This window comes from Lagopus muta, chromosome 3 (assembly GCF_023343835.1).
Source record: "Lagopus muta isolate bLagMut1 chromosome 3, bLagMut1 primary, whole genome shotgun sequence".
In the NCBI taxonomy this organism is placed as follows: Eukaryota; Metazoa; Chordata; class Aves; order Galliformes; family Phasianidae; genus Lagopus; species Lagopus muta.
In genome coordinates this window covers 77,629,855-78,206,570 of record NC_064435.1, presented here as the reverse complement: position 1 = coordinate 78,206,570, position 576,716 = coordinate 77,629,855, and the positions used below count along the sequence as shown (strand labels likewise).

Genomic DNA, 576,716 nt, shown 5'->3' with positions numbered 1-576,716 from the left:
GTGGTGGCAAAGAGTAATTACTTGCTTATCAATACAGAGCTAGCCTGGATTGCAGTCAGTGACCTGAAGTTAAAAGGCCTAGTTAAAAGGCCTTCCAACTTCTTGAGTTCCTCATTTTGCCACTCTTCAGTTATTTAAAAATATTCTTAATTAAAAGTTATTTAAAAAGTTCTCTTTCTGCACTAACATTTTCTTATTTTCCAGTGTAGTGAATCTGCCTGTCAAAAATACTACTTGTCTCCTAAATTCAAATGCTCGGTGAAATTGTATGCCTTCCCTTTTTCTCAGCATATTTCCGTGAAGAAACGATTTAAAGGATGCTCTGAGCTTAAAATTTGCATTTCAAAAGGTTAAATAATAACATTATGTCTTCAAGGCGGAGAAGGCTCTCAGAACAAAGAAAGAAAAAATAGCACTGTTGCCTGTACAATTTGACCACTACAAAGTCTTGGAAGTCTTCAGGGTTTGTCCAGAAGTATATCACATACTTGTATCTTTGGATATTTGATATTTACGAGTCTAACATTTGAAACTGGTTTCTCTAATTGTTACTAAGCTCATTAAGCTTCAAAAATAAAAAAAATTTGCTATCAAACCAGCAGCTATCTTCCCCAGCAGCAATGTGGCTCTCAGCATATAGCTTAGAAGAAGCTGCAAAGCTTCTTTAAGCAGGATGGTAGTAGTACTTCAATAATTATCCCTCTCAGCTGCAACACTTTTACTAGCATATCAGCTACCCCAAATGTGTTTCAGTAAAATATATATAGAGAGATCATAGAGTGATCATAGAGTGGATATACACTTTGTCTTTCAGTTTCAGACATGGTGGAAACAAGATTTTTTTTTTTCCTTAGATAACAGTATGTATTATAGCAGTAATTGAGACAAGATACAAAAGCATAGAAAAAAAAAAATCTAGTCTTTGCATCAAACGCTTTTAGTTCAGACAGCGTATCAAGATTTCAGCTGCCTTATTAGAAGATCATCCAAAACCAACTTCCCAGGAAGAGTCGCTCTTGTAGTACTTAACTCACTTTGATAGAATGCTTTGCTTTCATTGAGAAGCAGAGCCAGAGAAAAGACTGGGCAAACACCAGAGAAATATCTGTCGCTGAAATGCATTCCCTACCTACTGGAAAACAAGAGAATGACCAAGATTAGCCATTCAGCAAAGATGCCAAAATAATGATTGGTTTTATATATTGGTGGCTTTTTTTTTTTTTTTTTTGTACCCCTTTAGTCTCAAAGTGAACCAACAGTCAAATCAATTCCTAATTCATGTATCCACTTCAGTCTTAAAAAAAACAGTGGCTCTGCTCAGCCTGCAGAAGAGAAGACAGTGGGGATCTGATCAATGTTTAAAAAATTTCTGAAGTGCAGAAAGCAACTGGATGAAGCCAGACTCTTTTTCAGTGGTGTGATAGGATGAGGAACAACGGCCAAAAAAATGGAACATAGGAAGTTCCACACAAATACGTGGAAGAGCTCCTTTCCTGTGAGAGTGACGGAGCCTGGAACAGTCTGCCCAGAGAGTTTGTGGTGTCTCCTCCTACAGAGATATTCAAGACATGTCCAGATTCCTACTTGCTTATGGTAGGGAACCTGCATTAGCAGGGGAGTTGAACTCAATCTCTAGAGATCCCTTCCAACCCCTTCAGTTCTGCGATTCTGTGATCAAGATCAGCAGACTCATCTCCTACGAGAGAAATGAGCATGAAAAGGGAGCAGCTGCATAATCATAGTTTGAACATGTAGTGAACCTCGGACATCCTGTTTCTTCCAATCAAACTCTTTCCACAGACCTTCTGTAATCACATGAAAGTCCTTCATCAGCAAAAAGCTTGCAGAAGCTGTAAAATACTAACTGAAATGATTGCATGGAATTCAGCAGTCATAAATCTGATGAAGATACCAGGATGCTTGTACCCACCTCTAAATGGAGAGTATCTCCAATGTGATTCAAAGGTGCTGTTGAGAGCAAAACTGGACAGTCCCACAAGTAAGCTTGGGAAGTACTCCATACAGCAAACTCATATATTATATACTAGTGGTACAGACTTCTGCACGAGGTTGCTGACATATTGGATACTGAAATACTTGCTATTAACTCATGTTAGCAAGATTAGAGATAGCTTAAAAATATTTATCCATGCTGCAATTACATTGCTGAAAAGTCACTGTCCTTGCAGAAAAGCCCTTACAAATGCTAGAGTAGTTCTGTCTATAAACAGTAGTATACCATCTTTTTTCCTTAGATTTGCTGCAGGTAAAATGAATGACTGCACTGACAGTATATGTATCATCTCAACCCAAGTGATAACTTAATAACAACTTCTTCTGTAGAGGTTGTCAAGTGAAAACCTGATTCCCTCCTTCATATGTTGATTGCCCAGGGTGAGAGAAAATCTTACTCTTTTCATGTTATATAGATAGTTAAACAACAAGAAAACTGAACTCCCACTTCTATTTCTCAACCAGGGTGTCCTAAGAGTTGTTCTTCTGGATCTAGAATGAAATTTTCAGTACTTCTGAATGTAAATGTGAAACAAGTACATCAGAGAAAGTAGCAAACGCCCTTATCAGTCAGTCATAAAAGAAGCTGAGCTGTTTCATTTGTACATTCACTTCAAAACTGCTTTTATCATGGATTAAGGATTGAGAAAGCAAGCCAGGCAGCTCTTTATAGTATGGTGAATTTTCTGGTAAGAACAAAGAATGCCCTTTTTCCCACTCATGTACTTATGGCCTCTACATACACCAACACACTGAAGTGAAAAAGCCCCTAATCCAACTAGATCCTAAAAGAGTGTTTTCATTTTTGCTTTAAACTTATGTTGCCTGGAGTTTCAGAGAAGGAATAAGGTATCTACTATTAAATCCAGTCCATGTTTGGTGAAAATGGTGAAAAGATGAAGGGAAGTCAATTCACAAATACTTATGGTACGAAAGAAGGAAAAAGCATTCTGTAGAGAAAACAATCTTTTCTTTCTGCATATTTTTTCATCTTTGTTTTCATGGATATGTTCAACTGTTTTATTCATGGACATTTTATCACACATTTAATGCCACTGGATTTGCAGGATTTCCTACTAGCATTAACCTTTACTCGTGCACTGCGTCAGGCATGGTGACTAAGGTAACACCAGGATTTGGAGACTGAGGCTTTTTTCAAATTTAGACAGCACCATTCTAATGATACGGCAGTTGTCTGAATGTGAAGGATGCCTCACCCACCAGTACTTCAAGATGACGTCCCTTCATTCTGTTTTACCCCAGAAGTGGTAAAGTAGAATAGAACAGGATATTTTAGAGCATTTGGGACTGCTCAAATGAACTGCTTATTTTTCCTGCCTGCAAACAAACAGAATAAAATGAAACACTTGCAGGTCTGCTTGTTAGCTGCTGTGCTGCAACCTTGTTATCCCAGAAAGGATGATAACATTCCTAATCTCTGCAGATGGAGGATTCCTGACATAGTTTAAAGCACCAATGTCAGCTAATACATGAACTGCTATTATTCCGAGAAGCACAAGGAAAAGCATGGAAAGCTCAGATCTAACGCACGGCTAACCATGAGGCAATAAACAGCAGGAGATAGCCTGGCCTCAGCAGCCCCAGAAGCATGGAGCCCCACATCTGAAATGAAAGCCTCCCTCCCTGCTGCTACAGCTTCACAAATCAGCTTTAGACACTACACATGGCTGATGCAGTTTAACTCATATCAGTCTTGTACATAGCAATCAGTACTCAGTCATATGAGGGTTTCTGCTTTTCTGCTGCTTGCTGCTGTGCATTCAGAGTCATTGCACCTACACAAAGATAAAACTGTAAGAATATATTTCTCTTAATTGCTGATATCTAGATTTGAGACCAATTATTCTGGTGCTGTAAAAAAAAAAAATTTATGTGGAGTTCAAAGACCTCATTTCTTTTAATGAGGATGGGATCACTTACAAACTTTGTGGTTTAGCTATTACTTCTATTGATTCTGATTTTGACTTGAAGTCACAAGAAGTGAAAGAGGGTAATGTTTTCAACTAATAAAGGCACCTGTAACATCAAGGTCCACTCAAGAGCCTGGTATCTTTGCTCCTGGTAGAATAGCAGAGGTATGATACTAATCAGTCAGAAGCTCTTACCTTTAGCTTTATTTTTGAGCTGAGAGGCCCAAATACTTTCCAAATTGATAGTTTTGATCTCCTCTCTCTGGTCTCTGCAATTGATGCCTTCACCCTCAAGAACTTCTTGTTGATGAGCATTTTAAACAGGAATGAGGAAAACAATGACTGAGTAATCAACAGATGCTTGTGTTGTTTCTTTTTCTGAACACCACTCTAAGGGAAAATGCTAGACTGAGAAAATTGTATTCAGGAGTGCAGTCAAAATTCTCCCAAACCACCTCAGATATTTCATTTTTCCAGTGAGCCAGACAGACCTGTGTGAAAACTGCAGAGCACCCTCAGAAGCAAGCTAGGCCAACCCAGAGAAGATTCTGTTGCACAAATAACTCCTGTGAGCCACAGCTCCTCCTACAGGGCTGCAAACCTGCTTCTGCTTGGGCTTTTCCAAAATGCAGGATTTTCTCAACAGCAGTTATCTCTGGGTCTCAGTACTAGGCAGCAGCAGAGTCACAGGACTCTTGATTGCCCTGAGTTTGGTAGCACTTACACACACAGACCCAAGTGGAATAATGTCAAAGGGCCTAGTTTTTTTTCTTTTTCCTAGCTTGTCACTGAACAAGAACCAAATCTATCTCCTTCTCCTCCAAAATACAGAGTAATTTAAGAGATGCCAGTGGGAGAAACCAGTGAATTCTTCAATTTGGTTGCTATAGCAATCCACTGAACATTTACACCACTGAGCTGAAGGGAAGCTCTGTGAGGTTGTTTATCCCCTTGTACACTGGCCAGCAGTCACAAAGCAATATCTCATTCAATGGCATGTGAAGGAAGTAATTTCATTTACTACCTGAAGCGCAAACTACATTTTAGAAAAAGCTGAAGAAGGCTGATATGTTTATGTTCCTCTACATGTAGCAGGTAAGAAAAAACAATGGTGAATATTAACAAAAATTATGTCTATGTACTTAGTTTACATACATTGTATGCCAAAGGATGACGGACAGTGAAAGTTAATAGCACAGTGCCATACATCTACATAAGCACAGTTTCCACAGACTCAACTGACTTCTACTGAATATAACTTATGCTTTATCTTTGCTGAAGTTATAGTTGCAAAATCTCGTGCAGATCTGCAGACTGTTTGAAAACAATTAGTAATAGAAGTTGTTTTACTCCCTTTAGACCTTCTACCTTGCTGAAGAATATTTAAACATAGATGTTATACGTATAATAAAGTGCAGTCATGCACTACGTAGTTGCTACTAAAATTATTTAATTTCAGTTCCTGTTATTTATGCAGAGAAATATTTTACTCTGGCTTTAATTTAATTATGAAATTTGGTTGGGAAGTCAGTGGCAAAAACATGAATCAATACGGAGTATCTGAGAGACAATAAAATGAACACTATTTATATTAGATATTGAAAATAAAGAAGCAGAGGAATTTGTCTCCTGAAAAAAAAATAAAATTCTCAACATCTTTATTTCAGAATATATATTGGAATTTGTTACACCTTTATTGTAAAAAGGGACTTAAATGAAAACTGCTTTGAAAATGAATTGGTTGCTTCTGTGTACCAATAAATAATACATACTGCAAACTTCCTTGCAGAATGTTGGAAGTCACTTTACATAGTCTTTTGGGGAAATATCACCAATTCTAATACTTCATATCTCGTTTCCCTTGGTAAGAATAAGCACTCTGTCTACTCCAGTTTGAGAACCCTTGAAACTCTTTCACAGTACCAGGAAACAGCTTACTTTCAGACCTAACAACATTGAAAGGCAACTCTGTAGTATGATAACAGCAAAAAATAGCATCCTACTACCCAAAGGTAGGTAATATAACCAGCCATTATTACCATATATCTTTGTTGGGGGTAAGGACTGCAAAGTCACTCTTAGCATACAAGCACATATGAACCCCATGGCCTAATGCTTTTCTGTTATTCATAACAAAAATATCAATGCCTGTAGTTTTAAAAGCAACTGTCCACAGCTGCATTTTATAAGCTGTGTATTCTGGATGAGATCTTAGACTAAAATAATGTGCAAATTGGGTCCCAAGGTGATCCCATACTTTCCAAGTGAAACTGCAGCTACAAGGCCATTCTCAAAACAGTCCAGGAAGACAAGGTGGTAAAACAGAATTTGGATCAGCAATGCACAGGGAGGGTATAGACACGCTTGCAAGAAAGCATAGGGAAAGGATGCTGACAGGCAAATGAGTGAGCAGCCCTTTCTGCTAGCACAGATGCAAAAAGAGCTGTTCAAGGTCCCATCCCAAGTCTTGAACTAACCTTGCCGATTGCTCCCAAGCAGAAACAACCTGAAGGAGCTGTATCTTCTTCTCATTAGATAACTCTGATTATGATTAGGTGTATAGAAGAGCATATCTGCATATGTAAAATTGACTTCCATGTGAGAAGACCTTCAAAGATAAATAGCTGACGTGCTGATTGCCCGATCCGTTTGACAGTTTGCTTATTTCTGGTTTAATACATGAGCTACTGCTAGATCACAAAGTCCTCCTTCTCACACTGTAAAGCCTTAACAGCTCAAGCAATACGTTCCTCATTAAGCCTTTTCCTTTAGACAATTTTCATTGGCTTTGATTCTTTCCCCCAACCTAATTCTCACTGCCTCCCCTGCAAGCTGTATCACAATAAAAAAAGTTTCCCTTCCAAATTTATTCATTTAGTACAAACTCACTAAAACCAGAAGTACCAAAATCGATTTGGACTCTATACAATATTTATAGCATTAGATATGGTGTGTGGTTTGTCAGCAACATTCAGACATGTATTTCCAACCCTCTGTATACAGACCATGATCCTTCTGAAAGGAGATGTTTCAGTTTCTATCCTGGAACACTACCAACACTAGGGGAAAAAAAAAATTAAACAGCCATCTATATCAGTTTCTGAAAAGAAGAGAATAAGAAAAAGGTCTGAGTACTGTTCCACTTGCAGAAAGCTCCTACTGAGTTTTAGCTCATTGCATATACCTTCAGCCTGTACCACTTAGACAAAACCCACTTGCTATTCCTATTCTGCCATATATTCTTTGTTAGTAATGATAAATTACTATCCACTTGTGTGTTCTTCTTCTATTGAAAAAGAACTAACAGACTTCATAAGATCTGGCTCAGATAAATTACACTCAAAGACAGCAGCTACTTTCAGGGGATTCAATGCTATCTTCTCTTGCTGGATAGAGTAAAAATTTAAAATCACCCAGTCTTCAGTTGCACCAGGAAGTTGTCAACAAGGCTGCTTCATTTTCACAGAATCACAGAATTGTAGGGGCTGGAAGGGACCTCTAGGGATCAAGTCCAGCCCAACTGCAAAGCAGACTCCCTACAGCAGGCTGCGCTGCTATGCATCCAGGTGGGTCTTTAATATTTCCAGAGGAGAATCCACAATCTCCCTAGACAGCCCGGTCCAGTATTCCATCACCCTCACTGTGAAGTTCCTTTGCATACTGGTGTGTAATTAGCTAAGCTCCAGTTTACGGCTGTTTCTCCTCTGCCTGTCCCCACAGACTGCTGAAGAGAGGTCAGCCACGTCTCTTTGAGTCCCACACTCCAGATGTTTATAGAGTTGATTAGATCCCCTCCAAGTCTTCTTTTCTCAAGGCTAAGAAAGGCTCAGTTCACTCAACCTTTCCTTACAGGGGAGATGCTCCCAGCCTTTTATCATTGTATGGGAACTGCTGAATCACGGCCTGAACCTCAGATTGACACCAAGGCAAGCAACGAGTCAGCCACAGGAGCATAGGTGAAAGTAATTCACCTGCACTACCAGAAGGGATAGAGCCTGGTTCTACCTCTCCTAGATCCAATTTAAGGGCTGACTGCCATTGAGGAAGGATCTCTTCCTGGACATCACTCCTCCTGGAGAATATTATATATTATGAGCCTACATTGATAAGCACTTCCCATTTATTATCCTCCTGTTGCAATAACCTTACTTAGCCTAACTTTCCTGGATATTTCTTAATTATAACAACTGTATATTCATTGATTATACAATCATCATTGTAGCCCTCTGCTGAATTCTTTCTAGGAGATCCCTCTCTTTTTTCTACCAGGAAGCTCAGAACTGGAAACAGTACTCTAGGTGACACCTGACCAGGGCAGAGTAGAAGAGGAGGATCACCATCCTTGACCTGCTGGCCACACTCCTTTTAATGCATGCCAGGATCCTACTGGCCTTCTTGGCCACTAGGGCACACTGCTTCAATTTTCACTCTTCTCTCTCTTTCACACTTCTATCTCTTTCTCCTCCCAAGTGTCATGAAGGAGAAGCAGGAGTTCTCTAAATTTCTGATATCACCTCTTTGCCCTCTCTCAATCTTGCCTCATAATTCCCCACTGGAGCCTTTTCGTAAAGGTGATAAAAGGTGATGAAACTGTTTCTTGTCCACTCTTAGCTCAATTTTTTTGTGTAACCTTCTTTGAAGTGTTTCTTTGTTTTCTTGTCTTAGCGTCTACACAGGAGGCTCCTTCTGGCTTTTGTTTGCTTAGACAATATTTAGACAATATTTAGACAATATTTTGCATAAAGTTGTCTTGTTTATAATGAAGGTTTTGGCAATAGGAAAAGAAAATATATCTCAGTTACAGGAAACAAAATTTTGCATCTCTGAGTGTCTCCAGTTCTTCTTAATATAAGATTTCTAACTCTCTATCTCCAAAGTATGATATTTGATAGAAAAACTTTGTTTCCTTACATTTTCTAAACATGAATGAATACGCTCAGTGCCACGTACACTATTAACTGTAGCTCTTGGCTACATGTAAATGAAGATTAAGAATGCTCTGCAACCACCTCAAACAGCTCAACACACTGAGTTACCACGCACATGTACCTCCTTAACATTCAGAAGGCTTCAAGTGGGTAAGTGAGACTATGACAACAGCAACAACAACAACAGAGCAGAATTGGGAACACTTAGCGCTCTGACCCTAGCGCTCAGTGGGAGCCAGACTTGTCATATCAAGAACTGCTTATTCAAGTTTTCCTTGGGATAGTTAGCTCTGTAAATACAGATTTGCCAAAGATCTGTGCCAAGAGGGTAGAATATCCTAGAGAAAATTTTCTGTGCTCCTTTGTTACAAGAACTCTTGACAGTTCAGTACAATGTGGAAAAACAAAGAACATATATGTACTGCCAGCACACACATCTCCTGCAGAAACAGTAGGAAGGAGCCATTATACTTATATGCTAGCATTTAATGAGAGCTTGGGTTTTGTTTTCAATCTCTATCAGCATGATCTGACACCAAAGATAAAGGCCAAGCATTTATTTATTAAAACAGAATATAGTACTGTGCCATATTTCTATTCTTCCTGGTTTGAAGGGGCCCCCTGCTCAGCTTTCAAATCTTACCAACTTTCAAGTTAAAAATTAGGAATTTCTTTATTGAAAAAAGTGGAAAAAATACAACTTGCCTATGCAACATCAGTGTTTAAACACTGCATATCCACAAGTTAGACTTGGCTTCTGAAATGTCACAGACCTGAGCGGATTTCTGCCTGGTATAAAATTAGGCATAATGCTGAAGATAAACTATGAAATGAATTATCACACAGCCAAATGTCACATTTTCACATTCCTTCCCCTGCTATTTTTCTGATTATTATTAGTCTTTATGGTGGTCATTTTATCTCTGAGTAGGTAACAAATGTAAGAAAGAATAAAGAGAGGAGGAGATCTTTTTATATATTCTGTTATTTTCAGATAATGCAACATGCCTCACTCTTTCCTTGCAGTCCTCTGCAAGCAAGAAAGTTTACTTGTCAAAAGTGTCTTTCCTCATCCATCATTGCCAGTGATGATTGAATATCTTAGTATCAATTAAAACACAAAAACAAAAAGCCCACAACGCATGGAGATTTCTGACTCACATGTGTGGCCTTACATCACAAACATTCCTTCACAGGTGTCAAACCTCTCTGTCTCTCCATTTGTTTCTTGTACCAACACCCTAGGTACCCCTATACTGCAGAACCACAACCATGGCACCAAATGCTATGCAGTTCCCTACCACTGACATACCACTCTTCCTACAGATCTATATTACTCCATCAAGATTTGATTTTACTACTATTTCCAGAAACACTACCCAGGAGAACGCAGAAACAGAATGCCACAAAAAAGACAGCTACTTACAATCACACAGTTTGTGGACTTAATAAAATGACATAATACTAAACACATTAATTCTAATGGTTGGCTTTCAGGTAATAAAAGCTAAAACTCTTGCAATATTTTTTCAGTGTGAGAATGCATTTACTAACCTTTGGTTTGCATGTTCACATTATGAACAGAAGTCTCTGAAGTTAAATAGTAAACCCAGGAAAATTCTTACTGATGAACTAACAGCAAATCATAGTGAATTCCTTAGTTTCCTCAGTTCCGCTTCATACTTCCCCTGTTCCTTTAACCATTCGACCATAGAAATCACTCTTCCTCCATCTAGCTGAAACTCCTGCCAAACCCAATCTTCTGTCCCCAAACTGACATCTCACCTATCATTCACCCAACATTTTTGCAGCTCTTTTCTTGTTACCCACAGCTAGTCTCTTCAGCATCTATTAAATCTAGCATTTGACAAATTAGGCTCTCTTTTCAAACTAGCCAAATTAAACACTTGACTACATTAGGAAGACGATAATCAGAAGACTTAGGAGGACTATCATCTCTCTCTACTTTCACTGGTGAGGCTGTCCTTAAATACCACCTCCAGTCCTGAATACCTCAGTTGGAAAATTATGTGGAGAATCAAGAGAAGGTTCTGCAGGGAGTTGCAGCACTGATCAGAGTCCATAGGCCTGTGGGCTGAGAGGAAGCCAGAGGGAGGTGGTCTGCTGAGGGGAGGCTAAGGAGCATATACAGCTTCTTAAGGATCACAGCAAACATGAAGAATCCAAACTCTTCTTGATAGATCTAAATAACCAGATGCAGCAGCCATGAATTGTTGCTTGTAAGGTTTAGAGTCAGAAAAACCTTTTCGGTAGTAAAGTAAGAAAGCAAAGTTGTGCAAAAAGATATGCCTTTGTTGGAAGTTGTGAAGACCTGACTAAACATAACCACAGCCTACTCAGGATCAACAGTAATGCTGGCTTCAAGCAGGAGGTTGCTCTAGATGACCTCCAGTACTTCTAGATATGACCTGGGATTTAATTAAGATATGTCAGTCTCAGCACCGGTGAGCCAGATAGTTCATCCTCAGTTCCAAGAAACAGATAATGCTGTTCTCCACAAGAACCCTTGACACAGCTTTAGTGAGACTCAGTGTCAATGGAATGAAACAGCAGAACAGGGACAATCTGGGTACAAAGAAATTCATGGAGTTACAAATCACCTCAACTATTGACAGTTATTTTCTTTCGTGTGTGTTGCAGAAAGAGAGAGAAATTTGTGTTTATTATTTTCTTATTTCCTTTTTCCAGTTGCTTATGCTTGTGACTCATTTATCTTTGCCAATGGATCGCCTAGCTCAGTTGCTGTTAATGAAGATATTGTGATTAAAGACTTCTTTGTAGTGATATAAGCTTTGTTTTTTAGATCAGGCAAGAAAACACATTATAGCATAATTTATAAACAAGAGAAAAATCTTCCAATACACACATTGCTGGGTTTACTGACAACTGTATTTTTCTATCTCCATTAGCACAGACTGATAGAACGTACACTCTTTATTATTTCATGGAAAACAAGCACTTCATTTCAGTCCTTTCCATTAAACTTGCTAGTTTTTAACTGGATTTCAGCTCTGACATACAGCCAGTGGGAATTCATTCACCACACATGAAAACAGGGATAAAAGAGGAGAATACAAAAAGCTAAACTAACACTGGAAGAATAGGGGGTGTTCAAACATATTCAACATATTCTGCATTTTGTAATCTGTAGGTTAACATATGTAGTAAGTCACAGAATACCTTTGCACTCTTCCAACAGAACATGTTGGAGAGCAATGTACAAGAGGAAATTGTTTCCCTTAAGTGCAGGTTGTTTTCAAGTCCCTTGACTAAGAACTCAGAGAATGGAATTATAGATTTAGAGATTACCAGGTGTCTAGTGTGCCATCTTACAGCAACACTGAAAGATGGATGCTCAGCACTTCCAAAGAGAACTGGATGCGGGTGACACATGAGTAATGGCGTATACTAGTACCCCTCAAAAATGCCTTTTCCAGTAACATCTTTATGGAGTAGCATTTTAGGTATGTCTTAACATTTCAGAGACAGTTACAAAATTCCCTTAAACTAGTAGTGGATCTACCTCAAGGCACTTATAAGCCTAGCTCTTACTGTGCTTTTGAAGAAAATATTTCAGCTATACATCCTCCTTTATATAAATATATGAAACTCTATCCATTTTTGGTTTAAACTTGAGTATTAGGGCTCCTGAAATACACACCTCTGGGATCAAAGCCAACTGCTTTATGATGAAAACGTAGACAGAAATAAAAATGACAAAAACACCTTGTGCTCCTCTTCCATGCATGTGTCCATTCCTACCCTTCCTGCACTAAATGTATTGCCAGTTATACTGGCATTCCATGGCTGTTCCTTTTTTCCTTATAATGTTATTTAGCATTTGAAGTTTCTACTAATCTGGCCTAAATCTGAGCCTCTTCATGAGATCTATCGTATAGCGTGAACTCAATTCTATAGACGGCTGGTGAATTATTGCCTCTCTAATCTGCAAATGAGGCAAATCATGAAATACAGGTCAAGATTTACAGTCTCTGTGTGAATTTTATAAAAGAGGAACGCTATAAAATTTTACCAAAGGTTTACCATTGTAAAAGTTATCTCCAGCCATGTTGTGAGAGTTAATTCCCTCTCTGCAGCTGAGTTTTTCCATCTCAAACACGCTTCCATGGTAACATACTGACAGCTACTGCAATGCTGAAGTTAATCTCAGAAGTTAAGGTTTCCATTTGCTGATATTCTGCACTGAACCTTAGCTCTTACCAATGAAGTCTCAATCAATAATTCTATTCAGCCCTCCACTCAACCTGGCTGTGACAATAGATTTTAGTCAATATGCTGCTCTGCTTTACAGGCTGAATAGGAAAGTGAACCCAATATTGTGGTTAATATATAAGAACAAGAAGTAAATTTAAAAAACCTGCACAGCGCAGAGTGTAATTTTAACATTTAAAAAGCTATTACACATTTAGAGACTACAGAGCTCAAGACAGATAAGCAATTTTCCCCTAATGCTTTTAGCAAATAGAAAAGTCAAATTTTCAAAGTGAGCTTATGTCTTAGGTTCTCATAGAGCTGATTTCATGCTCTGAATGCAGTTTTCACTTGAAACATAATTCTTCAGGTGCTTTGCTCTGGAAATTGTGTGTAACAGAATGGAAAGCACAACAGGACAGCAGAACAAGATCCCAGGCCACAGATAGTGAGGATTCAGTCAGAAGAGACAGCAGTGGTCACAGTGATAAGAAAAAGAAGCTGCTTACCTTCAGAAAACCTGTAAAGTTCTCATACAAGCAGAGATCTCAAGATGGAAAGCCCTCACCTTCACTACCTACCCTTCAATGAGAACTGGGAAAGAGCACACCCTGGCTCTGTCTCCAGTCCCTCAGCTGCATTACTTGCACCTGAGTTCCCCTGCCTTCCTACCAGGTGCTCAATCACTGGCACAGGCTATAACTTAGCACTTCTGCAACACTATGAAAGAAGCTTAGGCTATTTATAGAAACTTTTTGAATATGACTTCCTTTACACATGGTATAACTTCCTCTCTGGCTTGATCATGCTGGTATTCTAGCTGATATTCTCAAAGAGCACACAGATGTCTTAGCCACGGTGGTTGTTGGCAAAATGGAAGGAGCCCCAGAACTGCAGAGATCTTCCCTACCACTCAACAGTAATCTGGAACCACAGGGGCAAATACATCCTAAGTCATTGTTTGGTCCCTGCTACTTCACTACTCCTGCATCAGGATCCTTCCTAATCTATGAGGCCCTGTTGCACCTTGGAGTTTCCACATGGGAAATGCCAAAATCTCTCTGTCTGTTTCCATTGATTCCACATGATATCATTAGAAGCGTTCCCTTACATTTAATTCAGGTCCCACTTGTCACAAAATGGATTCATTTCTCCTGTCCTGGATTTGTGGACACACAGGACAGATTTTTTCCAGTGTGACCTGTTTATTTGTTAGCTATGTCACTCCCTAATTCCAACAGCTGCAGCTTTCTTTTACACATTGGTACAAACAATTGTGGGTAGCACACAAGCTCTCTCTTTTACATATATTTACTTTTTTTTTTTTTTGCCATAAATAGCCAAAAAATGTCAGTTTGCCCAAGTACATAGTATAAGTTGTAAAATACAACATACAGCATAAAATATGTTTACATTTACATTTTCTTGAAAACAATAGCCAAACAGAAACTAAAAAAAAAAAACAAAAAAAAACAAGGTTTCTTAGTGGGAAAGGTTTCCCTCTGAAAAAAAAATTGAAGAGAGGCTAACCTAGCATGATACTTCAACAAATCCTTGAAGATTTAATGGGAGGGAAAGGTTTTTTTCACTAGTATATTTTTTCACACTACGGTTTTTATTTAGCAGAATTCACACCTGATTTCAAAGGGGAAAAAAATGAAGTACTTTTGTGCATTATTAGTAGTACACAACAGAAATAATATTTGGCAGTCGTGTTTCCTTTCTAATTTATTTTCTAGTTTTCTTTCATGTAGTTTCCTTATAAAAAGCCATCGTGCAAAAGAGACTAGTATTGAGAAAACCATAGATTTCTAAAGAACATGAACTTAAAGGTAAGTAGGGTATGGAAAATTATAATAAACCATTCTTTAGAGCCAATGCACCACAGAAATAAAAAAAAAAATAAATTACAAGGCAGGGGCAGCAGTACCAACATTTTCAAAGGTACAGTAGGTGGATGATATCTTGAAATTGTTTTGTTAATCAATAAGCTTTTAGCATCTTCAATGCCATGCACAATCAAATGTGTTAAAGCGTCAGCATCTGTGGAAAGCTTCTGTCTACATCTTGTTCCTTACATGAGGATTATTCCATACATCCAAAATTTCTATTGAATAACTGTGATAATAAAGGAGCTATATAATTTTATTATAAAAAATATTTGATTAGCATCTGTCAGTGTTGATGAGAAGTATCCAGAAATGACTGAATAGAAAGATAGCTATGAAAAGAATTGGAGATGTTTTATAGCTCTCAGTTAAAAACAAATAATAATTTGTAAACAGTTTTCACACTTAAGCAACCCCTAGGTGGAGCCTGCAATCAATTGCAGGTGGCTTCCAGCTAAGGAACTGTATTCCCATTACTAGTATAAACACTGGTACTATGCAAAATATCTTGGGTTCGGTCAAAAACTTCCTAATTCTGGAGAATTTCATGTTGCACTGCTGAACATTGATGAGTTCAGGCATATAGAATATAAGGAAAATATGAGGAAAATAGCTAACATTCACAAAAACCTTGCTCATAAGGAACACAGCACTTTACAGGAACTCTGTGATAGACTCCAGAGGGCCATTTAGCACTTTTTTTTTGTTTTTTTTTAACCCAAAAAGCTTCTTCCCTCTTGCCTTACCGTAGATGAATTCCAAAGTAAGCAGTAAGTGAAGAATAAGATGTGCAAGTGACAGATTTTTTTTCACTGCAATCCCCTTTTTCATGTTCTAAATGAGCACACGATGAGCCTGCAGCCCCGCTGGAAATCAGATCAGCTTGTTTTAAAAATTAAATAAAGATGAGTTGGACTTGACTGCACAGTTGTATTCCCATTATTCTTAAGATGTAAGTACCTAAAGATATATAATTACTGTCACAGTGAGAGAGGAAACTACTTGTCTCCTGTGGTTGCAAAGACAGCTTTCCAAATGTGAACAACTGCTAGTTTGTCTTACACTGGAAAGTTTGGCTTTGCAGTGTATGAGCAGTTTCCATTAACATCAGTGTGCCACTAACCTGCAAGTGAGGTCCTAGCCAAGGCTCCCATTTGCAAACAGATCAGGCATGCACTTAAGTTACCACTTCAATTTGCAGACAATTTGAGAGTGACTCAGTCAGCAAGCCAAATGAGCAAATGCTAGAAGCTGTCCTTCCTATTTTGCCTCCCCAAAGAGAGGTGCTAAATGAAACACTGTGTATTCTAACAGATGAAAATATGCTAATACTTTATCTTATCCAACTTCCCATTAGCAATGACTGAGATCAGCTGTGAATTAAGTTATTGCCATTCATGCTGCTGCTCGTGCCCTTAAGTCTCTGCAAATAGCTAAAGGACTTTAGGGGAGGTAAAAGCCCTGTTCCTATGGCTGAGAATTGTGGAGTCCTTCGAGAACCTTTGTCTATAGTAAAATGTTGATAGATGTATCCTAGAGTCATCCTGTGCCGTTATATTCGCTAGAGAGTATGCTTTGTAAACTGTTTAAATGGATGTGCAATCCTTCAGCATAATGCTGAGTGTTTTTAAAAGTACATTTTGATGGGTGAAAATAAGGAAAGAGACCAGACTGAAATGTTAGTAAGGCTTGCACCATCCCAAAGGGTCAGTTTACCTTTAGATGGTAAAAGAATTGCATAAAATAGGAAAAGTTATGCTTTATCCAATTTGCAGTTTTAAATAAACGTTGTTAGTCAGATAAATACTGTTTACAACCATTAGAAAGAAATATTCATAGTATTTTTAAAATTGATACAGTATCTTTTTATCATCTTTTAAGTTGCTGTTGTAGGGAAGTAGAATATTAGAGAGGGAGATTACAGAAGACCGCAGGTAGGTCAATGGAAGCAGCTGTACCTTTAAAAAAAATCTTTTGACTATAATCCAGTAAATATCTGGGGACATTTAACTGACATTTACAGAAAAATAAAGGACATGGAACATTGTTTTCCCAAAGTTCCAGTAAATGAGACCCATGCTGCTATCAGCAAGAAATCTCCAATTTTTTATACTTCAGCATCACAAAAAAAAAAAAAGAAAAAAAAGTAGAATAACTGCATGAGTTATCATATCATAGTATGTTTTTCTGTGAAGAATAGTAAGCATATGACATTAATAGCAGCAGTACAAACTACAGTTTTTCTCCATACAGACATAAAAACCAATAGTAAAGAATGAAGGTGATTTTTTTAAAAATTATTATTATTATTAAATAATTGATCTCTTATCCTCTCACTTCAGTTTATCTTTTTTTGCCTTCTTGGATAATCTGAGTTCTACATTAGGATTACAAAGGTAAATAATTTCAAGTATATTTAACATCTAAGCAGAAAAGCAAGTTTTTTTCTCTTTCTCTATCTTGCTACTAATAGATTTTCATGACCTTAGGTAGAAGTAATTGATTTTCCCAGTACAATTTAGAATTATAATAACCATATCAAAGAATAACTACCTAAAACTGAACAAAAATGCATCATGCACACGCTTCATTTCTTCAGATTTGATTAAACCTTCTGCCTGCCTATCCATTTATTTGGTCACTTAAAATTATATGCTTATGCAAATAAATACATATATTTGTTTACTGTAGTTAAATTTGTGGTAATGATATAAAAGTGCTTAATAAATGAAAGCAAAACAATCTTTGTGATGTTATGATGAATTCCAGTATGGAAATACATACATACCATAAGTATATATATACATATATGCATATATGCATGTATATATACACACACATATATAACATACCTCACTTTTTGCTTCCTTCTTTTCTCACTCCCAAGCCTTTACTCCAGCAGCAGCACTCCAGAATACATTTCAGGTCTGAGAGAAGATATGGCAGTTTCCAGAACCATTGCATATAATAAGCAAAGGTGGGTAGGATAAGAGGAGAAAGAGGAAATCTGACTGGGTTTTGACCTGTGGAGAGGCACAATAGAAACTTGGAGGCTGATTTGTAACATGAGATAGAAGTTCTAAGGATGTCTCTCGGGTAAAGTCATTGTGGTAGTACAAGGATCCTTATTATGTCTACTGTTTTAAAAGCAAAACAAGTGTATCAGCAAGGGAAAGTAAGTTTAGTGCAGAATAGCTCCAATTCAAGTGTCTCTTCTGTTAATTTTTTTTAGAAGCCTTGAGAAGGTAGGGGGGGAAGGTTTTCCAAACAGTTACTGGAACATTGGTTGAATACTATCCATCAGTTTTCCACTTGTTTGCTGTGACAGAGAGTGCTTGATTTCCTAATCATAATGCTTGAAAAATCAGTCTTTTAAGAGAGCCCCAAACAAACAAACAAACAAAACAAAAACCTAACAAAAAGCAACAACAAAACCCAACGTTCTTATTTTTCAAGAGAAGCCTGCATTTCTACTTGTTGTCTATGATTGCACATGGTGGCACGCACTGATTTTCAGCTAGCCAGCTTAGGAATTTCAGGCTGCAAATTCTGCTGACCAATTCCTTGCCACAAAACACAGCAAAGATTTGGGCAGCCTGCTCTGAGGCAGATTTAGTTCAGCAGTCACAGTGTGAGTAAGCTGTCACCTCTCCAGTGATTTGTTCGGTGTGGGAAGATCACAAAAAGGACAGAAGCCTAACAGTGAATTCAAATTTTCATAGATTTAATCGGTGTTTTCTGGGTGATACTTCACACATACTTATAAATTTGGCTGTTGTGTTTGCTTTAATCTCTCCTCCTGATTTTTGACATAAGTGATAAAGAACTGAGTATTCAATATACCCAAAGGACAATTGATGCCTTGCAGGAGCTGACCATGAAATCATTAACTGTTGTGAACTGACCTATGCTGCTATACAAATGGGTTTATAAAAGCATAGAGTCTTCTGAGTTGTAAGGAATCCATAAAGATCACCGAGTCCAGCTCCTGTCTTCACATAGGACCACTCAAAATGCAAACCCTATGCTTCAGGACATTCTCCAAACACTCCTTCAATGCCAGCAGCTTGAGGCTGTGACCATTGCCTTGGAGAGCCTATTCCCAGGCCAAAACCACCAAATAACAGCATAGGCAAGAGGATTTATCTGATAGAACTCCAGCAAATATCGGTTTCAGTAACAGATTTCATTCACAAATATCACCACAGATTGTAACCAACAGCCAGACTAAATTTGCCTGTCAGCAAGAAAAGAAAAAGAATCAATCATGCTGAGGTGCAATGAAAAATTACAGTAATAAACCTGATGGTATCAAAGGTCAGTAAAGGCAGCTCTTGCTTCTAGAGCTTCATTGCTACTAACATGTCTTTACAGCACACCTTTCTACAATGACCAGGATTTGTTTTACAGCCTGGTACTAAAATCAAACAACAGCAGGTGTCCAGTTCTCTGTTTAAACTGATCCCTAGAGCACTTATTTTGAGGTAAATACCATTAAATTGGAGAATCAATGCTGATTTTTATTTTTATTTTACCTTTTATCATTCAGATATTAAAGTCCATACTACTGCAAGTCATTTTTTCCACCCACAATGCCTTCTTTCTGGTTTTAGACCTTCGTAGTCTGCATTTCCACAACTGCTGTGTGACTGTCCAGGGTAATTCTTATTCAACATGAGAAAAACTTTATGTTTGCCTGTTGTGTAAAAACCTGCTTCACAGGCTTGAAAAATCCTCAGGGATATTCCTTATCCATTCTGAGAAGGATGGGATACTGGTATCTCAGGTATCTGCTAAAATTTAATTGTTTAAGCTTGAAATTCAGTAGATAACTAGATTACTAGCAAATAAATCGTAGATGTTTGAAGAACATTCTCATTGCTGAGAATTTAGGGCAGTGTTTGTTGTTTGAGTCCAAGGTATTTTCCTCTCTCCTATGTTACAAATCATTCAGTTCCTCAAATAGGAACACACAGGAAAAAAATAATAGTGATAATTTTCTTTCCTGGGGAGTTAATAAAAAGCATTCCTTAAGTAATGTAAGGGCTTTTAAAATGGAAAAGCTCACATTAAAAAAAAACAAAAAAAACCCAACTATTTAGTATTCCCTGCTGTGTTAGATAGTTACAACCTATATTAATTTACATGTACACATATTAGCTTTACAAAAGGAAAACAGATAGTAGGCTGAGATTAAAGAATTGGATTGACAGTTTTCAGACTTCACTGAACGGCGAGGTTTACACTCAGTGTGGATAGATAGGCAAGCCAGTGTAAATATATAGAGATTACGGAAGTTATATAAGAGCCCAAGTGTTACACTTACTGGCTTTGACTGTTTGATTTAAAGTTCTTAAGTGTTATGGTTTCGAGACTTTAAGCGATTTTGGCTCAAGTCGGTTTCAGCTATAAACCCATGTTTCCTACAGAATATTTCTTCTAATCAGTCTGTGCCTTTGGACAAGGCAGACAGCTAGAAATTGATAATGACAAGGAGTCCTATAAACTTCTGATGTGTTAAGGTCTGTGAGTTTGTGATACAGAAGACCAGGATTCAGCTAAGAAGGATACATCCTGTGGAAGAACTCAGAGGAAGCATTTATGCAGTGGGTATTAACACGAGAACAGCCTACAAGAGGACTCTGAAAGTTATTGTCTCCCGTGTTATCCCGTGACTGAGTGCCTCTGTCTTGGGAAATGACACTTAATGGTAAACTATACTGAAGATTTACGTTTTATCTAGTTCTCTCTGTATGCCATTGCTCATCTCCTTTCACCAACTCTTGCTTTCCAAGTTACTGCCATCACTTTATCTAAAGGGGTATTTAATATTCAACTGGGAGATTTGATGTTGCTTTTCTTGTTATCCTACCCTTCAGCACTCAAAATACATTTTCATTGGAATTAACACTAGCAGTCTCTAATTGATGTTAGGGGATGCTAGGTCACTACTGCAATTGTCTTTACATTGTCTTCTCAGTATGGATTAGCTTCACCTATTAATAACTCTTTTTGAGCTGAAGACATGGGGGTTCATAGTTACAGGACGTTAAATGTAACATTTACTGATTTGTTGGGATCATTGAATTCATCTTTTGTCAGTGAAGTAATTTTTAAAGACCTTTATGAAAACCTGCCATCAACAGTTAAAAAGCAAATCTGTATGAAACATGATAACTTCAGTTTAATTCTACTAAAAAAAAAAAAAAAAAAAAAAAAGGTTCCTGCAGCTGTTTGAAAGGTATCTTTTCAAATATATCAGCACTCAGATTCATCTAAATTTGAGCACACTGTGTTAATTTGTGGTTAAGAAATATTGTAGTCTAAAGCTGAGATGAGTCTTAACAATGAAGATAAACTGCAGAAGCTATTTTTTTAGTAAATTGGCAGTTCTGTATTCAGATCCCTTGGGCTGCTACTTTCCTATTACAGAGGTATGACATTTAAGCACTACTTAAGAGCTTGTTACCTTTCACCACTTTTCTCTCTACTGTCAAAGAAGGCCGGAAAATTTATTTAGACGAGCAGAATAGACATGCCAAGAAACTTCTTGCTGGGAGAATTAAAATACTGTACTTTGCCATGAAGCACAATCACTTGATTCTTAAGTGGCCATTACTTGTTAAGTAGACAGTCTGTTCATTAGTGGAACTGAGAAAGAGCGAGATGTTAACTGAGTACTTTACTGCTAGCTTTCAGAACTCAATGGGGAATAGACAGAGGGAAAATAAGCCTTCAGAATCTCCATTCCTCATCATTACAGCTACACACTTAGAAATGCAAAGACAGCAGAGGAACATCTGTGATGACTTGCCAAAGGCTGCCTTTTTACTGTAAATCATGCCTCAGGTAGTTTAATCACATCATGGTCCTTTTCTTCAGGTATCAGTTTGAGAGAAGCTTAGTCACTAGGCTCTTATGCACCTATTTATCCTTGATTTAGTTTGTGATTGCTTCCCATATTGAACAAATTCCAGTCTTTTCAAAAGTGCAGAAGCACGAACATATGTAGAGATCCTGTCCTCCAGCTGTGGTAGCTACGTGTCCTTTTTCCTCAGCCTTCACAAAATTGAACATGTCATTGCCAGTGAAGAATTGCCAGGTTGCATGAGAAGCAGCCCCTCAGAGGTTTCACCAGCTGAAGTCCACACTCTCTACTCCTACCTTTCCCTGTCTTTATGCAATGGAATTTCTGAACTCTCCAACATTTTCTTACTTACTGCTGCACAATGAAGGAAGAAGATGCAATAGTCAATGAATTTCAAAGCCATATGGCAGCTGAGATTAGGCTACACTATTGAAGGGATCCTCTGCTTTATCACACACTTTCATACAGAAATTGCCGTGAATGCAGGGATTGGCCTCCTCTGTACCCAGCCCATGGACTTGAGGCAGCTGTGCCTCGCTCTCCTTAGGGAGGAAGCAGGATGCAGTCACACAAGGACTCTGACAGTGAGCATGCAGGAGGAAATAGAACTGAAGATCCTCAGGAAGCCCAAAGCTTCTCAACTTTCAAGTGTTGGACACTGCAGTTGACACAGTTTTCTCTGCCTTGTAAGTTATGTTTTTTATAACCCTCTCATAGTACAGGGATGCAAACAATACCCTCACTTCATAACACCACTGCAATCAGGCTTTTACCTTGAACCTTTAGAGTTCTGGTGTGGACATCTACAGTTACAGAAAGATTAGCAAATATGATAACAGTGAGAGCAATTCACTTTTACGATATCAAAAGGCAGACCTACGGATTTATTTTCAAAGATGTTAGTGACAAAGAAGAAGCAATGGCCAAAAATATCTTCATGATCACTTTTGCTCAGAAGCTGGTGAGCACAAACATGAACTTTTTCAAGTCTGACATACATCAGCACAAACTCTTAGCTCTACTCTCCTTATTCTGCCTTGGAAGTGAGATTCAGCCCAGGCACAAGGACTGTTGGACCTAAGTGTTCAGCAAGGAAGTAACAGTGGCTTTTACTTGGTTCTGCGAGGCTCTTGAAATTCATGATGTTTTGGGATGCTGTAATAACAAAGAGCCAAATTTTCACATTCATTTTAGTCACTTGACAGAGTGCCACATATTCCGGAGCTTGAAACTGAAGGTAAGAATCTCTGTCTTTGTGAAGCTGAGAAATGCAAGGAACTGACCTTCTGCAGTGAGGTTTCTTCCCTTGCTGATCAGCGCCTGCTGCGTGAGTGAACTCACAAAAAGCTGGAACAAAGTTTCAACATTGAAGTCATCATGTAACTGAGCTGCTAAGCTTACAATCTAAACAAAGCTTTCAGTTTCAATCCAGGTGTCCCTCCACTCACAGCGGATAGGTTTTAAGCTCTGTTATGACATTTTGACAATCAAAGTCACGTCTTCTGATTACAGCCTCCTGTGAACATGCAGGGGGATGTGCAGAATATACACCATACACCACAAGTAGCACGCTTGTCTTCATTAATATTTCAGTTTCTCAGAGAGCATTTGGGGGATACTGCAATCTTAAGAGATACTATACAAGTACCTCATAAGATTGAAGAAGAATCTCTGCATGCCTAAATGCTATCTCTGGCCATCAGCATTTTAGATATCAGCAGTGAGTTCTGCAGTTTCGCATTTGTTTTGGTTTGTATCTGCTGTGTGCTGCAGTTTTCTTTAGTTTAATGCCAAGCTGCACTTGTCTGAATTTATTTACATTTTATTCATTATTGATAGAATCTTGGCAAGAGGAGGTGTTTTTATTTTCCCATTCAACAGCGTATTGCAAGCCTTCCCCCTGCTCTTGCAACAGAGAGTTTGAAATGTGAGAATTTGCTTAGTGCTGAACAGTCCCTTCCATTTTCCATTAATGACACTTTCCAGTATCTATCCAGAAGTGGTTGTAAAAATACATTACAGGACAAAGCAACCAAATTCAGAACATTTTTTGTCTGAAGTTGGATATACTCAATGCATTGCAATAACACCATCTCCCTCTTGATACAGACTGCAATGAAATATATATTCAGCAGCTTATGAGCCCTAAACAGTTGAGCAATGTCACAGCACTGAAAAATCACTGTGAAAGAGAGCATTTAAGGCAGCTGATGGGGGCCCCTATTTTTCTGCAGAAATAATAGGCTGCAGATTCATCAGCTTAATAAGCCTCAGGCTTTTATTTCTAAGCAGTGTCTTTCAGGAAGGAGTCAGCTCATCCGTTGCCCAAATACATTGACCTCCAGTTATTACTTCTCTATTAAACAACAAAAAAAAGCATCTCAATAACATGACCTGCCTCAATCTCTTCACACTGAAGTATTCTAATATAGAGCATTATTTTTAATGAATCAATTGTACTGTGGTAGATGAGAATCTCTTGCTGTAGGCTTCTGACTTCTGACTGTAGTAAAGGCAACAGAACATTCTGTCAAGGAAAATGGATGGAAAATAAGGTTCCATTATGCATGAGTAGCCAAAACAATTTATTATTTTCTGAAAACAGGCTCCTACATCGATGTGACTGTGGGACAAAGCGTTGCTACTCAGTTTGTTTTTAGGATTATTATTGCTAGGTTTCATTTCTTTCTGGGGCCACACCTTGTGTCCAGTGTTCTGTTTTGGGCCCCTCACCACAAGAAAGAAACTGAAGCCCTGGTCCACCTCCAGAGAGCGGCAATGAAGCTGTGAAGGGCCTGGAGCACAAGTCTTACGGGGAGCAGCTGAGGGAGCTGCAATTGTTTAACGCTCCCTACAACTCCCTGAACAGAGGATGCAGAGAGGTAGGAATTAGTCTCTTCTCCCTGGTAACAGTGAGAGGACAAGAGGTAATGGCCTCAAGTTGCACCAGGGCAGGTTCAGGTTGGATATTAGGAAATCATTCTCAGGAAGAACACTGAGACACTGGAACATGCTGCCCAGGGAGGCGGTGGAGCCATCATCCCCACAGGTGTTCAAAAACCGTGTAGGTATGGCACCGAGGGGCATGGTTTAGTAGTGGTGGTGATAGGTTGATGGACGGACTAGATGATGCTGGTGGTCTTTTTGAACTTAATAATTCTATGCTTCTATGTGTTGCTACTTCCACAAATCCAGCGTCAGTACCAAATGGCTGGGAGGAACTGCATGTATCAAGGAAACGCTTACTTAAACCAGGGAGGGGCAACACCAGTTCCCCTACAGCCCCTTCTCTCCCTTGGTCTTAGCACACCTGCTACCTATGAGCAACAGGACCCTTAACTATCACTGAGGTCTCTTTTCCACCTGGGGGCTTGGAGAGGCCCTTGGTTTAGTCAGCCTCAGGCAGACTCAGAGGCTGGTACTCCATTGCCTCCAAAGTGCAGTGATAACAACAGATAAAATAAAGCTAAAATTGCCATGGTAAGTGATGCTTTAGGGGAATGCCTATCTCCAGGCAGATGCTCTGTAACACAGGAGTCTTGTTTACTGAAATTAGATAGCTGTTCTGCATTGAACAGCATGCTGAAGACTGTACTCCACTGCACCAGAAATCAAATCTGTGTTTAAAGAGAAAACAACTCCGTGTTAAGGCATATTGTTATTATTATACACGCACACAAAAAAGAGGGTGTGCAGTGAAGAGACTGCATAAAACAACTTGGTTAGAAAATGATCTTGGTTTCAGCTCAGTAGTTGATTTTTCCTTTCTAGTGTCTTGTGTGATGCTGTGTTTTGGCTTTAGGAGGAAAAGCAACATTGATAAATATACTGACCTATTTCGGTTGTTGGGAAGTGCTGGACGGAACCAGGACAGCTGACCTAAACTGGCCGTACAGGGACTGGCTGGACACTGGTTAGCAGGTGGTGAATAATTGCATTGTGCATCACTTATTTGGTATATTTACATGTATCTATAATTACTGTGTCTATCGTTCTTTTTTTCCCTCTTCCATTTCCTGCCTTAGCAAATAGCTTTCGTCTCTGCCCAGCAGTTCTATTCTCTTACTTTTGCGGGTTCACCCACCTCCCTTCCCCCCCGATTCTCTCCCAATCCCATAGGGAGGATGGAGTGAGCAAACAACTGTGCAGTGCTGAACTGCCTACAGCATTACACCACAACTAGAGTTTTCCACTTATCTAATACTGGATCTTCCTGGATGATCCCTGGATGGATACACAGCATTCTTGTGTTGTTGACAGAAGCAGAAAATAAATAGATTATCCTTTTGATCAACATGTTCCTACAACTTTGGTGGAGGATGTGCTTTGGTAGCAGGACTTCAGTCTACAGCTACTGCTGGAATGTACCACGCACCATCTGACTGCACTCACACCCACTGCTTGGTCTCCACAAACATTCAGCAACATTCAATGAATGCCAGTGGGTGCCATTTTTTCCTGCATGGAGGAATTCAAGGACACACCTTTGCTTCCTACATACTTCCATTTCAGATGCCATCTAGTCAGACTGCCCCTCTGCTGCCATCTCTTACATGACAAAAGCATGTAATGGAATACTGATGAGAAGGTTCAGCCTCTCCTGCTGTACCACCAACACCTGCCTCTGTCAACATAATGAAAGAGGAAGCATTTCTTTTGAAGCAGCCCTCATATTACGAGTGCAACACGCAGTGTGCTTCAATAATTAGTCACTGTGCTACACTAGAAAGCATGCAGCATCAGTTGCCTTTGAAGCTTGAAGCAGTTCTGGCAGAAGCCTAGCCCCTGCTTTCTCCATCTGTACACAGAAGGCTGCTTGGCATCCTTGGCTGCGCATTTAAGGAACAACAGCAATCGCTGATCTAGCAGATCTCAGCTGGACTCTGATTAAAACTTGTTTAGCAGTCCTACATTGATTTGGCTTGGAGTTCTTCCCCAGGGACTAGCGCTGTCACTGCTTACTCTCACCATAATACTTTTCTTTGCCCTGATAGCACATACAGGCATAAAACCAGCTGAACCACAATATTAATATTTAGATAAAGCCATGCATTTTGTATATTCTTTGTGATCAAGGAAATCCCATGATGATAGAGACATTCTTATCTGTAATTTCTAGATATAAAAGGATTCTGAATTCTGTTTTAAATTGGAATGAACAGGAGTTTTGACAAGTTTGATCATCTCTCTAGCTATACAGAAACATGAAATCCCTTTTAAGCATGCATACCTCTCCTAGGCAATGGAACCTTTCTGATGTGCTTGTACATCAGAAATTTTCCAATGTAAGGAAGGAACTGAAAATTAGCTGGTACAAATCAATTCCTCCCACCACTGTTTCACAGGTATTTTAGCTCCTCTTAGACATAAACTCTGATGGAACACTTGCAAAGTCAATCTAATGAGAAAAACAGCTTGGCAGACATTCGGATATTTTTTTTTTCCAGAGGCCAGAACACATTTTGGGGTTATATCCAAAACATCAGTTTTTTTCCCCATTGCCTCCTCCTACATAATAAAAACCACAACATCCCAAGCGTAGGTTCTTTGGTGCAAAGTCCCCCATGCAGATGGCTTCTGCAGACACCACAGTTTGGAAAAGATGTTGGTACTCTGTCTCTGCTATGAGGTCTGCCACCTCCCATGAACAACAGCCTGCTTTTAATGTCTGCTTCAAAGTGTTCTCAGGGCTGCAGCACAGCTTTGTTCAGCATTTGAAGAATCTGGTGTAAAAGGTGATGTATTTTTTTCTCCTGATCTGTATGTTACCATTTAAAGTACGTTGTCATGAACTTTAAATGAGAGCATAACAAATTAAACTAGAGGGGTCCCCAGGCATTTTTCATGGGAACAGCTGGAGCATTACGGCAAACATTTTTCCAATTTAAATGCCATCGTTCATTAAGTGTGAAGAAAAGTTTGTTTCAGATCTTCAGAAGTAACAGGATGCTAAACAGTCAATTAACTGATGAGTCCTTGCAGCAGCTGATGCAGAGACTCAGGTGTGAATGATCCAAATCGTTCAGTACAAGTTCTCACATCACCTATATACCTTCACAAGTTTTCTTTTCTAGCTTTCCCATCCACCTTTACACGTCAACAGAGCACTTTACAAAACACTCTTCAAATAATCACACAGGCACTTATCCAGTCAGAGCCGAGAGACGTTCGTTCTTCTTCTAGAGGTGTCTTTGGTTCTCATGCTGTTTATTTTGCTCCACAGCTTCTGCTCTGAACAGTTTTTCCTGTATTCCCACAGAGTTCTTCCTACAGGCTCAGCCAGATGCCAAACAAACAAACAAACAGACAAACAAAACACCAAGGAAAAAAAAACCCCACCATGAACCCACTACCAAAAGTCCTTATTAGTTATTTTTTTCTCCTCTCCATCTCTAACACATCACTCCAAACTTAAACGCATAAAAGTTGGTTTCACATATTCACACCACAGAGAACTTTTTAGATGCTGGCTTTACAATTGTCAGATATTTGTGCACTGAACAGAAATGATGTCATACATCTAATAAAATCATCAGCAGTAGGGGTAGGAACTGAATCCGTGCCCAATGTAACCTGGTGGTACCACAGGAAGTCACTTACAGACATTTGAGACCACTGAATGTTTATGGACTTACTGCTGCTCTGCTACAGAAGTTTTGCTTTCTACCTTTTTCAGACACAGTGTTTTTCATTCACATTTATTTAAGTGACCCAGAACACACATCCATGCGTTTTTCCACCTTTCCACTCTCAAAATGGCTTAGGCATATAGCAGTTCTGTTTCAAACCCCTTTAATTTAGAGCAGCAGGTTCTGATTCACTTCTATATTAACTCATCATTGCTTTTAGTTTCCATGCATTTTCACTTTGTGGAGAATAATTATTTGATACTTCATTCATGTTGTATCTCAATAATATTACTTGCTAAAGTTTTACAGCTTGTGGCTTTTTGCATGGAACTGTTTTTTATGATGATATGTATTTAGCATTAGGTGCTATGTACAGCTAGGAGAAGGTTTTCTCAAGTTTTAAACAAAACCATGCCTTGCATTCTACATGCTACGATTGCCAGCTTTGGCTGAGTAACTGTGCAGAGGCACATGGGATCAAAACACTCAATGGGAATGTTGTGTATAGTTGGAGAATAAACTGCAGCCACAGCAGTTTAACAGCAGCCCATTCCTGTGCCTCTGTAACTGGATCTTTGTTTCACTATGCCCCCAGCTGCTTTGAAAAGGTCTGACAAAGCACATCTCCTGATCAGCACAGAAACTAGCATCGTATCTTCTCTTGGCCAGCTGAAGCATTTCTTTTGATCCCTGTCCTGATCCTCCCTTGTTGCAGAGGGTAGCTCAGGATCACCCATTTTTTTGCTCTCTTGTCAGGACCACTGCCGTGTCCTCAGGCGTTTAAATAAACTCTTCTCTGTTCTCCATCTCCCACTTTAAAGCATCAGGTGAGGTTGTGCTGGGGGAAGGACACCTAAAGAGAAACTTTAAAGTTGGGCAGAAACCCAACTCTCCACACATTGGAGTATCTCATCTCTTTCTAAAAAGCACAACAATTTGTTAAGGCATAAAGAACATTTCTTTTGCCCAAATGTCCTTTCAAATAACTAATACCAGAAATATTTTCTATAGTTTTCAAATCCCTCCAAAAATAATGAAGCCTCGCTTCCCTCTCAAGAAACAACGTTTCTAGTGAGCACTTTGTGCTGTGAATTTCCCTTTGCATCGACTGTATGCCAGAATGAAAGGATCTACTGGAGGGAAAGAATACACCTAGAACGTTCTCCCACCATCTGCTTTGTCACAGAGACGGCTGTCAAACCACCTTCATTGAAATACTCAACTACACAGACAGAGAGTCATTCATGTTTTAAATCTTCATTTGAGAGCAGGGAAATTGCAGAGGTTCCTCTCTAAACAGCTCATCTCCCAGGATTCCCCTAAATGTGTGCATTTCCCTCTCCTTCACCAGCGCTGAAGAATCCCCACCGACAGCAGGAGACCAATCTGAGTGCCTGAGGCATGGCAACGTTACATGGAGCACCTGGAGACAACGTCACTTTGTAACCTGAAGGAACAGCATTACACAAAATGCAGTACAGAAGAGTGCAAGGCAAAGAATACTTACAGAACAATGTCAAACTTTTATGTATGTTAAACGAGATGAAGCAATTGCTTATGGCACACGGAACCAAATGATATTTTCATGAAAATCAGTGAGTGCCACCCACTGAGCATGAGCAGGATTTCATGTAACAGTCACATTCACATCTAAATTACTGTAGCATAAAACTGAAGTAGCTTGAGTAACCCCAGTTACTGTGAGTATGCATTTCTAATTGAATAACTGACCCTAAGCATTTGATTAGCAATGAGAGCCAATTAAAGATACAAACATATTCAGTGTCTATTCAAGTGCTCAAACAGCAGACAGGCTTCCTGGACACCGGGACACCTGCATACAAGCTGTACTTCCAAGAAAACATCAGATACAAAATTCCACAAGGGATGAGGCCGTCCTGCTGCCTGCGCTCTGGGTTAAATTACTCCTTCCTTGTCAACATCTCCACTGCTACCAGAGATAAATAGTAGCACTTACTGTTCAGGTCAGTGTTTGCACTTTGCCAAAGTGCACTTCTCAGGTAAGTTGGCACCAGCATACAAAAAAATAAAAATAAAAAATAAAAAAAATCCTCCTAATATGGAATTTATGGAATGATAGCAATATGCATTCATCACTCTGCGACAACCAACCCACCTGTATATTATTCACACTGTCTCAGCATTACAATAGTTAATGTTACTTACTAATGTTATAATTGAAATTTATAGAAAGAATGTTCTACGCAAAGTAGCACAACTGATATCTATGTCTCAAAGCCAGTTTTCCTTTCTCTTTTGAAATGAAGGTATACTCACCTTCAGAAGGCCTGTAAAGTTCTGCGATAAGCAGGGGTCTCCAAACTCTACAGCAACCAGAGGCAACCAATACTTGTACAAATGTTTTTTAAGTTCTCCAGTACCATCAGCCACAAACAAGCCTCTTGGATTGACTGGCCTCTCCTTCATTTAATGCAGACAGTTACACAACTAAAACAAGCAATGCAGGACAAAAATTGCTGAGCACCTCAGTAAAAGTGAAGGAGGGAAGGAGGGAAGGAGGGAAGGAGGGAAGGAGGGAAGGAGGGAAGGAGGGAAGGAGGGAAGGAAAGCCAACAGAGCAGAGGCAAGCATATGCAAACAGCAGGTGTGAAAAAAGAGAAAGAAAAGAAAGCCTAATAGGCTGAAGAAAATAAATGAATAAATAGGAGCTCACTGTAAATGTCTTCAGCAAAATAATACCCTACTAATAACAGTAGAAAATGAACAAGAGGAAAGAAAACTGCAAAGGAATGAAAAGTAGTGGACTTCACACAATGGAACATCATGGAAGTTCCATAGCAGACTAACATCCCCTTTTAGATTCGTTACTTTTCTGTGCACTTGGATAAGCCGGGCGTTTTTCAATATTAGAGATGATCACAATTTTGATGGGGAATAAAAATCATCAAAAATTCAAAAGATGTTAGGTGATTCTTACTGAAAAGATGTGCACGGGAAACAAAGCGCAGAAGGCTGGCAAACACAGCTCTGCTTTCCATAGAACTAACCAGCTCTGATTTGAATCTGAATACAGGCCTCCTAAAATATTTTTTATTTGTAACAGTTGGCATCTCACCTGCTAGAACTGATATTTAGAAGCTAGAAAAGAAGAGCAAACCCTCTTTGCATGAAATAATGGTAGATACGGAGAATTACTATGCTCTCAAATTGAGAACGCGTTTGACATACGACATCTGGTACTGTAACGATGAGATCACATGGATACGTTTCATTCTGAAATGCTAAAATACATTTAAAATATGTTAATAAAAATCAGCATGCGCTGAAGGGAATTATGCCAACTTTTTTCCCCTCCATTTAAATACTCAGGACTGAGATTCAGTAATCACTACAGAGGAACGAATGGTGACTTTTACTACTCAGAAAAGAAAACTACACCAAAGCACTGAATGGAGCAGGGGAAACATTTCAAAAGGCACTGCTTCTAGAACTGTCACAGATTTTTCTGCTTGAAAATATACAGGACTGAGAAGATAACCAGACTTGGTCATAGCAAAAGGAGAAAAGATTCCTGAACGATAAGAAAGTTTGAGAATAACCAGGCAGAATGACTCCATTTCAAGAGATGGGATCTACATGGCCTTACAGAAGATGACAAGCTAAAGTTCACCATTTGCAAACTGCTCTGATCTTTTTGTTTAGCTTTAGCATTTCAGTTCCAAACTTCAGAACTCCAGGAGGCTACATCCAGTGAAACTCACAAAGAATAACATTGGTTATCAACACGAACCTAATTAGCTTTTGGAAATCTATTTCAAAAGGTGTAACTGAGGCCACAAGCTTAAAGGATTAAAAATGCTAAAAAAATCCTAGAGCAAATGGAAATAGAGAATGAATGAATCCAGAATCACAGCAGCAACTTAGTTGATACGTGGTGATTTCATAACTGCAAGGAATTTTTCATCTTTTACAAGCATGTGACATTGGTCACTTCCTGATAATAATTTCCACATAAACAGAAAAACAACATTGCCCTTGTTTATGTGAGGAGGAAATGGTAAACCCAACATTTAAAATCCAAGAAAAAACAGAAATAAAACCCACATTGCTATGTGTTGAAGTATAACAGGAGCCTCAATGCCGATGAAGATGTGAACTAACAGTCAGCAAGATTTCCCAAAAGATCCCAATGCAGAGATCCCTGGACAAGATCCCTGTTCTCTGATATGCGTGACATCAGATTAAATGAACAAAATGATCCCCACCTGGAGTTAAAAACCCATCAATAGCTCTAAATTAACGATCCATTATGGCTTCATAAACATACATGGGAGGCATACACTGAAAACAAAGCAATGATGAAGAACAGCCAGGTTGCAGCCTCTGCAGTTCTACAGTTGCTTCAACAACTGTGCCGGGCTCTGCTGCTGCTCCAACCCTTGCAACATGTCCTGCAGCTGCTCCAGTCCCTGCAAGAGGCCCTGCAATTGCTTCAGTCCTTGTAATGGACCTGTGGGTGCTGTAAGCCTTCTCAAGGGCCCCACAGCTGCCATGACCCTCACAACTAGCCCTGTGGTCACTCCAATCCCTATGCTAAGTCCCACAGTTCAACCAAAGAACCAACCAGTGCCTGTAAACACTTTATGCTGAGGCAGAACTTAACACCAAAATACAGTGCAGGAAAGAAACGAACACAGGATATCCATTGCAACAACAACATACAAATAAATTTTATTCTCAAAGGTCTCTAGTGGGAACTGGGAAGTAACAACAGCAATACACACATTTCAACTGTGGCTTTATATTAATTGTGGTTAATAGAAAGAGATTGACAGTAAAAAGAAGCTCCTTCATGGTCGCTCCTGCCTCCTGTGTTCCCACGCCGCTTCACCTTCTTCCTCCTCCTCCTCCTGCAGCAGCTCCTGAAACATCAGCGAGGACACCATTAGACCTGCACAACAACAAGCCCCCCACCGCAAGGGAAAGGGAAACCCAACAGCACAAAAGAACCCGGCACGCCCCCACCCAGCCAACCAAGGCCTAGCATCCCCCCTCCCCACTTCATCCCAGCAAAAACTACTGCGAGCAGCTTTTCTCACCTCACTGGCGCACGGCGCGCTTCCAGCCGGTGCTGCGGGGGATCGCAGAGGCGGGCAGACTGGGCAAATGGAGCTGGGCACACAACAAGCAGCGGCCAAAGAGTCATCTTCCCTGATTACAGGGGACCCCCGCCACTGCATCCATTCCAAAGGGCCTGGGATTGCGAGGCACTGGCGCTCCCCGCCTTACAGGGCAGCCCCCATCCCTACCGGCCGCGGGAGGCTCCTTCTCTCCCACTCAGGGGGCACCTCGACCCGCACCCCGCTAACGGGGCGGTCACCCCACACAGGCTGCCAGCTGAGCACAAGCGCTCGCGCACCCAGACCCTGATTACAGGCGGGTGGACAACACCCCTGGAGCCACAGAGCTCAGTTTCCCCCCCAGCGGCGGGAGCGACTCTCAGCTGCCAGGCAGCGGGGCAACACGGCCAAATGCCGCGCTCGGGCTCCCAGCCCTGATTCCAGGGAGGGCGCAAGCCCAACCCCGCATCTCGCGGCCCCGTGCCTCTGAAAGGCCAGGGCCACATGCCCGCCTGACTACAGGGGGTCTCTCTCAACGCAGCTCACCAAGCACACACCGGGGGCACGCACAGCCCTGCCTACAGGACGGTACCCCCACACCCCACCCTCACCAACAAGCCCCGCGGAGCACGAGGCTCCCGCCAACGCCTGACCTACAGGCTGGCCCGCCCGGCAGCAGCACAACATCAACAAGCTCTCGTCTTTGGGAACCCGCGGAGCAACCTCGACCCACCCAGCGGGGAGGTCACCCCACACACAAAAACAGCACCTCAACCTGCACCCTCTGACGGGACAGGGAGGGGTCAATCCCACCAGCTGGATGGCTAGAGCAGCCGGCTGCAATGCTGCAGCCTCCCCACACCTGATTACAGGCAGGGCGGGCCGCTCGCGGGACAGAGGGCTCTGCAGCTTAGGACACATGCCCCGACTACGGGGCTGTCACAGCGCCAGCAGAGCAGGCACCCACTAAAGGACTGGCCCAAGCCCTGGCTACAGGGCGGCCTCAGCCACAGAACTACCACGTGGCTCTGGTCTATGCTAAGTAATTTAGAGGAAGACAGGACACTCGCTGCGCTCGCGGCACTGAGAGGGAACACCCCTTTTGTGGCATGCACCAAAGTCCTCCATTCCCCCCTGGGAAGTCGAAGCTAGGCTGCAGCCATTTTTGGGGGAGCCTAAAGGGAAAGCTCAGTCAATCCATCACACCACAGACACAAACATGGAAAGGAAGGGGAACACACGCACACAGATGCGACTTTCCAGAAGGGAAGGACAACGCAGCACAGCCAAACCCTGGGAATAAACCCACAACCGCGGGCAACAGACAAGAGCCTGCAACCTGTCCCTAGCCTGCACGGAGGCCGCAGACCTCAACGTGCCAAGGGGCTTCCCAGCTAAAGCCAAAGGCCAGATGCCGTGACGCGCACCCCGAGTACGGGGCCGTCGCATTTACGGGCCACCACCAGGCAACAATGCCGAGGGGCCGGAGGAGGAAGAGGGACAGGCAAACGGCACTACCCTGCTTACAGGGCGGCCTCGGGGTCCGGCAAGCTCCGTTTCCCACTCAGGTGCGGAGAGGTGGCTCTCGCCCTCCGTTACAGGGGGCCACGCTCCCCAGGCAGCCGAAGGAGCAGACAGGCAAAAGCCCAACTACAGCAAAAGCAAAGACCCGAGCCCTGCTTACAGGGAGGTCGCCCAGCACAAAGCCGGCCAAGGCACCGGCAACGCTCAAACTCTCATGGGACTGCGGCCCCGCTAACGGGACACCTGCTTTGCCCAGCCTGCCTCTCTCCTTCCCCCCCGCGTCGGCACGCTTCGGCATCCTCTTCTTGCTCGCTCCTGCCTCCTGTGTTCCCACGCCGCTTCACCTTCTTCCTCCTCCTCCTCCTGCAGCAGCTCCTGAAACATCAGCGAGGACACCATTAGACCTGCACAGCAACAAGCCCCCCACCGCAAGGGAAAGGGAAACCCAACAGCACAAAAGAACCCGGCACGCCCCCACCCAGCCAACCAAGGCCTAGCATCCCCCCTCCCCACTTCATCCCAGCAAAAACTACTGCGAGCAGCTTTTCTCACCTCACTGGCGCACGGCGCGCTTCCCGCCGGTGCTGCGGGGGATCGCAGAGGCGGGCAGACTGGGCAAATGGAGCTGGGCACACAACAAGCAGCGGCCAAAGAGTCATCTTCCCTGATTACAGGGGACCCCCGCCACTGCATCCATTCCAAAGGGCCTGGGATTGCGAGGCACTGGCGCTCCCCGCCTTACAGGGCAGCCCCCATCCCTACCGGCCGCGGGAGGCTCCTTCTCTCCCACTCAGGGGGCACCTCGACCCGCACCCCGCTAACGGGGCGGTCACCCCACACAGGCTGCCAGCTGAGCACAAGCGCTCGCGCACCCAGACCCTGATTACAGGCGGGTGGACAACACCCCTGGAGCCACAGAGCTCGGTTTCCCCCCCAGCGGCGGGAGCGACTCTCAGCTGCCAGGCAGCGGGGCAACACGGCCAAATGCCGCGCTCGGGCTCCCAGCCCTGATTCCAGGGAGGGCGCAAGCCCAACCCCGCATCTCGCGGCCCCGTGCCTCTGAAAGGCCAGGGCCACATGCCCGCCTGACTACAGGGGGTCTCTCTCAACGCAGCTCACCAAGCACACACCGGGGGCACGCACAGCCCTGCCTACAGGACCGTACCCCCACACCCCACCCTCACCAACAAGCCCCGCGGAGCACGAGGCTCCCGCCAACGCCTGACCTACAGGCTGGCCCGCCCGGCAGCAGCACAACATCAACAAGCTCTCGTCTTTGGGAACCCGGGGAGCAACCTCGACCCACCCAGCGGGGAGGTCACCCCACACACAAAAACAGCACCTCAACCTGCACCCTCTGACGGGACAGGGAGGGGTCAATCCCACCAGCTGGATGGCTAGAGCAGCCGGCTGCAATGCTGCAGCCTCCCCACACCTGATTACAGGCAGGGCGGGCCGCTCGCGGGACAGAGGCCTCCGCAGCTTGGCACACACGCCCCGACTACGGGGCTGTCACACCGCCAGCGGAGCAGGCGCCCACTAAAGGACAGCCAAGAGCCTGGGAACTCTCTCTAGCCTGCACAGAGGCCGCAGACCTCAACGTGCCAAGGGGCTTCCCAGCTAAAGCCAAAGGCCAGATGCCGTGACGCGCACCCCGAGTACGGGGCCGTCGCATTTACGGGCCACCACCAGGCAACAATGCCGAGGGGCCGCAGGAGGAAGAGGGACGGGCAAACGGCACTACCCTGCTTACAGGGCGGCCTCGGGGTCCGGCGAGCTCCGTTTCCCACTCAGGTGCGGAGAGGTGGCTCTCGCCCTCCGTTACAGGGGGCCACGCTCCCCAGGCAGCCGAAGGAGCAGACAGGCAAAAGCCCAACTACAGCAAAAGCAAAGACCCGAGCCCTGCTTACAGGGAGGTCGCCCAGCACAAAGCCGGCCAAGGCACCGGCAACGCTCAAACTCTCATGGGACTGCGGCCCCGCTAACGGGACACCTGCTTTGCCCAGCCTGCCTCTCTCCTTCCCCCCCGCGTCGGCACGCTTCGGCATCCTCTTCTTGCTCGCTCCTGCCTCCTGTGTTCCCACGCCGCTTCACCTTCTTCCTCCTCCTCCTCCTGCAGCAGCTCCTGAAACATCAGCGAGGACACCATTAGACCTGCACAGCAACAAGCCCCCCACCGCAAGGGAAAGGGAAACCCAACAGCACAAAAGAACCCGGCACGCCCCCACCCAGCCAACCAAGGCCTAGCATCCCCCCTCCCCACTTCATCCCAGCAAAAACTACTGCGAGCAGCTTTTCTCACCTCACTGGCGCACGGCGCGCTTCCAGCCGGTGCTGCGGGGGATCGCAGAGGCGGGCAGACTGGGCAAATGGAGCTGGGCACACAACAAGCAGCGGCCAAAGAGTCATCTTCCCTGATTACAGGGGACCCCCGCCACTGCATCCATTCCAAAGGGCCTGGGATTGCGAGGCACTGGCGCTCCCCGCCTTACAGGGCAGCCCCCATCCCTACCGGCCGCGGGAGGCTCCTTCTCTCCCACTCAGGGGGCACCTCGACCCGCACCCCGCTAACGGGGCGGTCACCCCACACAGGCTGCCAGCTGAGCACAAGCGCTCGCGCACCCAGACCCTGATTACAGGCGGGTGGACAACACCCCTGGAGCCACAGAGCTCGGTTTCCCCCCCAGCGGCGGGAGCGACTCTCAGCTGCCAGGCAGCGGGGCAACACGGCCAAATGCCGCGCTCGGGCTCCCAGCCCTGATTCCAGGGAGGGCGCAAGCCCAACCCCGCATCTCGCGGCCCCGTGCCTCTGAAAGGCCAGGGCCACATGCCCGCCTGACTACAGGGGGTCTCTCTCAACGCAGCTCACCAAGCACACACCGGGGGCACGCACAGCCCTGCCTACAGGACGGTACCCCCACACCCCACCCTCACCAACAAGCCCCGCGGAGCACGAGGCTCCCGCCAACGCCTGACCTACAGGCTGGCCCGCCCGGCAGCAGCACAACATCAACAAGCTCTCGTCTTTGGGAACCCGCGGAGCAACCTCGACCCACCCAGCGGGGAGGTCACCCCACACACAAAAACAGCACCTCAACCTGCACCCTCTGACGGGACAGGGAGGGGTCAATCCCACCAGCTGGATGGCTAGAGCAGCCGGCTGCAATGCTGCAGCCTCCCCACACCTGATTACAGGCAGGGCGGGCCGCTCGCGGGACAGAGGCCTCCGCAGCTTGGCACACACGCCCCGACTACGGGGCTGTCACACCGCCAGCGGAGCAGGCGCCCACTAAAGGACAGCCAAGAGCCTGGGAACTCTCTCTAGCCTGCACAGAGGCCGCAGACCTCAACGTGCCAAGGGGCTTCCCAGCTAAAGCCAAAGGCCAGATGCCGTGACGCGCACCCCGAGTACGGGGCCGTCGCATTTACGGGCCACCACCAGGCAACAATGCCGAGGGGCCGCAGGAGGAAGAGGGACGGGCAAACGGCACTACCCTGCTTACAGGGCGGCCTCGGGGTCCGGCAAGCTCCGTTTCCCACTCAGGTGCGGAGAGGTGGCTCTCGCCCTCCGTTACAGGGGGCCACGCTCCCCAGGCAGCCGAAGGAGCAGACAGGCAAAAGCCCAACTACAGCAAAAGCAAAGACCCGAGCCCTGCTTACAGGGAGGTCGCCCAGCACAAAGCCGGCCAAGGCACCGGCAACGCTCAAACTCTCATGGGACTGCGGCCCCGCTAACGGGACACCTGCTTTGCCCAGCCTGCCTCTCTCCTTCCCCCCCGCGTCGGCACGCTTCGGCATCCTCTTCTTGCTCGCTCCTGCCTCCTGTGTTCCCACGCCGCTTCACCTTCTTCCTCCTCCTCCTCCTGCAGCAGCTCCTGAAACATCAGCGAGGACACCATTAGACCTGCACAGCAACAAGCCCCCCACCGCAAGGGAAAGGGAAACCCAACAGCACAAAAGAACCCGGCACGCCCCCACCCAGCCAACCAAGGCCTAGCATCCCCCCTCCCCACTTCATCCCAGCAAAAACTACTGCGAGCAGCTTTTCTCACCTCACTGGCGCACGGCGCGCTTCCAGCCGGTGCTGCGGGGGATCGCAGAGGCGGGCAGACTGGGCAAATGGAGCTGGGCACACAACAAGCAGCGGCCAAAGAGTCATCTTCCCTGATTACAGGGGACCCCCGCCACTGCATCCATTCCAAAGGGCCTGGGATTGCGAGGCACTGGCGCTCCCCGCCTTACAGGGCAGCCCCCATCCCTACCGGCCGCGGGAGGCTCCTTCTCTCCCACTCAGGGGGCACCTCGACCCGCACCCCGCTAACGGGGCGGTCACCCCACACAGGCTGCCAGCTGAGCACAAGCGCTCGCGCACCCAGACCCTGATTACAGGCGGGTGGACAACACCCCTGGAGCCACAGAGCTCGGTTTCCCCCCCAGCGGCGGGAGCGACTCTCAGCTGCCAGGCAGCGGGGCAACACGGCCAAATGCCGCGCTCGGGCTCCCAGCCCTGATTCCAGGGAGGGCGCAAGCCCAACCCCGCATCTCGCGGCCCCGTGCCTCTGAAAGGCCAGGGCCACATGCCCGCCTGACTACAGGGGGTCTCTCTCAACGCAGCTCACCAAGCACACACCGGGGGCACGCACAGCCCTGCCTACAGGACGGTACCCCCACACCCCACCCTCACCAACAAGCCCCGCGGAGCACGAGGCTCCCGCCAACGCCTGACCTACAGGCTGGCCCGCCCGGCAGCAGCACAACATCAACAAGCTCTCGTCTTTGGGAACCCGCGGAGCAACCTCGACCCACCCAGCGGGGAGGTCACCCCACACACAAAAACAGCACCTCAACCTGCACCCTCTGACGGGACAGGGAGGGGTCAATCCCACCAGCTGGATGGCTAGAGCAGCCGGCTGCAATGCTGCAGCCTCCCCACACCTGATTACAGGCAGGGCGGGCCGCTCAGGGGACAGAGGGCTCTGCAGCTTAGGACACACGCCCCGACTACGGGGCTGTCACAGCGCCAGCAGAGCAGGCACCCACTAAAGGACTGGCCCAAGCCCTGGCTACAGGGCGGCCTCAGCCACAGAACTACCACGTGGCTCTGGTCTATGCTAAGTAATTTAGAGGAAGACAGGACACTCGCTGCGCTCGCGGCACTGAGAGGGAACACCCCTTTTGTGGCATGCACCAAAGTCCTCCATTCCCCCCTGGGAAGTCGAAGCTAGGCTGCAGCCATTTTTGGGGGAGCCTAAAGGGAAAGCTCAGTCAATCCATCACACCACAGACACAAACATGGAAAGGAAGGGGAACACACGCACACAGATGCGACTTTCCAGAAGGGAAGGACAACGCAGCACAGCCAAACCCTGGGAATAAACCCACAACCGCGGGCAACAGACAAGAGCCTGCAACCTGTCCCTAGCCTGCACGGAGGCCGCAGACCTCAACGTGCCAAGGGGCTTCCCAGCTAAAGCCAAAGGCCAGATGCCGTGACGCGCACCCCGAGTACGGGGCCGTCGCATTTACGGGCCACCACCAGGCAACAATGCCGAGGGGCCGGAGGAGGAAGAGGGACGGGCAAACGGCACTACCCTGCTTACAGGGCGGCCTCGGGGTCCGGCGAGCTCCGTTTCCCACTCAGGTGCGGAGAGGTGGCTCTCGCCCTCCGTTACAGGGGGCCACGCTCCCCAGGCAGCCGAAGGAGCAGACAGGCAAAAGCCCAACTACAGCAAAAGCAAAGACCCAAGCCCTGCTTACAGGGAGGTCGCCCAGCACAAAGCCGGCCAAGGCACCGGCAACGCTCAAACTCTCATGGGACTGCGGCCCCGCTAACGGGACACCTGCTTTGCCCAGCCTGCCTCTCTCCTTCCCCCCCGCGTCGGCACGCTTCGGCATCCTCTTCTTGCTCGCTCCTGCCTTCTGCCTCCCCACACTGCTTCTTGCAAAAATGACAGTTTTCATTATAGTAATTGTTCTCTGTAAAGTTAACCACTGTACCATCTTGCACTTCTGTATTGTTAGCGTGGCCCACCCATTAGGCAGGTTTTTTTGCCTCGTGTTACTCCCCTCACCTGCAACATTTCTGATTCTAGCTCCGATAAATTCATTTCATTTCTCATTCTCTGTTCGTAGCAATTATGTGCCGTCAAGTTACAAGGGACATTTCCAACTTGTAACATCTATTGCCATGGATTGTCTTTTAGAAGAATACAATATTTCACATTGAAGCCTTTATTTTTCTGAGCATCCACCTGTTCCTCTTATAGAGCTTCTTTAACACACTTCCATTTTTAAACAGCATAACGATACTTTATGTCTCCCCCCTTTTCATCAGCAGTGCAACTCTCGCGTCTTCCCCCATTCCCACCACCTCGTTCGTGACAAGAGAAAAAAAACCGCTTGTTTCAGCACTGCGATAGCAGTTACTATTGCTTTATTATTGCTGCTCGCTGTTGCCTCGGAGCGTCTTCTTGCACGTGGCAGCTCGCCCCGCTTGTCGCGCCTCCTCGCCTCCTCTGGTAGCGTGCTCAGAGCTCGCTGCTCTCGGAGCCCGCTCGGAGATCCCGGCACCGCCCGCCCGCCATCGGAGCCCAGTAGGCGACTCCAGCCCCGGCTCCTTCCTCCCGCCAACGGAGCGCAACTAGCAGCTCCAGCCCCGGTTCGGCCCGGTCGCCATCGGAGCCCAGTAGGCGACTCCAGCCCCGGCTCCTTCCTCCCGCCACCGGAGCGCAACTAGCAGCTCCAGCCCCGGTTCGGCCCGGTCGCCATCGGAGCCCAGTAGGCGACTCCAGCCCCGGCTCCTTCCTCCCGCCACCGGAGCGCAACTAGCAGCTCCAGCCCCGGTTCGGCCCGCCCGCCATCGGAGCCCAGTAGGCGACTCCAGCCCCGGCTCCTTCCTCCCGCCACCGGAGCGCAACTAGCAGCTCCAGCCCCGGTTCGGCCCGCCCGCCATCGGGGCCTGCGACTTCGGCTGCCATCCGCCGGGGCCCGCGCGCAGCGGCAGCAGCAGAGTCCCGTGCCCCGCCCCGCCCAACCCACCTCGACCCGGTCCCAGCCTCGCCGCACCCCCGCGCCGGCCCCGCTACGCCGTGCCTCGGATCCGCCTTGCCTCGGATCCGCCGCGCCCCGGCCCCGCCGCACCTCGGCTCTGGAGACCGCTTGCTGCCGCTGTCGCTGCTACCGCCGGCGTCTTTCCTTCACAGCACCTCAGTGCTCTTCACAACGCTGTGGAGAACGTCTCACTCACTTTCCCGCGCGCGCACCTTTTATAGCTGTCCCTTCAGCCCGCCAGCCAATAGGAGCGCTGGGCGCCGCTGTCGCTTCCCGCGCTTTTCTTCCCGCCGTTCTCTCTCCAACCCCCTCGATGTTCCCGCCCTTTCTTCCTCACGCAGGCCGGGCCGGGGTCATCTGGAGGTCACGGCCGGGGTCACCTGTCGGTCACGGCCCCGCTCACAGATGCTGCCATCCATCCCCTCAGGGCAGAGCCGCGGCTCAGGTGATCTCAGCTCACAGCCCCAGAGCCTGGCAGAGCTGGCTGTGGGGAACTCCGTGCTTTCATTTCAGGGTTTCTTTGAACAGTGATACACAGATGAGGTATTCCTTCCTGAGTTATAGATGCCCACAAACATAATTTAAAAATGTATTCATATCTTTTCAGGAATTCTTCCCAGTGACACCTCCTGTCTCTGCCCCTACTGCAAAAATCCCTCCAAAATGCCATTGCTAAGGGAAAAGAAATGCCATTACTAAGGGAAAAGGGTGAAACAAGCTGGCAGCTAGTGTATGAAGAGTATCATTTATTTGTCAACTCAGGATGCTCCTGTTTTGTAGAGCTGCTTGTATTTTATAACTCACTCACACACCGTGGTTGGAAATGCTCACCTCATGGCTTTGTGCTGCAGTGTTTGCCCAATTCCTTTCCTTCTGTGCTCAGCTACGTTCTTGCTCATTGCAGCAATGGCACAAACTAGGACTATGGAAGAGACAAAACGGTGGATACAGAATAACTGCTGCTCCCACCTAAGCCAAAACAGAATGTAGCAGCAGCAGCAGCAATGACTCAGCCCTGAGTAAGAGGTTCCCTCCAGGGAATCTTTTCCTGGCATGTAAGCCAGGCAAATGGAGTACCCTGAAGGAGAAAGGCACCCAGGACCTGAGGGAACTGGCTGTGGTACAGATGGTGTACAGCACCAGTGTCCAGCCTGCTGGTTTGCTTTGGCTGCACTGAGTGAAGACAAATAGTCCTGGGCCACCTATATTTGCTCCAAAAGCAATGCCTCCTATTTATTTTCGTGGAAACAGGTAAAATGAGCACAGTCACTCTGATAGAGCAAATCCTCAGCTGCAAAGCAACTGTTCTCCAATATAGCCATCACCATTAGCTATGCACTTTTGCCTGCAATAAGCATGAGACTGCATGCTGTGCTCTCCAAAATCTGTGCCAGCACAGGTGACCCACAGTCACAGACATCACTGCTGAAGTACACTGCACACTGCCCCTCTGTGCTCACACCCACAAGCATTCAGCAAACACCGAGTGGGTGCCATTTTCTCCACACAGAGGAATTCAGCGACACACCTTGGCTTCATACAGACTTCCTGGATGTCAGGTGCCATTTTGTCAGAGTGCTTTTCTGCTGCCATCTGTCACATGGCAACAACACGTAGTATATGCACTACTCAGACAGACTATTACTGGTGCCATTAAATCCATTTGATCAGTGTGAACAGGGTGTGTTTTTCCTCATCTACTTAATTTCATATCCAACTGAAAACATTCACAGACAAAATTCTGCATTGCTTGAGACAAGAGTGTGTATACATAACAGCCAAACATTACTTTGTGTTTGTGAAATAAGTTGTAAAGGAAGGCTTGCAACAGACAGCATTTGACTAGAGCAACATCACTGTGTATAAAGAAATAGGGAAGAGGTTCACTTTTTCTCTTCCCTGTTTACTGCCTTCAAGATCATTTCCAGAGGTCAGCCTTGCAAAGTAAAAAGCTGAGTGAAGAAGGCATTCAGTACTCAGCCCTTTCTCAGTTCTGTGTCACAAGGGCCCCACATCAATTAATAACAGAGCCACATTTCACTTAGTCTTCCTTTTGGGTCACAGCTTTTTCCCTGACAGGGACACCTGCTCAGCAATTAGCATGAGCTGCAGCACAAACTGTCTGGGAGCTGCACTGCACACTGTGTTTATGTACAGGCCTCTCTCTAGCACCAAATGAAAGGTTGCTTGATGGCTTGACCTTTCTGAATAAGGGCCAAGCTGTAGTGAAGGCTGCAAGCATCTTGGGGTCAGTGGCAGCTAACCAAACTTGCAAATCTCCGGATTTGACGCCTACAAAACTGTAAACAAGTTCTGTTAAACAATGTTGTCCACCTTAAGATAAAGGATGTTGCCCACTTCTAAAGCTTAGCACATGGCAATTCTTACATTATTTTCAAAACAATATTGTGTGAATACATCAGCATCCTTTATGCTCAATGAGCATCACCCTCCTGTCATCTTGCCTGCAAACTGCAACACTGAGCAGGCTTTCACTGACAATATTGATTCTCCCAAGAGGATACAAAAATCACAGAATCATCAATTGTCCATGCTATGGACAATTATACTATGTGAAGTCCACATAATTGAATACTTTTTTTTAATTTAAAAAAAAAAAAAAAAAAATGGTTACAGCAAATATGCTGACCCTCACTGCTCAAGGGCGACTACAAACCAAAGTAAAATGTGGGGCCAGCAAAATCACAGTACTCTGCCATCTTACTTTGATAAAAAGTAGCAGAATCCACTGGAGTAGCATGACATTCACAAGCCTTTTGTCGACTGGAACACTACGCGCTGGCTGGCACATCTTGGGAAAGATACTAAAATGTAATTCTTTTTTGTCTACTTCCAAGATACAAAGTGACAGCCAGCTAGATGAATAGGAGAATGCACGTAAACAGCCAGAACTAACAGACCCAGGTCAGCGCAGCTGGGCTTGGCTTAGGCACTGAGATAAAGTGCAGGTGATGTTTATGCATGCTTTTAGTATTCAGATTAATTGCCATTCCTAGTTTGGGGCAAGCACTCCAAAGTGCGTATCCAGAGGAACGTATTCAAGAACAGTATGCATGAAAAGTTCACTTTGATAGTTCAGAACAGTTCTTTACATTTAAAAGAAAAACACCTACTTGAGCTCAGGTAGAAGAGTTTTACAGAAAAGGCACAGGAACAGACTGCACTCACCCCTTTTCATCTACAGTTTGATACTGAGGAACAGCAATGATTTCTCCTTCCTGTGTCACCCTATCATTCTTACTATTTGTTTCTTGCTCTTCTCTAGAGACCTGAACTCCGGAAAAGTAGAGACATAGAACCAATAGAACATAGCTCTTATTCTGGAGGATGATTATCTACGCTAATTACACCATAAGAACTGCTACTGGGAAGACAAATGCATACATTGCCAGGGGAATCATTGAGTTGGAAGGGACTTTTAAAGCTCCCCTGCAATGAGCAGGGATACCTACAGCTAGATTAGGTTGCTCAGATCCCAGTCCAGCCTGACCTTGAAAGTCCCCAGGAATGGGGCGCATCCTCCCCCTCTCTGGATAACCTGTTCCACTGCCTCACCACCCTTATTTTAAAACACCTTTTTCTTGTATCCCATCTACGTCTCCCCCCTGTTAGTTTGAAACCATTTCCCCTTCTCCTATCACAGCAGACCCTGCTAAAGAGTCTGTTCCCTTATTTCTCATTGTCCCACTTTAGATACTGAAAGGCTGCTATCAGGTCACCTCAGAGCTTTCTCTTCTCCAGGCTTAACAGCCCTAGCTCTCTCAGCCTGTCCCTTGTACTAGAGGTGTGCAGCATCTGATGCAGGGACTATCATTCAGATGTGAATGATCTAAATCACTTAGCACAAGTTCTCATATCATCTATATACCTTCACAAGTTCTCTTTTTCTAGCTTCCCATCCACCTTTACATGTCAACAGAGATTTCTACAAAACACTCTTCAAATATTCACACAGGCACTTATCCAGTCAGAGCCGTGAGATGTTCTTTCTTCTTCTAGAGGTGTCCTTGGTTCTCATGCTGTTCATCTTGCTCCACAGCTTCTGCTCTGAACAGTTTTTCTTGTATTCCCACAAGTCCTGTCTTGTTCTCCAAGCTGAATGTTCACAGAACTCTATTAATTGAGCACTTGTATCTAAGTGAGAGCAAACAACCATTTCATACCCAGTAATTGTTTTAAAGAGCTTAATCCTAGGCCACCCTTAAGGCAGTATGCACTGCATTCCTAAGTGAAACACATGCTTTCTGCATTGCTGACATAGGTGTTCAAGTGTTATGCAGGAAATAAAACAACGACCATGCTGTGACAGTAAGAATAAGAGTCAGAATCACTGCTCCATTTCTCTTCACTTTCATATAAGCCATTTTATTTGCTTCTTTTATCTATCACTTGCTGCTTTTAATCCCACATATTGGAGTGAGTACCCATGACCTTCTATCCTGATTTGTGTGTTCCGTATATCATCCTAGCTTCCACTAACCTTCTATTTTAGACTACATTTTAGAAAATACACTTGGGGAAGAGAACCACAGGCTGATCTGCAGCTTGATGCATGGAATTTTTATTTTTTTTTTCCTCTAATGAATCATATGCTACACTGTAAGAATTTGAAATGGAAGAGAAACTTAGAATAGAGTTTCCTACAAATTACTTAGAAAAAGGGGAAAGGTTAGGGAAATGAAAAGAGGTTCTTAGGTATAGGAGTAAAGATATGATCATCTGAAGAGAAGCTTTTGAACAAAGGAGTATCACGGGTGGAATTTCAGCTGCAATAAGTCACTACAAAGCAGACAGCATTACTGTGTTGATGAGAATAAAGATGCAATGAAGTGAAACTGTCTGCGTCACAGATCTATGCAACCAATATTATGGTTTTGTTCAAAAACACAGTTTTATGCACTTGATCATTTTTCCTGACTTTGGAAAAAAGGAATACTAGCTTGAGTTAATAAGATGTAACTGAAGAGGGAAACTCTTGGGGAAAGTATTTACCCTAAGGAAAGAGCACACACAGAAATACTCGGACTCCATACATATTTATGATGTTATCTTCAAGAGCATCCCCGAGAGCATAGTTTTTAAACCACACTAATGTTTACTAGAGTTTTCTTATGCATATCCATCACGTCACATCTACCTTGAAGAAAAACTCTTGAACAGGAAGTAACGAAGAAAGCCCTGTTTACCAAGGACAGCTATTGCTGATTTTCACTGCCATTAAGGCATAAGGTAAGAGAATGGCAGATCTGAGCAGAAACATGAATTCTACTGAAAAACCATCTGCAGGTAAAGGGACACCAAGCCCTCTTTAGAAGGTCTTGCTTTCATCCTCCTTAGTCTTCATTTTTCTGTCCTTAATTACGAGAACTCAATCCTCACAAACTGCAGTCTCAAGAAGCAAGAAGGCCCCAATTAGAAATGTCCAGCAATACTTGACTGGGACCCCTTGCAAGGATCCAGGTAAGGATCTGAGGCTTAACACTCAAACATAGTGCTTAGGAACTGCATTTTCCCTGGGAAACAGCCTGCAGCTCCTGTATGTTTAATTTCTTCTCTTCTGAAGCTAGTCACACTAACTTCCATCCACATGGTAGCAAATTCTGGTTTCAGATCCCTCCAGTAATTATTTGTCCTGCCCCAAGCCTCAGAAAGCGTGCCACATTTTGAAGTACCATTTAGAAAAGACAGAATCCATAAGGCCATTAGGTCTAGGGAAAGGGCCATGATAATACATGCCATAGAGAGATAGAAATGCACTGCTTTATCTAATGCCAAGTAGCTTGAAAATTCACATATGCTACTAGCTTTTATAAGAAAAAAAAGAAGAGAAAAATGGCAATAGCCCATTATTTAATTCTCTCTGCAGCACTCCCCTCTCTCCTGCAGGAATCTCTATCTAGCAAAAGCACATCTTCACAGTGGCAACCTCTTCAGCATTTCTTTCTGAAAAATCTCAGTTCTGATGTTTGATTGCCATAGCCTATCACCAGATCATATGTCCATTCAGAAAAGCAATGTAGGTCTGTGCTTCTGTTTCTCTTGCGTAGGCATAATCACATAGGATGAGGTTTATGGGTTACAAGAGCATTTTCAGTTTTTCTGTTAAAAAAATCAGATGGAAAAGTTCTAAATTCTTCTCACATGAAACTGAATAAGAATTGCAAGCATTAAAGGCGTTTTCTTCTTGAAAAAGTGGTCTTACAGAAAGAAATGAAGTGGGACAATAACTGCAGAATAGAGAAATGCCAGTTCTACTCGGTCTGCCTCCATAGGAGAGATTCAGTTCAAATGGGTTTCAAAACAACGAAAAATGAATGAACATTACAGAGCAATTCAGTTTCTACATCTAATCTGAAGATACAGAACTCTTCACATGCCAATTTGAATGCAATTTACTGCTATTATTCAAGCATAATTCAATTGTCTTAAGAACTAAGATCACAATTTCCTTCGGCAATGAATAAAGATAACAAGAGTTGTTTAACTTGGAATGCTAAAACTATGTCTAAAGCCATTATCTGCCAAGGAGAAGCATCTCAAAAAGTAGCTAGCAAGAGTAGAATTTCTTAGCAAAAGCTTTGTTTACCCACCTCTTACCAAAGTCAAGCTATTGCAACTGGAAAGTGTCTGAGCCAGCGCATACATGCATCCAAAAAAGAATGCCACTAACTTACCCAGTGAGCATGAAGGCCTCAAATTTTCTCTGTATTGTACAAGACTGAGCAGGATGGATTGAGACACAGCATTCAGATTTGCAGGCTGAATAATGAAGTGTTTGGGCCCTCCACCTTTCCTTGGTATTTCATTATTCAAAAGCAGTAAAGATCTCTGTGATCACAGATCACCATAAGCAGCTTCATTCAGGATATGAACATCAACCACTCCCTCATCACTTTCATGTAACACCTATGACATCTTGAAAGACACTTCCCTGAGACTTTTACTCCTGTGAAAGCTGAAGTACTCACTTCTCCTCCCCGTAAGTTACTTCTGATCACAAAGCACGACACAGCAAAGTGACTAAGAGCCATTTCTGTGGTCAGACAATACAGAATCTAGACCAAATGTCCTAGGCAGCACTGGAGTTTGCTTAGTTGAACAGAGGCTCAGGATCTTGTACATCATATGCAGTGAAACTGTCATTTCTGTATCTCACTGGGGTCCTCTGGTAAGGCTGAGTTGCAAGAGGAAGCATCACAATTGCAGGAAAAAGAACCAGATAACCAATAAAGGTTATATACATGAACAGTCAATTCTATCTCCTCTTCAAGGTCCATCACCTTTCTTAGCATGCTTTTTATCTCCTTTATACGTGAGCAACTTTAGAATTGAAGTATTGACACATTTGATACACTTTTGAAATCCAAAAAGAAAGCTTAATTAGCTCTCTGAGTTGGGGAAACAGAAAGAATCCTGAAGATGTCATACTCTGTGGGTGAAGATGAAGCAGTCGCTGCTCTTAGAGAAGGTAACTGAACCACAGGCTTTTGAAGTACCTCCACATCTGTAGTGGCAGAAGTACATGAAGCATTAAGCCACCCACAAGAAGTTATCATATGTTCACAGCCACAAAGATATATGACTATATAAGACTAAAGAAAAATTATTCTACTTACAGATCTGGAAGGAAGGAGCTAACACAGCAACTGAAGAGATAATGTAGAAAGCAGACCAAGTAATTTCTGGGATTATTTCTAACTCCTGCGTCTCTGTGTCGTTTAAGTCTCACAGGAATGAAAACTGCTTTCGTACAAAGATATAGTATGGTGAGGTGGAAGGAACCCACAAGGATCATCAAGTCTAGCTCCTAGCTCCATACAGCAGCACCACAATCCAAGTGTGTGTGAGAGAGCACTGCCCAGATGCTCCTTGAACTCCAGCACTTGAGGCCCTGCCCACTGCCCTGGGCAGCCTGTTCTGTGCTCACCACCCTCTCATTGCATGCACCTGAGCTCCTCTGGGGTTGGCCCTGCATTCCCACCAGGTGCTCAATCACTGGTTCAAGCCATGACTTAGCACTTCTACCACACCATAGAAGAAGGTATAATTAGATTGTCTTTGGTAAGGGTTGTTTCAGATACTTTTGGGTTTTCTGTTACCATTCTTCAAGGAACGTTCTCCTGACTTTCAGTCTGTTTCTGCTTAATCTCCATACCTACAAAAATAAGCGGCTTCAAATGAGTTGGACAATACTGTGTCCACGGTTCCTCTTAGCATCTTCCTAGACCACTGTTAGAAAAACCTTCAGAACTGTAGAAAGTAAATTAAAAATAAAAGCCATTGAAGTCTAAGTGTTTCTCCCAGGCACAGAGTTTTGCAGGGCCTTCTGAAACAAGTTGAGGTGGAGAAAACGGCTTTTCCATCACACTGAGTTGCTGATCTCAATTTCAACAGTGTTTTCCTTCTGCAGATATTCTGGAGCTGGCTTTGGTCCCACTAAACCTCTGTTTTGCTGATCTGTGAGTTTCTTCTTCATTTCTGACTGCTCCATTGCTTCTCATGGCTGTGTCCATACTTGGTGCACTGGATGCACAAGATGTAATCCCTGGAAGAAACAGCTTAAGCCCAAACCTTCGCAGACTTTCTGATAGTCAAAGAGACTGAGATCAATCAGAATAAGCACTTGTCTGGGAAAATGGGAGGATGGATGACAACAGTCATGCTGACTCTCATAATGTGATATCTGGCTTATTTCTTCTGGACACCACACATTACTGAGCATTTCTGTAGCTCTCCTCAAATCCATCTGTCCTCTATCTGCAGAACAGAGAGATCTTAAAATTGTTAATTCAGCTCCTTTTGCTTCATGCTAGTTGATTACAGTTGATTACCGAGTTTGATTACATGCTAGTTGATTACAGAGTACAGGTCAGCAGGTCTATCACTGTCCCTTCCTTCCAGGACTGGAGTCTGTCTCCAGCATCCCTGCTATCCTGAAATCCTCAGCTTATGAAAAAATTCAAGCTTCTAAACTGTAACAAGGAATATTGTTCTGTGCTATAAAATATCAACATTATTTGACTGTGCAAACATATCTGCATTCTGTGAGAGGAGAGGAGAGGAGAGGAGAGGAGAGGAGAGGAGAGGAGAGGAGAAAGGAAATTGTATTTTCAACAGTATTTCCTCTCAGGTTTACTTTCTGCAACTGGAAGATTAATTTTCAGGATGTGGCAGATACAAACAACACAATATTTTCTTTATATATATATATTTTGTTTTTATATTAAAAAACAACAACAAAAAAGCCATAGCTTTTCCCTTTCCCTAACTCAATATTTGAAAGTAATATACACATCTTGACCTTTATCAACAAATAATTCATATTTGATGTTATTCTACCCTTATGAAATGCACACTTCTGATAGTCAAAACTGTATCTTTGAAACATAACCACAACACCAATCTTGCAGATCACAGGGAGAACACTCAACATGTTTAAGGTGGTGTCAAAGGTACCTGATATATTAATAGTTTCTCTTTTCATGACTACTTACTAGTTTTTGTGTTTGCATTTATCAATCAAAACTACAGACAGAATCCAGGGAACAAAAATTCTGAGGTAACAAGCACAGAAAATAATGTTATAACATCCCCTTCTTCCCTTTCTTTTTCACTCAGCACAAGGTTCCCTGGGATGGAGAAATCTGGGTAAAGATTCCCTTGGTGAAGACTATTTTGTAATAAAAGACAAGCCATTCTACACAGTATAATGACAGACGGTACATGCACTTATAGGGATGTATTCATGAATATAAAAGATCTTCATTGTACAGATTTACACTGTAGAATTAATTATTCTAAGACCAGAGACAAACAAGCTGTTTGTATATCTTTACTTAAGTAAATTTCTAAAGCCACTGGGGCCCTTGGCAGCCTGACCTGGTGGGTGGCAGCCCTGCCCATGGCAGGGGTTGGAACTGATGGGCTTTAAGGTCCCTTCCAGCCCAAGCCATCCTATGATTCTATGACATATAGTATATACGTTGTACCTGCCAATTGTGTTAAATGAACTTCTTTTAGGTGATTCTCAAGTGCTGCATTAGAAAACATGGTCCAGACAAGGATCAGTTCCTTTTTTTTATCTAAAGAACTCTGGGCATTTGTCTAAAGGAACTAAAACACTGAGCATAAGATAGCAATGTTCGTGTGACAAAAAAAAATTTTTCTGTTCAGGACAAAGAATACCACCTTGATGTGAAAAACCTCAAATTAAGGAACTCAGCACAAAATTTTAGTTTGCAGAAACAAAAATCCTATCAGGAAAATCATACACTATGCAAAAGAGAGCAAAAACAAGCGATCTGTTTCATTCACACACACACACACACAAATGCAAACTATTGCATGGAGCAAATCAGTCTGCAAAATCCAGATCCAGGTCGTTCTTTTTATCAACAGGCAAAGAAGCTAAATGTAGTAAATAAATTATTTACCACAATTAGCCCACTTGCTAAAGCCCTTTAATTTACTTGTATTGATTACTCCTCTGGGACTATAGGCATGACTAGGGGAGAAAAAATGTGCATCAAGTAGAGCTGCTGTGATTTGCAGGCTACTGTTTTTGCCTGTTTTGTTTTTAAATAAATTCTTCTTTGCTGTTAGTAATGTGACATAGAACATGACAAGTACTACTTCTTGAAAAAAAAGTATGGAAGAAATTAAGTACAATGAATCCTAACCCACAACTGTTCAGTTTTATACAGTATTTCAACATCCTGACTGACAATGCTTTTTCTTGCTATTTGCCACTATTTGCCAAGTTTACACTGTGTTTTTTGAGTTGTCTTTTTTCTTCCAGTAAGTACTTCTCATGTTTGTAATGAAATTGTTTTTATTCGTACATTTCCCTAATTTTACTGAAAATACTTACAGACTCCACATTTCAGTAAATGCATCTTAATAAAGCAGATTTTACCAACTCAGTGTGAGAAAAATTTTATGTACTAGTGAAACTGCAAACAAGATCTCCGATGTTTTGTTATTACCAGTGAATCAAAAGGAAGGTGTTTTTTTTTCAAATGACCTAATAGACATCTACCAATTATAATTTATAAAATGAGGCATAAAATATGTGAGATACCAGAACACAGAAGGGTGAAATGGAAGTGGAGGGAACAGCACGACAGGGTAGGGAAGGTCATAAACGCAGAAGAGGATGTAATCGAGTCATTTGTATTTGGAACTTTCTCCTAAAATTACGTTTCAGTGAGCAGCTGCTGCTACTTCTGTCTAAAAGCTCTATTTAAAAGCTTATTGACTGTGTCAAGTGTTTACCTGAGTTTCCCCAGGAACCTGAAGAATCACAGGAAACACCAAAAATAAACACATCAGTAGGAAGTCATCCGCCAAAAAGCATTTCGTGCTTTTAAAATGTCTCTTCTCCACGGGGCCACTCCCAACCATTTTGTTCACTGATCTTTTTTTCTGTTGTTTGATGCCATTATGGGGATATTTTGGAAAGCGCATAAGCAGCACAATTTATGATCATAGAATCATCAAGGTTGGAAAGGACCACTAAGATCTAGTCCAACCACTGACCTCCATCATGCCCACCACCCATATCACTCTCTGTCACGTTTCCATGGTTCTTGAACACCTACAAGGACAGTGACTCCACCATCTCTCTGGGCAGCCTATTGCAGTGTCTCACTGCTCATTCTGGGAATAACTTTTTCCTAATATCCAACCTGAACCTCCCTTTGTGCAAATCAAGGCCATCACCTCTCATCTGATGGCTGTTACCCAGTAGAAGAGGCTGACCCCACCTCACTACAACCTCCTCTCAGGCAGTTGTAGAGAGCAATAAGATCAACCCCAAGCCTCCTCTTCTCCACACTGAACAATCCCACTTCCCTCAGCCACTCCCCATGAGGTCTGTGCTCCAAACCTCTCATCAGATTCATTACCCTTCTCTGGACGTGCTCCAGGACCTCAATGTCTTGTAATCAGCAGCCCAAAACTGAACGCAGAACTTAATGTGTGGCCTCACCAGAACTGAGTACAGAGGGACGATCACCTCACCTCCTGCAGGCAACGCTATTTCTGACACAAGCCAGGATACTGGCATTCTTGGACACCTGGCTTCACTGCTGGCTCACGTTCAGTCGGCTGTTGACTAACACTCTCCCATAGCTGGAGATCTTCCATGTGAGGCTTGCCAGCCTCTCTGCCCCAAGCCTACAGCGATGCATGGAGTTGTGGCAACCAAAGTGCAGAGCCTGGCATTTGGTCTTTTGAAGCTCATACATAATGAGATTACCTGTACCATGTACAGGTAGTGGCTACTAAATAGGTGGGATAGATTTGGCTAACATTCAGGGCTTAGAGATGTCTTGTGCTCCACATGCCCTACAGCTTGCAACTCTATCACACCGAATTTCTTGCTGAAACACAGAACCCAGGACCAGGAAGGGTCAAGGAGTCTGAAATTCCAAGATTTATCTCAGCTATCTCCTCTTGTCTGAACAAAAGAAACCCCATAAATGATTAATAGAAAGGTAAATTAATAAGAATGATGTTTTTCAGAGGGTGTGAAGTGTGAATGGCAGATATCTAGAAGCAAAGAGAAGAGAACCAGAGGGAAGGAAATAGACTTACATAAGGATGAGCTGCTTTGAGGAGAAGGAGCAGAGACTTTGTTGCTGGTGCTGCTTGTCTTTATGAAATCTGAAAAGAAGGGACAAAATGAGAACAGCTTCTGTTCTTTTGGCACTGCCTAATGATACATGAAGTGACTTGTGACCTTCAAAAAGAAGGTACAGCATCCATAACCTTAACAAAGGAAGGAATTTCAATCCACATTTTTTTGGGTGTCAAACCTTTAAGAATAGAAATGACTTCATTAGAAACTAGAAGACTGAGAAATTGCTTTGAATATTTTTGCTGTCAAGCATCCTACAAAAATGATACCTTATTACTTATATTTTATATGTTTTAATCTATTTTCCCTGAAATTCATAAACAAGGAAACGAAAAATCCTATCAGTGAAGTATTTCTGATTGACACAATGCTATAGTCTGCACTGGGACTGTTCTGGGAAATGGAAGTCACTAATGCATCAACTTTGGATTTGCACGTCTCAGTGGCCTAAATAAGCCAGCCATGAACCAGGCTCATATGTACTTGAAACAAAATAGCTCTCAGAGACATGGAAACTGAATGCATCCAAGATCTGTTTTCATTTGTCAGAATGCCAAGCTGTTTAAAAATAAGTAAATAAGAGAGAAAATGTCTTTCTTTCTCAGTTCATGATGTGAAGAAATACTCAGACTCATCACGAGTGCTGATTTAGCCTTCTGTACAAACTGAAGATGGTACAAACCATCTCCCAGTTTAATGACTGGCCTAGAACCGAGACAGAATGGGATTGAGGTGGAGCAAGCTGTCTGGAAAAAGAAGACTTTCCATATCAGGCAACTTGAAGTGCAGAGAAAATAGCAGACAATCATCACACAACCTTGTACTGCTGGGAATTGGTATGGAGTGACCTATGCTTCCTTTAGGTGGAAAAAAGAAAGAGTAAAATTAAAGAGAAGAAAGCCCTGAGAAGGGCTGTGATGCATTGAAGTCGAGTGATTTAGCTTGAACACGAGTGTTCAGAGTGGAGCAAAATCCAGCAACAGGAAGGGGCCACCTCGTGCAAAGCAGCTGAGAATGTTTTCATACAGCGGGGAGTCTTATGAAATAAATATTTGTTTTCCAGAACACGGTGATAGAGATAAGAATATCTGGAACAGACATTGAATAGGAAGCCAAGCACAAAGGGCATAAATATTGGAACGGTACACAGCACAGTGAGATTCAGCAAATTATCTCAATTTCAAATACACAGGTTGATCTGAAAGTAATGCCTCCTATTTATTTCCATGGAAAAAAGAGCAGATACAAAGAGCACCATAGCATTATTTGATAGAGCCAGTTCTCAGCTACAAAACCTTGTTTTCCAACACAGTCACCACCATCAGCTATGCATCTTCATCAGCAATGAACAAGACTCTGCATGATTCTCTGGTAACAGTCCACACCAGTGGAGGTGACTCACTGCCATCACTGCTGAAACACCATCCACCACTGTGCTGACATTCGCTGTTTGATCTCCATCAGTGTTCAGCAAGTACCAGTGAATATCAGTGGGTGCAATTTTTTCCACATGGAGGAATTCAGTGTCACAGCTTTGTTTCATACATGCTTCCATGTCAGGCAGCATTCTGTCAGACTGCCCCTCTGCTGCCATCTGTCACACAGCAACAACATGGAATGGAATATTGGTGAGAAGGTTCAAATTCTACTACCATAGCATCAACATCCACCTCTGATGTTATAGGTGGATATTTATTCTCCAACAGAATAAAACACTGGGGCACTGAGGTCAGAGCAGCCCTCATAATTTGGGTGATGTTGGCACAGCAATGCCTCTTTAAACAGCAGCAGTTCACACCACAGCTCAATTCCACTGCTGTCCCTGCTGCTCCCTTTGGCACTGTGAAGGAGTGAGGCAGTATGATCAGGATGGCAGTCACAGATGCTCCTGAGCAGCAGAAGTACGCAGAGAGAATTCTGCCTTAATTTCTAGTCAGCTTTCAAGACAGACAATCAGAATGAGCCTTTGGTTAGAAAGAAATCAAGCAGTTATTTATATTGTGTATAATACAACACTGGATCTTTAACCAGGTATACTGAACAGCAACATTCTTCCTTGTGCACCTCTAGCTCTTGGCTGAGGTTTCCCTGACTGTGGAACAAGAAGAGCTCTTTCAGGGAAAATAGGCAGGAGATGAATCAGGGAGATACAGGTCACCATGCCCTCCATTACCAATTCTTACTCTCATTGCAGGCTTTCAGTCTATGTCTATGGCGGCTCCCTCCTTTCCCTTCCTCATCTGAAGTCTCCTCTGTGATTTTGTCTGGGGACTGAGCTGGGTCATGGGGTCAAAGAGGCAACTGCAGAAACATTTTCTCTTCTGCTGCTGCTGCCGCTGAGGAAGATGGGCAAGAAAGCAAGAGAATTGCTCTCCAGCAGGGTCAGTTTCAGAGGGAAAGAAACATTCCTCTTACACCAAGAGCAAGGGTCTGAACTGAATGTTCAGCTGGTACTGTTGTTTCTTTTGTTCATTTATTTGTTTACCACTTAATTGCAATTCACTTAAGGAATGCACTATTTCAAGTAAGGACATTTAACCCTTCCAGGAAGGAGTGAGGTCACATCACTCCATCCCTCCCTGGCTGAAAGCTTGTTGCGTGTTGTCAGCAGTGTGCACGAAAATCCCAGTGGTTTTACATGCCTACCACAGGGGATTGCATTGTCTGCTAGGAAGCTTCCTTATGAGATGAGGTAACCTTAGCAGAGTCATTAGCATATCACTTTACTGAAGGCCTTTGACAAAACATAGAAAAAATAATACTACATTTGCATGTTTGTTTCATTACATCACAGATTGAGGGCCAGTGAGATGCAAACTTCGGGCTAGAACTCCAGCAGCAGGTCTAACACATCTCCATCCCTCTGTTGCCCTGAATGATATTACATCTTTATTCAACGTGCTGTGTTGGCCGGTCAGGAAACATTCAATGGAAGGGTCATTACGAGGGCTGCTCCAAAAGTAATGCCTCCTATTTTATTATATTGCCCCCCAAGATCAGAGGCAGATGTTGGTGGTACAGCAGTAGAGGTTGGACTTTCCTCCCAGTATTCCATTATTCGCTGTTGCTGTGTGACAGATGGCAGTGAAGAGGCACTCTGACAGAACGGTGTCTGACAAGGAAGTGTGTATGAAGCAAAGGTGTGTCACTGAATTCCTCTATGTGGAAAACATGGCACACGCTGATATTAACTGATACTTGGTGAATATTGTTGGAGACCAAACTGTGGATGTCAGCACAGTGAGGTGGAGGGTGGTGAAACACTGTGAAACTGTGGGTCACCTTCACTGGTGCGGGCTGTTCAGAGTGCAGCATGTGACTCTTGTTCATCACTGGTGAAAATACATGGCGGATGGTGGTGACTATGTTGAAAAGTAGTGTTTTGTAGCTGAGAATTGGCTCTAATCAAATAGTATTATTGTGCCCATTGTATTTGTTGCAGTTTACATGGAAATAAATAGGAGGCATTACTTTCAGAGCAACAGAGGAACTGAGAAAGAGCGAGATGTTAACTGAGTACTTTACTGCTAGCTTTCAGAACTCAATGGGGAATAGACAGAGGGAAAATAAGCCTTCAGAATCTCCATTCCTCATCATTACAGCTACACACTTAGAAATGCAAAGACAGCAGAGGAACATCTTTGATGACTTGCCAAAGGCTGCCTTTTTACTGTAAATCATGCCTCAGGTAGTTTAATCACATCATGGTCCTCTACTCCTACCTTTCCCTGTCTTTATGCAATGGAATTTCTGAACTCTCCAACATTTTCTTACTTACTGCTGCACAATGAAGGAAGAAGATGCAATAGTCAATGAATTTCAAAGCCATATGGCAGCTGAGATTAGGCTACACTATTGAAGGGATCCTCTGCTTTATCACACACTTTCATACAGAAATTGCCGTGAATGCAGGGATTGGCCTCCTCTGTACCCAGCCCATGGACTTGAGGCAGCTGTGCCTCGCTCTCCTTAGGGAGGAAGCAGGATGCAGTCACACAAGGACTCTGACAGTGAGCATGCAGGAGGAAATAGAACTGAAGATCCTCAGGAAGCCCAAAGCTTCTCAACTTTCAAGTGTTGCACACTGCAGTTGACACAGTTTTCTCTGCCTTGTCAGTTATATTTTTTATAACCCTCTCGTAGTACAGGGATGCAAACAATACCCTCACTTCATAACACCACTGCAATCAGGCTTTTACCTTGAACCTTTAGAGTTATGGTGTGGACATCTACAGTTACAGAAAGATTAGCAAATATGATAACAGTGAGAGCATTCACTTTTACAATATCAAAAGGCAGACCTACAGATTTATTTTCAAAGATGTTAGTGACAAAGAAGAAGCAATGGCCAAAAATATCTTCATGATCACTTTTGCTCAGAAGCTGGTGAGCACAAACATGAACTTTTTCAAGTCTAACATACATCAGCACAAACTCTTAGCTCTACTCTCCTTATTCTGTCTTGGAAGTGAGATTCAGCCCAGGCACAAGGATTGTTGGACCTAAGTGTTCAGCAAGGAAGTAACAGTGGCTTTTACTTGGTTCTGCGAGGCTCTTGAAATTCATGATGTTTTGGGATGCTGTAATAACAAAGAGCCACATTTTCACATTCATTTTAGTCACTTGACAGAGTGCCACATATTCCGGAGCTTGAAACTGAAGGTAAGAATCTCTGTCTTTGTGAAGCTGAGAAATGCAAGGAACTGACCTTCTGCAGTGAGGTTTCTTCCCTTGCTGATCAGCGCCTGCTGCGTGAGTGAACTCACAAAAAGCTGGAACAAAGTTTCAACATTGAAGTCATCATGTAACTGAGCTGCTAAGCTTACAATCTAAACAAAGCTTTCAGTTTCAATCCAGGTGTCCCTCCACTCACAGCGGATAGGTTTTAAGCTCTGTTATGACATTTTGACAATCAAAGTCACGTCTTCTGATTACAGCCTCCTGTGAACATGCAGGGGGATGTGCAGAATATACACCATACACCACAAGTAGCACGCTTGTCTTCATTAATATTTCAGTTTCTCAGAGAGCATTTGGGGGATACTGCAATCTTAAGAGATACTATACAAGTACCTCATAAGATTGAAGGAGAATCTCTGCATGCCTAAATGCTATCTCTGGCCATCAGCATTTTAGATATCAGTAGTGAGTTCTGCAGTTTCGCATTTGTTTTGGTTTGTATCTGCTGTGTGCTGCAGTTTTCTTTAGTTTAATGCCAAGCTGCACTTGTCTGAATTTATTTACATTTTATTCATTATTGATAGAATCTTGGCAAGAGGAGGTGTTTTTATTTTCCCATTCAACAGCGTATTGCAAGCCTTCCCCCTGCTCTTGCAACAGAGAGTTTGAAATGTGAGAATTTGCTTAGTGCTGAACAGTCCCTTCCATTTTCCATTAATGACACTTTCCAGTATCTATCCAGAAGTGGTTGTAAAAATACATTACAGGACAAAGCAACCAAATTCAGAACATTTTTTGTCTGAAGTTGGATATACTCAATGCATTGCAATAACACCATCTCCCTCTTGATACAGACTGCAATGAAATATATATTCAGCAGCTTATGAGCCCTAAACAGTTGAGCAATGTCACAGCACTGAAAAATCACTGTGAAAGACAGCATTTAAGGCAGCTGCTGGGGGCCCATGTTTTTCTGCAGAAATAATAGGCTGCAGATTCATCAGCTTAATAAGCCTCAGGCTTTTATTTCTAAGCAGTGTCTTTCAGGAAGGAGTCAGCTCATCCATTGCCCAAATACATTGACCTCCAGTTATTACTTCTCTATTAAACGACAAAAAAAAGCAACTCAATAACATGACCTGCCTCAATCTCTTCACACTGAAGTATTCTAATATAGAGCATTATTTTTGAATGAATCAATTGTACTGTGGTAGATGAGAATCTCTTGCTGTAGGCTTCTGACTTCTGACTGTAGTAAAGGCAACAGAACATTCCGTCAAGGAAAATGGATGGAAAATAAGGTTCCATTATGCATGAGTAGCCAAAACAATTTATTATTTTCTGAAAACAGGCTCCTACATCGATGTGACTGTGGGACAAAACGTTGCTACTCAGTTTGTTTTTAGGATTATTATTGCTAGGTTTCATTTCTTTCTGGGGCCACACCTTGTGTCCAGTGTTCTGTTTTGGGCCCCTCACTACAAGAAAGAAACTGAAGCCCTGGTCCACCTCCAGAGAGTGGCAATGAAGCTGTGAAGGGCCTGGAGCACAAGTCTTACGGGGAGCAGCTGAGGGAGCTGCAATTGTTTAACGCTCTCTACAACTCCCTGAACAGAGGATGCAGAGAGGTAGGAATTAGTCTCTTCTCCCTGGTAACAGTGAGAGGACAAGAGGTAATGGCCTCAAGTTGCACCAGGGCAGGTTCAGGTTGGATATTAGGAAATCATTCTCAGGAAGAACGGTGAGACACTGGAACATGCTGCCCAGGGAGGCGGTGGAGCCATCATCTCCACAGGTGTTCAAAAAACATGTAGGTATGGCACCGAGGGGCATGGTTTAGTAGTGGTGGTGATAGGTTGATGGACGGACTAGATGATGCTGGTGGTCTTTTTGAACTTAATAATTCTATGCTTCTATGTGTTGCTACTTCCACAAATCCAGCGTCAGTACCAAATGGCTGGGAGGAACTGCATGTATCAAGGAAACGCTTACTTAAACCAGGGAGGGGCAACACCAGTTCCCCTACAGCCCCTTCTCTCCCTTGGTCTTAGCACACCTGCTACCTATGAGCAACAGGACCCTTAACTATCACTGAGGTCTCTTTTCCACCTGGGGGCTTGGAGAGGCCCTTGGTTTAGTCAGCCTCAGGCAGACTCAGAGGCTGGTACTCCATTGCCTCCAAAGTGCAGTGATAACAACAGATGAAATAAAGCTAAAATTGCCATGGTAAGTGATGCTTTAGGGGAATGCCTATCTCCAGGCAGATGCTCTGTAACACAGGAGTCTTGTTTACTGAAATTAGATAGCTGTTCTGCATTGAACAGCATGCTGAAGACTGTACTCCACTGCACCAGAAATCAAATCTGTGTTTAAAGAGAAAACAACTCCGTGTTAAGGCATATTTTTATTATTATACACACACACAAAAAAGAGGGTGTGCAGTGAAGAGACTGCATAAAACAACTTGGTTAGAAAATGATCTTGGTTTCAGCTCAGTAGTTGATTTTTCCTTTCTAGTGTCTTGTGTGATGCTGTGTTTTGGCTTTAGGAGGAAAAGCAACATTGATAAATATACTGACCTATTTCGGTTGTTGGGAAGTGCTGGACGGAACCAGGACAGCTGACCTAAACTGGCCATGCAGGGACTGGCTGGACACTGGTTAGCAGGTGGTGAATAATTGCATTGTGCATCACTTATTTGGTACATTTACATGTATCTATAATTACTGTGTCTATCGTTCTTTTTTTCCCTCTTCCATTTCCTGCCTTAGCAAATAGCTTTCGTCTCTGCCCAGCAGTTCTATTCTCTTACTTTTGCGGGTTCACCCACCTCCCTTCCCCCCCGATTCTCTCCCAATCCCATAGGGAGGATGGAGTGAGCAAACAACTGTGCAGTGCTGAACTGCCTACAGCATTACACCACAACTAGAGTTTTCAACTTATCTAATACTGGATCTTCCTGGATGATCCCTGGATGGATACACAGCATTCTTGTGTTGTTGACAGAAGCAGAAAATAAATAGATTATCCTTTTGATCAACATGTTCCTACAACTTTGGTGGAGGATGTGCTTTGGTAGCAGGACTTCAGTCTACAGCTACTGCTGGAATGTACCACGCACCATCTGACTGCACTCACACCCACTGCTTGGTCTCCACAAACATTCAGCAACATTCAGTGAATGCCAGTGGGTGCCATTTTTTCCTGCATGGAGGAATTCAAGGACACACCTTTGCTTCCTACATACTTCCATTTCAGATGCCATTTAGTCAGACTGCCCCTCTGCTGCCATCTCTTACGTGACAAAAACATGTAATGGAATACTGATGAGAAGGTTCAGCCTCTCCTGCAGTACCACCAACACCTGCCTCTGTCAACATAATGAAAGAGGAAGCATTCCTTTTGAAGCAGCCCTCATATTACGAGTGCAACACGCAGTGTGCTTCAATAATTAGTCACTGTGCTACACTAGAAAGCATGCAGCATCAGTTGCCTTTGAAGCTTGAAGCAGTTCTGGCAGAAGCCTAGCCCCTGCTTTCTCCATCTGTACACAGAAGGCTGCTTGGCATCCTTGGCTGCGCATTTAAGGAACAACAGCAATCGCTGATCTAGCAGATCTCAGCTGGACTCTGATTAAAACTTGTTTAGCAATCCCACATTGATTTGGCTTGGAGTTCTTCCCCAGGGACTAGCGCTGTCACTGCTTACTCTCACCATAATACTTTTCTTTGCCTTGATAGCACATACAGGCATAAAGCCAGCTGAACCACAATATAAATATTTAGATAAAGCCATGCATTTTGTATATTCTTTGTGATCAAGGAAATCCCATGATGATAGAGACATTCTTATCTGTAATTTCTAGATATAAAAGGATTCTGAATTCTGTTTTAAATTGGAATGAACAGGAGTTTTGACAAGTTTGATCATCTCTCTAGCTATACAGAAACATGAAATCCCTTTTAAGCATGCATACCTCTCCTAGGCAATGGAACCTTTCTGATGTGCTTGTACATCAGAAATTTTCCAATGTAAGGAAGGAACTGAAAATTAGCTGGTACAAATCAATTCCTCCCACCACTGTTTCACAGGTATTTTAGCTCCTCTTAGACGTAAACTCTGATGGAACACTTGCAAAGTCAATCTAATGAGAAAAACAGCTTGGCAGACATTCGGATATTTTTTTTCCAGAGGCCAGAACACATTTTGGGGTTATATCCAAAACATCAGTTTTTTTCCCCATTGCCTCCTCCTACATAATAAAAACCACAACATCCCAAGCGTAGGTTATTTGGTGCAAAGTCCCCCATGCAGATGGCTTCTGCAGACACCACAGTTTGGAAAAGATGTTGGTACTCTGTCTCTGCTATGAGGTCTGCCACCTCCCATGAACAACAGCCGGCTTTTAATGTCTGCTTCAAAGTGTTCTCAGGGCTGCAGCACAGCTTTGTTCAGTATTTGAAGAATCTGGTGTAAAAGGTGATGTATTTTTTTCTCCTGATCTGTATGTTACCATTTAAAGTACGTTGTCATGAACTTTAAATGAGAGCATAACAAATTAAACTAGAGGGGTCCCCAGGCATTTATCATGGGAACAGCTGGAGCATTACGGCAAACATTTTTCCAATTTAAATGCCATCGTTCATTAAGTGTGAAGAAAAGTTTGTTTCAGATCTTCAGAAGTAACAGGATGCTAAACAGTCAATTAACTGATGAGTCCTTGCAGCGGCTGATGCACAGACTCAGGTGTGAATGATCCAAATTGTTTGGTACAAGTTCTCACATCACCTATATACCTTCACAAGTTTTCTTTTCTAGCTTTCCCATCCACCTTTACACGTCAACAGAGCACTTCACAAAACACTCTTCAACCATTCACACAGGCACTTATCCAGTCAGAGCCAAGAGTTCGTTCTTCTTCTAGAGGTGTCTTTGGTTCTCATGCTGTTTATTTTGCTCCACAGCTTCTGCTCTGAACAGTTTTTCCTGTATTCCCACAGAGTTCTTCCTACAGGCTCAGCCAGATGCCAAACAAACAAACAGACAAACAAAACACCAAGGAAAAAAAAACCCCTACCATGAACCCACTACCAAAAGTCCTTATTAGTTATTTTTTTCTCCTCTCCATCTCTAACACGTTACTCCAAACTTAAACGCATAAAAGGTGGTTTCACATATTCACACCACAGAGAACTTTTTATATGCTGGCTTTACAATTGTCAGATATTTGTGCACTGAACAGAAATGATGTCATACATCTAATAAAATCATCAGCAGTAGGGGTAGGAACTGAATCCGTGCCCAATGTAACCTGGTGGTACCACAGGAAGTCACTTACAGACATTTGAGACCACTGAATGTTTATGGACTTACTGCTGCTCTGAAACAGAAGTTTTGCTTTCTACCTTATTCAGACACAGTGTTTTTCGTTCACATTTATTGAAGTGACCCAGAACACACATCCATGCGTTTTTCCACCTTTCCACTCTCAAAATGGCTTAGGCATATAGCAGTTCTGTTTCAAACCCCTTTAATTTAGAGCAGCAGGTTCTGATTCACTTCTATATTAACTCATCATTGCTTTTAGTTTCCATGCATTTTCACTTTGTGGAGAATAATTATTTGATACTTCATTCATGTTGTATCTCAATAATATTACTTGCTAAAGTTTTACAGCTTGTGGCTTTTTGCATGGAACTGTTTTTTATGATGATATGTATTTAGCATTAGGTGCTGTGTACAGCTAGGAGAAGGTTTTCTCAAGTTTTAAACAAAACCATGCCTTGCATTCTACATGCTACGATTGCCAGCTTTGGCTGAGTAATTGTGCAGAGGCACATGGGATCAAAACACTCAATGGGAATGTTGTGTATAGTTGGAGAATAAACTGCAGCCACAGCAGTTTAACAGCAGCCCATTCCTGTGCCTCTGTAACTGGATCTTTGTTTCACTATGCCCCCAGCTGCTTTGAAAAGGTCTGACAAAGCACATCTCCTGATCAGCACAGAAACTAGCATCGTATCTCCTCTTGGCCAGCTGAAGCATTTCTTTTGATCCCTGTCCTGATCCTCCCTTGTTGCAGAGGGTAGCTCAGGATCACCCATTTTTTTGCTCTCTTGTCAGGACCACTGCCGTGTCCTCAGGCGTTTAAATAAACTCTTCTCTGTTCTCCATCTCCCACTTTAAAGCATCAGGTGAGGTTGTGCTGGGGGAAGGACACCTAAAGAGAAACTTTAAAGTTGGGCAGAAACCCAGCTTTCCACACATTGGAGTATCTCATCTCTTTCTAAAAAGCACAACGATTTGTTAAGGCATAAAGAACATTTCTTTTGCCCAAATGTCCTTTCAAATAACTAATACCAGAAATATTTTCTATAGTTTTCAAATCCCTCCAAAAATAATGAAGCCTCGCTTCCCTCTCAAGAAACAACGTTTCTAGTGAGCACTTTGTGCTGTGAATTTCCCTTTGCATCGACTGTATGCCAGAATGAAAGGATCTACTGGAGGGAAAGAATACACCTAGAACGTTCTCCCACCATCTGCTTTGTCACAGAGACGGCTGTCAAACCACCTTCATTGAAATACTCAACTACACAGACAGAGAGTCATTCATGTTTTAAATCTTCATTTGAGAGTGGGGAAATTGCAGAGGTTCCTCTCTAAACAGCTCATCTCCCAGGATTCCCCTAAATGTGTGCATTTCCCTCTCCTTCACCAGCGCTGAAGAATCCCCACTGACAGCAGGAGACCAATCTGAGTGCCTGAGGCATGGCAACGTTACATGGAGCACCTGGAGACAACGTCACTTTGTAACCTGAAGGAACAGCATTACACAAAATGCAGTACAGAAGAGTGCAAGGCAAAGAATACTTACAGAACAATGTCAAACTTTTATGTATGTTAAACGAGATGAAGCAATTGCTTATAGCACACGGAACCAAATGATATTTTCATGAAAATCAGTGAGTGCCACCCACTGAGCATGAGCAGGATTTCATGTCACAGTCACATTCACATCTAAACTACTGTAGCATAAAACTGAAGTAGCTTGAGTAACCCCAGTTACTGTGAGTATGCATTTCTAATTGAATAACTGACCCTAAGCATTTGATTAGCAATGAGAGCCAATTAAAGATACAAACATGTTCAGTGTCTATTCAAGTGCTCAAACAGCAGACAGGCTTCCTGGACACCGGGACACCTGCATACAAGCTGTACTTCCAAGAAAACATCAGATACAAAATTTCACAAGGGATGAGGCCGTCCTGCTGCCTGCGCTCTGGGTTAAATTACTCATTCCTTGTCAACATCTCCACTGCTACCAGAGATAAATAGTAGCACTTACTGTTCAGGTCAGTGTTTGCACTTTGCCAAAGTGCACTTCTCAGGTAAGTTGGCACCAGCATACAAAAAAATAAAAATAAAAAATAAAAAAAATCCTCCTAATATGGAATTTATGGAATGATAGCAATATGCATTCATCACTCTGCGACAACCAAACCACCTGTATATTATTCACACTGTCTCAGCATTACAATAGTTAATGTTACTTACTAATGTTATAATTGAAATTTATAGAAAGAATGTTCTACGCAAAGTAGCACAACTGATATCTATGTCTCAAAGCCAGTTTTCCTTTCTCTTTTGAAATGAAGGTATACTCACCTTCAGAAGGCCTGTAAAGTTCTGCGATAAGCAGGGGTCTCCAAACTCTACAGCAACCAGAGGCAACCAATACTTGTACAAATGTTTTTTAAGTTCTCCAGTACCATCAGCCACAAACAAGCCTCTTGGATTGACTGGCCTCTCCTTCATTTAATGCAGACAGTTACACTACTAAAACAAGCAATGCAGGACAAAAATTGCTGAGCACCTCAGTAAAAGGGAAGGAGGGAAGGAGGGAAGGAGGGAAGGAGGGAAGGAAAGCCAACAGAGCAGAGGCAAGCATATGCAAACAGCAGGTGTGAAAAAAGAGAAAGAGAAGAAAGCCTAAGAGGCTGAAGAAAATAAATGAATAAATAGAAGCTCACTGTAAATGTCTTCAGCAAAATAATACCCTACTAATAAAAGTAGAAAATGAACAAGAGGAAAGAAAACTGCAAAGGAATGAAAAGTAGTGGACTTCACACACTGGAACATCATGGAAGTTCCATAGCAGACTAACATCCCCTTTTAGATTCGTTACTTTTCTGTGCACTTGGATAAGCCGGGCGTTTTTCAATATTAGAGATGATCACAATTTTGATGGGGAATAAAAATCATCAAAAATTCAAAAGATGTTAGGTGATTCTTACTGAAAAGATGTGCACGGGAAACAAAGCGCAGAAGGCTGGCAAACACAGCTCTGCTTTCCATAGAACTAACCAGCTCTGATTTGAATCTGAATACAGGCCTCCTAAAATATTTTTTATTTGTAACAGTTGGCATCTCACCTGCTAGAACTGATATTTAGAAGCTAGAAAAGAAGAGCAAACCCTCTTTGCATGAAATAATGGTAGATACGGAGAATTACTATGCTCTCAAATTGAGAACGCGTTTGACATACGACATCTGGTACTGTAACGATGAGATCACATGGATACGTTTCATTCTGAAATGCTAAAATACATTTAAAATATGTTAATAAAAATCAGCATGCGCTGAAGGGAATTATGCCAACTTTTTTCCCCTCCATTTAAATACTCAGGACTGAGATTCAGTAATCACTACAGAGGAACGAATGGTGACTTTTACTACTCAGAAAAGAAAACTACACCAAAGCACTGAATGGAGCAGGGGAAACATTTCAAAAGGCACTGCTTCTAGAACTGTCACAGATTTTTCTGCTTGAAAATATACAGGACTGAGAAGATAACCAGACTTGGTCATAGCAAAAGGAGAAAAGATTCCTGAACGATAAGAAAGTTTGAGAATAACCAGGCAGAATGACTCCATTTCAAGAGATGGGATCTAAGTGGCCTTACAGAAGATGACAAGCTAAAGTTCACCATTTGCAAACTGCTCTGATCTTTTTGTTTAGCTTTAGCATTTCAGTTCCAAACTTCAGAACTCCAGGAGGCTACATCCAGTGAAACTCACAAAGAATAACATTGGTTATCAACACGAACATAATTAGCTTTTGGAAATCTATTTCAAAAGGTGTAACTGAGGCCACAAGCTTAAAGGATTAAAAATGCTAAAAAAATCCTAGAGCAAATGGAAATAGAGAATGAATGAATCCAGAATCACAGCAGCAACTTAGTTGATACGTGGTGAGTTCATAACTGCAAGGAATTTCTCATCTTTTACAAGCATGTGACATTGGTCACTTCCTGATAATAATTTCCACATAAACAGAAAAACAACATTGCCCTTGTTTATGTGAGGAGGAAATGGTAAACCCAACATTTAAAATCTAACAAAAAACAGAAATAAAACCCACATTGCTATGTGTTGAAGTATAACAGGAGCCTCAATGCCGATGAAGATGTGAACTAACAGTCAGCAAGATTTCCCAAAAGATCCCAATGCAGAGATCCCTGGACAAGATCCCTGTTCTCTGATATGCGTGACATCAGATTAAATGAACAAAATGATCCCCACCTGGAGTTAAAAACCCATCAATAGCTCTAAATTAACGATCCATTATGGCTTCATAAACATACATGGGAGGACAACAGCAAGGGTTTTGCCTTCCCGAATCCCAGCACATCCTGGTACAGACGAACAAGAAACAGAAGATTTTTTCTCCTCTCACTCATCTTTTGCTGTATGTGCGGGCAGGAGGATGTAAGAGGAAGTCCTGTCTGACTTTCGACAGGCAGTTACCATGAAATGTTTGAGAGGAGATGTGCCAAGTACAACAGCGCTGAAAGAGCGCTTACTAAGCTTAATTCAGAAAACATACCTGTTCCATAAATACATCAGATAAATGAGAAGCATTGGACAGTATGAGTCGACATTTTCAGAAGGGACCTAGTTTGGAATGCGATTCTTTTTTATGCATTTGGCAAACCAACCAACTCTTTTTTTTAATCATTCTTTTTAAAGGTATCGAGGACATTAGGCAAGAGACACAAGAGCTCAGTACCGATGTCTGGACTTCTGCAGCTTCTAATTCACTCTCATTATCTAATAATAGCTACCAGTGAATTTAATCACAGCTCCAAAAACTGAAAACAAACAATGATGAAGAACAGCCAGGTTGCAGCCTCTGCAGTTCTACGGTTGCTCCAGCAACTGTGCCGGGCTCTGCTGCTGCTCCAACCCTTGCAACACGCCCTGCAGCTGCGCCAGTCCCTGCAAGAGGCCCTGCAATTGCTTCAGTCCTTGTAACGGACCTGTGGGTGCTGTAAGCCTTCTCAAGGGCCCCACAGCTGCCATGACCCTCACAACTAGCCCTGTGGTCACTCCAATCCCTATGCTAAGTCCCACAGTTCAACCAAAGAACCAACCAGTGCCTGTAACTCTTCTCCCTTCAAAGTGGGAAGAAAAAAAATATCCAAAAAAGCCAGAACGTTTAACAAGGAGAGAAGCTCATAAGATGAAGGTGGAACAGAGCCTCTACTAAAATGGGAGAAGAAAGAGAAAGAAACTGACTCTAACATTAAATGAACCATGAGGTGTGCAAAAAGATTACAGCTGGTAGCCAGCCAAGCACCACACGCACACAACGCTGGTAGCAACCTCTGGATGGATGGAAACAAAACCCCATGCACATGGCTACTGCCCAAAAGCCTGAAAAGCAAGCCTTCTGGTGACACAGCACCCCAGAAAGAACTGAGTCAGACAACAGGACTCATTTCTGAAACAATCTCATAATCACCTGGGCAAAAGAACACAGCTTTCAGTTGGTATATCAGTTGGATTACTTCTCCTAAAGGACCTGCAAACACGTGGTGGGAAAAGCAGGATGGTGGGTGGGTGTTGCGTACCTCAAAGGGATTTGATGGTGCGTAAGAATAAACAGGTGGTAGACAGCACTGCATGCCATCATCACCACAGTTGTTACAGGCCTCAGTAACATTGTTACCATAAGAACCACCTCACCGAAAGAGGAACCAAATCTGTTCAAGTCAAAGCTAGCTTAGCAAGAAGTAATCTGACAATCTCTCTTGTACTGAAGGACTGCTGTAACAGATACAGCCCAAAATCATGAACTAAATGACCTTCACGGACAGAAAATTTACATGGACGGGCCATAGGGAGTTGGAATTAGATGTGTGTAAACATCACAGAGTAAGACAGGAGACAATAAACAATTAGGATGTATAAGATCGTTACAAGATCTAAGCATAACCTAAATGAGACAGGACAAGGGGGGGATATGGCTCTAGTTTCAGCAGGGACAGAGTAGCTTTTCCTCACAGTGGATGGCATGATGCTATGTTTCAGAGAAGTACGATACGACAACACACCAGTGTTTCCAGTTCTTACGGAGCAGTTCTGAACAGAGTGAACGATGTTTGTTTTGTCAGACTCTCCTACTGTACAGGAAAAGGGCTGGGAGCAGCACAGGGAGCGGGGACAGAAACAGGATGGGTGACCTAAACCTGGCCAAGGCAATATTCCATACCCCATGCCATGACATGTAAGGAAAACTTGGAATGTCACCACTACTCACCACTACACGCCAAAGACAGCCGACCAAAATCCTCCGTAAAGATAAAAGGATTTTCCTTATGGGTAGAGAAAAGAAACAAAAGCCAGAATAGCAATTCAACAAGAAAACACTTTACGCTGAGGCAGAACTCAATACCAAAATACAGTGCAGGAAAGAAACGAAAACAGGATATCCATTGCAACAACAACATACAAATAAATTTTATTCTCAAAGGTCTCCAGTGGGAACTGGGAAGTAACAACAGCAATACACACATTTCAAATGTGGCTTCAAAAGACACGTTAATAGAAAGAGATTGACAGTAAAAAGAAGCTCCTTAATGGTCGCTCCTGCCTCCTGTGTTCCCACGCCGCTTCTCCTTCTTCCTCCTCCTCCTCCTGCAGCAGCTCCTGAAACATCAGCGAGGACACCATTAGACCTGCACAGCAACAAGCCCCCCACCAGAAGGGAAAGGGAAACCCAACAGCACAAAAGAACCCGGCACGCCCCCACCCAGCCAACCAAGGCCTAGCATCCCCCCTCCCCACTTCATCCCAGCAGAAACTACTGCGAGCAGCTTTTCTCACCTCACTGGCGCACGGCGCGCTTCCAGCCGGTGCTGCGGGGGATCGCAGAGGCGGGCAGACTGGGCAAATGGAGCTGGGCACACAACAAGCAGCGGCCAAAGAGTCATCTTCCCTGATTACAGGGGACCCCCGCCACTGCATCCATTCCAAAGGGCCTGGGATTGCGAGGCACTGGCGCTCCCCGCCTTACAGGGCAGCCCCCATCCCTACCGGCCGCGGGAGGCTCCTTCTCTCCCACTCAGGGGGCACCTCGACCCGCACCCCGCTAACGGGGCGGTCACCCCACACAGGCTGCCAGCTGAGCACAAGCGCTCGCGCACCCAGACCCTGATTACAGGCGGGTGGACAACACCCCTGGAGCCACAGAGCTCGGTTTCCCCCCCAGCGGCGGGAGCGACTCTCAGCTGCCAGGCAGCGGGGCAACACGGCCAAATGCTGCGCTCGGGCTCCCAGCCCTGATTCCAGGGAGGGCGCAAGCCCAACCCCGCATCTCGCGGCCCCGTGCCTCTGAAAGGCCAGGGCCACATGCCCGCCTGACTACAGGGGGTCTCTCTCAACGCAGCTCACCAAGCACACACCGGGGGCACGCACAGCCCTGCCTACAGGACGGTACCCCCACACCCCACCCTCACCAACAAGCCCCGCGGAGCACGAGGCTCCCGCCAACGCCTGACCTACAGGCTGGCCCGCCCGGCAGCAGCACAACATCAACAAGCTCTCGTCTTTGGGAACCCGCGGAGCAACCTCGACCCACCCAGCGGGGAGGTCACCCCACACACAAAAACAGCACCTCAACCTGCACCCTCTGACGGGACAGGGAGGGGTCAATCCCACCAGCTGGATGGCTAGAGCAGCCGGCTGCAATGCTGCAGCCTCCCCACACCTGATTACAGGCAGGGCGGGCCGCTCAGGGGACAGAAGGCTCTGCAGCTTAGGACACACGCCCCGACTACGGGGCTGTCACACTGCCAGCAGAGCAGGCACCCACTAAAGGACTGGCCCAAGCCCTGGCTACAGGGCGGCCTCAGCCACAGAACTACCACGTGGCTCTTATCTATGCTAAGTAATTTAGAGGAAGACAGGACACTCGCTGCGCTCGCGGCACTGAGAGGGAACACCCCTTTTGTGGCATGCACCAAAGTCCTCCATTCCCCCCTGGGAAGTCGAAGCTAGGCTGCAGCCATTTTTGTGGGAGCCTAAAGGGAAAGCTCAGTCAATCCATCACACCACAGACAGAAACATGGAAAGGAAGGGGAACACACGCACACAGATGCGACTTTCCAGAAGGGAAGGACAACGCAGCACAGCCAAACCCTGGGAATAAACCCACAACCGCGGGCAACAGACAAGAGCCTGCAACCTGTCCCTAGCCTGCACGGAGGCCGCAGACCTCAACGTGCCAAGGGGCTTCCCAGCTAAAGCCAAAGGCCAGATGCCGTGACGCGCACCCCGAGTACGGGGCCGTCGCATTTACGGGCCACCACCAGGCAACGATGCCGAGGGGCCGCAGGAGGAAGAGGGACGGGCAAACGGCACTACCCTGCTTACAGGGCGGCCTCGGGGTCCGGCGAGCTCCGTTTCCCACTCAGGTGCGGAGAGGTGGCTCTCGCCCTCCGTTACAGGGGGCCACGCTCCCCAGGCAGCCGAAGGAGCAGACAGGCAAAAGCCCAACTACAGCAAAAGCAAAGACCCGAGCCCTGCATACAGGGAGGTCACCCAGCACAAAGCCGGCCAAGGCACCGGCAACGCTCAAACTCTCATGGGACTGCGGCCCCACTAACGGGACACCTGCTTTGCCCAGCCTGCCTCTCTCCTTCCCCCCCGCGTCGGCACGCTTCGGCATCCTCTTCTTGCTCGCTCCTGCCTCCTGTGTTCCCACGCCGCTTCTCCTTCTTCCTCCTCCTCCTCCCGCAGCAGCTCCTGAAACATCAGCGAGGACACCATTAGACCTGCACAGCAACAAGCCCCCCACCGCAAGGGAAAGGGAAACCCAACAGCACAAAAGAACCCGGCACGCCCCCACCCAGCCAACGAAGGCCTAGCATCCCCCCTCCCCACTTCATCCCAGCAAAAACTACTGCGAGCAGCTTTTCTCACCTCACTGGCGCACGGCGCGCTTCCAGCCGGTGCTGCGGGGGATCGCAGAGGCGGGCAGACTGGGCAAATGGAGCTGGGCACACAACAAGCAGCGGCCAAAGAGTCATCTTCCCTGATTACAGGGGACCCCCGCCACTGCATCCATTCCAAAGGGCCTGGGATTGCGAGGCACTGGCGCTCCCCGCCTTACAGGGCAGCCCCCATCCCTACCGGCCGCGGGAGGCTCCTTCTCTCCCACTCAGGGGGCACCTCGACCCGCACCCCGCTAACGGGGCGGTCACCCCACACAGGCTGCCAGCTGAGCACAAGCGCTCGCGCACCCAGACCCTGATTACAGGCGGGTGGACAACACCCCTGGAGCCACAGAGCTCGGTTTCCCCCCCAGCGGTGGGAGCGACTCTCAGCTGCCAGGCAGCGGGGCAACACGGCCAAATGCCGCGCTCGGGCTCCCAGCCCTGATTCCAGGGAGGGCGCAAGCCCAACCCCGCATCTCGCGGCCCCGTGCCTCTGAAAGGCCAGGGCCACATGCCCGCCTGACTACAGGGGGTCTCTCTCAACGCAGCTCACCAAGCACACACCGGGGGCACGCACAGCCCTGCCTACAGGACGGTACCCCCACACCCCACCCTCACCAACAAGCCCCGCGGAGCACGAGGCTCCCGCCAACGCCTGACCTACAGGCTGGCCCGCCCGGCAGCAGCACAACATCAACAAGCTCTCGTCTTTGGGAACCTGCGGAGCAACCTCGACCCACCCAGCGGGGAGGTCACCCCACACACAAAAACAGCACCTCAACCTGCACCCTCTGACGGGACAGGGAGGGGTCAATCCCACCAGCTGGATGGCTAGAGCAGCCGGCTGCAATGCTGCAGCCTCCCCACACCTGATTACAGGCAGGGCGGGCCGCTCGCGGGACAGAGGCCTCCGCAGCTTAGGACACACGCCCCGAGTACGGGGCTGTCACACCGCCAGCGGAGCAGGCGCCCACTAAAGGACAGCCAAGAGCCTGGGAACTCTCTCTAGCCTGCACGGAGGCCGCAGACCTCAACGTGCCAAGGGGCTTCCCAGCTAAAGCCAAAGGCCAGATGCCGTGACGCGCACCCCGAGTACGGGGCCGTCGCATTTACGGGCCACCACCAGGCAACGATGCCGAGGGGCCGCAGGAGGAAGAGGGACGGGCAAACGGCACTACCCTGCTTACAGGGCGGCCTCGGGGTCCGGCGAGCTCCGTTTCCCACTCAGGTGCGGAGAGGTGGCTCTCGCCCTCCGTTACAGGGGGCCACGCTCCCCAGGCAGCCGAAGGAGCAGACAGGCAAAAGCCCAACTACAGCAAAAGCAAAGACCCGAGCCCTGCTTACAGGGAGGTCGCCCAGCACAAAGCCGGCCAAGGCACCGGCAACGCTCAAACTCTCATGGGACTGCGGCCCCGCTAACGGGACACCTGCTTTGCCCAGCCTGCCTCTCTCCTTCCCCCCCGCGTCGGCACGCTTCGGCATCCTCTTCTTGCTCGCTCCTGCCTCCTGTGTTCCCACGCCGCTTCTCCTTCTTCCTCCTCCTCCTCCCGCAGCAGCTCCTGAAACATCAGCGAGGACACCATTAGACCTGCACAGCAACAAGCCCCCCACCGCAAGGGAAAGGGAAACCCAACAGCACAAAAGAACCCGGCACGCCCCCACCCAGCCAACGAAGGCCTAGCATCCCCCCTCCCCACTTCATCCCAGCAAAAACTACTGCGAGCAGCTTTTCTCACCTCACTGGCGCACGGCGCGCTTCCAGCCGGTGCTGCGGGGGATCGCAGAGGCGGGCAGACTGGGCAAATGGAGCTGGGCACACAACAAGCAGCGGCCAAAGAGTCATCTTCCCTGATTACAGGGGACCCCCGCCACTGCATCCATTCCAAAGGGCCTGGGATTGCGAGGCACTGGCGCTCCCCGCCTTACAGGGCAGCCCCCATCCCTACCGGCCGCGGGAGGCTCCTTCTCTCCCACTCAGGGGGCACCTCGACCCGCACCCCGCTAACGGGGCGGTCACCCCACACAGGCTGCCAGCTGAGCACAAGCGCTCGCGCACCCAGACCCTGATTACAGGCGGGTGGACAACACCCCTGGAGCCACAGAGCTCGGTTTCCCCCCCAGCGGCGGGAGCGACTCTCAGCTGCCAGGCAGCGGGGCAACACGGCCAAATGCCGCGCTCGGGCTCCCAGCCCTGATTCCAGGGAGGGCGCAAGCCCAACCCCGCATCTCGCGGCCCCGTGCCTCTGAAAGGCCAGGGCCACATGCCCGCCTGACTACAGGGGGTCTCTCTCAACGCAGTTCACCAAGCACACACCGGGGGCACGCACAGCCCTGCCTACAGGACCGTACCCCCACACCCCACCCTCACCAACAAGCCCCGCGGAGCACGAGGCTCCCGCCAACGCCTGACCTACAGGCTGGCCCGCCCGGCAGCAGCACAACATCAACAAGCTCTCGTCTTTGGGAACCCGCGGAGCAACCTCGACCCACCCAGCGGGGAGGTCACCCCACACACAAAAACAGCACCTCAACCTGCACCCTCTGACGGGACAGGGAGGGGTCAATCCCACCAGCTGGATGGCTAGAGCAGCCGGCTGCAATGCTGCAGCCTCCCCACACCTGATTACAGGCAGGGTGGGCCGCTCGCGGGACAGAGGCCTCCGCAGCTTAGGACACACGCCCCGAGTACGGGGCTGTCACACCGCCAGCGGAGCAGGCGCCCACTAAAGGACAGCCAAGAGCCTGGGAACTCTCTCTAGCCTGCACAGAGGCCGCAGACCTCAACGTGCCAAGGGGCTTCCCAGCTAAAGCCAAAGGCCAGATGCCGTGACGCGCACCCCGAGTACGGGGCCGTCGCATTTACGGGCCACCACCAGGCAACGATGCCGAGGGGCCGCAGGAGGAAGAGGGACGGGCAAACGGCACTACCCTGCTTACAGGGCGGCCTCGGGGTCCGGCGAGCTCCGTTTCCCACTCAGGTGCGGAGAGGTGGCTCTCGCCCTCCGTTACAGGGGGCCACGCTCCCCAGGCAGCCGAAGGAGCAGACAGGCAAAAGCCCAACTACAGCAAAAGCAAAGACCCGAGCCCTGCTTACAGGGAGGTCGCCCAGCACAAAGCCGGCCAAGGCACCGGCAACGCTCAAACTCTCATGGGACTGCGGCCCCGCTAACGGGACACCTGCTTTGCCCAGCCTGCCTCTCTCCTTCCCCCCCGCGTCGGCACGCTTCGGCATCCTCTTCTTGCTCGCTCCTGCCTCCTGTGTTCCCACGCCGCTTCTCCTTCTTCCTCCTCCTCCTCCCGCAGCAGCTCCTGAAACATCAGCGAGGACACCATTAGACCTGCACAGCAACAAGCCCCCCACCGCAAGGGAAAGGGAAACCCAACAGCACAAAAGAACCCGGCACGCCCCCACCCAGCCAACGAAGGCCTAGCATCCCCCCTCCCCACTTCATCCCAGCAAAAACTACTGCGAGCAGCTTTTCTCACCTCACTGGCGCACGGCGCGCTTCCAGCCGGTGCTGCGGGGGATCGCAGAGGCGGGCAGACTGGGCAAATGGAGCTGGGCACACAACAAGCAGCGGCCAAAGAGTCATCTTCCCTGATTACAGGGGACCCCCGCCACTGCATCCATTCCAAAGGGCCTGGGATTGCGAGGCACTGGTGCTCCCCGCCTTACAGGGCAGCCCCCATCCCTACCGGCCGCGGGAGGCTCCTTCTCTCCCACTCAGGGGGCACCTCGACCCGCACCCCGCTAACGGGGCGGTCACCCCACACAGGCTGCCAGCTGAGCACAAGCGCTCGTGCACCCAGACCCTGATTACAGGCGGGTGGACAACACCCCTGGAGCCACAGAGCTCGGTTTCCCCCCCAGCGGCGGGAGCGACTCTCAGCTGCCAGGCAGCGGGGCAACACGGCCAAATGCTGCGCTCGGGCTCCCAGCCCTGATTCCAGGGAGGGCGCAAGCCCAACCCCGCATCTCGCGGCCCCGTGCCTCTGAAAGGCCAGGGCCACATGCCCGCCTGACTACAGGGGGTCTCTCTCAACGCAGCTCACCAAGCACACACCGGGGGCACGCACAGCCCTGCCTACAGGACGGTACCCCCACACCCCACCCTCACCAACAAGCCCCGCGGAGCACGAGGCTCCCGCCAACGCCTGACCTACAGGCTGGCCCGCCCGGCAGCAGCACAACATCAACAAGCTCTCGTCTTTGGGAACCCGCGGAGCAACCTCGACCCACCCAGCGGGGAGGTCACCCCACACACAAAAACAGCACCTCAACCTGCACCCTCTGACGGGACAGGGAGGGGTCAATCCCACCAGCTGGATGGCTAGAGCAGCCGGCTGCAATGCTGCAGCCTCCCCACACCTGATTACAGGCAGGGCGGGCCGCTCGAGGGACAGAAGGCTCCGCAGCTTAGGACACACGCCCCGACTACGGGGCTGTCACACCGCCAGCAGAGCAGGCACCCACTAAAGGACTGGCCCAAGCCCTGGCTACAGGGCGGCCTCAGCCACAGAACTACCACGTGGCTCTTATCTATGCTAAGTAATTTAGAGGAAGACAGGACACTCGCTGCGCTCGCGGCACTGAGAGGGAACACCCCTTTTGTGGCATGCACCAAAGTCCTCCATTCCCCCCTGGGAAGTCGAAGCTAGGCTGCAGCCATTTTTGTGGGAGCCTAAAGGGAAAGCTCAGTCAATCCATCACACCACAGACAGAAACATGGAAAGGAAGGGGAACACACGCACACAGATGCGACTTTCCAGAAGGGAAGGACAACGCAGCACAGCCAAACCCTGGGAATAAACCCACAACCGCGGGCAACAGACAAGAGCCTGCAACCTGTCCCTAGCCTGCACGGAGGCCGCAGACCTCAACGTGCCAAGGGGCTTCCCAGCTAAAGCCAAAGGCCAGATGCCATGACGCGCACCCCGAGTACGGGGCCGTCGCATTTACGGGCCACCACCAGGCAACGATGCCGAGGGGCCGCAGGAGGAAGAGGGACGGGCAAACGGCACTACCCTGCTTACAGGGCGGCCTCGGGGTCCGGCGAGCTCCGTTTCCCACTCAGGTGCGGAGAGGTGGCTCTCGCCCTCCGTTACAGGGGGCCACGCTCCCCAGGCAGCCGAAGGAGCAGACAGGCAAAAGCCCAACTACAGCAAAAGCAAAGACCCGAGCCCTGCTTACAGGGAGGTCGCCCAGCACAAAGCCGGCCAAGGCACCGGCAACGCTCAAACTCTCATGGGACTGCAGCCCCGCTAACGGGACACCTGCTTTGCCCAGCCTGCCTCTCTCCTTCCCCCCCGCGTCTGCACGCTTCGGCATCCTCTTCTTGCTCGCTCCTGCCTCCTGCGTCCCCACACTGCTTCTTGCAAAAATGACAGTTTTCATTATAGTAATTGTTCTCCGTAAAGTTAACCACTGTACCATCTTGCACTTCTGTATTGTTAGCGTGGCCCACCCATTAGGGAGGTTTTTTTGCCTCGTGTTACTCCCCTCACCTGCAACATTTCTGATTCTAGCTCCGATAAATTCATTTCATTTCTCATTCTCTGTTCGTAGCAATAATGTGCCGTCAAGTTACAAGGGACATTTCCAATTTGTAACATCTATTGCCATGGATTGTCTTTTACCAGAATACAATATTTCACATTGAAGCCTTTATTTTTCTGAGCATCCACCCATTCCTCTTATAGGGCTTCTTTAACACACTTCCATTTTTAAACAGCATAACGATACTTTATGTCTCCCCCTTTTCATCAGCAGTGCAACTCTCGCGTCCTCCCCCATTCCCACCACCTCGTTTGTGACAAGAGAAAAAAAACCGCTTGTTTCAGCACTGCGATAGCAGTTACTATTGCTTTATTATTGCTGCTCGCTGTTGCCTCGGAGGGTCTTCTTGCACGTGGCAGCTCGCCCCGCTTGTCGCGCCTCCTCGCCTCCTCTCGTAGCGTGCTCAGAGCTCGCTGCTCTCGGAGCCCGCTCGGAGATCCCGGCACCGCCCGCCCGCCATCGGAGCCCAGTAGGCGACTCCAGCCCCGGCTCCTTCCTCCCGCCACCGGAGCGCAACTAGCAGCTCCAGCCCCGGTTCGGCCCGCCCGCCATCGGAGCCCAGTAGGCTACTCCAGCCCCGGCTCCTTCCTCCCGCCACCGGAGCGCAACTAGCAGCTCCAGCCCCGGTTCGACTCGGCCGCCATCGGGGCCTGCGACTTCGGCTGCCATCCGCCGGAGCCCGCGCGCAGCGGCAGCAGCACAGTCCCGTGCCCCGCCCCGCCCAACCCACCTCGACACGGTCCCAGCCTCGCCGCACCCCCGCGCCGGCCCCGCTACGCCGTGCCTCGGATCCTCCGCGCCCCGGCCCCGCCGCACCTCGGCTCTGGAGACCGCTTGCTGCCGCTGTCGCTGCTACCGCCGGCGTCTTTCCTTCACAGCACCTCAGTGCTCTTCACAACGCTGTGGAGAACGTCTCACTCACTTTCCCGCGCGCGCACCTTTTATAGCTGTCCCTTCAGCCCGCCAGCCAATAGGAGCGCTGGGCGCCGCTGTCGCTTCCCGCGCTTTTCTTCCCGCCGTTCTCTCTCCAACCCCCTCGATGTTCCCGCCCTTTCTTCCTCACGCAGGCCGGGCCGGGGTCATCTGGAGGTCACGGCCGGGGTCACCTGTCGGTCACGGCCCCGCTCACAGATGCTGCCATCCTTCCCCTCAGGGCAGAGCCGCGGCTCAGGTGATCTCAGCTCACAGCCCCAGAGCCTGGCAGAGCTGGCTGTGGGGAACTCCGTGCTTTCATTTCAGGGGTTCTTTGAACAGTGATACACAGATGAGGTATTCCTTCCTGAGTTATAGATGCACACAAACATAATTTTAAAATGTATTCATATCTTTTCAGGAATTCTTCCCAGTGACACCTCCCATCTCTGCCCCTACTGCAAAAATCCCTCCAAAATGCCATTGCTAAGGGAAAAGAAATGCCATTACTAAGGGAAAAGGGTGAAACAAGCTGGCAGCTAGTGTATGAAGGGTATCATTTATTTGTCAACTCAGGATGCTCCTGTTTTGTAGAGCTGCTTGTATTTTATAACTCACTCACACACCGTGGTTGGAAACGCTCACCTCATGGCTTTGTGCTGCAGTGTTTGCCCAATTCCTTTCCTTCTGTGCTCAGCTACGTTCTTGCTCATTGCAGCAATGGCATAAACTAGGACTATGGAAGAGACAAATCGGTGGATACAGAATAACTGCTGCTCCCACCTAAGCCAAAACAGAATGTAGAAGCAGCAGCAATGACTCAGCCCTGAGTAAGAGGTTCCCTCCAGGGAATCTTTTCCTGGCATGTAAGCCAGGCAAATGGAGTACCCTGAAGGAGAAAGGCACCCAGGACCTGAGGGAACTGGCTGTGGTACAGATGGTGTACAGCACCAGTGTCCAGCCTGCTGGTTTGCTTTGGCTGCACTGAGTGAAGACAAATAGTCCTGGGCCACCTATATTTGCTCCAAGAGTAATGCCTCCTATTTATTTTCGTGGAAACAGGTAAAATGAGCACAGTCACTCTGATAGAGCAAATCCTCAGCTGCAAAGCAACTGTTCTCCAATATAGCCATCACCATTAGCTATGCACTTTTGCCTGCAATAAGCATGAGACTGCATGCTGTGCTCTCCAAAATCTGTGCCAGCACAGGTGACCCACAGTCACAGACATCACTGCTGAAGTACACTGCACACTGCCCCTCTGTGCTCACACCCACAAGCATTCAGCAAACACCGAGTGGGTGCCATTTTCTCCACACAGAGGAATTCAGCGACACACCTTGGCTTCATACTGACTTCCTGGATGTCAGGTGCCATTTTGTCAGAGTGCTTTTCTGCTGCCATCTGTCACATGGCAACAACACGTAGTATATGCACTACTCAGACAGACTATTACTGGTGCCATTAAATCCATTTGATCAGTGTGAACAGGGTGTGTTTTTCCTCATCTACTTAATTTCATATCCAATTGAAAACATTCACAGACAAAATTCTGCATAGTTTGAGACAAGAGTGTATATACATAACAGCCAAACATTACTTTGTGTTTGTGAAATAAGTTGTAAAGGAAGGCTTGCAACAGACAGCATTTGACTAGAGCAACATCACTGTGTATAAAGAAATAGGGAAGAGGTTCACTTTTTCTCTTCCCTGTTTACAGCCGTCGAGATCATTTCCAGAGGTCAGCCTTGCAAAGTAAAAAGCTGAATGAAGAAGGCATTCAGTACTCAGCCCTTTCTCAGTTCTGTGTCACAAGGGCCCCACATCAATTAATAACAGAGCCACATTTCACTTAGTCTTCCTTTTGGGTCACAGCTTTTTCCCTGACAGGGACACCTGCTCAGCAATTAGCATGAGCTGCAGCACAAACTGTCTGGGAGCTGCACTGCACACTGTGTTTATGTACAGGCCTCTCTCTAGCACCAAAGGTTGCTTGATTGCTTGATCTTTCTGAATAAGGGCCAAGCTGTAGTGAAGGCTGCAAGCATCTTGGGGTCAGTGGCAGCTAACCAAACTGTTGCAAGCCTCGAGTGATTCCTTTGGCCCAAAGCCTTTTGGTTCCCCCCTTACCTTGATCTTATCTAGCATTAAGACCAAAAATTATAGAAACTTCCTTGACAATTTATCCTATAGCTTACCTGTTTACAGGAAAAACAAACAAACAAAAAAACATGCTTTGTAAGTGCCATTTAAAAGTGTAAGCTGTATATAAGGCTCCATGCCCTATGCAAACTGTTTTTCTTCCTTTAAGCAGAGTGTACCTCCATAGCACAGAGCACAATTTCAGAAGTGATAATTATTACAAAAACCAAAACCACTGTAATCTGTGGTGCAAGAGCAATGTATAAATCTGTACAAACAAACCAAAGTTGCAAAGTAGTAGGTATTTCCTAAATGGTGGCACAGTTATCTCCTGAGAGAGAGAAGAACTTGCAGAAACATCTCCGGATTTGACGCCTACAAAACTGTAAACAAGTTCTGTTAAACAATGTTGTCCACCTTAAGATAAAGGATGTTGCCCATTTCTAAAGCTTAGCACATGGCAATTCTTACATTATTTTCAAAACAATACTGTGTGAATACATCAGCATCCTTTATGCTCAGTGAGCATCACCCTCCTGTCATCTTGCCTGCAAACTGCAACACTGAGCAGGTTTTCACTGACAATATTGATTCTCCCAAGAGGATACAAAAATCACAGAATCATCAATTGTCAATGCCACTACTATGTGAAGTCCACATAAATGAATACTTTTTTTTAATTAAAAAAAAAAAAAGGTTACAGCAAATATGCTGACCCTCACTGCTCAAGGGCGACTACAAACCAAAGTAAAACGAGGGGCCAGCAAAATCACAGTACTCTGCCATCTTAATTTGATAAAAAGTGCCAGAATCCACGGGAGTAGCATGAAATTCACAAGCCTTTTGTCGACTGGAACACTATGCGCTGGCTGGCACATCTTGGGAAAGATACTAAAATGTAATTCTTTTTTGTCTACTTCCAAGATACAAAGTGACAGCCAGCTAGATGAATAGGAGAATGTCTGTAAACAGCCAGAACTAACAGACCCAGGTCAGCGCAGCTGGGCTTGGCTTAGGCACTGAGATAAAGTGCAGGCGATGTTTATGCATGCTTTTAGTATTCAAATTAATTGCCATTCCTAGTTTGGGGCAAGCACTCCAAAGTGCGTATCCAGAGGAACTATTCAAGAACAGTATGCATGAAAAGTTCACTTTGATAGTTCAGAACAGTTCCTTACATTTAAAAGAAAAACACCTACTTGAGCTCAGGTAGAAGAGTTTTACAGAAAAGGCACAGGAACAGACTGCACTCACCCCTTTTCATCTACAGTTTGATACTGAGGAACAGCAATGATTTCTCCTTCTTGTGTCACCCTATCATTCTTACTATTTGTTTCTTGCTCTTCTCTAGAGACCTGAACTCCGGAAAAGTAGAGACATAGAACCAATAGAACATAGCTCTTATTCTGGACGATGATTATCTATGCTAATTACACCATAAGAACTGCTACTGGGAAGACAAATGCATACATTGCCAGGGGAATCATTGAGTTGGAAGGGACTTTTAAAGCTCCCCTGCAATGAGCAGGGATACCTACAGCTAGATTAGGTTGCTCAGATCCCAGTCCAGCCTGACCTTGAAAGTCCCCAGGAATGGGGCGCATCCGCCCCCTCTCTGGATAACCTGTTCCACTGCCTCACCACCCTTATTTTAAAACACCTTTTTCTTATATCCAATCTACGTCTCCCCCCTGTTAGTTTGAAACTATTTCCCCTTCTCCTATCACAGCAGACCCTGATAAAGAGTCTGTTCCCTTATTTCTCATTGTCCCACTTTAGATACTGAAAGGCTGCTATCAGGTCACCTCAGAGCTTTCTCTTCTCCAGCCTTAACAGCCCTAGCTCTCTCAGCCTGTCCCTTGTACTAGAGGTGTGCAGCATCTGATGCAGGGACTATCATTCAGATGTGAATGACCTAAATCATTTAGCACAAGGTTCTCATATCATCTATATACCTTGCCAAGTTCTCTTTTTCTAGCTTCCCATCCACCTTTACATGTCAACAGAGATTTCTACAAAACACTCTTCAAATATTCACACAGGCACTTATCCAGTCAGAGCCGTGAGATGTTCTTTCTTCTTCTAGAGGTGTCCTTGGTTCTCATGCTGTTCATCTTGCTCCACAGCTTCTGCTCTGAACAGTTTTTCTTGTATTCCCACAAGTCCTGTCTTGTTCTCCAAGCTGAATGTTAACAGAACTCTATTAATTGAGCACTTGTATCTAAGTGAGAGCAAACAACCATTTCATACCCAGTAATTGTTTTAAAGAGCTTAATCATAGGCCACCCTTAAGGCAGTATGCACTGCATTCCTAAGTGAAACACATGCTTTCTGCATTGCTGACATAGGTGTTCAAGTGTTATGCAGGAAATAAAACAACGACCATGCTGTGACAGTAAGAATAAGAGTCAGAATCACTGCTCCATTTCTCTTCACTTTCGTATAAGCCATTTTATTTGCTTCTTTTATCTATCACTTGCTGCTTTTAATCCCACATATTGGAGTGAGTACCCATGATCTTCTATCCCGATTTGTGTGTTCCGAATATCATCCTAGCTTCCACTAACCTTCTATTTTAGACTACATTTTAGAAAACACACTTGGGGAAGAGAACCACAGGCTGATCTGCAGCTTGATGCATGGAATTTTTTTTTCCTCTAATGAATCATATGCTACACTGTAAGAATTTGAAAAGGAAGAGAAACTTAGAATAGAGTTTCCTACAAATTACTTAGAAAAAGGGGAAAGGTTAGGGAAATGAAAAGAGATTCTTAGGTATAGGAGTAAAGATATGATCATCTGAAGAGAAGCTTTTGAACAAAGGAGTATCACGGGTGGAATTTCAGCTGCAATAAGTCACTACAAAGCAGAGAGCATTACTGTGTTGATGAGAATAAAGATGCAATGATGTGAAGTGAAACTGTCTGCGTCACAGATCTATGCAACCAATATTATGGTTTTGTTCAAAAACACAGTTTTATGCACTTGATCATTTTTCCTGACTTTGGAAAAAAGGAATACTAGCTTGAATTAATAAGATGTAACTGAAGAGGGAAACTCTTGGGGAAAGTATTTACCCTAAGGAAAGAGCACACACAGAAATACTCAGATTCCATATATATTTATCATGTTATCTTCAAGAGCATCCCCGAGAGCATAGTTTTTGAACCACACTAATGTTTATTAGAGTTTTCTTATGCATATCCATCACGTCACATCTACCTTGAAGAAAAACTCTTGAACAGGAAGTAACGAAGAAAGCCCTGTTTACCAAGGACAGCTATTGCTGATTTTCACTGCCATTAAGGCATAAGGTAAGAGAATGGCAGATCTGAGCAGAAACATGAATTCTACTGAAAAACCATCTGCAGGTAAAGGGACACCAAGCCCTCTTTAGAAGGTCTTGCTTTCATCCTCCTTAGTCTTCATTTTTCTGTCCTTAATTACGAGAACTCAATCCTCACCAACTGCAGTCTCAAGAAGCAAGAAGGCCTCGATTAGAAATGTCCAGCAATACTTGACTGGGACCCCTTGCAAGGATCCAGGTAAGGATCTGAGGCTTAACACTCAAACATAGTGCTTAGGAACTGCATTTTCCCTGGGAAACAGCCTGCAGCTCCTGCATGTTTAATTTCTTCTCTTCTGAAGCTAGTCACACTAACTTCCATCCACATGGTAGCAAATTCTGGTTTCAGATCCCTCCAGTAATTATTTGTCCTGCCCCAAGCCTCAGAAAGCGTGCCACATTTTGAAGTACCATTTAGAAAAGACAGAATCCATAAGGCCATTAGGTCTAGGGAAAGGGCCATGATAATACATGCCATAGAGAGATAGAAATGCACTGCTTTATCTAATGCCAAGTAGCTTGAAAATTCACATATGCTACTAGCTTTTATAAGAAAAAAAAGAAGAGAAAAATGGCAATAGCCCATTATTTAATTCTCTCTGCAGCACTCCCCTCTCTCCTGCAGGAATCTCTATCTAGCAAAAGCACATCTTCACAGTGGCAACCTCTTCAGCATTTCTTTCTGAAAAATCTCAGTTCTGATGTTTGATTGCCATAGCCTATCACCAGATCATATGTCCGTTCAGAAAAGCAATATAGGTCTGTGCTTCTGTTTCTCTTGCGTAGGCATAATCACATAGGATGAGGTTTATGGGTTACAAGAGTACTTTCAGTTTTTCTGTTAAAAAAATCAGATGGAAAAGTTCTAAATTCTTTTCACATGAAACTGAATAAGAATTGCAAGCATTAAAGGCGTTTTCTTCTTGAAAAAGTGGTCTTACAGAAAGAAATGAAGTGGGACAATAACTGCAGAATAGAGAAATGCCAATTCTACTCAGTCTGCCTCCATAGGAGAGATTCAGTTCAAATGGGTTTCAAAACAACGAAAAATGAATGAACATTAAAGAGCAATTCAGTTTCTACATCTAATCTGAAGATACAGAACTCTTCACATGCCAATTTGAATGCAATTTACTGCTATTATTCAAGCATAATTCAATTGTCTTAAGAACGAAGATCACAATTTCCTTCGGCAACGAATAAAGATAACAAGAGTTGTTTAACTTGGAATGCTAAAACTATGTCTAAAGCCATTATCTGCCAAGGAGAAGCATCTCAGAAAGTAGCTAGCAAGAGTAGAATTTCTTAGCAAAAGCTTTGTTTACCCACCTCTTACCAAAGTCAAGTTATTTCAACTGGAAATTGTCTGAGCCAGCGCATACATGCATCCAAAAAAGAATGCCACTAACTTACCCAGTGAGCATGAAGGCCTCAAATTTTCTCTGTACTGTACAAGACTGAGCAGGATGGACTGAGACACAGCATTCAGATTTGCAGGCTGAATAATGAAGTGTTTGGGCCCTCCACCTTTCCTTGGTATTTCACCATTCAAAAGCAGTAAAGACCTCTGCGATCACAGATCACCATAAGCAGCTTCATTCAGGGTATGAACATCAACCACTCCCTCATCACTTTCATGTAACGCCTATGACATCTTGAAAGACACTTCCCTGAGACTTTTACTCCTGTGAAAGCTGAAGTACTCACTTTTCCTCCCCGTAAGTTACTTCTGATCACAAAGCACGACACAGCAAAGTGGCTAAGAGCCATTTCTGTGGTCAGACAATACAGAATCTAGACCAAATGTCCTAGGCAGCACTGGAGTTTGCTTAGTTGAACAGAGGCTCAGGATCTTATACATCATATGCAGTGAAACTGTCATTTCTGTATCTCACTGGGGTCCTCTGGTAAGGCTGAGTTGCAAGAGGAAGCATCACAATTGCAGGAAAAAGAACCAGATAACCAATAAAGGTTATATACATGAACAGTCAATTCTATCTCCTCTTCAAGGTCCATCACCTTTCTTAGCATGCTTTTTATCTCCTTTATACGTGAGCAACTTTAGAATTGAAGTATTGACACATTTGATACACTGTTGAAATCCAAAAAGAAAGCTTAATTAGCTCTCTGAGTTGGGGAAACAGAAAGAAGCCTGAAGATGTCATACTCTGTGGGTGAAGATGAAGCAGTCGCTCCTCTTAGAGAAGGTAACTGAACCACAGGCTTTTGAAGTACCTCCACATCTGTAGTGGCAGAAGTACATGAAGCATTAAGCCACCCACAAGAACTTATCATATGTTCACAGCCACAAAGATATATGACTATATAAGACTAAAGAAAAATTATTCTACTTACAGATCTGGAAGGAAGGAGCTAACACAGCAACTGAAGAGATAATGTAGAAGGCAGACCACATAATTTCTGGGATTATTTCTAACTCCTGCGTCTCTGTGTCGTTTAAGTCTCACAGGAAAGAAATCTGCTTTTGTACAAAGATATAGTATGGTGAGGTGGAAGGAACCCACAAGGATCATCAAGTCTAGCTCCTAGCTCCATACAGCAACACCACAATCCAAGTGTGTGTGAGAGAGCACTGCCCAGATGCTCCTTGAACTCCAGCACTTGAGGTCCTGCCCACTGCCCTGGGCAGCCTGTTACGTGCTCACCACCCTCTCATTGCATGCACCTGAGCTCCTCTGGGGTTGGCCCTGCATTCCCACCAGGTGCTCAATCACTGGTTCAAGCCATGACTTAGCACTTCCACCACACCATAGAAGAAGGTATAATTAGATTGTCTTTGGTAAGGGTTGTTTCAGATACTTTTGGGTTTTCTGTTACCATTCTTCAAGGAACGTTCTCCTGACTTTCAGACTGTTTCTGCTTAATCTCCATACGTACAAAAATAAGCGGCTTCAAATGAGTTGGACAATACTGTGTCCACGGTTCCTCTTAGCATCCTCCTAGACCACTGTTAGAAAAACCTTCAAAACTGTAGAAAGTAAATTCATAGATAAAAGCCATTAAAGTCTAAGTGTTTCTCCCAGGCACAGAGTTTTGCAGGCCCTTCTGAAACAAGTTGTGGTGCAGAAAATGGCTTTTCCATCACACTGAGTTGCTGATCTCAATTTCAACAGTGTTTTCCTTCTGCAGATATTCTGGAGCTGGCTTTGGTCCCACTAAACCTCTGTTTTGCTGATCTGTGAGTTTCTTCTTCATTTCTGACTGCTCCATTGCTTCTCATGGCTGTGTCCATACTTGGTGCACTGGATGCACAAGATGTAATCCCTGGAAGAAACAGCTTAAGCCCAAACCTTTGCAGACTTTCCGATAGTCAAAGAGACTGAGATCGATCAGAATGAGCACTTGTCTGGGAAAATGGGAGGATGGATGACAACAGTCATGCTGACTCTCATAATGTGATATCTGGCTTATTTCTTCTGGACACCACACATTACTGAGCATTTCTGTAGCTCTCCTCAAATCCAATTTTGTCATCTGTCCTCTATCTGCAGAACAGAGAGATCTTAAAAGTGTTAATTCAGCTCCTTTTGCTTCATAGTTGGTTACAGAGTACAGGTCAGCAGGTCTATCACTGTCCCTTCCTTCCAGGACTGGAGTCTGTCTCCAGCATCCCTGCTATCCTGAAATCCTCAGCTTATGAAAAAATTCAAGCTTCTAAACTGTAACAAGGAATATTGTTCTGTGCTATAAAATATCAACATTATTTGACTGTGCAAACATATGTGCATTCTGTGAGAGGAGAGGAGAGGAGAGGAGAGGAGAGGAGAGGAGAGGAGAGGAGAGGAGAGGAGAGGAGAAAGGAAATTGTATTTTCAACAGTATTTCCTCTCAGGTTTACTTTCTGCAACTGGAAGATTAATTTTCAGGATGTGGCAGATACAAACAACACAATATTTTCTTTATATATATATTTTGTTTTTATATTAAAAAACAACAAAAAAAGAAGCCATGGCTTTTCCCGTTCCCTAACTCAATATTTGATAGTAATATACACATCTTGACCTTTATCAACAAATAATTCATATTTGATGTTATTCTACCCTTAAGAAATGCACACTTCTGATAATCAAAACTGTATCTTTGAAACAGAACCACAACACCAACCTTGCAGATCACAGGGAGAACACTCAACATGTTTAAGGTGGTGTCAAAGGTACCTAATACATTAATAGTTTCCCTTTTCATGACTACTTACTAGTTTTTGTGTTTGCATTTATCAATCAAAATTACAGACAGAATCCAGGAAACAAAAATTCTGAGGTAACAAGCACAGAAAATAATGTTATAACATCCCCTTCTTCCCTTCCTTTTTGACTCAGCACAAGGCTCACTGGGATGGAGAAATCTGGGTAAAGATTCCCTTGGTGAAGACTATTTTGTAATAAAAGACAAGCCATTCTACACAGTATAATGACAGACGGTACATGCACTTATAGGGAGGTATTCATGAATATAAAAGATCTTCATTGTACAGATTTACACTGTAGAATTAATTATTCTAAGACCAGAGACAAACAAGCTGTTTGTATATCTTTACTTCAAGTAAATTTCTAAAGCCACTGGGGCCCTTGGCAGCCTGACCTGGTGGGTGGCAGCCCTGCCCATGGCAGGGGTTGGAACTGATGGGCTTTAAGGTCCCTTCCAGCCCAAGCCATCCTATGATTCTATGACATATAGTATATACACTGTACCTGCCAATTGTGTTAAATTAACTTCTTTTAGGTGATTCTCAAGTGCTGCATTAGAAAACATGGTCCATACAAGGATCAGTTCCTTTTTTTTATCTAAAGAACTCTGGGCATTTGTCTAAAGGAACTAAAACACTGAGCATAAGATAGCAATGTTCGTGTGACAAAAAAAAATTTTTCTGTTCAGGACAAAGAATACCACCTTGATGTGAAAAACCTCAAATTTAGGAACTCAGCACAAAATTTTAGTTTGCAGAAACAAAAATCCTATCAGGAAAATCATACACTATGCAAAAGAGAGCAAAAACAAGCGATCTGTTTCATTCACACACACACAAAAATGCAAACTATTGCATGGAGCAAATCAGTCTGCAAAATCCAGATCCAGGTCGTTCTTTTTATCAACAGGCAAAAAAGCTAAATGTAGTAAATAAATTATTTACCACAATTAGCCCACTTGCTAAAGCCCTTTAATTTACTTGTATTGATTACTCCTCTGGGACTATAGGCATGACTAGGGGAGAAAAAATGTGCATCAAGTAGAGCTGCTGTGATTTGCAGGCTACTCTTTTTGCCTGTTTTGTTTTTAAATAAATTCTTCTTTGCTGTTAGTAATGTGACATAGAACATGACAAGTACTACTTCTTGAAAAAAATAAGTATGGAAGAAATTAAGTACAATGAATCCTAACCCACAACTGTTCTGTTTTATACAGTATTTCAACATCCTGACTGACAATGCTTTTTTCTTGCTATTTGCCACTATTTGCCAAGTTTACACTGTGTTTTTTGAGTTGTCTTTTTTTCTTCCAGTAAGTACTCCTCATTTTTGTAATGAAATTGTTTTCATTCGTACATTTCCCTAATTTTACTTAAAATACTTACAGACTCCACATTTCAGTAAATGCATCTTAATAAAGCAGATTTTACCAACTCAGTATGAGAAAAATTTTATGTACTAGTGAAACTGCAAACAAGATCTCTGATGTTTTGTTATTACCAGTGAATCAAAAGGAAGCTGTTTTTTTTTTCAAATGACATAATAGACATCTACCAATTATAATTTATAAAATGAGGCATAAAATATGTGAGATACCAGAACACAGAAGGGTGAAATGGAAGTGGAGGGAACAGCACGACAGGGTAGGGAAGGTCATAAACACAGAAGAGGATGTAATAGAGTCATTTGTATTTGGAACTTTCTCCTAAAATTACGTTTCAGTGAGCAGCTGCTGCTACTTCTGTCTAAAGGCTCTATTTAAAAGCTCATTGACTGTGTCAAGTGTTTACCTGAGTTTCCCCAGGAACCTGAAGAATCACAGGAAACACCAAAAATAAACACATCAGTAGGAAGTCATCCGCCAAAAAGCATTTCGGGCTTTTAAAATGTCTCTTCTCCACGGGGCCACTCCCAACCATTTTGTTCACTGATCTTTTTTTCTGTTGTTTGATGCCATTATGGGGATATTTTGGAAAGCGCATAAGCAGCACAATTTATGATCATAGAATCATCAAGGTTGGAAAGGACCACTAAGATCTAGTCCAACCATTGACCTCCATCATGCCCACCACCCATATCACTCACTGTCACGTTTCCATGGTTCTTGAACACCTACAAGGACAGTGACTCCACCATCTCTCTGGGCAGCCTATTGCAGTGTCTCACTGCTCATTCTGGGAATAACTTTTTCCTAATATCCAACCTGAACCTCCCTTTGTGCAAATCAAGGCCATCACCTCTCATCTGATGGCTGTTACCCAGTAGAAGAGGCTGACCCCACCTCACTACAACCTCCTCTCAGGCAGTTGTAGAGAGCGATAAGATCAACCCCAAGTCTCCTCTTCTCCACACTGAACAATCCCACTTCCCTCAGCCACTCCCCATGAGGTCTGTGCTCCAAACCTCTCATCAGATTCATTACCCTTCTCTGGACGTGCTCCAGGACCTCAATGTCTTGTAATCAGCAGCCCAAAACTGAACGCAGAACTTAATGCGTGGCCTCACCAGAACTGAGTACAGAGGGACGATCACCTCACCTCCTGCAGGCAACGCTATTTCTGATACAAGCCAGGATACTGGCATTCTTGGACACCTGGCTTCACTGCTGGCTCACGTTCAGTCGGCTGTTGACTAACACTCTCCCATAGCTGGAGATCTTCCATGTGAGGCTTGCCAGCCTCTCTGCCCCAAGCCTATAGCGATGCATGGAGTTGTGGCAACCAAAGTGCAGAGCCTGGCATTTGGTCTTTTGAAGCTCATACATAATGAGATTACCTGTACCACGTACAGGTAGTGGCTACTAAATAGGTGGGATAGAGTTGGCTAACATTCAGGGCTTAGAGATGTCTTGTGCTCCACATGTCCTACAGCTTGCAACTCTATCACACCGAATTTCTTGCTGAAACACAGAACCCAGGACCAGGAAGGGTCAAGGAGTCTGAAATTCCAAGATTTATCTCAGCTATCTCCTCTTGTCTGAACAAAAGAAACCCCATAAATGATTAATAGAAAGGTAAATTAATAAGAATGATGTTTTTCAGAGGGTGTGGAGTGTGAATGGCAGATATCTAGAAGCAAAGAGAAGAGAACCAAAGGGAAGGAAATAGACTTACATAAGGATGAGCTGTTTTGAGGAGAAGGAGCAGAGACTTTGTTGCTGGTGCTGCTTGTCTTTATGAAATCTGAAAAGAAGGGACAAAATGAGAATAGCTTCTGTTCTTTGGCACTGCCTAATGATACATGGAGTGACTTGTGACCTTCAAAAAGAAGGTACAGCATCCATAACCTTAACAAAGGAAGGAATTTCCATCCACATTTTTTTGTGTGCCAAACCTTTAAGAACAGAAATGACTTCATTAGAAACTAGAAGACTGAGAAATTGCTTTGAATATTTTTGCTGTCAAGCACCTACAAAAACGATACCATATTACTTATATTTCATATGTTTTAATCTATTTTCCCTGAAATTCATAAGCAAGGAAATGAAAAATCCTATCAGTAAAGTATTTCTGATTGACACAATGCTATAGTCTGCACTGGGACTGTTCTGGGAAATGGAAGTCACTAATGCATCAACTTTGGATTTGCACGTCTCAGTGGCCTTAATAAGCCAGCCATGAACCAGGCTCATATGTACTTGAAACAAAATAGCTCTCAGAGACATGGAAACTGAATGCATCCAAGATCTGTTTTCATTTGTCAGAATGCCAAGCTGTTTAAAAATAAATAAATAAGGGAGAAAATGTCTTTCTTTCTCAGTTCATGATGTGAGGAAATACTCAGACTCATCACGAGTGCTGATTTAGCCTTCTGTACAAACTGAAGATGGTACAAACCATCTCCCACTTTAATGACTGGCTTAGAACCGAGACAGAAGGGGATTGAGGTGGAGCAAGCTGTCTGGAAAAAGAAGACTTTCCATATCAGGCAACTTGAAGTGCAGAGAAAATAGCAGACAATCATTACACAGCCTTGTACTGCTGGGAATTGGTATGGAGTGACCTATGATTCCTTTAGGTGAAAAAAGAAAGAGCTAAATTAAAGAGAAGAAAGCCCTGAGAAGGGCTGTGATGCATTGAAGTCGAGTGATTTAGCTTGAAAACGTGTGTTCAGAGTGGAGCAAAATCCAGCAACAGGAAGGGGCCACCTCGTGCAAAGCAGCTGAGAATGTTTTCATACAGCGGGGAGTCTTATGAAATAAATAATTGTTTTCCAAAACACGGTGATAGATTGAATAGGAAGCCAAGCACAAAGGGCATAAATATTGGAACGGTACACAGCACAGTGAGATTCAGCAAATTATCTCAATTTCAAATACACAGGTTGATCTGAAAGTAATGCCTCCTATTTATTTCCATGGAAAAAAACAGCAGATACAAAGAGCACCATAGCATTATTTGATAGAGCCAGTTCTCAGCTACAAAACCTTGTTTTCCAACACAGTCACCACCATCAGCTATGCATCTTCATCGGCAATGAACAAGACTCTGCACGATTCTCTGGTAACAGTCCACACCAGTGGAGGTGACTCACTGCCATCACTGCTGAAACACCACCCACCACCTCGCTGTGCTGACATTCGCTGTTTGATCTCCATCAGTGTTCAGCAAGTACCAGTGAATATCAGTGGATGCAATTTTTTCCACATGGAGGAATTCAGTGTCACAGCTTTGTTTCATACATGCTTCCATGTCAGGCAGCATTCTGTCAGACTGCCCCTCTGCTGCCATCTGTCACACAGCAACAACATGGAATGGAATATTGGTGAGAAGGTTCAAATTCTACTACCATAGCATCAACATCCACCTCTGATGTTATAGGTGGATATTTATTCTCCAACAGAATAAAACACTGGGGCACTGAGGTCAGAGCAGCCCTCATAATTTGGGTGATGTTGGCACAGCAATGCCTCTTTAAACAGCAGCAGTTCACACCACAGCTCAATTCCACTGCTGTCCCTGCTGCTCCCTTTGGCACCGTGAAGGAGTGAGGCAGTATGATCTGGATGGCAGTCACAGATGCTCCTGAGCAGCAGAAGTACGCAGAGAGAATTCTGCCTTAATTTCTAGTCAGCTTTCAAGACAGACGATCAGAATGAGCATTTGGTTAGAAAGAAATCAAGCAGTTATTTATATTGTGTATAATACAACACTGGATCTTTAACCAGGTATACTGAACAGCAACATTCTTCCTTGTGCACCTCTAGCTCTTGGCTGAGGTTTCCCTGACTGTGGAACAAGAAGAGCTCTTTCAGGGAAAATAGGCAGGAGATGAATCAGGGAGATACAGGTCACCATGCCCTCCATTACCAATTCTTACTCTCATTGCAGGCTTTCAGTCTATGTCTATGGCGGCTCCCTGCTTTCCCTTCCTCATCTGAAGTCTCCTCTGTGATTTTGTCTGGGGACTGAGCTGGGTCATGGGGTCAAAGAGGCAACTGCAAAAACATTTTCTCTTCTGCTGCTGCTGCCGCTGAGGAAGATGGGCAAGAAAGCAAGAGAATTGCTCTCCAGCAGGGTCAGTTTCAGAGAGAAAGAAACATTCCTATTACACCAAGAGCAAGGGTCTGAACTGAATGTTCAGCTGGTACTGTTGTTTCTTTTGTTCATTTATTTGTTTACCACTTAATTGCAATTCACTTAAGGAATGCACTATTTCAAGTAAGGACATTTAACCCTTCCAGGAAGGAGTGAGGTCACATCACTCCATCCCTCCCTGGCTGAAAGCTTGTTGCGTGTTGTCAGCAGTGTGCACGAAAATCCCAGTGGTTTTACATGCCTACCACAGGGGATTGCATTGTCTGCTAGGAGGCTTCCTTATGAGATGAGGTAACCTTAGCAGAGTCATTAGCATATCACTTTACTGAAGGCCTTTGACAAAACATAGAAAAAATAATACTACATTTGCATGTTTGTTTCATTACATCACAGATTGAGGGCCAGTGAGATGCAAACTTCTGGCTAGAACTCCAGCAGCAGGTCTAACACATCTCCATCCCTCTGTTGCCCTGAATGATATTACATCTTTATTCAACGTGCTGTGTTGGCCGGTCAGGAAACATTCAATGGAAGGGTCATTACGAGGGCTGCTCCAAAAGTAATGCCTCCTATTTTATTATATTGCCCCCCAAGATCAGAGGCAGATGTTGGTGGTACAGCAGTAGAGGTTGGACTTTCCTCCCAGTATTCCATTATTCGCTGTTGCTGTGTGACAGATGGCACTGAAGAGGCACTCTGACAGAACGGTGTCTGACAAGGAGGTGTGTATGGAGCAAAGGTGTGTCACTGAATTCCTCTATGTGCAAAACATGGCGCACGCTGATATTAACTGATACTTGGTGAATATTGTTGGAGACCAAACTGTGCACAGTGAGGTGGAGGGTGGTGAAACACTGTGAAACTGTGGGTCACCTTCACTGGTGCGGGCTGTTCAGAGTGCAGCATGTGACTCTTGTTCATCACTGGTGAAAATACATGGCGGATGGTGGTGACTATGCTGAAAAGCAGTGTTTTGTAGCTGAGAATCAGCTCTAATCAAATAGTATTATTGTGCCCATTGTATTTGTTGCAGTTTACATGGAAATAAATAGGAGGCATTACTTTCAGAGCAACAGAGGAACTGAGAAAGAGCGAGATGTTAACTGAGTACTTTACTGCTAGCTTTCAGAACTCAATGGGGAATAGACAGAGGGAAAATAAGCCTTCAGAATCTCCATTCCTCATCATTACAGCTACACACTTGGAAATGCAAAGAAAGCAGAGGAACATCTTTGATGACTTGCCAAAGGCTGCCTTTTTACTGTAAATCATGCCTCAGGTAGTTTAATCACATCATGGTCCTCTACTCCTACCTTTCCCTGTCTTTATGCAATGGAATTTCTGAACTCTCCAACATTTTCTTACTTACTGCTGCACAATGAAGGAAGAAGATGCAATAGTCAATGAATTTCAAAGCCATATGGCAGCTGAGATTAGGCTACACTATTGAAGGGATCCTCTGCTTTATCACACACTTTCATACAGAAATTGCCGTGAATGCAGGGATTGGCCTCCTCTGTACCCAGCCCATGGACTTGAGGCAGCTGTGCCTCGCTCTCCTTAGGGAGGAAGCAGGATGCAGTCACACAAGGACTCTGACAGTGAGCATGCAGGAGGAAATAGAACTGAAGATCCTCAGGAAGCCCAAAGCTTCTCAACTTTCAAGTGTTGGACACTGCAGTTGACACAGTTTTCTCTGCCTTGTAAGTTATATTTTTTATAACCCTCTCATAGTACAGGGATGCAAACAATACCCTCACTTCATAACACCACTGCAATCAGGCTTTTACCTTGAACCTTTAGAGTTCTGGTGTGGACATCTACAGTTACAGAAAGATTAGCAAATATGATAACAGTGAGAGCAATTCACTTTTACAATATCAAAAGGCAGACCTACAGATTTATTTTCAAAGATGTTAGTGACAAAGAAGAAGCAATGGCCAAAAATATCTTCATGATCACTTTTGCTCAGAAGCTGGTGAGCACAAACATGAACTTTTTCAAGTCTAACATACATCAGCACAAACTCTTAGCTCTACTCTCCTTATTCTGCCTTGGAAGTGAGATTCAGCCCAGGCACAAGGATTGCTGGACCTAAGTGTTCAGCAAGGAAGTAACAGTGGCTTTTACTTGGTTCTGCGAGGCTCTTGAAATTCGTGATGTTTTGGGATGCTGTAATAACAAAGAGCCACATTTTCACATTCATTTTAGTCACTTAGTGCCACATATTCCGGAGCTTGAAACTGAAGGTAAGAATCTCTGTCTTTGTGGAGCTGAGAAATGCAAGGAACTGACCTTCTGCAGTGAGGTTTCTTCCCTTGCTGATCAGCGCCTGCTGCGTGAGTGAACTCACAAAAAGCTGGAACAAAGTTTCAACATTGAAGTCATCATGTAACTGAGCTGCTAAGCTTACAATCTAAACAAAGCTTTCAGTTTCAATCCAGGTGTCCCTCCACTCACAGCGGATAGGTTTTAAGCTCTGTTATGACATTCTGACAATCAAAGTCACGTCTTCTGATTACAGCCTCCTGTGAACATGCAGGGGGATGTGCAGAATATACACCATACACCACAAGTAGCACGCTTGTCTTCATTAATATTTCAGTTTCTCAGAGAGCATTTGGGGGATACTGCAATCTTAAGAGATACTATACAAGTACCTCATAAGATTGAAGAAGAATCTCTGCATGCCTAAATGCTATCTCTGGCCATCAGCATTTTAGATATCAGTAGTGAGTTCTGCAATTCCGCATTTGTTTTGGTTTGTATCTGCTGTGTGCTGCAGTTTTCTTTACTTTAATGCCAAGCTGCACTTGTCTGAATTTATTTACATTTTATTCATTATTGATAGAATCTTGGCAAGAGGAGGTGTTTTTATTTTTCCATTCAACAGCGTATTGCAAGCCTTCCCCCTGCTCTTGGAACAGAGAGTTTGAAATGTGAGAATTTGCTTAGTGCTGAACAGTCCCTTCCATTTTCCATTAATGACACTTTCCAGTATCTATCCAGAAGTGGTTGTAAAAATACATTACAGGACAAAGCAACCAAATTCAGAACATTTTTTGCCTGAAGTTGGATATACTCAATGCATTGCAATAACACCATCTCCCTCTTGATACAGACTGCAATGAAATATATATTCAGCAGCTTATGAGCCCTAAACAGTTGAGCAGTGTCACAGCACTGAAAAATCACTGTGAAAGACAGCATTTAAGGCAGCTGATGGGGGCCCATGTTTTTCTGCAGAAATAATAGGCTGCAGATTCATCAGGTTAATAAGCCTCAGGCTTTTATTTCTAAGCAGTGTCTTTCAGGAAGGAGTCAGCTCATCCATTGCCCAAATACATTGACCTCCAGTTATCACTTCTCTATTAAACAACAAAAAAAAGCAACTCAATAACATGACCTGCCTCAATCTCTTCACACTGAAGTATTCTAATATAGAGCATTATTTTTGAATGAATCAATTGTACTGTGGTAGATGAGAATCTCTTGCTGTAGGCTTCTGACTTCTGACTGTAGTAAAGGCAACAGAACATTCTGTCAAGGAAAATGGATGGAAAATAAGGTTCCATTATGCATGAGTAGCCACAACAATTTATTAATTTCTGAAAACAGGCTCCTACATCGATGTGACTGTGGGACAAAGCGTTGCTACTCAGTTTGTTTTTAGGATTATTATTGCTAGGTTTCATTTCTTTCTGGGGCCACACCTTGTGTCCCGTGTTCTGTTTTGGGCCCCTCACTACAAGAAAGAAACTGAAGCCCTGGTCCACCTCCAGAGAGTGGCAATGAAGCTGTGAAGGGCCTGGAGCACAAGTCTTACGGGGAGCAGCTGAGGGAGCTGCAATTGTTTAACGCTCTCTACAACTCCCTGAACAGAGGATGCAGAGAGGTAGGAATTCGTCTCTTCTCCCTGGTAACAGTGAGAGGACAAGAGGTAATGGCCTCAAGTTGCACCAGGGCAGGTTCAGGTTGGATATTAGGAAATCATTCTCAGGAAGAACACTGAGACACTGGAACATGCTGCCCAGGGAGGCGGTGGAGCCATCATCCCCACAGGTGTTCAAAAACCGTGTAGGTATGGCACCGAGGGGCATGGTTTAGTAGTGGTGGTGATAGGTTGATGGACGGACTAGATGATGCTGGTGGTCTTTTTGAACTTAATAATTCTATGCTTCTATGTGTTGCTACTTCCACAAATCCAGCGTCAGTACCAAATGGCTGGGAGGAACTGCATGTATCAAGGAAACGCTTACTTAAACCAGGGAGGGGCAACACCAGTTCCCCTACAGCCCCTTCTCTCCCTTGGTCTTAGCACACCTGCTACCTATGAGCAACAGGACCCTTAACTATCACTGAGGTCTCTTTTCCACCTGGAGGCTTGGAGAGGCCCTTGGTTTAGTCAGCCTCAGGCAGACTCAGAGGCTGGTACTCCATTGCCTCCAAAGTGCAGTGATAACAACAGATAAAATAAAGCTAAAATTGCCATGGTAAGTGATGCTTTAGGGGAATGCCTATCTCCAGGCAGATGCTCTGTAACACAGGAGTCTTGTTTACTGAAATTAGATAGCTGTTCTGCATTTAACGGCATGCTGAAGACTGTACTCCACTGCACCAGAAATCAAATCTGTGTTTAAAGAGAAAACAACTCCGTATTAAGGCATATTGTTATTATTATACACACACACACAAAAAAGAGGGTGTGCAGTGAAGAGACTGCATAAAACAACTTGGTTAGAAAATGATCTTGGTTTCAGCTCAGTAGTTGATTTTTCCTTTCTAGTGTCTTGTGTGATGCTGTGTTTTGGCTTTAGGAGGAAAAGCAACATTGATAAATATACTGACCTATTTCGGTTGTTGGGAAGTGCTGGACGGAACCAGGACAGCTGACCTAAACTGGCCGTGCAGGGACTGGCTGGACACTGGTTAGCAGGTGGTGAATAATTGCATTGTGCATCACTTATTTGGTATATTTACATGTATCTATAATTACTGTGTCTATCGTTCTTTTTTTCCCTCTTCCATTTTCTGTCTTAGCAAATAGCTTTCGTCTCTGCCCAGCAGTTCTATTCTCTTACTTTTGCGGGTTCACCCACCTCCCTTCCCCCCCGATTCTCTCCCAATCCCATAGGGAGGATGGAGTGAGCAAACAACTGTGCAGTGCTGAACTGCCTACAGCATTACACCACAACTAGAGTTTTCCACTTATCTAATACTGGATCTTCCTGGATGATCCCTGGATGGATACACAGCATTCTTGTGTTGTTGACAGAAGCAGAAAATAAATAGATTATCCTTTTGATCAACATGTTCCTACAACTTTGGTGGAGGATGTGCTTTGGTAGCAGGACTTCAGTCTACAGCTACTGCTGGAATGTACCACGCACCATCTGACTGCACTCACACCCACTGCTTGGTCTCCACAAACATTCAGCAACATTCAATGAATGCCAGTGGGTGCCATTTTTTCCTGCATGGAGGAATTCAAGGACACACCTTTGCTTCCTACATACTTCCATTTCAGATGCCATTTAGTCAGACTGCCCCTCTGCTGCCATCTCTTACATGACAAAAGCATGTAATGGAATACTGATGAGAAGGTTCAGCCTCTCCTGCTGTACCACCAACACCTGCCTCTGTCAACATAATGAAAGAGGAAGCATTCCTTTTGAAGCAGCCCTCATATTACGAGTGCAACACGCAGTGTGCTTCAATAATTAGTCACTGTGCTACACTAGAAAGCATGCAGCATCAGTTGCCTTTGAAGCTTGAAGCAGTTCTGGCAGAAGCCTAGCCCCTGCTTTCTCCATCTGTACACAGAAGGCTGCTTGGCATCCTTGGCTGCGCATTTAAGGAACAACAGCAATCGCTGATCTAGCAGATCTCAGCTGGACTCTGATTAAAACTTGTTTAGCAGTCCTACATTGATTTGGCTTGGAGTTCTTCCCCAGGGACTAGCGCTGTCACTGCTTACTCTCACCATAATACTTTTCTTTGCCCTGATAGCACATACAGGCATAAAACCAGCTGAACCACAATATTAATATTTAGATAAAGCCATGCATTTTGTATATTCTTTGTGATCAAGGAAATCCCATGATGATAGAGACATTCTTATCTGTAATTTCTAGATATAAAAGGATTCTGAATTCTGTTTTAAATTGGAATGAACAGGAGTTTTGACAAGTTTGATCATCTCTCTAGCTATACAGAAACATGAAATCCCTTTTAAGCATGCATACCTCTCCTAGGCAATGGAACCTTTCTGATGTGCTTGTACATCAGAAATTTTCCAATGTAAGGAAGGAACTGAAAATTAGCTGGTACAAATCAATTCCTCCCACCACTGTTTCACAGGTATTTTAGCTCCTCTTAGACGTAAACTCTGATGGAACACTTGCAAAGTCAATCTAATGAGAAAAACAACTTGGCAGACATTCAGATAATTTTTTTTCCAGAGGCCAGAACACATTTTGGGGTTATATCCAAAACATCAGTTTTTTTTCCCCATTGCCTCCTCCTACATAATAAAAACCACAACATCCCAAGCGTAGGTTCTTTGGTGCAAAGTCCCCCATGCAGATGGCTTCTGCAGACACCACAGTTTGGAAAAGATGTTGGTACTCTGTCTCTGCTATGAGGTCTGCCACCTCCCATGAACAACAGCCGGCTTTTAATGTCTGCTTCAAAGTGTTCTCAGGGCTGCAGCACAGCTTTGTTCAGTATTTGAAGAATCTGGTGTAAAAGGTGATTTATTTTTTTCTCCTGATCTGTATGTTACCATTTAAAGTACGTTGTCATGAACTTTAAATGAGAGCATAACAAATTAAACTGAGGGGTCCCCAGGCATTTATCATGGGAACAGCTGGAGCATTACGGCAAACATTTTTCCAATTTAAATGCCATCGTTCATTAAGTGTGAAGAAAAGTTTGTTTCAGATCTTCAGAATTAACAGGATGCTAAACAGTCAATTAACTGATGAGTCCTTGCAGCGGCTGATGCAGAGACTCAGGTGTGAATGATCCAAATTGTTTGGTACAAGTTCTCACATCACCTATATACCTTCACAAGTTTTCTGTTTCTAGCTTTCCCATCCACCCCTACAACTTTCCCATCCACCTTTACACGTCAACAGAGCACTTTACAAAACACTCTTCAACCATTCACACAGGCACTTATCCAGACAGAGCCGAGAGACGTTCGTTCTTCTTCTAGAGGTGTCTTTGGTTCTCATGCTGTTTATTTTGCTCCACAGTTTCTGCTCTGAACAGTTTTTCCTGTATTCCCACAGAGTTCTTCCTACAGGCTCAGCCAGATGCCAAACAAACAAACAGACAAACAAAACACCAAGGAAAAAAAAAACCCTACCATGAACCCACTACCAAAAGTCCTTATTAGTTATTTTTTTCTCCTCTCCATCTCTAACACGTTACTCCAAACTTATACACATAAAAGGTGGTTTCACATATTCACACCACAGAGAACTTTTTAGATGCTGGCTTTACAATTGTCAGATATTTGTGCACTGAACAGAAATGATGTCATACATCTAATAAAATCATCAGCAGTAGGGGTAGGAACTGAATCCGTGCCCAGTGTAACCTTGTGGTACCACAGGAAGTCACTTACAGACATTTGAGACCACTGAATGTTTATGGACTTACTGCTGCTCTGCAACAGAAGTTTTGCTTTCTACCTTATTCAGACACAGTGTTTTTCATTCACATTTATTTAAGTGACCCAGAACACACATCCATGCGTTTTTTCACCTTTCCACTCTCAAAATGGCTTAGGCATATAGCAATTCTGTTTCAAACCCCTTTAATTTAGAGCAGCAGGTTCTGATTCGCTTCTATATTAACTCATCATTGCTTTTAGTTTCCATGCATTTTCACTTTGTGGAGAATAATTATTTGATACTTCATTCATGTTGTATCTCAATAATATTACTTGCTAAAGTTTTACAGCTTGTGGCTTTTTGCATGGAACTGTTTTTTATGATGATATGTATTTAGCATTAGGTGCTATGTACAGCTAGGAGAAGGTTTTCTCAAGTTTTAAACAAAACCATGCCTTGCATTCTACATGCTACGATTGCCAGCTTTGGCTGAGTAACTGTGCAGAGGCACATGGGATCAAAACACTCAATGGGAATGTTGTGTATAGTTGGAGAATAAACTGCAGCCACAGCAGTTTAACAGCAGCCCATTCCTGTGCCTCTGTAACTGGATCTTTGTTTCACTATGCCCCCAGCTGCTTTGAAAAGGTCTGACAAAGCACATCTCCTGATCAGCACAGAAACTAGCATCGTATCTTCTCTTGGCCAGCTGAAGCATTTCTTTTGATCCCTGTCCTGATCCTCCCTTGTTGCAGAGGGTAGCTCAGGGTCACCCATTTTTTTGCTCTCTTGTCAGGACCACTGCCGTGTCCTCAGACGTTTAAATAAACTCTTCTCTGTTCTCCATCTCCCACTTTAAAGCATCAGGTGAGGTTGTGCTGGGGGAAGGACACCTAAAGAGAAACTTTAAAGTTGGGCAGAAACCCAACTCTCCACATATTGGAGTATCTCATCTCTTTCTAAAAAGCACAACAATTTGTTAAGGCATAAAGAACATTTCTTTTGCCCAAATGTCCTTTCAAATAACTAATACCAGAAATATTTTCTACAGTTTTCAAATCCCTCCAAAAATAATGAAGCCTCGCTTCCCTCTCAAGAAACAACGTTTCTAGTTTGTGCTGTGAATTTCCCTTTGCATCGACTGTATGCCAGAATGAAAGGATCTACTGGAGGGAAAGAATACACCTAGAACGTTCTCCCACCATCTGCTTTGTCACAGAGACGGCTGTCAAACCACCTTCGTTGAAATACTCAACTACACAGACAGAGAGTCATTCATGTTTTAAATCTTCATTTGAGAGCAGGGAAATTGCAGAGGTTCCTCTCTAAACAGCTCATCTCCCAGGATTCCCCTAAATGTGTGCATTTCCCTCTCCTTCACCAGCGCTGAAGAATCCCCACCGACAGCAGGAGACCAATCTGAGTGCCTGAGGCATGGCAACGTTACATGGAGCACCTGGAGACAACGTCACTTTGTAACCTGAAGGAACAGCATTACACAAAATGCAGTACAGAAGAGTGCAAGGCAAAGAATACTTACAGAACAATGTCAAACTTTTATGTATGTTAAACGAGATGAAGCAATTGCTTATAGCACACGGAACCAAATGATATTTTCATGAAAACCAGTGAGTGCCACCCACTGAGCATGAGCAGGATTTCATGTAACAGTCACATTCACATCTAAACTACTGTAGCATAAAACTGAAGTAGCTTGAGTAACCCCAGTTACTGTGAGTATGCATTTCTAATTGAATAACTGACCCTAAGCATTTGATTAGCAATGAGAGCCAATTAAAGATACAAACATGTTCAGTGTCTATTCAAGTGCTCAAACAGCAGACAGGCTTCCTGGACACCGGGACACCTGCATACAAGCTGTACTTCCAAGAAAACATCAGATACAAAATTTCACAAGGGATGAGGCCGTCCTGCTGCCTGCGCTCTGGGTTGAATTACTCATTCCTTGTCAACATCTCCACTGCTACCAGAGATAAATAGTAGCACTTACTGTTCAGGTCAGTGTTTGCAGTTTGCCAAAGTGCACTTCTCAGGTAAGTTGGCACCAGCATACAAAAAAATAAAAATAAAAAATAAAAAAAATCCTCCTAATATGGAATTTATGGAATGATAGCAATATGCATTCATCACTCTGCGACAACCAAACCACCTGTATATTATTCACACTGTCTCAGCATTACAATAGTTAATGTTACTTACTAATGTTATAATTGAAATTTATAGAAAGAATGTTCTACGCAAAGTAGCACAACTGATATCTATGTCTCAAAGCCAGTTTTCCTTTCTCTTTTGAAATGAAGATATACTCACCTTCAGAAGGCCTGTAAAGTTCTGCGATAAGCAGGGGTCTCCAAACTCTACAGCAACCAGAGGCAACCAATACTTGTACAAATGTTTTTTAAGTTCTCCAGTACCATCAGCCACAAACAAGCCTCTTGGATTGACTGGCCTCTCCTTCATTTAATGCAGACAGTTACACTACTAAAACAAGCAATGCAGGACAAAAATTGCTGAGCACCTCAGTAAAAGTGAAGGAGGGAAGGAGGGAAGGAGGGAAGGAGGGAAGGAGGGAAGGAGGGAAGGAGGGAAGGAAAGCCAACAGAGCAGAGGCAAGCATATGCAAACAGCAGGTGTGAAAAAAGAGAAAGAAAAGAAAGCCTAATAGGCTGAAGAAAATAAATGAATAAATAGAAGCTCACTGTAAATGTCTTCAGCAAAATAATACCCTACTAATAACAGTAGAAAATGAACAAGAGTAAAGAAAACTGCAAAGGAATGAAAAGTAGTGGACTTCACACACTGGAACATCATGGAAGTTCCATAGCAGACTAACATCCCCTTTTAGATTCGTTACTTTTCTGTGCACTTGGATAAGCCGGGCGTTTTTCAATATTAGAGATGATCACAATTTTGATGGGGAATAAAAATCATCAAAAATTCAAAAGATGTTAGGTGATTCTTACTGAAAAGATGTGCACGGGAAACAAAGCGCAGAAGGCTGGCAAACACAGCTCTGCTTTCCATAGAACTAACCAGCTCTGATTTGAATCTGAATACAGGCCTCCTAAAATATTTTTTATTTGTAACAGTTGGCATCTCACCTGCTAGAACTGATATTTAGAAGCTAGAAAAGAAGAGCAAACCCTCTTTGCATGAAATAATGGTAGATACGGAGAATTACTATGCTCTCAAATTGAGAACGCGTTTGACATACGACATCTGGTACTGTAACGATGAGATCACATGGATACGTTTCATTCTGAAATGCTAAAATACATTTAAAATACGTTAATAAAAATCAGCATGCGCTGAAGGGAATTATGCCAACTTTTTTTTCCCCTCCATTTAAATACTCAGGACTGAGATTCAGTAATCACTACAGAGGAACAAATGGTGACTTTTACTACTCAGAAAAGAAAACTACACCAAAGCACTGAATGGAGCAGGGGAAACATTTCAAAAGGCACTGCTTCTAGAACTGTCACAGATTTTTCTGCTTGAAAATATATAGGACTGAGAAGATAACCAGACTTGGTCATAGCAAAAGGAGAAAAGATTCCTGAACGATAAGAAAGTTTGAGAATAACCAGGCAGAATGACTCCATTTCAAGAGATGGGATCTACGTGGCCTTACAGAAGATGATAAGCTAAAGTTCACCATTTGCAAACTGCTCTGATCTTTTTGTTTAGCTTTAGCATTTCAGTTCCAAACTTCAGAACTCCAGGAGGCTACATCCAGTGAAACTCACAAAGAATAACATTGGTTATCAACACGAACATAATTAGCTTTTGGAAATCTATTTCAAAAGGTGTAACTGAGGCCACAAGCTTAAAGGATTAAAAATGCTAAAAAAATCCTAGAGCAAATGGAAATAGAGAATGAATGAATCCAGAATCACAGCAGCAACTTAGTTGATACGTGGTGATTTCATAACTGCAAGGAATTTTTCATCTTTTACAAGCATGTGACATTGGTCACTTCCTGATAATAATTTCCACATAAACAGAAAAACAACATTGCCCTTGTTTATGTGAGGAGGAAATGGTAAACCCAACATTTAAAATCCAACAAAAAACAGAAATAAAACCCACGTTGCTATGTGTTGAAGTATAACAGGAGCCTCAATGCCGATGAAGATGTGAACTAACAGTCAGCAAGATTTCCCAAAAGATCCCAATGCAGAGATCCCTGGACAAGATCCCTGTTCTCTGATATGCGTGACATCAGATTAAATGAACAAAATGATCCCCACCTGGAGTTAAAAACCCATCAATAGCTCTAAATTAACGATCCATTATGGCTTCATAAACATACATGGGAGGACAACAGCAAGGGTTTTGCCTTCCCAAATCCCAGCACATCCTAGCACAGACGAACAAGAAACAGAAGATTTTTTCTCCTCTCACTCATCTTTTGCTGTATGTGCGGGCAGGAGGATGTAAGAGGAAGTCCTGTCTGACTTTCGACAGGCAGTTACCATGAAATGTTTGAGAGGAGATGTGCCAAGTACAACAGCGCTGAAAGAGCGCTTACTAAGCTTAATTCAGAAAACATACCTGTTCCATAAATACATCAGATAAATGAGAAGCATTGGACAGTATGAGTCGACATTTTCAGAACGGACCTAGTTTGGAATGCGATTCTTTTTTATGCATTTGGCAAACCAACCAACTCTTTTTTTTAAAAAATTATTGTTTTTAAAGATATCGAGGACATTAGGCAAGAGACACAAGAGCTCAGTACCGATGTCTGGACTTGTGCAGCTTCTAATTCACTCTCATTATCTAATAATAGCTACCAGTGAATTTAATCACAGCTCCAAAAACTGAAAACAAAGCCATGATGAAGAACAGCCAGGTTGCAGCCTCTGCAGTTCTATGGTTGCTCCAGCAACTGTGCCGGGCTCTGCTGCTGCTCCAACCCTTGCAACACGCCCTGCAGCTGCTCCAGTCCCTGCAAGAGGCCCTGCAATTGCTTCAGTCCTTGTAACGGACCTGTGGGTGCTGTAAGCCTTCTCAAGGGCCCCACAGCTGCCATGACCCTCACAACTAGCCCTGTGGTCACTCCAATCCCTATGCTAAGTCCCACAGTTCAACCAAAGAACCAACCAGTGCCTGTAACTCTTCTCCCTTCAAAGTGGGAAGAAAAAAAACATCCAGAAAAGCCAGAACGTTTAACAAGGAGAGAAGCTCATAAGATGAAGGTGGAAAAGAGCCTCTACTAAAATGGGAGAAGAAAGAGAAAGAAACTGACTCTAACATTAAATGAACCATGAGGTGTGCAAAAAGATTACAGCTGGTAGCCAGCCAAGCACCACACGCACACAACGCTGGTAGCAACCTCTGGATGGATGGAAACAAAACCCCATGCACAAGGCTACTGCCCAAAAGCCTGAAAAGCAAGCCTTCTGGTGACACAGCACCCCAGAAAGAACTGAGTCAGACAACAGGACTCATTTCTGAAACAATCTCATAATCACCTGGGCAAAAGAACACAGCTTTCAGTTGGTATATCACATCCCCTACCACACACAGCATCTGGAAAAATCCGCTGATACACTGGCCTGTTAAAGACTACCTTAGGAGCCATAGGTGCATTCCATTTAAACACCGGGACAAATATTTAGCAAAAGCCACCTGGTTAGTCAACGCTCAGGGATCTGCCAGTGGGGCTGGTCCAATGGTCCAATGAAACATCCTGTGAACCATAGAAGGGGGATAAAGATGCAGTGGTGCATGTAAAGAACATGCTGAGCAAGACAGCCTGGATTATTCCCGCCTCAAAGGCAAGCCTATTGGTGGGATTACTTCTCCTAAAGGACCTGCAAACACGTGGTGGGAAAAGCAGGATGGTGGGTGGGTGTTGCGTACCTCAAAGGGATTTGATGGTGCGTAAGAATAAACAGGCGGTAGACAGTACTGCATGCCATCATCACCACAGTTGTTACAGGCCTCAGTAACATTGTTACCATAAGAACCACCTCACCAAAAGAGGAACCAAATCTGTTGAAGTCAAAGCTAGCTTAGCAAGAAGTAATCTGACAATCTCTCTTGTACTGAAGGACTGCTGTAACAGATACAGCCCAAAATCATGAACTAAATGACCTTCACGGACAGAAAATTTACATGGACGGGCCATAGGGAGTTGGAATTAGATGTGTGTAAACATCACAGAGTAAGACAGGAGACAATAAACGATTAGGACGTATAAGATCGTTACAAGATCTAAGCATAACCTAAATGAGACAGGACAAGGAGGGGATATGGCTCTAGTTTCAGCAGGGACAGAGTAGCTTTTCCTCACAGTGGATGGCATGATGCTGTGTTTCAGAGAAGTACGATACGACAACACACCAGTGTTTCCAGTTCTTACGGAGCAGTTCTGAACAGAGTGAAAGATGTTTGTTTTGTCAGACTCTCCTACTGTACAGGAAGAGGGCTGGGAGCAGCACAGGGAGCGGGGACAGAAACAGGATGGGTGACCTAAACCTGGCCAAGGCAATATTCCATACCCCATGCCATGACATGTAAGGAAAACTTGGAATGTCACCACTACTCACCACTACACGCCAAAGACAGCCGACCAAAATCCTCCGAAAAGATAAAAGGATTTTCCTTATAGGTAGAGAAAAGAAACAAAAGGCAGAATAGCAATTCAACAAGAAAACACTTCATGCTGAGGCAGAACTTAATACCAAAATACAGTGCAGGAAAGAAGCGAAAACAGGATATCCATTGCAACAACAACATACAAATAAATTTTATTCTCAAAGGTCTCTAGTGGGAACTGGGAAGTAACAACAGCAATACACACATTTCAACTGTGGCTTCAAAAGACACGTTAATAGAAAGAGATTGACAGTAAAAAGAAGCTCCTTCTTGCTCGCTCCTGCCTCCTGTGTTCCCAAACCGCTTCTCCTTCTTCCTCCTCCTCCTCCTGCAGCAGCTCCTGAAACATCAGCGAGGACACCATTAGACCTGCACAGCAACAAGCCCCCCACCGCAAGGGAAAGGGAAACCCAACAGCACAAAAGAACCCGGCACGCCCCCACCCAGCCAACCAAGGCCTAGCATCCCCCCTCCCCACTTCATCCCAGCAAAAACTACTGCGAGCAGCTTTTCTCACCTCACTGGCGCACGGCGCGCTTCCAGCCGGTGCTGCGGGGGATCGCAGAGGCGGGCAGACTGGGCAAATGGAGCTGGGCACACAACAAGCAGCGGCCAAAGAGTCATCTTCCCTGATTACAGGGGACCCCCGCCACTGCATCCATTCCAAAGGGCCTGGGATTGCGAGGCACTGGCGCTCCCCGCCTTACAGGGCAGCCCCCATCCCTACCGGCCGCGGGAGGCTCCTTCTCTCCCACTCAGGGGGCACCTCGACCCGCACCCCGCTAACGGGGCGGTCACCCCACACAGGCTGCCAGCTGAGCACAAGCGCTCGCGCACCCAGACCCTGATTACAGGCGGGTGGACAACACCCCTGGAGCCACAGAGCTCGGTTTCCCCCCCAGCGGCGGGAGCGACTCTCAGCTGCCAGGCAGCGGGGCAACACGGCCAAATGCCGCGCTCGGGCTCCCAGCCCTGATTCCAGAGAGGGCGCAAGCCCAACCCCGCATCTCGCGGCCCCGTGCCTCTGAAAGGCCAGGGCCACATGCCCGCCTGACTACAGGGGGTCTCTCTCAACGCAGCTCACCAAGCACACACCGGGGGCACGCACAGCCCTGCCTACAGGACGGTACCCCCACACCCCACCCTCACCAACAAGCCCCGCGGAGCACGAGGCTCCCGCCAACGCCTGACCTACAGGCTGGCCCGCCCGGCAGCAGCACAACATCAACAAGCTCTCGTCTTTGGGAACCCGCGGAGCAACCTCGACCCACCCAGCGGGGAGGTCACCCCACACACAAAAACAGCACCTCAACCTGCACCCTCTGACGGGACAGGGAGGGGTCAATCCCACCAGCTGGATGGCTAGAGCAGCCGGCTGCAATGCTGCAGCCTCCCCACACCTGATTACAGGCAGGGCGGGCCGCTCGAGGGACAGAAGGCTCCGCAGCTTAGGACACACGCCCCGAGTACGGGGCTGTCACACTGCCAGCAGAGCAGGCACCCACTAAAGGACTGGCCCAAGCCCTGGCTACAGGGCGGCCTCAGCCACAGAACTACCACGTGGCTCTGATCTATGCTAAGTAATTTAGAGGAAGACAGGACACTCGCTGCGCTCGCGGCACTGAGAGGGAACACCCCTTTTGTGGCATGCACCAAAGTCCTCCATTCCCCCCTGGGAAGTCGAAGCTAGGCTGCAGCCATTTTTGTGGGAGCCTAAAGGGAAAGCTCAGTCAATCCATCACACCACAGACACAAACATGGAAAGGAAGGGGAACACACGCACACAGATGCGACTTTCCAGAAGGGAAGGACAACGCAGCACAGCCAAACCCTGGGAATAAACCCACAACCGCGGGCAACAGACAAGAGCCTGCAACCTGTCCCTAGCCTGCACGGAGGCCGCAGACCTCAACGTGCCAAGGGGCTTCCCAGCTAAAGCCAAAGGCCAGATGCCGTGACGCGCACCCCGAGTACGGGGCCGTCGCATTTACGGGCCACCACCAGGCAACGATGCCGAGGGGCCGGAGGAGGAAGAGGGACGGGCAAACGGCACTACCCTGCTTACAGGGCGGCCTCGGGGTCCGGCGAGCTCCGTTTCCCACTCAGGTGCGGAGAGGTGGCTCTCGCCCTCCGTTACAGGGGGCCACGCTCCCCAGGCAGCCGAAGGAGCAGACAGGCAAAAGCCCAACTACAGCAAAAGCAAAGACCCCAGCCCTGCTTACAGGGAGGTCGCCCAGCACAAAGCCGGCCAAGGCAAATGGGACTCTCATGGGACTGCGGCCCCGCTAACGGGACACCTGCTTTGCCCAGCCTGCCTCTCTCCTTCCCCCCCGCGTCGGCACGCTTCGGCATCCTCTTCTTGCTCGCTCCTGCCTCCTGTGTTCCCACGCCGCTTCTCCTTCTTCCTCCTCCTCCTCCTGCAGCAGCTCCTGAAACATCAGCGAGGACACCATTAGACCTGCACAGCAACAAGCCCCCCACCGCAAGGGAAAGGGAAACCCAACAGCACAAAAGAACCCGGCACGCCCCCACCCAGCCAACCAAGGCCTAGCATCCCCCCTCCCCACTTCATCCCAGCAAAAACTACTGCGAGCAGCTTTTCTCACCTCACTGGCGCACGGCGCGCTTCCAGCCGGTGCTGCGGGGGATCGCAGAGGCGGGCAGACTGGGCAAATGGAGCTGGGCACACAACAAGCAGCGGCCAAAGAGTCATCTTCCCTGATTACAGGGGACCCCCGCCACTGCATCCATTCCAAAGGGCCTGGGATTGCGAGGCACTGGCGCTCCCCGCCTTACAGGGCAGCCCCCATCCCTACCGGCCGCGGGAGGCTCCTTCTCTCCCACTCAGGGGGCACCTCGACCCGCACCCCGCTAACGGGGCGGTCACCCCACACAGGCTGCCAGCTGAGCACAAGCGCTCGCGCACCCAGACCCTAATTACAGGCGGGTGGACAACACCCCTGGAGCCACAGAGCTCGGTTTCCCCCCCAGCGGCGGGAGCGACTCTCAGCTGCCAGGCAGCGGGGCAACACGGCCAAATGCCGCGCTCGGGCTCCCAGCCCTGATTCCAGAGAGGGCGCAAGCCCAACCCCGCATCTCGCGGCCCCGTGCCTCTGAAAGGCCAGGGCCACATGCCCGCCTGACTACAGGGGGTCTCTCTCAACGCAGCTCACCAAGCACACACCGGGGGCACGCACAGCCCTGCCTACAGGACGGTACCCCCACACCCCACCCTCACCAACAAGCCCCGCGGAGCACGAGGCTCCCGCCAACGCCTGACCTACAGGCTGGCCCGCCCGGCAGCAGCACAACATCAACAAGCTCTCGTCTTTGGGAACCCGCGGAGCAACCTCGACCCACCCAGCGGGGAGGTCACCCCACACACAAAAACAGCACCTCAACCTGCACCCTCTGACGGGACAGGGAGGGGTCAATCCCACCAGCTGGATGGCTAGAGCAGCCGGCTGCAATGCTGCAGCCTCCCCACACCTGATTACAGGCAGGGCGGGCCGCTCGAGGGACAGAAGGCTCCGCAGCTTAGGACACACGCCCCGAGTACGGGGCTGTCACACTGCCAGCAGAGCAGGCACCCACTAAAGGACTGGCCCAAGCCCTGGCTACAGGGCGGCCTCAGCCACAGAACTACCACGTGGCTCTGATCTATGCTAAGTAATTTAGAGGAAGACAGGACACTCGCTGCGCTCGCGGCACTGAGAGGGAACACCCCTTTTGTGGCATGCACCAAAGTCCTCCATTCCCCCCTGGGAAGTCGAAGCTAGGCTGCAGCCATTTTTGTGGGAGCCTAAAGGGAAAGCTCAGTCAATCCATCACACCACAGACACAAACATGGAAAGGAAGGGGAACACACGCACACAGATGCGACTTTCCAGAAGGGAAGGACAACGCAGCACAGCCAAACCCTGGGAATAAACCCACAACCGCGGGCAACAGACAAGAGCCTGCAACCTGTCCCTAGCCTGCACGGAGGCCGCAGACCTCAACGTGCCAAGGGGCTTCCCAGCTAAAGCCAAAGGCCAGATGCCGTGACGCGCACCCCGAGTACGGGGCCGTCGCATTTACGGGCCACCACCAGGCAACGATGCCGAGGGGCCGGAGGAGGAAGAGGGACGGGCAAACGGCACTACCCTGCTTACAGGGCGGCCTCGGGGTCCGGCGAGCTCCGTTTCCCACTCAGGTGCGGAGAGGTGGCTCTCGCCCTCCGTTACAGGGGGCCACGCTCCCCAGGCAGCCGAAGGAGCAGACAGGCAAAAGCCCAACTACAGCAAAAGCAAAGACCCCAGCCCTGCTTACAGGGAGGTCGCCCAGCACAAAGCCGGCCAAGGCAAATGGGACTCTCATGGGACTGCGGCCCCGCTAACGGGACACCTGCTTTGCCCAGCCTGCCTCTCTCCTTCCCCCCCGCGTCGGCACGCTTCGGCATCCTCTTCTTGCTCGCTCCTGCCTCCTGTGTTCCCACGCTGCTTCTCCTTCTTCCTCCTCCTCCTCCTGCAGCAGCTCCTGAAACATCAGCGAGGACACCATTAGACCTGCACAGCAACAAGCCCCCCACCGCAAGGGAAAGGGAAACCCAACAGCACAAAAGAACCCGGCACGCCCCCACCCAGCCAACCAAGGCCTAGCATCCCCCCTCCCCACTTCATCCCAGCAAAAACTACTGCGAGCAGCTTTTCTCACCTCACTGGCGCACGGCGCGCTTCCAGCCGGTGCTGCGGGGGATCGCAGAGGCGGGCAGACTGGGCAAATGGAGCTGGGCACACAACAAGCAGCGGCCAAAGAGTCATCTTCCCTGATTACAGGGGACCCCCGCCACTGCATCCATTCCAAAGGGCCTGGGATTGCGAGGCACTGGCGCTCCCCGCCTTACAGGGCAGCCCCCATCCCTACCGGCCGCGGGAGGCTCCTTCTCTCCCACTCAGGGGGCACCTCGACCCGCACCCCGCTAACGGGGCGGTCACCCCACACAGGCTGCCAGCTGAGCACAAGCGCTCGCGCACCCAGACCCTGATTACAGGCGGGTGGACAACACCCCTGGAGCCACAGAGCTCGGTTTCCCCCCCAGCGGCGGGAGCGACTCTCAGCTGCCAGGCAGCGGGGCAACACGGCCAAATGCCGCGCTCGGGCTCCCAGCCCTGATTCCAGGGAGGGCGCAAGCCCAACCCCGCATCTCGCGGCCCCGTGCCTCTGAAAGGCCAGGGCCACATGCCCGCCTGACTACAGGGGGTCTCTCTCAACGCAGCTCACCAAGCACACACCGGGGGCACGCACAGCCCTGCCTACAGGACGGTACCCCCACACCCCACCCTCACCAACAAGCCCCGCGGAGCACGAGGCTCCCGCCAACGCCTGACCTACAGGCTGGCCCGCCCGGCAGCAGCACAACATCAACAAGCTCTTGTCTTTGGGAACCCGCGGAGCAACCTCGACCCACCCAGCGGGGAGGTCACCCCACACACAAAACCAGCACCTCAACCTGCACCCTCTGACGGGACAGGGAGGGGTCAATCCCACCAGCTGGATGGCTAGAGCAGCCGGCTGCAATGCTGCAGCCTCCCCACACCTGATTACAGGCAGGGCGGGCCGCTCGCGGGACAGAGGCCTCCACAGCTTGGCACACACGCCCCGACTACGGGGCTGTCACACCGCCAGCGGAGCAGGCGCCCACTAAAGGACAGCCAAGAGCCTGGGAACTCTCTCTAGCCTGCACGGAGGCCGCAGACCTCAACGTGCCAAGGGGCTTCCCAGCTAAAGCCAAAGGCCAGATGCCGTGACGCGCACCCCGAGTACGGGGCCGTCGCATTTACGGGCCACCACCAGGCAACGATGCCGAGGGGCCGGAGGAGGAAGAGGGACGGGCAAACGGCACTACCCTGCTTACAGGGCGGCCTCGGGGTCCGGCGAGCTCCGTTTCCCGCTCAGGTGCGGAGAGGTGGCTCTCGCCCTCCGTTACAGGGGGCCACGCTCCCCAGGCAGCCGAAGGAGCAGACAGGCAAAAGCCCAACTACAGCAAAAGCAAAGACCCGAGCCCTGCTTACAGGGAGGTCGCCCAGCACAAAGCCGGCCAAGGCACCGGCAACGCTCAAACTCTCATGGGACTGCGGCCCCGCTAACGGGACACCTGCTTTGCCCAGCCTGCCTCTCTCCTTCCCCCCCGCGTCGGCACGCTTCGGCATCCTCTTCTTGCTCGCTCCTGCCTCCTGTGTTCCCACGCTGCTTCTCCTTCTTCCTCCTCCTCCTCCTGCAGCAGCTCCTGAAACATCAGCGAGGACACCATTAGACCTGCACAGCAACAAGCCCCCCACCGCAAGGGAAAGGGAAACCCAACAGCACAAAAGAACCCGGCACGCCCCCACCCAGCCAACCAAGGCCTAGCATCCCCCCTCCCCACTTCATCCCAGCAAAAACTACTGCGAGCAGCTTTTCTCACCTCACTGGCGCACGGCGCGCTTCCAGCCGGTGCTGCGGGGGATCGCAGAGGCGGGCAGACTGGGCAAATGGAGCTGGGCACACAACAAGCAGCGGCCAAAGAGTCATCTTCCCTGATTACAGGGGACCCCCGCCACTGCATCCATTCCAAAGGGCCTGGGATTGCGAGGCACTGGCGCTCCCCGCCTTACAGGGCAGCCCCCATCCCTACCGGCCGCGGGAGGCTCCTTCTCTCCCACTCAGGGGGCACCTCGACCCGCACCCCGCTAACGGGGCGGTCACCCCACACAGGCTGCCAGCTGAGCACAAGCGCTCGCGCACCCAGACCCTGATTACAGGCGGGTGGACAACACCCCTGGAGCCACAGAGCTCGGTTTCCCCCCCAGCGGCGGGAGCGACTCTCAGCTGCCAGGCAGCGGGGCAACACGGCCAAATGCCGCGCTCGGGCTCCCAGCCCTGATTCCAGAGAGGGCGCAAGCCCAACCCCGCATCTCGCGGCCCTGTGCCTCTGAAAGGCCAGGGCCACATGCCCGCCTGACTACAGGGGGTCTCTCTCAACGCAGCTCACCAAGCACACACCGGGGGCACGCACAGCCCTGCCTACAGGACGGTACCCCCACACCCCACCCTCACCAACAAGCCCCGCGGAGCACGAGGCTCCCGCCAACGCCTGACCTACAGGCTGGCCCGCCCGGCAGCAGCACAACATCAACAAGCTCTTGTCTTTGGGAACCCGCGGAGCAACCTCGACCCACCCAGCGGGGAGGTCACCCCACACACAAAACCAGCACCTCAACCTGCACCCTCTGACGGGACAGGGAGGGGTCAATCCCACCAGCTGGATGGCTAGAGCAGCCGGCTGCAATGCTGCAGCCTCCCCACACCTGATTACAGGCAGGGCGGGCCGCTCGCGGGACAGAGGCCTCCACAGCTTGGCACACACGCCCCGACTACGGGGCTGTCACACCGCCAGCGGAGCAGGCGCCCACTAAAGGACAGCCAAGAGCCTGGGAACTCTCTCTAGCCTGCACGGAGGCCGCAGACCTCAACGTGCCAAGGGGCTTCCCAGCTAAAGCCAAAGGCCAGATGCCGTGACGCGCACCCCGAGTACGGGGCCGTCGCATTTACGGGCCACCACCAGGCAACGATGCCGAGGGGCCGGAGGAGGAAGAGGGACGGGCAAACGGCACTACCCTGCTTACAGGGCGGCCTCGGGGTCCGGCGAGCTCCGTTTCCCACTCAGGTGCGGAGAGGTGGCTCTCGCCCTCCGTTACAGGGGGCCACGCTCCCCAGGCAGCCGAAGGAGCAGACAGGCAAAAGCCCAACTACAGCAAAAGCAAAGACCCCAGCCCTGCTTACAGGGAGGTCGCCCAGCACAAAGCCGGCCAAGGCACCGGCAACGCTCAAACTCTCATGGGACTGCGGCCCCGCTAACGGGACACCTGCTTTGCCCAGCCTGCCTCTCTCCTTCCCCCCCCGCGTCGGCACGCTTCGGCATCCTCTTCTTGCTCGCTCCTGCCTCCTGTGTTCCCACGCTGCTTCTCCTTCTTCCTCCTCCTCCTCCTGCAGCAGCTCCTGAAACATCAGCGAGGACACCATTAGACCTGCACAGCAACAAGCCCCCCACCGCAAGGGAAAGGGAAACCCAACAGCACAAAAGAACCCGGCACGCCCCCACCCAGCCAACCAAGGCCTAGCATCCCCCCTCCCCACTTCATCCCAGCAAAAACTACTGCGAGCAGCTTTTCTCACCTCACTGGCGCACGGCGCGCTTCCAGCCGGTGCTGCGGGGGATCGCAGAGGCGGGCAGACTGGGCAAATGGAGCTGGGCACACAACAAGCAGCGGCCAAAGAGTCATCTTCCCTGATTACAGGGGACCCCCGCCACTGCATCCATTCCAAAGGGCCTGGGATTGCGAGGCACTGGCGCTCCCCGCCTTACAGGGCAGCCCCCATCCCTACCGGCCGCGGGAGGCTCCTTCTCTCCCACTCAGGGGGCACCTCGACCCGCACCCCGCTAACGGGGCGGTCACCCCACACAGGCTGCCAGCTGAGCACAAGCGCTCGCGCACCCAGACCCTGATTACAGGCGGGTGGACAACACCCCTGGAGCCACAGAGCTCGGTTTCCCCCCCAGCGGCGGGAGCGACTCTCAGCTGCCAGGCAGCGGGGCAACACGGCCAAATGCCGCGCTCGGGCTCCCAGCCCTGATTCCAGGGAGGGCGCAAGCCCAACCCCGCATCTCGCGGCCCTGTGCCTCTGAAAGGCCAGGGCCACATGCCCGCCTGACTACAGGGGGTCTCTCTCAACGCAGCTCACCAAGCACACACCGGGGGCACGCACAGCCCTGCCTACAGGACGGTACCCCCACACCCCACCCTCACCAACAAGCCCCGCGGAGCACGAGGCTCCCGCCAACGCCTGACCTACAGGCTGGCCCGCCCGGCAGCAGCACAACATCAACAAGCTCTTGTCTTTGGGAACCCGCGGAGCAACCTCGACCCACCCAGCGGGGAGGTCACCCCACACACAAAACCAGCACCTCAACCTGCACCCTCTGACGGGACAGGGAGGGGTCAATCCCACCAGCTGGATGGCTAGAGCAGCCGGCTGCAATGCTGCAGCCTCCCCACACCTGATTACAGGCAGGGCGGGCCGCTCGCGGGACAGAGGCCTCCGCAGCTTGGCACACACGCCCCGAGTACGGGGCTGTCACACCGCCAGCGGAGCAGGCGCCCACTAAAGGACAGCCAAGAGCCTGGGAACTCTCTCTAGCCTGCACGGAGGCCGCAGACCTCAACGTGCCAAGGGGCTTCCCAGCTAAAGCCAAAGGCCAGATGCCGTGACGCGCACCCCGAGTACGGGGCCGTCGCATTTACGGGCCACCACCAGGCAACGATGCCGAGGGGCCGGAGGAGGAAGAGGGACGGGCAAACGGCACTACCCTGCTTACAGGGCGGCCTCGGGGTCCGGCGAGCTCCGTTTCCCGCTCAGGTGCGGAGAGGTGGCTCTCGCCCTCCGTTACAGGGGGCCACGCTCCCCAGGCAGCCGAAGGAGCAGACAGGCAAAAGCCCAACTACAGCAAAAGCAAAGACCCGAGCCCTGCTTACAGGGAGGTCGCCCAGCACAAAGCCGGCCAAGGCACCGGCAACGCTCAAACTCTCATGGGACTGCGGCCCCGCTAACGGGACACCTGCTTTGCCCAGCCTGCCTCTCTCCTTCCCCCCCGCGTCGGCACGCTTCGGCATCCTCTTCTTGCTCGCTCCTGCCTCCTGTGTTCCCACGCTGCTTCTCCTTCTTCCTCCTCCTCCTCCTGCAGCAGCTCCTGAAACATCAGCGAGGACACCATTAGACCTGCACAGCAACAAGCCCCCCACCGCAAGGGAAAGGGAAACCCAACAGCACAAAAGAACCCGGCACGCCCCCACCCAGCCAACCAAGGCCTAGCATCCCCCCTCCCCACTTCATCCCAGCAAAAACTACTGCGAGCAGCTTTTCTCACCTCACTGGCGCACGGCGCGCTTCCAGCCGGTGCTGCGGGGGATCGCAGAGGCGGGCAGACTGGGCAAATGGAGCTGGGCACACAACAAGCAGCGGCCAAAGAGTCATCTTCCCTGATTACAGGGGACCCCCGCCACTGCATCCATTCCAAAGGGCCTGGGATTGCGAGGCACTGGCGCTCCCCGCCTTACAGGGCAGCCCCCATCCCTACCGGCCGCGGGAGGCTCCTTCTCTCCCACTCAGGGGGCACCTCGACCCGCACCCCGCTAACGGGGCGGTCACCCCACACAGGCTGCCAGCTGAGCACAAGCGCTCGCGCACCCAGACCCTGATTACAGGCGGGTGGACAACACCCCTGGAGCCACAGAGCTCGGTTTCCCCCCCAGCGGCGGGAGTGACTCTCAGCTGCCAGGCAGCGGGGCAACACGGCCAAATGCCGCGCTCGGGCTCCCAGCCCTGATTCCAGGGAGGGCGCAAGCCCAACCCCGCATCTCGCGGCCCCGTGCCTCTGAAAGGCCAGGGCCACATGCCCGCCTGACTACAGGGGGTCTCTCTCAACGCAGCTCACCAAGCACACACCGGGGGCACGCACAGCCCTGCCTACAGGACGGTACCCCCACACCCCACCCTCACCAACAAGCCCCGCGGAGCACGAGGCTCCCGCCAACGCCTGACCTACAGGCTGGCCCGCCCGGCAGCAGCACAACATCAACAAGCTCTCGTCTTTGGGAACCCGCGGAGCAACCTCGACCCACCCAGCGGGGAGGTCACCCCACACACAAAACCAGCACCTCAACCTGCACCCTCTGACGGGACAGGGAGGGGTCAATCCCACCAGCTGGATGGCTAGAGCAGCCGGCTGCAATGCTGCAGCCTCCCCACACCTGATTACAGGCAGGGCGGGCCGCTCGCGGGACAGAGGCCTCCACAGCTTGGCACACACGCCCCGACTACGGGGCTGTCACACCGCCAGCGGAGCAGGCACCCACTAAAGGACTGGCCCAAGCCCTGGCTACAGGGCGGCCTCAGCCACAGAACTACCACGTGGCTCTGATCTATGCTAAGTAATTTAGAGGAAGACAGGACACTCGCTGCGCTCGCGGCACTGAGAGGGAACACCCCTTTTGTGGCATGCACCAAAGTCCTCCATTCCCCCCTGGGAAGTCGAAGCTAGGCTGCAGCCATTTTTGTGGGAGCCTAAAGGGAAAGCTCAGTCAATCCATCACACCACAGACACAAACATGGAAAGGAAGGGGAACACACGCACACAGATGCGACTTTCCAGAAGGGAAGGACAACGCAGCACAGCCAAACCCTGGGAATAAACCCACAACCGCGGGCAACAGACAAGAGCCTGCAACCTGTCCCTAGCCTGCACGGAGGCCGCAGACCTCAACGTGCCAAGGGGCTTCCCAGCTAAAGCCAAAGGCCAGATGCCGTGACGCGCACCCCGAGTACGGGGCCGTCGCATTTACGGGCCACCACCAGGCAACGATGCCGAGGGGCCGGAGGAGGAAGAGGGACGGGCAAACGGCACTACCCTGCTTACAGGGCGGCCTCGGGGTCCGGCGAGCTCCGTTTCCCACTCAGGTGCGGAGAGGTGGCTCTCGCCCTCCGTTACAGGGGGCCACGCTCCCCAGGCAGCCGAAGGAGCAGACAGGCAAAAGCCCAACTACAGCAAAAGCAAAGACCCCAGCCCTGCTTACAGGGAGGTCGCCCAGCACAAAGCCGGCCGAGGCACCGGCAACGCTCAAACTCTCATGGGACTGCAGCCCCGCTAACGGGACACCTGCTTTGCCCAGCCTGCCTCTCTCCTTCCCCCCCGCGTCGGCACGCTTCGGTATCCTCTTCTTGCTCGCTTCTGCCTCCTGCGTCCCCACACTGCTTCTTGCAAAAATGACAGTTCATTATAGTAATTGTTCTCCGTAATGTTAACCACTGTACCATCTTGCACTTCTGTATTGTTAGCGTGGCCCACCCATTAGGGAGGTTTTTTTGCCTCGTGTTACTCCCCTCACCTGCAACATTTCAGATTCTAGCTCCGATAAATTCATTTCATTTCTCATTCTCTGTTCGTAGCAATAATGTGCCGTCAAATTACAAGGGACATTTCCAACTTGTAACATCTATTGCCATGGATTGTCTTTTAGAAGAATACAACATTTCACATTGAAACCTTTATTTTTCTGAGCATCCACCCGTTCCTCTTATAGAGCTTCTTTAACACACTTCCATTTTTAAACAGCATAACAATACTTTATGTCTCCCCCCTTTTCATCAGCAGTGCAACTCCCGCGTCCTCCCCCATTCCCACCACCTCGTTCGTGACAAGAGAAAAAAAACCGCTTGTTTCAGCACTGCGATAGCAGTTACTATTGCTTTATTATTGCTGCTCGCTGTTGCCTCGGAGCGTCTTCTTGCACGTGGCAGCTCGCCCCGCTTGTCGCGCCTCCTCACCTCCTCTGGTAGCGTGCTCAGAGCTCCCTGCTCTCGAAGCCCGCTCGGAGATCCCGGCACCGCCCGCCCGCCATCGGAGCCCAGTAGGCGACTCCAGCCCCGGCTCCTTCCTCCCGCCACCGGAGCGCAACTAGCAGCTCCAGCCCCGGTTCGGCCCGGTCGCCATCGGAGCCCAGTAGGCGACTCCAGCCCCGGCTCCTTCCTCCCGCCACCGGAGCGCAACTAGCAGCTCCAGCCCCGGTTCGGCCCGCCCGCCATCGGGGCCTGCGACTTCGGCTGCCATCCGCCGGAGCCCGCGCGCAGCGGCAGCAGCACAGTCCCGTGCCCCGCCCCGCCCAACCCACCTCGACCCGGTCCCAGCCTCGCCGCACCCCCGCGCCGGCCCCGCTACGCCGTGCCTCGGATCCGCCTTGCCTCGGATCCGCCGCGCCCCGGCCCCGCCGCACCTCGGCTCTGGAGACCGCTTGCTACCGCTGCCGCTGTCGCTGCTACCGCCGGCGTCTTTCCTTCACAGCACCCCAGTGCTCTTCACAACGCTGTGGAGAACGTCTCACTCACTTTCCCGCGCGCGCACCTTTTATAGCTGTCCCTTCAGCCCGCCAGCCAATAGGAGCGCTGGGCGCCGCTGTCGCTTCCCGCGCTTTTCTTCCCGCCGTTCTCTCTCCAACCCCCTCGATGTTCCCGCCCTTTCTTCCTCACGGAGGCCGGGCCGGGGTCATCTGGAGGTCACGGCCGGGGTCACCTGTCGGTCACGGCCCCGCTCACAGGTGTTGCCATCCATCCCCTCAGGGCAGAGCCGCGGCTCAGGTGATCTCAGCTCACAGCCCCAGAGCCTGGCAGAGCTGGCTGTGGGGAACTCCGTGCTTTCATTTCAGGGGTTCTTTGAACAGTGATACACAGATGAGGTATTCCTTCCTGAGTTATAGATGCCCACAAACATAATTTTAAAATGTATTCATATCTTTTCAGGAATTCTTCCCAGTGACACCTCCTGTCTCTGCCCCTACTGCAAAAATCCCTCCAAAATGCCATTGCTAAGGGAAAAGAAATGCCATTACTAAGGGAAAAGGGTGAAACAAGCTGGCAGCTAGTGTATGAAGAGTATCATTTATTTGTCAACTCAGGATGCTCCTGTTTTGTGGAGCTGCTTGTATTTTATAACTCACTCACACACCGTGGTTGGAAACGCTCACCTCATGGCTTTGCGCTGCAGTGTTTGCCCAATTCCTTTCCTTCTGTGCTCAGCTACGTTCTTGCTCATTGCAGCAATGGCACAAACTAGGACTATGGAAGAGACAAATCGGTGGATACAGAATAACTGCTGCTCCCACCTAAGCCAAAACAGAATGTAGCAGCAGCAGCAATGACTCAGCCGTGAGTAAGAGGCTCCCTCCAGGGAATCTTTTCCTGGCATGTAAGCCAGGCAAATGGAGTACCCTGAAGGAGAAAGGCACCCAGGACCTGAGGGAACTGGCTGTGGTACAGATGGTGTACAGCACCAGTGTCCAGCCTGCTGGTTTGCTTTGGCTGCACTGAGTGAAGACAAATAGTCCTGGGCCACCTATATTTGCTCCAAAAGCAATGCCTCCTATTTATTTTCGTGGAAACAGGTAAAATGAGCACAGTCACTCTGATAGAGCAAATCCTCAGCTGCAAAGCAACTGTTCTCCAATATAGCCATCAATCACCATTAGCTATGCATTTTTGCCTGCAATAAGCATGAGACTGCATGCTGTGCTCTCCAAAATCTGTGCCAGCACAGGTGACCCACAGTCACAGACATCACTGCTGAAGTACACTGCACACTGCCCCTCTGTGCTCACACCCACAAGCATTCAGCAAACACCAAGTGGGTGCCATTTTCTCCACACAGAGGAATTCAGCGACACACCTTGGCTTCATACTGACTTCCTGGATGTCAGGTGCCATTTTGTCAGAGTGCTTTTCTGCTGCCATCTGTCACATGGCAACAACACGTCGTATATGCACTACTCAGACAGACTATTACTGGTGCCATTAAATCCATTTGATCAGTGTGAACAGGGTGTGTTTTTCCTCATCTACTTAATTTCATATCCAATTGAAAACATTCACAGACAAAATTCTGCATAGCTTGAGACAAGAGTGTATATACATAACAGCCAAACATTACTTTGTGTTTGTGAAATAAGTTGTAAAGGAAGGCTTGCAACAGACAGCATTTGACTAGAGCAACATCACTGTGTATAAAGAAATAGGGAAGAGGTTCACTTTTTCTCTTCCCTGTTTACTGCCGTCGAGATCATTTCCAGAGGTCAGCCTTGCAAAGTAAAAAGCTGAGTGGAGAAGGCATTCAGTACTCAGCCCTTTCTCAGTTCTGTGTCACAAGGGCCCCACATCAATTAATAACAGAGCCACATTTCACTTAGTCTTCCTTTTGGGTCACAGCTTTTTCCCTGACAGGGACACCTGCTCAGCAATTAGCATGAGCTGCAGCACAAACTGTCTGGGAGCTGCACTGCACACTGTGTTTATGTACAGGCCTCTCTCTAGCACCAAAGGTTGCTTGATGGCTTGATCTTTCTGAATAAGGGCCAAGCTGTAGTGAAGGCTGCAAGCATCTTCAGGTCAATGGCAGCTAACCAAACTTGCAAATCTCCGGATTTGACGCCTACAAAACTGTAAACAAGTTCTGTTAAACAATGTTGTCCACCTTAAGATAAAGGATGTTGCCCACTTCTAAAGCTTAGCACATGGCAATTCTTACATTATTTTCAAAACAATACTGTGTGAATACATCAGCATCCTTTATGCTCAGTGAGCATCACCCTCCTGTCATCTTGCCTGCAAACTGCAACATTGAGCAGGTTTTCACTGACAATATTGATTCTCCCAAGAGGATACAAAAATCACAGAATCATCAATTGTCCATGCTATGGACAATTATACTATGTGAAGTCCACATAATTGAATACTTTTTTTTAATTTAAAAAAAAAAAAAAAAATGGTTACAGCAAATATGCTGACCCTCACTGCTCAAGGGCGACTACAAACCAAAGTAAAATGTGGGGCCAGCAAAATCACAGTACTCTGCCATCTTACTTTGATAAAAAGTACCAGAATCCACTGGAGTAGCATGAAATTCACAAGCCTTTTGTCGACTGGAACACTACGCGCTGGCTGGCACATCTTGGGAAAGATACTAAAATGTAATTCTTTTTTGCCTACTTCCAAGATACAAAGTGACAGCCAGCTAGATGAATAGGAGAATGTCTGTAAACAGCCAGAACTAACAGACCCAGGTCAGCGCAGCTGGGCTTGGGTTAGGCACTGAGATGAAGTGCAGGTGATGTTTATGCATGCTTTTAGTATTCAAATTCATTGCCATTCCTAGTTTGGGGCAAGCACGCCAAAGTGCGTATCCAGAGGAACTATTCAAGAACAGTATGCATGAAAAGTTCACTTTGATAGCTTAGAACAGTTCCTTACATTTAAAAGAAAAACACCTACTTGAGCTCAGGTAGAAGAGTTTTACAGAAAAGGCACAGGAACAGACTGCACTCACCCCTTTTCATCTACAGTTTGATACTGAGGAACAGCAATGATTTCTCCTTCTTGTGTCACCCTATCATTCTTACTATTTGTTTCTTGCTCTTCTCTAGAGACCTGAACTCCGGAAAAGTAGAGACATAGAACCAATAGAACATAGCTCTTATTCTGGAGGATGATTATCTACGCTAATTACACCATAAGAACTGCTACTGGGAAGACAAATGCATACATTGCCAGGGGAATCATTGAGTTGGAAGGGACTTTTAAAGCTCCCCTGCAATGAGCAGGGATACCTACAGCTAGATTAGGTTGCTCAGATCCCAGTCCAGCCTGACCTTGAAAGTCCCCAGGAATGGGGCGCATCCGCCCCCTCTCTGGATAACCTGTTCCACTGCCTCACCACCCTTATTTTAAAACACCTTTTTCTTATATCCCATCTACGTCTCCGCCCTGTTAGTTTGAAACTATTTCCCCTTCTCCTATCACAGCAGACCCTGATAAAGAGTCTGTTCCCTTATTTCTCATTGTCCCACTTTAGATACTGAAAGGCTGCTATCAGGTCACCTCAGAGCTTTCTCTTCTCCAGGCTTAACAGCCCTAGCTCTCTCAGCCTGTCCCTTGTACTAGAGGTGTGCAGCATCTGATGCAGGGACTATCATTCAGATGTGAATGACCTAAATCATTTAGCACAAGTTCTCATATCATCTATATACCTTCACAAGTTCTCTTTTTCTAGCTTCCCATCCACCTTTACATGTCAACAGAGCATTCTACAAAACACTCTTCAAATATTCACACAGGCACTTATCCAGTCAGAGCCGTGAGATGTTCTTTCTTCTTCTAGAGGTGTCCTTGGTTCTCATGCTGTTCATCTTGCTCCACAGCTTCTGCTCTGAACAGTTTTTCTTGTATTCCCACAAGTCCTGTCTTGTTCCCCAAGCTGAATGTTAACAGAACTCTACTAATTGAACACTTGTATCTAAGTGAGAGCAAACAACCATTTCATACCCAGTAATTGTTTTAAAGAGCTTAATCATAGGCCACCCTTAAGGCAGTATGCACTGCATTCCTAAGTGAAACACATGCTTTCTGCATTGCTGACATAGGTGTTCAAGTGTTATGCAGGAAATAAAACAACAACCATGCTGTGACAGTAAGAATAAGAGTCAGAATCACTGCTCCATTTCTCTTCACTTTCGTATAAGCCATTTTATTTGCTTCTTTTATCTATCACTTGCTGCTTTTAATCCCACATATTGGAGTGAGTACCCATGATCATTTATCCTGATTTGTGTGTTCCGAATATCATCCTAGCTTCCACTAACCTTCTATTTTAGACTACATTGTAGAAAATACACTTGGGGAAGAGAACCACAGGCTGATCTGCAGCTTGATGCATGGAATTTATTTTTTTTTTTTCCTCTAATGAATCATATGCTACACTGTAAGAATTTGAAATGGAAGAGAAACTTAGAATAGAGTTTCCTACAAATTACTTAGAAAAAGGGGAAAGGTTAGGGAAATGAAAAGAGGTTCTTAGGTATAGGAGTAAAGATATGATCATCTGAAGAGAAGCTTTTGAACAAAGGAGTATCACGGGTGGAATTTCAGCTGCAACAAGTCACTACAAAGCAGAGAGCATTACTGTGTTGATGAGAATAAAGATGCAATGATGTGAAGTGAAACTGTCTGCGTCACAGATCTATGCAACCAATATTATGGTTTTGTTCAAAAACACAGTTTTATGCACTTGATCATTTTTCCTGACTTTGGAAAAAAGGAATACTAGCTTGAATTAATAAGATGTAACTGAAGAGGGAAACTCTTGGGGAAAGTATTTACCCTAAGGAAAGAGCACACACAGAAATACTCAGATTCCATATATATTTATCATGTTATCTTCAAGAGCATCCCCGAGAGCATAGTTTTTGAACCACACTAATGTTTATTAGAGTTTTCTTATGCATATCCATCACGTCACATCTACCTTGAAGAAAAACTCTTGAACAGGAAGTAACGAAGAAAGCCCTGTTTACCAAGGACAGCTATTGCTGATTTTCACTGCCATTAAGGCATAAGGTAAGAGAATGGCAGATCTGAGCAGAAACATGAATTCTACTGAAAAACCATCTGCAGGTAAAGGGACACCAAGCCCTCTTTAGAAGGTCTTGCTTTCATCCTCCTTAGTCTTCATTTTTCTGTCCTTAATTACGAGAACTCAATCCTCACCAACTGCAGTCTCAAGAAGCAAGAAGGCCTCGATTAGAAATGTCCAGCAATACTTGGCTGGGACCCCTTGCAAGGATCCAGGTAAGGATCTGAGGCTTAACACTCAAACATAGTGCTTAGGAACTGCATTTTCCCTGGGAAACAGCCTGCAGCTCCTGCATGTTTAATTTCTTCTCTTCTGAAGCTAGTCACACTAACTTCCATCCACATGGTAGCAAATTCTGGTTTCAGATCTCTCCAGTAATTATTTGTCCTGCCCCAAGCCTCAGAAAGCGTGCCACATTTTGAAGTACCATTTAGAAAAGACAGAATCCATAAGGCCATTAGGTCTAGGGAAAGGGCCATGATAATACATGCCATAGAGAGATAGAAATGCACTGCTTTATCTAATGCCAAGTAGCTTGAAAATTCACATATGCTACTAGCTTTTATAAGAAAAAAAAGAAGAGAAAAATGGCAATAGCCCATTATTTAATTCTCTCTGCAGCACTCCCCTCTCTCCTGCAGGAATCTCTATCTAGCAAAAGCACATCTTCACAGTGGCAACCTCTTCAGCATTTCTTTCTGAAAAATCTCAGTTCTGATGTTTGATTGCCACAGCCTATCACCAGATCATATGTCCGTTCAGAAAAGCAATGTAGGTCTGTGCTTCTGTTTCTCTTGCGTAGGCATAATCACATAGGATGAGGTTTATGGGTTACAAGAGCATTTTCAGTTTTTCTGTTAAAAAAATCAGATGGAAAAGTTCTAAATTCTTCTCACATGAAACTGAATAAGAATTGCAAGCATTAAAGGCGTTTTCTTCTTGAAAAAGTGGTCTTACAGAAAGAAATGAAGTGGGACAATAACTGCAGAATAGAGAAATGCCAGTTCTACTCAGTCTGCCTCCATAGGAGAGATTCAGTTCAAATGGGTTTCAAAACAACGAAAAATGAATGAACATTAAAGAGCAATTCAGTTTCTACATCTAATCTGAAGATACAGAACTCTTCACATGCCAATTTGAATGCAATTTACTGCTATTATTCAAGCATAATTCAATTGTCTTAAGAACGAAGATCACAATTTCCTTCGGCAACGAATAAAGATAACAAGAGCTGTTTAACTTGGAATGCTAAAACTATGTCTAAAGCCATTATCTGCCAAGGAGAAGCATCTCAGAAAGTAGCTAGCAAGAGTAGAATTTCTTAGCAAAAGCTTTGTTTACCCACCTCTTACCAAAGTCAAGTTATTTCAACTGGAAAGTGTCTGAGCCAGTGCATACATGCATCCAAAAAAGAATGCCACTAACTTACCCAGTGAGCATGAAGGCCTCAAATTTTCTCTGTACTGTACAAGACTGAGCAGGATGGACTGAGACACAGCATTCAGATTTGCAGGCTGAATAATGAAGTGTTTGGGCCCTCCACCTTTCCATGGTATTTCACCATTCAAAAGCAGTAAAGATCTCTGCGATCACAGATCACCATAAGCAGCTTCATTCAGAGTATGAACATCAACCACTCCCTCATCACTTTCATGTAACACCTATGACATCTTGAAAGACACTTCCCTGAGACTTTTACTCCTGTGAAAGCTGAAGTACTCACTTCTCCTCCCCGTAAGTTACTTCTGATCACAAAGCACGACACAGCAAAGTGACTCAGAGCCATTTCTGTGGTCAGACAATACAGAATCTAGACCAAATGTCCTAGGCAGCACTGGAGTTTGCTTAGTTGAACAGAGGCTCGGGATCTTGTACATCATATGCAGTGAAACTGTCATTTCTGTATCTCACTGGGGTCCTCTGGTAAGGCTGAGTTGCAAGAGGAAGCATCTTGAGTGGCAGGAAAAAGAACCGGAATAAAGATCATATACATGAACAGTCAATTCTATCTCCTCTTCAAGGTCCATCACCTTTCTTAGCATGCTTTTTATCTCCTTTATACGTGAGCAACTTTAGAATTGAAGTATTGACACATTTGATACACTGTTGAAATCCAAAAAGAAAGCTTAATTAGCTCTCTGAGTTGGGGAAACAGAAAGAAGCCTGAAGATGTCATACTCTGTGGGTGAAGATGAAGCAGTCGCTGCTCTTAGAGAAGGTAACTGAACCACAGGCTTTTGAAGTACCTCCACACCTGTAGTGGCAGAAGTACATGAAGCATTAAGCCACCCACAAGAAGTTATCATATGTTCACAGCCACAAAGATATAGGACTATATAAGACTAAAGAAAAATTATTCTACTTGCAGATCCAGAACAGATCTGGAAGGAAGGAGCTAACACAGCAACTGAAGAGATAATGTAGCAGGCAGACCACATAATTTCTGGGATTATTTCTAACTCCTGTGTCTCTGTGTAGTTTAAGTCTCACAGGAAAGAAATCTGCTTTTGTACAAAGATATAATACACTGAGATGGAAGGAACCCACAAGGATCATCAAGTCTAGCTCCTAGCTCCATACAGCAGCACCACAATCCAAGTGTGTGTGAGAGAGCACTGCCCAGATGCTCCTTGAACTCCAGCACTTGAGGCCCTGCCCACTGCCCTGGGCAGCCTGTTCTGTGCTCACCACCCTCTCATTGCATGCACCTGAGCTCCTCTGGGGTTGGCCCTGCATTCCCACCAGGTGCTCAATCACTGGTTCAAGCCATGACTTAGCACTTCCACCACACCATAGAAGAAGGTATAGTTAGATTGCCTTTGGTAAGGTTTATTTCAGATACTTTTGGGTATTCTGTTACCATTCTTCAAGGAACGTTCTCCTGACTTTCAGACTGTTTCTGCTTAATCTCCATACGTACAAAAATAAGCGGCTTCAAATGAGTTGGACAATACTGTGTCCACGGTTCCTCTTAGCATCCTCCTAGACCACTGTTAGAAAAACCTTCAAAACCGTAGAAAGTAAATTCATAGATAAAAGCCATTAAAGTCTAAGTGTTTCTCCCAGGCACAGAGTTTTGCAGGACCTTCTGAAACAAGTTGTGGTGCAGAAAACGGCTTTTCCATCACACTGAGTTGCTGATCTCAATTTCAACAGTGTTTTCCTTCTGCAGATATTCTGGAGCTGGCTTTGGTCCCACTAAACCTCTGTTTTGCTGATCTGTGAGTTTCTTCTTCATTTCTGACTGCTCCATTGCTTCTCATGGCTGTGTCCATACTTGGTGCACTGGATGCACAAGATGTAATCCCTGGAAGAAACAGCTTAAGCCCAAACCTTTGCAGACTTTCTGATAGTCAAAGAGACTGAGATCGATCAGAATGAGCACTTGTCTGGGAAAATGGGAAGATGGATGACAACAGTCATGCTGACTCTCATAATGTGATATCTGGCTTATTTCTTCTGGACACCACACATTACTGAGAATTTCTGTAGCTCTCCTCAAATCCAATTTTTTCATCTGTCCTCTATCTGCAGAACAGAGAGAACTTAAAAGTGTTCATTCAGCCCCTTTTGCTTCCTAGTTGATTACAGAGTACAGGTCAGCAGGTCTATCACTGTCCCTTCCTTCCAGGACTGGAGTCTGTCTCCAGCATCCCTGCTATCCTGAAATCCTCAGCTTATGAAAAAATTCAAGCTTCTAAACTGTAACAAGGAATATTGTTCTGTGCTATAAAATATCAACATTATTTGACTGTGCAAACATATGTGCATTCTGTGAGAGGAGAGGAGAGGAGAGGAGAGGAGAGGAGAGGAGAGGAGAGGAGTAAGGAAATTGTACTTTCAACAGTATTTCCTCTCAGGTTTACTTTCTGCAACTGGAAGATTAATTTTCAGGATGTGGCAGATACAAACAACACAATATTTTCTTTATATATATATATTTTTTTGTTTTTATATTAAAAAACAACAACAAAAAAAGCCATGGTTCTCCCTTTCCCTAACTCAATATTTGAAAGTAATATACACATCTTGACCTTTATCAACAAATAATTCATATTTGATGTTATTCTACCCTTATGAAATTCACACTTCTGATAATCAAAACTGTATCTTTGAAACAGAACCCCAACACCAACCTTGCAGATCACAGGGAGAACACTCAACATGTTTAAGGTGGTGTCAAAGGTACCTGATACATTAATAGTTTCCCTTTTCATGACTACTTACTAGTTTCTGTGTTTGCATTTGTCAATCAAAATTACAGACAGAATCCAGGAAACAAAAATTCTGAGGTAACAAGCACAGAAAATAATGTTATAACATCCCCTTCTTCCCTTCCTTTTTGACTCAGCACAAGGCTCCCTGGGATGGAGAAATCTGGGTAAAGATTCCCTTGGTGAAGACTATTTTGTAATAAAAGACAAGCCATTCTACACAGTATAATGACAGACGGTACATGCACTTATAGGGAGGTATTCATGAATATAAAAGATCTTCATTGTACAGATTTACACTGTAGAATTAATTATTCTAAGACCAGAGACAAACAAGCTGTTTGTATATCTTTACTTCAAGTAAATTTCTAAAGCCACTGGGGCCCTTGGCAGCCTGACCTGGTGGGTGGCAGCCCTGCCCATGGCAGGGGTTGGAACTGCTGGGCTTTAAGGTCCCTTCCAGCCCAAGCCATCCTATGATTCTATGACATATAGTATATACGTTGTACCTGCCAATTGTGTTAAATGAACTTCTTTTAGGTGATTCTCAAGTGCTGCATTAGAAAACATGGTCCATACAAGGATCAGTTCCTTTTTTTTATCTAAAGAACTCTGGGCATTTGTCTAAAGGAACTAAAACACTGAGCATAAGATAGCAATGTTCGTGTGACAAAAAACAGTTTTTTCTGTTCAGGACAAAGAATACCACCTTGATGTGAAAAACCTCAAATTTAGGAACTCAGCACAATATTTTAGTTTGCAGAAACAAAAATCCTATCAGGAAAATCATACACTATGCAAAAGAGAGCAAAAACAAGCGATCTGTTTCATTCACACACACACAAAAATGCAAACTATTGCACGGAGCAAATCAGTCTGCAAAATCCAGATCCAGGTCGTTCTTTTTATCAACAGGCAAAGAAGCTAAATGTAGTAAATAAATTATTTACCACAATTAGTCCACTTGCTAAAGCCCTTTAATTTACTTGTATTGATTACTCCTCTGGGACTATAGGCATGACTAGGGGAGAAAAAATGTGCATCAAGTAGAGCTGCTGTGATTTGCAGGCTACTGTTTTTGCCTGTTTTGTTTTTAAATAAATTCTTCTTTGCTGTTAGTAATGTGACATAGAACATGACAAGTACTACTTCTTGAAAAAAAAAGTATGGAAGAAATTAAGTACAATGAATCCTAACCCACAACTGTTCTGTTTTATACAGTATTTCAACATCCTGACTGACAATGCTTTTTCTTGCTATTTGCCACTATTTGCCAAGTTTACACTGTGTTTTTTGAGTTGTCTTTTTTTCTTCCAGTAAGTACTCCTCATTTTTGTAATGAAATTGTTTTTATTCGTACATTTCCCTAATTTTACTGAAAATACTTACAGACTCCACATGTCAGTAAATGCGTCTTAATAAAGCAGATTTTACCAACTCAGTATGAGAAAAATTTTATGTACTATTGAAACTGCAAACAAGATCTCTGATGTTTTGTTATTGCCAGTGAATCAAAAGGAAGGTGTTTTTTTTTCAAATGACCTAATAGACATCTACCAATTATAATTTATAAAATGAGGCATAAAATATGTGAGATACCAGAACACAGAAGGGTGAAATGGAAGTGGAGGGAACAGCACGACAGGGTAGGGAAGGTCATAAACGCAGAAGAGGATGTAATCGAGTCATTTGTATTTGGAACTTTCTCCTAAAATTACGTTTCAGTGAGCAGCTGCTGCCACTTCTGTCTAAAGGCTCTATTTAAAAGCTCATTGACTGTGTCAAGTGTTTACCTGAGTTTCCCCAGGAACCTGAAGAATCACAGGAAACACCAAAAATAAACACATCAGTAGGAAGTCATCCGCCAAAAAGCATTTTGTGCTTTTAAAATGTCTCTTCTCCACGGGGCCACTCCCAACCATTTTGTTCACTGATCTTTTTTTCTCTTGTTTGATGCCATTATGGGGATATTTTGGAAAGCGCATAAGCAGCACAATTTATGATCATAGAATCATCAAGGTTGGAAAGGACCTCTAAGATCTAGTCCAACCACTGACCTCCATCATGCCCACCACCCATATCACTCACTGTCACGTTTCCATGGTTCTTGAACACCTACAAGGACAGTGACTCCACCATCTCTCTGGGCAGCCTATTGCAGCGTCTCACTGCTCATTCTGGGAATAACTTTTTCCTAATATCCAACCTGAACCTCCCTTTGTGCAAATCAAGGCCATCACCTCTCATCTGATGGCTGTTACCCAGTAGAAGAGGCTGACCCCACCTCACTACAACCTCCTCTCAGGCAGTTGTAGAGAGCGATAAGATCAACCGCAAGCCTCCTCTTCTCCACACTGAACAATCCCACTTCCCTCAGCCACTCCCCATGAGGTCTGTGCTCCAAACCTCTCATCAGATTCATTACCCTTCTCTGGACGTGCTCCAGGACCTCAATGTCTTGTAATCAGCAGCCCAAAACTGAACGCAGAACTTAATGTGTGGCCTCACCAGAACTGAGTACAGAGGGACGATCACCTCACCTCCTGCAGGCAACGCTATTTCTGATACAAGCCAGGATACTGGCATTCTTGGACACCTGGCTTCACTGCTGGCTCACGTTCAGTCGGCTGTTGACGAACACTCTCCCATAGCTGGAGATCTTCCATGTGAGGCTTGCCAGCTCCTCTGCCCCAAGCCTATAGCGATGCATGGAGTTGTGGCAACCAAAGTGCAGAGCCTGGCATTTGGTCTTTTGAAGCTCATACATAATGAGATTACCTGTACCATGTACAGGTAGTGGCTACTAAATAGGTGGGATAGAGTTGGCTAACATTCAGGGCTTAGAGATGTCTTGTGCTCCACATGTCCTACAGCTTGCAACTCTATCACACCGAATTTCTTGCTGAAACACAGAACCCAGCACCAGGAAGGGTCAAAGAGTCTGAAAGTCCAAGATTTATCTCAGCTATCTCCTCTTGTCTGAACAAAAGAAACCCCATAAATGATTAATAGAAAGGTAAATTAATAAGAATGATGTTTTTCAGAGGGTGTGAAGTGTGAATGGCACATATCTAGAAGTAAAGAGAAGAGAACCAGAGGGAAGGAAATAGACTTACATAAGGATGAGCTGTTTTGAGGAGAAGGAGCAGAGACTTTGTTGCTGGTGCTGCTTGTCTTTATGAAATCTGAAAAGAAGGGACAAAATGAGAATAGCTTCTGTTCTTTTGGCACTGCCTAATGATACATGAAGTGACTTGTGACCTTCAAAAAGAAGGTACAGCATCCACAACCTTAACAAAGGAAGGAATTTTAACCCACATTTTTTTGTGTGTCAAACCTTTAAGAATAGAAATGACTTCATTAGAAACTAGAAGACTGAGAAATTGCTTTGAATATTTTTGCTGTCAAGCATCCTACAAAAATGATACCGTATTACTTATATTTTATATGTTTTAATCTATTTTCCTTGAAATTCATAACGAAAAATCCTGTCAGTGAAGTATTTCTGATTGACACAATGCTATAGTCTGCACTGGGACTGTTCTGGGAAATGGAAGTCACTAATGCATCAACTTTGGATTTGCACGTCTCAGTGGCCTCAATAAGCCAGCCATGAACCAGGCTCATATGTACTTGAAATAAAATAGCTCTCAGAGACATGGAAACTGAATGCATCCAAGATCTGTTTTCATTTGTCAGAATGCCAAGCTGTTTAAAAATAAATAAATAAGGGAGAAAATGTCTTTCTTTCTCAGTTCATGATGTGAGGAAATACTCAGACTCATCACGAGTGCTGATTTAGCCTTCTGTACAAGCTGAAGATGGTACAAACCATCTCCCAGTTTAATGACTGGCTTAGAACCGAGACAGAATGGGATTGAGGTGGAGCAAGCTGTCTGGAAAAAGAAGACTTTCCATATCAGGCAACTTGAAGTGCAGAGAAAATAGCAGACAATCATTACACAGCCTTGTACTGCTGGGAATTGGTATGGAGTGACCTATGCTACCTTTAGGTGAAAAAAGAAAGAGCTAAATTAAAGAGAAGAAAGCCCTGAGAAGGGCTGTGATGCATTGAAGTCGAGTGATTTAGCTTGGACACAAGTGTTCAGAGTGGAGCAAAATCCAGCAACAGGAAGGGGCCACCTCGTGCAAAGCAGCTGAGAATGTTTTCATACAGCGGGGAGTCTTATGAAATAAATAATTGTTTTCCAGAACACGGTGATAGAGATAAGAATATCTGGAACAGACATTGAATAGGAAGCCAAGCACAAAGGGCATAAATATTGGAACGGTACACAGCACAGTGAGATTCAGCAAATTATCTCAATTTCAAATACACAGGTTGATCTGAAAGGAATGCCTCCTATTTATTTCCATGGAAAAAAACAGCAGATACAAAGAGCACCATAGCATTATTTGATAGAGCCAGTTCTCAGCTACAAAACCTTGTTTTCCAACACAGTCACCACCATCAGCTATGCATCTTCATCAGCAATGAACAAGACTCTGCACGATTCCCTGGTAACAGTCCACACCAGTGGAGGTGACTCACTGCCATCACTGCTGAAACACCACCCACCACCTCGCTATGCTGACATTCGCTGTTTGATCTCCATCAGTGTTCAGCAAGTACCAGTGAATATCAGTGGGTGCAATTTTTTCCACATGGAGGAATTCAGTGTCACAGCTTTGTTTCGTACATGCTTCCATGTCAGGCAGCATTCTGTCAGACTGCCCCTCTGCTGCCATCTGTCACACAGCAACAACATGGAATGGAATATTGGTGAGAAGCTTCAAATTCTACTACCATAGCATCAACAGCCACCTCTGATGTTATAGGTGGATATTTATTCTCCAACAGAATAAAACACTGGGGCATTGAGGTCAGAGCAGCCCTCATAATTTGGGTGATGTTGGCACAGCAATGCCTCTTTAAACAGCAGCAGTTCACACCACAGCTCAATTCCACTGCTGTCCCTGCTGCTCCCTTTGGCACCGTGAAGGAGTGAGGCAGTATGATCTGGATGGCAGTCACAGATGCTCCTGAGCAGCAGAAGTACGCAGAGAGAATTCTGCCTTAATTTCTAGTCAGCTTTCAAGACAGACGATCAGAATGAGCCTTTGGTTAGAAAGAAATCAAGCAGTTATTTATATTGTGTATAATACAACACTGGATCTTTAACCAGGTGTACTGAACAGCAACATTCTTCCTTGTGCACCTCTAGCTCTTGGCTGAGGTTTCCCTGACTGTGGAACAAGAAGAGCTCTTTCAGGGAAAATAGGCAGGAGATGAATCAGGGAGATACAGGTCACCATGCCCTCCATTACCAATTCTTACTCTCATTGCAGGCTTTCAGTCTATGTCTATGGCGGCTCCCTCCTTTCCCTTCCTCATCTGAAGTCTCCTCTGTGAGTTTGTCTGGGGACTGAGCTGGGTCATGGGGTCAAAGAGGCAACTGCAAAAACATTTTCTCTTCTGCTGCTGCTGCCGCTGAGGAAGATGGGCAAGAAAGCAAGAGAATTGATCTCCAGCAGGGTCAGTTTCAGAGAGAAAGAAACATTCCTGTTACACCAAGAGCAAGGGTCTGAACTGAATGTTCAGCTGGTACTGTTGTTTCTTTTGTTCATTTATTTGTTTACCACTTAATTGCAATTCACTTAAGGAATGCACTATTTCAAATAAGGACATTTAACCCTTCCAGGAAGGAGTGAGGTCACATCACTCCATCCCTCCCTGGCTGAAAGCTTGTTGCGTGTTGTCAGCAGTGTGCACGAAAATCCCAGTGGTTTTACATGCCTACCACAGGGGATTGCATTGTCTGCTAGGAAGCTTCCTTATGAGATGAGGTAACCTTAGCAGAGTCATTAGCATAGCACTTTACTGAAGGCCTTTGACAAAACATAGAAAAAATAATACTACATTTGCATGTTTGTTTCATTACATCACAGATTGAGGGCCAGTGAGATGCAAACTTCGGGCTAGAACTCCAGCAGCAGGTCTAACACATCTCCATCCCTCTGTTGCCCTGAATGATATTACATCTTTATTCAACGTGCTGTGTTGGCCGGTCAGGAAACATTCAATGGAAGGGTCATTACGAGGGCTGCTCCAAAAGTAATGCCTCCTATTTTATTATATTGCCCCCCAATATCAGAGGCAGATGTTGGTGGTACAGGAGTAGAGGTTGAACTTTCCTCCCAGTATTCCATTATTCGCTGTTGCTGTGTGACAGATGGCACTGAAGAGGCACTCTGACAGAACGGTGTCTGACAAGGAAGTGTGTATGAAGCAAAGGTGTGTCACTGAATTCCTCTATGTGGAAAACATGGCACACGCTGATATTAACTGATACTTGGTGAATATTGTTGGAGACCAAACTGTGGATGTCAGCACAGTGAGGTGGAGGGTGGTGAAACACTGTGAAACTGTGGGTCACCTTCACTGGTGCGGGCTGTTCAGAGTGCAGCATGTGACTCTTGTTCATCACTGGTGAAAATACATGGCGGATGGTGGTGACTATGTTGAAAAGTAGTGTTTTGTAGCTGAGAATCAGCTCTAATCAAATAGTATTATTGTGCCCATTGTATTTGTTGCAGTTTACATGGAAATAAATAGGAGGCATTACTTTCAGAGCAACAGAGGAACTGAGAAAGAGCGAGATGTTAACTGAGTACTTTACTGCTAGCTTTCAGAACTCAATGGGGAATAGACAGAGGGAAAATAAGCCTTCAGAATCTCCATTCCTCATCATTACAGCTATACACTTAGAAATGCAAAGACAGCAGAGGAACATCTTTGATGACTTGCCAAAGGCTGCCTTTTTACTGTAAATCATGCCTCAGGTAGTTTAATCACATCATGGTCCTCTACTCCTACCTTTCCCTGTCTTTATGCAATGGAATTTCTGAACTCTCCAACATTTTCTTACTTACTGCTGCACAATGAAGGAAGAAGATGCAATAGTCAATGAATTTCAAAGCCATATGGCAGCTGAGATTAGGCTACACTATTGAAGGGATCCTCTGCTTTATCACACACTTTCATACAGAAATTGCCGTGAATGCAGGGATTGGCCTCCTCTGTACCCAGCCCATGGACTTGAGGCAGCTGTGCCTCGCTCTCCTTAGGGAGGAAGCAGGATGCAGTCACACAAGGACTCTGACAGTGAGCATGCAGGAGGAAATAGAACTGAAGATCCTCAGGAAGCCCAAAGCTTCTCAACTTTCAAGTGTTGGACACTGCAGTTGACACAGTTTTCTCTGCCTTGTAAGTTATGTTTTTTATAACCCTCTCGTAGTACAGGGATGCAAACAATACCCTCACTTCATAACACCACTGCAATCAGGCTTTTACCTTGAACCTTTAGAGTTATGGTGTGGACATCTACAGTTACAGAAAGATTAGCAAATATGATAACAGTGAGAGCAATTCACTTTTACAATATCAAAAGGCAGACCTACAGATTTATTTTCTAAGATGTTAGTGACAAAGAAGAAGCAATGGCCAAAAATATCTTCATGATCACTTTTGCTCAGAAGCTGGTGAGCACAAACATGAACTTTTTCAAGTCTAACATACATCAGCACAAACTCTTAGCTCTACTCTCCTTATTCTGCCTTGGAAGTGAGATTCAGCCCAGGCACAAGGATTGTTGGACCTAAGTGTTCAGCAAGGAAGTAACAGTGGCTTTTACTTGGTTCTGCGAGGCTCTTGAAATTCATGATGTTTTGGGATGCTGTAATAACAAAGAGCCACATTTTCACATTCATTTTAGTCACTTAGTGCCACATATTCCGGAGCTTGAAACTGAAGGTAAGAATCTCTGTCTTTGTGAAGCTGAGAAATGCAAGGAACTGACCTTCTGCAGTGAGGTTTCTTCCCTTGCTGATCAGCGCCTGCTGCGTGAGTGAACTCACAAAAAGCTGGAACAAAGTTTCAACATTGAAGTCATCATGTAACTGAGCTGCTAAGCTTACAATCTAAACAAAGCTTTCAGTTTCAATCCAGGTGTCCCTCCACTCACAGCGGATAGGTTTTAAGCTCTGTTATGACATTTTGACAATCAAAGTCACGTCTTCTGATTACAGCCTCCTGTGAACATGCAGGGGGATGTGCAGAATATACACCATACACCACAAGTAGCACGCTTGTCTTCATTAATATTTCAGTTTCTCAGAGAGCATTTGGGGGATACTGCAATCTTAAGAGATACTATACAAGTACCTCATAAGATTGAAGGAGAATCTCTGCATGCCTAAATGCTATCTCTGGCCATCAGCATTTTAGATATCAGTAGTGAGTTCTGCAGTTTCGCATTTGTTTTGGTTTGTATCTGCTGTGTGCTGCAGTTTTCTTTAGTTTAATGCCAAGCTGCACTTGTCTGAATTTATTTACATTTCATTCATTATTGATAGAATCTTGGCAAGAGGAGGTGTTTTTATTTTTCCATTCAACAGCGCATTGCAAGCCTTCCCCCTGCTCTTGGAACAGAGAGTTTGAAATGTGAGAATTTGCTTAGTGCTGAACAGTCCCTTCCATTTTCCATTAATGACACTTTCCAGTATCTATCCAGAAGTGGTTGTAAAAATACATTACAGGACAAAGCAACCAAATTCAGAAATTTTTGCCTGAAGTTGGATATACTCAATGCATTGCAATAACACCATCTCCCTCTTGATACAGACTGCAATGAAATATATATTCAGCAGCTTATGAGCCCTAAACAGTTGAGCAATGTCACAGCACTGAAAAATCACTGTGAAAGAGAGCATTTAAGGCAGCTGCTGGGGGCCCATGTTTTTCTGCAGAAATAATAGGCTGCAGATTCATCAGCTTAATAAGCCTCAGGCTTTTATTTCTAAGCAGTGTCTTTCAGGAAGGAGTCAGCTCATCCATTGCCCAAATACATTGACCTCCAGTTATTACTTCTCTATTAAACAACAAAAAAAAGCAACTCAATAACATGACCTGCCTCAATCTCTTCACACTGAAGTATTCTAATATAGAGCATTATTTTTGAATGAATCAATTGCACTATGATAGATGAGAATCTCTTGCTGTAGGCTTCTGACTTCTGACTGTAGTAAAGGCAACAGAACATTCTGTCAAGGAAAATGGATGGAAAATAAGGTTCCATTATGCATGAGTAGCCATCATCCCCAGAGGTGTTCAAAAACCATGTAGATATGGCACCGAGGGGCATGGTTTAGTAGTGGTGGTGATAGGTTGATGGACGGACTAGATGATGCTGGTGGTCTTTTTGAACTTAATAATTCTATGCTTCTATGTGTTGCTACTTCCACAAATCCAGCGTCAGTACCAAATGGCTGGGAGGAACTGCATGTATCAAGGAAACGCTTACTTAAACCAGGGAGGGGCAACACCAGTTCCCCTACAGCCCCTTCTCTCCCTTGGTCTTAGCACACCTGCTACCTATGAGCAACAGGACCCTTAACTATCACTGAGGTCTCTTTTCCACCTGGAGGCTTGGAGAGGCCCTTGGTTTAGTCAGCCTCAGGCAGACTCAGAGGCTGGTACTCCATTGCCTCCAAAGTGCAGTGATAACAACAGATAAAATAAAGCTAAAATTGCCATGGTAAGTGATGCTTTAGGGGAATGCCTATCTCCAGGCAGATGCTCTGTAACACAGGAGTCTTGTTTACTGAAATTAGATAGCTGTTCTGCATTTAACAGCATGCTGAAGACTGTACTCCACTGCACCAGAAATCAAATCTGTGTTTAAAGAGAAAACAACTCCGTGTTAAGGCATATTGTTATTATTATACACACACACACAAAAAAGAGGGTGTGCAGTGAAGAGACTGCATAAAACAACTTGGTTAGAAAATGATCTTGGTTTCAGCTCAGTAGTTGATTTTTCCTTTCTAGTGTCTTGTGTGATGCTGTGTTTTGGCTTTAGGAGGAAAAGCAACATTGATAAATATACTGACCTATTTCGGTTGTTGGGAAGTGCTGGACGGAACCAGGACAGCTGACCTAAACTGGCCGTGCAGGGACTGGCTGGACACTGGTTAGCAGGTGGTGAATAATTGCATTGTGCATCACTTATTTGGTATATTTACATGTATCTATAATTACTGTGTCTATCGTTCTTTTTTTCCCTCTTCCATTTCCTGCCTTAGCAAATAGCTTTCGTCTCTGCCCAGCAGTTCTATTCTCTTACTTTTGCGGGTTCACCCACCTCCCTTCCCCCCCGATTCTCTCCCAATCCCATAGGGAGGATGGAGTGAGCAAACAACTGTGCAGTGCTGAACTGCCTACAGCATTACACCACAACTAGAGTTTTCAACTTATCTAATACTGGATCTTCCTGGATGATCCCTGGATGGATACACAGCATTCTTGTGTTGTTGACAGAAGCAGAAAATAAATAGATTATCCTTTTGATCAACATGTTCCTACAACTTTGGTGGAGGATGTGCTTTGGTAGCAGGACTTCAGTCTACAGCTACTGCTGGAATGTACCACGCACCATCTGACTGCACTCACACCCACTGCTTGGTCTCCACAAACATTCAGCAACATTCAATGAATGCCAGTGGGTGCCATTTTTTCCTGCATGGAGGAATTCAAGGACACACCTTTGCTTCCTACATACTTCCATTTCAGATGCCATCTAGTCAGACTGCCCCTCTGCTGCCATCTCTTACATGACAAAAGCATGTAATGGAATACTGATGAGAAGGTTCAGCCTCTCCTGCAGTACCACCAACACCTGCCTCTGTCAACATAATGAAAGAGGAAGCATTCCTTTTGAAGCAGCCCTCATATTACGAGTGCAACACGCAGTGTGCTTCAATAATTAGTCACTGTGCTACACTAGAAAGCATGCAGCATCAGTTGCCTTTGAAGCTTGAAGCAGTTCTGGCAGAAGCCTAGCCCCTGCTTTCTCCATCTGTACACAGAAGGCTGCTTGGCATCCTTGGCTGCGCATTTAAGGAACAACAGCAATCGCTGATCTAGCAGATCTCAGCTGGACTCTGATTAAAACTTGTTTAGCAGTCCTACATTGATTTGGCTTGGAGTTCTTCCCCAGGGACTAGCGCTGTCACTGCTTACTCTCACCATAATACTTTTCTTTGCCCTGATAGCACATACAGGCATAAAACCAGCTGAACCACAATATTAATATTTAGATAAAGCCATGCATTTTGTATATTCTTTGTGATCAAGGAAATCCCATGATGATAGAGACATTCTTATCTGTAATTTCTAGATATAAAAGGATTCTGAATTCTGTTTTAAATTGGAATGAACAGGAGTTTTGACAAGTTTGATCATCTCTCTAGCTATACAGAAACATGAAATCCCTTTTAAGCATGCATACCTCTCCTAGGCAATGGAACCTTTCTGATGTGCTTGTACATCAGAAATTTTCCAATGTAAGGAAGGAACTGAAAATTAGCTGGTACAAATCAATTCCTCCCACCACTGTTTCACAGGTATTTTAGCTCCTCTTAGACGTAAACTCTGATGGAACACTTGCAAAGTCAATCTAATGAGAAAAACAGCTTGGCAGACATTCGGATATTTTTTTTCCAGAGGCCAGAACACATTTTGGGGTTATATCCAAAACATCAGTTTTTTTCCCCATTGCCTCCTCCTACATAATAAAAACCACAACATCCCAAGCGTAGGTTATTTGGTGCAAAGTCCCCCATGCAGATGGCTTCTGCAGACACCACAGTTTGGAAAAGATGTTGGTACTCTGTCTCTGCTATGAGGTCTGCCACCTCCCATGAACAACAGCCGGCTTTTAATGTCTGCTTCAAAGTGTTCTCAGGGCTGCAGCACAGCTTTGTTCAGTATTTGAAGAATCTGGTGTAAAAGGTGATGTATTTTTTTCTCCTGATCTGTATGTTACCATTTAAAGTACGTTGTCATGAACTTTAAATGAGAGCATAACAAATTAAACTAGAGGGGTCCCCAGGCATTTATCATGGGAACAGCTGGAGCATTACGGCAAACATTTTTCCAATTTAAATGCCATCGTTCATTAAGTGTGAAGAAAAGTTTGTTTCAGATCTTCAGAAGTAACAGGATGCTAAACAGTCAATTAACTGATGAGTCCTTGCAGCGTCTGATGCAGAGACTCAGGTGTGAATGATCCAAATTGTTTGGTACAAGTTCTCACATCACCTATATACCTTCACAAGTTTTCTGTTTCTAGCTTTCCCATCCACCTTTACACGTCAACAGAGCACTTCACAAAACACTCTTCAACCATTCACACAGGCACTTATCCAGACAGAGCAGAGAGACGTTCGTTCTTCTTCTAGAGGTGTCTTTGGTTCTGATGCTGTTTATTTTGCTCCACAGCTTCTGCTCTGAACAGTTTTTCCTGTGTTCCCACAGAGTTCTTCCTACAGGCTCAGCCAGATGCCAAACAAACAAACAGACAAACAAAACACCAAGGAAAAAAAAAACCCTACCATGAACCCACTACCAAAAGTCCTTATTAGTTATTTTTTTCTCCTCTCCATCTCTAACACATCACTCCAAACTTAAACGCATAAAAGGTGGTTTCACATATTCACACCACAGAGAACTTTTTAGATGCTGGCTTTACAATTGTCAGATATTTGTGCACTGAACAGAAATGATGTCATACATCTAATAAAATCATCAGCAGTAGGGGTAGGAACTGAATCCGTGCCCAGTGTAACCTTGTGGTACCACAGGAAGTCACTTACAGGCATTTGAGACCACTGAATGTTTATGGACTTACTGCTGCTCTGAAACAGAAGTTTTGCTTTCTACCTTATTCAGACACAGTGTTTTTCATTCACATTTATTTAAGTGACCCAGAACACACATCCATGCGTTTTTCCACCTTTCCACTCTCAAAATGGCTTAGGCATATAGCAATTCTGTTTCAAACCCCTTTAATTTAGAGCAGCAGGTTCTGATTCACTTCTATATTAACTCATCATCGCTTTTAATTTCCATGCATTTTCACTTTGTGGAGAATAATTATTTGATACTTCATTCATGTTGTATCTCAATAATATTACTTGCTAAAGTTTTACAGCTTGTGGCTTTTTGCATGGAACTGTTTTTTATGATGATATGTATTTAGCATTAGGTGCTATGTACAGCTAGGAGAAGGTTTTCTCAAGTCTTAAACAAAACCATGCCTTGCATTCTACATGCTACGATTGCCAGCTTTGGCTGAGTAACTGTGCAGAGGCACATGGGATCAAAACACTCAATGGGAATGTTGTGTATAGCTGGAGAATGAACTGCAGCCACAGCAGTTTAACAGCAGCCCATTCCTGTGCCTCTGTAACTGGATCTTTGTTTCACTATGCCCCCAGCTGCTTTGAAAAGGTCTGACAAAGCACATCTCCTGATCAGCACAGAAACTAGCATCGTATCTTCTCTTGGCCAGCTGAAGCATTTCTTTTGATCCCTGTCCTGATCCTCCCTTGTTGCAGAGGGTAGCTCAGGATCACCCATTTTTTTGCTCTCTTGTCAGGACCACTGCCGTGTCCTCAGACGTTTAAATAAACTCTTCTCTGTTCTCCATCTCCCACTTTAAAGCATCAGGTGAGGTTGTGCTGGGGGAAGGACACCTAAAGAGAAACTTTAAAGTTGGGCAGAAACCCAACTCTCCACACATTGGAGTATCTCATCTCTTTCTAAAAAGCACAACAATTTGTTAAGGCATAAAGAACATTTCTTTTGCCCAAATGTCCTTTCAAATAACTAATACCAGAAATATTTTCTACAGTTTTCAAATCCCTCCAAAAATAATGAAGCCTCGCTTCCCTCTCAAGAAACAACGTTTCTAGTGAGCACTTTGTGCTGTGAATTTCCCTTTGCATCGACTGTATGCCAGAATGAAAGGATCTACTGGAGGGAAAGAATACACCTAGAACGTTCTCCCACCATCTGCTTTGTCACAGAGACGGCTGTCAAACCACCTCCATTGAAATACTCAACTACACAGACAGAGAGTCATTCATGTTTTAAATCTTCATTTGAGAGCAGGGAAATTGCAGAGGTTCCTCTCTAAACAGCTCATCTCCCAGGATTCCCCTAAATGTGTGCATTTCCCTCTCCTTCACCAGCGCTGAAGAATCCCCACTGACAGCAGGAGACCAATCTGAGTGCCTGAGACATGGCAACGTTACATGGAGCACCTGGAGACAACGTCACTTTGTAACCTGAAGGAACAGCATTACACAAAATGCAGTACAGAAGAGTGCAAGGCAAAGAATACTTACAGAACAATGTCAAACTTTTATGTATGTTAAACGAGATGAAGCAATTGCTTATGGCACACGGAACCAAATGATATTTTCATGAAAATCAGTGAGTGCCACCCACTGAGCATGAGCAGGATTTCATGTAACAGTCACATTCACATCTAAATTACTGTAGCATAAAACTGAAGTAGCTTGAGTAACCCCAGTTACTGTGAGTATGCATTTCTAATTGAATAACTGACCCTAAGCATTTGATTAGCAATGAGAGCCAATTAAAGATACAAACATATTCAGTGTCTATTCAAGTGCTCAAACAGCAGACAGGCTTCCTGGACACCGGGACACCTGCATACAAGCTGTACTTCAAAGAAAACATCAGATACAAAATTTCACAAGGGATGAGGCCGTCCTGCTGCCTGCGCTCTGGGTTGAATTACTCATTCCTTGTCAACATCTCCACTGCTACCAGAGATAAATAGTAGCACTTACTGTTCAGGTCAGTGTTTGCAGTTTGCCAAAGTGCACTTCTCAGGTAAGTTGGCACCAGCATACAAAAAAATAAAAATAAAAAATAAAAAAATCCTCCTAATATGGAATTTATGGAATGATAGCAATATGCATTCATCACTCTGCGACAACCAAACCACCTGTATATTATTCACACTGTCTCAGCATTACAATAGTTAATGTTACTTACTAATGTTATAATTGAAATTTATAGAAAGAATGTTCTACGCAAAGTAGCACAACTGATATCTATGTCTCAAAGCCAGTTTTCCTTTCTCTTTTGAAATGAAGGTATACTCACCTTCAGAAGGCCTGTAAAGTTCTGCAATAAGCAGGGGTCTCCAAACTCTACAGCAACCAGAGGCAACCAATACTTGTACAAATGTTTTTTAAGTTCTCCAGTACCATCAGCCACAAACAAGCCTCTTGGATTGACTGGCCTCTCCTTCATTTAATGCAGACAGTTACACTACTAAAACAAGCAATGCAGGACAAAAATTGCTGAGCACCTCAGTAAAAGTGAAGGAGGGAAGGAGGGAAGGAGGGAAGGAGGGAAGGAGGGAAGGAGGGAAGGAGGGAAGGAGGGAAGGAGGGAAGGAGGGAAGGAGGGAAGGAGGGAAGGAGGGAAGGAGGGAAGGAGGGAAGGAGGGAAGGAGGGAAGGAGGGAAGGAGGGAAGGAAAGCCAACAGAGCAGAGGCAAGCATATGCAAACAGCAGGTGTGAAAAAAGAGAAAGAGAAGAAAGCCTAATAGGCTGAAGAAAATAAATGAATAAATAGGAGCTCACTGTAAATGTCTTCAGCAAAATAATACCCTACTAATAACAGTAGAAAATGAACAAGAGGAAAGAAAACTGCAAAGGAATGAAAAGTAGTGGACTTCACACACTGGAACATCATGGAAGTTCCATAGCAGACTAACATCCCCTTTTAGATTCGTTACTTTTCTGTGCACTTGGATAAGCTGGGCGTTTTTCAATATTAGAGATGATCACAATTTTGATGGGGAATAAAAATCATCAAAAAAAATCAAAAGATGTTAGGTGATTCTTACTGAAAAGATGTGCACGGGAAACAAAGCGCAGAAGGCTGGCAAACACAGCTCTGCTTTCCATAGAACTAACCAGCTCTGATTTGAATCTGAATACAGGCTTCCTAAAATATTTTTTTATTTGTAACAGTTGGCATCTCACCTGCTAGAACTGATATTTAGAAGCTAGAAAAGAAGAGCAAACCCTCTTTGCATGAAATAATGGTAGATACGGAGAATTACTATGCTCTCAAATTGAGAACGCGTTTGACATACGACATCTGGTACTGTAACGATGAGATCACATGGATACGTTTCATTCTGAAATGCTAAAATACATTTAAAATACGTTAATAAAAATCAGCATGCGCTGAAGGGAATTATGCCAACTTTTTTTTCCCCTCCATTTAAATACTCGGGACTGAGATTCAGTAATCACTACAGAGGAACAAATGGTGACTTTTACTACTCAGAAAAGAAAACTACACCAAAGCACTGAATGGAGCAGGGGAAACATTTCAAAAGGCACTGCTTCTAGAACTGTCACAGATTTTTCTGCTTGAAAATATACAGGACTGATAAGATAACCAGACTTGGTCATAGCAAAAGGAGAAAAGATTCCTGAACAATAAGAAAGTTTGAGAATAACCAGGCAGAATGACTCCATTTCAAGAGATGGGATCTAAGTGCCCTTACAGAAGATGATAAGCTAAAGTTCACCATTTGCAAACTGCTCTGATCATTTTGTCTAGCTTTAGCATTTCAGTTCCAAACTTCAGAACTCCAGGAGGCTACATCCAGTGAAACTCACAAAGAATAACACTGGTTATCAACACGAACATAATTAGCTTTTGGAAATCTATTTCAAAAGGTGTAACTGAGGCCACAAGCTTAAAGGATTAAAAATGCTAAAAAAATCCTAAAGCAAATGGAAATAGAGAATGAATGAATCCAGAATCACAGCAGCAACTTAGTTGATACGTGGTGATTTCATAACTGCAAGGAATTTTTCATCTTTTACAAGCATGTGACATTGGTCACTTCCTGATAATAATTTCCACATAAACAGAAAAACAACATTGCCCTTGTTTATGTGAGGAGGAAATGGTAAACCCAACATTTAAAATCCAACAAAAAACAGAAATAAAACCCACATTGCTATGTGTTGAAGTATAACAGGAGCCTCAATGCCGATGAAGATGTGAACTAACAGTCAGCAAGATTTCCCAAAAGATCCCAATGCAGAGATCCCTGGACAAGATCCCTGTTCTCTGATATGCATGACATCAGATTAAATGAACAAAATGATCCCCACCTGGAGTTAAAAACCCATCAATAGCTCTAAATGAACGATCCATTATGGCTTCATAAACATACATGGGAGGACAACAGCAAGGGTTTTGCCTTCCCGAATCCCAGCACATCCTGGTACAGACGAACAAGAAACAGAAGATTTTTTCTCCTCTCACTCATCTTTTGCTGTATGTGCGGGCAGGAGGATGTAAGAGGAAGTCCTGTCTGACTTTCGACAGGCAGTTACCATGAAATGTTTGAGAGGAGATGTGCCAAGTACAACAGCGCTGAAAGAGCGCTTACTAAGCTTAATTCAGAAAACATACCTGTTCCATAAATACATCAGATAAATGAGAAGCATTGGACAGTATGAGTCGACATTTTCAGAAGGGACCTAGTTTGGAATGTGATTCTTTTTTATGCATTTGGCAAACCAACCAACTCTTTTTTTTAATCATTCTTTTTAAAGATATCGAGGACATTAGGCAAGAGACACAAGAGCTCAGTACCGATGCCTGGACTTCTGCAGCTTCTAATTCACTCTCATTATCTAATAATAGCTACCAGTGAGTTTAATCACAGCTCCAAAAACTGAAAACAAAGCAATGATGAAGAACAGCCAGGTTGCAGCCTCTGCAGTTCTATGGTTGCTCCAGCAACTGTGCCGGGCTCTGCTGCTGCTCCAACCCTTGCAACACGCCCTGCAGCTGCTCCAGTCCCTGCAAGAGGCCCTGCAATTGCTTCAGTCCAATGGTCCAATGAAACATCCTGTGAACCATAGAAGGGGGATAAAGATGCAGTGGTGCATGTAAAGAACATGCTGAGCAAGACAGTCTGGATTATTCCCGCCTCAAAGGCAAGCCTATTGGTGGGATTACTTCTCCTAAAGGACCTGCAAACACGTGGTGGGAAAAGCAGGATGGTGGGTGGGTGTTGCGTACCTCAAAAGGATTTGATGGTGCGTAAGAATAAACAGGTGGTAGACAGTACTGCATGCCATCATCACCACAGTTGTTACAGGCCTCAGTAACACTGTTACCATAAGAACCACCTCACCGAAAGAGGAACCAAATCTGTTGAAGTCAAAGCTAGCTTAGCAAGAAGTAATCTGACAATCTCTCTTGTACTGAAGGACTGCTGTAACAGATACAGCCCAAAATCATGAACTAAATGACCTTCACAGACAGAAAATTTACATGGACGGGCCATAGGGAGTTGGAATTAGATGTGTGTAAACATCACAGAGTGAGACAGGAGACAATAAACGATTAGGATGTATAAGATCGTTACAAGATCTAAGCATAACCTAAATGAGACAGGACAAGGAGGGGATATGGCTCTAGTTTCAGCACGGACAGAGTAGCTTTTCCTCACAGTGGATGGCATGATGCTGTGTTTCAGAGAAGTACGATACGACAACACACCAGTGTTTCCAGTTCTTACGGAGCAGTTCTGAACAGAGTGAACGATGTTTGTTTTGTCAGACTCTCCAACTGTACAGGAAAAGGGCTGGGAGCAGCACAGGAAGCAGGGACAGAAACAGGATGGGTGACGTAAACCTGGCCAAGGCAATATTCCATACCCCATGCCATGACATGTAAGGAAAACTTGGAATGTCACCACTACTCACCACTACACGCCAAAGACAGCCGACCAAAATCCTCCGTAAAGATAAAAGGATTTTCCTTACGGGTAGAGAAAAGAAACAAAAGGCAGAATAGCAATTCAACAAGAAAACACTTCATGCTGAGGCAGAACTTAACACCAAAATACAGTGCAGGAAAGAAACGAAAACAGGATATCCATTGCAACAACAACATACAAATAAATTTTATTCTCAAAGGTCTCTAGTGGGAACTGGGAAGTAACAACAGCAATACACACATTTCAACTGAGGCTTCAAAAGACAAGTTAATAGAAAGAGATTGACAGTAAAAAGAATCTCCCTCATGGTCGCTACTGATTCCTGTGTTCCCACACCGCTTCTCCTTCTTCCTCCTCCTCCTCCTGCAGCAGCTCCTGAAACATCAGCGAGGACACCATTAGACCTGCACAGCAACAAGCCCCCCACCGCAAGGGAAAGGGAAACCCAACAGCACAAAAGAACCCGGCACGCCCCCACCCAGCCAACCAAGGCCTAGCATCCCCCCTCCCCACTTCATCCCAGCAAAAACTACTGCGAGCAGCTTTTCTCACCTCACTGGCGCACGGCGCGCTTCCAGCCGGTGCTGCGGGGGATCGCAGAGGCGGGCAGACTGGGCAAATGGAGCTGGGCACACAACAAGCAGCGGCCAAAGAGTCATCTTCCCTGATTACAGGGGACCCCCGCCACTGCATCCATTCCAAAGGGCCTGGGATTGCGAGGCACTGGCGCTCCCCGCCTTACAGGGCAGCCCCCATCCCTACCGGCCGCGGGAGGCTCCTTCTCTCCCACTCAGGGGGCACCTCGACCCGCACCCCGCTAACGGGGCGGTCACCCCACACAGGCTGCCAGCTGAGCACAAGCGCTCGCGCACCCAGACCCTGATTACAGGCGGGTGGACAACACCCCTGGAGCCACAGAGCTCGGTTTCCCCCCCAGCGGCGGGAGCGACTCTCAGCTGCCAGGCAGCGGGGCAACACGGCCAAATGCCGCGCTCGGGCTCCCAGCCCTGATTCCAGGGAGGGCGCAAGCCCAACCCCGCATCTCGCGGCCCCGTGCCTCTGAAAGGCCAGGGCCACATGCCCGCCTGACTACAGGGGGTCTCTCTCAACGCAGCTCACCAAGCACACACCGGGGGCACGCACAGCCCTGCCTACAGGACCGTACCCCCACACCCCACCCTCACCAACAAGCCCCGCGGAGCACGAGGCTCCCGCCAACGCCTGACCTACAGGCTGGCCCGCCCGGCAGCAGCACAACATCAACAAGCTCTCGACTTTGGGAACCCGCGGAGCAACCTCGACCCACCCAGCGGGGAGGTCACCCCACACACAAAAACAGCACCTCAACCTGCACCCTCTGACGGGACAGGGAGGGGTCAATCCCACCAGCTGGATGGCTAGAGCAGCCGGCTGCAATGCTGCAGCCTCCCCACACCTGATTACAGGCAGGGCGGGCCGCTCGAGGGACAGAAGGCTCCGCAGCTTAGGACACACGCCCCGACTACGGGGCTGTCACACCGCCAGCAGAGCAGGCACCCACTAAAGGACTGGCCCAAGCCCTGGCTACAGGGCGGCCTCAGCCACAGAACTACCACGTGGCTCTGATCTATGCTAAGTAATTTAGAGGAAGACAGGACACTCGCTGCGCTCGCGGCACTGAGAGGGAACACCCCTTTTGTGGCATGCACCAAAGTCCTCCATTCCCCCCTGGGAAGTCGAAGCTAGGCTGCAGCCATTTTTGGGGGAGCCTAAAGGGAAAGCTCAGTCAATCCATCACACCACAGACACAAACATGGAAAGGAAGGGGAACACACGCACACAGATGCGACTTTCCAGAAGGGAAGGACAACGCAGCACAGCCAGACCCTGGGAATAAACCCACAACCGCGGGCAACAGACAAGAGCCTGCAACCTGTCCCTAGCCTGCACGGAGGCCGCAGACCTCAACGTGCCAAGGGGCTTCCCAGCTAAAGCCAAAGGCCAGATGCCGTGACGCGCACCCCGAGTACGGGGCCGTCGCATTTACGGGCCACCACCAGGCAACGATGCCGAGGGGCCGCAGGAGGAAGAGGGACGGGCAAACGGCACTACCCTGCTTACAGGGCGGCCTCGGGGTCCGGCGAGCTCCGTTTCCCACTCAGGTGCGGAGAGGTGGCTCTCGCCCTCCGTTACAGGGGGCCACGCTCCCCAGGCAGCCGAAGGAGCAGACAGGCAAAAGCCCAACTACAGCAAAAGCAAAGACCCGAGCCCTGCTTACAGGGAGGTCGCCCAGCACAAAGCCGGCCAAGGCACCGGCAACGCTCAAACTCTCATGGGACTGCAGCCCCGCTAACGGGACACCTGCTTTGCCCAGCCTGCCTCTCTCCTTCCCCCCCGCGTCAGCACGCTTCGGCATCCTCTTCTTGCTTGCTCCTGCCTCCTGTGTTCCCATGCCGCTTCTCCTTCTTCCTCCTCCTCCTCCTGCAGCAGCTCCTGAAACATCAGCGAGGACACCATTAGACCTGCACAGCAACAAGCCCCCCACCGCAAGGGAAAGGGAAACCCAACAGCACAAAAGAACCCGGCACGCCCCCACCCAGCCAACCAAGGCCTAGCATCCCCCCTCCCCACTTCATCCCAGCAAAAACTACTGCGAGCAGCTTTTCTCACCTCACTGGCACATGGCGCGCTTCCAGCCGGTGCTGCGGGGGATCACAGAGGCGGGCAGACTGGGCAAATGGAGCTGGGCACACAACAAGCAGCGGCCAAAGAGTCATCTTCCCTGATTACAGGGGACCCCCGCCACTGCATCCATTCCAAAGGGCCTGGGATTGCGAGGCACTGGCGCTCCCCGCCTTACAGGGCAGCCCCCATCCCTACCGGCCGCGGGAGGCTCCTTCTCTCCCACTCAGGGGGCACCTCGACCCGCACCCCGCTAACGGGGCGGTCACCCCACACAGGCTGCCAGCTGAGCACAAGCGCTCGCGCACCCAGACCCTGATTACAGGCGGGTGGACAACACCCCTGGAGCCACAGAGCTCGGTTTCCCCCCCAGTGGCGGGAGCGACTCTCAGCTGCCAGGCAGCGGGGCAACACGGCCAAATGCCGCGCTCGGGCTCCCAGCCCTGATTCCAGGGAGGGCGCAAGCCCAACCCCGCATCTCGCGGCCCCGTGCCTCTGAAAGGCCAGGGCCACATGCCCGCCTGACTACAGGGGGTCTCTCTCAACGCAGCTCACCACGCACACACCGGGGGCACGCACAGCCCTGCCTACAGGACGGTACCCCCACACCCCACCCTCACCAACAAGCCCCGCGGAGCACGAGGCTCCCGCCAACGCCTGACCTACAGGCTGGCCCGCCCGGCAGCAGCACAACATCAACAAGCTCTCGACTTTGGGAACCCGCGGAGCAACCTCGACCCACCCAGCGGGGAGGTCACCCCACACACAAAAACAGCACCTCAACCTGCACCCTCTGACGGGACAGGGAGGGGTCAATCCCACCAGCTGGATGGCTAGAGCAGCCGGCTGCAATGCTGCAGCCTCCCCACACCTGATTACAGGCAGGGCGGGCCGCTCGCGGGACAGAGGCCTCCGCAGCTTGGCACACACGCCCCGACTACGGGGCTGTCACACCGCCAGCGGAGCAGGCGCCCACTAAAGGACAGCCAAGAGCCTGGGAACTCTCTCTAGCCTGCACGGAGGCCGCAGACCTCAACGTGCCAAGGGGCTTCCCAGCTAAAGCCAAAGGCCAGACGCCGTGACGCGCACCCCGAGTACGGGGCCGTCGCATTTACGGGCCACCACCAGGCAACGATGCCGAGGGGCCGCAGGAGGAAGAGGGACGGGCAAACGGCACTACCCTGCTTACAGGGCGGCCTCGGGGTCCGGCGAGCTCCGTTTCCCACTCAGGTGCGGAGAGGTGGCTCTCGCCCTCCGTTACAGGGGGCCACGCTCCCCAGGCAGCCGAAGGAGCAGACAGGCAAAAGCCCAACTACAGCAAAAGCAAAGAACCGAGCCCTGCTTACAGGGAGGTCGCCCAGCACAAAGCCGGCCAAGGCACCGGCAACACTCAAACTCTCATGGGACTGCGGCCCCGCTAACGGGACACCTGCTTTGCCCAGCCTGCCTCTCTCCTTCCCCCCCGCGTCGGCACGCTTCGGCATCCTCTTCTTGCTCGCTCCTGCCTCCTGTGTTCCCACGCCGCTTCTCCTTCTTCCTCCTCCTCCTCCTGCAGCAGCTCCTGAAACATCAGCGAGGACACCATTAGACCTGCACAGCAACAAGCCCCCCACCGCAAGGGAAAGGGAAACCCAACAGCACAAAAGAACCCGGCACGCCCCCACCCAGCCAACCAAGGCCTAGCATCCCCCCTCCCCACTTCATCCCAGCAAAAACTACTGCGAGCAGCTTTTCTCACCTCACTGGCGCACGGCGCGCTTCCAGCCGGTGCTGCGGGGGATCGCAGAGGCGGGCAGACTGGGCAAATGGAGCTGGGCACACAACAAGCAGCGGCCAAAGAGTCATCTTCCCTGATTACAGGGGACCCCCGCCACTGCATCCATTCCAAAGGGCCTGGGATTGCGAGGCACTGGCGCTCCCCGCCTTACAGGGCAGCCCCCATCCCTACCGGCCGCGGGAGGCTCCTTCTCTCCCACTCAGGGGGCACCTCGACCCGCACCCCGCTAACGGGGCGGTCACCCCACACAGGCTGCCAGCTGAGCACAAGCGCTCGCGCACCCAGACCCTGATTACAGGCGGGTGGACAACACCCCTGGAGCCACAGAGCTCGGTTTCCCCCCCAGCGGCGGGAGCGACTCTCAGCTGCCAGGCAGCGGGGCAACACGGCCAAATGCCGCGCTCGGGCTCCCAGCCCTGATTCCAGGGAGGGCGCAAGCCCAACCCCGCATCTCGCGGCCCCGTGCCTCTGAAAGGCCAGGGCCACATGCCCGCCTGACTACAGGGGGTCTCTCTCAACGCAGCTCACCAAGCACACACCGGGGGCACGCACAGCCCTGCCTACAGGACCGTACCCCCACACCCCACCCTCACCAACAAGCCCCGCGGAGCACGAGGCTCCCGCCAACGCCTGACCTACAGGCTGGCCCGCCCGGCAGCAGCACAACATCAACAAGCTCTCGTCTTTGGGAACCCGCGGAGCAACCTCGACCCACCCAGCGGGGAAGTCACCCCACACACAAAACCAGCACCTCAACCTGCACCCTCTGACGGGACAGGGAGGGGTCAATCCCACCAGCTGGATGGCTAGAGCAGCCGGCTGCAATGCTGCAGCCTCCCCACACCTGATTACAGGCAGGGCGGGCCGCTCAGGGGACAGAAGGCTCTGCAGCTTGCCACACACGCCCCGACTACGGGGCTGTCACACCGCCAGCAGAGCAGGCACCCACTAAAGGACTGGCCCAAGCCCTGGCTACAGGGCGGCCTCAGCCACAGAACTACTACGTGGCTCTGGTCTATGCTAAGTAATTTAGAGGAAGACAGGACACTCGCTGCGCTCGCGGCACTGAGAGGGAACACCCCTTTTGTGGCATGCACCAAAGTCCTCCATTCCCCCCTGGGAAGTCGAAGCTAGGCTGCAGCCATTTTTGGGGGAGCCTAAAGGGAAAGCTCAGTCAATCCATCACACCACAGACACAAACATGGAAAGGAAGGGGAACACACGCACACAGATGCGACTTTCCAGAAGGGAAGGACAACGCAGCACAGCCAAACCCTGGGAATAAACCCACAGCCGCGGGCAACAGACAAGAGCCTGCAACCTGTCCCTAGCCTGCACGGAGGCCGCAGACCTCAACGTGCCAAGGGGCTTCCCAGCTAAAGCCAAAGGCCAGATGCCGTGACGCGCACCCCGAGTACGGGGCCGTCGCATTTACGGGCCACCACCAGGCAACGATGCCGAGGGGCCGCAGGAGGAAGAGGGACGGGCAAACGGCACTACCCTGCTTACAGGGCGGCCTCGGGGTCCGGCGAGCTCCGTTTCCCACTCAGGTGCGGAGAGGTGGCTCTCGCCCTCCGTTACAGGGGGCCACGCTCCCCAGGCAGCCGAAGGAGCAGACAGGCAAAAGCCCAACTACAGCAAAAGCAAAGACCTGAGCCCTGCTTACAGGGAGGTCGCCCAGCACAAAGCCGGCCATGGCACCGGCAACGCTCAAACTCTCATGGGACTGCGGCCCCGCTAACGGGACACCTGCTTTGCCCAGCCTGCCTCTCTCCTTCCCCCCCGCGTCGGCACGCTTCGGCATCCTCTTCTTGCTCGCTCCTGCCTCCTGCGTCCCCACACTGCTTCTTGCAAAAATGACAGTTTTCATTATAGTCATTGTTCTCCGTAAATTTAACCACTGTACCATATTGCACTTCTGTATTGTTAGCGTGGCCCACCCATTAGGGAGGTTTTTTTGCCTCGTGTTACTCCCCTCACCTGCAACATTTCTGATTCTAGCTCCGATAAATTCAATTCATTTCTCATTCTCTGTTCGTAGCAATAATGTGCCGTCAAGTTACAAGGGACGTTTCCAACTTGTAACATCTATTGCCATGGATTGTCTTTTAGAAGAATACAATATTTCACATTGAAGCCTTTATTTTTCTGAGCATCCACCTGTTCCTCTTATAGAGCTTCTTTAACACACTTCCATTTTTAAACAGCATAACGATACTTTATGTCTCCCCCTTTTCATCAGCAGTGCAACTCTCGCGTCCTCCCCCATTCCCACCACCTCGTTCGTGACAAGAGAAAAAAAACCGCTTGTTTCAGCACTGCGATAGCAGTTACTATTGCTTTATTATTGCTGCTCGCTGTTGCCTCGGAGCGTCTTCTTGCACGTGGCAGCTCGCCCCGCTTGTCGCGCCTCCTCGCCTCCTCTGGTAGCGCGCTCAGAGCTCCCTGCTCTCGGAGCCCGCTCGGAGATCCCGGCACCGCCCGCCCGCCATCGGAGCCCAGTAGGCGACTCCAGCCCCGGCTCCTTCCTCCCGCCACCGGAGCGCAACTAGCAGCTCCAGCCCCGGTTCAGCCCGCCCGCCATCGGAGCCCAGTAGGCGACTCCAGCCCCGGCTCCTTCCTCCCGCCACCGGAGCGCAACTAGCAGCTCCAGCCCCGGTTCGGCCCGGTCGCCATCGGAGCCCAGTAGGCGACTCCAGCCCCGGCTCCTTCCTCCCGCCACCGGAGCGCAACTAGCAGCTCCAGCCCCGGTTCGGCCCGCCCGCCATCGGGGCCTGCGACTTCGGCTGCCATCCGCCGGAGCCCGCGCGCAGCGGCAGCAGCACAGTCCCGTGCCCCGCCCCGCCCAACCCACCTCGACCCGGTCCCAGCCTCGCCGCACCCCCGCGCCGGCCCCGCTACGCCGTGCCTCGGATCCGCCTTGCCTCGGATCCGCCGCGCCCCGGCCCCGCCGCACCTCGGCTCTGGAGACCGCTTGCTGCCGCTGTCGCTGCTACCGCCGGCGTCTTTCCTTCACAGCACCCCAGTGCTCTTCACAACGCTGTGGAGAACGTCTCACTCACTTTCCCGCGCGCGCACCTTTTATAGCTGTCCCTTCAGCCCGCCAGCCAATAGGAGCGCTGGGCGCCGCTGTCGCTTCCCGCGCTTTTCTTCCCGCCGTTCTCTCTCCAACCCCCTCGATGTTCCCGCCCTTTCTTCCTCACGGAGGCCGGGCCGGGGTCATCTGGAGGTCACGGCCGGGGTCACCTGTCGGTCACGGCCCCGCTCACAGGTGTTGCCATCCATCCCCTCAGGGCAGAGCCGCGGCTCAGGTGATCTCAGCTCACAGCCCCAGAGCCTGGCAGAGCTGGCTGTGGGGAATTCCGTACTTTCATTTCAGGGGTTCTTTGAACAGTGATACACAGATGAGGTATTCCTTCCTGAGTTATAGATGCACACAAACATAATTTTAAAATGTATTCATATCTTTTCAGGAATTCTTCCCAGTGACACCTCCTGTCTCTGCCCCTACTGCAAAAATCCCTCCGAAATGCCATTGCTAAGGGAAAAGAAATGCCATTACTAAGGGAAAAGGGTGAAACAAGCTGGCAGCTAGTGTATGAAGGGTATCATTTATTTGTCAACTCAGGATGCTCCTGTTTTGTAGAGCTGCTTGTATTTTATAACTCACTCACACACCGTGGTTGGAAACGCTCACCTCATGGCTTTGTGCTGCAGTGTTTGCCCAATTCCTTTCCTTCTGTGCTCAGCTACGTTCTTGCTCATTGCAGCAATGGCACAAACTGGGACTATGGAAGAGACAAAACGGTGGATACAGAATAACTGCTGCTCCCACCCAAGCCAAAACAGAGTGCAGCAGCAGCAGCAATGACTCAGCCGTGAGTAAGAGGTTCCCTCCAGGGAATCTTTTCCTGGCATGTAAGCCAGGCAAATGGAGTACCCTGAAGGAGAAAGGCACCCAGGACCTGAGGGAACTGGCTGTGGTACAGATGGTGTACAGCACCAGTGTCCAGCCTGCTGGTTTGCTTCGGCTGCACTGAGTGAAGACAAATAGTCCTGGGCCACCTATATTTGCTCCAAAAGCAATGCCTCCTATTTGTTTTTGTGGAAACAGGTAAAATGAGCACAGTCACTCTGATAGAGCAAATCCTCTGCTGCAAAGCAACTGTTCTCCAATATAGCCATCAATCACCATTAGCTATGCATTTTTGCCTGCAATAAGCATGAGACTGCATGCTGTGCTCTCCAAAATCTGTGCCAGCACAGGTGACCCACAGTCACAGACATCACTGCTGAGGTACACTGCACACTGCCCCTCTGTGCTCACACCCACAAGCATTCAGCAAACACCAAGTGGGTGCCATTTTCTCCACACAGAGGAATTCAGCGACACACCTTGGCTTCATACTGACTTCCTGGATGTCAGGTGCCATTTTGTCAGAGTGCTTTTCTGCTGCCATCTGTCACATGGCAACAACACGTAGTATATGCACTACTCAGACAGACTATTACTGGTGCCATTAAATCCATTTGATCAGTGTGAACAGGGTGTGTTTTTCCTCATCTACTTAATTTCATATCCAATTGAAAACATTCACAGACAAAATTCTGCATTGCTTGAGACAAGAGTGTATATACATAACAGCCAAACATTACTTTGTGTTAGTGAAATAAGTTGTAGAGGAAGGCTTGCAACAGACAGCATTTGACTAGAGCAACATCACTGTGTATAAAGAAATAGGGAAGAGGTTCACTTTTTCTCTTCCCTGTTTACTGCCTTCAAGATCATTTCCAGAGGTCAGCCTTGCAAAGTAAAAAGCTGAGTGAAGAAGGCATTCAGTACTCAGCCCTTTCTCAGTTCTGTGTCACAAGGGCCCCACATCAATTAATGACAGAGCCACATTTCACTTAGTCTTCCTTTTGGGTCACAGCTTTTTCCCTGACAGGGACACCTGCTCAGCAATTAGCATGAACTGCAGCACAAACTGTCTGGGAGCTGCACTGCACACTGTGTTTATGTACAGGCCTCTCTCTAGCACCAAATGAAAGGTTGCTTGATGGCTTGATCTTTCTGAATAAGGGCCAAGCTGTAGTGAAGGCTGCAAGCATCTTGGGGTCAGTGGCAGCTAACCAAACTGTTGCAAGCCTCGAGTGATTCCTTTGGCCCAAAGCCTTTTGGTTCCCCCCTTACCTTGATCTTATCTAGCATTAAGACCAAAAATAATAGAAACTTCCTTGACAATTTATCCTATAGCTTACCTGTTTACAGGAAAAACAAACAAAAACAAACAAAAAAAAACATGCTTTGTAAGTGCCATTTAAAAGTGTAAGCTGTATATAAGTCTCCATGCCATATGCAAACTGTTTTTCTTCCTTTTAGCAGAGTGTACCTCCATAGCACAGAGCACAATTTCAGAAGTGATAATTATTACAAAAACCAAAACCACTGGAATCTGTGGTGCAAGAGCAATGTATAAATCTGTACAAACAAACCGAAGTTGCAAAGTAGTAGGTATTTCCTAAATGGTGCACAGTTATCTCCTGAGAGAGAGAAGAACTTGCAGAAACATCTCCGGATTTGACGCCTACAAAACTGTAAACAAGTTCTGTTAAACAATGTTGTCCACCTTAAGATAAAGGATGTTGCCCATTTCTAAAGCTTAGCACATGGCAATTCTTACATTATTTTCAAAACAATATTGTGTGAATACATCAGCATCCTTTATGCTCAATGAGCATCACCCTCCTGTCACCTTGCCTGCAAACTGCAACACTGAGCAGGTTTTCACTGACAATATTGATTCTCCCAAGAGGATACAAAAATCACAGAATCATCAATTGTCAATGCCACTACTATGTGAAGTCCACATAAATGAATACTTTTTTTTAATTAAAAAAAAAAAATGGTTACAGCAAATATGCTGACCCTCACTGCTCAAGGGCGACTACAAACCAAAGTAAAATGAGGGGCCAGCAAAATCACAGTACTCTGCCATCTTAATTTGATAAAAAGTAGCAGAATCCACTGAAGTAGCATGAAATTCACAAGCCTTTTGTCGACTGGAACACTATGCGCTGGCTGGCACATCTTGGGAAAGATACTAAAATGTAATTCTTTTTTGTCTACTTCCAAGATACAAAGTGACAGCCAGCTAGATGAATAGGAGAATGTCTGTAAACAGCCAGAACTAACAGACCCAGGTCAGCGCAGCTGGGCTTGGCTTAGGCACTGAGATAAAGTGCAGGCGATGTTTATGCATGCTTTTAGTATTCAAATTCATTGCCATTCCTAGTTTGGGGCAAGCACTCCAAAGTGCGTATGCAGAGGAACGTATTCAAGAACAGTATGCATGAAAAGTTCACTTTGATAGTTCAGAACAGTTCCTTACATTTAAAAGAAAAACACCTACTTGAGCTCAGGTAGAAGAGTTTTACAGAAAAGGCACAGGAACAGACTGCACTCACCCCTTTTCATCTACAGTTTGATACTGAGGAACAGCAATGATTTCTCCTTCCTGTGTCACCCTATCATTCTTACTATTTGTTTCTTGCTCTTCTCTAGAGACCTGAACTCCGGAAAAGTAGAGACATAGAACCAATAGAACATAGCTCTTATTCTGGAGGATGATTATCTATGCTAATTACACCATAAGAACTGCTACTGGGAAGACAAATGCATAGATTGCCAGGGGAATCATTGAGTTGGAAGGGACTTTTAAAGCTCCCCTGCAATGAGCAGGGATACCTACAGCTAGATTAGGTTGCTCAGATCCCAGTCCAGCCTGACCTTGAAAGTCCCCAGGAATGAGGCGCATCCGCCCCCTCTCTGGATAACCTGTTCCACTGCCTCACCACCCTTATTTTAAAACACCTTTTTCTTATATCCAATCTACGTCTCCCCCCTGTTAGTTTGAAACTATTTCCCCTTCTCCTATCACAGCAGACCCTGATAAAGAGTCTGTTCCCTTATTTCTCATTGTCCCACTTTAGATACTGAAAGGCTGCTATCAGGTCACCTCAGAGCTTTCTCTTCTCCAGGCTTAACAGCCCTAGCTCTCTCAGCCTGTCCCTTGTACTAGAGGTGTGCAGCATCTGATGCAGGGACTATCATTCAGATGTGAATGATCTAAATCACTTAGCACAAGTTCTCATATCATCTATATACCTTCACAAGTTCTCTTTTTCTAGCTTCCCATCCACCTTTACATGTCAACAGAGCATTCTGCAAAACACTCTTCAAATATTCGCACAGGCACTTATCCAGTCAGAGCCGTGAGATGTTCTTTCTTCTTCTAGAGGTGTCCTTGGTTCTCATGCTGTTCATTTTGCTCCACAGCTTCTGCTCTGAACAGTTTTTCTTGTATTCCCACAAGTCCTGTCTTGTTCTTCAAGCTGAATGTTAACAGAACTTTACTAATTGAACACTTGTGTCTAAGTGAGAGCAAACAACCATTTCATACCCAGTAATTGTTTTAAAGAGCTTAATCATAGGCCACCCTTAAGGCAGTATGCACTGCATTCCTAAGTGAAACACATGCTCTCTGCATTGCTTGCCTTAAGTATTGAGGTGTTATGCAGGAAATAAAACAATGACCATGCTGTGACAGTAAGAATAAGAGTCAGAATCACTGCTCCATTTCTCTTCACTTTCATATAAGCCATTTTATTTGCTTCTTTTATCTATCATTTGCTGCTTTTAATCCCACATATTGGAGTGAGTACACATGATCATTTATCCTGATTTGTGTGTTCCGAATATCATCCTAGCTTCCACTAACCTTCTATTTTAGACTACATTTTAGAAAATACACTTGGGGAAGAGAACCACAGGCTGATCTGCAGCTTGATGCATGGAATTTTTTTTTTTTTCCTCTAATGAATCATATGCTACACTGTAAGAATTTGAAATGGAAGAGAAACTTAGAATAGAGTTTCCTACAAATTACTTAGAAAAAGGGGAAAGGTTAGGGAAATGAAAAGAGGTTCTTAGGTATAGGAGTAAAGATATGATCATCTGAAGAGAAGCTTTTGAACAAAGGAGTATCACGGGTGGAATTTCAGCTGCAACAAGTCACTACAAAGCAGAGAGCATTACTGTGTTGATGAGAATAAAGATGCAATGATGTGAAGTGAAACTGTCTGCGTCACAGATCTATGCAACCAATATTATGGTTTTGTTCAAAAACACAGTTTTATGCACTTGATCATTTTTCCTGACTTTGGAAAAAAGGAATACTAGCTTGAATTAATAAGATGTAACTGAAGAGGGAAACTCTTGGGGAAAGTATTTACCCTAAGGAAAGAGCACACACAGAAATACTCAGATTCCATATATATTTATCATGTTATCTTCAAGAGCATCCCCGAGAGCATAGGTTTTGAACCATTTGAATGTTTATTAGAGTTTTCTTATGCATATCCATCACGTCACATCTACCTTGAAGAAAAACTCTTGAACAGGAAGTAACGAAGAAAGCCCTGTTTACCAAGGACAGCTATTGCTGATTTTCACTGCCATTAAGGCATAAGGTAAGAGAATGGCAGATCTGAGCAGAAATATGAATTCCACTGGAAAACCATCTGCAGGTAAAGGGACACCAAGCCCTCTTTAGAAGGTCTTGCTTTCATCCTCCTTAGTCTTCATTTTTCTGTCCTTAATTACGAGAACTCAATCCTCACCAACTGCAGTCTCAAGAAGCAAAAAGACCTCGATTAGAAATGTCCAGCAATACTTGACTGGGACCCCTTGCAAGGATCCAGGTAAGGATCTGAGGCTTAACACTCAAACATAGTGCTTAGGAACTGCATTTTCCCTGGGAAACAGCCTGCAGCTCCTGCATGTTTAATTTCTTCTCTTCTGAAGCTAGTCACACTAACTTCCATCCACATGGTAACAAATTCTGGTTTCAGATCCCTCCAGTAATTATTTGTCCTGCCCCAAGCCTCAGAAAGCGTGCCACATTTTCAAGTACCATTTAGAAAAGACAGAATCCATAAGGCCATTAGGTCTAGGGAAAGGGCCATGATAATACATGCCATAGAGAGATAGAAATGCACTGCTTTATCTAATGCCAAGTAGCTTGAAAATTCACATATGCTACTAGCTTTTATAGGAAAAAAAAGAAGAGAAAAATGGCAATAGCCCATTATTTAATTCTCTCTGCAGCACTCCCCTCTCTCCTGCAGGAATCTCTATCTAGCAAAAGCACATCTTCACAGTGGCAACCTCTTCAGCATTTCTTTCTGAAAAATCTCAGTTCTGATGTTTGATTGCCATAGCCTATCACCAGATCATATGTCCGTTCAGAAAAGCAATATAGGTCTGTGCTTCTGTTTCTCTTGCGTAGGCATAATCACATAGGATGAGGTTTATGGGTTACAAGAGCATTTTCAGTTTTTCTGTTAAAAAAATCAGATGGAAAAGTTCTAAATTCTTCTCACATGAAACTGAATAAGAATTGCAAGCATTAAAGGCGTTTTCTTCTTGAAAAAGTGGTCTTACAGAAAGAAATGAAGTGGGACAATAACTGCAGAATAGAGAAATGCCAGTTCTACTCAGTCTGCCTCCATAGGAGAGATTCAGTTCAAATGGGTTTCAAAACAACGAAAAATGAATGAACATTAAAGAGCAATTCAGTTTCTACATCTAATCTGAAGATACAGAACTCTTCACATCCCAATTTGAATGCAATTTACTGCTATTATTCAAGCATAATTCAATTGTCTTAAGAACTAAGATCACAATTTCCTTTGGCAACGAATAAAGATAACAAGAGCTGTTTAACTTGGAATGCTAAAACTATGTCTAAAGCCATTATCTGCCAAGGAGAAGCATCTCAAAAAGTAGCTAGCAAGAGTAGAATTTCTTAGCAAAAGCTTTGTTTACCCACCTCTTACCAAAGTCAAGTTATTTCAACTGGAAAGTGTCTGAGCCAGCGCATACATGCATCCAAAAAAGAATGCCACTAACTTACCCAGTGAGCATGAAGGCCTCAAATTTTCTCTGTACTGTACAAGACTGAGCAGGATGGACTGAGACACAGCATTCAGATTTGCAGGCTGAATAATGAAGTGTTTGGGCCCTCCACCTTTCCATGGTATTTCACTATTCAAAAGCAGTAAAGATCTCTGCGATCACAGATCACCATAAGCAGCTTCATTCAGGGTATGAACATCAACCACTCCCTCATCACTTTCATGTAACACCTATGACATCTTGAAAGACACTTCCCTGAGACTTTTACTCCTGTGAAAGCTGAAGTACTCACTTCTCCTCCCCGTAAGTTACTTCTGATCACAAAGCACGACACAGCAAAGTGACTAAGAGCCATTTCTGTGGTCAGACAATACAGAATCTAGACCAAATGTCCTAGGCAGCACTGGAGTTTGCTTAGTTGAACAGAGGCTCGGGATCTTGTACATCATATGCAGTGAAACTGTCATTTCTGTATCTCACTGGGGTCCTCTGGTAAGGCTGAGTTGCAAGAGGAAGCATCTTGAGTGGCAGGAAAAAGAACCGGAATAAAGATCATATACATGAACAGTCAATTCTATCTCCTCTTCAAGGTCCATCACCTTTCTTAGCATGCTTTTTATCTCCTTTATACGTGAGCAACTTCAGAATTGAAGTATTGACACATTTGATACACTGTTGAAATCTGAAAAGAAAGCTTAATTAGCTCTCTGAGTTGGGGAAACAGAAAGAATCCTGAAGATGTCATACTCTGTGGGTGAAGATGAAGCAGTCGCTGCTCTTAGAGAAGGTAACTGAACCACAGGCTTTTGAAGTACCTCCACACCTGTAGTGGCAGAAGTACATGAAGCATTAAGCCACCCACAAGAACTTATCATATGTTCACAGCCACAAAGATATATGACTATATAAGACTAAAGAAAAATTATTCTACTTGCAGATCCAGAACAGATCTGGAAGGAAGGAGCTAACACAGCAACTGAAGAGATAATGTAGAAAGCAGACCAAGTAATTTCTGGGATTATTTCTAACTCCTGTGTCTCTGCGTCGTTTAAGTCTCACAGGAATGAAATCTGCTTTTGTACAAAGATATAATACGCTGAGATGGAAGGAACCCACAAGGATCATCAAGTCTAGCTCCTAGCTCCATACAGCAGCACCACAATCCAAGTGTGTGTGAGAGAGCACTGCCCAGATGCTCCTTGAACTCCAGCACTTGAGGCCCTGCCCACTGCCCTGGGCAGCCTGTTCTGTGCTCACCACCCTCTCATTGCATGCACCTGAGCTCCTCTGGGGTTGGCCCTGCATTCCCACCAGGTGCTCAATCACTGGTTCAAGCCATGACTTAGCACTTCCACCACACCATAGAAGAAGGTATAATTAGATTGTCTTTGGTAAGGGTTGTTTCAGATACTTTTGGGTTTTCTGTTACCATTGTTCAAGGAACGTTCTCCTGACTTTCAGTCTGTTTCTGCTTAATCTCCATACGTACAAAAATAAGCGGCTTCAAATGAGTTGGACAATACTGTGTCCACGGTTCCTCTTAGCATCCTCCTAGACCACTGTTAGAAAAACCTTCAAAACTGTAGAAAGTAAATTCATAGATAAAAGCCATTAAAGTCTAAGTGTTTCTCCCAGGCACGGAGTTTTGCAGGCCCTTCTGAAACAAGTTGTGGTGCAGAAAACGGCTTTTCCATCACACTGAGTTGCTGATCTCAATTTCAACAGTGTTTTCCTACTGCAGATATTCTGGAGCTGGCTTTGGTCCCACTAAACCTCTGTTTTGCCGATCTGTGAGTTTCTTCTTCATTTCTGACTGCTCCATTGCTTCTCATGGCTGTGTCCATACTTGGTGCACTGGATGCACAAGATGTAATCCCTGGAAGAAACAGCTTAAGCCCAAACCTTCGCAGACTTTCCGATAGTCAAAGATACTGAGATCGATCAGAATGAGCACTTGTCTGGGAAAATGGGAAGATGGATGACAACAGTCATGCTGACTCTCATAATGTGATATCTGGCTTATTTCTTCTGGACACCACACATTGCGGAGCATTTCTGTAGCTCTCCTCAAATCCAATTTTGTCATCTCTCCTCTATCTGCAGAACAGAGAGAACTTAAAAGTGTTCATTCAGCTCCTTTTGCTTCATAGTTGATTACAGAGTACAGGTCAGCAGGTCTATCACTGTCCCTTCCTTCCAGGACTGGAGTCTGTCTCCAGCATCCCTGCTTTCCTGAAATCCTCAGCTTATGAAAAAATTCAAGCTTCTAAACTGTAACAAGGAATATTGTTCTGTGCTATAAAATATCAACATTATTTGACTGTGCAAACATATGTGCATTCTGTGAGAGGAGAGGAGAGGAGAGGAGAGGAGAGGAGAGGAGAGGAGAGGAGAGGAGAGGAGAGGAGAAAGGAAATTGTATTTTCAACAGTATTTCCTCTCAGGTTTACTTTCTGCAACTGGAAGATTAATTTTCAGGATGTGGCAGATACAAACAACACAATATTTTCTTTATATATAGATTTTTTTGTTTTTATATTAAAAAACAACAACAACAACAAAAGGCATGGCTTTTCCCTTTCCCTAACTCAATATTTGATAGTAATATACACATCTTGACCTTTATCAACAAATAATTCATATTTGATGTTATTCTACCCTTATGAAATGCACACTTCTGATAGTCAAAACTGTATCTTTGAAACAGAACCACAACACCAACCTTGCAGATCACAGGGAGAACACTCAACATGTTTAAGGTGGTGTCAAAGGTACCTAATACATTAATAGTTTCCCTTTTCATGACTACTTACTAGTTTTTGTGTTTGCATTTATCAATCAAAATTACAGACAGAATCCAGGGAACAAAAATTCTGAGGTAACAAGCACAGAAAATAATGTTATAACATCCCCTTCTTCCCTTCCTTTTTGACTCAGCACAAGGCTCCCTGGGATGGAGAAATCTGGGTAAAGTTTCCCTTGGTGAAGACTATTTTGTAATAAAAGACAAGCCATTGTACACAGTATAATGACAGACGGTACATGCACTTATAGGGAGGCATTCATGAATATAAAAGATCTTCATTGTACAGATTTACACTGTAGAATTAATTATTCTAAGACCAGAGACAAACAAGCTGTTTGTATATCTTTACTTCAAGTAAATTTCTAAAGCCACTGGGGCCCTTGGCAGCCTGACCTGGTGGGTGGCAGCCCTGCCCATGGCAGGGGTTGGAACTGATGGGCTTTAAGGTCCCTTCCAGCCCAAGCCATCCTATGATTCTATGACATATAGTATATACATTGTACCTGCCAATTGTGTTAAATTAACTTCTTTTAGGTGATTCTCAAGTGCTGCATTAGAAAACATGGTCCATACAACAATCAGTTCCTTTTTTTTATCTAAAGAACTCTGGGCATTTGTCTAAAGGAACTAAAACACTGAGCATAAGATAGCAATGTTCGTGTGACAAAAAACAGTTTTTTCTGTTCAGGACAAAGAATACCACCTTGATGTGAAAAACCTCAAATTTAGGAACTCAGCACAATATTTTAGTTTGCAGAAACAAAAATCCTATCAGGAAAATCATACACTATGCAAAAGAGAGCAAAAACAAGCGATCTGTTTCATTCACACACACACACAAAAATGCAAACTATTGCATGGAGCAAATCAGTCTGCAAAATCCAGATCCAGGTCGTTCTTTTTATCAACAGGCAAAGAAGCTAAATGTAGTAAATAAGTTATTTACCACAATTAGTCCACTTGCTAAAGCCCTTTAATTTACTTGTATTGATTACTCCTCTGGGACTATAGGCATGACTAGGGGAGAAAAAATGTGCATCAAGTAGAGCTGCTGTGATTTGCAGGCTACTCTTTTTGCCTGTTTTGTTTTTAAATAAATTCTTCTTTGCTGTTAGTAATGTGACATAGAACATGACAAGTACTACTTCTTGAAAAAAAAGTATGGAAGAAATTAAATACAGTAAATCCTAACCCACAACTGTTCTGTTTTATACAATATTTCAACATCCTGACTGACAATGCTTTTTCTTGCTATTTGCCACTATTTGCCAAGTTTACACTGTGTTTTTTGAGTTGTCTTTTTTTCTTCCAGTAAGTACTCCTCATTTTTGTAATGAAATTGTTTTTATTCGTACATTTCCCTAATTTTACTGAAAATACTTACAGACTCCACATTTCAGTAAATGCGTCTTAATAAAGCAGATTTTACCAACTCAGTATGAGAAAAATTTTATGTACTAGTGAAACTGCAAACAAGATCTCCGATGTTTTGTTATTACCAGTGAATCAAAAGGAAGGTGTTTTTTTTTCAAATGACCTAATAGACATCTACCAATTATAATTTATAAAATGAGGCATAAAATATGTGAGATACCAGAACACAGAAGGGTGAAATGGAAGTGGAGGGAACAGCACGACAGGGTAGGGAAGGTCATAAACGCAGAAGAGGATGTAATCGAGTCATTTGTATTTGGAACTTTCTCCTAAAATTGCGTTTCAGTGAGCAGCTGCTGCTACTTCTGTCTAAAGGCTCTATTTAAAAGCTCATTGACTGTGTCAAGTGTTTACCTGAGTTTCCCCAGGAACCTGAAGAATCACAGGAAACACCAAAAATAAACACATCAGTAGGAAGTCATCCGCCAAAAAGCATTTCGTGCCTTTAAAATGTCTCTTCTCCACGGGGCCACTCCCAACCATTTTGTTCACTGATCTTTTATATTACATCTTTATTCAACGTGCTGTGTTGGCCGGTCAGGAAACATTCAATGGAAGGGTCATTACAAGGGCTGCTCCAAAAGTAATGCCTTTTATTTTATTATATTGCCCCCCAAGATCAGAGGCAGATGTTGGTGGTACAGCAGTAGAGGTTGAACTTTCCTCCCAGTATTCCATTATTCGCTGTTGCTGTGTGACAGATGGCACTGAAGAGGCACTCTGACAGAACGGTGTCTGACAAGGAAGTGTGTATGAAGCAAAGGTGTGTCACTGAATTCCTCTATGTGCAAAACATGGCACACGCTGATATTAACTGATACTTGGTGAATATTGTTGGAGACCAAACTGTGGATGTCAGCACAGTGAGGTGGAGGGTGGTGAAACACTGTGAAACTGTGGGTCACCTTCACTGGTGCGGGCTGTTCCGAGTGCAGCATGTGACTCTTGTTCATCACTGGTGAAAATGCATGGCAGAGGGTGGTGACTATGCTGAAAAGTAGTGTTTTGTAGCTGAGAATCGGCTCTAATCAAATAGTATTATTGTGCCCATTGTATTTGTTGCAGTTTACTTGGAAATAAATAGGAAGCATTACTTTCAGAGCAACATATGTAGTTCTACAGGATGTTACTGCTCCATCCTTACAATATGGGTTACAGCTGTGATACATTAATCTGAACGTGTGGTCAATAAAAGAGCCATATACAGCAGAAAGGAATAACAGAAATATCTGCATCTGGGTTTGCTTCCTGATTACTTGCTGCCAAAGTAGAAAATAACTTTTCAAATTTCCTCTTATTATAAACATTAGTATTTTTGCAGTTGTGTAAAACCTATGTATATATGTTTTTAATAAGTAGCCAGTCTGAGTTAGTTGTAGATTTCAAATGATACCAATTTGGTATTCATGAGCAAAAACTGTGCCTGAAAGGAAAATTTCTTAAATAACCTGCCTAACGCATACACAATTTATGATATGGAACTGTAGTGAAATAGTGCTCCCAGGGAGATAAGCTACCAGTGATTTCAGCAAAGAAAAATCCAGATGTAGTTGAAGAGAGTGAAATGACTGCATTAGTAAGAAATTGGAATTTTATTTAAGACTTCAAAGTCTTTTGACTTTTGTCCCATATATTACCGAAGGCCCTCTCCTTTTGCAGGAAAAGTACCTATGCCAAGCTTGGGTCAAAATTTTTACTAAAAATAAACATTTTTAGAAGGTTAGGATTTTTGTTTGTTTTTGTTTTTGTTATTTCCCTAAAGAAAAAATAGATACTCTATGGCACTTCCTCTATTTTTATATGCATCCTTCATATTTTTCTGGGGCACTTCTACTCCACTGCAGCTTTCCTGGAGGTACACCAGCTTTTAAAATGGTGAAAAGTAGTGCTGAACTGTCAGGTTAACAGAAATTCCGGAATAACCAAGAAGAGATTGTCTCATTTCTTTTTCATAATCACAACTCAGTCAGGGGATGAACGTGTGAAGGCACGATGTTTCTTCTACCTTGTTTCCAGCCTTCCAAGCAGCTTTCAAATGGTGCATTTATTGCTCCACCTAGTGACCAGAACAGATACATCCCTCAATTGGGAGAGTTGCTCAGTCCAGGAGACAACCACAGCTCAGGGGACTCCAGAACTGAGACAATCATGAGAGGATAGCCAGCTGCTTAGAATAAGAAGGTGAGATCATTTGTTTATCTAAACATCATTTCTGGATAGCATAGAAACGGTCGTGGGTTGGACTTGATCTCCTGAGGTCCCTTTCAATCCCTGCAATTCTGTGGTCTGCATAATGGATGGTGGTGAGTGTTCGACCTAATATTAAGCTGCATCAATTTGAGAAGCCTCCATTTCACCCCAGGATGGGCTGCAAGTGAGTTCTGAGCTTTGAAGTATCAGATAACTGTTTCCTGCACAGGAGGACTCAGGCTTAACTTGCTGAGTTTCTTCTAGAGATTCTGGACATCCTTCTCCAACTATAAAGACCACCCCTGTGTGTCACAGCATCGAATTCAAAGCCTACCACTGTGTCAGCCTCATTAGAATCACTGCCCATCACTGTGTGGTTAAACCAGCACAGTCCTAAAGGCTCCTTCAGCCTTAAGCAATTACTGACTCTATCTAGGACCCTTGGTTTCCTCAAACAAAAGGTGATTGCTAATGAATGTGATGAACCATGTTTCCACTTTTTCCAAGTATTTATGGACCTCTTTCTCTTCATGTAGAAATCTGAGGACTGTACCTAGCCCATGATTTACTTGAATGGCCATATATCCAGGCTTTTTTTTCCCTACTGTTTGAAAACAGCATAGAAGAGTAAAATTCATTTTCACTGTGGTGACTCCTGGGACACGTGTGTAAATGAAAATAAGATCTAGCCTGAAGAAACACAAGAATTTTAAGTTCATCATCTTGCGCGCAAAGCTGGTATCAGTATGGTAGAAAGGATGAGACAGCTGATACTTGAGAGATACTACTTTGTTTCCTTACAACCTCTGCGCATCAAAAAACTTGAATTTCACATTGCCTGTCCTGGTACACTAATTCTTAAACATGCTGCACTTAGGTGTCCTTGTATGGGAACTGCTGAGGCACGGCCTGAACCTCTGATTGATCACCTGAGGTGAGCCATGAGTCAGCCAGAGGAGCACAGGTGAAGGCAATTCTCCTGTGCTGCTGGAAGGGGTGGAGCCTGGCTCCAGCCCTCCTAGACCTATTTAAGAGCTGACTACCAGTAGGGAAGGATCTTGTCTGGAGATCCCTCCTTCTGGTGTTTTGTGGTGAGCCTAGCATAAGGGTAAGCCTTCCATTTATTCTCTCTTGTTATCATAGTCCACTTCGCCTAACTCTCTTGTTTATTTTGTGATTGTAACATCTTGATATCCATTGATTATACAGTCCTTTTATTTAAAAAATGCTCCACATTTCTTCTGTTATTTTTAAGCTTGTGTAACGTATTTGTTTCAGAAGGAAAAAGCGAAACGTCCTACAGCATTCTCCCTTTTTTGTACCCACAGGAAGCAAGATAAAGTGGAGGAGTTAGTTCCTACTTATAGACTTGAACTCTCCCTCCCGTTTAGGTTTAATTTTCCATCAGAAAGGAAGCCAAGGCTTTATCTTTTTGAGATCTTTTGATAAGATCTTTGTGTGCCTAAGGAATTTTATTTGTTTGTTTTACCATTTCTGGATGGCTCTGTGGCTATTTCCTCTATCCGTAAATTCAAATAGAAGCTGTCTATCTCCAGCTCACGAGGCCACACCAAACAAGGCCACCTATTCTGTATTTCAAACCAGTCGTAGATAAAGGCATTTTTCAGAGGCTTTCCTTCTTAGAACTTGAAGAAAGGCCAAGATTGCAAACAAGATCACTTATGTGACTCCTGTGTTACTGTCTCAGAAAAGAGAATAAAGCATCTGTAGCTGCAAAGCTGAGAAATGCCTGCGTTATTCCATTTTTTAACATAGAAGAAAATCAGCACTAACGGATTTAAGAATTAAAATGAAAATGAAATGCAATTTTAAACAGTAATTTAAATTCTAATTGTGAGAGAAGCCCCACACATTCTAAAACTTGTGCTACATTGTAATATGCTGCTGTCATTCCAGGCTAATAATTGCCAGTCACTTAGCTAATAATGATGAATGATGAATATCATCAGGTGTTCTAAAGGTCACGTCTAACTAGAATGTAAGTCAAACCAATTACTTGGTCTGAGAGACAGCCATCTTGAAGTGCAAATATCTTGATGAGTGCTTAATTTAAATTAACTTTCTAGGTACTTTCAGTTCTTCTCCCAGAGTCACCTTGGAGATGTGTTGGATCAGGTCAAGTAAATTAAAAGAATTAACAAATAGTAAAAAGCAAATGCAGATGAAGGTGCAGAAATCTGTTCTAGTCACAGTAACTTGTGCCCCAGTGAAGGGATTTATACAGAGGGCAGCATGGAAAATTTCCATCTTTTCCCTATTACCATTTCTTCTGCAGTAAAGGCTGGAGATTCCATGGGTTGCTCTGTATGCAGGAAATCTCTCTCAGCACTCTCAGATCTCACAGGTGAATGGACAAACGAACAGGGAGGCAGCCCTACCCATAGCAGTGGGTTGGAACTGGATGGGTTTTCTTTCCATCTGACCTCTTCAGGAGAAAGGAGTGAGTTAATCTCTTCATCCTAGGCCAGTAGCCTACCTGTTAATTTATTGCAGCATTCCAAAATTAAATAGTTTCTACACCACTTCTATTAGTTAAATTTCACATTCTTACTGGAGTACTATATGTACCAGAACCTCAATTATCTCTCATCCCAGGATTACCATGACCAGGAATAGAACATGAACCCCAATTTGAGCATGGATGCCTGATGAACACAAATCTGTAGGCAGCACCCAAAGTAGAACTGCTTTTAGGATGTGATTTTCACGGGAGATGCAAATCAACTCTACAGCAACAACCTAATGAGGTGGAAGTGTATTTTAAACTTTGTCTTCTTTTCCATCTCCTTCAATTTTTTTAATATTTTCATCTCACTCATGTCAAAGGCAGTAGTACATGATATTTTCATTGTCTTTTCAGTAAATTTTTATTAGCTCTGGAAACTGCTAACTGTGTCCAAGAACTGCTTTGCCTGCCCTTCTGTCCTCTCAGGTGCATTGCCCAGTTTTGCACATGAATACATAAAGTACATAATCCACCTTGCTTTCTATGAACTAGCATGTATGTTAGACCATTAGATAATACTCAACTCTCCAGTCCTAACACACTTTGGAATAAAATCAATTTTAAAAGCCTCTGTTAGTTATGGGAAGAAAACAATCTTTATTAAAAACTAGCTACTCTTCAGACAAGGGAACAAAACCTCCTGCACTACATCAGTACTGAGAAATGCTAGTTTTATTTAGTTACTTGACAGAAAAAAAAGAGGTTACTTAAAATTACTTAAAGTATAAGTTTAAGGCACAGATGTTTTAAGTACTTATGAAACCCCACAGCAGAGCTGGGCTGCAATAGCAGCAGGTCCCACTGGTGGTCCTGTGATTACCAGGTGTTAGCTCAGAAACAAGCCAGGTGTGTGGTCAATCCATACAGCAGCACAGGGACAAGGCTGGGCACTGGGGCTCCACAATGGGCACAGGCTGGGTGGGTGGGGGTTTGCCCCAGGCAAGGGCAGGAGCAATGAGGGCTGATGGCTCCCCCAGTACCCAAACATAGACTAACAAAAACACCTGCACCTTCCACTGACAGTCCTGCATCTCAGCAGCCCTTAAAGAAGATGCTTGGCTATTGTCATGAGAATAGGACAGTGTAATGTTATGTCATTTTGTGCTTACCCTTCCCCTTTCTCCCAATACATGCTCTGCCCAGTGCCTCTGCTGGCTCCAAAGTCTGGTTGCTTCTTTTTTATGCCTTTTTGGCAGGTCTGATTATTTACTTTCTGATTACAAGTTCCTTTTAAAAATAGCTATTTCAATATTGTGCCTCTGTTTAACAATCAGTTCAACGTAGGAATAGGTTAAGGAAGCTTTCAGTAGCATTGATATTGCCTTCAAAGAAAACAAAGCGGATAGTATGTTTACTTACCAGATTATATTAATGAGCTATGGGGTTTTTCCTTGTTCCATCACAGGCCTCAGCGTAGCAAAGGGAAGGCATTCCCAGCATACACTGTGTCAGTAATACAGAGCTTAACATCACAAAAATGGACATTTACTCCTTGGCAGAATCTTAAGATCCAGAACAGCTGAATCTGGACAGTGAGGTATTTCCCCAAGAGAGGGCAATAACCTTGCTGGCTTCATGCTATAGACCCTTGCATCATCTCGGGCTGCTGAGCTGGTACAGATGTCAACTGCTCAGCCTATCAAGTAAATTACACACCATGAAAAGCAATCAACTCACATGCATCTCAAATCTTGCAACGTAATTAGGGCCAATTCTTCTGAAACTGTTTCTTCATTACACAACTTTTAAGGGAAGTGCCCTAAACAGCTCCAGTAAGAGGAATTCCCTTGAATTATAGGCAGTGTTACCTCCTCAGTTTGCATTCAGAGAGGCTGAGAAATCTTCCAGCATTTCTACTAAGAGACGGGTTCCTGGGGAAGATTTCTGCAAGGGTTACCCTGTGGAATAGCAGCCAAGTAACAAGGATTCTGATTGAGAATCCTGATCCAAGAAATTGACTCAATTTGATTAAGTCCAAATAGCTTTATCTAAATCTAGATCAGGTGGTGGTGTTTATCCAGATGTAGGTGTGGGAAACACACAGAAAAGAAAGGCATTAAATCACCTCAGTCAGGCATGTAAAAAAAAAAAAAAAAAAAAAAGCTCATTTTTCTACTAAAGATTCTTAAATAATTTTTGGAAGCGTTGTTGTGGTGGTCTTTAATTATTAAGAATAACTTCACTTTTGTTCTTAACACGCCAATCTGCATTGGAACCTCATGCTGAGAACACCATTTATATATGGAAAACTGCTTGCTCTCAGACAACTGATCTCTAACAGCTGTAACTGAAATTCTGCAATAGGCCTTTAATCCTTGCAGCACTGAAGTATCAGTTACTTGTGTAAGTTCACATTCATAAAACTACGTCCTGGTTTCAGCCGAGACAGAGTTAACCTTCTTTGTAGCTGGTAACGGTGCTGGGCTTTGGAGCTAGGATGAGAATGATGCTGATAACACAACAATGTGTTAGCTGCTGCTGAGCAGTGCTTACAGTAAATCAGAGACTTCTCAGCTTTTCATACTGCTAGAAAGGAAGCTATTCTGAACAGCGAAACTGGGGGGAGCTGGCTGGGGGCTGCTGCTGCTCAGAAACTGGCTAGACATCACTTGTTTTTTTTTTTTTTTTTTGTGTATTCTTTTATCACTGTTATTTTCCCTTCCTTTCCTGTCCTACAAAACTGTCCTTATCTCAGCCTCAGGTGCAGTGAGCTAACAACTGTGTGGTGCTTGGCTGCCTGTTGTGTTAAACCACAACAACCTCAGCTGAGTTTTCAAGAAAAACTTTTTGCATTCAGCACCTACCTCAGGCTCATTTTACACATTTGTTTTTTTGTTTTTCCACCCAACTCAGGCACATTTCACTAGTTTATCTGCATGATTAATCTTAAGGACAAACACTGATGCAGAGTTCTTTGTGAGTGGAAATTTTCTATTACATTTAAGAGGCTTGTTATTCTGTTCTTTTATTTCCAAAGGATAAACGAAGTTTAATCTCAGTGTGAGAGCAGAAGTGTGTTTGCTTCCTTTCAGATCATTGGGACAGTAGAAACAGTAACACATCTCTCCGCCTAGTGGAAAACATGCAAGACATTTCTAGCTGCACTAGAGAAGCCTCTGGCTCCATCAGAACTGACACCTGTGGCAAGAACACGGGCATTTAAAAACTCCTCCAGGCAAAGCAGAAGTTTCTCTTGTAGCTGCATCCTTAAAACTACACAGATTTACATTTAACCATAGGTAACACTATGAGGCAATGAATGCTCTAAATTGGGATTCCTACCAGAAAATGTAAAGGTTCACATGGCATGTGTGCATCAGCGGGAGGACATTTTATAACCAGAGGTCAGTGTGACTGCATCACAAGGATAAAGGATGAGAAAAATTAAATAGATAACTCTCTGAGTAGAACAAAAATCACCACAGTTTAAAATAGTCACTTGAATTCCAGATCAGTGTAACAATGTTTAAAACTGGGCATGGTCCACTTGTTTTCTATTAAGAACATTTTCTAAGGTAAATATTTATTTCTATAATGAAATGTTTGAAAACGGAAGTCGAATGGACTGGATGTCGCCCTGAAACCATGTTAATCTCCCCCTCTATTTCTTCAGTACAGAATATTCTGAGACCAAGTTGACAACTTTCAGCACACTAACGAAAAGTAACCAGACAAAAAACAGAAGCTGCAAATTTTGCACAGAATGCTGATATTTTGTCTTCATGTTCATATATAATGCAGAGTGACTTCTATACCTCCTTTGTCTAAATTTGCTGCAAGATTCATACAGATGCTACAGCTGTATCTAAAAAGTACATACATACTGAGAGGTCAACCTGAGAAAGTATATGGAAAGGCTACAAAGCTGCTTTTTCCAGAGGAAAAAAAAAATATATATATATATATTTTTCATTACTATTTTTCCACACACAGTAAAGATAGCTGGCTGTTGACACAGACCACGCCAGTACTACAAGGTATCAGCACATAAAACACACAACAGACTCTAAATACGTTTCCCAATGCCTATTTTAACACTACAATGTGATAGAAAGTACACTGATAATAGCAGGGTAGCAAAGTCCCTAGCTACAACAAATGAGAACAAGCCCAAATGCAGCAGCCAGGGACACAGAAATGGAAGAAAGATTGCTTACCTTTAGAAGGCCTCAGATACACACAGACATCCATGGAGACACTCTTGCCTTCACCGTCATAAAATGTCCCAAGTTGGAAGGGATCCATGAGGATCACTGAGTCCAACTCCTGCCTCCCTACAGAACCACTCAAAAATCAGACAATAAATCTGTGAGCAGTGCCCAGACGCTCTTGAATTCCAGCACTTGGGGTTGGACCACTGCCCCGGGCAGCCTGTTCCATGCCTACCACCCTCTGGTGAAGAACCTTTCCCAGCACCCAATCTGACCCTCCTCTGTCACCAGAGAGCAGAAATCACTGCCTGCTCTTCTACTCCCCCTCATGAGGAAGCCCTAGGCCACAATGAGGTCTTTCCTCAGCCTCCTCTTCTTCATGCTGAACAAACCAGGGGACCCTGTATGGCACTCAAAACTGAACATAGTGCTTGAGCTGAGGCCATGCTAGTGAAGTGCAGAGTGGAACAGTCACTTCCCTCAGCTAGCTGGCAGTGCTATGCCCAAGATACGACTGCTTTTCTGGCTACCAGGGCACACTGATGGTTTATTTTCAATTTGCTGTTGACCAGGCCCCCCGCATCTCTTTCAGCAGGACTGTTCTCCAGCATCTTATCCTGCAGTCTGCATGCATAACAAGGATTGACCCTTCCCAGGTGCAGAATCAGGCACTTGCTCTTTTTCAACTTCATGCAAATGGTGATTGCCCAGCTCTCTATTTTGTCTACATCTCTCTGCAAGGCCTCCCTATCCTTGTCATCAGCTCCTCCCAATTTCGTATTGTCAGCAAACTTGCTCAAAACAGCTCCTAGCCCTACATCCATAGGATCATAGAATGGCTTAGGTTGGAGGGGCCCTTACATATCATCTCATTCCAACACTCTTAACACCAAAGTAATTTATGAAAATGTAAACGCTTCATAAAAAACTCATGTATATATGTATTTTCTTTGCATATAATTCTTTTATTTAAAGGTTTTGGAACTAAACAGTAATATTTTTTTTTCCTACCTGCTCTGTATCTCTTTAAGAAACTTGAAATTTTCAGTCCTCTGCATGTATTCAAAAAGACAAAAATAACTCTTCGGAGAGATTGTTAGGATCCAAATTAGAAGCCTAATTGGTGCCTATCTTTCACAACTAATTATTTCTTCAAGCTGTGTCACTACAAGATAACCATAATCAGATCTTAGATGTAAGATATTAAAATTTAGTGTGAAAACTACTCCAACCTTACTGCTTATCCATGTGAAAACATCAGTCTTCCCAAATAAAAACCACTTGGTTTAAGAGAAAACAAAATTTTTTAAATTATCTATACCTAGCATCTAGAACACGCAACTACCTTGCTGGTTTTAAGTATATCACAATTTAACTCCAGTTTAAATTCATTCATGGTGGACAATCTATTACCTGATTTAGTGTGTGCACAATTATGTTTTCTCGCTCAAAAACCTTACTGATCCTTCTCAGTAGTGTTTTAACATGGCAATCCAAAACAACGCCAACTTTTTTTACATGGCTCTACATTTCGTAAGTCTCCATCTCAGCCTTATTCTATATGAAATGAGATATCCAGAAACTGTAGAACTCAGAAAATTCTCAGTTATGAAATATGAACTTCTTCATGTTTTGGAAGCATTAGAACCCTAAGAACACTTTTCTAGTTTTGTCTGCCTACTCCAACAAGATAATTTTGTAATCACGACTTATTCTACTTGTAAGTCCTTAGCAATCCATATTTAGTGCCTTTTTACTTCTACTTTATTTCATTGTCAAGACTGAGATAAATAGTGTATTCCTCAGCTGTCATTCATTTTCCAATCAAAACAGTGGGAATGTTTAGCTTGTTTCATGAGAGAAAAAAAAAAAAAAAAGAATCCAGCATTTCTCTGACAAAATTTAGATAACATTTAACAATACAATCAGTGCTAAAACGTTAGCCAGACACAGGTCAAGATCTATGTCTCCTTTATCTTCCTGGCATTGTTTTTGTTTGTTTGTTTTTCCCCAGATATTGTAACCACTTCGATTTATTTAACAATAATGACATTTTTTATAGTGTTTTAGAAGAAAGGGCAATAACATCAGCATGAATTACTGCATATCAAAGTTTCATGGAACTATTTAGGTGTATCAGGCCTGCAATTCAGTATTCTTCTATGTCTTAGCAAATAAATTAATATACCTGTGCATTATCTTACACTGCTTCTCCTACTGTTACTTCACAGTTGTTGAGAACAATTAAGAAAAGTGAAAATATGGAATATTAGCGGATGTGTGGCTTCCAACTGCTGTTTCACTCTACTTTCCAGGTTTAGCTTTTGTCATTAACTTTTTCCAATCCTTTTCACATCATCTCTGTATCTGCGAACTCTTGAAGTCGGGAACTTAACAGTGTGACAAAGGGAGACTAAGAAAAAGCTGTTTAATATTTTCTATTTATGAGTAGAGTCCATCAATCAAATTTTAGCCGTCGACTGAAGAACCTAAAAACAGGAGAACCTTAAGGAGTTCCTTAACACTTTACTAAAATAGAAAATAAGACACATTAGAAAAGTTCTTCAACTCAAATCAGGCACCTAAATTATCCTGTGGGGATCTGTCTCTTTTTACTCACTTTCAAGGGTGTACATAGTCTTTGAGGACAGAGAAGAAGTGTAACATAGAAAAATACAGCAGGATAGTATTATTTCAGGCATTAGTCAATAGGTCCAATAATTCTAATCCTTTCAAAGATCTCCAGGGATCTTCACCAGGAATCTGAACAAGCTCCTGGGTGACCTACTTCAGTGGGGCAGGGTATTTGGAGGAGATGACTTCCAGAGTTCTTTTCCAGCTTCAGCCATTCACTGCATTAGTTAGTCAATAATGGAGCAGGTTAAGACAGTCAAGGGTTGCAAAAAGCCAACAGGCATCAGAGAGTTTACCAAGAAGCAGCAATCATATTGAAAAGTTGTTTTCCATAACTGAAGGATGCGTGCAATAGACCTTTTATCTTATGTTTTAATCTTCCTTATACCTCACATCTTCTTCCGTAGATACTGATTTATTTTCTGGGCCTTTCTGTGCTCTCAGAGAAGTCAGCAGATGGTGAGATTAAGTTCAACAGTAAAGAGGCATTACTTCTATCAGGTAAAGTGAGAAAACCTTTCTTCTTTTAGTTTGTTGGCTTTTACTTATGTGATACATACGGTGTAACAGTTTTTTTACTGATTCTTTCTCTCCTTCTTACTCCTTTCTTCTGTCTTCTTTTTTCCATACTTTTTCTAACTATCTCATTATCATCATATCATGAAAGCTGTTACTCGCTGAACTTCGTCAAAACATTCAACTACAGAAAAGAAATCAATTTATTTTTAAAATGTCCTTTTCTAAACATACTTAAAGAAATTAGGTTAAAAAATACATTCTGTGGACAAAGAATAGTTCCTCGTGCATCTGTGTTAAGAATAAGCAAGACAGAAAAACAAGAATCACAGAATCATCAACAATCCTATATTGGAAATAGTTCAGATGCAGCTGGTTTGGAAAACACAGTGTAATTTAAACTCTTGGTAAGCTTGGATTCTAGTGCCACCTGCTGAAATAACAGCCAATACACAATTTAAATTCATCCACAGCATTAGAAAGCAGTGCATGAAGAAAGATCACAAAGAAGACGAATTGCTTGAGTAATCTAAATGCACATCCAGAGTGCCATACACGAAACCAAGTAAACTGAGAACCTTCTCTTGAATGATGTCAACCTGCTCTGAAGGGCAATAGTCATCCAGACTTGATCTGTAACAAAGATTTGAAAAAAGAATGAGAGGGTGTGCTAGTTTGCATTCAAGCAAATGATTATTTAAAGCACCAGTAGAAAAAAATGGAAAACATGCAAAAACCAAAAAAATTCAATTGCTGCTAGTTAAAATAGGAAAACTAAAATAAATGGGAAAACTAAAAGAAAAATCTGCACATTTCCTGGTATATAACATTTACCACTAACAAGTATTGCTAACAAAAGGCTGAGCTAACATTTCCACAACCTTAGATCTATCAAGACTCGCATACATTTTTCTTTATTTCCTAATGAATTTTCCAACTCTGTGGCTGGCACAGGAAAAACAGCCTTCTGTTATTATTTTAAGTATTAGCCACACTACTGTTCTTGACAAGAATTATTTCAAGTCAGATACTGGCATTGCTGCCTGTATTTTAGGGCACACTTAGTGTTCTTCAAATGAGTAAGTTGCCATAACTTGTCAGTAGATACACTGTGGTCTTCAAATTAAATTCTCAGGTCTGGATTTCTGACCCTGGCCTCAAATTCTGTTTTGTCCTCCCAAATAATTCCCTTGCAGTTCCAGAAGCACAAATTTTACTCTATGCAAAACACGATTAGATTTTTCTACAATATAAATACCTTTCAGACTATTAGATGAAAACTTGCCCCAGTTCCATCTGAAATTTCACTAGAAACAGAAATCTTATCTGAAGTGCAATTAATTCTAGACCAAGAGTGGGAAAGGCATAATATTTTAGCCCGTGCAGGCTCTATCTTAACAGAAGCAGTGAAGATAATATGAACCACAGTGTCAGCGATCCTCTGCGCCACACGAGGCTATACAAAGCCTCTATATAGCCTACAATGAAGGTTAAATCATCATGTCTTCACTACTGTTGACATCTGTGCTGGACATTCTGAAGCCCAGTAAGACTGGACATCGGCACAGAACCCTCCCTCAGCAGTACAGGTACTGTCACTGTCTAAAGATTCATGCTTCCAAACGCCAATTTTTACTATGCTAAGATATTTTCTCTTGGGGATAGAATTTCTTTAGAAGATAAGTCAACCGATGCCACAGTCATAGAATCATTTAGTTTCGCAAGCACAATCTGAATTTTTTTTGAGTCAAAAAGAACCGATAGTCTTACCGAGCTACTGTCACAAGCGTGGGCTTTGGCATGTTTAACAGCAGAATCTTCATGGACTGTAAGAGGCCTTCAATCTCTTCCTTGGTGCTAACATGGTGGGGAAGTTCAACATAATCACAGGTCAGACCAGCCTGATGGACCTGCAGACAAATTAAACAGATTTTCATTTCTGTTGACAAATTAGTAATATAGCTTATCTCTGTAATAAATCCCTAAACTACTCCAGCCCAGCAGGTAACTTTCACATCTTCAGACAGGAAGCTTTTCTTCAGTTAGTAGTTAAAAATAAAATAACCAGACCCTGGTGAAGTGAAACCTTACTTCACAGGAAACAGCTTGAGACATGAGAGTCCTGAAAGATCTTATTAATGTTGCAGAAGTATAGACAAGCAAAGTAAAATTTCAGAAGCTTTTAAAAAACGCTTGCCTAAGCAATAAGATTAAAAACAACAACAAAAAAAAACAAACAAAAACTTAAAATGTTTGAGTCAAGAAGCAAATCTAAAATTAAGCATGTCCTTTTCCCTGCTTGATGAAGCTATACTTTTGAAATTAATTACTTTCTACCCCTTTACCCAGTGACCTACCATTTCATAGTCTGGGCTCTCCATTCTGCTTTTCAAACTGTGTACTAGTTGAACAAGTGGTTTCAATCTGGAGTTAAAAACACAACCAAAACTCATGTTAGCAGTTGGAAACATACATGTGCAAATTAAAAAAAATAATGCAGAAGTTAACATGTTGCTCCTCTGTCATCTTGCACCTGAGAAAAATGGAGTACCAGTATCATGTGCTGTTTTAGCAGATTTTCCTCAAGAAATCTCTGTATTCTTATCTATGCCACATACAACTTCTTTGCCTTTCTTTTATGGCAACCTAGAGAAAAGCTATTGCAACTCATAAGTAGTGTACTACGGTAAGAAATGTTCCTGGTCATTGTTATGTGGGTCTGGCAATAACTGATTTATGATTCTGTTTGCACTGCTGACTCTGCAAAGACAATTCAGTGGGTTAAGTCTGGAAGTCTCTTTGCAGCTCTACTTCTGCAACAGGTCAGGAATGAGAGCCTCATCTTCTGTGCTCCAGAAAGGCTCCCAGGGAAGGAGAGGTGGCACAAAAAATCTCACTGGTACTGGTAAGTGGTTTCTCTTATTGCAGTAAAGAGCTGAATCTTAGAAAGGGAAGGAAGGTAGTAACAGCGAGTTCCACAGGAAAATCAAAACCTACCCCTACTAGTATGGAAAAGGTAAAGGTCTTTCAGGAGAGCTGACTGTTCTAGTAGTTTTAGCAGGAAAGAATCAACAAGAGGCTTATTTATTTGAAATGTCGTAATCTCAAAACTTACTTAAGCTGACCAGGAAGGGTTCCAATATGATGGTAATAAGGAAGAACACTTTACTGCTAACTGTGTCATCAGTTCAGGAAGATTCTTCTCCAAAGGCTACAGGAATAAACCAACGACGGGAGTGTTTAAGCCATTTAGAGATCTCCTACCCAGGATATGAAGCCCACTTCTGTAAGGTCTCTTCATCATCATTGTCACAAAAATCTGCAAACGCTGCTTCTAGATCTTCTAGCTGATGGACACGGTTTTCAACACAATCCAGCAAATCCTCCTTTAAATATGCGTGTGAAAAACAAAAGAGGTAAGAATGATTCTCCTAGCTAAATCATGGATTACACTACCAGTCAAGCTTTTAAATGGTTCATCTTGTGTAAAATGGGAAAACAACTAGTTCTTTGCTACAGGGCATCTCTCTTCAAGATGATCTGAATGACTGCCTGCAGAAATGAATTAGGTACCTTCTGAAACAACAACAACACAAAACACCACTTCTTTCTGCTCTGACTTTCCTATGAAAGACCACATCTATGTTAAACCAGAATACGCTAAAGAGAACAAAAAAACTATATGATTAATTGCTGGATTTGTTTGTATAGCACTGAAATGCTGCCATATTTGATTAATTTATTATGAACATGCAGAAACTCAGATGAATGCAAGCTTTACACACTTGTAATAAAATGAGTTTTTTTAAACCTGAAATCAGATTTCAGGTTTAAAAAAATATTACTAAATAAAACAAATTAAAAAAAAAAAAAAAGAATTAGAAGAATTAGCTGAGGTTTTAAAGTTCTTTCAGGCCTGAAAGAATTTGGGATTAATTTAAAACGGTTGTTACAGCTGTGATCCAGCAAAAGTTTAGGCACTGTTGTAAAACACTCTGAGCACATGAAGAGGCTGTCTTCATTAAGAAGGGTTACATACATGCATGCATACAGTTGTGCATGTAAATATTGCAGGATACACAGCATATCAAGCAATGCTTAGCCTATTTGGTATAACAGTTCTCACTTTAGAGGCTGCTTCTTTTTGCCAGTGATGTCAACTTCATGTTAAATTTAAAGAAAAGCTAAGGGTGTTAACCATTCCTGAAGTACACCTTACTATCCTGGGGTATGACATCTTTCTATGCTGCACCAGTAATCAACCTTAAAGAGCCAATCCCTACACTACTTAAGACAAAAACACAACAGTATTTTCTCTGACTGTAATAGTATGACAGAAATATAGATCCAATTGTACTACTAAATAAATAAATAAAATGCCAACTAGGCATTTAGCACAACTCTGTCTATAAAAGAGCAACCTGGGCAAGGAAAGGCAGACCCACAAAAGGGAGGGGGGAACAGAACACCAAAAAACCCTGTTGAACCTTGCAAAGAAACACAGTAGATTATGTTTTCATTTCTATCTTGTCAATTACCATTTGTTTGCAATAATTAATTTTTACATTTGTGTTAAATATTTACACATATGTTAAAACAGTGTTTAATACAAAAGAATTACTAAGACACTGCTGATTTGTGTTCAGCATACGGCATAGCTTAATTAAAGACTACTTCATTAAGCATCTTTCATACCTTCCTTCTTTATGCTAAGTCATTTTTACTGTGTAAATCAAAAGAATAATTCCCTCATGTATCTCACAAGAAGTATCATACCTCTGTTGCATTTCTGTGAGGTTTCTTGAACTTGTACAACTCCTGTAAGAGCTCATATTCTGTCTTTGAAACAGGAGAAAAAAAAAATTAGTTTCTTCAAGTGGAAATCAAAAACTTCAGAGCACTGCACCTTTGAAAATCAGAACAAACTTGAACATAATAATTTCTCTACTCCAATACCGCAGATAAACAAATCTTATTATTCATTTAACAGCACTGAAAAGACGAACAGAAGACTTTTTCAGGAGTAGAAGAGGAAAGAAAGGGCAAACTAAGAGGTCATTGAATTTTACAGAAATATAAAGCATCTCCAGCAAAATATTTTGGATTTTTTTTCATGTGTGTAAAGAGAACAGCCTTCCGAATTCACAAGCCGTATTTGCTTTTTAGTTTTTCCTTGGGTTCTTATATTCCAAGTGTGAACTTGAGCAACACGCTCTGATAGAATGACTGCATTTTACAATAGAGGGAACACAGTTAAGAAATGTTAATGGTAAATTAAATTCTTATCAGTAAAGGTATACTTGGAGTTCTGTGCAAGCCCACTTCCAAAAGTGGTTCCTAGAACTTAGCACAGTACAAGAAAATAAAAACCACCTCCCAAATAAACAAATCTACCAACAAAAATCTTTCTATGGCTTTATGCAGAACGATTTGTAAGGCCTCAGAGGGGTCTTACATGACAAGATCCCCATGGTGCTTCTGCTTTGCTTTATGCTTCCTTTGTGATTCTAAATCCTAAATGATTAGTGTTGCTGATAGTCTGATGGTAACACGAGTAAAGACTCAATGTCAGAAGCTAACAGAGATGAGGACCGCTGTATTTATTTCTACATAGTGAACAAGGAAGTGGTGTGGTATTCTACTGAAGCTCAGAGAAGTCAGATGTTCTCCAGCATAGGCTGAGATTAAAGTACCATTAAAGAAAAGCTCAGCCACCACAAACAGTTGTGATATTGCAGAAGAATTTGTAAATTGTAAATCTTTAAAAAAGAATTTGCATTTAGTACTACATGCAATCTTCAGGGCAGATTAGCTAGTTCCTAAAAATCATGTTCACATCAAGAAAGCTTCCTAACTGCTCAGCAACTCTGAGAATCTACATATTTATAACACTGTACAAGACAGGTATCTTTTGTGTACAGTCAAGTTATAAACTGAACATAAGGCATAGTTTTGAGCTCAGAGCCATGGCACCAGAGACAAAAACTGCTTGTTCATTAGCCCAGTCAAAGGAAATGATGTACAGTCTCTCGTCGAGAGGAGTCACCACTCTTTGAATAATCAGCACCGTGATATCCATTGGACAGTCAGCCTCTGATACCATTGTGGCCTTCTAAAAGCATGCTATGGGAAAGGGTCAAGAGTACAATCTCTCACCTCTCCCCGATTAATCCTGATGCAAGTATTTGGAACATTACCTGTAGAAAACCAAGCATGGCTTTTATGTTCTATACAACACACAGGGGTATGCCATGTATCTCTAAGCTTGAATGAGCACTGAATATCCATTTAAAATGTAAGGACCTAGTCCTGCTAGGTTGCTTTGCTTTGGAGTATATGTTCCCTTTCTACTGTCTACCTCTCAAATATTAGTATGATTCATTAGTTATGACCAGCTGATCCACTAATTTATCTTATAAGAGAGTTCCTCCATAGACATCAAGTGCTAGAAAGATGAGTACTCTTCTATGAATGGTAAGGGAAGTCTCCACTGTCATACTTACCTTTGTGTACATTTCTTTAAATGGATTCTTAACTGAAAAAAAATCTAAGTCAATATCTAAAACAAATGCATCCCCATTCTGAAGAACTTGGGAGATATCTTTAGCAACCTCCCTTACTGGACATTCATTGTTTCTTAGGGAGCTTGAAGCTGAGCATTCTGGCAACATTTTTGCTCTGTTCAGGGCACTTGCATGTTGTACTTCCTTGTCCTTCACACTTGAGAAGTTGTTATCGTGGTCCCCAGGAGCCACTGATGAAGAGGTAGCAGCAGTGCTTGCTGTATCATCTGTATTTAGCTTCAGTCTCTTAGCGGATGCTACTTTGTCATTTTCTTCCTGGCTGTTTGATGCTTCAGTAGGATTAATGAGGACGACGTGTAAATTTAAAGGCTTTGGATTTTCTAGCTGATCAGCGGGGACATAAAGACCATCACTTAAAAAGTAATGATCTGTACCTGTAACCCTACAATAGACAATAACTCACAATTAATACACATCTTTGTAAAAAGCTTTGCAAATAAGTCACCAAAAGAAAAATTAATTCACGTTTGATAGGTAGCAAAAGCAATAAAACTGTGTATACAAAATTATTTACTTTAATCTGCAAGTGCTTAAATGGCATTTTTTTCTACCTCTTCAATGCTAAATCAATGTATTAAAATTCATTCTGGAATTTTGATAGTAGTCCTGTAAGATTTTTAGTGGGTAAGAAAGATTTATGTTATGCTCTATTAAGATTAACGTGCCAATGAATTGTATCTTACATCAAGAATTTGACAAGACACAATCAATTTTATGGGATAATAATGCAAAGCACTGGATATTTTGCCTTCAATCACTTTTTTCTTTGTGAGGAAAATCGTTATGGTTGCATTTGAGAAGTGCTCTGGAACCCACAGATGTCAATAAAACATGGATTAATACACCGCATTTAACTGCTTTTTACCCTGAAATGTGAATCCTTATTCTAAGTGTGAGGAGAGCAGGTAACAAGGATGAATAGCTACATATCCACGGAATCCACTTAATTTATAAACAGAAAGAACAACAAAAACAACCCAAAACCTAGAGTTCACTTATAGCAAAAAAACAAAACAAAACAAAACACTGTTTTCAAGCCATATTTCAACACATTAAGCCTTACATGCCATAAATTCACAGAATCACGGAATGGCCAGAGTTGGAAGGGACCTCAAGGATCATGAATCTCCAACCCCCTGCCACATGCAGGGCCACCAACCTCCCCATTTAATACTAGACCAGGCTGCCCAGGGCCCCATCCAACCTGGCCTTGAACACCTCTAGGGATGGGGCATCCACAACCTCTCTGGGCAGCCTGTTCCAGCACCTCACCACTCTCTCTGTAAAGAACTTCCCCCTGACATCCAACCTAAATCTTCCCTTCCTCAACTTAAAACCATTTCCCCTTGTTCTGCTGTTATCTATCCTTTCAAAGAGTTGATTCCCCTCCTGTTCGTAGGCTCCCTTTAGGTACTGAAAGGCTGCAATGAGGTCACCCTGCAGCCCTCTTTTCTCCAGGCTGAACAAGCCAGCTCCCTCAGCCTGTCGTTGTAGGGGAGGTGCTCCAGTCCCCTGATCATCTTTGTGGCCCTCCTCTGGACCCTCTCCAACAGCTCCCTGTCTTTTTTGTACTGGGGGCTCCAGACCTGGACACAGTACTCCAGATGGGGCCTCACAAGAGCAGAGTAGAGGGGGACAATCACCTCCCTGTCCCTGCTGGCCACCCCACTCTTCTGATGGAGCCCAGGATACCATTTGCTTTCCGAGCTGCAAGAGCACACTGCTGGCTCACGTTAAGCTTTTCATTCGTCAAGACCCCCAGGTCCTTCTCTGCAGGGCTGCTCCCAAGGACTACTCCTTCCAGTCTGTATGAATGCTTGGGATTCTTCCGGCCCAAGTGCAAAACCTTCAATTCAGATTATAGAAATAACGTTGAGAGGAAACGTGAACTTCTGTGCACTGCTGTTAAGGCCCCTATCAATTACAGGGTATCACCATCCATCTGCCACATTCAAATAATTTCAGATACAGCAGAAACCTGAAGTTCAGTTCCCTAGTGTTGGCATCCTGAGGGGCCTAAGGCAACGCAGAGGAATAGCCTACAGGAATCTCATTACATTGAACTAAGATAAAGAAAAGGTCTTGCATTTGGGACAGAGTAACATCATGCAGCAGTACCAGCTTGGCACACACCAGCAGGATGCTACAGAAGAGGAATGGTCAAAGTATAAAGCAAAGTGAGTGCAACCAATCCATACAAGCCTACAATGATAAAGACTAATTGCAAAATTTCATGTACTAGCAAACCCATAACCAAAAGAGAGATTTCACCTTGTATTTAGCACCACTGAGGTCTCATTGGACATATTCCACCAAGGTCTGGACCCCCAGAACATGTGAGATGTCAACAAACTGAGAGGATCTAACAGAGAATGGCTAAGGAAGTTAGAGGGCTGGATGGAGCATATGACAAGGGGAAGTTGAACAAGTGGCCTTGTTTCATCTTGATAAGGGACATCTTAGGAGAATCTAAGTGCTGTTCTGTTACCCCAATCCTCCAAAAAAAAAAAAAACTTTATTCTAAGATTTTCATTTTATCAAAGAGAATTAATTGAAAACTTGGCTGTGTAAGAAGAAGAAGTGTACAAAGAAGTGTAAATAACTTGAATTACCTAAGAGACTAAGGCACAACTTAAGCTGTACCTCTTAAAACAAACAGTCACATGATACCCCAAAACATTAACAAATACAAACTGAATTTTCATTAAGAAGATGTATCACTATATTAATTCGAGAATACAAAATACATGGCACATAGCTTTTATGTTCCTAGAACTGGATAACAAACAATTTACCTGATTGTAGTTGTTGATATGTCTTTCCCAACTAAAAAATTGTGTTCTCCCTCTGAGATCTGCTGAGCCCACGGTGGGTGAAGCCACACCACTTGAGAAATATGGCCAGCATAAACAGCAGGCATAATCCAGTTCTCAATACTTAGCTCACTGTAATGATGAGAGAAAGACTGGCAATAACACTTACTTTACCAGCAAGTAAAACATTGTCAAGAACAGCACAAACACCCCCATGCAAATCATCCGAAGTTAACATTCTGTGTACAGGTCAAACCACCAAAGAAAAGAGAAAGGATTGAAATCTTGATTTGTAAGAAGAACCAAAATTGTATATGATAAAATTTTAAAAATACTAATCAATTGGATTATGAAGTGCAGTCAGCTTCACTCTTAGCATGGTTCTTTATTAACTACATGGACTTCTTGTCTTTCTCTCTGAATATACCTGACAGAGTAGAACTGCAAGGTGCATCATGAACTCCATTCCACATAATTGACCCCAAGGGAGTATCTTATGGTGTGTTGCTCTAAGCAGACTTCAAATATAACCTCAGTGGTGAATGTGAGCCAATCAGCACCTACAGAATAGCATCTGTTCTTATCATCCTATTTTTTCATGTATAGTCCACAAGGCTTCTCATTCATCCAGCAAAGAAAACTAAATATGGACCATGGGCAGGGTGACACAATTGCTAATATATTGATTATCTCCTCTTCTCACTGCTGTGTACGAGCATAACACAGGAACAATCAATATTTTAAAATAGGAAATAATAGACAAAAACAGATCACCCCTGTTCCCCACTTGAGAAGATCGGGATAAACATTGGTCTTAATTATCATATTCAACTTCACAGATGCACCAGGTCAGCAAAAGAAATGTTATTTTAATCTCAGTCAATTTGTCACCGTTAAGAGAGAAAAGCTGTTCTAAAACCTGCAGTTCACTGGAAAGCATCCATTTGGAGTGCTGTCCTGCCACTCAGAGGAACAGCCCAGTCTGATAATGTGAACTAAAAGTAAATCTTCCTAATATGCAACATAAACATTTGACCACATTCAAAAAAGAAATGTAACTTCTTCTTCTATCCACAGCTATGAAGTTTTGAACAGAAAATAAAGAAAATACAACATGAGACTGATTTACACATCTGTTGCTCATATTTCATATGCAGTTGTATCAATATTCAACATAAAGCAAGCATAGCCAGAAGTGGACAATGTATTCTGATGCAGCACAAGAGACTTACTTAAAAAGTGCTTCTTTGTCAAACACGGTATCTGCAGGCATATTCACAGGGATAAGGAGGTCTGGGTGGGAATCAAGGTGAACAAAGCTGATGTTACTGGCAGGCAGATGCTTTGAACCAATCGCACGATAGATGAAAGGCAGCACCTAAAAGAGCACATATTTCCACTGTAACCAATGAGACAGGTATAACAGCAGAAACACCAGTCCCACTCACGCTCCCTTAGAATTTGGGTTATATGTTGAAAGAGAAAGGAGACAGCAAACAATACAGAGAGGCAGCAATTTTAGCTCACGAGGCACAATCATTGAGCCCTGGAGCTCTACACACGTGAAGCTGTCAGATTATGCTTCTACTTCCTTTCCTTCTTTATAAGGCACTGTGTTTGCAGCAACTCTTCTCAATAATCAGCTCCATGACTAGACGCTTGCTGTTGTTGGGTTTTGTCATAGTCACAGAATGGGTTGGGTTGGAATGGTCCCAGCCACAAGCCTGTGCTGTGGTCAGGGCTGCCAGCAGGAGCTCAGCTGCTCTGGGTCCCATCCAACCTTGAGCACCTGCAGGGATGGGGCACCACAGCTTCTCTGGGCAGCTGTGCCAGCACCTCACTGCCCTGTGAGAGAAGAAAACTGAACAACAGATAATTTAACCTATCCACCTTCAAAGAAGGGGTTTAACTCCTGATGCCCACACGACTTGACTTGCACGTGCTTTTCCCACTGTCCAACCTCATCCTTTGCTGGAGGTCTCCACTCAAGAGCTGCAGCCAGTGGAGCTTCCCTCTGTTCAAGGGCAACGATTTTCCCGGCTGCCAGAACAAAGCCAGACACAGGCTGGCTAAGAAAACGACACGCTGTCTCTACATATCTCCAGACGAAAACAGAACGCGAGCTGACTGCACCACCGCCACCTCCCCCCGCAAGCCCGGCGCTCTGCCTGACGCCGCCACTCACGTCCTGGTGGTCCTCCACCACCCACACCGGCAGCGCAGGGTACGACCGCAGCCCCCCGCCGCGGCGCCGGGGCCCGCATGCAGCCGCAGCGCCGCTCATGGCGAGCGGGGCGGTGCTTCCTGCGGCATTGCGCCCGCCCTGCGCTTTCCTCTTCCGGAGCAGCGGGCAGGGCTGGCCGCGGCCGTGCGGCGGTAGGTGGGTTGGGTTGCGTGCCGGGGGTCTGAGGGTGGGCAGGGAGCTTGGAGAGCGGGCTGTGATCCGAGTTCGGGTGTTGAGCTGCCCTGCTGTGTGTGAGCCTGGGGGAGGCTGTGCTTTGGTGCTCTGTGTGGTAGGAGGAAAGGGGCTCTATCTGTTATTCTGGGTATTTAGCAGCTATGGAAGTACTGGAGTCAAAATGGTTCTCTGGCTGTCCGGGGAAATCTCGTTATGGCCTTCCAGTAATTGAAGGGAGCGTATAAAGAGGACTGGGAATGGCTGTTTTACAAGAGTGAATAGTGGTAGGACGAAGGGGAATGGTTTTAAATTGACACGGGGAGGTTTAGGTTAGATATTAGGAGGAAGTTTTTCACTCAGAGGGTGGTGAGGCACTGGAACAGGTTGCCCAAGGAGGCTGCGGATGCCCCATCCCTGGAGGCATTCAAGGCCAGGCTGGATGTGGCTCTGGGCAGCCTGGTCTGGTTGTTGGTGACACTGCACATAGCAGGGGGGTCAACCCAGACCATTCTATGAACTGTGGGTTTTCTTGAAAGCCTTTATAGAAGCAAGGATGCTGGAGAGGCACTGCTGACTGGAAGGGAAAAATAGATTTATCACTGTGGCTGCTGCTTCCTAGAAATTCAGCTTTCTACTGAATCCCTTGGCCTCTCTTCCTTTTGAAAAGGGAACAAATCCCATCGCCAGGACCAAGTGATAGGCCAAGGGGGAAAGGCTTTAAACCTAAAGAGAGAAGATTTATGTTGGGTCTTAGGGAGGAAATTCTTCACTCCTGGGGCAGTGAGGCACTGACACAGCTGCCCAGAGAAGCTGTGGGCATCTCATGTTTGGAGATGTTCAAACTGGGTTAGATGGGACCCTGGGCAGCCTGGCTGGTATTGGCAGCCCTGTCCATAGTAGAGGGGCTGGAACTAGGCAGTCTTTGAGGATGCTTCCAACCCAAGCCATTCTGTGATCTTTTATGAAAACAAGGCTTGACTTATGTGACTACTTAACTGTTTAACTTTTCTCTCCATTTCAAGGGAAACATCATGACATCTGCTCATAGGCATGATTTAATGGAGGGTTGTTAGGGTAGTTTGATTAGGTTGTGGTTGGACTTGAAGACTTTAAGGTCTATTCCAACCTGAGCAATTCTGTGATTCTATGAATACTTTACTTTATTTTACTTTCTTCTTTTTTTTTCCTCTGCAGGTTTTAAACTTAGGAATTTTAATTAAAGAATGAACTTTAACTTTCATGAAGCAAAGTAGTTTTCATTTGTCAGTTAATACAGTGCATTACCTATGTGCATAGTTTTGAACACAACTTCAGCCTACTTGAAGCAGTGGCAATTACTGGTAAGATAAGAATTGAATTTACGAACTTTTGGAACTGTTTATTTCAATTACATTAGAGTAACAATGCAGTCTACACTGAAAATTTTTTTGTGACTGTTAGATTCTCATCTTACAAAAAGACCTTTGCCTAACTTAAAGTATTGCAAAACATCTGTTGAATTTGTCCCTGTGAATGTTAGTTGCTGCTTAGCTTATTTAAAATGTGTATGATTTGTAGGACCAGGTGACTTGTGATGAGGTGTCAGAAAAGTCTTCCTACCTGAACTCTAGAATGGTGTGCTAGAAAGATTTCCTCATTTTAGGACCTGACTGTTGAAGATGCTAACATGATTGGTTTTTATGGTGATACAGGGTATCTGAAGCCTTTATACTGTTGTATCTGGTACATACTAGTGGAGCTGCTCGCAACCATAGCCTGTCCTTGCAGTCACCTGTTAATTTTAACTTTGTCCTATGTCAGAGACCATGTCCAGTTGGAGTGCTGGATTAAAGACTATTGGTAAACTACTGTAGTGGATTAAAGACTTAAAGAAATCAGAGGGCCATAATGATCTGTACTAGAGCTCTGAAAAGTTACAGCTCCCACTGAAAGACTGCCATCTTCTGCTTCTATTAAAGGAAATGACAGAAACTAGTTTCGCTATTTCAGGAATAGTTCTTGCAAATATAAATAGTTCTTGCAAATATACTGAGGGCCTTCTACAAAGGTTTGTACAATTAACTTTTATATTTTCCTCATTAAAGGTGAACCATGTCTTTTCATTCTGGACGAGGATGTCCCCGTGGGCAGGGGGGACCAGGAGCAAGAACTTCAGCACAGACTTATCGTCCTCAGAACCTGCGGCAGCTTCACCCCCAACAGCCCTCTGTACAATACCAGTATGACCAACAAGCTGCACCTTCAGCTACCTATTCAAACCCTTCAGCCACCAGTTACATGCCTCCCAGGCCAGACTTTGTTCCATATCCCCCACCGGTTCCCCCTTCCACACAAAATCCCATTAACCAATGTCCCATGAGGCCACCATTTCCAAACCATCAGATGAGGCAGAGCTTCCCAGTGCCTCCATGCTTCCCTCCCGCTCCTCCACCAGTGCCAGCCCCTAGCAGTGCTCCTGTGCCAGCAACTCCTACCGGACAGAGCACATTTCCATACATGATGCCTCCTCCCGCAGTACCCCATCCTCCCCCACCACCAGTCATACCACAGCAAGTCAACTACCAACCTGTGTATTCCACAGGGTATTCCCAACAGTCATTCCCACCACCTAACTTCAATAGCTATCAGCACAACTCTGGCTCCTTTCAGAGCAGCACTACCAGTAGCAGCAGCAGCAGCAGCAGCCATTTTCGGCACACGGGTCAGTACCAGGGAGAAAAGTCACAAAGTGATCGACGATCTCCAGAGAGGAGCAAGCACTACGATGAGCACCGGCATCGTGAGCACAGTCACATCCACGGTGACAGGCATCGGTCCAATAACCACGGGGATCGTCGGGATCGAGGCCGCAGTCCTGACAGGAGGAGGCAGGAAAGCAGTCGGCACCGGACAGAGTATGACAGAGGAAGAATGTCACCTCATCATAGAAGTTATGAGCGTAGCAGGTAGAGAGATACTTTCTGCTTGCAGTGGGAGAGGTGTGGTTGTTGTTCTGTGGTCTATGAATCTGTGTTCTTCGCTCCCCCTTGCTTTCCCTTCCACTGTGGGACATAGCCAGTGCTCGGCTCTGATGGAAGGAGCTGCTCTTGTGCTGTGTTTCAGATATGTTCTTTCTGCTTCGCCTTTGCAGACTGGCACACTTGGCCCCTTATCCTTGAAAACAGAGTGGGTTGCTGAGCAGTACTCTGACCTCATTGGGATTTACCTAGAAGTTTATGTTTATGTGGCTTGATTCAGGTAGATGAGTGCAGAGTGCTCATTTTGGGATGTATTTTGAAGTTTCTGTCCCTCTGCTTTACAGATAGAATCAGACTGAGAGCTATGAGCTGACCACAGTTTGCTGTGTGGTATTCTAGAGCAAACCATCAATTCGTTTGCTCTTTTTGTCTAATGATCTATATGAGAGTTCACAGAGATACTTGCAAGGAGAGTTTATCGGGGCAGCTGGATCACATGCTTCTAATTTTGGAAGACCTGGTGTTTTCAAGTGTAACATGAATTTATACTTAGTGTCTGTCATAATGAAACTACTTGGATTTTGAAATGCAGAAATTTTACAACACCTGTATTAAAAACACAAAGACAGCAACAACAAACAGACAGAAAAAAGCATGTGCGTGTACTAAGTGTAGTTCGATTTGGTTGATCTTAATCTGATTTCCAAAAAAAAAAGGATTTTCCCTAAGACTTTTTTGTATGATGAGCATGTGGAATTTTCAGTGTTTTATGGATGACCCAGATACCCAGATGTTTGCCACATAATTTCACAGTTTACAGTTTGGATTGAAAAATTCAGCTTTAAGTTTTGAAAGTATGTATTTCCAGCAGCTTCCTTCTCAGAGGTTGGCCTGTTATTTATTGAAGACCACAGTTTCTAGATCTAATGTACAATGTATCTGTTTATTGTAAAGGCAGTTCTTTCCCTGCCTTGGTTTTTCTTTTTGCGCAGCATCAATCTCTCAAGCAAATCAGAGGGCAGTAGGATATACAGTATACCTACACTTGAGCAAGAATTAGTGGATGTAGGGAAGACCAATAGATAAATTATATGAACTCTGTGCTTTGTAAAATTGCATGTTATTTCATGCATGTGCATGTGGAAACATGCATATATTCATACATGATTCATCATCGCAACAGCCCACAGAACTACCTGAGGTATGTATGTATGATCCCTTGTATATCAGCAGACTCTTTTACTAGGAAGTGTGACAGTTACACATATGATTGTAGAATAACAGATTGTCAGCTGTTAGTCTGGAAATGTGCCAGAGTGTGATATCTCTGACACTTAACGTACCCAGTAATTCCTGCTAAACTTCAGAGAATCACAGAACGGCTTGGGTTTGGAGGGACCCCAAGGATCCTGAAGCTCCAACCCCAGTTCATTGTGTTATGCACAAGCTGAGTCTTGTAGGTGAGATTCATGGTTTTGTTGTGATGCAGACCTTGTGTGTACCTTTTTTTTTTGTATCTGTGTGTGTGTCTGTCAGGAGAAAAGGGCTTGCCTGAAATACTTGAGTTACTGCTGTACTTCCAAAGTTGTGTGTGGAATAGGATTTTGTTCCACGCCTTGAGGCATGAAGAGTGGTTAAAGGTGTAATAACCTTACCCTTCTCTGTTTGTCACTGAAGAACAGGAAGAATGACAACAAGTGCTGTGGTGAATGTCTCAAAGATACCTCTGTGTTGTTTGAATTTACGTATTGTTGAGATGGATGACTTTATTAACTGTCATGTCATTCAGAATAACATGATTTCAGTTTGCTTCTATATCCCTTTCAGGCGTGCAACGTATGAAAGTGCCAGATTTCTCATTTAATTTGTTTTTGAATTCTTCAAGGGAGCGTGAGAGGGACAGGCATAGGCACCGTGACAGCAGAAGATCACCATCACCAGACAGGTCCTACAAAAAAGATTATAAAAGAACAGGAAGGTAAGGAGGACACGTTTGGTTTCCCTTGTTTTTATGAGGCTCTGAAAGTACAAATATGTGCATACATACCTGGTTTGAAACTCAAAGATGAATCTTAGATTTATAACCATTCTTTACAAATTTACAAATGTCGGGCTTATATAAAGGCCTTGTAGAATTAGAAGCAGGATCAGTCTCTGGGTACTCTGCTGTATACTATACTCTCTTTTATATCTGCTCCAAGTATATGTAAAGTACCAAGTTTTCTTAGAGTCATTTAATTTTTAGATCATGATTTAGGAGCTTTTCTTGTGTTGATGCTCCTTTCCTTTTAAATCTTGGCAAGTTGAATTCACTGCGACATTATGGGCTTTGTAGACAGAGAAGTTTAAAAAAGAAAAGAAAAAATCACAACTGGTGTTGATCAAACTGCAAGAATTAGAGTTACACAAGCAGTTTGCTTTCTATATAATTCAGTTAAAACTTAGATATTTTCTTATACAAATAGTCTGTGGGCTATATATTTAAACTTAATAGCACTCTAAGTTTTAGTTGATGGTATAATAGAAGTGCTAAGTCAGGGCTTGAAACATTGATTGAGCAACTGGTGGGAAGGCAGGCGAATCCAGGGGAACTCAGGTGCTTGCAATGCAGCTGAAGGACTGGAAGGGTGGAGCCAGGATCCACCCCTTCCCAAACCCCATTCAAGGGTTGACAGTGGATGCAAGGGTATCTTGCTGGAGATCCCTGCCTATCTGAGGCTTTCTAGGGGTAAGCAGATTTTTTTTCTTTGTTTCTGTGCCCACAGCTGCTGCATTGAGCATATCCTCACTTGCTGAATCCTAGGACTTTGCTACTCCACTATCATTACTGTGCTTTCCATCGCATTATAGAATTGCAGATGGGCTTCAAATTTGGGGAAAAATTAAAAAGCTCTTCTCAAATTTAAGTAAAGCTTTTAATCTAAACTAACATTTTTTTTCTGTTTTAATTCTTGAATAAGGTTTCAGAATATGAAAGCACTTGTAATTTTAACTCCTTTTGTAATACATCTAAACTTCAAAGTATTTATTACAGTGAAAAGTTAAAAGCTGGAAAAGGCGATTAGACTTTGATGTAATTCATTTAGTAGAACTATATGCTTGGTGGAAGCTACCTAGTTGTCTTTATAATAAAAAACTAATTGGTTTTGTTTGTTTTCTCCTATTAAGCCGCTCTCCAAGCAGAGAAAGGAAAAGGCCCCGATGGGAGGAAGAAAGAGAAAGGTGGTCTGAGAGCCAGAGTGGCAACAAAGAAAAAAATTACACTAGTATCAAAGACAAAGAGTCAGAGGAGAATGCATCTGAAAAAAATGAAGATGAAGATGATGAATTACTTAAACCAGTCTGGGTTCGCTGTACCCATTCTGAAAGCTATTATTCCAATGACCCTATGGATCAAGTGGTACGTTCATGAGATCTCTGAAATTACTGCACGCTGTCTATTTTTGATTATTTGATTGCTTGGCTCATGTGAACTCTTTGGTAGAATTGTGTTTTGCGTCATTCAGTGTTGAATCCTCCCAAGCATCTCAGTCTTCAACAAAAGAAAAAACCTTAGAGATCTATTCTCTATTTTCATCAGTTTCTTTAATGTCTTTTTATTTGGATTATTGGTACATGGAAGAGGGGCTTTGTCTCCCTTTGCTCTCTTTGAGCAAAACTACCTAAATTGCCCTATCTTCCCTTAAATACTGACAAAGTTTATATGCAGAAGGAGGAAATTTTTTTTCTTTTTCTTTGCCAGTAGTGGTTACTGGCAGGGTGGGGAAGTAGTGTTTGAGTGAGGAGATTTATCTTCATTTTTTCTTTTTTTATTTTTTTTTTTGAGAATTAAATGGAGGGTGAAATCACTAATTCCAAGTAGGCAACAAAATGGGCCAAGTTCTGTGTTTCTAGGGCATGATATGGTTCTTGTGAATTGCAAAATATTTGCACAGAAGGTCTTTCGTTTCTTCTGAATCTGAGCTGTTAGATATTAGCATGTAGCTTTATTAAATATGCTTAGCTGTAGTTCTCCTTGGCTTGGCCAATGGTTAGATGATCATTCTCCAACAAATGAAATTCTCTGCTCGTTCACCTAACGGAGCAATGTAGTTATACACTTAAGCCTTATCAAGTATTTCTGTACTTCATTTAAACTATAGCACTGAGATTTGTCTTTTTGCCCACACTTTTTTCTTTGAAACATTGATACACCTTGTTCTCTGATGTCACCACTGCCTTTGCTTTTTTCCTGTTTTTTAATTAACAGGGGGACTCTACTGTGGTAGGCACAAGCAAGCTCCGAGATCTGTATGAAAAGTTTGAGGAGGAGCTAGGAAAACGACAGGCAAAAGCCAAAGCAGCCAGGCCGCCATGGGAGCCACCAAAGACCAAGCTGGATGAAGATCTTGGTAGGCAGAGATGATAGCAAAGCTTTGAAATGGAGCAACCTATAGATCACCTGTTATTTGGAAGTTGTGTGTTTTTGGTGACATCAGTGGGCTAACATCTGTTTTTAAATCCATCGTTTCTAATGCAGTTCGTGGAGTTTTATTTTGACTGAAGTAGAGCTACATGCTTTATCTAGAAAGCTTAAGGGAAGGGAGAGTATCCAGCACTGCCTTAGGCTGAAGTCTCTTCCATGGCATGGAAGTGCCCTTTGTATGATCAGCTAAGCCAAAGTGTAGTGCTCGAGGCTTTGAGGAGCTTGCACTCTCTGTGTTTATAAAAAGGAAGCAGGGGCAGGGATGATAAACTCATATGGCTGCCTGTTATGGCACTGTATTTATTTTCCTTCTGCACTGTGTCTTTGTTGTATAACTCTGTTTATTATCATCCTGTGCAGAAGTGTTAATTTTCAAAAGAGTTTATCTGCGTTGTCATGGTTCTTATACGGCTCTTCTGCAGTGAAATGAATTTGCTAGCTGTATGAGTTATTGGGGGAAATACTGGTTGAAATAGCAGGGCATACTTTTTTATAACAATTTGAAGTCACTGAAAGCTGTTTTTCTGATTCTGTTTACTGGGGATTGTTTAGTTGTTAGTGTATTTCCAGCCCTTCAGTATTACATAGTATGATTTTTCTTAACAGCTCTTTATGAGGGCGGATAGCAATAGGACAGAGGGAATGGTTTTAAACAACAACAGGGAGGTTTAAGTTAGATATTAGAGGGAAGTTTTTCACTCAGAAGGTGGTGATGCACTGGAACAGGTTGCCCAAGGAGATTGTGGATGCCCCATCCCTGAAGGCATTCAAGGCCAGGCTGGATGTGGCTCTGGGCAGCCTGGTCTGGTTGTTGGTGACCCTGCACATAGTAGCGGGGTTGAAACTAGATGATCATTATGGTTCTTTTCAACCCAGGCCATTCTATGATTCTATGGCTGTGAAAGTAATTTAAGAAATTCTTAAGCATATCGCACTGCCTTAGATATTCTGTTGGGCTTGCTTTCTATGTGATACTTCATATTTGGTTGTTTAGCTGCATATTCTTTCAGATCTGAGAGTAGCAATTCTAGCAATCAAATACCTAAAATTCTTAAGTTTAAATATGTGTGTGTATAATGCACATTTTAAACTGCCACCACGTAACTGACTGATAAGAGAAAGATGAAAGGACAAAAAGCAAACAATAACAGATTCCTATTTTATTTAAGCTGTGTAGAGAAAACTCTTCTGAACAGCAGATTTGCATGTGTGAATTCAATCAGGAATCACCAGCAAAGTCTACTGCACGTTTAGCAGATATATTTTCATGTACACAATTGAGGGGCAACACTACTACGTCCAGCTTACCTCTCTAAGCTTTGCTAGGATCTTCACTGAAAGTGTTGGTTCTCTGTTCCAGGATAACAGTGACGGGGCCAAGAGCAACGTTAGCTGTTTTTCTTTTTCCATAGCTCCCCATCTGCACTGTACCCTGGGCCTGTGGCACTGTGTCCGTGCAATCTTCTCTCACAACCATGCTTCTGTTGAGGCTAATAGTTTATCTTATTATGTAGCTAGGCAAATACCCCTGTTGTGCCTTTCATGAGCAGTAGTTGTGCATTTTAGTGAGAGTAATGTGCTCCAAGGTCATTTTTGATTGTGAAGGGCTGATTTTTCATACATGAAATTCAAAATTCTCCACTGATCTTTCAGAACTCCAGTTCGCTCTCACAAGTCCCACCCTGTTTTCGCGCTTTAAGTTAAACTTACACAGCTTGTTAGCGTTTATCAGAGAAGCAGTCCAGGAGGTTTCTGCAGTGTTTGAGAGATAACTTCCTGACACAGCTGTTAAGAGAGCCTGCTGGGGAGGTGTCTCACTAGACCTGCTGTTCACAGAGAAGGACTGGGGGGAGATACTGAGGTTGGGAGCTGTCTTGCGCAGAGCAGCCATGAAATGGTAGAATATTCTTGATGAAGTCGGGGTGGTGGGGGGGTAGTCAGCAAAACTGCTACCTTGAACATCTGGTGGGCAGACTTTGAACTGTTTGAAACGCTGTTAGGAAGAATCTGTGTGAGATTCAGGCCCTTAAGTTTTCGGATTAAGTCCAGTACTTTGTACCATCACTTTGATAGCAGTTCAAAGGAAATATTTTAGCAAGTGTGAGACCTGTGATTTTTTTTCTTCAGCATTTTTCTCTGCTTTGATATATTGGAGGAATTGTTTCAGTAAATACAAAGAAAATGTCGAAAAAAACCCAAACAACTGAGGAAAGCTCATTTAACAGGGCTTCTGTGAAAGTTAAGACTGAATTCATTCAGGTTTCATCAGCAGCTTTTTTCATTCATTTCGAGACTTCTCATCTGTTTTTTTTTTTTATGTGATAACTGATTTATTAGAGATACTTGATTTTAAAAATGAGTAACAGCATGCATCCTTTAATAGCTGTATCCATTCGTGCTGTTTTGAAAGTTGTGACTAGACCTTCCTGTCCTGCTACAGACAGGAAGCATTTTGTAGGTAAAATGAAACTGAATGTGAACACTTACAGCAATCTGTTTTTGTTTTTTTTTTTCTTAAAAAGCAAGAGGTTCTGTTTAGCTCATTCTTGTGAATTTGTCTTATTTCTCTTTTCTATATCTTGTTTTTCATAGAATCATAGAATGGTCTGGGTTGAAAAGGACCATAATGATCATCTAATTTCCCACCCCCTGCTATGTGTAAGGTCTCCAACCAGTGGACCAGGCTGCCCTGTTTTTGTTTAACTTTAGAGTAATATTTGTATTGGTCTATAGTCTTGTTTTATTAAGCATTTTAAAGTCATTTAACTGAAATTCCTCATCACCAACTGATGAGTGGTACCACTGGACAGCCAAACTGCAAACAGATGACATGGATGTAGGTCTTCTAATATCCATAGCAAATGCTATCACTTTTAATGAAAATGACAGCGACTGCATTTTTAGTTAGGGTGAATGTGATGCACTACTTAAACTTTTGTTCTGCCACTGTGAGCTATGATCTGTTAGAGAATTCTGAAAAGAGAATATGTGGAAGTGTTTTTGAACTAACTTTATTTTCCCTGCTTATATCAGAGAGCTCCAGTGAGTCAGAATGCGACTCTGATGATGACAGCAGCTGCTCTAGCAGTTCGGATTCAGAAGTTTTTGATGTCATTGCAGAAATTAAGCGTAAAAAAGCACACCCCGATCGTCTTCATGAGGAACTGTGGTACAATGATCCAGGACAGGTATGGTGAGAGGAGGAAGTTTTGTTTCTGAAAGTCTTTCTCCCCTGTGGACTTAAAGTTCTGCATTGTTCTCAGATGTGCTGAGACATCTATTTCAATATACTTCCTCGCTTTTTCCCTTTTCTATTTCATCTTCTTCATAACACTTAACTTTTGATTCCAAATGTGTGGTTCCAGATCATGACTCTTGTGGAGTATTTGGCTGGAATCACATCTGACAGCATTAATAAAACCTAAACTGCTAGCAGTGTGCTAATTCTGGCCTATTATTGCTGAGATAAAGGTTCACAGATGAGTTCTGGGATCGAGAGAAGGCAGCATGTTTATCTCCATTACAAATTATTCACCTAAAAGCTCTCAGCTCGTAATGATAAATAATATTTTAAATATGCTGTTAATGCTCCTAATTTCTTGTCTAATGGTTCTTTTGTAATTGCGTGGAGATTATAGTTCTCATTAAATGTAATTGCTGAGCTCACAAAATGTTGTTTTGAATGTATACATTGCACAGAAGACTAGTTTTTGTTAGCGAATTTGCCATCTTCATCTTTCTTTGTTAAATATTTCATGGTCTATTCTAACTCCTTGTCAAATGGCAGCCCAGTAAATTTGTTTTTCTGGCACTTTGTATGATTCATGAGTCCAGAATGCAGCAAATCATAATGCTGAGAGATACTGCAATGCTTATTGCCTCTGTGGTAATTCAGAGGTCTGTTGAATATTCTATTACCAACTCATATTTATGCTTCTAGTTTAAAAAACAACAATAATAATAATTTGACTGAGTTATCTGCTTTTATTTATGTGGAAAACAAAATTAGCAAACTGTTTAGGCATTTAAGTGGAAAAAAACCTGTGTGTTGCTCTTGGGCATATTTCAAAGTAGTGTGCTAGCCCATAACGTGAAGTAGGATAACTTGCATGAATAGTTCCAGGAACGTGTGGTTTATGAATTTCCTGCTGAGAAACTTTCCTTCCCAAATTTTCTTGAGATTTGGTCCTGTGTATCTGACTTGCTTCTCAAGCCATGGGCATTATGGGTACCTCGCATGTCCATCAGTCTCATTCTGTGTATTTAATGTAACAGACCCAATGTTCATGCTGAACAGTTCTAAGAGCTAAGGAGGAGTTTTTTTTCAGAAGTTATGGTTATTTTCATAGCCTTAGTAGGCCCTTGTTTTTCAAGGAGTACTGAACAATTCTTTATTGACTGCGTTATTTAAGTTAGCTGCTCTGTGACTGTATAAGCCAGTATGGAAGTATGTATTTACCTATAAACATCAATTAGTTTCATTAAACCTCTGCTTTCCTCAATGGTTTCAGTGTGGGATATAGGAAGTTAACAAAATGCATTGTGTCACTTTAATAACACTGCGTAAGTTCCCAGAGGAATAAATGGGTGCCCTGCTTCTGATGTTTCTTTGCACACATTACACATCTACTGTGCCAGTCTGAAGAAACCAGACTGAGATGAACCTTCAGGGAATTAACACCACAAGCTGAAAGTTGTGTTCCTTTCCCAATAGTCTAAAGGCTACAGTAGCAGCAGTTTGCTGGTTCTTACTTCCTGGAATGTCTTCACATCGTGTCTATTGTCTGATGACATTTAGTCCTGCTGGGGTTTACATTTTCAGCCTTCTTATACTGGTATGGAAAGTTCTGCTGGCTCTTGTGCTGCATTCCTATATTAGGTCTAAAAAATCTTCTTTGCTTCTTGGATTCAAACTTTCAAATTCTCCGTTAAAGCCTGAGGTACAGAACTTAGCTCATTTCTCTGGCTTGGTTCTGTGTTTTGTTGGATTTCAGCGATGGATGTGATGTTAGGAGCAGAAAGCCTTAGTGCATTGCAGCAATTGATAGTCTGCATTGAGTGTCTTAAAGGTGAAAAGACCGACACCAGCTTTGTACTTTGTGCTGTGGCTCTCTTAAATTATAGGTACTTCATGCACCCACATGGAATACTGAAATGGATGTTTTCCCATTTTCCAATCTGTTCACAGGATGCGTTTGAGTTTTGCCTGATACTTCAAAGTACCACGTAAAATTTTCAAATGGTCTTCTTTATGTACCTTGTTTGAAGGCCTTACTGTGTTATAGATGGGTTAATCAGGACCAGGCTTTCAGTGTGTGAACTGAGTGGGACTGTTCGAACACAAAGATTCCAGCATGTATTTACATGTGCACTTTTAAGGCCTGATTTTTACTTTAGGCAGACGTGCTGTTTGTGTGTATATGATATGGAAAAATGCATATGACAGCAGAATTGTACAGTACTGCTGACACTGTTTTCCCATTTTTGTGCTTCTGAAACAGTCGTGGAGCTATAATGCTATTGTGTGTTTTTCTTACATTAGTCTATACTGTTTCCATTTTTACTGGCTTAAGAGCATCCACTTAATCTAAGCATGACAGGCTTTTAGAAGCATCAGCACTCTTGGCATTAAAACCAACATACTTTTCCAGACACAATCACCTACTGTCTTTCAATAAAAACAGAATCCTATTTTGTTTTTGACAGATGAATGATGGACCGCTGTGCAAGTGCAGCGCTAAAGCTCGACGAACAGGGATAAGACACGGCATTTATCCTGGTGAAGAGGTAAGTAGTTCTAAGGATTGTAGTTTTGAATACAGACTTACTGCAGTGAACTTGTACTTGGGTTCGTAAGTTTTGCTTGTTTGTTGGGTTTTCTTTTTTTTTTTTTTTTCCTCCATGGCTTACGGGCTTAGTAACAGCTTCTCTGCAAAATCAAATCACGTTGTGTAACCTCACATTTAAAAATGGAATACTGGTAATTAAATCCACGTGAGAACTACAGACAACTTTTGCGCGTTGGTGCTTGGCTGTAGGTTTTTAAAATAGAAGGAGAATGTAGGAAAAATCTCCCATTGTCAAGAGGATGAGTATGTTATAAGAACCCTCTTTTACTTTAAAAATAAATGAATTCGTAGATCTGCTTCTGGAGGAGCAGCAGGCTTTTCAGGAGATGGTGTTGCTTTGGTGATGAAAGCACATCTGCACTACAAAATGTCAAACAGTTTAAGTTTTTAATTAGTACTCAATTAGAAAAAAATTGAGCCCATCAGCTTCCTGAAACATTTGTAATGGTAGTGCCCTTCATTTGGAAAATGTTGTCAAAATACTGGTGGTTTTCCATAGGAATATTCATTTGCTCTGTGTTTCAAATGTGGGCTGTGTTTCTGGAAATAGACCACCTCAAGTTTTTTATTGAAAAAAAAAAAAAAACAAAAAACAAAAAACAGCAGCGTGGTTGTAAGCATTTAAGAAAAGTAGCATGTAGTTTTACACTTCACCTACGTAGATTTCCTTTAAGGATTTAGTTTTTCAGTATGCCTTCCAAAACATTTAGTGAAACATCCTTTTATTTCTTTGCAGTTGAGGGTTTGTGAATGTTACTGTTGCAAGGGATAAATTATTCCATTTCAGAAAAATGGCTTTGGTCTGAAGCTCTCCATAAATCACTTGAGGATCAATTCCTCCCCACATTGTCTTGAGTATTTTTCTTGCAAGCAAGGAGGAAGAGAACTTTACCAGGAGAAAACTAATAAATAAAACTTGCTGCATGAAGGAGTGAGACCAACTAAGAATGTGAGGCTTCAGAAAATCTAGTATATATTAATTTTTATCCTATCCTTCAGGTAATCCTGGCTAGCTTCTAAACAATGTGGTTTGTAACTGTCTTGTCACAACGGTGAGGAGCATAGCCTGCATCTGAGCAGAGTAACCACTGTGTTTTGTGGATGAGTTCTGCAAGTGGCACAGAACTGTGCAGTGGTGTCGCAGGCCAAATTTATAGTGCTATCTTGTATAGCACCCCACTTGTCACAGGTATTTTCCCTGCAGATAGTCATATCTTCACAGATTGATAGCGGCCCATCAGACATGAGAAATGGGTTTTGTCAAACTGCTAAGGGGTTTTTAGATGTTTAAGTCTTAAACTGGACTGCTTCAGAAGAAGCTGGAGCAGGTCACAAGTCCCCAGCAGTTGGAGGAAGCAAATCCCTTCAGTGCAGAGGAGAGCTGTCTCCTAGTGTACCATTCTCACAGGCAGGTGTTATGAGCTGACAGAGCAAAATTACGTTTACCAGGGATGGACCCTTCTCTTTAGGGCCCAGGTTTACCACCAGCAGATGAGTGAGTACTTGTCTCTTGATAATGTACTTGGATCTTATGCATGGCCTAAGTTTGTTTCTGTAAAGTTTTAAAATCAGCTTCTTTTATACTGAATTTTTTCAAGAGGAAATCAGTCTGCTGTGTAAATGGCTAACTGCTTTGTAGAAAACATGAAGAGTCAGATGGCAAATAAAAAAATTACAGCAGTGTTTTTCACTTCTTTGGTTTGAAGAGCACTAGAACTATTTCTAGAAGTGACTATATAGATATAGCCAGTTTCTCTTTTCCTGGAATCCTTAATTATGACAACCTTCTTTATTTAATTTTTCCTAGTGTATATTTCATGGCTATTAGAAATGCTTTATTCTCTCTTTTAATCTAAATTTGCCTTGGCTTTGCACATAATTCTACTTATCTCTTTCTTTAAGCCCATTAAACCATGTCGCCCCATGACCAACAATGCTGGAAGACTGTACCACTATCGAATTACGGTGTCACCTCCCACAAACTTCTTAGTAAGTACTTTAAAAATAATTCTAACCAGAACTCTAATTTTGTTTTCAGAGTGGAAGTAGCACTGCTTCTTGTTCACTCCATGCTGTTTTTGCTTACCTTTTTAGACAGACAGACCTACGGTTATTGAGTATGATGACCACGAATATATATTTGAAGGATTCTCCATGTTTTCACATGCCCCACTAACAAACGTAAGTATACTCCTTGCAGTGTATGTGGGATTTGTCTGGGAGGCAAACTATTTTTGCCCTGAAGTAGAGCTTCACTCCAAGGGGTGTTACAACCTTTTTGCCAGCATTGGAGATGGGAAGAGAACATTTGTGCTGATGAGTGTCAGGTTTTGTCTTATGCAATGGTGGTAGGCATTGCCTTCAAACTGTGACTGAGACTGTGATGTGCATCACAGTCATATTTTTACATTTTGCAGTTTGAAAGTGTAAAATCATGGAATAACTTGCTAAAGCTGTTAATTGGCTTTAAATTGGATGAGGAGCTTTGTTAAATTGAAAAAGTTTGTTTAAAAAAAAAAACAATTAAAACTTTTTCCCTTAGTGACAAATGGATACTGGATTTTTTTTTATTTGAGATATCCTCTCTGAAAGGATTTCTTTCTTGAAAAAAATTTTAGGCGTATCTATTACTTTCTAACATCTGTTTGATTTCTTCAGTGACTGAACTCTTTATGATTTCTTATTAAAACTTGTAAGCTTTTAGGGCAATTGATGAAAGCAAATATAACAACAAAAAAGTTTTGATACCAGACGACTCTGCTCTTGCAGTATAAACCATATCAGAACAAAATAATATAGAAATAATTAAAGATATCTGTACCTTTTTTTTATATCTTGATATTTTGAGATTTTTTTTCAAATGCTCTGGGATACTATTTCTTTGTTTTTTATACCTGTTATTACCTTCCCCATCCATGTCAAAGTTCAGTACAAAAATGGTCACAATACAGGACTGCAATCTAAGAATACTGGAATTAAGAGACACTGAGGGGAAAAAAAAAGGGATTTTTGACTGACAGTTTGCTTATATTATGAATATGACAATGCTTTAGCTCTGGTGAGTAGAAAGGTCTGCTGTTGACAAGAGCTCTGCAAATCAGTGGTAGTCAGCTAGTGGGGGGTAGCACTGTGTTGCACTCCTGCCCTGCAGCATTACTCAGCGTTGGGGTTCAAGACAGATTTAGCCTGAGGCCTTATTTTCATTTTGCACATGAGCAAATAGAAACAGTTATGTTATTTTATCTTATTAAAAGGATAAAGAGGCCACCTTATCTTTGTCATACACTGCCTGCTATGTGACAAGAATGCAGTGTTAGGAAAAAAAAAAAAAAAACAAAAAACAAGGAAACCTCTTCTCGTGTGACATAAGCAATGCAGATGTTAAACTGATTCTTATTGTGAAGTACACGTGTTGAGGCAAGGATCAGATAGCAATTTCTCATAGTAATTTCTCATTCCCACTGGGGGAAATGGCCAGCAGCAAATGATTACCTTTCTACAGACTGGAATACAACATGATACTGTGGCCTGTTCTTGTTTCAAACAGGCATAAAACCTTTTGGAGAGAGATTACCTGGCTCTATGAGAAGATTTTGGTGCACATAACTTTCAGTATAGCTGCCATAACAAAATTCTAGTTAATGGAGATCTTGTCCATAGTCATTTCTCCAAAGCATTCATTTTCTACATGGGAGCAAGAAAAAAAAACAACTCAGGCTATTGAGTCTCTGTATGAGAACATTTTATCCTGTTTGAACTTGTGTATTAAAAAGAAAACACTCCCTGTATACTTTTTTTTTTTAAAGCATCACTGATTTGAATGGGACAGGTTTCCCTCTCACATTCTAGATGAAACTAGAATACTTTTTTTTTTTTTTTTCTACTATTCTATTTACAACATTTAATAATTTAGTGGCTGAAATCTTTGTATAAAATCTAATGCAGTTTTTATATTTGGTTGTTTGGTATAAATCCTTCTGTCATCAGAGGGTGTATGTAGACAAAGCAGGTAAGTGTTTAACAGTGTGCTTCGAGAAGTTGCAAGTAGAATGCTTGGGCTCTAGGTCCATTGATTCCAGTGCAACTCTTGCACCATTTGAATCTCTGTATGTATATCAGTGCAAAATAAACAAATTTTCTCACTTTCATGAGTGATTGACATTGTCTCTTACACTCACAAGGGCAGTGGATAGCAGGATTAAGCATCTCAGTTTTTTAGAAATGTAGCTTTTTGGCTTAAAAATGTAAATCCAAGAAAATGCACAAATCAGCTGCCACAAGACAGCCTTCAGCAGTTTGTGGACTTTGCCAGCGTAGGCAAAGAAGTGAACTGTGTGTTTATCTTACTAATTAGGTGAGTGCACTTGTAGAAGTATTTATTTACTGAATGAAATTATGCACATCTTTTACATTTATCCTGAAAGTTCCTGGATTGTATTTTCATCACTTGGAGCAGTGTTTTAGAGTTGCATAGCTAACAGAATTGTCAACATACTAAAAACAGCTTGCCTGTCAGTGCATCTATCTGGCATGTTGTGTCACCAAAAATAAGTTCACTTCCAAATATGCAAGTGAGAGCAGGTGTGGAAACTTTTGACTGAACTTTGCTTTTTCTTCTAAAGAAACCTTTATCTCCAGTAGATGGCATTATTTTATCTTACTTTACTATTCTTTAGCCCTGTGTAATCAAAGGTGGAGGTTAAAATTGGCATTTCTCTTGCAAATGCTTGCTTTCCTGTCTTTGTATGATCCCACTAAGCAGCAGTTTTACTAAGTTCCCTTTTCAGCAGACAGTAATACCCCTGCATACAAAATTGTATTAACTGTACGTTTGTCACTGTGTAGCTTTTCATGCTGAATCTCTTTTCCTTCCAGATTCCTCTGTGTAAAGTAATCAGATTTAACATTGACTATACAATTCATTTCATTGAAGAGATGATGCCTGAGGTAAGAAGGATAATTAGTCAAAAAGTCAGAGTGGGTTAAGAGTTGTTGACATTGTTAATGGATTAAACTCTTCACAATCCCTTCTTGTAGAGAAGATGGTAAGAGACAGGCTATGTTCTGAAAGAATGTCTGAAAAGGAATTTTCTTTCAGAAGTACTAGCATAAATCCATCCACCTAGGCTATCATATATTAAAATCAAATAGTGAGAAGTGCTTTTATTCATTTTAAGTTACGTAAGTTATGCCAGATACTCTATCTGTGAACCGACTTAGGCATTATCATTCTTTTACAAATGACAAAACTAATGTATGTGGAGGTGCTGGTTTTCCAGACCCACGAGTCAATGCCAAGCTGAAAATTAATCTTGAATACGAAGCTCTAAGTATCACTTATCAGTACTTACTGTAAGCTGTTGCCAAAACAAGTTTCTGGTGGATACAAACAAAGCACATTCAGTTCTTAATCTGTTGTGTTTTTTTTTTTTTTTTAATTACAAATTTATCTCTGGTGAAGTCAGTTTGTGAATTAAATTGCATTAGAACAGCAGATGTAGGTACAGAAATACCCCTGCATATTAACTACAAAGATAGGATCAGTATTTTAGTCTGATAGTTGCACCTTTCTTTCGAGTTATCTCCTTTTTTGTTGTTTAGCACCATCTAAAATATATGCAAGATCTCTGAAATTCCTCAGCAAGACTAATGTGATCAGTGCAGGTCGTTTCTTGTTACTGAATCTGGTGTGCTGTCTTTTTGGACTCCTGGTCTGACACACAGTAGCTAAATCCTACTTTAAAGCCATCTTTACTGATGCATTGTTGTGAAAGATTGAGTTGTTCAGCTTGGCAGTTATGGCCATTTTCATACATGTATTACTTATGTTGTCCTGTCCTGATCTGACCTGGTCTTGTTTGTTAAGGAAGACTTTGTAAAGTCACTTATTGAAAGCTCCTTGCTATGGAGGATCTGCTTCCCTATCTGATGAGCAAGAGTTGGATTTTTTTGTTCTTTTTTCTCCCCCCTTCCCCCCACTGCCTTTTAAGGTCATAATCCTCTGTTTATATTGAACTGTCTTGGTGTAATGGAAGAAGTGATCATAATGCTACAGCTGATAACTTCTGAATTTTTATTATAAACATGAAGGAAAAAGGGAATATTAAAAATGTTTCTCAGAAATATGAGCTTACTCAGGAGGAAGTGTTGAGATACGTGGTGGATTACCATGTTTGTAATTTCTGCCTATACGGTGGATGTAGGCATTACATACAGAATCTTCATTATGGTGCTTTCCTAATAGTGCTTTTCTGATTAGACCACTGTGCTGCAGTAAATGATTAAAGATGCTTCAATGCTTTTTCCAAAACCTCATTTCTAGCAGTTGACAAATATGAAGACAATGGTAGTAGCATTATCTGTATTACAATATTATGTAATCATAAACCTGTTTGTTTTTATTCCACAGAATTTTTGTGTGAAAGGTCTTGAGCTGTTCTCTTCTTACCTATTCAAAGATATTCTGGAGCTGTATGACTGGAATCTTAAAGGTAACTTTTATCTCCAAAAGAAAAGAAAAAAAAAAACTTGGAAAGTTGGCCTCTGTTTTGCTCTGGATTTATATTTTAAACATTAAAAAAAAGCTGGGGAGTGGCCTCAAAATAATAGTCAAATGCTGTATGAAGTGAGAGGAGCAATCTTGCACTTTGTTCTTTAAGAGGGTGAAGTTTATTGAGGTTGTTAGTGGGGATTATAGCAATTAAAATACAAAAATCTTGCATTATTTTCCTACAGATAAACTAAATTTCTTCTTTAATCCAAAAACTGTCTGTTGTAATGGAACTTACTGTTTGTTATTAGACAGTATTGTGGGCAGAGTATTGTCATGTACAAGGCATCAGGTAAAATATCCTCTGTTTTTACAAGCTAAAAAACAAGTATTCATGCAGTTTTTCTCAACAGTCAGCTCACAAAGCAGTATCATGCAGACAGCTTTAGAAGGGTGAGTTATAGCACAATGTTTTTAACTTGCTGAGATGAAAATGTGTGTTCCTGCGAAGGCTATGGCAGAGGAGAATGTCAGGAATGATCCTTCCCTTGGTCTAAAAGAAAACAAAGAGAAATTCAAAGGAATTTTAATTCAGCATGTGTAGCTATTTTCCTGTCCTCTCTTTATAGAGATACTGTACGCTTGTAGTTAAACAGAGGAGCACACAAATATACATTTTGTATAGTAATTTTTGGCTAAATGTCTTCAGATATTAATGTTATTTTGTACCACTGGTTATGATTGCTTTTTTTAATGGCAGGTGCCTACTGTTTTTGTTTTTATTGTTGTGCAAGGCTTTGGATGATGAAACAGGAAAGGAAAAAGAAAAAGAAAAAAAACACAAAATACTGTCTTTTGAAATTTCCTTATTATTTTTATTACTATAACAGGAAAAAACAAACAAACAAACCACTAACTGGAAGGGACTAATCAAATACTGGTGGTTTGCCTGTGAAACTGAAGTGGATAAAATTTATAAGACATTTTTCTGTGCAGTTTTAAATAGAATACTGTGGTTTTTAGATTATTTAGTTTTTAAGCTACTGTAATTTCTTTTGAAATTGTCTACGTGGAAGCATTTATTAGAAGTTGCTTTTCTGTTGCATGCTTTTTGCTACTTTTCTGTATGAAATTAGTGCCAAATGTAATTACTGGTCACTGACTTTATATGGGGACAGGATTTCCTTCTTTTTTCTTCTTTTGCAAATATGCTGCTATTCATAAATTCTCCATGTTTTTTTTTTTTTCCCTTTATATTTAAGGTCCTTCACTTGAAAATGATTCTGTTTCCTGCCCCAGATTTCACTTCATGCCACGATTTGTGAGATTTCTTCCAGGTAACGTAACAAGAGCTTAAACTCATTGCAGGTCAAGTAGTTCAGTTGTGAAGAACTGATGTCTCCATCTGAAGTCTTTCTTGCTTGCTGATAGCTTGTGTAGTTTACTCAGCACCAGAATTCTGATGGACAGGCCAGGTATCGTCCTCAGCTTTTGTCTGTTGTGTGGTAACTGCAGGAAGTGTTGGGTCATTCTTTACTTGTCCTGTGATGGAGCTGTGGGATTTGAGCAGTGTTGTCTATTCTCACACATAAAACTGAATTTCATATTCCATCGTGCCATGTGATTACACAGAAATTATTGATGTGCAGTTTTGAGAATCAGCAAGATTGTCACCCCTGAGCACAGGTTGCTCTGCTGCTTTCTTCTTTTATCTTTAATGTAAGTTTTTAGCCCTTGCAAGAAACAGTGAAAGAAAGAAAAACACCACTGTAGTACAATTCAGACCTAGCCTGCCAGCCAAGGACAAGCTTGAGTGCAGAGAGCTATGCTCAGTTTGAGTGAACAGCTTACAAAAGCATTTAACACATCCTAAGATAGTAGAACAGACTTCAAGTTGATATAAATGTCATGTCTCCATTGAAAATGTGTCCAGCTGAGATGCTGCCTGATGATTGTTCTGAAAGGGTTGCGTGGAAAGGAAGATGTGCTCAGCTGCTGGACTGAGAGCACAGATTAGATGTGAAACGGACTTCATCAAGAAGGCTGTGGCCTGGAGGTGTTCTCTGCTTTGGGTTTTGGAAACTTAGTTGTTATATTAATTATAGCTGGAGCTAAATGAGGTTTGGCTCACTACTGTGGAGAGTACTGAAGGCTAGATGACTGTATTTCTAATTGTTGTTCCTTCCTGAATACACAACACTGTTCAGTCAGAAGCTGAGCTGTGCGGCTTGCTAGCAAACATTGATTTGGTTCTACTGAAGCAATTTACAAAATAAGCTATCAAGCCACATGTGGCTGATTAACTTGACCTCATCACAAAATGAGAGCAAGTTTGACCTGCCTGGACTGTGTAGCTTGAGGGTGTTTTCCAGTTACTTTGGAGTTTTTATATTCTGGTTTGTTTAGCTTTAGTTAGGAAGTCACCTCTTCCTGTGTTGTTAGATTTATTGGCAGGGAGAGATTAGTCTGTCTCACACGTATTCCTTTGTGCTTCTCTTCTAACACTCCCAGTTCTCTAACTCTATAAAGATGGCTTTTTCTTGCTATTTCTGCATATATAGTTTGTTTCTAGCATCTTTATGATGATAAATTTCTAATTACATATACATTTTTTTTTTTATTCTCCAGAATGGGAATTCATGTCCTTCAGATACTGTTACAAAACATTATTTCTGTCTATTAAAAGAAGATACGCGGTTGCAACAGATCCCCACGGATCCATCAACTGCTTCTTTAAAGACAGAAATCAATTGATTTCTCATTCTTTCTACTTTTCTTTCTTATTTTCCTACCATGGTCTGAAAATTCAAGGTTTAGGATGTCAGATTTTCATAGAATCATTGAGTAACTTAGGTTGGAAGGGACCTTAAAGATCATCTAGTTCCAACCCCCCTGCTGTGGGTAAATCAGGCTGCCTAGGAACCCATTCAGCCTGGCCTCAAACACGTCCACAGCTTCTCTGAGCAACCTGTCTCACAGCCCACGTTTTCAGTGTTTAGATACTTACAGAGACAGATCTTGAGAGTAGCTTTGAGTGAATCATGTCAGGTTTGCTGAGTGCCAGAGATGCATGGCATGCAGAATAGTTGCTGTATTGTAATGATGGAAAATGTATTAAAGAATGAAACGCTGTAAAACTATTATAAGTTTCCAGTTATGGCATGTTTTGACTCAAGACGTCCGGTCTTTGAACTGTTCTGTAGCAAATGGCTACAACTTGTGCCCTTCCTGTAAAATCTTCAGTATGTAAGGCTGTGTATTGTTTCAGAAGTTGGATGTGGTGTGCTTCTTGCAGAGCAGTCTAAACCGGTTGACAAAGCCAGAAGTCTTGCAAATAGAATTCCTCTTTAATTTGAAGGGAAAAGTAACTTTTAAAATGTCTCTAACTCTTCAGAAGTATTTTCAGTTTCCATTGAACTTTGGGGTTAGTTTTCCCCATTTTATATTCTCTCTTGGTGCTTTTTGAAATCTATGAACTCTGTGTCATACCCACTGCCCTGGACAGCCTGTTGCATGCCCACCATTCTGAAGAACTTTTTCCTAACCCCCAACCTGATGCAGCCCATGCAGCCCCTTGGGCCCTATTGCTGTCACAGAGAGCAGAGCTCAGCGCTGCCCCTCCGCTCCCTGTGAGGAGCTGCAGCCACCATGAGGCCTCCCCTCAGCTCCTCTGCTCTGCACTGAGCAAACCCAGGGACCTCAGCTGCTCCTCACACAGCTTGCCCTCCAGACCTTTTACCATTTCTGTAACCCCCACCTCCTTTGCACGCTCTAATAGTTTACACGTTCTTCTTATACTGTGACACCCAAACCTGCCCTCAGCGCTGGAGGTGCAGCCACAGAGCGCTGTGGGACAACCTCTCCCCTTGCCTGGTGGCAGTGCTGGACCTGGTGCATTCCAGGGTCCAGTTGGTCCTTTGGGCTGTCGTGGTAAATTGCTGAATGAGGTTAATTGTTTTAGGAGGCTGAGTTGCATTATTCCCTTACATCTTTCCTGCTACCGAGTAGTGCTGCAATCCCAGCTGGAACAGAAGTGTTTGTTTCCTCAAGTGTCTTGTGAAAGGCGGCACTGCTGTGACACTGAGATTCTGCGAGACTCTCTACATGTGCTGGGGTCATGTTCCCTATGCTCTGGCATTATCCTTCGTACCACTTGAAGGCTTTACTTTTTCTCTGTTCTTTATTGTGTGTTTAGTGATAGAGTGTGTACTCCATGGCTCTCTTGGAAGGGAGATGGACGTTTTTACTTCTGTCGGGGATGAAACTTTAAGATGCCTTTATAACTGTAGATAAACTCTCCATTGCTGGCACAAATCTCTCTGACTTCCTCCTTCAGAGTTAAAGCACTGTAGCAACATATCTGTCTTCTTATTCAGATGAGCAGACATACTGAATTTGAATAGCCAGTGTCTTCTGAGTGGTATTTTGTCAGGACTATCACTCATCTTTTGCTGTTTGTATGTTGACTGGCTCCCTGGAACTGATCAGATGTTTATTACACTGCCTTAATTCCCTGCAAGCAGTCTTTGCTGTGTGTATTTCCAGAGGTCTCGGAAGTATTTAGCAGTTTTCACATGCTCTCAATTCATTTAGTGACAGAAGACAGCACGAGGCTCTTTAGTCTTCATTACTGCAGGTGCAGCATGTAAGCACCGCAGATGAATTCAAAATGCAAGGATAACTTACCACATTCATCCAGAAGTATCCTGTAAAATCTTGAGTGGTCCTTAAAAAGCTGCTTGGGCGCCTAAAGGCTTTTTAACTTCTGTTGTAAAAGGAATGGTAGAAATGTGAAAAGGAAGGCATAACCGGACTACGTAACTGATTTGTTCTGCCTACTCATTTAGAAATTTTTCAGGCAAGTTAGAAACCTCAGCATTACAGAACGATGAAACTGTTTTTCTTGCTACTGTTACCATTATTGCTTCCAGTTTAGCAAAGAAGTGTGTTTTATGTATGTGCACCATTCATCAGTAAAACATTTGCTTCCTTATTTGTCAAGTTGCTTAAACATTTTGCATTTTATTTTGCTCATCTGAATATTTTATGTGCTGCGTATTTTCCTTGTGCTTTAGGAGTGAATATCTGAAATGCATTTTGTTTATTATGTTTTTAAGATGGAGGGAAGGAAGTACTGTCGATGCATCAGATTCTTCTCTACTTGTTACGATGCAATAAAGCTTTGGTGCCTGAAGAAGAGATTGCCAACATGCTTCAGTGGGAAGAGCTGGAATGGCAGAAATATGCAGAGGAATGCAAAGGGATGATCGTTACCAGCCCTGGCATGGTAGAACAAATAATTAAGACAAATTAATAACTCAATAGCATGTACATATCTTGTTTCAGAGAATCTTTTGGAGTCTGAATTGCAGAGGGTGAAGATGATCAGAGACAGTTGCAGATTGCTATAGGAACAGTTTATTGCATTATTCCAACCCTGGAAAGAGTTTTAGTTTTATCTTTTGCTGTCCTACCCAAGGGCAGATTTCCAGAGAAGCATGGTTTCAATGTGCACATTGAAAGGAATGGCTGTACTTTAAGTATAGGAAAATGTTATTTGCTCCTCTGCAATCATATTTTTTCTGATGGTCTTTATGTACGTGATCTTATTCTATTTTCACTGACATACAACCAGAGAATTAGTAATTATTTGCTATGCTATTTCATGTTTCTCTTTTGACACTCTACCTCTATGTAATGTGCTCTCTATAGATTCTGCCCTGAATATAGAGAATGTTCTGCCTTTCTGTGAGGTATCTTTTCCCCACAACATTTCTCAAACTGCTGTTGCTCACACTGAAGAATTTTATGTACATAAATGAATACATGCATCCAGTGTCACATATCCAGTGTCCAACTTGAAACCAATATTGTTTTATAATTTTTGGAACAGTTAGTATTTAGAGCATTAATTCTTGGCTTCTTTCAGCGTATGTGGAGATTTAGCCGTTATTTTTCTGAATTTCACACTTAAGAATTGTGTGAAAGATTAAAAGGTGCCTCCAAAAAGCTGCAAAATTCTGTCCACGTGGTTTGGCCAGCGTCACAGAGATGGTATCTCGGTAATAGCATGTTTTGGACCTCAGTTTGGAGTTTTGTGCAGCTTTCTCTGTTACAAGACCTTTCTTCCTCCAACTTCATTTTCTGCTTTTAACTATTACACAACTTCTCAGCTTCTTCATAAAAAAAAATTGTGGTGTAATCTTGCCTAAAAGGGAATTTAATTAAAGAACCTCTCCCCAAACTGAAGCCGTGTCACCTTTCTAGATAGGTATCTCAAACTCCTATTTTTAAATATGATAGTATTACATGTAGTAAATTAGTTAATCATAACTTGTCAGATTAATTTCTTTTTCCCTTGATTTCATTCAGTGTTTTTGTTCTGACTAAACTTCCTACACCAAAAGGAAAATAAGGCCATGTGTGGGAACGTGAAATACAGAGTACATGTGAACTCTCAGTGTGGAAAATTCTACATGAGATGGTTAAAACTAAGGTAGACTCTTATAATAGAAATTGTTAGCCTTAATTGCTTAACTTAATTTTGCCAGTGGTTTATGTGGTACAAATTGTTTGGTAGTGTGCAGTCATCAGCATTTGAATGGTACTCACTAATTTAATTTTGGCCAAAGGTACACTGACTTCAGCTAGCTGAAAACTTGGTGGTCTTTAACATAAGGGTATGCATATGCACTCCTTTGTGGCATCCCTCAAAGAACTGCAAATGTCTTTGTGCACAAGGCAACACGTTTTGAGTGGCAGTGTTAATTCTGAGGTTTTGTGTGATTTTTACTGACAAACTTTCTATTCTACAAAATGTTCTCAAAGATGCATGGGCCTCAAAATACGTAAACATAAAAGAAATCTGCAACACTTTGAAAAGTTGTCATGTTATAATGCCATCCTTAGTACATACTTGTATCTGGAGACAAACGTGATGATATTTTTCTTAGTTTGTGGATTTTTTTTTTCATTGCCATATATTCAGTTGAATATGAAAGTAAGTGAAAAATGGGGTTTAAAATATTTTCTGTGCATTTTGTAGGGTTAGAAGATAAAACAGTTCTATTAGAGAGACAATGTGAAACTTTTAGAAAATGACAGCTTTTCAATTCAATTTTATCCACTTGACACAACAAAGTAAAAACACTAAATTTTATTTTGCTGCTTTCTTCCACAATGTCACTTCAGAAGTAATTTCTCTTTTGAACAGATCCAATTTTTCTATAAAATGTGAAGTGAATCTTATGCATGTTAGAGGGGAAAAAAATTGATAGGCATATGTCCCACTTAACCACTAACAATAGTTCAGCTGTATTTATAACTTTTTAATTTATTCATCGTGTTTCATTAGTTCAGTGAAGAATTTTTATAAGAGATTTAAAGTTTCAGATTTTAATCCTTTTAAATACTTCACTCTTTTCAAAATGCTGCTGCTTTTTCTGCCAGTACAAATCCATATATTTGTGACATGCTTTTGTACTACATCTGCATGCAGTCCCAACCTTGCCTTCTGCTATGAGCAAAGCTTTGATGAGGTTTGCAATAGGAAGCAAAGATAATGGGGCACTGTTCTGTTAGTTTTTCTTGGGTTTGGGGGAGATGTTAGAAACAGGATTCTGAATGTGATTATTAAGTGCTCTCTGACAGCCCTTTTTAAAGTAGGGAGGGATAAACATCTGGACAAAAACCATCTAGTTTCTTATGTCCTGTTTGCTGCTACACACTTCATACTGTGTATTTCTTTGATGCTGCTTATACAGCTGGTGCTCATCATAATCTGGGAGTGATGGGACACACAGAGTGGTTATACCTCTCATAACCTTCACCATTTTGAAGCAACAATTGTGATCAAGATATAAGTTCTTCTGTCCTAGTAGTTATGAACATATTAACAACTGCATAATATAGTGGCTCTTGTTGGAGTGCATCCAGAGGAGGGCCACCAAAGTGATTCAAGGGATGGAACACTTCTCCTACAAGGACAGGCTGAGGGAGCTGGGGCTGTTCAGCCTGGAGAAGACTCTATGGAGACCTAATAGTGGCCTTTCAGTATCAAAAAGGAGACAGACTCTAGAAGGGTGTGTTGTGATAGAATAAGGGGAAATGGTTTCAAACTAAAAGTGGGAGATTTATATTGGATATAAGGAAGAATTTTTTGTACAATAAGGGTGGTGAGGCACTGGAGCAGGTTGCCCAGAGGTAGTGGATGCCCCATCCCTGGTTTTGCTCAAGGACAGGCTGGACAGGGCTCTGAGCAACTTGATCTCACTGTAGGTGTCCCTGTTCATTGCAGGGGAGTTGGACTAGATGGCCTTTAAGGGTCCCTTCCAACTCAAATGATTCTATGATGATTTAAAACAGCTTGATTTAAGTGGTCCTGAGCCCACTTGTTTTACACACACAGCTTGCTACAGGTGTTCACCCTGCAACAGATGTGTTGAAATCTCTTCACATTTACTTTTGAGGATCAGGTTACTTGTCTGTACATGTCTAAAATGTGAAGTATTTCAATACAAAAGCATTGTATTGTACCTTAATGTAGTGTTTTTTAGTCAGTGTACATAGTATAATTATTGTTGATGTGTTCTGTGAATAATACTGTCTTTTTGATTCTCAGAGGTGTTGCTGTGAAGTAAAACCATATCTTTTAAAAAACAAGAAGAAAAAAGGAGGGGAAAAAAAAAGTTTCACATTTTTAACATTAAGAGGGAGAAAAACAAGCAACTTCTCTGAAGATTAACGCTAATCCACACCCCCCAAATCTTTTCAATTCAACTCTGGAAAAGAAAAGCCCACAAAACTAGGCACACTTAAACTTCAAGAATTTAAATTCTGGCTAAGAGAATTTTTTTATGCCTGTTAAAAATCCTCTTTTCATTATGTGTTTTTCATTAGGTTTTGCTGCCTGTTCCTCTTATTGGAAGTGCTGTGAGAGAAACCTTTATTCCTCTTTGTTTAAAATTTGCTAGCATCAGCGGAGTAACTTAGTTTTTGAGTGGGCAGCTATTTTCTGTCATCGTATCCAAAAGGAAGCTGATAAGCATTTTTCCCTTGGTAAATGTTTCTCAATCTGCAAGTCCCAAGTTTTAGGTAATCGTTTTTTCTAGAATAGATTGGAAGTTTTGCCACCTGAGGAGGTTTGCCTTTATTTCTAGAATTGGCTTTGCTTATCCATGCAGAAAATGATTCCTGCAAACAGTTCTCTGAAGGTGGTTTGAAGGGTGAAGGCTTTGTTCTTGATGCACTTCTTACTATTTTGTGAAGACTATGATGGGAGCTGTTTCTGTAATTCTGAAATCCATTTTTGAGAAGTTCACGATGCTCAATTAGAAGTTTTGAGATGCAGATAACTAGAAGTAATGTCCCTTTTCTGAAAGCTTAGACAAGCAGAAAATATTGGCCTCAAACAGCTGATTGTGAAGTAGGGAGTAAACAGGCATATAACAAAGCAGGTTGGAAGGTAATGGGGAAAAATATTTACTTGGAGACAAACTGCAACTTCAACAGAGTTTTTTAAATGCTAGATAAGTTATCAAGAGCTCTGTAAGCAGCATGTCTTCTGCGATGACATGTAATTACTCTTTCTGCATTTTTAAAGGTGAAATGAGAATCACTTCCTTTTACGCTGTCCTTTTTAACTATAGAAAAATGTATGTTTTGAAGCATAAGAAGGATGGCAGTCTTCTCATTATACAAAACCGTATTCCTCATTGTATGAATCAACCTAGCATTCCACTTAAATTTTTCTTATGCTGCTCAGTCTGTGTGATTGAATGGATCTAATAATGACTTTGCTTACATTGGGAAATCAGGAAGAGAACTAAAATTAGAGAAGTGACCTAATCTTAGTGAAATGCTCAGGCATGTGGGAGCTTGGATGCCAGAATTCTAGTCCTGATGCTCAACCAAAGAAAGCTGCATTGGGTTCTCAGAAGTGATCAAACTGTATATTTCTTAACTTTCAAAATGAAGATAGACTTCTCTTTTTTTCTCTGAGAGAGCTAAGTCAATTAACTTTATTTCAATCACTGCCATTGAAAAATAGTGAGTATTATATAAAGGATTATTTTTATGTGTATTTTAATAAGCTTAAATATTGTTATTTCATAGTGCCTGGACAATGTGGGCTGGAGACAAAAAAAAATTTCCATAGAGCTGTTGTCAATTAGGTATATTTTGTTTTTCTCCTAGAAACCCAGCTCAGTTCGTATTGATCAACTGGACCGTGAACAATTCAATCCTGATGTAATTACTTTCCCCATTATTGTCCACTTTGGGATACGACCTGCTCAACTCAGCTATGCTGGAGATCCTCAGTAAGATGCTTTTCTTCCTATCTTCTGCTCAGAAACTCAGTGTCATCTATGACTTAAATAAGCTTATCAATCTGACATAAAGCATAGTGCTTATGGCATAGAATAGTAGCTTTTGTAAATTTGAGAATGAGATACAACTTTTTCTCGTTTAGTTCAGGAACTTCTGATGCATGTGCAATAGCAAACTTCTTATCCAGAGCATAACTCTTCTAGGTGAGACCAAAGGTTTCTGTAGCTCTATTTTATTTCCTTGAGCAGCCAGTTGTCTTTTTTTTTTTTTTTAGGGAGACCAATGTAACAGGAGAAGGGGAAAACCATTCTCCAGGCAGTATAGAATATGGAGTTTTGTTTAACAGCCCTGAGTGAATCTACCTTCACTAAATTTCTCAAATTGCTGCTTGAACCTTTTTAGTCTACTGACAGGGAAATACTGTAATAACTGTTCTGCTGCGCATTATATTAAAAGTGACTGATTTCTTTTGTTTCAGAGCAGCTATTTGACTTAATTAGATGCTCTTCAGCTCTTACGTTTAGTAATGTGTAATGTATCCATTTCATTTTTGCTTTCTTCATGGAATTTGGTTTCTCTGCATCTTGTCGTTTTCTTCTTCGTTGTCTCTTTTTATGACTTGCAAAGTTGAGTCTACTATTTTTAAAGCTTTTGCATCCATGGTAATTTTGCCTGTATCTTTTTCTGTCTCTTTAGAGACATGAACATAAGTGAAGGAGTGGAGAAGAAACTAGAAGTTCAGACAGAGCAGATAATTGTCTCACTCTAGATTTGTGTAGTGGTGTAGAAGTGCTTTCTGGGTTTTGTTCACAATTTTTTTTGGTAACAATTTGACAATTTCAGGGAACTTTTCCAATAATTCACAGATTTTTCTTTTTTCTGACTGGTGACAGAAAATACAGAGCCTATCTCTTGTGCAAGTATAGTTAAGATTGTCATTTTCCTCTTGATTTTCTTCCAGTGTCGCTTAATGACATTGAATTTCACTTGCACTTTTGAGGCCTAGACACTCTCATGTGAATGTATGACATGCGTTATTCTAGAACTCAAAGAATTTTAGATTTAATATCTGGAATAGTTCTAAATCACCAGCAGATGTTTATTTCAGTGTTTTTCCATTTATACGAGGAAAATACCACATTAGTCTGAAAGGATTCTAACTTAGCAATATAATAGATTTAGCTAAATTCTGCATGCTGTTGACATCTTTTAATTAGCTTTGATATGTTGATAATTAGGAAAAAACGATATGTGAAATTAAACCTGCGTGTTAACACCAGATAAGTCACAGGAGTGGGGAGACTGAGTGCTTATCTAAACAACAACATGCTTTCTCTTTAAGTATGGGTATAACTTTTAATTTCTTAATTTCTTGATTTTTTTTATTTTTTTTTAACCTATAAGAAAATTAAATGAGAATGTGCAAACTATCTCTGTTTTGATGCTAAATTTCTTAATGGAAAATATTAGAATATCACATAAATTACTTTTCCAGCATCTTGTATTTTGACTTTTTTAAAAGGAAAGGCCACAGAAATTTTAAGTTTTTTTTTTTTTCCCCTCACTAGACCTGTCTGGAGAATTTTGATGTGCTTCTTTAATCAAAGTAACGAAGTTGCGTCATGATAAATTTTGGCCTTAACTCTGGTGTATGTGTGAAATATATAATGCTCAGAAAAGAATTTCCCATAGTAAGTTTTTTGTGACATTCTAATACAGAATTTTTGTTACTTTTTCATATTGTCATCAGTTCAGTATTTCTCAAAAGTAAGTGCAATGACACAGTTGTTTCTGCCCATATTAGTAGTAAAGCATATGTTGTACATCAAAATGTCAAGTTCTCATTTTGAGGCTGAAATATCCTCATCTTAGTTTGTGAAAATCAGTGTTAGGTTATTAGAGGGCTTGTACAGATGAGCTGTTATATAAATATATGTGTAATTAGATGTTGCTGAATGATGAACAGGCAAGGTGTTTGGATAAAACTAGAAAGCATTGCAAATACATATATGGTAGCCATAGAAAACTTGGCTTTCAGTTTTCATAGGGAATAAAACTTCACTGTCATAAAATAAATGTGTGCAGCTTACAGCTGGTAGACCTTTTTGTTGTGCACTTCATTGGAATGTTTCAGCCGATGTAATGACAGACACTTCTTGCAAAATGTAACTGCTTTTCAGTGAGTGATAGGAAGTGAAGAGGGAACCTTCACCTGCATGAATTGAGATGTCACACTGTGGGAAAGTCTTTTCAGTGAGCAGAGTGTCCTTCAGTGAGGGTGGGTGGGTATCTGAGGCTTTGTCCTCTGCCCTGAGCTTTGCAGTTCACCTCACAGTGCGCACTGCTGTTGTGATCGTGTCACTCTAGCAACTGCAGAGGCACTGCCACCTTTCTTGGAAAATGCATTGAGATTTTTCTGGAGCAAAATGATGCCATAGATCTGTGTATTTTAGTTCAGAAGGCCAAACTACAAGAGGCTTCTACTGTACTGACTAAAATACTTGTTTTCTGTTTTTGTTCTTCAGATATCAAAAACTGTGGAAGAGTTATGTGAAACTGCGTCACCTGCTAGCTAACAGTCCCAAAGTCAAACAAGCTGATAAACAGAAATTATCACAGAGAGAGGTATGCTGGGCCTTCCTGTGTCTGATAATTGAGTACAGTAATTCAGGATGGAGTAAAGCTGTGTGACTGCCCTTTTTATGGAAACAATAGAAATTCTTCACAAAAGGTTTTCTTTTCAGGCTGTTAATACAGATTTTATTTTTATCCTTGCTTGCTAGTGAATGGATTTTTTTTTTTCCTTTTTTCAACTCCCAGACTACTGCAAGTTTTAACCAATTACAGAAAATGATCCTTGTGGAACCATAACTTCTTTATAACCCTTGCCTTTAGTGGTTTCAGGAATTAGCATAGAGAGGGACTTTTCATTTCAGAATGCTCTTTTAAGTGTCTCATAATTTTAAACATTTCTCTTTTGAGATTAGAAACTGCCATGGTTGTGCATAGTTTTAAGTCCAAATTTAATAGGCAGTCTTAGTGAATTCCTTAAGATCTTCAAGTGATAGAACATCTAAAAAACAAAAAAAAAAAATTGGAATAATCTGATGGCTCTTATTTTCAGTAGAACTTAATGACAAATGAGGTGTGTTTTGAGTTTTTGTCTTTTTCATTTTTCTCCTCAGTGCACTGAGAAATAAACAATTCTGAAGTGTATATTCTCAGCCAATAGGGAATTAAAATTAGAGTAATAGTCACCCAAAGAGAGACTAAAGTAATCTGTCCTAAGGCATCCATCACTTAAGATCGTGGACTACAATCTTTGATTTATCTGATGGTTTGTCTACCAGGCACTCATAATTGACTGACTGACTTAAAAAATCTGCAGGGGGAGAAATGAACTTCTTTGGTAGATGATGGAATTAACTGCTGTCGTGGTTTTATTTATTAAAAAGCTTTTTTTATTGTAATTATCTTTAGTTTGATAATGCTGTGGATGTGGAAGCTGTTTGGTATATTTGACAGTATGCCTGTACTACACTGTTGTGTGAGGAAGACTGGGTTAACATTTACTTTATACAGGTACTAAGTAAGTTCTTAGCTTCCTTCCCTGTAAATGTGGGGGAGAAGAACCACTCAGGATTAAAAACTCAGCAGTGGCAAAAATTTTAAGGAGAAATTGGTCTTGACCCTATAGAAGATAGAATTATCTTTGCTACAGCTTTCCTCTCTCAGAGAAGAGCAAGTGAAAGGCAGATTGTTGTGTTACGGGCATCTTTTTATTAGGGGTTAATGAATGACTTATACATAAAATTGTAGTAGATTCGTTGTAGGGTGGTGATAATTTAGCTTCAAAAGATAAAATGCTTCTTTTGGTGTTTATCACTGACTGTATGGTGTTCTGGTCTGTGTCTGTAGACTACTCTCTAGGATGACTGATTTCTCAATTAGTTGTCTGCAATCAGATAGATGTGTGGGGCTGAAGCAGGAGCTTCATGTGAGGATAAATAATACATTTTGCCAATTGGGTGTCAATAAACGTGAAAGCAGTGATAGGAGCTGTAGGGCTGCACCTAAGTTGTACCAATGCTTTTAAAGATAGTCGTGTATTATGAATAATGCTGGAGTGCTCCTGAACTAGTCAGCCTGAAAGTACAGCAAGCACTGCAGCACCTATTGGAGAACACCCAATGGCACAGTCTTGAAAGGCAAGTTGTAGGTGATGCTCAAGGGGCTGAAGTAATGTTGGCACTTGTCTTCCCTTTGCCCTCATCACTGCATGTGATTGCATGATGTTGTTTGTGATAAGGTGGTGCTTAGAAGCTTTATACCTACCTTCTAGTACTTACAGTAGGAGCATAAGTTGAGACTCTAAGGCTCGTTTTGAAGTTAGTGGAGAGAGAAATGCATTTTTTGAAGCAGTTTATCATCCCTCATTGATTATGAAAGGGTAACTAGCCTCCTGTTCTAGACATCTCAGTTCCATCTAGAAATATCTTTGATGAAGCTGTCTGGATAAATGTGCCCCTTGGAGCCGTTCCATGAGTCTCTGAGGAGTAGAAGGCAGAGCCGTTCCTGCCCAGAGATGCTCACGGGCTTCAGACTGGGAATTGAGAATAGATGGCTTTGAGCAGGTGCTCTGCAGGGAAAAGGAGGAGAAGGAGGATGGATTGCAGCTTTGAGAAATTTTGTATGCTAAAGAGAAAAGAAGACTTTACTTAAGTGCATGCTGTGTGAAGAGCTTCCATTCTCCAGAGACTTGGTAATATTACAAAGAGGAGATCCTTTTCTGGAGGTGATTTATTTCAGCTATTTTTCTTTCATCCATTTTTACAGAAAGTGCTTCTTAAAAATGGTTCTGTCAAAGAAGCCAAGCATCCACGTCATGGTGTATACAGACAAAACCACTGTTGACACAACACTGAACAAACTGTGGTCAAAGCAAAGCAGATTTTTAAACATTTTAATTCTTTCATTGTAATAGTATTGGAAGATTGTAATAGGCTCCAGGATCAGTGAATGCTAATCAATTTCCCAAACTGGTGATACTGACAGTAGTGAACAGGAACTGTTCTGTAGTAGCTGGCATTCTTTAACAAGATGTTTCTTTTACTCAATTTATTGATTACCTTATTCCTACTGAATGCTTCTAACTAGAAATATATATGGACGTATACTTGAATTAAGAGATTGTTTTCATTATAAGGATCTTAACTTGCTTGTGTATGCATCATTTTGAACGTACAAGTAGAACTGGTTTGTTTTGTTATCTACAAGAAAAACTGTAGTCATCTTCTTTCTCACTCACTCTAACAAAATCCTCTATCTGTGCTATTCTCAGGCACATCCATCACAGTCTGTGGCTGGCAGTTACAAGGTTTGGACTAGTTTTAGAAACTGTTTGTCAAAAGTGAACTTCAAATATTGTGAATGTATATACGTTCTTTAATGTTGCTTTGCTGTAGAAAGTTCTTTGCAAGAACTCTATTTTCTTCCTGTCTAGGAAGCACTGCAGAAAATCCGGCAGAAGAACACAATGAGACGTGAAGTGACTGTCGAGTTGAGTAGCCAGGGATTCTGGAAAACAGGAATACGCTCTGATGTCTGCCAGGTGACTGGATTGTAGAGATGCCTGATGTGTTGTTTTTCTTGATAGCTGCCACTTACTTTGTGTAAGAGTTTGTTATGATTATATGCTGATGAACCAACCACTGGAAGTTACTACTTTTGCCTCAACATGGTTTGTTGCTTTAGGGAACTATTCTAGCCTCCTTTCCTTTCCTTATAAAAAGCTGTTTTACAGGTTAATTTTCTAGCAGAGGCTTGCTGCTCTTGAGTGACATGAAGCAGAAAGTGGTGTAGGGGGGTTGCAAGAGTGGCCAGTTTGAGGCTTGGAGGTCTGAAATGCAGCAGCCTTGACTTATATCAGCCGTGTCTTGGTTCTAGTGCCAAACATCAAGAGTTTCTGCATCCATCAGTTGGGTTGTGTTGTGTTTTTAGTTTAAGATATTTTTCTGTTTAAGGATTTCTAATTTACTTTTTTCACTGAAACATGAAAAGAGGTTAAAAAAACAAAAACAAAAACAAACAAAAAACAAAACAAAAACAAAAAAAAACCCCAAACATAGATTATAAAAAGATAACCTTCAGTAGGAAGGTGTATTTCAGATAACGTTCCATATGTGAGACATTTTCAAGGTACAGATCTCTGTTGGATCCTGTTTCAAAGCAGATGACAGCTACCAGCATTTTTTGGTCTAACATTGTACTAGCAAAACTCAAATAAGTGTAACAGCCAAATAAATATACTGGCGGTATAATTAAGTCATTTTTGGTGTTTGGGAGGTGTTGATTAAGAATTGAAGACTAAAAATTTAATCAATATTAACTTAGGGTTGATTTAGTAAAGGTATAATTAGAAATTGTGTTGATGTATTGAAACCTCCCTAAGGCTGGAGGGGAAACTTGTTTAAGAGAGAAAAACTAATAACTAAAATAGCTTTTTTTCCCTGTCTGGAATGTTTATTTTGATTTACTATTGCTTCTGAAGCCAAAGAATAAATAGTAGCAGAGAAAAGGTACCGTGTTGTTTTTTTTGTTTGTTTTTTTTGTTTTTTTTTTTTTTCATAGTAAACTGTGTCTATTTTTATAGGTTAAGGAAACAATATCAAGTTCTAATTTAGGAGAGAATTGAGATAGTTAGTTATTTGTTATTCATATCATCTTAAAATTAATCTTTTAATGTATCATGGGATGTTTCGGTTTTCGTTTTGCTGTTGAAGGACAACAAATCAGTAAAGGATGATGGGAATGAAGCTATTTTGTGGTTTTGAGCACACTTGCAAACAGAATATCTAAATCAGGCAGTTCTACTGGAAAAGTCCTTTGATTTTATTTCTTGGAGAGGTCAAGAGTAGGTAAAAAGTATATCTGTAAAAAATGAAAGGCTGCTATTGTTACTGCATGCTTTTTCCCATATTAAAAAAGACTAAAACTAAATAGATGTAAATCAACTCTGTGGGCAGAGTGAATTTGCAGCGAGTTATAAACCGCTCGTTTTCCTTACCTTTTTAAGGCATTGTGGATAGAAGATTAAAGCTATTAGAATGACTGAAAAGTTTCAAAGTTGCTCTAAGTTCTACATAGCTGTAACATTGGTCTTTGTGATTTTTCAAAATGAAATACTTAGAGGGAGAGGGGAAGAAAGGTGAGCATGATGGTTTGAAAATGTGCAGTGACAATCTTCCAGGCTTATTTAAAATTATCCAGCAGGTGAAGTGCAATTCTTGGCCAGCGTTGAGATGGGACCCTTGGTGCAGACTGGTCCCACCAAAAAGATACTCACTCTTCACATCCTGTGTTGCTGCTGACATGCCTTCAACAGCTGAATATTCAGGATAAGGAGAGAAATGATTTCATATGAAACTATGTTGGCTTGCTGGACTTCTTGGTAATTTCAGGTCAGAAGCACCCGCCCAGAGACTGGCAGCTTTGCCTCCTAGCAGCCTTGGGGAGGATGTCACTGCTGACTAGCTGGGGCATCTGTGAGAGTCTGCTGCTTGCCATGGCAGCTGCAGCAGGAAAAAAAATGCAGCACGGCTAGAATCCTACACATAACGATTACAATTATGTTTATAACCTGATTCAAGTATAAAGGTTGTGGGGCAACTTCTGTACCCGTACTGTTTCAGGGGAAATTTTTTGTAATCACTAGCTGTTCTTTTAGACTAATGCAACTTTAAAAGCCTCCACTTTATTTTCTTATGGAGATAAATAAAACATCAGAAACATCAAATAGCTATAATCTAACATGACACACATTAATTGAATCAATCAAGTATTTAGTGCTGTGAAAGCAGCACTTTGTCAATATAACTGCAGGAGTCAAATCAGAGACCTCCTCTCTGAGTGTACCTCTCAGGAGATGTTTATTCCTCGTTCACTTCACCACGGCTGATATAGTTGAAAACTTCATATTCCAATTCTCAAACTTTGGGCCACGTGTGCTGGTTGCTAAGTGTAAAGAAAACCAAGGGACTTGGTTTGAGGGACTTTATTGTCTGGCAGTCTGTGCAGTGGAACATATGGGCAGGGAAGCAACCTTTTTATTGTAAATAATTTCTTCCATGAAGGAAAACATAGGAAGCACTTCTGAAGAGTTTATGTGGAGATGAGAGGAGTATTCCCACGGCTTGTGCATCACCCTACGTGGCTCTAAATGAGTAACAGGGAAACAATTTCAGAATAACTTATTCATTTTGGTTGCAGTGGTTACGTTTTTTTTTTCCTGCCATTCAGAGATCCAGAGAGCTGCTTTCTTACTGTTAACCAGTTACTGTACATTGCTACCTTTTAGCTATGTATTCAGTACTAAAGAACCGAACTGACCTTCTTTTACTTAAGTGGAAATCTTTGCTAATGGTTATTCTCTTCTCAGTATTTCAAACTTCTCAAGATTTTTTTTCTGCTGTCCCTTCTTTAATGACATGCAGAAATCCTTTGTGTCACGCTATAAATCACACATCACCTTCTTTGTATTTTTGCTCTTTTTTCAGCTCTCCACACAATATATGTAATCAGATACATTCTTTTTTTTCCTGAAATTAATATGGGTGGCTCTTGGATTTATATTGCCTTAAGGCACATTGTTATTTTGAATATATTCGCATAATGCCACTAACAGAAATAAAGTGAGATTTGACATCAGTGCCACAGAAGTGGTTTCATTCATAAAGTTCTTGTAGCGCTCTCACTTTTCACTCCTATACAAGACTTCTGATGTCTGTAGTTATTATACTTGCTGTACTGCTGTACTGGTAAACTGATACTACTTATTTAAATACAAATTCATTCACAAACAGTGAAATTGTACAGTGTGAACAAATACTGCTTTAAAACATTGAAAGAGGGAGACTTTGGTTGATGCAACATAGCTTAATTTTAATTTAAATTTTCCTCCAACAGAAAAGAATATCTGTGTCCTACACACAACAATCTTTCCTCGATTGCTACCACATTATCCCAGAAATTGCCAGACTGTGACATTTCAAAAAGCCCTTAATTCTTCCTCGAAGTGAAGAAGCATCTAGCATTGTATTCAGTCACAGCTTATTGAAAATGGATCTTTTCGTTCACCAGACATTTTTAAAACTCATTCAGAATGCTTTGGTAATAGGCTATTATTATGTATCTATTATTCTATTTATATTGATACAGGTCATCACTGTGATTATGTAGATGGGCAAATCTTTGACGATGGGGATTGGGAAACTCCAATTCTCTTGTTCTGTCGTCTAAACCAAAATCAGTGGGTCATGTGACAAATGGAATGTGTTTCTGTTTATAGCTTACTCAACAGTGCCTTCTGTACACTGAAGTTGAAAGCTTCTTTTTCTGGTTTGTTTTAGCACGCAATGATGCTTCCTGTCCTCACTCACCATATTCGCTACCATCAGTGTCTGATGCATTTGGACAAGTTGATAGGCTACACTTTTCGAGATAGGTGCTTGCTGCAGGTAAGATGTGCAAAAAATAAACTGCTTGCTGTTTTGTCTTCGTCAAATTATTTTGTCTGTAATCCCATCTTCTATATAAAGTCACAGAAATGAACTGCTTTGACATAGCTTGAAAATAGTCGGTCATTTGCACTGCAGATCTTTCAAAGCATTAGTTATCCCAACAGTTCTTTTGAATAAATTAGAGGCATCTAGGCATACCCCTATCTTTGCTCAGTGATAGGCCTGAATTTGAATGAATGTTAGAATGATCCATCTGGACACCTACCTGTGCAATCTGCTTTAAGCAAGGGTGTTGGACTCGATCTCTAGAGATCCTTTCTAACTCTTGCAATTTTGTAATGTATTTTTAAATAATCAAATGCAGTTGCATTTAAAGGAAGTCAGCAAAGCTGGTAAGCAAAAAAGTTAGGGCAAATTGGCAATTCATGCTTTCTTCTTCAAAGCTAATTTATTTCTTTTTAAAAAAAACTCACAACCTTACTGGAAGTTAATTAGGTAAAGTGATGATTGAGCGTGTCACTTCTTTCTGACATCTGAAATCATACGTCCTACATTTAAATTACTGGAACCAAGCTAGTAATTTACGACTTCACTCTGTAGCCTTTCTTCAGACTAAAAACTAACAATTATTAGGTACCAATCTAATATTTTATTTTTTTTTTTTATGCCTAAGACATTTTTGTGTGTGTTATGTTATAGCTTGCCATGACTCATCCAAGTCATCACTTAAACTTTGGAATGAATCCAGACCATGCCAGAAATTCCTTATCCAACTGTGGGATTCGACAGCCAAAGTATGGAGACAGGAAAGTTCACCATATGCATATGAGAAAAAAAGGTATGGATTACACCACTACCACTTCCTATCGCTTCATCCTTAGTCAGTAAAAAGAAGTTCCGTTATTGTTTCATTGGCCATTGCTCTTCTGAGCTCACTTCAGTGAAATATTTCAATGGTTCTGCACAGAAACCAGTGAAACCTTTCTAAATGATTAAATTTTGGAGATTAGTTAACAAATGATTAGCTGTGAAAAAGCAAGGGTGATAAATGATGTATTTTCTTTGATTTTTGGCAAGTATTGTTTTCTTAGTTTGCTTTTCAATACGGTAAACATCCTGGAGGTGATTTCAGTACAAGTATTTTCCTAATGTGAGAATACATGGTCTGTGCTGCAGAGTACTCTTTACCACTTAAAAATACATTCAGATGTAATTAACTTAATTGTTTACTGTTTACGTAATGTTTGGCATGTCCTTCCTTGCTGGCTTTCTGTCTTACTTTCTGAACACAAACATATGAAAGCATCTTGTAGTGATTCTATGGTCAGTTAGGCAGAGTGCATCTGTGAAGACAGTACTCACTGTAAGTAAGCTCTGTAAATAATAGGAAGATCTTGTGTTACAGGTATTACAAGGCAACATTTTGGGTAATTACTTTCTAAGTCTATTTGAATTGCATTAGAGGTGGTTTGTTTAATAGCACATTGTTTATATTTCTAGGAATAAACACCCTGATAAATATTATGTCCCGTTTGGGACAGGATGATCCAGCTCCTTCCAGGTAATAATAATTATTGATTTTAGATTTGTAGAGGATATTGATTACATTCTATGTTTGCAAGGAGAGAAACTGTTTTAAAAAGAGGTGTTTAGAAAAATCTATGAACTTATTGTTAGTAAGAGCTTTGGAAAATAATTTTAATGGAAAATCCTTTTGAATTAACTTTTTGGGGATATGCTGAAGTTTGTAAAGCAGTGATATAGTAAATGTTTGGTGATACCTGCAGAGACCTCCTGAGTAAGGTTTTAAAGAGAAATTGTAGAACTAGCTGTTATCCTTGAGGTGAGGAAAACTAAAATGCTATCTTTTGCTTTCTGCAGAATGAAAAATAAGATTTGTTGCTATTGTTACCATTTCTGTAAATTGGATTCTCTATCACCTTTCCTCATAGCAGTACTTTCCTGGCATGGCATCTTGTTAACATGAGTGTGACGTCCAGTCTGGGCTTCACTGGTGTACTGTTCCAATTTAAAGGCATGCATAAACAGATAACGACAAAAAGCTGAATTGTTGGCATTATTTAATAACGTTTAAACAACCACTAAGAATTCTGTGCAAATAAATAGCCACAGACACCGTATGTAGCCAAACTGAATAAACAAAGCTGACAGAGATAATGCAAGAAGCAGTTGTTGGCACGTTTAGATTTCACATACTAAAGGATAGAGGGTATATTGGTTAACTAATGTTATAACTTGGTCTTTAAATAGTCATCGTTTTGGAGGAAGCTGGGGAGTGGGAGAAGTTGAATTTTGAATAAATGATTGTTGTAGTCTTCTCCAAATGCTGTTTCAGCTAGACCGTGCCCTTTTCTTTGGGAGTCAATCTCAAGCTTCTTTCATCTCTTTTAGAGCAAAATGAGATAAGGCTAAATTGCATTGATTCTCATGAAATAATACCAGATATAAAATCCTGCATCGGAAAGATGTATTTTCTGCTGTGGTGCAATGTGATGTAATTGCTGTATTCATCACACTTTGTTGTTAACAGCATAGGTACTTGAATTCTTTCAGCCCATAACAAAGGCCTGCTGTTTCAGAAGGCACATAAACTATGTAATTGTTGAGGGGATGCAAATTATTGTCAAAGCTGTCAAACACTTGAGAAATATTGAATTTAAAAAAAAAAGTGAAATCCTGTGGCTGTGGCTTTGATTCACTTACAATCACATGTGTAGTCCATATGATGCTGCTTACATGCCTCAAGATATAGAGCAGAAATTTGTTTATATTTGGAGACAAAGTTGAATTCTTTTTCAGTTGTTGTGTCCTGTTTGTTTTATAAGTAAATGAAACTTCATGTAAAACAAAGGAAAAACATGGGCAGACATAAAAGAAAGGAAAAACATAGGGAATATAAAGTTCTACTAGCTTTGTAGCATCTATGAATGCGTCTTCTTGTCCAGTAGTTTTTCCTCTTGAGCTCGAAGGAAATTACAGAAAGCAGGATAGTGTTCGTGTCTGTATGGTATTTTAAAGTACCATGAAAAATGAAAGCATTTTTACTCCCTGGTAGCTCACCCATACCAACAGATCTGTTGCAGAATCATCACACCCTGCAGGTGTTGATGTTAATTACGTTTGCTTCCCTAGTTGCACGTAGAAAACTGGAGGTGGTCATTTGTTTCAATTGCCTGATGTCCTCTGCTGGACAAGGCAGCTCAATCTCAGTACGGTACTGCAGAATGCCAATCAACAGAATGCCAACGCTGTTTCCTCTCTATGTTTCTTAAGCTCTGATGCTGTCTTAGAATAGAATGTAGGAAAATTTCAAAGACAGTGGAGTCACTCATCAGTTTCATGATTTATGTGGTTTTCCTGCTTTGGAAAAGATTGTGCATGCTTAAAGTGTGGCAGAAGGCTGTAAGAGTGGTTATTCATGTCCGGCTAGCAAGGAACTCAATGTTGTTCTAGTTATACTATGTAAATAACCAGCATATGATATTTAACTGATAGTAAAAATACCTAAAAAATACTTTTTTCAGGATTAACCACAATGAACGTTTAGAATTTCTGGGAGATGCTGTGGTGGAGTTCTTAACAAGGTAAATGGGGAATTCTTAAATAGCCCTCATTTTTGTATGTTATTCTCCTACCATTTGATTTATTTAGCTTTGTAGTGCATGCTTCACTACAGTCCATGTTGGCAGTCCCTTGATGTTCTAGCTGCACATCTACAAACTCCTGTCGAAAATGCTTCTAGTGCTGCTGATGGAAAAACCATTTACGTTTCATGGAGTGTGCTTTAAATTTTAGGTTATTAAAAATCAGTATTTCAACTGCAGACAAGTTGAAGTTCTTAAAATTTCTTACAAAAAAGATTTTTAAGATGTGTTTTTAAGATTTTTGTTTTCATGGGTTCTTTTTCTCTAGCTGCTAGTGAGGAACATTTACTGGTAATATTGAATGTATTGCAGTTCTTAATTTCTAGCTATTAGGATTATGTTGAGGACAAATCTAAATTACTTAGAAGTAATAGCAAAAAATCATGGTTCATCAAAATTGCTCCAGTTTGGGTCCATTCAAGTACTCAGAAATTAGTGAATAATACAGAGATAATGTAAAAGTTGCCTTCACTGTTTTTTTTTTGTTTTTTTTTTTTTTAGTGCAACCAATTTGCACAAAATAAAGATTATTATCCATTTTGACTGCTTTGTTTTACCATTGTTAATGAGGGAATAGTCTTGTTTGCATAAAGAAAAGCTTTACAGTAAGTCTGTGATAAAAATAACCAAATTGCTCATATCTCCATTCACTATTAGACTCCACTAGCCATTAGCTGCTCAGTATTAAAAGCTTCTACTCTATAAAGGTCTTTGCTGCCCTTAAAACCCATGGCCTTTTCTCTCACAGAAAAGTACAGGCTGATAAGATGGAAGACTTAGTAAATGAATTGTCTTACATTTTTCATTGTCTTTCTTCATCAACCATTGCTTGACTTTGAGCTAACTTTTGTCTCAATTAAGAAAAGCTGCATTTCTATTCAATAAAGCATGTAAGCACCTATTTAAATTTGAGGCTTTATTCCCCAACACAACGTCAGTATTCTACTTTTGTGAGTTATGATCCTTGATAAGATTGCCTCTGAGTTCCACAGTAATTTTTGTTCTTAAATTTTGTACCCTTCTGCAGATTCTTCCTTTTCTTGTGGATTAATGAAACATCGGTAGGGGAACACTAATTATTCATCCAGTTGTGGGATGCTGTCTCTAACTTTTCTGACATGGGTTAGATAGCCATACAATGAGAGTCAGAATCAGTTATTCTTTAATCAGGTCTTGTTTGTATCACTGCATTTGTTTTGTTTTTGTTCTATGAAGTATCTTACTTTTATGATGATAAATGTTGTTAAAGGCAATTGGAAGCCTGTGATTTTTCACTCATTTTTCTGTTTATGATGTTAATGACTTTACAGATATGGTAAATATAGACTGTTGATTTCTGTTTTTTAGTGTCATTAGCATCTGTTCAATGCTGTTGTTTTTAAGCAACCTGTTTTTGCTGGCATTTAAGAGCAGTTATTTGCTAATAATATCCTATATGTAGGGTATCATAGTATCCTATGATACTGTATCCTCAGTATCATCAGTAAAGCACTGTAGTCATGGTCTTCAACCTGCACTGTACCCATCTGCTTTGCTCCTCAACATCCTCTGTCTGTCAGCCTTGCTGGGCCCACTGCTGCTAGACCTTCAGATGATGATGTTGGTTGTCATTGCAGGGGTTTGGAAATTATATGCTGTCTGGTAAAGAATCAGAACTCTTCCTTCCCGACTCTCTCTGCTACTCAGTCAATGTTATTGAGAAATGTTTTAATATTTGATTTTCTTTACCTTCAAGTGGTGTTTCTACCTAGGAACTGATGGGAAAGCAGTTTTCTGTAAAGACATATGTGAATCATCTTTAACCGAGTGCTGCCAGCACCTGATTTGATTTTGTTTTGCCAGTGTCCACTTGTACTACCTGTTTCCCACTCTGGAGGAAGGAGGATTAGCTACGTACCGCACTGCTATAGTTCAGAACCAACATCTGGCCATGTTGGCTAAGGTATGCTCCTGTAATTCACATGTCTGTATTTGAAACCCGTATCCACGATTATTAGTGCTTGAGTTGCTTCTTGAAGGATCTGTCTTCTTCAAGTATCAATCTTTGCAATTTTTTGTGCACAAGGTTTGGTATACAAGAGCTTTATTCAATGTGGAAGTACTCTAAAAGCAGGTTTTTAGGAAGAGTAATTGAGTAATTTTTTGCTAGCAGAATAGGTTTTCAGGATGCTTAGCTGAAGTTGTCTCTGTATTTAACTACTTCAGCACAAATGGCAAAACTGATAACAGAAAGGTAGTGGGAGTGAAAGGGAAACCCTAACAACCTGGCTGACTGTAAAGGAACTGCCTGATAGAATATGGCAGTAGGCAGTAGTGACAGTGTAGAGATTGAGAGGAAGGGATCATTTTGTCCACTCCACAACTTAGGCCTTTACCTTCAAATTTACTGTGAACTGTGAAAGAGTGATATGTTAGAAAGTGTTCTAGTAAAGAAAATCATCGAAGAAACTGAGTAGCCCCTGAATTTCATTTCATTCTGTGAATGACGGAAGCTTTTCTTTACATTTCTGCATGATACTGGTGTGTGGAAATTTGGCATATGAAGCTGAATAGGTCTGTGTTTGTAGACAGTTTGGTAGCATTTTTATAAAGGCTAGACTGAGGCTTAGTGGTGTAATATATTACTCTATGCATATGTGCACACATCTTCCCACCCCCCAACTACTCCGCTGTGTATTGCAGATGGTTTTCAAGTCTCTTTTAATCTTGTCTGTTCATACTCACATAATAATTTAAACAAGCTTATACAGTCTTGAGATTTTGGCAAAAAAACTGCATGATTTCTATCATGCCTTTTTGCTGAAACCTCAGGAGAAATGCAAAGTAGGGAATGAACACAATCATTTTCCTCCAAAGCTTTCTTTAATGATTTAGATAGACATGAATTGATTGAAAAACAGTTCAATTGGGGCTTTGTTTTTAAAAATGGTATTAAACTGTCTGACAGTTGAATTTATTTTTTAAAACTAACATCAAGCGAGTTCATATATTCTTCAAGTTCTGTTCACAGTATTTGTCATTCTCAATGGTCTACCTCTGAAAATTTGTGACATTATTTTAAACTCTATTTGTATTAGATAGAACTGGAAGTATTTGAAAAATCTGTACGTTCCTGTGCATTTTATGTGACCTTGATTTCTTGCCCTTTAACCCAAGGAGTATCATGTTGTGTTCCGTTTACTTCCTCAATAGCATTCTCAACTCCTTAAGTTCTCTTAAGTCTATGGAATGCTATTTTAATTGAAGGTCAGATGATAAATTTTTGTAGCTTCCAAGGGAAGTTGTAGCAGAAATGTTAAAAATGATCTGAGGCCTTTGTCTTAATCAGAAATAGCAGATAAAACATGCAAAATGTGCTGAATGCAATCTCTGAAACTGGAGCTAGGATATTGGAGGAAAGAGTTAATACAAACAAATGAAAGTAGTCTTTAAGTAGTTTAAATTCATTATAAAGAAGCTAATATTCCACTTCGTTGCTGTCTATAGCAAGTGCTTCCTGCACTGTGTAAAGTGGTAAATGGTGGTTCCTTCTGTTCAGGATCAGTGAAAAGGCAATTGCTCACTGAAAATGGAAGACTTCTTTTTTTCAAATTGAAGTGTGTCTAAAACTACACATCCCAAAACCTTAGCTTGTTCACTTTTACCTCTTAGATATGCTCTGGAAAGACAAAGTTCAAAGTTAATGAGGAATCAATCAGTAGCAACTTGCACCCATTTGAGAAGTACCTATTCTCATACAAATTTTGCAAGATGTGTGATTCTCCTCCTTAAAAATCTCAATAATGGGCTTGTGTCAAAAAGATGAATACAGAAAGAGGAGCTAGTAGCTCTGGCCTGCATTTCTATAGCAGAATTATCATATATTATATAAGGTATCTTACTTACTACCTAAGATTCTGACTGGCAAGCAGAATTATGGCTTATGAAACATGAATGTTAATGTTGTTCAGTTGAAGGGAAAAAGAAAGCTAGGTGGCACTGTGGATTAAAATATCATTTTTCACCTTTCAATGCCCAGAGGCTTTTGGTATTACCACCTGTTGAAATTCATAAAGGAATAAGTCAGATGTTTACTGGATTGTATCTACCAGAGTTCCCATTCTCTCATCCTCTTCCTGTAGGAGCATAAAGTCCCGTTCTCTTGAATGCCCCCTTGGCATTTCTGAAAGCAAAGCCTGCGGGGGCTAACTAACAGCAAGAAACATGGCATGTTTTAACATCCGTCTGATATCAGATGTTTTTTGTCACACTCTTAGCCTTCCTTATGAGCTCCTTCTTAAATCTAACTAGTAACATGCTTTGCTCTGGATTCCCTTGAAACTTTGGTTGGGTAATTCCTGGCTTTCTCTCAGTATTGCGCTGTTTGCCTCTTGTAAACAAAGTGTTCTAATTTTATCTTTAAAGTCTATGTCTGAGCTGAAACTATGGAGAAACTATGGAGCTTTAATGTTCCCTCAAATCCAGGTGCTATGTAATAGCATTGTAATTGAGCTCTAGTGACCAGCACTTATACTCTTGGGTATTTATAACCATCTATTTGACTCTTTTACATGTTCTGCAGAAGCTGGAACTAGATCGATTTATGCTTTATGCTCACGGTCCAGACCTTTGCAGGGAATCGGATCTCCGCCATGCCATGGCCAACTGCTTTGAAGCCCTAATAGGTAAAGCACATGTTTCTGTGTATGCAAATAGCTCTGTTTTGTTATGTCTGCATAGCATGTAGGTCTGTCCTGAGTAGTGCTTGTAAGAGTAGGTAACACTAAAGCCTAAATTTGTCATCTCTTCTCATTTCTTGTGCATATACCATGTGTGTAACACTATGAACGTGCAGTATTATATAGGAGAATCTCATCTTCAGTGTTCTGCTTCCCACATACAGAATATGCACTCATTTCATGATGTTGTGGTGTGGCATTTCCACCTGTCGCTGCAGGACTCCACCACTCATGCACCACTGAGGACTGGCATGTGCAGTTTTCTGGGAGGAAGCAGTTTGTCCACCATCACCTGTCAGGATGGAATCTCACTGCTTCCATTAGTATTTGCACAGACCTGCAAGCAGGGAGTCCTGCTTCAGCCCTGACATTTAATCTGTGGTTTGCTTTCAGAATACAGCAGTCCACCATTTCCTCTGTGCCCTGATCACCTGTGGGTTAAGCGTGACATTTGTCCAGTAATTGTTTTGGTTTTTTGTCTTTCCGTTTTTCATTTTTCTTACAAATAAAAAAGCATGGCAATATGTCATTAAGCTACTAAAACCCACTAGCTGAGGATGAAGGGGAATTGGGTCAAATTTGCTGCTGGTCAGGAGGATGTTGATCAGTGACTGTCTGTGATAAATTTACATGGGAGAAGTCAGGGGTGCCTGAACTCAGTTACTGAAATCAGGAAAAAGAAAGGGAGAAATCTGCTTATGTCCACACGAGTTCTATTTTAAGTAGCTTTTTTTAATAAATGCATTCGATTGTATGAAACAACTCAAACTTGACTATGAGTATGATTTATTTTCATATTCGTACAGATGTACTGTATGTGATACTAACTATGGTAAAGGCTTAACTATGTTCTAGGTCTTTACATTCTATCCAGGCTCTCAAAGCTTTTTGTTCTGCTTTGAAAAAAAGATCACAGCAGGCTTAGATGGCAAGTTTTGTGTGTTCTGCCTTGGGCCAAATTGTATTTCATCTTATCAAGAAATGAGAGTTGTCATTTTAACTCTTTTGCTTTCTGTGGGGTGCTTTGATCTTTAATTTAAAAATAAAAAATGGAAAAAAGAATAAACAACATAATAAAAAAAACACAGAAAATGAGGTCTAGATATGTATCTTTGGCTTCATTTATGTCCTTCAGTCTGTTTGGGACATGGTAAAGAGGACTATTGGACAAGCATTGAGATTCTATGAGAATTCTGTGAGAGGATAGGCTTGCTGTTTAACATCCAATATGAAATCGTTCATGAAGCTGGTTGAGCAGTAAGTTTTTGTCAGGATCATAGCAAAAATCTGGCCACCTTTCAAAAGGACTGTAAAAATGGACGTGGGGCTTGAAGCACCTACTTGAGAACCCTTCTAGAAGTCTGATGGTTTTTCCTTGTGATGAAAATTGTAAGCAAAAATCTGAGTAGACTGTCTAGGGCCTGCTTGAAATTCAGTGGTTTCATAAAGTGCCTTAGGTAAGACGCTCTTATAAACTCCCAAGCCATGCTCCAGAGTCTAAAGAAAGTGGCTGACCTACTGAGAGCATTAAAAAGGAGGGAAGGGGTGGAAGCACAGTAATGCAGTGTTCTCACTTTGTGGGAACAGTGACTCTGTTGCTGTGCTTCACATAGCTGTATATTTCCTTTGCTTTTAAGCAGATGTGCTTGCAAGGACTAGGTAGAGATTTTCCAAAGCCCTTCTGTAAAATATAATCAGAGGACCAAGAGTTGTTACTAAATTTTAAAAGCTCCTGTGCAGATACAGATTGCATATGATACACACAAAAGGCGTTATTTGCTAGCACAAGTCACACAGTTTGTTATAAACATGCCACTGGAGGGATAGCAAGGACTGAATATGCAGTTAATATTTATATCTGCAAGTAATCTCTAAAAATTGTGAGAGATGCTGTTTCCATTTCAGATAATGTATTGTGATACTGGGGAGGCACTGAAATTTGGAATACTCCTGACATGTTTATATGTAGAATATAACGTTGAAAGTGCAGAGCAAATAAAAACTATTTGCTGCATATTGAAATGTATTTAATGCCTGTCACTGTCTACACGTACGGTATAGACAGCTGGCAAAGTGCAGACTACTTCTAGAAATAGATTGCTTCTGGCCTAATTTGCTTAAACTTTGCTCTTTGGATGTATCTTTTTCTCTCAAAGACTTAACTGTGTCAGCTTTTTCTGTGCGTTTTACAGCCATTGATTTATGCTGGTGTCTAATGTGTTTTAGATTTCTCAAAAAATTGGATATTCTGTTTTGATTATTACCACAGCATGCTGTTACAAAATGTTTGTGGTTAGTATTTTCTAGGTACTAAGTGTGTTATTGGACTTTAACATATTGATCTCCTTATATAGGAGCAGTTTATCTGGAGGGTAGTCTTGAAGAAGCCAAGCAATTATTTGGACGTTTGCTCTTCAATGACAAGGTATTTATGTATTTTTATGACTCTGCTTTCATTTAAAAAAAAAAAATTATCTGGGAATCACAAATGAAGAAGAAGACAGCTGGGACTTAATTCCTAGAAATTAAATTTAATATAGCATATTTATGACAGCAAGTTGTATTGGTTCAGGCACAGAAATTCATGGTGTTCCCTCAGGGATGCTGTGTGTTGGTTGGCTTAGAGAGGGAAGGGTGTGTGGTGTGGGAAACCTGCAGGCTTCCATGCAGTGCTGCTCTGACGAGTGTTTGGTGCTGTGGATCCATTCGGACAGCATAGTTTGGAGAAAGGATGCACATGTTGAGTAATTGTTCTGTTTCATAAGTTAAGGGAATCATATGATCCCCAATAGTTTTAGGTGTATCTTTGAAAAAGGTATTCTGGAATAGGTTAAACACCCTGTTAGTCAGATTCTTTCTTGCACATTTAGTCTTCAGTCACTTTTAGATGGAATTTTCCCCATATAATGACTAAGGGAAATAACCTGTACATTCTGCTGGGACAAAACATGAGGCAGTAATTAGGGGATTAATTACACCATCTTTTCCATCTTGAAAATCTGAAATAACAAACTGTAGTTGAAATTTTGAAGCCTGCTGTCACTCAGTGTTTACAGGCACTTAGAAGCAAGTAATGAAGGAAACCTGTATGAAAGACAAGAGCGAAGAGGGTTTTGTCTTCTTTAATTCCCACTTCAGGTTAAATCAACCTTGCTTCTAAAGAATGCAAATAAAGTTAAACCTGATGCCTGAAAAATTATTTCTTTTTTTTTATTATTTCCTTTAACCACATTCTATTTGGTTCAAGGATTCTTCCTCCTCTTTGACACAAGCTAATTGGGAGAACTACAGGCAGTTTGAACAGCAAATACACGATTTTAAAAATTAGTTTGCCAGCACTATTGAATTTGCAATAAGCAGTGTCAGCATCTGAAATAGTTCAGTATTTCAAGTAATGACATTTTATTTAGTGCTGTGGAATTTGTTAAATGACTCCCTTGAGCATTAAAGGCATCTCTCAATGTTTGCAGGACCTGCGGGATGTATGGCTTAATTATCCACTACACCCACTGCAAGTAAGTGTATTCCTTTCTTTAATAAATTTCATAGCTCTGTTGTATTTTCAGGGATTCTTCTCCATAGGTTTTCAGCATAGTGACATCTCAGAAAATTTTCTAAAAAGTGACCAGAGTAGTGTATGTATTTGCCTTTGTGATCTTTTTGGGTAAGGAACAATCTCTGCCTTTCTTTGGGTTAATCATCCACCTTTCCTTGGCTCACGTTTGATATATAACTGCACTTCTCTTATGATAAATCTAGTGAGATGTAACATCTTGGCATCTGCCTGTTCATCTTCTGCAAGCTGGTGGAAGGGTACAAAAACAGTCTGTGTATGTATTTTGTTAACCTGAAATTAAGACCAAAACTTTAGCAATAGAAAGGCACAATCTTTAAAAGTCTCAAGAGTGTAGTGCTGGATTTTTTTTGTTGTTCATTGTTTCTGTGATTTTAATACCTGTAATTTCAAAGGTATCTGAAAACTGATATATCTTTCATGCATTTATGAAGTGCTCAAGCAGTTAGCTTACAAGGCCAGAAGCTGGGACAACTCATTCTCACTCTGTGCCCCCTGAGTGAATTCTGGATGAGAACTAAAGCAAGTCACAGAACCTCTCTGCACTGTGGCTCCCCATCTTCACATTTTCCAAGCGTGCAGGAGTGCCACCAGAATATCTGTATTCACATTGTGATCCAGTCAGTAAGGTTTTCAGGATCACACAGACATCTAAGAGTGTTTCTTTTATCCAAACAAATCTCTGATGTTTTTTGCAGTCAGTTTGAGTCCTTTGAAACATTTTTTGTAACTACACTCCTCAGCAGGTCACTTTGAGTCCTTCATCTGAAGAATTGCATATAGCTATATGGTTATTGCTATAGTTACATAGATTAGATTAGTAGTAACAAATCTTTTGCAGCAAATCAGTGCACTTGCTGAAGCATTTTAAAACCAACTCTATGCTAGGTATAAGACAAAACTAAACAGAAAAGAGTGTTAGTGAGAAGATAAACTCCCAAGAACATGGCACCAGCAATGCTAAATGGTGACACCGCTTCCCAACAAAACTTTTATTATTCTGAATTTCTTTGTTTTTTTGTTTTATCTTCTTTGCCTCAGTTTTCATAAGGAAGGCTTAGATGCTTTTTTAGAGATTGGATGTAGCATATGCAGCTTGTCATTTCTTACTCCTGCCTTCTGAATGATGAAAGTGTATTTTCTTCCATGTCCCAGAAGCCATCCTAGTTCTCTATGTGTTGGGAAGTGATATGTAGTCTCCTCAGGCTGGCCTTTGAATAGAGCTATCCTGAAAAATTCTTAAAGTGTCTATTACAATATGGCAAATAAGATTCAAATTAAATAATAGTAATTCCATGTGAGATATATAGGACTGTAGGCCTGTAACCTTATCTTTATGAAGCAGTCAAATCAGTGGAAACTATGATTAGGAAAATAATAAGTAAAACAGAAGCAACAACAAAATAGTGAGTTGGTCACTGGTTAGGCAGATTTAAAGGAATGGCTGAAACATAAGAAACGGGTGGATTACAATGACCACATCATACAAGGAATGGAGATCATCATCAGATTTCCCCAGGTATCTTTGTTGAAATACAAGCAGTTCCCATCCACGCTTTAGGGACAAGGAGGAGTGGTGAGGTGGCAGTTGGTTAACAGTACCAAATTATTCAGGGCAGCAGGGATGTCGTGTGGCTGATGAATTGCAGCCTGACAGTCAGGATACAAAAGTCAGTAGCTGTTCTATGAAAAAGAGGATGAAATTCTGCGTAGCCTATGAAAAACAGAGTAGAAGTTCAGTGGTGTTTAAATAAAAAAGCAAACTGAATGTTATCAATTAATTCAAAAGGAACAGAGAACAGACCAAAAAAAACCTAACACCACTTCAAAGAAGTGGTGATAACAGTGTGGCTTGTGTACACTTGGGTATTATCAGGTGTTCTGCTTCACATTTTGAGAAAAGACTATAGTGGAAATGTAAAACATAAAAGATGCTGGGAAGAAAGAACTAGTGAGGCAGCAAAGGTATCCTAAAAAGGATCAAAGGTATGGATGAGCTTCTCTTTGAAAAAAGCAAGTTAAGATTGTGATCTTCAAGCTGGGGAAAGAGATGATGGGAAGTGAGGGCCTGGAAGAGACATCTCCAAAACATGAGTAAATGATCAGTTAGCCATTTGCTCACTGCCTGTTTCAGTACAGGCAGCAGTAGTTCAAAATTGAGTAAGCTGGTTTTTTAGGAAAAAGTAGTGGATCTGGAACATGTTGCTGAACATTTCTGGGAATGCCAAAAGCTTTCATGTGGCAATGATCAAGCTTGTGAAAGAGATTTGCACAAACTACTGTAGATCACTAAGTATGCTTAACATAAAACTTGGCAGTCCTTTGCAGCTGATAGTTGGAGAATTAGATAGTTATCAGGAAAGCCCTTAATATGCTTGCACACTTATTACAAGCATCCTCATCAGAGTGCCTTCTCCTTTAAGGCATTGATATACAAGACAAATGCCTAGGGTGGCTGGAGGAAATGCCTAAGTAACTTACCAGTCCCGGGAAGTTATTTAACAATGTCACACATCAGGGACATCAGACAAGAAAACGATAAGAACACTTAGTGACCTAAAGTGATCATTTTAATTTTCTTGTTTTTGTGATTTTTATATACTTTATTTTTAATACTGAAGTGAGAGAGATAGATTTGTTTTTTCTTGTCTTGCTTCATTGTTACACTATGAGGTAAGACTATGTAAGCAATATCTTATAAATACCTCAAGTGTTGCTTTAAAAAAAAAAAACACACACAACAAATGACAAAACCAGCAAGCAAAAAAATCTCAAGCAAGTTCATCAGACTTTGCAATTTCTTTTAGTGCTAATTATGAATGATAGTAACCCAGAGAAAACTGGATTTTCTCAGTTAAGCTATAACTGAGAAAATGCGTTGTTCACTGTGTTCTTTGACCTTGTTTTACAGAAGATTTGTTTTTCTTTTGAAAAATTCTTGAAATACTTTGAAATATCTTGAAGTACCAGTTTGTCATTACTTGCTTTTCATCTTATTTACAGCTGCAGGAGTCTAATACTGACAGGCAACTCATTGAGACCTCGCCAGTTCTTCAAAAGCTTACAGAGTTTGAGGAGGCAATTGGAGTCATCTTTACTCATGTTCGACTTCTGGCTCGTGCATTCACTCTGAGGACAGTAGGCTTTAACCACCTGACTCTGTGAGTATGTGGCAAAGGCCCTCTTAGAGCTCAGTGCCTCTACTGTTAGTAGACCAAATTGCTTTATTTATTGAGAAACTCTAGGTGATCTGTCTGTTCTCCAGAAGAGAAAGAATAGAAATGTTCACCAGCTTTCTGTGGCTCAGTATCCTGTCTCTGATAATAATCAGTAGTGGAAAATTTGGGAATTCTAAGGGTATTAGAGAACAATCCTGATGTGTCTTCTGAGCTTCCTGGACTGTTGACTTTGGGACATTATTCCTGACACTGTATCAGAACATGCTTGAAGGTACACTTGGTCAGAGGCAAAAAGTAAAGTCATGCTTTTTGGGATAACTACAGCCCTTTATTATATTGTGTGTACATCACATAATGTGCAGCAGGCTTTGGGTGTCTGACTAGAGCTGCTAGACCCTGTTGTAAAGAAAACAGTCGTACCAGCAGATACCTAGTCCAAGCTCTCACATGGGTTTAAACGCTGATCCTTCTTTTTCTTGTGAAGACACAGACCCTTTTTCTCTACTGAAGTCATTGCATTAGTTGCATTGCATTTGCATGCATTGATTTGCTTACTTATAAGAAGTTACAGTTAGAGACTTCATCCCATCACAAACCTGATGTCAGTGGCTGTCCTAGACTGTAATCTAATAACTGTGTTTATCTATAGCTACCCTGATTTGCTGTCCAACTCCAAGTCAGTGTTACAGCAGTTTCTGTTGTGTTTGCATCTCATCAGCGTTAACACTGGAAATTTGTCTTAAACGTGTTTAAAAATAAGTAAGGCTCGCTTTCAGATCTTTCTTTATTTTAATTTGTATATGCATGCTGCTTTTGTTTTTTCCTCCCTGAGTACTTATTGATTTTGCTGCATTGATGTCTCATTTTTCAGAGGCCACAATCAGAGGATGGAATTCCTGGGTGACTCCATAATGCAGTTGGTAGCCACAGAGTACTTATTCATACATTTCCCCGATCATCATGAAGGGCACTTAACGGTGAGACTGCCATCAATCATGCTCTCCGGGAAAGCAAGTGTGGGATGGAGTCTGAAATTATGGAAGTGGCAAGTGAATTATTCTAGATTTGATTAATAAAAGAAGCCCCAGCAACCACTGTTCTTAATAAAACTTGGTTAATTTTAAGTCGTGAGTTGTGCAGTGAGTAGGAAATGGTGATTTATGAGCTCAGCGCAATAATTTCTGTTGTCTGTGGAATCAATAATTTTAAGGATGTCAGTTATAAAATTGAGAAATATGACTAGGTTGTATTTAAAGACGTGTTTAAAACCATTTATTTAAATACACACGTTTTGAACAGAATTTTTTTCATTTTCCATTGAACCTGTAACAAAGTAGCAGGGTTACCTTTCCAGACAAGAAATTCTTACTATCTGTTTTACTATGTTCTACCTATTGCTTTTAATCTGTATCCCCCATAGTAACTTTGGGATTTGGTTTTAGTGTTACAATAATATACACTACTGTAAATATAGGGTTGTAAGATAGGTTGCTTTTTCTCCTGGTTAACTGAATCCTTTAGTACTGCAGCCCATATTAAGTACTATGAGAAGATGATGCTCTCCTTAGTCTTTCTAAATTTTTCTTATTGATGCATGTATTGTGGATATAAGTCAAGTTCTCTAGTCAAAATTAGGGAGTAACATTTTAGATGTCTTTGCTAGCGTAAGTGGTTTTCTGAAGTCAAGAAAGAGATGGTAATGCTAAATCTCTGACAGTGTATTTTTGAAGAAAACACTGCTTAGCTGTTTTCAAGAAACAGAAAGTGTATGTGCTCTCATTTTCATTTTTCCTTACCATTTCTTAACTTTCATTTACATTTGTATGAATTGTTCTGCACTGTTTCGGAGAAGGATTTGATTAAGCCTGATCTTTTGATGTAAAAATTAAAAGGGAAAGAGGCTTGTCATTAATTTTTCACAGAGGAAACAAAAACATAAGGCAGAAATCCAGATTTTCTGTTTTTTTTTTTTCCTTTGTAGGTGACTTTTAAGAACGTAGGCATCAGTGTTGTTATAGTAAGATAAATCTTTCAAGAATTGCTTGGCAGGAAGGACATAGTGTTGCTGTTAATGGGAGTAAATACTCGAACAGCAATCAGAATGTCTCTGTGTTGCTTAATTTAATGATAAGTGAATTGGCAAGTAGAACAAGCTGTACATTGCCCAAGATTTAGGGGAAACTACAAAGAGTAGAATGAATGCTGAAAGTACATAACAGTACAGAGAGGTAGGCAGTGCCTAGAACAGAAATTTAATTTTGTGGATTCTTACAGTAGAAAAGAAAATAGTCTTTTGAAAGTCTTTTAAGTGTGAGGACAAATGAAGTGAGGCTTGTGAAGTAAGAGCACATGAATTATGTGGGACCTGAAGAGAAACAGCAAACATGAGGTTCCTTCCTCCAGGAGAGATTTGAAGTAATGAAACATCAGATGGATGTAGTGTAGGAAACAGTGTCAGTAAAGGATGGGAAGATACTGCTTGACTGGCTATGCAGTGTCTTTCTGATGTGCAGTGATAACTTGTGATGAAAAATCGAAGTTAATTGTATATAAGAAAAAGGGGATTGTAATCTTACATGTGCATTTTGAGACAGCTAAATGATCTTTAAAAAGAAAAAAATCTGTTGAGTATTAGAAGCTACTTCAGCACTGTGCTGCAGTCACAGCACATGGGTGGTAGTGCAACTGGCTCTTGTCATCTCTAATACTCTGTGTAATGTGTATGTGGTTATTTTATGATAGTTCTAATCATGGGTTTGGGTCGTGTTGAAGTAAATATTCTGTGAATGCAGCAAAAGAAATTGTGATTCTCTCATTGCATGGAACCAATAATTTTCACTTGATTTTTGGTGCACTTCTTTCTCATAGGTTGTATAGTGTAGTTAGGATTTGGTTGGGAGGAATATTGATTGTTTGTGTTAAGGATGTGAAAAGGAATGATTTTGGAAAGGAACAAACAGAAGATGAGTTTTAGCACAGGTTAGGAAGAATGATATTAATCCTTTCTGCAGTCTGCCTAGTTTATGAAGATCAGGTTGTGAGTATCTGCTTCATACATCATTGCCAAACAAATCATGAACATACTGTTCTTTATTTATCTGTTGTCAGAGATGAAGTATCAAGTGTAGTGAATAAATCTTTATTTTCATAAGCTCAGTTGACATTCTGGAGCCAGGTAGAATATAACTTGGATCTAATAAGCTGTGCAAATGTGACATGGAAGACAAAGAGGTAAAAATGTCGTATGCAGCTCCAGGACTCTAAATTATATATAAGCAGTGGAAAGGAGAGGTGTGCTTCTCAGAATATCCCCTATTTTTTAAACAACACTATCTAATTTAAAAAAAAAAGAAAAAAAAGAAAAAACTCATCATTATTAGGCATTCAGAAAATTGAATGGAAACCTGAAAGTCAAAAATTCTCCTTTCAGCTATCTGAGATTTTATCTTTGACAGATTTCTGTTTATTTAAGCAATCTGCCTAAAGTCAGAGGTAAGCACTTCAGAGGCTGCTAGAGAATCAGATATCCTGGGCATTGTCACACACTGAAAATGTTAGAGCCTGATCTACATCGAGGATGCATTAGTTCAGCTATGCTGCCTTGAGTAGAACAGTGTAATAGTGCAAATGGGCTATCCAGATAAGCATTTTCTTCTCTGCCCAGATGAATGGAGCATCTTTCTCATCTGCTGGTTCTGAAACCAAACAGTTTTCCTTCGATGTGTGTTTAATTACTGCCCATTTCTTATTTGGTGGATGCTTGGGACTGTGCTATAGTCTCTAGAATGTTGTGTGTTTATACTTTGTGTGGAATAAAGTTTATACAACTTTGTGTACTATTTACAGTAGAAAAATGCAGAAAGTATAGAACTGATGAAGAGATGATATGTGAATGCAAAGAAACTCCCAAACCGGCATTTTAAATATAAGACTTGTCTGTAGAAGGCATGCGTTTTGAGATAGAAAGAATTAAAATCTGACGAGAAGTGAAGCATAAGGGAAAAATCAGCAGTAGAAAGAATGAGGATGTGGATGGGGAGAAGTGTGTGTGTGTGCGTGTGTGTGTCTGTGTGTCTACCTAAATAATTTAGGATGTGCTGAAACAAGCAACAATAGACTGGGAAGTGAGAGGCAGCAAGAATAAAAACGAATAATTTCCCCCAGGTCTTGCTAACTTTTGTATTTTGGCATTGCTAATTGTTACCATTGGGTGGAATTCTTTCTATTGCAGTTGTTGAGAAGCTCTTTGGTGAACAACAGGACACAGGCCAAAGTGGCAGAAGAGCTAGGAATGCAAGAGTTTGCCATCACTAATGACAAGACAAAAAGACCGGTAGCTCTTCGAACTAAAACTCTGGCTGATCTCTTGGAATGTGAGTCAGTGTGGTTTTTATAACCACACTTATGTAACTTTATTTTTTTCCTCAGGGCTTATTTAAGAAAGCCATCAGAAAACTTACAAATTACTATTAAAAAGGAATGTTGAGATTTTCTAATCACTTCTGTCTATATCTCTGCTTACCAAATTTTGAAACATCAACCTAAATTTGTGAAGTCTGTATGTGAGCATATGAGGGAAGTGTAACTGCAGATATAAAACTGTAGTCTTAGAAGTGATGACCATGGTGATAACGTTGCCTCGATCAGAAGGATGTCTTAAAAGTTAAAACTTGCCATTGAGTCAAGCTGTTTTAACAGTAGTTTCAGTGTTTGTGATAGGTTCTTGTCACTATTAGAAGATAAAGTAATGCCATCAGCTGTGAGTATTTCTGTGGTTTATTTAACTACATTTTACAAGATCATTCTCTTAGAAGGAAAGCTATGTGGAAATTAAATGCTCCATTTATGAAAGTGTGTGCTAAGTTATTTCCAGACAAAGTGGAAATAGTGATAGATATCGTGCAAAGAAAGTTAATCTGTATTTTGTGTGTTTTGATATATTTTGTGAGCCATTCAAGCTCCTTGGCTTTTTCCAAATCCTCTTAGCAAATGGAAATTGCGCACAAACAGTAGTGATTTATATCTAAAACTTCTTTTATGGTACCTAGTAGTGATTTATTAGTAAGTAGCCATGGTCTGCTGGTTAAAATGTGAGATTAGGAGCTGAGTGTTGTTTCTAACTCCTTAAGTGACTGAGTGGATTTGAGTAAGTCATTTAATCTCTTGGTCAACTTTGTTTTTTCCTGTGTATGCAAGATAATAATCCCCTCATCAGATTGCTGCTGTGAAACATAATTGAATGTGGCTTTAGAGTACTGAGAGAGATGTTCTTTTCTAAAAGTGCAAGCCATTAACATTCTCCTTGGATGAATGACAGTGCCTATTTTTTTTTCTCCTTCTCCCCAGCCTTTATTGCTGCCCTGTACATTGATAAAGATTTGGAATATGTTCACACTTTCATGAATGTATGTTTTTTTCCACGACTAAAGGTAAGACCAGTCAGTTTCTTACTTGGCTGTCACTACTGTGTTTTAACACGTTATCATATTTTGGACTCCTGTCACATTCTCTCAACTGCAAAAACATTTTTTGTGAACTTCTTATAGGAATTCATTTTAAATCAAGATTGGAATGACCCTAAATCTCAGCTTCAGCAGTGCTGCTTGACTCTCAGGACAGAAGGAAAGGAACCAGATATTCCTCTTTACAAGTAAGAGCCAGTGTTTCACAGATACCAACTCCTTATCAATCTTTATTTTATAAGGAGGAAGGTGATATCAATTATCCTATGTTTTTCCCAAAGCTTAGTTTTACTGTAGTTATCCAAGCCCTCCAGTCTCTGTCTGAAGATAGAAAATGTTGAACTATTGTTTTCCAAGCTTTAGATGACCTAAACCATGACAGAATTAGCAAGTGATTGTAACTTTTACAGGCTCAGGGGAAAAGGTTTTGTGTGATGGACAGATAGAATTATTTCACTGGCATAATTCTTTATTTTTTATTTCTTCAGTGTAAGGAATTGGAATATTTTATATGGAATGATTACAACAGTGGCTATTTGGATATGAAGACAAATGGGATGGAGGTATCTTGACAGTAATAGTATGAAGTTTCTCTGCATCCCTGCAGAAGCACAACAAATGTTTTGTTACATATTCTGCTTGTGGGCCGCAGAGTCAGATGCATTTGAAGGGCAGTAATGATCCTGGATATTTTTGGTGTGCAATTTACCCTGTATCTATCTTCCTGTATCAGGAATGGTATGGAAAGGAATGCTCAGGGCAATGAATTTTAGCTAGGACACCTCAGTTAGATACCTAAATCTGGATTAGATGGATTTCCCTTCTCTTTCAGTCTTAAAATAGATAATAGCTGCTTTAGTGGCAATAATAAAATTTAAGAATTGTATGCTTTGTTCACATCTACTCAATTATGTAGGAATGTGTGCAGTATTAATCTCCAAAAGAAGAGTTAAAGGCTAAGAAAGTTCAAGATTTTTGCTGTTGGGATTATTTGATCAAAAGTACATGAAGAATGAAAGTCTGAGTGCATTTGTCACATTTACTGAAGAAAAGTTCTCAATGAATTGTAGCAATTTGGTTAGTGAGAAACAATACTCTTCAGACACACGATCATTTCAACACTGTAACTGATGCTTTGCAAGCATCACTTCTCAGTGTCACGGTGTGAGGGCTTACACCTTCATCTTGAGTGAGGGAAATGAATACGAAAGATGTGATTCCTGATTCTTGTAAAACCCACTGAGTATCAAGTACCAAATGTTTGTTTTGTTTTTGCTATGGCAATAAATTGATTTCTGTCTTACAGCTTAGAGCTAGTAATATGCTGTTATCTTCCTATTATCTTGTTAAATTCTTTTTCTTGTGGTTATGTGTTTTGCTGCACTTAGTGCTGCACCCCAGTCAGCCACACTGGGGTGACTTTTATTTGCTCGTGTTTATTGTTACACAGCACACAGAGTACTATAGTTAGATGCTTAAAAAATTGATGTGAAATTGTTGCTTCTTCCAAAAAGAAACAAGGTAATGGACAGAACTCAAGCTGACAGCAGGGAGAGATTTGGGACAGAAGGAAGAGACAGCCGAAGAAGCAAATTCATTGCATGTCTAGGGAATTATCTTTTTCCCCTGTAGGTGGTTGTTGATGCATGTCCTAGACGTTCCTAGTTCAAAAGGAAAGTTTGTTTTGTGGCAGAAACTCAAACTTTACAAAGCTGATGGAAAAATACTGTGACAATTCATGGTGTAGTGAGGTGCCTTGTCCTGTATGAAGTCTTTGCTAGATGAACAACTCTCTGTGATTAAAATTATAGAGTGCACAATCATATTGGTGTGTTTATTTGCAATTGCACAGATTCATGTAATTTAAGTGATTTTATTCCAAGTGTATTCAGTGTTTCAGCACTTCGTGCATACTATGCATTTTTTCCTACGAGTGAAAGTTTTGTTTTCACGGAGTGCTCCTGACTAAACATTGAAGAATAAGTACATTCGATATGAATGAGATGCATTTTATATAAATTACTTCTCTTTGTTGCACACGCACCATATGGGTGATCTGTGGGTTAATGTAGTTTATAAAGCCATCCTTCAACTCTTGCTCCGTGCTATGCATTAGTTCCACTAAATGTATTTACCGAACTGAAAGCTTGGTGATGTATGTGCCACTGACAGATTCTGCTTTTTAATACTTCCTGCCTGAATAAATCGTGTCTCTCATTTCAGGACTCTACAGACAGTGGGACCATCTCATGCCAGAACGTACACAGTAGCTGTTTATTTCAAAGGGGAAAGAATAGGATGTGGTAAAGGCCCAAGGTATAGTGGAAAAAATTAATCCTGTGTTGTTAAAGTTTGTCTGACTGTGACAGTGTCCAAAACGACCTACCGTGATGAAGATAGGGAATAATCTGATCAGCCTTGGAGATTAACGCTATGGGGCATTCCTCTGGTCAGAGTTTCTGCCTCAGGAATACCTGAAGAGCTCAGTGTTTATATACTTCTGGATCTTAAACTTCATTTTCTGGTGAACTTAAGAACAAGATGGCCAGCAGTAATCTCCCATTTGTGACTCTCAGAGTTGAAACTGCAGAACAGAGTGCTGGAAATAACAACTTTATCTTTGGCCTTACTGCTAGATTATTTTTCAGCTTAGGCTGGCAAAGATGGGGTGCGAGATTCTTAATTTTCATCAGATGTTATCACATCTAGGAATTTTGGAAAGACTTCTAAAATTGCAAAGTTTTCAACCATGCACACACAAAATAAATCATCTTATTTTGTGCTACCAAAACTGGTAGTGTTTATAAAAATATCTTTGTCTTTCAAGACTTCATACCTCTGATTTTGTTCCTTTTTTTCTCACAGCTCAAAAGCTTCAACAAAGGATAAAGTAGAATATTTTGTTAACGTTATTGATCTAAGTTATAAAATGTTCTATTGGAGCTGTAGTGCTATTGCTCTCATAATTATAGAAAGGGTGATGGATACTCTGGAAATTTCTGGCTAAGGGTTATCCAAAGAGTTTTGTAATAAAACTCTGTCTTGTAATAACTTTATTAAATAGATACTTCAGTTTATTCTGTACAAGTTAAATCATATTTAACATGTTTTTGTTTGGCTTTCACAGTATCCAACAAGCAGAAATGGGAGCTGCAATGGATGCACTTGAAAAATGTAAGATATTTGAGCAACAAACAAAATTGCTTTTAGTTCGGACTTCAGTGTGAGGTGCAGGTTTTATGTGGGAGCAAAATCAAATGCAGAATGTACTGAATACTTTCAGCTTCTGAGTAACAGATTTTCTTATTACTACTTGTGAGCAATTTTATAAAAACTTACAGGTATCATTCATCATTTTAAAGAGAGTTGATATGTTACAGCAAATGTATTTAGATTTTATTTCATCCTTAAAAATGCAGTGGGATAAACCTAGTAAGTCTCACAGTGAAGCTGTCTATCTCATGATGTAATTCAGAAGAGGAGGAAAATTAATTTTAAGTTGCCAATTTGATCATACGTTTTACAGAAGATAGGTTAAAATCCAACAGGCTGGTCCCCATCCAATGTAAGTTGATACTTTTCTGTTAACAACAGCTTATATCAGCTGAAGGTACAGTGATCCTTGCCTGCATCTTTCAAAATTGTGCAAAGGAATGCCAGCATGCGAGCAGTTGCAATGAAATCTGAAGTGAAAGAAGTGAGCACATGCAGACATTTTAGATGAAAACCAGTCACTTGAGTTAAAATGCCAGGTGTGCAGGTGTTGCAAACAAATAGATGACATGTTCTGTGCAGCAAAAGAAGCTCTCTATATAGAAAGGCTAAAGGTTCATTTTTATGATTGATTGAAATATCTGCAGTTTCTCAAATGCCAGAGGTTTTTAATCTATTATGTCTGCATATGGAAATTGCAGGACTTAAATTTTCAGGAGACAGTGAATCCCTGTCATTCCAGGGATTTCAGACTTTCATATTCACCTGCTAGGCATAGACATCTCACCACCAGTAAATTTGACAAGTAGAAAACACAACTTCTCCAGCAAATAACTGCAGAATCTCCCTGAAGTTTTTTTTCTTTTTTCTTGTGAGTGTTGCCTCTCAAAGAGCTGTGAACTTCATCCCCTATTTTAGTGTAAGACTTCTCACTGCTCTTTTCTGAAGTGTGTTTCTGTTTGGGTACCATAGAATAATCTAGGTAGAGGGGACTTCTTGAGGACTCTATTCCATCTATCCCTCATAGCAAGCTCTACTTGGAAGTTTGATCATATTTCTCAGGTCCTTGTACAGTCAAATCTTGAGTCTCTTTAAGAGACAGAGACTCCATAGGCCTTACAGACACCTTTTCTGGTATGAAGATTTATGGAGAGGTTTCAGGTTTTTTGTTTTGTTTTAAGGAATATATATGTAGTTTATTTCAAGTAAACATTTTTGTGTACTTGTTTATACATGGGTTGCTCTGAAGTTAATGCCTCCTACTTATTTCCATGGAAACTACAAAGATCAGAGAAACACTATTTGATAGAGCAAATTCTCAGCTACAAAACACTATTTTTGAGCCACTTACCGCCGTCAGCTATGCATTTTTGCCAGCAATGAACAAGAGCCTGCATGCCACGCTCTTAAACATCAGTGGAGGTGATTCGCTGTCGCCACTACTGAAACACACCACCCACTGCCTCACTGTGCTCAATCTATTGTTTGGTCATCATAAATTTTTTGCAAGCTTCAATGAATGTCAGTGGGTGGCATTGTTTCTTCATGGGAGAAATCAGTAATGCACCATTGCTTCGTATGCACTTCCATGTCAAATGGTATTCTGTCCAACTGCCCCTCTGCTGCCATCTATCACATGGCAACAGCATGTAATGGAATATTGGTGGGAAGGTTCAACTTCTGCTGCCATATCATCAACATCTGCTTCTGACCTCATGGGCCAACAAAATAAAATAGGAGGCATTACTTTTGGAGCAGTGCTCGTATGTCTGATAGTTGTGATATGTTTATTACATAAATTTATTTCTCTACATCATAAATAGGTTATAAATGAAACAGGTTGCTACCAAGCTGAATTCTGCAGGTTCTTAAAGAGTCACATTACAGGCACAGCACTGAAAATGCAATTTCTGTTTTATGGTGCATATGAGCAACACAATCTCCCAGAACTCCATTAAACAAAGTACTGAAGTTTTAAATAGAACAACAATTTAAAAACAATTTACTTTTGTTTAGGTGGTTTTATATTTTAAATAAATATACCCTCCTATACCTAAGTTGTGAATAACTGATGAGTAAACTTTGTATTCCTGTAGTATTATTTAAAAAAAAAAACAAAAAAAAAACCAAAAAACCTACAAAAAAAACAACCCATTTCACCAGCCAGTAAAATGCAGTAGTAGAAAGTCATTCTGCTCTACCACAAACTGCAAATTAGATGGCTTCTGCACTGTGTTCTCGCTTTGAAAAAAAAAAACAGTGCTGCCTGGGACTCAGAAAGAAGAGGGAGACTCTCCTGGGGAAAAGCCCACCAAGAACCTAGATCTTTCTTGGTGCCTAGGCACTTCTCCCTGAGCAGCCTCAGCTAAATTCTTTAGTGTTCTCTAGCTAGTGAGGAAGACGTTTGCCAAGACATTTCCCAGACTTGGTTATGGCTTTAAAGGTCAGTGCAGCAGCCTGTTGCGTTTATCTCAGACACGGCAGCCAGCACTGATCCCAGAGCTCAGCTGCTGTATGCCCCTGGCAGGACTTGCTGCCAATCGCAAGCTTCCACCTCTTGCTTTCGGGCTGGCTGGAGATAGAGGTCTAAGCACTACTCTGCAGAACAGACACTGATGAATGTCATCACCCATGTGATGCCATTTTCTGCCAGGTGTGCACTAAATGGAGAGCAGTTCTGATCAATCACATAAGCTAATTTTACAGCCTTTGTTTTACTCATGTACCTGTGTATCAGCAAGGTTTCAAATGTCTGAAATCAGAAGTATCTTCCTCCCTAGCTATCTCTCCATCACCTTAGCTGTGTCTAGTTTGTTTTAGCCAGTCTTCACCCATCTATACCCCTAGACTGCACTAAGCCTGTGTACTGGCACATAGCTAAACACTAACTTTTTCAAGAATGGATTGTACTGCAATCTATTCTGCTATGCTATTACTTTTCCATTAGGAGCTTTGCCATAATGTGGGGCATCTAGTGGATTCCTCCTGGTCTAAAGTAATAATAAAAGGAACGCCTGTGCAATACTTGGAAACAGTGGTTTACACTTTTTGGAGTGAGAACAAGGCAAAAAAAGCTTGCAGCCTTGACAGTAGAATCGCATTCATATTTCAAAATTGACCACCTGTTGCTAAGGGAACTGAATGTAAAATCTAAGCAACACCTGGCCATGTTGCTAGACTAGAGTTTTATATTTTGTTTTTCTGAGAGTATTAGATTTGTCAGTGTTTTGTTGCTGGAGAAATGTGGAAATCATAAAGAAACCAGTCTTATGACAGCCTTTTGTTTCTGTGGATTATTAGAAATGAGTAAAAATTGTAATAATATTATTCATCCCACCTTGATCTCATGAAAGCTTAAAAAAAAAAAAAATGAAATTTTCCCTGTGTTATCAGTTTGTTTATTAATGTAAAATATTTTTTCTCGTGTCAGATAACTTTCCCCAGATGGCCCATCAGAAACGGTTCATTGAACGGAAATACAGACAAGAGTTGAAAGAAATGAGGTGGGAAAGAGAGCATCAAGAGAGAGAGACGGATGAGACCGAAGAAGCAAGGAAATAAAAGGAGGGCACGGAAGCAGTGGCATATTTACTTACCTAATAACTCTGACTGTGGCCTATGGAGACCTAACCTAGTTTTTTGCAGATGATGAATGAGGAGCGACTGTTGATATCAAATAGAAAATCATAATCTCTACTTTGAAGTGTGTATATAGTGTTTCTTTAGTTTGGTTTTAAGTATCAGGTGGTAGTTTTTTTTTGTTTTTTTTTTCTTCTGATAAGATTTGTTTTTAAATTTTAATTTTTATGAAAATTTGTGGGATTATTTTTATTCTTTTTGCTATCTTGTATGAAATAATAAAGTATTAATTTCAAAAGTCTTTAGGAGAAGATGCTGTTTAGCAAGTCTCCTGTGTTGCATTGTTTTGTCAATTATTGCATGAAGTTAATTGTGGAGGAAGGAAAAGGGATGGCATACAGCATCAGCAGAGAAATTAAGTATGTACCCAACTCCACTTTTGAAGCTAAATGTAATTTTAGACTCTTCTAAACCACAACTGTAAACTTTTGGTCCTTTTACATAGACTGGTACAGTAATCTAGGCCAAAGAGATGTTTGCTTATGTTTTAAACATTTTGAACTGACCATTCCACACCTTCACAGTGGCATAGATATGTGGAAGGTGTTCTTTTAAATCAATATTGTGAAAGTCTGGGGAGGGAGGGGAGGGCGGAGAAGAAAGCAGGGTAATCTTGAAACAAAAGAATACCAGGTTTGTTTGTTTGTTTGTTTTTGTAGAGAATATACATAATTTACATTTGCAAGATTATTTTTGTTCTCATCTTACTGCTTGGTCAATTTCATTTCTAAGAGTAGGGCAGAATTTGTTCCAGAAATGTAGTATGTAGTTTGTAGGTGGTTTTAAGACCAGAACAACCAAGTCTGCTGACTTGCCTTTATGTCATCCAGTTTCTCAGTTTTGAAGTCGGAGGCTTGTGTAAGATTCTTTTTTTTTTTTTTTAAGGAAACCTTTGCATGGTCCCAAATAATGAAACAGCTACTATGGCTACTGATGCTTTTCCAACCAAATATTGCCTTCATTGTGGATGTTTGTATTTCTATTTTTAACTTGCTTGCTTCACGCCATTCATTTCTGTTCTGCTGATTTGTGAGCTAAAAGTGTCATCTAGTACCTGTTGTGCAGTCAAGTCATCTCTGCATCTTCCTTTCAAGGGAGAAAAAAAAAAAAAAAGAAAAAAAAAAGATTAAATTTGAGCTCTGCGTTTTCTACCTTCTTCAGATCTTTTTTTTTTTTTTTTTTTTTTTTTTTGACAATCCACTTATTCACCTTACCTAGTGTGAATAACAAATGTATTTGATAAAGTAACCTGGCAGATTCTTGACTATGGATACGTGAACATGGCCCAAAGGATTCATGCAGGGGTTCTGAAAAAAAACAAAAACCCTTTGCCCAAATCGCCATGTTACTCTGAGCAATGTTTTCTAGCACTGGTTTTCAGTGCAAATTCTTCATTTGTCTGAAGCACCTTTGTGTAGGTGTGTGACAGGGATTACTGGAAGCACTTTATTGAAGGGGACAAAGATCAGACTATTCAAATGTCTTCCAAAAGTTTCACTTCTGAGCTAATCAGTGTGCTTTTTTTTTGTGAGCATAATTTTTTGTACACATGCAACTTGACGTGTGCTTAAGTGTTTCTAAAACTTGACCCCACAGCACTACCTCACTTCTTCCAGCTTGGATGATTGTATTTTCTTAATGGATAGGTGCTTTAAATCCATTTCAGAGGACCAGAGAAAAAAACATTCAGTAATAAACCATTAAAACATAAAGGAAGGGATAATAACAATAGCAAGATAAAGGCGAGGAGCTGCTCCCTGCTGGATGCTGCTGTTCTCTGACTTTTTAGAAGTGATTGCAGCTCCTTATCGCTTCTATCTGTAAATTAAAAGCTGAAATGTCTCTGAACAGCTACAGACTTAGAAAGCAAGAAGCAACAACCCCTCTGCCCCCAAGTCTTGTATTTCAATTTCTTCTGTAGAATTGCCCCTCTGCTTCTAGCAATAAGTTGAAGTGGTGCATTGGTAGAAGGTTATGGGTAATCGTGTGCACTGTTACTTTCTCTTAACAGAGACCAGATTCAAGTGTTTGACAAATAGAAGGTGTACCTTCGTTTTTGTGTGGTTGCTTTGCTAATTTCATCATGCCTTATATCACCACTGGAAGTGTCAGCTTGTACTTAAACATCACTTGTGTTCTTCCCATACATCATTCCTTACATTTTTCATATACATTTCATTTTTTCATCTGTAAGAAGACTGTTTCCTTTACATCAAAGCTGCAGTAATGTTTCTGAGTAAAAAGTGACTGTGAGCATGTTTGGCAATATGAGGAAATGCACAGAATACTTACAGTGAACGCAGTCCACGTAACAAAGAAATGAGGTGAAGTTTGACTTAAATTTTGGAAAAATAATTGCTGAGCTCAGGTGGATCAACAGAACTGTTGTCATATATGACGGGACCATTTTCCTTCCTTTTTGGAGATGTGAATATATCTCTGGCTTCTTGATAGAGGGAAGTTCCTTTTTGTTTGCTCCAGAGCCTGATCTGTTCTGACCTAGAGGTGCCGGTGCAAAATTTCTTGACTTGTTTTGGGTACAAGTAGATGTCTGAAGAACAAGACTGAGGTCTGTGTGGATCCAGCAGGTCCTGTGAAATAACGTTTTTTTTTTTAATTTGTTTGAATATGCATAACATACAGATGATTGAATAATAATACAAACAAAACAGATAATTTGATTAGGAATATTAGTTGAAATTGCCTAAGATTTGCCATTCTTTGCAGAGCTGCAGTTCACTTTGTGATATTTCAGTTTCAGTAAGACACTAAAAGAACCTTCATTTCTAAGACTGTTGTAAACATTGCTGCTAATAAAATTTTCCAGAAGAGACTTCAGGCATGGTTGTTACTCACTAAAACAATTTGGAAAGATCAAAAGGCAAGTCCTGATCATCTGTCTTCCTACTTCAAAGACGATTCGATTATGCAGGCTGAGTATTTAAATGAAGTGATTCACTTGTGAAAAGTTTGTTTAGTGGAAGTTTATAAAGCCTGCTAGGTCTTAGGGAGTTGATCATCTACACAGCGTTTTATCTTTAGTGGAGATAGTATCGCGATAAAAAGATGGTATTGTGATAAAAATTTCCGAGACTCATATGTCCCACCCTGCATTTTTCTCACCCTGCCCCTGACAGGTTTTCTGTGGCATCCAGCATTTGAAACAGTTTTGCATGGGAAACAGTAAATCAGAAGGTGGTCCTGTTTTGTCTCGTTGACGCGTTGTCTAAGCTATAGTGAAAATGTTCAGTTGAAGATACCACTGCCCTCTGCAGGCCTCAGTTTAACTCTTGGAATTGCCAAAATCTTACTGTGTATAGACTCAGAAAAAGATGTTTCTGGTAATTATTCTGGTAATTATTACTAGTCATCAGTGTTTCTGGTAATTATTCTTCCCTGGTAAGCCTAGGTTAGTGTGCTGTCAGGCAGGTATTCTGGATTCTGTCTATGTGATTCCTTGTTGGGATATGCAGTGAATGACCTGGAAAGCAGCTATATAACAAACTGATGATGGCTGCGTAATGAACTTGTATTACTATGCTAAAAAAGAAAAAAGTCCATAATCCCTATCTGTCATTCTCACATGTCAGTCTTTAAGCGTTGTACAGAGCTGCCCGTTAGACCATCTACCACTAATCTCAAATGGATTTTGCTTAAAAAAAATTGGTTACCTCCTTATATTTTGAAGATATAATGTCTCCTTGATATATGAACACTAATTAAAATGGACTACCAGTCTAGGGGTGTGCTGGTCATTTCATGTTGCAGGGAAGATGGAGATTTTAGTTTAGTGAGGCTTTTAAAAAATATTTCACAGCTTTCTTCCCTTGTATCCTGATGTATTCCCAGTTTGAATTACAGATGGTGTGTTTTGCAGCAAATTTTTCATCAACAGAGTACAGCTGCCTAGCAGTGAAATGCTAGGTAGGACCATCCATCACAACAACTTGTTAGTTGTTAGCTGGATTCCTCCTTTAAAATACTTCTCTGTAAGATGAAGCAAGGGTAGATGAATTTGCACTTGTCTTATTTTCCTTACTTTATTTTCTTTGTGGTAGCCTACCACATTGCTGTTGGAGTGAGTTGCTCAGCCAGAGGAATTCTCTGAAGCCTGCAGAAAAAAAAACCTTAGTCTCTTTTGTCTGCATTTTCTGTTTGTAGGGACATTCTTGATCTGGAAGGTAATGAGCTAAGGGAAAGAAGCGTTGCTGCCTGGAGTGCATTGGCAGGTATCAGCATGCTGGAAGATCTGCCGGAAGTGCAGAGAGGCTGATCTTACAGCTGCAGCCAAGTGTACTGGCCAGAACAGGTAGGCTGAGCCTGGAAAGATCTCCCCTGTTGAGAAAAGAAAAAGAGCTGCTTGAAAACAAGGAAGAAAAGAGAATCGCTATCTTCTCCAGCTCACCTGGATATTTCATTCTCATGCCTGGTATTTCAGGTGCCCTCAAATTTCAGGTTTTTACTGGGGTCCTAAAATGAAGTAGGTTATACACTCTAGCTGTTCTGATCTCCCACCCTTCAGAGAGAAAGTTCATCTCAGAGGCACTTTCCTTCACCTGTTTGCTGTCGATAACAGAGTCCCAAATAAATACTCTCAAACGCACTCTAAGTACGTTGTCCTTTGTCTAAATCATCTTTGCATTTCCTGAAAGGATTTTAAAATCTTTCAGGAATAGAGGTATATCATTTATACCTTCAGAAAGGACTGTAATGGAAATCATGGGTATATCATTTATACCCATGATTTCCATTACAGTCCTTTCTGAATGCCCCAAAAATGTATCTCTGTTGCTCTTCACAGTACCTGTGTTGAGAGAATAAAGAACTATTTATACGATTGCTAAGAAATGAAAATAAGGACATAATTGGCTTTTGGGCCCAGGCCTCAAGGGATCTGCAATTGAGCAATGATGCTTCATCCAGGGGTTAAGCATCTTTTCGAAAGCCTACATTACTCTTCATGTGCCTGAAAGCCTCTCTGAGGGAGAAAAAGAGAATATTACCATGCAGCCTCGATGATGTCACTCCTGCCTTTCCCAAGGGATGATTCTTGGGGAAACAATGACCAAGAAAGTCTCTAAAGTTTGGGACCCTGCTATAAGAAGCCAGGGCTTCTTGTGTTGCTTCTCAGTGTGTTGCTTGTACTCTTTTAGGAAATAAGCAAACATTTTTTTCCCTTCTAGCAGATATTTCAAAAGTAATCCATTAACAAGAGACAGACTCTTGACCTGACAAACTGTGGGCTTTTACCAGTGGCAGAAGCAGCTCCTGCGTTGGTGGTCCAGAAGTGATGCGACAGTGATGGGTGAGTGTTTGTCATTGGCGGTAGCTTCTTACTTTAAATAAAGATGGGCATGGTGGTCATAGGAGCCCATGGGACCCTGCTGCAGCCAGCTGAGCCAACATTTCTAACAAAATTTACTTCCCCGCGGACTTCCTCCTGTCATTACTTCAACCATTTACTGTGTCAGAACAGTCCTGACATGCTGACCAGCCAAGAAATGTTTTTGCTGCCAACTAGAATTACAATTCAAATGTTGTGGCTCTGTTTCCGGAGGGATACTTGAACTGGCAAACAAAAAGCAACCATTTCCTAATCCAACAGTGCTTTAAAATGCTAGTGTTGTTCAATATCCCATTATGAATCAGTGGGTTTCTCTTGAAGAAAAAAAAAATTAAAATTCCATAAGAAGAATATGGCCATAGTGGAAAGTCATCCAAAATTACTGTTCTTCTTGCCTTCTTTTATTGGTTAATTAATATTATCAAACACACAAGAATCTGTTAGCTTTGTCAATACTTCTTTTCATAGGAAAAAAGCCTAGTAAAAAACTGTTTTCATTTTTTGTGTTTAAGATTTTTAACGTTCAATACTATTGTGTCTTTCAAAAACCCAAGCCATGTGTTTTAAATATATTTTCCACTTGTCAGAATGTGTCAGGTTTTACAACCAACATAAGTCTATATACACTAAAAGACTAAAACAATCTATGTACTTTGTGTAGTCTTTTTGAATAAGAGCTTGACCAGAAATCTAAAATGATGGGAAACCAAGAAGTGCCAACTTTAAAAGCCCTCAATCTTTTAAAAAACTCATGGTTTTACCCCACAATTCGGTTTCCAAGACTTCCCATTCCTTTTTTTGTTTTGTTTTGTTTTATATGTTTGTTTGTTTAACTCAGTCTGTATAGTACGCTCTTCTACTTCAAAGCTGCCTTTTGTCTAGGAGGTACATTAACAATTCCTTGCAGTGACCTTGACCTTGGAAGTGACACTTCAGCATTTATATTGGAAATAAAGTACTAACAGCAGGATCGAAAGCTTCTCTGCACCTACACAAATAAAATACTGAATCTTTCCAGTGTAGTTTTATGAGAGACTTTAGAGAGTGTGAGATCTTTATGCACACAGTGATATACTTTTTGCAATTAGATTGTTTGGCATTTATTTCAGCTGATAGCTTATAAATGGACATTTGTACATGTAAGCAAAAATGAAAAGGTAAGAAAAGACAGAACTGTTACCAAAAACAGTAGAAAAAAAAATATTTCATCACTGGCTGCTGAGAAGCAGATTGGCTTGGACAGAAAAAAATGTTAACCACTTTGAAATATATGCCAAAAATACCAGATTTCAATGTAGCATATATACAATTGGGCTCTCTGTTTGGGATAATGGTAGTTTAAAAAAATGCATGAGGAATTCAGTTTTATGCAAAGCTAGAGTATAAATTTAAAGGGTAAGATATAGCAATCAATACTTTTTATGAGAAATGGAAGAGGCAATGAAAGTTCAGTATCTAAAGTGATAGAAATGGGAAATATTCTAGCAATTGTCTAATAGATTTCTGGAGTTTAGTTAGGAACATATTTGAGTATGTTTTTGGGGTTAAGATAAATATATCCTGTGCTTCATGAATAGTACGCATAAAGTTTTCACTCATTACAATGTGAAAGCTTTTTACCAAATAACAAAAATATTTTCTCTGTGTTCCTTGTTTAACAGGTATTAAAACGTTGTTTGTATTGTAGTGGTATCCAGAGATCATTGCTACAGCTAGGGCTTTTCATGCCAGCTGCTGTATGAACACAAAATGACAGGCAGTCCCTGACCCAGAAAGAAATAGAAAGAAAGCAGTGACTTGCACAAAGTCATGGAGTAGGTCAAGGGTAGAAATGAGAACAAAACCTGAGTCTTCCAAGCACCAGCTGAGGTTCGTTCTCTCTCCATACCATGTAGCTCTTTATTTACAGCATTTAACTTTAGAGGTGGGAGTTATTTTATTTCTACATTAATGCCAACATTTTAAATTTCTTGCACAGCAGAGTAGAATGTGGTTTTCTATCACATCTTTCAAACTGAAAGCTTGTGGAAGTAATTAGAAAAAGTTAGAAAACAGATCAATGGAAAAGAAAATCCAAGCAGTCAGTGCATGTGTGTAGTCTCCCTCTGCAGCCAGTGTGTTGGCACTTCCCTGTCTTTGGTGTTCAGCTCCTGCTGGGCAGCTCTGGCTTGTGGCTCTGGGACCCACCCATCAGTCTTGGTGACAGGCTACGGGACAAGCAGAATGCGAGTAGGACACAACCTATTTGAGGTTAGAGTGGCTCTAAGCATGTGCAATATATTTGCATGCTGGTCACAAGGGAAAATCAGTGTGCAAACAGCTGCATTCTCATTTCTGCATAGTACTTGATTGAGGAGTGCCAAAGCAATTTCCTTATTTCCTTGTTTCTGTGTTTTTTAGTGTCCCTGTGACCTAGGCATACTGCGTGCTGGCTCCCAGAAGGGCCAGCAGCCATGCAACAAGCTCATCTTCGCCAGCAACAAGGCAGGGGGGAACACGTGAGGCTTTTAGCCCAGCCTTTTACTGACAGGCATCAGTGAGAAGCAGAACGTGGAAGCAGAACATGGAAGCAGAACCTTTCCTTGCAAATCATACACTGAAACAGCATGTCTTGAGGGACGGTGAGGAGCAGTAACAGAGGTCCAGAAGGTAGGAAGCACATGGAAGAGGTAATTAACCTCCATGTAATTTAGTGTATTATGTTACATCCACTTAATTTAGTGATAGGTTACCTGGTAGTGTCCCATTTTGTTCCCTTGTTCATTTTGCCCAGCAAGAAGACAGTGACTGTGGCACACTTCACTGACACAGATTAGTGCACCAAAAGCAATGTATTGAATGTGTTCTGTGCAAACTGTTGAACATATGATCTATAATCACAGGTATTGTAAGCAATGTATTAGCCTATGATTAATCAGTATTTCAGTGTTATACAAATTTCAGGGAAGGTGAATTAGGGTAGGAGATTTTGTATGACCTGTCTGGTTGACTTGTCCATCATGCAGTGGAGTCTGGGGGATAGAGGTGTGTGCTGGGGGGGTCTCAGGCCAGCTGAGGGGAGCTCCAAAAGCTGTCCTCCAGCATCCTGACCTTATACCCCTATTACATGTGGTTTGCCATGTTAAGCAAGGAGAGGGCACACTGTTACAAGGTACACAGACTGAGATACAAGCAGGGCTATGAACTGACATGACTCTGCAGAAAAGCAGAGAAACTTCCAGTGGTTCCTTAAGTTTCCAAAAATATGAGGAATTTTTTATACATTTGTATGGTCTCTGTGCTTTTGAGTACTAGGCTGCACATGGTTAGGCATAGATAAGGTGAGGGCAGTGTCAGAGGCATAGCTACAGCCTTATCTGGCCTGCGCTGCTAGGGATAGTTCTCATCATTGATCAGAGGATGGCTACCGTACCATGCCTCGTTCTGTTGTCTAGTCTTGCATGACCACTCTCCTTCTTCAGCAGGCAATGCTTGGGCCATCCTCCAGAGGTGGCTTCCCACATGTGGGCCCATGTGCATGAACCATACAGGTGTATGTATCTACGTGTGTGTATGGAATGAAACAGATGAGTGTGTAACGAGGTCTGGGACTGTGCAAGTGTAGGAGTGAAGGAGGTTCAGGGAGACAGCTGCGTGACTCCTTCTCCTTCTAGGCAGGTCTGTCATTTCTGGCTATAGGAATGGTCTGTTTATTCCATTTAACGATACTGACCTTTGTGTGGAATAGGTTGGCTTGTTGCACAGCTAGGATTTGTGGCCTTTTGGGACTTCAGTTATTCAGAAGACTCTGGATATTTTTCACTGCATCAGACCCAAAGAGAGAGACTTCTGATGACCCAGTTGCCCTTATAACTCGTTTGCCCTTTAACTTTTGTCAGTCTAAGTGACTTTAAATTTAGTCATGTGTTAGAGACTCTAAATTTGAAGGAAGTTCTGAGGATAAAAGACATTTTATGGCAAAAAGAAACTGAGCAGTTTTGAAAGTTTCTGCCTTTGTATTGCCTGTATTTAATGACAGTCTTGAAGAGATGCTAATTTTAAATTTCTAATGCAAGTTTTAGAAATAACTTCTCTTGAGAAGTTAAAAATATTAGTATTTTGGATCTATTGGAAGACACGTTGCCTCAAATTATATTTTCTTTCACAAGAGAGAAGATTTTATATATATTACTTATTATAAGATGTTACTTAATCTGTTCCTGAAAGAGCAATGGGTTTCTTTGTTGCAGTGTAAGAAATTGTGCCCAAATCTTATTTGATTTTGTAACACTCAGTCTCGTTACACAATTTATTTTAACTAAATAGAGGGTTAGTACAGGAGATGATCTGAAGGATACTTACAGATAAATGCACTTGTTTTTTTTTTTTGTCCCTAGGTTGTTCACTGGAATGGGTTGCCCAGAGAGGTGGTGGGTGCCCCATCCCTGGAGATATTCAGATCAGTCTGGACAGGGCTCTGAACAATGTGGTGTAGCTGTAGGTGTCCCTTTTCACTGCAGGGCAGTTGGTCTAGATGGCCTTTAAGGGTCACTCCCAATTCAAATGATTCTATGAATGAAGTTGGCCTTTATGGATTCCTTTCAACTCAAATGTTTATGTGATTCTGTGACTTGTGGTGGCCCTGATTCTGCAGTGCTTATACCTGCAGGTAATTTTAAGCATGCAAATGTTTATGTTGAGTTGTGCACATCATCTGGATCTTGGGACTCAGGTTGTTTCAACTTGCACATCATCACTGGCATGAGCTCTGAAAGTTTTATTTGTACTTTCATATCTCCATTATCTGCAATGAGAATGTGACTAAAGCCATAGTCTGGAGACACAGAGGCTGTGCAGGTGGCCCTGTAATTGAGTGAATAGTTTTGTAAATACACAAGCTCCAAATCCCGTTTGCTTCCCCTTGGTTCTATTGACTCTAAAAAAAAATAAATGAATAAAAAGAGAGAATTTAGTACTTTTTATGGTAAGTTAAACAGTGCTCTTCCTGACTTCATGCAGGAAAGGGATTTGCTGAGTAAGAAAGTTCTAATTTCACACAGTTGTTTTTCACAGTAAAGCTACATGAAGTACCAGGCATGAGAGCAATGAGAGCATAGTCGCATTAATGAAAAATAGGTTGTGATAAATTATTCAAGTAGATGAAATTACTTTGGATTCAGATGAAGTTGAAATTTAAGGGCCAGATCCTTTTCTCATATAAAATGATTCAGTTTCATCATTTTCAGGAAAGCAGTGAGAACTTGTATTGTTCAGTTGAGAGAGTTGACTCCATAGTATTAACTATGATCGGCAGCATAAGCAGTCATTTAAAACTCTGTGGTACATATTTCATCTACTTTAGGTGACAGCCATAAGGTGAATCTTTTAAATTCTGACATGGCATAGCCTTTCTTTCGAGATCTGTGGTGTGATTTTAAAGCAGGTGAGATAAAAGCTGTGCGTCTCCAAAGGCACCTTTTCTCTGATATTACAGGAAACAATGTAAAAATATGCCCACTAAATAAATCATCAGGGACTTTCAGAATAGATCACATCCTTCTGTCTTAAAACTTGTATTACAGCTCAAGATGTTCACCTGAACTCAGCTTCTTTTGTTCCGCAATTTTTCTGTACAAGGAGGCATATGTAAAGAAGACAACTCTGAAGGAGACCCCCCATCGGATGCTCTGTGAAGACAGAGAAAAAAGCTCCTCTTGACTTGTGGTGTAGCTCTTTGAGAAGTTGAACCTTCACTGATTCCTCTCTCATCTTCAAGGAGGAGGAGGAGAGGAAAGAAAAGGAATGACTGAGAGCTGTTCCTTTGCTGAATGTAATTACCAGCAAACTGTAAATGTAGCTGGCTTTGCAGTAGCTTCTGCATTTAAATACCATGGCCAACATATTTCTGTGGAGGAAATGTACAAATCTGGCTTCTGCTTCTCTAGGATAAAAACTGAGTTACCTTTGTCTTTGGTTCAAGTGCAGGACAGCAGAGGGATGCATAGACTGGCGTAATGGGTTTTTAAGAACATTGCTGAAGTGACATGGAACTGTGACAAGTTACATCTATAGAAAACGTGTCCCAAACTGAAGAACTCCTGTCAAGATTGTCTGCAGTATGGAACTCTAACTCCAAAACGTGTTCTACCAAGTAGCAGGTACTGAGGCCTACTGCTATAATGAATGGAGGGAGAAGGCAACCTCTCCAGAGGCTGGTTCCTGGCTTAGGCAGGATAAGTCACCTAGATGTGCTTCTCTCTTGTCTGAGAACCAAAGGGTGACAGCTCCTTTATCTTTGTGATTAGTCCTGTGCCAATTGTTAGTTAAGCTGAATCTGGACTTTAAAAGTGTGGCGTATAGCTCTAATTAAGACACAAATGCTCAAATTGAGTCAGCCTGGCATAGCCATCTTAACACTGCATAGTCCTTGCTGTGGTGAAGATGCATCTTTATCCCCATATGATCCCCTCCACCATCCCCTTATGTGCAGATGTGAGGAGGAGTGACAGTTTCTCCTAAGTGAGAGTGTATTCAAATGTCAAGAAACTTTATTTTTAATGTGTTAAACTATATAAAATCCCCTGATAATATACCTCATAAATGGTATGAGACTAATTAGTAGAAAGTTAATGAGAGTGCATTCACAGAGGTTATGTCCCAGGGGCTCATCAGTCCTCTGGAAAACATGGAAAAGGGGTAAAAGCTGCAGACTGCATTGTTTCTCGAGCACTGGCCATTAATTAACTCAGGAAGGGCAAGTTTAGAATGACAAAATGAGGAGATAACTGTTAAGAGACTATGAACTTTGTCTCTCTTTTCAGCCCCTTCTGTCTCCCATTGATGTGCCTGGGCTGGCACATACTTTTTTACTGCTGCATCAGCCTGCCCTGGCATCAACAGCCATGCTATGGCTCCATCCAGCTTTCTCCACTTTATGTCTCCAGCATGCTGAGAAATTTGAGTTCTGATGGTTTTTCCAGGAAAGATGAAGGTCAACTGGAACAATATAAAAGTCCTTTTGACATGGGTCCTCGAGGTTATGTGGGCTCCCAAGTCCTTTCTACCGTAGGGTGTCAATTGCCCATCTGCAAAAGCAGCAAAGAGCACTTCTCTATTGATGGTGCAATATTAGGAATGTAAGTCTGTTTTAGGCTTCTGAGTGCTGGTGTACAAAGGTATCAAGTGCTGTGATGGGGACTGAAGGGAGAACATTGAATTACATTACTATGATAGCTGAAGTGGAAGCTATTGTACTGACTACCTGCGAAGGGATCCAAATGGCAAATTTGTGTTCTGGGTTACTTAAACTTGAATAGGAGTGTTAGGCCTCATTCTTAAATCTGAGTCATTAGGATCCTTCCCTTGACTTTAATAAGTGTCTACATTGTGCTAAAAGTTGAACCTTGAAATGAAACCTTGGCATTTGAGTAACAGAGATTTTAAAAGTATGAATTTACAGTTCATCAAAATATCAAGGAGACAGAGCTGATGAAACAACACCTATTCTGTGTACTAAATTATAATGTACTTAGTGAAACACAGATTCCTCTTGAAAGAAAGGAGCTATTGAAAGCCACCCCCATGTAGAACAAGGGTCATCCATTTGCACAGCTTTTAACAGTGGCCACTTACATCTGAACAACTACAGGCTCTCTCGCAACATGACAATTCGAAGTGTTTGGGGCAAATGCAGCTGAAGGAACACAGAGTCAAATCAGAGTCAAATTAACGTTTGCTGCAAAAGAGGCTGTACTGATTGCAGGAGCTGGTTGGAAGAGAGTACAAAATGATCAGGTGAGGCAAGGATTTGCGGTGACTGAAGTATAACTGATGAGAAGTCAAATAAGATTAAAAAAAAAAAAAGAAAAAGAATAGCACTGATGTCAGCTGTCACAAAGGAAAAAAGATTATGAACAAGCAGATGTAATGAAACAATAGGGATGTTGCAAGTAACATAATTTGAACTCCATGCCAATCTGAAGTTGATCAGACCATTGTGAAGAAAAGTCATGGATGGAGTGCCAAGGAGGAAGGAGTTCTTTTTTCCTCTCAAATTTTACAGATCTCCTTCCCTTTCTTATTTGTCCAGTGTTCCTAAATGTAGCCATTAATTGTATCTCAGCTACCTTTGAATTTATTTCACTAGCCATATTACCCTTTGATTTTTGCTTATGCTTAGCCCAAACTTTTCCTTCCTTTGCTTACGGCCATTACTTCTTTTTCTGTTATCTTTTGAGACTTGGTGTGATTTCCTGCCTTCATTTACATTGTTACCTTGAAGGTATTTACAGGCTATGTTCATTTTCCTCCTGAGGTTTCACTTTTCCACTGCGCTGCTCTCTTCAGTTTCTTCTCTTTTTTTCTCCCATTGTTTCTCTAATTTGTTTCCTCCCCATCTTTTTTAATCACCAGTACAGCTTAGAATCTTGACTAATTCTATATGTGAACTTCTATCCTGTACATTTCAGGCTAATACTAAGTAGTAGAACTTACCTTGAAAAGGTTTGAGGGGCATTTCCACAAAGTACAGCCTGATGTCACCACTTTGGCACGCTGTCTTGTGCTTTTAGTGTCCATCAGAAGAAAATATCTTCTTTTGCTATGGCAACTGCTGCAGTGGTGAAAAAGATAAAATCTGTAGCCTTTTTTTTTTTTTTTTTTTTTTAAATAGGACTTTATATTCTTATTGCTTTGATTCTTTACTGGCGTGTATCTACTTGCAATCAGCATGAGCTTGCATAGTCTGCAGAATTTACAGTCCCTGGCTGTGTCTGGTGTGTGCACTTAAACAAGCATGGAAAACCTGTGCTCTGCACTTAAAAATACAAGAGTGACATTCAGGTCACATTTTGTGCTTCAGATGCTTTTCCTTTCTGTTTTCCTATCAAGCGCTAGGCAAAGTTGCCAGCTGCATGTAAGCATGTAAAGGTTCTACCAAGATTTAAGTGACTTGGCTGGCTCAGCTTCTAATCCTTAAATTCTTGATTTGTAAGAGTTTATGCCCGAATTCCTTTGGCTACCTGCTACCTGGTTGAGTTAAACTTGCTGGGTGGAAGCTGCCCTTTTCTCCATGCAGCACTAGGAGTGGCGGGGCCCTGCTCTGCACCAGCCTGCAAACAGCCACAGAACAAGATTGAGGCAATACTAAGGAACGGTACAATGTGGATTGCATGCAAAAAAGGCCAAGCAAAACAGATATTGTGCAATCAGCTCATCTCATGAGGAAAGAGTGAATAACTGATAACCCGCAACACCTAGCTAGTTGATCCAAGGTGATGCAAACAGTCTGAAAAAATATCATAGAATCATAGACTGGCTTGGGCTGAAAGGGACCTCAAGGATCATTAATCCCCAACCCCCCTGCCACATGCAGGGCCACCAGTCTCCATATCTAATACTAGATCAGGCTGCCCAGGGCTTCATCCAACCTGGCCTTGAACATCTTCAGGGACGGGCATTCACAATTTCTCTGGGCCGTATCCCCAAACAGAGTAATAGGATGGAACTATGAAGAGTGTAAGAATGCAGTAGTGCAATCTCTGGCCGCGTATTTGTTCCCCGGTTAAAAAGATCATCTGATAGAGGGATAGCCACACTCTGAAAATGTGCCTGTATAGCAATGCGGGGCCAGAGAGGAGGAAGCTCAAGTTGATCAGGGAAATAAATGTGTGTGGCAGCCCTCAAACTGAAGTCAATGCAGCTCCCAAGCCCCCCCTGTTGCTGTCATCCGCAGGGTTTGGTTTCAGTGTTGTGAGAAACCCTAGGCAATCTTGCACAAAGCAAGTGAGAAAATGACAGCCCTGTGATGATGCAGCCAGTTTTCCGGATCAGCGTGATTGTAGGAGAGCGCTGTACTTAGTTATATCGATTTGTCTCTGAGAGCTCTTTCAGCCATATAAATCTCATCGAAAATCTTTAAAGATCTTGCCCCAGAAGGCCACTATGTTTTCTTTCTCAGTGAAAAGAAGCAGAGCCAGGAATTCATTTCTCAGAGTTTCAACTAGAATGGTCCATTTATGAGGCAGGTCTGAATGCATCTCTATTTTACATTTCAAAACGTTTAAAAACGGTGCTGTACTTCATGATCAACCTTTACTACTGAGCAGTACCACAATGAGCTGCATCTGTCTCCTCTCCCTTTCTTTCTTACTTCAAGGAACCTGAATAAAGAAAATCACCTTTCTTTTGTGTGTGGGAATTCGAAGGAGCATTGTGCTTTTTGTAGCTCAGCCATTGAATGGGCACCGTGTTATAGAGATACTGTTTGTGCCACTCTCGTTAAAAAGACTGGTAGTGTTTCCCCAGTTAAATTCTTCTTCTAGGATAACTAAAATGGTTTTAAAAATAAGTATTTGGAATCAAGCATCAAGTTTTTCAGTTCAGCCAGAGATAAGGAAACCCAAAATACAAATACATAGTAATTCTCCATACAACTGTCAACAAGTCTGAGTCATAAACTGTCTTTATGCTTGGCAGACTCGTTTGTTCTAGCATATAGAAGTAAATAAGAGAAAACACAGGAAGCATAACCTTTTTTGAAAACAAAAATAGCCCTTTGAAAAAATAAATTATTGCATCAGGTTTATCTGTAGCACAGAAAGAACCTGCTTGTGTAAACACCTCACGTGTATGATTTTTAAACTGTTCAGGTACAGAACAGCTTGTATGCTTGGTCTTTAAATGTATCAGTAACACTAAATGTTTGATAACTTTATTACTTTTCCCCATTTGATAGCCTGGTAAAATGTTCCCTGCCTTATTCTGTGCTCTGCACAGATGCAGCCGTCTGTCCACATGTGGTAATAGAAGACTGGGGACTTTGTTTCCTTCCTTTTTTCTTCTAAACAAACTAACTCCAGGACCTTTTACTACCAATACATACTAAAGTGTTATTTATTCACCTAAACTATGCAGCTCGAGGCAAATTAAATGTGATTACAATGCAGCAAACAAAGTTAACTTCATAAAATCAGGACATGGCAAAGAACATCTGTTTAGACAGCCTTCCCCATACAGGTGCGGAACCACTGGCAACAGCAGGAGAGCATTGCATTAATCCAGAATGCAGTAGGAAATTAAGCAGGCCCTCATTTTGTCACTTATTCAGGGGAATTCCGGTACATTTGCACAGAGCCAATCTCAAAGAAGTGAGCACCGTCACAGTCCCTCCAAACGCAGCAAGTTTGTGGACAGGACATTAATTGTGTTAATGAACCCTGTCCTAGAGTATGCGCATATGTTGATGAGTTTACTCTCCAAAGGTTCTTTGCACAAGTATGCTTATACTGACTTCATTGTGAATGATGTGAAGCTGTTACACTAAATAGATGAGAAATCTAATGCAGAAAAGCAGCAAGGCTATGAGGACTGTGGCTGACAATTCACAACACCACAGGTGGTAATTTCATCATGAGAGTGAGCTCTCATACCTGCAGCACATCAGCACTTACTCTGATATACCTGGTTCCAGTTATTTGCCCTGCACAACTTCATAACACTTTTCAGTGTGATATGAGTCATAAATGACTGGAAGAGACGATGGGAACTACAGATAACATTCTTTAGAAAGATTTTTCTGTTCTTCACAAGTGCAAAAGTATTTTCTCAAACAACTCTATTTGAATCCTTGTTCTGGAACTGAATTAAAAAAGGCACCAAAGTTGCCCAGATTTATGCATACTTTTCTTCTTATGCTTCAGGAATAGCCTTTAGCTTTGGTGAAGTGGCAAACTGAAATTAATTATAAAAGTAAAAATCAGACGCCTTATGAGCCCCCATTCTAGAAATAAATTCCATTTATTTTGGAACAGTCTTCGGGTTTCTGATTTTTCTTTGCTCAGTTCTTCTGTGCCTGAGCTATTAATGGTGCAGAGTTATAGGAGAAAAGTAAACACGTCCACTGACAGTCCAACTTACATTTCTGTCAGGGACAGCATTTCTTCAACCTCCCTCAGCACTCCTTTATGTTTCCTGCATTTCTTTTTGGTGAGGCAAGCACAAGCTCTATTCTGTTTCTGTGGTTGGTGCTGTGGGGCTCAGGGCCTGGGAAGAGTACTAGTTGACGGCTGTTTTCACCAGAGAAAAAGAGTTTCCAAAAGCTCCTTTCTGGACCATCCCTTCAGTGCTGTACTCAACGCCCGGTACCTGGTACATGCCCCAGTGGCAGAGTGAGATATGAGCAGTCTGATAACATTGACAGAGGTGTCAGTGAGATGCAGCTATGCCTCCGGCAGGGCTTCAAAACAAGAGGTGGAAAGGATGATGAGACTATGCCATCATTCACAAAACAGCTTTATATGTGTATGGCTAATATATAGTGCACATTTATCAATGTATGTAGGCTACACAGCAGATAGAAGAAAGGAGATGCCAAAACAAGAGACAAATGAAATCAATCTACAGTTCAGCTTTGGTCCCGTTACTGTAGCTGTTGAGTATGCAGGAGGAGCAGCCAGAGCCAGCTCAAAATGAGGACCATCTGCACTGGGGATGTGACCTGATGGCAGAGCAGGGCAACAGCTGACATACAGTGAGTGGTTGGTTTTTTTTTGGTTGTTTGGTTTTTTTTTTTTTGGTATTGCAAGGTAACTGTGAGTAACAAAATGAAATCTTCTTACAATGGTTTATATATTATGGTCTTTCTGCCGGATATCTTTCTTCACACACAGTGCCTTCATTTCATAGCCCTCAGGAACAACATCTATAATGTGAATCCCTCTGCTGCAGTTCCTCCTGGCCATCACACAGTTAACACACATTGTCTTCCAGGCGTCCCATTTCACTCCTGCTGGAATCAATGATAAAATTCTGACTGTGCAAGCGATCGAGCCCATGGGCCAGATGGATATTTGGTATCAAAACATTTGAAAGGCTCTTACTGCAATAAAGAGCTATATGAAGTATTTGCTCTAAAGAAAAGTACCAATCTCTTTTCTCCAGGGCATCTGCAATCAATATTATATTACAGGTTGATTAAATACCAAGATATTAGAACGGTGAATCTCAAACTTTAGTTTTGACTTTCTTCTGTTACTCAAAAACAACTGTAAATGTTGTTTAGAGAAATGTTGACAATATCAGAGAACAGAATCAGAACATCACCATAGCTGCTACAGTTGAACATTTGAGCTTTGCTAGGGGAAACAGTTGTTATTGGTTCTGTGCCTGGAAAATGCTGCTGGTGGGTGGAATGTTAGAACTTTGTGGGCAAAATATTTTGCCCATTTGCCCTGTGCTCTATGCATGTAGGTAGTGGAACAATTTCTGTGCAGAGCTTCTTAGTTTAGTGTCCACTGTGTATATAAGAGGTGAGTGCCTCTGAAAAAGCTGGTGACAGCCATGGGGAGCCAAATAGAAAAGTAAAAATGCATTACGGTTCACAAATCTGAACTGAAAGGTTTGTCTAGTATTGGATTTTGTAGCTTTGATGCATTGGCATTGTGATAAATATGAATAAGCAAGAGACAGAAGGCCACATGAAGAGACATGGCTAATCCAGCCATCATATGGAGCAGTAACAGGTGGGTTTCCCCTCTTGCAACTTTTATTCCTTTTATTTCTTTAGGCTCTTTGTCTTTAATAACAGGTGTTAGGTTCGTGTACATCTGAACATGAGTGATGAAGGCTGGGACTGGAGTGAAGAGAAGGAGGTGGAAAGTACCTGGCTCTGTAGTTAAGCTGTAAAGAAACTGGGCCATCAAAATGCCCAGCGGTGACAAAACAAAGATGCATCTGGCTCAGTGTTTTGTTTGGTACATGGGGGAGAAAATCAAATGCAGTGAGGGACAGAGTGAAGAGCACACCGTCTGTGAGCCACCAGTATGCAGACTTGCAGGAACGAATGCAGCACCAGAAATTAAGCTGGACAATTAGACCCCACTGTATGCTGCCACTCCACCATCTTCCAAAGTGCCTCACTCTTTCCCTTGCCAGAGCTCTTTCATTCACTCCATTTTTCAGTGTCTCGTTAGCAAAGCTTATGTTTGTTCTTTGGGATGTTTTTGGTCGTATTATATTTTATTAAAGGAGGTTTGAGAGTTTGTTTGTTCTAATAAGCTGGAGCTGTAATTGGGAAATGGGTTAAGCTTGCTTCCAATTAAGATAATTGACGTGAAAAACCCAGTTGTGTCCTGAGAGAGAGAAAGAAATAAGTTCCCCAGCTGAGTTATAGAATAGAACAGCTTTGTTTAACATCGTAGGTAGAAGCAGATGTTTAGAAAAACATGTAAAAGCAATCAGAAGGGGTTTTATTCATTTGTTTATTAATTAAGATGCATGCATGAGCAGCCAGCCAGCTAAGTTCTGAGTTAAGAAAAGCAAAGTTCCAGCAAGGGGTACAAAGAAAGCTATGTATGGAGATTCGTGCCTTTTTATGTTTGAGGAACCACCCCAAAAGTTTTGGGTTTTTTGTTTTTTGTTGAAGATTCAAGTCAGTGTGCCTCCTTGCATACAATCTTCCTTGATTATGTTCTGATCCTACTAAGTCTCTTCTCTTTTGCTTAAATGAAGTAAAATGCGTCATAATGTATTAGGCTGCACCTATCTCCGTAGCTTATGAAAGCATGCATGGGATTGTGCACTCCATGGACTGACATGATTGAAATATATACTGAAGTCTTGGGCAGATCTGAAGTAGACAGTGACTGACTGAGAACTTCTGATGATGCTGAAGTTTGCTTTCTAATTTGTGGGGAATAAGGAAAGTAGAATAATCTTTTCTGACAACAGGGACAGAGCACCTTGAGGGTCAAACATAAGGAGGGCAGTGGCAGAGAACCTGTTGGTGGGTACATACTTGGTTTGGAAAAAAGACATTGTAGAGGGTTGGTGCTTGTTGACAGTCAGCTATGCTAAAATATGGAATGATGTAGTGCTGTTAAGAGGGAACATTTGAAAGGCTTTGGATAAAGATGTAATTTTATTAATTTTATTAATTTTCCTTCTTTTCTGCTTTTTTTTTTCTTTTTCCTTTTTTTTTTTTAATTTTATTCTTTTTATTTTTATAAGGTCTATACCTTATCGTATACAATGTCAAAAGTAACATCATGTCATATTTAAATTGGAAGGACAAACATTAAACTCACTTGGTTGCTCATATAAATGATCATTCCTGCAGCTCTGATGAGAAGATTAAAGACTTCGTGAAACATGTCACTATTTTCTTTGGTTTCCTTGTTTGAGCTATCTTTGAAATCCAGCAATTACTGGTAAAACTTTGGTTTTTAAAGACACTGTAGGCATTAATGGCTCATCTAGTTAACTTGTCTCTGTGATAACTTCAACAGTATTAATGAAAGTTGAACTTTTGGAGTGTTAGTGATTTGTGTGTTGCTTGTTGTGGGGGGAGGTATTTTACAGAGATAAAACTGGTAGGTGACTGTCTGAGAATCAGATATGTTTTCTAGCTGAAATACTAGCCTCTAGCTGAATATTCGTTCTAATCGATGTGCTCTCTTGAGAATTCAAAGAAGAAACCTGTCAAATTCTCCTTTCCAGTAGAGAAAGGTAGGAGGGCCCCTCTGTTCTGTTCCTGGCACTCAGAGCTCCATGTACACATGCACGGCCTGGACAGGTGTTCTCTTTGCTGGGTAAAAACAGGCTGGATGGACAGGCCTAGAGAGTGGTGGTGAATGGAGTTAATCTCAGCTAGCAACTAGTTGCAAGTGGTGTTCTCCAGGGATCAATTCTTGGGCTGGCCATCTTTGATGTCTTCACTGATGCTCTAATGAGGTGATTGAATGAACCCTCAGTAAGTTTGCTAATGATTCCGAGTTGGAAGAAAGCGCTGATCTACCTGGGGCTAGGATGGACTTTCAGAGGGACCTGGATAGGCTGGATCAATGGGCTGAGGCCAATTCTATGAGCTTTAACAAGACCAAATACTGGGTCTTGCACTCTGGTCGCAACAACCCCATGAAATGTTACTGGCTTGGGGCGAAATGGCTGGAAAACTGCACAGAGGAAAAGGATCTGGGGGTGTGAATTGACAACCACCTGCATGCGAGCCAGCAGGTGGCTAAGAAAGCCAGTGGCATCCTAGCTTGTATCAGAAATTGTGTAGCCAACAGGAGCAGGGAGGTGATATTCTCTTTGTACTCAGTTCTGGTGAGGCTGCAGCTCAAAGTACTGTGTTCACTTTGGGCCCCTGGATACAAGAAGGACATTGAGACCCTGGTATATGCCCAGAGAAAGGCAACGGAGCTGTCAAGGGTCTGGAGCTTATGTGTCTTATGGAGAGTGGCTGAGTGAATTAGGATTGTTTAGAGTGGAGGAGGCTCATGTGAGACCTTATCACTCTCTACAACAGTCTGAAAGGAGGTGGAGGTGAGGTGAAGGGTGTCAGCATCTTCTCCCACGTAACAGTGATAGGACTTAGAGGTAACGGCCTCAAGCTGCACCAGGGGAGCTTCAAGTTGGATATTAGGAAAAAAAAATTCTCCGCAGGAGTGGTAAGGCACTGGAACAGGCTGCCCAAGGAGGTGGTGAAGTCAGCATCCCTGGAGGTATTAAGAGATGTGTAGATGTGGCACTGAGGGATGTGGTTTAGTGGGAATGGTAGGGATAGGTTGAAGGTTGGATTAGGTGATCTTAGTGTTGTTTCTCAAATTAATTAATCAATGATTCCATGAACCAGGATTCCTTCTCCTGCTGCTGCTAACGTCTTAGCTTAAAAGAACTCAAGCTTATGTTTTTTGAAATTGTGTAGGGCTGCTCTAAGCACAACAAGCAGCAGAACCCAGAAACAGAACATCTGAAGCCTCTCTGTGTTGGCTCCTGTGTGACCTTACCACAGGGTGTGAGGGAAGGAGGGGTGTCCTCCACCTGCAAGGCTTTCTCTCTGCAGTTTGGTGTTCAGACAGTGAAATAAAAAGAAGTGAATGCTTTTAGTTACTATGTAGACCTGCATATTTATAGCTTTATGAACTACTGTTGAATATTCAAAAAAGATGTTTCAGGCTAATTATATGTAAGTTTTCTTCCTGAAGTCCACCAAAGATTGCAGGTGAATGTTTAAGCTAATTACTATAATTGGTTACAGGCATTTCTCAGTTCATTTACAAGCTACAGGTGCTTCTCACTGTTAAACTGGTTGTTCTTTTTGGCTAGTTTTAATACTTCTGGTGAAGTACTGCTTTGCTGTACTTCTCCCTTTCTTTTCTTTGTCCTTGTATTTAGAAATAATTTTAAACACAATCAAATTTTCAGAGATGTAGGCAGATATTCAGATATTTCCTTTAGAAAATGTTAAATGAATAATTCTATCTGGAGGTTTTTCTACTTATGTAGAAAGACATTGCAAATGGCATTTGTCCTCTCCTTAAATGAACAAAGAGGTTTTTTTGTTTTTGTTTTTTCTTGGACCTCATACATGAAAGAAAAATAACAGTGCCATTTAAATTCTATGATCTTTACATCCTACAGGAAAGGTATTCTATGTGCTTTATTCAGGTAAAGCTTCCTCTGGCTTCCAGGGAAAAATTAGTTAAAATTTGTTAAATAGTTAAAATATAATAAAATAATAATAGCTAGTTAAAATTTGGCTTGTGTTCATGGATTAATATCCTCCTGATAGTAAGCATTCTCTAAATGATGTTTTCTGAAATTATATCGCTCTTTTGGGATGCCTCACTAACCATGGGCAGTGATCCTACTGCTTTTACAGCATGTTGCAAGCCAGACACTTACAAATTATGTTTGAAAGACTGAGCCAGTCTGTTGCTCTAATGCAATTGCAGAATCTTTCTGAAGGTATGGCGTTATGATGGTTGTGTAGATACAAACCATAGATTGAGAGAATTAGGGAGAAAAAAAAAAAAAAAGCAAGTTAGAAAAAAAAAACAATTTATTAAGTAGCATCATATAAATAACTTGTTACAAAAATCAATTTGCAAAAAGGCAAATTCACTCTGTTTGTGAGAAATTGTTGTTCAAATTGGTTTCTCATTAAATCCTTAAACCCGCTGCCCTCCTCCCCCCAAAAAGAAGCCAGTACAGTGAACAAGAAATATAAGGGAGAGAGTGCACACTTGCCATCTGACCATAACAAACTGCCCATTCATGCTGCAGAAGAGGTGATGGTTCCAGCATGGATCCCTCTGTATTACAGGGAAGCTTCTAGGTGTAAATCTTTTGGGTGCCAAAAATATTATTGCCCGCAAATGTTTCTCCTTGATGACCAGGTCCATCTGATGTAAAGCTTCCCCTACAAGAGGGGATACATTGCGAGAGGCTGTGTAGCTGGGGCTTACCAGCAAGTAAATCTTCCCAAGGTCATGGCACTGGTTTCAATATATTCTCGGATGTATTTTTAATTAAAAAAAATCAATACCGAAAAGCATTTATTTTAAGGGTTTAAAAATCACAAATCGCAATAAGAGTTTGCCAGATTGATTTAGCTCAGTAACACAGTTAAGATGCACATAGCATTTATTATAAGGCCTTTTTTCTTTTTTTTTTTTCTTAAAGTTTAATTTTCAAAGCAATGAAAGTAATCACAGAATTGAAACAGTACAGTGATTCTGAAGAGTTTTTATATGTCAAAATCCAGAACAATTTCATGTTTGCACTGTTGTTTCTTTGTTCTGTTCACCTGAATGCTTAATAATACTATACATTTGTTCCTTTAATAAACACTAAGGTAATAGATTGTAGAAAACTAAAAGCTTATAGAAAGTGTCTCCAGGTATATTTACATAAATAGTGCAGTCTCATAGGAAAGGTCAAAAGCCCATGGGAGTGGAAAGGATTAATCTATGTGTGAGACTTACGCCTTCTTGGTCAAATTAACTTTGTGAAAGGAGAAATGTGAAGTTTGCAGCTCCTTTTTTTTTTTTTTTTTTTTCCTCTTCCTTTTTAAAGAGAGAAGACATGCAGAAAAAAATAAGAGCAACTTCTGTAAAAGCTCCTTTGAAATCTAGCAACTTTATGTATAATGTGACAGCTTTGTGGCTTTTAAGTGCCGTGGGCCTGCCTTGCATGTGAGTGATTGCCTCCCCCCAATTCCCACCCTGTGCAATTCATTTTCCGTTCTTCTGCTTCAGCTCTCTGACTCTTGAACTCCTTGTAACCCCAGAAAAGGCTTTTGGATACCTCCTGCTGAATTTATGAACTGTTCAGGGAAGTGTTTCATATATGATGAGGGCAGGTCTGGGCTGAAAAGTATAATATTGCAAAATGATGGGCAGGATCAAGATTGTCTCAGCTGTGCCTAAATAAAACTGCTGAGAGGAAAGACTGGCATTAAAGTGTGGAGTTGGCTGCTGTGTTTTTCCCCTCCCGGAGCAATGCGCAAGGCTGTAGGCATTAAATATACTTTTGTTCTTCATCTCTCTTAAATAGAGAAACAACCTCTAAGGAAACAAGTCTAATGAAAAAAAAATCACGGAATCACTGAATGGTTGAGGTTGGCAGAGACCTCTGGGTCCATCTGGTCCAACCCCCCAGCAGAGCCACACAGAGCTGGGTGCTCAGGACCATGTCCAGCTGGCTTTTGAAGATCTCCAAGGAGGAGATTCTACGTAATCTCTGGGCAACTTGTGCCAGTGCTCTGCTGCCTGCACAGTGCTCAGTTCTTCAGTTGTATCTCTGACATTTGTTGTGGGAGGTTGTGTTTTCACAGGTCTGAAGGGTTGGAAAAATACCCTGCCTTTCACAACTTACAAAACAGTTCATGCTCATCAGAAATAGGATAACGATTGTGAATTTGTCAGCTCTTATTTGACAGAGGAGCTCAGACTGCAGTGTTAATTAAAACACAAATGGGCAGGGGATAGCAACACCGATTTGGGATAGTGATTCTGTAAAACAGTTCAGTATTACTTATAGCCAAATGAAATGTGGAGAGGTTTAAAACAGATGGTGGCAAGAAGAGCTGATAGTGTCCACAGAAGTCACCTGCTCGGAATCACTGTCCGTAACCCACTGAAAAGAGTGTGGAACACCATCAAGTTAGATCTGGTGCAGAAATTTAGAATGTTTTAGTAATCATCATGAGAAAGGGTCTGTCTTCTCTAGAAATTTGCATGGAAATAGCCTTGATTTAATTTGCTTTGTCTGAGAAGGATGGTGTCTGTCTTGCTATCCACGCAAATCAGCCTCTGGCTTCTATAGGCAATCTGGAAGCGGCAGAGTTACTGTGTGCTGTTGTCTCTGATCAACGTGGATAAATCAGACTTTGAAACATGTCTAGCTTCAAAATTTCATTTGTCTTCTTTTTTATTCATACTGTGTACACACATTCCTAAAGCTATCTCTCTCTGCTTTACTTCTTTGTGACTGTTGAATTTTTGTAGGATTAGAAATGTCCAGTTAATGGTTTTTTTTAGTTTACTTTTGTCGGAGAAATGGAAATATTATGCCTTGTAATGCAGCCTATTGCTTCCAAAACTGGATTGTTCGCAAGTTGCCTTTCCCATTCCCATTTAACAACTATGTAATACCTTCCCATAGAATGAACTAAGGCCTGGCAGCTAAAAAATATCAGAAAAAAAATATGTTGTTTAGGCCAAATATAGAAAATACTGGTGTTGGTACATGTGCAGTGTTTCTCTTCTGCTTGGGATTTTCTTAGACATCTTTTACAAGCAGTGTCTGGAATGCATAACTTTTTTTTTCTTTCCATGATTAGGTAGTGTATCCACCCATGTCAAGTCTGGGAACACATTTCAGTCCTGTGGTACTGCCAGCTGAACTCTCAGGAAACCCCCAAATTCCCTTGTTCAGAGCTCACTGCAAGTTTTTGTCTTGTTCTCTTCCACAGGCTGGTCTACTAAGGGAGATGTCCTGGCACAACTGTGTTGGCAACATGTCTGGTAGCATCTGGTTTGCTGTATCTCCCTGTACTGTTGCTGCTGTGGGATAGACTGATTCTTAACCTGAAACAATCATTATTCTGAGTAAAAATCCATTTTACAGAATACAGTAGCTGCTTTGGGAGTTGGGTGGAATAGCTATACTAGAAACCTTATTCTATCTCAAGTGTAGAAATGTTATTGTTCTGCAACAGAAGGGCTGGAAACATCCCCCATGTAAGCAGGTTTTTTTATGTTAACTCCACTGAGTTCCTTGGTACCTTTTAATAGCTCCCCTGTTGTTAGAACAGATACTTTTCCAAGTGAAAAGCCAACTTTATTATTCATCTCTACCTGGCGTGGCTAAATTTGCTTATAATATTTATTCTCTTCAAATGGGTGTGGTTCTTAGAACAGCAGGCTTATAACAGCCTTGAAACTCACTTCATAGCCCCTAATCTAACACTTGCTGATCTATAAATGACAATTCTAGCATTGTGTGAAAGTACTGTTAAATACTCATTTCTATCATCTAGCACACCAACATGCAACAAGGTGCAAAGAAACACTACTGCAAAGTTTTCTATTCACTGCAATATGGCACTTTCAATATTTAATATGCTGTACTGACTTTATAAATTGCACTTTGTGGTACTGCCAAGCAAGAAGAAAAGACAGAATTAAATTTTTCTTGTGAGAGATGCTAAGTCTGTTTAAGTTGCAGGAAAAAAATAGACCTTAAGACCTAGATGCATAGTAAAGAATTTGGATGTGAGTTTGCCTTGAGTTTTCCTAGGAGAATCCATTTGCTATTGAGACAGCATATCTGTGGTGACATTATATGATTTTATATATTATACATTTACACAACAGGCATGAGCAGCCTCTCTATTATATATTGGGACGCTCCATGGACAAGATAGAGCCAGCTTTCAACAGGAAAAGGGAAAAGAAAAAAAAAAAAAAGAAAAAGAAAAAGAAAAAAAAAGGAGGAGAGGGAAAAAAAAAAACAAATCACCAGGTCAGACCAAGTCACTGTACTGACCTGGTGGAGGTTGTGTTAGCTCCCTCAAGAGCTGACACAGGCAGTATTCATAGGGGATCACTCCTGTCCCAGCTGCAGACTTGTGACAGCAGTCCCCTCTAAACAGTGAGTAGAGGGTGGTTAGAGAGGCTTTTGAACTGCAGGCCTGTAAGGCTTGGCAGCCATCTTTGCTGTCCCCAATGGTCTGAGGAGGGTTAGGATTCACTGACTGGCTCTCAGCATCCAGCTCTACTCTGAGCTTGTGATTTGCTACAGGCAGCTCTATGCAGAGGTGGGCAAGGAGCAGGTCTGTGGCAAAAAGGTCCCCTGAAGGGTGCAGCATCTGCAGCAGCTGTATGAGGAGAGTGCCTTGTGCTGAGGAGCCTGTGGCAGGTGCTGCTGAGCTTCTGCTTCTCCTCCCACATGTCTGAAAGCCATTGAGGAACCAGGCGGTTCTTCTCCTGTGCCAGAACCAGGTTTTGGGCAGATTGCCTACAGGGTGCTCTGATTTCCAGGAGGCCACAAAGGGACAGGCTTTCAAAGGCTTTCATAATCTCAAATTGTGAAGGAGAACTGAGGAGAAAAGGAGAGTACGAGAAGGGCCTAGCTGTGTCACTGTCATCACGTGGGCACACCAGGCTCAGCCCCACCATGCGTTGGAGCACCTAACCCATGGGATGCAGGATGGGGGCTCAGCTCCCTCTGAAATCTTGCACTTCTGTGCTCTGAAAACCCATCTGAGCTACAATGTGGGCACTTACAAAGCACCAGCTGCCTTTCCCTACACCCGAAGACACGTAGTGCCTTCCACTGCAGAAGTGTCCTTCCCAACACTGCTGGACACTGCAAAGCAATTCACTCCTCCTCTGAGCTGCAAGTGGGCCCACAAAATCAGAATTTCTGTCATCATGCTTGGATGTGTCTAAAACTCTGGAATCTTACCACTCTCTTTATTTATTACCCTGAAAGTAATGAATTCCAAGGATTAATTTTTAATCCTTTTTAATTTTCTGTTTATTAACTTTTTTCCCTCATCTTTTATTTTTAGAGTAAATTGGAGCTGTTTAAGATTCACTAAAGATTTGAAGGGGGAGAAGAAAAGAAATAGATCCATGCCTGTAATTCTAGTATTAAATACTGTTTTAAAACTAAGTACACGAGATCAGTTATTTATGAGGTATATTAAAAAAAAAAAAAAGAAAAAAAAAAATCTTCCCTCAGTGCTCTGCTTTAGGCCATGTCCTTCTTTTGGGACCCAGGAGGGCTTTCAGCTCCTGGAATTGGATATGTCTGATGGCTACCCGTTCGGGTTTTTTCCATCTAGCCTCTCCTAAATGACTTGGTATAAAGAACAGCCATAGGACAGGTTTGACAAACCAGCAGAAAGAGCAAATGGTACACAAGCTGTAGAGGAAATTGTTCTGGCTTGAGACTGTGACATCTCCCCCCGCTCCCACCGCTGGACAAAAATTACTTAGCTTGGCAAAGCAGATAAGCACACCCACTGAGAGACTTCTGATTAAAATGTCACCTTCTGGTGAAGTCTTTAACAACGTTGGCTGAGTAGTTTATTAAAAGAAAAAGAAAAAAAAAACCCACCAAAGTTATATACCCTGCTTTTCAGTCCACTAGAATGACAATTGATTTTTGCTTATTTGTGCATTCAGGGTTTGAATCTGAAGGGGGAAGAAAAAAATTGCAAAAAAAGCATAAGAAATTACTTCCTCTGGTAGAGTGCCAGCCTTTTCCATCTGTAAAGCATTTTCTGAGTGACTTATCTAATTCTTGCAACATCCTGATGAGGTAGGCATTATTTCCCTACTTTACAGCAAAACTGGGGAGAGAGTCAGTGAGAAGGAACCCTGGGCTGCCACCAGGGGAGCTCAGGACATAGAAGTTCTCCTCCCTCCTTTGCAGTTTCTTCTTTTGACTCAACGGTCGGTGATGACCTTGGAGCTGCAGCAGCCCTCCTACACTTTGGAACAGGCAGAAGTAGAAAAGCCTGAGTCCTGCCTCCCCAGCACAGTGGCCTTTAACACTGGCATGCATGTGGAAGCCATCGCAAATACAAAGAAAAGCACAGTTACTTTCTATTCCTTCCTCCAAGTCATGGTCTAATATGGAGTCTAGGTTCCTAGAAGCCATCTAAAAACAAGGTACTGGGGCTACTGACCGCACACACATGCATGCACTCACATCTCTCCAGCAATGCTAGGTCAGAAGAATATATACATAGCAGTCAATGAACTATATATATGTGTGTTAATACAATTCAGTGCATTGGGGGCAATGGCAAGTTCTGGAAAAACACTTAGATTTAAATGACCATTAGGCCTCTCTAACTTCCTCATGAGTAAAATGTGTTGGATGTTTTTTCTCAGCTGACTCTACTTTGTATAATAAACCTTCATTCCATCACCACTACTTTTGACTATAATACATAGGTTAAACTAGGGTACCTCATTACATTGGGATGTGCAATACACAATCAACAGAGCAGTTGTCTGAGCTGAATAATCTGAATACAAGTAAAAAGAGCAAGTGAGCTTAAACAGTAATATACTCCAATTTACAATATAAGCAGAACAAGTAAAAATATTGCTCCCCATCTGATCTTTTTTTTTCCCCTCCACCACTGCTGTGCCTGTAAGGTTGGCTTGATAAACTTGGATGCCCTAAAAAATAAGAACTTTGCCTCTTGGAAGCTCATAAAATGATACTAGAAAAAGTTTTCTGACAGCTGATCCACACTGCAGTCATTAGACAACTGGAACCGTTCGAACAGAGAACCCTTTCACAGAGCTGTGGAGAAATAGAAAGAAATAGCCACTTCACGTATCTCAATGCTGTTTCTGAAAATGAAGGAGGGAAAAAAAAGGCAACGTATTAAGAGTCTTTGTCACTGTCCATTGAGCCATACATATCTGCCAGCTTTTTAAACCGCGGCCCCCAGTCACTGAGGTAATCATAGTCCTGGTCTCCATCTGTGGTCACCGACTCCAAGGAGCTGAGGGACTCTGCCACAGAACCATTACCTTCGTATGCGTAGGTCGCTAACGAGTCATACGGGGGGGCTGCTGGGTCTGTATCATTCTCCTTTAACCTTTGGTTAATGAAATCTCTGACATCCGTGTTATCTCGGGCTGTTGCAGTCCGCCGTGGCATAAAAAGCGTTTCTGGCACAATGTCTCTGCGTAATTTATTATCATCTATGGCTTCGGGGTTCCTCAGCGTGCCGATATCAAATGCCTGGGTGTCTTCCTCTCCACCACCTTCATCATTATAACTGACAATGTTGTCTCTGATGTCTTCTTTGGAAATAATCAAAGGCTCTTTTTTCCTTTGCCGTCTCAGTGCTGCAAACAACACCACTGTAACTGGAAACATAAACAGGGGAGAGAGGAAGAGAAACGTTAATCCCCCAGCTCCATTAAAACCCAGATGAAGTGCTGAGCTAGGGCTTAAGTTCTAAGCTTGAAAAGATGTTTTGCAAAACTGCAAATGTGCATGTCAAGTTTTTAGACTGTGCTTCTTCTGCTTGTGAGCACTGTGAGAGATGTTGTGGCATGAGTTTGCAGCAGACAAAGGAGATGTCAAGCTAGTAAGAAGCTGAGCAGTGCCTTCTTGTCAGCAGGCCTATTTTTACCCAGAATTATATAGCAACTCTGTTGCTTGGAGAACAGAAGTAGTTCCATGAGAGCTGGGAAGGGAGAAAGACCTGCACCAAAACTCATTATATATGTGTTATATACCTTGAACATCTGGGATGAGATGAAACTTATGCCAAGGACAAAACTAGCGTCCACTGGGCTTAACGAAAGTTTAGCAAAGGTGTACTTCAAGTCCTTCCTTCTCTGGAATAATTTAAGATATGGCATGGATTCTCAACTCACTCCAAGTCCAAGTTTATTAACTTTCCTGGCATGCTTTTACAATGGATACCGTGTTTTAAAGTGTATAGCTTTGCCTTATAAAGTGTATAACTTAAAGACTGTGATATATGAGATATTGCCGTATGGCAATGGCTTTATTAATCTGCCAAAGGATTATGTTTCTCAAAAGGTATTTTACACTTTTCATTCTAAGGTGGATGTATATATATATATAATCTATTCAGAAGTCAGGAATTCTTTCAAAGGCCCTGGTCCAAACCTAAATAATTTTACACAATAACAATCACTGGAGAAGTATGCAGAGAGGGTAGGATGTGATATGTTAAACATTTTATTTCTTTTAGAAGTTGATTTCATATTTCTTAGCCAGATTCTACTTTGAGATGGTAAATCACCAAATATTTACAAATGAACAGCAGTAAGGAGCAGGGATGTATTATTGCTTGGTAGTTTGAAGTCCACAGTGCCCAATATTTCAGTTCTGCTGTGCAAACTTGGAGAAAAAAAGACAGATCTTGCGGTCTTTCAGAGTTCTTTCAGAGCAAAGCAAAACAAATCAGAAAATGCCTAAGCTCACTGATATGAGACTATAAGGTAGATCCACATTCATCATTCATGTCAGCTGTATTTCTAAAACTGTATTTGTAAAATGGTGTGTGAGTCAAAGCACAGTAACAGACTTCTCTTTTTTTCAGTCCCTTCCTTGATTGTAACCCTGTTAAGAGCAATACCAAGGACTCAGAACATTCCCAAAACAAAATTTTAGTCCATTGAAATTTGGTGTCTCTTGACAGACAATAATCTGCTTTTTGTTGTCCTTGTTTGTTTGTGGTTTTTAGTTGTTGTTTGTTTATTTGTTTTTAATGATTGGCTTCCATGGAGAATGGCTTAGAGCTAGATGCTATCTGTAGGTGTGCTGAAGCATTACTTTTTCTCTCTTTTTGACTGTAGAGAGATTCCAGTACGATAGTTTAAAGCAGGAAAATATGCTAATTCTTATTGTATATTTACCATAGGAATAGTGTGAGTAAGAAAGAACATTTGTTAATAGAAGTCAAAAAGAAATAAGTAAGGTGGAAAAACTGAAGGAGGGAGAATGGTTCAGACGGCAAAAACTTCGGGTTTATATCCCAGTGATGATTTATTTCTGGTGTCACTTAAAGACCCTAGTTTGAGTGATGCTTATTTGTTCAGCTGTGTTATAATGGAGAACTCTTGTCCTTATGAGCATTAAGCTGTGATATTATAAAAGAGGGCTAGGAAAAGGTCTATCTTAGAGAACAGAGATAGCTGGAGTAAATTTTGGAGAACTTGAAAAATAGAGTCAATTCTGAATGTTCTTCTATTATAGGGCTGTCAGAATTATCTGAGAAAGCATAGGATTGATAGTTTTTACATGGAAGAGTTTCTAAAGTATTTCATTTACAACAAAAAATGTGTTGTACAGAATATTCTTCTTATTTTGCACTGAACTTGTAGGCAAAAAAACAAAAAACAAAAAACAAAAAACAACAACAACAAAGAGAAAACAACTCAACATTGGATGTTATACATTAAAGTACATCACCCTTATATGCATGTCAATTTTTAGGAATATCTGTGGCCTTTTGATAAGCCACTAGACCTGCTCAGTCTGAAAATAAACCTAGCACTTTACAGGCACTTTTTGTTGCTGCTAAACTTTAAGCTGTGGCTCAGGTCTGCCCAGAGTATTGTTTTTCACTCAGTAGTGATTGCACATGCAAACCTTGCAACCAGCCTGAAAATAGAAAATTATATAGCTGAGTTAATTGAAAATCTGCTTATGGTGCATGGTGGCGTGAGCAGTAATTGACATAAAGTGCTGCTTAGCACACAGAATCAATTATTTTCGATTGACATAAAACAGGAAATCGTTTAATGTCAGATTGATATTAATGAGCACAGTTGTATTAACTAGTGCAAGACTATCTGCAGCATTAGATTGATTTCTTTTTCTGGAAAGGAACTTGATACAAAGTGAGCTCAACCCTTAAAGGCCATGATATCATGTTTTGAAAAATAAATTTAATGGCAAATTAAGGTTGAGATTGTTTTTCTAGGAATTTTTTTTTCTGAAGAGATGATAGCGCTTATCTGGGCAAGCCATGATTACATTGTTGAAGTTTGAGTGTCACTATCTGGTCTTTGATTCATCATTGGAAGGAGGAATCATTTGTCAACTGTAATGCTCACAGTGATGAGCATATGGTGATGAGTATGTCTGAGGAAGATACAAGCATAGTAAAAACAAGTGGAATCCCTAGGGAATATCTTCTCCCCTTCTTGACTCTAAAGCTATGACATTGGTCTGATTCCCTTCTTTTCTGGTGAGATGCTAATCGTGACTAATAAAGTCGATTTTGTGTGTTGTACAATTCTCCACAGAATAATAGATTATATCTAATGGCCGATGGACACATCTCAATTTTACTGAACAAGAGGAGTGGAATCTGCATGAGAGGGTTGTGGAAGATGTTGCAAACTTGCCTTATTTTTCAACTAATAAACAAAAAGATGACCACCTGCGAATGCTGTAGCCAGAGATCTGCACGTCCTCAAGATGTTAGAATGCTTTAGTAGCCACCCCATTTCAGCATCCTTTTCCAGTGGAACAGAAGCCCCAAGTGTGACTTTTTTGCCCCTAGGTTAGACATGGGAACATAACTGTTTAAAACTAAGCTATCTGAACCCCTTCTGAGATCAACAGGAAGAGATAGATTCACTCTGCAGAGTGTGGATAGTCTAATCGACCTCAAATACTAGTAAGAGGATTGGATGGATGCCTTTCTGGAGGTGCCTGTTTCTTTCCATCGAGCAAAGGGTGTAGTCCTGCTGTCTCATCTTGCTTGGACGTCTCTAGCTTTTAGACAGCTGAGATTAGGTAGGATGTATTCCGTACGCCATATCGCCAGCATCCCTCACAGGAGGAAATACAATAATATAAATGTCAGATAAGACATGGATGCTTCTGCTTTGTTCTTTTTCTAGCCTTGGTATAACCACTTGCAGCAGTAGAAAATAAGCCACTGACATCTATGATACTGACTGCTTTGATCTGAAAGTTTTAACCCCTTGCACCATTTGTTTTGAGGTAAGCCTTTTGGATTTCTTAACTGTTCTGAAAGTATTAAGGAGAGAAACTTTCCATGTGGTTTGGTGGGGTTTTTGTTGTTGTTGTTGTTGTTGTTTGTGTGTATATTTGAAATGCTGAAAACCAATTCAAGCACGTAAAGAACAGAATACCTCTGAGGCACTTACCAAGTAATATAATGATACAGAGAAGAATGGCAATAAGAGCCCCAGTGCTAAGACCAGTAGGATGAATCAAGGCTTCTGCATTACAGGACAGCATCTTTCCTCGATGGTCGCAAGCGCATACCCGAATAGTCACCGTTTCAGTGCTGCTCTGGATAGGGTAGTCATTGTCTGATATTACCACTGGCAAAAAGTAGGTACTCATTTCATGCCGGTTATATCTGGTTTTTCGGGTGAAAATCCCCGCTGTGTTGTCTGCAATCATAAAGCACACATTTTATCTTCACCTGAGGACTGAAAGCAAGAGTGAGATCAATAAGAAAAATCCTTCTAGAAATTCACCTCGGTTGTCCTGGAGTGTAAAGTTTGAGCTGCTGGCTGCCTCTGGAGCTATGGAGAATGAAAACTGGTGTCCACTGTAAGAGTCATCTTTATCAACAGCACTCAACGTTTGTATCAGCTGAAACAATGAAATAATAACACAATTATCTTCAATGTCAGTGAAACTTATGCTTATGTATGATTTTACTGTGGTTTTTTTTCTTTCTTTCTTTTCCTGCTTTAACGTAGCTGATGCTGCTATCATAGGCATAACAAAAGCAATGCATGTGCTACTGATGCTGCTTCGGATCACCATGCTATTGTTTCCCATACCATTAGCCAATCACAAAATGAATTTGAAAGTTGGCAGGAAAATCACATAGACTTTGAGAGCAGGTTTGGGTTGACACCACTCCAGCTGGGTAGAAAGCTTTGCATGTGACAGGCAGCAGAAATGAAAGATGAGACAGTCGAGTCTGGCTACATATTCATCTAACCAAATCCCATGTAACTAGAATTGTTTGGCTGACTCTGCCAAATTATGTGCTACTTCGAACCATTTAGTAATAGCTCTGGTAGAGTGAGAGTTATCTGGCAGAAAATAATTATCTCACAGACAGGACTGTAATAGTTTTTGAAGGAGACAGTGAAGGTGCCTGAATATAGCAGAAAATCACAGAGGGAAAATGAATCAGAGATAACAAGGCACAGTATAGAAAACAAGTGTAAAACATAGTATCATATTAGCTACAAGAATACTAAGGGTAATCAGATGCTGTGCAGCCACTGTTTAGTTCAATCTTGCCAAACTGACACTCTGATGCAGTGCAAGGTATATCTCTTGATGAGGTGGTGCAAGAGAAGTAGCAAACTCAATTCATTTTGAATACTTTTTTAATACAAGCACACAACACACCTGTTCTGCCTTTGCATTTTCACAGACAAAGGTCTCATAAAACATGGCAAACTCTGGAGCGTTGTCATTTACATCCAAAACCTTAATGAACACTGGGACACGGCTGCTTTGTTTTGGGTTGTCTGAAATGATAAAACCAGAAAAAAACAGAGATTTTATTTAGCCCAGCTACTGACCCAGTATAGAAGAAAAGGACAGATTTAGGGGCTCAGTGCCTTCATTCCTTTCTCATTCATTATTTTCTGTTAATTCCTGGGAAATACATTAGGAGATAAATTCACAAAACTGTGCTGTATTATCATACTCTGATTCTGTGTAAACATTACAGTTAATATTGGGTAGGAGTTCAAGGTTTACCTTTGCCTTTGGACATTCTGAACATGATTGCAAATGCATGTACGATGTCTATAAAAACACAGTGCCAGAATTAAATGAAATCTATTTATTAGCCTGCTTGATTGTAACAGTGTTCTCAGAACATATTCACTTCCTTAACTCTGAAACAGGAAGATTGAATATTCATGCAGATGGGGTTGCCGGCTTTTTTCTCTCCCCCTATAAGAGGCAATATTCCCTCCCCTGCAAGTCTCGTGACAGAGTTCCTTAAGCTACCATGATTACCATTACTATACATAAATAATAACCACTGCTGTGATCACAGGCATTTTCTAATCTTCTGTGGATTGATTTGATTTGGCTAATATTCTAGAGTTGATTTTAAAACATATCAGCTGAAGAACACCAGCACTATATAAAATCTGCAGATTCCTGTATGTAAGCTTTTTTTTTTTTTTTTCTTTAAGGACTTGGTAGGATCAAGAGATTGGATCTGGCAATTTGAAAAGGATATTACTGAGCATAAAATACTGATAAAAACATTGTTATCCTCATAGACAAAAATTTAAAAAATTATTGGAAATGTAGCACATTGTGTAGACCATTTCTTTTCCTGTTGGATTACAAAAGAGACAGATCTTCATCAAAAAGATACTCAAAGCGGGAAAGAAAGGCAATGTGCAGCAACCGTGCCTGAGAGGCATGAAGGAAGAAACAGTCAAGACTCTGAGTCAAAAGGACGCATCATAATTACCATCAGCTCCTAAGTTGTATAAGACCCCTGAGCAAATTTGTCATCACTAATCAAGAGTAAACCAAGAGACATTTCCAAACTTGATCAGTGCCCCATGTCCTCCATATGATGCAAAAATGATCCAGGACAGCTCACCTAGGCATATCCACTGTAGTACTTGGGAGTGTGTGGGAGTGTGAGAATGAAATCTATCAGGGAATGAGTGGGACTGAAATGACATTTATTTAAAATAAATCCCCACCTCCTCCCATTCATGAGGACTCGCACTGTGTTTTTCTACATTAATTTCCAACCCATATAAATATAGTTTATTAATACATTTTAATCTATGATCCAAGTAAAAAAAACAAAAACAAAAACAAGCAGGGGAATAAAATACAGATCTATGAGTTTGCAAGCTTCTACAGGCATTCATTATAGTAGTCTGTTGAGTTAAGCTTTAATAAAAGCCCTATTACTGTATTTATCAAACTTTTATAAATTTGAAAATGCGTTCTCCAAAATTGGCACCGTATATTCGTATTACAGAGCTCAGTCATTTGGACAAAATACTGCACTTTAAAGCTCCACAGTCCCATTGAAGTTAATATGATTCCATTAGGCATAAAACACTTCCTAATATAAACCACTGGGCTGAATTCATTCAACGTATAAAATATCTATGTACAATATAGACTAGGCTGAATTTTATGCTAAAATACATTAATACAAATGTTGAATTTTTATAATAGGCAGAAATCAAATTACTCATTTGAATTTGTGGGGCTACTTGCAAGACTATTTATAAGAGCATAGCTTTCTAAAAAATGCATTCAAATATATTGCCAATTTTTTTTTCCTCTCCAAAATTACAATTGTTTTCTTTCCTGCTTTTTTGAGCTATTAACTACATATTTTCATTTTACTTCAAGGTGCTTAAGATCTTCACAATTTAAAATGAGAGTATAATGAATAGAAGCTATATAAAAAACCAATATATTCTACGGATGGGGGCCTTTTTTCTGATTTTATGGAAATATGAGTTGAAATACGTTTATACATCATAAAAACCTTTTTGTCTTCTTTCAAATTATCTTTGCAAATGAATTGGAATAGTTGGGTTTGTTTGTTTGTTTGTTTTGCATTATTCTTTAATTACTACTGAGCTCCACCTCTAAAGAAAAAGTTCCACCATATAAAACAGACCTATCTGCTTAAAATCCATCTCTGTAGTAGTATGTTTTATGTTTACCTATCAACTGCTAAACATTTTTTTTTCTGAATGCTGCTCCAATGTCCTGACAATGTTGATTTACCTTTAAGAGTTAAGTAAAGGATATTTATTTTAAAACACCCTCAGAACTGTCTCTGGTGAGCTGTGATTCTACAGGTGTGAGTCAGGAGCGCTGTGTACTGAGCTTCATTATCAGTTTGCCTCTGACTGTGGCAGATGTAGCGATCCTGTGTTTCATGAAGTAATTGTTTGCAACATTCAGAGCAACATTCAGGACTGCTGAGTAACTGCAGCTTATACAAATACAAACAGGAGAACATTAGAAAATGCAGCTATCTACACTTACTGATAATTTTAGAAAATTCAAGGCAAAACAACTTCTGTATTTCCATTTGTTTTATGCCATAAAACAAACCTGTGAAGAGTCATCACTGAAAGTTGTTTCTCTTTACGACTTTACCACTTTTTTTTTTTTTTGCATTCATCTCTTTTTGTGTGTCCTGCCTGTAACTGGCATGGATCCTTCCTTTAGTTTACTTCTTTAGTAATCTAAATTAGTGATCTAGTGTTACTGAGAGCAACTAATGTTAGTAGAATGGAATTCAGTAAGCCTTGCTAGAAATGTCAAGTTTTAGCCAGGAGCATTAAGCAGTGGTGTTTTCCAGTTTAGTCTCTTGAGACTAAAATTAGTGAGGTAGCCTGGATCAGACTAAGCCTTGTTTCAGTAGTAGCTGCTTTTCAGCCAAGAAAATTGCCTTTGGAAGGCATATACCCTAGTTATGCCAAATTTGGTCTAGGCTCAGAGATGCACAGCCTGGGAAGACAGTTGCAGCTTGCAATGTTTCAGAGTAAAGAAGAATTGTAATTAAGGAAGAAACTTGTTTCAGACTCAGAAGGTTTAACTGAGAGCATTTGGCCCAGTAGAAGCTCTGCCCTGAGGGAAGGAGGAAAGGACTGAAATGAGTATTTCATATGGATACTAACTTGGTTTTCAGATACTACACAGTTTGCTGCAGTGCATGTTATTTCAGTTCCACTGGGATCAAAGTAAGTGTGCTTCTTGGTATTCTTTCCTTTTTAGGTGTTTATTTTTTCCCTCCTCTCCTATCCAGGAGCACTGTCTCTAGTGTACAACTCTTGACCCTAGACCACTCCTTTAAAGACTTTACAGAAACACAAACATCCGGCTAACAGCTAGATGTCAGTGTTTGGTATGCAGAAACCACATACCTGGCATAAAAAGGTGCAAGCTTAAGAGAGAGAAAAAACTATTTTAAAAAAACATAATTCCTGTAGGCCCTAGTGCACTGGTCTTCTGTGCACAAGGCCATCTGTTTGCCTCACTAGTACCACATGTATCACAACAGTTTTCAGCTTAAAAAAAAAAAAAACAAAAAAACCACCAAAACAAACAAAAAAAACCCTCTGCAGAGTAAAGAAAACTGGAGTCAAGTACCTCTTAGTTACATTCTTCTCAGCATTCAGCAGCTGAGTGAGCCATACACAAACATACACTCAAAATGAGAAAGTAGAACTTGTATTTCTCTCAGATCACATTTTTGAAAAAAATGCCATTTAACCTCTGGGACAGTCCCAGAACTGATAATACCAGATCAATCTACCATTCTGTCATGCTTCATTGTCATAGGCACTGGGAGTCTGCAAAGGTGAATGGGATTGTATTCTGTAATATGCCATATGTTTATAGGTGGAACATTAAAATAAAGAGGCTCATTAAGGCTGCTTAGCATACATGGCTTTATCTAGATCCCTGGCACGTCAGTTCATAAAATAAACATGACTACCGTAACCACAAGATTACTTTTTCTGACCAGTCCTAAACTAAGCAACAGACAAGTTTGTAACCAGGTATTCTGAATTAAAGAAAATAAATACAGAAGTTAGAAATTGAAAAAATAAAAAAGCTGATTAAGACTTGGGCACCTAGCTCAGCCCAGCCACCTCATCCCTAACTGAAAACATCCTGCCATTCAGTCTGGATCAGAACAAAGTCACTCAAGGAATGCCATTCAACCATAAGCCATTTCTTTTGCTGCATACCACTGTTTGGAACTCATAGAGTCATTGTGACAATTACTGATCAGAAAATACAGAATTCTTGCTTTCCTCCCTTCTCAGCTGTTACCTCTTCATGCACTGCATCCTGAGTAAACATAAAACTGTAGACCATTTTTTCAGAGTTACCACTTCTTCATTAGTATTGAGCGGCCTATCCATATAACCTGACATCTGTCCAGCCGTGCTTTCCACACTCTCAGTTAGAAGGCTAAGTTCATTACATCAGGGACAGCAGTGGTATTTAGGTTTGACTTACTGATCTCTGCTGCTATTACTGTAATGTTGTGCCATAGCAATGTTTCCCGGTCAAGAGTTTTTGAAGTAAATATTGAACCATTTCCTGAGTTGATGTTGAATACTCTGTCCATATCAGTGTGTCGATCTACAGAATACCTGCAAATGCAGAGAGAGGAGTTAGAATATTGTTTTCCATTTATTTTCTATGTACTTAAACCATTTTCTAAGACTAGACATCAAACACCCATTAAATGGGGTTGCCTTTTGTTTTCAGTGCAGGCTTCGGTGTCTTTATATATTCACACAAAGAGCTTTTTCTGAGCTTCTGGATAATGACACACTGGAGGTTTGATTTAGAAGGTGGGGCATTGTCATTGAATGAATGGATTACTGTGGAATTTACATACCTCTGAGAATCATCAAAGCTTTGTTTTTAGTGAGAAATGTGAAGTCTGTGTCCTGAAAGATATGAAAATTTTTTTGAGGCTGAGTTGGCTTTCCCATTATCAAATCCTTTTTTAATGGCTTTATATCCTAACTGTTCCAAATAATTTTTGGTAGCAAATTTGAAGACCAGGAGGCATTTCTGCCTTTCACTTTCCAGGGTTAAAAAAGATTGCCCCCAAAATAACAGGTTGGTGTGGGAAAGAGATTCATTATTCCACAATGTATATCACATAAAGGTTTCCTGTAATTCATTAAAACTAACATGCACAGCCCTACTTCTTGGTATCCAAATGTGAAAACAAATGCTAACAAGCTCATAGTCTAAATACCAGAACAATTTTTCAATCTGATCTTAGTCTTTCTTTTCCTGCTGATCTGAATCCAACTTTAAAAGCAAAACTCTCCAGTGACAGTGTTCAGTTGTCCTAATCCAAATGTTTTATCTCTCATGAAGAAAAAAAAAATTTGTAAATGATGAAGATTTTGACAGAAATGTGTTTCTGATGTTTCTAAAACAAGAATGCAATTGTATTATTCTGCTCTTGTTGCAGGTTGAGTGTGTACTGGGGTACAATCCAGAACAGAAACTTATGAAGCCCAGTGTCCTTTCTTGGTCTCTGTATCAGTGGAGGCAAGGAAGCTACTGCTATGTCTAGGCAAAGATAAAACTGAGATACAGCTGAGCTAGCATGCAATCAGGTGAAAACTGGGCCAGGAGAATGACTGGCTGAGTTCATTTTCAAGAATTGAAGGGAATGCAGAGGATGAAGAAAAAAATTCACTCTCTTCTCCGCTGTAGGCACAGCTCTGTGAGATGTCCTCTATTCTGCACAGATTTCCCAGGGCCTGTGCAGTTTCTTAACTTCTGAGAATGATCTCGCACACAGATAGGAATAAATGGAAGAGCCTAGCTCAAAAATGATTTTAAGAAAGGTTTAAGTTGAAAACACTAACCTACTAATTATTTTGTAACTTCATGGTTTCTCTTTTCAACTGAAAAAAAAAAAAAGGATATGATATCCACAGCAAGTTAAACTAGACTTATTTTAAATGAAAATTTAGTGGAAAGTACCTTCCTAAAATTGTAGTAAGCATTAATTATTTTGAATAATTACTTTTCGTTTTACACATTCAATTTCTATGGAAACAACCAAATTACATTCAAAGATACTCAGAGAGCAAGCTAATTTGGTAGTATTTGCATAGGCATACCCTCCTAGTTTTTCAAGATCTGATTTAGTCCTTGTTCTTCACTGTCAGTTGACTAAGAATACAAAAATTTTATCTGTGTGAAGACAACTTTGGTGTCACTAGCCTAGTTCCTCAGTGCACCATTATAGCATTACTGACAGCTTGAACAAAGTATGCACGAAGGTATGGAACAGGCAGCACTGAGTGACAGGACAGCTTCAGCAAACCATGTAGTTTTGTCCAAATGTAAATATTACACATGAATTTGTTGACTTAGCTGAAATGTTTGATGGAAACAAGTTTATACCAAGCAGTCTGACTCTCGTATATTTTGACAAAGTAAGTATTTGATATGGTAAACATTTCATTTTAACTTTCATTCATTCAGGCTTTTATATGATATTATGTTGGTATTTTGTGAATTCAGTCATTTTTCAGACATTCTGCAGCTCATTTCCATATCTTTCAGCTGAAATACTTCAGTATTTCCATTTCACAGTGCATCTAGATTTTTCATTCTTGTTTGAAATGAAAATACCAGGATTTTCCATAGATTAGCTATTCTGGCCAGCTCTAATAGTATGTTTCAGTCTCTTATTCAGCAAGATATTTAAGAAAGTATCTAGCTGTAGGCATGAGTTGTCCGTTGTTCTTTTTTTCTTCAGTTATGCCTTCACACGTGCTTCGTATTATGAATGGACTTAACATATCTTACAGCCTTAGCATATTTTAATGCCTTGACATATTGTAATCACTATCATTACTTTCTAAGATTGCCCAGATTCAATCGCATCTGTGATACAGTATCTGAGTGAAATGAAAGAAAATGTTCTGGAGCTTTATACATTGAAGACTTCTTCTCAAAACATTAAGAATTTAAAAATGTAAATCCTAGTAAAACCAAATGTATGTTCAGTTGTTTGTGCAGAGGAAAGTTAAACTGAGAAAAAAGAAAAAAAAATAACCAGAGAACAGCTTCTTAATGAAATGTTAATTTTATTTCTTCATATTCAAGGGAAAATACAAACAAGGTCAATGCAGTTAAAGCATATTCTAATTATATCATTAACCCTAGACTAGAAAGATGATTTTAATAAGCCAGTGTCACTTCTGTTTCTCAGTTTGTATAATCCAGTCTCTTTTGGTCAAGGACTGTTAATTATTCAGAACTGGTGGTGATTCTGACTTATGGATCATAATACAGTAAGAATTAAGCAGACAACATCCAACTCAGTTTTACATTTATTTAATAAAATTACTGGTGCGTATTTGTCAGATTTCAGGACCTCATCACTTTCAAACCTCGAGGAATTGACAAGCTAGACAGTTAAAAGGTATCTATATATATTCCATTCTCTCCTTGTACATAACAGGAAGAAGGGGCAAGTGAAAGAGAGAATCTAACACATGCAAATATGTTGTCATTAAAATACACAAACAAAATTAAGCCTTACATTTGTTTGCGGATCATTTTAATCTAGGAAACTTTTGTAAATCAAATCACAGCAGGGAGACAGCTCCAGTGACTGATGAACTTCATTATGACTCTAAGGAGGTATTATAGCAAAAAAAACCTCAACTAGCAATTTACAGAGATCTGATGTACAATACAGCAATGCCAATTGCAGCTTTTTTTTTTTTTTTTCCTTCAGTATGCAGAGGTTCATAACATCATTTCTGTTGAGATCAAGGAGAAGCAGAATTCAAAACTTTTTTCATAGCACAGCTGGACAGCGGAATATTAATCAGGAGTGTATGAACATTGCTATGCATGGATGGTTATTTAAACATATAGCCAAACATTTATTGGTGTATTTTTATAATTCCTTAATGTTACATAGCAGAAAAGCTAATTTATAAGAGCTGGACTTATGTTCTACTGATACATAGGTCACAGACAACGATGCACTCTTCAACCAGGGCAGATATTCACTTCATATTTGTCTATTGCTTCATTGTCTCCTGACGCCCAGCAGCTTGCTGTCTAATGCAACCGCAAGTCAGGAAGATTTGTGGGTCAGGAAGGGATGTGCGTGTGAATTTTTCATAATGCATTTTCATAATGATATTGTGAAGGTTTCCTTTAATGGAAGATCAAAGGGGCTTTCATCTAACAGAGTTAGGACTCGGTTTGTTTAAAAAGAGAAATCTTCACTCAAGTAGAGGAGAAAATGAAGGGTTTTCATTGTAATATCAAGTATCTAAAGATTTTATTTTTAACTGTCAAGGAAAATTGACAAGCAAGTGACAAGCCATATATATACAGTCTAATTGCATCTTCCCTGAAGCTCAGAGCGAAAATCAGATTTAACACCTCCATTGCATGATGGAAAAAAATCACCCTGTCAAAAAAATGCAGACTCAACCTCTGACCCTAAATTCTAGGAGATATCCAATGCGTTAGCACCATAAATTATGAGGGCTGCTCCAAAAGTAATGCCACCTATTTTATTATGTTGGCCCACTGTATCAGAGGTATGGCAGTAAAGGCTGAACCTTCCCATTGAGATTCTTTTACATTTTGTTGCCATGTGACAGATGGCAGCAGAGGGGCTATCTGATGTGGAAGTGCATATGAAACAAAGGTGTGTTATTGAATTCCTCCATGAGGAAAAGATTGCAGTCATTGACATTCATCAATACTTGCTAAATATTTATGGAGACTGAACAGTAAGCAGAGTGAGGCAGTGGGTGGTGTGTTTTGGCAATGGAGACAACAACAGCAATGAGTCATCTTCACTGGTGCAGATTTTTATGAATACAGAATGCAGGCTTTTGTTCATTGCTGGTGAAAATGCATAGCTGATAGTGGTGACTGTGTTGAAAAACAGTGTTTTGTAGCTGAGAATGTGCTCTCTTAAATAGCATTATTATGCTCTTTATATCTGCTCTAGTTTCCATGGAAATAAATAAGAAGCATTACTTTTGGAACAACCTACGTGCATTTATTGTCTCACAGGCTGCTGCTCTCTGCTGAGTTCCTTTCCCTCTTACTGGTTTTCCTATTTATTGTTTCTATGTTTGCTTCTGTTACTCTAACTTCTTCCTCATTTTTATTTTTCTTCTCTTTTCTTTTCTTTCTTATTGTTTCATATTACTAGTGTGTAAAGAAGACAGGTTTTCTGCTGTTCTGCATCAATTTTGACATTTCGACTCAAATTTGTTCAGTAATTATATTTTAATATGTAGAGTACCTGTACAGTGCTTAATAACTGCCCTTTGAATGATAGATAAATTTTATCACACACATTCAATTAATAGAAAAGAGCCAATAGGCGACACTCAGTGTACAGTATAATCCCTATCCACTGTAAAATGCTTAACAATTAAGAGGTGGTGCTGGTGTGAAATTCAAGTGGTTATAGTTATCACAACAGGGGAGCAGAGGGAATCAGAGAAGCATTCCCCTCATTCTCTAGTGCCATTAGATATGAAAAAGTATGTTTATATGAGGACTGGAAGGGTTCTGCCTGGGTTTCACCTCAAGCAATTTTTCATCATCATGCTAGCATACCCATGAAGACACGCTATAGATGGTATTTATTCTTTCCCTGAAACTCACCACAGTCAGCAAAACCCTATGTTGCCCTTCAAGTCACTATACTCTTTCTTCTAATCCAGAACTTCCTACAATTGTTGCATGCCAATGACATAAATGAAAGCAAACCTTAATTAAAATTTAAGTCTTAGTCTTAAACAAGAATTCACGTGCAGGGCAAGGCATTCAAACAGAGAGTGTTTCTGCCAGATATCTTCTTCTAGGAAATTAAGATAGCAGTATTTACCCATCTCACAAGATGAGCTGAGAGCTTAAAACTTACACATGCTTCATAAGCACTGCAAGACATCTTGATGAAAGATAGCTGTTTGCAGATGTACAAAGTATTGACAGATTGGATTTTTATTAAACCTGTATTGTTCTATCTTTGATCTAAACACACTATTGCATTTCCTAACATGCCTAAACCAGAGACATGCTAAAAATTGACCTGGATTTAATATTGCTGTATTTTTTTCATTTCCTCCTCTTCCTGCCTTGTCAGCAGCAATGAACTCTAATTAAAACACACAGAATATGAAAGAATTTCTAAATATCCATCTAATATAATTTAAGTACTTCACTACTCCAGTTTTCAGACGTACTCAGACCTTTTAATTTACAAAAAATAAAAATAAAAATGAAGACTTAGGTTTTGCTACACCAACCTTGGCATTTACTGCATTTCCTCTAAGACTAATTTACTGAGTCATAGCAACTGTAATTTATGGAGTCCACGAGCCTGATTTGTATCTTACTAACCTTACGCTGATATAAGTGAGAACAGAGTCTGTGTGTGAAACAAGTGCTTTTAAGGCATTTATGTTAGTGGTGTGTAGAAGATAAATGTGACCTCTGATAAACAGACATGAATGGATGGGAGAAGCTGCTGAATCACTTCCCTGTCATATAGCCAAAAGGATGCACCACAGTGCACTGGAAAATGTTGGAGGTGGAAGGAGAACACTAGCATCATCATAGTGTTCCTTCCCAGCAAACTCTTCCATAGTAAAAATAACCACAAACATTATTTGCTGAAGAGGCTAGGATATAATTCGAGATGCAAGTGCCATGCAAACACAATCACACATGCACAGATATGCTCAAGTAAGAGAGATCATTTGCCAGCTATGCTACTCCATATAGAAGCATACCCGAACAGTTTCATTCTCAAAACGGATTTCTCTGTGTACTCACATGAAAAAAAAAGAGCAAAATCAAAGCAGTAAAAGAATTTCAGAGTGAGCTGAAAGTCTGTGCTTACTTGACAGGGTTCTTGGCAGCATCTGGATCCTGTGCTGTTACTGTTCCTATTACACTGTTTATTGGAACATCTTCTTTCACTTCAATTATATATGCTGGTCTGCTGAACACAGGGGGTTCATCTACATCTTCCACTTGAATTCTGATTGTGGCTGAATCCTTGAATGGCCCCAAGTAGAGGAATCGAGGGTCCACGTGAGTATTGGTGGCTTCCACCTTCAGAATATACAAGTTTTTATTTTCAAAATCCAGTGCCTGGGAAGAGAAACAAACAAACAAAAAAACTTGAGAAGTCTGTGGGGATAGCTGTGCCAAGCAGACAAGGGTATCTAAATAAACTGGGTGATGGAAGCCTGTGCTTGCTTACAAGAGCCTGAACTGGAATTAACATGCCAGAAGAGAGAAGAAAGTTGGGGCTCTTTGTGCTGATGGTAAGTTATAGAAAAACAAAACAAAACAAAAACAAAAAAACTTTGGCAGGGAATTCTGTGCCAAGAACTTCCAAATTCATATTAACTGTACCTTCTTAAATAGCCTCAACTCTTCACGCTTTTTATCCTGTTGGTTTTGAAATTTTGTTGCTTTCTGGACTCTTGACCTTAAGCACCATACACTAAAGGGGGATTCTCTAGGAGCTCCTTTCTAACATGTTGACATTCCATCACTGAAATGAATCACTGTGTTATTTGGTGTCAGAAGACATTCAGGGCCACCCACATAATTTTATGATAGGCTATGACCATATCACACTGATAAAATATGAATAAGAAGAATTTAGGAACCATTTCTTACATTCCTTAGAGTAATGTGGGGAGAGACTAGTTATCACACTTTTCTGTTAGGCTGTAGAAGATTCACAGCTTCAGTCACCAAGAGACAGAAATGCAAACAGAGCTAGACTGATATCATAATCAGCCCCTTAAAGGCATCTCTTAAAAAACAAGTAATGACAGGTGTTGTACTGATATCAAATGCAAGTTATGTTTAGAAAATCTACACCATGTCTATTTAGCAATGACTGAACTTGAACTGATGGAGGATGATATCTGTAACCTTATCAAGCTTGCCTGATAGCCCACTGTAAACAATATTTCTTAAACCTTTTCTGACAGCCAACGTGCAGCCTAGTAGATGGTGTCCACTGTGATCCAACACAGCACTGTTTTTTGTTTTGTTTTGTTTTCTTTTCTTTTCTTTTCTGAAGGAAAAGCATGCTAATGGGTTTATTAATTGTATCTTTATAGCATGAGACAAATAAATTTGTTTTTGTACTTTGATATGTTATAGCTATACAATTCAATATCTTTTGATGGTGCAAAGCAGGCTGTGTGACACTGAATATTACTGTGGTTTTAATACAGCACATTTCTAAGAAGTGAACAAATCCTGTATGCATGATAGAAACAATGTCACAGTTGGGTGACTCCTTGAGTTGTCCTGTAGACACGTTCAGACAGAATTTTCTCAGTTCTATCCCACTTCATAGATTATGTACTCTCAAATTATGTGTGTTATTTTTGTAAAGGAGAAAGCATCCTAATTGTATAAAAGAAAATTTATATAGGTAATATTGCAGAGATAGATAGCAATTTAATAAACTACATGTTGCACTAAAAATGGAAAGCAATGGAAAATGTGGTAGATACATTTTTTCCTGGTGTTTTTGAGGTTGGTATGAAGTGTGTTAGGATGTGTACCTTTTTGACAGTTATAATTCCTTCCTGTGTGTCCTTGTCTGTGGTAATTCCAAACATGTCATATCCATCACCCTCAGTGATGCTGTATTCAATCTCTGCGTTTTCATCCACATCTGCATCGTTAGCTTTAATCCTGCCAATTGGTGAGTCAGGTGGCGTAGACTCAGGAGCTCTGAATTGGTAGGTGCCTACAGTAGATGGAGGAGGAAACTTTTGTCAGTCAGACTCATGGTATTTTGGACGCTATTTCTGAACACACTGTCCTGTTGAGCATGAACAGATGAGTTGCTGAGTGGCTTTGTCTTTGTACTTTCCTGGTGCAAAAGCATTCAGCCTCTGGCTAACTTTCATAGGGATAAAAGTAACTTATTCTTCTACCTTTTTTTTTCTAGTATGAAGGGATTTTTTTTCCTATGTATATGCAACTTTAGCAACATATGTCCTTTCCTAGATACTATCAGTCTGTGTTAACAGTAACAAAACACTATATGAAAAATGTTTTGAGGTCAAAAGACAAATAAAATATTAAGACCTGCCAGAGGCCAATGCAGTTTAGTATCACTAAAAGCCCACTAAAAGCAAATCTGGCTCAAATGCCTATTACTAATATGCTGCACTGAATTTGTCCCCTGAGAAAAAACTGCTTGGGGAATGTTGGCATTATGAAGCTATATCTTTGGCTTTTATACTGAAGACACTCATGTCCAGAGATGTATAATTAACTCATTGGAGGCAGAGTGCTATATTTCCTCTTAACTTGTTTAAATTTAAATGGCAACATTTTGCCCACAGCTAAGAAGAGACTTTGAACTTAAATGACAAGTTGCTTCCAATAACATTCCCAGTGACTTAACTGCCAAAGCTTGGTGATTTGTCTGATAGCATCTGCAATTATTTTCTTGAACAGCTGCTCTTGACTTTGACACACACTGACACTCTGATACACACATATACACACAGAGCAGTGTAAGATGAAGCAAAGATGAAGGAGGGAAAAAGAGAGAGGAAGAAAAGTGAATGAACACTGAATCACGTTGAATCACTTATGGCAATGAACAATCATTAATAAAAATGGCTTTCTAAAAGATCTGACTCAACTGTTTCCCTTAAATATTACACAGCTGTCTAAATGATCTGAGGCAAGAGGAGGACAATAGGCAGAAATATCTGGTATATTTATATATGTGCCTTTGTTTCTGCTTGCAATGAATATAGGAGAACCCACTGAGGCAAATGTTTCCTAGGTAAAAACACTCATTTTGATAGAGTTACTCTGGGGATCATTTTACATTCTTAATTAAATACTTCAAAAGTTAAGTATGTTAGACTAGAACAGACTCCTTAAAATGCAGTTGACCACAAGGTCTTTTATAAAAACAATATTGATCAGAAAATATAGATTGTATCAGTCAAAGCTTATAGTTTAATAGATAAGTTTATAGGTAGCAAAAAATAGAAGTTGTTTCTGTTTGTTAATTCACTTCTTGGACTATTTATTGCAGATGTAGTAAAAACATTAAAGGTAAGTTTCCTAATGATTGTAATTAACCTTAGCAAGATCCTACTTCTTGCTTGTGTATTCCCTTTTTCTTTCTCAAGTGAAGTCGTACTCTCTAAATTCATGACAGCAGAAACTTGACTTAAAAAAAAAATACAAAAATACTAAATTCTTGTTTATTTTACTGTAAAGACTTAGAATATAAATATTCCATACTCTGGGGGAACCGAGGAGGATTGTCATTTACGTCGGTCAGCGTGATGTTCACAGTGGTGGTTCCTGATAATCCGCCCATCTGGCCTCCCATGTCCTTAGCCTGGATGACCACTTGATATTGCTCCCTGTTTTCACGATCCATGTTTAGCAAAGCAGTTTTAATAATACCTAAAATGTGAAAATTAAAAAGTAAACTTCACAAGTAATGTATTGACTTTGATGAAACCTGTTAGTAAAAAAAACACACATCCTAAAGAACAAAGCAATCTCTGTGTAACGAGTAAACTTTGCCCAGTACAAATATTTACTGTTATGAGATGGCACATTAAATTACAGACCTCTCATATCACCTCTCATGCTGCTGTCTATGTGACAGACACAACAGTAATGACATTCCCAGAAAGATGTTCTACCTATCTGTGAGCAGTGTTATTTTACATAACATCTACACCCTTTCAGTTCCATGCTAAAGTCTCTCACTGAACTGGAAGAAGGCTCATTGTTTGTTATAATGCACTCCATCTTTTCTCTCCTGTTCTGTCAGTATTTTCACTTTGACAGAAAAAAAAAAAGAAAGAAAGAAAGAAGGGAAATAAGGGAAAAAGCTAACTTCAGCAATACATCATTAAAGAGGCAATACGACAACATTAAAATGGGAGAAGTTAATTAAAAAGGCTGTAAGCCCAAGTATATATATTTCTATTTATACATTAATTGAAATGATTTTGCCAGTCTGTTCCTTCTTCAAAGGTACAAAGTCATTTTTAAGCCCAACTCCTATTGAAATTCAGTCATTTAGATTTACCACGAAGCAAAATGCTTGTGTTCTGGCTGGGTGTCTTAAGGCTAAGAACTGACTCCTTTGTAGACAAAAGGGATGAAATCCAAGCATTGAAATCCATGGGAAAATTCATAACAGCTTCAAGAATGACTTATTTGACTCTAGGAGTTTTGCAATTGATTTCCATGTGAGCACGACCAAGTCTGTGGTTTACCTTGCTTCCCTTCCATTCCTCATACAACCTTCTTGCTAAAAGGTTATTACTGCTAAACTCCTGGGTGCATTATCCATGTTATAACTCTAAGAACAGATATTATACTTTCCAAGTGAGAATGCACGCATCAGTGCAGAAATCCTCTTTCTTGTACTATCTAATACCTCATGCTCCCTTTGATATTGGCTTCCCTTTTTTTCATATGTATTTTTTTTCATCTCACGTTTTTCTCTGACATCTCATCTTTACCTTGTCCAAGTCTCTAAGATTTAGATAAGAAACAATTTTAAAACCTGATTAATTGTCTGGAATGCCATTCTTTTCCTGTAAGGATGTTGAGGACAACCATTATCTCTAGCTTCAAGCAAACTATCAGAATGGATATTCCTATTTAAGGAGCCTCTTGAAATCTTTTATTACTTGTAGAAATTTGACATAAGTCAAATTTCTGAGATTATCTGTGTAGTGGGATAGTGTAGTAGTACAGCAGATTTGATCAGTCAGAATTCATGTTTTACACACACAGGCTGCAAAGCAGTCTGTTATTCAGCCCATAAAAAATTCTAGTCACTGTGTATAATTTAAATATATTCCAAAAACAGAACTCAGAAGTTTGCAATTCGTGATCTGCTAGTGTAGCTCAACAGCCAATTTTACCTCTTCTATCATTATTCTTAATTAAGATTTCTTTCATAAAATTAGCATTAAAGTGATATGTTGCAGATGTACAGAAATTATAATTACTTTAAACAAGTTTTGAAGAAGCAGGAGGAAAAAAAAAAAAACAAAAAAAAAAACCCAAGCAAACCCTCAGTCTTAATTTAGCCATTATGAAGATATATGAGGATTAAGCACTTTTTTTGCACACCCACCTGTTTTCTCATTTTCTTCTAAAAGCCAACCTATTTGGTTTAATTTAAGCATCTACAGCAGTCTCTGTACCACTGCTTGTTAAAAATGATTGAAAACCGTTTCACATTCAGTACTAATCGTATTTATTAGATTTTGCTTTTAGATTAAAATATTGTAGGTGTCATGTTTACAGATGTATTGCTCAATTAAGTTTGTCAGATTTTGCACTGAATAGGATAAAATCTCTTTGAAGTTTTTGACTAATATGTCCTAGCTTGGCTTAGCACGTCATTTTAAATTGCAGACATTGTCACAGAATGACAGACAAGGTCTTCTGACCTGTCTCGGATTCTACGGAGAAATATGGTTGTCCCTGGAGAATGCTGTAGACAACTTTAGCGCTGTTCCCATATGTAGGATCATCGGCATCAGTTGCAGTGACTTGTACAACAAAGGTACCTGCAATGATAAAAGAAAGTTAAAATCTTTTTTTTTTTTCTTTTTTCTTTTTTTTTCTTTCTCATGGCTGAGACAGTTTATGATAAAGAAAAGCATAGCTGAGGTTCAAGTCAAACATGTGGCAAAAAGTAGAAATGTCCTTATTTAGTAGGAGTTATTCTGCTCTCCATTTTCCAAACTAAAATAATAGCTGGATTTTTCTCAGTTCATTAAACTGCAGTTATCAATTGGATACATAAATCCTTTATCATAAGTTTTAGGAACAAATCAGAAAACCAGCTTTCATTAGATATGGAAGATGTTTAGAGTTTGAATCTGGCTCAAGAGCATACTTTCACAAATTTACTCATGCTTGTAACAGGTTAAATTAAAATTTACAGTTGGAACAATATTAGACTTTAAGGTGTTCAACATCAGAATGTAAATCTGTTTTTTTTACATATCTTTTAGAGAATAAATGTTTTTGAATCCTGGTCAAAGTGTTAACAAACGTGATAAATGAGCTTAAGTTTTAAGATTTTAAGCAGATTTGTGAATAAAGCATTCACTTCACATACTAAAATGTGAATATTAGTTTCTGTCTTCACCAGGTGAGGTTACATCTGTGTGACAAGTCCCATGAATTAGAAAATATGCCCTAAAGTCTTTATTTTCATATTGCTTGAGCTTTATTTTAATCTCATTCTTGATTGTGATTAATTAATATTTCTGTCTCTGGGTATTTTTTCAGATTAGAACTGTGCTTCTTGCCATTCAATCATCCATTTTTCTCTGACAAAAAATCAAAATAACCTTCCTAAGAATCTGAGAGAAAAATTCAAATCCTGTGAACTTCCCTGAAAGAGATCTAACCGTAAGTCGTATTTCAAGGAATTATCTCTCCCTCTTTTTTATTTTAATTCATTCTGATGGCTTGATATCTTTGAACAAACAAATGGAAAGATTTAAATGGACATCAGTTGACTTTGTAGCTCATTTTTTTTGCCTAATAAAAGCAACAAAATTAATAGGAAAGTAATGACATATCTTAGAATTAATGATGAGTTGACTTGGCTCACAGTTTTCTTTCCTGAAGTGTGTACGGTCACTTCTGCATCTCTCCTTTTGCACTTCTTTTTTATGTTCATGAACTAAACAACATTAGCTGAATAGTTCTAGGGATGGTGTTGACCCATGTAGGTGATCATATCTTAACTACTATTACACTGCAACTAAATCATGTTATCAGTGTATGCTAAACTCTTTGAAGGTGTCCTGTAACAGAGGTCAGCTCAGCTTACTTGCACTGTGAACTAAACAAGAATGCATTAACTTACTTTTCCTGTGGCACAACAGAAGAAGCGTATTTTACTCATCTGATACTTTTGTTTTCAGCAAACTATTGTCACTAATTCCACTGGACACAGATTTTTTTTATTGGCTCAATTACTTCTACTCATCGCAAACAGCAGATGTCTGCATTCATTACCTTTCAGTTTGGGGCCCTTAATAAAATCTACAGAAAGAATTCAGATCATATACAGAAATTAACTATTAGCACCTACCAACATCTGACATTTCTGGAATGCTGGCATTGTAAACATCCTTTGTAAACATTGGCTCATTGTCATTGATATCATGGATCTTGATGATGAACTCAGATTCTGGTTCCACTGGTCTTCCAGTTCTTCGATTTATAGCCTGGGCACGAAGTATGTATACAGGCTTCTCTTCTCTGTCCAGTCTCTTTGTGGCTTGGATGTCACCAGTGTTTTCATTGATAATGAAAAGGTCTCCTGCTCCATCTCCAGAAAGGATATACTTAAGTGATCCATCTCCTTTATCCTGGTCTGAATGCAGCTGGTGGTGAAATGAGAATAATCAAGAAGGGGGGAAAATAAATAATTGAGACACAATTCTACATATTTCATCTCATTATCATGATGCAGGTTTGTTAATACCTAGCCAAAAGGCTGTACACTTCTTTCAGGAAATAAGATGATACCTCAGTAGGAGGACTGAATGGATGGAGTGGTGTCTTGATGTTGGATTTGAAGTTGTTTTCAGTATAAAAAAAATCTCTGGGGAAACCTAGGAACTGGAGTTGCAGATGACTTTCCAAAGCTGGAAAATCTGCAGAATCACGAATTGTAGTCAAAGAAAGAAAAAGTAGCCAGGGCAGTCACTTCTTGAGTTCAAATTCTGTGTGCTGTGCTTTTATGACTCTGGACTACATACAAATAAGAGTGAAAATACACAAATTCACAAATGCAGCAAATAAGAAGCAGAGGCAGTACATGTACAAGGCTATTCCAGCACTGGCAATGAAGATACCAGTCACCTTATCCAAAGGGGCATTGACCAAACTAAAACAAGGTGAGTGCAAGGGAAAGTAGAGAATAATGGTAGTTAACATACAGCTCCTGAGCTTTCCCAGGAGATGTCCCTTGCTACTGAAAGTCTGCTTAATGCACATGCAAGGTACAACAGATTAAATACTACTCTGAAGGTTGTTCCTTTGGTAAAGGTATATTTATTCCTTTGGCCTTAAAATAAATGTTAATCAAGTGTATTTTATTTTCTTGTTACATGAAATAAAAAAATAAAGTGACTTCTAAGTTTGGGGAATCAGTGACAAAATTCATAGGAGAAAAGCAGCAGATTCCTTCAAATTGTTGTTTTCATAGCAAAGATGTTTATGAGTAAGAAGAGTTGAATTATCTCAATGAACTCTTTGCTTCTCTTTCTGCATGCAAATATGAAATATATATATGTATGTAGCTGAATGTGTGGTGAAGTACTTAGCATTGCTGGATAGAATTCTTTGTAGAAGAGAAAGGTGTGTACGCTGAAAGAGTACAGAGTATTATGATCTTTACAGGTTTTGCCACTGCTTGGCTATTCCCCAGGCACACTGGAAGGGCAGCCTCCAGCGTGACTGTATAGCCAATGTTTTGGGTTTCCTCCAACCTTCTATCCAGACCAGTGCAATGCTGGAAGCCTATTGACAGCCACCTGGTGGCATGGTGCTCCCTCATGGGTACTTATGCCTGTGGTCCCTACAGAAAGCATGATCAATGCAACAAGTCCATTTTATAAGGGTAAAACTCTTTGTTTTTATACAAAAATGTTTTTATATAACGTTTTTTCACAAAGGTTTTTATATAAATGTTTTTATACAAAACATAATTAAAAAAAAAGTGTTAAATAGAACAAAATACATGAACTGTAGAACAGCAAATCATTACCAGACGTGCCGAGGCACATCTCCTTCACGGAGAAAATGGGCATTCAGTGTAATTTTGCACGGAGCCTTCCTCTTGAAAATAAGAATATTGATAGCTAGCTTGTATGCAACATTTCATCATGAGATTTCAAAACACTTCACAAAAGCAGTCAATCACATTTGCTTAGTTTTTTTGAATAGCAAAGTGTAGAAACTTGGAATTTTCAAAAAGACTGTCTTGGAACTCGGAATACAGTTCAGATCTCCTGAGTCCTAGTCAATTGGCCATCAAACCTACAGAAATGATATGATTTACCAGATACATCTTAAGCCTCTGAAGAATATCTGTTAGATCTGCCTGTTAAGAAGTCAGTCTGTAAGTCTACTGTGGAAAGTAATCGTAATTGGATATTTGAGTATAATTTTCTCAAAGGCAATTTGCAAAAAAAAGGCATAAAAATAACTCTTATTTAAAAATATGTATTTTTTTTATGACTGTCTCACATCCAGATACTCAATTTTTGTTTGCCTTGAAAGCCGCTTTAATTTTTTCTGTATCATAGTGGGAGAAAAGCAGCCCTTGGTAACAGGCTATCATTAATTCACACAAATCATGGAATAGTGCTGTTGTGAGACTTGTTATAGGATGAACTCCCAAACTCATTTTTATCACCATTTTAATTAAAACCGGTTTCAAGGAACAAAGTAGCAAAAAAGGTCAAGCTAGAAGGGGTGTTGGAACCATTGGGAATTGTCTTCCCTAGTATTCTTTAAGGAGTCCAGATACCTGCAGAGCTAAAAATGAAAACTTGTGTGATTTTTCAGTCAATTGTTTATGAAATTTCCACTCTTCTCCCATAACTAACCTATCAGTGTAAGATGAACTGTGGCTCTTGAATATCAAGACAATGCATATCTCAACGTACCTGCTCACTAAGGTTAAGAATGAAGCGATTTTCATGGAAGGTTCAATCTCTAGCTTTTCTGCAAAAGCAGTAACTTCTGAAAATAAACATTTCCTATCACAATGTTCTTTCCAAATCTAATATTCTAATACCTTCAACTTTCCTACTTTCCTAAGACATTACAGAATGGAGTAAGTGCTCACCTGGCCAGAAAGTAAGTGGGTTATCTGCTTAAGAGTCAGATCTAGGGAAGGTCATGTCCCATGTATGTTATGTAGAGTTAAGGCTGTCTGAGCATCTACTCATCAGTCCCAACAGTGACCTTCCAGTGTGCCATCATGTGTGGCCTGAAGAACATATTTCATAAAAATTCTTCATAAAGGTATGATTATAATACTTAAGTAAATTATGATAGTTATTTAACCGCTGAACATCAGGGTTGTTTTGTTTTGTTTTCTGTTTTGTTATGTGTTTGTTTTTGTGGAATAGGACAAAATCACAACACCAGCATGAACTGCTTAATAGCTAGGCCAAAGTAGTTTGAATTTTGTTCCTTTCTTTTTCAGAAAACAAAATGTTGTTTTTATAAGTTAGAATAAACAAACAGATCTCCAGGAAAGTTTCTCATGGATGATAAAGTTGCAACATTTACCTCAGAGGAAAATATCTAGAAAAACAATTTATTATTACAGATTATATTATCTGTGCTTGACTGTTTGCTTGTATAAAATTTTACTCAGGCAAAACCATTCAGCTTTATTTTTTTAAGTGTCAATTTATCTTGAAAGCAATATTTTGCTTGTGTGAGCTATATGAAGTGAGAGATTGCTACTCCAACCATGTTAAAAAAAATAATTAGGAATAAAATTTAAAGGAGGAACAAATGGTGCGAGATTAGACCAAAAGAAGGGCCTGGAGGGGAGATGCACTTAAAAATGCAGCTGATGGTTTTGTATATAAAGTCTAATACAGCTGTTATGAGGATAAAATGAGTAGTGGAAACATCCCCCGCTTTCCTTTGCAGTTGATGGTATTTTTGCTACCCAGACCCTTCATTTTACTGGAAGTTTGCTGTAATGAAATATGCATAGAAAGTATATTCCAAGTACTTTCAGTAGGACAGATACGAGACATCATAGTTTCACTCCTTCTATTAACTCATGTTGCAAAAGAGTGTCCATTACCCTCTGCATAAAGTTATTCATGGGCCAGATAAATGGACCATGGCAGGTAATCATGGGATAGAATAAAATATTGTGGGATGCAATATTCATGTCAGCTGGGTTGTACTACATTACTGCTCCTCGATACAGATTTACTATGGCCAAAAGTTTTAAGGCTCTACTTAAAGTTAGATTTTTTTATTTCTAGAGGAACTCGGTGTTACTCAACAGCATTCATCTAATTTGGTGACAGAACTGAGCAATACCCCAAAGGTAAGCAAAATTGAGAAGTAGTAAGTTGCAATAAAAAGCAAATGCTTCTGCAATTGAACTATATTAATATTATAGTAAATTGATTCACTCAGAATGTTCTCTGGACACTTTTGTGAAATCACCTATCAATCACTGGCTAAGGCTGAGGATGAACGACAAATTAAAGATTTTATTATGCCCTAGGCATACTTTCACTCATTTTACTTTAATGCCACTGTTACATGAACCATCTTCTTTGTTTTTAATGATTTACAGTAAGATAAAAACCATCCAGTCTTTTTCTCTCTTCTCTCCTTGGGAATATTCTGAGCCAAGACATTCAAACATGGCTGCCAGAAAGAAAGTAGGGCCTCATTGCTCTGGTAACAAATATACAGCTGTTTAAAAAGACTGCAGGACTACAGCATTACCTACCTGTATTTGACTTTGTACTCATTGTTACCTACATAATTAATTTAAAAGGAAAACTTCTTATTTATTACAAGGAGTCCCAATCTGAAGCAGCCTTGCTCTCCCCAGTGTCACTGACAGAAGCCCCCAGAAGCACCACCCCAGGGTGGTAACAGAGGTGTTTTCTCAGCATGGAGAGGTATGCGAAAGCTGTGCTCAAAGTATTTGTGCTGTGAACACCTTTTTATTATTATTATTATTATTATTATTTTGGAGTGAGTTTGTTCACAGCATTTGCGTTCATCTCCAACACGCGGTATTGCTCAACTTCAAAGGAGCTCCAGAAAAATTTTACCAGGGTTTCAAAAATTGAATCAGGCCTATGCTACATAAATACATAAATAGGAATTATTTGAGCAAAGTGCGGGAAAAAATTAAGGGTGACTTTCATGTAATTTTGTAAAAAGATTATAAATTGAAATGGCATGAAAGCAGCAGATCAAATTGGCATTAAGTAGTGCAATTCATTAGTGTTTGTCCTCGGTATTCTATGCTACAAGAGCTGTGCTCTAAAATGTCAGAGCGTGCACAACAGAAGCAGCGTCAGTGTGCTTCAATGCTGGCGAGGGCCAGGGGCTCCCCGGGTGGGCCAGGAGGCACCAGGTAGGCAGGGCCTCACCAAGAGTAGGGCACCAGGGGTACCAAGCATCTCCCTCAGGGCAAGGTTGTGTTGTAGACCTGCAGGTGGCCTCTCTGGGCAGGGCTGTGAGGAACTGGAGCCCAGCTGTTCAGCAGTCTTGCCGGCCCAATTACAAATCGTGCTAAATTCACCTTGGTATGAAGCTATATGAAACTGCAGTACTAAAACTTGATAATGAAGGTGAGACCTCCTGTATTATAATAGGTTAAAATTAAGCTCTGATTTTTATTTTGTGTATGTGTGTGTGCGTTATAACGGAATGCATTAGACAGAGGCAGCTTTCCAGCACACATATTTGTAATGAGGTTTTACTGAGAATGTACTTTTATAGCTTTGGTAATTAAATTCCAAAAAAAATTGAAATTACAGGCCATGGATATTCTCCAGAATGAAATAACATCCCTCCTCTACCTCGCTCTGTAACACTGATTTAAACAGCGTAGTTAATCTCATTCATGAAATGGCTTTAGGTTGTGTAAGACAGCTGTAAATTGCAGTTTAGCTCCCACTAATGTCGTATTGCTGGTTATGATAACTGGAAATTCGGTGGGTAAGGTGGTTTCCATCCATTCTACAAATCAAGTTCCAATTCCTGTTGTGAATACAGCCCCCTGCTCCCTCAGTTTGAATGCAGTGCCTGAACCTCTACAATCACACAAGCCAATTGACCTTGGGATGTACATACTAAATCATCAACCTACAATTATCCAGAAATAAGCTGCCTCATGTCTTATTGTTTGTTTGTATTTATAAAAGGAACTTGCTATTCTGGGACTGCTGTGGCCACGTTTTTGTTTCCTACCACCACAATGAAATAGAGAGCAATTATTAAAGTGGCAAGTGGGCAGTTGGTATGCAGTTAACATAAAGAATCAGTGGCTTACGCTTGGCAGTATTCATAGCAATGATTTCACTCCAAATTGAATAGATCCAAGCAGCAAAGCTCTGTCAAGTAATGAACAAATTCAACCACATGTGTTGCTTGAGGTCACACAGTGTGATGCTACAGTAAAACACTAAAAATACTATGATGTTATAATATTGCACAGTTTCTCTTTCAGAGTAATAACTTTCTTGAAATCTTCCCTACCTATCCCTATAAAATCAACAAACACTGTCATTAGTATAATGACATATAATTAAGTATAATAAAGTATATTAGTATAATAATTAACACCATTAGTATCATCAAATAATCATGCCTAAAGCTTTCGCTGAGCTTAGTGACTCAGTGTTTAAAGGAAAAAGATATTTTTTGTTCATTAGATAATAAGTACTTAAGTATATATTGCTGAAACTTAAGTAGATCTTTATTTGCTTCTTAAAATACTCCCAAATCATTATTTGTACTTCACATACCTATATAGGCATTCACTGTGTCATGTGTTACTGGGACAAATACTTACAGAAATAAGTTATTTCAAGCCATGAAAGAGCCTTTCTTTTAAGAAGATAACCCACAAGATCCACTGGAAGATTCAGCGTCACAGAAATAACAAATTTACTGTGGATGTATGTGCCGTGTTCTTATGGCATCAATTATGGAAAGCACCATCTCCTTTCTTGGTCCACATAACCTTTCTATCTGACTCATACTAGTGCAAAATTACCATTACATGCTATTTCATACTTCTTGCTCTATCCACTTCCTCAGAACCTCTTAGCAAAATGCTAAGCTCCTTCTCATGTCCCATAAATCCTGACTGGAAAAAAAGACAGAATATGCTGAGGTCAGTGGTGGCTTGGTTTATATGCATATTTGCAGCACGGCCAGCTGAGCAGTCATGACAAAATGTAGGTTTCTTTACCTTATGCAGCTACTGTTCTTCCAAACTGTAATGAAATGAGTGTTTTCAACACCTTTATTCCTCTATAAAATTTAATTAGAAGTGGTTAATGGACTTAAAAATCAATTTGAGAGGCCAATGGACAGAGTACAGAGCATTGAGCTTAGTTATCTGCTCAGGTCACATACTTGGAAGGTTAATTTAAGATACAGGTACCTACCCTTTCACTGTTTTGTTACTTCAAAAATTTAGCTCAATTTTCTGGTAAATGGGAGAACTCTAAAAAAGGATTCAGAAAAAATGGGAGAAATGTGCTACAGTACTTGCAAATTTTCTTAGAGTTTAGAGAAACTAAGGGTTGATTCCTTTCTATTCTTATGTAAAGCAATTTGAAATTTATATGAAGATTTATACTCTACAGCCTCAAAATAGGATTTTGTCGTTTCCATAGAAAGTAAATAAACAACAGAAAAAAAAGTATTGACAAGATGAAAAGAAAAATGCTAAGAGACTCTACCAGGGCACAGCACCATAATTCCAAACGTACAGCTGCCAGAAACAGCACTACCATACAGAGGCTTTATTCAAACTATTATGACAGGTACTTAAAATTAGATACCCTCTTTTTCACATCTCCCCACTAACTAAAGATTTACTTCAAGGATTAGTTTACTTCAGTGATTAGTTTACTATAGTTAGTATAGTTACTTTACTGCAGTTAATAGTGTAAGGCTGAATATGGTTCAGTATGACCCATTCCTAAGTATTTGAATTTAAGACAATTTTAACTTCTTGCACCAAGATTGTTTTTCTGTTTCAAGAACCTCCTCCCACTTGCTTATATTCTTTCTCTTCCAACATCTATGAATAATGATATATACTTTCAGTATTTTTCTTTGCAAGGCTGCCAGCCTACATGCCTTCCGCCTGTGTAAAATGGTCACTTTTCAGTCCTCAAATAGAATCCTGTTTAAAATGCTAGTCTTTCATTTTTTTCAGTTTAGTAGATTCCAAAAGAATCCCATGAAGAGAAGGCCAGATATGTTGTTTCTAGTAGTTCCATGTAGTTTTCCTTGATTGGTCCATTTCAGTTGGCCTTTATTTCTGTATGATTACACACAGGTCTTGAATAGCAATGTTAGTATTTTTCTATATCTTTTAGAAATAAGTAGATACATTTGTCATTTTTATTGCCATGTTTAAATAGCTTCTTCCTGATATCCCAGGACTGACATCAAGGCTTTTCTAATATACGACCATTCATAGTGTACCAGAATATATTTTTTTTTGTTGGTAACTCCTATTTTATCCTGTTTCCTTTCCTTCTTTCTTCCTGCAAGGTATTCTGGAAACAGTTATAGCAGAAATGCTAAATCAGGGCTTGACCCAGTGACTGAGCACCTGGTGGGAAAAGCAAGGCCAATCCAGGGGAGCTCAGGTGCAAGCACTGTGCCTTAGTGACCAGAAGGGGTAGAGCCAGGATGCATCCTTTCCTGGACCTCACTGAAGGGTTGGCAATGGAAGCAAGGGTGTTTCACTGTAGATCCCTACCTGCCTGGTGGCTTCTAAAAGTAAGTATGTTTTGTTTTTGTTTTTTTTCTCTCTTATGTTTCTATGCCTGTGGCTGCTATCATTGAGCAAATCCTTACTTGTTGTAGCCTAGGACTTAGCTATCCCACTGTCGCTGTGTTTTCCATTGCATAACAACAATAAGAGGTATGATAAGAGTACTGAAATCAAGCATGAAATACTGAAGTAATATCTTAATGATGCAGAGAACTGAAGAGTTACTAAGGATAAATAAAATCTATGTGAATGGTTAGAGTTATTGGAATTTTTCTTTAATCTGTAAGGGGTTCCAGGATGTTGGAATAAAAACGAAGTAGAATAAGAAATAGAGCAGAAAGGACACTGAAATAAGAATTTAACATTTGACCAGGGTCAGGAGACAAAGTGTTTTTTTATTTGACCCCTCCAGGCTTGTGTTCTCCAGGTAGGCTGGAAGGCTCTTCTTATTCTTTTGTGAGGGTTATAGGTGAGACTGTATGGTCTGAGGTAGATCTTCACAATTACTTGTCTGATACTGTGATTCTCGGGATGTGGGACAGGCTGCCCAAAGAGTAGCCAGGAACTTGCTGTCCTATTTAAAATGTCGAAAACTAAGAATAAACACCCATACTCTGCTGACTCACACCTTTGTTACACACCCTTCAAGATCACAAATGGTTTTCTATCCTGAAGTACAAATATGCAGCCACAGCTAATCAGCTTTGCAAAAAATCAATTGAGAAGTGTCAATCCTTTCAACATTGCCTAGGGCCTATCAACTCTTATCCCTCTTGGGTTCCACAACTGCTGCTGCTCTTCAATTTGATTAAACAGGGACAATGGCACAAGAGCTTTTTGTCCTGAACTGCAGTATATCAAGCTGGAAAGATCCGTTATTTTGTTGCTCCCTCACTCTAGGGGGTAACTTTCCATCAGATCTTAAGGATTATTGAACAAAGCTGCAAACTAAGTAAAGGTGTCTCCATGTACTCTTGGGCTGAAAGATGCTCAGCCCTTCTTTGGTAATGCAGTCTTATTTGTCCCTTTTGCTATTATCTCTAAACACAATTATAACAGGAATTCACTAAGTTACAACAGACAAATAGGTCTTTAATTTATAAAGCACAATACACTTCTGTGTCATGTCTGATCATCTCTATTCATAAGGGTCCTTGACTTTCACTTTCTTTTATCAAAATTCTTGCTTTCTTTGAACTACTACATAACCACAAGAAAGAGACCCAATCTCACTTTGCAGCTATTAAAGAACTGCAAGCCATTATGCTTCTGAGTACTGATTTCTCTCACTTAAAAAAGAATATACATATGTTGTCAAATGATTTCTACAGCTTTGCTTACTGTTTGGTTCATCAAGCTATTGCCTGAAAGATTACAGAGCCTTGTTCACCTAGACTGTGGTGCTCATAACAAAATAGCATTGTACAGACTTCTAGAATTACCTTCACAAAAGCTTGGAGATCTGTTTTTTATTCAGTTTTCAATTCCTTATGAACAGACGAAGCTGTTTCAACAATCTGCTTTTCAGTTCATCTATTTCAGCATCTGGCATTTCTCTGTTGTAGTGACCACCACTCTTTTTTTTTGTTTTGTTTTGTTTTTAAACTGTTTGTTAGAAACAGTACCTGGGAGAGAGGAGGCTTAGTTTATCTGAGTCATCAGTACCCAGTGACTGAAAGGCATAAAGGGCTTAGCCACCCTAGACTTGTCATAGCTTAGCTGAGGTACTAAGAATACTTTCTTGCATGTAAATCTGAGCAGAAGATTAGGAGAGATTAAAAATTGTTTTATTAACTGATGTGTATACTTCAGTGGTCAGCAATGAAAATTCAATCCATTGAAGCTTTGAAAGCCATAAGGAGGTGTATAAGTCATTTTATTTCAGGAGACGGATTATCATTACTCCATGTTTCCTACCATAACTGGATTGTCAGTCATTGGTTTCAAATATGTCTTAAGGACTAAATGAGAAGATGAGTTTGACACATAACTAATGACTTCCTTGGCATAAAAAAAAAAAAACAACAAAAAAAAAACACAAAAACAAATGAGTGAAGCTTGTTTAAGTGCACCTCTGTGCACTTAAGTGTCACTTAAGTGACAAAGGACAAGGTATGCTGTGGAAAAGTAGGCTTGTATTTGGAAATGCAGAACTTACTGATTTTAATATTATCTCTTTCAAAGTCTTACTGGCTGACCTTATATCACTATTTGATGCATTCTATGCATTCTATTCTAATGTGATTTGAATCTTAGGTGTAATTTGTTCTATGCTAGCTTGTGGAAAAGATTGTTTAAGTCAAAGCAAAGAAGATTCTGTAATGCTAGAAAGTATAATTGCTCTTGTGTTTATTATCTACCTGCTGAAGGTCACTGTCACTATATTAACTAAAAGAAGATATAGATGGGGGAATTTCTGCACTCTGGACTAGTTATATTAGCTCAATAGCATCTGCAGGTATTTTAAACTTATGACTTTGTACTGAAATAAATATGTGTTTTCTGTCAGGTGAGCTGTGGAGTTATGGGAAGTTAAATGCCTAATTTGTAACAACTTTCAGTGGGAGTGCAATGAGCCTCTAAAGAAAAGCATGCTTCCCTGGAAATCTCTTCCCTAAATCCCCATTTTTCAATGGGAGCTGTGAAAACAATTCAAGAGCACCTGCTTCCCTCGCAGCTTTTTTTTTTTAAAGTCAGAACAAAATTGTTCTTTTATCCTGACATTATTTTATATCTCAAAGAAAGGTATGTGCACGGGAGCAGATGTCTACAGCACAGTTAATGTGCCTTTACTCTTTAAGTTTCTTTAACATACTAACTGTGTCCATTTTCAAGAAAAGATGCTCACTGAGCCCAGAGGCTAACACAGACATGTTGTGTTTTAAAAATTAAATGAGAATAAGGTATTATATGAGTTTGTACATGCACATAGCCATTTAATTGCAGAATACTTTCATGGGTCGATCTACATATCTTTGAGGGTTTCCAATGACTTTAATGGGACTTCTATCATGTACTGCATTACTCAGTCAAAGAAAAGGAACTCAAATAATAGTAGCTGGCAGCAGACATTTACTGAGATTAGGAGTTTTTTGGTTGTTCTTGTTTTGTTGCTTTACTTCTTTTTCCCCCCAAAAAAGACTACATGCACTTTTGTAACTAATAGGCTGTCTTAGCATACATTCCTTAATCTTTAATTTGCCTGATTAGTGTAGTTAATAAAATCAATCTGTGTTACATATCCAGCTTTAATTGCCTTTATCATCTTAGGAAATTTACCCAGGGTCAATTGCTTACTCTTTAGGAGAGATCTGAATTATCCATTTCACTGAAAATTTCTTAGACTCATAAACTTAAAAAAATAAAAAATCTCTCAAATCATCCCACAGCAGCTTGAATTTAATATTACATCAGCATTGTTCTTTCTTTGTAGATATAATGCAGATTCATAAAGCTAGATGAAGAAATGCATTTTTAATTTAGTAAAAACCTCTATTCCTTGAATGGGAAGAAGGGTAGGGGAGATATTCCTTAATGGTGAACTAGGAGGAAAATAAAATTGCTTGGCCTAATATCCAGAAATGTTTTTTATTGGGATACGGTTGAATAAAACATCAGGCTTCTTCAGTAACAGCTTTTTTTCTGTTCCCTGATGGATGTGCTTGAAAGCAAATGCTCATCCTTTGCTTACTGACAAAGGTGATCCCTTGATATTCTGAGCTGCACTTGATGCTGACAATCAAATCCAGAGGTATGTGTATGAATTTTATATGCTGTATAAAATTGTGTGGCAGAGTGGAAAGTAGGGATTGGAGAAGTGAGGCTATAGAGAAACATTCAAACAAATGAGGAACCATATTCTCATTTAAATCAACATTTAACAAAAATGAAATAAATTCATAACCACAAGTTGAGTCTTCAATCTGTTTGCCTACCTGGCTCGTCTAGTTCTGTGATTCAGAAAGTGAGGAAAGGAAAAATATCTCTGCACTGTCACGCTTCCCAAATTTATTTCTAAAAGTTTCTGTTGTGTAAAGAGATAACTAGAAAACTGTGTGAGGCAACAGTTACAATTGAAAAGGCCACATATATAAGTCTTAACCGTGTTCTCTCTGGAAAGCTGTTCAGCTAAAAAATTCTTTGTGGGAAAACTTGGCCAAGGCTGCCATTGAGTAAGTTTTTCTTTCAAAAAAGCATTCTTCAAAATATCAGCCTGGATGAAGGAATGGGCCACATGGCTCAAATGTTGAGATAAACAGGTGCTAGAACTTCAGAAGGGCAGGGGAGTGGATTAGCAAAAGATCAGCTCAGGTAGATGTAGCTTTGCTTTGGAACAGGTGACAAATCAGTCAAGAGCTTGCAGATAAAGGACAGATCAACATGAGTGATATCGTGGTACACATCCACTACAGACTGCCTGCTCAAAGAAATGAAGTACTTGAAGCCTTTGTTAGACAGATGGAGGAAGGAAGCTGTGCAACTGAAGGCTATGGTACTCATGAAGGACTTCAATCATTCTGATATCCGCTGGAAGAGCAATATGGCTGTATGCAAGCAACCCAGGTTTCTACAAAGTGCCATAAGAAAATTTCACACAAGTGATTGATGAGTTGACCAAAGGATGTATTATATTAGATGGATGTGAATGTAAAATTTCCCCTCAGATCTCAAAGGTCCTTGAGCCTACCAGCAAATTCTAGCATTATTCACAGCAGACAAAGCAAGCAAGCAAAAAAAAGCACTACAGAAATGTAGGGACTTGTTTTTTTTTTTTTTTTAACAATTTGGGTGAACTCAGGTCCGTACTCAGAGTGGGATGCATTAAAAAAAAAAAAGGTGACAAAATGTTTTCTTGCTATGGTATTTGACAAGCTATTGAGGAAGGTTCCTAGTCTCTGAGAACAGGAACAGCCACAGGCAAGATGGATCTGGGAACTAAAGACTGGCTAGGTATACCTCAATCCCAAGCTGTGGAGCAAATCTACCTGGAAGGTAAATCTAGGTGCAAGCAAAGAAAACCAAGGTGATGGAAACAGCATGGGTTTAACAATGGCAAATTGCTTAACCAACCTGTTTGCCTTTCATGGCACTGTGAAAAAGCAGAGAGGACTACTGCATGACCTTGGGAAGGCTTTTGATATAAAATCTGGATAGACAAATTGGTGAGATATGGACCGCAAAAATGGTTGGTGAAATGTGTGGAAATTTTCATGGATGGAAAAAACAACGGGTCATGATCTGTGGTTAGATATCCCACTGGTGGTTGATTACTTGTCATGTTCCTCAGGCGTTGATATTGGGGGTTAATATTGCTTAATATCTTTATTAATTATTCAAATGATGGAATGCACTCTCAACAATGTTTTTAAGTCATTAATAAAAAAAGGATGGAGGTGGTTTGCATAGCGAGCTTTCAATATTGAGAAGGTAGAGTTATCTGGTAGTCATCAGCAGCTTGGAGAAATGGACTGATGAAATTCAGCACTGGCAAATCTAAGTTTCTGTATCTGTGCTGGAATACAGTCTGGATGGAGGAATAGTTTTGTGCTGAAAGATCGGGATGTTTCACTTCAATAAGCTAAAAATGTCCTTGCTGAGAAGAAAGTCAACTGAACACTGGTTTCTTTTAGCAATAGTGTAGCCTACTCTCAGAGGCTCAGATCATTCTCCTCTATTCATAGCTTGTGAGAATGGAAGTGGAGCACTGTATTTAGTTTTATCCCTCTTCTGTACAAGAAAGACGTTGACATACAGCATTAAGTCTACTGAGGGGTTACCAAAAGGGTTAGGGGGCTGGAGCATATGGTGTATGTGGAGAAGAGAAAAACGTTTTTATTTAGATTTCAGAAAAGAAGGTTTATTGTTGTTTACAACTACCTCATGGCAAAGAGTAGATAAAGACAGAGAAGACAGCGAAAACATGAAAGACAGTAGTTAGGAATTGCTTTAGGGGAAATTCTGATTAGATATTTGAAGGAAAAAAAATCAAAGAGAGGTGGTTAAGCACTGAGAGAACTGCCCAAGAAGGCGTGGATTTCTGTACTTGGAGGTAGAACTTGATTGAGTCCTGAGCAATGTGCTCTTAAATGGACCTGCTTTGAGCAGAGGAGACAACAAGATGCCTCTAAGAATTTCTTCCAGCCTAAATTATTCTGTGCTTCTATTTGTAGGGAGTAATATTCAGTGCTGGACAGTTCAAGATTCAACACTGCTTGTCTAGGAATGAGGGTTAATTTTGACTGGAGAGACTGGAATTCTTTTGGTGAGAATATTTTTCTCCAAATTATTATCTAGTATTTGTGGAATAAAAAAAAATGTATTTCTGGAGAACATGTTACGGATATATCAAATATATCAAATCAGTATAAATAATCTGAAAGGAGTTTTCCAGAAAACACTTTCTGCAGGTAAAATCATAAATATTTTCATGAAGTGGGTTAATGGGGTGAGTTGTTTAGATCCTGGCAGGCTGCGTTACCTGGAAGTAGCACAAGGCTCACACTCTTGTATTAATTCTCTGGCTCAAACCCCCTTGGAGGTTGTTATTCCCTATGTCTACTAGAAATTCTCTGAGGAATTTTAGCAGTTATGAGTTGCATTAACTCTCCTTTAAGCAACTGACCTGAAATGTGTAAAACCACAGAAAGAGCATCGGCTGGAAAGAATCTATGAATGCTCTGACACCTCTGTTTGCATGGCCTTTAAATCTAGTGCCTGAGTCAGCTTGATTGCAGGGCCTGCTATGTAGAAGCATGTCGTGGAGCCATACTCCAGTTATACTTTTCAGTTCTGTCTTTCAGGGAGAATTTGACCTCTTGATAACATAATGCAAACACAAAATTTACATGTTTCGTGACTTGAGTAGATGTAGCCTGCCAACATTAAGATACAAGTATGCATAAAGCTGCCAAACACACTAAATAGGATGATAGTAAGGAAGCAGCGCAGGGAAGTAAAACCTTCTTTATTACAGTAGATGATTAACAGTGAAACAGCATTTCTCAAAGAAGTAAGAAATAGTGCTGGGTAAACAGTATCTGTATGCAAAAGGACCACTCCAGCTAGGCCTTTGTATAGTTCTTCTCCATTCAACATGGCAGACTTCAGCTGGGGATAGAAGGGCTGCAGTCTGAGTGATATGCCTCCCAAGCAAACAACTCCAAAAAGAAAACACTAGGAATTATAGTTTCAGAATAAACTTTTGCTGGTATGTTTTTCCCCTTCTGTAATGTACAGTTTAGCTCCCAACTCACCTAGCATTTTATTTCTCTACAAATTTTATTGTTCTTGATGTCTTTGTGTGTGTGTGTGTGTGTGAGAAATTAGAAAAAGAAAGAAATAAATGATATTTTTCCTTTCTCTCTTTCTTTCAGAGGGCAATTCTTACCTTTCCTTCATCTGCCACCTCAGGCTTTCACGGTGAGTACAAGCTTCACTGAACCCTGAAGTATTTGCAAGTGCATGCTAAGGTTTGCTTCACCCTATTAATGGTGAAAGCAAGCCACAGTCTGCATTAGCACATACAGATCAGTGGTAGCTATTCACATCACAACACATTTTCAGTTTGTTTTTGAAATGCTATGCTGACTGGCCACAGCTCTCAATCTGCTGCTGCCCCACTGTGAACCTATGTTCACTAGTGAGAGAAACAACAGCAAAAGCAAGGCGAGTCACAGAGGATAAGTTTCATTTAAAATAAAGATTTCTGTAAGCTTTACAGTTTAATATTTTTGATGAGCCAACTGTAAATAGCAAATGGCAGAATAGCAATGGTTCTTTATCATAAGCCTGATAGAGGGATTTTTTTCTAGCTGTTAGCCTGCACATTCTATATTCACAACACTGCTTTATAGAGAAGACTTTACTTTGTTGTACAAATAGGAAAATGGTAATCACAGCTCCAAAGATCAGTAATTTAAGTAACCCAAAATAAACCATGAATTTCACCTGTCATTTCTCCTTGGGGAGAAAAAAATAAATGCGTTAATCTATTTTTGCATAGCTAGAAGTCTAAGGACACGCAGTCCAAGAAGACAGGCAGATTGCTGACGAAGGGAGGACAGGATGATCTGTGGAAAGATGTGGCCCAAAATGTAAGCACTGGTATGAGTGGGTTGTTAGTATGTAGAAATAAAAACTGTAGTTCAGGGCACAAAAAAAAAAAAAAGCAAGAATTTTTCATTTCATTTCTCAAGCCAGAGAGAAATACTGTCTTGGGAGTTTTAGAATATGCTTGCCTTGACTTCTCTAGGTAGAATGAGAAGAAGTGGAGGAGGTTATGTTCCACTGCATTTTAAGTACTGTCATGTACCATAAAGGAGATGTGGAATGTGAGAGACAGATGGTTGTAAGGTTCTATTATTGTGTAATATATTTGGGTGTAAGAACGATGCCAAGTAGATTCACAATTATGAGAATCGTAAATGTTAAACATGCTTTGTTTCCAGCCTTTCATTTTCTGAATGTCATTCTTACCCATCCCACCCATTTCTCATTATCTCCTTTCTTAGCCCCCATATGATGATTTAAAATCTGCAGCCTGTTTTTGGATTCGTGTCCTGGGCCTTTAACCTCTCAGTTGTCCCTTGTTTCAGTTATCTCTATTCCACAGAGACCAACAGTATAGAGGATTTCTATCAGCATCAGTAAATCTTTCAAAGAGGAATATAAGACAAGTGTGTGTATGTGTGTGCAATTCAGTATAAGAATGAAGGGCAGTTGGGAAAGTCAAGTGGTAGAACATAAAATATGAATGATGGATGAGGAATAAAGGCAGCGCACACATGCCATGGCATTTGTTCTACTTTTTACAAGAATGACATGTATTCAGCCTGTTGAAGCAATAGGCAGGTGGAAGCTAAGAACTCTGATTTTTTTCAGTATTATTTTATTCATTTGTGGTTTAGAAATTTCTGATTTTTAGCTCTGATTATGTCATTTAACCTCCCTGTACATCAGACTTCTCTCCTATTAAAAGGCTTGTGATAATGCTTCTTTCACCTCAGTGTTAAACATATCATTGCAATTAACTAATATTGGTACTCATAAAAGACCCTGTGACTTTCTTGTCAATAGCAAGGGCAGGAGTGTCACAAACACAAAGCTCTATGTTCTTCTAAGAGAAAAGAGACACTATAGCATACTGCTGGTAGCTTTCCAAGGACTCTGGCACCCTCACACAGGTGGAGGGAGAGGGCATCTGGAAAGGTACAAGGCTTTACTTCTCCATCTGTGTGGTGATGGGTGTGGTATCATCTGAGAGGTACATCATGGAGCCACATTTTCTGTGCACATTTGGCTGTGAAAGAAGAATGCTGAAGAATTGCCAGGGATGGGGGTCCAGCCCTGAGGCCTGTGTACACTGTGGGTACTGCTATAGTTAGCATGACTAAAGCAACCAATGAATAACTGGTGGCTTCTTCAGTTTTGCTGCGAGCCACTCAAGGACCAGAAATTGCTCAGGACAAAGTCATTGCAAGACATAAAGTCTGGGTATTGGGTTGCATTTCTCTTGGAAAATCAGAAAGTAGAATCTATTCCTAAAGAAATGATATTCTGAATGCCAAAAGAAATTGAAAGCTCTTTTGAGTAGACTCATTGAAGAAGTCACAAATGTGACTTTTAATTTTAGGCTTCATGAAGAAAGTAAATGGTCACATTTTTGGAATAGGAAACTGAAGGCATCATGAGGCTATCAGAGCATTAGTTACAAGGTAAAGAAAAACAATATTTGCCAGTAGAATTTTATAAGGAATGCTAAAAGCCCAGATGCTAATAATCATTTTAACTTGACTTTACACATCTTGACTTTTTTGGAAAACAAGTTTTGGTGATAAGTACAGAGTACTAGCATATTAAAGATCTGAGAGAAAGGGGAAATTTTTCTTGCTAAATGCACTGTTATCCAATTAAGATGTCCTAAATTTTTCGCATTGGAGTATGCGACCCATTGCTGATCAAAATGTTGAAAATGTGTAGACTGTGTTACAGAACAGTAATTTTCATTCTTTAAATAGCTCCTCATGTCAGAGCTATACATTTCTCTCTCAGAATGTGACTTAATCCTACTACTTGCAATGCTTTGGAGGTGTTCTCTTTGATTTGGTGATACTTGCCTTTAAAACAGTTGTAGCTGTAAGTAAAGTCAGGGAAAAGGAATCAAAATATTACTGGAAACATATTGTAATACTGTTCATTTTATCACATCCTCCCTAAAAGCAGGATTGATGGTACCTGAACCATTCCTTACAGAGGGTAAGGAATCTTTCAATTTTTTTTTTTTTTTTTTTTTTTTTAAATACCAAGCAGAAGGATTCTACTTCTGCCTAGGTGCAGTATCCTTTCTGCTTTGCCAAGACACATAGCAGCAGAAGTTTGACTTTTATCTTCCTTGAAAAATTGAGTTGTCAGCAGAGGATGATTGTTTATGATGGGTGGTACAGGTAGAAACATCAGATAGCTTCCAGGCAAGCATAAAGCTTGAATTATTTGAGCATCAATAAGACACAGAAAAAATGAAAAGTACATCTGGAAGTTTCCTTTCACTATCAGACAGACAGTGAGACAAAACCATTCTGCCTGTTGTTATCAGGAAAGCAAGTTGCTTCTTTCTACTGCAAGCTGCCAGAAGCTGTTTCCAGGTTAATGAGTAAGATTTAAGTCTTGTTCAGAACTTTCTTTAGTCTAAAAGAAAGAGGCATCCTATCCCTTTATATAACAATGACTTGTAGGTTTGTGCTGACAAGACCACTCAGTGATGGATGCCAGTACATGGATTTCATGCAGCCAATGGGATAGCTGTGTAAAGACATCAGATGCATACAAATGATTACCGTACCTTTGAGTCTACTATTGTAACGACAGCTTTTTTTCCCTCTGTTGCTCAGAAATATCTGATAGACCTCAGAGGAATACAGCATATATTTCTATATACAGCTACAGTACCACTTTATCTTTTACCTGTGACTTAGGGCTCATGTGAACACCTCTCTTTAAAATTTTACTAAACAGCCATTGGTACAAGTAGGTAATTTTTAAAAACCTAATTCAGATGTTGCAGATTTTTCTGGATTGTAGTATTGGGAACTTCTCCACTTTGATACTCATGTAATCCTTTTATTTTATTTTTGGATTGAGTCTCTGGCAAGTGTTGTAATTTCTGAACCAGAAGAAAAGATATCTTCAGGTTAAAATGTCACTGTGCCCATCAATCACACTTCAATGAATAGCTGTAGCTCACAAGTTATTCAACAGTGCAATGAATAATTCCAGTCTAGAACTTTTATACCAGTTCCTTATATTACTGAGCCTAACCAGGACTAGAGGGCATGTATTTCTATTCTTTTTCAAAGGATTTATTTTGTGAATATATAAGAATGAAAGTTAGGAATAGAAGTGGATGATAAAATGGTGGATCTGATGTCAGTGCCACAGCATACAATCAACTTGTGTTGATAACACCGAGAGATTCATGGCAGATGCATATTCTTGTCTAAGATACAGCAGCATATTTGACTTGATAGTAAAATCTGTAGTAAACAAAACTGGAGGACCTGTTTTCTAATAGTTCATGGTACCAGTGCCTACCAGAAAAAGACTACTTTGTTTTATACGTGCTCAGGAGTGCTTAGACAATTATCTCCTAAAGGATGGAAGCATTTGGGTTTGCTGGAGATAAAGTACACAGAGCATATAGCATTGTAGTGCTCTGGCCCGTGACTCATGACACTTCAGTGTTGCCTTCAGTACTGCCCTGAGTTCTACTGCTGTTTGATATCTTCAGAGAGATTACCTTTTTTATTATCTCAAACCTGAATATGTTCCTCTTCACTTTTCCTCCTCTTCTCTCCAAAACTATTATGATATAAACGTGGTTTCTGTAGCACAAACAGTTACAGGTTTTTATGACTGTAATATGGGTGGTTATAAAAACAATGCTGTTAGAATATTTTACAGCCAACTTGTGATGTCTAGTCTTTTCATACAGGTGTTTGAACTAAACATGTTAACAATGAACAGAAAAAAAAATAAACAAAAGCAGATTAAAAGATTTTTTTTTAGAAGATTTTTTTTTTTTTATGATTCTGATGTTAATGCCCACTAGCTTCAACTATTGAACACAACAAGCAAAAAAGCTAGATATGACTGCCTATGCAGTAAAAAGAAAGAACAATTCCCCTTTACATGCATATATCGGTATTGTTTTCAAAGAATTTCCTATGCACGTTTCCTTATGATATAAGGGAATAAAAAGATGATAACCAAAAACTCTTATCATTTTCAGTTCGTATTTAAGGTTAACATTCTGTCCTCTGAGACAAAATATGCTTCATAAACATGTTCATTATCCTCATTTGCCCACTCCAATCAAGTTTAATTGCTCAGCTAAATTGCCTGGTTACCTCAATTTGGAGACATTCAGCTGTTTCTATCACTTATCCTCACACCAATATTCAACTTTCTCTAATAATAAATGGCTGCTGTTCCATGCCTTTTGGCTAATTGTTAAATTACAAGGGTGTGAGCAGTTCTGACATTTGAAAGACATGTGAAAGGCCACTTGTGAACAAGCCCAGGGACACAGAATCAATGACATTTATACATTATGTGTTACTTCTATGCTTTGTAATAGTAAACGTATTAAAGTACAAATAAACTGGAGAATAACTTAAAAATACCAACCACATTTTTTTTTCTTTCTGTGATTCCACTTCAAACTTTCTTGGCTTTTTTTGGTCTAACTAGATCATTTTTAGTTGTCTCATTGCAAAAACATCCTGAAGGAATATTTGCTCCCCTAACAATCCCTCTGTAGTCAATAGCTTCTACTTGAATTCTGCAGTGTGGAGAATGGGAGACTTGGGACTGAGAAGGTTTAATGTCAGAATTTGCAGTGAAAATGACAGGCTGCTGAGAGAGCTCCCTGTCTCGACCCCCACAAGTATTCTGTAAAACAAGAGTGTGTGTGGAGAACTGCTATCTTCCAATTTGTGTTCCTTCTTTTTCCTTGGCTCTGTACTTCTTCTCTGTTTGATTTGTTTAGATATTTTTTTTTGTTTGGTTTTCCTTTATTCTCTCATCTTCTGTTTTTATTGTGTTCTCTTTAGGTAACCTTATTTTCCTGAATTCTATTCTCTACTCCTATTTGATTTGTTTCCCTCCCTCGATCTTGATTCCTCTTTGTAAAGTTTCCTCTCCACCCACCTCTGTCTTTCTAGTTCTCCTCTCTTACTCTTCTCTGGCTTTTTTTCTTACCCTCTTATCTTTCCCTCTGCTTCTCTCTGAGGACTCTCTGCCTTTGGCATTTTCCTGTAGATTGGGTTCAGTGGTACTCTTCATGAATGCTGATTATCTTGGTTGGAGCTCTATGAGTATTACACCAGCTGAGTAGCTCTTCATTTGAATCATGCCTTGCAGCCATTTAATAGGAAAGGAGTGTCACATCCAACTTTGAGTGACAGCTGATTGGCAGGCAAGAAAAGCAGTCACCATCTCTCATGGGAATGCTCAGAAGCTTGAAGAGGGAGATAAAATGTCAAACCACTGTGATCTGCAGCCTCTGCTGTGAGGCCTGAAAGATCAAGCCAGATCAGACACAATCCTATTTGAGTTTAGAGAACTAAGCTATATTGTTTTTACTTTGAATGTCATCATCAGTAGCATAATTTCTGCATTCTGCAAGAGAGACTTCTATAGATTATGACACCTTGGGCAGTGTAGGTTCCTTCTAAATAAACAACAAATGCATTAGCTCTATAGTTTACCTGAGGAATTGTTACCTACGTAGGGGCCTGCCACTCTAGGAGGTGGATATTCTCAGAATTGAGATGTAATTTTTATTTTCTAAAGACCCTTTTCTAACTGATGGCATTCTTTGAGCTTAGTACTTTTTACCTGATTGTTACTTAGCACATAAGCACAGTGTTCTTCAACTCTTTGTAATAGCATGGCTTGTGTATCATGGTCATGTCACAAAGTCTTCCACGGCGCCACAAAACCTCATCATAAAATGGCTGCAGCACTGGTATGTGCAGTGGAGAATAAGCAATGAAATGGCTGCCTTCTGTGGGATAGGGGGAATCCTCACAAAAGTATATGCATTGTGAATCCTAAGTACCTTGGAATAAACTCTCTTCAAGTATATACAGTTTGACTCTATATAGTTAAAGAATGTGGAGGAAAACACATTTTAAGTATAAAAAGTGAGCTAGACTATCCTATAATTGAACTGCATCGTATCAATTAAATGATTTTAAAAACCAGAATCTTTTAAAGATTTGGGCATGATTGACCCTGGGACTTGCAAGTTAAACTAGGAACTCTTCATAGTTGATTACAATTTGAAGCTTAATTATACTAACCTTTCTAGTGAATTACTCCTCAGCTGAAGCAGGGCAGCCAGGAATGAGAAGTGAGAACTGTAGCAGGCATCATTCTTACCTACTTGTTTTTGCTGGCTATCTAACTCTTCTAAAATCGAAACATATCTAAAGGAATCTTACCTTGCCAACATATTGATAGTCAGTTCCTGTATATTCCTCCAGTAAAAAGAACTGATTCCACATCCAACTCCTTTTGGAACGACTGAGGTCTCTCCTGCTGTTTCCAGACAATACCAAAACCTTTTCCTTTTCTGGAAAGCCACTAGTCCTTTTGGACAGCAAAGTTAAGAAACTTTGTTGGGGCTGGCCAGCCCAAAACAGCAACCAGAAGCAATGGTAAGTTCTCATCACGGCAACAAGAGAAGATCTAAATAGCAACTGTTTTTCTTATCCTCAAGCTAACCTATTTTAGTGCATCAAATCCAATCTCATGCCGTCTTCGTTCTTTAAGTAGTCTTTGCAGTCTCAGAGAATCTCTGAAAAGAAAAGTAGTAATGTTGTAAGTATTTTCAAAAGTATTAACAGTCATCATTACAGCAAGTAAATAAAAAAACTAAAAGAGCAATCAAAAATTAGAAGAGATTGTTGAAAAGCTGTTCCTGGTTCAAAACATTGCAAGCAGTCCTTTAAATAATTGGAGTGAATGTATATTAAGTAGAAGGAGGTAGTCCTGATGTGTTTTGATGTTGGTGGTGTCATTTTTCCTTCACCTCCATTTACCTTCATTCATGAACTAAAGCAAAAAAAAAGTATTTACATTTTTATAGCCTGGACTTTGCTATATAGCTGATTAATTTCTGACTGGGGATCTTGATGTGGTTACTTTATTGCACTCAAGAAAGATTAGCAAGAGTGCATACTGTCATCTCAAGGACATTCAATTGCTACAGTTATGGGCTGAAGAGCCTGAAATTTTCAGGATTTTACCTTCAAATTTTAGGAATTTCTATTTAACTTCATTTAGGAAGGGTCAAGTAAACAGGTTAGTGAAGTAGATGTATGTATTTGCCAATATCTCCCACGCTCTGGACCTCCTTGACACTTGAAGTTCAGTGGAAGTCATTGTTTTTTTTTTTGTTAACTGTTGCTTGAGTTACGTGCTGAGTTTTGAAACTTTAAATGAATAGTTATATATGTAAGTATTTTTATTATTAATTAAAAAGTATAACAGTTATCTAGTTAATCTCTGCCTCTGGGCTCCTACTAGATACTAGTTCCTATTTTTAATATTAAATATCTGTAGACCTTCAAAACAATTATGAAAATGATTCCTATATCACTGAAGATTGCACAACTTTCATCATAGAGAATATCATGTGTTCAGTACTATAGCTTGGTGTTGACAGTTCATCTGTTTTAAAGAAGTTGAAAGCTTTTATTAAGTAAGAAGAAATGATATAAGGAGTCAAATGCCTAATGAACAGCTTTGGAACAATTTGTTATCTGAAGAAATTAGTTGACAGAAAAACTTCCACACATATATTCCTATATATAGGAATATTTTTCATAAACATTTTTTGTTTCTTTGTTTTGTTTGTTTGTTTGTTTTGTTCAAACAGATCCACTCTTAAAGTTTATTTGCTTGATTTTCATTTTGTTTTGCACAGATGCTCTTTGGATAAGTTATTTTTTTCAATATTCTTATCAGAAGCTGTAAATCGTTCTGAACCAGCTCAAAATTCAACAAGACAGCTCTCAGTGTTTGTAAATAAAATTGTTGAATGGTAATCTGACTTTATACTAAATCCAAAAGAGATTTTATTTTATTTTCTAGACATTTCATGTATCACTATTTGGATCATACTGTACATCAAAGATCATTTTTTCCTCTTTATGTTGGGTTTGTCAAGGTGCAAATCAGGCAGAATTTAACCTTTGAGGTACATTCATGCAGTTAGAACACTTCCAATGCCTCCTTTTAGCCACTCTGCTGGTTGTCACTGTTCTTAGTAATACACTGTATAAAATAACCTCAAGTCTCTTGTAGTTCCTCTTAGTAAATCATTTTCCATTAAAAAAAAATTCCACTTAACTTTTAGATGGATGGTAATGGAAAAGGGCTGTTCAAACTATATCGTTTTACAACTTCACTAGGTAAAATACCATAAGAAGGTAGCTTCTGGGTGAGAAGTCCGTTTTTTAACATTAAGAGGAAGGGTGGAAAAGATGCAATTAATTCTGAAATGATGTTGTTTCCTCTGGAGAAAAGGAAAGGTTCCCAGTTAGATCTCATTAAGACCCGTAAACCTTCTGTAGGCAAAAACTCCTCCATCCTGCAGGGCTCAGGAGATGTGCCTACATAAACATTTGAGCATTGTGAGGCAGGCTCAGACCTACGGGTTTACACTCATCTGAACATACAGGAGCCACAGTAAGAACAGACGCACTGCCCACAGCAAGGTGGCCTTCACAGGAAAGTGGGGAAGTGTGAGAGAAACAGAAAAAGCTAAATGTGAGTAGACTTGAAGTGTTTGGTAGATTCAGGCACCAGGCAAGAGAGAGCTGAGGTAGCTTCAGCTTTCTGCCTGTTTTTATGGCATGTTATCTTCATCCTATGCCCTTCTGACTTGCTCAGGCTCTCATTTAAGGCTCTGCCAATATCCTTCTTTGTTACCTCTCAGCTCTGAGTCTCTGCACTCTGATAAGACACAAAAGGGGAAATGATGTCGCACACGGTGCTTCTGACTCCCACACTATTGCCCATCTGCTCTTCAGGGAGGTTGCTGGCTGCCTGGGTGAGTTAATGAGTGCCGTGGGCAGCTGCAGCCCTGGCAAGCTGCTCTTTAACTGCATACCTGTCGTGAAGCTAGCTTGGAGAGAAGATGGGAAAAGGCAGGAGAATTAATTTCTGGCTGTGTGCATGTGGCTCACCTTGCTGGGGAGGAAGGGTCTGAGATAGGGAGTACAGCATATAAGCAAACATATTATTTTGCTATTAGAGAAGTCTGCATGGCATAAGGGAGTGAAAATCATCACTCCACAGGCTCCACCAGCACTCATCTCATTGCCCCCACAGCTAAATCCCACAGTGAGCTTGTGTACCTCTGCTCCTATACTTAATGTTTCCTGAGCAGTGCTGCCTGGAGCAGAACTGCCTGACAGGATTTGTGCCAGCCTCTTAAAGGATCAGTCCTTCAAATGCCAATTGCCAGGAAACAATTATTCCTACAGGAGAATTTTCTGCACTTGAAGTCAGCTATATTTCACAGCTCTGATGTCATGGGAGAGGTTTTATAGTGGCTCAAGCTGAAATATAGCTCATGAGAATGATATCATAGCTGTGAAATATAGCCTTTTATTCTTCTTCGCAGAGATGTGTCCAAAAAGCTGAAATAGGGGCATGATCCCATAATGTCCCTCTTGACTAGGTGGTCTTCATGCAGAAGCTGAGCAGCTAAGCCACAGCAAATTCTGTGTGTACGGCAAGAGAGCAGACATGTTTTTACAGACCTTGGTTTGAGTGTGCAATCGAGATGAGTACCAACCGAAGCCCAGGGTGTCTTTACAGTTATCTTTGCTGGTAACTGTATTATGGGTCATAATGATAAATTTAGTTTGATGTGAATAAAAAGAATATACTCTGAGCTGAGTCCTTAGTAAAGAGTCTCTTAAATGGCTTTTGTGCTTTTGTTTCATGTCTCATGCTGCAGAGAGATCTCTGCAATGTAGTAGCTCTTCTCTAGCAATTTCTGTGCTTACTCCTTTCTTTAATTTGAAAACAAGTCAATCACCAGGGATGCTTTTTTCTGTAATTGGACGAGTGCAAATATAATTGACGGGATGTTTCCCTTGGTCTCCACCAAGAGATGGGGGCTAAAATTTGTGTTTTCTTCACATCATACGAAGACAGACAGTAAGACAGAAAGAGTACTTTAAACATTTCACTTTTCTCAACCCTCAGCTGGTCAGCTGGTTGGGGAACGCGCTGTGTTAATCAACTGAAATGTCAAGAGTGAAAAACGATTTCACTGTACAACATTCTCAGACAACTGGCTTAGCTCTGTCAGCTCAAATACTTATCAAATCTGGAATTTTTATTGGGGAAGAAGGAATCTGCACACCCAAGCTTAAAAAAAAAATCCCAGTCTAACTTTAGGTATGATGACTGTTAACATAAAAGCAGTGTCACTTGCAGTGAAATAAGTGACTTTGGTGTGACAAGCTGCAGATAAAAAGTTTATGTTCACGCCTCTTTGAAAGATCAAAACCTTAGACAATTGCTTAATCACTATAAATATCAACTTACTTGAAAATTATTTCCCCTAGGTGATGATGTTCATAGTCAACCTTTCTGTTCACCCTTCCCCACAGTATCTCATTAATGTAGATGTCTTCATGTCACTGATGTGAGAATTCAGTGCAATTTTATAATCTTTCTGAGAAATACTTCATTATTTCAACTAGAAATCAATGAGAAAATGTATCCGCTGGGGTTTATCTGATGCATCAGGGAGCACTGTCCTGGAGATGGCTTTCCAGCACAGTGACAACCCCCAGGTGCAGGTTCTTGACATGAAGAACACTAAAGGCCTCCACCTCCACTCCCGCTCAGTGTAGTAGGTTGTGCTGCTCTTTGTAGGTGGTTGTTAGTAAACCAGACCAGAAAAGAGGCTTCCCCCCAGAGGCATTAGTAAGAAGAGAGAAAACATTTTTTCATTCTTTTCCATCCATTCCCATAGTATCTCCTCCTCAATAAACTCTCAAAGGAATCTGATTTGTAAATTGTTATTGAACTAGGACTTAAAAATTACTTCTTTACAGATTCCATGCATTCAGTGATGTTTCTGTATATATATATATATATATAGGCACTGTATAGGGCTGATGATAATTAGATGTTAAGTATCCTTTTAATGTGTCAATAATCATGAGTCTCTAAAATCTCTGACATAACCGTTACTCTAGTGCAATAGATCTTTTATTTCTTATTCACCTAAATATAGTTTCACTGTTTGAGAGCTAGGTACAAAGCTTCAGACATTAGGAATAAGATCCATTAGTCCATATGATATAACATTGATTGCATTCAAGAACTGATAATTTACTGCTGTTCTCACATGAAGAGTGAGTGAGGAGTTGTAAGTTAACAGATGATGTGACATAGTAACTGAGGGAACTGAGTACGGAGAATGATACAGATATGCCCTGCAAGATTCGATTGCAGATGTGAATATTCAGACAAGATTTATTTATTTATTTATTCAGTTCTTTATGGTGCATGGTTGGGGATGGGGGGGGAGAAGCTGTATCTGTCCTCATCAATGTTCAGCTACTTGGGGAAAATAAACACGAAGGCAGAAAATAGACCTGCTGTTTAATTCAAGTAGTATTACACAATGAACACTCTGGCATATGTGCCTCTACTGGCACAAAATCAAACTTGTTTTATGGTTGGGGTGAAAAAGTATAGACTAGTTCATCAACACCTGTGTCGTGTCTACCAGTACTCTGATGCTGACATCAGGTACAAGTGTTTAATTTGTCAAACTTTTCAGAGAGAGAGGAAAGAATCAACATTTCATTGTCAAAGCCTGAGGAATGAAGGGTGGGGAAAGCATTAATGGGGGGAAGAAGAATGGACAGATATTGATTCCTAGTTTTGCTGTGTAAGCTGCTCTTTGGAAGGAGGCATGCTAGGTGAGGATCTGGTGATTATTTATTTAGATTTTACCTTGTTGCAAATCCATGTCAAAGAAGCAAGATCACAGTCCATAAAATAATCTGAACAACCCAGAAGAGCCAGGACCTCAAGCTGTCCTTGGGGCTGTCCTCACAATGACAAAGTGTACAGTTCTGCTACCCCGCAGGAAAGATTGCAAGAAGAGGATTAAGGCTGTAAGTAAAATCTGAAAAAATTACTTTCTCATCATGGGGGGGGAAAGGTTAAAGTAGCAATCACTACACAAAGAAAAGACAGTATTCCATCTAACCTAAGAAAATAGAGGCTTCCAAATTTAACATATTCATTTATTTTCAATGTCATATTCATATATTCAAATATATCATATTGATACATTTTCATATATAGTAAAGAATTCCTTGCTGGATATTTTCAGTAATAGCTAAATTTCATGTACTCAAAAGCTGTAATGCTGCAGACTTGTCCATAATTGACTTGGACTTAAAAAGAAGTTGAGTTTGAGCTTACTTTACAATTATGTTTCTCTTATGACCAGTAAGATCTGAAAGTCTCAAGTGTAAATTAGCTTTTACTGCTCTGAAATCCAAATGCCCTTTTCCCTTCATTCTCCATGAGGCATTCCTTTGCAAATATCACTCATAAACAGAAAAAAAGGCTTTTTTTTTTTTTTTTTTTTTTTTTTTTTTTTTTTTTTTTCAGACTAAAGATTGCTGATGAAATTTTAATCTTCTGGTGTTCACTTTTTCTTTTTAATATCTTTGTTATATAAACATATGCCCTAGTGATCATTTCTGAATACACCTCTGAAATTCTAAACAGAATAGAGCCAAGAGGGAATTCAAACTGAAAGATACGTGGTTTTAAACCGTAGGTTCTTTCTGAAGACATGGAGTACACAATGTAATTGCAGCCAGCAGTGGTTGATTATAGTGTCTTTGAAAGCCGTTTTTTATTCAGTTCTCTCAGCAGGAAAAAAAGGTCCAGAACTATAAAAATAACTGAAAGCAGCAGAAATGTTAAGATAACTACTACCTGAATCCTGCATTGGGATCTATTAACATGGCACTTTGGCATAATGTGATTGCTTTAATCCCAGTGAACCAGAATGCACGCAAACATCAGCCTTCACAAGAGCACAAGCATTCAAAACAAAGTGAGAGGTAAATCTCTCTTGTTAGTGCCTCAGTGGTGGTGGCTACAGGTGACTGTATGACTATAAGATTATTCAGTAGCTGGTGAGTGGACTGATGACGTGGTTTGTTCTCTTTCAGATAGTTTGATTTTTTTTACCTGCCACTTGAAAAGGGCCTCAGTTTCATCTTGTTTCAGAAATGCCAAATCTAAGTCTCTGTATTTAGAAATGCTGGAAGCATACCTTTCATCCACTGTGCATAAGCAGTCTCAAAAAACAAGACAAGAATGTCACAGAAAAGGAAATCTTATTTTTTCCATTGCATGGATGCAGTAAGCAACTAATCTGTGATCACTCAAGAATATAAAAGTCCTGCAGCTGGGTAGGGGTAATTACCAATATCAGTACAGACTAGAGATCAATTCACTGAGAAGCCCTGCAGAGATAGACCAAGGGGTTACTGGTGGATGAAAAATCAGACCCGAGCTGGCAATGTGCACTGTCAGCTCTGAAAGTCAATTGTAGCATGGGTTGAACAAAAAGGAACTTTCCCATCAGGGTGAAGGAGGTGATTGTCTCCCTCTGCTCTACCCTTGTGAGGCACCACCTGGAGTACTGTGTCCAGGCTGTTGGGGTGGGTCCAGAGAGGAAAAAAAAATGATCAGAGGGCTGGAGCATCTCTCCTGAGAAGAGAGTGATGGAGCTGGGATCGTTCAGCATAAAGAAGAGAAAGCTCTGGGGTCACCTCATTGGGGCCTTTCAATATGTAATTGTATGTATTATAAGGGAGATTGAGAACAAATTTTTTCCAGGGTATGTAGCATTTAGTGGCAGTTTTACTGCAGAACGTATCTGGCACGTAGATCTTTTATTCCTAATCAGTACCATGATAGCAGAGCAGTAGATGTGACTTGCCAAGTGGTAGCCAAAATGCTTTCAGAAGTACAAAACAAAAATCCTTAAAGCTATGAAAATGCTGTAGGAAAACCATATTGCAGTACTTGCTGGAAGTCTGCAGTTTTGCTACCATCTTGTGAAATTTGCTATGGTTTTCACAGATGCAATTAAGTATTATCAAACCTACGTAATGTTTTTAATGTCTGATTTTCCCTAACCTGTCTTTTTTTTTGTTTTTAGATGAGATGTCCTATTTTAATTTTTCCATTCCTACTCAAACTACCATTAAGCACCTACCCCCATGCTATCAGAGGCATCTGATGTCACGTATATGCATAAACAACGCAGAACCAGAGAACAGATTCTTTCTCTGCTGACCAGCAATTACTCAAAGCAGCACATCTGAGGTACTCTCCAAACACAAGAAAAAAGCCTGGCTTGCAGCTCCTTTCATAGCACTGCAGTTCTCCCTAAAGTATTGCAGTGTGACAATGAAGACAGAGGCTGTACTGCCACATGCGTAGCCAGGAGTAGAGGAAACCAGGAGATAGCACATTTTCAGCAGGTACCAGCATATCGTTCTATCAAAGACTCACTATTTTGGCAGTAATAATTAGACAGTTCAAAGACAGACGTAAATGGAAGAAAATTCCTTGAAAGGAATATTTTGGTTGTACTTTGGGCAGTGTAAATCATTGTAAAACGCAATCTTAATCCCTAAAGTCGTATTTGTTTCCCACAGAGGAGGATGATAAACATATCAAAATTATTATAGCAAATAATATAATTAAGGGCAAACAGGTAAACAGAGTTCACGTGATTCTAATATAGGCATATTAGAGTTTGCATATGTGAAAAAGGATTATTATTGTCTATTTTAAACTTGCAGCCATCTGTAAATTAATATTTCTAGGAAAGCTGCAGTCCCACATTTTACTGCTGCTGTTTTATTTTTTTTTCAGTGACCCTAATCTCTTCTGCTTGCCTTTTGCAGTTCTCCCTTACAAAGACTTTTCTCACCACCCCCACTGCCAGCAAGCCCCATTACATCTGTGCTAGAACAAAGCACTTGTCTTTTCTTAGGAGTTTTCCATTCACCAGCTGCTATTTGCTTCTCTCTCTCTGCTAGAGGCTTGATGTTCTCTATGTTTTTTTGTGCATTTTGCCAGTAACATATGGTAACTTCCCACTCTGAACTTAGGTGAAAACAATTAGTAGATGGAGCATAATGTACTGGACCTGGGAAGGGTAGAAATAGCTAAACTTTACTTTAGTATTTGATAATCTAGGGCTTTCTTATTTCTCATGGAGTTTCATGGCTATTTACCACTAAGAAGTGGATGCAGACAACTACCAATCAGAAATCCCTGTAATGCTCAGCATGTTGTGGGCAAGTGAACTCCATTTATGCAAATACACTCCAACGGGAACAATTAAGAGGGAAATAGAGGAATGCCCATTAAGACTCATTTCATTACAAATGTGCTATTAAAAGAACTGTAGATTAGTAGGTCATGTCTCTTTTTTGATGAAAGAGTCTTTTATTTCTTTGATCATCATAGTAACAGGCTGTACTAAAAGGCAATGCTTCTTTAAAAGCCTCTTAATGTTGCCCCTATTAACTGCACAGCTTAAAAAGCTATAGCAAAAGGCAGGAGAACTAACGCAGGTCTGCAGGCTTTCCTTCTCTCAGATCTCTTGATCCTACTTGGGATCTTATTAAGGAGCCAGGAGATCTTCTCAAGCAAAGCTAGATGAGATAGCACAAAGTAGAAATACCCATCGTAAGTCCTCCTGAGTTCTCCTCACAGTCAAAAAAAAAAAGCTGCAGCACTTAGGAACACTAAGCAGTTTCTGAGTGACTTCAGAGGTATTAGGACTGGGTAATCTCTGTTAAATGGGAATGAGGCACACCTGCTGTTCATACAGGGTTGCCACTAGAACTCAGTTATCCAAATGAGCTGCTCTTTACTTCCAGTACAGCTTCAATCCAGAACCATCTACGCTCTACAGCTAACCTGTATGGAAAGCTGCCAGTGACTTCAGGTGAGGCAAACTTCCCAGCTTCAGTATGTAGTGACTCATTAAGTAACTGAGGTTTTGTGAATACTGAGTGATATTTCCAAAACTCTTGAAGTTTCTTGAATAGGAAATATATATACTTGCTTTTCAAATCACTAATCTGAGAGGTGGCTTTCTTCTCTGAAAGGAGCCTTTCAGTAAGTTTTTGCTAGTAATGTTATGTTTTTTAGAACATGATAATGTACGTAAGAATAGCAATACTTGTGACTAAATAGCTTCTGAAGTATTTAACAATGCCACTTATGTCACTAGTTCTTTGAAAAATCTTAATGAGTTGTTTAATTGGGAATATGCAAGAAATTTGAATTGTTTATATTTTTTTTTCTCTTGGTGCATACAGCTGTGTATATGTACACCGTTAACAAATACTGTGCAGGTGATTAACTACTTTGCTTGTTTTATTGAGATATTCTCTGGGTGTAGAACTCATTGAGAAAGTTCCTTTCAGAAATATGGTAAGATCCCTGTAACGTGTTGCTTCTTAAAAGAAATCTAGGAAAGGTTCTGGTCTGCTTTGAAACAATTAGTGTTTGTAGTGTTGTTGAATTCCTTCCAGTTGTATGTGGAATCTCTTTGGAGAAAAGCAGAGTGTATATTTTTGGAAGCAAGGTTTCTAATGCAATTACTGAAGACATCCCCTTGTGTAATGGAGGCTTCAATATGGTGCTTTATTTCTAATTTTGTTCCAGCCAGACTCCTCGTTGCTGTTTTCTAGAGAAGGGAGTTGGGAGTCATGCTGCAGCTCTTAAGTACGTTGTTAATACTGAACAACTATGTGATTGCGTGCGCAGTGAACTGTGTATTAGAAACTTCTAGAACAGCTCTGCTCTTATATGTTAAACAACTGAAGGAGCTAATTCCAAATATACAGAACGAGTGATACAAGTGTTGTTTTTGGTCTGAGATTTGGAGGAATATTACTCTGCGTAAGCTACTAAAGAGTTTGAATTTGGCTACTGTTGTGCAGGAAAGCTTTGGTTTAGATTCTGAAGTAATCTCGTAGAATAGCCAGGATTGATGATAGCCAAGATAAAAAATAAAAATATTCAGCAGTTTGGGAGGAGCAGAATTAAATGAATCATTTGCTGTGTAACTTATATTTTCATGCTTGTAAACATGCATCTTTGCTTAAAAAATGAGACGCTTACCTGGACAAGAGGGACTACCTTCTTATTCTGAAATTTCTTTTCATCTAAAAGGTATTGCCCTGGGCAGAGAGTGCTGAGGATAAGCATTTCTAGTAAGAAATGAAAGCTGAACAACTGAGGTGTCAGTACAGCCTCTCTGACACTGCTCTTTTTTATTAGAGAGGGGCAAGTCTGCTGTTTATCCATTAATGTAAAGACCACTCTTATATGTTTTAAATGTTTTCTTGAGCCAAAACTAAACTTCTCTGAAACTCTTAAAGAAAGTAGCATACAGAAACAACCAGCTTTAGTCTTGTTGAAACAGATGAGAAGCTTGTGTCATTGGAGCTAGTGTGTCTTCTTTCTTTTTTTTTCTTTTCCTTAAATGTTTCTTACTTCTACAGTTACTCCTTTCAGCAGCTTTTATTCTCATTTTTATTAGAATTAAATAATACCCCAAAATCTTAAACATTGCTTGTACTTCTAGAGCAACATGACGTTGTCAACTGTGGCTGCTTCCTTCTGGAGAGATGAAAGCCTCTTTCCTGTCAAGGTTGCTTAGCTTTGATCCTAAAGTCCTCCCACTTTCTGCTTTCCTGTTTCCTTCTCACCTTTAATTATGGGCAAACTGATGTAAGCTGAAAATTGTCAAACTGCCCTGGAGGCTACCATCAGTGTTTATTCACCTCTCTGAGATACTCACATAGTCTCAATTACCAAGGAGTTCGATCACTTAGGAATCTTTACTTGTGTTTATCCTGAGAATCATTTTGTGAGAACTGCAAAGCAATCATTTCTGAATATGGAAACAGAATAAATGTGAAGTCCAGACCTTCAAAGGCATTTAGAAGCCTAACTCTTACTGCGACCAGGTCAATGGAATGTAAGCCTCTTATCGTATGATTATAGCATTTCTTCAAAAGCAGGAGACATTATGGCCACCATAAAATCTGGGTGATCATCGACAACTGAACATGAATAAACTCAAAAATGCACACATTTTTCTCATTTCTCTGTAAGATTTCACATATTTCTGCTCAAGTCTTGGCAAAGTAGTTTTTAGTATCTTTTTCACATATATAAGCCACAAGACATTTACTACTTATTATATTTCTTATTTGCTAGATGAATACAGTTTCAAAACAAAATCAAAATTACACCAGCAGTTTATTACCTCTATCTACATATTATCTGTTGAATTGATTGTCTTGTGATGAAATGATGTCTCTTCAGTTACATAAGCAATCCACAGAGTATCAGTTTTAAAGCAGAAATTAGATTCTCTCTCCCACTTCAAGCCCTTGCAACTTAGCAACAATGCAGGTGTGAGGCACACACAGGTAATATAGGGGAAGATTACCCTGGAGTTATCTGCCTCTGCTCCCTCTCCATAATCAGTACCCCTTTCTTTTGATTTACTGCAGGTTATTTTGCACTGCGGGTTCTAAGAGGACTTATTTTGAGCGTGGGTACTTACAAAGCAGTGGGGATTATCCAAGATTCAATTCTATGAAAAAATATGGTATTTCATTAAGTGGGCAATCTGAGATTTATGATTTTAGATTTCCATTCCTTTCTGTTTATAAGTGCCCAAAGTTTGTTGGAAGTGTGATATATTGTCATTTAGTACCATCTTCCAAGTGTTGAACTTGTGTGTATATATACACATATATATCTGCATCTGTGTGCTGTATACTATCTAAACTGGTAAAGGCTTTAGTAGCACTTTAGTTACCTGTGGGAATTAACTTTGATTTCAGTGCTGAATGGCTAAAGCATTTCTCTGGTGTTAGGATCCAGAATAGGATGGAGACTTAAAACCATAAGCTTCTGTTCCTTAAAATCAAGTATGGCTCTTGTGAATGGAGCTGAGCAATGTCAGCTTGAAGGAAAAGCTATGGTGCTTTGAGAAATAAAATCCAACACTTTGATGGCAGTTAATTTGACTGTAATGGGGGAAAAGATCAGCTAGGTAGAGTTTTACTGACAAAAGCATTAACGGAACAGGTAATTGCTACGTATGGTTGTTTAGAGGAGAGTGCATATGCACCAGCTCTGCCAGTGTGAACACAGCCTCTGCAGCCCTGTGTCTCAGGAAACACAATAGCCATTGCTACCTGCAAACTGCAGATTTTAGTTTAACTTAACAGAGGCAGCTTCAGGTACAGGTACCAGGAAGTTGGTGATGAACCAACTTCTATTATTAATGAGAGTTAGTAATTAAGTAATATGGACAAAAAGTATCTGTATTAATGTAACAGGACTATGAATAGTTTGTTTCATTTTGATTTTTTTCTGTTGGAACATTAATCAGGCTAACAATGAATTCTAATTGTTGGCTCTGCAGATAAGGTGTGTTCCCTTGTGCCCGTAATGAGACTTTGAATGCAACACTTTGTCAAATGGGCAATTTTTGTGCAGCAGAAGTGTGGAGAAAGGGAAAATAATGAGAAGTAACAGCAAGGAGAAAGAAAAAGAGCAGCAGCAGAGAGGTTCCTTGTTTGGCAGTGCTTCAGAGCTAGGATACAGCTGCTTATCCATCTGTGAGCTTGGGCTACAGCCAGGCAAAGGGGGCTCGGGACCCTCTCATGCTCATTTTCTCCCCATTTGTATTGAGCCCATGCTGGCTGCACTTGAACATACAGACCAGCGTGTTCAGAAATCAGGTGTTATCTTAGGCTCCAGGCCACCAAGGGATTTGAATGGGTGTCCTTCTCCCTGCTGTCCCGGGGACACTGCTATAACGTCCTTGTTCATAGCATTGATTTTCTTCTTGAAGCAGCCCCTTGTTCTGAGCAGTTTCACACCACCAGAATGAGCTCCATGCCAGAACTGACAGTGTCAATTCATTAGTCAAGGCTGACCAAAGTTTGGTGTCACATCTCTAAGATGCAACCTGTCGTTTAAAGGCCTGAGGGAAATGTAGACGAGGGTGACTTTAAGCAGCCTTCTTTTCTGATATTCTGCAGGCCTGAAGTGGCTCCTCATGTAGCTTAGGCAGTCCTGAGGATCTAAGTCCCTACATTGCCTTCTCTTTGCTGCTTAGCCTCCACCTCCCAAAATGTCTGCAAAATTGCACTCTCTGTGCTCATAGATACATGAGCAGTTGCTGGGGCTCTCTCTTTGTGCAGTGGTGAAGTGTGGGGAGAACACTTTTCCTGTCTGTGCCTGGAGCTTTTAAGGCTCCTTTAATGACTCCTTAAATGTTTTAGTAAATATAGGGGGTCTGGAAGAGTGGTGGATGACTCCCTTTTTTGTATCCAATTTCAGCATACGATATGACACACAAGTTGGTTTTCTCAGTTGTGAAGGGGGTGGGGAAAAAAAACCACAAAACACAACAAGAAAGCCCTCCAAACCACATGTACTTGTCTGCTGCTTAAAACTAAAGAGGGGCAGAGAGTCTTGAGTACTTCACTGTAGTGATATTGCACACCCGTTAAACTGGGGCCACGATGTGGTTCCCATTAAAATTCCCTGTAGAAAATACCTGGGCCGCACATCCTGAATCAGCACATAAGGAAAACAAGTTGTCTCTAAGGAAAAATAGTCATGTCTGACCTGCCTTGCCTTTTCTTCCCACCTCGTCTTTAATGGAGGAGTGAAATATATCACCCTGCCTCGACTCTGCATATTGAGTTAAACCTAACATTTGGATTTATTAATAACACCTTCCCTCCTTCATTCCCCCAGGATAAGAATTCAATCTTTTTCCCAGGAGCTGCACTTTTATGCATACGTTATGGGCAGACAAGGTTCACAGAAGGTGACTCCCTACAAAAAGTGTGCGTCTCCTCAGTGCCAATTTGTTTCTCCTGGAAGGACCTGTAGTAATCTGCATGAGTAGCTGCAGGAAACTGAGAACAAGATATGATGTCCTAGAAAGAACAGGCTAGCACAAAACATGGGGGGGGGAAGAATCCCCATTCCAGTTAAAATTAATAAAGTCATTATGAAATTTAAGATTTCCCTTTGAATGCCAAAGTAATTTATTGGGATTTTTTTTTTTTCTTTTACTGCAGCTTGGTGAATGAGATGCAAAAGAAACTGATAAGTGATGAATGTATTATTTTTCTGGTGTGAGGGGATGCATGTAGGGGAGAAAGAAGAAAATCAGAAGTGGAATGGGTTGCTGTGTTGCTCAGCATTCCACAGCCTGGGAGTGACAAAAAAGTCAGGGTTGGTCAAATACAGTCTCCTCTGGGGCTTAAAAGAGAGCTTGCACTTCTTCCACTTGATCTCTTTTAGCCATAGTGAAGGGACACTACCCTGAGCACCCTTTGAGTATATAATCCTATTTCTCATACTTTTGTCTGGGTAACATCAACCTTGTAGCTGTGGTTCCTCTTCTGCCTTTTGCCTACAGCTGCGCTTGTTTTGGTCATTATTAGTTTGTCGTTTTTTTTCCCCGTAAATTGCTTTTAATTGCACGTCAGAACTTTTGTATCTTACTTTCTTTTCATTCTCATAGTGAAGAATATTATGAGGTGGCAGCAGGGCAAAATCCATAAATTCTACTTCAGACAAGGAAAAAAGCTCTGAACAATTTTTTAAGCCATTTTTTTCTTGCTTGCTGTTATTTACAGACTTGATCTCCAACCCTACACCCCAGCTCACCTCTGTACCAAACCACATTAAGTCTTAATGAGAAAATCTTTAGGATGAGATATTAACAAATAAATAGCTGTTTACTCGCGAGTCCTTTCTATTGTTTCTCTTTTCTGTGTGTGCACTGTAGCATTCCTGGGGATGATAGGATCAAAATAGTCTGGCTTTTGTATTCCCATAGCTGGTTGCAAACTATATGAACGTTTTTAAAATTCACCCTTCCACCCAGGACATGTACTAGCTCTCAAGGAGGCATAAAGGAAACATCCCAATCCAATGACTGCTGCAGATGTGTTCAATAAAAGAGGAGCTGTAACTACACAAATTACTTTTGCTAAGCTGCAGGGTGCTGCAGAACTCCTGGAATGAGTTTCTCCCTGCCACACTTTTCATTCTCTCTGCTGGTTGTGAATGAATACAAATTAAGAAGAAATCGCTGAAAGAGGTTATAGGCCTATACAAATATCTTACAAGAGAATTGGTCTGCTCGTACAGCTTATTTCTTTACGTTGCTGATAGTTTTAGGAAGAAAGGCATGTTACCTCTTTTAGAAACCTGTATCTGTAGGGGAGGAAACAGGGACATTTACCACAGCTTACTGGCAATTTCATTACAAGTCTTGCAATAATTGATATTTTAATTAAAGCCCCAGCTCCTGGAGACAGGTAATTGTGTGCAGATCTCTATTTTCATTTAGGAAAACATGTTTCTATTCAGATGCTTGCCAAATAACACTGGAAAATATAACCTGTGTCCCAGCCACCTCAAAGCTAGAATGCAATGAAAGCCAGTCTGCACTTAGGATGTTTTTTCATTGTTTGAGATGCAGTGTCTCCTGAGCTGAAAGCCTGACTTGTTCATGTTGGGGCCAGGCCGCAGGCTTTCAAGTTTGGAGTGGTTAATTCTGGGCATTTAAATTGAAGATCTGAAATGTATTGGGAGCAGTGGTAGGAAGAAGTTGTGGGAGGAGAGTGGAGGAACAGGCTTGTAGCATGCTGCATCTGCAGGGGGGAGCAAAGGGATGCCCTCTCTCAGAGAATGAAAAGCTAGCTGAGAAAAATTGCAGCATTACCTTCTTTTGAGGAGAACAGCTTCTTAGAGATTGATTTACTTCATCTTTTGGTTCAAAACTCCATTTAGCAGTGTATGCAAAACTGCTGGCAAAAAATGAGTCCACATTTCTGCCTGTATACAACCAGACTCTCTGCCATGGCTCAGTCCTGTTCTTTCACAAGCAGCACCCTCAGCTCTGCAGTGTTTTAAGGAACCTGCCTGCTTCTCCTTCCCTGGAGGAGGTACAGAGGAGCTGGTTGTAGTTTGGCTTTGTAGGTGTGGAGGCAGGATTTTAACTGGCCTTCTGCATGTACTCCTAGCAACTACTTTGTTGGGTCCCATTAGCAGCTGCAGAACCCTGGGACATGAGGCCAGGAGTTTTCCCACACCACAGCTTTTTGCTGTTTGTGAATTTTCTATGCACAGCTAATTTTAGATTTCTATAAAAAAGAGCCAACATGAAAGAAATCCAAAACCTGTACAGAGTGTTGCCTTTTAAAATAACAGATTTTTGGCTCCAGGCCAACCAAGCTGAGAACAAATGGAAGAAAAATTCTCTTAAATATTTAACATTACACATGGGATTATACTGGATTACAAATAATCAAACATGTCTATTTATTTTTTTTTAAAGACTCATTCCAAGTGCATTGTTAGCTTTAATGTTTATTTGTTGCTACCCAATTACGGTAGAGATGTTAAGAGCCTCTTTTGGGCTAGAAAATGATATTTTATTACTGGTCTATGATTTTTTTTTTCCCCCTTATGTTCAAAGAATTCCTACATGGTCTTCTGTAAGAGTAGGGTGGGATCCATTCCCAATTAGCAAGTACTGCTTTCTTTTTCCTTTCCTACTTCATTCAGAATACCTTGCTGCACATACAGCTATGGACTTGCTCATTTTGTTGTACTAAATCATTGGTGTGAATGTATACAGTTTAATAGATAGCCTGCTCAGGCATTAGCTGGTAGAATGGGTAATTTAAAATTTTCTCCCAAATGTGGCAAATAAGTCTTTACTTACATAAATGGCAGAGTCTGAAGAACAAGCTTTATTTAAAAAGCTGTTTTAAAAAGATGAGTACATCAGAAGTGGAGGTGGGCAAAAGGAATGTAATATGAGTAGTTGTTATTTGGGATCTTTAATAGATCAATGACGTTTGAGAGACAAAGAGGATTGAGAACCTCAAAACTTTCAAATTACGGAAGTCATATTAGTCCAACCACTGAAATAAGATGGTGACTAGTATAAGTTCTCCTGTATGGGAGAACCTGGGCTTTGATGCTCAGGATTTAGAGCCTCTGAATCTTTTCTCAGCTGCCAGCTCACCCTTGTGGTGCCAGAATTCCCCAGGCACTCATGATTTAGCCATCAGAGCCCTCCAGGTGCATGCAATTCTGCTACTGAGAAATGGTAAAATTATGCAAATCTGATGCAGGCAGGCAGTGTGGCAGCTAATGCTTGGCACAATTCACAGGCTAGACCCTCCTTCTCCCATTTCCCCTCAGGAATCTCAGCTGGGATATCAAAATGTGTCTACCAAATTGGCAGAGCTTTCTATCCTGTTTCCTACCTCCAGTCCCTATGCTCTGATGGGGCTCTCCAAGCTTGATCCTGTTCAATCTGTTGTACCAAGGTTGTGTATCATTCCATAATACTCACAACGCAGATTAGCACCCAGACCACTCTATGCACTACACAAAAGCCTCTTTTCCAGTATTTCTTTGGCTCAGTAACAAAGGGAAAGTTTTGGCTCAAGTTCTTTCTCCTGTCTGCTTCTTTCCTAAATGGATACAGCATGAACTGCATCACAGCTCTACCTTACATATCACAATGGGATCAGCTGGGGGAGTGAGGTGTTGTCCACGTTTTCTCTCAACTGCAGCTGCATTGGCTTAAGAGCTTTTTTGTCACCAGATGCTCATCTGTACATCCTGACAGGAGAGCAGGTTGTTAGCTGAACAGTTCCTTAACTCATTTCAGTCAGAATAAGCTCACTGTGGATCTTGAATGAACCCATATAATCTTGACCCAAAGGAGCTGGGCAGGGCTCTCAGCAGGGGTCTAGCTGAAGTGCTCTGGGAAGGTGGATATAGCCAGAGGAGGATCCAGGAACAAGACCTCGGCCACACTGTAAATTGGAGGCTGATGCAGCTTTTGTGTAGGAGAGACAGAGAGACTGAATTGTGACTGAACCTCTGTGTTTGCTTTTATTTCCTAGCCTGGTCTGCAAGATGCCAATTTAGCTATTAAGGTCTAATAGCAAAATGGAAAGCTCAATTATAAAACATGAAATGTTACATTAGAGGTTAATAGAATGGTCTGATAAACAAATCAGTTGTTGCATTTCATCACCCTGTTACCAAATTACTGGTTTGTCAGTTGTATGCTTCCACCCTTTTTCCTTGTAATGCAGTTGATTTGTATATTATCTGTCTTCTCTTTGAAGATAAAATATAGCTCAGACTTAGCTACGTTGCTTTAGCTAAAATATTTCTTGTTCTCTTATCCCTCAAACCACGTCTCCTGCTTCAGTCATGCAGAAATGGATGAAATGGGAATCAGCTTGGGGGATTTAATCATGGTGCCAAAAGGCACAGAGAGCCCTGGGGATTCGGCACCCTCTTCTAGCCGTACAGCGTTGACACCAGAGAAATTTGAGATGAATGCATTTGATAGAATAGAGCCTGCATATCATCTCCATTAAAATCTGCACTTTTTTCTTGTTTCACTGCATTCTCCACACTTACACACTCCTGCCAGAGGAGTTGAAAAGCACTTTATAGGCACCGAGCAGAGTCTCACAACACTTCTTTATGCTAAGTGCTAACTTTATCTAAAAGATTGAAGGAGAAGGAGAAGAGGAAAATGAAACCAAGAGGGATTAGTGCCAAAAGGGACTTACAAAAATATTTGCATGAGTTAAGTTAATGGGAATTAGGCACCCTTCTGACTTCTGCATCCCATGAAGGCATCTAGCTTCCATGGATGATCTCTCTTAGGGGATTTTGCAGGTCTCTTGAACTAACGTTATATCTTTAGAAGTCACATACAGAAAATTCTGTCAAGCCTGGGCCAACTGTGATTATTACCAAACATTTCTACTTCTCACAGAAGTAAAAGGGATTTAGGGCTATACAAGGGTCAGCCTGTACATCTCTGCGGGTATGACATTGAGCCTGAATAGCCCAGAGACTTGACAGCCCCATGTACCAGCTGGCTGAGTGTGCTCTGAATCGAGAGGCAGTGCGTGCACATTCAGGGTTGTTATTGACCTGGTTCTGAGAGTGGCCCTGGATAGCCCCCATAAGATGAACATCTCTGTAGGGACTTGCATGTGCCAACACACAGTAGAGCAGGGATAAAATCTAGCTCATTTCACACCTGCTGTGGAGACTGCATCTTCTTAGCACTGTTAGTGGCAGGGAAGTAGCTGGAGCAGTAAAAGCTATGGGGAAGCAGCCTGCTTCCCATGAAGTATTGAGGTATCTGATATTCTGTTGTGGCAGAGGTTTCAGAAATGCCCAGTATTTCCAATGCAGTGTTCTGTCTTTTCCCTATCCCTTGATCTTTACAATTACATAAACCTTTTGAATTAGATGGTATGTTTTAAAATCTCATTGTCTTTTCAAAAGCAAAACAACATCTCCCTTGCTGTAACATCTCAGCAAGACCATTGAAAAGTATGTGGACAACACAAAATAACATAGAAATCCAATGATGCCTGCTGCATCCCCTGAGCACAACTGTAATGTTAGTTTGCTGTAGATGAGACACTGTCAGAGGTTTTGAAACCTCTTCATACATTTTGCAGTGTGCTGCAGAAACAGCAGGCTTGGCCCTGGTGCTTCTCTGATCATGAAGCAAAGAGAAAAGCAACAGCAGAAACAAGAGCAATGTCTGCTAATACAGTGAGTGCTACATAACCTGCTGGAGCACTGCTGATATGGGGCTACGTGCAGAAGTGTGTGTGTTTGTTCAGGTGTGAATATATGCATTACCTCCCTTTGTTTACATGGATGCTTTTGTTTCCTGTGTTTATACAAGCTTGTTTTAAAGGCTGGCACATCTCATCTTTGAAGCTGTGAATCCCTCAAATTCCATCCAAACTCACTGCCAGCAATCCACAGCTGTACACAGCAAGAGCAAGTGAATAAAACAAGTGTAACTGGAAGGAGGGCAATGCTGCTTTGCTCTTGTGTGAGCTTTCACTTTAGTCCTATGAAGGACCCAATTTAGCAGAGCACTTTACTTTCAAGCTGTATATACTTTTACTGAAAACTGCTAGCAGACCTAAAGATAAAGATGTACTTGAACGCTTGCTGAATCAAGGCCTAAGCAGCAGAGCATAACAGAGAAAATGTTGATCATTATCTAAGAAATGATGGGCTGGCATCACGCTGATAGAAGTACTTTTTCAATGCACATAAAAACAGTAGGGATTACAGGTGAGGAATGGATTTCTGCATCTTATCTCTCACTCATTGAAATAAATGATTTTATGTTTCTAGCAAGTTTACTTAACTTGTTCTTCCAAACAAATTTTTTGTACTTGAACTGAGTAGAGAAGAAGGTGAAGAAACTCTTAAAATTTTTTCCACAAGTTCAGGACAAGTCTCCATTATTTTTTTTTTTTCTTTGTCAACACATCTGTCAGTGTGGTAGAAGACTCCATATTGGAAGAGCTTTGCACTGAGACTCCCCTTTGACAAATGGGAAGCAATATTTTGCTCTACAGTGGTCTGACAGTCCAGGCATGAAGTGGCTCTGCTTATCAGCTGTGTAGGAGATCCCTGCACCTTGCCATTCCTAAAACACCGCAGCACTTCTGAAAACTGGGAAAAGCAAACAATGCCTGGTAGCATAAATGTCTTCCCTGAGTTAACAATTTCCCTTGCAGGGAGAGAGAAGGGAGAATTTGAATTTGAATGTGCCCCCTGCTCATGTGCATGCACAAACATACACCTCCTGCCAAAAGATGCATCTGGTTCTATAAAAATCCCGGATCCTCTCGCATGAATGCAATCTAAAGTCATAGGTTTGCATAAGAACCAAATCCTCAGCCAGAGGGCTGTGAAGTATCTGTCAACTTGTCAGCTGGATGCATACAGAGCGAGTTATTTAGAGCTGATGTTGCTACTTGGAAGACAGGGACTTGGTTATCTTTTTACTTCCATGCACCTGTGGCCTTTCTCACCTATGTTATAATAATTCTTATTATTTTAACCTCACCTTTTTTTACCTCTTTTGACGCCCTTGTGTCAGGGGATATATGCTCTGCTTTAATTTCTGGTTCAATCAACTATGCTTTTTGAACAAAACTTCAGCCCCCCCCCAAAAAAACAAGGAAGAAAATAAACCATTCTTTTGGTGCCACTATCTCTGGATCAGCTATTGGTGTCTGCAGATTTTCAGGATGTTACTTAGCAATCCTGTAATGCTGGGCAGTGATGTCAGAATCTCTTCCTTGATGCAGGTGTTGGCCAGCAAACCTGAAATTAAATCCCACTGTGATATTCTTTATCTTATTCCACTGAAACAAATGGGATAGTGGTTCACTGCTGACTCCTTCTCATAGTGTGGTCTGTGACAGTGATCTTGGAAGGGACTCTGCAAGGCGAGTTCTCCCATTCCTGCGCTGAAGTGCTCTAGCAGATTAAAAACAGTGGGATGGAGAAGGAGAGGTTGCTGAGCAGTTAATGGCACTAGAATGGGGAGACTGCATGTTGTGATGAACATTGCCATAGCTTGTGACCTTGCCTGGTGCATGTGGTGCTGATTATACAAAAGGATCCAACAGATGTGAAGGAAAATCGAGTTTCATCTCCTCCCAGCTATCACAGGCCCTCTTTGGTAAGTGGAGGATTATGATACTTTAGGAAAATAATGTATATATCTGCATGTGGCTGCAATAATGATGGATTTTCCTCCCAACCAAAGTAACTGTGATTGATGCAGCTGGTGCAACCTATAACGAATGCTAAGGTTAATTGGAGCCAAGGGCACAGCAGTCCTTAAGTAACGTTATTGTGTGGTGCACTCATGTGCTGTCATTAATTTTCCTATTTGTTTGACTTTACAAAAACACATAGAACAAATCTGAAAAGAAAGGAAAAAAGATCTCAATTATACCTCTTAGTACTGAGGATGAGGAGGAGCTGAATCACCAAAGTGCTTGATGACATTCTGCTTTTGTAACTCATAACGCCTCCAGGTAACTGGAGAGCATACTGTGCAGTGGCATTTGCTACATCTGTGCTTTTCTGTCTCTTCTAGCTGGTGCATTAAAAGATTGGGCATCATAACACTTGCAGGCCACAGGTATTTTATTACAACACAGTTCAACCTGAGTCAGAATTTGAACACCTGAGACAAGCACTGAAAAAAATATATGGAACATAGGTTTAAAGCCATGTTGCTGCATGAGAGCATGTGGGAGATGTAGTCTGGAATAACTTTGAAGGTGGCTGGCTTTGGGTGCTGTCGAGGGGTGGTCAAAGATCCAAATGGGCTGAAGTGGGGATAATCTGCCTTCCACATGATTCACTACAGCTAGCAACTACTTTGAGCTCTGAGAATTTATGATCTTTACCTCTTGGAGCAATCTATTTCACAACTGTTTCTGTCTGTACACATCTCCAGTTCCCTTTTGGATGTTACTGAAGCTGGGCTTAGAGGGATTATGCACTGCAGTGTCTCCTGCAGTACAACAGCTTCATGTTGCATGAAAAAACATTTCCTCTCCTTTGTGTTTATTCATGCTGGGGCTGGACCACAAAGCCTTGTGTTGTGGGATGTACTATAAAGCAGCCATAGCAGGGAGCAGGAGGTAGCAGGAATTACAACAGTGACGTGAATGAGAACTGATAAATCACTTGACAAATGATGTTTGTCTCTGCTGATTCCACACTGCAGCACAAATACCCGAGACAAGTCCATAAAACATGTGAAACATTGTATACTTGTCAGAATAATCCAAACAAAAGCCCACCATCCTACTCCTTCCCCTCCCAAAAAACAATGCTGTATAGGATCTTTTGCTCCATCACAGAAGCCAACAAGTCAGAAATGATTCATATTCTCGTGCAAAATAGATTTTTATAAGATTTTGTTTGAATGAATGATGACTGTCAGAATACGGTTATATTAGGGTGTGAACAAAGAGAGATTTCAGTGTAATATAATACCAAGCATGTAAACTGAGTTAATATCACAGATAAAATTAGATCCCCGTTACCTATCTGTAGTGATATCTTCCGACACCTTTGCAAGATTTCAGGGTGAAAAATAATATGCCAGGTGCAAAACCTTCTCCCCAGTTCATTCCATGATAACAGACTAATATTGATGTTTGGCCACCAAAAAGAAAATATGCATCAGGAATAGTGGCAGGTGTGTCTGTGCTGCCTACATGTAACTCTCTGTGTGTGCTTGTTCGCACTTGCACCCTTGCAGCATATTGCATGAGGGAAAAGAGGAGCTGGGAGCAGGGGTAAGATTTTTGCATGTTACAAAAACCAGTACAAGGATTTGGGTGATTTTTTTTTTATTTTTATTTTTATTTTGTCTTTGCCAAAGACCTTCCGGCTGCTGTATTTCCTACATGAGAAGACTTCAAGATCCTTCCTTTGCTACCACTTATCTTAACAGCTATGTGCAGCCCGATGAGACTGTTTTCTTGGATGTATTGGTGCACTTAAACATGTATTGTGATGTGCCTTTTTTCGTTTTTGGCTCAGCTGCAGCACAGAACTGTGGATATACTGGGAAATGAGGACATAGAGTTTTCCAGACTGCTGAAAACAACTCAGCTTCTGAAGAAAAGCAATTATTATTGCTTTTGGATTACTCTTTTCTTGGGAAACATAGTGCCCTGCCACTGTATCCAGTACTGCACTAAAATCTATTGGGTGAGCAGTAACCTGTAATTGTCAATCTAAAATCTAACTAATAAGCAATTGAAAAACTGGGGGGTGTGGGGGCAGCAAGTAAAACTCAAGCTCCTGAAAATAGTTCATGAATATATTTCACATTCAGGTTAATTATTCATTGAAAAAATCCAGATTGACTGACAGGATCACAGTCCTTTTTAGCGGTTCCTAAAATGCAGTCAGGATATTAACTCTGCCCATGGTGGTTTTTCTTTTTTAAATGGAAATGTAATTAGAAAGTAGGAAAAAACATTGGTCCAATTTGAGACAATGTTCTTCAGTTGTTATTTAAATGCAATAGAAAGGTGGTACTGCAGTGCCTTAAAAGCTTGTATTTTATAGGGGAATGTACTGATGGGACATATGATTTCGAGCACTATGTTACTACAGTGAACAAGGCCATGTTTTTGGCCACTCTTTTATGATGCATCTCTCAGATCCTCAATATGATGTTACACAATCCTACAGAAACCATATGGTATGAACTCCTACACACTGGCAAAGCATTTGGGCTTTAACACGAGTGCCTTGCATATATATATATATATTTTTTTGCCAGTGCTTTGTGCTTCTGGAAAGGACTGCAAAGTTGATGTTGCATAAAGGGAGCAGTGGCTTAAGAGCAGCTTGGGGTGCAAAGGTGAGGTTAAAGATGACTTTAACATGCTTACACCACTATTCCTCATGTAGTTTCCTGCCAGATCGTGCCCTTGATCTCTTCCTTTCCCTTATTCCCATGTTTTGTCATTGTTAAGCTGCTTCCGTGTGTTGTACTCCAGGTCTCAGGTGGGCAGTAGGACACAGGGAAGGGTGAAGTGCACAGCGCACTCCTGCAAAGTAGGTGTCTGTCCTGTGGAGACTTGTGATTGTGGGAGAAATGGACTCAGTGCCCCAAATGATTCCTCCTAGTGCTGTGTTCCCAGGAAGCTCAGCAATATCTAGAGTAGCCTGAAGGCTATTTTAAGGTATGCCAGCTGCTAAACACAGCAGGGATTCATCAGGGTAATAAAGGACATTTTAGACCAAGTCCTGACTTATACTCTCTGCAGAGAGTGTGATAAAAAGAAATTGCTAGGAAAGCTCTGCTCAATCTGAGAATGCACCTGTTTTGGGATAAGCCTTCCAGGGCTGAGTTTAGGCTGAGGACAGATTTACACTGGAGGAATGGTGACAATCAGCACTAATGCAAATAGACTGTGTAAGGGGAATAACAATAGTGGAAATATTTAAGGTTAAAGATTGATATTTGCAACCTGACTGTCTGGAGGCTGGGCCTTATGGCGTTTGATTTTTTTTTTTTTTTCCTGCATTCATTAAACCAATAACTCATTTGCAGTCCCCATTAATGCAACTCAGCTGTGTGTGTTCTTTACCAAGAGGTGAAAGGAACCTCCTTACAGAGGCTGGTGGGTGAAATGGTGTCTGTATGACTGCGCTGTCAGTCTGATCACAGCATAATGTACTGTCATACCCTGCTTCTTCACCTCTCCCACTGGGGTGAGTAAAAAGTAAAGAGAGGATTGAATGTTAGAGGGAAAATCACTCAGCTCTGCGCTTTCACGTGTGATTCTGAACCTGGGGGTTTTGAAACAGCATTAACTGGGTATAAATTGAAGCTGCAGGAAGCAGCAGATAAAAGCACACTGCCTTGTTATATGTACTGAAAGAAAGATGCAGAGCAACTTAGAGAAAGGTGATGCTATCGGCCCCTGCGACTTGTGCTGGCTGGCTCGGTGCAGGGTGCTGTCAGAAAACTATTCACCTTGCGTGGTCTGCACGCTGCCGGTACATGCACCCCTCCTTCACGGGGCTGCCCCTTGTCCTCTCTGGAGACGCGACACGGCCGTACGACTGCCGGGAGGGGCAGCCGCGTCCCCTCAGGGCCGCGACGCAACCCTCGCTCCAGCTGGTAACGGAGGGCTGCCGCTTGGGGGCGCTGCAGGCTCGGAGGAGCGGGCGGCACCGGGGCCGGAGTGGGTCGGGGGTGAATGGGGGGCTCTGCTACTGCTGGGCTTCGCTTCCGGAGTGCGTGTTTAAACGTGCCAGCTCATCCTCCCCCCCCCCCCCCCAAAAAAAAGAAGAAAAAAAAAAGTTGGTTTTTTTTTTTTTTTTTTTTTTTTTGTTTTTTAATTCTCGAGCACTTTGTGCTTCCAGCTGAGCTGTTACAGAAATTAGCAAGAAGTGAAATATTGATGTGGGCTTAATGCAGTTTGAGGTAGTTATTTTCGCTGCGGTAAGGCAGCAAGTCCAATTAACTGTTTCCTATTAAGTGGCCTAAAACAAAATAATGCGGTTATGACCTGACTGTGGGATGAAGAGACAACTGACCCTGGCATGCGGATGTAAATAATTTAATAATTTTCTGATGGCAAAACATAAAGCTGCTGCAGCACAGAGAGGCAACAACTGGATGAAGGGATAAGAAGGGAAAATCATGCTGAGGATCGGCATTATTAAATGTTGCTCTCTTCAAATTCTGTTTGTTAATCGTGAGGGCTTTGGTGGCCTGAATGTGGATTGTACCACCTCATGTCCTCTCTTTACACGGCTCAGTGGGGCAAATTCCCTTTTGCCCATCTGCAAACTGCGAAGAGCAGTCATTTTCAAGGAAATTCATATACAGAACCGAACTAAACATTGACATGGAGAGAACTGTAGTGAGTTTTGTCTTTGATTCAAAAGCAACTAATCAGCCGTCTCACAGGGCTGCAGTTTTGTTTCATTAGTCTAGATTTTTTTAAATTACATTTTATAACGTCTAATCTCTTTGACATCTAAGGAGTTGAAGTTTGCATCCCGCTCAACGGATGGAGAAGGGGTGTTGCATTTCTCTGAGACGGATGAGGTGGTATTTGCAGTCACTCTCAGAGCAATGCTTGTGCTGTGGTTTGCACTGCAGGGATGGGTTAGCACACTCGACTGCCATGGAGACCTGCTGGAAGCCCAGCAATAGGAACAATGCTCCAGCAACCAAGAAAGACAGAAGTCTGGTGCGAGATTACAGCGTACTTCCTAACAAGGTGAAATTTTTGGATGAAATCCTGCAATCCCAAAGGTTGCATTTATTTTTCACATGGATGATTTATGACCACAATTTTCTCCCACTCTGTAATGACACTGCAGGTAAACTGTCTGGCTCGCCAAGCAGAGCGTGGCTGTAATGGGGAGGACAAGTACACTGCAGTCTCACAGGCAGAGCCTGACAAAAATTTTAAGATGTTCTGATGCTTTTGGGTGCTGGAAAAACATGCTCAGAGTGGCTTTCCGAATGACAAATGTTTTCCTGGGAGCCCAGGATGAATCTATACACCAGTGGTTATTTTTCAACTGCCACTTTTCACAGGCTAGCCAGCTTTGAGTTATTTGTTTTGGAACAGTATCTTAAAGAGACCTAAAAAGGTGTTGTTTTCAAAGTATGTTGTAACGATCTTCTTCATAATCCTGTAATGATGCCATCTTCCTTAAACCTTTCTCAATGATGAGCAACGTTCTAAGAGTGGCTACATGTGTAAGTGCTTGAGGTTCCTTGTGTCCTTAAAAATACACCCATGTGTAAGTATTTATGAGACAGGGCTCATCTCTGCTAACTGGAGTTCATCGGAGCAATTTTTAATTTAGCTTTTCTTCTCTTTTTGCACTCATAACTATTCTCTGTCATACCCTGAATCTTCCTCTTGCTATTATTAAAAAACAAAATAAGCAGGAAGCTTAGTTGTAATTCAGTGTGAACGTTCTTCCAAACTCCAGAGGAGACTTGCCTTGACTAGAACTTGCATCTGATTGTGCAAGAGGCAGCTCTCAAGCACTCCTCCAGCTGTGGCCTGAGCCTGGTGAAAAGCACTGCTCAGTGCTTGCTGTCTGCCTTGCATGGAACCAAGCTTTGTCTGCAGCACCCATCTGGGCATGGCTGCAGGGCTGAGCAACAAGCTGTGATGCAGAGAGCCTCCAGCCCTCCCTGCTGCGGCCCTGACACTACGCTGCACCAGCAGCTTGCCTAATTCATCCTGCTGACAGGCAGCATTCACCAGCCTGCAGGTGGAATGGGGCTGGTACAGCTCTGGTGGGACGCAGTGCTACACAGGTACCAGCAAGTGCTGGGGTCTGCTGAGTGGTGTCAGCCCACCTTGTAAGGATGTTCTCATCACCTCAAAAGGGAAATCAGCAGCACCGTTATCAAACACTGCCTGGGAGAGACATCTGCTCTTTAAACGGGTTGTGTCAGATGAAAGGAATTGAAGCACAAAAATCCAGCACTTCCCTTTTTCCTAATATAATCAGTATTTTTAGGCAATTTATCTGTTTATTAGCAGGAAGATTTTAAAACATTTTGCTTGAGCTGACATTCTTTAATTATTATATTCACACTGCTGAATATGCAGTCACACCAGCAAAAGCTTCATTGTGAAGGAATATACAGATTCAATCCGCTTCTTTTTGTATATTTTTTCTAACTTGGTCATGTTTTTTTCCCCATTCATAATTATTTTTTTGTTTGCTTCTCATATTTCTTCTTAAATGTGTTTATTTTTTTCTTCTTGCACTGTTGTTCCACTTGAAAACACCAGGATTAGCATGCAGATGTTTTTTTGATCAGTTTTTTTTAATCATTCCCATTTTCCACAGCTTATTTTGATAGCTAGGGATTTTTGTTTGTTTGCTTGTTTCCAACCTTGTATTGTTGGTTTTTTTATTTGGCTTTTTTTTCTGATAAATACTTTGCTCGTGTCTTCTGAGTGTAAACACCTTCTGTTTGCTATTGTTTCCTTAAGACAGCATTTCAGAAAATATTTCTCCTAGTTAAATAGATTAGGGGCTATGCTAACTATGCCAATAATCTTGTATCTTCTATATTTTTAGTGCTTTACTAAACATGAAAGCTTAGGTCAGATATATGGTTTCAGGAAGGTTTTGCCAAAACAAAAACAAGGTTTTAAGCATGACTATCTGTTGTAAAATTGTATTGCAATACCTCTAAAAATGGCTTCCAGAATTCTGTGAACTTACAAGGTTTACTATCCATAGAGCAGATACCGGAAAAAAAGAAATGAACAATTCATTTTTTGTGATTTCTTTGGAAAGAATAATCCCCTCTCCCTTTAAATAGGCACCAATTGGGATTTTGGCTGTCTTGTAATCTGCAGAATAAATTTGATGATGGTTGAATTACAGTTAAGCTCAGAGGGGAATAGATGCTCACAGTTTAGCCTGGGAAAACTGCCACCAAATGCCATGTATGTGATGACCAGCAGGGTGAACAGAGCAGCCATGGAAGTGACAACATCTGCCATCACTAACTTTGTATTATAAACATGGAAGAGGTACAGCAGTGTCCTCTTCTCTTGCATTAGAACAAATAATCAATGGCTGTCACAGGGCTGCTATTTCACTATACTTTTTTAATGTCAGGAAGCTAAAGTTGGGATGGGTGTTGCTCTGTAACCCTGAACATTGCCAGAAAGTAGGATTCCCACCACTGCTGTTTAACAGCTACATGTTTCTGTGCCTGAAGGTGGAGAGCGAAGCTGGTCTGTACCCCACTCCTTACAAGGAAATGCAGCCTAAGATCACTTCAGCCAAAATTACCTTCAACGATGTGTGCTGGGCAAGCTCAGAAATGCTATGAACTTTAGTTGCATGGGAGTCTGGCCAAATCAACAGAATGTGCTGCTCATTTTCAAAGTTCATTTAATGTCTAAAACTTTGTTCGTTAATAGCTTCCTCTGTCATCCTGAATGACCCAGTCTTTGCCTGATGGGCAGCGCTGTTATACAGAGAGCAGCAACTGTGTCCTGGCAGCCCTGGGAGCAGCTCTGTGGCAGTACCTCATGGAGTGCAGGGAGACCTCAGTTCAGAGGGCACAAGTACAGCCTACACAATTAATTTGCCTGTTAAGGAGCTTTTGCCACCATCATGCATTGGACTTGATTCCTGGAAAAGAGGTATTGGCTGAAGTTGATAAGCAGTGAGATGCTGAAATGAATTATCCCTACAAGTTTGTCTACAAATAAGTAAATGGAAAAGTCCAGAGATTACGCTTTTGCCTTTTCTTTACCGCTAGAGGTCTCATAAAAAATGGATTTTCTTTGAGTAATTTTTTTGAGACAAAGTATCTTTTCCCCTACAAGAGAAAGCAGGAGATTATCTCTTACCTGTAGCTATAATCAGGATAATATTACAAATCTGTTTTTCCTCTACAATCCTATTTCTTTTTGCTGAAGTAATTAATTTCTTGTGGCATCACATACTTCAAGAACAAAACACAAAATGATGGTGCTACAGCAGAGCAGCAAAGAGGGGATTTTTTTTCTTCTTGTTCTGCAATATTCATCTAAAAATGCTTTAGGGCTTAGTCATCTTTCTTTAAACCTGTGGCAGTTAATAAGTGCTTTGCCAGCGCTCTGTGTCTGGTCATGAATAGACAAAGGCAAAAGGTTCTGTAGCCCTGCAGCCCCTTTGAGCCGTTATAACTGAAGCAAAGGCACTATGGTCAAGGTGTAAACCTCTTCCAAAAAAAAAAAAAACACAGCTGATGTTCATGCATCTAGATGAATGCTGTTTCCAGTGCGGGACTCAGATGTGTGAGGATACAGAGGAATAATCAAAAGCTGCTTCCTCCTAGTGGGAAATGTAGCAATTTCCCACCCCACCACAGCCATTTATTACAGTAAGAATACAATTCAGAATCCCTCTGAACCATTATTACCATGCATATTTTAATTAGTTCCTTCTTGTAAAGCACTCGGGAAGAAAGGAACAATGCAAATGCTAAATGTTACAGTCATTATCATTCACCAATTAGCCAGTACATTTCTGTTTTATTTAGCTGTTTGTGACCAAGAAGTCAATGTGTCTTTGGCCAGATCGTACTCAGATGAGCCAGTGGAGACTTCAGGAACAGAGACATGGGGCCCTGAAGCCTTCCTTGCTCTATAAAGCTGAGAGGTAAGTTTGCTTGCACTGTAATAAGTTACAAGTTGATAACAAAGTAGTAAATTACTGCAGTTAAACTTATTGCCAATTCTGTGTCTAAATAAATCATGAGTTGCACTTGAAAATAACTAAGATGACTGTTCTTTTATCTTTTCCTCCTTGTTAGAGGTAATGTTTTCAAGGCTTGCTTTATATCCAAAAGCTAGAAATTTTACTTTTTTTTTTTTTTTTTTTAAGTGAAAATTAAAATCCCTGTGTAATAACATATTTCTCTTAACAAGTCAGAGATTTAAAGAAAATGAAAGCTAAGAGTGGACTGCAGGAATGGTGTATACAAGGGTTTCAGAAACAAAACAAACACCATCAAAAATTATAGGGGTCTGATTCATTGCTACCATTCATATATCAGATGAGAAAAAATTCAAAAACCTAAAATCTACAGGTAAGATATCAACCTCCCAAACTCATGTAGTCCATTGAAAATTCTGCCAGGATCCTGAGTGGAAAGGGAAGAGCAATAATCCCATGCAAATAAGAGTAAATGTAAGCCCTGTCATTTGACCAGACTGAAAAACTAGATCATATCCCCATCTGCTATAAATGTCACGGTTTTGCTTTGATTTTTTTTCCTTGAAGAAATACTGATTCAGCTGTCTGATGAAATGAAACTTCAATGCTGAATTTCAGGTATAGCTTAGACTTCATTGGAAAAAAAATTACGTCTGCATGATCTGAGCAGTTATATTCATTTTAGATGCATAAACATCTATTTATAAGAGGGTAAAATACATTTACTTTATTCTATCTATGGATTTGTGTCACATGGTCTGTTTGCAAGCTTATGCTTCTATTGAGGTGCCTAAATACTTAGAGAATTTGTAGATCCCAACGTGTAGCTCTGCAAGTTCCTAAATAAGTTATGATTGTCTTCATGAAGTAACTTCTCACTGTAACTGAGCAAATGATCTGCTCCACCATGAAAAGACCATAAAAACTAGTGATACAATACCCTTTATTGGAGAAAAAAAAAAAAAAAAAAAAAAAATTGAACTCAGCACAAGTAAGAATTATTTATGAAACACATGATACTGCTACTCAAAGCTTAAATTAACCAATTCTTTTTTAGAAATTATTCTTTAATGGGTGGTTGTAGAACTGAGGATACCTTTGGTTCCCTCTTTCTGTTCCCCCTTCATGGTAGGTGATATCACCTACCACGGTTTTAATTTTCAACACATGGCTTGAATACATTAGGCATATTGCTGTAGATCTTTTACTGCACAACTAGACTGTGAGAAAGGTTTATTCCACCCTCAGACGAGACTGCCCTGTCTGTACCTTACTGCAGATACGAGAAAACAAAGGCTATGACCTCTCTGAGTAACTCAGTATATTGTTCAAAGATTCAGAGGTTCACATATCCTTACCTTGCTTACTTCCATGGTAAGTCAGCTACTCTGGGATGAACATTTTGTTTTTATCAGTTCCTTTACTGATGCAGTCCTTCTGCAGTGTAGACATTTGACAGTTGTGGAAGCCAAAGACCTTTATGTATCCACAGAACAGAAAAACAGCAGCAATGAAAGTTTCTCCACCCTGAGTTTTTGCAGGGGCTGTGCCGGTGTGCAGGCTAGCAGCGCTATGCTCCATACCACTTCTGCTACAGGTTCATGGGTGCCACAGAGCCACCGAAAGTCTCAAGAGACAATGCTATTACTACAACCCCTATTATTTATTTCTTATATATGAAAGGGAATGAAAATACTTGTTTTGCTTACACAGTCCTCTAAAGAGCCATTAGGTGGTACTGATGCTGCTTTTGACTGCTGGCATCTGTTCTAGCTGAGGTTTGAGTAAGGGGCCTTGAAGGTAGAAGGCTTTCAAAACCTGTCTGCTTGCCAGTCCCCTGAGGTATCCTATCTGTGCTGATATCAACATACTGAAAGATGTGTGATGCCAGCCAGCCAGGTGCAGAGTGATAGTTTACCAAATGAGACAAACACGTGAGCATGAAATAAAGATGCAGAATTTCTATTGCAAGGTCTTATAAACACTCTTACTGAATTATGTTTTTGAAATAATGTTTGTGAAAAGCTTTTGGAGACTGTTCAGTGCTGTTCCCTCATAGCCCTCCTCCAGAGGCATTTAGCAATCCACAGCATTGCAAAGAAAAGATAAATGCTGTATGTCTTTCTTTTTGGAAGAAGACAGAACTTTAAAGGCTGTTAAAAGGAGATATAATCATATCATATATAATTCTACTTAATGTAGTTTCCTCCACAAGTGTTATTCTACATTTCTTCCTTTGACAGTATTTCTTTTAAGTGCCAGCGGCCTACATGGCACCACAAGTGAGGCTGCTAAAGTAACATATCCTGAGCAGAAGCCAGTCAAAATGCCAACTCTAGTGTTTTGTTGTTTTGCTGTTATTGTTGCTTGCATGCCTGATAAAGGAAAAATCCCACAACCAATCAAAGTGTCCCTTCTGGTGTGAGCTGCTCTTATGTCCTTTTCCTTCTTTGCTCAGAGCTTTTAAAGAGTTCATTTTTATGAGAGTTAGGATTCAGCCTCCTATTTTTGGCACATCATCCAGACTTCTGACTTTGCAAGGAAAGGGTTTGAGCTTATAAAGAGTACTGATATTAGAGGTATGTGAGTTGTGCCCAGATCCAAATACTCAGGAGTGCTGAAGGCTTGTAGTTTCTAGGTATCTACCCTGTTCTCTGCAGCAAGCATCAACCAGAAGGTTGTCTCTGTGAAAATGTTCTCCCTACCCTTGGCATCCTTTTAGTTGGGCAGAAGCCATGCATAGTCCAAGTGCTTCAAAGCATCCACTGCTTTGCTGTCACAGAGGCTAGTTCATCAGATGGTAAAGGTGATGACAGCTCTTTAAAGTTACTCAAGGTACACATGGATTTACTCCAATTAAGGACCTGGCCCACATTCTTATTTTGTTTTGTTTTTTTGTTTTAATGCATTAGCAGATGGCAAATATGCACTGAACATGGCCAAACTACTGTTTTTTGAGGGCAATGACTGCATACTGTGCTAATTTGAGGCTTTATGTTTATTCAAGCTAACATGGAGGGACACATTTCAGAGTTGGGTAGAACAGCAGAAAGACTCAAGCTGCAAAGTGCAGAGCTGGATATCAGTAACCCATTTAAAGCTGGGGTGTGGATGCAGGGGTGGATATGTGCTCATTCTGAAGAAATTCAGAAAACACGGTAGGAGGAGATGTTAGGAAATCTGCTTCAATTTCTCTCATTCATTCATGTCAAGAAGTCACCAGCACAACGTAATCTCAGTTCAGTATCCAAACACATTCAGTATGAGAAGGTATTTGACTTTGTGGATTGGATTCAGGCCAGCTGACATTCCACCACAGTCTGATATTCACATATTTTCCTGGAAATTATGTCCCCATGATAAAATTTAAGTGCACTGGCGTATGGTGGAAGTTGATTGGTAATCAGCACCTAACGGTAGAGGTTTAGAGATGTTTATGTATGTTTGTGTCAGCTGTTTTGACACAAACACTATGTGTATCTGTAAACTGTGCCGTGCTATTGCTGTGATGTAGAACAAAGTCAACATTTCCCACAAAACTTAGTTACTGCAGAAAGTAACCCAGAATAACCATAAACTTCCTTATTGACTGAAGTTGTGCAGTTTACTGTCTAGTTCAGACTGTGCAGCAATTGAATAGAAATAAAATACAGTTTTGAGCACTTTGAAGAATTACAGTTAACAAATATATCAGCACAGGGCTTTTTTCTTTTTTAATGGTAACAGTTCTATCTGTGAATACAGTGGAAAGATATGGGAAAAGTGAGGGCAAAACTTATCTTAAAGACCACTAAGACACACACAACAGCTTCCCCTGACCTCTACTAGTGTCTTGTGAATGCTCTGTACAGCTCTGTTTATTTTTTAGTTCTTTCTCTTTCTTTCAACCAGGAATTGTGATATCCTCATCTTGTACCTGATTACATGTTGTTAATATAATTATTATACATGTTGTTAATATAATTACATGTTGATAATATATTCTTGTGCATGAATTATCTTGCTTTTTTCATTTGATTCATTTAAGTGAACCAAGAAGTCATCTTTGTGAGTGAAAAATCTCACTGACATCACCTGAAAATTCTGTACACAGAAGACTTTAAAAATCTTTCTAGTTATTACAGACTGAATCATAATATACCAGACATTCATCTATTTTTTAATAAGTATGCTTTAATTGAAGGAATGCATATTTGATGTGTTTAATTTATATATCTATTACAGGGTAGAGCTTAGCCACTCTGTTCTAGTATGATTTGCTACAGAGTTAGCCATATTTTGGTCAAGTAGTCTTACACTCAAGACTGATTTCTCTGAACATATTTTTTCCAGCTGGGACTCTATTAGGTTAGAGCATTGCTTTATGCAATTAGGACCTGTGGGTGCTAATGTAAAACCAATAAATAATAATATGTTGTTGTAAAATAGTTTGGATAAATAATTAATCCCATGGATTAAGTATGAACTATTTGCTCATGCTGTTGTGTCATTGGCCACAGAAGTCCCATGACATTGCTTCTGTTCTTTGGCTGTATGGCTGAGATTTTTTAGTGGGAGAGAGGAGGTGAGCTGACTGCTTTCAGTTCCTGGGCATGTCTGCTGTTGATAATGTATTTAAGCATTTTCTTCTGATTTCTTGGACCAGTTTTTCAGCTCATGCTTATCATAACAGCTCACTGGAAGTCAAAGGAATAAGATTTGTTTTCCTCTTTTGACTGAGAATTTGACTAGCTAAAATCTCAACCAGTACTGAAGAATAAGATAGAAACCTTGAGTGTTGCTAATCCTGAATCTAAGGGACTTATTCCTCACAGATACTGCTTAGTCCCTGATTCAGCACAATCTTTTGAGCTTTTGCTTAAATCCCACTGACAGTAATGGCCCACAAGCACACACCAACTGTTGAGTGCCATGAAAAAACATTATGATTGAAGTACTCAGAGTTCTTCTAACAGCAGTTGCTTGAAATATGAATACAGCCCTACAACTAAAATTTAGTGTGTAATGTCCTGAAAAGTCATGCATCTGAGAAATCTTTCTCTGTGTTGCTCATTTTTTACTTTGAAGAACCAGCAGTTTTCAGATGATGACTCTAGTATTAAAACTTAAATCCCTTGAGTCCAAGACAAAAAGTAAGCTACTGATTAGAAGAAAAGCCAGGGAGATGTTGAGAATTCAGATAAAGAAATGAAAATGCTTAAATATCAGTATTTCTTTTCAGGCTTGTAATGTCTTACTGATAAGGGAAGCTCAAGAGGACAAAAATCCCATCTTCCTTGCTGTGAACCAGTGGAGCTCACAGCCCCTAGATGACAGCCTTTTCCCTTAGATCCCCAGGCTATAACCACCCCATCCAAGCCTTAATGAAATGAGTGTTAAGTCCACTGAAAAGTACTGGAAATGGAAATAAACAGAGAGGGGAAAAAAAAAAACCAACAAAAGATATGCCATACAATGTCCTGAAGCAGCTGAACTTGGAGAAGAGAAAGTCAAAGGGAACATTAGGTCAATTTGAAAATAGAAAGATAACAGAACATATCATTGTTGTTATTTTCTATTTGAAAGTAGCCTTGTCTGCAGTGGAATAAGTTCTACTCTTCTCCGCTAAGGTGTATGTGTTTGTCTTGCTTTTGACCTAATGCAAGTGAGCAAAGTTTGGCCAGCAATGTTAACAGTATCTACTCACCTCTCCTTCTACCTGCTAGCATACTAGCAAAAAGCAGCATAGAGTTTCCCAGCATATAGCATCAGGATCACCTTCTGTCATCCCTCCTATCAGGGGGTGCCCAGCAATAACCTAATAAGCAGGACAGGGAGGCTCATTGAAAAATATCACTGAGACAGATGTGATTAGTTGCACGGAGTAAATGTCAAGAAAGAAATTCCTATTCTCTGGGAAAGCAAGCCTCCGGCATGTATATCTGGATTTCACCCTCTAAAATAACATTAGCTGGACAACATTTAGCTCCTATGTTTGCAGATCTCGGCCTGACTCTGCCAAGTGCTGATTCCAATCCATCCCAGTGGACTTCAGGGGCACTGAAAAGCAACTGAGCACAGCGAGAGACAATATCCATCATTTTGCAGGATCAGACCCATCACAGGATACAAGGGGCCAGCTTTTCCTCTGACACATACAAAGGGACAAAGTACTCAGAGATCAATACAAAAAACTGGTGCCAGCAATGTTCGCATAAGCAATTTTTCTGAAGCAGCAATAGTAATAATAAAAATAATCAACAATGAAAATGTAAACCTGAGTATGGTGTCTCTTAGATGCAAATTAAGATTTAAATATAAAAATGATAGGCTTGTGCTAATCCTTCTTCGGATGTCATAAATTGTTAATCAGACCCTAGGCAGTGTTGTTTAATACCAACTTTAATAAAATAGCTGCCTGAAGCAGAAAGACAGTTGGGATCCTGACTCCAAAACTTTGGTAGCCTCATCCACATTTTTGTAGCCTGAGGCTCTTGCACTACCATTGATACCAACTCCTTTGAAATATGCTCATTTTTTAGGCTGCTAAATTATTAAACACCTTATTAGTAGAAAGATTAGATGGAAGAAAAGTCATCTCTGTATGACGGAAAATGGATTGGAAGAGGAAGAAGAAGTTGAGGGAATATTTACATAAAAAATACAGCTCTGTTGTTGGTATACAGAGGTAATCCATAATCCATAATTCATTTAAGAAATGAACCCATCAAATGACATCACAATGCATGACAAATTGCTGCTGTTGAGCTATCCTATGATAAATTACATAAAATCATTCTTGTCAGAGTAAAACTTGTTTGTGAAAGCAATGTCACTAAAAGGTTATTTTCCCCGTTGTTCCATTGGATCTGTCTATCACACACAATGTTTTGCATTTCCATCACACACCTTCACAGGGAGGGGTCGTGAAAGTTTCTTGTACAGGGTAACTACAAAGCTTACCAAATTAAAACTATTCTGAAAATTGCAAGAAAGAGGAAAGACAGAAGAAGAAGAAACATTCCTTCTTTATCCCTTATCGATACATATCAGTAAGATGAGCAGATATTTTAACAAAAATAAAAGCAAAAATCAGTCATTTCCTTAAGTGAAATGCCTTTTCCTCATATGTCCAGAGCAGCTGTTTAGCATGCTAATTGTTTAGTTTAATATGCAATACAGAGCACACTTGCTACTTTGAAGTGCTTATTCATGATGTCATGGATATTAGTGTATATTTCTTAATTACACAACAGGACAATCTTTCCCCCCTCCAATCTACCCTTTCTGTTGCTCTGATTGGTTTCTTTAACTAGCCAGAATAATCATTTTGCCACACAGAAGGAGATAAGGAAAAAAATTGTAAACAATTTTAAAAGCCATTTTAATTTAATAACAAATTGGGAGCTGTACTTTGTGTTAAATTAGCACTGCAAGCCTCATATCAATTCAAGGCAAGGTTCCTTGTTCGTTACTGCTTAATTAATCAGTCCTGTTTCCGTCTAAATGAAAAGTTTTCTCTCTCACTATCACCTCTAATATCTCATTGCAGGCAGCACATCAAGCTAATCTTGCTTACATTAGCAACTTATTTCTAATGGCTCAGCTCAGTTATTTACAATAATTCATCCTATCCCAACTTATAGATGAATTCTGCTTGATCTCTGCTCCATTCAGTCAGTCCAAGTCCATGGTACACCAGCAGGTGCAGAGCAAGATCATCCACCCCCTTGACACAGCATGTGAGGACAGAAACCTATTTCTAACACAGTGATGTCTACTGAACTTTTGGCTTCCTGATGTGTCTTGTCTTCCCAGAGGCAAAGTGCAGAGAGCTGGGCAAAGGATCATTTTGTTATAAAACAACAGATGAGCATGAAACAGTCCAATAGGAAAAGAAATATGTAAGGGACAGAGAAAATACGAAGTTGGGTGGTGCCTGAAAACATGTCCCCATCACTCTTACACAGCATCCTATAAATAAAGCTAGAATCAACGTGATTCCTGCTCTATCAGTGATGTATATAAAACAGCAAACTTTCCACCATGCCACCTTCAAAGGAAATGAAGAACTTTAAGCACTGGCTGGCCAAGTATCTCCTCTATGTGCTCACCTCACTATTCACAGAGCTGAAAACCGCTTGCCACAGCCATGACCTTCCACCTTCTGTCACTGCCATAGCCAAGTAGATGAAGTCTGAGACTTAACAAAACACCCCCATTATTTGGGATTGTGCTGACCTGGCTCAAGACAAGCACTTACTGAAGCTGAGATCTCTGGTAGCCATCCAGCCTATGTGCCCACTGTTCCAGGTTTGGCCTCCAGAAGGAAGATTTCCATGTGCCTGCCCAGGTCAGGGGGGCTGCTAGAATCTCCCTCCCTCATCAGGCAGCATCACTGCCGCAGCAGCTCCATTCCCTGTGACCTGGAGCCGTGGAGAAGTAACAGATACTGGCCGAGGAAAGGACTCGAAACTGAATCTGCATCTGAAGGCCAGCACCACGTGAAGGCAGGTTTTGATGCCAGTTTGGCGAAAGATAAATACCTCTGTAATAAACACAAAATATGCTTAATTAAACAAGCCATTTCAAGTGGACAAAAACTGTCCTCAAGTAACCCCAGTATTTACTTTCACTCCTCCAAGATTCAGGATGGTATTTCAACAGGAAGGAAGAACGTGCAGTATATCTTAACCTAGATTTGTGACAACCAGCTTCTGACCTCACATTTACCAGCCTGGTTGAAATTACAACCTGTTGCTAAGGAAAACTCTATCATACCTTGAAGTAACTGTGCTATCAAATAGCTTTGAGATATCTGACAAATGGATTGCAGGAGATTAATGAGGAGCAGTTTTAGAAATCCTGTAAAAGACAGCTTAAAATGCTAAAATATGATAACGCATTTCATTTAATAACAATATAAACTCTATGTTGAGAAAAGAAGGAGCCTTTTTTTTTTTTTTTTTTTTTTTTAAGGGAAGACAAATCCTTTCTACAGATCAGAATGCACTGTTCTGTTTCTGATGGGAAGCACTGCTCTAAAAAGCACTGAATTTCAAAAACTGCTTGAGATTAGATTGTCTGTGGAATTGTGCTGATGGCTGTAAATATTAATAAATAAGATACAGTGGACCAGCACTTTCCCCTCAGATTAGCATGCACTGCTTTTATCTTGAGAACAGACCTGAAGACATAAGCACCTGAGGTTTGAGCTAAGAGTTGCCCTTAGAGGTGCAGCACTCCTGCGATGTTTTGGCTTCCCTGCACTGCATCCCCCTGCAACTGCTCCCAGCCACTGGTGGAAGCAGAAGCACAGCGGGGATGCAGCTCCATGCTGTGCAAACAAGCCAGGACTCCATTATACTAAAGGGGATTCAAAGGGAAATTATGACCATTCCTTACTTGGTTGTTTCCATCCCTACTTTTCTTAGTCTACTGCTTAGAAACACCAAATATACAAATTTTTGGAGGTCACTGTTTGGTCAGCTCGGAATTAGCTGTAAACACTGCATTATAAGATCCTAACATCCTGATCCAGGAAAGCACTTAAGTATCAAAACAGTCTTGTGGACTTTGGTGCAGTGTATTTCTCTGTTTAAAAGTAAACATCTTTAACAACTTTCTGCTTTGGGACCAGGTATGATTAAGCAGAGAGAGAGGAGAACGCTGCTTTGTTTATAGCAGAAATAACTTGGCAATTATCAGCAGTGAGAAGGGAAATACAGTAGCAAGACATTCATATTGTTTAGACTTAAATGGAGTTTAGATGAAATACAGAGTTTTATAAAACTGGTTGGCACAGCATGGATCGCTTAAAGGGATGTGGCTGGTGGACTTAAAAGTTGCTTCTGCATCTTTTTCCCTTTCAGCAGTGACAGCTAAATTGAGCACCAATTTCACAAAAGGAATTTGCTCCCTGAAAGGGATTCTAGCTCTCTATATTCCTGCTCTGTGATCTCCCAGAGCACTTTTCGTACTGTGAAAATGAGGAAATAGGCTCTCTTGCATCCTTACCGCAGTCACTCAGTTTGTGAGGCCAGCTCTAAAAACATTAGAGCACAGTGGTTTGGATTTGGACCTAGTCCCACCATATAATTTGCAAATTCAATGCAATGTTGGGGTTTTTTTTCTTAATGTTTTCCTAATTCTCTTTCTTTCTTTACTCCAGAATTGATATCCATGACAGGGATATGGTGTATGCCATATCCTTACTCAAGAAACTTTTCTTTGGCTCACCTTTGTAGCTATGCACTAGGAATACTGCTTCTTAGATGTTCACAAAGCAGGAGTGCTTTGAAATGGATTCCTGTAGGGATGGAGGTGAACAAGAGTGTGAACAGTGACCTCTGGCTGCCCCAAGCCATGGCCAGCAGCATGCAGAAGTAGCAACCTTTTTTGAGACTTCTTTATCCCCTTTTCTCCTGCAGGCATAAGTATGTGGAAATGGACAAGGTAGGGAACTGTGAAGAATCTCCATGGCTGCTTCAACCAGGCCAACGCTGAGAGGAAGGTCATCTCCACCTTGCTTAGGGACAGCTCAGATTACTGTCCCCTGAGAATGAAATATTCAGTCTTAGCCTGGACTGCTCTGGATCTATCCAGCCTCTCTCCTCCCCTTCACACAGAACATAACTGAACAAACAGGCAAAAGACATCCAGAAAGTCCTTTGGGAAGGGACTGTCAAAGCAGCTGCAAGGAGTCCTTGAGAAGAATAATTGTCTTTCTTCTGGATGAAAAAAAGAAGACCCAAATCTGATTTTTTCCCATCCATTCATTGATCAGCTACAACAACTGGAGCAGGCAGCAGAGATGCAGAAGGCTTGGCTGCAAGCAGTCCACGCTGTAGGTCCTAGTTCAGCATCCCCGCTGTGCTGCCAACTCCCTCTGTGACCTTGGGCAAGTCACACATCTCCACTGTGATCTGCTTCCCCCCCTCTGCAAAATGAGGCAAAACACAGAGGCCAGCTTCACTGGGGTCTGCATGAAAAAATATTTTAGAAATGATGGAATACTTAACAGACTTTGAATAAACGCCCCACGCAGATCAATGATATCTTGTCTCTTATGTAAAGCAAGACCACCAAATGTCCATGCAGCATCTCATAGTGATTGATATTTTTGTGACATGATAGTAGGAGCTATTTCACTTTCTTTTTGTCTGTGAAGATGCTTTTGTCAAATAATGATTGCCAGACTAATGACACCCTAAAGTTACAAACCACAAGGCACTCAAAGATAATTAATTCAGCGAGGAAACTGTTTTCACCTGAATGCTTAGGGCAAAACGTAAAGCAACTGTGGTTTTAATTGTTATTTTTGTTAATGCAGTAGAACTAGGAGAAAGAGAGAGGAGGACATGTGGATTTTCTTTCAAGTAAAAAAGCTTTCCCTTGGCAGGAGCGTCGATGCCAAGACCAGTCCTCATGCTCCTTGTTGCCAGCACCCAACAGGGACACACGGACACATGTGTTTCTCCCACCACCAGACCAACCCATGTGCAGAACAGACTTGGTGTCCTGCCACCTTTAAGAACAACCCAACGTAGGGTTACCACCAGAGTCTAAGTCCCACTAAAGCAGAGCTACATGCTAACAATTGTGTTGATAAAGCAATCTTTGTGCTTACTGGAATGACTGGCTGACAATGGAGATGCGGCAGCTAGGGAGAAAGTGGATCTGCCTCACACCCAGGTGAGCACACACCTGCAGTACCTGGAGAAATTTGACTCATGTTTAATTTCAGTGCTAATTTCCAATTCCTGCTGACCCTTCTCCTGGGTGCTCCTGCTCTAGTTCTGCCATTAGACACAGAAGCGGGAATGCTGGAAAGAAACACTACCTATTATCTCTCAGGCAACTGTAAACATTACAACAAGATAATAGAATTAGTTTTAGCTGAGAGGAATTAAGGTACCCAGATAGCACAGGACCGATGCCATTCATAAAGTGATCTCTGAGTACTGCGGTATGTCATTAGAGAAGAGCTGTGGGGATACGATGGATATTTATGTTGCAAATCAAATCCAATAGTAATATTCTGACTATAACAAAGCACTTTTTGAGTATATAGATATATGCATATCCTGGAAAGGCAGGCGAATCAATCCATAAAATATATGCCCACAATGCCAGAATGAAGCCATGACTGAGCAGGTTACTTAAAATGCAGCAAGGCTGGCACCGTTCCTGAATGCGACCAGATGGAAATGTATATGCTCTTTGTGTTGTGTGCTTGGCATAAGGGACAGCATGAGGAGAGTGTCCTGAGGCTAGGTGTGAAGAAAGATGGAGCAGTACCAGGGTGAGGGTGGATGTCTCAGCACAGTTTCAGGTGCTTTGGCACTATCACAGTGAAGCGATCACTTCATTGCTCCCAGCTTCTTTTTAGAGCTCCAGCCCTGTAAACCAGGGAGGACACCACTCAAAAGAGTCCTGAACTACATTTATCCTAATTTCTTCAGGGAATGTTCCTGTTAACAAACAAAAGCATAAATACAAATCTCCAGGATATTTGTTTGGGCCTTTCAATGCAAAACAAACAGTCAGGAAAATAAATAAAGCCAAAGAAGATGTTGGCAGCCAGCCACACCTGGATTAAATACAGGGGATGGTCATGGGTGCAAGGTGAGACAACGTTGCCTGTTCTGGGGAGGGGAAGCTACTGGCGAGTGATCAGTATCAGGACACACAGCAGTGCCTGTAGAAGCTCAGGAACTCAATGCTAGATGGACCCTTGGCAAGTATTAGACAGTCCTTTGGGGAGGATGAGAGAAGCTCTTGAGGTGAGATGTGCCACAAGAAGAACCCAAATGGATGTGAAGAGGAGCACTCAAAAAAACCCAATCCCCCCCCCCCCCAAAAAAAAAACAACCAAACTTAGAAAATGCTTTTATGCAGCATTTCCTCCATCTAGCTCTCCTGCAGCATCACTCACAATACAAACAAAGAAGATGACTTTTTCAGTCACTTCCCTGCTTAGTGTAAGACTGCTGGTGTTTTGCATTTATTATGTATTCTTCAAGGGTGTCTTTAAACCTCAAACAGGGACTAATAATCTGCCCTGTACCTTTTGTTAAGCAAATAAAGGCAGATAGCAGCTGAGTTTAATTACACAAAACATCCCTTCTATGTCTCCTCTTTCTCCATCCCAAATGAAGCAAGCTGAGATGCCATAAGATCTTTCTCTTCAGAGTGCCTAATTTCTCCAGACCCCTTGGAAGAGCTGCGGTGACTAAGCAAGCAGCAGAGCAAACCAGCTGCTGCTGTTTTGTTTTTTGTTTTTTGTTTTGTTTTTTATCTCCACTAGTGCACATTTAGGCATTTATACTGCAACTTGAACCCTGCACTGAGTCTGCAGAAGTGATTGGGTTTGGCAGCATACGGAACTTCATGCACAAGATTGGGGGCCTCGCTTTAGAGGTTTTCGTTGGAGAGGACGTGAATTTGGCCCCGGCGGCATTGAAAATAATGACACTTGTCTGCCTTGTTTCTGAATGTTGGGAACCAAAGTAATTACTAAAAAAAAAAAAAAAAGAGAAGAAAAGAAAAAAGAAGCAACCCCCTCCCGCTGCAATGACTCAAAGCCTTCAAAGAAAGCAGCACAGTGCGTGAAGCTTACAGTATCTTGAAAGGGTTAATTAAGAAGTCTCCCTGACACTCAGCTCCCAGCACAGAGCCCCTCTGCGGCACTTCCCGCATGGGCATGATAATCAAAAGATACTGAAAACCAATTCTGCTTTATTCTGGTGTAATTGCAACAGAGCCACCAGAGGAATTGCAACCATTACACGGGATGAGGCACCATCGCGGTGGGCCCTGCTGCTTCCAGCAGATTCTACCCACTCATTTTTATAGATTTCAGCTACCTTTCATTTTAGTAATTAGCCAGCATTTCCAAGGAGATCCATAAGCAATTTCCTCCTCATCTTGAGCCATAATGCTGCAGGATCACACTAGCAACAAAGCATATCTTAAAAGTAGTCAACAAAGGGCAGAAGGCACAGTAAAAAGTTAAACAGGAGACTGATCCCTCCATATAACCATGGATAAATGTCAATGCCCTCTACATCTGCATGACTACTGCAGAGAGAACAGGCATCCACTGGAGAACCCAACAGTGATCCTTCCAAACCCCCAAATATTGCAGGGAAACTGCTAACATCAAGCAGATTGGTACGCTGCAATCTTCAGTCAAAGCAAAATTTCTGGAGCAGATGTGAGGAGAGAGTGCACTCGGGGAGGGTCCTGCCCAGGAACCCAGCATGCCTTGGGCAGTGCACTGATCACAGCGGCGCAGGCAGGACTGCAGCTGGGGAGTACAGCCAGAACTTCTATCAAGTTTACAGCAGTTTCAAGATCTTCAGCAGAAAGGAGGATAAAAACACGTTTTTTTAATGCGTGTGTTTTTCTTTCAAGGAAGTCTCTCAACTAAATATTTTTGAAACAGCAGATGGCAAAATGCAAACTTTCTGAAAGGAGAAGCTGCCTTGAGCGGCAGGTCACCGCCTGCATGGGAATGCTATGCAAGGGAGGGAGAGAGCAAAGAGCCAGAAGTTATAATACATATTTCTGTCCGAACAACTTGGCTGGAAAATGACGACCATAGCTACATATAGCTGGCATGGCGATATGTAAGAGCTTTGAATTGGTGTGAAAGCTAAAATACCTAGAGAGACTAATAAGTCCCCATGGGGACCCCAGTTTGCTAGGTCCTTGGATGGCTGCAAAGGATAATTGCAGACAACTACAACAGGACTGAATCAATGCCACTTTCCCTGGGAAAAATAAATAAATAAATAAATGAGCATTGCTGCCTCTGATTATGCTGCTCTGAAAAGACCGGCTGCCTGCCTTCTCCACCTCCCCCACCTCAAAAGTTAACTGCAAGCCACTAGAAATATGTCCAGAAAGATTATAGTGCAGCTGAAAGCCAGAAGCACATGAGATTATATATTTACCGGTTCTGTGTCAGATAACATCTGAAAAGAGAAAAGAGCAGAGGAAAAAGGGATTCAGCCCTGCAGTCTTTATTAGCGTGTTTGGGCTGTTTAAAGGAGATATCCAATTGTGCTGTTGCTGCCAGGCCTCTAAAACTGTATATATCCATGGTAAAGGAATCTACAGAAGCCTCCAAGCTCAACCCGACTCTATTTGACATGCAAACTTATTGCCTTCAAATAAGAATTAGAAAGAAAGAAACAAATAGGGATGCACCATTACCCATAGCATTATATTGCTCAAGAACAGATGTTAATCAATTTTATGGAATGCTTTAAGTAATATCCAAGCACTTTTGCACAGAACTGACTGCATAATAGAGATTTCAGCCCAGCAAATACATGAGATAAGCCTTTATCTTGACGGGGAGAGTTATGTCTATTTTGATTAAAACCAAAGAGGTCTGTGCACTGAGGTTTTATTCCCTTGGAATTACGTTATTTCCAGGGCGCTATTGCACATGGGTACAATGACAAAAGGAAATGAAAATAACCTTGCTCTCATTGTACTGCCCTCCTTGTGCATGTATCTGTGCACACAGCCCATGAAGTACACGTGTGGATGCATGTACTACCCTTGCCAAGTCCTGGACTAACAGCAACAGCCATCCAATTCTCTCATATTCCAGCTGTGCTTGAAGAGCTGTCACTTTGCAGAAAGGACTGACCTTATACTAGGTGACTAAATTCTGCTACACAATCTCCCCATGCAGTGCTATCAGAACTTTCAAATCTCACTTCATACAGAAGTGCAAGGAAAAGGATGCCCCATCCTCTTGATTTGTACAAAAGTAACCTCTGTGCCAGGAGTAATTTTGATCATTAAACTTCTTGGTCCTTGAATGTCATCAGGAGTTATTTAGGTGACCATCCATTTGCACTTACAAAGTACTGCATTTAACTCTCCATAAAATATGGATTTTATTGCAGCAGTGACAAGACTTTTCTCCCTGGCCACTGACCTCTACCACTATTGCTTATCTCTTGACTCAATCTTCTGCATAAGAATACATATATAGTCTATGTCCCGTGTATGGGTTTGCATGCATGTGTATGTAGGTGTTCTATACATGTGCATATATAAATAGTTCAATCTATCTGACATACAAAGTATGCTACCAGCTCCTTAGAAACATTGACAACAACCAAATTCAACACTTTTTTTTTTTCCTGCAATTATCCAACTTTTCTTCTGCAAAATGCCTGCATGCCTACCCCCTTTTTTCCCCCACCTTCACCACTCCCCAACCTCTTCCTTCCCCAGATGAAGCCTTTCACATTTGCCAATCCCTGCAGCAACCCCAGGTCCCCCCTCCCTTTGCCCCTTCTTTGTGCCGGGAGAGCGCTTGTCTCAGCACTGCTCCACATCCAGCTCTGCACTTTGCCTTTTGCTTGTGATCTGAAGGGCTTTGCCCTGTATCCATTTCACTGAGACTAGGTAGCGCCAAGAAGCCAACACAGTTTTTTTTTTTTACAAATGAAAAAGAAAAAAAAAAAAAAAAGAAAAAGAAAACAACCTTGGCTCTTATCATGCTTCTCCTTTTCCATCATCATCATTCTTGTTATTAATACTTTTCTAACCATGCGACCCGTCCACCCGCCTTCACTCGTCCCTCGCCCCCAGCGCTTTGCTGCCCATCACAGCCCTCAGCATAGCGCCGCATCCTTTCCTCGACTCAGCGCACGCGAGCGCGGCTCCCGCAGCCCCCGGGGGACGAAACCCGGCGCAGCCGCGGAGCCCCCGCCAGACAGCCGCCAACTTTGCGAAAGAAGTGATGGACACCCCTCCCCCCCCACCCAGTAGCATTCCCAATGAGCGCAGTAAAAATAATAATACATTAATCACAAGAAAAAAAAAAAAAGAAAAAAAAAAAAAAAAAGAAGAAAGGGAAGGCGACCGCCTGGTGACGGCCGAAGCTCGGTGCGCGGGGCGCACAGCCCGGCTCTTACCGGCTCGTAGGGCCGAGCTGGGATGGGTGGCGGCGGCTCCCGGCCCCTGCTGCCCGCTCTCAGCCTCCCCGCCGCTCACTGGGGCTGCCGCTCGACCGGCAGCACTTTTTAACTCCCGCATGCAGGCAGCCCGAGCCGAGGGGGCTCTCTATCTGATTGGTTTCCATTCAGCGCTCCTGATTAATAAAAAAAAAAAAAAAAAAAGAGAGAGAGAGAGAGAGAGAGAAAGAGGGAGAAGGAGGGGGAGGGAAAAAAAAAAAAAAAAAAAAAAAAAAAAAAAAAAAAAAAAAAGCCAAACTCCTCCCTCGCTGCCTGCCTCCCCGGTAGGCGCACACTCGCACACACTCACACCCAGCCGCGCACACGCACTCCGGGCGATGCGGCTGCGGAGCTGCCGGATCTGCCGCACCGGAGCCGGGAGGTGCGCAGCGGGCTGGCAGCGGTGTGCGAGCGATGTGGCGGTCGGGGCTGTGCCGCCGACTCCCCCGTCCACCCGAGGGCTGCTCCGTGCGTGAGGTGGTGGCTTCGTAGTGAGAGTGAAAAGCAGAATGGAATGGGGGCGGGTGGGGGGGGGGGGGGGGGGGGGGGGGAGCGGGTAAGAAGGAGAGAGAGGCGCACCGCTCTCCGCTTGTTCGCGTCGTGCGGTTTCTCATCCCGGGAGCCGCTCGTAAGTCCTTCTGCTGGCAGCGGAGATGCTCGCCTGCTCTTTTCCCACTCTTGCTGGGAACTTCCCGGACTTGATGAATCAAGGATGGCAGTGAATTATTAATGGAGACGCACCTCGCGGAGGTGATCGCACGTGGCGGTCTCTATGTGAATGGGAAGCACTGGGGGAGGGCTGCCCGGTGCCTCCTTCGCTCGGGGCCCCCATCCCGAGCTGCGCGCGTTCTTGCAGAAAGCGGAGATCTCGGCTCCTCCGAGGGACTGTGCAGCCCCTCTGCGCACACGCACGCTGCGCCCTCAGCCCTCGGCAAGGCTTTAGGTGTTTTAATCTGAAGATAAAATGGCAAAGAGGAAATCGCCTACCAGTTTAGTATTTACCTGAGAAGAGTCCGCTGCAGCTGAGCTGCACAGCGTCCCCTTAAGATTCGTGGCCAATCTTGCAGGAAGCGCAGCTTTCTGCTATTTTCCCCTCACCATTTCTCCACAGCCTTAGGTTTGACCTTTATGATGTGCCTTTTTCCCTCGCTAGTTAATCGTAAGCCTTCATTTCCCCCTCTTCTTTTTCCCACCCCCTTACCCAGCTCTCAGAATTGCTGCTTGCTGAACGTCTTAAGGATGGCTCAGTGCTGGCTCTCAGCCACCTTTGTGTCCTCCCCTTCCTGGACCACCTCAAGGCTTTCAGTGTAATTTAAATACTCCAAGCACCAGAAGTTCAGGTAACTGTCTTGCTGCTTGCACTGTAATTCCTGCGGTGCTGCAGCACCATCTCCACAGCACAGCTGTTATCCCTTACACTGAGTCCAGACTCCTTAAGGCAGCCTCCAAGCTATTCCCTACAGTTGCTCTGTTGACAGAGTCCTTCCTCAGCACAAAATCAGACTAGCTGGGGCTCTGCATGAAGCCTACAAAAACCAGAGCTGTGTTAAGAGACTGGATTCTGCCTTCTGTATTCTTAGGGACTCAACTTAAGCCACTTAGGTAGCCCTGCACTTCTCCAGATGTTTTGGTCTTTCCACACAGCTGGTTTATTTCAGCACACAGATCATTCTGATTGCTCTTCTTTGAACTTCCTCTAGTTCCCTCATTATGATTCTTTTGGCACTGACGGCTCAGGAGCTCGGTGAGCATTTGCAGGGTATTCCCAGGAGTCCCTTCTGGACACAGTCCGTCTCTCCCTCATGACAGACCACATTTGCAGGCTCACTTTTTCCCTGCCATATTGCATTGTCAACATTTGATTCACTGTCCACTCTGACTCTGAGGTCTCCTTGGGCATTATTCATTCCTGGATGTGTCTCATTATAGTTAGCCTTAATAAGGCTGCTTTAGGCTTTTCTTTTCTTTTTGTTCTTTCTCTCAGAATAGGGCTATTTATATCCTATTTGGACTTCTGTATTTTTTTCAAGAAGGAAAGATTAATACAGGGTCTGTTGTGTTCTCCAAAGTGTGTGCTGGTTTTGTTATTGTTATTGTTTTTTTAAATACATCTTCTCATTAATTATATGAATTTGTGGGTGACCGTTTTAAATCTATAGCTGCATGAAGAAGACTTGTTTTCATTTTTAGGAGACATTGTCAAGGTGATGCCCTCCATCTTCGACCCTCCTCTGTTGACAGCTGTAATGATATTAGAATTCCCAGACCAGATCAGGCCATTAGCCCATGAAGTGTCCAGTAGCTGACACATTAGCTGAGAGCAATGCTCAACTTAGCTTATGAAAATTAATCAAAATCAGCAGTGGCTGAAATGTACTGTCCTGTCATGAGGTAGAGAGTTTAAGAAGATTGAAAGGAGGACTGGATGTTTATGAGTGTAACAAAGAGCGCTTATAGTTGTTACACTTAATACATATGAATAAAACTGGAAACTAGATAAAACCTTTTTTTTTTCCAGCTCCTGAACCAATCTAATAATTGAAAATCAGAGTCCATACTCAATGTAAAACATGCAGTTTCAAACCTATCTTGTTTATGGCTGTTTGTAAAGCAACTATTCTTGCCCATGGATAGACACAACTTTGAGTTAGCCTGAATGAAGATCCAAAGTGGCAACTTCTGCCTTTACAATCTCTGTGGAATGACCAAACACTACAGTCTGAGGCCAGAATGTCCATGAATCTCAGCCATCAACACAAAAAATCAAAATGCAGCATGATCTAGGAGCGTGTGATGTTTTTTTGTCTAGCTATTCCACAGAAATCATGTTTCCAGAAAGAGGAAGATTTCTTTGTAGGCTTTAAGGACTAAGAAGAAACTTCCTGAAGCTGATGAAAAGCCACCTACAGTTCATGAGCAACTGCAGTATCTATGAAACAATCTGAATGTCTCACTTTGTCAATTCTCGCATGAATCAGACACTTCAGAATTTTCACAGGCCTTCTTATTTTCAAAAAATGTGTAGGGATCTTTTTTGACTTTGCAAAGGAGAAACATCAGAATAGCAGAACTTCTCACTCTTTTCAGGTGTTTGGTTGTTGGTTCTAGGAGAAAAAAAATAATCCCCTCCAAAGTAGAGGTACAATATCATTTCACTGCAAGAGAAGGGGAGGAAATTGTGTTAATTTGGTAAGCAATCAGATGAGAAATTTTGAGGTAGAATAAACTATTAAGTTAGTAAGTATCACGTCATTACTGGTGCTATACATGGTCATCATGAAAATCTTTAAAAATCTACATTTTAACACTTCTGACCTTCTGTGGTGATGAGTTCCACAGGTCCATATGGTGCATAGCTGTGTTCTTTTCTGTTTGTTCATTTTACATTTACAGCTTTCTAATTTCAGAGTCTTATATTAAGGATCAAGAAGATAATGAGCTCCTGTATAGCCTAAACCATATATTTTTTTTCATTTATTCATAGTACTAGACTTTTTCCTACCCAAGGTTGAACGCTGCATATTCTCTAAGTCTCTAAATCCAGTTCTGTAGATCCATGTGCAACAATCAAAGATTAGACAGTTGTAAGAAGCCAAGATAAGATGTTGTCATTTACTATTCCTCAATCTAAACATGCTTCTCACAGCACAGAACCTGACCATGTCTGTGTTTCTATTCCTAATCCACTGCAAATACAAAGGAAAGAGATGAAATTCAGCCTCTTTCCGATCCACTCCTGTTCATACCTGTGGTCTGCTGGACCACTGGCAAAGTGATGATGGTTTGCAGGATGTATCCCAGTGATGGCTCACAACTCCCTGTTGCGTATTTGCTTTCCTTGTCTGAATAGTTTCATTCTTAGTTGACATCCTTCTTGCAATCAAGCTCACAAAACAGAAGAAAGAGGCTATTCCAGCAACTTTAAATTCTTCAGTCTAATTTGAGTTTGTAATATTTTTTACCTCCTTCAAGAACTATTGAAGTAGATGATTACTTGATTTGTGGCTTGTGAGGAAGTAATGCTCTCCATGCCATTGATATTTATGGTGAAAGGGCTTCAAATTGGAAGGCATAAAAGAACAAAGAAGCCACATTTTCATCAACTCTTGCTATTTTCATGTAAGTATTATGAAATCCGCCTGCTTCCTCATAGCTTGCTGTCTGAACCTCTCAGCTGCTTACCAAATAATGCACTCAAAACTCCAAGTTCTTTTGGTTCCCAAAGTGTCATGGCCTCTCGAGCACCTTTTCTCATTTCACTAGTGAAAGTCAGGAAATAACGGTAATTAGGAAATTATAACATTTTTGGTTTTTCCTTGAAAAGAGTTAGGTCTTTGGTTTCTTCTCTTAATAATTTCTTGTTGAAGATGGATAATTTCTTCTCTTAATGAAATGTCTTGTTGAAGTTTTAATTTTAGATGAAAACCATGTTCTGGAAATTCAATTTTCTACCATGCTAGCTATTTCTTTGCTACCCTGTGCACCTCTGAACTGTTCAAACTAGCACCTTATATTCTTGAAGAGATGGCAATTTCTTCCAAACGGAATAATCCTGGCCACCATGGATCTCCCTTAGTGTTTTCTCTGACGTCTAGTCTATTACTCTTTTGTCTATGGATGGTAAAAACAAATTCTATTTCTGTGAAACTCATACTGAAATAGATATTTTCAAAGCTGTCACACACCTCTGAATTTCTTACCTCTCCTAATTCCAGTGGTACTGAAATATCACAAGAACAGCTGTTGTTATGTTTCTTACAGAGTTGGTAGTTACAAAATTGTGTTGTGAATAATCTAAAGAATGGAAGATATATTTCATATATATATAATTTATGTATGTTCAGCTGCACCAGACCTTTGATCTTCGGGTCTCAGCCTTCACTCATTGCAAAAACTACAAGGGGACTGTCCCCTGTTAAGCATGACAGTAAGGAGTCATTCACCTCTGCTTTACCAAGCTGACTGATCATTCCTGACAGAAGCATAAAAACGTGAGCACAGACAAACAAGATGTGTAAATAGCAGCTAATGCCTTGGGAGTTTCATTGCCTCAACAGGTTATAACTTCTGTAATCATCACTCCCACAAGCAGTTAGTATTTCTTCTTGCCATAGAAGAGATCTGAAAGGACAGAAACATCTTCTATTCGAAACATGATGGCAATAAACACATCACAACCACTATGGTCATTGAAACCAAAATCTCTCATGATTAGGGTAAGTGAGGAACCCACACAGTTCTGCGTGCGTGGGCTAGAGGTGAATGGAAAATCAAGAGTACATTTCTTCAGCTGAGCAGTTTTTACACAGTGGGATCAGTTTGCGAACAAATTTCACTGTAGGTCATTTGGGCACACTCTGGATGTTGATGTCTTCCCTGTAACTGATGAAAAATGTTATCAGTGGTCCTCTGATGTTGCTGCTGTAGGAGGTGTTAATCATAGGCACTAGTCAGAATTTGTTGTTACTTCGTTCCACATGTGATGACACTGCAGTAAAATTAGAAGCCAGTGTTGTTTTGCCAGCTCTGTCAAAATTTTGGGTGCTTTGGGAGTATTTTACAAAATGCACATAAGTATTTATAAATAAATGCTTCGTTTTCTGAAGAAAAAAAAAAAAAAACAGAACTCAACCTTCCCTTTAATCTGTCTCACAGATCTTTTCTGCAGGGCAGCATTTGCTATCAATGCGCTCTACTTGGGCTATGAATACTATTATTTGTGTGAAGCTCACATTCTTGGCAGTTCCTTGTCTGTTTATATCCATCAATTCACTCCTCTTGTAGGGGTCAAACCTTCTGTGTAAGTTACCACGATTTAACCAGTTTCTTGTTGCTTCCAGAGCTGCAGTAATGTTGTGTGAACTCTCAGATGGCAGAGAACACCAAGTAACGTGATTTTGTCATTCCTGTTTGCTCTGGACTAAGCTAAAAAGAATTATCTTCCATTTGCTCCTGACTAAGTGTGCCTGTATGAGCAGAAACTATGCTTCAGCTGATGCAGGCTAGTTGCTGAGCAATAATAACTTGCATGTGAGACTGACACAAACATACTTTATATTTTAATAACCTCTGGAGAATTCACTGTCTTTGCAATCTGTTCTTGCACAGCACCTAGCACAATGGGATAAAAAGCGCTAAAAATGTGATGCAAATAATTAATACATCAAAATCCTGGTGCATTCACTCACAGACTTTCTGGCCCAAAGGAATTGTCACCTAAATAGAGCTGAAAGGCAAATGCTGAAAAGGAAAATGAAGAGGTGAAGTGAGTTAAGCTTCACGCAGCAGGTCAATTTAGATCTGGGGATGAAATCCAAACTTCATTCTTGTTCCACTCCAGCACACACCAGCGTCTTATCCTCTTATTCACAGTGCCCTGCCACATCTGGTTCCAACCAAAGGTTTCAGTGCAGGCATATCTTTCTCACTTTTCAGATAAATAATGCTGAGAACCACAGGTCACTCCTTCTCCCTAGCACATCAATTCCTCTTTCTCAGGGGTATGACTAATTCCAAATCTTCATCTCTTCTGATAATACTGTTGATTCATATATGTTTGTACGAACTTAATTAATCCACACAAGCAATACCAGATCAGTTTGGAGTAGTTTTCTAAAAAGTGGTGCTTTTCATTCCCCCATCGCCTCTAATTTTTGATTTATATAGCCTTATGTGATTGCACTGATTTTAGAGGTTACACCAAGGCTGAATTCTGCTCTACACACCGTAGGCTAAAGTTTTACATCTGCATTACATTTTTTCTTCACAAAATAGTTTATGTCATTTTTCTCTCTTCTATCTGGGGTCTAATTACTCCTACCTCTGCCTCCCCAATTCATGTATCTCCAGACTTCAGTCACCAGAACCACCCATGAGAAGTACTGTATTATCAGTCACTGAGACTGAAGTCACTGGAAACCTAACTTTGGTTATGGTCATTTTTTATTTAGATCATTTGAGCACTGTGAGTTCTACTGAGTACAGTGGAAAATCTGAGGAAATCATGAACAATTGCATGTATATACCTGCACATATGCATGCTCATATACATATATATATATATATATATACATGTGTATGTGTGGGTGAGAAGAGGTTGGGGAACCTCTTAAATGATTATGTCACTGTAAAAAACGTAACATCAAATAACACATTAAATGATACATTCACTTTTTTAAAAAAAAAAATCGTGTAGCAGCATAATAATGAAAATGATGAAAAGACTCCGGGACATTTGTGAAAGATATTTCTCTAGAATAGCTAGCAATATACGGAAGTTACAAAATAAGCCAGAGTTCTGTAGTAGCATTTACTTAAGCTAATCAGCAGATATACTGCTCCCTTTCCTACTTGCCAAGTGATACTGCCATCCCAGAGAAAACCAACATCTTTACACTGCAGTTTCCTGGGTCTTGTGCATGACACTTTATATAAGTGATGTAACTTGGTGTTCCCAATCTTTGGCTGAAGGCAAGGAGCTAACAGAACTCTTAACGATGAAATGTATATGGGCTATCTTATTATTCTCCACAAAACATATTTCTTCTGCTTCCTTCTTTGTTGAAATTCTTCTTATCTTCATCCTCACAAGAGCATTCATCTGAAGAGTGGAAATTGCAGCTCCTTGTGCCTGGCTCATAGCTAAGTGGACTAGACATTGGAGACCTCTTTGTTATCCCAATTTTTGGAGTCAGTGACCAGAATACTGTACTAAATTTCTTGTCTCTACCTCTTCAAAGTGTAAAAGTTGCTTCTGTAAAAGGGAGATGCTAATCTGAGTCTCAATCTTAAGAAGACAGGAGTATTTTGAATTTAAGTGAATGTCTGCATTTCAGATGAAGGTGAGATTGCAGCAGAAAGGCTAGGAATGCCTGTGCAGTGTTTTAAAATAAATATGCTTTTCCTTGGAAGTAGCAGCCTTTTGAAAATTTCCAGCTTACTTGGTCCCTTGCTTGTTGCCTGCACCCCATCCTCTTAACCCTTCAGTGCTGCACACACAGTTGCCCACTTATCTTGGGTCTTCTTTCCCCCAAGCCCCGTTCCTTTCAGGGAACTTGTAAGAACCAGGAGCCAAACTCTTGGCAGGATATTTTATGATTCCTTTCATTCAGATTCACACAACTACACCTATGGGCAACACTTGGAGTACAGCTCCTAAGGACATAGGCAGCTCACTGCCAGTTGCCATGAAGTCAGACAAAAATTTTGAGACTGCATAATACAGCTGGCTTTCTAGCTTGGTATTAGTATAATTTGTGGTCTTTTCTCCTTAGAAGGAGAGAAACATTTGCTCTGCAGTAAAGGATTTGCAGTTGGAAGGGGAAACGGCAACCTTTTATTCTACATTTAATGAGAATAGCCCCCACTAGAAAAGAGCATATTGTCAGGACCTTTTTTATTTGCTTTCTCAATTAGTAGCAAACTGTGATAGTAATTCACAGGAGAGTTAACACTCTGCTCTCTGCATTTCACTGTCTCTTCTCCCTGTAGCTATTTTAGGAATTCCAATGCTGCATGATATACCTAGTTACTGTTAATAGGTACTGTACCGGAAGGGATGAGCTAAAGATCCTCAAGCTGATCTTCTTCCTAATCTCTTATTCAGTGGACCTTCTAGCAGCGTGGGAAACATTTTAGCAGGAATTAGAGCGATGCGAGTGGGTTTTTGTAAGAACAGGACACATATAGTTGAGTGAAAATAAGTAGACTAACAAGCACCCATGGTAAAGCAGAGTAAGGCAGCAGCTGCTATTGGATTCCTGGCAAGGATGAGTTGTTCACACTCAGGGGATGATAAGTTTATCTGTGACTAAAATGTTGGTTTATTGACTGGGGTTGTAGCTCTGCAAGTTAATTAGAAACAGGCTGAACTTTGGGCACTTGAGTAGTCCCCCAAGGCTGGGATGACTGTTTGCATCTTTGAATTGGATGTTGAATTGCTTTGCAGTAAGCCCCCTGTGAACTGTGGAGGGTTAAAAAATCCTGTTTACATGTTCTCCTTGAATCGGGTGAAGAAATATTTCCTGAACCCACAGGCTTTTTTTCACACTTGAAATACTGTATAGCCCATTTGAATATTTTTGTAGTGCTTAACATTAGCATCTCTCACACAGTTTACATTACTTTGACTTATGGAGGTCCCACTGTGGAGGATTTGGAAAAACTGAAGTTCTGTATTAGTAAGCCCGTGACAGAAAAAGAGGCAATTATCTTTTACTTTAAAAGCTCCAAAGTGTAATTCTTGCAATTAATTCCTACAAGGTTCAGAGAGTCTAGGCTGGATTTGGTTTGCTGTAGGTATTTATATTCTCCTTGGAGCAGCTATATATTTATATATAAGAATACTGATTTCAATAACAGTCTTCTACTTAAACTTGCAGGTCGCTAAACTATATAGAGCCTATGGGGCATCTGATGTACATTAGTGAACTGTTGCTAAAGGTCTAGCTGAGTACATGATGCTATGGTTTAAAATATGTTTCTTGGCATGTCTTTGACTCATAAGAATAAAAAAAAAAAAAAAAGGAAGAAAAAGCTTATGAAGCTTCTTGCTTTCTAGAATTAATTCCCTTTTTCTGTTTTCTCCCAAATGACTAGTATGTATTAGCTGAACTACACGATAGGGAAAATATCCAACAACTATTCGGAGATATTAAAATAACCTAGTACAGCACACTCTCGATAGAAACTTCATCCACAGGAACTTCTGGGATGGGGCATTAAGAGAAAGCTATAATTTATAATTGGCTACTGTTCATATGAGAAAAAAAAAAAAAAAGAAATTCTGAGTTCAGAAGGAACTTCAAAATGTAAACCTGTCAGAGCCTCTGCATTGTGTTTGCTTTGGTTAGTACATTAACATCTCTAGCAAAGCTTATGCTATTTTGAGTGATGGAGGTCCTACTGTGTAGGACTGAGGAAAAAAAAATAAAGTTCTGTATTAGAGAGCATGTGACTGGAGAAAAAGGCAATTATCTCTTTCTTTAAGAGCTACAAAGTACAGTGGTGTTGGCTTCTGACAAGAGTAAACTAGATGTGCACAGCTTAAAGGCAAACTGAGGATGTGCAGATGAAAAGTTCAGCCCTCTCTTCCTTCCCCCCTCCTTTCCTTACTCACCCTTATGATCTCTTTGCTACAGTTTGAGAGAAAATCTGGGACACTTGTTTCTTTTATTTCTTCCAGATTGTTATTTTATGTTCATTTTTGGTAGAGCAGTAATGATATCCAGTGGCTGCTTAGATGAATCACTGATATATATTCCTTAGGGATATTCCAGAAAAATGCATCCCAGCCAGGACTTATTTCCAAAGTCACAGCATGAATCTGAAACCTATACAGTCTGCCAACTGTAATCAGCTCCTGTCACTGGTCAGGTTTCCATTATTTCTTGATGTGCTTCTTCAACCTTTCTATTTTCTCCACCTCTAGCAGCAATTAAAGACTGCAATGACATTCTTATGTGTATTAGGAAGAGAGAACACACGCAGGAGCCTTCTCTTACCTTTACATTTTATCTCCAGAATGTTACTGCTTTTTTCTGCCTTTGCACTCACTAGTTTATGCTTCTTTGCTTCAGGATTTAGGAAATTCTTCTTTTCTCGGGAGCTTCACAAGAGGAAAACTGATGATGCATTTCTCTTCTTTGAAACCTGTGAGAAATAGAGGAATAATCAATAGAAAAAGAGAAGTTCAGGAATATTATAGTGAGGAGACAGGTGAGCTCTCTTCAGAGATCCAAAACCTTGAAATGAAAAAATGACATGTACAAAGACTTTACATCAATTAAAGAGGTGAATGCTGCTGCTGTGTTCAGTAGTTGCTTCTCAAAGTGCAAAGGAATCTCTCTAAAGTGCAGGCTGTGTCATGAACTGAGCTAAGAGCTAAAAGGGGCTGCCCTGATGCTTCTGAGACACCCAGCTGAATTTGGCCTCTGCTGGTAGCCACCAGCACTGTCTTGCAACTGGGAATGAGCCCTAGCAGATGCCATGCCAGGCACGTCACAAAATCTTCCTGCAAAATCTCTGAGCTACAGCGTTCCCTTTTATGGGAAAGTTGCTCTCCTGGCACAGCTTTTAAGGTGGCAGTGAACATCAGCTCTCCCTCCCCAAGAAACCTTTTCCTGTTGACATCTACCAGTTGCAACAGCTGCCTATTAGAAGCAGCCAGTTGCCACTTTCACTCTGTGGGCAAATTGCTAAAGAAAAGCAGTATTAGAGCCAGCCAAAAATCCTTTCCCCAACTTGCATGACAATTTACCCATTACTGTAGAAATACCAAGAGCTCCTACAGATGAGCTTATGTGATATGGAGCACGTGCTGCCAGCTTTCTCTGCGCATCCTGTGGGCAGAACAGGGCACTCTACTGACCCACCACTGTGTCTCCAGCTCTCTGGCAACTCCTCCCTGTCGGAGTTGATAAATATGGTGTATATTTGCAGCATCACTCCCAGAGGTATAAGCATCTTCTGAACAGCGCTCTGTCACACTGGCATTTCTTACTGCACAGTCTCCGTCTTAAAATAGGCTGAGCAGGATAAGAGATGTTTGTTTACATTAAAACAAAAGCTCTAGATGGAGCAAATTAATCTCGTGGTATTTAATTTGTGATTCATGCTCGTCTGTGACTCTTCCCACTTTTTTGCAATTAAAACAGCCTGTGACTGCACATAAACATTTAGCCTAGTTAGATTTGGGTGCCAAACTTCTCTTGCTTTTCAGTGTTATTTGGGCGTTAAACTGTTCTTTCATCCTTTTAAAAGGAACCCCAGGATTCCATATTTTTTTCTTTGTGCCTGATTTTTGTGTTATGGGAATCCAGTAAATATTGTACAATTCTCCCACTGGTACTGCAATTACAACTCTGTGTGATCTTGGCACTCCATAGCAAGAAAGCCACACTCACAAATGTAGAATTTTTAACAGATCCTAGCTAACTAGCATATTTGCAGGGTACCTTGTCATGATCAAAAGCTGGTGTTATCATCTCTGTAGGAAAGCCCCAGTGAGGTCACATTGCATTTCCCCTGCTGAGGATTTTCTCTCTCATACCTTCTGCTTGGGGCTACAAAGACTGGAAGCTGGGTGTTCAGTGTCCCAAAGAATTAGCAGGCTAAAAAGTAGTTATTTCTGCTTATTCTAATAAATTTTTTTACCAGTTTTGTTCATCATCCTTTCAGCAAAGGAATTGTTTCTCCTATTTTTCACATTAGATCTCAAATTAGTATCTTCCAGCAGTGACAGAAACTAGCTGGAATAATAAAGGCACTCATTTTTTGATGTACGTAGATTGTTTCAAAAGTAGTGCCTTCTATTTATTCCCATGGAAACTACAAGAGATACAAAGAACACAATAACACTATTTGATAGAGCAAGTTCTCAGCTACAAAAGAGTATTTTTTCAACACAGCCACCACCACAAGCTATACTCTTTTGCCAGCAAAGAAGAAGATCCTCATGCCACGCTCATAAAAATCTGCACCAGTGGAAATGACCCACTGTTTCACAGATGCTATTATGGTGTCAATGCTAGGAAAATGTTGCCCATGCAGTCCATCTTTCATCAGCGCAAACAGCTGGAAGTCAGAAGGTGCCAAATCTGGACTATATACCACTGGATGTGGTAGGACAGTCCAGCCAAGATTGACAGCATGCTCTATGGTCTTCAAACTGGCGTGGGACCTGGAGTTATACAAAGGACATAAGAAAGGTTGTATGAGAAAGATTGTCTTCTCTGGCCTTACTCTGGAAGTTGGATCCTTCAGCTTAGTCAGCATTATGATGTTAAGCAGTCAGAGTTGCTGGTTTATCCAGGTTCCAGGAAATCCAGAAGGATCACAACTTTCCTATCCCAAAAGACAGTGCACATCACTTTATGCACAGAGAGCTGTGTCTTGACATTTTTCTTCCATGGGGAAATTCACATGTTGCCACTCTATGAACTGCCATTTTGACTCTGGCTCATAGTGATGACACCATTTCTCATCTCTGGTAATGTTGTGATCCAGGAAATTGTCACCTTCAGCCTCATATTGTTCAATAGTTCCTGACAAACTTCATACGATGTTCTCTCTGTTCCTGTGCGAGCATTCATGGGATCCACCTGGTGAAAACTTAGTGATATTTCAAGGTTGCCACAATTGTTTACAATACACTGAAGTTGATATTTACCTCCATACAGGGTACTCTGGTTGTAATCTGCCAATTCATGTGTGAGCTGATCAAGATACTCTTTATTTCATAGTGTGACAGCTCTGCATTTTATCACAGATTTTATCGCAACACACTTCATATAATACACCTATGAATAACATTTAATAATTTTTTCTTAATGGAGCATGTAATACTATGATGCTTTTCTTTCTTTTGGATCTGATGGTAGTGAAGTGGTATCTCATGTTATATCTTCCTCAGTCTTTCTAGGCCTTTATACTGTTGATGAGCAGTAGGCAGAGGAGGTAAAGTTTTTCTTTTCCTCTCTCACTGTCATTTGCAGTAACTGATGCAGTTGTGGCAGAAATAATACTATTTTTGTTTGTTCTCTCTTCTGAGACCACACAGAAGCTCTTCTGAAAGTTAACAGAAAGCTCAAAGTGAGTGTCTCACTTTGACAGAAGCGGCCTCAGTCATCCTATTTCCTCCTTAATACTGAAAATCATTGCTTTGAATCATAAGCTCAGCATGGTGGCAGTCATCTTGAGCAGAGACACTCTTTATTTTGTTTATGTAAAGCTTTGAAGTCAGATCCTTATTGTCTTTTAATCAGAATAAACTCATCAACTTTCTACACTTCACCTTCAAACACTGAGTTATCCACAGTGTTGGATCAAAGACGTGGTATGGAGAGGGCAAAAGCTGAAACAAAATGTGATGCTTCCTAATGGGGTGTTTGGTTGACTAGAAAGCTGAGAAATAGACAAAGACTTTTTTCCTGAGTATTTTGTCCCCTGGTACTGTGCAGGTTGTAGAAACACTGCTAGCCACCCATGCTCCTGATACATTTTTGTGATCAACTAGAAAGTGTTCTTGGGCTGCCAGACACACTTGTCTTATTGTTTTGTTAATCACAGTTAAAAAAAATAATATTAATGACCACATTGTAGCAGATAAAAAATAATTTTCTCTCTATCCTTTTGTATTACCTTACAATGATCTTTTTTCAGAAATGTATGCTTTCTCTGGAGCAGACTCACTGGTAAAAAGCAAATCCATCTCACTATTTTATATCTGCAAGTTCCTACTGATATTTTGTAGATACTCTCAAATCTGAAAAAGCACACAAACCCAGCCCTCCATTCCCCTCATATTTCTGACTTTATTCACAGTTTCCATTATGGTTTGAACGACTGCAACTTACACCAGCTGTCACCAATTCTGTTTTCAAAGAAAGCCAGGGCTCAGCCTTCTTATATACTAAGAGGGAACTGCCTTAGTATTTGCTTTTATTCATCTTCACCTATAAACTGAAGACAAGTTAAACTGTACCATCTTATTTTTCTAAAATAGTATGCATGAGTGGAATTGTTTATCTCCTAAAAGGCAAACATGTTTACTAGGTATTGCTCTGAAAGTAATGCCTCCTATTTATTTATGTGGAAATTGCAATAGTTACAAAGAGCACAATAACACTATTTGATTGAGAAAATTCTCAACTATAAAGGACTATTTTTCAACATAGTCACCACCACTAGCTATGCATTTTTGCCAGTGATGAACAAGAGTCTGCATCCTGTGTTCAAAAAAATCTGCATGGCTATCCAAAATATAACTTGTCTTTTATTTCGCTGTCACCACTGCTTGAAACTCACCATCCGGTCCCTCACTGTGTTCACATCCACTGTTTGGTTTCCATAAACATGCAGAAAGCATAGAAAGCATCAGTGAATGAATGACTGTCAATGGGTGCCTTTTTTTTTTTTTTTTTTTTTTTTTTTTTTTTGCATGGAGGAGTTCAATTACACCCCTTTTACTTCATACACACTTATATGTCAGATGCCATTCTGTCAGACTGCCCCTCTGCTGCCATCTGTCACATGGCATGACATGTAACCAAGAATATTGGTAGGAAGGTTCAACCTCTTCTTCCATTCCACCAATGTCTGCCTCTGACATTGTGGGCCAACATAGTAAATTAAGAAACATTATTTTCGGAGCAGCTCTTGTATATAACAAGACATAAACTGTAGTTTTGCAAATCAGCCTTTTTCCAAAACACTGAGACCAAAAGACCTTCGCCTAAGGAACACTTCTGTAATGTACTCAGAACAACTCTGTCTTCACTTCTGTTCCACAACTGTGAGTGTGATGCATACCAAGGGCAATTCAATGCTGTGACAAACTTTTAATTACTGTCAAGGCTTTTCCACATCCATGGAGTAGGGACCAGTTCAGTCCATCAATAGCAGTAGCGATGTAGGAAAGGAGGATGAAGTTGCCCTTAAAATAGCAGACCTTGTTCTTGAGAATACATAACTCGACATACTTCTTCAGGGCAGTGGTGGTTGTATGGTTCCTTCCCTGCACCCGCTGCAGTAGGGAGGTCTGCTCCATGGTGAAGAGAGGAACAAGAAACGCTTCTTCCATGGCAGGAGCAGCACCTGCTTAAAGCATGCTATTTTGCAACTACCATTCTCTTTCAGCTGTCATCTATTCATGGGAAGAGTAGAAATGCTCCCCCTACTCCCCTGTTCTGGGGACTCTGAGGAGTCAGGCCCTAACCTGCCAGTTGGATTGCAGCGTGGAGTAAGTTGAACAAAGCAATATCTATTTATACAGCTCTGTCATTTCCAACCATAAATTTAAGTGGAGAGGTTAAGGATAGGAGACTGCTAAAAGAGGTGATTTGAACGTTATCAACTGAAATAAAAGGAAGTGTGTGCTAAGCAGGAATTTCAATTGCGAAAAAGAAAATTAATCTATCTGTTGAATTATTCACACAGGTAATATCACCATGATATCCCAGCACTTTACAGGTACCATGAATTTTCTCAGTTCACTGTAGCTTCATCACAAAAAGTTCACGCTCCGTTTTATGGTGGGAGAAGCATCAAGCTCACTAGAGGTGCACAACCATTCTGCGCCTGAACTATGTGAATTTTTCTATTTGTGGGAGCTGGCTGTTGCCCCAGTGTTATTAGATGACAGCCCCATCTGTGTAGAGAATAGAGGAATTTAAAAAAAAAATAATAATAATCTGCCAGCATTTATAATACTTCTCATTTCTCTTCATAACCATCACTGCAACAGTTCCTCAGATGCCCACAAGTATCAGCATCTGGGTGACAAAAGCTAGTTTGTGGAGTGTTTGCTTTGTGTTAGGTAACAGTTCTGCAGGAAACAGTTCTGCAGGAAGGCACTTACAAGGCTAGAGGAAGCCCTTTGCAGGGAGAGCTGGAATTTTCTTCTTTCCTGTGAACAACTGAGACTATATGGGGAGAGGAGACTGCAGGATTGGCTGGGTGTAAAGGTCTGGGACATCCCTGAAGAGGACCAGGTGTGGCTGAAAAAAAAAGGGATGTTCTCTGAAGGATGGAGAGGGTGGTCTGCATCTTTGAGCTGGTGGACTGGAAGCAAGCCTAGAGTGACAGTCCTCCTTTTAAGGCTGCAGCAAATGGGATGGAAATTTGATTACAGCCCCCTTTTATTTCTCTTCTACCTTGGTGATTACACTTGACAAGTTCAAATTTATACCAAGTTTTTTGTATCTTAGAAAGTAGTTTGGCTTAGCTTATTCAAAACAAAGTTTTAAGTTCAGATTTTGATTTTTGGGAGAGTCAGTAGAGCACCCTCACATCTCTCACTGATATAAGTTCCCCCCTGTTTTTACAAACTTAGGTGTTTAAAAGAATTTTTTACATAAACTAAAGTAATGTGGATGAAAATAGCAGAAAAGGAAGAATTTCTAAGGAAATTGCATAGGTGTGTTACAAGTTTGTGAATACTGTTCTAAAGAAAACATCTACTTCCAGATAAATGCTTCTGTGCAAACTGTGATAGTTCTGTACACATCTGTCAGTTTGCAGTGATTCACAAACTGCAGGACTTCCAGCCAGGAAGCAATTTCATTTCTGTTTGTGTGCTTTTTTCCCCCACATTATTTGTTCAAGTACTTTGAATCAAGCAAATCCTAGGTGCCAAAATATTATGCATCAGAAATGAGGGAAGGTGAAAAGTGTTTGCACAGCACTTGGATTTTCACTGCTCCCAGGGGTTTCAAATGAAAAAATGACAGAAAGGAGCTGAAGAGAGATGGAAGAGGCACCAGTGGCAGAGGTGGAAAGGTGCAGCAGAGCCACTGGAGGTTAGAAGCCACTCCTGGTGGTTCTGTAGCACCCTGCAGCTATGCAGATTGTAAGTGCATGCAGGTGTGTTTAATACAGACTATTGCCACCTGAGTCAAACTGAGTATCTGGAACACAAAGCAGATGGAAAGCGTACTGTGCTGAAGTGTATCCTGCTGTGTTTATCCAGCTCGTTGTGTAGGCTGGCCCATATATGAATATGTGTGCTACAGTTGTACATCTCAGTACTGACACAAACTTGAAGTCCAAAGGGAGTACTGAGACAAGAGCAAATGAAGGTATGTGGATTTATATTCAGGCTTTATTTAGGATTTCTAGAAGACCAGTTGTATTGACCCCATCTGATATATTATCACAAAATAACTAGTGTTTGAATTGGAGTCAGTTCTCTGTGAATGAGTAGCATATGCTGTCCTTGATGTTAATTTGACAAGTTTATTACCTCTGCTATTCCTTTTAGTTGGGTAGAGAATAGGTTAAGTATCTTCACACTATGCTGAAGTTATGTCTGAAGCTGAAATACTCGCCTATTGTTGGGGAAAAGTCTTAATAAGATCAATTCCTTAGAAAGCAGCAGTCAGCATAGGGTGCCAACAGAAGCCATTTGTTATCTGCAAAACCGAAAAGCTTCACAAAATATCTTCTCAGATTTTATTATTATTTTTATTTTTTTGAATAGTTCAGAAGACCACCTTGCTATGTAGTTACAAAAACACCATGATGCTGCCTTGGACCTGGGAATCAGAACTGCTGTTTTTCAGTTTGTGATTATAGTCAGGAGTTTGAGACTCCTGTAGTACTTTCCCTTTTGTCAGATATTTCTAGATGATGCTAATGAGTTCATGTTTATGGTGAGGACAAGGTCTTAGAGAGATGAATACCCACACAAACAGCAAAATCACTTTGCAAAACAGATTTGAAACAAAACCAGAGTACAATATAAAGAAGGTTGCCTGGGTTTGCGTTGCATAGTATTAGAGTTGCCTAAACGCGATCTGTCTGGGCAACAGCTTCACTTTAATAGAATTTTATGTAATTTTGTGGAGATAAAGCTCTTTCATCTGTGGTTTGTATAATAAATGAGGCATGTATTTTAAATTTCCAGAAACTGTACAATCCTAGATGTACAAATGCACCTGACAGAATAGCTATTGGAAATCCCAACAAAGGTTTGTTCCTTTTCCAATTCAATCTGCAGGTGAGAACCCAAGCTGTTCAATGATTTGGACACTGAGCTTTGTAAGCCCAAGAACTGAGCCTATGCCAGATCCAAATAAGCAGTCTGCTGCTGTTGTGTAATATGGCCAGCTTTAACTCCGCATTGCACTCTCCAAGCCCCGCAGCTGCTCATTTTAGTGGTATTAGTGCTGACTCTGCACTAGTGGGGCTGAAGCAGTCATGCCTTACGCTTCCTCATAACGTGACAAGCGAGCATGCAGCCAGGAGGAGGAGGTGTAAAGCAGTTTAATCCACTCTTATCAGTAGTGGCCCCAAAGTGCATGCTATTAAGAAGTGATGGGAACTTCACAGCCAGATCTAAGGAAAGTTTCCAGAAAAAAAAGATCTTGAGAGTGCTGTGAAATTGTACGTGTACCAATGAGTGGCCTGGGGTGGTCTGTGCAAAGCTGACATGTAATGAATCTGGACTGATTTATGTGAATAATTTGAGGAATAACTTCTTGCAACTGAGGAGTAAGGCTCTGGCAAGAATGGTTATGTCATAATTTATCAATGAAATGGGCTTCTAACATTCAGAGTCAGCAGGATCTTTTCTTTAGAGTGAGTAACAGATATTGTTACCTCTTGCTGGGTCAGAGGTGAGATACTGCTCTTTTGGCCTCATTAAGCTTATCTGAGAACCTGTGGGTTATTTAGCTTTAGTTTAAATAAAACTCTACTGGAAATTCTTTGCTGCTTTGGAACTTAAAATTTTTGTCACGGTTAGGCCCATTTCTATGAAACTCAGTCATCTTCCCAGGTGCTCATTCTAGGTGTTTTTTTAATACCAAAAAAAAAAAAAAAAAAAAAAAAAAAGGCATGAAGGAATTAAACAAATTTGACCATAGTTATTTTTTTGTTTGTTTTATGCCACACGCTAGGACTTATTCTGTTTGCTTCTCTTTGATCTATACACGTCTTAGGGCAAAATATGGCATAGTCTACTAATTTTATGCCATGTTTTTAAAACTGTTACCCCATTTGTACCTGAATTTTTAGTTTGCCGTTTTTTGATATAATTTTGGTTTAACTTTAAATGCTTCAAATAGAATGTCAATTTCTTCTTTTTACTTTTTCTGGAGAGTATACTATAGTTCTGTCATACAAGCATTTTTCATATCTTAGGGTATTGTAGTTGCCATGGGTGCAAAGCTAGTTAGTTCAATAGTGCCCACTCATCAGTGCTGAAAGACACCGAGGCCACGGCCATGAGAAGGTACTCAGCTTCTCTGCTAGCCTGGAAAAATCACCTTCCAAACACATGATCTTCAAACTGGTGTTCCTGAAGTCTAATCTTGAAATTCTCTTTGTTGCTGCATCATGTGCAGTTTCAGCTAACTACTGGGACATTTGAAGGTAATTTTAATTTGTTCTCAGAGACTTAAATAAGTTCTCCCAATAGAGAAGAATAGCTTTCTGCTAATAGAATTTGTAAGAGTACTTGTATCTATCTGGCTCTTGCCAGGACTGACTGTGGCTTTATTTGGCTCATATGGTCCTATAAATGTTTGAACTGTTAATTTCTCCTCGACCAGTGAACCATTTGTTGCCATGGCTGCCATGATCCTAAGGACACCGATTGGTGCTGCAGTTTCAAAGACATGGAGTGTTCGGGGGTATTTCTTCTTACTTGAATCCAGGAAAAGAGCCAAAATGAGAATAATATGTAGTTATGAGTAATTTTCTAGTCTCGGTGATGGTGGGAAGAAGTATTTCCTTGTTTTCTGTAATTCTGATAATTAGGAGATGTGGGACTGTGCCAGTAAGCACTGTATAAAGCCTAACCACTGGCAGTCTTTGGAGACATGTTCAACAAATGAAAGGTTAGCAATGAATGAAAGGAAAACAAACCCACTATTATAGACAGCAGTCAGCTGTATATTGTGAGTTTTGAGTCACTGATCATGCAGGCCATAGGATTTTCCAAATTGACTTAAATAGTACTTGAATTTGCAATATATATACAAAAATAAATATCTCTTGAGACATCCCATCCTTACTGAAACAGTTCCATTGATGGACATTTTATCCTGTAACACTTCTAATACTCCACTGGTTAATTATCCTCACTATAAAAAATGTCTGCCTTACAGCTGGCTTGAATTTTGCCTAGTTTCAACTTTCAGACTTCATCTTTTCTTATTCTTTGTTTGCTAAGTTTAGATAATGAAGAGACATTTACAAAGAGTCCTCAGGTAGTGCTGCCCTACCTTTGATCAAATCGCACCTCAGACTTCTTGTCATTAGGCTAGGAAATGTCACCATAGGGCATGTGTTTCAGTGCATTTAATCATCCAAGCAGCTCTTCTCATAACCTTTGTAAATTTATTATCATCCCCCCCTGTAGTGTGGACATCAGAATAGGACCGTATTTTGTCTGTAGGATCACACCATGCAAAATACCCATATCCTATACCTTAATCTCAGTTGGAATTCTTCTGCTCATTTACCCAAGGGCTGCATGAATAATTGAATTCATTTAAGAGAAGCTTTTGTCAGAGTTGGATCTGGAAAACTCTTAATGTCTACCATGCAGTTTGCACAGAGTAGCTTCGCATTTCATGAGGTATTTTGCTGTGGATGGTGCTATGAATAGTTTGTATTTTCTTTTCAACACTCTTGAAACACTTCTGTACAGAAATGTGGGTTTCTTTGCTGGTTGTGCATGTATTCTAACTCTACTAAGTGAGTCTTGTGCAGTTGTACTTCAAGTACCTTAGTTATTTTAAGTCATTTGATTTGCATAAGTTCATAGGTGCTTTACCTGTTTCTTTCTTAGTGCCATTAATCTCAAGGTCTGTTTCAAGATATATCTCAAGCTGGAGATGTCTTTCCCTTTATACTCCTCTGTAATATCTGCAATCCTAACACTCTTAATTTGTCTTGTAGCTTTATCCTACAAGGTCATAATTTCTTAAATTTTTTACCCTTTTTTGCCTTTGTCATATCATCTTTATCCTGAAGGTGAGATATTAAGTCCTCTGGCTCAGTATTTTACATTTTAGATCCATGTTTGTGTGTTTTGGAATAAGAGATGCTCACAGGCAGTGATGGCTGTTCTGAGTTAAGCTTTATCACCAGCCAGTATCATCCACTCTCAAATTTATTTGAGCTCCAAAACAAAATAGCGCTACTTCTAAAGCAGCAGAGTTTTCTAGGGTTTTCTCCACCTGGAGTATTTCAGATCCTTTTATTTCTGTGAGAATGAACATAACAAAAGGTTTATTCTTTTCTTTTGGTGTTAAGCATGAGAGCTACAAGACATGTGGACATGGGTCTTTCTGCACCTACAGGGCTCTTCAGCATCATCTGGGTAGGGACTGTCAATTTCTTGATGAAGAAGAAAAATTATATACATCTGGCTGAGGGAGGTTTGATGAGGCAATTTCATTGCATTGGTAACTTAACTTTCTTCTTCTGCTTTCCATTACAAGTTTTAAAAAGTTTCTTTGAACTGTTGTGGTGCCCTTGGGGAGTATAAAATTGGTCTGGAAATCTCTATGCTTTTCTTTTATTTATTTATTTATTTTGGAGAGATTTCTAGTTCTTTCTCTTCCAGCTGAGCATAACAGCAGCTTTTGTCTTCATATTTTGGCATCTTCACTTCTAGTCCCAGCTGGAAGTGGGAAATGCACTAGCAAATGAAATTGAACAATAACAAGGACAAAAAGGGGAAGAAATAATAAAATAAAGAGTCACAGAGGGTTCATATGTTGTGCTGTATGTCTTTCTCCTGAGGTGGGTCTTGATCCTGCCAACTGTTCCCCTGTAAGAAAGTTTATGCCTGTGGGTACTCCTGCTGAGTTCAAAGTTACTCACATGAATAATTGATTGCAGGGTCTGGGACATAGTTTGCAATTCCTTTTTCAAGATAAGTTCATTATCATCAGATCTCATCTTGCTCTGAAGCAAGTTGCTGGTTTAGGGACAAGTAGGTCAAATGGATACCTGATTTTTTTTAATTTTTTTTATTTTTATTTTTATTGTTGCAGGAAGAACAAGCAACTGGCAACCTCAGATGGTGATTTAATAATAATAATGAGGGGAAAAAAGAAAAAGGCACTGCCACTCTTTTGTTGGGGTAAGTTTTTATCAGAGTGGTGAGCTTTGAACATCTTGTTCAACAAGAGTTCGTGTCCCAGGGGGAGGAGAAGAGCTCAGGAAGAGCTTTACGTTTTACAAATGTATAAATGGTATTATTCATGGCATAAAGCTTGGAGCTTCAGAGCTCTGCTGCTCTATCTTCTGCCATATAATTTTCCAGAAGTCATACATCTACAGATTTATATTGAAGGAAATTGGAGTAACATAAAGAAATTAAGTAATAGTTGAAGTCGATACTAGCTGCTTCAGCACAAAGGGTCTTATTTGGATATATTTTTAGCAGTTAGTGTACCAAATTGATGCAATAATACCAACTTGCTGAAGGAACAGAGAGGGGGAAGATAAAGTAGAGTTGTAGAGGATATAAGAAGGAAGAAAAGAACAAAGAGGATTTTTTTTTTTCCCAGTCAAATGCAAATGGAAATGACCCTAAAGATTCTAGGAACACAGGCTTTTTCCTGACAGTGAACATTTTCATGCAACAAAATCCATTTTTGAGACTCATTAGAAAATGCTGTGATCTTGATTATTTTCTGTAGCTGTGTCTGGTTATTTTAAATTGATTAGTAAACCTCTGATGTGAGAGAGTAAATCATGAGCTATTGCAGGTGCTTCTGTAATTGGTTATCGTGTTTAATTACAAATGTTTGAGTACAACTAGTTTGTTCTGAGCATGATTTTTTCCCCTGCTTTTCCATTGCTGCTTGATGCGTTTAAAAAAAAAAAGACAAATTAAGCTTCCACAATGCTTTTGTTTTAAAAGAGCTGAAGATTTACAGAATGATGGATTAATTTAAGATGTACTATCAATAATGATTTAAAAACAAAAGAACTAGACTATCTGTCTATTGATCATCTATCCATCTCAGGGGTATCTGTCACTGTCATTACTACCACTCTGTTTTGGGGTCTAATTAAAGTTCCTTCCACACGGCAACTTCTATTTGCCATTTACAGGTTAAAGTCTTGGTTGCTGAAGACAAAAGTCCTGAATCTCTTCACAGTTATGCTGACATGCAATCCAGAAGCTGGGAGATGTAGCAGCCTAGAATGCTTGTGAGAACTTCATAAAAAGAAAAATGGCTATGAGGTTTGTGGCATGCCAGGGGAAAAAAAAAACAAACCCATATCTTGAAGGGGAACAGGAGGCACTTTGAAGAATGCCTCTTGGTGTGGGCATGTTTGTTTAGCAAAACTGCAGCTGCCGGTGACAGCATTCATATAACGAGAAACAAGAAAAGTGCCAGGACAACAGGGGATGCTTGTGATGACATAAAATCATTGCTTGTAGCAGGCTGGAGTGAGTTGCTTGATTAATAAGTGTATGTCCTCAGTTGGTTTCAATACCCCTGTTAACCAGACACAAAGCTCTATCTCCTTCTCTAGATGGGAGAATGCATCAGAGGACTAGTTGTTGTGGGTTTTCATCTCTATCACCAAAACTGTGCAGTTTGTGGTGAACCTCACATTCTAAACAATGAGAAAATATTTATCACCCAGCTGTGTCAGGAGAATAAATATCGCTAATGAGGAGCCTGTGTACCAAATGTTGCTTCTAAAACTTGCTCAGTTCTGTTTTGCTCATTCGCAGCTTTAGGCATCATCACCTGTTCTGCTGAGCGGGGTAGTGCTGCTCTGTGAGAGCTTTTCATTTTCGTTTCCACAGCAGTGACTGGTAGGCTGAAAGGATCTCTGAGGAATGAATAAGATTTAAGGTCATAGCACAAATGTAGCTAACTTCATCCAAAATACCTTGTAACACCTGCATCACAAACACTTTTATCTTCTTGGATGTCACTGGAAAAGGTTGCTCAGAGAGGTGGTGGGTGCCCCATCACTGGAGATGTCCAGGGACATGCTGGATAGGGAGGGCTCTGAGCAACCTTGTCTCACTGGAGGTGCCCCTGTTCATTGCAGGGGAGTTGGATTAGATGGCCTTTAAGGGTCCCTTCCCACTCAAATGATTTTATGATGTCCTCTCATTGAAAAAGCAATCTGACCCAGCTGTGTGTCTTGAGTTGTAATTATTTGCTCAAAATGAGCAGAACAGTGTACCTTTTTGGGGAGAAGTCTCCCATGCACCCTTCTGAAGTTTTTTTATAAGAGCTTGGACAAATGAAAAGTGGGTCATATTTTTTTGTGGGTCATATCTCTGTTGTCTTTGGAAGGCTCTGGGACCTTTCTCGAGGGCTTGTATTTGGGGGAAAGGATATACATAATAGTATCCGAGGTCCAATGCTTATCCTTTGTCTTATGGTGGTTGTACTTTGTGATGCCAATGCTTTCTGGTGCAACATCTTTGGGGGGCAGAATGGCGAGGCCGGACTCTTTTCAGTGGTGAGTGGAGACAGGACAAGGGGAAATGGCCAGAAACTGGAGCATAGGAAGTTCCGCACAAACATGCTCAAGAACTTCTTTACAGTGAGGGTGACGGAGCACTGGAACAGGCTGCCCAGGGAGGTGGTGGAGTCTCCTTCTCTGGAGATGTTCAAGACCTGCCTGGATGCCTACCTGTGCGACCTACTGTAGAGAACCTGCTTTGGCAGGGGGGTTGGACTCGATGATCTCTGGGGGTCCCTTCCAACCCCTACAATTCTGTGATTCTGTGATTCTGTGATCTTTGAAAGCTGACTAATTTCTAGCAAAGAGTAATCATCCCCATGTACTTGTCTCCCAAGTTGGTAAGAAATGAAATGTCATCAGAATCAGAAGAGACCCTAGATGTTTTTCCATTTGAGAGTTGCTATTATACGAAGGGAATGTGGGACTTCTGAATTAAAGAGGAAAAAAATCTGTTCTAGTTCATGCAAGCTTTTTTCATAATTGTGAGCATGAAGTAGAGAGGAGAAACTGTTTGCTTTTGCATTTGATATTGATGTAGTCACACCAGCATTACTTGCTTGCAGACTACAGAGAACTATAAACCTTTTGAAAATCAAAACTTTAAATTTAGTCTTAGCTAAATGAAAATTTTCATGGATACTTCTGAAGAATAAAAGGCAAGCTCTGAAGACTTTTCCTCTCTGTAGCACAACTATCAGTTCTTGCTGTCCAAAGTATTCTCTATCAGCACTTCATTTAAGCCTTTGCGCATCTGCTGGCTCTAACATTTTTCTTTAGATTTCCCAGCATTTGCACAGCACAGATTCACCTCTGTCAGTGATAACAACAGTCAGAGGGTCTAACTGGGACTAGCTGCTGGCATTTTAATCTTGCTTAGAGCAAGCAACAGCGAAAATCCTGTCAATGCCCAGTCTGTGCTCATCCTCCCTGTGGTGAGGCTGTGCTTTTGGTAGAGCTGCAGAAATTTTGGGAAACTGCTCGTGTTGTGAAAGCCTGTTGGGAAGGTAGAGACCTCTGTTTAACAGGTAAAAATGCTTACAGGAGAACACAGACATATATGAGGGAATAAGCAGACCCTGAAGTAGCCTGAACAGGGACAAAGGAGAAGCTCCTATTTATTCCTGCAGAGAATATGCCTGTGAATTTTCGACTTCAACATTTGTTTTTAGAGCTGAATAGATATTTAAATGAGATAATTTGACCCTGCAGATTTATAGAAGCATAAGCTTATTATTTGTCATCTTTCTTACTCAAAAAAAAAAAAAAAAAAAAAAGGCAATTTCCATGGAAAAAAAAAAAAGAAAAAAAGCCATCAGAACTCTTACTGAGGATACTTTACTAAGATTAGTGAAGACTGAAGCACACAATGTAGTAAGAATAGATTTGCCTGAGTCTGCTCTCTTCTCAGTGGGGGCCTATTCTCTTCTTTGCCTCACTATGCCTACCCCCCATAAATGTTAATGGGAGCTATTCACAGGCAAGAAGAAGCCCAGAGACTCCAACATATGCAATTTCCATTCATGATAATAAGAAGGGAGGTTTGATTATCTCGGTGCCAGCCTTAGGGCTCTCTGAAAACTTGTGCAAATAAGCTGTGGGTATGGACACCCAAGTAAGTTTCTACAGAGGAAAAGCTGTGAGTCTGCAGTGTTTCTGCAGCTCCATGGAAACATTTTTGCATGCACACTCTTACCCCGTGGTAATTGTAATCTGTAGTATTTCATCCTTCTGTGAAAGAAGGGAAAGTATAAGACACATTCTGCATTAATCGTAGGTTTAAGAATATAGAGAAAGGAGACTGAGGTACTGCAGATTTACAGTTTAGTTTATCCTGAAAAAAGCTCCTTGGGTGTTCCTAAGCTGAGGAGAGGCCTGGCCAGACTTTAGTGAGCCACTGAGATGGAAGGATGGTCTCTGGGAAGGGAATGATTAGGTGATGTGGCCAATTCTGGGGAGGTGTGGGGTTTCAGCAGCTTGTGGATGTCAAAATCTGTGTCACAGACTGACTAGTAGCAGGAAAAGAAATGTGCCAACAGCATGACACAAGATAATAACTGATATTAATGTTGCAAAAGTAGGGTCTCGGAGAACTGAGCTTCAATTCGTCTTTCCATGAGAGAGGAATTGGGACCATGGGTGCCATCTGAAAAGGATGCTGACCGAGAGAGATCACAGTGAGCATGAGGCTCTGGCAGCACATATGGCACGTGCCACTTGCTGGCCCTGAATACCAGTGTGTCTAAGCTGTTGATGGAAATTAATAAGAGTCAGCTGCAGGGATCAGAGGAGGTGAGATCCCTCTGCCTGTGTATGCAGAGTGCTCTGACACTGGATTTGTGGGGAAGAACTATACATTAAGCATGCCTCTTGTTAGGAGAGAAGATATCACAGTAGCTACAGCAGCAATTTGAGCAGCAGAAGACTGGGATATACTCCTAGCTCTGCCAAGGTTTTGCTCCATTACCTCAGGCAAGTTGCTGAAAACTGTCATTGATTTTGGGTCCCTGGGTCTTTGGATGCCTAGCTCAAATAATCTGGGGTCTGACTTTCTGAGGTGTTTATCTACTGCAGTTTTTATTGACCATGACTGATATCTAGGGCTTGTCACATTTGCTGGCTCACCTGAAGTATTCGGAGTCCTCTCTAAAATTTTTATCACTATCTTAGTGTCTGAGCTCTCAATACAAAATTAATTGTGATGGTGTTATCTACCAAACTCCGGTGTCCTGATTTAAAAACAAACAAACAAAAAACCATAATAATGCTAAAATTTTGCGTTGGGAATTCTGTAAGTGTAAAGTATTAATTTCTTGTTTACTGTGTTTGGATTATTTTTTTTTTTTTTTTCACAAGAAAGGCAGCCTACATAAAAGCAGTATTTCATTTGGTGAAGTGTCTTGATGGTGTCCTGTTACACTTTATTAATAATGTTGCAAATGGCACTGGAGAGAAAAAAGGATGTCAAGCCAAATGTCATTAATAATAGCTGCAATATTCCCAGTGTTAACAAATTATCAGCTGTATAAGTTTTTAATTAATAGGAATATGAAGAGCAATTTGACTGTCAACAGGCATCAGTATTGATGTGTGAGACTGAAGCATGGCAAGGTAAAGATCAAAAGGGGAGGATAAGCAAAACCACACAGCTGTGAATGACAAGTCAGCGTTTTCTGAACAAACTTCTGAGAGCATCACAACTTCAAGCATAGGCTCTGTAACAAGAAGAATGAGTCTAGTGAAGTAAGAACCTTTTCAAGGTGGAGATGAATTCATTTTGCTTGGATTGGTATTTTAGCTGTGCTTGATAATTGTGACAATGAAAAGACACGTAAGAAGTTGGGGAGGAATATGGAGACAGAATAGTAGCGCCTCAGGTTAGAGAAAATGATGGGGACTGCTTATTAGTGAAAACCACAACAAGGGATCCAGAGAGCAGGTGGGATCTGGAGTGTATACTTACTGCTCCTTTCTGTGAATTTTAAGATTTTCTAATAAGCTGCTAATGAAAAAGTAATCCTGTCCCTGAGGTCAAGACCTGATGTAAAGAATGCAGAATAATAGTATTGGTTTAAACGCAATCAGAACATTTTAAACTTAGAAAAAAATCAATAAAAATCTTAAACCCCCCTTTTCTGCCCAACCTGGCAGTTTCAAAGTTGTGGGTTTTTTTTTTTGTTTTTTTTTTCTGTAGCATTCAATGTACCTTTGATTCAAGAGCTTAGAATTCTTATCTGAGTATTAGTCTGCAGCACTTTTCCCTCCCTCTACTATATTCTCACATTGTGAATTTACTGAAACAACTTTTGTCTTTGGTCATACTAAGGAAAGATAGCTCTTTTTTCCTTTCATTTTTTAAAGGAAAATGATCCACACATACAAATTTTTCAGCTTGGAAACTTTGGAAGGCTTATTTTTTTTTGGTGTTGGGTTTTCTTGTTTGTTTGTTTCTTCCTGGAATACATACTTGTCTCTATTAGCAATAGCTATTTATAAATCTATGAAAGATTTAACATTTAAGTTTATGATCAACATAAATGCACAAAGTATAGATAAATATTAATACTACAGGAACTCTTTCTGGCTTAGTTGATTATACCACTTTTTCTGTTATATCATTAATAATCTAAAGATTAAACCTTTTTTTCACTTTTCATTTGAGGAGATCAAAATGCTTTAAAGACATTAGCTAATTCTCCTGCTAATCCAGGGAGATTGGACAGTGTTATGATAATCCTTTCACAGATGAATAAATGGAGATAAGGAGGAGGCGAGGCTAAGTGACTTTTCAAAGTCACAGATGTAATCAGTGGCAGAGCTGGAAATATAATCTTGGGGTTCTGATTGTGATTTTTCTTCTATAGTCATAGAAAACTATATATGTGTGTGCATGTGTGTATATATATATATATATATGTATGTATATTCACACCATTAACAACTCATTGTTTAAAAACAAAACAATTATATTTGCAATAATGATTAAGATATTTAGTGCCTTCCTATTAAGACTGTCAGAGTGCTTCTCCAAAGACTGTTAAAATGCAATTACTGTAATAAATAAACCACAATAATTGAAACAACATAAAGAATATCAAAAGCGCTAAGTAGCCAAAGTTAACACCATTAATAATGTATCTCAGTGACTTATTTGAAACAAATTGCATATTTAGTATTTCTATTTTCTGAAAAGATCTATTTTTTCTGCATTTTTTTTTTTGTCAGCCAAATTTTTATTTCTAGATTGCAAATTATATATTTTTTTTTATTTCCAATTTTTCTGTTTGTCTGTTTTTTGTTTTAAATAAAGAACTATTTGCAGTTTTAGGATGGTGTTAAATAGTGACTGGTCAAAGAAATTATATGAATCATGTCACCTAAGTGGTTATTGCTGTTCTCTGGCTTAGCATAAAAAACCACTTACACTTCAAACCTGTCAGTAGGACTGACAAAGTGCAGAGGTACACATGAAATTTAGTCTGCTTTGATGTAGCTTGTTCTCAACCTATATTCAAAACACATTTAAATTGAATGGGTAGCTACTTCTTGTTTTTTTTCTATTGACTTAAATATACTCTAGCTTAGGTTCTACCAATCAGTGGCTTTTAGAGTGTGCTTAATAGCATTACTCAATTTTAGGGTTGACCAGTCCTTTTCCCTAGTCTGTCATTTAGCAGAAGCCAGTGAACATTGCAATGATTTCAGTTTGTTGTCTTTTAGGAAGAGGCCAGACTTAGTGGTGTTCACATGGCTCATCTGGTTTGGAGAAAGAAGCTTGCTAGAAACCTTTTTTTTTTGGATCACTTTAAGGCAGATTTAGACATCTCAAAGCTACAAAGTCTTCAGGCTTTGAAATTCACAGGGAATACAGCCTTGGTGTCTGGTATGACCCTACCATCTTTTTGACACCACACTGAAATCTAGCCTTGTTACGAAGTTGTGAGAACTGTGGTTTGTGTAAGCTAGTTTGAAAGCTGGAGGTAGGGTAGAGGTAAAGCAAAAAGTTAGGCTGGGTTGGAAAACAGGGACAAGGATTGTGTGACAAAGAAGACCTTGGGCATGGAGGAGGAAGGTGCATGGATCTTATGACGGAGCTGCACAGGTTGGAAGGGTAGGGTGCAGATCTGGGAGAGATGTCTGAAGAGGGTGAAACAAGTCTGATCAGGAAATTGAAGGAAATGGGCAAGTTCTGAGGCCAAGGCAAGGAACAAAGAAGCAGGAATCCGCTCAAAGAGCTCATATGGTGCAGGATGACATAGGTTAGTCAATGACCTGAGAATGGGGGTTTGATATGAAGCAGCAAGGTGCTGTGTCTGAAACTCAGAGGGGACCCAAGGCTCCACATCCATTGAATCTGAAACTTAGTTGGCAAGGAGGGAGATAGGGAAGAGAGAACTCAGTTGTGAATAGACCAGACAATGAATGTAGGGACTGACTGATGACCAAGGGCAACGAAGAGACAAGATCAAGCTTATGTTCATTGGTTTAATTGAAAGAAGAAACCAGGTTTCTGAGTAGTAGCTACATGTATATGACCTGCAGTGGCACACTCCCTTGCTGAGCTGGGTATTTTGTGAACAGATCTGAGCAGATATCTGGAGCTGAAGATCCCTGAATGTCACTGTTCTGCGCTGGATCTGTCTGCCAAAATGGAGTGTTACATCCCCCCTCAGCATCTGTCTGCAGGGAGGACAGCAATCTATTAATGCGACCAGAAGCTCTGTTAGCTCAGTGGCAAAATCTGTGTTGGCAGCAATACTTTGAACTCTGTTGATGACCTGCATGTGTTTTAGAAAGATGCCAGATAATGAAATCTGTGACTGTGTGTGTTTTGTTTTTCCTTTCTTTTTCATTTGTTTGTATTTAGTTAAACCAAGTGGACTGCGTGCTCAAAATGATACTAAGTGTTTTTCTATTAAACCTGTTAAGAATAATACTTAGTCGTTAGGAAGTGGCAGAATTAAACCTTTTATATATGAAGAAACTATTTGTCTCAGTTTTAGGTTTATAAAACAAATGTAATACTATTATTCAGGTTTAGGTCTCCTTCATGTTACATCTCACCATACCATCGTGCTCCTATTTCATCTGTTCCTTGTACCTTCTTGCACTTCTATACCCTTTTGTATTCTGCATCAGCTCCATGTCAGATCTGTCTCTTTTATCCTTAATCATCGGGTGGGACAGTGGCGTCCCCCCATGCTGTTAGGATACTAGCAGGAGGGGCAGCAAGTGCATGGGAAAGATGATCCCATTTCCAGTCCTTGCATCTGAACCAACACAGTGATTACAAGGAAGAACCATACTTATAACCCTTGGCTTGAACATGCTCCCTTGTTCTCTGCCTAGGAGCACAGGCTTGGCTTCTTCAAACACATGAACTGTGAGAGTCTCCAGCATTCCCATGAAGATGGGCTCTGTGGGCAGTTCAGCTGTTAAAATCAAAGAAGCCTCTTGTAGGGGTGCACGAACAGCAGTTATTGAAAGGCTTTCAGCTTGGCTATGGGTGGACTAATTTTCATATGGGACAAAAGCACAACCCTGATTCATTCCTTTCTCTCCCCGGACAAATTTCTAATCTTCACCTAATGCTCAATTGCAGGAGGGTGTTCCAAAGAAAGGATTGTCATGAAGAGAATAATGTATTTTCTTATTAGCTTTTTTTTTCTTGAAAATGACTGAAAAGTATTGTCTGAAGTTTTCTGGGAAAGTAGCAATAACTGCGCAGATAATTGGCAAGTAGAATTTCTTCCAAACAAATTAAATTGGGTAAAGTTAGGAAGCAGATAAACACAAGGGCTCATAGGATAATATGCAAGTAGGCAGTATTAATGCGTATAATAAACAGTGCCTGCTTCTCTCACATGTTGGAGAAGTGCAGGCGTATCCTTATGGATCAGTGGAGTACAGTATAGAGATTTCCAAGCTGGCTTGGCACCAAGCTGGTAATTTCACCTAGTCCTATCTGGATGAATCACTTTTGTTTCTGAAAAGGAGTTAGCTGCATTTCTGTGACACTGCATGTCCTGGTTAGGCATATTAACCTGGGCTCGGTGCTCTATGAACACCAATGGTTTCTGCTATGGTTGATAGCCCAGTTAATGTGTGATGTACATGTGACCTAAGTGATTGGTCTAGTCATGTGGGATGTGTGCAGCAGAGCTGAGAAATAAAGCCAGTTCTCCTGAACCCTAGTTCAGTTCATTAACTACAGAAGCTAAATCAGCTCCCTCCAGAGCAGCAACTAGAACTGTGCACTCAACATCATAGCAGATTAGCAAATCTGGCCCATCTGATGTGAACTCTTAACCTCTACGGAGTATATGTCTGTTCTTCTTCAGCATGGCATCACAAAGAGTTGTGGCAAGGTAGGGAGAAGAAAGGGCATCTTGTGCACTTTGAACTGCTTTGACATATCTCCCTGCCCACCCAGAAGCTCTTTCAGGCAGTCCTTAGGGAAATGCTGGCAAAGGCTTGATGCCAAATGCTCTTTCTACTGTCTTGGGAGGTGAGTAATCCAAACTCTGCAAGCCCATGCTCTAGGACCCCCAGACTCATCCTTTAGTGTTACCTTAATCTAAATTTCTTTTGTATTTAACATAAATCGATGGATCTTGGGTGTTTTTTTTATTAATTTTTTTTCTTTTTTTTTTTTTTCCTTTCAAGAAGCAACAGAGAAAAGTTCTCCTATTTGATCCTGCTGATGTTCACTTTCCAGCACCTGCCACCAGCACTGCTTGGACACATCCCTTTTATTTTCCATTCTCTTTTAAGTGTCTAGGAGACTTTGATATATTTCTATCTCTGTCTGTAATGGCAGCAGGGTAAGGTGTTATTCTCAACCTGGGCTTGGCATGATGAGCCTTTTATTTCATTAAAGTCACCTTCCTTTCCGGAAACGGTAGCCTGAGTTGAAGCTGTTCTGCTCGGACTAAGGATGAGTGTACCAAGGACAGCAGTGTAAAGTACAAGCATCTTTTAATGCAGCTTTGATTGGATTTTACCCATCCTCTTTAAAATTCATGTATGATAATCAAAATGGTGAGTGGGGAGGGAGCATTAAATCTTCTCCAGTTTACTGCCCTCATGTAAAATCTCAAAATAAGGACTGTAACCAGCAGAATTCCAGCATTTATATTTCATGAGAGGATTGTCCTTGTGTAAATATTGGTTTCTTTACTGAATACACTCCCATCTCTTTTTAAAAACTCCCAGCTCAACAGCATCTGACAGCATTACAAGTCTCTTTCTGGAGGCAGCAATGAAAATGTGCTGATAATTTGAGCCCTGGGAAGAAGTCTGTTCCCCCGTGAATTTCACCACAGTCACACTGCTCTGCCATTGTATTAGCTCTCTGCTGCAGCACAAGAATAGCAGCTCTCTCCACATTATAACAGCACCTCTCTGAGATCTCATCTTACTCTCAAATAATCACCCATTCCCAAATGGCTGGAAATTAATGATGGCTGAATCCATCAGCACTAGGATTATGCTGGTTATGTAGTCCAGATTCCCAAACACCTTCTTGCAGGGAATGACTCTGGATAAACTCTTGTTGACTTATTTGGAGAATCTGAACTGCTCCTTATCCTCTCCCTCCCAGTGCCACTGGCCACCCATGGATCAAAGGATACTTCCAGTTTACCTCAGACTGTGAAATTAGATCTGGGGATTATGGCATGTATGAGTTACCTTTTGTGTAATCACGAGAGGAAGGATTTTTCTGTCTTGCCCTCAAGACCTTTAAATCTTTCACATTCTGCTGCCTTCTCTCTCCAGCTCTTCTAACAAATGTAGAAATGTTTCCTGTAGTGGCTCTGAAAAAGGACTAGAAATAGCTGCCTAGACACTATTTTCCATAATATAGAGGGATTTTGATGACCAGGAGAGCGATATGAGGACACATCTTTTTCTCCTCCATTAAGAAATATGGATGGCTGAACTCAAATCTTGGGACCATCTGCTACCTGGGAAAAGTTGAGTCCTGTACCTCAGCTCAGTTTGTAATTTTTCTGGCAAAATTGATGGCTTTTGTCTTTCCCACAAGTTAAATTTTGGTATCCAGACTTTACCTCTGAGAGTTCAGTTTCTGGGTGTCATCTTGGTTAACTTTAGTCTAAAAAGTAGTTATTATACTTATTATATAAAAAGTACTGATTATTCAATATGTACTGGTTTTATTATTGATTATTTCCACCAAATTTTCATTAAATTTTCCTGATGTCTTTCAAGCTTTTGCAATTGCATTTTCAAAGAGACTTTTTCTATAGGTAGGATTGATACCAAGCTTGTTTGAGCAATAAGGCAGTTAGCACTGGGGGACAAGAGTCAGAATTGGGGTACTCCTCTTTAATTTGTTGCATAGTGCATTAAATTGTGCTGCAAAACCTGATAATTACATTTTCCTGGAGTGTAGATAAAAATTGAACAGTAGTTTTGTTATAGCAATGATATTACATGTAGTTATTTGCCTATTTTGTTTGAGGCGTAAATATGCAAATGTATACATATTGGTTTTTTTGTCAATTTTTATTTATTTATCTATTTATTCCATGCTGCTGATGAGTTATATGGTGGATGAATGCCTTTATTCCAGCTGGGGAAAGATGTAGCATATGGTCAGCTCACAGGGCTCTGGAAATAACTCTTTGGCACCTGTCACAAAGTGATCTCAGATCTGTGTAAATGGTTCTTTCTGCTCTGGAGATTAAGTACCAGATGCTGTCCTCTGTAAATAAAAGCTAAATAGCAAGTTAGCTGATTACACTGGCCAGTCTAACATGAGTGCAAGAGAACTTAGACTGTACTGTGCCTCTTTGACAAGCAGAAATCTCCTCATGAGGACTATTCAGAAAGGAGGAAAAGGCTTAAGAAAATGCTTTCAGAACTGATCATCCAAACCATATTTCTATCTGTGTTTTAACAACATCCAAGGTTGAAATTAAAGGATTATATGCAAAACTGGGTAGCATTCTTGGTTCAAAACAATGAATTTTTTCCTTATAGGTGTGTTTAATTTAAGGACATTTTTAGCATCTTACTTTATATTTGCTCTAATCCCTGCAGAGCATGTGTCCTGATTCTTATTTTTCTGTCTAAGAAGATGGAGATTGAACTTCTGAGAGCTTTTAGTATGTCTGGAAATAAGCCTGATTATTTATCTGCCTACAGTGATGTTCAGACTTCAGGAACTCCAGTTAATGCACGTTTGGACTGTCATTCCAATGAGATGTGTTCTAGGATGTTCTTAGGCTGTGGCTGGTGGAGTTGGAAGGTCATCAGTCATGTTTCTGTCCTGAGCATCAACAAAAGAGTATGCCAGCCCCCTAGAGAAAATATAATGTGTTTACTCAGTTGGAGAAACAGAGCTGCTGAAAGCAATAGTCTCTAGAAAATACTGGCTGAGACTGCGTGGTTTAGGAACAAAACTCTAGAGAAATTAATAAGAAATGTAAACATGGTAAAATTTTAGGGGGGAAATAGGTTGAAAGAAGTGGTGGGGAAAATGTGATTCCAAGGAGGATGGGAAATTCAAGGCAGGATGGGAGAAATTAAGAGTTAATACTCAGGGCTGGCTGCAGGTCATTTTTTCTTGAATATGCATGAGCCGTGCTCTGTCACCTCAGCACATCTTTCCTTGCACTGCCTTCCTTTTCCTCTTAATTTTGTAAAGACAGAGGCTATTCCTTTTTTTTTTTTTTTCCACAGGGTAGTGAAACAGTTCAGATAGAGGATGTTATGTGTCATGTATAATCACTAAGATATTATTACTAGATGAGGAGACAGGTGAAACCAAAAAAGCACTTGTTCTGCTCACTCTCTGGCACCCTTGAAAAATGTCATTCAAGATACATGGAACTTGGCAACAGTGCCAAAGAATAACCCACATACTTGTTCCCATGCGGATCTCCCTGGACAGCATGGCTGAGCACATCAGGAGCCTGTAGGAGTCCCAGTAATGGGAGTGGCTTAGCAGTTGTTCCTCTGTTCACCACCACCTATTTTTGACTAAATACCACTTTGCCAGCATTGTGAGTCTGATGCCCCAGCTTCCTTGAGGCTCATAACAGGCCCTCAGCTTTTGCCCACCCAGCACTGTAGTGCCCTGTTTTCCACCTCACATCAGAGCAAGGGAGGAGGTTCCAAATGCTGAATGTAGGTTGTACCAGCAATGCAGCACGCCTAACCTTTTGCACTGTAGTTTTGTACTAAGCTGGGTAATGGTTATGCTGCAATTGTCAGTGTGTGAGCGCAGAGCAAGGAATGATTACAGGGCTTTTTAGCACTGGCCTGTCGGCAGCTGTGCTGCAGCCCTGCAGGTGTGGTTGGGAAGAGCTTTGGTAGGAAACACGTGCTGTGCAGCCTCCGATCCTTCTGTGCAAAAAAGATGTGTGAATTGGTACAGATGCGTCTGTGTACCCTTGTCAATCAAGCAGAACAATCCGGAGCATGAGGACATAAAATCTGTGCTTTTTATGTTTCAGCAAAACCCAATACAGACTGTAATTTTCCCCTTGTCACTGTACCCTGCAGGCAGCAAACATGCTTTGCTCAAGTATCTGGATTTATAACTCTGTCGCATTGCTTTCTTGTGTTCATAGTTCATGAAGGGCACTTTTCCCCATAGTCCCTAGCTGGACCAAGGAGGATAAGTAAACAGAGATTTGATAATTAACTAACTCAGTGCTGCAGTGCACAGCTATTTTCTTTTTTCCCATCATCAAGAGATGGAACACCTTGCTTTCCATCCTCAGAGCTTTACTGTTCATATTGCTCTTGCAGGGCCTCAACCCAACTTTATCTTGCTTGATCTCCCCCCTGCCAGCCCATTCTTTAATACTGCTTAAAGAAAAGCTGAACTTAAAGTAGTATGCTAAACATTTGTCAAATATTAAAGGCCAAAGTAAATAGGAAGAACCCCCACTGGAGCTGCATAACTCTCTGACTATAGAAGGGCCCTGCATTAGTTCTCTGAACAGCCAGAGTTAGATGGGATTAATTCCACCCTTAGAGATGTGCCATTTCAACAGTGCAGAGCCGTTTACATCTCACATTTTGTTGTAAAACTCGGCCTTAATGTGTGCATTGTAGCAGCTCCACTGGCTGGAAATTCATGGGCATATTTACATCTGCTTCCATGCAGAATTGTGTCCCCAGAATCTGATTAAAATGGCAAACAGAAGGCAATGACAACAAAAAAAGTCATACTATTTACTTTGTAGAGCTATAAATTGTGTTAAAATGCTACGGGATTATTTGTTGTATTTGATACAGTTTGACTAGCTTGAAAATGATGAAGCTCTAGAATGAAAAAGAAAAAAGGTGTTTAATTTGTTGTAGGCTTCTAAATATACTATTTACTACTTGGATATAAAGTTGTTATTTTTTTAAATGATAGTAAAGCCAAAAGCCCCATGTTATTATTTTTTTACTAATTTTGGTAGGGTTTGTTGTTTTGTTTTTTTTTTGTGTGTGTGTGTTTTGTTTTTGTTTTTTCCCCTAATAAGAAAAAAAAAATTGTGGTTCCCTCTCTCGCGTAAACTTACGTCAAACTTCAGGTTGAGGGGCTATTACACGTAGATCTCGATTGCTTTTCAGAACTAAAGGAGTGTATAAAATGTTGCTTATTTTTTTCCCTGAGGACTCCATTTTATTATACAGATGTTAATGAAAACAGAAGAATAAAAAGAATGTAATTACTGAGTTGTCCTATGCTTTTCTTTCTGTCAGTCTTCAATTAGTGAATGAATATTTCTTATCATTTCTGAGTTCCTTTTTTTTTTTTCCTAGTGCCTTTAGGATTCACCTTCTGTATTGTGGTGACATTAAAATGTGAGGCTTTCTAATGCATGTCTTACTGTGGCTGGAATGTAAAACTGGCGTGCGGTTGGGGAGTGACATTGTAGCTTGAGTAAAGGACCTGTGCCAGTTCCTCCAATTCATGTCGGATTCTGGGGTGGGGATACAGAGAGTTTAAGAAGGCACTGATCCTTTGTTGGAGTTCAGATTAGAACAAAATGTGATTGTACAAAAGATTTTGAAGTTCCAGTAGCAGGGAGGCTCTATTTTAGTATTACCCTATAAGTGGAAGGTCTCTCTCTGACACCAGTGAAGTTTTGAAGCTGAAATCAACCACATTTTAAGGACTTCAGTGGAATTTAATTAGTAACCAGTTGAAGGTATGCTGCCTTGTGATGGTAACTGTTTCATCAAGAAATGAGAGCAGACCCAGCTGCCTTTAATCCGTATAACTCCTCTTAATGCTAACTCTAATGATCTTCAAAGGAAAGGCAAAAGAAAATGATTGGCAGTGAGTCTTCATGTTAACTCTCCCCGCTGCCAACCTGGATGCATTCACAATGAGGCTGCTTCTTAATGTAGTACTGTTCCCTGTTTCCCCTAAAATGCTTTCCTCTTTTTTGCATCTCTGGGGATAAGGGATTTGCCTTGGGGCCGTATGCCTTTGTTTGCATAACACGTTCCCTGTGTGTTTATTAACATACTGTTAAACTATGTTCTCAGCATGAGCAGGCATCCTTTCAGGCCATTGCCTGGGTCCGGCCTTGCTCACGCAGCAGAGATAATCACTGGAACAGAGCTGACTTCTCGCTGGGAATGTGACTCCACTCACAGCAAGGGAGCAAATAGGAAATGACTTGGGGCAAATCTCGCTAAGCTGGAAAAATGAATTAGACACACTCCTCAACAGACTCTGAAAACATTACATCCAGTGAAGAAAGAGAAAAGGTTAGAGCAAGGGGTTTGCTTGCTGTTCCCACTTCAGAGTTGAAATACATTTACAGGTACATTATACCTCCTTGTGATGTGAGGTTTGTCTTTCAGATGTGTCACAGTAGAAGGAATCCACTCCCTGAATAATGCTTCCATTCTTCTACAGAGATCAAATTTTGAGGTAAGTAGGTTGTGTTGGAGGTTGATCTCAGCACTGCCCTGTGAAAAACTTAAAAAAAAATTTGGAAGTGAAATTGTGGAAATTGCACTGACCCTCAAGATGCCATCCTTTACAACAAGCAATGAAAAAGTTAGGCTACTCAGACTTACCTTAAGTTTACAGAACATAAATTGCGACAATTGAGCTGCAGGCTTTATACTCTTAAATCACATCATTATTTCTTGGGATATTGGAAAAGAAAGTAGAAAATAGCAGATTTCCATCCATCTCAAGAAATAATAACAGTCTTACTGATTGTCTTCAGTATTTTGCTACAGCATATTAGGTCATTTTTAACCCCCTCATTTTAAAGAAAGCTTCTTTTCAAAACATATTTGCTATTTAGGATAAACCATGACATTGACAATTTACTTGTCTGATAAGGTGAACCTAACACGCAGGTTTATTTTTGGCTGGACTCTAACACAAAAGGCACTGATAGTGGAGGTAAACTCAGAGAAGGCCATGGAGCTATGGAATGATGTTGATTTATACCAGTTGAGAATCTAATCAAAACACCTCAGTATCATAAAGTAAAAGCTAGAATTTGGTTTAGAATAAAAGTGGGGAAAATTTTATGACGTCAAAAAGACAAACGGCTGTACGAATCAAACAGAAGGAAGAGTAAGAAACTGTCAAAATTGACAAGCTCCTGTGAAAACCACTTTGCTGTATTAACTCAGTTACTGATTTAAAAACAGACCAACTCCATGACCACAGAGAAGGGCAGTCCTTTCCAGTACATCATTAATGTTGTAATAGAGAAGTTGAATGATTACAAAATAAATATATATATATTTTAGGGGGAGAAGGAAAAGGAAAGTTGGTACATTTTCTATTAACAAAAACTTATTAACCTAATACTATCATAATAGATCCCCATCAAACTGAATTAAAAACACCTTCATCCCAGAGCAGCAGATTTAAGCAGGGACTAAGTGGTACCAGCTGGTCTTTAGGCCTAAGTGCTTATGAGTCTCCACTCCATAATGGGTCAGAGAACATAAAGAGCCCTCTGGAGAAGTGCTGGTTTGTTCTCCTTGTGTGCTACTTGTTGTGAGTAATGAGCTTTCTTCATCTTGTTCTGCAAGATGTATTTGCTAATTTAATAAGAGAGAGGGAGAGTGAGATGCTAATAAATAATGCTGCATAGATAGCAAATGATAACACAAACAATAGAAAGCATAGAAGAGAAGCGTGTGTTCCCTGGAGGAGAATTTATTGAACACTGGGATGTAACAATAAGAAGCTATGTTTTCAAATCTCTAAAGGCAGATTTGTGCTGCTCCAGCAATGCTCAGTAACTTAATTTCAGCTTAAATTTCCAGTGGGATGTGCTTCTGTGTAACTGACTCCCTTGGCCCTGCAAGGCTGCTACAAGGTATGAGGTGAGGGAAGAGCTGTGTCCCTGCTGCCTTGTTTCTTCATAACTCAGGAAGTCTCCGCTTGAGTCATAGCAAGCAGCTCAGATGCAGCCCCAGAGAATGGGGTAAGGCTTGTTCTCTTTGTTGTCTTTGTTTTCATAACATGGGAGTAGAGAGAAGAGAAACTCCAAATAATCCATCCATGCATAAAAACAGGTCACACACCAGAGTGAGTTGGCTTCTGGTACTGATTTTGTTTTGACTAAGTATCTTTTCCTGAGGTAGTGTCTCTAACGTGGTATTTGAGGCATACATGAGTCAGCCTGTCTGTCCAGATAAACACTGTACAAGACAAAATCTGGAAGGTGTAGGATTTGCCACGTTTTCTGTTTTCAATCCTTATGAATTTCTGTATGCCCAAGTTACTACATGGTCTAACTACCTCGTGGTCATGTTTCTGTGCACAGCATGAGCATGATACTAATTCAGTAACATCTTAAGGGCAAATATTGCACCTGAATTGCCTATTGGAATTAGGATGCTTGCTGCCTGCAGCTTCTTCCCAACACTGGTTATCTCTCCTGCCTTTCAGCCAATTGAGTGCAGCTCCTGCTTCCCACCTAAATTACCGCTAGAAGTGGACAAAAAGAAAGGAAATGGTATGTGAAAGATCCCCTTTCCCTGTTTTTATAGTTCATGCTTGGATGGAGCAAAAATTAGCTGAAAATAATTCAAAACCTCATCTTTCGGGAGACTGACTTACCTAGAAACATCCAGAATATTTGGCTTTGAGTAACTACCTGCTTCTATTGAAAATGCTTCCCTCTTGGAGAGAAGGGATAAAAGAGAGAACAACATTAACTTATTGAGTAGATATGGGTTGCAATTTTTCTGTTATGGCTAATACAATATGCAGAAACACTTCTGTAAGTAAAAACAGGACTTTGTCTCCCTGCTCTTGGCTGAGCATCCTTGCTAGTGGGTTATACATTAGTGAGAGAGGGAACCAGGGAAGTGCAGGAGAGGGATATTCAGGATGCTGGTTTAGGATTTGAAATACTCAGTTTAAGTCTCTTTTGCAAGCTGAAGTGATTTGCCTATCGTACAGAAGCTTGTGATTATGCAGTGGCTTGTGCCTAGCTTTCCAAAGTCTGGGCTAGCAGTGTAATGACTTCTAGACTCAACAATTGAGTGTACCCACTCTTCCTCTGATCGGTTTCTGGCCTATTTTACAAATATAGGGTTCTCTAAGCAGTAGATGGTCTGCATGTGTATTACAGATTTATACTGTGGTATGTTTCTTTAAGCAATAATGCTCTTAGCCAAATAATTACTGATTTCTTTTTCTTTCTTTCTTTTTTTTTTTTTTTCTTTTTCTGGGCTAAATCAGAACGATAATATTAAAATCAAAACCTACCAAACTTATGATCAGAAAAGACTAAATGTGATCAGCTTCCGCTATATTTATGAGCAGATGCCTTTGTTAAGGACAAATCCTATCAAGAGGAGACAGTGTGTACTTCAACCCCCAGCTTCCACGTGGGTATCCCTTTCAGGAGTGCAACATACTTTTCAGAGACTTAGGAATGGGTGGCACTTCTTTTTGTATGTATAATTATCCGTAATCATCCTATCTCCAAAGTTACATGTTACAAAACACACGAGTTCTGTTTCTATAGAGAGAATAACTAGATAATCCGAGGCGAAAAAAAGAAGTACCGTCTTTGATGCACGTTTACTTCTGAAATCTGCATGCTGGCAGTAACTCAAAAACTATAATAAAGGAAAAAATCTTTCTTTTCATTTCCATTTGCAAGGGTCAGTGAGATGTTCTGTGTTTTGAATGGAGCTGAAATGAACAATGTACATTATTTTTGTAACAATAATATATATGCAGTGCGCCTTGCCTTTTTCCCTGCATATTGGAGCTGCTTACCTGAACTTGCAGAGCTGGCAAAAACTGTTATATTTTCAGAACTGTAGCTAAAGAGCAAGGAAAGAAGTAAGGGCTGTGGGGAAAAAAGAAGGAAGTTTTTATTTATTTATTTATTTTTTCCTGTGTAAACTTCTGGTGATGCAGCAAAGAATTTTTAAGCAGTTTCAATATGAGAAATGTCTGCAAAAAGCTGCATTTCGAGTATCTGTGCTATCACAATAATTTCTGCATTGACTCCATGTACTACTCAAACAAAATCAATGTGTGCATACAATATAAAAAAAATGATTAACCTTGTAAATATATCTTGGCATCTGAGGTTCAGACTGGTGGATTACTTTCTTTATTACCACCAACAGCAGTTGCTTCAAATATACTGGATCCAAAACTATCAGCAGCTGTAAGCGACAAAATGAAATTGAACACTGTAATATGTGTGACGATTTACACTGTCTTAGCTTGATTGTCTCTACAGTACTAATGAATTTGAAAAAAAAAAAAAAAAAAAAAACACCACCAAAAAAAAAAAAAAAAACGACATTACAATACAAAGCTCAGAAATGCCCTTGCTGAAATGAAGTTAGCTGCCAAGTTCTTAATTTCAGAAAAGAAGTTGTGCAGGGTATTGTGAGGCTCTTCATCTTGGCTTTGAAGCTATTTTCTTTTGGACTATTCTCGTATTAATTAACATGTGAAGTGGGTGTTGCAACATGGCACCTGAAGGCCAGTTGTGAATGTCTGGCAATTCAGGAATTCAGAACATTTCTACTACAGATTTCCTCTCTTAGTGAAGCAGATTTCATCTCATCTACAGTGATATATTTTTGATAATGTCACAAATTGTTTAATGTGGTTTTAGTTTAGGGCATGTTGATCTCTGTAACAATCAATTTTTTCATTCAAGTCCAAAGTATGATTAAGAGAGCCATTCAGAGAAGTTTAACTATATTAACCCTTGTTTTAAGGGATTATGGCATGAGAACAAAATAATCTCTGGGGAGGGAGAAAAGTCATCCATCTTACATGGAGGAATAGAAGAAAATGCGCCCATATTTACAGTTCAAAGGCTACATAAGCAAATGGGAAAACAAAAAAACAAACAAACAACCACCACTGTTTAACTAATATGCTATATATCTAACAAATTGGCACTGTGTATGTAAGAGTATGATACCTGACTTGAACATTGCTGTGTAATTGGTCAAACTTATTTTTTTGGATTTTTGGGCTTGCCCTTAAACTGAGAGCTTCAGGAATTAAACTCAAATCTGAGCCAGCCTGTTTTGCCCAGTTGACACAGTACTGGCAGAATCTGAATTCACAAGGCCAAATTTGTCTGACGTGTTTTTCTGGGATTTTCTGAAGTGTTTTTGAGGGGGAAAAAGCTCAAGTATGCTTATCTTGAGGTCTACTTTAAGTAAACCAGGAAGGCCTGTGAGAGATAAGGCTGAAAACAAAACAGCTCAGTCCTCAGCAGCATTTGTCCCTGGGCTAGTTCCTCCTGTGCCTCAGTTATACTTAATATTTATTTTCAGTTCCTGAATCTCAGAAGACTCCAGTCCTCAGTGCACTCCTGAGTTAATCTGAAATATGTTTTCTTTTTTTCCTTACTCTTCTTGTTTGAGAGGAACCATTCAGGCAATCTTTGTAAGTTGAGTTTTTCTAACTCCTTGCTTCCATATCACAAAAAACTTATAGACTTGATCTTCCTTTCCACACCTTCTTTCAGTGGGTAGCGTATGGCTAGAAACGTCTTCCAGAATAGGTGCTGATTTTCTAAATACTTATTCATATCTGTTCTCAAAGCATCATCTTTGACTGCTTGTTTTATTTTTTCAAAGAGTGGAAATGCGATGGTTTCTAGCAGCCTAATTAATCTCCTTGCCATTTTGATGCTCTTTATCACAGCTCTTGGACATTTCAGCCATCTACACAATGTGCTTTTATAACAAGGCTCTCTGCCTGGACAAAAATGTCTTGCTTCAATTCTGTGGCCTGAATGGGTTTGCCCATATGTTGCCTGTTGGCCTTTCTCTGTAGCAATAGACTGCCCCATGGGACGTTTGCAACCATCCATGAATCAGTTTAGAGTTGGAGTGCTGGCCGCTCTTGTTCAGCAATATCTGACTTTCACTTCTGGAAACTAATTCAGTTTACTTTTTCTTTTGATGGTTTCTTTGACTTGTCATGTGGGACTCCATACTGCGGTGTTCCATTTTTGTTGGTTTTCCATAACATGATAGGACCCCTCAGTAACAAGATCATACTGATTCTCATTTTTGGGTAACTTATTATGCAGCAACACTTCTGTGGCATGAACCACCTTCTCAGGTGGTGTTCAGAAATTTGCACTTTCTGACCAGTCCATGATCTGTTCCAGGATTTTATGTAATTGGTTTTTCCCAGTTAAGCTCATTGCCGGATTAGTGCTACCCACCTAGTCAATGTAACATTCGTCAAAATGCAAAAGATGAAAGCAGACTTTAATGTAAAATTTGATGTACAGCAAGAAAGGGAAAAATTAGACATACAAAGAAAACAGTATTAAGAACTAGAAAGTTGTCAGTGACCAGCAACAGCAAGTAAGAACTTGTCAAGCCGCAGCTAAACTGGTAAAGCAACTGTGGATTTGACCAGCATGTGCTAGAATGAGTTTATAGCTACCTTGGGTCCCATGTTGGTTGGCTACCAAGACTGACTTCCATGGATTGACCCCAGCCAACCAGTAAGCCCCACCCAGTCATTTGCTCATTCCCTGAAGAAGAATGAAGGAAAGAACTGGATAGACAAAAGCAAATGATAGCTTGCAGGTCAAGGCACAGACAGTTTAATAACTAAAGAGGGTGTGAGAAAGAAATGAACAAAAGCACTCACAGACCAACACTAAATGAGCCTGTAAGCAATAGCAACCTGGGAAAAACTGCCCTCTGCCCCTGTTCTTACAACAGAATATGATACTATATGGAATGGAACTTAGCTCTCCTGACTGTGTCCCTTCTGCCAGTTGCTGGGGGCAGAGTGGAAAGCAGAGGTCTTGATAATGTGTGATCTCTGTTCATCTCTGGCTAAAGCGCTGGTATGTTGTTAGTGTTACTTTGGTCACAAATCTTAAACATGGCACTATATGGTCTGCTATGAAGCTTAACCCCATTCCAGTCAGACCCAGCATGTTTGTAGCATCTTGTAGAATAACTGCTAACTCCTTGCTCACATCTCTTTTCGAGACATTTTTTCTGACCACTTGTCTTTTAGTTTTTCAAATTGTAGACATGTCTGAGGTAAAACTAAGCTCTGTAGAGATGAATTGTTTACTGTTTTGTAAGAAACAGCAATTCTGTGATGCACACCTAAGAAACCTAGACAAAGCTGATGCATTTATTTTTTTACCTGTGGTTAGAGACTTCAGGTGCAGACTATGACTGTTGTTAATGCTGTTTAAACATGGAATCAAAACATGGTTTCTAGCCATGGGAGAAGTTAACATTTCCATACCAGAGCTGATGATAAAGGTATCTGATTGTAAGTATCCGGTGAATCAACATCAATGTGATCGGCAGCAGTTTTAACGTACCAAGAGAAGAACTGCTGTTAACATTCAGTCCTGCAAAAATAGGGCAGATATGATTAAGGAGGGTAGGATTTTGTTCTATGAATGTACACTGGAGGGGGGATAGGGTGCTAAGTCTCACTCTGTGCTCAAGGGAAGTCTGACTTGATCCTGGTACTTGTAGACAAAGGAGGCATTGGTCCTTGCAGAGACCTGAGGATGTGATTGACCTCTAATGTGATACAATGTACCTCAACTTCAAGGCAATTTTCTGTGCAAGTGAGCACATTTCAGAAACTCCTTATATGCAGGATCTTTTCAAAAATCTTAAGATCTGTGATTACCACAAAATCTGAATTTCCTCTGTAGTCAAATTCTATTTAAATTTTAGCAGAATAAAAATCCTCTGATGAGGCTGTACGAACTACATATATGTCCCATTTTATCTTTGTACTATTTGCAAATTGATGTCTGGGGTTTCCCTAACTTAGGGCTTTGCATGTAAATTTCCTGATACAGCACTGGAACGGAAATTATATTGCCTTATGGCAAGGAGCTTGTCTTGTACTTCAAAGGGTGTGTTTGCTTTTTTCTGGAGATGTACCTTCTGCCTTGAAAAGGTACCCAAGAATGGTTTTCAGAAGCAAGAGACGGAGATACTGGGAAATGCTACGTCAGCAGATCTAATGCCTCCAGACCAAATAATTCCAAAGTATTTTGCTACTTTAAATTCCTGTGATATTTCAGCTGTTCTTAATATACTTTTGAATCTCTCTGAACTTGACTGCAAAGGCTTATTGCTATCTAAAAAAGAAAGATCAGACAAACAAGTGGTTTTTGATGGACATTGAAAGCTTGGTTATTCTATTTCCTCTGAAGTATTATGATTTTCTCATAAAACCAAATTTCCCTTTAATGCCAAAGCAAGGCTCTTGTTAATAAGGTAAAAATGATGGCAGTCACCATTTCTACTCAAAAGAAAGAAGCTGGTCCGAATAAAATCCTACTTTGAGAAAATTCATCCCTCACCCCTCTATGATATCAGCTGCTCAAGTTTGGGAGTATGATATTACCCTAACATAGTGCACTACTGTCACAAGCTTTCTTTACTTTTGTGAAATGAAGGAATTCTTTTAAGCTAGGATAGCACACTTTGAATAGTGCTATGGAGACACTGACAAGGTGGCCTTCCCTGAAGTGACCTATTTATTAAAATTTTCAACACGACTCCTTCCCAGAAAGATCGGTGAAAAAAGTATGTTCAGCAATAAATATGTGATAGTTTACTGGAAATTTTCATAGATTAAAGAAATACACTGTTTTGATCTCATTACTGCATGCGGCTGTGCACTGCAAGAGGTTTAGAGATGCCTTTCCACCCTTGTTTCTATCCCCTTGTGTCAGTGTGTGTGTCCCAAACCACATTTGAAATATCACAGAGTTGTAGGAGTTGGAAAGGACCTCTGGAGATCATCGAATCCAACCCCAGTCTGTTCCTCTTTTATGCTTCATGTTGAAAGTAAGCGTAACTTGCTTTCATTTGCTGGCCCAGCCTTACAGCGAGCGATGAGTATGAGGCAGCACTTCAGAAAAGAAAAGGATTCAGTGTGTAAATGATCAGCTCCTTTTATAGGCAGTATAGTCTACTTAATAGTTGAGGTCATGATTGTGGGTGCAGCTTGGCACATACGTTTCACAAAATGTTGAGGGTGAATTGCTGGGAGAGCCTTTCTCATAATTGCACGTAGTTTCTTGGCCTAATTTCCTCTTCAGCCCTCAGTACTGCTGTGTGTCTTACCAGATCTGTAAGAGCGCAGGCTAGTTCTGTAGGTGCTCCAAAAGCAGGCTTTTGGATTCAGGCTTTTATTCTGGGACCTGAGGAGAGATGGAAGAAAGCAGGCATAAGAAACACAGGAAATTTAATTAGGGCTCTCTAAAGCAAATTGCTTGTTTAAACATAATGTTCCATAGGATGCTACCTAGCCTCATTTCTGAGGCTTGGAACTTACTAGTATTGCTATTATCTGTGTACCTCACTTTCCTGGCTGATTATGGAATAACTTTTACAAGTGAATGCTGAACTAGCTTATTGCTTCATTGACTAGATGCTTTGCCCTTAGCAGATCTAGTAATGAATGTCCCAACAGGTTCATTACATGATGGTATTTATTAACAGATACTGTTAGGTAACACTGGCTAGTGGTGTAACAGCTGCATAAGGCAGTCAGTTTATGAAGGCTGAAAAGGCAAGAGAAGCATTGCTTCAAGGTAGCTGAGTGCTCTTGTGTGGCTGTGGTGAGAGCTGGGAGCTGCAGTGAGTGGGAAGGTTTAGTGGGGCAAGAGGATGAGCTAAGTTTCATTTAGGGATATGTTCAGACTCAAGTGAGAAGCACTCAAGCTGATGCCAGTCTGACAGGTGGGATGAAAGTGTTCTAGAAGAGCCAGTATGAATAAAGGGACAGGAGGGGAAATTCATGCCAGCAGAAAAACTTCATAAGGGAGAGAAAACCTGTTGGACATTCTTGTTTTGAATACAAGGACAGGAAACAGCAGAGGTGCAAGCTCATGAGTGAAGGGCTTCTGAGGAGTATACTAGGAAGGAAATGCGATGTTTTGTCTGTTGGCCAGCTTGTATAGCACTTGGCAAATTTGGTCATCTGCATGGTGCCTTACACCTATGTGTTATTGTAGGGGGCACTTTTCACCTGGTTTCACAAGGAATCTTCAAGATCCAGTGCTCTGAGAAATTGCTTTGTAATTTTGATCACAGATTTGTAGTAATTGCTCATCACTGTTTCTTCAGAAAAACAGTTAAAAGCCCTGTGTTGATTTCATATTTCTTAACTCAGACTTAGTTAATGTACAAATAACGCTGAATATTCTTGGCCTCTTGAATTCATCGGCAGAAATCCTCTTGCAATTCTATGTGAGTGCTGAACTCTTTGAGAAAGTTCTGAGACCTTTGAAATATCTGAGCATCAAATACTCCAGCTGTTAGTTTTTCTCCTGTACTGTGCAGTGGTGCATTGAATTCATCTTCATGGGAAAATCTGATTAGGAATGTAGTCACTTAATTAGGGAGCGAATGATCTTTTATTTTTGTTGATGAAGGTTTTTATTTTATTAAAGGGGGATGAGACAATCTTCAGTTTCAGTCTTCAGATGGCATGAATTGATCTCTGGGGGTTCATACATCTGTATGTGCTGCCTAATTTTCAGCAGCAGAGACTAACCTCCCAGTTGCAAGAGCATGGCTGGATGTAGGGAAAAACTGCCTAATGTTCTTGGGAGAGTGATTAAGACTCAATCCTGAATCACTGAATTCTGAGGGAGTGTTGCCATTTAACTTAAGTCTGATTAGGATCAGAAACTCCTCTTCAGAACACGAAGCTCCTGAACATCTTGGTGGAAAGCAGGGGAGCAAAATCCCTCCCACTGTAAGAAGAGATCAAGTCTGACATTGTCTCCTAGGACTGAATACGTACAAGTCTATTGGGCCACATGACGTGCACTGCAGGGTCCTGAGGGAGCTAGCTAGTATGGTTGCCAAGCCACTCTCCATCATATTTGAAAAGTCATGGCTGTCAGGTGAACTGATACCCAGTGTCAGTCACTCAGTGAAAAAATGGAAACATCAACCCCATAATCAAGAATTGGAGAAAGGAAGATATGGGGAAGTGCGGACTGGTGAGCCTTACTTCTCTGCCTAGGAAGGTCATGGAACATATCCACCTAGAAGGCACGTTAGGGCATATGAAGGATGAGAAGTTGATCCAAGGCAGCCTGCGTGGTGTTTACAGAGAGCTGATCATGCCTAACCATTGAGTGGCCTTCAGTTATGGAATGATGACATTGGTGGACAAAGAGAAGCCAAATGGTGTCATCTGCCTGTACTTCTTCAAAGTCATTGATGTGGTCCTGAACCACATCCTTATCTCTAAATATATGGAGATATATGAGTACAAAGGGTGGACTGTTCAGCATAGATAAGGAATTAGTTGGATGGTTGCAGCCAGAGGACTGTGGTAAATGGCTCTGTGTCCAGGTGGGGGCTGGTGATGAGTGGCGTCCTGCAGGAATTTGTCTTGGGAACTGTATTCATTAACATCTTTATCAATGATGTAGGTGATGGGATTGAGTGTACCCTCAGCAAGTTTGTTGATGACACCAAGCTGAGTGGTGCTGTTGACAACACAGAAGGGAAGGAATTCCTTATGAAGAAAGATTTAGGGAGTTAGGCTTGCTTAGCCTAGAGAAGAGAAAGTTCTGGAATGTAAAGCAAGATTATAAATACGAAGAAAATCAACTTTTCACTTGAAGAGATAGTGATAGGACAAGGGAGGATTGTTTGAAATTAAAAGAAGAGAGATACGGGTTAGATATCGGGGAGAAGGTTTTCACTGAGGTTGTGGTGAGGAGACCCTGGCAGAGGCTGCCCAGAGAAGTTGTGGATGCCCCATCTCTGGAAATGTTTAAGGCCAGGCTTGATGGGGCCCTGAGAAGCCTGAAGTGGTGCTTGATCTAGTAGTTGGCAACCCTGCCCATGGCAGGGGAGTTGCTGCTACGTGATCTTTGAGGTTCCTTCCAATCCAAGTCATTCTATGATTCTGAAAATGTAACTTTCACTTAATGACTGCAACTCTTGGCATGACAGTCAGGAGAATTGAGAGGAATACTTCCGCAGCATTACATCAATAATTTAATTAGAAAAAAAATCACAGATTTTGAAAGGGAGTTCAGACCTTTTGCTTAGAAAATGAAAGAAAAAGAAAGAAAAAATATATTTTTATTTACTGGTATTGTATAAGATTTGTTGCCAGTACTTTTCATAAATTCAGAAGCAGAAGCCTGGAATAACAACTTATTAATGTTTTATTTCTTCTGCACCTGGAGAAACCCATTGTACTGGGCACTGTACAAACACGTGCCATAGAACAATCCTTTGCCCTGAACAATTCCCAGCTGGAAAAACAACAACAACAAAAAACCAAAACAACAATTAACCAACCAAAAAGAAAAAAAAACAAAAACAAAAACTCAACACAAAACAACAACCAAGCAGACAGGGTAAGAAAATAGAAACTTAAGGAGGCTTTCTGCTTTTATAATTTTTGTAACAGGATAAAGTTAACTTGTGGTACTTAACAGAGAATTAAGTTCAAAAAATTCTTGGATTATTTAGAGTTGCTATTCTTTTAAAAAAGCTATACTGTGCGAAGGCTGCCCTAGAACATCCTACTCTTTTTAGGGAGGAAGGATTTGGGGAATAGAAGATAAGGGATAAAGTCTCTAATTAGCTTCAAAGGACAGAAATTCTTACTGATTTAAATAAAGGCAGAAAAAGAAAAAGAAAAGAATATTGTTCTTTCTGTGACATTCCTCGTCGTATTTGGTCTGTCCAAAACCTTCAGGTTATCCAGTTAAAAAGCATGTAGAGGACTGCGTATGAAACTACTTTTTTATTTTTTAGGGATGTTATGTTTTTTCTAATGGTTAGCTGTGGAGGCTTTGGTGAAAAATCACGTTATATGAATGGTTCTGTGTACATCACTGTAGTTGAGTCCCTGTATCGAGGTATGAACAACCCTCAAGAGTATACAGTATTCACCTATCTTATGTTGGTGTTACACCATAGATTTTTGGAGAAGTAGGACTTAAGCTCAAGGTTATTGAATGTAGGTTGAATCACTTTAGAGCTAATGATTTTATCATTGCTGGAATGGAAGAGGTGAAACTGAAGAAAGAAAGTGAGTGGAGACCTAATACAGCATTTAGTGAAGAGTAAGCAGAATCAAACAGAGACTTGACAATATTGGTGCATGATATTATTAAAGTGGTAATTAGAAATCTTAGGAAATATATTAGCTGACATGGCCAAGGACAGCATATGTAGAACTTGAAAGCAGTGAAGGGAGCTTGGTGATACTTGGAATGGCCAACATCAGAGTAGAGTTAGGAGACTGGGAAATGCTTTTTTTAAAATTAGAGAGGCCTGTAGGAAGGCCAGAAAAGTGATCATGCAGGATTTTAATTACAGAGATATCGATTAAAATAATAACTATGCACAAATTAAGAAAGGGTATATAGTGCAGGACTGCTTTCTTAAGCTGTTTGTGAGCTTGCACAGTTGCACTCTCTCTTGCATCCAGCCCTAGGGATCTGAGCCAACTATAATAAATGAGGTGGAGAGAATCTGTAAGCACCCTAGTGTCAGCATGAGAAGAATGGAGAATGCTTAAGGAAGAAGCACAGAGTTTTTCTGAGGTTAGCAAAGGCTGTTATTGAGGAAGTGTGCCTAAGGAATTTCTTCTGATTATGGAAATCTCCATCTGTACAACTGAAAAATAACTGTGATTTCCTTGGAGAGACTGTAATTAAAATGTGTCCTGGTTAAGTCTGCACAGGTTAAAGGCTGATGAGGGTAAAGTCAGTATGAAATTAACATAAAGTATTAAGCAGATACTTTCTTGAACTGCAGCACAATCAGCACAGTTATGAGCAGGATGGGGTGAAGCACAGAGATAAAAGTATAAAATTAAATTCCTTCCCATTTTATTCACGTCATTATGCTTATGTAATATTTTTCCTTAATCCATTCCCCCTTTTACATCTTGTCTTTAGAGTCAGGAATATTGGTTTGCTTAACAGGATAGGTAAAGGTGATTGCAACAGGTTACACTGAGGATATGTAACAGAATATTATAGGCTGTGTAGTCTGTGGAAAGACTCTGGGAAGACTTCAGTGTGGCCTTCCAGTACTTGAAGAGTGCTTATAAACAGGAGGGAGTCTGACTTCTTACATGGTCTGATAACGATAAAACAAGTTAGGAATGGTTTTAAGCTAAAAGAGGGGACATTTAGGTGAGATATTAGGCAGGCATTCTTTACTCAGAGGGCAGTGAGGCCCTGGTACAGCTGCCCAAAGAAGCTGTGGGTGCCCCATCCCTGAAGGTGCCCAAGGCTAGGTTGGATGGGGCCCTGGGCAGCCTAAGCTGGTAGTGGCAGCCCTGTCCATGGCAGGGGATTGAAACTGGGTGGGTTTTAAGATACCTTACAACCAAAGCCATTCTATGATCTTTCTTTTCACAAGTAACAGTTCACTGTATTTCCCAATTTTTGTTGTGCCTCAGTGAAGAGGTGCTGGAGGAACAAGATGAATTATTGGAAATACAAAACTATCTTGCTTTACTACTCACTAACAGTAATAACTAGCTAATCTTAAAATGGGTGAGCAAGCTTGTCCCTGTCCTTTTAGAGGAAAAAGCATCTTTCTCCTTAAGGAACATACAAAGGATACTAACTGTTCTTGAAGGCAAAAGTTGCACTCTCTGGCACAAGGGAGCATTTATTTATATATAAGAGGCATTTATTTAAGGGGCAGAGGAGGGGAGAGGAAGGAAAAAAAAAAAGGCTTTCCTCCACCTTATTCATAGTACAGAAAAAAACATAGAGAGGAGTTCCAATAAAGTAATGTGAAATAGAAAAATCTAGGACATATATGTTCAGTAAAGGTATTCTCTTTTACGTAATGAAATAATGGGAATAAGCTTTACTTAGAAAATCTTCTTAAGTTGCTAGAATTGGATAAATTGCAATAAAGCATGAAATAGTGTGGTATGCTTCAAATAAGCAAATCACAGCTATTAAATATAACCAACATGCAAGCCTGTGTTTAGTCAGAAATACAGTTTGAGTTATTGTTTTCTTTGTTTGAGGAACTCTTTATTAGTAGTATTAGGTCTTCTGACCAGTGAAATGTGATGAATGGGAAGATGCAAGACAGGAGCTATATAGTCTATTTAAAAAATGCTGTTTAGGAGGACACAGTAGAGTAGCACCCATACTTGTGGCAGAATCTTAACCCTAATTTTGATTCTGTTTAACACAAGCATTTTGGTTGACTTGGCAAATTACTTGGTTAACATTAAAGATAATCACTAGGTGTGGCAGAGGCCCTCTTTAATGCTGCCTTGGGATGTGGAAGAAGCTGGTATATTTCTACTAGATTAATTTGAACTCCAGCTTCTTTCTCTCTCTGTAAAGTGTTCTCATTGTTATGCTTTCACATGGTCTGCTCTTACTCTGTCCTATCAAAACTGTTGAAATTCATATAATGTACTTGATCTGCTCACTGGAGTGATGTCTGAACCCTGAGAGTATTATCTCCCAAGAGAGTACTAGGGCGCTCCAAATAGCCACCCGATCAAACCTCTCATCCTTTACTCCTATGGACAGACACATGGAAAAACACCTCTTACTCAAGCCTGGTAAGCTTGCCTGGTGGGTGAAGGTGAGCTGGCCATTCTGAGCACCCCTTGGTTTTGTTGTGGTGCAATAGGGGGTGCAAAAAACAAAGCCTTAAAGGGGAGATGTAATAACTTTATAGAGACTGTTGATGCTTCTTTCTCTGTGTGTCTTCCGATTTCATGACTGGCTGCTATCATCCCTCTATCTTTCCTGTCCTCCAATCCCTATGCTCTTCAGTCTGTTATGCACTTCCCTGCTTCTCATCCACCAGTGACAGTGGATATGCTGGGACCACCCATCTACGGAAAAGGAACAGCTTCCTTTCAGCTCAAGTACTAGCTTGTTTCCCAAATCTAGGCTGCTGGTAGCCGGGGCTGTTTCTGTATTTCATCTTTCAGCCCTATGATGCCAGGTGAAGATTTTTACTCTCCCACTCCAGAAAATTGGAAATGAACATATGGAATTGCTTTAAGAGTGAATAGCTTTATAAAGTGAGAGAGGAAATGCTTAAGTGCACCAGAGAAAAATACCTAATGGGTATGGACAATCTTTTTTCTGATAAGAACCTATTTCTCTCCATCAGTTATATTTGTTTCAAAGCAAATATAAACCAGAGTTAGTTTTCCAAAGTCATGGTAGGGCTGTCAGTTTAACCCAGCTGAGGATCTGCTCTCATTTTGCTATCCAAAAAAATGTTAACCTAGTACAGATAGACTCTATAAATTGACACAACTCAGCTTTCAATGTGAAGCTCTTGCTGTGGCGGATAATGGCTAGAAGTTTTTTGCTGGCTGCTGTAAGTGAAAGGGAGTTCTCCTCCTGATCTCTTAAACCTAGCAGAGATTCACATAAGCAGCAGAGTTCAAAGTTAAGAAACCTTTCTAATATCTAGCAGCCATACAATTTTTTTCCTTAAAGACATTTGCCTAATTTTTATGTAAATAGCCACAGTCTGGTGGCCAATCTAATTCAGCAGTATTACTGCTGGCAAACAAGGGATTAAGAAGAAAATGCTGTATTGAAATGGAAGCCGTAGGGCCTGATAGAGCCAAGTTACCATTAAATTCTATAGATACTGTATCCTTCTTGCCAGCTCTATTGCACTTTAATCCAGTGCTCAGGGTTTTCTATAACTAAAAAGTACTTCTTTAATCCTTTTTTCACACACTGTAATGCAAACCTTGATGCTGAATAATCCACCGAGGTTTGCGCATTTGTTAGATCTCTACTTCATTAAATTACCAAATTCAACTGGCAGCAGAGCAGGGTGGCAAAATGTCAACATGGCTTTGCAAAGCCAGCGGTTGCTCATTTCTAAAGATGAATATGATCTCTATTAATGCCTGTTTACTGCATTTCAGCACTAACCTTTATAAAGTGAGGGAGGGAGGGTGAGAGGAATTCCAGGGCATGCTTTCAAAGTGCACTAACATTTTTTCTCAATCCACACTTGACTGAACCTTAAAAACAAGGGCTATGAGTTTACAGAGACACTGAGTCTTAACCTGAATATTTTGTTCAATTTGCACTGTCTTGTTGATATCATATGGTCTTTGAAAGTTCATCAATATTGTGGCACTTGATACAGCAAACACCTGCCAAGAGAAACAGAAACCCAACATGAAACAGTGGGATCAAAGTTGCATATGTTTTCTAGTGGTTGATAAAACGTCTTCCTCCAGCCATCTGAGTGTCTGATCTGCAGACACTAATCTCTGGAATTTCTGGTGAGATTCCTGGTCCCTGATCAGTGTTATATTTCATCTGCATTGTGCTGGGATTTTCTTGTATTAAGGAGGAAGGAAACTATTATTCAGTGTAATATAATGTCAGTAGCAGCGTCGAGGATCCATACATTTATTTTGATTCAATCCTGAGGGGCATTCGCATAATTCTAATGTTGAACGTAGATCATCTGAATTATTGACTCAATTTTTTTGACACTTTCTTCTCAGTGAAATACCCTGCCATTCATACCCATTCTTTCAGTGAAATAGGCTGTAGGACATGTCCATGGAAATTTTACTTGAGAAAGGAAAATACTTCTGTCCCTACCGTAAACAGGGCCCACAAAAAATTCCACTAAACAAAACCACATGCTGGGAAGTACAAAAGAGAAGCATTATTAAGAAATCACTTAAAACCAATATGAGACTAAATACCCCATGTTGGGTTAAGACTTTTCCATATCTAGAGTAACTAAAGGAAGTCTAATTTTTAACCATGGTTGGGAGGTACTGGAGACAAGAATTTAGTCACACTTCATCTGAATTCCTCAGGAATGTCTTTGTTTAATTTAACACAACTGAACTGAGTTGAAAAGAGACAGAACCCATGCCTGAATGTGACAAAAGTCTCAACAGAAACCTGAAACAGTCTTTACTTTTTATGGTTTTTGATCTTTCATCTCCTGGGGAGAATGAATCATACCCCTGTGAGAAATGACCTAACCAGTTCTCTTCTTTGGCTGGAACAGCAGAAGTGGAAAGGAATGCAGTGAATGCAAAACATAGTCTTTGCAACTTTTTAATATACAAAAATTTTAAGTAACTTTCTTGATCCACTTATTACTGCTTGTCAGCACTCAAGTGTTGCTGCTTGGTGAGAACTACTAGATGGATCCAACATATGTGTAAGTGAAGAGCAGTGTGTAGAGCTAGGAATCAGTATTGAAAACTGCTGTGCAAATTTGCATCAGGTGTTTTGAGCTATTTCAAACAACAACTGAGCTATTTCTGCAAACTTTGTTGGTGGGATAAACACCACAAATTACAACAATTTTATGAGGGGTAAAAAAGAGCTCCTGCTATAAGGAGAATTAGTCAAATATGCTCTCAATATTGAGAACATTATTTTGAGTTCTATACGATAGATTGTAGATACCTGGTGAATCAGGCTACTTAAGACATGACACATAAAATGCAGCTATAATAAGAGACAGCACTGTAGAAATGGGAGATAGTTTAGATGAGATAAATTATGTAAAATTCATCTTATCTTGGGGGGAGATAAAAACAACATGACTTCTTGAAGTCCAAACTAATTCCATCTTCTGCAAGTCCATGAATTTCTGTTATTTTCATTGCTTTTCATGGTGAAAAGTGCTTCAACTGCAGCTTTCTTTCCTGTTTTTTGTTGTTGTTGTTCTTGGTTTGTTTTTTGTTTTTTTGTTTTTTTTTTTTGACCGTGCATATCATATTTCTTTTATTAAGGTAACTTAACTTTCGCTGAAGATTATCTCAACTCTGTGCTTACTGGTAATTTAGGAAGTTCTGAACATTCACAAAGCTGTACTAGACATAAGAATGAGTTACCAAGATGCATAAATTACACTAGTGAGTTTACATGAGATATTATCAGTGAATAGAGTCAATTGTGGAGTACTGTGACCCTATATGCTGAAAATAATGTAACTTGAACAAAGTGAGATAGATGTTGTGCTTCTCCTGTATAGTGAAATACACAGTGTTCTTTTCTAGCACATTACTCTGGTCTACTAAGTTATGAAGATGTTGCTACTTGACTATTAACTTATCCATGTGAATTCCTCTGTTTCCCAAATGAATCCCAGGTGAAGCCACATGGAGTTTTGCCTGCATTTGATTTTAGAAGGTAGTTTACCAGAAAATTATGATGATATGTTTAATAAGGAGGGGAATCCTCTCAGTATTTTAAAGTGTCTACACTATGCTTGATACTGTTCAACCATTGTGCACTTCCACCAAGCACTGTGCCATTAATATCTAAAAGAAAACTTGATCTCTCTACTAAAGAGTATGAAAGGCTTTACGACTGAGATGGTGAATTTAGTGCCACAGAAACAAGGATTTAGCTTTGCAAATGCCAAAAAAATACTTACAGTGTTGCTAGTTGGGGTAAAATTTTGTAAGGGAAGAGAGTCTGTATGCTTCAAGCCAGTCCATAAGCCAGTCAGTTCTGTTTATTCTGTGATGGAATAGAAGTTGGTTCTGACCGTAAATCTCATCCATTCTAGCAACTACTGTGTGGGAGGCATATATCTGCTAAAACAATGACACTGTTTTCATATAATGTCAGCTTATGTATGTTTTGACTGCGGGGGCTGATAAGTACCTCAAGTGATTCATACAAGATTGGAGATGCAAAAATAACCGATGCTGGGAAAGAACCCTGACACACAGAAGTTTCTGGTTAGGTAGTCACACAAACTAACTCCTGCAGTAAGGGGACAGGATTTTAGTTGCTGCCCTATCTTTTCCTCCCACATTAGCATGCATGTAGTGGAGTGACGGCACTGGTGGACAAAGGGAAAGCAGCTGATATCGTCTACCTGGACTTCTGCAAGGCCTTTGACATGGTCCCCTGCCACATCCTTATCTCTAAATTGGAGAGATATGAATTTGAAGGTATGAACTGTTCAGTGGCAAAGGAATTGTTTGGAAGTTTGCAGCCAGAGTGTTGTGGTAAATGGCTCAATGTGCAGGGGGAGGTCAGTAATGAGCAGTGTACCTTGGGATCCCTCTTGGCAGCAATACTCTTTAAGATCTTTATCAGATCTTTAACATAGATGATGGGATTGAGTGCACTCTCATCAAGTTTGCTGATGATGCTAAGCTGAATGGTGCAGCTGATACAGATGAAAGAAGGGTTGCTATCTAGAGGGACCTTGATAAAGTCGAATGGTTGTCCCATGTGAACCTAATAAGATTCAACAGAGCAAAGTGCAAGGCTTTGCACTTGATCGAGGTAATCCTAGATATGTTTACAGACTAGAAGAAATTCTTGAGAGTAGCCCAGCTGAGAAGGACTTAGGGGTCCTGGTTGTTGAAAAATTTAACATGAGCCAGCATTGTGCGCTTGCAGCCTGGAATACCAGTGGTATCCTGGGTTCTGCCCAAAGAGGTGGCCACCAAGGCAAGAGAGGTGATTTTCTCCCTCTATTCTGCCCTCCTGAGGCCCCAGTTTGAGTACTGTGTCCAAGTCTGGGACTTCCATGACAGGAAATATGCAGAGCCTTAGGAGCAAGTGCAGAGGAGTGCCATGAAGAGGATCAAAGGGCTGGAGCACCTCTCTTATTAAGATAGGTTGAATGAGCAGGACTTGTTCAGGCTGGAGAAGACTGTGGGAACACCTCGTTGCAACCTTCCAATATTTAAAGAAAGTTTATAAACAGAAGGGAAATCATCCTTTTACATGAGGAAAAGGAGAAATAGTTTTAAAATAAAGGGAGATTTAGGTTATATGGCAGGGGGAAGTTCTTTACTAAGGGAGTGGTGAGGTGCTGAAACAGGTTGCCCAGAGAGGCTGTGGATGCCCTGTCCCTGGAGGTGTTTAAGGCCAAGTTGGATGTGGCTCTGGGCAATTTGATGTAGTGGCTATCTACCCTGCCTGTGGCAGGGAGATTGGAACAAGATGATCCTTGAAGTCCTTTCCAACCCAAGCCGTTCTGTGATTCTGTGTGTGTAGCTCCTACTCATATGAGCTCTGTATCAATTTGCCCAGAGATATGGTGGAATCTTCACACTTGGCCACTTGCTGTAGGTAATTCTGCCTGAGTAGAGGTGTTGGATAAAATGATCTCTAGTCGTCTCTTCCTACTCCAGACCACATGTGATACCATAATCCTTTGCCTACATTCAACCCAGTACATCAGTAAAATGGAAAATGTGGCATATGGAAGAAATTCAGATCTGGCTTTCATTTACAGCATCTCAAACATTAAAAATATCAGCAAAAATCTTAAAATAATGTTCTCACACTCATGGTGATGGCAGTAAAATTGGCCATGATTAACGTCAGTTAAGACAAAATTGAGAAACTCGAGCCTGATTTCCAATTCTGTTGTTGCCTATGTTGCCTAAGTCCGAGGTAAAGCTTTGATCAATAGAAGGTAATGATGCAAATTTACTGTTGTCCAAGTTTAAACTGATGGTTTTATTTCTAAACATAACTAAGTACATGCACTAGAAAAAAGGTCTAAATTTGCTCCACTTAATACACATGTAGGGTAATCATATGTATACACAAGTATGGTGTATATGGTATAAATATGTGTACTTATATTTCTATATACATATCCCATGTGTGTGCATGTGTAAAGCAAAAATATTTTGTCATTGCCAAGCATATGCAGTGGGTAAAAATACATCCATTCACCAATACAGTTTTCTGACTTTTTCAGTCCTGCCACAGAACCTCTTCCTTGGGTGGGAGGAATAATGAGGGAGGAAAGTGATGCTATTCATAGAAATTGGATCACTGAAATGAAGTTTTATGAAACATTTTTCCCACCTCTCATTAAACTTCTACTACTTTAAAATATACTTTTTTTTTCCCCTAGAAAAAGGTACATATTCTAAAAGTCCTTTCCAAGCTTCTTAAATGCTACTTTTTCTTATTCCACTCTTCAAAGAGCAGCAACCACGCCATCCCTCTTTTCAACTTCAAACCGTGCTGCTCTGTTGGTCCAGCACAGTGAGGGTGCTTTGAACCTGAGAAGAGAATCTAGCTTTTTTTGGGGGATCTCGAGAAATGCTTTTTGAAAGAGTTGTAATTAGCATTTCCTTTTCAGTCACATCACCTTTCCTGACTTTCATAAAAATAAAACAAATATTAATCATATATTTACACATCTGGTTCCCTAGGGTCTGACAGATACCTTTTGTTCATGCTTTCTTGGATTTTTCTAATCCTGTTATTTGGACTTTCAGACAGACATTTTTGTATCTATGAAACTGCACAGGCTGCTAACTTAGTGTGGGGCAAGCATGAACTGACTTCAGTTTCCTCTTAGGGGTAACTTTATTCTGCAAAGAGTGAAAAGATTCACTGAATGTCAAAGGAAGTCTTTCTCACTAGACAGGCAGACCTCTGAACTTGGTGGCTTTTATTCTTGGTGGCCCACCTCAGCAGCAGCAATGTCAGCCCTGAGTAGTGACAGAGCACTGGGTGCAAATTTGGAGACAGTTGAATGTTATTCGTGCTTCCTGCTCTACTTGCACTTTGCCCCAGGGGGTGTAATGGCGAGGCATCAATGGCTGAACACTGGACCCTTGCCTAAATGAGGCTTCAAAGGATGTATGAGATACAGTGGAGAGGAGAGGAAGTGCGCTGCTGCTTTTCCTCTGTCTATAAATAGACAGGTCATCAGCACAAATGTTGTGACTGTCTAGCATCAGCATTTCTAACAGATTTGTGGAACACCAAGTGCTCCAAAGAATACTCTTATTTCTTTGTGCTAGAAATTCATCTATGCCAGCTCATTGTGAAATGTGGGACACCTTGTAGGTCATGTTGATACCGCTGTTTTAGCTGTGGTTACCTGAAGCAGCTGCAGTCTGGGTACCAGCCAGCAAAGAAGCCTTCGCACTCCTCCACTCAGATGAGAGTCCTGATGGCTGCAGTATGTGCTGGGGAGAGACCCCTGCTGGGGCCACATGTGTGTCTCATGGGAGTTTGGATCTTGACGTACTGGGACAGCAGATTGAGTGAGATCCTGCTAGATATAAGTGAGGATGCCTTAATCAGTCTAAATGACAGGAGAACTGCTGTGTCCTTGTGAATGCAGCTGTGGGGAAGAAAGGTACCTCCAGTGACCTCACCTAGAGGATGCCTATAAATGCAAAACTTCAGAAAGAAGCAATCGTAAAGTTAACAGCACCTTCCTTTTCCTTGAAACTGCATCTGTTTACTGGGGATTCTCTCTGCAATTAATTGTTTTCTGGTCTGTAAACACCTCCATGTTTACAACATGCTTTTAGGCAGTAATGTGCCCAAATATCCTGTATTAAGAGAACTCTTCAGATGTAAGAGATTTGCTCATGGAAATTGGTTCTATAAAGCTTTCCCTTTCACCTTAGTCCCCCTCCCCCTGCCTTGTGCACAGACTGAACAGAAGCTTGCTGTTTTCCTGTAGTAATGTGGGTCTGAAGTTGTTAATACAAGCAGGTTAACAACTAACATCAAAGGTTTACCAGATTAAAGTCAAAGGAAGATGAGGTTTTCAAGGGCCTGGGTAAACAAAAAGGTTGAGATCCTCAATTATCTTTAAAAGCTCTTTAATACAAACCTCAATAGGCTTAAACTAACAGAGGAACAAATGTGTCCATGCTGTGTACTACCTACAGCACTACTGGGTTGCTTACTGTAATGCAGTTCAAGGCTACATAAGGAAAGAGAGATAAGGCAAATGGTTTTGCCTGTAGAATAAGATCATTAAGAAAAGGTGATGGTTTTATTTGATGTAGTAAGAGGTGGAAGGAAAACTAACTATAGCTTAACGTGCATAGCGGATTTTGAGACGTATATGGCAATTATTAGTCATACTATTTGAATCTGAAAGGACTGCTTAGAAAGGCTCAGGCTGGGAAGAGGAAGCTATTAAGTCAGCTGCCCTCCTGTGAGTGAGGGGGGAGGATATTTTTCTCCATTCCTGAAGGTCTTAGGATGTTTTCTGAGAAGAAGATGAAATTTCACAGGTGTGGCAGGAGGGATAAGATTCAAATGCATTATTGTGGCAAAGATTTTTAGTACTCTCTAGAAAGTACCTGTTCTTGGTATGCTCAGATTGAAAACAGGACATATGCATGACCTGCTTGTACGAGATTAAGATAGCTTAAACAAAGCAACTAGGGATGTGTCATAAGTATTTACGAAGTGCACAATTTCCAATCTTCCACTGTTATGGGAAATTCAAAGAGATGAGCTAAAAAGAAAAAGAGCCCAAAACCTGGATTTAACCCGTGATCACATGTTGCTCGTAATTGATTTAAAAACACAAAGGAGAAAAGCTGTAATTGCCTTTGCAATTATACACAGGGTGTAAAAGGTAAATTAAAAAAAAAAAAAAAAAAAAAAGAAAACTCAGTTCATCACATTATGAGTCCTTCATCTGGTTTGTGTCTGAAGGAGCAATTAGGTATTTTGGGGGTTTTAAATGCATCTTTCATATTTCGTGAGGTAAGAATACCCAAGGATATTTTTTATTCCTGTGTCAATAAGGTAAGTGCATGTTGGGTGTGCTTGCTTAGTATCTATAATTGTACAAAATTTAAAAAGTCTATAAAGTCACATACTATTCAGGCACAATGCTCTGACTATAGAATAGGTACCTATAGAATAACTGCAAGTAAACACATGTGAATGCAGGCCACAGATAAGTTCTTTTGTTAAAATAGAGTGGTTTTCTCTGGTGCTGCATTGATTGCGTGTGAGGTCACTGGAGTTTAGTACAAATTGAATGTGGAATTATGTAAGTACTGGATATAAAATAATTGCCATGAAGCAAGCATTTCAAGTTTTTCAACTTCCTAGTGTCTCAGAGATGCACATTTACAAAGCTATTTCACTTATTGCCTCAGATATTGCATTTACTTTAATATTTTTTCACTCCTTAATCTGTTAGAGATTCATTTTGTTGGTGACCATATTCCTGACTGTTTGCTGACTTAGTGGAATAAGATTCCTCATCATGTTCAACTGTGATGAAATTGATTTGATCTGTTCAGTGACTTCACATTTTTATATTAGTTCATGGTACAATTATTGCTACTGTTGGTGTCTTATAATTCTTCCAATGGCTTTGATGGTTTTGAAAGGATATTCTGAGATAGAGTTTCATAAAAACAATAACATTTGATTATGAAAAAAAAGTCTTTTTTTTAGAGTGAAACAGAAGGTAGAATATATGATGGCTAAATTTTTAAGGTGACGGCTTGATACCTTTTTCCCAGATTTTATTTCACTTTCTTCAATTGATGTGAATAGTCTTCCATTGTTATGTCTGTCAGAGAGCACAAAACCTCAGAAGAATGTGCATCATGCAAAATGGAATGCACAGCTCTTGCATACGACCATCCTGTGTGTTAGTATTAAATCAACTTTTCTATAGCTTTGTTTTCATTGGTAGGGCAATAATTTTTGCTTATCACTTTCAGGTTGTCTTTATATATTCTACCTTGTAGTAACAGTTTAGTATGAACTCTGCTATGTAGGTCTCTGGGGGAGTTTTGAAAGTGGTAAGTTGTATATGTATTGAGCCCTGGTCTTACATTACAAAAAGCATGGGACACCACAATTTTTTTTCTTGTACCAGGCTGCAGTATTGTTTTCTGCCAAGAGGCTGAATGCTAAATGACTCAACTGGAGGGGAACTGTAGTGCTTATGAGACTTAAAAGAATATGCTTTGTCGGTAGTTATAGAACATTATCACCCTTGCAATTTTCTTGCTCTTCTGCTGTTCTTGTACTGACCAGTATCAAAGATCTTTATGCAATAGACATGTACAATGTAAGCTACTGTCTGCTTCATCTATGCTCCTCAATACACAGTCTGCTTTACCAGGCTGTTCTCACTCCTTTGCCATCATTTCATTGTTGCTATGGTGAATTAGGAAAATGCTGGCTATTAATTTGATGCTGAATGAGGCATATTCTTAACTCAGTGAGGGGGGGTTTATCCACATAACTGCTAATAATGTGGAGGTATGGACTCTTGTTTCCCATGCTGAATGCTCTGTAGCTTCCAGCTGTCTTTGAAACAGCTGTAGAGAGATTCTGTGTCACTGTCATGCCAACCAAATGGAAGGTTTTTTACTTAATGAGGAGAAATAATTCAGATACCTGCCCTCCTAGAAGAGAAGTGAAAAATAGCTCATTCTGTGTTTTCATGGCCAATTAGTGTTCTGTACAAATTACTAATGAAAATGAACTAAAATTACGAAATAATCAGGTAAACCGGCTGCAATTTAGCTTTCATATGACCATGGTCCCTCAGGGTTTGTGGCGTTGAATTGGTGAAGTTAGGATAAAACACCCACCAGACATTTTTCTGCTTCTCATGGACCAATCTTGAAAGTACTGAGTTGCATGTCAGTTGTATGCTAATGAGGAAAGCATGCAAGCAGTGAGCAAATGTGAGGATTCTTTTAAAATTTATGCAGGAAAACAATCCTAATGCATTAACTTCCTCATGTGAATCTCTGTTTTGAGGAACAGCTGCACAGTTATTTCTGCAGCTCTCTCCTCTGCTTTCTGCTGATTCTCACAACTCTGTGCTTCACAGAGGGACAGAAGGATTTTCTTTCCTGGAAGAAGGAAACCCTGAAGAGATGAAGTAGCTGAAGATCATGTTGTATTTTCAGTGGATCCCTGCCTACAAAAGGAAGAATGTTGCTGGGCCAGTGGATCCCAGCTGTGGTAGAAAAGGATTTGGAGACACTGTTGGGATACTTTTTGGGATTCTTTCTTTTTTCTTTACTCAATAGAAGGGAAAGAGAATTACAACAATCCTACCCTTGCAAGGGAGAGAATGACCTATCCCAGCAGAAAGATGAAAAGTTTTTTCTGTTGCAGTGACTGCAACAACTGTTATGAGTTGTGCACTTTACGTGAGAAGTTTGATAAACAAGATGGTGGGTGTTTTTTTTTTTAATAAAAGGACCAATATCATTTGGAAGAAAGTCATCAAGAACCAATTTAAAAAAGAAGAGAGGATAATGTATGTTTCTATACCAGACCAGTGTGAAAAGTGTGAGTTTTAATCCTCTGGCAATGTGACTCTTGCCCAAGTTAATAGGAGCTGCAGGGAGTGTCTACCTACCTCCTTGTGACAGAACGGATACGTTGCAATGTAAAAGAGATGGTGCAGATACTTAAAGTTAGAGAGCAGAGTCTGCCACAGAGACAGATGTCACCCTTTAGGAAAAGAGAAGCTTCAGACATGCTGTTTCTTATAATTGAAAAGCATTGTCAGTTTGGCAGCTTCTGGGGACGCTGTTTAAATGACAAACACTCATGCTAGTTGAAAATGATCCCTGCTTAGCTGACATTGGCAATGTTTTGTATTTTCCCTCTTTCTCATTTCTAAAAGGCTAGTAGATCATTTCTATTCATCACGCTTGATAGAAATTAGGCACGGAAAGCAAATTTCCCGAACACTTTCATCTCAGAGCTGTCCTAGGTACAGTGCCTTAGTGTTCCTTACTAACACTATATGCAGATACATACATTGTATGTGAATGTGGCACTGAAAGGTACAAGCAAAGGAATGCAGGCATTCTCTTTTGCCCACTTCTCTTGCTGACATCTTGTTCTTCTTGGCTGTGGCTTTCCAGCATGTGGGAGCACTCACAGTAACCTAGATGAAAAGAAAGCTTGGGCAGCCCTAATAACTTAGGCTGTTTACAGTGTGCTTCACCAGGAGAACACACATTACAGAGGAACATGCACAGTCATCTGTCTTATAAAGAGCAAAAAGCTGAGAACATTTTTTTTATTATTATTATTTTTAATCAGAAAGAAAAGAAGCGCTTTCTCTTATTCAATTTCCACATTTACTTGCTCATCACATAACTGAGTAGACTGCTTTCACCATTGCGCATGGCTACTTAAGTAAAGCCTTTGTCCTACAGTCTGCTTAATAATGAATTGGCACAAAACATATTGCCAACATGTATAGCTCAGAAATACGCTTTCATACCTGTATGAGAACTTGTTTGGAGCCCCTCACTATCTCAAGAGGCATTGTTCTGTGGAACTGTCATCTGATGAATGATGCTGTATGGAAATACGAAAGGAAGAGGCATAACATGTTTTTTTCTGTGTGAAGCTGAATTGTAATGAGTTTCAATTAACAGTATTTTTATTCTTTTCTGGAATATTTAGATCTCAAGTTCATGAAGATATGTTTGAATACTTGCAGAAATTGATAAGCTTTTTGTTTTTTTTTCACCTGTCTGAACATTAAGGATAAAATAATACTGCTATTATCAACAGCAATCCAAACAGGATAGTAAAGCAGGAGCAGGAATTATCCCAATTATACTAGGATTATTGTATAAACTTAGTAATAAGCATTGTAAAGTTAAACCTCTTTTTTTTCTTCTTGTTTTTCTTTTTCTTTCTTTTTTTTTTTTTTTTTTTTTTTTTTTTTCCTTCAAAGTGGTGTGATTTAATTTCATTAGTGACACTAAAAGCCTTACTTGAAAAACTCAAAGACCAGAGCTGGAATATTTTCTTCGTGTCTATGTGTGTCTGGAAAAGATCAAACCGACAAAGACTGGTGACATCTTCTTAACAAAGTTGTGATTAGAGAAATATTAGCCTTCTTTCTGAGCTCAGACTTTTAAAATTCTAGATTTTTTTTTTTTAACCTCAAAATACAGAAACTTTTGAACTATTTTCTGTGCAATGTTGTATCTTTATTCCATTCCAAAAAAATTGCATGAAATATGAAGAAATTGTAAGTAGGAAAAGATCTTTTTACTTTGGCCTTGAGAAAACAAATGCAGTGAAAAGTGTTTGAATCAAGGAAAGCTATTTTTAACAATTAGACAATGTTTATCTCAAGTAACCTGCTGTATTCAAGGGATCATGCTATTTCTAAAAGTATGGCTGCATTTTTAGCCAATTATTGGAAAGTCAGAGCTGACCATAGGAAAATGGAGCTGAAGTCTTATCAGAATAAGTCCTGAAATAGTATATTACCAACCCCAAAAATAAGAAAATAGTTTTGCATTCCATGTGGTTGTTTCTGGAACATTATTTCTGTAAGCAGAATCAGAGATCTTTCTGACTTTCTTGAGAAAAGAGTGGGGACGCCAATACTGCTACAAGCAGTGGCAATGTGTGTTGTGAACCTTAACCTTCAAGAAGACAGAACAGATGTTCTGTTCTTAATACTTTGTTTCTGCTTGAAGATTTCACATGGACTCTGGGATCTGAGATTTTGGGAGAAATACCATTATAAATACCTTTCTAATTCCAATGAATTAGAAATTCATTAGAAATACCACTGTTGGATCTGTTAGTGTTGTCTAGTAAAATAGTGATGACTGTAACTAAATATATTAGATAACTTTTTAGAAATTATTTTAATTTTGCTTTTAACACTTAGATCAGAAGATAATATAAGAATGTTACAGAAGGTTTCTAATTTTGAAATTTTTCATATTTGTTTGGTATTAAAATGTAAAATGTAGTAAAAGAGATGGCTAGGGCTGCAAATTCTTTTGCTTCCATCACCTACGAGAACAAAATGCATTTAGTCTGGAAAGAAAGTCTGAGATGGCACAATTCTGATGTTTTCCATTTAAAAATCAGATTCTACTTGGCAGCGGCCCTTAATTTCTACCTTCATAATTCAATCAAAGGACTTTGCAAAGCAAGCACAGTATCTCTAATTTCTAAGTTTTACTGAGCAATGTTTAGATTACATTAAACTCCGTCCTTTTGAACAAATCGTAACAGAGTATCAAGAAAGAAAATTTTAGTCCTTAGTATATGAATGTATCTTGCTGCTTTGAAGTTCTCAGGCTTACAGGAACTTTTGTTAAGGCCAAGAAATATTACAGATGATACAAGGCTAAAAGGAGTGATAGAACTTCAGCAAGAAAAGCCTCCATACAGAGAGACCTTAGCCAGCTGAAAGGCTGGGCCAACAGGAATTCTATGATGTTTTAGCATATATAAATGTGAAGTTCCACACCTGGAATGGAATAATCCCATACAACAATATAGGCTGGTTCTCTTTGGCAGTAGTCATGCTGAGAAGGACCTGGGAGTCTCTGTAGCTGGACAGAGCCAGAAGCGCTACACAGAAGTGCAGCAATAAAAGTAAACAGTCTCCTGGGATATAAAAACAAGAGCGTAAACCATAAGTTCAAAGGGTGTGATGATTTCATGCTATCTGCCACTGGAGTACAGCTGGAATGCTGTGTCCAGTTTTGCTTCCCTCAGTTCAAGAAATGCTGGAAAATTAGAGGAGGTTCAGTGGAGGGTTGCAAAGATGATGAGAGTATCAGAGAACTTGACGTACAAAGGGCTACTGAAGAAATTGGGTTTGCTCAACCTACAGAAGAGATGCCTTTGCTAATCAGTTTTCCAAACTCTATGATGTAATTATAGAGAAGATAGGAATGCTCCTTTTGTAAGTATATGGCGACAGGACAAAAAGAAAAGACATAAACTGTGCTCAAAAACCTTTCTATGAATATAGGAAAAAAGTCTGAACTGTGAGAAAAAAAATGGGGTATATTGAATACAGATAGGATCCTAGTTGATGGGAATATTTGAGATTTTTGACACTATTTTGCACTGCATCATTTCAAATAAAGGTTGTATCAGATGAACTTCAGAGGCCTTTCTGCACCGAAACTTTTCTGTAATTGTGAGTCTATGGGAAAAGAAACAAAGAAAGAAAAAACAACCCCATTTTAATTTCATGCAAAATGCATATGGACTAAATTTTTAAGCATGATATAAGCAGGCTCAGCATCACTCAAACCGGATAAGTTGTGCATATACACATACACAAGCCAAAGCTGAATTTACTCTTAAGATTTTGGGATTAAAGTCAAGTAAAAGCATGATACGGGTATATTATACTGCAAGCTATGCAAGATTGATATTAAAGCTGCTGAAAAGCTGGCTAAGACCATTTATAAGCTGAGCTGGTAAAGTTATCTGCCTTATAATAGCCATCATAGAAGTCTTTGTTTTGTGCTCTTTTTTGATCATTAATATTTGGAACTGTAATAAAATGTAGTAATTAAAAAATCCCACACATCCCACATTCTGCATGAAACTGAGGACTGCAGGATTTGAACTTGTTGGATCCCCTTGATATTGTTATTAGAAAGAGAAGACATTGGTGAAAGAGAGAAGTCCACAGTGTTGTTGTCTGCTAATGAAATAGGATTTTCTGTAGTGGATCTTTGAACCTTTCTAAGGGGTGCAAAAGTTTTCTTTTCCCAAAGAGATGAATGGATCAGTAGCTTCCAAAGAGGACTGTGAATTACACATGAGGTCCCGGTGACTATCTTGGTTTCTGAGTCCTTAGAAACAGTAAAAATAAACCTCTATTGAATAGCTGTTTCTGTATAGGAAGGAAAGCATTTTCTTTAATTTGTTTGTTGCACTTCATAACCTGTGAGGAAAGCAAACGTGGGTGGAAGTTGTTTCACATAGTCTAAATAGTTTGGTAGCTGTGTCATGGGAGTGGTGGTTGTTTTTTTATATTTTAAGCCTGCAGTTGAAATATTTATCTCTACACAAGGGTGTAGAGTGTATATCTTAAGTATGGTGTCGATATGTCCTGACCCAGATGAAAGCTTCTTAAGTCAGTTTTTTTCTCAATCCTGTTACTGCACATTAACTGTGAACAAGATTATTTTCTAGTCTGCCAGTCAAGCTGTTCAGAGAAACCAGAAAAAAGAAAAAAAAAGAAAAAAAAGTGAGGCACAGGGGAGAGAACAGATTCTGCTTTTGTCAGTCTGCCACGGGATCAGCAGGACAAGGACCTAAACTTCCCATATTATTAAGAACTACAGCTGCTTCTGTTCCAGAGCAGTTAGCTGATATACTAGACAACAAAAGCACATTTTGGATAATTTTTTTTTCTCCTTTACATTGAATCAGAATGCTCATAAAGGCATAATTACAGAACAGCACTATATTTGAAGACGTTAAGAGGAACATCAGTATGAGAGTTCCTCACCCTGATTTTCAGGGAGGGTGATTGGTAGGCTTGTGTGGGAGGACTTTCTGAACTCTGTGAGCATCTAGGCTGTGCCATTACGGGAGAGGCCTCTGCTTATCTCCCTGATGCTTCTGGTGCTGGCTCTGGCAGGCCAGATTTCATCCTGCCATATCACTCTGGCTTTGTGGTTGAATGATGATCTCCCTGAAGGGTAAATCTAGGGCTTAGTCACCTTGAATTTTGGTCTACGCATGGGGACAAGGGCTTGTACAGAGTGAGACTTAAAGATAATTTAAGGCAATGGCTTTTATGCTAACAATAGCAACTGTCATTTAAGACTCTGTTTTGCTTGATGCTTGAGACTCAGAGTTAGGTTGATACAGAGCTGAATTCTGGGGGACATAACTGTATCTTCCTTAACATGTTTTTACTTGCTGACCAGTTAGTGGTGAAGAGAAAGGCTGTGATGTGCCCTCTGTCTTCCTATCAACAGTTACATCTGATTCCCTTTCATGGGAAGACCTTCATAAAGACTTAATGGCTGGGCTTTACTCAGAGGCCTCAATTTGGCCATGGAGTTCAGGCTTTCCTACCCTCCAATTATGTGAAATGCATTTTCACCTAGGAAATTGAGTTTGTTAACTTCTAGTCAGGTCTTCAAAATCTGAAGAGCAATGAAGAGCAACCCATAAGCCTCTGCTGAGCTTGCTTACCCAGGGTTAGCATGAGCCTGCAAAACAGTTTTTGATTTGTTGTCACCCACAACCTCCACCACAAGTCCTGAAATGAAAAACATCAAGATGTTTCCTTCTTCCAGATGACATGGAAATTAGGAGCACAGATCTTTGTGCTCACTGAAGCAGAGCTACCTACAAGCAGCTCTGTCCACATGACAAGGAGAATCACACAATCATGGTATGTGTTGGGTTGGAGGGGACCTCAAATATCATCTAGTTCTAACTTCTCTGCCATGGGTAGAGGTGTCACGTTGGTAACTCATCATCAGCAGTGTCAGGTGGAGATGTCCTTTAAGTGCTGTGAAATCTAATGCTGGCAGATCACTTCTCCCACTTCACTGCATAGAGGCTCAACTTATGGGTCACTGACAGGCTGTGTTATAAATGTGTGTTTAGTCTATGGATTATCTTCCAGGAGTCACTTAAGGCTGGTGGCAGGGGCATAGAACCCTTTACTTCTTTGATAGATCAGGTCTCTAGAAAATCAAAATCAGTCAAGGAGCTCAGGGATTCAAGTTATGGATGGTCAGAGGTGAAATAAACCTGAGTAATGAATGCCTCAGCATCCATAAAGCTCAGGTAAATATGGTTAAGCAGTGAAGTAGCACTTTATATATCAACACTTTCAAATACTGTTATTTTGTTTTTGCCATTTGTTTTTCCAACTCCTTCCTGTCTCTCTCTCTCTTACTGGTTTATTTTCAGTTGCTACTGTTTTCTGTTTAGCAGAATAACTTTTGCTTAGCTGTTGTCTGCCTTTATGACTAGCATAATGTACAGCCTGTAATAACTTTTTATTTTTCTCCTTCATGACAAACATGTTCATCTTTTGCTGTCTGTTGGAATCAGACCTTAATTTGGGAATCAGCTCAGTGTAAATGTGTTAATTTTAATGTTTCAACTGTTACAGTAATATAAAGGATTGAGAAATAATGGTATACCAAAACACTGGCATGCAGATGTAGATTTGAAGCTTTAAACAGCTCATAAATTTGAAATGAGCATCATTTCACCTCCCAGGGTAAAGTAATTCCAGTGGAAATCAGGAGCGTCCTGGAGTAGCTGGAGGTCTCTGCAGTTTCTACTAGATGGATCCTTTCAGTATCAGTTAAAGGTGTACATACTGCAGTAGGAGGAATTTTCATCACTTGTGAATAATCAGGTCTATCTGCTGCTCCATCCCAGATAACATACTTTTAGAAGATATTCTTTTCCTTTTGTGTTGGACCTGGTATCTCTGATATCAGAAATTTATCACCACTACATTTCACTTGCCCAACAGAGACTTGAGGGTGACTGTCAGTGTTAACATATGCTACTAAGTTTGGTTTTGCAAATGTAAACCTGAATTTTCCCTGCTTAAATATTGATTTCTCTTAAATAACTAAAACAAAGCCAGAAACTGGTATATCTGACGTTGAGGAACTTCTGACAAAGAGTGGAACGCTGAATTTTCTTCAGCAGAGTGTGGAGATTCTCACTACATACAGTTTGTTTTATTCTTCCTCTTTCTCCAGCATGGATCACTTCTATCTTGATATGCAGGATGGAAGTGCACATTTTGATTTGTTCCACAGAAGCAGTAGGGCACTTCAACATCCTCATTTTGAAATACTGCATCTGAATTTTGTCTGGATTTACCAAAGAGGAAATTGAGCGAGGGCTTGCTCTCTTTCCATGGGTATGCTCTATAAGGAACTTGCTGTAATTTCACCTCTTATGTTTCCATGAGAACAAATTCTACCTTCTCTCCCAAATATTCTGTGAATAGATAAATCTAGAACAGGTTTTCTTACTAAATGTATTGGTTAGCTCTGGAAAGGGTCTTTAATGGCACTCCTGAAGATACAGGTCTCCTCTCATAGCGCTCTTACTCTGTATGTTTTTGCCTTCTTCGAATTCCTGGGTAAAAATGAAGCAATTACTTCTTATTCCAACTCAGGCCAGAATTTCATGGGCTCAGTTTGTTATCAGGCATAGGAAATTATGACTGATTCTGATTTATATGAAGTATTAAAGCATGAACACTTAACTTGTGTTCTTTCATAACTTGGTGTGCTTTCATAACTCTTATTTGCTCCCAAGAGCACTGATGATACCTATTTTCTTTTTCCCTCTCTTTGTACATAAATTCACTTTTTTTTCATTATGGAAAATTCATTAAAAAAAACCCAAGTTTTTCACTTTAAAATGAAGATATATATATCTTAATTATTATTATTATTATTTTCTTTTGAGTCTTGAATGTTTTCAGTGACTTTAGTTGGAGAAAAAAAAAGATCCCAAACAAAACTGTTAACCTTAGGTTTTCAATGAATCAACTTCTTCCCATGAAAACACTTGGAAGTGAAAGATTCAGAAGATTTATAGAATGTTCTAGTAATGATGTTTCCAAGTAACTGATTCCAGAATTTTGTGCTATTGCAGCAAAATTAGAATGTTCTCTATTATTTCAGCAGCAGCAAATTAGTTTTACACCAAAGGTCTGTCAATGAGTTGAATATAATACAGAATAATTTAAAAATTGTATTTTGTAGGGAATTGAAATCCCATCCCATCCTGTTATTTAGATTTTTATTTTATTCATCTAACCACTGTCTAATCATTCACAAGTGAAATTTCAAAGCATTTCATGAGCACTTATTGAGAATCTTTCAGCCAAATTCTCTTCCAGCAATTTGGAAGCTTTTCATAATAGGCCAGAAGAATCTTGTCCAATAGCATCAGATCAAGTTTAGAAAAAAATACAAAACAGAAACAAAACAAAAAAGATAGCCAGGATGTTAGTTTTCTTTAGCTTTCTATGAAAGAGTTGTATGATGGGAAATCAGGGTGCAAAAGTGAGTTAAAAGTTCTGTAAAATAAGATCCTCAGTCAAAGTGAGCAATGTGACTTGAGGCTGATTTTGGAAAATGATGAGCATCTGCAGAGCTGTTGGATTTCAGCTGACATTTTCTCATTATTTTTGAAAACTGCAGAAAGTGTGTTAGGTCACATAACTAGAAAGCAAGGAACCTAAGATCGATTTTTGAAGTCAGGAGTACTCCTTGGCATCTCTCTGTAGGCAAATCTTCTTTTTATTCTAAGTCAATAAATAAGCCAATATTTTGTATAGTATAGCACACAGCTGGAATGTTAGTTCTATAGGTGGTAGGGGAACCCAGTATAAAGAAACCTTATTGAGTCATGCCTTAAAGTACACCACTGTTTCCCTACCTACCAAAATAAACAAAAAAAAACTACCAACAAACCGCCACCAGAAACAGAACCCACACAGCCAACAACAGCAATGTGGCTCTCTCGTCAAGCTTATGTCACAGGCATCACACCTCAGTATTAAGTGGTGATACACAGTCTGACATCCTTCTTTTATTACCATGTGTAAACCATCAACTAGATTTTTTTTCGAAATGTATCAAACTATTTCAGCCCCAGCTCAGTATGAAATGGTAGAGTTGTTATTGAGATAAAGGACAAAACTCAAACAAAAATGTTTGGGAAATTGCAAAATGACAGAAAATATGTCATTTCTAAGGAAATAGGGAAACCTGTCAGAACACACAATTTTCACTTTATATACCTGTCATGCTTTTTTTTCCCTACATTTGTGCCTAAAGAAACTAGTACATAGTCATTTCAGAAAGTTCCAATACAAAGAAGAGCAATGGACAAAATGTAAGTCCTACTTCTAACATTCCTTGATTTTTTGCATTTACATTGGACTCTTAGCTTTATCATGAAGCCATTACAATTTATCGTGATGATAAGTATATGGGGAGTGTCAACAACAAAAGACTGGCAGAATAAACTATGCATTCAAAGTAAGTAGGTACATTAAAGTCTGAAAAGTGAGCACATGTGTAAAGTGCTTGCCTCTTTAAAGGATGATTTATGTTTCTTTGGACTTAAATATCTAAAGGCATGTACACATTCTAGGCTGAATATATTTGAATTTCCTTATAACCATGTGAGGATGAGAGAAGCATAAGAAGTATACACAAATGAACACCTCAGAAGTGTTTTTCTCTTGGTTTATTTTAACAGATGAGGATCAAAATGAGATTAAATTAGGGAATGTCTGTGTCTATATTAACAAGTAGCGTGGCCCAGTAGAAGTGAATTGGCAAAGCAAAATGCTGTGGTAGACCTGTAGGTGATTGTAGGAAGGTTTCTTTATACCAGTTCCTGCTGAACTGCATTACCTGTGCTCTTGAAGTGTATCTTTTGGCATAATTTCATCCAAAAGGGCTCTAGATTACTCCAAGACTGTCTTGCAATGCAAAGTTAAGTGAGGTAAATAGGGAGGATTCAGAGATTCACTCTAAAGTACACTCCTGGTCTATGCATAATTGCTGATGTAGACTTACCTAGATTTCACCTGACCCAAAGCATTCAAAGAAGTAGTCCTGTGTCATAATTTATTTAAAAAATGAAGACACTGAAGACACCTTAGAATGACAATAATAGAGGTTCAGGTTTGTATGAATGTAGCTCAAGCTTCTGAGACAAATTTGCAAGTGAGATGAGTTAGGCTGAAGCAGCTGTTTCTGGTAAATGTAGGGGCCATGGGGGCATAGAAACTACTTTGCTGCAATGTGATCTTATGTTCCCTGTGATGGTTAAAATCTGTCCAGTGGAAAGTGGTTTTCTAGAAAATTGCTGTACACGTAGCACACAGTTATTATGGGTCTTGCAAAATTCAATAGAAGAAATTGCCATACCTTCAGCATGCAGCTGTTATGGTATCTTGCAAGATGTAATAGAAATGAAGGTAAGTAACTGGTCTGTAAAAAGCACCTAAATGTTTCAGCAGTAGTTTTACAGACTAAATAATCCTTCTACAATAAGATGGGGATTTCTATATCGTATTGGGCATTTAGTATATTTTCTATGGTTCTTATAACATGTATTTTACAAGAATAGCTATTATAATATTAACAAATATGTATTTGCAGCTGTTGTAACTCCATATTAAGTTAGATTTATGCTTGAGAAATTACGATCCTTTCTATTCCTCTTGGAACTAGAGTCTCAGTTATTCTAGTGTGATACAACTCTGTTCAAGTAATTGGAGCACCTTCTACTGAAACCCACTGATAAATCTTGCTTTGAAACTTTCTGTTTTCTTCATTCTCTTGTAGAAATCAGCTGTTATAGTATTGTAGGATAATTTGATAATTCAGTCTGAGAAGATGTTCTGGAGTTCTAGTCTCCTGCTGTATCAGTATTTCTATGGGATATTTAAGAACAGAGATGAAAGAGTGAGAGTTTTTTTTTTTTTTTTTTTTTTTTTTTTTGTGAAATCATAACTAGCTGTATCACAATATTTCAGAAGTTATATAAAGAAATGTCTTCTCACTTCCGAATAACAATATGCTCCTCCAGTGTGGAAACACAAGAAAATCAGTCTGCTTAGTTTATCAAATAAAAGGTGGGAAGATGGCTGGATCATGATCTGAAAGTACTTAAATGGAAGAAACCACAGCTTTTTAATCTTAGTAAGGAGAGGAAGAACAAGAGAAAGTATCTAGAGGATAAAAAGAAAATTAGATTAATAAATAAACAAGTAAGATAATAATCACAGCAACTTACTAATTCTTTGAGTTATTTATCACTTGGAGTTTCTAAATCAATACTGAAAGCTATATACTATAATTCAGAACTTATACAATAAACTGATCATTTCAGACTGATGATGAACTGATGTACAAATCTCTGCACTAAAATCTATGACCTGTGTTAAGAAATCAGACTGGGTGATCAAAATTATCTCTCTTGCATCTGTGTTGTATATGTTTCTATTTGTGACTTTCTGTTTAAAGCTTATACTGTTCCATAACCGGAAGCCTATTTTAGGATGTGAACAACAGTTGTTGAATAATTGCGAACAGGGATTACGGATGTAAAAAATACTTTGCTAGTTTTGTGAACTTCTGTGAAAGTAGGAGAACTCTGTGCAGAGTCTCGATAATCATAGTCACGTTTCTAGTATGAGATGGGGTAGTTTCCTTGCATTACTCCCAATGGAGCTGATGGCTGCATTTCTGGATTAGTGACAGTAGGACAGAGCAAAGTTTTACTCAGCAAAGAACATTTGTCTTTTCCACAGAAATTGCAGGAATGCAGCTGTTTGAGTAACATGGGCTTGAGTAACATGAAGCAAGACAAAGGCTTGCTTCATCTCATTTCTTATATTAGAAAAAAAAGGTAAGTGGCTAAGAGTCTAAGAGTTATGCTTATGGTACCTTTCGGAAATAGTAGGGATGATCAGGTCTCTGTTGTCATGTTTTCTGGTTTTTGAAATAAAAGCACTGAGAGCTGGAAGGGTAACACTTTTTTTTTTTTTTTTTTTTTTTTTTAATCTCTCTCAGAGAAAAGAATTAAAACTCTGTTCTATTTCATGAACCTGTACATCAAAGTTGTCAGTTTTTGCTGTGTAATCTTGATTATGTCCATCCCTCAGAGTAATGGCGCAAGACTTGATGCATTGAGGTGATTCATAAACCATACTATTTTCAAAGTCTGTTGCATTGGGGGAAAGTGTAATAAAAAATATAGTTGGGCTACCACAGCCAACCATACCTTGGTTCCAAGAATTACAATTAAAGATACCTTTGAGTCATAATTCTTCAAGAGTTTCTGAAAGACTTTTATCATAGACTATCTTCTGCCAATATTTCTCTTGTGGTGTGTTGCTGTCAAATCAATGGATCTGTACGAGCAAATCTTTTCATTTTTGTACAAATCTCCTTCTCTTGTCACAGCAGGAAAATATTTTGTCTTCTTGAAGTACACCTGGTTTGATTTTAACCAAAGGAAGTTATTTAAGTTCAGCATCATTAAAAGGTTTTTAAAACCACACATGCAATTTTTTATTTTTATTTTTTAATTTTTCTTCTACTATTGCATCTCTATAATGAAAATTATTGGGGCTTAAAACAGTATCTGGATGTGGCCCATACATCATTAATTGTTTTGACTGCACCCTTTTTGATCCTTCAGAAGTTGATTTTATTCCCCAGTTTAAGCAATCTGGTTTTGGAAATTCTGTTTTTATTTATTCCTTCCCTTGCCCTGGCAGTGCGAACTATAGGGAAGATGAGCTTGCCCAGCAGAAGGTATTTCATTGAAACAAATAATATTACAGATATAAGAAAATACTGCACCATGTGTGTATCTGGCTGTGACAGGCTGTTGGGCAAAGGTCAGAGCTTTTTGTGATGATGCCTGCCAAGCACTTTGCTTAGGTCTGAGCTGAGCTGGGGTCACTCCCCTAATTCTAGGGACTAGGCTGTAAATGTGATTAGTGCATGATTTTGAAATGCCATGTGTTGCTTGTGTTGGAATAGGACATCAAGCTAGATTTTGTGCTGTCATCAACAGCTGTCATCAACATTTCCTTAAATCTTCATTTGGAAGGGGTTTCAAGTGGCTTTAGAGGCAGCTTCATGATTATGCTTAAAGCTCGGGTTCAAGCCTACACAGGTCAGGCTGAGTTGTATTGTTAGGGTCCTTACAAATAGGTTTAATTCTATTAATGTAGGAATTATTTTGATTTTATTTCTGTGCAGAAAAGCTATACTTCAGTGGCTTTAATGCCTGCTTAATAAATTAAAACAAAATCAGAAGTTATGCCTTTGGAGAGACCAAAGGAAGGGAGCAAATAAATGGTATTTTTCTCATGTGACTGATAATGACTTGTGCCTGTCACAGCTATTCCCTGTTTATCTGACCTATTAATGGAGGGCAAAATTCCAAAGAAATGTTTAATTAACATTTGTAATTAGTATTACAAAAGACCCTGCTTTATAGAACAGGCAGCCTGGAGAGGAGGGCCAGGAAAAGACAAGCTCTTCACCCTGTAATTATTGCAGCTCTCCGTGGTGCTCTCATTCATCTCATTAACATCACAGTAGGATGGTGCCACTGCAGGCTACTGGCAGGTGTCTAACTGCCTTCCTCCTGGGGAGACATTTACAAAAGAGGTCCTGATCTGCAAATAAGTTTGAAAGCTTGCCAGTGGAGTACAGCATTCAAATTTTGAGTCTCCCGCTTCCAAAATACCCTGAAGACTGTCAGATTCGATAGATAGTGCTCTGGGAATGGGGTTGATTTTTAATCGTGGGAAGAAAGAAAGAGAGAGGAATAAATGAAGGTTTGTCTAGCAAAATAAAATCCTTCATTTAAAATAGAATAAAACAAAACAAAACAAAACAAAAAAAATCCAGCTGTGGATGGGTAAAATAAAAGGAAAACCTGTGTCAACACTTGAAAACATTGAAATGTTCTTCCTATGAGGAAAGGTGTGCATTAAGGTCTTATGTGTGAATAAAGCCTTTATTTTTCTGGACTCACTTCCTTTAAATGAAACTGAAACAGTGATCATATCAAATAATCTAATTCAGAAAGTGATAGCGGATCTTTTATGCATGGAAGAAAAACAAAAATAATTTATTTTGGCTTCTTTATAAAACATATATAAATATGATATTGACACTGTATTTACATTCTCCAGTGATATCTGATTTTTTCTTAAATCCACACCTCATATATTTACATGGGATCCTTGCCTTGCCTTTGAATGAAAAATAATTTCCAAGTTCTGAGCCATATAGAGCATAATAAATACCAAGGTAACGTAAAATAAGAGGAGGATGAAAAAAGCCATAAACTTACTTTATTTTAAAGATAATACATGATTTAAAGCCAATCTCATAGCTTTTTAAAAATACCTGTATTATTTCTTGATATGGTGGAACTTGGCTTTTTCATTACAGCTCTAAGTAATGAGGCAATATTTACATTACGTGGAAGGAATTCAGTCAGCAAGTACTCAGTGGTTGAGGAGGCCTTAAATCAAGTACACATCCCACCAATTTTACTGGATTTGCTCTTGTAAGAGTGTTTGTTGGCCTCAGCGTATTGTTTATAGCAATGATCAGAGAACAACTATAAATATGCATAACAACTAAAGTAAGCCTACCTCTCCTGAAGAAATGTATATAGAAGGGCACTGAAGGTGATGTTTAGAACAGCAGTGCAAAAATCAGAAAATGTTCCTTTGAATCTTGTTGGCTAGATTACATGGGGTGAGTCACCAAAATCAGTTGACCTGTGATTTTAAGAACATATTCAGTTTAGCAAAGGAAATCAATGCTGCATTTATTTACTGCTGATTGAGCAAGTGCTTCTGTATTTTTCAAGGCTCTAATCATGACCAAGTAGATTTTGCAGGAGTCTGTTCAAATATTGAAAAGAAAGGTGGTCCATGCCTCAAGGCAGCCAAGAGACAAGAAACAAGTCAGTGGACAGATGCAGATGAAAGGCAAGAAAATAATGAGAGGGTGTAGGATTGCATAAAAATAGGAGATGAATATATCTATATGGATGAATTGGTGTTGTATTTTAGGTCTTTATTTTAGAGGTCTCTATAAAAAAGATAATGAGATGGTTTTACTTTAAGAACAAGTAACTGGTAAACATTAGATGATGGAAATTCACATTATGGATTGATTGAAGACTCTTGTCAACTTTTTGGCAGTGAATAAGTGATGATAATGATATCTAGCATGAAAATTTTGTACCTGGGCTAGTGATATGAATGCTGAAAGGCTATGTGATGAAGTCCAAAGATTTGCTATTCTGAGACTGGATTTCCTTTGTGAATGGATCAGTTTATATAAAGGAGCTTGAAGTCAGGAACAGGCATAAGTAAAAAAGGCATAAGTAAAAAAATATATATATATTTTTTAATTTTACTGGTCAGCCACAGATTACAAGTAATTAAAAAGACTGATTTACTAGTAAGACAGCCTCTGAGTGCATAACTCCTAACCTTGCTGTCTGACCTCTGTCCCATGCTCTCACAGCCTGAAAAATCTGTTACGTAGTCTATATATTTGCTCTCCAGTGTTTTTTTTTTTTGGAGCAGGAATAGGGAAATGAGAGGACATCTCTCTTGTTTGTGTGAAAAAACCTTTGCATTTATTGAGGAGTCCTTGAAATGTCAGATGCATAATTCCAACCTTATTTCTCACAGAGTATAGGCCAATCCACTTTAAGAGTATGGATCAGCACATAATAGATATTATATAACTTATGCTAGTTTGATTGGTTTTCTTCTTCTATTTTTATTTTTAAATGGGGGCAATTTTACTTACATAAAAGGCTTTTCTAAAATCTTAAATTGTGTAGAGTGCTTCGAGAATAATTTTTTTCATTAAAGGAGATAAATAATAATATCAGTATTTTGTATATATTTTGTTTTATTTGTTAATGGTCCCAAGTTGTGCCAGGGGAGTTTTAGACTGCACATTAGGAAGAATTTCTTCACAGAGTGAATGGTCAAGCATTGGAACAGGCTGCCCAGGGAAGTGGTAGAGTTCCTATTCCTGAAAGTATTTAAAGAAACTTTGCCCTGATGAACATGGCTTAGTGATGGGACTCAGTAGTTCATACTGATGGTTGGACATGATGATCTTGGAGGCCTTTTTCAACCTAGATGATTCTATTTCTAAAGAAATCACAGACTTTTCCTCAAATTGCTCTTAGATTTTATGTTCAGCTTAGCTTACAGGTTTAACTGTCCTTACTTTCCACTGCTTCCAAGTAAAGCAGAGGCCCTTTGGGAAGCACATATTCTTAGATTTCTTTTCATGCCTTCTTCCATATATTGGACATATGTGACTTGAATTCTGCCAACTATAAGGAAAGGCTGAGGAGAGAAAAAAAAGAAAATGCTACGGTCCTCTACTTCAAAACTTGGGGCAAGGGAGTAAGAAGGATAATCAGAGGGCATGTGGAAAGGTTCGTTTAACAAGGAGCCTTAAAAGAGTTCTGAGTAGAGCAGAATTTTGAAGAGAGGATAGATTTGTCTTTTTTTTTTTGTTTGTTTATCATATCCACTTATTTTCAATACTCTGATAGTAAGATTTTTCTCCCCGTGCATGTAGATTAATTTCTTCTCGATATGAAAACAAAACAAACAAGCAAAAAACCAATTGAGCTACATTTTCCTTATTTGTTTGGCTTCAGGTGTTTGTTTTATTTTTTCTGTTCTGTAGGTCACTAGGGATGCATAGAAGTGCCGATGACAGTAGACCCAGTATTATAAAATTGAACTTTGTAATTGATCCTGGCAATCCAGAACAATGAGCCTAGGAGTTCAGAGCAAACATGTACAGTACATTGGCAATGCCCAGGAGCTGAAAGCTGACCTGGAAACAATAAGAAGTTTATACAATTTACACTTAAAAAACACTCATATGCATTGGAACGGAGCAGAGGAATAGAAACATTTATATGTTTAACTAATATGAAATCACAAAAAGCACTAATAATAATAGTAAGGAATGGAATATAGGCTAGAAAAGGCTTGCTTTTTTGCACTTTTCAAATTGCTGTCTTTTGGCTTACACAGAAGTATATATTTTGCTTTACTATTTACTGTTTTCGGATATAGAAACAATATAATTAGTCTTGAATTTGAGACCTATACAGATGAGAGTGCGGAAAAAATTGTGAGTTGGGCACCTGGGACGACAAATCCATATGATTAGTGCAGCAACTCCTTACTTCTGAAGGCTAGAGTTAAAATCCTTTGTTATGACCCTAGTAAAAATGAATTTGGTGATCTACTGCATGTCATAAAAGTACAATATTATCTTCAGTTTCGACCAGCTGAAAGCTCCATCAGGGAAAGTCTTTTCTTTCTATTTTCTGTATGAGAGTCCTTGAACCAAATTCAGGTAGTGTATAAATAAGTGTAACCCACTGACCCTCTGTCCCACACTGTGTCCTATATATTTGAGCTCTGGTGTACTGAAAGGAAGGAATTATGTTCCCAGAGGGATGAGCAGGAAGATTGCTGCCTTTTTTTTTTCCCCTTTTTTTTTTTTTTTTTTTTTTTTTCTGGTCCTTCATATGATCGCATGACATTGGCTTTCAAAGGAGCCTCCTTTATGTTACCTTTGTGTATTCTCATGTATAGTCTAATTATTGTCTATTCCCAGTGGCAATTTGACTAATAGCTAAGCTGTCTGTACTACAGTGCAGCTGGGTCTGCATCATTGGTGGGTGTACCTGACTAGCATGGATTTCAGTATGAATGTAGTCACGAAGGAGCAAGTTTTACCTCAGTTCTCATAAATTGTGAGTAATTATGCCAGTAACCAAGTCCTACATCTACGCTATTGTGCTGCTGCCACTGCTGCTGCTGCTTGACTCCAAATTTAATGTTACATTGAATTTACCCAGCAAGCTGCAACCAGAACTTTGGCTCTCCAACTGGACCAACATAAACAAAGATATCCCATGTTTTTGTGGTATCTGATGATGAGGGACTGCAGAAGTAAAAAGTTACTTTAATCAGGTGAGACGCACATTGGCCTCAGGCTTAGGGATCTCTTCTCTCTATATTGCCTTAAGATTTGGCAGTTTATTACCACCAGCCTGAGCAAACTGTGCTTTTGCTGAGCATATCTCTGGGATCTTAATTTGATGTGTGATATTTGCCAGTGGCATATTTTTAATGCCCATATTTTTCAGGACACTTGAAAAATAGGGAGTGAAAAGCATCCAGTTGAACCCATTGCCAAGTGCTATTTGCTCTCAGTTTAGATTAGTTTCCCAGTTTACAGCTGTCGTGATCTTTGGGGGAAAGGCTGTGGGAGTAGACTGACCTTACAGCACACCTGGAATGCCACAAGACTCAGTCTTTGCCAAGCTATACATAGGCAGGAGGGTAAAGTTACACAGCCAGGTAAATGGTAATTCTAGCTGTTGTCATGTCATGCTTGATTGGGTGAATGCAGCTGTTCAGACAGTCCTTTAGGGACATTCCTTCTAAGCTGGCAACCTCTGCATCCTAAAAATAATCATTGCTGAACAGAATCAGTGACCAAGAGAAAGTTATCTCCAGACATTAAAGCCTCATATCTTCAAAGTATAACTTGTGTGGTCAGGGTTAGATATGCCACAGTCTACGTGAAATAGATGCTCAGTGATGATCTCACTCAGAAAGGTGAGATTTTAAAGTTATTTTCTTTTCCTTCTGTGCAATTGCACAAAGTGTAGGGCTCTGCATTATAAAGCTGGTGATTTTTCAGAAGCAACAGAGAAAGTAGTTGACAATTAGTCATTCTATACAGACATCCCCTCTAGCATACACACTGGCCTTTTTAGGAGGTAAACGTCATTAACCTTTCTTTTTTAGTTCGGATTCCAAGTTTTTTTCTTGTTGAAATTCATTTCACATTTGCAACACGCTCTCCTTTTTGACTGTAAATGCTGTGTGGTATGCAGATCACTCCATCTTCATCTGCTCCTTGTTGCTCATTGCTGCAGAGCCAGAACTTTTCAGCCAGCAGCTACTGCAGTGTTTTTCCTCCAAGGGCTCTGGTGGAAAAAGCCATCAGTGAGGATAGTTCTTGCTGGAGAGGAGCACAAATGTGTCCTCCAGGGATAAATCCCTGAAAGACCCTCTTGAACACACTATCAGGCAAAATGCCTCTCCTACTGATCCTGAAGTGAAAAATGTTTGTTGCAGCAGGCTTTAGATCATGGTCAGGGTTTAAATGTAATTATGTGCCCTGTCTCCTCTTCTTTTAATAGTCCAAAGATGTTTACTTTGGGGCCCTTGATCTAGATGTGCTCACTTCTCAGCAGTGAATTTCTGTTTCAAACTCTATGAGAAGGTTGGAATCCTGTTTAACCACCTATGTCCATGTCCAGTTCACTGGTTAAAGGACTGGAAGTAAAAAGTAAATCCTGGTGACGACAGATAACAGACTGGATATGGATATGCTTATGGATAAGAAAGGTTTGCTTGAAATTTGCAAACTATTTCTGTTTGTAAGTGGTCTGCAAAAAAATTGAATGGGGAAGGGCGCAATTATTATGCAAACAAACAAACAAACAAACAACACAAAAAAAAACAAAAAACCCCAGCAAAATAATTTATGCTATAGACCTTCCAAGTTGAAATGAAACTCAGCCAAAGTTAACTTTTACATATTGGAGGTTACCAAACTTCACTCTTTCTGTCAGGACTGAACTCAGTCCTGAATTTCCCATAGCTGTCAGCATGGACAAGACTGAGCACAGAAAATTAAAAATCAGACTCCCAAAAACATAAAAATGACATTATAAAATACAAGAAAGTGGAGAAAGTCCAGTAGAACTTTAAAGTTTTATAAGTAAACTCCTCATAGAAAATGCTAGAATCTTTGATTTCATTAGGTTAATAATTGGCATTTACCAGTTGTGAGGGAAACACTGAAGCTTTTCTTGGCTCTGTCTCCTGAAATGAGCAAAAGTCTGAAAGTCTTTCTGAAAGAGGTTTTTTGTTGTTCGTTGTTTTTTTTTTTCTTTTTTTTTTTTCTTCAGTGTTTCACCCAAATTCCTTCTCTGCAGGACCAAGAATGGAATTCACTGCCCAAGAAAGATTTTTCAGGTCCTCTTATCTATCAAGGATCTTTTGTGTCATGAGAAGAAAGATTAGAGGAAGAGTTGTGCCTGTTTAGACTCAAAGCTGTCACTGATATAAAAGCAGCTACCTCTGCATCTTTAGTTAACTAGTTACAGTCAGTTCTCCAGATAATAGGCTTGTTGCTCTCCTGCAAGATGTTTTCTTGGAGAAATGAAGAATCAATGAAATCTCGATAACATTTGAAAAGACTCATTGTAGCTGGGTGTATCTGACAGCCTTAAATGTGAAAAGTCCAAGTAATCATTGATCAGCTGTTATGCTGTTACTACTGCTCAGGATGGTCTGATCCATTCCATGTCTTGTTTCTCTTGGAGAATAGTTGAACCTTTGAAACTTCTTTTCATTTCAAAGGCTCTTTGTACCAACAACAGAGAAATGAGTGGTTGTTGGTTTTCAAAGTTGTCTGAGCCATGTTTCTTGTCAAGCTGATGTATTTCATTCTGCTAATTGAGTCTTGAATTGTTCTATGATGTTGATGTGACTTGCAAGGTCGGGGTTCTGAATAATTCTGTGAGATTGCTTGTAAATACATACTGATCACTGAATTTTGTATTAATAATATATAGTAATAATGATATAATGATTATAATTGGGAGTGAGCCTGACTAACCATTTGATTGCTTCTGCTTTTTCTTTGGGAGTATTAAGAATGAGAGTTAATTTAAATTGTATATATTATTCAAGGCATGTCTTTTAAACATCTGATGGTATCATTAATATATATGTAGAGGGCAATTTCAGAGACACGTTTTATATAGTAGGACTTGGAATGTGTAATAAGTAATGATTCTTTCTTTTGTGAAGTTGTAATTAAGTTATTAAAAATTCATCCTTCAAAATATGAAAATACATATTTTCTTACACATAAATTCATTTAAAATATGCTGCATATTTTTAATTTGCATAAAAGATTCTGTGAGTTGCCTTACAGCTACTGCCATTCACTACGCTGATATGGTGAATAGAAAAGATGAGTTTTGATTCAGGAACTAGCCAAACTTAAGAAGAGCTCCCCTTTGCCAGGGATGCTCTCCTGGCAGAGTTGCGACTCTGAATATCTGAGCTCACATAATTCATGAACAGTCAAGGCATATCATCTTTCAGCAAATGCGTAGACATGAGTATCTCTGGCTCCTGTAACTATTCCACTGAACTTTTAGTCTTGAAGAGGTTGAGGTTGATATGAATCTAAAAGACCCCTATCAACTAGTGGGAAAAAATGTCATTCATCCTAATGCTGAGTGAACTGTGTAGTGATTCAAGGTACCTTTCCACGAAATTCAAGTCCCTGGAGGGTTTTTAATCGTATACTAACAGGGTAAATGGGAGTTAAAATGGAGCTGATGCAGTGGTCCAGTGGTCCATACTGTGGCTTCTCTCATTGCCACCTGGGATTTCACAGACTGGCAGCTAGTCCCTGATGCGAGCAAGGTTCACTGCATTAACAGAGCTTTGTTTCCTAGGGACTCATGGGAATAGTTTTGGTTGAGTGGTTTGATTTGCATGGCTTCACAATCATTGAGTTTTGTTTTTAATTCTGGACTAAAGTTAATTTAAATTCTCTAAAGTGAACTTCATTGAAGTTGCCAAGTTTCACTTTGTTTTGTGTTAAAAGTGACGGTATTCTGGCAATTTTTCCGGATTAGTGTAAAGGATTAAGGTCTGATAACTCTTCAGCATTAGAGGCAGGCACTTTATACTCCTAGAAATCTGCAAAGATTTCTTTTTCCTCTGTCCAATAGGACGAGGCTTCTGTTTCTAGGCATCATGGTCCTATGACATCAAGTGTTAATCCTGGAATATTATTCAATATTGAAAAGTTATTTTTGGTAGTATTTAGACCTTTCCAAAATGCATAAGTTTCTATCATCTCTTTTGAGATTTTCTAAAATGGAGCTTAGAATATTAAGGAAACCCTATTCCTTTGTGAGAAATATATGACACGAAACACCAATAATATTTCTCAACTTTGAAGCGCCACTAGAAGTGTGTACCTGGGGGGCTGTAAAATAAAACAGGAGATATTACTTTTGGAGCAGCCCTTGTATGTAGATCTCTTCCTACTATGCAGACCTAGTGCAATTTGTTGTTCCAGATCAATTTCTGATGGCCTCTCTCAATTAAGCAGTGCATGTGTAGTATGTTCAGGGCTACAAAACTCAATATGAGAAATTTTGTGTTTAATCGTAGAATCATAGAACCATAGAATGGTTTGGATTGGAAGACACATTTAAGATCATTTACTTCCAACTCGCCTGCTATAGGCAGGGACATGTCCCACTAAACCTGGTTGCTCAAAGCCCCGTCCAGTCTGGTCTTGAATGACTAATATGAGTAAGCTGGTTTCAAATAGGGAATGTGTTTTAAGATTTGACCCTTTGTAAATACAAATTCAAAGGTGTTATAAGCATTCAAAATGAAGAGTCTTTATCTAATGCCAGTCTACAGTGAATGTTACACAGAACACAGTACTGTGATTTATTCAGTGAGGTCTGCAGTCAAATATCCTAAAACGCATTGCATGACCCAATATGCAAATCAGCAGTGGGAAGTGAGAGGGCTGTTGGGGCTTACTCTACATAGATTTAGGCTGTTTCAACAAAGGTTATTTATTAAACATTATCGACATTGGTTTTTTCACCATTTTTGAAACTCAGGAGGGTACTATAGTTTCTTTAGAGAAAGAGTGAAGAAGTAGGTCAGGAACCATGACTGCAAAGAGGCCACTCCAGGGAAGAGAAAGGTGAAGTTCAGCTCAAATAAGTAAAACAAAGACACTGAGAGGCTGCTGTCATTCATGACAGAAGAATCTGTTCTGAGTTATTGTCATACATCAAACTATTTAACATGTTTCAGTTGTTGTTCTTGGAATATGTTAAGGTTAACAAAGGAAATACCTAGCACTACATGATTCAAGGGAGTTAAATCAGAGGCTATTGGAAGAATTATAATTTATACTGGATGGACAAGTCTCAAATCATATTCCATGAATAAAAAATGCCATTTAACAAAATCAATATCAAAATTATATGATGCAAATGTGATGACTATGTTAAATCATAAGATTGACATAATACATTAAGTAATTTTGGCAATTGTTGCTATGAAAAATGAACAGAAATTACTGGAACACATTCTGTCCTGCTTTGTCCTCCAAGATATTACTGCTGGAAATGGAACATACTAGGTAAAAATTGAACCAAAACACGCTTGCAAACCTAAATGGAAGTTAAAGGGTTAAGCTTCTCAAGGCAGCAGTTCCCATGCACAAAAATGCAAGGAACTATATGCACACCTGCCATTTTATCAAGTGGAAAGAGCAGAGATTTGTGCCTTTTTAGTTATTCCTTTCTTCCTTATCGAACTCCCACAGAAATAGGGAAGTCCTCCTTGACTTAATAGAGCAGAACTCTCCCTGGCCAAATTAAGTGGCAGTGATCACATGAGTCAATGATATTGCTTTGCTCTGTCTCCAGCCAGCAGGTTGTGTGAAAGCCTAGGGACTGATGCTTGTCTATGAAAGTATGACACAGCCTATGAGGTGCTGCAGTCACAGCACGTCATCTCTTGAGATCGATGTGTGTGAGAAGCCTTGCAAAACCTTTTTTTAGGACCTCAGCAAAACAAGAAGTCTCCAGTGTAAGCCAGAGTGCATCCTGAGGTCTTTCCCTGCTGTGCAGGTTTTGGATTTTGAAGAAGCCTGCTGAAAGTAGGGATGCTTCAAGCGTACATGGGGTCAAGGGCTTCTCCTTCACTGCTGGCTGTGAGCTGTGGTTCTGTGCATGAAGGGAATAGGTGCTTACAGGAGTCAGCATGTTTCCTCTGAAAAGCTGGAGAGTTGCAGAGGAACACTTTGGGCCAATGAAGCAGTGTCCTTTTACATCAGTGGAAAATTGACACCTCTCTCTTTCTTCCTCTGAAATGCAGCACTTTAATGCTGACCTCTGCTCAAAATGAAGCATGGTAAACCTATAATTAGGGGAAGTTCAAGTGACTGGCACAACAGAAAAATGAGAGTTGCGGGCTTCACTTACACAGTAGTCTCTTATGCTGCATTTGAAGTATCATGTCATTTCTGTCTTGTTCTGTCATCCTGTCCATCTCTTCATCTGTTGCCTTTAACATCTCGGAGCTCGAATTCACAGGCTTATTATGATCTTCAGTTCTTATTAAGAACAAATGTGAGTTTCTAGTCTTAAAGGCTGTAGACATAAGCTTGAAAATGTGCTCTTTGAAGATTCGGGAATTAGAAAGTAAATTATAAGACAATAGTTATCAATTGTATAATTTTAAGCATATCTCAATGAAGTGTTCAGCTTTTTGAGTGAAGGGGGCAGGCATAATGACTCATGATTTTCAAATCTTTGCGAACAGCAGTGCTACTCAAACCAGAAGCCACCACATGGCTGCTTCAGCATGCTTCTGAATCAGGCAGTAAGCCTGTACTCGAAGTGAAACTATTTCACGGTTGTGTTATTATACTTCCTCCTGCTACCCTCTTCTTTTTAACAGCTTCTTTTCCATCCTTATTCAAACAAACACTAGATTTTGTAACCGGAGGAAAATAAATAGCAGACGAAGACTTATTTTTAATGATGCTGAGAACAAATAATTACTTAAGATTTCATCAGTTGTTTTCTACTAATCCCTATGATCCTGCACAAATATTAACAACAGTTTATGAACTCTAGGCCTCTGAAATGCTCACTTCTCTGAATAAGTAGCTGTTTGTGTTCTTCACATATTACTAATGTCTTTGCACATGCATATACTTCCTATACATACATGCATGTCTGGGAAATGCATGTGTATAGGCATACGTGGAAATATGTCTGTGTGTATTAATCAGTGGGTCATACTTGTTCAAAATTTTAAAAAAAGATGTTCTATGCAGTGCATACAGCATATAAATTAACAATGAATATACATTAAGTCCACGAGGGACAGTCTGGCCAAGTAGGTGATGCAGCATAACTCATTGCAGTTTTCTCAGAAAACTCTGCACTTGAACACTGTAATATCTATTTCTACCCATCTGTATTCTGGTGAGCAGGTAGTGGGCTGGCCAAAGTACAGCCGCTTTGCCTCTCCATGCTGCTGACTGCAGAAATGAGCCCACATGGGCACGTGGGGCACTACCAGATGAGGGAAGTTATACCAATTGTAATAACGATATCGTATCACCAATTCTTGGAATTATATCCTAATTTGGGATAGATGTTTTGAGTTAATCAATCAGGAAGTATTTCTGCAGATGCCTTCTTGTTTCTTCACTTCTGTGCAAATTTTCTTTGTCCCTAATGTTTTGACTTCAATTCCAAGTAGCTTTCAAGCACGAACCCTTCATTAGTGTGGCTTACAGGAAATAGACTGAAGCCATTGCAGACAATATGCTCTTCAGGCATTCAACACTTTCACAAACAGTTTTGTTATTCTTCTCCAGTTTCACAAATAAATCAGGCTGACAGGGTTGAGAATACCCATAACACAAGCTACTCTCAGTAATAAGCAGTCCCTCTTAGAGGAAATCCAAAGTCCTGTAAATGCCAGGATGAGATTATGCCAGCAGGTTTAACTCTTTTCAGCTAAATGGCTGATCACTGTAATGTTGTGTGTGTGTTGGTATGCATTGGACTGGATGACTGAAGTCACCATCTCTTCTCTAGATCTCTTCTAGACCTTTCAGATCTCATCTCCTAGATCAAAGCAATGTGGCATTTGTAACACTTGTCACACGTCTCTGTGTTGTGGCTTTGTCAAGCCTTGGCATTAGAGGACCCGGAGATAGACAGCAACACTTAGCAGGCTTGGAGCTGGGGACACCATGCTTTGGGATGGATGCAAAAAGTGGGGGAAGTGGGCTGAATAGCCTCTTAAACTTTACCAGGGAAACTGTGTTTATCTGTCCAATGAGTTGAAAGTAGGAATTCTATTCTTCTTTATTTTTTTTCTTTTGAGAAAAAATGATTTTCAGAAAATTTCCAGAGGCAAACTTTCTGACATTTCATTTGTAATCTTTTTTTTCCTTTTTTCTTAATAACACCTAGATTGAGAAACTAATAGGTATTAGTGTACAAGGCAGATTCATTTTCATTATTTTGCATATGCTGCCATTTTATAACATAATTTTGGTGTTTGATGAAAGAGAGGATTTTTTCTACTTACCTTTTCTAAATCTTTTCTAATTTTAATTTATTTAGTACGTAACCTTTTCTCTAGCCTATTAGTTCTGTTCTTTGTTTGTTTAGGTGTTATTTTTTTCCCCTCTATCAATTTGCCCTGAATAAAAGCCAAAACAATATCCTTCTGAGATTTACATAACCAGATGGCACCATGTTTGTCATCTTTCATTCCTCTGATACCAAGGCTGATCACACATTACTCTGAGGTATTTCATCAATTTCAGATCTGAACCATCTTCTTTAGAAATTCTCTGTGAATAACACTCTGTCCTTGTAATTTGTTATTGTTTGTTTATTATTATATTCTAAAAGGTTTCTTACCATCGTTTCAGTTAGAGGCACATTTAGGACTTTCTTCTGTAAATAAGGACTCTGGTATGAAATCAAATTTTCCTCCAGTGTCAAGTTTATGGGAAGAAAAAAAAAAGTGCTTGATTCTTCTGCTATTACTACTGCAAAGTAGATTCCTATGTTTTTCTTCTCTCATTTGGGAACAGATTAACTCTGCATTTTCGAAGTTTCGCCCTAAAAGTATTGCATGCTCTGGTTCTTGAAGAAGAAAGAATGTATACTTATAATAAAACATTGGTGCATGAATAAGTTCAAGCGTATAGACTGCTTTTTTAGAGAAGCTGTTTATGTGAGTGTATGCGGATCACTGAATCCTGGCCTGAACCTCTGATTGATCACCTGGCGAGCAATGAGTCAGCCACGGGAGCACAGGTGAAGGCAATCTACCTGTGCTGCCAGAAGGGGTGGAGCCTGGTTCCACCTCTCCTAGACCCATTTAAGAGCTGGCTACCAGTAGGGAAGGATCTCTTCTGGAGATCCGCTCCACCGGAGTTTCTCACTTGAGCCCAGGATAGGGTGAGTGTCATTCTTTCCTGCTCTATTATAATAGCTACATAAGCCAAGCTCTCATATATACTATATCATCTGTATTTTCATTGGTTGTACAGCAAGAAACATCGCATTCACTACAGAGGTGTGCATTTATGAGGACTGCTCTGAAAGTAATGCCTCCTTCATCATTATGTTGGCCCGCAGTGTCTGAGGTGGATGTTGGTTGTGTGGCAGCAGAGATTGGTCCTTCCTGCTAATGTTCTGTTACAGTTAATTGTCATGTGACAGATGGCAGCAGAGGGCCAGTCTGACAGAATTGTGTCTGACATGGTAGTTCATACAAAACCATGTCATCCATGGGGCTGGAGAATGTGCATCCCAGGGTCTGAAGAAAGCTGGCTGATGTGGTTGCCTAGCTGTTCTTTATCATATGTGAATGTTGTAGCTACTAGGAGAAGTCCCTGGAGACTGGAAAAAAGGAATAAATTACTTCTATTTACAAGAAAGAGGACCAAGGGAACTACAGGCTGGTGAGCCTCACCTCTGTGCCTAGGAAGGTCATGGAATAGTTCCTCTTGGAAGACATATTAAGGAACGCAAGGGGGGAGTGAGTGACCTGAGACAGCCAGTGTATATTCAATAAGAGAAAGTCATGCCTGACTAATCTGGTAGCCTATGTTGCAGTAACAGCATCAGTGGATAAAGGGAAGGAAACTGATGTCATCTACCTGTACTTCAGCAAGGCTACCACATACTTGAGGGCATGGTAAATATTGCATTGTGAGCCTTTTCTGAAAACACTCACACCATGTGAACCATGATGTGTAATGCTCACACATCAACACAAGACTGTGTTGTCTAAGCTTTATCTTAAATACAAATCTTGAAGTAGACCGGGGTACAAAATATCCTCTTGCTTTATGATAAGAACATCCATGAGTGACCTTGGTGTGCAGTTACTCATGAGCTGTGAACTCATGAACTTCATGCATGTGTATGTGTTAAGTTCTCTGGGTACACTAGCATGGAACAGGCTGAAGCTGAGTAAAGGCGTTGAAAATGTCTCAGCGTATTTCTTCATCCTAAATCTCCTTTTTATTCCAGTCAGGAGAGAATAAAACTCATCTGAAGAATCTAAGATAAGAATGGAAATGCTGACACTTCAAATGCCCGGTTCAGAAAATCTGATACCTGTGCTACTTTTCATTCCCACAGCTCCTGAATACACTAAGCACCTTTACTTTAAGGGCAACTTACGTAATTGCAAACCAAAGACTTGATGTCTAGTTGCACCACGCCTGTGTTTGTGTGGATTTTAATCATTAGTAATATACCTCTGCATTCAAAGCTTTCTTGTTATTTCCCACGGTTACTTTGTGTGTGTATGTGTGTGTGTATTGCTATTGTTAAAATCTTATAAGTGGTTTCTGCTGTGCCCATATTTACTCTTGAATCAACACAGAATAGTTGGTGAAAATACAATTCAGGGGATGTATTTTTTATTTTATTTTATTTTTTTCAGTCAAACCCTACATTTTTAAAGGATTTTTATCCAGTAGAGAAGGGTTACCACTGAGTGGATTATTACATTTTGTTGTCAGCTTGGAAAAAGAAAGCACAATCTATGAATAAAGGAATAAATTAAAGTGCTGCAAAATGCAATAAATTTTATTTTAATTCTAAATAGAATTGTTGTCATTTAACCCTGTGTATGATTTGTATTCAGAAGTGGTACAGTTTCCCCTGGTGTGTCCATCAATACTATAACAGTATCATTTTCTTTCCTCATTTCTTTCCTTTTTTTTTTCCCCTGGGATAGGAAAGCAGTGGTTATGGATCCATTCTCCTCTCTCTGATGGTTGGAGAAAAGATCCTTCTCTCCTCTTTCTTGTGACTGATCTTTTCCTTACTCAGAATATTACCATCCTGCAACATATGACTCTGAAATTACTGTGTTTTGAAGAAAAAAATGCAATCCCTTGGAGAAATTTGAGCCTCCTTTTCTTAGTGCACTTAAACTCCCCTTTTTTTTTCTGACTAGAAAATGAGAAACCAGCCTATGAAACCTGATCTATTTTCTTTCCTGAACTTTCTGCTAATTTACTTGCATGTTTAGGACAAAACAAATACTTCTTTGGAAAGCTGTGGAGAGACTAACCTTTACTCAAAGATGCTCCAAATCTTGGAACCTTAGGAGATAACTGCTCTGATGCAGAGATAGTGGGTGAAGTTTTAGATAAGGCTTGCAATAACTGTCCCTTATTTTATAACTCCTTGCATTACTATCCCACTACATAATATATGGTAATGCTTCAGATATCCTGCAAGATAAGATGTGTATCTGGTTGTCCATCAGTGTACTCTAAATAAATACTCGTAACGTAAGTATGGAGCATGATGTCTTCCTTAATGTCTTTATTCCAAAATGTATTCCTGTCTCATTCATATAATTGATTCAGATAGGCAGCAATTTGTAAAAGGCTTTTGTTAAAAGCATTGATGAGACTTCTAGAAGGGTTAACTTTCACCCAATTTAATTTATGTTCTTACAAAAAAAAAAAAATCCCTTCATTCAGTTATTCTGGAAACAATTGTGCAGATGGAAATCTTAGAAACAGGCTGACTGGCTGTGAAATGCTTGTTGTCAGGAGTACCGAACAAGAGTCAAGTATATAGTAGCCATTCTCTGGTCTAAAGTAGACGTTTGGTACCTCTCCCTTTTTTACTTTATCTTGGAGATAAAGTAAATCTGTTGCTGTTGCTGATGGCAAGAAATAAAGAGCTATGAGCTTAGCCGGATATAATACGACAAGAGCTGGTGGAGTCAGTAAAGCAGTACTGACTTAGGCCAGTGGAAGATGTATAAATAACTAAATCACCTAAATGAAATCAGCCATTTGCAAAATATTTCTTCTAAATAGGGATCTGAATAATTTTCAGTATTGATGGCTGTTGGATGTTCTCATGGTCTCTAAAGGTAGTATCTTTTTCCAAACTTGGATTCAATATTTTCTCTCAATGGAAATGTCAGTGACTGATGTGTTGAGTGGAAGATTGTGGGGTGTTCACAAGAGGTCAGTGAGGTCTGCAAAGGAATTTTAAGTGCTATTACTAAACAGAATTTATTTTCATACAATTTTATTTTTTATTAAAAATGTGTTAGGAGAGAGAGAGAGAGAGAGAGAGAGAGCAACTGTTTAACAAAGCTGCTTTCACATGAGAGGCTTGTGAAAATGTCAGACCTCTGCAGTGTCATGTCTTACAAAAGTATTGCTGTCAGAGACTGGAGCATCACTTTCCACCAGAATGAGTGTGGCAGGCAGAATGAAGCATATCTTGTGGAATGTTTTTATTGCCTCTTCTTCTTACATTTCTTTTCATGGAAATTTAGTACATCTTGTGCCTTTTTCCATATTAACTGAATGTATCTCCAGGAGACCACATAAATCCAAAACCATTTATTTGTATCTCAAAGCCTTTCTCCTCATACTCCGCCCCCCAGCCTTTTTTTCCCTAAGCAAGACATAAGACAATCTCAGAAATACAGCCCTAAAACAGCCTGTTAAATTCTGATATATCCCAGCATGTGTCATTTCCTCCTCCTTTCCTTTAAAGATAATTTTGGAGGTTAATGAACTTAAACGTAATACTTTAAAATAATCACTAGAGATAACAGAAAAAAAATCAAGCAGCTCCCCAGACTAAAAGGAAATGTTTGATCCTAGACTCTCAGGCTCATTTAAATTCACTACTGTAAGTCCATCACTTTCAACTATTGATCTATGATAAGACATTTTTATTAATTTTTCCTTAGAAAAATTCACGAGCATTGAAGAAGATTCAGTATGCGAGAAGGAAGAACTGCTTAATTTGTCTGATTAGACCAATTTACTTAGGCATTCCTAAAAAATAAAAGGATGAATGGTAAATGTTGGACTAAATCTCTGAAATGTTAGTCAGTCCCTGGCAATTAATCCATACCTTGCTTTCTCAGATTGACATTGTACCATACCGTCTTACTTACAGGAACCACTTGTGCATTTTGTTTTCTCATCTACATACGGTGAATTCAATTAGCTAAGTTTCCCTTATTTCCTCACAGCAACTATGAATATTGTAGTCACATTTTGGTAAAGGGAGTATGTATGTGAACTAGGTAGTTCTTACATCTCTGACACATTGCTGACATTGGGCAAGATGGGGGTGGAACTCTGCTCTGAAGAGATTTCCCATGACTGAGTACTATGCTGTCCATTACAATGGCAGTAGACGCAAACAGATTAATATATAAGTTATATGGGATAACAGAATCATAGACCATCGTGGGTTGGAAGGGTCTCACAAGGATCATTGAGACCAGTTTCTGCCTCCACAGAGCACCACCCAAAATCCAAACCCAATGCCTGAGAGAGCTGTCCAAATCCTCTTTGAACTCTGGTGCTTGGGGCCATGCCCATTGCCGTGGGGAGCCTGTTCCATGCCCGCCACGATCTGATGAAGAGCCTTTTCCTAACCCTGTCCTGACCCTCCCCGACGCAGCTCCGTTTCATTTCCTCAGGTCATATACAAAAAGATCATCTGGTACTCAAAAGGAAGTTGTAATCAGGATGGACATGGATATTTAACATGGTCTGAATGTTATAGAACAAGGGAGAATAATTTTAGACTAAGAGAGATGAAATTTAGGTTAGACATTAGGGGAAAAAATTTCATTTAGAGGATGGTGAGGCCCTGGCACAGGCTGCCCAGGGAAACTGTGGATGCCTCGTGTCTGGGGCTGTTCAAGGTCAGGTTGAATAGGTGTTAGATAGCCTAATTGGATGCCTGATTTAATGGATGGTAACCCTGCCTGCATCAGAGAGGTTGAAATTGGATGATCTTTAAGGTTCCACCCAAACCACGCCAGTCCATGAGGATTGCTCCAAAAGTAATGCCTCTAATATCTCCTGAGTTATTATGCTGGCCCATAACTTCAGAGTGGATGTTGGTGGTATGGCACCACTTCCAGATTTTGCTGGAAAGGACAGAAAAAAAATTGTTTGGATTTGTAGATTCAGCCACTTTGCCCTAACTATTACTGCAGAGCTTTAGTAATATTTCATTATAATTTTTCTAATTGATGTTCATTTGCTGAAATAACTGAGATGCATCTGAAATTAATTTCAATATGCCTGAATTCTTCTCTTCTTGCTACGAATTTTTTAGGAACTTTGTGTCTCACCTATGACTTTTACATATATCTGAGATGTTTATGAGCCTTAAAGGTTTTCCATTTGTAAAAACAGAAAATAGTCTCTACTAATTACTAAAGTTGGGAAAAAATAAGGAGGTGAAAAGGTGTTAGTTGTGCTCGTATTTTTTAAATATTTTCAAACAGTAACTAGTAGACTGTTGAATGAATTTGCTTCACAAATTTCTTTCTTGTCTGTATAAATTGTGGGGAAAATAATAAGAATTAAGAATATTGAATAATTTATCGTAAAAAGTGAAGTTTGTCAAATAAAATATTCAGTGATATTATATGACAGATGTAAGTCTGGGGCTTAATTAATGAATGTATGCAATTCACTTTAATCAGCTTATGAAAGGGATTAGTTAACAAAGTTGCATACGGGAACAGGAACATGAGTCTTAGAAACTCAAGAGGTCCTTTCCAGTAGGGTCACATAAAAATGTTTTCTACAATACTTTGTCGTATGGTCGCAATAAGATTATTGCTTGCAAAACACTGTACTAAGTACCTGTTCTTGCCTGCACGTCTGATACAGTGATCCTCTATTATTTGAATTCTGAAAGAACTCACACCTTTACTGGCTATTAGATCCCGCTGATTGCATTGTTCTTAGTGCACACAATCTTTAGATAGAATCTACCAAGTAGACATAATCTTCTCAGAAAGGCTTTGGATTTTGCTTTAGTGGAAGAAAATAAAAATCTTCCATTATTTATTTGCTTATTTTTTTTCATCCCTCAGCCTTGGGTTTTGAGTTTTGCTGGTTTTGTTATTTCTTTTTTATTTTGTCCACTTATTACTCAGAAATCCTGGAAAAGATTGCAATTAACCATATTTGTTCACCTCCAGCTTCTCATCAGCTGGTGTGGATATCTCACAAGTCATGTACATTCATTCTCCCTCAAATAAATTCTGTAGGTGCTATTCTCCTTAACAAACACAAGATAAATTGTCTCTAGAATCCAAAAAGCCTACTTAAAGTCATTCAGATTATTAAATTGAACTCCAAAATAGTTTTTCTTTCATGCAGAATTATGCTCCTTGTCTACTTTGACATCAGTTGTTCCTTTTGGAGGCCCTAGTAGAGAGGCAAATGCTTGAGCTAGTATGAGTTTAATTTTCTGAGTTGCAGGCAGTACACTATTCCCAACAAGGTGAGAATTGGTACGCAATCTTAGACCTAGGCTGTTTGCCATTGCATATTTCTTGTTTTGATAAAACTTAGAAGCTTGAACTCCAGTTCTTGTGGCATTGTTGGAAGTACTTTCTATGAATTTGCTAGCAAGGATTTGAGTTTGCATTTTTCTTTGCAAACCATGTCACTTGTTCCTGAAGCTGCATATATATGCAATGCAAAAATTGCTCTGGTGATCACAGATTTTAATTAACGGAAGAATAAGCAGGTGCATAAGAACTCAGAAGCATCTTCATCCATTAGCAGCTATTGTTCTGTTCACATCAGTAACTTACACACTCCTTTGAAATTCTGAAACAGTGTTTTGCTAAAGTTTCTTAATTTTTGCACACATTATGCCAAATTAGCATAGCAGTGCTGGAGAAATGATCACCTTTTTACCTTTTTATTCCCTCCAAGCTGCTTCCTTCAACTATTTTCTGCAGGGAACAAACAGGTTGTAGTAATATCAATTGCACAGAAGACTGCTTTACACAGAAACATTACTCTTGCTATACAAACTAACATTTACGGTTATTTATGATTTTGTATGACTTCCAGATGGTGATTTGGTTAAATGCAAAAAACACAATCATTTGGTATCTTTTTGTTTAAGACGTATGGGGTGATAGCTTTTCAAAACTGCAAGAGCCTGTGTATGTGCTTCAAACGGTGTAAATGTAATTTATGATGTGTGTTGCTTTGGCTTGCAGGAATCAGGTAAGTACATAACATAGCACTTGATCTCTTTATAAGATAGAGGGAAGGAGATAGTGAATTGATCTCAATTTTGAACTCAATTTGAAGAAATTAAAATTTTTTAATGCAGACTTTTTTTTTAAACCTTTTCCCAGAAGACTAAAAGTGTAGCCTGAGGTTCGTAGTGTCTGTTTCCAGCTTAGACATTCTGGCACAGATGGCTTGCTGCCTAGAGGATCTAGAGGAGCCTGGTGCTCAACCTTAGGAGAGTCACACACAGGCTTATGAGTGTCTATTTACTTCATCAGTTAAATTGCAAGGTGATGTTTTCTACCATACAATAGGGGGAAAAAAAAAAAAAAAAGATTGCGTAGCACGATTTAAAGCAAGCAAACAAACCAATTCCTTCACAGTCTATTAACAAGAGAAAACACAGCAAATCAGAGACAAACATATGGATTAATCTCATTAAGGAGAAGTGGAGTGCTTAGAGCCCCCTTTCTTCCTGTTTCTTCTTCTTTCTTCTGCTTTTGTTTTTTCCTTGCCCAAGGAAATCAGTGAAAAGGACTTTTCTTCTTGCTTTTGTAGTAGTTTTCAAAGACTATTGGCAGCACAGAGGCTTTATCTTTTAGAAGTAACATGTAACTGTATCTATAATAATCTATGATAGATGAAGTGATAACATACAATATGTCTTAGGCACTGCAAAGTGAGAGCTGTGAAAAATTTGAAAACTTAACGTGATAGATGGCCTTCTTGAATTACACAAAATAACTGCTTCATTCTTACTTTAAAACTTGGTGCCCGATGCATGAAAATTTAAAGTGTTTAAAATCCATATGTTTTTAACAGGAAAAGGCTGAATAAAAGAATCATTTTCAAGTCACACTTAGCTTTCTGTGAGCTGGAGTGAGGTTTATTCTACCAAGAAATATATATATATACATATGTATTATTACATCTGATTCCACTTATAATTGATCATGTATGGTTTACTTCTCTTGATTTTTAATATATAAAGTTCTAAAAATTACACTAAAACTAGATCTCACTGATTTTTTTTTTTAAATGTTTATGTTAGGCAGATAATATGATTACACATTTTGAAAGTATTCTATAAATGAAAATTGTAACTGACACAAATCAACAGGAACTAGATTATCTAATCAGTTCTCAGCTCATAACCTCCCTCTAAATTTAACTGAAGTGGTGGAGACTATTTTTCGTGGAGTCTGAATGAGGTGTCATTTTCAATCCACACTTCTTTTTGTTTATGTATTTTTGAATGTCTGATATCATCTCTTCTTCTGTCAGTGCTGAACTGTAAGCTGGTGTTAAAGGTCTAGCAAACTGTTCTGGGTAATCTAATCATTGCCCAATATAATAACAGTGCCATGGCTTATCCATTTTGATGGTCATTTTTGCTTGCAGGTCTGCATGCAAGAGGAAATAGAGTGAGACATGACATATTTTATTCTAGCTGTGAAAGAATGAAGGTTTTCTAGCCTCACTTTAAGGAATAATTCCAGCAGTTGCATGTTAATTACGTAGAACTGTTTTGCCAACGGACGGGGTCAGCACGAAGGACACAGATACCAAGTAAAAGAAGTGAGTTTACTTACACTTAAAGAAAATAACAAGTGAAATGAGACATCAAGAATAAAATGAAGCAAGATGAAATGATACAAATATAAAACAAAACAAGGCAATGCACCTAATCATTATTAGATAAGATTAACTACAGTGATTAGGAAAGTTATACACCACCAATTACCCAAATACTTTATCATCATCCAGCTCCCCAGTTGCTGGAAAGCTTTGGCTACAGCAAGACTTGGAGAACCTTTCCCAGAAATTGGGAAATCTTATGCTATGTGTCCATCCACAGGTGAGGTCTCCAACATTGCTGCAAGGGAGTTCAACATATATTTCTGAATAAAAAAGTTTATGTAATTTCAAGGGTAGAAAAAGCTGGCATCATTCTCCCTTTTTGGGTTCTACCTCAAGCCTGGCAAGGGCTGAAGGAGGAACCAAGGGATTTTGTGTACTAGGCCTTGATACCATGTTTCTAAACAAGGAAAGGTTAATACATTCTCATAACATTTTATCTAATCTACATACCTTGCTAATGAGACATTTTATCCAAGAAACATATTTCACTAATGATCATCACAGAATCACAGAATTGTAGGGGTTGGAAGGGACCTCCAGAGATCATTGAGTCCAACCCCCCTGCCAAAGCAGGTTCCCTACAGCAGGTCGCACAGGTAGGCATCCAGGCAGGTCTTGAACATCTCCAGAGAAGGAGACTCCACCACCTCCCTGGGCAGCCTGTTCCAGTGCTCTGTCACCTCACTGTAAAGAAGTTCTTGTGCATGTTTGTGCAGAACTTCCTATGCTGCAGTTTCCAGCTCTTTCCCCTTGTCCTGTCTCCACTCACGACTGAAAACAGTCTGGCCTCGCCATTCTGCCCCCCACACCTTAGATATTTATAGACCTGGATCAGGTCCCCTCTCAGCCTTCTTTTCTCAAGGCTAAACAGACCCAGTTCACTCAGCCTTTCCTCATAGGAGAGATGCTTCAGGCCCTTCACCATCTTTGTGGCCCTCCGCTGGACTCTTTCCAAGAGATCCCTGTCTTTTTTGTACTGGGGAGCCCAGAACTGGACGCAGTACTCCAGATGAGGTCTTACCAGGGCAGAGTAGAGGGGGAGGATTACCTCCTTCGAGGTAATCATACATATTTTGCTAATGATTGGATACTAATGTTAGGTAATGCTTGCTTGTGATGTTAATCTCAAGATTAACTTTGGTTTGAGGCCTGTTGTTCAGGCATTAGTACTTCAAGAACATAACCATGTGCATAGTCTCATGCCAAACGTGGTGAATTCATGAACTGAGGCCCCAGATTTTTTTACTTTCACAGGAAATGATCTGATCAGCCAGAGGTGAAAGTCTCCATAATCAAATCACAAACCTACAGATACTACCAACCCACTTCTAGACAATTCTCACTTCAATTAGTAATCCATCGAAATTGAAAAGTAAGGTAGATTTGAGTGTAGCTCCTTCCCGAGTCTGGAAAGCTAGCTGCTGAATATCTTACTTCAATAAAACCCATGGGAAACTTGGAAGGCATGCATTTGTTCTGTTGTTATTGAAAGAATGTTTTAGTAGAGTGCATAATTTGATTTTGTTCTGCTTGCCATTTGATTGAGTAAACTTGATTTCTACATATTCAATTGCCATTGCCTGCAAAGCTGCTTCAGTGTTTTAAATTATAATTTCATCTTGGTTCAGTTTTTACTGAGAACATTGGATAAGCAAAATGTAAGGATCACATTTCTGTGCTTGATTTCCACTGACATTACGGCCAATTGACATTAGACAAATTTTGTAACAGGATTATGGGGTTGATGTAAATGAAGTTAACATTCAGTTTCAGACTCCTTTACTCTTCCTGAGCACAGTAGAGTGACAACAGGGTAAAGTACAATCCTGCTAGAATCCAAGCTAGGTCCTTGTGATATCTTTTTGTCCAAGGTGACAATGGAATACTAGAATTATCTGAAATGCTGGAATTATCTGAAAATCATCTGAAGGGAACAGTTTGACCTACTGTAGCAACAGCATGCAAGAGATGACACCAAACAGTTGGACAGTCTCAAATACTTTCTAGATCAGGTTTTATAGTGAAGGATAAGTGCAAAGTGACTGTATGCTATAAATTTAGATGCTAATTGTTCAGATTCTGATGTGGGCTATTTTACTTATTTTTACTAAGAATAACATAAGAATGAAAAACATATGAGGATAGGTGTCAATCTAAGGTTGATACCATCACTGTATTTTATGTTTGGTGTTGTGAAGAGAACATAATCACAGCCAATGCTTCTTTTTTTTTTTTTTTTTCTTCAATAAGTTGCCAACAAAACACAGTACTCGACCTTTAGCTTTACTGCATCTCTTAAAAACAGAAGGAAAAGGCTGATAGTCAGCATTCTGAGTGCCAGCCCAGCTCTGCTCCTACCTGTGCAATTTAGGGCACAGTTGTTGGGAAAATCCCAGATGAAGATCTTATATTTTCCCACTGCAATATGAAAATTGACATCACACAAGCAAAAAATTCACTCCCTCCCTTCCTCCCTTCCTCCCTTCCTCCCTTCCTCCCTTCCTCCCTTCCTCCCTTCCTCCCTTCCTCCCTTCCTCCCTTCCTCCCTTCCTCCCTTCCTCCCTTCCTCCCTTCCTCCCTTCCTCCCTTCCTCCCTTCCTCCCTTCCTCCCTTCCTCCCTTCCTCCCTTCTTTCCTCCCTCACTTCCTCCTTTCTTCCTTTTCTTCCCTCCCTCCCTTCCTCGTTTCCTCCTTCCTTCTCTCCTTCCCTCACTCCTTTCCTCCTTCCTTTCTCTTATTTGCTCTTTCCCTCTCTCTCTCTCTCTTTTTTTTTTTTTTTTTTTTAATAGGCTTTGTCCAGTCCATTACATACTTCAATGTGAATTCTCCTGCAGTGCTGGTATGATTTGAATGTTACCAATGTTGCAAATACTACTGTAAATCAAGAACATGTATTTCAACATTTGTCCTCTCAGTCTGAATAGTGCAGAATAGTTAATAGACAAAATGTGGAAAGATCTAATGAAAATGCATGACATAAAAGCAATGACTTTTCAGGGTAGAATAATGGAATTAAATGTCCACATTTACAATGTGACCTTTAAATTAGTATCCCAATTTTAGTTACACCAAAAATAATGCATGCAATTTTATTTTTTCACTGCAAGAGAACAAGGCATCGCAATTTGTTTGAGAAATGTAGACTTTTTTGCTTTGGAAGCAAATGATTATGTATGTTAAACTATGTCTTTTAAAATCTGGAGTCCAGAATGCTTCGTTTTCATCTTGAAGGAATTGAAAATAATGTTGTATAATGACAGTGAAAAGAGTAGTATGCTATTAGTAATGTATAAAATTATGATTAATTTTAATACGCATTGTTTCATTGTGTCAGAGAAGCACAAATAGAGATTCAGTGAATTTGGAAGGAAACATATATTATAACAATAAAATTAATTTCCCTTTAATACAGTGACTAACTGGCATACTTAAGTAATTACCACAAGATACAATATCGGAAATAAACATTTCTGTGAATAAGGAGAACAGTTATATTAAGCCAGATAGAAAATTTATGCGAGATATAAACCTTCATGATTCAGGACATAAAGCAACTACTAAATAACAGGGGTTGGCAAGATATCTTCCCTAAGGGCGCAGTAATCTTATATGGTGCTTCTCACACTTTGCTGTGATACATTGTGAGGTACTAGTAAGTCTTGATGAAAAGGTACCAAATTAGGTGGAACAGTGATATAATTAAACATGTCAATTCTTTTGCTCAGGCGCACTATTTCTGTGAATGAGCTTCCACAGAAAGCATTGGATAACTCTAATCTTTAGATTATGCTCAACATGAAAGAAACTTCAAATCTTTTACCTTAATGTTCTTTCTTAAAAAAAAAAAAAAAAGATAATATATATTAATACTCAACCCTCTTCCTCCCTAGTGTTCCTACTTTCCTATCTGATGAACTGACTCTCTTTAGATAGCCTTGATAATTTTCAACATCAAACCACGAATCCTTTCGCACTTCCTTTTCCTTACTTAACTTCACACCCTGAATATAAAGCAGTGCTCAAGGCAACTGCCTGTGGTTTATCCTGTCAGTTCCTAAATGGGAAAACATGTGATGTGGCAAAGTTCTTGTCCTACTTATCTTCATTCAAAATGCTTTATCCTTTTAATCCTACAGGGACATTTTTGCAGAAGCTTCACACCTTTGTGTCACTTTCTGTTTGGTTTCAAGGTTGCCTGAATTGCAATTAATCGACATCTGGACTTTCATTTTAGACAATGTCACTTCCTGAGAACATTTCCGGATGACACAAAGTTATCTCTTAGGCTCTACTGTTTAATTAGAGATTCCAATTAATTATTCTTCATGTCCCTTCATATTTCTTATGCTCTGTAGAGAAAAATCCTCTTTACCCTAAGGATTCATGTGAAGCGTTTTGTCAGGATTTGCTGCCTTCTTCCAACTAAACGGAAAACTTGTCTGCATTAAATAAACTGCTATCGATATCATATTTTCATTTTAACTATATTTAGGAGAATTTAATTACAGAAGTTGGTGTAGAAGATTTGGATTTTCTTATTTTATCTGCCTTACAAGACTCAAGGTCTTAGAAAAATCCAGCTGAAGGAAAAGTTGTAGTCTTGAAACTAGACCAAATGCCAGGACCGTTAGTCCCTTGTGTTCCTGTGCAGGTTTTTCTACTTATCTATAACTGGCTTCGTTAATTCAGCATTTGTGCCTCATTTCAGAAGCACTTGTTTAGTGTTTCCTCATTTCACAGGTTGGCAGTGTGAATGTGGGATAAAAGGAACTGAATATTCAGAAGTAGAAAAGAATCTCTTATATGTTTTCCCATCAGAGGGAAGAAGAAGAGAACAGAGCGTTTGTACTACTATAGAATTATTTTAAATGAAAGAGTAATAAAAAAATTGTAGGATTCAGAAGGTTGATCTAGTCCATTCCTATGCCTTAAAGTGAAATCAGTCCTAAGTATGTCTTCCATGGTTGGTCCTTGTGTTAGTTCCTTTAAAGAAAGGATACCCAACCTTTTGGCTTGGCTTGGGCTGCTTATAAAATATATAATATAGTTAATCAATATAAGTATTTTTTCATATTTATTATTATTAAGTATTAAAAAAAGAGAATGCAAAAACTAGTAGGATATTTTACCTTTATTTTGTGAAACTAATGCATCAGTGTTTGGTTCATTAGAAATAGTTGCAATTCATAGTGAGTTCTCAAGGTGTTCATGAGAGATTTTTGATGAAATCTTACTCTTCGTGTGTTTCATCCTTGAAAATAGTTGTTCATGAATTTAGGTACTGCTGAAAAGCAATGACTTGAATTAGGCCTGATTGTAAAGCGAGAGTATTGTTCTCAGGTATGATATGTCTTACAAAGTCTAGTAAAAAGACACAATGAAATTTTTCTTGGGGCTGACTGTCTGATTGCAACTTTGAACATTCCATTTGAAAATCACAGCTAATGTATTTGTGTCGACTGAAAATGGATTTTCTTGCCAATCTTAAAACCCATTCTCAAATTCCTTTACCAAAACAAAAGACAAGACTGCATATTTTTCTTTGTTCATAGGACTGTATTTAGCCAACGTATCCAAATACATTGCATACAATTTTTTGCTGTTGCTTGAGCTGGCCGTAATTAAAGTTTCACTTCAAATGTTGTTGTGGCTTGAAACATTGCAGAAATAAGTTGATTTTCACCTTGAAGGCACATGTTTATCTCATTTAAATGAGCAGTCAACTCTGCCAAAAATGATAGATCTGTGAACCAATTTTCATCTTCAAGTTCTGGCATAAATATTCTCTTTGATTCTGTAAAGGATTTGATTGCATTTTGCAAATCATAACAATCCTTTAAGCATTTTATCCTGACATAACCACCCTACTTCAGAAAAGTAAACAATGCCTCCATAATCATCATCCGTACTTTTAAGGAATTCCTGAAATTGGTGATGATTCAATCTTTTGGACTTTTTGAAATTCACAGATTTGATGATGCATGACATTACGTCATTTGCATGACATTATCCATATATGCTTTTTCTTCATGTATGATGCAGTGATATTTCATCAAACGTAAGTTATTGGCAGCAACTGCATAGTCTTCTATTAATTTTATAAGTCACTGTTCTTTACCAGTTATCAGCAGGGTGTCGTCAGGTATGTCAGGTATGCTGACAAAGGTTAAAAAAAATCTCTTAAACGTTATTTTTAATGTTTCATACAAAACAAGAGATTTAGTTATGGGTTTCAATGGCATCAAATAAATAATTTTTTCAGTGACATTATACTCATTATCAGTATCTGTAATAAAGACAGCAGATTGAGCCATATCTGTAGCATCTTTATCTACTTTAATCTACCACAGAAGCATTAAATTTGAAATTAGCATATTTACTCTTCAAATTTCTTTTGTTAAGATTTTCCTACTTCTTCAGTTCACTTGGATATAGTCTGGTGAGACAAACCTGATTTTAGAAAAAAGTTTTTTTTTAATCAGAACAAATTTTATCAGCTACACTTTGCATATATTGATTAGTAAACTCACCATCAGGAAATGATTTTGATTTTTTTTTTGATTTGCTACCACATAACTCACTTTTATAACAGTCCATTTAAGTGGACATAACTGGGGAAAAAATAAACGTTGAGATGACAGACTTTTTTTGAGTTCCCTTACTTCGTCTTTATGAAAAATTCCTTGATATGCAGCGAATTTGGCAGCATGTTTATTCATATGGTGCCATATTATTATTCTCAACAACAAAAAAAATACTACCTTCCATTATCCACTGAACACTTTTTCTTCATTCCTTTGTCCAGAATTTTGCTGTTTTTTCTGGGCTCTGTTTTCTATTGAGTTGACTTTAAGCAGGTTGAAATATTATTATTGGTAATCACTGCATTTTACTCCTAACGCATATGGGTTTGTATTTGACTGAGTATGTGGAGCAGGCACTAGAGGTGAAGTTAGCACTGGTCTGCACACTCCCTTCCACAGCATTCTGTTTTCTTCTATGCATTCCACAAGCTACATGCAATCAATTCATGAAAATGTTGCTAAAAAACATGAAATAATGTTGAAAGTTTATGGTCTTACGTGAGCTCATTACTAGCTGTCCTTGGCCACATGCAACTCACAGGCTGTGGGCTTTAAACCCTTGCAGTGATGGAGTTCCCCCAGCTCTCATGGGCATGCTATTTTAGAGCTTTCTTTGTCTTGACAACTCTTCTAATAGCTTGCTTAAGCCTTCCTTGTTGAAGTTCCATATTTCTTCATACGCCAGAAATAGGCATGAGAAACAATTAATGCCTTTCTTCTTTGTCTTTGACTAATGGACAGTTGAAAGCTGTTCTGATGTCTCTTCGTCTGTTTGTCTCCCATCCTATCAGCTCCCATTTTTTGTTTTTTTTTAATTTTAACACAATAACATTAATTCTTTCTGCCTTTCCTGTATCTCATTTGCTAAAATATTCTTATTTCTGCCTTCTGTTTTGTTTTGACTGATCTCCTTCATTCTGATAATGTAATACCCAAACTGGGCACAACTTGCTGGCTGAGGCTTCCCCATTGCCAAACAGAATGGAAGTGCTACTGGGTTAGTTAAATGTCACTGACTAGAAAATAACCCTAAATACTCCTGTGCTGGACACAGCCTCCAGTGGTCCCCCACAGGTAACAACTGAGCTCAACAGCCATGGGGGGATGCCTCAGGGAAACCCTGGGAAAGGGAGGGCACAACACTGTTGGGAGATGTGAACAAGGGGTGAAACAACCCTGTTTGCACCTGGGGGAGAGGAGGAAGAGGACAGGAAGGGCTCCAAGGCACAGCTGGAGGAGAGATACCCAGCAGCCCTGATCAGGACAGTTCAGTATAGCAGGGCTTTCCCTCAGCACCTGGGAAGGCCCAGCTGGGGCAGGGCATGGTGCGTGGAGGGAGGGATGGCAAAGAGGAGCTGTCAGGGACTGACCTCAGCCCCATTCTCCAGCCCCCTGTGCTGTTGAAGAGCAAGAGTTAGAAGGGTTGGAAATGGAGGGATGAGGCTGGGCCTGGGGAAAAGGCAGGTGGAGAGGAAAAAGTTGTAATATCTATCCTTGTTTCTCAATGTTCAAATCTATTTTAGTTGGCAGTAAATAAAATTAAATTTTCCCAAGTTGAATCTATTTTGCTTGTGATGTTAATTGGTAAGTGATCTCACTGTCTCTGTTGCTATCCATGAGATTTTCCACCTTATTTTCTCCTTCTGTCCTATCAAATAGGGGGAATGAGAGAATGTCTGGAAGGCCTTCTGAGCGCTGGCCAAGCTAACCCAACAGCAATATTCAGATACTTTGATTATTTGCTACTGGGTTTTTCCAAGAATTGCACACTGGTCAATTATTGTTGTGTGTTGTTTCCTTAAACTTCACTTTTATTTTCTGTAAAGGCAGCCACCATGTGCGCCTTTGGAGGTTACTTTAAGTCACTCTCTACAGATCCTCAGAAATAACTATCAAGTGTCCTGAAGTTATTATTCTTAAAGTATTCTAGAATAGAGTTCAATTAGTTAAAAAAAAAAAAAAAAAATCCGACTTGGAGACAAAGTTTCTTAAACTGTCCCTTAACTTTAGTCTGTACTAACACTTGATCATTTTATTACTGTGTTTTCCATCTTAAATATCCTTTTGGACACTTATGCCACATCCACTGCTTTTACTGTGAACCGATTCAGAATAGCACAATGCAGACAGGCAGGCTGCTTTTTTTGCTTTTTTTTTTTTTTTTTCATTTTAAATACATTTGCTTTATTGAGGATGAATATCTGGGAGACTTGATACTCTCTTTCCATGGTTGATATGAAAACATCTTATCATGAAGACTTGAAATTTTAGCTCTAAATTGCTTCTTTGGATTGAATTTTTTTTTTTTTTTTTTGAGATTCTGAGCTAAAGGGACAAGATCTGATATTTGCGGGTTTTGGTATTGATACCTTTTTCATCACTGACTGCACAAATAGATAGTCAAAGGGCAATAATGAAAGCAATATGCTGTGTGCATGAAGAATGCTCATTTCCTAAGCCTTTTTATGTTCTGACTTTTTTTTCCTTTTTTCTTTTTTTTTTTTTTTTTTTTTTCTGCAAATCAGCACAGAACTGTTGTAAACAAATGACATGATCTGGATGTTCATATAAGTTAGAAGAGCACTATCCCGTTCTTTCTCAAGATGCTTTGATCCATGAAGAGAAAAAAAGAGAATAACTGCAGGCAGTAAAAATATCCTGATTCCTCTAAGCTGTGCAAAGTGAAAGGCCTTCTCTAGAGAAGTTATCATGTATTCCATGTATATCCAGCATAAGTTATTGAGTATGGTGCTGGAGATTGGAAAATTACACCTGCCGATTGAGGCTGTGCAGCCTGATAACTCCATTCCTTTTAGACTAAACAAGTCCACTGCTTCATGTAAGCCTCCAAAACAAATTTCTTGCAAAACAGACCTTTGTGTCTTAAGAGAGTGGGTTTCTAAGACTTCTGTGATAGGCACTGAGGTAGAGGATCAATTTGAATCCAGCTTCGAGTCAAGCTATGCGTAGAACATATAGAACTAAGCAAAAATCTATTTTGGGAGGAGGAAGTATTTTATGCATTCTTTATCAGTGAGCAGTATTTGTGGAAAAAGAATACCTGACTTCATTATTCTTAGGGAAGATCACTCACAAGATTTTGAATTTGGGCTTTAGGCTTTGTCCCAAAAGATAACTGTGTCTATGGATGTGCATAAGTCAGCACAGAATTTATATAAATATATAAAATATACACATACAGTAAAAACATTAGTCAAATAGAAACAGCAGATGATCCAGAGCAAGCACAGTGTGAAACTATTTCAGCAAGGCAAATTCAAAGCAAACACTGAAACAAATGAGGTGGCAGACAACAGTATGAATGTTAATGAATCTAAAAGCAATACTGTGGAAAACTATTACATGCAGTTGTGATGCATGAACAATATATTGCCTTAAAAGATACTTTCCTCTATTGGTGGAATGTAAAGACATAAAATTTCATGCAATATTTATGAGAAGTTCAATCCAAATATCTCATTATTTGTCAGTACTACAGGTCTGTGTTCAAGATAGTTGTGGAAATCTGTTAATTTATAACTAGAATTTCAGGAGTATTTTGGTGAGTTTAGAAAAAAAGTATCTAGAAATATGAGAAGTGGTTGTGATTCTCCTCAGGTTTTTCAGTGTTTTGATATCACTACTCTGATAATGACATCTATCAAGATCTTTCCTAAGCTGGGAGAGTGTAAAGCACTGTTAATTTCATAGCAGACGGCAGCTACAGCATGTCTTCCACATGAGTGGAAAATCTGCATGAGTGCAGATTTTCAAACTATCAGCAGCATTTTGGAGTCCACACTGTTCCCATTATCTCTCATATAACTACAATATGGCATCCTATACTGATAAAAACTGTTGCTTTGCTTTGAAATACTGCCCAGAATCTCTGTTTCTGCAGCTATTTTGTCTCAATCAAGTAATGAGACCTGGCTTTTAGCTGGTATCTATTCCTAGTTGCCTACACTTACTTTGCTGATCAGCTGTCAGCAGGCTGCTGCCTTAGACAGACTTTGCACCCTCAGACATTTGCACATCCAAACCCAAGCAATGGTACCCTGTTCCAAGGCAGAGTACTTGCGCACTTGGTCAGCTACTTCGTGAAGGGAGAGGAGGCAAGGTCTAAAGGTCTCTCACAATTTGGGCTTTTTGGGACCTCCCTTCCTGTCTAAATCTGGCTTATAGTTAAAATGCCCAGTATGAAACCACAGACTAAAAACCTCAACATGAGCATCCTGTGTTCAGTGAGCGAGGAAAAATGTGGACAGCTTTATTCCTGGTGACCCAGTATGGTTGTGAAGCATTTACAGCAGTCTAATTCTATCTCATCACTTGCACATTTTACTACACACCCAATTTGCTCTGAAAACAGCAACGTTGTGTTATAAAAGTGATATATGCACCTCTTTTGGACATCTTCCTATTTTTATGTTCATGAAACTTGCAAGAAGTTGAAATGCATGCACTTTGAGCTTTCAGTTACCCTCGTTAAATGTGTGAACCAGAAGCTGGCTCTCAGAGTGCTAAAACCAATTCAGACATGTAGAGCACAAATTATGGATTGACAGTATTTGGAGCGGGTTTGCAGAACTTCTGCATTACATAATTGCTTTATCTCAGCAGATTTCAGTGGAATAGGCATTATTCTCTTAATAAAATTAAACTAGTGACATCAGGGGAAGAAATATTGCCCCAGCATAAAATGATGAAGCAAAAGCAAACCTTTTTGTTATCATTTGTTATAACCTAGACTGCGTTATTGCTCAGGAAAACAGAAGCTACCGTCCATCTCAGATGCTGCAAGAAGGAATTTGCCATGTTCAGGGGCTACTGCACTCTCCTTAATGTGACTTCCTAACAGATGTGCAATACATATATATGCAAAGTAGTTTATAATGACGCTTCTTAGGTGACCATTATTCCCCCTAGCCCTGAGGTGTGTAAATGAATTAAAGGAAGTCAATCTGAGCTCAGAACTCTTTTTCGAATCCAGAGCTGGTAGCACTTTGCATCATGTTTGTACTCATTGTGAACAAGTTTTAATAATGTGCTAGGCCAGGCAATAGTCAGAATTCATCCTCAGAGCTCTCTCATCTGATCCAGGAGGGTTCTTCTGTCAGCAGCTGAGCATCTCTCAGTCCTACGGCAGCTGATCTTCTTGCTGGTTGCTTATGACAAGCCATCTCTGATACCTGCATCTTGTTTTGCTTTGGTGAAAATCCATCTGTCACCCACTGGGAAGATGAAGCCAGGGAGAAAAGAGTGTCAGAAACACAGGAAAACAGGGCTAAGCCAGGAAATAACTAAAACTGATTATAGTAATAGCCTGTGCAGACAACAATGGATTATTTGATAATAATTAGAATATACTGTAAACCTATGGCCAGGAAGTAGTCTGCATTTTAAAAAGGAGCATATTTAAAACAGTCTACCCATTGCTAAATAAATATATATATATGTATAAATATATACATTTTTCATTTTTGTCACTGTAAATGTCTCTAAATTTTAACTTCTTATAGTCAAAACTGGTAACTGTTGCAAGAAAGACTTGAGTTTCAAAGCATGGATTAGGAAATGTATTTGAAAACCTTTCTTTATAGATCTGCAATCAGAAAAAAAATTAAGAATAGTTGAATGACATAGACATTATTTAAAAACAAATGCTAATATTTTTTCAGCTGCACTGTCTACAGTGAAAATCATTTGTCATTCTGCAAACAAATATACACAGGTGTAAGCGTTCTCCTTGATTTAAAGCTGCTATGAATTCTATCGTATAATTTTTACCAAGATGACAAATTGCTGATGCAATCTTTAACCCACACATAATCAAAACTCCCAGTGAATGTTATGCAGAATTAAAAGATAGACTGAGAGTAAGCCCCTGTTACTTTCTCACGGAAAGCTTCTTCAGGGGTTTTCTTAGTCACAAGACTGTCATAAGATCGCCTTGGATGAGACTTCCATCTTGGTGCTGATATTTTTGAGGCTTTTAGCTCCTAATTGACCTGCTGTAATGCCCTGACTAAGATTCAAGGAACTACAATAGTCATTGTATCTCCTGACAAGGTAAAAATAGGGCCGAGATGCCCAGTAAGATTTTCAGGCTTTCAAAATAGAAATATTTCCATTGATTTTGAGGATAAGGATTTTAAAAGATGAAATATCCTAAGAAATCAAAGTACTTTCAGTTTCTTTCATGCAGGTTAAATATCTAACCCTTATTGATAGGGGTTTCTTTTGCTTGGTTGTATTTGCTTTTTTGTGCGTGTTGCTTTTTTTTTGTCACTGTGTTTTAAAATTAAATCCCCACAACTTGAGCCCATCTACTTTATTCATAGTATCCAGAAGATGTAATTGTTTGAATAAAACAAGAGTTCTTTCATACCACTGGAAATGTGCATGGCATTAGTGACATGTTATTCTCTGAATATAATTTGCTGTAGGTTTTAAAAGTGGATTTGTTTTTTTGTTTTTTTTTTTTTTTATTTCAAATTATTTTTTAGTTGACATCTACTATAGAATGGGAATTTTCTAAATTCTGCTAAAAAAGGAAAATGATCCAAATCCTAAAATCTGCATCAAGGCCAGAATAAAAGTATTTTGCCAAGAGAAGTTTTAAGAAATTGCATTAAACACGACAGCCGTTTATGGCCAGGCACTGCAATGAGAGAGGAGTAAGTGGCTGGTTGATCTTAGCTTCTTTGTCTGAGAGGGGAGTATTGAGGACTGTACCAGTATTTACCTGTTATACCTGGGAAATCACTGTGACTTTTATAGGGGAACAGAGGTATGGGAAATAATGGATCAGCCTATTTCAGAAGTCTTCCTGTCGTCTTACTCTACTGCTTTAGGGTAGATTATGTGTTCTGGTACTCTGTGGGTTTATAAACACTACAATTCAGTGTAATTCAGTGGATATTGTGCAGAAGAAAAGATCTAATTTGTTGAAAACAAACAGGAAACATTACTGGAATTTAACAGGCAGAATGAGAAACTAATTAAGAAACAACAACAACTGGCTCTCATGTATCTGTTCTTGTCTCAGTGACATCTCCTACCACAGATATCAGTGCCAGTAACCATAAAGGGATATGTCACAAACAGGGCCTGTCACCCCCTACAAAAACAGTGATTAATCCTTTTTTGTCTAGATATTTCCTATCAGCAAGCTGGGTAAGTACACTGAGTGGGACTCAGCAGTTTGCCCCATGCTTCTGTTAAGTTGTAGCTTGGTTCTGATGTTGTTATGCTTGCTCACATTCTCAGTCATGGACTGGTGTAGACCAAGGAAGCTGTGAACTTCATATGTATGAAGCACTGAGACTATGCACGAGGATATTATACCCGATGATGTAAAGGTCTCCCAGGCAAATCATAGGCCAGGAATACTGATGATGCAAAAGCTGTAATATAGGCTTTTTATGTTCTATTTTTGATAATATCTATAATAACAATTAATGGAAATGCCTACGGAGAAAAAATGTTGTTTCATAGCAGGGATATGTTTATCCCAGAGTTCCAGCACAAGACTGCCATGTTATTTAAATCTACCTAAGCCCACATTTGAGGACTGGTTCTGGCTATAAATGATACAATGATACAATTATAAGATCTCTATGAAGGACAGCATTTTTCACCAACAGAAAAATGAAACAGTGACAAACTGATCTTTTAGCCTGCATGGAAATATTACTAATGCCAGGATAATCTGGCAGACAGAAATTTCATTTTTATTCTTTGTGCTAATGAGCATCTTTTTGTGCTCCATTAGCAGGGAGGCCATGTTAGGTGGATTCACAAAGCATTTGCCCTCACTTACCAGCACAGGCAAAGGAGATCTCAAGAGTCTACTCAGCTGGTCACACGTATTTCACTCTGTATGTTATTAAATACCCAGATCACTCTAGGAGCATCACCCGGTTAGTGTCTATGAAGAAAATGTATGCTTATTTGTTTGTAGGTGAGTACATATGTCTATCTTTGGTCCATTCTATAGCATAACAGAAAGACCTTTATAACATAGGTACTTCAAAATATAATTAAAATATATACTCTACAAATAAAACAAAATAAACTGCAGGTACTGCGGTTTAAAAGCTTTCCTAGCAGTGGCATGATACAGATTTTAGCCACTACACTGTGCATATCAGACATGATTGGTAGTCTTTGCTGTCACAGCAAAGGAATCAGGAAGGGTGGAAGCAGACAGCAGAAGAATCAGAATGGAACAATAGCAGAAAACTGTCAAAAATGAAAGCAAAAAGTAGATTAAGAGCTACCACAGATGTGCACAGATGTGATTTTCATGCTGAAATGCGTGAAAAATCTCCACAGTGACCTAGAAAGTATATATAATCCCATTTTACTATTTTGAACAGTTTTGTGAAGCAATGCCCAAAATTTCAGTGTAACCTGGTCACAAACATCATTGATTTCAAAGTGTGAAAAATGAGACCCTTAGCCCTCTGGGAGCTGTGGATGGAATGTACAACAGAGTTGGAGATCTTTATGCAAATGTTTCTGTGAATCTGTTCTATCCTATATTTGGGTATGAGGGGTTTAATTACGAGTAGGATCAAAGACATCTTGAAAAGAGCTATTCCTGTTTTATGTGTATGCAACTCCATCTACATTAATTATATCTCAAGATCATAGAACTTGGTTATGAGCAGTAATGATAGTGATGCAAATTATGTTGTGGCATTTGTAGGATGTTTCACCTTCAACAGGGGCACAGTAGATTACCTCTCTTTGCCTTTAATTAGGGTATGCAGCCTTCTAGAAACTATCTTCTGTGGTGTAGATGTCAACCTTTGTGAATTAAGAAAAGCTTGTTGACAAAGTATTGTTTTCATATTCATAATGGGACTCTAATTCAGCTATGTTTGGGGTTAATTTCTCTGCGTTTGAAAATTGGCATAGTTCTGTCAATTTCAAGGAAGTTTCATGCATGTGTGCTAGAGAATTTGGCCTTCACAGGAGGGCCATTTCAAGTGTCATCAGATTTCCAAATGATTTCATTGCTCTTTTACAGGTAATAGAACTGATTATTTCTCTTCTGGGTGAAATTCCACTCTCTCTGGAATTTTCCTTTTTTCTGGACATAGAAAAAATGCAGCCTTTTCAAAAGTTTCTGGGTAACTCTTTTCCCTAATTATTTTGCCCTTTTCTCAACTTTTTTCAAGTATTTCAAATAGATTGTGTCAGTTGCCCATTTTTTATAATTTCTCTTTTCCTAAAGTTGCATGATGCTATTTTTGCAGATCGTTTAATAGTGTTGCAGTATTTCTGTTTCCAAAGTTTAAAATGTTTCTTATCAACTTCTATAACACATATATGTCAGTCCTGATAACAAGTGTGTGTTTCTCTTAGCTATAAAGAACAATCAAATTTATTAAGTGAAGTTAACTCTGGTAAAAGTTTGCTGAGAGATCTCTTTCTTTGAATTTTCCAAGCTTATTCTGTTCAAGTATGCTATTCCCAATGTGGATAGGGAAAATTTTGTGGAAAAGGTACATGCACAAATACTTAAAAGGAACTTTGAATTTGAATGAAGGTAAAAAGTTCTGTAGGTAGGAAACCTATGGATTGAAAGGATAACTATGGGTAAAAGGAGCAGATGGTCATATTTTCCTATGCCTTCCTCTAATCCCTGTGGCAGAGGAATCTACCTGCCTTTGTCCCCCAGTAGGATTGTTAGCGCAAAGGACAAATATTCTTTTATTCAGCTCTGTCTTTATAGGTCTCTTCCTGCTGTGCTCAAGTGGGGCAAACTCGCATAGAATTTTCTTTTGTAAGGATGAAATAACCAGTTTCCTGGTAGGGTAGAACAGGAGATAGGGCAGATAAGGTAGCATTTACCTCATGCTTCTCAAAATATATATGGATAGTCTTCAAGGCAAAGGAGGAAAAGTACATTTCTTGAATCACATATCCATAGTAGGTTACTAATGGTTTATATAATCAAAGGGATATAATCAAAGGATGCCTGATACAAATCTGATGAGGATAACATAATTAAAAAGATGCATATTGTTTTGCAACAACTGTACAGACAAACAAAAGCATACCAGAGGAAATGCATGTTGAGCTGCGAGGATGGTGATTGTTTAGAGGGGAAAAAAAAATTGCAAAACACATACAGGTGTGTCAAAGTCTTTTTAATGTAGTGCAGACTGCCAAGGAAAAAAAATAATAAGAAGATATATGGCCTTGGTTGCAAAGCAAGAAAAATCAGAAACTCACAATGAAAATAAAGCAATGCCCTTTAGAACTCTATCTTAATGGTGATAAGAGTTATTACAGAAGGATGTGATAAGCCAGATAGCCATGGGCCAAATCAATTGCTTTAGATCCACATAAAGCTTGTTTTAAAATAGTGCGGTTCCTATGCAAGCTGAACTTAATTTAATATCCTTCAGAGTTGATGATGAGTAAGAGGTGGAAATGAAAGCCCATCTGCAGATACATAAGGCCACATCAAAATTCTCTCACATCTGTCCAATGGCCCTAAGGGACTCCATTTGCATTTTCTTAGACAATATTATGAAGAGGACCCAGATTCTGAACTAATGTTAAGCTAGTCTAGAGTGTATTGTCATTTGTCTTACAGAAATTATCTGAAAATGTGGTGAGGCATCAAATGAAGAATCATATGATCACTAATATTGGAAAAAAATTAATTGTTCAACAATACCTAATGCTGGTGGAAAAATACCTTGTCTTAGTTGTACTTTAGTATGACAGAACTAAGATTTATTTTTCCTAAAACTATGTCTTTTTTATTGTAGAGTATTGTAAGCATTGACTCAAAATTTTAAGAGTTTAGGTGAAGAAATATTTAAATTCTCTTTAGATTTGGCCTCACTAGCCTTATAGTTAGATAAGACTTTGTTTTTTTCTGAAAAAAATTATTCATCTTCCAAACTTGAATTCTATTAAAAAATAAAAATATTAAATGATTGTACCTTCAAATAAATGCTTACACCGTATATGTAGTAACATTTTCAAATATGGTAAATCATGGAAAATTTCTAAGTTAAAAGTTTGGTGCTAGATATCTACAGGTCTTAATTATCAAATTCTGAAATCTGAAAATCAGATTACAGGAGATAAACAAATCCAATATTCAAATACAGATGTGCTTGGAGATTACAAATGAAAATATTACCTTTAAGATCTACCACACTGACACCTTTACATTCCAAAAATGTAGTCTTCAAAATTCAGAATTTCGATATTACTTTATGAAAACTTGGATTGAGACTTAGATTAGATGAGACCCCACATCCTTTCCTTCTTTATGTGAGCATCAGATAAGCTTGATTGCTGGAACTCATACTGGAAGTGAAACTCATACAGACTTCTCAGTTTAGTCACTTTTTTTTAAAGGATTGGTAATTTGCATTTTTGTTGGGCTTTATTAAGATTTACATGAAAGCAAGTCTTCTACTGACCCTTGTGCTGATCTGAACTTCACCTTAGAGATATGATACAGCAATACTCTGTTTTCTGAAATGCGTTTGTTCTTCTAGGATGTAATTACTCCCATGTTGCTGAGCCTTCAGATTATCTGTTCCTGGGTTCGTTCTTCACAATTTTTTGGGAAGGTTGTGCATTAGGAGAAAAGGACTTTGCAGCCCTATTTCTTTCTTTTATGGATGTTAATGTGACTGAAGATATTTTTATGAGCTAGTTACATCTTAAGGTGCAGTAGGTGCTCTGTTGCCACTTTTTATGCATACACTGTTCATTCTAATATTTTCTAAGAGCATCTGTAGTATTTGATAGGTGTTAATGTCACTTATAAAATTAAATTAAAGTAGGATGTTCTGAAATTGTCTTTAAAGGTCAAATTATAATAATCTTACCCGAAGTAGTACTTTTACTCAGGGGTAGGTCTAGGTAAATTGATAACACTATAGAAGAAATAAGGTTAGGTATATAAAAGGGCTTTGGCATCACAGTCCCACAAAAATGTACTTACCAGTGCTGAAATTCAAAAATTTAGGTTGTCAGAATTCTTATTCATCCCTTGATATGCTTGAAGACATTAATTTTTTTTACTCCTAAACCATCTAAAATTTTCTATCAGTGTGACTTCACAGTTGCATAGAGATATGTTTCTGGGTAGTCAAAGGTGTTAATAATCCAAAATAGAGAGGCAACTTTTTTTTTTTCTGTATTGGCTGCATAAACTTTCCTTTACGTCTATCATGATACTGGATCCCAAAGATATTCCAGAAACATATGGGTCAGAGGCAATTGCTGCAGTCATCAGAGCAGTGGGTATTCAGAAGTATAGCTCACTTGGCCTTTCTAGATAACAGTTCTGTTTGACATATTTCTTTAAACTTGCTCAAAACAGTAATTGAAACCTCAGTAATGTTTTCCAGAGTTAGTAACCATAATTTTTTGTGCTATATTTCACTGACATAATGTTTGTACAACTCCTTTTTGGACAAGGTATAAAGCTATCATTAAAGAACTGAGAAAGACCCACACCAATTAATCTGAGAATTCAGACCACTCAGCTGAAAGATCTATACATATGAGGAAGGATCAACAAGGAATTTTGAAACTTATTTCTTCTTTGCTTCTATAACCACTGAATTCCTAGATATTGTGGGGTTGCTGTAGGAATGAATTGATCTACCATGCATTTCTGATTTAAGATCACAAATACACAGTTGGACAGTTCCAAACAACCTAACATTAGGTATTTATTTTGATGATAAATTTAATTGTGATTTTGTGATCACTCTGCTTATTTTCATTGCTCTAATTCTTCAGTGCTTAATTTATCCTAAGAATTGCATTGGAAGGGATCTGGCTTATAAATGGAAAACTACTAGGCAGCTGTGTCTGTTAGTGCTGGGCTGACTGTGCAGAGTTCTTGGAACAGCAGTATGTAGTGTCAATAAAGAAATACTCAAGCCAGATGAGAATGGGTTAGCAGACTTATTGGAAGATGTATTAATGCACTCTTGACTGAAATTTGCTAAAGTAAAAAGCAAGACAAAGTTTAGACATAGAAGAGGGAAGAGTGGTGCTTCCCATGCTAAGAGTAATACGCTGAGTTTGGCTCAGGACTTTCATGGTCCAATTGACTTCTAAAACTCTGAGGTTTTTTAGTCTACTGCTCTTGAAAGTGCTGCCAGATGGGCATCTCATTATGTCATGATTTTGATCCAAATAGTCTCTAATTCATCTTCTGCTATTCAGTGGTAAATTTTGTTGTACTACCTTGTGCATCATGCACAACTGATGACACAGAGCCTCTTCCTTGGCAGCCAATCCCAGATGTTCTGTGAGCAACAGGGACACAGGGTGGATGATCACAGCTAAGGGAGTCCTTGCAGTTCTCTTTGTTTCTTGCTAGTACAGAAATAGCATGGTGAAAATGAGCTGGAATACCCTCCAGTAGAACAGTCTCAGACAGGTTTTCAATCATGCATTTGGGCATGCATCACTGCTCAACTATGACAGAACAGGATACCACTCCTCAATGTTGTGTGACTTGCACTACTAGTTTTTTGTTTCACTATGGGTTTTTTTTTGTTGTTGTTTGTTTGTTTGTTTGTTTGTTTTGTCTAAACAATGACAAAAGGAAGTGTTTGTCAGGACACAATGTATTAAGATAGTCATTTTTCATTTTTAATGACTGCCATGACTACCGTTCAGCTTCCGGTTGCAGTGCTTAGCTATTTGTTCCCAGTGTCATTCATTGAACTGTTGGCATTGATCATTCACTGTGCGTGCAACCCTGTTGTAGATGTTAGCACTTCTCTTATTACCCAGCTTTGATACTTGAAAAGGATGGCTTCTTCTCTGCTCTCCTATGCCTTTGCACTATCAGAGAGGCAAACCCTCATTCAGGCCACAAATTTTATACAACTTCCTGCTTCAGCACCCTTCCTTCAGGTTATAGTTATAATTCAATACCAGAAAAAGACAAACAAAAAAACCCCAAACCAAACAATAACAACAACAAAAAACACAACACCCAAACATCTGCTAACATTATCAAGATTGGAGTCTAGAGCAAGACCACTCCCTGTGCTTCCATCTGCAAATGATCAGAGCAAATCCATTGTATCTTAATGCAATGAAACTTCAATTCATTTCTCCATGAGCCCATTTGTTCTTCATTTTCCTATTAGAAGTCTTATACTCAGGAGAGAGAGAAGGGAAGTATTTTTCAGTGGACTTGCAGGTATGACCATTAAAGACTTTGCTCGTGGGAACCTGTTAGGCTTTCCAGGACAAGTTCCTTTCATGTCAAATTGCTATTCCAACCTGTACGCTTGATGTAAAAGCAGTATTTTATCCTTGCAAGGAAATTTAGGACACGAAGAAGCTGTTTTCCTTACTCTTCATCTATCTGCTTGTTTTTGTTCAAGAGTACTTGCTGCAGTAGAACAGGGGATTAGGATCTACTATCTTTTGGTTTGCCAAAAATAAATAATATGAGGTATACCTGGATGAAATTGTTCCGTATTTACAATGTTCCTGACCCAGCAGTCATGTCACTGTTATTACAGAGGCAAGCCACTTACTTTTTTTTTCCAGCATGCAAAAAGTGGGAGCAGAGAAGACGTCTGCAAAGTTACTTGAGACCTATGGCTGAAAAATGCCAACCATATGCTGATTTGCCTTTATTTTTCTGCTGTTATAAAGGATGGAAAGGCACAGCGTGCCAACAGAACTTTGGCAAAACACTGGCAAACCATTTGTGCCTTGCACTGTTCCCTTTCTCTAGTTGCCTTCTCTCTATTATTACTTTCTAAGTCTTAAGACTCTCAATATACTTTGCTTCTTACTGTAGATGTTTTAATGAGCTGAAAGTGATCGAGAAGATCAAGATAGTTTCTGGAGCAAAGGTTATGGGGAAAAAAATGGTTAGCGTAAGGAAGTTTCTGTTTTGTATTTAATCTAAAATTTCCAGGATGCTTAATCTAGCCACTTTCCTCTGCCCTGCTACTAGACAGTGATATTATAAACCTTTCTGCAGCCATTAGACTGGACTGTAAAGCTCTCTCTGTCATTTACTAGGAAAGTTTTATGGAGAAAGAAGTCAAAACTGTTTAGTTAGGTAACGGTTCAGGGCAAACAAAATATGCAAGGAAAATGACAACTGCTATATATGGTTCAATATGAAGCAGTTCCACTGTTTCTCCTCTAACTATTTATTTCCTTGCATATTTTATGAACAGTTTAAATGGAGGAAAATAATTCCAGTTATCAAGAGAATGAGAGTACAGCGAAACTGTTTTGTAGACTCCATGAGGCAGTGTACATTTATTGGTTATTATTCAGAAACTTCACTGAAGATTATTACTTGGTAAAAAAATGAGAAAAGAACTGTCCAGAAAAATTCTGATTATGCCACTACTTTTAATCAAATTTTATCATTTTTTGTTAACCATAAGGGTAAATGTTTTAAGATTATCAGAAAGCTGCTGTATCAGACAGTTAGGAAATCATGCAATACAAATAACATTTTTTCTTTTTTTAATAAGTTTTTTTATTCCTTCTACCCAGATCTAGAATTTACTTTCAGGTTGTATTTCCCAAAGGTAGAACTGAAACTGGAATCTTCATACCAAGTTATCAGGTCAGTATATTTGGAATGTAATATGATGAACAGCAGTGATGTTAAGGAGAAAATTCACTAATTACTTATTTCAATAAAGAATGATGTGGCAGCTTCCAGTAAAAAAAGAACTGCAATAGCCCTTGCTAGTGTGAGAGCAGCCAGAGTCAAGAAAATGAGTGGGATTCTTTCATTTTCCTCTGCTGCCTTTTGTCCCCAGAAGGGTTTCTTGTCATTTCAGCAATGGCTGACAGGAGTCAGTTGAGTGCTGACGCATATTGTGGCACCTGTAAGCATTTTTGACATAATTGACATAGTCCTGCAGGGTTTTGACAAGTTTGTCAACCTAATGAATGGGCAACTGAGCTTTATACCTATACTAAAGGTCATGTAAGTTGTTCAATGGAGGATGAAAAATTCTGGTACCCAAATAATAGCTTCTGACTTATTCTGCTTTCCTGAGAAACAGGAAGCATGGGGGATGGGGAGGAGAGGTTTTACAGCCTTTACCCTCTTATATTGCAGATGACATTCAATGGGAAGGTAAGACAGGAACCTCTGAAGAACCCTTTTTCTCTCTTTCTCTCTCTCTCTCTCCCTCTCTCTCGAGCAGAATTTGGGCAACGTTCAAGTACAGTACAATATTTAAGAGGAAATGGATCTACTTTATTTAATACAATTGCAGTTACTTTCTTGCAGAAGTAGAGAAGAACCAGTTAATGAAAGAAAAAAATCACTGTAGCAGTAAGGCTTCTCTGAAATGCTGTATATAGAGAAACTTGAGGTTATAAATTAGTAAAAATATTTTGTTTAAAGCAATTATGTACCTTTAACCAAAATAGATTTACTTTGCAGACATTGTGCAGATCAAGCCGAACAGTTTTTATTAACAGCTAGGTTAGTGCAAGGTAGACAAGGTATCCACAGCTGAGCTTTTATAACTGTGTGAACAGTTAGATTTCATTTCAGACTGAACAGACTGAAATCCCACCCATGAAGAGTTAGCACTACTCAGCTGACTAGTAGTAGTATCTTAGACTGCTGCAGCTCAGTCATGGTTTGCATTGTGGTGGAGAACACTGAAGAATTTTTCTTTATAAATACCCTGTGCGTTATTTGGCCATAATTAGTTCTTCCAATATTTGAAATAAACACAACTTTTTCTTAAATAAGAACTCCATGACTACATCTTTAACAGTGCTTTCCAGAGGTTAGAGACATACTGGCCAAGGACAATATTTATTAAATCTACTTTAGCGAAATACTAGCATTTCTTCAGTTGCAGTTCCTCATTCTTGTTAAAGTGGTCCAAAGCACAGAGGACTGCACATAACTGACATTTCTTCTTCTTGATAAGACTATGAGTTTAAGAACTTAGCTCACTGAGACTGGAATATTGACTGTGGTGGAGTTTTGTACTCAAGTGGAAAAATAAACCTTCAGTCAATAATATTTTTCAGAGCAAACCTCAGATGTTACATTAATATTAGCAGAGTCATCAGATCAGTAGTGATAACAACCTGACTACTTTTAACAGAATTAAAATTGCTTAATTGCAGTTAATGATCACTTCTCAGGCATTTACTGTTACAGAATATATCAAAAAGTGTTAGCAGTGAAGAGGAGAGAGGGAGTAGAAAGGGGAACTAAAACTATTTTTTTTTATTAGATATCTGAGTTAACTGCTTTTCCAGCTACATAAAAGTGATGTATTTTCCTTTTTAGGAAAAGGTAATATTTGTGATGCAGAAGGCAATTCTCAAGCTGTCTATTCGTGAGGAATTCTGGCCTCTTGTTAAGATATCTAAGCAAATGTTTTGCTTTGTAGACACTGCCTTGTGCCACACACCGTTCTGGCTCCCTGGTCATCTGGGGGTCATGGCAGTGGTGGTTTACTTGACTGCATTCCTGCAGCCTGAGTTCTCCTTTAAACTAAGACAGATGTTAATGAGCTGTTATTGAATCTTCCCCAGCAGGAGAGAGCAAGACGATTTTGTTCTGTTTCTGGGTAGAACCGGCAAATAAGAGATTTTTAGGAGAATCAGTTGCTGAAAAATGAGGAAGGAACTGAAATACGTATAATATATTCTATGGTAACATGCCAATATTGACAGAAAAGGTAGCCTTGATGATATAGCATGCCAGGCTGAACTCAGTGGTATCTGAAAACCAGATGAGATATATATTTTTTTTGTCCTTAACTTGTTTCTCTGTTTGCAAAAGTCAGAAAAGAAATACATAAAAGCAGAAATTCCGTATTTATTTGTCGAAGTATTGAAACACTAAGTATTTAAATACCAGTTCTCTCAGGTATTATGAAAATTTTCTCTTGCTTATGCAGTTGGAGTTGTTAGTGCAATGCATGTCTTTACATCCAATATTGAGTTTATTATTGTTTGAAGGATTTGGAATCTCAGAGGCACAAGCCAGACTGTCTGAACTGCAGTATCTCTAGTAATTGTTATGCACTTTAGTAGCTGTAAACTAGAAACTACTTTTGTTTTTCTCTTTTCCCTTCTCTTTTATGTTTTTAATCGCATTTTCTACTTGTGCTACTCCAGGCGATATGAGTCATGTTTCATCTGTTGGATTCGAACAAAATATTTGCTTTTTTATTGTTATGCAGATCATTGATATCATTCTGCCATAGCTGCACTGATAATTCAGAAGACATTAGGGGACTGAATGTAAGGATAAAGTAACATTTACTTTACATTAGCTCCCCATGAAGACAATCAATCGGGCAGCCAATGAGAAATTGTTTGTTAGTCTGCAGCAGTCTTACAAGCAAATGTACTGATTCTTTTTAAGTGTTATGAATCAAATTTGTGTTATGAATATAGCCTTCTAGGGCACAAACCTTTAAATAATTAGCAATGACAATGATTTTTTTCCCTCCATCTTTGGTCTATTCAGGTGGTCTATAACATTAGGATGCTATTATGAAATTCCACCTGAATATCATCAAATTTCCACTTGCTACCTTTAAAATTGAGTGTTATGGAAACAAAAATCATGACTACTCAGTTTGTTCAAATAGTGCTGTGCAGACATTGATGAAACTTTTATCTGGAAGTAGAATATTGTGTATTCAGTCCCGCATTTCTAAAGCCTATTTGGAGGATTAATGATTGGGATGAAAACATAGATTTAATAGCTGCATGCTTAGTAAGCACCTTCCACCTTTTATGCTGAATGAGGGAGGAGTTTGCTTGGAAAAAACACTATATTATCATGTAATTAAAGATATTTGCAAGGAAGAACATAAAAGGATGAAAAGATGAGCTTAATTCTGGCATTTGCTAATTCTTGAGTATTTGATTTTGCAATCCTAATATAGTTTTCTTTGTATGAAACACAAGAGTTCTCATGGCAACTACTTTCTCAAGTGACTATTTCAAAACTAAACAAAATTATTCATTTTCTTCTTGTAGGTATTATTTTATCTAAATCTTGTCAATGCAGATATTAATTTTGGGAAATGAAAACTGCCAACAGTATTCCAATTTCACCTGCACTAACAGGGTGGAGAAGAATTATGACTTGAATTGCCTTGCTGGAGGTTCCTGTGAAGCTTTGTCCCCTAGAACTTAGCTAGTTTTTGACAACAGAATTGAATTGGAAATTCACACTTAATTTATAAGCCATAATTTCCAAGTCTTATTTAATGTGTGTAGGTATGCAGTGTGCAAGAGGGAGATACACATCTTATTGAGGGGAAAAAAATCCTTAAAAGTTCTCTATGGAGAGACACTGAATTATTTCTAATGTATCATTTATATTATAAACTCCCTACTAATTGTTCCCTATCCGTTTCAGGAGAATGCCTGGTACCAGGTATACAAAGGAAGATGTAGGAAGGAACTTACACAATCATTTTGCCATAACAGGATGCTTATTTTTAATTCACAGCAGTTGATAACTGGCTCTGGTCCAGAAACATGGAGGACTTGCATTCTGCATTGTTTTAATGCTAATGTAGCTGTCAGTGATCTTGACAACCCCATTATTGTAGGTGATGGAGATCTGGGGAATCTCACATTAGAGAAAAATGTGGAATATGAGCAATAGGAAACGCAATGTGGAGACATTTGCATGGCTTCGTGTGAAGCTAGTCTGGAGCTAAGTCTTTTCAGAACTGTGCCACAGTCCATTTACTGAGCGTTCTGTGCAATGAGTTTTCTCATATCTCAGAACGTAGGGAAACATGAGATGAAAGTGTAGTAGCCAGACAAAGACTTTGGTTGGCTTTATGGGCTCGCCTTTCTTGCTAGCCACGGCCAGCTGTAAGCAGGGTTGGTTGGCTCCTGCAGACTCTCTCTCTTCCACTCTAGGATAGAGCAGCAGAGTGCTGAAGCACTCAAAGCCAGCTCTAGATGCGCTTCTATTTATAAGGTTCTCTCCTTCTGCTGGTACTGCCAGGTATTAATTCTGGGAGTGGCCAGTCTGACTGGGAACCTGTGGCACATCTGAATGCTGTCAGCGTATGCCATCCACAATTAGCTGAGACTTGCTTCCAGTTGTCCAGCTTGTGCCTGAATCCCCATAAATTCCTGCTATGAGCAAAACAAGTTCAAATGGAAAGCAGTTAGGTCCCCTATTATAAAACTTTATGTTAAAGAAAACCACACTACTCTGCAAAAGTGTGTCCAGTGAATTTTGTGCATATATTTTCCTGGACTGGTGGCATTTGAACCTCTTAAGAAAGGAAAACAAGTGTATTTATGAGATCAGTAACACTGGAGGTTCAGCTAGACAGATCCAGATCCAGCTGCATGGTCTGACTGCCTTTTCACCCTGTTTAATGACCTGTTTTCTCTTTGCTTGTTCCTCCTCACACTCAGGATGACATCTGTCTATGCAGACAAATTGCAACACCATGAAATTAATACATCCACTAGCTACAGTAACGGTGAACCTTATTTTCTGATCTTTTAACTTAGGCATGTAATTCTCTACCCCCATGACTGAGGGACCCTATTCTTGTTCCTACTTATTCTTAGAACAATTAAAGCCACTACTTATTTGTAGCAACTTAGGAAGTAATGTGCTGCCTTAGTCTCTCATTTCTTCATCTTTGAAATCTTTTTGTCTCCATCTTTCTCTCATGCAAATAGCTTCTACTACAGTCATGACAACTAAAGGAAAATCTATGTTTAAAACAAACAACCAATTAATATTAATCAAATATTTATGAGCATTCATGATGAATATTTATGAAAAATATCAGTGTCTGCTCAAGATGTAAGATAAGAATTTGTTGTAAACTCTTTGTGTGAAAACAAAAGTATACAGTAATTGTTAATTATGTGGCTACTATTATTAGGTACCATTACAGCTGGTGAAGCTTTCAAATGTTTTTTTCACTCACCAATATTGTTCTAGGGTGACTGAACTGATTTGTAGGTTTGGCAAGCTATTTTTGTTGAGAGCAAATAAGAAATTTTGTTCAAAAATTTTTAGATTTTTTTTTTAAAATATTCCAATCACTTCTTTGCATTAAATCTGCCAGAATGTAACTAAAGAAAATATTTCTCACAGGTTCTTCTTAGAGACAAAGCAAAGCCAATTTCTAGCTTACACAATGCATATTACCAATTTTTTTTTTTCTGATCAAATTATTTTTTTCCAGAACTGATCATAGTTCAGCAAATTAGGACTTTGTTTACATAACATTCTGTCTTGTGGTATTGGATGATTTTAGTATTTCTGTGGGAAAAGGGAGATTTATTTTTCTTATCTTCTTTTGTTTTTCTTTGCTCTTCAAGATGCATCAAGAGTACTACAATACAACAGACCAGATTTTAATGACATTAGATCAGCTTTGTTAAATCCAGGCTTCAATCAATTCAAGAATTCAAGAGTGTGTTTTTAATACTGAAGGTAATTAACTTTGATCAATTTACCTAACCATGCAACATATTCTTTATATTTTGAAAATATATTAATTTTGATGGAATGATTTTAAAAAAGTATGCTTTGACTTACCCAGATCAGATTTTTTTCACCCATAATGTGTGGAGGTCAGTCCAGATGAATATGATTTGTTTTTTTTTTCCTGCTTTTTTTTTTTTTTTTCTTTTCCCCTCTGATATGAAAATGTAGAAATCTATGAATAGGAGCACTTTAATCTTTGATCTAAACTCTCCTCTTTTGATTTTCCCCTGGCAAGATAGTAAAGCTGTCAATCAAAGACAACCTATTTTATAATTTATGAAACTGATGTATAGCTAGCTTGGGAAGATGATCTTCACGCACAGTGAAACAAGTGTTTGGTCACAAGTTTAAGTGCTCAGTGTAGAAGGTAAATATTTCTGAGGTAAATATTGTCATTGGCTGAGTAACCTCAATACAATAGATGGTGCTGCTTATGAACCTGAAGAAAAAAACCTTGACATCTTTAGAAAGACGATTTCTGAATTTATGGAGTTTCAGGTCATACTCTAAATGCTTTGGGATCAAACTTAGAAACTTAGACACAGGTAGGTAACTCCAGCCCCTGATATCTGCTCTGGCCCTGTGCTTGTGTGCAGTGACACTGCTGAGATAGTCCCTGCTCTGTGAGCAGTCTGAAACTGGCAGCAGATAAACCATGTTGGACCTGAGACCTGCTGCTCTTCTAGATCACCCCAGCCAACAGGAGCCTGCCCTTGCCCTGCAACATGCTACAGGAGGTACATGAGCTGTCATGTTTGTCAATGGACTTTGTTTTCCTCTGGGTTCCCACTAGATTGAGTAGGGGAGGTGACCTGCCAGTTGCTCTGCACAGCTGGAAAGAAAGCAGAGTCAAGGCTGCACCTGCCACCTGCCCTCCTCATGTCTGTTTGCAGGTGGGGTGTCCAGGCTTACATCTGCAGGCTGGGAGTTCCTTCTAAGCTAGGTGATGCTGTGGTCTGCTTGGAAAGGCAGGTGCCTGTGTTTGTAGCCATAGCTACACTGCTAGGGTAAGCAATGAGGCAAGAGCTAATGGGTTTGGAGCCAAGTTATAATGAATGATTAATTTTGTTAGTATCTTCTATATTGGCTTTTTTCCCCCACTAATTGCTAGGGAACTACCATTCATCAGCTGTCTCATGGCTTGCAGAGTTTACCACTTAATTGGGAAGTTGATTCACTTGTGTGGCCTATACTGAGATGAATAAAAAGTATCTTAGTAGATGTATACTCATTATATAGTGTATGAGCACTACTCGTATGTGTCAAAAACAGCTCTTTGGTGTCCTGAGGAAATGGTCTCAAACACTAGTAAAAAAAAATTCATGTTACCTTTCAACATCAGTTCAAAGAAGTCATCGGTGTCTGCATAAAAATAAGTTTCGTTGCAGAGTGATTGAATTTTAATAATCTCTTAGATTTTTAGGACTTCAAATCCAGTTTGTTCCTGTCGTATTTTCTTTTTCACCCTCCCTCTTTCAGCACTTCCCCCTTAATCTCTTTCTCAGTAGGAGAAAACTTGCCTCTGGGGTACAAGTGGGAGGAGCAGGGAGCATGAAGTATCAAGCTAAATTAGGATGTCTTGAAACACAGAAGGTCATGAGCCCACATTTTTCTGAGAGCAAATTTCCTGCTATTGACTCTGTAACACTAAGGAGGATTCAAACTGATTTCATTTCAACCCCCCTGCCCACTCCCCCTCATTTTTCCTCTTCTCCCCAGACAACAGATGCCAATGTCTTTTTAAGTTGTTGATGATTAACTGCGAACACTGCACTGTTGAAAACTCCCAGCCACATTTTTCAGTCTTCAGAAGTATAACTGATAAAGTGCACACCACAGCAATGAATATGATCTCGTTGCAGGATTTTTTTGAAGTGAGAAACTTTTTTTTCCCCTTTTTCCTCCCTCATGCCTCATTTTAAGTACATTTAATTTCCTCCTGAAATGCACATACGCATTTACTAGAGAGCCATATGAAAAGATTTATCAAATGACTCAGTTTTTTGTTTTCTTGTTTTCTGGGGGGAAGTGGGTCCTGTAAGTTGCAGCACAACACCCTTTGAAGCAGTAGCTTTTGTTGTGGGACTGAGGTTGCTGAGCCTTTTTACTGACTGAACGTATTCATACCAAAGGCAAAAAAAAATTTGAATAAATGCATGTAAACCCTGCCAAGCTGAATATCCTTGTATTGATGGAAAGCCTAATAGCAATGTGAAAGGATGGTTAACCTGCTTTTCTCTTACTTGGAAGTTTTCAGATTATTTATCTCTATTGCATCTTTTTACATTTACTTATTTATTTTTATATAAGAGAAATAAAGATCCCCAAGGGGAAGAATAATCATTTCTTTCCTTCCCATGCACAGGCATCATGTGATAGAGGAAGTATGCCTGGGTTTTGTTCCCACGTAAAGTCATACAATCTTATTTTTCTACCTTTTTTCAATATGGGTAGGGAGCTTGTTGATTCTTCTTACACTTTTTTTTTTTTTTTTCCTTCACTGAGTACATTTAGGACTTCAAAATATGAAATTCAAATCAATATTTTGATGAATTTTCCCATGTCTGTATGTGTGGGGAAACACCTTTTTCCGTGCTGTCTCTAGTATCTCAAATATATCAATACCCTCCTTTGTTTATTTGATTTTTTATTTTTATTTTTTAATTTTGTTTCCTTTTTTTTTGTTGCCAAAGTGAACTTCTGTTTTTCAACCCTGAACAGCTGACAAAGAAGGCTGTGCTGCTACCTGTTAAGCTAACAGCCATTATATTTCCTCCCCTGTCTGATTCAGAAGTAATCTAGATGTTAGAGCTGTCAGAAGGCTCCTGACAAAGCTGTCACTGGGCCCATGGCAGATCAGTCGGAGCTAATGAAAAGAATTATAGGTGTGGTAATATGTTGCAAGAGCTGAGGGAATGTGGTTAATGCTCCTGTGAAAGGTTGGGAAAACTAGATGAAGCGTGCTCTGTCTAAACCAAGATCTTAATCTGGCAAATTGTTACACGTAAGCTTAACTTTAGGCACCTGTATGAGTCAGTAGGAGGCAAACATTTGCATAAAGCTTGCAGGTTGGTGTTACCATGCAAAATCTTCAAAGTTGTTTTTTTCCCCCCTTCTCTCCTATCTGCACTGCTAGGAGATTTGACTGGCATATCCACCTTAAATAGCAGTTAGAAATAGTCATCGTTCTCCAGGGAAAAATGCTGTCTTTTCAAAGCTGCAGTGGGTTTGATTAGCTGAGCCTTCTTTGGGGGCAAGTGAACCTTGTTACTACTCACAGCACTGTACCCTGAGACCTCACTAATGGCCTGAGAAAGTCCCATGCCCATTCCAAGGTATTTTTGAGGAGAATATAGAAAGCAATGGAACCATCTGTGCTAGTGACTCACTTCTTCTGCAGCCGGAGGCATTTCATCTGTAAGGATCCATCGGGCAACCTGCAGGGCTGCTGCCCACCCTCTCTCCCTAGTGTTTGCTTATGCAGCTCAAGACGCAAAAAAGTGTCAGTGGGATGAGGACATTAATATGGTGGAGGACTAAATAGGTGCTCAAGAGGAGGCACAGCTTCGAGTAAGACAGGGAAAGTGACAGGTCTAGAAAACCATTTAGAGTGCTCTGTTGCTATTTCAGCATCAAGTTTTGAGTTTTCAGTTACTTCTAGCTTTTCTTTCGTTTAACGCTGGGAGTAGCTCAATAAGAAAAGTTTATTTTTGTTTTTACAAAGGAAAGTAAGTTAGAACTTATTTTTGAGGCTACCAGCTCCACAGGAAGAGAAACAAGAAAATAAAGGTTTTAGGAATCTGTAAGTCAGCAAATTAGCAAATGATTATTTAGAGCAATGCAGAAGGTATGCATAGTCCACACCTTATCATTTTCTTGATGTGTTTTTGCTGAGACTTTTCAGAATGGAAAGGTACTCCAAAACAAAAAAGAAAAAGTCATTGCAATACAATTTTGTTTCAAAAGATGATCACAAAAACCCAAAATGAATATTTAAAACATTTAAAAATAACAAATGAAAGCATCCCATTACACCAGTAATTAGCCTCCTAATAGCACACAAGTTGTGGGTTATTCAGCTGGCTATATGCTTCTTAGGTGTCCAAAAAGGAAGGTACTTTGCTTTCATCCTCTGCTTAATGCAACAAATCCAAGGTATGCACCGGTTGCTTATTAATGCACACCATGTTGGAGCTTAATGCTATTGTATTTGTTCTTTTTCAAGTTACAGGGTGGTTGTACTGTTCTGCAGGAAATGCTGCAGAATAGCCTTGGGAGCAAAAGTCACGTTTAGGGATTATGTTCAAGCAGTGAAGAAATTGTGAAAACTCTTTTCTTGTTTCTCTGGTTTTATTAATAGAGGACTGTATTTTTGGTTATACACATTCAAGTAAATTTCTCAGTCATCTTTAGAAAAGCTAGTTTTAGCCACCTACATGTCTCTGAAGGAAAATAATTTAGGCTGAAATTTACCTGCTTTTCATATATCACGGTGATGTCAAAGCAGCTGTTTGTTTCTTAGTGTGACCTTCATTTTTCCCTTGAAGCAGGTGAAAGCAGTCTAATCTTTTTTTTCTTGAAGTTGAAGGCTTCCTAGCACAGCAGATTGTTTTGCCTAGTCTTGAGTCAAGTCAAGCATCTTTGTTGGTTCTGTGGTCTTCTACTTCATTACAAAATATTTATCTTCTGGAAAAAGCGCTGCCTTTCTTAAAGACCTTTTACTTTTACTCTTTCACCCAGCTCTACCCTTTTCCAGCCTAGTGCATGTATGAAAATGTGGAGGCTTCTGCTTTGAATATTCTGTACTCATTTGGGCAGAGAAGTGAGGCTGGATAAGGAACAGGGCATTTGTTGTTTCTGACACAGTGGTCCGTCTCCTATTTGGCACAGGAAAAGTTCTTGGCTGAGAGAATGCCTAAAAGTGCATTACTGGGCACCTATGTAGTGGCTGGCCAGGAGCCCATTCACAATCTGTATGTGAGAGTGGCTGATGAGTAGAAATAAGAAAGTGGGGATGGTTCTTGGCAGAGAGCTCTGCCACACTGACCCTTTCCTCCACATTGGACTGCATCAGAAGCAAGGTACAGCACTCCCATCATGTCTGGCTACTTCTGCTCATGTTAACAGTCCCCATCCCACTGAAAACAGGAAATAAACTCATTAGGAGGCTGAAAATGAATGATCTGTAACAAAGAATGGTGCTGTTGTTCTGCCCTGGCTAGTGCCACGCTATGTCTGGAGAGCAGTGTAATGAAAAAACTTGATGTGGTGTTAGGTTAATTTTATGCCAATTTTTATTACTCTTCCTCTTATTATCATGCTGTTGTTCAATCATAAAATTCAGTAAGCTAAATCAGCTGCAAAATACTTGTTGATTCAACTAAAATCATTCTACAGGCATTCTTTAAAGGTGTATTTTTTCACATGCTTTTTCTTGATCATTTCTTCACAGAATGTAGTGGGAAATTTTTTAAGGCTACGGTCTACAATATTACAATTGAGGAGAACAACAGCTCCACTGCTGTATTTACACTCTGAAAGTTTTTTTTTTTTAATGTGTTAAGCATTAAACAGAATAAACTGGGAGCCTGTATGATAGATTCCCATAGGTTGTTCTGAAGAAAAGTGCATTAACTCGCCTTTTGAGACTTAATATTTAGAGTGATGATGAGGTGCTTGCCTTTTCCCTTCCCCCATTCCTTCCTGTAGAAGCTTGGTTCTCCAATTGCAGGAAAGCCTTGGGAAGTGTGTGTGGCTACTTTTTGTGGACACATAAAACTGATGAGTACTTATGCTTGCCTGAATGAAGGCATTCAAGGAACAAATATCTGGTACAAATGTCTCTTCCATGGAACGAATAACTCATATCAACATCTCAATGTAAATGTTAATAACGTTTCTGATGTGATTGCTATCAAGCAATTTTTGTGCTGTGCCACAGACTTCAACCATGAGAGTCTGCTAAATGAAGTCTTATCTACTTTCATTTTTCCAAGTTGCAGTTATTGTTATTTACTTCTTTGGGGCTATGAAGTGACAAAAAAAGTTGAGACTTTTTGAACTATGGTGAATATCTCTATTTCACAGGCTCATAAGTCATGAACTCTTTGTCTGATTTACTGCAAATTTGGTAGAAAAACCCTACCTCAGCTTGAGACCTAGACTACAAATCTTATGGCCAGTATGATTTGTGAAGCTGGAATTTAGAATGAGGAATAGATGCCAAATTTTATCTTATAATGGAAATGTAGCCTTAATTAAGGGTGCTCTTTCTGTTCCTTAATATATCTTTCCCAGCCCTGTACATCTCAAAATACAGACATATGAGTTATGAATATTCCTTTTTGTATCTGGTGGCTATTTAAAGATCCCCAGGTGAAATGAAGTGATGAAGCTCCATAGAAATCAGCATACTCAATTTACAGTGGCTTCATCACGAGTCGTGTATTCTTAGGAGTACCATATAGCTATGATGTGCTACCACTCCAGAATGTCTCCATGTTTTACAGCAACTCCATCTCTGCAGTAAACAAAAAAACCTTTTAAAAAAAGGGAAACTACCAATAGATCTCAAATTATTCCTTATATATATTCCTTATATAAAACTAAGCAAAAGCCCTTGATAGAAACACTTTGCTTTTCTTTATTTTTTTTTCCTTTTTTTTTTTCTTTTTTTTTCTTTTTTTTTTCTTTTTTCTCTCTCTCTGTTGAAGTAGAGCTGTAGAGGGGGAAGTTGAAATGGAGAAATGCATCATGAATCTTTCCACTGCTTCATAGAAAATGGCTTCTTCCTTGCTGGGTTTACAGTCATTTTGTTCCAGTCTTGCAGTTTTTATTCCGTTATTTTATCAGCCTTTCCTGAATATGTTAGCTTCCACTTTAACATAGTGGCTTTTATAAGTGAGATGAATAGTTCATGGCCTTGTTGTTCTGTCCTGGGGCATTTCCAAATATAATTATCAAACGTGAATGTAATGGCTTTATACTTTTTTCAGCACAGAACCATAGAATGATTATTTTAGAAGAGGGTACAGTATCAATTTATTACAATGTCAGATGCCAGTCTTTTGTTTGACCTGGAATCACTTATTTTTCTAATAAAACATTGTACATTATTTGCAGCTGCAATATTCTCAGCTTTAGTAATGAATGAAAAACACAATCAAAGCAAGAATGTTTCAATATATCAAACTCATTCCAGTCATTATCAGAATATGGTGAGATGGGGAAGGACAATTTCACCCTGGAGAAATCACTGTAACCTATGCACAGCATAGAACTAAGTAATAAAGAACAAGTGAATGTATATGGTATTTGATTTCTAGATAGATGGTGAATGTGCTCAGTTCTCCCATCTGTCCAGAAACAAAATGCTTTACTGATGAGTGGTGTTTTACTGCTATTCCAATACGGCTTTTATGCATGATGCTTTTTTTTTTTTTTTTTTCCACATAAAATAGATGTCTCTAATGGAAATTATGGAATTTAAAACTTTTCCTCCAAGATTTTAAAACCTTATTTTATCTTTTTTAAGTCTGCTTATTATTCACCAGTTGAGACTCTTCTGGAGTAGTTAGAGTAGTCCAAGGGAATTAGGCACCTCAGTCCTACTGACTTCAGTGAAAATGAGCTATTGGTCTCTGACCTGCTTTGAAATAATGAGTTGCTTTTATTATTTTATTCAAAATAACAGTTATAATACTGAGAATATACAAGCCTTGCTCACAAAATGATCCTCTGATGGTGTTAGTCATATGAGGGAAATTATTTGTGGTAACAATGATGTTTCATCCACTTCACATTGGTGTGAGGAGCTGCATATATTTAATCAGCAAATCCACCTTGTGGAAAATCATAATCCTGATATTAAACCAACCACTACAGGATGTAAGAGGGAAAGGAGACTTAGATTGCTTCATCTTTCCTCCCACTTCTAAAGTACATATTTGGTTTGTTTTCCCTTTTCAAGAGATGGAGAGAATGGTTTGCTTTCTATGCTGAAAGAGCCACTTTCCCAGGATCTGCCTACATCTAAGATGCTTTATTTTCTATGGCTTATTTAAGTTTCCCTATTGTTCATTTTTCAGGAATGTGCCTAGTTCCTTAAACAGCACAATAAAAGCTTCTTTATTGACAGGAAGTCTTTTCCAAAGGTTAATTATTTTATGAGAAAAGAAATTACTCTTATATTGCCTGTTAACCTTTGTTTTTTCATTTTTTAAGAAGTGTTTCCTTCAGTTATGTTACTGCTTGGGATCCACAAGAGCTTTTTTAACTTTTTAATTTCGCTTATCTCTTAAATATTTTTTCTCAAATCTGAATCTTATCTTGTTAATCTTGTTTGTTCTGGAGAGAATAGATTAAATTTCTTTAACTGTCCACTTTATTAAATTTCTAGTATAATTTATTACTCTAACAAAATCAGACAAGTAGGAAATTTAATTGCTTAAAAGTGCATAACCCATTGATACTGCAGACTCTCTCACAAATGTGTGTTGCAGATATGAAAGATAATTAAAATGAAAATTGTTTTCTTTTAATTAGTCTCTTATAACGAGCATTTTTCACTACCAATATAATTAAGCTTTCAAATGATATGCTTTTATTTAAAAATACTAAGTAAGTTCCTTATCTGCTCCCCAGAAAAGGAATATCTGATGATATTTCAGTGCAATGTTCTTGCATTTTTGCAAACCATTTTCAGGTAGGAAAGCACTCTTATTCCCACTGTACAGGTGAGGGATGGAGGTAAGGCAATGTTGAAAAGGGAATTCATTTGGTGTTATTGCAGGTGTACAACTGAGGTTCCTGACTAGCATTTTGAAGGAGCTACTGTACCAATTTCTAAGGCATACTCTATTGCTCATTTTACACACAGCCAAGAATATGCTGTGATCTGGCTTGAGGGAGTTGGCAGATCTGATTAAGAGAACTGATGGTGTATACCTCAGTACCAGATCTCTCTATTTGGCTCAAAATCTCAATAATTAAAAACACTCATCTTTATACCAGCTGTATTAATTCAATTGTTTAATGCTGCATGTTCCACCATTTTCAACAGCAGGCTATTTTTGCAGTTGTTGCAGATGCTGGAGGTTGTTTTTTGTTGTTGTTGTTGTTTGTTTGTTTGTGTTATGTTTTTTAATGACTTGCATTTTCTGCCCTTTATACTGTAATGTGGTGATGGTATTTCATTGCCTGTTATTTTATTATTCTATGAACAAGTATAGTTTCAATGGAATTTTTTCAATTATTATTATTATTTTTATTCTTCTTGTCCCCTGAATATTAAAAGGCATATTTTGATTTTAATTACTTGGCTCTTGTTAGTTGTGATGATAGAAATTTTCTAAATACATGTGCTAAATTCTCCTAAACAAGCATAACACCAGGAAGCTGTGAATGTAGAACACTGAGTGAAAGAAATTCAAATATGTAAAAGAATAAATCCCTCAAATTTTTTAAACTCTATGTATGCTATGAGTTAAATGCTTTTACTAGCTTACTATTGTTAATATTTAACCACAACTATTATTGTAGGTCCGGGTTTTAAAAAATGTGAGGCTGAAGGATGAATTACTTTAAACATCTATTACATTAAATTGCAATTAAACATAGTAGTAATTTCAGCTGAATTTTCTGAGAGTAAGAATATGTATGCACGATTCTAGATAAAACTCATTGTAGAATATATGGCTCACACTGTGCAAACCTGAAATTAAGAGATTATGTACATTCATTTCATGATGAATGAGATTAGTAAAATGCACACTGTACCTAAATTTTAGCATTTAATCTTTGAATCTGAGTAAAAGAGATATATAGGACTCCTTATTGACTTTGGACATTAGATTAAATTTTACTTAGTGAAGGGCTGTAAAACCTTTAGACAAGATAAGCATGGATAATTTCAGAAGCTGAATATGAAACCTACCTGTTTTTTTCTGTGAACTTGAACAAGAACAGATGTTGCTTTGAGAGTTTTCCTACTTATATCTGGTACTTCCAAGTTACAGTGGGGCTACGTTAGTGTTACATGTTCTTAAAAGTAAGAGTAGCAATAAAGGTGGTGAAGTCTGGCAGCTTCCTTCTTCTGTCTTAAATTTCTAAAAAACTCAAGAACCCAAATGCTTGACACAATCCTCTTTTCTCAGAGAAATGGGTTTTAAGGTAGAGACAGCACAGTATCTTCTGAAGGTCTCATAAAAGTACAGTAACAGCTGTCAGAAAACCTAGTTTGCTACTCAGTAGAGTGCTGTGCAGGCCAGTGCTTAGTTAGCAACATATTCCCTATCTGAGAATCAGAGATGAATAAATCAAGTTGCCACATTCTCAAAAGAGCTTCAACCTGGCCTGTGATATTCTGCTTACAGTTTTACACACACAGTCATTTTGGCCAGGATTTTTCTCCTTGTCAGAATTTGTGTCTGGGAATTGCAACTATCAGAGTTGCTTCTTATGAATCATAAAATCATTAAGATTTGAAAAGACCTCTAAGATCCTCTAGTCCACCTGTCAACTCATCACCACTGTGCCCACAAAACCATGCCCCTAGCTGCCACATCTACACATTTATTAGCACCTCCTGGGACAGTGACTCCACCATCTCCTTGGGCAGCCTGGAAAGTGCTTATCATTTTATTCTGAGAAGATAGTTTTCCTAATATCCAATCTGAGATCCTCTCTGTATGACTGTGGTGGAAATGCTATGTCAGGGCTTCAACCAGTGATTGAACACCTGGTAGAAAGGCAGGCCAACCCAGGGGAGCTCAGGTGCAAGCAATATGCCTGAGTGACTGGGAGGAGTGGAGCCAGGATATACCCCTTCCCATATCTCATTTAAGGGTAAGAGTGATCCAGCAAGATCTTCTTGCTGGAGATTTTTTATACTTTAAGCCTTCTGAAGGTAAGTAGCATCTTTATTTCTGTGCTTACAGCTGCTGTACTTGAGCATATCCTTGCTTGCTGTAGCCTGGGACCTTGCTGCTCTGTTGCTCTGTAGCCACTGATGCACTTTTCATTGTATTACAATGGTCAAATTTGATCCTTCTACAAGTAAAATCAGCCCTATGCAACATAAAGAACCTTTTCCTTCAGGTGACTGTGTTGTAATTGAGAGATATTTAAAATGATTCAGCTACTCTTAATCTGAGTTTGAGAGATGAAAAGAAATCAGGGTTTATTTAAAATGTGAATATTAGTTGTGGATGCTCATGAACTTCTTCAAATCCAGATTTGAATTTGCCAAGCTTCTTGTTTAGAGGTATTTTAGTGATAACACTGCTTAGTAGAAAGCTAAAGGAGAAGTATTTTTTAATATTCCTGCAAGAGAAAGTGGCTCACAAGACTCCATGCCTATCAGTTACTCAATCAAATGCATTGAGCAAATTTCCCAATGAACATATTTTTCTTTTTTTTTGTCTGCTAACCTCACATCAGTCTAAAAGAGTTCTTGAGTTACATGTTTCAATAGATGTGTGGCACAATCTGAATGGAAGATTTTTCTGATCCACAAATTCCACAGAACTTTCCCATTTTACAGTAATATTAAAACATCTTGCTTTGTATTCAAGGTCTATGGAAGGTACTTATTTTCTTTCCACAAATATCAACAGAACTTCCTGTTCTTCATTAACTTTTTCACAAGGGGAAAATAAGAAGTATTTCATAAAGTATGCCAAAGCAGAATTGGTTGGAAAACAGAAATTAGTGATTTTTATTTTTTTTTCTTTCCCTTTTCTTGTAACCAAGTCTAACGATTGGGGTTACCAGTGATATAGGATGCTTGATTTAACTCATTGTAGTACTTGGATTTTGTTTTGCTTAGTTTCTTATTCTTTTCTACTGGAATAGCCTTTTCTTGGGCACTGTCAGGCAGGAGCCCTGAAGGCCAAAAGTTCAAGGGAGGCACTATAAGCCAAGTTATCCTCTGACCTGAGCTGTGCCTGATTCCATTGAGGTCTGCGAAATGGCACAAGGAATTGAGGAGGCCAGAAGTTGACTCTTAGTAATACTGTTGAATTCTACTAACTCTTATCTTTTCTTAATCTTCGTGGCACTGAAAGAAATTTCATTTCATTCTCTTTTTAACAGACTCTCTGATGTACCCATTTTTTTCAATAGCGTTTACACTCTGATACGTGTAGGGGGGTGTTTTTTGGGTACTGGAAAGAGATAGTTGTGGGATTAGAGCCTTGTCTTGGGGAGAGCAGCAGTCTTTCCTTATTGCCAAAATTGAATTGGAGCTGTCAAGGGAACTTTAAAACATCCTTTCTGGAGTTTCCTGCCTTTCTGTCTTTTCTGTTCTTTCTGCCTATGGCCTTCTTTGATTGCTGGGAAATGACCCATTTTATTTGCAGAATGGTGGGCTCCCTACTGTTTCTATCCTTCCTACTCAGACTCCTGCATGACTTTCTTTGTCTATGGCTTGCTCTGAGTGTTTGCTATTATTGTCTGCATGTTTGATCAGTCATGTTATACTAAACTTACCAGAGCTCTAGAAAATATGTGTACAGCTGCATCAAAGGTCTCTTTGAGGAGGGGAACTCCATCACTACACACACATCTACAGACCATAGAAAAGTGCTCTTTCCTTTTTGTCTCTGCCTGACCTTGTTCTTTGGAATGATGTTATGTCACTGTAGCCATTTCTTAAACTGGCCTATTGTCACTTCACCTTACTAAGAAGCTTGTCTGAATTTGGAAAGGTAATCATGAAGGGTGTTTCTAATACTGTTGCTCAGATCTGTCTCAATGGTATTAATTTATATTACATCATTGCACAATTTGTTAACCCTCTTTACAGATAAGGAATGGAAAGTTAAAGCTTGGGGAAGTAGGGTTGATGTAACGAATTCAAATCCTCTCAATTAGGTTCAGACCTAGTACAAAAGGGACATTCACACTGTTAGAATTTTATTAGCTACTGTGTCACATCTTCTGTTCCCACATATGCAGTGTTAGAATATTGCTGCATCACAGAGAAGGCCTCAGATTGAACTATGGTGTCTAGTTTTAGATACTGTCTAGTTGTATATACTGTACTTGCTGATAGAGATGGTTCAGTTTGATGCTCCAGAAGAAAGTGGTTAGGGAGAGAAGAGCCCTTATAGTCATGCTGTGTGATAAAAGACAAAGTATGTGGGAGTTCTTCTTTCAATAGAAGGAAAGGGTTGGAATGAGGAGTCCAACTTATAGGTGAAAAAAGGAAAGTCTTATAACCAGAGAGGGAATAAACTGTTCTCTCTCTCTAGTACTATTAGAGAGCATCCAAAAAAAGGTTACAAATATGGTGAAGGGTCTGGAGGGCAAAATTTATGAGGAGTGGCTGAGGTCTTCTGGCTTATTCAGCCCACAGCAGAGGAGCTGAGGGGAGGCCTCATGGTGGCTACAGCTCATCCTGGGGAGTGGAAGGGCAGCGCTGAGCTCTGCTCCCTGTGACAGCAACAGGACCTGAGAGACCAGCATGGAGCTGTGTCAGGGGAGGGGCAGCTGGGGTTTAGGGAAAGGGGCTGCACCTGAGGGCAGCCCCAAGTGCTGGAGCTTGTGGAGTATTTGAACAGCACTCTCAAACATTGGGTTTGGTTTTTGGGTGGTGCTGTGTGGAGCCAGGAGCTGGATTAGATGATCCTTATGGGTACCTTCCTACTCAGGATATGATATGGACTTGTGTTTCTAGTAGAATTAAAAATAAAGGATTAGTTTTCAGCAAGGGATATCAAGACGTCAGGCAAAGTTTGTCCAAGAGTCAGAATAGCTAAGCACTGGAATAAATTTTGTGGAAAAGAAAAGGAATCTCTTTCATGAGTGGTCTTTAAGAACTGATTAGGCAAACATCTGGTGGGAATGGCATAGCTTATAACGAGTTTCCTGTTGGAGTAGGATAGAGTGGTGGGTTCATTGAGGTGTATTTCAGTCATTTATATCACTTTTAATGCTCAGAGTAAAAGACAGTGGTAAGCCAGGCTATATGCATCCAGGAAAACAAGTTTCCTTGCAAGAGCTATGAAGTGTTACCTGTCCCCCAGCCTCTTCACATGCAAGCAATGGATTTTAATTTAGAAGTTCCAATATGTACAGTCTATTATATAGTGTGCACTGCTTCAGAATTATCCAATGAACACTGGAAACTTTTCTATACCAGTAAACTCCAGTTACTGCTTGTGGCATCATTTGCAACCCATTGAAACTTTGAACTGCTGAGGTCTACATAAATTCAGGTTATCCATACAGCCGTGCGGAAAATCTCCAAGATGAGTTCTGTATTAATGGCAAGAAAGAGCGAGTCAGTCAGCTGAGTTAATGATCTGGCCCATAATTTGAATCCATTGAAAGTTGTTTATAAGCACTTCTGGGAATGGAGTTCGAGCACAACCTTGACTTGCGGTACTATGAATTAAATCATTCTGTAGTATTTTTGACACTCAGCACACAAACAGTTCAGAATAACAGAACAACAAAGTTGTCTTCTTGCAACACTCTCACAGTTCCTTCCAGCATAGCCTTTCATTTCTTTCAAAGGCTGCTCTTACTACTGTTTTCCATTTCCTGACTTAAAGAACATAGAGGATTCTTTTAAGAGCAACTCACTTAAGAACAACACATTCCAGATGTATTAATGTACTTGCACAAGGACTCTTTTTCCTTTCTGCTTTGTAAAGCTTTTTTTTTGCCTTGACATTAGCAGGTAGGCAGGTACATGCAGAGTCAGTTTTCCAGTCCAGATCTTAAAATAAATTATAAAAAAAAATAAAAAAAATTGTCTTTCTCTGCCTCATAACATTTATTATTTATTGCCTAGATTCTGGCCACTGTGGAAACTTGTTTGTGTGCTATGCTATTCCCGTGGTTAAATCCAACATCCTTGTCTTCTTACTACCAGTACTTTGATGTAAGTATTTTTTGTCAATACAATATTTCTTTCTTTCTATTTGTCTTGCATTTAGTTCTTTTTCTTTTATGAAATTGAAGGGTAGCTCTCAATGCTCTTTGCTATTCTTCATTGATGTATTTTATTACGAAGTAAAAATAACAGAAAAAAGAAATGGCCTACTCCTCTCTTCTCCTCTCTTCTCCTCTCTTCTTTGTCCCCATAAGATAAAGCTATTCCCTTTGTGAAATAAAAGGTCACTGAATTACAAAATATCAAACTTATAGATGCTGAATGCATCCCATTATTTTTGAGAATGGTGTTCCACAGAACAGTGTACTGCATTGAGAACTAGCTAACTGGCAAAACTCATAGGATTGTGATCATCAGCAGAGCCTATGTTGAGACCTGCAGCTAGAGGTGTTCCCTGGGAATTGTTACTGAGTCTGATCTTGTTCAACACCTTTATCAGTGACTCAGGTGAAGGAACAGAGTGCACCTGCAGCAAGTCTGCTGATGATACAAAGCTGGGAGGAGTGGCTGACACACCAGAAGGCTGTGCTGCTATTCAGCAAGGCGTGGACAGGCTAAAGAGCCTTAGGAGTTTCAACAAAAGCATGTGTCGGGTCCTACACCTGAGGAGGAATATCTGCATACATCCTTACAGATTAAGGGCTGACCGCTGGAAATGAGTTTTCCAGAGATGAATCCAGGTGTCCTGGTGACCAGCAGGTTGACTGTGAGCCAGAAGTGTGCTTTTGTGGACAACAAGGCTGGAGCACCAGGTTAAAAAGATCTTAGCCAGCAGGTTGAGGGAGGTGATCCTTCCCCTCTACTCTGCCCTGGTGAGACCACCCCTGGAACACTGTGTCCAGTTTGGGCTCTCCAGTTCAAGAAAAAACAGGGAACTAATCTGGGGAGTCCAGTGGAGCACCACAAAGGTGATTAGAGGTCTGGAGCATTTCCTTAATGAGGAAGAGACTAAGAGACCTGAGTGTGTTCTGGAGAAGGCTGCAGGGGATCTTATGAATGCTTATAAATATCTAAAGCATGGAAGTCAAGTGGATGGAGACAGTCTCTTTTTAGTGGTGCTTGTTGATGGGACAAGGAGCAATGGGCATGAACTTGGGCACAAAAAGCTCCGTATGATCATGAGGAAAAACTTCTTTGCTTTGAGGGTGAGAGAGCACTGGAACAGGCTGCCCACAGAGTTGATGGAGTCTTCTTCTCTGTATATATCCAAAACCCACCTGGACACTGTCCTTTGTAACCTATTTTAGCAGAGGGGTTGGACTAATGTATCTCACGAGGTGCCTTTCAACCCCTGCAATTCGCTGATTGTGTTCTGTTATTATCTTTTTTTCCTCTGTAGTTGAGGTAATAGAAGATTTCGGAAACAGAACGTGCTTTTAATTTTTCTAGTGCTATCATTGTGCTGCACTGTATCAGAATATCATGCACTGTATCAGAAGCCAGTGTAACATACGGAGTGGTTTATCTTTTAATAAAAAACAAAAACCAGTGAAACAAAAATCCCTTTTCCGTTAGCATCATCTTGAGATAGGCAGAACAGCATAGAAGGTGTAAGAGGGTGATTTCAGTTGATGTAAGTATGTGATTTAAATTAACTGTGGTTTCTTTCTGTCTGCAAACACCCCATAACTTACACATTTCAACTAATACTTTTACTTGGCTGTGCACAAGCACACAGTGATTTAATTTTATTGTAGTGCCTCTCTCTTTATAGGTTCTTCAGATTGGAAGCAATATGAGTTCTGAAGGTTGTGTAGTACAAAATGATTTAAAAATATTTGACTGTCTCTTAACTGTAGGAAATTTTCAGTTTTCCAAATTGAAATAACTGTCTCTCTCTCTCAAGGATTGAAAAGTCTTCCTAATTTCTCATATTGTCCTCATGTCTGAAGTTCAGGATCATGGTGTAGGGGAATGTACTCCCTCCCTCCATTTTCAGGGGTTAATAAACAATGTCTCAGAGTACTGAGAAGCAATGTGATACAGTATTGCCATTCATGGCACAAGGTTGTTTACAAACAGTGTCTTCAATAGCTGTTTGCAAAGAGAACAGAAAAAGGAAAATCAGTCTCTATATTCTAACAAATTTCTGGGAACAAGAAGCTGAATCTCATTGCAAGCTGATGTTGCATGAATGAAAAAATCTAGCTTCATGCAACTGTCATTGGGCATTGTAGCATAATTTTGTCAGCTTCTTCACAGAAGGGAGTATTTCACTTGCCTATTTCTCCTCATATCATTTGTTATTCCCTGGGTCCTGGCTGCTCTGAGCATTTTATCTGTATGCTGTTTCTGTTGCGTGTAAGGTTAAAGCCAGCCTAGTATACTGTAGCATATTTTATGTCAGCCTTCTAACACAATAGAGGACTTTGCTTGTATGAGCTGTTATGTGCATGCACGCACGGACATGCTCAAGTGAGTGATACAGCACAGGGCATGTACAGTGCACCTGTCAAGTGTATAAACACAGAGTGAATACAGCGATCTGAAAGAGAGAGTGTCAATCGGATCTGTTAGATGATGGGGGTGCACTGTAGTAGATGCCATATCTGCTGAAAGCAGGTAATTTTAATTATCTAAGATAGTTTGGAGAGCTATGAATAATTTATTACACACAGAAGTCTTTTTTTTTTTTTTTTTTTTTTTTTTTTTTTGAGGCTTCTAATCCTGGTGAGCCTCTGATATTCAGATCACAGTCCCTAATGCTTTCCTATTTGAACTGTTCCTCTGGAGGCACTGGGTGGAAACTATATGTTTCTCTGTAGTGAGTCAGTGTAGATTGAGTTGTTTTGACAGCCCAGCATGAAACTGTAATAGTCCAGCTAAAGATCTGAGAAATACAACACACAATGGAAAATAAAACATTTTCTTGGACAGTGATAACCATACCAAAAAACACAGCACACTTCACAAATAAAAGAGTTTAGGAGTTGTTTATATTTGACTGCAGCGGACTTTCTCATGGCTTTGAGAAATATTTTCCTACAGAGTGATCACAACTAAAAGGCTTCTATTAGAGTACAATAGATAGAGATTCAGCCATACTATCACCTGTTTTGAACTCAATTAAAGCTTGTTTGCATTTCCACCATAAATCTGAATTCCCCCCCCACAAATTTTGTTGCCTCCTAGAGCAAAGAAAGTGGGAAAATAAATAAGAATGAAGAGATCTTGGAGGAAGAAGCGGGAAGTGAGAGACTGAGCAGAGAGGTGGAAGATGCAGATGGATGTAGAGCGTGAGTGGAGTGAAGGAGGTGAGGTGGCAGCAAACAGGGCAGAAGCTTACGAGCAGAGAAGAGGATGAGTTCACTGGGGAGGCTAAAAATAGGGCAGACTTCCCTAGAGCTACTGAGATGCTCATCTTAAGTTCACAATTAGAGGAAGCTAGATTGGCATGGAAGATGACTGTAGAAACGTAAAAGTTTTGGTCAGATTTCTTCTCTGCCTTGAGCCCCAGACCCAGACATGAGTGTACTCAGGAGATAGGGAAGGCCTAGGAAAAGACAGCAGATAAAGCTAGACCAGAAAACATATAGGGTGACGGTACTTGGAGGTTAGGTGAAGAAACTGAAGGAGCCACAGGATGGTCAGAGTTGAAAGGGACCTCTAGGATCATGAATCTCCAAACCCCCTGCCACATGCAGGGCCACCCATCTCCCCATTTAATACGAGACCAGGCTGCTCAGGGCCCCATCCAATCTGGCCTTGAACACTTCCCGGGATGGGGCATCCACAACCTCTCTGGGCAGCTGTTCCAGCATCTCACCACTGTCATAGTAAAGGAAAACACTCCTATGTAACATAATAGGTTCTATCACCACTTTCCTTGTTGGATATATGCTGTCCCTTCTTATCTGTTAGTTTGTTCGGTGTTTTTTTTTTTTTTTTTTTTTTTTTTTGGTCAAATGTGTACTGTAAAATGTGCAGTTTTTGCAAAGTGACTGAGATAATGTTGCTGCAGGAACTCTAAGCTGAATTTTTTTTTTTTTTTTACATGCTCTATTTCTCTTAAGCAGTAATGCACCACTGCTGAATTGTGTAAGTAACATGCATGCACAAAAGACACAGAGACCAACATGTACATGAGCCCCTCCCTCTCTGTGTTGTACTGTTGAGGATTTTGCTGAAATCCCGGTTTATAATCTGACTTCAGTGCAGCTTTGCTATCAAATTATATTAAAATGAGCTGTGGAGAAAAGCCTCTTGTGGCAATGAAACAGCAGGTGGTCTGCTTAGTTTGTTGTGGTGGCACCTTATGAATAACACAATTGATCTCCATATGCTTCCATTCACTTTTGCTCACAGTAATACTGTCCTAAATACTGAACACTCCAGCATCTGATAGCAAGGGTTTTATTCATGCAAAAATAAAAATGACACAGTAGAAGGAAACATTTCACTGCAGACAATGCTTTGTCACCCAAACCCATTTTCGGTGTCAAAAGCTTATGAAAAACCCAGGTACTGGAGCAGTGAAAAATGAAAGTTCTATGACTTGTTTTGCAATGATGTATTAAAATAGGCTCTAAGATCCCACAGGAGGTTTTTGGCAGAGGAAAAATAAATTCATGTATACAAAATGCTTTGCTCCGATTTGTGGTTTGTGGGGTTTTTGAACCTAATCTTTTAGCAGTAGGGGGAAAAAAAGCCTAAAAATTTATACTTGGCAGATGCCTCATTAGTTCCCCTGTACACCTGCACACAGCAAACTGTCTAAGGAGCTTGGAGACAGGATCTTGCATTATCCGTGTACTGGAGTAAGGTACAGGTTTCAAAGCTAATGCTGACAGGAACAAGCATGTTAACATGACATAAGGATACTCATGTGGTTCTGGTACCAGCATCTGATGCCAGTGCAGTGGCAGCCTGTCCTTCTGGGTGATGCACCTTCCTCCTAGCAGGGCACATTTCCTTCAGTGCAACACCATGCTAATGCACCACTTCTAGTTCAGAGCCTTGGAAAAGGGTGCTATTAAAGGTCAGATCTTGTTTCTGATGTTTCCCTGTTGGCTAGTTTAACCAAGAGTCTTGTCTAGCACCTGATCTACAAATCAAGGTTTTCTTCTCACAACCTTAGCAATGTAGGCTATACATGTTTGGCACATAGCTATAAAGGTAAATAGGGATCTGTCAAGTCCAGTATTCACATTTCCTGGATAATTCAGGCTAGGTCACTAAACTAGGTCTATGTTTTTCTTCCTAAGCTATAGCTTGCTATATAGTCTCTCAAGTGCATCCTCCTTTAGAGGCTGTAGTCACAAGATTATTGCACTGATTGTCTTTTGCATGCCACCCTGTTAACTCAAATTAACTTAGAACACCGAATTAAGCATGAAAATATGGCTTAAAGATGAACAGTCATCACTAGTTCATTTTAATGATCTATTTGTCCTTTAAAATAATCTGCTTAAGTTATTTTTATCCAGCCATGAAGTGGCTGAGTGATGTACTAAGTCAAGGCCAGCCAGTTATTGCTACATATTGCATCTCAGCCTGATTTGTTGATGGATATGAAAGACGACAGTTTTTAAAGGGAATGTAATATATATTTTTAATGGGATTTATATATTTTAGTTTTAGCACATACTTTTGTTTCATGGCATTTTGTGTATTTATGACACGATTTTTTGTTTCATCTAAAATACTGATATTGGCCTGCAGCTCAGCTATGATTCATGGTAGCAAAAATGTCTATTTTCAGAAGCAAATGTTCTCTAGTACTAGCTGAATGTACTACTATAAAAACTATACAATAGAATTTACAAGAAAAAAATCTCAGTGTGTTTAACTTTTCAATTGAGATTACTCAGCATGCTTTCCTTTTAAGAATTTTTTTTTTAATAGGGTACGATATTTTTTTCCTTGTATTATTCCCAACTCTTTGCAGAGTTCCCTAATGAATCTAGCCTTAGGACTATTGTGCTGTGGTCTCAGAGGAGACGTCTTTCTAGTTTGAATACACACAAGACTGCACTTAAGAAACCATGCTAGGCATGAAAACGTATCTTTAAGAGATCTCAACAGTTTTATATCTGTATCTGTCTGTATCTCTAATAGAAAACAACTAATTGTTTAAATGTCTCGTACAGAATATATACTATGAAAATATTGAAAACAATAAACAGAGCAATAAAATAAAATACTGAGTATTAAAAATAAGTCAATTCACTCCAAATAATATGCTTGGCTTCTGTATTCAGAATAGGTACATTGAGGACGACTGCTTTGTACTGGTGTATTTTTACGTAAGCAATGCACATAAGCAACAGTAATTTCACTTCTACTCTTAATCTGAGTGATGGGGCGCAGATGTAAGGAACAAGTAATGCTGGTATGCTTCGCTTCAAATTCTGCAGTGAAAGTCACTTTAAACGTTGTCTAAGGCATTTTTGCAGCCTATCTTAAAAATACCAATAGCAGTTGTACTGAATTGTTATGATGGTTCAGAACGCATGCTTTCCTGGCCTTTCTCAGCAGTTTTCATTCTTATCCACTTTAGCTACTTGAGGTTATTTCATGTGTTGTTTTTGCACGTGCTTCAGTCTCAAAGAAAAAAAAAAATTAGTTGTGTCAATACAGCAAGTTTGCTTTTTTATTTATTAAATTCCCCATGTAGCCTGAACAAGCAGTTATAGGACTATATGTTAGTAGTTTATGCATGTAACTCACTATCTGTGTCTACCTGCTGGAGTGGTGTTGTCCCACCATTTCTGGAGAGACATCAGTAAGACTGTTATCTAGATTACACTGATTCACCAGGAGAACTCAACAGCTACAGTCAGTTATTGTTATTGAAAGTGCAGGAAAAATTATGCAGAATTTATTAAAAACAGTTATGGTTTTATGAAGAAAGAACTTGGATTCAAGGTGTTGTGGATTTTCTGTATGTTATATTGGCGGGGGGGGGAAGGGGAATAGGGGGGAATAGGGGAGAAGAAATAGTCTGAAAAATAGGAAACCTCTAATAGCTGTTAATCCTATATTTCACCAAAACTCTGCTGTGTTCCCAAAGATCATGTTAGTTCATACTGTTGGGGGTATTTTAAAGTCCTGATGAAACAAAGTGTTTTCCAGGCATCGCTATCTGTTGCTTGTCTCACTGCCATGACCTTCCACCTTTTTCAAAGACAGAGCAAAAAACAGTCACTGATAGCCAGAGGCTATTTATCCTCATTTAATGCCCATCCTGCCCTGGGCTTGAGACAAATCCAAAGAAACACCAACTATTATTTTCTTTCTTGTTTTAACTTCAGATTCAGTCAAGGAGGCTGTAAGTCCAATTTTAGTTATTCCTTCACCTCTTAATTGAGCTCAAGGTCCAACTCTTGTAATTTCTGTGATCTGGGACCATAGTGTCAGAGACTCATTGTCCCTCTCCCCCTCAGTACCCAACTAATGACCTGTGCACCTTTATGTTTGCATCTAATTTTGCAGAGATTGTCTATATGCACTTAGCCTGGCAAGCAGCTTCCATTCTAACACCCTATTTTATCTCTACCTATATCTTTGTCTTGGAAAATTAGACAGTGAAAGCAGTGAAGCACGAGCTTAAATCTGTCTCTATGGAGGAAAGCACTCAGACATGTGCTTAAATGTAAATATGTGCTTAGATCCTATCATTAAGTCAAAGAGCCTCAAGTGCATGCTTCAAGTTAAGCATATGCTTACATCCTTTTCGAATAGCAGTGCTTTCCTGAATTGGTACCTTAGCCTGGCCAGAAATTTGCCACATTTCCTGTGGAAAAAAAGGAAATATTTCTGCAAAGTCAAAAGGCATCTTGTCAGACTATTTGAATTATAGGTCGTTTAAAAGTATGCTGTTTTGAAATTTGAATTTCTGACTTAGTTTTTCTTTTCATCTGACCAGCGTAAAAATGATTTGTTAGCACTCAAGGTTTTGAGATTGGTCACTTACAAGGCTACAGTTAATACATTGAACTGATGTAATGAATGATAAGTACATTTCTGGAAAAGCTGTAAAATCTGATTTTCATCTTTGACACAAATAGCTGACTATGAAAGATCTCTTATGAACTCAGTGTGGAGGCACAGTTAATCTGAAGTTTGCTTACCAGGAGGTACTCTCACACTTAACTGCTGCTGTTCTTTGATGGAGGCATAAGATTATAATTGAGACTTTTTAGCAGATCAGACATACTGTATTCTGAGTTTCAGGTCAGTTATATCTCCTTGAAGATAAATTAATTATTTATATTTGGAGGAAATAGAATCATAGAATCACCAAGGTTGGAAAAGACCTACAAGATCTTTCAGACCAGCTGTGCACCTATCACCAATATTTTCCACTATGTTCCTCAATATAACATCAAAGCATTTCTTGAACACCTCCAGGGCTGATGATTACCAGCTCCTCGGACAGCCTGTTCCAGTGCCTGACCACTCTCTTGGAGAAGAAGTATTTCCTAACATCCAACCTGAATCTTCCCTGGCTATTTGAGGCTATTCCCTCTAGTCCTATTTCAAGTTACATGGGAGAAGAGACTGACCTCCACCTCCCCACAGCCTCCCTTCAGGTAGTTGTAGAAAGTGATAAGGTCACCCCTAATCCTTCTCTTTTCCAGATTGAACAACCCCAGCTCTCACAGCTGCTCGTTATAAGGCCTGTGCTCCAGATCCCTCACCAGCTTCATTGCCCTTTTCTGAATGTGATCCAGGGCCTCAATGTTCTTCTTGTAGTGAAGGGCCTGTCTGTGACAAGAGAAGCATGAGCTCCCTTGCTGGTGCAGAACAAAGACTTTTATTGTAGGTGCTTACAACATTTTATACCTACTCAACAACACCTTGGTCACATGTAGGAGCCAGGTGCCTTGTGTGTGTTTACGCCTTGCGCAAGCAGCTGCTGAGCTTGTTTATTTATTTGATAGTTTTTTTGTTTATAATGACTTTCTTTGTCTCACACCCCTCCCTTCTTACATAGGAGGTAGATATTCTTTTTCTCCTGGAGCCTCAGGAAAAGATCCGTGCTCATCCCTGATGGTCTTCCTTCCCGCAGCACATTTTGTGGGACAGGGGGACAGCCTGTTCCGTTGCCTTTAAGACTTCGTTCTTGAGGAGCGACCGGCCTTCCTGGACCCCTTTACCCTTCAGGACTGAATCCCCAGAGGTTCTCCCTACCGATGTCCTGAACAGTTCGAAGTCTGCCCTCCAGAAATATGAGGTAGAAGTTTTGGAGCACCCTCTTTTTAACTTCACCAAGAATAGAGAACTTTACCATTTCACGGTCACTCTTTCCAAGACAGCTCCTGATCTTTGCACTTCCACCCAGACCTGCTGTAGACAGCAGGTCTGGCAAGGCACCTTCTCTGGTAGTCTCTCTTACCAGCTGTGTTAGAAGTTTATCTTCCATACATTCTAGAATCTTAGACTGCTTCTTGTGTGCTGTATTGTGTTTTCAGCATGTATTAGGGAAATTGAAGTCTCCCATGAGAACAAGGGCTGATGATTTTCCAACTTCTGCCATCTGTTTGTAGAACACCTCGTTTGTCTCTTCATCCTGGCTAGGTATTCTATAACAGACCCCCACCAGGATGTCCACTTTGGTACTCTCTCTGATCCTTACCCATAGAGATTTGACCTTCTCATTCCTAACCCCAAGCTCAACAACCTCAAAATGTTCTCTAACACATGGAGTCACATCACCACCCCTCCTTCCTTGCCTGTCCTTTCTGAAGGGTGTATAGCCATCCATTGCAGTGCTCCAATTGTGGGAGCAATCTCAGCATGTTTCTGTGATGGCAACAAAGTCATAGTTAGCCTGCTGGCTTCCAGCTCCTCCTGTTTGTTGCTCATGCTGCCTGCACTGGTGTAGATGCACTTCAGCTGAGCACCTTGCCTTGTACCCAGTCCCATCATTATTCCCCTAGGCTCATCTCTAGCAGGTGTAGTTTAACCCCCCTTTCCCCATCATATCTCATTTAAGTCCCTCTCAATGAGCCTTGCCAGTTCTGGGCAAGGATCTGTTTCCCTCTTTGAGACAGACGAGACCCATCAGCAGACATCAGTCCAGGTGCTGAGTAAACTGCCTTGTGGTCAAAGAAAAAACCAAAATTCTTGTGATTGTACCAGCTCTCAGCCATGTATGTATGAATTTTCCTACTCCTCTCAGTATCCTTCCCTGCCACTGAAAGGATAGAGGAAAACACAATCTTTATGCCCACTCTGTCCAATAACCACCCCAGTCCTCTGAAGTCCTTTTTGATAATCCTCAGGCTTCTGTCTTGGATTTCATTGCTGACAGCTTGAACTATCAATAAGGGATGATAATCTGAGTGGCAAATCAGACTGTTTCCTAGATGTATCCCTGATCTGGGCCCCGGAGGGGCAGCGCACAGGACTGGGCTGATAAATAGGGCCCTTCGTTCGTAGATAGGTGGTGGTGAGGTTATGATTACATTTCTTCAGATATTTGGGAACAGAGCCAGTTTATACAGCTATTTGCCATTCATATTTATGTTGTTTAATCACTTTAACTGACTTTTAACTGTGTCAAAAGAGTGGGTTTTTTTGTTAATGCTGAGCATGATGAGGATCAAGATCTCGTGTTGTCAGTGTGAATGTTTTGACTACTGCCAATGTTAGTATTAGAAGTACTAAGAGGACTCTTTTATGGTTAAGTGGAAAGAATGCTTACTTTGCGTTGAACAGGATGGAGGAAGGTATGATGTATCCTTTATGGCTTGTTATGGTTTGAAGGCGCCTCTATGCAAGAAATCAATGACATAGGCTTTATAGTTACATCTTCCCTGTTAAATGTTATATTTCTGCAAAAGTTTGGGATTTATGACTCCAACAGACGTAGAAAGATTTTTTTTCTATGTAAGGAAATTCTGCTACTATCCACAGTCAGGTAGCTATCTAGGAACTGCATCTTACAAATGGTCTTTACCCATTCTTAACTCCTGAACTAAAACTGAACATAATTTAGGAAAGCATGAGGCTAGATGTATACCAGACACTGATCTAACAGTTTAACAATGCTTTTTTCACTGACTGGGAGTACCGTTTAGCAGGACTTAGTTTGCTAGCAAGTGTGCAGACAGTTAGACCAGATTTGTTGTTGAAGCAATGTGGGAGATGATTGTTGAGTGGACGTTAGATTCTTGGAACAAAAACATAGAGCTGAGTTTTATTTGAAAATTACGTAATGCTCAGGTCTTGTCCTCCTTATGGGGAAGAGGAGTTCTAACAGCTGATAAAATGTTCCCATTCCATAGAAGTATTTCCTGCCCTTGCCAACAGAAATGAATGCAGAAGTTTTGAGTGGTAGAGACTGGAATTTTCTGTAGCTTGGTACAAGAGCTGAAAGGAAAGAACAAAAGGGAAAAGGTGATTCACGAGTCTTTTCTTATTTCAAGGTTGTGTAGTCTGGTCTATCTTTGCAATTCTCTAATTTATGTTCAAGTTGCAATAACTGTCTTTGAGCCCTCTGTCATGCTGAAATGACTGGACTTCAGAGAACTTCTGTATCCTCTTTCTTTCCTTTCCTCTATATCCCGAGCACCCAACCTACCACAGGGGCTCTGCGAGGGAAGTCGAGTGAAACAACTTTCACTTATGGTAAAGGTATTCAGCACTGAGGGATTCATGCTTAACACTAGAGGAGAAACAAAAGGACAGAGGCTTGGATCAGACATGTGGAATAAATCAGTAATTCAATTGCTGAGCTGAGCTGCTTTTGAAATTGCTCCTGCATTCTCTCAGAATCAGGAATACTGCTGCTTTGCTAATTCAAAGATTTTCTATGAGATGAAGTTCATTAATGGATGAGAAGTGTTGTCTAAACACTGTGATGAGTAGCAATGTGAAGTCAATGCCTCTATCATAGTAGCTTGTGAACTGTTTTACAATCTCTTGTAGTGTTTTCTCTGTCTCAAATTATGTCTTTTTTTTCCTTTTGGAGAGATACCATCAGCAGGAGGCTCTGAAATGTCAACTGTAATTAAAAATGTAATTTTAAAAGGCATTTTGCAGTTTATTCACATGGTAAATGGTTTCCTACCCTCTGAACTTTCAGCCTGCTGAGCTGTACTGAAGAGTTAGGCATTTTCTTAAAATCCTTACATTTTCTCACAAGCATAACAAGGTACTTATCAGCTGAACTAGATGGCAATGAAGAGTTCAGCTAATGGTGTAGAGCTTGAAAACATTAAAAAAAAAAAAAGGGGGGGGGGTGGTTGTTTGTTCACTGGAGTTTTTGTTCCTGTCAAATTACTAAATGAAACCTCAATTTAGATCTATTTTAATGTTTTAGTGCTTTCTTACTTCTCTTGCTTCTTTTCCTGCTTCAGACTTTCTTTTTTTCTTGATCCAAATGGAAATATAATCCTATTAACCTCTAGTCCTTTCTAAATCTGCCTTTTCTCTGGTCTCTGATGCTCTAGGCCTGCTGGATAGCTGATTATACTTTAGATTATTTCCTTTGCCTGGTATCTGAGCACCTAAGAATCTAAAATATATTTTATCCTCATGATACCACTGTGAGGAAAGGCAGGACTATTATTAAATATTCATTAAACAAGAGAGAAGCACTGCCCAGTGATTAGGGTAGTCAGCAGCTTCATGGTATCCTCAAGTCACTCTTCTATCCTTGCTTGTGCAAAGTAATCGAGCAGCTGGGGGAACTACCCTACAAGAGGACAGCTTGTTTTGAGTTCTTCTGTGGCATATGGAAGATCTCATCTCCGGTTTCTGCCCCACACTAGGGTCTCAATCCTTGTTTAGGACACTTAATTTAGCTCCATCCCTATCTATTCTTCTTTAGTTCCCATCTACCTGCAGGCAGGTACAATAAGACTCTGCATGCAGTTGCTGGCCTATCCTAGCTCTGCTGCCTGGACTGACAGATGGCAGGTTTTAGGATATTCTGGTCATTCTGAGAATCCTTTTGTGAAGCTTTGGGCTGAGCCAGGATCCTGAGCAGCTTAGGAGTTGATGGGTGGTGTCACTGCTTAGGCGGATTTGGCAATTCAAACCGGCAGCAATGCAGATGTTTATGAGATTTAGTGGGAGCTAAGCAATGGTATTGAGACCTGCCAGGGATTTACATGATAGATGGAAGGTGCTTGCTACCTTGGAATTGTAAGGTAAGTCTATCAGGCTAAATCTCTACCTATCCTAGGATCTTATCTCATGGATAAATTGTACTGAGAGGGAGTTAAATGCTGAGGAAGGAGAGAGATAAATGCAGTGCAATGTAACTTGGAGTTTTGAAGGGTTTGGACTTAGTGCATTTACTGTATTAACAATTTTTTTTTTTTTTAATGGAGGGTAGGGAAAGAAAGTCTGATATTAACAGGAGCTACTGGCTATTACCACTTAGGTCATTTATTCTTTCTCTGTTCCAAACTGTAATTTATCTTTGTCTCTTTAGACTTTGTACTCCTGAGCAAAGACTGTCGCCTTGTGCTTAGTAAATACGCCACTGTAATGTAAATGAGGTTCAGTAAAACATGTACCATACGCTTCCACTCCATCCTTAGCTTTTAATGTGAAAGGTGAGCCAACATTTAAACCCCAGAAATACAGTCAGGCATCATCCTTTTTGTAGAATTGTTTCTGAAACTATATCAGGCTGTTCTGGCATTTAATAGACAGCTTGATGCTTCTTATGTGTGAAGCTCAGAATCTGTGTGGGAAGACAACCCGAAGACTTGGATCCTGTCATGTTCTGCAGTTTTGTACCTGAAGTAATTTGGACTGCCTGTGCATAGCGGAATGTGCACTGGAGATCAACAGCATCACTGGAGCCTTGAAGACTGACTGGTCCCCCCGAAAGTTTAGTATCCAGGGTTTTGTTATCTATATGTGCTCACTTGTCCCCTGGAAGGGCGCAGAGCTCAATCTTTGCATCCATCAAGACTTTTCATAGTGATTCAGATCTGTTCTATAGCTATCAATCACTAGGGAGATACCACTGAGCAGGGGCGGTGCATCCCATCCATCAGTGAGCAGCCTCCATTCATTACCATATTACATTAGTCCACTAAAAAATAAATGCCAGCTAGCATACAGCCTGCTGTCTCAAAAGGGCTGAAACATAGCAGGTCAGCTAATTTTGCTTGCTCCTTTTCTCTGACAGATTTCTTCCTGTCCTCTGTGCTAGTTGTGTATATCACAATGCACCCTCGAGTATCACACTCGGGAACAAACAGTGTATCAGCCTGATTTCATGACAGTGCATATTTTAGGTGTTCCACTTTCACTTGCAGTAGCAATAAACTAGGTTAGAAAGGTTGACAGACCATTTTGCCTTGGAAAATGCCTCTCCATTCAAACTGAAGTACTGCATATAATTATGTTTATTTTCCTGAAGATTAGAGGAAAAAATAATAGGGGGGAGTGAACATCTTGATAGTACTGTGGTGTTTTCTGTCAAGTACGACATTTTAATTTTCCTTTTTGAAACGACTTCTGGTATTAAACCAGAACACAGAGTGGAGAGAAAACAAATTCCTGTCAGAATTTTCTTCAGGAGAGAATTCTGTACTGTTTGGAGCTTTTTTTCCTGTCAGGGTGAATCTGACTTTTAAAATCTCAACACACCCCTCCAACTGCATTTGAATTCTCTATGCAGTTCTCATTAGCAACAAATAATTGTCTAAAAGCAGAAAAGGCAGAAAAAGATTTCTGGTGTTTACTAATTGCATTTCAGATACCTCACCCTCAGCTGGCACAGGCAGAGCTCTGCTTCCCCTTCATCTGTGATTATTCTTCCTTCTCTGCCCATCTCCTTTACCTGCATTCATACTTTCTGAACCATTCTTGTGAATTACTGAGGTTATAACAACAGGGCTGGAAAAAAAAAAACAATGCAGTAACTATACTGATGGGCAACAAAAAAGAGAACAGAAAGGAAAATGTTGCAATATATTTAACAATTGTCAATGCTGTTTCAAAGAGCGATGAGACCAATTTAGATTTTTGCATTACTTTTTTTGCACTTTAATTCTCTGTTCTTTATTTACATGAATGTACCACAGAAAATAATCAGTCCCAGTGTTTCTCCTAATGACTAGCTGAGAGGGCCTCGAAGGGCTCATCTTACCTCCCACAATACCTTGTGTTTGATGTTTCAGAGGTCATGAAATTATTAAAAATGCAGCCAAGTCTGTTGATTCAATGATACCCTCTGGCAAGCTGACTAAGTGCTAGGGAAATATTTTATTAATTTTAAGTGAACCAGCAATTAATTAAACGCATAAAACTGCTTTTAGCACTGAGTGATAACCCAGGGGCTGGACCACATGTCTTTCCCAGGAACACTTCTAATTTAAGTAAAATCTCTGTAACACCTATTTGCAGGACAAACAGTGCTCTGTCTCCCTTTCTCCATAGCTGTCTTCATCTGGACACACCAGCAAAGAGTTCAGAGGTTTCCCATCTAGTGCAGGAACCATTTACGATGAGCAGGCTCACTAGCTGGATTGAGCTTCTTGATCTCTTTCATGATATTCAGTCACAATGCATTTACTGCTCAGCAGGAGTCCTCTAATTCCAGTGCAGATAGACTGCAATAAACTTCCAAAGCAGAAAGTAATATACTGACTTTTTAAAATAGTATTGATGTTTAAAATCTCATAACTGCAAGGCATTTAGCAGTGTTTGAACAATGAGATTGCTTAATCGACTGATCATCCCAAAAAGTGTATTTCTATAGATCTCTCATGCACATTTCAGCTTTAGTAACAGCGAAGTTATTTGCCTTCTATTCATGAAAAGCTCATTTGAGAGTCTCTTCTAGTGACCATTAGGATTTTTTATTTTTTATTTTTTCCAAAATCATCATATTATCAAGAGAAAGAAAGGGGGGAGGGAAAAAAAAAAAAAAAAAAAAAAAAAAAAAAAAAAAAAAAGGAAAGACTTTCATCTATTGGTACAGTTTGAAGGCATTAGGAAATGTGCATACTTAATTTTTCGAATCAGGGCATTTTCTCTGTAGACTTAGACTCAGATTTGAAGAATCTGGCCTGATACAAAGAATGTAAGTGACAGAATACATCCTGTACTGTTTCATATTCGAGAGATCTCTGAATGATTTTAATTTTCCCGAGAGGACGTGAAAACCAAAATAAAATCAAATATAATTGCATAATTTCTCTTAGTTTGTTCGTTCTGTAATTGAAAATGTATTTATGGCATGTTCCAGGGTAAATTTGTCTTGGAATAAGTGTCTTTATTCTTAGTCTATTCTTATGCTTTTTGTTTGCTTGTTGTTTTATTTTTTTTTTGTTTGTTTTTATCCTCTAGCACAAATAACTCTGAAGTCCCCGTTTAATTATAAGAAAGATACCCTTAGGACAGCATACTAATTTTTCAGCAATGTACTGTCATTAAAAAGCTTCAGTGTTAATCATGCAGTCTTTGTCTTACGTTTGTTTGAATCTAAAAATAATGAGAAGAAAGGTGAGAGTTGCACTTTTAGCGGCCATTCAATGCTGTAGCAAATTGCAGTCTGGCATGTTTCCTCTCATAGGTCACATCCCTCCTTTAGAAATGTCCTCATCACTGCCATTTTGGGAAATCTTAGAATGTCTCAGCTCAGTGTGCCTGTCACTGCAGTGCTTTGCTGGAAGCTTTAATTCCCTGAAGAGCAGTCAGTGATAAATTTGTGCGTTTGATGTGGGAAAGGATGAATGAGAGGGAAAGGGCTGGGGAAAGTGGGAGACTCTTTTGCTCTGAGAAAATACAGAAATTTTGCCTGGATAATGATTATATCCTTCGTATTGAGGATGTCATCCTACTTCAATATGCGTATTTGTTGACAGCATTTTGCAATGAAATGTGGCTGTCTTGAAACAGATTGCTGAGGCTGAGAAGTACTTTGGAAACTGGAATAGGACTGATGCAGGAAAAAATTGACTGGTTATGACTACTGGTAGGAGTTCTTACATTGTCTTGCTAAAGTAGCTACGTTGATATCAGTGGATATCAGTGACCAGCTTAGCAGGAGGAGCTGAAGAGATGGTTCTTGACACAGTACTGAGTTCAGGGAGCCTTGAACTGGTGAGGCATAGGGCAAGCCCAAGGTTGGCAGAGCTGATTCATGTGAATACTGTGTGATGATGAGATCCCATAGAGAGACTCGCATCATCTTTGGGTGACTGATCTTACTTCAAATGTAGTAAGTATCAGTTCTGTCTACTTGTCTTACTAGTCTGTACTTCTGTCTAGGTGTCTTTGTAAAACTCAAAGAATTGACTGAGCTTTTCATGGTGCATTTTTCCCAGGGGAGCAGTTGACTGCACAAGGGCTCTTTCATGAAAAGTTGCTTCTCCTTCTTTGCTGTAGAAATATTGAGAATGTGAACTGTAGATTCTTGCAACTCTCTTGAATGTATGTGAAGAGAGTTGGTTAAGTATGAAGTGTTGGTTCTGCTTCAGCACAACAGAAAAATATGCTTTCCCATTAGAGGAATATTTGGATGGTAACTGTTGTCATCTTCTGACTAGAAAATTAAGGGGAAACTACCTTGGGGAGAACAGCGAACAAGAGTGAGGACTTTTTTAGTGATGACCTGTCTGATGTGATTTGTTTCACTATAGGAGAAAAGAAAGAGTTTGTGTAGTTCTATCTGATTTTTGAAACCTTGCTTGTGACTCTAGACTGTATACTTCTTTTCCTACTTTTTTTTTGCATAAGATATATTCTCGTAGTTAAAACTTGAATCTCTGATATGAATAAGCAAAGTCCTCTAAATCATATTCCCTTCACTTTAAAATGTTGCCTCAAAAAAATAAGTGGTATTTATCTTTATAGTTTACTATTATAATCTGGACATCAAAACCTACCTAAAATCTATGCTAAGATTTGTCTGGTGTTAGATATGGGGGTTGCTGTCCCTGCCTGCATCAGGTGGGGGTTGGACCTTGATGATCCTTGAGGTCCCTTCCAATTCAAGCCATTCTATGATTTGTCAGGGAACTACAATTCTAAACTTGTCTTTGGATTTCTCTCTTGAGAGAAAGCCTTTTCCCAGATACAGTACGTATCCATTTCAATATGTAAAGTGAAATGGAGCTAATTACAAAAGCATTGTAGATTTTTTAGTTAGCCAAGTGTTAAAACTTCTCCATCTTTTTTCCCCTCAGATCAAATTTATTCTTAAAACAATTCCAATACATATATCAGCAGTAGATTTTACACACAAATTTCAAATATGGCTAGATATTCTACCAGTATATGACATAGCTGTTTGATTTCAAAGAAATTATGCTGATAATAATAGCAGAGAGTTGTTTCCATAGTATAATATAAAGCCTCTTGTCTTAAATCCTGTAAAAACAATACAGTATAGTGTACAATATAATATATATTCTTTTACACAGGAAGTGTGCTGAACTATTAGGAGAAGTACTCAGGAATGCTGTGCAGCTTATGCAAAGCAAAACTGTGAAATGCAATTCCATAGTATCCTGGAAAATGTGGGTGAGAAAAACCTATGTGGGTACCTTTCTTCATACTCAGATCATCTTCCAAAAAAAAACCAGCTCCATCATGGGGTCTTTTTATGTATGGCTGTAGCATTCACCTCCTCATCAGTGTATGAGGGGGGTTTGTCTTCTGTCTCTGGTAATGATGTTGTTTCCTGTCCCCCATTAAATGAAAAACTTATGGGTATCAAAATCTGTATCCTTTTCATAAGTTGTGTTGTCTTCTTGTTCAAGTTGTGGAATCATATACCATGCTCCTTTTTTTTTCTTCTTTTTTTTTTTTTGTCAACCACTGAAAACTGGGAGTAAGTGAAGAGTAGGGGAATACTCAGTCATTTTCTATGTAACTCTGTTTGTGTATGCATATGTATATGTAGATATTCATTCTATCCCTGTGTATTATCCTCTAAGGACAAAGAGAGCAATCACAGAGCTTTCCAGAGTCCCTTCATTGTCAGGCCAGAGCTACTTCTGCCATGTCAGTCCAACAGCTGCGCTCTGTTCTGGAACATGACACTGAGAGAGGAATAGCTGTGGGACAGCATTGCTTCGTAGCTTCACATGCTGGAGATGCTAATGTCCATAGTTACTCTAATGACCTGCAGAGGCTTTTTGAGGTTCTGACTCTTCATAAAGGTGGAACTCTTTTTCTGCAAACATGGCTTTTGCTGTCTTTTTCTGGGTCAAGTTTTCGTCTTGAGCCACTGGTGCTCATTCAGGAGTGTTCCCATAAAAGCCAGGAAATTACATGCCCCCTGGGCCAGCCCTTCTGAACCTCAAATTAATTCCATGTAATGGAGGAGAGTGGGAGAAACAATAGGGATTTGCCTTTGGCAAAAACATCTCCAGTAGTTTTCATGTGCAGTTTCTTCAACAGAACTGATTTTTCTCTTGCTGAATTTATTCTATTATTGCAGCTCTTTCAAATTAAAAGAAAAGAGAAATAATGAAGCCTTTGATTAATATCTGATTTGATTTGAGCTTTGTCAGTGATGGATGCATTTAAATATTCTTGTCAGGGTGAGCAAGAGAGAGGTATTTTTATTAGGAGCACAGCATGCAGCTTTCTAAGGAAACACAAATCTTGCATCTTGAGTTTTGGAGCTGTTGAACTGACAGTAAGACTGGACATGAAAGTTTTCATCCAGTGGGAACTGTAAAATAAAACAAAAAGTTGAAAGGAGATACTCAAACTCTGCTAAGCCGAGATCATATATATTGGGAATATTACTATAACAATTACAAACATCGCAACCTTAATGTTGTTAACATTTTTCTTTCTTGACAGGGGAAAAAAAATCAAACCCAAAATACCTTAGCAGAATATAGATTCCTGAATATATTTCTTTAAAACTAAACTTATGTAGTGTAAACAGACCCTGTCACTATAGATAGGAAAAATTGAAACCAAAATCTGCAAAAACTCAAGTGAGTTGTGTAAAACAGTGAACTCAACCTGAAGACCTGGCCCAAAGCTTAATTTCACATTTTTAAATGTATCTTTCTTAAAGTGTGTTTTCCTTTCTTACTATTACTTTTTTATTTTGATTTTTTTTTCTTTTAATACTTTTTTTCTCAAGATTCAAGCAGTTGAACACCATAAATAAAGATCAACTGTTTGCCCATTCCCAATTTACTCATCCACACACCAGGACAGCAATTTAATTGCAAGAGTTTCTCATGGGGAACAGAAGATTAAATATGCCCGATATGTATTGTTAGGCAGCAGAGTGAAGTAAGACACAAGTCCTGAAGAAAGACACCAGAGTAGAGCTGGGAATGTGGGGGGGTAAAAAGATATTAAAAGAAATCCTCCTTGTCACAGGCCAATTGACTTTGTAAATAATTGCATTTGTCCCCCTGGGAGGCTCAGGGGTAGGAAGGAATTAGACTGTTTATTGCCTTAGGGCATGATCCTCAGAGTGGTGATGCTGTTTAAGTGCTTTTTAGTGAAAACCACAGACACTTAGGGGTGACATATAAATGATCCTTGCTTCCAAAAAAATCGTGTTGGATCCCAGATCCAAAAAATCTAGATTCTCACAAACAATTGCAAATACTTCAACCATAGAAGTATCTAAAGAAACAGAAACTAAGATTTCTGCCTGTAAAATTTGTTTTCTCTGCAATTTGTCTATAAATGCTTCGATCTTGGCCTTATCTGAGAGGTCTGGCGCATCTTTTCAGGCCATGTTACCTGGTAAGTCTGTCTGTTGATAGCACCAGCCCTCATGATAGCGGCACCCCATTCTGGGGGATTTTTATATTAAACATTCAGTGCAGCAAGGCTTTTCACTATCCATTCTGCTAAATACAGTTACTGGAAAGAAAAGGAGAGTCTTTCATGTTCTCATGCACTTTGAATGATCTACACTTTAGTAGTTAGGGCACTGTGCGAGAGATGTGTGGTCCATCTCCTCAGCCAGCAGAGACATCATCTCTGTCTTTTACATGCTAGACACTCATTGCAGAGCAGTTAGAGGGAAGGAATGAGGAGTGCACAACATTTCCCATGGTTATGGTCCTTAAGAGTCCTAGTGCAGTGGTCATGTTGAGATCTAAAATTAATCTTAGCATGTGAGGTGGGCGTATATTACTGTATCTGTGAGTTGCCTACACTGAGTGATGCTTGGATGATTTTCGACAGATTAAAGGTGTGTCTTGCTGCAGGCGCCTATGGGTCTGTATCAATAATAAATTAGATGGTTTTGAACTGTAACTAGCTCTAGACATAGCTGGAAAATTAAGAAACCCAGAGATTAAATAATTTCCATTTGCTGTTTTATTGTTACCAAAGTGGTCCTCATTTTGGTAGACAGTCAGTAAAGGAACTGTTACCTGTTCTGATAGTTGAAGAGAATTTGTTAGCTGTTATGAAAAATCCCAGCGTACACACAAAATGTGTCAACTGAAGAGATACCAGGAAGTAGTAATGCAGTTACTTTCTAAAAAAAATAATAGTTTGCTTTAAAAGCCATGTGTTCTATATCTCATTAAAAACTTTGAGGATTTATGTTTACACGATTATCACACATCACCTTGGATGTTGCCTAAGAAGGCTTTATCATGTAGCCAGCAGATTGTAACATTAAATATCAAGGGACCCTCAATGAGACCACTGAAGTTAACACTCAAAGCCAAAAATCCTTCCCCTTCTTGTGTGTTAATGATATTTCCATATCTGCTGCCCTTTGCATTGCATCAGAATCAAGGTATCAAAGCATTAACTTGCTTTCTGTATTGGGTGACCAAGGTTTAGCACAGAACAGAACCATATCATATCATAAAATCACATCATAGAATGGCTTGTGTTGGAGGGACCTTAAGGATCATCAAGCTCCAGTCTCCCTGCGTAGGCAGGGCCACCAACTCCCACATTTAATACTAGACCAGGATGCTCAGAGTCCCATCCAAACTGGCCTGATGTTCACAACTCCAGGGCCAGGGCAGCCACAACCTCTCTGGGCAACTTATTCCAGCACCTCACCACTGTCATACTAAAGAACTTCCCCCTGGCATTCAACTTAAATCTTCCCTCCCTCAACTAAAAACCATTTCCCCTTGTCCTGCTATTATCTACCCTTATGAGGAGTTGACTTCCCTCCTGTTTATAGTCTCCCTTTAGGTACTGGAAGGCTGCAATAGGTTACTCTGCAGCCTTCTCCAGGCTGAACAGGCAGAGAATCATTTTTGTATTGTCAGTTCAAGGTAGTTCATTGTTCACAGGCCTGTGCTGTAGCTGAATGACTCCAAGGACTGCTGCTGGGGCTGTCCTTGCCAAGAGCAGATGACGCCGCTGCCCAGGCTGCCTCCTCCAGGAACAGGCGTAACAGCAGTGTGAGGACTTTCATGATAAGATGACAGCTGAGTGGGCACATTGAGGAAAATAATTACAAACATAGGCATCTGAAGTGGGATGGTGGTGAGATTTAGCTGCTTTAAGTACTAGTGGATCATGTCCTGTCTTTTTCTGGCTGTACGCTTTGGAGAGTGACACTTCTGCAACTCATAAAGGCTCCACGAGGATAAATGGGCTCGACAACTATGCTCATTGAGACTGGTAATAAGAAAGGTGCACCTAAGATACACAGAACATTACGTTACTGAGTACATTTGTCCTCTTCTATTGACTATGTCCTTATCTAGCATTTTTAACTTGTTTTCATAAGATATGCAAGTAGCATGTTTTAAAAACAAAATTGAATTTGCCGTTTTCTGATTTTTTTGGTGTTTTCTTCTGTTCAGGGATAGAGTAGATACTGAAACTGTTGAGGAGAGTCAGTGCTGTTCTGCAATGGCTATGACTACCCAAAAACAGTGCTTTTTTTTCCCCCACACTTTTATTCTGGGTCTAAATGTGGATTTATATGACAAATTGCAATGGCATACTGCAAGCTGTTATAGCCTGTTGGGTAAATGATTAACATTTCAAATTTATTTATAATTTAATTTCTAAATACTTACTCAAAGGGCTATAATGGCTCTATTCTAATTTATCTTATATTCAATCCAATTTTTATAACATTTATTAATTCCTTTTATTCCTGATTCTGAAGTATAACATGCCAATTAAAAACAGATTAAAATGCCTATTTACTGCAAACCGTTGCATGCCATCAAGTAAATAAAACATTGTAAAAAAAATCCCTGATTACATAGTGTAATAAGCATGTTTACAATTACATGATTCTGCAGTAGATCAAAATATTCAGCACATTCTCAGCTGGATTCATCACTCCTTAGCTTAGATTATATGTTTAAATTCTTTTATTCACCTCAAAAATTTTCTCAGGTGTTTCCGCCTTAGTTTTCCACAGACTTTCTAGCAGTATGGAGCAGTTCTAATTTATTCAATGGGACTTATGCTAAGTAGATGTGTTGAACAGCAGCTTCTGGCTGCTCTAACTTGACACTTGCCCTCTGTAGCCACAAAGTCTTTTTCACATATTGCATGCATATCAACATATTGACAATAATAGAATTCTTATCTCAGTAACATTCATACAACGTATTGCCACTTAGGTTCTCCATATATCTGTTTTGTTGTTTCTTTTTCTCCAGTTGTTTTTGTTCTTTTGTTGGTGGTGGTGATTTTTGTTGTTGTTGTTTTTCCTTTCTTTACAATACAAGAGAAGAACAAGTAATTCCTTGCTTTCACTAGATGGTAATACAATAACATAAATGATTATCAAAAGTGCATTTGAGTTACCTTTGTATTCTGCTAGGCCCACAGCTGAAAAAAGATGGATCTTTTATCTGTTGGTTAATTTACAGCAATCACAGCTCCAGTGATTTTACACATGGTTGGAAATGGTCCAATTCAGACTTCCAGAAATGAGCTTCAGGTGTCGCTACTTCAACCCTCAGGGGTGCACGCTCTGCTAATATCTAGGGAGTTCAGGGTAATTCTGCTTATCATGACTTCAGGATTATTATTCAGTTTTTATTAAAGTCAAGAGAAAAATGTTTGCAACCTTTTCTTTCACTATGGTATAGCCAATTGTTGGTGAATGGTGTCTTTTCTGTGTGAGCTAGGGCATGGAAATTAAGGAGCATGTCCTCTATCATAGGACTGTATTACAAATCAAGATTTATATTCAGAAAATGAGCAAGTGTGCACATGTAGAATGAACATCCTCTCTTAAGGAAGGAAAGAGCATGCTTGGATAAATGTTTCTGAATGCTACCTGTAGTAACCAAGAAGGAGAAAAGAAGCCTTTGTACTTTTGACCAGGTGTATCAGAAGCCTTCTCCATGACTCCACACAGTAATCCAGCAACCCACATCTTCTGCTCTGACATGCTGCAGGATAGCGACCAAATGGAAACATGCACTGTTATGACAGTATAGGAATATGAAATAACGTTGGCTGCCAGAAGCATTGGGCAGCCCTGTGACCTAAATCAACTCAACCAGAATGCATTAAACGATTTAATTTTTGTCTATCCAGCTATTGATTGTACTTATAGTGCAAGAGCAGCAGTGACAACAGTGCTGAGAGGCTGAACAGAATTACTAAAAGACACTGCGTGGCAAAGTGAATGAATGTCTGATAAGAAAGACTTAAAACAATAAATCTTTGACAGCGCTGATTCAGTCTTTGTGAAACGACTAACTGATTGCCAAAGACTTTTAATGTCAAAACATCAGATTGTGCGGGTGCCTGAAAGTAAGTATGCATTGTAATACTGATGTCTTTTATTTTTTCCTGGCAGTAAAGAAATACTTTCAGGTGTTACAAAAGCGGATGCATGATATGAAAAATGGAGATAGCACAGACTGCTGCTCAAAGGGGAATGCTAATATGCTATTACAAGAATGAAGAAATACTGATTGTTCATTTGTGGTGCAGTGGGTTTCTATGCCCAGGTAGATGGCTAATTTATCTAACACAGTACCTGTATTGATGATACAACAGCATACTAGCCACTGAGGCTGATGCGTGAAAGGATACAAATCACTTTCCAGGAGATGAGGGCCTAGAACCCTATTCTTTAACCCTAATCCTTATGTCCATGGTTGGGGGTTGCCTTCATGTCTTGCTAACTTGCTGAAGCATGAGGATGTGAGAGAGTGAGTTTGCCCCCTCCTGCTTTGCCAGAGGCATCATAGGGTTTGTGGATATGGTTCAATTACTTGTAAGTAAAGCCTTCCTAGTAGGCAGAGTCAATGATCTGAGTAAAGCATATACTTGTGCCTAATTTCAGTCTAGACATGTAGGCAAGAAAGTTCACATGACTGTTTTCATGAATCAGAGAGTAGGTGAAGGGGGGTGAGGAACACATGAAAAATTTGAATCGATCATGGCCATTCTGCACGGTCAGCACAGCTGAACTGGAACAAACCAGAGCTGAAATCAGCTGATGAAAGTCAACCCACCCCACAGGTAGGAAGGGAGTTAGCAAATTAGGTATTATAACTCTCTAACACTGTGTATCTCCCCTGAACTGATCCTGGGACAATACACAGATGTGTACTACCCCATGGGCAGGGCCAGCAGTGCTTATGCATGTTCTTCATCCTGAATTAGGAAGGATAAGTTGTGTAGGGGGTGACCATTTCCAGTTGCAAATCCTTCTAATTGTTCTGATCTGGAGGTGCTGTTGCCAAATTGCTGCAATTCTTGGAGAAACTCCTGAGGAGACCTCATGGAGAACCAGAGACATTTGTCATGGTCCTCGTGGCCCCACTAGATCCATCCTGCTCCTCTGCTGCCAGCCACAACCCACCCAGGGCATAGAGCTCCAGTTCAGCCCAGTGCAGGGCCACACATTGCTATCTCCATCCCCAATTTCTGGGGTAGTGCTGTGGTCACCTTCAGATCTCAACTCATCCTTCCTTGTGTAGCAGCCCTGCCCCTGCTGCTCTCTGGTGCATTTCTTGGAGCAGCCTCATTCTTGGGCAGAAACAGGACTTGCACGTGGATGATACCTCAAGTCTAGCTGGTCCACATTGTTGGGAAGAGGGCTGTATGCACATGACTCTGTAAGCATGCAGTAAACCATGTGCCAGATGCTTCTTCATAGCTAAGAGTTTCACATCTCAAGAGCTCAGGTGTCTGTGAGAATCCTCCAGAAATACTGCCAAACAGATGTACAGAAGGTAGAAGAGAAATGATGTAAAAGCTGATTTCAAGCTTTTATTAGGTGATAAACAGGGGAATAAAGACAATCATATTAGTGTACAATGTGCTTTTGTATTTAATGCTTTGTACCAACACAAGAAGAACACATACTACAGGATTTTTGAGATGGATTCTTTATGCCAGTCAGTAATGAATTTCATGACAGGCTTGCATTAAGAGCAGCACTGAAGGTGCTCTGAGAATTAGAAATGGAAGTGGTAAAGTGAAAAGAGTTATGGGGCAAGAGAATGTGCTAGTATGGGAACAGGCAAGGAGATAGCTCTTTTTCCAAAGAGGCTCTTCAACAAGTTGAGAAAGGCAGAAAAGTAAGGGTAAAAAATAGTGAATACCTGTGGTAAAACTTTATGAGCATAGCCAGACTTTCCCTTGTGTCTGCTTTCACTGGTCCATAATACACAGACTGAAGAATGCAAGCCTGTCTGTCGTAGCTGGGGGGTAGTAGCTGGGTCTGCTTACATCCTAGTTTGCTGTAGACACTTGGGTTAATGGCAGTGCTGACAGTCAGAGGAGCAGAGTGGAGCAAGAGGCAAAGGCAAATTCACAGTGACAGGTTGTCCCTTTGGACATCAGTTAGTATCATTGTCAACAGAGTCTTGATTGGTCTTTAATTGTCAGTCTTCAAAGGATTCATTTTTGATAGTGGGAAAACCACGATATAGACCACTTACAGTGGCAGAGGTGCAGAAAGCAGCATGGTCTGTCTTTGCTTTTTGATCTGTTTTACCATATTACAGGAACTATTAGTGGAAAGAATGTAGACCCTTCCCTTCTTAATATCAACCCCAGCGCTTCAGTAAAGACCAACTCTTTTGACACTTGCAAGGTTACAAGATTGCCATAAGTAAAGGCTGAGAATCCCTTTTTACAGAAAAGAAGTCTGTCTGGTTTGAGTACATTTTAGTGTGCGAAACATAGTTACAGCTCTACTGACTGTTGAAGCAATGTAGTTTTCTGAAAGGAGTTCGAAAGGCTTTGCACTGTATTTCACACAAGGTTGCTGTGTGAACTGTTGCTGGTGTTATTTTTGCTCTTCTCCTGTAGAAGTGTGGTTTTTCAGTTTTCAGTGTAGAAAGAAGATAAGTGCTTCACCACAAGTTGTTTACATTTTCCCTGCCATTTTTATTGACAAATATCATAGTATGTCTTTGGAAAAGAGAGCTGAAATCAAATGTTGTGGTCATTACAAAGGAAAATGTATATATAGTACTTACATATTATTTTTAATAACATATCACTCAAACAAATATACAAAGTTCTCTCACTGGGAGTATGTTTTGCTTGAATGTTTTATTGTCTGTTCTCTCCACTGTTCACAAAAAACCATGCCGCAAAGCCACATCTGGCTCTTCTGACTCCTGTGGCATTTCCACAATTATGAGTGTGAGATTGTGTGGAAATTTTACATATTGTTATTTCTGTAAGCACTGTGTGAATTTGGACCAAAACATCACAGATTCTGCTGAAGTCCAGACAGTTAAAATAAGGGGAAGAAAAAACTTTTTTTTTTTTCATGTTATCATGTAGAAAAGTCTTTTTTGGGATAGTCAACAAATATGAAAATGGGAATTAAGAGTGTATTAAAAATGCAGGATTTAATATATCTAAGAGTTATTACTGAAACTCCTGCTGAAATCAATAGCAAGATTTAGCCCTGACTATCTGCAGCATTCATGTTTGATCAGATGCTGAAGTGAAGCTGTGTCTATTGCAAATTGTTCCCTTTATGCTCTGAAATCTGAGAAGATAAACTGTGACACATAATAATATATGAATGTATGTATTCTTCAGTTGTTGGTCAGCTTTAAAGCAACACAATACTGCACTGTCTAATCTTGAAATCCTTGTTTTAATGAAAGCTGCTATGCCCTTCCAAATACATACACTTCATAAAAGCATGGAAGTGAATCACAGTTATGAGCTTACATCATATGTATATATGAGTTTATATCATATATATATATATACAGCATGTATGTGTTTACCTATGGGAGCATTGGCTTTGTTGGAAAACATATTATTTCAGTCCTTTTCATCTTAGTTTTCACTATATGGAAATTCCAATAGCATGGTGAATGCTGTCTCTGTTCTTTGGAAGACAAAATCTCACCACTTACAGTGCTGACTTGCTTGATGGAAATTGCCTGTGAATCAAAGGAAATGATCGTTTCTTTCAAACTTGCTATTTAAAAATGTTGTAAGTTGTGTGCAGTTCCTGTCAAGATGTGGTAAGCATGACAAATAGGCTATACTGTATGATGTGGGCAGGCTGATGAAGAAAAATCTTGCTTCCTATGTTCAAAACCTGAACCTCTGTATCTTGATAGTGATCTTCCTGGTATATTGTCAGTCCATGGAGAAAACCATACCGCACTTGTGTAGTGAGGTCTTACTTTGCACTTAGGAAGATGTTAGAGCCTGAAAATTGAAATCATTTAATAGAGAAAGTATAATGTGTTTTTCTGTCAAATGTCACATTCACGTTTAGAAATAGGGATGACAGTCCCAGGTCAGACAGACACCACTTTGTATGGCTATTCATTTCTGCAGAGTCCTATGCCTTATACTGCAGCAAAAGCATAAAATGTCAGTGAAGCAAAAATAACTCTTTCTGGAGAAGTTTCTTCTTGATTCCTTAACACTTTTCTACCTGATACATATTTAATGCCATACCTTCCCAAATCGTTCTTTTCTTTCTTCATTCCTTCTATTTATTTATTTATTTTTTCTTTCTTTCTTTCTTTCTTTCTTCTTTTTTTTTTTTTTTAATGAATGTTTCTAGTCCCTTCTCTATGATTGTTGCAGTCTTTTGAAATCAGTGCCAGATTCTCAGCAACACAAATGAGGCATGATGTGAACTTCAGGGGAAGATAGAGTAAGTGATATTGTGAATAAAGCTTCACACAAACTTAAGACACCCACAGTAGTTAGTGTAAAGCTTAATGGCAACATTTAGGATCTGTAACATGTTCTTTTTTTTTTTTTTTTTCATCTCCACCTCCACTATGAAGAATGCTGGGAGGATTGCAAATAGTTGAACAGCCAGAACCAGCAAACCCTTTTGCAGCTGAGAATATCACCCAGTGCCTGTGAAATTCTCTTTGTGAGAAGTTTCTTTTTTGAATCACCAGTTGGGAAGAAGCCAAAGCGACAGAATTTATCACTAACTTTTAACTAGGATCTGTCCAGGCTCAAATAATTAATAGTGGTAGTAATTTTTCTTTTAATGTACTGGTATGAAATTAATATACTAACCTAAAAGTGGTGATCTGTCACCCAAAAAAAAAAAAAAAAAAAAAAAGTGAGGGAGGGCAGGACTTTGGTTTTACAGTCAGAAGAACTGAGGATGATGCCTCACTGATTTGGCTAGGTTTGTAGTTTCAGTCATTTCACATCTGTGTTCCAACTCTTCAGTCTGACCTTCCAGTGCTGGCAATCTGAATGCTCTGGTGAGGTATGGTAGCTCATATGTATATGTGTGTGGAATCGTAGAATGGCTTAGGTTGGAAGAGACCTCAAAGATCATCTAGCTCCATCTCCCCTGCCATGGGCAGAGCTGCCCCCCATCGGACTGCCCTGGGGCCATCCAACTGGCCTTGAATAACTCCAGGGATGGGGCACCCACAGCTTCTCTGGGCAGCTGAGCCACTACATCACCACTCTCCGAGTAAAGAATTTCCTCCTAACATCTAATCTAAATTTCCCCTCTTTTAGTTGAAAACCATTTCCCCTTGTGCCATCACTATCTACCTTGTAAAAAGTTTATTTTCCTCCTGTACATAATCTTCCTTCAAATACTGGATAGCTGCAGTGAAGTCTCCCCAAAGACTTCTCCAGTGTGAACAAGCCCAACTTCCTTAGCCTGTCTTTATTGGAAAACTGCTTCAGCCCTTGATCCTCTTTGTGGCCCTCTTCTGGATCTTCTCCAACATCTCCAAGTCTTGTTCTGGGGGCCCCAAACCTGGATGCAGTACTCCATATGGGGCCTCACAAGGGCAGAGTAAAGAGGGACAATCTCCTCTTGACTTATATATATCTTCTAGCCTTTGACATTTGGCACTACCAAAAACTAGTGTGTGTGTGTATATAAAGATATATTTATCTATAGCTATATGTATAGCCAGTATGTATGTGTATATATATATATATATATATATGTGTGTGTGTGTGTGTGTGTGTGTATATATAGCATGAATGTTCTGAACAATCAGAAATGTCCAGGTACTGTGAATTTGATGCTGGGAAACGACAATTTGTTTTTGCTTCTGATTTCTCCTTGCTCCTCTGGAGTGACAAATGTTGGAAATGTATGTAAGAAAATATGAGATATCTGCAGACTTAGCTGTTGGGCATGTATTATAAAGCCTGTATATTGAGAACATACGTTACATTGTGAAAGTTGCAAAGGTTACCTGCTGTTGAAATTTATATTAACAGTAGAGATTCAAGGCACTAGGAGAATGATCATAAACAAACATGTATGTGCTGTTCAGGTGGTTCACTATAACACTTAGACGTCAGGAAAGGGGATAAGGATTAGCTAGTTAAAGCTTTCACAGTGGTTTGAAGAGGAAAAATGCTAATTAACTTTAAATTGTTGTTTTATAATGAAGTCATTCATAACTTTATCTGGTATGAAACTTCAAATGGTGTAATGGTATGAACTTCAAATTCAGCCCAGTTCCAGTGGAAGGTTTTTAAACCTTTCCAGTACCTTTAGGTAATTTGGAGTTATCAAATAATAGAAAGTTCATTAAGAATTTTTTGAGTATATGGTTAAGGATCAAAGGTGGCCAAAATACAGGAACTGTGACATGCAAAATATTTAGATTGGTCTTTTGTATATATTTCTGTTGTTTTTACCCAACTAAACTCAATCTTTTTCTCATATATTTCATTCTGTTTAATTTTCAGCAAATATAATTTAGAAACTTTTAAATAATAGTAATTAAAAAAGCGTTTTAATAACATGTGCTCTTTATGACATTAAAGTTGACAAATAAAATTAAAGAGCTGTCTCCAGTTCTGTTACTGATTGAATCTCTGGATATGGGACAGTGCTATGCCCTGCTATGGGCATTGTCCCAAGCCAGAGACTCAGATTCTTCATGCTGACCTTGACTTCTCAGCCATTATCAGGGTTAATACAATTCCATTTTAGTTTCATTTTAAGAATCACTCATGCCATTACAAAAAGGGAAGAAAAGATACAAAGTAAAGAAAAGCCTTTGTCAGCTAAAATTCCTGAGTGTCATAGATTCTGAGGTCAGTAGTGGACCATTCAGAGAAGCTAGCCTAAACCTCTCACATAATATGTGTCAAAAAAGCTCCACTCCTGTTTTTTATTCTTGAACTGTAGCATGCTCTCTGCTCTCATTAATAGTATCTTTTCCTAATTATTATAAGCAATATTCTTATACTAATAATATTATTTTTATAGGTCATAAATACTCAGTATTTAGAATACAGAAAATATGATGGCAGCTTTGAATGGCTTATAGTCTAAATTCCTTTTGCTATGTTGCTGACGTTCTCTGGGCTCTTTTCTACAGTGTAATGCTTTTTATTTAATGAATAACATTTGGCAACACACTGTCTCTCTTCTTTTTTCTCATTTTTCTTGCTTCTTTCCCCTTCTTTCAAGTTGTCCGGACTCACCTAGATTTTTTCCTTATGTATATATCTTTGCATAATTGTATTATTTATAAGCTGTTTATCTCTTAACTTTTCAAATGATCCTTTGCCTCCTAATAATACTCACCTGGGACAGTGAGCTAAACAAGTCAGAGCTCTTTCACTTAAAAAGAGAAGAAAAGCTCTGCATTTACTCTCTAGGCAGAATTCCTGGAGCTTGTCCAGCTCTAGCTTAAATTATCTTCATGAGGCTGTTGTTAGCAGTTGCACTGTTGCATTATGCATGATTCCTTACTGCTTCCAGTATGAACAAACTACAGCGTTTGGTTAGTGGTTTTCAATTTTATGCTAAGCTGTACAATTTGTTGGTGCTATTTAGGTTAATATGCTATTATTTTGCATATTTATAACTATCCCATTATGCTTTTATTAATAATGATGTCATGTTTGGTAGCAAAGATCAATAAGACTCCTAGTGTGTAATGTTTACATATTTATATTATTATAGTATAATAAGTCTCTTAGGCAACTCTGTGCACTGGAATTGCTTTGTGGATGAGTCTTTCAGGTAATTTCATGCCTGCAGTGACTGCTTGGATAGCAGTGTGATACACTGCTGAAATGAAATGTAGCCTACAACTAGTGCATAGGTATCAAAACTGACAATCTATCCTCAATGTCTGTATCAGAAAAATAAGCGGAGATGAATTGCATCCATTTCCACTTCCAGTGGATAGATCCTGTTTTTCCAATTGTGTTGTTTGACCTTCCATATGTTCTATTTAAAATCATAAAGGAGTTGTTGGAGTGGGTCTAGAGAAGGGCCATAAAGAAAGGCTGAGGAAGCTGGGCTTCTTTAGCCTGGAGAAGAGAAGGCTCTGGGGAGATAATACTGTGGCCTTCCAGTACTTGAAAAGGGTTTATAAACATAAGGGGGTGAACAACTTTATACATGGTCTGATTATGAAAGGAGAAGGAGGAATAATTTTAAACTAAAAGAGGGGAAATTTAGATTAGATGTCAGAAGGACATTCTTTACGGGAAGGGCAGTGAGGCCCTGGCACAGCTGCCCAGAGAAGCTGGGTGCCACATCCCTGGAGGTGCTCAAGGCCAGGTTAGATGGGGTCTTGGGCATCCTGAGCTGGTGGGGGGCAGCCCTACCCACGGCAGAGGGAGTTGGAACTGGATGGGCTTTAATGCATCATCCAACATAAGCCATTCTATGACTTTTTTAGGACAACTCTGAAGAGCATTTCTGCATACCTCCCTAGTCATCCATTTTAGATGGATATATTGAACTCATGGATGTGTATAGCATCTCCTGGTGGAAAAATTCAGGCTCATCCTGAAATTTCCCCACCTACTCCCCAAATGCTGTAATTACTTACATTAGCTTTGGCAGAAGTTTTCCTTTGTGCTACACCTTGCAAAATATCAGCAATACCACAAAGAAAATAAACATTAACCCTGTTTGTGAGCAGACTGCTTGCCTGATACTTTTGCACCCCAGCAGGCTCATCAGCAGTGCTGACCCACCAACTGAAGTAAGGAGGTACGCATAGGCAGCTGGTTGTTATGAGTGAGAGCCTCTGGATAAAAAGGGGTTGCTTGCAGATCCACGGCTCTATTGCTTATTCTTGCTAATAATAGTGATTGCTGTAGTGTGAATGAGTATCAGTGGCTAATTATATAGAGCTAGATTATGTCCTGTTAATTCCTAATAGGTGCAAGAAGCACTCCCTCTTGCCTTTTCATCTGCCAGTGTCTTTGTGCAAGAGCACGCAAAAATGCAGTGGTGCATTAGGGTGTGCAGGCTTTTCCACACAGCCCCTGTGGTGCCAGCTAGCTGAAGGCGGCTGGGGAAAGCTGGAATCAACTCTGTCTTCTTGTTTCTCCCTCCTGCCCCTTCTCCACAGGCACATCCTGACCCCTGACCAAACTAGAGCCTCCTGAACTAGAGTCCAGCACTTTTCACGCTGTGGAGAGGATGCTCGCTGGTAGGCTGTAAAGTCTGTAGCAGTGCCAAAAGATCACGTAACGTAACTGACCAGCATTGCCAAAACAAGTGTCAGAGTATCATAGGAGCAAAGTAGGGCTGTCAAAAGATAAAAATAAATATGAAAAATCAGAATGGAATTAAGGAATTATTTAATGCTGCAGAAAAAAGAAAGATGTGTATACATCAATATGTATAACACTTCACAGAACTTCGCTCTTGTACTCTTTCCAAGAGCATCTTGCTGTCTCACAACAGATTCTTTCTCCTCGGTGGAAATGTACATTTTATGATGCTTTACCTTCATGGAAGAAATGTTATATAGGTTATTTTTACTCAGACCCCCATGTAGGTTGAAAGCTGGATTCTGGACAATTTAACCAACTGGATGTACTCTCTTTAACTAACATTCTTTAAACAATTCACTTTATTGAAGTTAAATTTAAGATTTTGTAGCTTGAAAATTGTGAACTTAAAAAGTAATCTTTTTACACCTTTATGATCGTAAGTACTTATTACTAGTGGTTAGCTGGTGGCAGTGATGGTCTGTGAAAGACCTGGGCCTACAGCTTTGCCCAGAGAATACCAGCTCAACTTCTGTGATGTTTTTCAATTTCAGTTTAAAAAAAAACATCAAGCTTACATGATGTTCTTAACATCTTTATCTAACCAAGTGAAGGTTGTATTGGGGCCCCATCCAAACTGGCTTTAAACACCTCCAGGGATGGAACATCCACAGCTTCTCTGGGCAGCCTGTGCTGATGCCTCACCGCCTTCTCAGTGAAAAATTTCCCCTGACATCTAAAAATGCTCAAATATAAAGTATTGTAGAACTTTTCTCTATTCGCATACACCAACTCTCAGTTTAAGTGTAAGTGGCTTTAGTTCTCATTTCAGAAAAAGACAGATGCTTGTAGTCTTTTGGGTGACTTATTCATCCTACATTTGTTGTCATCTGTTTGGTCCTTATGCTTCAGGCTGAGAGTTTGACTCTTTCTTGTGGTGCTTCACAGTGACAAGGTTCCTTCTTTTTGCTGTGGGCGCTCATTTTTCCATTTTTTATTAGTAAAACCCAAAGTTCGTACAGCATTAGGCACAGTTTAGCTGCTGTTCCCTATCACTTAAAGGTGTTGTATGCATATTATTTACGAAATGTTCTGGTATCCTTCAGGCAACAAATAAATAGCAAATAAACTGCAATCAGTGCATTTGAGGAGCAAAGCAGTTTGTAATTTGTCTCTGCACCGTTCTGCTTTAATTACCGTATTCTTTATTTTTTTCTTACATTAGTGTGATATAGGTACATAGTATTCATATCAGTATTCTAAATACAAGTGTCTTTACAGAGCACCAGGTCACATTTGAATCTGGTTTGTGAACTTGTTCTTGAATTTGTAGCTTCACTGCAGCTGCAGCAGTTTACACCATTGCTGAAGTTACTGTTTCCAGTAATCATGTGAACTAGTTGTCATAATGCTAAAAGCGTATGAACAACTGACTAAGAACTATTCTTTGAATAGTTGATCATATATGGATCTGAAGTTTCCTTTTAAGCATTTTCATTACTGAATTTCTGTAGTGACTAGTAGGCCCCATTCACAGAACATCTGCACTTAAGCAGCCATGATATACTTCAGCAGATAAAAATAGTGCATACTTTTTTCCGTTCAGATGGTCAAACAGAAAGGAAAAAGCCTTAGATTATATATGGAGATTAAAACCCCCTGCTTTCTGCATTTTCTTCTGTTTAGAAGTATATTTGCAGTGCTCAGGAGATGTATACAAGTGAGCACAGGCACTGGAGGCACATACAGAACCAGTTTCTTATTCTGATGAGACCAAAAGTAATTCTTCTGTATTCAGTCCCTGAGACGGGCTATAAAAACAGCTGACTTTGATTCTGTTCTTATTTTTGTTTAAGGACCATAAGAGAAGCTTATGAAAATGTTAAGTTCAGATTGTTGAAGGATGAAATTCTCTGTTTACTCTAATTTTTGCCTCAGCCACACACATCTACTCTGCCAATATCTCCATCTATATGGAAATTTTTTTCTTTATATTGCCATTGAATGGAATTCAATATGAAAATATGCTTAGAATACTGTTTAAAATCTTGTGCAGAACAACATGCATAAAAAAATGTATATCTGTTTTAACACCAATGTTACAACCTCAGAGACTGTAAAATAGGTACCTTATTCTTAAAAAAATGGTTTAGAACTCTAATTCTCCTACATGTTACATCTCAACTATTTTTTTTTAATCTCTATTATTTAGACTAGGATGTGACTGATGCAATAGAATGTGAAATCCAGTCAGTCAAAGATGTAAATACCCATTTTGGAAAGCCAGTGTAGCAGCTGTGCTGTTAGGAGCTAAAGTTAGGATCTGCAATGGTTTTTCTCTGAACAGTTTTATGACTGATCTTTTAAAAATGTGTCAGGTTAGCACCTTGCCCTTGTTCTGCCCATGAGGTGTATTTATGCTTGAAATGTATTTATGAAGGTCTTGAAATAGTTATTTTCTCATCTTTCTTACTGTTACCAAATCCTGTACTCTGCTGTCCATTGCAAACAGTGCAAGCTGGTATCACAGAGCAGCTTTGAATCTAGTGGTCATCTCCCAGGGCTTCAGCTGTACCAGAAAGGATACTCTGTAGGTCTGGACAACAGTGTTTAGAGAGCTGATATTTTCTTTCTGTACTGGTGTCTCATTTATCCTCACTAAGGACTCCATGGTAATTATATTCACACTGAGAAGTTTGGATAAATTGGTATATTTGTTTTTACAGACAAGTCCTGGTTTAATCTTGTTCTTTGCTGTATTATTATGCAAGCAGTTTATTTTTAATACTATATAAACACACACGAATTACATAAATACACATATATATACATATCCATATATTTACAATATAAAATGTATGTGGTTACTGGTTCAAGTCTTTTTTTTTTTTTTTGCTACGTGGTCAAGAATCTGGTTAGCAACACAAAACTTACAGTGATATAATTTCACTCTACAATTTCAGAAGCACTCTAATGTATATTTTTTCTTTGAGAATGTGTGATGAGTTATACTATATGCAATTGAGTTCTTTTTGATTTATCCTGATTAGCAAAAAATGATTCATAGATTCTTACTTCTCTTTTTAAATATAGTTCCTATCTTTATTAAAATACCTTGTTGGTTTCAGAGGGACAGAGACAATTTCTGATGGACAGTGCAGTGACATTTGATAGGAAAATCCTGCATGTGCACCCTCAAACTTCTTCAATCACTAGAAACCAAACTGGGAAAGTGGAAATAGCAAGGTCAGGTCACGTGAGTGCACACTTAAATATTTCACAGGGTGGAGAGTGCAGAGCACTGATTTGCTCTCATGTTCCATTAATTCAGAGGCAGCTGACATTTATCTTTTGATGGAAGCTAGAGGTTGAAATGCTTGACACAACATATCAAGCCTAATATGGAAAGATAAGAGCAATGTGGGCTCAGATTTGTAAAAGTAAGTTACTGTGTAAGGAGGTTTCATAATTCCCCTACTGATGTTTAACAGAGAGCTTTGTCCACATTTCAGCAAATACAAATTGCCCAGCTATAGTTTAAAAGAAAAAAATGTCAAAGGATTGCATAGGAAATTAATCACATGATTTCTATTAGGCAATGTATGAGTTGCATGGCTAAATCCTTGTGTAGTTTCTCAAATGTTTAAAAACCGCGTGTCCATAGAACAGTCTTAAGGATAGCTTTTGAAATATAGATAGGTAGACAAAAAGTTAAATAAATTGATGGGGAAGCACTCTTTTTTTGGCTCTGGAAAAACTGACTGCAAGATGACAACTCAGACATACCCACTTCTTCAGTTGTCAAAGTATTAGCATATATGAATCAATTTGGTGGGAAATACCATTAAAAAGATAAAGGAGATCAGAACCAAAAACAGCTTCACTAAAGGCTTGTTCAATAATGCTGTAGATCTAAGAGAGTAAAAGTGACTGCTACAAAAACCAAAGTGGGATGAGGGGGGAGTAGGAAGGGGGATGGTAGGTTGACAGTAAAGCACAAAAGTGAATCTAAAAATCTTTTCAAATGCAAAAAACTACATGGAAAAAAAAACAAAAAACAAACAAATGAAAAAAAAGCACATACCCCTGTGTCTAAAGGATTTAGGAGCTAATGAGATAATACATATAGAACTCTACATCTTATCCCTCTCTTGTTTTGTGATTGAAAAGTTGTTCTCTACCACCTGTCTCAGTTCAGGTGGAAATAAAAAGTTGTAAAGATACTGGGCCTGGGTGTCTTCTTCAAGCTTCTTGACACTCAAACTTTTCCATGGCACACGTCACACCTAGATGGTACCTCTCCCTTTCTATTCACAGTCATGTGCATCTTATGCTTCTCCCATGATTATCTTAGTAGTCTTTTCCAATCTTAATGATCCTATGATTCAGTGATTCTATGAATGAAAACAGATAGTATTAACAACTTGGAAAAGAGATGTCAGAAAAATAAGTATGTACCTTGGTACAGTTTTGCAGCTGTTAACAGCATATAGGTCAAAGCATCACCCTGTGATTCATGGTATGATGCTCCAGACATCACCTGCTCTCACTGATCTGATTTTGGCAATCATGACTTTATATTTTACAGGTGGACACTTTGTCCTTGCTAATTTGTGTTGATACAGAGAATAGATGAGTCCAGGTTTTCAGTGGTCCTATACAGATTACGAATTAAAAGTTCTATTCATGATTCATATTTCAGGTGTTTCTAACCTGAAAGGTTCGGAAGGTCTGAATCTGAATTTGGTATTACTACCTGCTGCACTGAATAGTTCTCAAGATCCAGATATTTTCACGTATTTCTGTTTATGGCAGGAGAGCAGGGACAGTAAAAATTGCTGGCATACTTGCAGTTCAGTTACTTATAACTTTCTGGGGATTTATCCTGCTGTATTGAAGAAGTTCTGTTCTTGTAATTGCCAAAATGTTGTTCTGTTTTTTTTTTTTTTTCTTTTTCTTTAACTTTCCTTGAGTGTAGCCATTTTTGAGTATGAGGAATATAGAGGTAATATGTTTTTAACTTGATAAATAAGTCACTGAAAATACTCTCCTATCAGACCCGAAAACAAAATCAAAACTCTGTATCTCAAAGGGCCTTTGACTGCAATAAAGTGATTCCAATTGGTATCAGATACCTATCTTTTTTTTCTTTTTTCTTTTTTTTTCTGAAAAATTGCATCCTGAAAATAAATTTAGTTGGCTTTCTGCGTAGTTCTTGCCATTTGGATTAAAAATATATACTTGTTTTTTAGCATTTTAAAAGTTTTGAAATGCATTGTTTCAAAATATTAGTGGCATCCAGATCTGCAGGAAAACCTCCTGTGACTCTTAAGATGTTAAGGAGTTGTAAGGAAAAAAAATACTGGTATGATTCAATATCACTTTATTTGAGCACTTTGTCTTTCTGAGTTATTTTAATAGCATTCAGTGAAATACAATGCTAATTAAAACAAGCAAGAGAAATGTGTCTGCCCTCCAGCTACAAGAAATCTTGGGTGGGGGATTCAGATTTTCTGAGCCATTGTCTGGTAGAAGTTGCCAAGAAGGAGGTGAGGGGGAAGGGGCATCCTGTTCCCTGGTCTCTGCAGGTCATGTGCAAAAGCAGTTACTCTACTTAAGCAAAAGAAAGGAGTATGGACACACAGGCAGCATCTTAAAACAAGTTAGGAAGAAATAAGAGGAACGTTCCTTGTTCATTGCAAATGGCCCCAGGTGCATTTAGGAACACACGTGATGTTATATGCCCAGAAGGGGCTGGGCTGACTCTACACAGTATCTCTTTCCATCCAGTCATCAACCCAACTCTCTTCACCTCTGAAGCAGCAACTGCCAGAAGTGTAAGATGTTGTGTGGCACTTCCTACTTGAATTATAGAATATCTTGAGTTGGGAAGGACCCATAAGGATTATTGAGTTCAACTGCTGGCTCCACACAGGACCACCCAAGAGTCAGATCACGTATCTGAGAGTGTTGTCCAGATGCTTCTTGAATTGATCAGTGCTCAACCGCATTCTGGTGAAGAACCTTCTCCTAATAACCAACCTAACCGCCCCCTTTCATAGCTCCATTCCCTCGGGCCCTGTCACTGTCACAGAGGGCAGAGCGCAGCACTGCCCTTCTACTTCCTGTGAGGAGCTGCAGCCACCGTGATGCCTTCCCTCAGCTCCTCTGCTCTGGACTGAACAAGCCAGAGGCCTCAGCTGCTTATATGCCTTGCCTTCACCATCTTTAAAGTCCTCGTTTGGATGCTGTCTAATAGTTTTATGTCTCTTTTGTACAGTGGCACCCAAAACTGCTCACAGTACTCAAGAAGAGGGCACACGAGTGCAATATAGAGTGGGATAACCACTTCCCTTGACCAGCTAATATCACCGTGAATGAAATGCAGCTCTACTTTTGACATCACTCCAGTTATGGAGTTCAGGCTGTGGCTTGAAGTGCTGAGCTACCTGATGTTTTAATTCAAATTTCATCTGAGATTTCTTTGATCCTTCTATCCTTAAGGAGAAAATAATCACCATCTTTAGGGTTTTTATATGTCTGGAGAATATAGATCAAAGCTGGAGAGGCAAAAGTATTCTTGGATAAAAATTAAAAATAAAACTAGAAAAGTGAAGAATTTAGATTTTCTTGGGACAAACTTAAAACCTGAATGTCAATCATGGTTAAGATGTCTGTAAAACTGTTTTACAGGAGATAAACAGGATAAATAGGTAGCATGTTGTTGTGTGCCTCAGATCTTTCCTAGATTCATTCAGTAGAAGAAAGTTGGCACTTCCCTGTCTTCTGTGAATAGGAAGAGACTGTGAGTAGGAAGCAGCTCAGTTAACTCAGTTAACAACTGAACTGCTGCACAGGATGTGAAATGCATCCCATATGGTAAAGCTGGAACAGATTGTGGCCTTCCTATTCTAGGAGAGAAGCCAGTGCTTTGAAACTATATTTGTTGGATAGTAGCAACACCTCTATCTTCTTTAGAGGCACGATCTATTTCTTAGGGCTTCTCTTGAATTCAATTAGAGATGGATTGTTTTGTGTTTTTTTTTTTGTTTGTTTGTTTGTTTGTTTTTGTTTGTTTGTTTTTTGATCTATTTTTCTCAAGCAAGCACTAAATAATGATCACAGTCTGCATTTTGACTGGTGGATTGACAACATTCTCATGATCCACTTTGGTAAAGACAAGAGTGGCACTTAGCAAGGTGAATACACCACAGATTTGAGGTATTTGTGATCATTTGAGACAAGGTAAGTAGGTAGATATGATTTTGCCTTCCCATTCCCTGTACTTCCCTAATTTTCTTACTGTAAGAGTTACTCTGTTTTAGACTCTTCAGGTTTGAGGAAACCACTAATATATATAATGCATGCTCAGAGGCTTGGTGTAATGATTCCCAGAGTAACATGACTATTGCTATTAGCATAATTATGCCCATACTCATTACATGATTCATATTCTTAAATATGTTTTTTTTTAGGAGTCACAATTCCCCACTTTATTAGATTTGTCTTTTCTGAAGGATTGTACTGATGTTTTTTAATCAACCCTTATTTTTCAATTTAACTTGTAAAATTGAAACAGGAAATTTGGTTTCATTTTGAGTAACTTCCCTAATCTGAAATACTGACCTGAGTCTCTATATATAATGTGGGAAGAAATCAAATTTGAAGCCTATGACTTAAATCTGTGCCTGCTTGATTTTCCCATCACGTTTGCCTTTTGTTTTTGAGTTCTACAGCCAAGCCTAGAGTTGCATTTAGATCTATACTCTCTGCGTTCTCCTACTTAGATGATCATATCACCCTTACACCTTCCTATCTGAATCAGGAAATACACATTCCTACAATTTCTAAGGCTGCAATATGAGTGAGTTCATGTAGACCTAAACAGAAACTGAACGGACTGCTTAGAAACAGTGGTTCCCAATATCCAACTGCAGAAACCCAAAAGGGCTTAGGTGACACAAATTATCATGGATGTCTTTAAGCTTATAGAAGTTGCCACACTGTATTTCAGAACAGCTGCTACTTAACTCTTGGTCATATGGCAGCCTTTAGGAAACCATCTTGTAAGGAAAAAATATTTTAGAAATCTCATATTTATTCTTTTCTTAAAAAGAATTTGTGCTTTCAAATGCCATCTTCAGAATGGTTTCTCCAAAGCAAATCTCTTGATTTGTATGTCAATGAAAATCTTTTGCCTGAAGAAACAAAGTTAAAGGTGAGGGCTGCTCTGAAAAAAAAAACGCCTCCTATTTAATATGCTGGCCCATGGCATCAAAGGCGGATGCTGGTATTATAGCAGTAGAAGTATAGTCTTTCCACCAATATTCCATCACATTTGCTTGTAGTGTGACAGATGGCAGCAGAGGGGCAGTCAGGCAAAATGATGTCTGACAAGTAAGTGCGGATGAAACAAAGGTGTGTCACTGAACTACTCTATGTGGAAAAAATGGCACCCACTGATATTTTCCCATGCTTCCTGAATGTTTACAGAGACCAAACAGTGGATGTGAGCACAGTGAGGTGGTGGGGAGTGCATTTCAGCAGTGGTGATAGTAACAGGGTCACCTGCCTCTGCTATTGATTTTTACAAGTGTGGTGTGAAGGTTCTTACTCATCACCAATGGCAATGCATAGCTAATGATGATTACTATGTTGAAAAATAGTGTTTTGCAGCTGATAATCTGCTCTATCAAACAGTGTTATTATGCTTTTTGTACCTATTGTAGTTTCCGTGAAAATAAATAGGAGGTATTATTTTTGGAGCAGCCTATGTAATATGATTGTTAGCTGCACACAGGACTGGAAGTTTAAGAGCAAGGGAAAAGGAAGAAAGAGTGGAAATGTGAAGCTGCAGTACTTATTTGATTACTTCTTACCAGGGAACTGTAAGGTAAACAATATCCCATCTTCTGCATCATATTTCATGTCAAAAATATTATTTTTTTTGAAGCTTCGTCAGTCAAACATAATTGATTTTCCTTTACCCTGTACAGGCACATTTCCATACATTGCTCTTATTTTTAACATGGACAGCGATTTGACAGAGTTTTCACCTTCCCAGTTAGAGCTGTGTGTGTTTTTTTGGCTGTTTATATATATGGAGAAAGGGTTAGGAGCTGACTCTCCAAGATTCTGTCTTGGTCAAAATTACCAGTTAATTTGAACATGGTCTGGAGGACTTGACTGTGCTTGATCTCAGGAATTCTTACTTCTTGATGCTTATTTCTGCTGAATGACTGCCAATACTCAACTACAACAAGCAGATGAAAATTCACATTGTCTGACTTCAGACAGACAGGTTGGAAATCTGTACTCCTTACAAAGGGAAGAGGTAATTTCCTTCATTTGGAGCTCTGAATTAACTAGCTAAAAGGAGTGAACTCAAGTGGAATGACTACTCTCTTTTGATAAAAGAATCAGTATACGTGCCTCATAACATCTGAATAGTTACACCCAAGACAGTGGATTTTCATACTGTTGCACAACTCATGTCAATTTATCCAACACGTACAAAAAGTAGAAATACACTCACAAGGTGCTTCCTTTCTCTTCATTTATTGGAATATGGATATTTAGGTCCAGATATGGTTTGATTTATAAATGTTCTTTATTTTAAGGGAAGCTCCTCATAGAATCATACAACAATGTAGGTTGGTCTAGAGATTATCTAACTCAACCCCTACTCATGGCAGTTGTAGTCAGATCAGACCTGACTGGAGACCAAACCTGTTTGGGTTTTGAACATCTCCAGGAATGAAAATTCCATGGCCTCCCTGAGTAATCTGTTTCAGAGTTTGACAGAGTTTTCTCGCGGTGTTTTTTGTTTTGCTATGTGCTTCCTCCCCTCCCTTCCTCCCCATCTACCCTCCTTTTACCAAACTGGAATTTCCCATTATTGTAGCTTAAGTCTATTGCCTTTCATCCTTCCTTGTACATCTCTCAGAAGAATCTGACATAGTTGTCTATATCCATACTCATTACATTGTTGTAAATAGCAATAAGATTTTCTCCTCAACCTTTCCTTCTACAGACTGGGCAAACCCAGCTCTTCTAGCCTCTTTTTGCCCGCTATGGGCTTCAGCCAATCACCTTGGTTGGTCACAACTATGTGTCAATATCTATCTTCCGGTGTGGAGCTTGAAACTGACCACAGCAGCCCAGAATTCCAATGATAATTTTTGTAGAGCTGTCTGGCCCTTCCCTGTGCTGATGCATGAGCTTATTTCTCCCCAGTAAAGACTTGGCATTTGCTTTTGTTCATCCTCATGTTAACCCACTTTTTTTCAGACCTACCCAGATCCCTCTGGATATCAGCCCTGTCCTTCAGCAATTGACAAATTTGGTGCTGTCCAGAAACATGCTGAGAATACACTCTAACCTATCATCCAATGTTATTAATAAAGACACTGAAAAATACTGGCCCTTGTGTTAGTCTTGGAAGGACACCACTTGAAACTTACTGCTGCTGGGTCTTTCTACTGCTTTTCTACCACCCTTTGAGCCCAATGACTTAGCCAACTTCTCACCTCTTTCTGTCCACTTTCCCAGTCATTTCCTATACCCATCTGTCTGAAAAAAAAAAAAAAAAAAATTGCATTTGGGAAGGAAAGTGTCTGTCTTGGTCAATCAAATTTTTCCTGTACAAAAAAACTTTTATTTTGCTAATATTTTAAATTAAATAAAAATCAGTAAATTAAATGTTTTTCCTTTGGAAAATCAAGAATCTTTGTATCTTTGATACAAAGGGCTTATTTAGTATAACACTTCACAAAAACTCACAGGGTGAAGTAGAAAAAGTTGAAAACTTAACAATGTAAACCTTTTTTTATTTTTATTTTTTAAATATGTTTTTCTACAATCTCTTTGTAAAAGTATGTGCCATCTCCCTGGGTGAAAAGTATGTGATATCTCTAGTTGAAAACTACTAAGTAGCAGCAAAGGCCTGTTGCCAAGATGTTGAAAATATTTTGTTGTTATAGAGGATCTTATATTTCATTAACAGAGAGAACAAAAATAAGTAAATACTTGGACTTCCAAATGGCTGTCTCTACTCTGAAAATCTCTTATTCCTTTTCTGTGAAAAGCACACTTTAAAGAAAACAAGACTTTAGAGAAACGAGACCATGATCTACATTCCTATCCATTTAGCTGTGAATGAGTCCCATGACAAATGAGTACCCTAGTGACACTCTGATGTTAGTCATCACAGCCCCCTCTGTGACTTTCCTTATTACTTCACTTCCATTACTGCATAGCAGGACTGTAATTCCAGAGTAGACAAATAAAGCACACAGCAAATTATTTAGTGATATAACAGTTATATACCACATACTGCTTGCTTGTGGCAAAGCCCAGCTGCTTCCTTGGATTTTCTGCCTCTTAACTTCACATAGCAAGTAACCTCTTTTTGGTTGGTGCAATTAATCATGAAAGTAAAATTCAGCCTACAAGTAAGTGCTTGCTGTGTTGGGACCTGTCTTTGTGGTATTTGTTAGGAGGCATATGTTGGCAAAGGTATAGTCCACTTAGTACTTGTGTAGGTCAAAGCTAAGCAATGCTGTTGTTTGAGTATGTTTTGATTACTGCCACATGCACAGTAAAATATGTGTTGTTGCACACATATTTGTTGTAACCTAACAAATGAGGAGTCACCCATTAATCAGAAAATAGCTATTGCCATGCTGAAATTGTTCTCTTGTCCTTGTCCTGTGTCTGTCTCTTGCATATGCTAATACTGACTGCTTTAGAGGAGAGCAAAAGTAACCTTGCAGAATAATTGCACCATACCTAAAAATTTTTCCTTCCTGGTGACCACAATATGGAATCATACTTAGAGCTGGAAGGGACTTTTAAAGGACCCTTTAGATGAGTTATACCATGAAATGTGGGGATGAATCCTATAAAGCTGACTTCAATCATAAAAATGTGGATTTAAGTGCTGAGCATCTTTTTGTGTAGCCGTCCCTGTGTCCTGTAACATACCTTGCTTGATGTTGCAACCTGCTAATAATGAAGATGAAAAATGTGGAAGGAGCAAAAGGAGAGAGAGGATATATTTGCATCACTTACCTCTAACTAGGTAATGGAGCTGTATCAGTTAAGATGTTTGTTTCCCTGGTCCCATGTATTGGTAATGGAGACAAATGAATTCCTCTGGAATTCCACTGTGGTAATCTGACTCATCTCTCCCTGCTGATTGCACAGCCAGTGTGGAAACATCAGCCTGCTACCCAAAAGGTTGTCACCTCACACAAGTGTCAATAGCTTCTACTGTGCAATAGCCTTTTCCAGTTCCTGATGCGCGTGTAAGAACCAGTGCTATGATCTCTATTTCATCAATATCCACAAAGGGCATTTGGAATGAGGAGTAAGGAAAGCAAGAGAAGAGTAAATGCTAAGAAATAGCACCTGTAAATGGTGCCATATTGGAGTTATTTGACTTGACTGTTTACATTGTGACTCTGTTTATCAGATCTTTCAGTAACACTCCCATATGGATGTGGCTGAACTACTTCATGCTGCTTTCCCTGACTTTTTAATATATATATATATATATATATAAGGTTTTGAAGCAATAT

The 576,716-nt window shown here is 40.7% G+C and overlaps 3 protein-coding genes and 8 long non-coding RNA genes across 24 annotated transcripts; 3 read left to right on the top strand and 8 right to left on the bottom strand.

Annotated features, from left to right (window-relative positions):
- Positions 1–34,544: 34,544 nt before the first annotated feature.
- LOC125690333 (uncharacterized) lies at positions 34,545–41,029 on the bottom strand. Its single transcript, XR_007375628.1, has 4 exons — positions 39,170–41,029; positions 37,420–38,992; positions 35,670–37,242; positions 34,545–35,492 (listed from the first exon to the last, which is right to left on the bottom strand). It is a non-coding gene; the product is annotated as an uncharacterized LOC125690333 (long non-coding RNA).
- A 30,280-nt stretch (positions 41,030–71,309) lies between these two features.
- On the bottom strand, positions 71,310–80,292 carry LOC125690331 (uncharacterized). The gene is made up of 3 exons (XR_007375626.1): positions 80,161–80,292; positions 77,274–79,153; positions 71,310–71,499 (listed from the first exon to the last, which is right to left on the bottom strand). It is a non-coding gene; the product is annotated as an uncharacterized LOC125690331 (long non-coding RNA).
- Positions 80,293–111,975: 31,683 nt separating this feature from the next.
- Positions 111,976–178,420, bottom strand: LOC125690330 (uncharacterized). Of its 9 annotated transcripts, none has more exons than XR_007375624.1 (6): positions 178,216–178,420; positions 155,087–156,972; positions 154,778–154,909; positions 116,187–117,627; positions 114,437–116,009; positions 111,976–112,170 (listed from the first exon to the last, which is right to left on the bottom strand). It is a non-coding gene; the product is annotated as an uncharacterized LOC125690330 (long non-coding RNA). The 9 variants fall into 9 exon arrangements; XR_007375620.1 differs by lacking the exon at positions 178,216–178,420 and adding an exon at positions 158,082–158,271; XR_007375617.1 differs by lacking the exon at positions 178,216–178,420 and adding an exon at positions 158,082–158,271 and having other exon boundaries at positions 155,087–156,969.
- LOC125690332 (uncharacterized) lies at positions 150,845–153,027 on the bottom strand. Its single transcript, XR_007375627.1, has 2 exons — positions 151,240–153,027; positions 150,845–151,062 (listed from the first exon to the last, which is right to left on the bottom strand). It is a non-coding gene; the product is annotated as an uncharacterized LOC125690332 (long non-coding RNA).
- Positions 178,421–180,073: 1,653 nt separating the features above from the next.
- C3H5orf22 (chromosome 3 C5orf22 homolog) lies at positions 180,074–193,079 on the bottom strand. Its single transcript, XM_048938535.1, has 9 exons — positions 192,942–193,079; positions 191,989–192,134; positions 190,739–190,888; positions 187,863–188,325; positions 186,136–186,198; positions 184,624–184,745; positions 183,717–183,783; positions 183,130–183,269; positions 180,074–181,992 (listed from the first exon to the last, which is right to left on the bottom strand). Exons 1-9 carry the CDS (start codon positions 193,038–193,040, stop codon positions 181,860–181,862), a joined length of 1,383 nt encoding a protein of 460 aa, XP_048794492.1. The 5' UTR covers positions 193,041–193,079; the 3' UTR covers positions 180,074–181,859.
- Positions 193,062–261,316, top strand: DROSHA (drosha ribonuclease III). 3 transcript variants are annotated; one of them, XM_048938533.1, is made up of 33 exons: positions 193,102–193,132; positions 194,349–194,494; positions 195,239–196,099; positions 197,997–198,089; positions 199,280–199,511; positions 200,361–200,502; positions 203,610–203,764; positions 206,283–206,363; positions 208,328–208,414; positions 208,520–208,606; positions 211,301–211,372; positions 212,835–212,916; positions 214,178–214,252; positions 218,033–218,202; positions 223,110–223,234; positions 225,770–225,869; positions 228,748–228,855; positions 232,652–232,759; positions 233,462–233,600; positions 234,263–234,323; positions 236,308–236,367; positions 238,270–238,369; positions 240,989–241,091; positions 243,500–243,570; positions 244,616–244,660; positions 247,723–247,880; positions 248,770–248,875; positions 252,130–252,271; positions 253,245–253,327; positions 253,445–253,548; positions 255,584–255,676; positions 256,488–256,534; positions 260,004–261,315. In XM_048938533.1, exons 3-33 carry the CDS (start codon positions 195,246–195,248, stop codon positions 260,132–260,134), a joined length of 4,014 nt encoding a protein of 1,337 aa, XP_048794490.1. In that variant the 5' UTR covers positions 193,102–193,132; positions 194,349–194,494; positions 195,239–195,245; the 3' UTR covers positions 260,135–261,315. The 3 variants fall into 3 exon arrangements, with proteins under 3 accessions (XP_048794491.1, XP_048794490.1, XP_048794489.1); XM_048938532.1 differs by having other exon boundaries at positions 193,105–193,136; XM_048938534.1 differs by lacking the exon at positions 194,349–194,494 and having other exon boundaries at positions 193,062–193,132; positions 260,004–261,316.
- Positions 261,317–283,974: 22,658 nt separating this feature from the next.
- Positions 283,975–386,421, bottom strand: CDH6 (cadherin 6). Of its 3 annotated transcripts, XM_048938967.1 has the most exons (13): positions 386,340–386,354; positions 385,299–385,474; positions 337,020–337,375; positions 314,074–314,368; positions 312,410–312,529; positions 310,224–310,391; positions 308,510–308,697; positions 306,814–307,067; positions 300,393–300,529; positions 295,755–295,876; positions 294,860–294,977; positions 294,521–294,772; positions 283,975–290,725 (listed from the first exon to the last, which is right to left on the bottom strand). In XM_048938967.1, the coding sequence occupies exons 3-13, from the start codon at positions 337,245–337,247 to the stop codon at positions 290,235–290,237; spliced, it is 2,373 nt and encodes a 790-aa protein (XP_048794924.1). In that variant the 5' UTR covers positions 337,248–337,375; positions 385,299–385,474; positions 386,340–386,354; the 3' UTR covers positions 283,975–290,234. The 3 variants fall into 3 exon arrangements, with proteins under 3 accessions (XP_048794924.1, XP_048794926.1, XP_048794925.1); XM_048938969.1 differs by lacking the exon at positions 385,299–385,474 and having other exon boundaries at positions 386,340–386,421; XM_048938968.1 differs by lacking the exon at positions 386,340–386,354 and having other exon boundaries at positions 385,299–385,484.
- Positions 386,422–388,220: 1,799 nt separating this feature from the next.
- On the bottom strand, positions 388,221–396,303 carry LOC125690555 (uncharacterized). The gene is made up of 3 exons (XR_007375716.1): positions 396,116–396,303; positions 395,840–395,987; positions 388,221–388,492 (listed from the first exon to the last, which is right to left on the bottom strand). It is a non-coding gene; the product is annotated as an uncharacterized LOC125690555 (long non-coding RNA).
- Positions 396,304–420,868: 24,565 nt separating this feature from the next.
- On the bottom strand, positions 420,869–433,686 carry LOC125690553 (uncharacterized). Its single transcript, XR_007375714.1, has 5 exons — positions 433,606–433,686; positions 433,395–433,471; positions 431,542–431,650; positions 424,612–424,758; positions 420,869–421,123 (listed from the first exon to the last, which is right to left on the bottom strand). It is a non-coding gene; the product is annotated as an uncharacterized LOC125690553 (long non-coding RNA).
- LOC125690552 (uncharacterized) lies at positions 425,724–428,368 on the top strand. Of its 2 annotated transcripts, none has more exons than XR_007375712.1 (4): positions 425,724–425,805; positions 426,065–426,238; positions 426,706–426,772; positions 427,546–428,368. It is a non-coding gene; the product is annotated as an uncharacterized LOC125690552 (long non-coding RNA). The 2 variants fall into 2 exon arrangements; XR_007375713.1 differs by having other exon boundaries at positions 425,747–425,805; positions 426,078–426,238.
- Positions 433,687–526,253: 92,567 nt separating the features above from the next.
- Positions 526,254–553,441, top strand: LOC125690550 (uncharacterized). Its single transcript, XR_007375707.1, has 3 exons — positions 526,254–526,353; positions 530,248–530,337; positions 552,525–553,441. It is a non-coding gene; the product is annotated as an uncharacterized LOC125690550 (long non-coding RNA).
- The last annotated feature ends 23,275 nt before the right edge of the window (positions 553,442–576,716 follow it).

What these genes read in the sequence shown, in the direction of transcription:
- CDH6 (XM_048938969.1), bottom strand. Translation starts at nt 337,247, where the DNA reads ATGAGAACTTACCATTGCTTCTGGTTGCTGTTTTGGGCTGGCCAGCCC. An exon ending in TCCTCCTCGGTTCCCCCAGA is followed by an intron (nt 308,698 to 310,223) that starts GTATGGAATATT and finishes CATCTACTGTAG; the next exon opens with GCACCTACCAATTCAGAGCT. An exon ending in TACACTCCAGGACAACCGAG is followed by an intron (nt 294,773 to 294,859) that starts GTGAATTTCTAG and finishes TTATGATTGCAG; the next exon opens with ACAACACAGCGGGGATTTTC.
- C3H5orf22 (XM_048938535.1), bottom strand. Translation starts at nt 193,040, where the DNA reads ATGAGCGGCGCTGCGGCTGCATGCGGGCCCCGGCGCCGCGGCGGGGGG. An exon ending in ATATCAACAACTACAATCAG is followed by an intron (nt 188,326 to 190,738) that starts GTAAATTGTTTG and finishes TGTCTATTGTAG; the next exon opens with GGTTACAGGTACAGATCATT. An exon ending in AAGTGGGCTTCATATCCTGG is followed by an intron (nt 183,784 to 184,623) that starts GTAGGAGATCTC and finishes TTTTAACTCCAG; the next exon opens with ATTGAAACCACTTGTTCAAC.
- DROSHA (XM_048938534.1), top strand. Translation starts at nt 195,246, where the DNA reads ATGTCTTTTCATTCTGGACGAGGATGTCCCCGTGGGCAGGGGGGACCA. An exon ending in GTGGTGGAGTTCTTAACAAG is followed by an intron (nt 236,368 to 238,269) that starts GTAAATGGGGAA and finishes TTGTTTTGCCAG; the next exon opens with TGTCCACTTGTACTACCTGT. An exon ending in GGATGTGGTAAAGGCCCAAG is followed by an intron (nt 255,677 to 256,487) that starts GTATAGTGGAAA and finishes TGGCTTTCACAG; the next exon opens with TATCCAACAAGCAGAAATGG.